Raw genomic sequence first — 576,716 nt, forward strand, 5'->3', positions numbered from 1 at the left:
TCAATGTGATTCATCACATAAACAAAAGGAAGGATATAAATCACATGATTATATCAATAGATGCAGAAAAAGTATTTGATAAAATCCAGCACCCATTCATGATCAAAACTCTCAGTAGGAGGAAGACAAGGTGGCGATGAAGTAGGCAGACGTACCAACTTCCACTTCCCAGAACCAAAGTGGATTACAAACTAATTTTAAGAACCATAATCTGGAAAAAACCAACTTTGGACTAAACTAATAGGACTCTTCAACCAAGGAACACTGAAGAAGCCACACTGAGACTGGTAGGAAAAGCGGAAACGCGGAGAGGTTTGCTCAGCTCCCTGGAGCGAATGGCAGCCGGGAGAGACTCGTGTGGTGGGAATTGAGTTTAGCAGAGAGGGGACGGTCCTGAGTCCCAGGAACAAAGCCCCAGCCTGCAGCCTTAGAGACTAGAAGAGGCATATGGACAGTATTTAGGTGGAAACAAGACAGGATACTGTTTGTGAGAAAGAGTCTGATTTCTCAGACCCAGGATTCTTCTTAAAGGGACTGTGCAGAAAACCTCTCTCACAACCACTCACCCTGAGCACCAGGGGACAGGGAGAGAGGAGAGGACTGGAGTAGCAGGAAGAGAATGTAATCTAGGAGGCACAGAGAGAAATACTTTGAGAGACAGCCACCCTAACCCCTGGGATGAGTCACTCCTGAAATCTGAAGTGAATATTTTCTCCGGAAACAGCAATTCCAGCAAAGAGAAGCAGGACCCCAGCCAAACAGGCTCTCTTGTGGCACTCAGAGCAGAGATGCTTAGAAGGAGGGAGCTTTTGGGACTACAATAGTGACTCTTAGTGTCTGAACTGCAGCGCCCCCACCCACACGGATGAGGGCTCGCCTGAGGGGGGGAACCACAGCGATACATGAAAGCGCGATTCTGTCGGAAAGGGCGGAAGCTGTCTGGCCACCACTGAAGCCCAGGTGTGAGCTCAGTCTTGCCCAGCTGGGGAGGAGGGGATATGCAAAAGTGGTCAAGCCCAGCTGTGGGCCACCTGCAATCCAGCCTGTGGGGGAAAGGCAGGAACCCTGAAAGATGTGGAGACCTGCCCTTGAGTAAGGGAGCAGTAGCACAGCCTTGCCCCGCCCACGAAACTGAGGCTTATGGCCTGACTTGGGAGCCGGCTCCTTCCGTAGGGGTGGAGCCAAAAGCCCAGAACAGGTGGAGTCTTGCTACTGAGCTTGGGTTTCCAGTCCCACCCGAACTGCAGAGCCAAGGTTTGCAGCCATCCCATGAGCGGGCTTCTCCTGCAAGGGTGGGGCAAAAGCCTGGAATCAGGCCGAGACCTGCAGCTGAGCAAAGGTTCTCACCCCTGCCGTCAGGGCCGAGAATAACGCCACCCACGGGGACAGGGTGAAGGCTAAGGCCACCGAGGCTTGTACACCCGAGCACGTGATCACAGTCACTCCCGTAAAGGAGGGAAGGAAAACACAGCAACAGCCCCAGTGGGCAGGCACTGGCAACGCCCATACCCGAACACCCTAGTCAGCAATTGCAGAAGGGGTGGCGGGCCTGCAGTCAGACCACACCTAAGGAACCCAGAGGCCACACCCATTGGACTCCAGTGGCCAAAACCTTCTTTTACACAGACAGAATAAGAAGGCAGAGAAATGCAACACAAATGAATCAAGAGAAATATCTAGAAAAGGATCAGAATGAGTCAGATATAACCAAATTACCAGATGCAGAGTTTAAAATAATGATTTTTAGGATGCTCAAAGGTATCAGAACAACAATAGATGGTCATTACAAACACCTAAAGAGATAGCAAATATAAAAAAGGACATTGAAATAATAAAAAAGAATCAGTCAGAAATGACAAATACAATATCAGAAATCAAGAACACAATGGAAGGAATTAAAAGCAGGATGGATGAAGCTGAGAATAGAATCAGTGAGTTGGAGGGCCAGATAAATAAAGGCACGGAAGCAGAGCAGAAAAAATAAAAGAGACTCAAAAGTCTGAGGAAAATCTAAAAGAGTTCTGTGACAACATGAAGAGAAATAATATCCACATCATAGGGGTTCCTGAAGAAGAAGAGAAAGAACAAGGGATAGAGACTTTCTTCAGCATATTATAGCTGTAAACTTACCTCAATTAAGGCAGGAAAACAGCTCACAAGTTCAAGAAGCACAGAGAACTACATTAAAGAGAAACCCAAAGAAATCTACACCAAGACACATCATAATTAAAATACCAAAGCTAAGTGATAAAGAGAAAATATTAAAAGCTGCTAGATAAAAAAAGACTATCACCTAAAAAGGAGCCCCCATAAGGATGACTTCTGACTTCTCAACAGAAACACTTGAGGCCAGAAGGGAATGGCAAGAAATATTCAAAGTAATGCAGAACAAGAACCTACAACCAAGACTACTTAATCCGGCAAGGCTATCATTTAAAATTGAAGGAGAAATAAAAAGCTTCCCAGACAAAAAAAAAATTAAAAGAATTCACTACAACCAAACCAAGGCTGTAAGAAATGCTAAGGGGCCTGTTGTAAACAGATCAAAGGGGAAAAAGAATATAACAAAAGAGGAATACAGTTTTAAAGAATAAAATGGCAATAAACAATTACATATCAATAATAACCTTAAATGTAAATGGATTAAATGATCTGATCAAAAGACATAGGGTAGCTCCATGGATAAGAAAACAGGACCCATACATATGCGGTCTACAAGAGACACACCTTAAAATAAAAGATGCACATAGACTGAAGATAAAAGGATGGAAAAAAAATATTTCACGCAAAGGGAAAAGGAAAAAAAAGCTGGGGTAGCAATACTTATATGAGAAAAAATGGACTTTAAAACAAAGACTATCATAAGAGATAAAGAAGGTCACTACATAATGATAAAGGGAACAATCCAACAGGAAGATATAACCATTATAAATATCTACACATCTAATATAGGAGCACCTAAATATATAAAGCAGACTTTGATGAATTTAAAGGGTGAGATCAACAGCAATACTATAATAGTAGGGGATTTCAATACCCCACTAGCATCACTAGATAGATCTTCAAGAAAGAAAATTAAAAAAGAAACAGCAGACTAAAAGGACATACTAGATCAACTCGATTTAATAGATATCCTCAGAACCTTTCACCTAAAGCAGCAGAATATACAATCTTTTCAAGTGCTCATGGTACATTCTCTAGAATAATCCACATTTTCGGGCACAAAAGCAGTCTCAACAAATTAAGAAGATTGAAATCATATCGAACACTTTCTCTGATCACAATAGCATGAAACCAGAAATCAATCACAATAGAAAAACTGAAAAATACTCAAACACTTGGAAACTCAATAGGATGTTATTAAATAACAAATGGGTTAACAATGAGATCAAAGAAAAAATTTTAAAAAATTCCTAGAAACGAACAATAATGAGCATACATCAACTCAAAATTTATGGGACACAGCAAAAGCAGTCCTGAGAGGGAAGTTCATAGCATTACAGGTATACCTCAAGAAGCTAGAAAAAGCTCAAATAAACAACTTGACCCTCCATCTAATAGAACTAGAAAAAAACAGCAAGTAAAGCCCAGAGCTAGTAGAAGGAAGGAAATAATAAAGATCAGAGCAGAAATGATCGACATAGAGGCTAAAGAAACAATACAGAGGATCAATGAAACTAGGAGCTGGTTCTTTGAAAAGTAAACAAGATCGATGAACCTTTAACCAGATTCACCAAGAAAAAAAGAGACAGGACTCAAATAAATAAAATTAGAAATGAGAGTGGAGAAATAACAACTGACACAACAGAAATACAAAATATTGTAAGAAAATACTATGAAGAACTGTATGCCAAAAAACTAGACAACCTAGATGAAATGGATAAATTCCTTGAAACATATAATCTTCCAAAAATTAATCTGGAAGAATCAGAAAACCTAAACAGACCAATTACAACAAATAAGAATGAAACAGTTATCAGAAAACTCCCAAAAAATAAAAGTCCCGGGCCTGATGGCTTCGCAAGTGAATTCTACCAAATATTCAAAGAAGAACTAACTCCTGTCCTTCTCAATGTATTTCAAAAAATTCAAGAGGAAGGAAGACATCCAAGCTTCTTTTATGAGGTGAATATACTTCCGATTCCAAAACCAGGCAAAGACAATACAAAGAAAGAAAATTATAGCTTATATCCCTGATGAGTTTAGATGCTAAAATCCTCAACAAAATATCAGCAAACCGGATCCAGCAATATATGAAAAAAATCATACACCATGATCAAGTGGGATTTATTCTTGGGAGGCAAGGCTGGTACAATATTTGCAAATCAATCAATGTGATTCATCACATAAACAAAAGGAAGGAGAAAAACCACATGATAATTTCAATAGATGCAGAAAAAGCATTTGATAAAATCCAGCACCCATTCATGATCAAAACTCTCAGCTAAGTGGGAATACAGGAAACATACCTCAACATGATAAAGGTCATCTATGACAAACTCACAGCCAACATCATACTCAATGGGCAAAAGTTAAAAGCAACCCCCTTAATATCAGGAAAAAGGCAGGGGTGCCCCCTTTCACCACTCTTATTCAACATAGTCCTGAAAGTCCTAGCCACAGCAGTCAGACAAGAAAAATAAATAAAAGGCATCCAAATTGGAAAAGAAGAAGTAAAATTATCATTATTTGCAGATGATATGATATTGTATATAGAAACCCTAAAGTCTCAGTCAAAAAACTACTAGACCTGATAAATGAATTCAGCAAGGTGGCAGGATATAAAATCAATACTCAGAAATCAGAGGCATTTTTATACACTAACAATGCACTGTCAGAAAGAGAAATTAAGGAAGCAATCCCCTTTACCATTGCAACCAAAAAAAGTAAAGTACCTAGGAATAAATTTAACCAGGAAGATTAAAGACTTCTACTCAGAAAATTATAAAACATTGATTAAAAAAATCAGGGAAGCCCTGGCCGGTTGGCTCAGCGGTAGAGCGTCGGCCTAGCGTGCGGAGGACCTGGGTTCGATTCCCAGCCAGGGCACACAGGAGAAGCGCCCATTTGCTTCTCCACCCCTCCGCCGCGCTTTCCTCTCTGTCTCTCTCTTCCCCTCCCGCAGCCAAGGCTCCATTGGAGCAAAGATGGCCCGGGCGCTGGGGATGGCTCTGTGGCCTCTGCCTCAGGCGCTAGAGTGGCTCTGGTCACAATATGGCGACGCCCAGGATGGGCAGAGCGTATCCCCTGGTGGGCGTGCCGGGTGGATCCCGGTCGGGCGCATGCGGGAGTGTGTCTGACTGTCTCTCCCCGTTTCCAGCTTCAGAAAAATGAAAAAAAAAAAAAAAATCAGGGAAGATACAAACAAGTGGAAGCACATACCGTGCTCATGGTTAGGAAGAATAAACATCATTAAAATGTCTATATTACCCAAAGCAATTTATAAATTCAATGCAATACTGATTAAAATACTAATGACTTACATCAAAGATATAGAACACATATTCCAAAAATGTATATGGAACCAAAAGAAAAGACCAATAGCCTCAGCAATCTTGAAAAGGAAGAATAAAGTGGGAGGTATCACACTTCCAGATATCAAGTTATACTATAAGGCCATGTACTCAAAACAGCCTGATACTGGCATAAGAACAGGCATATAGATCAATGGAACAGAACTGAGAACCCAGAAATAAACCGACATTTTTATGGACAACTGATATTTGGCAAAGGAGGTAAGAGCATACATTGGAGTAAAGACAGCCTCTTAAACAAATGGTGTTGGGAAAATTGGATAGCTACATCCAAAAAAATGAAACTAGACCACCAACTTACACCATTCACAAAAATATACTCAAAATGGATAAAGGACTTAAATGTAAGCAGAAAAAACCATAAGCTTCTTAGAAGAAAACATAGGCAGTAAGCTCTCCGACATCTCTCACAGCTATATATGTATATTTGCCCATTTATCTCCATGGGCAAGTGAAATAAAAAACAGGATAAACAAATGGGAATATATCAAACTAAAAAGCTTCTGCACATCTACAGACAATAAGAACAGAATAAAAAGACAAACTATACAATGGAAGAATATATTGGCAATACACATGAGAAGGGGTTAATAACCAAAATTTATAAAGAAGTTGTAACACTCAATACCAGGAAGAAAAACAATCCAATCAAAAAGTGGGTGAAAGAAATGAATAGACACTTCTCCAAAGAAGACATACAGATGGCCAATAGGCATTTGAAAAAATGCTCAAACTCACTAATCATTAGAGAAATATAAATTAAAACCACAATGAGATATTACCTTACACCAGTCAGAATGGTGCTCATCTACAAAACAACACAGAATAAGTGCTGGCGAGGATGTGGAGAAAAGGGAACCCTCCTGCACTGCTGGTGGGAATGCAGACTGGTGCAGCCACTGTGAAAAACAGTATGGAGATTCCTCAAAAAATTAAAAATCGAACTGGCTTTTGACCCAGCTATACCACTTTTAGGAATATACACCAAGAACACCATAGCACTGTTTGAAAAGAAGAAATGCACCCCCTTGTTTATGGCAGCATTGTTCACAATAGCGAAGATCTGGAAACAGCCGAAGTGTCCCTCAGTGGACAGGTGGATTAAAAAGCTTTGGTACATATATACTATGGAATACTACTCAGCCATAAGAAATAATGACATCAGATCATTTACAACAACATAGGTGGACCTTGATAACATTATACTGAGCAAAATAAGTATATCAGAAAAAACTAAGAACTATATGATTCCATACATAGGTGGGACATAAAAATGAGACTCAGAGGCATGGACAAGAGTGTGGGGGTTACAGGGTGGGGGGAAGAGACGGAGGGGGCTGGGGTGGGAAGAGGCACAAAGAAAACCAGTTAGAAGTTGACAAAAGACAACTGGACTTTGGGTGATGGGAATGGAGCATAATCAAATGTGAAAATAACCTAGAGATATTTTCTCTGAACATATGTACCCTGATTTATTAATGTCATCCCATTTAAATTAATTAAAAAAAACTCTCACAAAGTGGGAATACAGGGGACATACCTCAACATAATAAAGGCCATCTATGACAAACCCACAGCCAACATCATACTCAATGGACAAAAATTAAAAGCAATCCCCTTAAGATCAGGAACAAGTCAGGGGTGTTCCCTTTCACCACTCTTATTCCACCCATTTCTGGAAGTCCTAGCCACAGCAATAAGACAAGAAGAAGAAATAAAAAGCATCCAAGTTGGAAAGGAAGAAGTAAAACTGTCATTATTTGCTGAGGACATGATACTGTACATAAAAATCTTTAAAGTCTCAATCAAAAATATACTAGACGTGCTATATGAATTCAGCAAAGTGGCAGGATATAAAATTAATATTCAGAAATCAGTGGCATTTTCATACACCAACAAAAAATCTCTGAAAAGGAAATTAAGAAAATAATCCCCCTCACTACTGCAACAACAAAAAATAATAAAGTACCTATGAGTAAATTTAACCAAGGAGGTAAAAGACTTGTACTCAGAAAGTATAAGACATTGAAAAAAGAAATCAAAGAAGATACAAACAAGTAGAAGCATATACAGTGTTCATGGGTAGGAAGAATAAACATCATTAAAATGTCTATATTACCCAAAGCAATCTACAGATTCAATGTAATTCCGATTAAAATACTAATGGCATACTTCAAATATAGAACAAATATTCCAAACATTTATATGCAACGAAAAAAGAACACGAATAGCCTCAGCAATCTTGAAATTGAAGAATAAAGTGGGAGGTATCACACTTCCTGATATCAAGTAATACTACAAGGACATTGTACCCAAAACAGCTCAGTACTGGCATAAAAACAGGCATATAGATCAATGGAACAGAACAGAGAACCCAGAAATAAACCCAGGACTTTATGGTCAATTAATATTGACAAAGGAGCTAAGAGCATACAATGGAGAAAAGACATTCTCTTTAATAAATGGTGTTGGAAAATTGGACAGGTACATGCAAAAAATGAAACTAGACCACCAACTTACACCATTCACAGAAATAAACTCAAAATGGATAAAAGACTTAGATGTAAGTCGTGAAACCATAAACATCCTGGAAGAAAACATAAGCAGTAAACTCTGCAATATCTCTTGTAGCAATATTTTTGCCAACTTATCTCCATGGGCAAGTGAAATAAAGGACAAAATAAATGAATGGAACTATCTCAAACTAAAACACTTTTGCACAGCAAAAGAAAGCATGAAGAAAATTAAAATACAGCCCACACAGTGGGAGAACATATTCGCCAATACGTCTGATAAGGCATTAATAACCAAAATTTATAAAAAGCTTCTAAAACTCAACACCAGGAGTGTAAACAATCCAATTTAAAAAATGGGCAAAAGAAAACTGAATAGACACTTCTCCAAAGAGGATATACAGATGGTCAAGAAGCATATGAAACAATGTTCAATGTTGTTAATCATCAGAGAAATGCAAATTAAAACCACAATGAGATATCACCTCACACCAGTCAGAATGGCGCTCATCAACAAATCAATGCACAATAAGTGCTGGCGAGGATGTGGAGAAAAGGGAACCCTCCTGCACTGCTGCTGGGAATGCAGACTGGTGACAGCCTCTGTGGAAAACAGTATGGAGTATTCTCTAAAAATTAAAAATGGAAATGCCTTTTGACTAGGCTATCCGCTTTTAGGAATATATGCTAAGAATACCAAATCATGGATTCAAAAGAAGATATGCATTCCCATGATTATTGCAGCACTGTTTGCAGTAGCCATGATCTGGGAACAGCCCAAATGTCTGTCAGTGGACGAGCAGATTAAAAAGAGCTGGTACATATACTTAATGGAATACTACACGTCTGTGAAAAAGAAGGAACTCTTACCTTTTGCGATGGAATGGATGACTTGGAGATTATTATGCGAGGTGAAATAAGCCAGGCAGAGAAAGACAAATATCATATGATCTCACTTATATGTGGAATCTAATGAACAAAGTGAACTGAGGAATGCAATAGAGGCAGAGCCGGGGTCACACGGAGCAGAGGGACAGCTGTCAGAAGAAAGAGGGATGAGGGGATGGGTTCAGAGTTGGTGAAGGGATTAGTGAAATTATATACACATAAAAAAGGGATACAGATAACAAGACAGCAAATCCCAAAGGGAAGGGGGAGCGGTCGGCGATGCAGGACAAGGCGGTGCGTGTGAGGGCATTATATTGAGTGGGAAACTTGAATTCATATGAACACCATAAATAAAAATTAATAAAAAATTTTAAAAAACACACAAAACTTTGAAACCTAAATGTCTACTGTTTGGCTAGCAGATGGGAAGGGCAGTCTACTCAGAGAAATTCAAGTGAAATAGCAAGGAGGAAACTAAAGGTCCATATATGGAGTGGGAATTCCATATAGTTTTTAAAATAAAAAACAAAAATAAATGCCATTTCTGCAGTGATTGGCTCCTGTTAAGTCACCAAAGAAGGGATGCTGAAGGCCTGATGAGTTTTATAAGAAAATTACTTATGCATCGGCAAACAGATGTGCTGAGATCTTAAGTGACATCCTTCCACAGCCAGAGGAAGTGAAGGCCTAGCCTGTATAGGCAGGGGTTTGGCAGTACTTCCTGCTGCAGAGCAAAAACGTCTATTACTTGTGGAGGTTAAACAATGGGAGAGGGAGAGTGGTGCTGAGTAAGTAGCAGAGTGTTAAGATAAGTGAGGGGAGGTCATTAACTGGCAGGATGTCTGAGCATGGGACAGAGGTAAGAGATCAATCAGGACTGCTCAGGTGGAGAGTCACTGGAACTGCACTGGTGCTGGGTCACCTCAAGTTCAACCTGGCTAGTTGAGGCTTTTGGTAAGGGACCCAGGATCCTAACCTAACAGCTCCAAATTAATAAAAGTCTCTAGAAGAAGTGAGATACAGTAGTGAGAAGAAGCAGATTTAAGGCAGGGAAATATCATTGACCTAATATGTTTGAAACCTTGGAGACCATCACAGCCTCTGATGAAGAGGAGAGAGTAGGGGTTGCACTGTGTGAGTCTGGGCCTGTTGCAGTGGTGCTTCTGAGCAGCACCTTGGATTCAGAAATGAGGAAACAAGATAGTTCCTGAAGCCTCTCTGTGTGGTCCATGGACCTGCACCTTACCTGGAGCATTGGAATCACCTAGGATCTTGTTACTAATAGAGATTCCTAGGCCTTGCCCCAGGTCTACTGATACAGAATCTGCATTTTAAGCAAAGACACAGAGGATTGCTTTGACATTTATAGAAATGCTAGTCTAAAGGCCACTGAGCAGCACCCCTAGGGGGCCCTGACTCTGTTTCTCCTGAATTCCTCCATGACTGCTTTAAGGGACACCCATGGGCACTTCCGTTGCTCTTTAGGCTTCGCCTTAAGAGAGTGCAGGAAAATGGCTGCACCAATGCCATCTTAAAATTCTGCCAGGCCATGGGGAGTGAGATGACTCTGGGATTTGGGCTGCTGTGGCTTGTGTTTTAGTTACTGTGGTGACACCTGGATCCCAGGGTGCTTTTCCCAGAAGCCTGCATTCTCCATTCAAATTTCCACTCGCACAAGTTCCGGCGCCTAATAACTGCGTCACAGTCACACTGTTGCCTAGCAATGGGGTAGCCGCTAATCCTCAGTGGGTGGGCTCCGCCAGAGTTGGTGCGCTACTTAGAGGGCCAACATGGGCACCCCCAGGGGTTCCCTGGCCACCCCCAGGGCATCCATGAGCACCCCCAGGGGATCGCTGACGACCCCCAGGGCATCTGTGAGCATCCCCAGGGGATCCCTGACGACCCCCAGGGCATCCATGAGCACCCCCAGTGGATCCCTGATCGCTCTGGATGTGGCGACACCAAAGGAGTTGCAGCTACGGGTGACCCCGATGGAACTGAAGTTCCTGGACACGCAGGCGGGGAAGATGTACCGCCAGACAATGACAATCCAGAATCTGGGCCCCTGGAACCAGAAGATCCGGTTTCTCGACCCAGTCAATCCACAGGTAACACACCCAGGGCCCCATCAGGGCCTCAGGGGGATTGGGGCTCTGAGTCCCCCCCCCCCCACGTAGGCCTGCTTAGTCCTGGGGAGGAGGCACTGGGCTCCTGCCGAGATGAAGGGCAGGTTTGGGTTTCCTGGAAACCGGGAATTGAGGTATCCATGTATATGTGTGCTCGCTTCCCTATTTGTTTTTTCTTTTTTGATTATCATTTTTACTTAGAGTTGGGACACAGGGTGGGGCAATTTGAACTAGGTCCTTCCGATTTTCCCATTATGGGACTGGAAAGAAGGGAAGGGAGTTCATATCAGTCTCTGATTAGCACAGAATGCCATAAGATTCAATAGAATTATGACATCAAATTTTTGAACTTTGAAGACACCGATTACAGCATTGCATGCATTATAAGATAGTGGGAAGGTTTATTATTCACATTTTAACAAATATTTGTTGAGTAATACAATGTAATACGCAGGAGGTTTGAGGAATGCAAGATGGACATAGCCCTGTTCTCATAGGACTTAGAAATTCACAGTGTCAGTAAAGATCTACTTCTCAGCAAAATTAATGTTCTGTGAACCTGTCTTCATCCTCTAACCTAAACGTTGACAATTTCAGTACTATCACACTGTTATTTTAGAGCATGGGTATGAATGGATGGTTATTAGTTTACCATTATCACTTTTTTATCAGGGAGGCTTGATATAGGAAACGTGATAATATATATATATATATTTTTTGAAGTGAGAAGCAGGGAGGCAGAGAGACAGACTCCCGCATGCTCCAGATGAAGATCCACCCTGCATACCCACTAGGGGGCAATACTATGCCCATCTGGGGTGTTGCTCCATTGCAACCGAGCCATTCCAGTGCCTGAGGTGGAGGCCATAGGGCCATCCTCAGGGCCCTGCCCAACTTTGTTCCAATGGAGCCTTGGCTGCGTGAGGGGAAGACAGAGATAGAAAGGAGAGGAGGAAGGATGGAGAAGCAGATGGGCGCTTCTCCTATGTTCCCTGGCCAGGAATCAATTGTGTGGTTCCATACACCAGGCCCACACCATACCACGGAATAAACCGGCCAGGGCCAAGAATATTTGATATGTGACAAATAACTGTATCTATCATGGTATATTCCTAATGATGAATAGTATTGAATTCAGCTGGACTTACAGGTACAGAAATGGAAAGGTGTTTATAATTATGTTGTTGTAAAGTATCCAGGGAGTTCAACAGAGACACCAAGGTCACAGAAGTAATTTTAGAAGCAGCTTTATTTCCAGCAACAGTCACGGGTCATATCAAACCCAAATCATGCAGCCATGAACACAGTTCTTAGGTTGCTTTTAAAGACAAAGCACATACTGGTTGGGGGAAAAGAAGGGGGAGCATGGTACAAAAGTCGTTAATCTTACTAAGAAGCTCATTGAATTTTACTGTCATGTTACAACATTTATCTGTAGGATTTATCAAAAGGTAAAAACATTTCTACACACTAAGACCATAAGATAACACAGTAGTGAAAAATGTTTTACATATCTGGCAAAGACATTCCCAAATATTCTAAGATCTACATCCTATCCCTGTCGCCACAATAGTGGAAAATGTTTAGTTTAGGATAAGCAGAGAAGCTAAAGGAAGTTACTTTTGCAAAAAGTGTTGGGCTTAGCTTATTAGGAGTCTAAAGCTAGCCCCCAGTTACTTAGTTTACAAGCTTTGCACATGCAAAGAATTTTAAAATGTTGATTAGAAAGCATATAATATATTACAGAATACAGGAATGTCATGCAATGGGGGCAGGGGGGACTCGTGCTCTCTTTGTCTACAGGTATGCATCACTCTCATGATTCCAGGATGGGAGGGTGAGTCAGAGGAATAGTGTAGGGTATTTTAAATTAAGGTATGTAAACATTGTTTCCTAAAGGCTTTTAAGAATGAAGCAGAGGAAGGGGTGTTCAGATAAGTTCTATCTTCTTTCCTCTGCCTAGCAGGTGGCTCCAGTCTTTCTAGAGAAGTATAGGAAGTAGTTAAATTATGACCAGCTGACTCAGTTTGCCCCAGCAAGCTCTTATTGTTTTTTCTCCCTCAGAAAGGAGGGTTAAGGGGGCCTAACTCTTCTTTTAAAACGCTAATGGTAACAGGTTTTTTTTATATTTCCTTGACATGTTATCACAATATTTTGTCAAACTTACATATATTTGTTGGAATATAAACAGAAAAATGTACCATAGTGATTAGGAGGGCAATGAGAAAAAGGACTTTCATGTTCTACTTTTTACAGTTTTAAAAAATTGATGTACTATTTATTTACACCAGTCGTAGTCAACCTGGTCCCTACCGCCCACTTGTGGTTGTTGCAGCTTTCATGGTGGGCAGTAGCAGAGCAACGAAAGTATAAATAAAAAGATAGATTTAACTATAGTAAGTTGTTTTATAAAGATTTTTTTTGTTGTTTTGGAATTTTTGGTTTTTTGTTTTATAAAGATTTATTCTGCCAAATTTAGGGAAAATCTGACATAAAGTATTAAGTATTTAACTTGCTGTAACTCTGCTTTATAAATTTTATAAAGTAAAGTTACTTCCTTACTTTATAATTCACCATGACTGTAAAACCCGTGGGCAGTTAGAAAATTTTACTACTAACAGAGATACAAAAGTGGGCTGTAGGTATATAAAGGTTGACTATCCCTGATTTACAGTAAAGTGTCCAAATCTTGTAAGTAAAGCTTGATGAATTTATATATATATATGTGTATACCAACGTAGCCACCAGTTCTTCAAATTATAGAATACTTCTAGTACTGAGGGGTTTTATATACCTGGAGAATCACCTCAAGGAGATGACCTCTATACTGATTTCTACCACTACAGGTTAGTTTTGCCTCTTCTTGAGTTTCCTATAAAGAAATCCTGGGGGTCTTCATTTTTGTATTTGCATGTCTTGGGCAAACAAGTTTGTAAAGAGTGAGTTAAGTTTGCCTGCTTGTATTTTGCATTGGGATGGGGCAGTACTATGTGTGTGGTCTGTGGAAGGCTGTATGGCTTGCTCTCAGGGTGGCAGGTTGCAAATTGCAAAATGCTGGAAAAAGTGGTATTCTGCCTGGCCTGTTTTGCTGGTGGGAAAAAGGAAGTCCAATTAGTCCAGTGTGCTGAGAGGTTTAGAAGCCCTGATTTTAGGGCTTGGTAGTCCTGATAGAAAGGGAAGCAATCTTTTCTTAAAATTACTTTTAATGGGGTGACCTTGATAATTCAGGGTACATATGTTTAGAGAAAACATCTCTAGGTTATTTTGACATTAATCATGATGCGTACCCATCACCCAAAGTCCAATTGTCTTCCGTCACTTCCTAATTGGTTTTCTTTGTGTCCTTCCCCTCCCCCAAACCCCTCCCTTTCCTCCCCCATTCCCCATACCCCCACACTCTTGTCCATGTCTCTTAGTCTCATTTTTATTCCCCACCTATGTATGGAATCATATAATTCTTAGTTTTTTCTGATTTACTTATTTCACTCAGTATAATGTTATCAAGGTCCATCCGTGTTGTTGTAAAGGATCCGATGTCATCATTTCTTATGGCTGAGTAGTATTCCATAGTATATATGTACCAAGGCTTTTTAATCCACTCGTCCACTGACGGACACTTGGGCTGTTTCCAGATCTTCGCTATTGTGAACAATGCTGCCATAAACATGGGGTGCATTTCTTCTTTCAAAACAGTGCTATGGTGTTCTTGGGGTATATTCCCAAAAGTGGGATAGCTGGATCAAAAGCCAGTTCGATTTTTAATTTCTTGAGGAATCTCCATACTGTTTTCCACAGTGGCTGCACCAGTCTGCATTCCCACCAGCAGTGCAGGAGGGTTCCCTTTTCTCCACATCCTTGCCAGCACTTATTCTGTGTTGTTTTGTTGATGAGCGCCATTCTGACTGGTGTGAGGAGATATCTAATTGTGGTTTTAATTTGCATTTCTCTAATGATTAGTGATGTTGAGCATTCTTTCATCTGCCTATTGGCCATCTGTATGTCCTCTTTGGAGAAGTGTCTATTCATTTCTTTTGCCCACTTTTTGAATGGATTGTTTTTCTTCCTGGTATTGAGTGTTAAAACTTCTTTATAAATTTTGGTTATTAACACCTTCTCAGACATATTGTCAAATATGTTCTTCTAATGTATAGTTTGTGTCTTTATTTTGTTCTTATTGTCTTTAGCTGTGCAGAAGCTTTTTAGTTTGATATAGTCCCATTTGTTTATCCTGACTTTTATTTCACTTGCCCATGGAGATAAATCAGCAAATAAGTATATTGTTGCGAGAGATGTCGGAGGGCTTACTGCCTATGTTTTCTTCTAAGAAGCTTATGGTTTCGCAGCTTACATTTAAGTCTTTTATTTATTTTGAGTTTATTTTTGTGAATGGTGTAAGTTGGTGGTCTAGTTTCATATTTTTGGAGGTAGCTGTCCAATTTTCCCAACACCATTTGTTGAAGAGGCTGTCTTTACTCCAATGTATGCTCTTACTTCCTTTGTCAAATATCAGTTGTCCATAAAAGTGTCAGTTTATTGCTGGGTTCTCAGTTCTGTTCCAGTGATATATGTGCCTGTTCTTATGTCAGTACGAGGCTATTTTAAGAACATTGGCCTTGTAGTATAACTTGATATCCGGAAGTGTGATACCTCCACTTTATTCTTCCTTTTCAAGATTGCTGAGGGTATTCGTGTTCTTTTGGTTCCATATAAATTTTTGGAATATGTGTTCTATATCTTTGAAGTAAGTAATTGGTATTTTAATTGGCATTGCATTGAATTTATAAATTGCTTTGAGTAATATAGACATTTAAATGATGTTTATTCTTCCTAACCATGAGCATGGTATATGCTTCCACATGTATGTATCTTCCCTGATTTCTTTTATCAAAGTTTTATAATTTTCTGAGTACAAGTCTTTAATCTCCCTGGTTAAATTCATTCCAAGGTACTTTATTTTTTTGGTTGCAATGGTAAAGGGGATTGCTTCCTTAATTTCTCTTTCGGACAGTGCATTGTTAGTGTATAAAAATGCCTTTGATTTCTGAGTATTGATTTTATATCCTGCCACATTGCTGAATTCATTTATCAGGTCTAGTAGTTTTTTGACTGAGACTTTAGAGTTTTCTATATACAATATCTTATCATCTGCAAATAATGATAGTTTTACTTCTTCTTTTCCAATTTGGATGCCTTTTATTTCTTTTTCTTGTCTGACTGCTGTGGCTAGGACTTCCAGGACTATATTGAATAAGAGTGGTGAAAGGGGACACCCCTGCTTTGTTCCTGATCTTAAGGGGGATGCTTTTAATTTTTTCCCATTGAGTATGATGTTGGCTGTGGGTTTGTCATAGATGGCCTTTATCATGTTGAAGTGTGTTCCCTGTGTTCCCACTTTGCTGAGAGTTTTGATCATGAATGGGTGCTGGATTTTATCAAATGCTTTTTCTGCATCTATTGAAATTATCATGTGGTTTTTCTCCTTCCTTTTGTTTATGTGATGAATCACATTGATTGATTTGCGAACATTGTACCAGCTTTGCCTCACAAGAATAGATCCCACTTGATCATAGTGTATGATTTTTTTCATATATTGCTGGATCCGGTTTGCTAATATGTTGTTGAGGATTTTAGCATCTAAATTCATCAGGGATATAGGCTATAACTTTCTTTCTTTGTGTTGTATTTGCCTGGTTTTGGAATCAGAATTATACTCGCCTCATAAAAGGATCTTGGAGGTCTTCCTTCCTCTTGAATTTTTTGAAATATCTTGAGAAGGATAGGAGTTAGTTCTTCTTTGTATATTTGGTAGAATTTACTTGTGAAGCCATCAGGCCCAGGACTTGTCTTTGTTGGGAGTTTGCTGATAACTGTTTCGATCTCATTTGTTGTAATAGGTCTGTTTAGGTTTTCTGATTCTTCCAGATTAATTTTTGGAAGATTATATGTTTCAAGGAATTTGTCCATGTCCTCTAGGTTGTCTAGTTTTTTGGCGTACATTTCTTCATAGTATTTTCTTACAATATTTTGTATTTCTATTGTGTCAGTTGTTATTTCTCCACTCTCATTTCTAATTTTATTTATTTGAGTCCTCTCTTTTTTTTTCTTGGTGGGTCTGGTTAAAGGTTCATTGATCCTGTTTACCTTTTCAAAAAACCAGCTCCTGGTTTCATTGATCCTCTATATTGTTTCTTTAGCCTCCATGTCATTTATTTCTGCACTGATCTTTATTATTTCCTTCCTTCTACTAGCTCTGGGCTTTACTTGCTGTCGTTTTTCTAGTTCTTTTAGATGCAGGGTCAAGGTGTTTATTTGAGCTTTTTCTAGCTTCTGGAGGTATGCCTGTAATGCTATGAACTTCCTCTCAGGACTGCTTTTCTGTGTCCCATAAATTTTGAGTTGATGTATACACATTATTGTTCATTTCTAGGAATTTTTAAATTTCTTCTTTGATCTCATTGTTAACCCATTCATTATTTAATAACATGTTATTTTGTGTCCAAGTGTTTGAGTAGTTTTCAGTTTCTCTGTTGTGGTTGATTTCTAGTTTCATGCCATTTTGATCAGAGAAAGTGCTCGATATGATTTCAATCTTCTTAAATTTGTTGAGACCGCTTTTGTGCCCTAACATGTGGTCTATCCTAGAGAATGTACCATGAGCACTTGAAAAGAATGTATATTCTGCTGCTTTAGAGTGAAAGGTTCTGAGGATATATATTAAATCAATTTGATCTAGTATGTCCTTTAAGTCTGCTGTTTCTTTGTTAATTTTATTTCTTGAGGATCTGTCTAGTGATGCTAGTGGGGTATTGAAATCCCCTACTATTATAGTATTGTTGTTGATCTTGCCCTTTAAATGCATCAGAGTCTGCTTTATATATTTAGGTGCTCCTATAATAGGTGTGCAGATATTTATAATGGTTATATCTTCTTGTTGGATTGCTCCCTTTATCATTATGTAGTGACCTTCTTTATCTCTTATGATAGTCTTTGTTTTAAAGTTTATTTTTCTGATATAATTATTGCTACCCCAGTTTTTTTTCTTTTCCATTTGCTTGAAATATTTTTTTCAATCCTTTTACTTTCAGCCTATGTGCATCTTTTGTTTTAAGGTGTGTCTCTTGTAGACAGCATATGTATGGGTCCTGTTTCTTATCCACGCAGCTACCCTATGTCTTTTGATTGGATCATTTAATCCATTTACATTTAAGGTTATTATTGATATGTAATTGTTTATTGCCATTTTATTCTTTAAAACTGTATTCCTCTTTTTCCATATTCTTTTTCCCCTTTGATCTGTTTACAACAGGGCCCTTAGCATTTCTTGCAGGCTTGGTTTGGTTGTAGTGAATTACTTGAGTTTTTTTGTTTGTTTGGAAAGCTTTTTATTTCTCCTTCAATTTTAAACTCTATCCTTGCTGGATAAAATAGTCTTGGTTGTAGGCTCTTGTTTTGCATTACTTTGAATATTTCTTGCCATTCCCTTCTGGCCTTAAGTGTTTCTGTTGAGAAGTCGGATGTCATCCTAATGGGGACTTCTTTGTTGGTGATAGTCTTTCTTCCTCTAGCAGCTTTTAATATTTTCTCGTTATCACTTAGCTTTGGTATTTTAATTATGATGTGTGTTGGTGTGTAGATTTCTTTGGGTTTCTCTTTAATGGAGTTCTCTGTGCTTCTTCAACTTGTGAGATATTTTCCTGCCTGAACTGAGGGAAGTTTTCAGCTATTATATGATTGAACAACGTCTCTATCCCTTCTTCTTTTCTTCTTCAGGAACCCCTATGATGCAGATGTTATTTCTCTTCATGTTGTCACAGAGCTGTCTTAGAGTTTCCTCAGACTTTTTGATTCTCTTTTATTTTTTCTGCTCTGCTTCTGTGCCTTCATTTATTTGGTCCTCTAACTCGCTGATTCGATTCTCAGATTCATCCATCTTGCTTTTTATTTTTTCCATTGTGTTCTTGATTTCTGATATTGTATTTGTCATTTCTGACTGATTCTTTTTTATTATTTCAATGCCCTTTTTTATGTTTGCTATCTCTATATTTAGGTGTTTGTAATGACCACCTATTATTGTTCTAATATCTTTGAGCATCCTAACAATCATTATTTTAAACTCTGCATCTGGTAATTTGGTTATATCTGACTCATTCAGGTCCTTCTCAGGGGATTTCTCTTGATTCATTTGTGTTGCATTTCTCTGCCTTCTCATTCTGTCTGTGTAAAGAAGGTTTTGGCCACAGGAGTTCACTGGGTGTGGCCTCTGTTTTTCCTAGGTGTAGTTTGTCTGCAGGCCCACCACTCCCTCTGCTGCTGTTGCCTAGGGCATTCGGGTATGGGCGTTGCCGGTGCCAGCACATTTGGGCTATTGCTGTGATCTCTGCCTCTCCTTCACGGGAGTGGCTGTGATCACGTGCTCCAGTGTACAATTCTAGGACCCGCAGGTGGCGTTATGCTCGGCCCTGAGGTCAGAGGTGAGCACCTTTGCTCAGCAGCAAGTCTCCACCTTATTCCGGGCTTTTGCCATGCCTTTTCAGGGGGAGCCCGCTTGTGTGAGGGCTGCAAGCCTTGGCTCCACAGACTGGGTGGGACTGCGTGCCCAAGCTCAGTAGCAGGACTCCACCTGTTTTGTGCTTTTGGCTCCACCCCCACAGGAAGAGCCGGCTCGCAAATCAGGTCTCCAGGCTCAGTTCTGCGGGAGGGGCAAGGCTGTGCTCCTGCGCACTTGCTCAAGGGCGGGTCTCCACCACTTCCAGGGCTCCTGCCCTTCCTCTGCAGGCTGGATTACAGACGGCTTTCAGCTGGGTTGACTACATTTGCACGCCCCCTCCTCCCCATTTGGGCAAGACTGAGCTCACACCTGGGCCTCAGTGTTGGCCATCAGGCTTCCACCCTAGCCGACAGAACCGCAGTTCCTTGTCCTGCTGCCGCCCACCCATGGGCAAGCCCTCAGCCATGTGATGGGGGCGCTGCAGCTCAGACCCTAACACTCACTACTGTAGTCCATAAAGCTCCCTCCTTCTAAGTAACTCTGCTCTGAGTGCAATGGGAGAGCTAATTTGGGTGGTGTCCTGCTTCCCGTTGCTAGTATTGCTGTTTCCAGGGAAAATATTCGCTTCAGATTTGGGGAGTGACTCGTCTTAGAGGTTAGACTAGGTGTCTCTCAAAATGTTTCATCCTGTACCTCCTAGATTACACTCTCTTCCTGCTACTCCGGTCTATCCTCTCTCCCTGTCCCCTGGAGCCCCGGGTGTTTGGTAGTGAGAGAGGTGTTCTGCGCGGTCCCTTTAAGAAGAATCCTGGGACTGAGAAATCAGTCTCTTTCTCACAAACAGTATCCTGTCTTGTTTCCACCTAAATACTGTCCATATGCCTCTTCTAGGCTCTGGGGCTGCAGGCTGGAGCTTTGTTCCTGGGATTCAGAACCCTCCTCTCTCTGCTGAACTCACTTCCCGCCACACGTGCCTCTCCTGGCTAATGTTCGCTCCGGGGAGCGGGGCAGCCCTCTCTGCGTTTCTGCTTTTCCTACCAGTCTCAGTGTGGCTTCTTCAGTGTTCCTTGGTTGAAGAGTCCTCTTAGTTTAGTCCAAAGTTGGTTTTTCCAGATGACGGTTCTTAAAATTAGTTTGTAATCCACTTTGGTTCTGGGAGGTGGAAGTTGGTACATCTGCCTACTCCATCACCATCTTGTCTCTCCAGGGAAGCAGTCTTTGCTGTCTGTTTGCTAGTCTGCCATGAGACTTTTTTTTTTCTTTTTTGTGACAGCAACAGAGAGAGGGATAGATAGTGACAAAGACAGGAAGGGAGATGAGAAGCATCAATTCTTTGTTGCAGCTCTTTTAGTAGTTCATTGACCATTTTCTCCTATATGCCTTGACTGGGGCGCTACAGCAGAGCGAGTGACCCCTTGCCCAAGGCAGTGACCTTGGGCTGAAACCAGTGACCTTAGACGAAAGCCAGTGACTTTTGGGCTCAAGCCAGCAACCATAGAGTCATGTCTGTGATCCCAAGCTCCAGCCAGGGGCACTGAGCTCAAGCTGGTGGGCCAGGACTCAAGCCAGATGAGGCTTGTGCTCAATTCAGCGACCTTGGGGTTTTGAACCTGGGTTCTCCGTGTCCCAGTCCAACACACTATCCATTGAACCATCACCTGGTCATGCTTAAGTTTACATTTAGAATAGATAAAATATGGGCAATGATTCAGAAAGGCTTAACTATAGTTACTAAGGGTAGTGGCATAGCTTTTGGGCTTGGTGAACTTGGAGATAGCTATGTGACACCCTTTTTTAAATTTATAAGAGTACCAACACAACAGGGAAACAAAAGTTTTCCATTTGATTTAAATCACTACATCTTTAGAGGCTACATAGAAGTCAGACATGGGCCAGTCTTCTTGTGATTGAACAGAAGACAATTTTGAGACCTCTTTGGAGTTTCCAATTTTTCAGGAGAGTTTTGCATGGACTGTAGTCTTGGTTCACTTAAGTTTCTTGACTCACTGTTACCCTTTCAACACTGTAAAATTGCCTGCATAGGGGCTCAAGGACATGGACTAGCTATGAATTATGATATCATAGTAGTGATTAGTATGAACATACAACCAAATACCCACTAGTGAAGCCAAAATATATAGAATTTTGAAAATGATGCAGATGCTTTTAACCTATTAATTCATAAGCATTTGCAAATAATAATCATCAACACTACTGTTTCTACTACTGACAACTTCTAAGGCCAGTGGCCATGGCCATGCAGGTTCACCTTGGATTCAGGCAGATGGTAGATAAACTGTGAAGCTGGAAAATGCTTGGCCATTCCATTTATTCAAGTCACTCAATGGCAGATGAGGAAGGAGGCCAGCAAAACTACTTCCATCTCCCTGGGCTGATGAGCAAACAATAGCAACAAAGCTGCAAATGGTCCCTCCCAATGGCAGCAGGCAGTTTGCAATCTACAATCTGCTGCCCTGAGGGAAAGTACCTGCAGCCTTACATAGACTATACACACGTGGTGCAGCCCCATGCTCATGCACCAATCTGGCAAAGTATAAGCAAGCAAGCCTAATGCAGTTGTTTGCCCATACAACTGCAATTCCATGAAATTTGTAAACTGGTATTTATATTCACGGCAACTTTAAAATGAAGTAAACTTATTTTTCAACCTGATACTGTGAGAATCTTATAAATGAGATGTGGGAAAAGTTTTTTAAAAAATTTCAAGAGTGTCCAAGATAGAGACAGGTAGTCGTATGTTCCAACTGCCACCTCCCAAACTAAATTGGCTTACAACTCAATTTAAGAACAATTATCTTGAATAACCAACTTTGGACTAAAGGAAAAGGAGGACTCCATAACCAGAGATCACAGAGAGGCCCATACCTAGACTGGTACAATGGGTGTAGGCATAGAAAGGGCTGCCCCAATCCCTGGTGCAAGTGCAGTTGAGGGTCTGGAGGAACTCTCACTTCAAGGAATTTATCCTAAGAAGTGTGGGTCCTCAGACCCTGGCCCAGATCCTCAGCCTATGGCCCCAGAGCCTAGAAGCGGTGCCCACACAGCATTTGGTGGTGAAAAGAGCCAAGTTTCTGTCTGCTAGGAAGAGACTGAACTCTCTGAGATGCAGACTGAGTCTTAAAGGGCTCGTGCAGTATATATCATTCACAGCCACTTGCTGGGTTTCAGCGGAGGGAAAATTGAGAGGACTGGTGTTTCGTGAAGAAAGTATAAAGTTAGTGGCCCAGGGAGAGACACTGTGGGGGATGACCACCAGATCTTTTGTGCTGAGTCATTCTCCAATCCTTCAGTCGCCATATTTATTGACCAGAGCTTCCTCTTTCTGCAGCATCAGTCTGGGGAAAACCTTCTCCCTTGAGAGTCTCCTTTACCCAATTCATGGTGATGGGTCATTCTGAGAGGCCAGGCAGTAGGGCACACATCAGTGGCTTAGATTTCTGGTGTTCAGACCAAAGCACTCCCCCACATGCTCCCAACTCTAGAACTGCTGCTTGCATCTCATGGAAGACTCAGTAGAAACTGTCCGGATATGGGTAGACCACATCTCTGGGTCTCAGAAGCCACACCCACTAGACTCCTGGAGCAAAACCCTACTGAGATCTGTGAAAAAAGTCTGGACAGACAAATACCTTAGCCTTAGGGCAGAGCCACACCTACCACTTTCCTAATCCCTGAAATGATGTAGGTGCTAGATTCTAGCAGAGATTTACTTCAGTGACTGAGCCAAATAAATAGCCAGCAGACTGAGGATGCATGAGGCAGACTCAGAGATTGTTAGCTTTTTAATCAATGCTTGCCCCAAGCCCATTATGGGGAAAAGTCAGCCTAATAATGCAGCTTGGTATTTCCATGGAAAACAGGGCCCAGCAGAGGCAGAAACAAACTATGGATTGCTTTACATCCAAAAAGGCTGCAGCTGTTCACAGTGGCCAAGACATGGAAACAACCAAAAAGCCCTTCAATAGAAGACTGGATAAAGAAGATGTGGCACATATACACTATGGAATACTACTCAGCCATAAGAAACGATGACATCAGATCACTTACAGCAAAATGGTGGGATCTTGATAACATTATAAGGAGTGAAATAAGTAAATTAGAAAAAAACAAGAACTACATGATTCCATACATTGGTGGAACATAAAAATGAGACTAAGAGACATGGACAAGAGTGTGGTGGTTACCAGGGGTGGGGGGAGGGAGGACAGGGGGAGAGTTAGGGGGAGGGGGAGGGGCACAGAGAACTAGATAGAGGGTGGCGAAGGACAATCTGACTTTGGGCGAGGGGCATGCAACATAATTTAATGACAAAATAACCTAGACATGTTTTCTTTGAATATATGTACCCTGATTTATTAATGTCATCCCATTACCATTAATAAAAATTTATTAAAAAAAAAAAAAAAGGCTGCAGAGGGCCAGTCATGAGCAGTGTCTCCTATTGTTTAGCACCAGGTTCCTGCCAGGGAGTCTGAGGGCTGGCACATACAGATGCCAGCTTTGGAAAGCATTGGTTCAGGACCTAACAACCCTTGATAGAGTAGTATCATAAGGAAAGGCTCCTCACCCCTGGCTCAGCGGATGTGAGTTCCACTCTCTGTGATCAGCAGCCTCACAGTGGCTCATGTGCATTGGATAGGATGGAGCTTCACAGACAGCCTACCAGGATGCTGAATATCCTGCTCTGCTAAACTAGATTCCATAGCGGAAAGGGATAGAGGCTTTGAACATGGACATTTAAAGTGTGGGTCCCTGTGAGTCTATTGTTGGATCTGGTCGAGGGGTTTAGCACCTTTGGGAGGAGCACAATCAGCCCCAGGAGGAGATTCTCTCAGTCTTCCTCCCTGAGATCAGGGTCTAACCAACTGAAAGAACTTCTGCAGAGGGAATTGTTTACCACACTTAGGCTGAACCTGGTGCTCACCTTTTTGTGGAAAAATAAATTTTGAGTATCCAGCAGTGGCTGAGGTATTAAGCTCTGGAGTAGGGGACATATTCCTTGTACTAAGCTCCTGACCAATAGGCCCCTGACATAAGTTGTCCCAGTAAAGTTGTATTCACAGCCTCAGGTGCCCTAAGCCACCAAGCATGAAACCTGTTGAGGGGTTGGTTGTGTGAGCCTTTTCTGAGCCCAAATCACAACCCTACTACAAAATATTCTGTAGGAAGACCAGGCAGCTGCAAGGGGAAGAGGAGAAGCTAAAATATGTGGACAAATATTACAGAACTTAGGGCTTTTATGGAGTTTCTGTCATCTCTAAGCAGGAGGAAGCTGATCGTTATACAAAGGTTGGCCCCTCCCACATTACCCACACACAGAAAACGCAGACACAAACAGCAAAAACTGCAGTAACTGCAGACGGTTTTCCCACAGCAGGTTACAAACAAGACCTGATGTCAACCCAAGAAGATCTAGAGCTAACATAATTGGTAAAGTGTGGCAGACAGCACCAACTCTAGACTCAAGTAACTACAAAAGCATCATGTCCAACGGTGAAGTCCAGCAGGCACTTAACACTGTGGAGAATAAATATGCTCAACAGGATAGACATTGCACAGTTTATAATAGATATGAGCAAGGTAGACCGTTAGAGCTAGCCAGCCTGAAGAGATAACCATACTTATGAAAGGACAAAATGCATTTAATACTCACAATCGACAAGAGGGATAATTGTACCCTCAAGAAGCATTCCTAGAACAAGAAAAACAGGTGGGATGGAGGCCAGTACCACCAAGCCCATCTTCTTCATAAAGACAACACAAAATTTCAGAGTCGGACAGTGCTACATAATGCACAGACAGAATGGGTAGACAGAGAAATGCAAGTCAGATAAATCAACAATGGAAATTCCCAGAAAAAGAACTGAATGAGATGGAAGTAACCAAACTACCAGATGCAGAATTTAAAATGTTGTTTTAGGATGCTCAAGGGTCTTAGAGCAACATTTGATGGACATAATGAGCACCTAAATGAATAGATAACAAGCATCAAAAAGGACATTGAAATAATAAAAAATAACCAGTCAGAAATGACAAATACAATATCAGAAATGAAGACTGCACTAGAAGGAATTAACAGCATCTGGATGAAGCAGAGGAACTAATCAGAAATTTAGAGGACAAGATAAATAAAAGCATGGAAGCAGAGAAGTTAAAGGAAAAAAAGCTCAAAAAGACTGAGGAAACTCTAAGAGAGCTCTGTGACAACATGAAGAGGAACAACATCGGCATCATCATAGGAGTTCATGAAGGAGAAGAGAATGAACAAGGGATAGAGAACCTTTTTGAAGAAATCATAGCTGAAAACTTCCCTAAATTGATGAAGGAAAAAGTCTCACAAGTTCAAGACACACAGAGATTCCCATTAAACAGGAACACAAGGAGGTCTACACCAAGACACATCATAATTAAAGTGCTAAAATTAGACAAAGAAGGAATACTAAAAGCTGCAAGAGAAAAGCAGTTAATTACCAGCAGAGGAGCCCCCATAAGGATGACATCCGACTTCTCAACAGAAACACATGAGGCCAGAAAGGATTGACAAGAAATATTCAAAATAGTACAGAGCAAGAACCTACAACCAAGACTTCCTTATTCAGCAATGTTATCATTTAAAATTGAAAGAGTAATAAAAAGCTTCCCAGACAATAAAAAACAAACAAACAAATAACTAAAAGAATTCATTACAACCAAACCAGTACTGCCAGAAATGTTAAGGAGTCTGCTGTAAAAAGAGCAAAGGGAAGAAAAAATCTAGAAAAAGAGGATTGTAGATTTAAAGAATAAAATTGCAATAAATAAGTACATGTCAGTAATTACCATAAATGTAAATGGATTAAGTGCTCCCATCCAGAGAACAGGGTAGCTGCATGGATAAGAAAACAGGACCCTTACATATGTTGTCTACAAGAGAAACACCTCAGTAAAAAATGTACACATATTCTGAAAGTGACGGGATGAAATGAAGTATTTCATGCAAATAAAAATGAAAATAAAAAAGGTGGGGTAGCAATACTTATAGCTGAAAATATAGAGTTTAAAAAGAAGGCTACAGTAAGGGCTAAAAAAAGTCACTACATAATGATAAAGGGAGCAATCAAATAAGAGGTTATATCTTTTGTAAATATTTATGCACCTAATATAGGAACACACACACACACACTCACATACATATATATAAAGCGAATTTAGATGCATAAAAGGGGCGAGATCTATAGGAATAGTGTAATAGTAGGGGATTTTAATACCCCAATAATATTAATGGATAGATCCTACAGACAGAAAATTAACAAAGAAATAGCTGCCTTAAATGACACACTAGATCAACTGGATTTAAAAGATATCTTCAGAACCTTTCACCCCAAAGTAGCAGAGTATACATTTTTTCATGTTTATGGTACATTCTCTAGGATAGACCACATGCTAGGATACAAAACAACACTCAGTAAATTTAAGAAGTTTGAAACCATATCAAGAATCATCACTGATCACAATGCCATGAAAGTAGAAATCAACTACAATAGAAAACTTGAAAAACATTTAAACACTTGGAGGCTAAATAACATGTTATTAAAAAATAAATTGGTTAGTGATTTCAAGGATGGAATAAAAAAAGTCCTTGAAACAAATGAAAATGAGCATACAACAACTCAAATTTTATGGGACAAAGGAAAAGCAGTTCTGAGAGGGAAGTTCATAGCATTACAGGCTTACCTTTATTTTTTTATTTTTTTATTTTTTTTCATTTTTCTGAAGCTGGAAACGGGGAGAGACAGTCAGACAGACTCCCGCATGCGCCCGGCCGGGATCCACCCGGCACGCCCACCATGGGGCGACGCTCTGCCCACCAGGGGGCGATGCTCTGCCCATCCTGGGTGTCGCCATGTTGCGACCAGAGCCACTCTAGCGCCTGAGGCAGAGGCCACAGAGCCATCCCAGGCGCCCAGGCCATCTTTGCTCCAATGGAGCCCTGGCTGCGGGAGGGGAAGAGAGAGACAGAGAGGAAAGGGCAGCGGAGGGGTGGAGAAGCAAATGGGTGCTTCTCCTGTGTGCCCTGGCCGGGAATCGAACCCGGGTCCTCCGCACGCTAGGCCGATGCTCTACCGCTGAGCCAACCGGCCAGGGCTCAGGCTTACCTTTAAAAGCAAGAAAAAGCTCAAGTAAACAACTTAACCGTGCATCTAAAAGAACTAAAAAAAGAACAATAAATAAATCCAAAGAAGTAGAAGGAAGGAAATAATAAAGATCAGAGCAGAAATAAATGACATAGATGTTTAAACAAACAATACAAAAGATTAATAAAACCAACAGCTGGTTCTTTGAAAAGGTAAACAAGAGTGACGAACTTTTAACTGGACTCACCAAGAAAAAAAGGGAGGGGACTCAAATAAATAAAATTAGAATTGAAAATGGAGAAGTAATAACTGACAGCACAGAAATATGAATGACTGTGAGAAAATACTCTGAAGATCTGTATGTTAAGAAATTAGACAACCTAGATAAAATGGACTTAATCTGGAAGAATCAGAAAACCTAAACAAACCGATTACATCAAATGAAATTGAAGCAGTCATCAAAAACTCCCAACAAACAAAAGTCCTGCACCGGATGACTTCACAGGCGATTTTTACCGAACATTCAAAAAAGGACTAAGCAATCCTTCTCAACCTATTTCAAAAAATTCAAGAGGAGGGAAGACTTCCAAGCTCCTTTTGTGAGGCAAGCATAAGCATTATCCCACACCCACGTAAAGACACTACAAAGAAAGAAAACTATATGTCAATATCCTTGATGAACATAGATACTAAAATTTTCAACAAAATATTAGCAAACCGGATCCAGCAATATTTTAAGAAACTCATACATCATGAATGATCAAGTGGGATTTATTCCAGGGAGGCAAGGCTGGTATAATATTTACATATCAATCAATATAGTTCATCACATAAACAAAAAGAAGGATACAAATCACAGGATTATATCAATAGATGCAGAAAAAGTATTTGATAAAATCCAGCACCCATTCATGGTCAAAACTCTCATCAAAGTGGGAATATAGGGAACATACCTCAACATAATAAAGGCCATCTATGACAAACCCACAGCCAACATCATACTCAATGGACAAAAATTAAAAGCAATCCCCTTAAGATCAGGAACAAGGCAGGGATGCCCCCTTTCACCACTCTTTTTCCACACATTTCTGGAAGTCCTAGCCATAGCAAGAAGACAAGAAGAAGAAATAAAAAGCATCCAAATTGGAAAGGAAGAAGAAAACTGTCATTATTTGCTGAGGACATGATACTGTACATAGAAATCCTTAAAGTCTCAATCAAAAATATACTAGATGTGATATATGAATTCAGCAAGGTGGCAGGATATAAAATTAATATTCAGAAATCAGTGGCATTTTCATACACCAATGAAAAAGTCTCTGAAAAGGAAATTAAGAAAATAATCACCTTCACTACTGCAACAACAACAAATAATAAAATACCTATGAGTAAATTTAACCAAGGAGGTAAAAGACTTGTACTCAGAGAGTATAAGACATTGAAAAAAGAAATCAAAGAAGATACAAACAAGTAGAAGCATATACAGTGTTCATGGATTGGAAGAATAAACATCATTAAAATGTCTATGTTACCCAAAGCAATCTATAGATTCATTATAATTCCTATTTAAATACTAATGGCATACTTCAAATATATAGAACAAATATTCCAAACATTTATATGCAACGAAAAAAGAAAACGAATAGCCTCAGCAATCTTGAAATTGAAGAATAAAGTGGGAGGTATCACACTTCCTGATATCAAGTAATACTACAAGGACATTGTACCCAAAACAGCTCGGTACTGGCATAAAAACAGGCATATAGATCATGGAACAGAACAGAGAACCCAGAAATAAACCCAGGACTTTATGGTCAATTAATATTGACAAAGGAGCTAAGAGCATACAATGGAGAAAAGACATTCTCTTTAATAAATGGTGTTGGAAAATTGGACAGGTACATGCAAAAAATGAAACTAGAACACCAACTTACACCATTCACAGAAATAAACTCAAAATGGATAAAAGACTTAGATGTAAGTCGTGAAACCATAAATATCCTGGAAGAAAACATAAGCAGTAAACTCTGCAATATCTCTTGTAGCAATATTTTTGCCAACTTATCTCCATGGGCAAGTGAAATAAAGGACAAAATAAATGAATGGAACTATCTCAAACTAAAACACTTTTGCACAGCAAAAGAGAGCATGAAGAAAATTAAAATACAGCCCACACAGTGGGAGAACATATTCGCCAATACGTCTGATAAGGTATTAGTAACCAAAATTTATAAAAAGCTTCTAAAACTCAACACCAGGAGTGTAAACAATCCAATTTAAAAAATGGGCAAAAGAAGTGAATAGACACTTCTCCAGAGAGGATATACAGATGGTCAAGAAGCATATGAAACAATGTTCAATGTTGTTAATCATCAGAGAAATGCAAATTAAAACCACAATGAGATATCACCTCACACCAGTCAGAATGGCGCTCATCAACAAATCAACGCACAATAAGTGCTGGCGAGGATGTGGAGAAAAGGGAACCCTCCTGCACTGCTGGTGGAAATGCAGACTGGTGCAGCCACTGTGGAAAACAGTATGGAGTATTCTCTAAAAATTAAAAATGGAAATGCCTTTTGACTAGGCTATCCACTTTTAGGAATATATGCTAAGAATACCAAATCATTGATTTAAAAGTAGATATGCATTCCCATGTTTATTGCAGCACTGTCTACAGTAGCCAAGATCGTTGGAACCGCCCAATTGTCTGTCAGTGGACGAGCAGATTAAAAAGCACTGTTACATGTACTTAATGGAATACTACACATCTGTGAAAAAGAAGGAACTCTTACCTTTTGCGATGGAATGGATGACTTGGAGATTATTATGCGAGGTGAAATAAACCAGGCAGAGAAAGACAAATATCATATGATCTCACTTATATGTGGAATCTAATGAACAAAGTGAACTGAGGAATGCAATAGAGGCAGAGCTGGGGTCACAGGGAGCAGAAGGACAGCTGTCAGAAGAAAGGGGGATGAGGGGATGAGTTCAGAGTTGGTGAAGGGATTAGTGAAATTATATACATATAAAAAAGGGATACAGATAACAAGACAGCAAATCCCAAAGGGAAGAGGGAGCGGTGGGCAATGCAGGACAAGGCGGTGCGTGTGAGGGCATTATATTGAGTGGGACACTTGAATTCATATGAACACCATAAATAAAAATTAATAAAAAATTTAAAAAACACACAAAACTTTGAAACCTAAATGTCTACTCTTTGGGTAGCAGATGGAAAGGCCGGTCTCCTCAGAGAAAATCAAGTGTAGTAGCAAGGAGGAAACTAAAGGTCCATATATGGAGTGGGAATTCCATATAGTTTTTAAAATAAGAAACAAAACTAAATGCCATTTCTGCAGTGATATGCTCCTGTTAGGTCACCAAAGGAGGGATGCTGAAGGCCTGATGAGTTTTATAAGAAAATTACTTATACATTGGCAAACAGATGTGCTGAGACCTTAAGTGGCATCCTTCCACAGCCAGAGGAAGTGAAGGCCTAGCCTGTATAGGCAGGGGTTTGGCAGTACTTCCTGCTGCAGAGCAAAAACTCCTATTACTTGTGGAGGTTAAACAATGGGAGAGGGAGAGTGGTGCTGAGTAAGTAGCAGAGTGTTAAGATAAGTGAGGGGAGGTCATTAACTGGCAGGATGTCTGAGCATGGGACAGAGGTAAGAGATCAATCAGAACTGCTCAGGTGGAGAGTCACTGGAACTGCACTGGTGCTGGGTCACCTCAAGTTCAACCTGGCTAGTTGAGGCTTTTGGTAAGGGACCCAGGATCCTAACCTAACAGCTCCAAATTAATAAAAGTCTCTAGAAGTGAAATACAGTAGTGAGAAGAAGCAGATTTAAGGCAGGGAAATATCATTGACCTAATATGTTTGAAACCTTGGAGACCATCACAGCCTCTGATGAAGAGGAGAGAGTAGGGGTTGCGCTGTGTGAGTCTGGGCCTGTTGCAGTGGTGCTTCTGAGCAGCACCTTGGATTCAGAAATGAGGAAACAAGATAGTTAACAGTTCCTGAAGCCTCTCAGTGTGGTCCATGGACCTGCATCTTACCTGGAGCATTGGAATCACCTAGGATCTTGTTACTAATAGAGATTCCTAGGCCTTTCCCGAGGTCTACTGATACAGAATCTGCATTTTAAACAAAGACACAGAGGATTGCTTTGACATTTATAGAAATGCTAGTCTAAAGGCCACTGAGCAGCACCCCTAGGAGGCCCTGACTCTGTTTCTACTGAATTCCTCCATGACTGCTTTAATAAACGCCCATGGGCACTTACATTGCTCTTTAGGCTTTGCCTTAAGAGAGTGCAGGAAAATGGCTGCATCAATGCCATCTTAAAATTCTGCCAGGCCATGCGGAGTGAGATGACTCTGGGATTTGGGCTGCTGTGGCTTGTGTTTTATTTACTGTGGAGACACCTGGATCCCGGGGTGCTTTTCCCAGAAGCCTGCATTCTCCATTAAAATTTCCACTCGCACAAGTTCCGGCGCCTAATGACTGCATCACAGTCACACTGTTGCCTAGCAATGGGGTAGCCGCTAATCCTCAGTGGGTGGGCTCCGCCAGAGTTGGTGCGCTACTTAGAGGGCCGACATGGGCACCCCCAGGGGTTCCCTGGCCACCCCCAGGGCATCCATGAGCACCCCCAGGGGTTCCCTGACGACCCCCAGGGCATCCATGAGCACCCCCAGGGGATCCATGAGCACCCCCAGGGGTTCCCTCATCCCTTTGGATGTGGCGACACCAAAGGAGTTGCAGCTACGGGTCACCCCGATTGACCTGAAGTTCGTGGACACGCAGGCAGGGAAGATGTACCGCCAGACACTGACGATCCAGAATCTGGGCCCCTGGAACCAAAAGATCCGGTTTCTGGACCCAGTCAAGCCACAGGTAACACACCCAGGCCCCCAGCAGGGCCTCAGGAGGACTGGGGCTCTGAGTCTGCCCCCCCCCCCCACCTAGGCCTGCTTTGTCCTGGGTAGGAAGCACTGGGCTCCTGCCCAGAAAGAGAGCAGGATTGGGTTTCCTGGAAACTGGGAATTGAGGTATCTATGAATATGTGTGCTCGCTCGCCTATTTGTTTTGTTTTGTTTTGTTTGTTTTTTTCCTGAAGTTGGAATCGGGGAGGCTGTCAGACAGACTGCCGCATGCACCGGACTGGGATGCACCCGGCATGCCCACCAGGGGGCGATGCTCTGCCCATCTGGAGCATTGCTCTGTTGCAACCAGAGCTATTCTAGTGCCTGAGGCAGAGGCCACTGAGCCATTCTCAGCACCCAGGCCAATTTTGCTCCAATGGAGCCTTGGTTGCGGGAGGGGAAGAGAGAGACAGAGAGGTAGGAGAGGAGATGGGGTGGAGAAGCAGATGGGCTCTTTTCCTGTGTGCCTTGGCTGGGAATCGAACTCGGGACTCCTGCACACCAGGCCAACCCTCTACCACTGAGCCAACCGGCCAGGGCTTGTTTTCTTTTTTGATCATCCTTTTTACTTAGCGTTGGGACACAGGGTGGGGCAATTTGATCTAGGTCCTCCCCATTTTCCCATTATGGGACTGGAACGAAGGGAAGGGAGTTCATATAGTTCTCTAATTAGCAGAGAATGCCATAAGATTCTATAGAATTATGATGTCAAACCTTTGAACTTTGAAGACCCCAATTACAGCACTGCATGTATTATAAGATAGTGGGAATGTTTATTATTCACATTTTAACAAATATTTGTTGAGCAATACTATGTGATAAGCAGGAGGTTTGAAGAATGCAAGATGGACATAGCCCTGTTCTCATAGGACTTAGAAATTCACAGTGTCAGTAAAGATCTACTTCTCAGCAAAATTAATGTTCTGTGAACCTGTCTTCATCCTCTAACCTAAACGTTGACAATTTCAGTACTATCACACTGTTATTTTAGAGCATGGGTATGAATGGATGGTTATTAGTTTACCATTATCACTTTTTTATCAGGGAGGCTTGATATAGGAAAAGTGATAAGGATTTTTATTTTAAATTATTTTTCTGAAGTGAGAAGCAGGGAGGCAGAGAGACAGACTCCCGCATGCTCCAGATGGAGATCCACCCTGCATGGCCACTATACCCATCTGGGGTGTTTCTCCATTGCAGGAGAGCCATTCCACTGCCTGAGGGGGAGGCCATAGGGCCATCCTCAGGGCTCGGCCCAACTTTGCTCCAATGGAGCCTTGGCGGCGTGAGGGGAAGACAGAGATAGAAAGGAGAGGAGGAAGGATGGAGAAGCAGATGGGCGCTTCTCCTATGTTCCCTGGCCAGGAATCAATTGTGTGGTTCCATATAACAGGCCCACGCCATACCACGAATCAACCGGCCAGGGCCAAGAATATTTGATATGTAAGTGACAAATAACTGTATCTATCATGGTATATTCCTAATGATGAATAGTATTGAATTCAGCTGGACTTACAGGTACAGAAATGGAAAGGTGTTTATAATTATATTGTTGTAAAGTACCCAGGGAGTTCAACAGAGACACCAAGGTCACAGAAGTAATTTTAGAAGGAGCTTTATTTCCAGCAACATTCACGGGTCCTATCAAACCCAAATCATGCAGCCATGAACACAGTTCTGAGGCTGCTTTTAAAGACAAAAGCACATACTGGGTGGGGGGAAAAGAAGGGGGAGCATGGTACAAAAGTCGTTAATCTTACTAAGAAGCTCATTGAATTTTATTGTCATGTTACAACATTTATCTGTAGGATTTATCAAAAGGTAAAAACATTTCTACACACTAAGACCATAAGATAACACAGTAGTGAAAAATGTTTTACATATCTGGCAAAGACATTCCCAAATATTCTAAGATCTACATCCTATCCCTGTCGCCACAATAGTGGAAAATGTTTAGTTTAGGATAAGCAGAGAAGCTAAAGGAAGTTACTTTTGCAAAAAGTGTTGGGCTTAGCTTATTAGGAGTCTAAAGCTAGCCCCCAGTTACTTAGTTTACAAGCTTTGCACATGCAAAGAATTTTAAAATGTTGAGTAGAAAGCATATAATATATTACAGAATACAGGTATTTCATGCAATGGGGGCAGGGGGGACTCGTGCTCTCTTTGTCTACAGGTGTACGTCACTCTCATGATTCCAAATGGGAGGGTGAGTCAGAGGAATAGTGTAGGGTATTTTAAATTAAGGTATGTAAACATTGTTTCCTAAAGGCTTTTAAGAATGAAGCAGAGGAAGGGGTGTTCAGATAAGTTCTATCTTCTTTCCTCTGCCTAGCAGGTGGCTCCAGTCTTTCTAGAGAAGTATAGGAAGTAGTTAAATTATGACCAGCTGACTCAGTTTGCCCCAGCAAGCTCTTCTTGTTTTTTCTCCCTCAGAAAGGAGGGTTAAGGGGGCCTAACTCTTCTTTTAAAACGCTAATGGTAACAGTTTTTTTTTATATTTCCTTGACATGTTATCACAATATTTTGTCAAACTTACATATATTTGTTGGAATATAAACAGAAAAATGTACCATAGTGATTAGGAGGGCAATGAGAGAAAGGACTTTCATGTTCTACTTTTTACAGTTTTAAAAAATTGATGTACTATTTATTTACACCAGTCGTAGTCAACCTGGTCCCTACCGCCCACTTGTGGTTGTTCCAGCTTTCATGGTGGGCAGTAGCAGAGCAAAGAAAGTATAAATAAAAAGATAGATTTAACTATAGTAAGTTGATTTATAAATATTTTTTTTGTTTTTCTGGGGTTTTTTTCTTTTTTGTTTTATAAAGATTTATTCTGCCAAATTTAGGGAAAATCTGACATAAAGTATTAAGTATTTAACTTGCTGTGACTCTGCTTTATAAATATTATAAAGTAAAGTTACTTCCTTACTTTATAATTCACCATGACTGTAAAACCCGTGGGCAGTTAGAAAATTTTACTACTAACAGAGATACAAAAGTGGGCTGTAGGTATATAAAGGTTGACTACCCCTGATTTACAGTAAAGTGTCCAAATCTTGTAAGTAAAGCTTGATGAATTTATATATATATATGTGTATACCAAAGTAGCCACCAGTTCTTCAAATTATAGAATACTTCTAGTACTGAGGGGTTTTATATACCTGGAGAATCACCTCAAGGAGATGACCTCTATACTGATTTCTACCACTACAGGTTAGTTTTGCCTCTTCTTGAGTTTCCTATAAAGAAATCCCGGGGGTCTTCATTTTTGTATTTGCATGTCTTGGGCAAACAAGTTTGTAAAGAGTAAGTTAAGTTTGCCTGCTTTTATTTTGCATTGGGATGGGGCAATACTATGTGTGTGGTCTGTGGAAGGCTGTATGGCTTGCTCTCAGGGTGGCAGGTTGCAAATTGCAAAATGCTGGAAAAAGTGGTATTCTGCCTGGCCTGTTTTGCTGGTGGGAAAAAGGAAGTCCAACGAGTCCAGTGTGCTGAGGGGTTTAGAAGCCCTGATTTTAGGGCTTGGCAGTCGTGATAGAAAGGGAAGCAATCTTTTCTTAAAATTACTTTTAATGGGGTGACATTGATAATTCAGGGTACATATGTTCAGAGAAAACATCTCTAGGTTATTTTGACATTAATCATGATGCGTACCCATCACCCAAAGTCCAATTGTCTTCCGTCACTTCCTAATTGGTTTTCTTTGTGTCCTTCCCCTCCCCCAAACCCCTCCCTTTCCTCCCCCATTCCCCATACCCCCACACTCTTGTTCATGTCTCTTAGTCTCATTTTTATTCCCCACCTATGTATGGAATCATATAATTCTTAGTTTTTTCTGATTTACTTATTTCGCTCAGTATAATGTTATCAAGGTCCATCCATGTTGTTGTAAAGGATCCGATGTCATCATTTCTTATGGCTGAGTAGTATTCCATAGTATATATGTACCAAAGCTTTTTAATCCACTCGTCCACTGACGGACACTTGGGCTGTTTCCAGATCTTCGCTATTGTGAACAATGCTGCCATAAACATGGGGGTGCATTTCTTCTTTTAAAACAGTGCTATGGTGTTCCTGGGGTATATTCCCAAAAGTGGGATCGCTGGGTCAAAAGCCAGTTCGATTTTTAATTTCTTGAGGAATCTCCATACTATTTTCCACAGTGGCTGCACCAGTCTGCATTCCCACCAGCAGTGCAGGAGGGTTCCCTATTCTCCACATCCTTGCCAGCACTTATTCTGTGTTGTTTTGTTGATGAGCGCCATTTTGACTGGTGTGAGGAGATATCTCATTGTGGTTTTAATTTGCATTTCTCTAATGATTAGTGATGTTGAGCATTCTTTCATCTGCCTATTGGCCATCTGTATGTCCTCTTTGGTGAAGTGTCTATTCATTTCTTTTGCCCACGTTTTGAATGGATTGTTTATCTTCCTGGTATTGAGTGTTAAAACTTCTTTATAAATTTTGGTTATTAACACCTTCTCAGACATATTGTCAAATATGTTCTTCTAATGTATAGTTTGTGTCTTTTTATTTTGTTCTTATTGTCTTTAGCTGTGCAGAAGCTTTTTAGTTTGATATAGTCCTATTTGTTTATCCTGACTTTTATTTCACTTGCCCATGGAGATAAATCAGCAAATAAGTATATTGTTGCGAGAGATGTCGGAGGGCTTACTGCCTATGTTTTCTTCTAAGAAGCTTATGGTTTCGCAGCTTACATTTAAGTCTTTTATTTATTTTGAGTTTATTTTTGTGAATGGTGTAAGTTGGTGGTCTAGTTTCATATTTTTGGAGGTAGCTGTCCAATTTTCCCAACACCATTTGTTGAAGAGGCTGTCTTTACTCCAATGTATGCTCTTACTTCCTTTGTCAAATATGTTGTCCATAAAAGTGTCAGTTTATTGCTGGGTTCTCAGTTCTGTTCCAGTGATATATGTGCCTGTTCTTATGCCAGTACGTGGCTATTTTAAGAACATTGGCCTTGTAGTATAACTTGATATCCGGAAGTGTGATACCTCCACTTTATTCTTCCTTTTCAAGATTGCTGAGGGTATTCCTGTTCTCTTTTGGTTCCATATAAATTTTTGGAATATGTGTTCTATATCTTTGAAGTAAGTCATTGATATTTTAATTGGCATTGCATTGAATTTATAAATTGCTTTGAGTAATATAGTCATCTAAATGATGTTTATTCTTCCTAACCATAAGCACGGTATATGCTTCCACTTGTTTGTATCTTCCCTGATTTCTTTTATCAATGTTTTATAATTTTCCAAGTACAAGTCATTAATCTCCCTGGTTAAATTCATTCCAAGGTACTTTATTTTTTTGGTTGCAATGGTAAAGGGGATTGCTTCCTTAATTTCTCTTTCTGACAGTGCATTGTTAGTGTATAAAAATGCCTCTGATTTCTGAGTATTAATTTTATATCCTGCCACCTTGCTGAATTCATTTATCAGGTCTAGTAGTTTTTTGACTGAGACTTTAGGGTTTTCTATATACAATATCATATCATCTGCAAATAATGATAGTTTTACTTCTTCTTTTCCAATTTGGATGCCTTTTATTTCTTTTTCTTATCTGACTGCTGTGGCTAGGACTTCCAGGACTATGTTGAATAAGAGTGGTGAAAGGGGACACCCCTGCTTTGTTCCTGATCTTAAGGGGATTGCTTTTAATTTTTGTCCATTGAGTATGATGTTGGCTGTGGGTTTGTCATAGATGGCCTTTATCATGTTGAGGTATGTTCCCTGTGTTCCCACTTTGCTGAGAGTTTTAATCATGAATGGGTGCTGGATTTTATCAAATGCTTTTTCTGCATCTATTGAAATTATCATGTGGTTTTTCTCCTTCCTTTTGTTTATGTGATGAATCACATTGATTTGCGAATATTGTACCAGCTTTGCCTCACAAGAATAAATCCCACTTGATCATAGTGTATGATTTTTTTCATATATTGCTGGATCCGGTTTGCTAATATTTTGTTGAGGATTTTAGCATCTAAATTCATCAGGGATATAGGCTATAACTTTCTTTCTTTGTGTTGTATTTGCCTGGTTTTGGAATCAGAATTATACTCGCCTCATAAAAGGATCTTGGAGGTCTTCCTTCCTCTTGAATTTTTTGAAATATCTTGAGAAGGATAGGAGTTAGTTCTTCTTTGTATATTTGGTAGAATTTACTTGTGAAGCCATCAGGCCCAGGACTTGTCTTTGTTGGGAGTTTGCTGATAACTGTTTCGATCTCATTTGTTGTAATAGGTCTGATTAGGTTTTCTGATTCTTCCAGATTAATTTTTGGAAGATTATCTGTTTCAAGGAATTTGTCCATGTCCTCTAGGTTGTCTAGTTTTTTGGCGTACATTTCTTCATAGTATTTTCTTACAATATTTTGTATTTCTATTGTGTCAGTTATTTCTCCACTCTCATTTCTAATTTTATTTATTTCAGTCCTCTCTTTTTTTCTTGGTGGGTCTGGTTAAAGGTTCATTGATCCTGTTTACCTTTTCAAAAAACCAGCTCCTGGTTTCATTGATCCTCTATATTGTTTCTTTAGCCTCCATGTCATTTATTTCTGCTCTGATCTTTATTATTTCCTTCCTTCTACTAGCTCTGGGCTTTACTTGCTGTCCTTTTTCTAGTTCTTTTAGATGCAGGGTCAAGGTGTTTATTTGAGCTTTTTCTAGCTTCTGGAGGTATGCCTGTAATGCTATGAACTTCCTCTCAGGACCGCTTTTTCTGTGTCCCATAAATTTTGAGTTGATGTATACACATTATTGTTCATTTCTAGGAATTTTTAAATTTCTTCTTTGATCTCATTGTTAACCCATTCATTATTTAATAACGTTATTTTGTGTCCAAGTGTTTGAGTAGTTTTCAGTTTGTCTGTTGTGGTTGATTTCTAGTTTCATGCCATTTTGATCAGAGAAAGTGCTCGGTATGATTTCAATCTTCTTAAATTTGTTGAGACCGCTTTTGTGCCCTAACATGTGGTCTATCCTAGAGAATGTACCATGAGCACTTGAAAAGAATGTATATTCTGCTGCTTTAGAGTGAAAGGTTCTGAGGATATATATTAAATCGATTTGATCTAGTATGTCCTTTAAGTCTGCCCTTTCTTTGTTAATTTTCTTTCTTGAGGATCTGTCTAGTGATGCTAGTGGGGTATTGAAATCCCTTACTATTATAGTATGGTTGTTGATCTCGCCCTTTAAATCCATCAAAGTCTGCTTTATAGGCCTGACCTGTGGTGGCGCAGTGGATAAAGCGTCGACCTGGAAATGCTGAGGTCGCCGGTTCAAAACCCTGGGCTTGCCTGGTCAAGGCACATATGGGAGTTGATGCTTCCAGCTCCTCCCCACCTTCTCTCTCTGTCTCTCTCCTCTCTCTCTCTCTTCCTTTCTCTCTCTTCTCTAAAATGAATAAATAAAATTAAAAATAAATAAATATAAAATAAAATGGCCTATTTAAAAAAAAAAAAAAAAAGTCTGCTTTATATATTTAGGTGCTCCTATATTAGGTGCGTAGATATTTATAATGGTTATATCTTCCTATTGGATTGCTCCCTTTATCATTATGTAGTGACCTTCTTTATCTCTTATGATAGTCTCTGTTTTAAAGTTTATTTTTCTGATATAATTATTGCTACCCCAGTTTTTTTTCTTTCCATTTGCATGAAATATTTTTTTCAATCCTTTTACTTTCAGCCTATGTGCATCTTTTGTTTTAAGGTGTGTCTCTTGTAGACAGCATATGTATGGGTCCTGTTTCTTATCCACGCAGCTACCCTATGTCTTTTGATTGGATCATTTAATCCATTTACATTTAAGGTTATTATTGATATGTAATTGTTTATTGCCATTTTATTCTTTAAAACTGTATTCCTCTTTTGCTATATTCTTTTTCCCCTTTGATCTGTTTACAACAGGGCCCTTAGCATTTCTTGCAGGCTTGGTTTGGTTGTAGTGAATTACTTGAGTTTTTTTGTTTGTTTGGAAAGCTTTTTATTTGTCCTTCAATTTTAAACTCTATCCTTGCTGGATAAAATAGTCTTGGTTGTAGGCTCTTGTTTTGCACTACTTTGAATATTTCTTGCCATTCCCTTCTGGCCTTAAGTGTTTCTGTTGAGAAGTCGGATGTCATCCTTATGGAGACTTCTTTGTTGGTGATAGTCTTTCTTCGTCTAGCAGCTTTTAATATTTTCTCTTTATCACTTAGCTTTGGTATTTTAATTATAATGTGTCTTGGTGTGTAGATTTCTTTGGGTTTCTCTTTAATGGAGTTCTCTGTGCTTCTTCAACTTGTGAGATATTTTCCTGCCTTAACTGAGGGAAGTTTTCAGCTATTACATGATTGAACAAAGTCTCTATCCCTTCTTCTTTTCTTCTTCAGGAACCCCTATGATGCAGATGTTATTTCTCTTCATGTTGTCACAGAGCTGTCTTAGAGTTTCCTCAGACTTTTTGATTCTCTTTTATTTTTTCTGCTCTGCTTCTGTGCCTTCATTTATCTGGTCCTCTAACTCGCTGATTCGATTCTCAGATTCATCCATCTTGCTTTTAATTTTTTCCATTGCGTTCTTGATTTCTGATATTGTATTTGTCATTTCTGACTGATTCTTTTTTATTATTTCAATGTCCTTTTTTATGTTTGCTATCTCTGTATTTAGGTGTTTGTAATGACCACCTATTATTGTTCTAATATCTTTGAGCATCCTAACAATCATTATTTTAAACTCTGCATCTGGTAATTTGGTTATATCTGACTCATTCAGGTCCTTCTCAGGGGATTTCTTTTGATTCATTTGTGTTGCATTTCTCTGCCTTCTCATTCTGTCTGTGTAAAAGAAGATTTTGGTCACTGGAATCCACTGGGTGTGGCCTCTGTTTTTCCTAGGTGTAGTTTGTCTGCAGGCCCACCACTCCCTCTGCTGCTGTTGCCTAGGGCATTCGGGTATGGGCGTTGCCGGTGCCAGCACATTTGGGCTATTGCTCTGGTCTCTGCCTCTCCTTCATGGGAGTGGCTTTGATCACGTGCTCCAGTGTACAATTCTTGCCCCCGCGGGTGGCGTTATGTTCGGACCTGAGGTCAGAGGTGAGCACCTTTGCTCAGCAGCAGGTCTCCACCTTATTCCGAGCTTTCGCCCCGCCTTTTCAGGGGGAGCCCGTTTGTGTGAGGGCTGCAAGCCTTGGCTCCACAGACTGGGTGGGACTGCGTGCCCAAGCTCAGTAGCGGGACTCCACCTGTTTTGTGCTTTTGGCTCCACCCCCATGGGAAGAGCCGGCTCACAAATCAGGTCTCCAGGCTCAGTTCTGTGGGCGGGGCAAGGCTGTCCTCCTGCGCCCTTGCCGAAGGGCGGGTCTCCACCACTTCCAGGGCTCCTGCCCTTCCTCTGCAGGTTGGATTACAGACGGCTTTCAGCTGGGTTGACTACATTTGAACGCCCCCTCCTCCCCAGTCGGGCAAGGCTGAGCTCACACCTGGGCCTCAGTGTTGGCCATCAGGCTTCCACCTTAGCCGACAGAACCGCAGTTCCTTGTCCTGCTGCCGCCCACCCATGGTCGAGCCCTCAGCCATGTGATGGGGGCGCTGCAGCTCAGACCCTAACACTCACTACTGTAGTCCATAAAGCTCCCTCCTTCTAAGTAACTCTGCTCTGAGTGCTGTGGGAGAGCTAATTTGGGTGGTGTCCTGCTTCCCGTTGCTAGTATTGCTGTTTCCAGGGAAAATATTCGCTTCAGATTTGGAGAGTGACTCGTCTTAGAGGTTAGACTAGCTGTCTCTCAAAATGTTTCATCCTGTATCTCCTAGATTACACTCTCTTCCTGCTACTCTGGTCTATCCTCTCTCCCTGTACCCTGGAGCCCCGGGTGTGTGGTAGTGAGAGAGGTGTTCTGCGCGGTCCCTTTAAGAAGAATCCTGGGTCTGAGAAATCAGTCTCTTTCTCACAAACAGTGTCCTATCTTGTTTCCACCTAAATACTATCCATATGCCTCTTCTAGGCTCTGGGGCTGCAGGCTGGAGCTTTGTTCCTGGGATTCAGAACCCTCCCCTCTCTGCTGAACTCACTTCCCACCACACGTGCCTCTCCTGGCTAATGTTCGCTCCGGGGAGCGGGGCAGCCCTCTCTGCGTTTCTGCTTTTGCTACCAGTCTCAGTATGGCTTCTTCAGTGTTCCTTGGTTGAAGAGTCCTCTTAGTTTAATCCAAAGTTGGTTTTTCCAGATGACGGTTCTTAAAATTAGTTTGTAATCCACTTTGGTTCTGGGAGGTGGAAGTTGGTACGTCTGCCTACTCCATCACCATCTTGTCTCTCCAGGGAAGCAGTCTTTGCTGTCTGTTTGCTAGTCTGCCACGAGACTTTTTTTTTCTTTTTTGTGACAGCGACAGAGAGAGGGATAGATAGTGACAAAGACAGGAAGGGAGATGAGAAGCATCAATTCTTTGTTGAAGCTCTTTTAGTAGTTCATTGACTGTTTTCTCCAATATGCCTTGACTGGGGCGCTACAGCAGATCGAGTGACCCCTTGCTCAAGTCAGTGAATTTGGGCTGAAGCCAGTGACCTTAGACTAAAGCCAGTGACTTTTGGGCTCAAGCCAGAAACCATAGAGTCATGTCTGTGATCCCAAGCTCCAGCCAGGGGCAGTGAGCTCAAGCTGGTGGGCCAGGACTCAAGCCAGATGAGGCTTTTGCTCAATTCAGTGACCTTGGGTTTTGAACCTGGGTTCTCTGTGTCCCAGTCCAACACACTATCCACTGAACCATCACCTGGTCATGCTTAAATTTACATTTAGAATAGATAAAATGTGGTCAATGAATCAGAAAGGCTTAACTATAGTTACTAAGCGTAGTGGCATAGCCTTTGGGCTTGGTGAACTTGGAGATAGCTATGTGACACCCTTTTTTTAATTTATGAGAGTACCAACACAACAGGGAAACAAAAGTTTTCCATTTGATTTAAATCACTACATCTTTAGAGGCTACATAGAAGTCAGACATGGGCCAGTCTTCTTGTGATTGAACAGAAGACACTTTTGAGACCTCTTTGGAGTTTCCAATTTTTCAGGAGAGTTTTGCATGGACAGTAGTCTTGGTTCACTTAAGTTTCTTGAGCCACTGTTACCCTTTCAACACTGTAAAATTGCCTGCATAGGGGCTCAAGGACATGGACTAGCTATGCATTATGATAGCATAGTAGTGATTAGTATGAACATACAACCAAATACCCATTAGTGAAACCAAAATATATAGAATTTTGAAAATGATGCAGATGCTTTTAACCTATTAATTCATAAGCATTTGCAAATAATAATCATCAACACTACTGTTTCTACTACTGACAACTTCTAAGGCCAGTGGCCATGGCCATGCAGGTTCACCTTGGATTCAGGCGGATGGTAGATAAACTGTGAAGCTGGAAAATGCTTGGCCATTCCATTTATTCAAGTCACTCAATGGCAGATGAGGAAGGAGGCCAGCAAAACTACTTCCATCTCCCTGGGCCGATGAGCAAACAATATCAACAAAGCAGCAAATGGTCCCTCCCACTGGCAGCAGGCAGTTTGCAATCTACAATCTGCTGCCCTGAGGGCAAGTACCTGCAGCCTTACATAGACTATACACACGTGGTGCAGCCCCATGCTCATGCACCAGTTAGGCAAAGTATAAGCAAGCAAGCCTAATGCACTTGTTTGCCCATACAACTGCAATTCCAAGATATTTGTAAACTGGTATTTATATTCACGGCAACTTTAAAGTGAAGTAAACTTATTTTTCAACCTGATACTGTGAGAATCTTGTAAATGAGATGTGGGAAAAGTTTTAAAAAATATTTCAAGAATGTCTAAGATAGAGACAGGTAGTCAAATGTTCCAACTGCCACCTCCCAAACTAAATTGGCTTACAACTCAATTTAAGAACAATTATCTTGAATAACCAACTTTGGACTAAAGGAAAAGGAGGACTCTATAACCAGAGATCACAGAGAGGCCCATACCTAGACTTGTACAATGGGTGTAGGTGTAGAAAGGGCTGCCCCAATCCCTGGTGCAAGTGCATTTCAGGGTCTGGAGGAACTCTCACTTCAAGGAATTTGCCCTAAGAAGTGTGGGTCCTCAGACCCTGGCCCAGATCCTCAGCCTATGGCCCCAGAGCCTAGAAGCGGTGCCCATACAGCATTTGGTGGTGAAAAGAGCCAAGTTTCTGTCTGCTAGGAAGAGACTGAACTTTCTGAGATGCAGACTGAGTCTTAAAGGGTTCGTGCAGTATATATCATTCACAGCCTCTTGCTGGGTTTCAGCGGAGGGAAAATGAGAGGACTGGTGTTTTGTGAAGAAAGTATAAAGTTAGTGGCCCAGGGAGAGACACTGTGGGGGATGACCACCAGATCTTTTGTGCTGAGTCATTCTCCAATCCTTCAGTCGCCATATTTATTGACCGGAGCTTCCTCTTTCTGCAGCATCAGTCTGGAGAAAAACTTCTCCCTTGAGAGTCTCCTTTACCCAATTCATGGTGATGGGTCATTCTGAGAGGCCAGGCAGTAGGGCACACATCAGTGGCTTAGATTTCTGGTGTTCAGACCAAAGCACTCCCCCACATGCTCCCAACTCTAGAACTGCTGCTTGCATCTCATGGAAGACTCAGTAGAAACTGTCCGGATATGGGTAGACCACACCTCTCGGTCTCAGAGGCCACACCCACTAGACTCCTGGAGCAAAACCCTACTGAGATCTGTGAAAAAAGTCTGGATAGACAAATACTTTAGCCTTAGGGCGGAGCCATACCTACCACTTTCCTAGTCCCTGAAATGATGTAGGTGCTAGATTCTAGCAGAGATTTACTTCAGTGACTGAGCCAAATAAATAGCCAGCAGACTGAGGATGCACGAGGCAGACTCAGAGATTGTTAGCTTTTTAATCAATGCTTTCCCCAAGCCCATTATGGGGAAAAGTCAGCCTAATAATGCAGCTTGGTATTTCCATGGCAAACAGGGCCCAGCAGAGGCAGCAACAAACTATGGATTGCTTTACATCCAAAAAGGCTGCAGAGAGCCAGTCATGAGCAGTGTCTCCTATTGTTCAGCACCAGGTTCCTGCGAGGGAGTCTGAGGGCTGGCACATACAGATGCCAGCTTTGGAAAGCATTGGTTCAGGACCTAACAACCTTTGATAGAGTAGTGTCATAAGGAAAGGCTCCTCACCCCTGGCTCAGCGGATGTGAGTTCCACTCTCTGTGATCAGCAGCCTCACAGTGGCTCATGTGCATTGGATAGGATGGAGCTTCACAGACAGCCTGCCAGGATGCTGAATATCTTGCTCTGCTAAACTAGATTTCACAGGGGAAAGGGTTAGAGGCTTTGAACATGGACATTTAAAGTGTGGGTCCCTGTGAGTCTATTGTTGGATCTGGTCGAGGTGTTTAGTACCTTTGGGAGGAGCACAATCACCCCCAGGAGTAGATTCTCTCAGTCTTCCTCACTGAGACCAGGGTCTAACCAACTGAAAGAACTTCTGCAGCAGGAATTGTTTACCACATTTAGGCTGAACCTGGTGCTCAACTTTTTGTGGAAAAATAAATTTTGAGTATCCAGCAGTGGCTGAGGTATTATGCTCTGGAGTAGGGGACATATTCCTTGTACTAAGCTCCTGACCAATAGGCCCCTGACATAAGTTGTCCCAGTAAAGTTGTATTCACAGCCTCAGGTGCCCTAAGCCACCAAGCATGAAACCTGTTGAGGAGTTGGTTGTGTGAGCCTTTTCTGAGCCCACATCACAGCCTTACTACAAAATATTCTGTAGGAAGATCAGGCAGCTGCAAGAAGAAAAGGAGAAGCTGAAATGTGTGGACAAATATTACAGAACTTAGGGATTTTATGGAGTTTCTGTCATCTCTAAGCAGGAGGAAGCTGATCGTTATACAAAGGTTGGCCCCTCCCACACTACCCACACACAGAAAACGCAGACACAGCAAAAACTGCAGTAACTGCAGACGGTTTTCCCACAGCAGGTTACAAACAAGACCTCATGTCAACCCAAGAAGATCTAGAGCTAACACAATTGGTAAAGTGTGGCAGACAGCACCAATTCTAGACTCAAGTAACTACAAAAGCATCATTTCCAAAGGTGAAGTCCAGCAGGCACTGAACACTGTGGAGAATAAATATGCTCAACAGGATAGACATTGCACAGTTTATAATAGATATGAGCAAGGTAGACTATTAGAGCTAGCCAGCCTGAAGAGATAACCATACTTATGAAAGGACAAAATGCATTTAATACTCACATTCGACAAGAGGGATAATTGTACCCTCAAGAATCATTCCTAGAACAAGAAAAACAGGTGGGATGGAGGCCAGTACCACCAAACCCATCTTCTTCATAAACACACCACAAAATTTCAGAGCTGGACAGTGCTACATAATGCACAGACAGAATGGGTAGACAGAGAAATGCAAGCCAGATAAATCAACAATGGAAATTCCCAGAAAAAGAACTGAATGAGATGGAAGTAACCAAACTACCAGATGCAGAATTTAAAATGTTGTTTTAGGAAGCTCAAGGATCTTAGAGCAACATTTGATGGACATAATGAGCACCTAAATGAAGAGATAACAAGCATCAAAAAGGACATTGAAATAATAAAAAATAACGAGTCAGAAATGACAAATACAATATAAGAAATGACTGCACTAGAAGGAATTAACAGCATCTGGATGAAACAGAGGAACAAATCAGCAATTTAGAGGACAAGATAAATAAAAGCATGGAAGCAGAGAATCTGAAAGAAAAAAAGCTCAAAAAGACTGAGGAAACTCTAAGAGAGCTCTGTGACAACATGAAGAGGAACAACATTGGCATCATAGGAGTTCATGAAGGAGAAGAGAATGAACAAGGGATAGAGAACCTTTTTGAAGAAATCATAGCTGAAAACTTCCCTAAATTGATGAAGGAAAAAGTCTCACAAGTTCAAGACACACAGAGATTCCCATTAAAGAAGAACACAAGGAGGTCTACACCAAGACACATCAGAATTAAAGTGCTAAAATTAAACAAAGAAAGAATACTAAAAGCTGCAAGAGAAAAGCAGTTAATTACCAGCAGAGGAGCCCCCATAAGGATGACATCCAACTTCTCAACAGAAACACATGAGGTCAGAAAGGATTGACAAGAAATATTCAAAGTAGTACAGAGCAAGAACCTACAACCAAGACTTCTTTATTCAGCAATGTTATCATTTAAAATTGAAAGAGTAATAATAAGCTTCCCAGACAATAATAAACAAACAAACAAAAAATAACTAAAAGAATTCATTACAACCAGACCAGTACTGCCAGAAATGTTAAGGAGCCTGCTATAAAAAGAGCAAAGGGACGAAAAAATCTAGAAAAAGAGGATTGTAGATTTAAAGAATAAAATTGCAATAAATAAGTACATGTCAATAATTACCATAAATGTAAATGGATTAAGTGCTCCTATCCAGAGAACAGGGTAGCTGCATGGATAAGAAAACAGGACCCTTACATATGTTGTCTACAAGAGAAACACCTCAGTAAAAAATGTACACATATTATAAAAGTGAAGGGATGAAACAAAGTATTTCATGCAAATAAAAATGAAAATAAAAAAGCTGGGGTAGCAATACTTATAGCTGAAAATATAGAGTTTAAAACAAAGGCTACAGTAAGGGCTAAAGAAGGTCACTACATAATGATAAAGGGAGCAATCCAATAAGAGGTTATATCTTTTGTAAATATTTATGCACCTAATATAGGAACACACACACACACACACACACACATATATATATCTATAAAGCGAATTTAGATGCATATAAGGGGCGAGATCTACAGGAATAGTGTAATAGTAGGGGATTTTAATACCCCAATAATATTAATGGATAGATCCTACAGACAGAAAATTAACAAAGAAAGAGCTGCCTTAAATGACACACTAGATCAACTGGATTTAATAGATATCTTCAGAACCTTTCACCCCAAAGTAGCAGAGTATATATTTTTTTCATGTTTATGGTACATTCTCTAGGATAGACCACATGTTAGGCTACAAAACAAGACTCAGTAAATTTAAGAAGATTAAAATCATATCAAGAATCATCACTGGTCACAGTGCCATGAAAGTAGACATCAACTACAATAGAAAACTTGAAAAATATTTAAACACTTGGAGGCTAAATGGCATGTTATTAAAAAATAAATTGGTTAGTAGTGAGATCAAGGATGGAATAAAAAAGTCCTTGAAACAAATGAAAATGAGCATACAACAACTCAAATTTTATGGGACAAAGGAAAAGCAGTTCTGAGAGGGAAGTTCATAGCATTACAGGCTTACCTTTAGAAGCAAGAAAAAGCTCAAATAAACAACTTAACCGTGCATCTAAAAGAACTAAAAAAAGAACAATAAATAAATCCAAAGAAGTAGAAGGAAGGAAATAATAAAGATCAGAGCAGAAGTAAATGACATAGATGTTTAAACAAACAATACAAAAGATCAATTAAACCAACAGCTGGTTCTTTGAAAAGGTAAACAAGATTGACAAACTTTTAACTGGACTCATCAAGAAAAAAGGGGAAGGGACTCAATTAAATAAAATTAGAATTGAAAATGGAGAAGTAATAACTGACACCACAGAAATATGAATGATTGTAAGAAAATACTCTGAAGATCTGTATGTTAAGAAATTAGACAACCTAGATAAAATGGACTTAATCTGGTAGAATCAGAAAACCTAAACAAACCGATTACATCAAATGAAATTGAAGCAGTCATCAAAAACTCCCAACAAACAAAAGTCCTGCACCAGATGGCTTCACAGGCGATTTTTACCAAACATTCAAAAAAGGACTAAGCAATCCTTCTAAACCTATTTCAAAAAATTCAAGAGGAGGGAAGACTTCCAAGCTTCTTTTATGAGGCAAGCAAAAGAATCATCTCACACCCATGTAAAGACACTACAAAGAAAGAAAACTATATGTCAATATCCCTGATGAACATAGATACTAAAATTTTCAACAAAATATTAGCAAACCGGATCCAGCAATATTTTAAGAAACTCATACATCATGAATGATCAAGTGGGATTTATTCCAGGGAGGCAAGGCTAGTATAATATTTATATATCAATCAATATAGTTCATCACATAATCAAAAAGAAGGATACAAATCACAGGATTATATCAATAGATGCAGAAAAAGTATTTGATAAAATCCAGCACCCATTCATGGTCAAAACTCTCATCAAAGTGGGAATATAGGGAACATACCTCAACATAATAAAGGCCATCTATGACAAACCCACAGCCAACATCATACTCAATGGACAAAAATTAAAAGCAATCCCCTTAAGATCAGGAACAAGGCAGGGATACCCCCTTTCACCACTCTTTTTCCACACATTTCTGGAAGTCCTAGCCATAGCAAGAAGACAAGAAGAAGAAATAAAAAGCATCCAAATTGGCAAGGAAGAAGAAAACTGTCATTATTTGCTGAGGACATGATACTGTACATAGAAATCCTTAAAGTCTCAATCAAAAATATACTAGACGTGATATATGAATTCAGCAAGGTGGCAGGATATAAAATTAATATTCAGAAATCAGTGGCATTTTCATACACCAACCAAAAATCTCTGAAAAGGAAATTAAGAAAATAATCACCTTCACTACTACAACAACAACAAATAATAAAGTACCTATGAGTAAATTTAACCAAGGAGGTAAAAGACTTGTACTCAGAAAGTATAAGACATTGAAAAAAGAAATCAAAGAAGATACAAACAAGTAGAAGCGTATACAGTGTTCATGGGTAGGAAGAATAAACATCATTAAAATGTCTATATTACCCAAAGCAATCTACAGATTCAATGTAATTCCTATTAAAATACTAATGGCATACTTCAAATATAGAACAAATATTCCAAAAATTTATATGCAATGAAAAAAGAACACGAATAGCCTCAGCAATCTTGAAATTGAAGAATAAAGTGGGAGGTATCACACTTCCTGATATCAAGTAATACTACAAGGACATTGTACCCAAAACAGCTCGGTACTGGCATAAAAACAGGCATATAGATCAATGGAACAGAACAGAGAACCCAGAAATAAACCCAGGACTTTATGGTCAATTAATATTGACAAAGGAGCTAAGAGCATACAATGGAGAAAAGACATTCTCTTTAATAAATGGTGTTGGAAAATTGGACAGGTACATGCAAAAAATGAAACTAGAACATCAACTTACACCATTCACAGAAATAAACTCAAAATGGATAAGAGACTTAGATGTAAGTCGTGAAACCATAAACATCCTGGAAGAAAACATAAGCAGTAAACTCTGCAATATCTCTTGTAGCAATATTTTTGCCAACTTATCTCCATGGGCAAGTGAAATAAAGGTCAAAATAAATGAATGGAACTATCTCAAACTAAAACACTTTTGCACAGCAAAAGAAAGCATGAAGAAAATTAAAATACAGCCCACACAGTGGGAGAACATATTCGCCAATACGTCTGATAAGGCATTAATAACCAAAATTTATAAAAAGCTTCTAAAACTCAACACCAGGAATGTAAACAATCCTATTTAAAAAATGGGCAAAAGAACTGAATAGACACTTCTCCAGAGAGGATATATAGATGGTCAAGAAGCATATGAAACATTTGTTCAATGTTGTTAATCATCAGAGAAATGCAAATTAAAACCACAATGAGATATCCCCTCACACTAGTCAGAATGGCGCTCATTAACAAATCAACGCACAATAAGTGCTGGCGAGGATGTGGAGAAAAGGGAACCCTCCTGCACTGCTGGTGGGAATGCAGAAGTGCAGCCGCTGTGAAAAACATTATGGAGTTTCCTCTAAAAATAAAAAATGGAAATGCCTTTTGACTAGGCTATCCACTTTTAGGAATATATGCTAAGAATACCAAATCATTGATTTAAAAGTAGATATGCATTCCCATGTTTATTGCAGCACTGTCTACAGTAGCCAAGATTGTTGGAATCGCCCAATTGTCTGTCAGTGGACGAGCGGATTAAAAAGCGCTGTTACATATACTTAATGGAGTACTACACATCTGTGAAAAAGAAGGAACTCTTACCTTTTGCGATTGAATGGATGACTTGGTGATTATTATGTAAGGTGAAATAGGCCAGGCAGAGAAAGACAAATATCATATGATCTCACTTATATGTGGAATCTAATGAACAAAGTGAACTGAGGAATGCAATAGAGGCAGAGCTGGGGTCACAGGGCGCAGAAGGACAGCTGTCAGAAGAAAGGGGGATGAGGGGATGGGTTCAGAGTTGGTGAAGGGATTAGTGAAATTATATACACATAAAAAAGGGATACAGATAACAAGACAGCAAATCCCAAAGGGAAGAGGGAGCGGTGGGCAATGCAGGACAAGGCGGTGCGTGTGAGGGCATTATATTGAGTGGGACACTTGAATTCATATGAACACCATAAATAAAAATTAATAAAAAATTTAAAAAACACACAAAACTTTGAAACCTAAATGTCTACTCTTTGGGTAGCAGATCGAAAGGCCGGTCTCCTCAGAGAAATTCAAGTGTAGTAGCAAGGAGGAATCTAAAGGTCCATATATGGAGTGGGAATTCCATATAGTTTTTAAAATAAGAAACAAAACTAAATGCCATTTCTGCAGTGATATGCTCCTGTTAGGTCACCAAAGGAGGGATGCTGAAGGCCTGATGAGTTTTATAAGAAAATTACTTATGCATTGGCAAACAGATGTGCTGAGACCTTAAGTGGCATCCTTCCACAGCCAGAGGAAGTGAAGGCCTAGCCTGTATAGGCAGGGGTTTGGCAGTACTTCCTGCTGTAGAGTAAAAACTTCTATTACTTGTGGAGGTTAAAAAATGGGAGAGGGAGAGTGGTGCTGAGTAAGTAGCAGAGTGTTAAGATAAGTGAGGGGAGGTCATTAACTGGCAGGATGTCTGAGCATGGGACAGAGGTAAGAGATCAATCAGGACTGCTCAGGTGGAGAGTCACTGGAACTGCACTGGTGCTGGGTCACCTCAAGTTCAACCTGGCTAGTTGAGGCTTTTGGTAAGGGACCCAGGATCCTAACCTAACAGCTCCAAATTAATAAAAGTCTCTAGAAGTGAAATACAGTAGTGAGAAGAAGCAGATTTAAGGCAGGGAAATATCATTGACCTAATATGTTTGAAAACTTGGAGACCATCACAGCCTCTGATGAAGAGGAGAGAGTAGGGGTTGCGCTGTGTGAGTCTGGGCCTGTTGCAGTGGTGCTTCTGAGCAGCACCTTGGATTCAGAAATGAGGAAACAAGATAGTTCCTGAAGCCTCTCTCTGTGGTCCATGGACCTGCATCTTACCTGGAGCATTGGAATCACCTAGGATCTTGTTACTAATAGAGATTCCTAGGCCTTGCCCGAGGTCTACTGATACAGAATCTGCATTTTAAGCAAAGACACAGAGGATTGCTTTGACATTTATAGAAATGCTAGTCTAAAGGCCACTGAGCAGCATCCCTAGGGGTCCCTGACTCTGTTTCTACTGAATTCCTCCCTGACTGCTTTAATAGACGCCCATGGGCACTTCCGTTACTCTTTAGGCTTCACCTTAAGAGAGTGCAGGAAAATGGCTGCACCAATGTCATCTTAAAATTCTGCCAGGCCATGCGGAGTGAGATGACTCTGGGATTTGGGCTGCTGTGGCTTGTGTTTTATTTACTGTGGAGACACCTGAGTCCCAGGGTGCTTTTCCCAGAAGCCTGCATTCTCCATTGAAATTTCCACTCTCACAAGTTCCGGCGCCTAATGACTGCGTCACAGTCACACTGTTGCCTAGCAATGGGGTAGCCGCTAATCCTCAGTGGGTGGGCTCCACCAGAGTTGGTGCACTACTTAGAGGGCCAACATGGGCACCCCCAGGGGTTCCCTGGCCACCCCCAGGGCATCCATGAGCACCCCCAGGGGATCCCTGATGACCCCCAGGGCATCTGTGAGCATCCCCAGGGGATCCCTGACGACCCCCAGGGCATCTATGAGCACCCCCAGTGGATCCTTGATCGCCCTGGATGTGGCGACACCAAAGGAGTTGCAGCTACGGGTGACCCCAATGGAACTGAAGTTCCTGGACACGCAGGCGGGGAAGATGTACCGCCAGACAATGACAATCCAGAATCTGGGCCCCTGTAACCAGAAGATCCGGTTTCTCGACCCTGTCAAGCCACAGGTAATACACCCAGGCCCCCAGCAGGGCCTCAGGAGGACTGAGGCTCTGAGTCTGCCCCTCCCGCCACCCCCCCCCCCGCCACACCCCCCCCCCGCCACACCCCCCGCCACACCCCCCCCCCCCGCCACACACCCCGCCACACACCCCCCGCCACCCCCCCACCCCCCCGCCGAGAAAGAGGCCAGGATTGGGTTTCCTGGAAACCGGGAATTGAGGTATCCATATATATGTGTGCTCGCTCGCCTATTGGTTTTGTTTTCTTTTTTGATTATCCTTTTTACTTAGCGTTGGGACACAGGGTGGGGCAATTTGAACTAGGTCCTTCCCATTTTCCCATTATGGAACTGGAAAGAAGGGAAGGGAATTAATATCAGTCTCTGATTAGCACAGAATGCCACAAGATTCTATAGAATTATGACGTCAAACCTTTGAACTTTGAAGACCCCGATTACAGCACTGCATGCATTATAAGATAGTGGGAAGGTTTATTATTCACATTTTAACAAATATTTGTTGAGCAATACTATGTAATAAGCAGGAGGTTTGAAGAATGCAAGATGGACATAGCCCTGTTCTCATAGGACTTAGAAATTCACAGTGTCAGTAAAGATCTAATTCTCAGCAAAATTAATGTTCTGTGAACCTGTCTTCATCCTCTAACCTAAACGTTGACAATTTCAGTACTATCACACTGTTATTTTAGAGCATGGGTATGAATGGATGGTTATTAGTTTACCATTATCACTTTTTTATCAGGGAGGCATGATATAGGAAAAGTGATAATATCTTTTTTTTTTTTTTTTCTGAAGTGAGAAGCAGGGAGGCGGAGAGACAGACTCCCGCATGCTCCAGTCGGAGATCCACCCTGCATACCCACTAGGGGGCAATACTATGCCCATCTGGGGTGTTTCTCCATTGCAACCGAGGCATTCCAATGCCTGAGGTGGAGGCCATAGGGCCATCCTCAGGGCCCTGCCCAACTTTGTTCCAATGGAGCCTTGGCTCCGTGAGGGGAAGAGAGAGATTCAAAGGAGAGGAGGAAGGATGGAGAAGCAGATGTGTGCTTCTCCTATGTTTCCTGGCCAGGAATCAATTGTGTGGTTCCATATACCAGGCCCACACCATACCACGGAATCAACTGGCCAGGGCCAAGAATATTTGATATGTAAGTGACAAATAACTGTATCTATCATGGTATATTCCTAATAATGAATAGTATTGAATTCAGCTGGACTTACATGTACAGAAATGGAAAAGTGTTTATAATTATATTGTTGTAAATAACCAGGGAGTTCAAAAGAGACACCAAGGTCACAGAAGAAATTTTAGAAGGAGTTTGATTTTAATTTTTTATAAATAAATTTTTATTAATGTTAATGGGATGACATCAATAAATCAGGGTACATATATCCAAACAAAACATGTCCAGGTTATCTTGTCATTCAATTATGTTACATACCCATCACCCAACGTCAGATTGTCCTCCCATCACCTTCTATCTAGTTTTCTTTGTGCCCCTCCCCCTCCCTCTTCCCCTCTCCCTCCTTCCCTCCTGCACACCCCCTCCCCCCTACCCCTGGTAACCCACACACTCTTGTTCATGTCTCTTAGTCTCGTTTTTATATCCCACCAATGTATAGAATCATGTAGTTCTTGTTTTTTTCAGATTTACTTATTTCACTTCATATAATGTTATCAAGATTCCACCATTTTGTTGTAAATGATCCATTGTCTTCATTTCTTATGGCTGAGTAGTATTCCATAGTGTATATGTGCCACATCTTCTTTATCCAGTCTTCTATTGAAGGGCTTTTTGGTTGTTTCCATGTCTTGACCACTGTGAACCATGCTGCAATGAACATGGGGCTACTTGTGTCTTTATTTATCAATGTTTCTGAGTTTTGGGGGTATATACTCAGTAGAGGGATTGCTGGGTCATAAGGAGTTCTATTTTCAGTTTTTTGAGCAACCACCATACTTTCTCCATAACGCTTGTACTACTTTACATTCCCACCAACAGTGAATGAGGGTTCCTTTTTCTCCACAGCCTCTCCAACATTTGCTATTACCTGTCTTGTTGACAATAGCTAATCTAACAGGTGTGAGGTGGTATCTCATTGAACTTTTGATTTGCATTTCTAATAACTAATGAAGATGAGCATCTTTTCATATATCTGTTGGCCATTTGTATTTCTTCCTGGGAGAAGTGTCTGTTCATGTCCTCTTCCCATTTTTTTATTGGATTGTTTGTTGTTGAGTTTTATGAGTTCTTTGTACATTTTGGATATTAGGCCCTTATCTGAACTGTTGTTTGAAAATATCATTTCCCATTTAGTTGGCTGTCTGTTTATTTTGTTGTCAGTTTCTCTTGCTGAGCAAAAACTTTTTAGTCTGATGTAGTCCCATTAATTTATCTTTGCCTTTACTTCTCTTGCCTTTGGGGTCAAATTTATAAAATGCTTTTTAAAACCCAGGTCCATGAGTTTAGTACCTATGTTTTCTTCCGCATACTTTATTGTTTCAGGTCTTATATTCAGGTCCTTGATCCATTTTGAATTAATTTTAGTACAATGGGTCAAGCTGCAGTCAAGTTTCACTCTTTTGCATGTGGCTTTCCAGTTTTCCCAGCACCATTTGTTGAAGAGGCTTTTTTTTCTTCATTGTGTGTTGTTGGCCCCTTTATCAAAAATTATTTGACCATATATATGTGGTTTTATTTCTGGACTTTCTATTTTGTTCCATTGGTCTGAGTGTGTATTTTTCTGCCAATACCATGCTGTTTTGATTGTCGTGGCCCTATAATATAGTTTGAAGTCAGGTATTATAATGCCCCCAGCTTCATTCTTTTTCCTTAGGATTGCTTTGGCTAATCGGGGTTTTTTATAGTTCCATATAAATCTGATGATTTTTTGTTCCATTTCTTTAAAAAATGTTATAGGAATTTTGATGGAAATTGCATTAAATTTATAAATTGCTTTGGGTAATATGGCCATTTTGATTATATTTATTCTTCCTATCCAAGAACAAGGAATATTTTTCCATCTCATTGTATCTTTTTCGATTTCCTTTAACAATGCTTTGTAGTTTTCATTATATAGGTCCTTTACATTCTTTGTTATGTTTATTCCTAGGTATTTTATTTATTTTTTGTTGCAATCATGAAGGGGATTATTTTTTTCAGTTCATTTTCTAATATTTCATTGTTGGCATATAGAAATGCTATGGACTTTTGTATGTTAATTTTGTATCCTGTGACTTTACTGTATTGGTTTACTGTTTCTTATAATCTTTTTGTGGATTCTTTGGGGTTTTGATGTATAGGATGATATCATCTGCCAAAAGTGATATCTTTACTTCTTCTTTTCTGATATGGATGCCTTTTATTTCTTTTTTTTTTTTTTTTTGGTATCTTTCTGAAGCTGGAAATGGGGAGAGACAGTCAGACAGACTCCCACATGCGCCCGACCGGGATCCACCCGGCACGCCCACCAGGGGCGACGCTCTGCCCACCAGGGGGCGATGCTGTGCCCCTCCGGGGCATCGCTCTATTGCGACCAGAGCCACCCTAGCGCCTGGGGCAGAGGCCAAGGAGCCATTCCCAGCGCCCGGGCCATCTTTGCTCCAATAGAGCTTGTCTGCGGGAGGGGAAGAGACAGACAGAAAGGAAGGAGACGGGGAGGGGTGGAGAAGCAGATGGGCACTTCTCCTGTGTGCCCTGGCCGGGAATCGAACCCGGGACCCCTTGCACGCCAGGCCGATGCTCTACCACTGAGCCAACCGGCCAGGGCCTGGATGCCTTTTATTTCTTTCTCTTGTCAGATTGCTCTGGCCAGAACTTCTAGCACCATGTTAAATAAGAGTGGACAACCCCGTCTTTTTCCTGATTTAAGGTGGAAAGTCCTCAGTTTTTTGCCATTTAATATGATGTTGGCTGATGGTTTATCATATATGGCCTTTATCATGTTGAGATATTTTCCTTCTATACCCATTTTGTTGAGTGTCTTAAACATAAAGTTATGTTGTATTTTATGGAATGCCTTTTCTGCATCTATTGATAAGATCATGTGGTTTTTGTTCTTTGTTTTGTTGACATGGTATATTACGTTAACCGTTTTACGTATGTTGAACCATCCCTGAGATTCTGGGATGAATCCCACTTGATCATGGTGTCTTATTTTTTTAATGTGTTGTTGTATTCGATTTTCCAGTATTTTGTTTACTATTTTAGCATCTGTATTTATTAGAGCTATTGGTGTGTAGTTTTCCCTTTTTGTGCCGTCCTTTCAGGTTTCGGTATGAGGGTTATGTTGGCCTCATAAAATGTGTTTGCAAGTATTGCTTCTTCAATTTTTTGGAAGACTTTGAGTAAAATAGGAACCAAGTCTTCTTTGAATGTTTGATCGAATTCACTAGTATAACCGTCTGGGCCTGGACTTTTCTTTTGGGGGAAGTTTTTAATAGTTTTTTCTATTTCCTCCCTGTAATTGGTCTGTTTAGGCTTTCTTCTTCTTCTTGACTCAGTCTAGAAGGTTGTATTATTCTAGGAATTTATCCATTTCTTATAGATTGTTGAATTTAGTGGCATATAGGTTTTCGTAGTATTATACAATAATTCCTTTTATATCTATGATGTCTGTGGTGATTTCTCCTCTTTCAGTTTGGATTTTGTTTATTTGAGTCCTTTCTCATTTTTCCTGGTGAGTCTTGCCAAGGGTTTGTCAATTTTGTTGATCTTTTCAAAGAACCAGCTCCTTGTTTTATTAATTTTTTCTATAGTTTTTCTGTTCTCTATTTCATTTATTTCTGCTCTGATTTTTATTATTTCCTTTCTTTGGCTGGTTTTGGGTTGTCTTATTCTTCTTTTTCTAGTTCCTTAAGGTGTGAAGTTAAGTGGTTCACTTGGGCTCTCTCTTGTTTGTTCATATAGGCCTGAAGTGATATGAACTTCCCTCTTATTACTGCTTTTGCTGCATCCGGTAGAGTCTGATATGTTGTATTGTCATTTTCATTTCTCTGTATATATCTTTTGATCTCTGCTTCTTTCTTTGATCCATTCATTTTTTAAAAGTATGTTGTTTAGTTTCTACATTTTTGTGGGTTTTTCCCCTTCTTTTTTGCAGTTGACTTCTAGTTTCAAGGCTTTATGATTAGAAAATATGCTTGATACAATTTCAATTTTTCTGAATTTGCTGATGTTATTTTTGTGGCCCAATATATGGTCAATTCTTGAGAATTTTCCATGTACACTAGAGAAAAATGTATACTCTGTTGCTTTGGGGTGAAGTGTACTGTAGATGTCTATCATATCCAGGTGCTCTAGTGTTTCGGTTAAGGCCAATATATCTTTATTGATTCTCTGTTGAGATGACCGATCTAGAGCCGTCAGCCGTGTATTGAGGTCTCCAAGTATGATTATATTTTTGTCAGTTTTTCTTTTTAGGTCAATAGTAGCTGTCTTATATATTTTGGTGCTCCTTGGTTTGGTGCATATATATTAAGGATTGTTATGTCTTCTTGATTCAGTGTCCCCTTAATCATTATGAAGTGACCATTTTTGTCTCTGAGTACTTTTCCTGTCTTGTAGTCAGCATTATTAGATATGAGTATAGCTACACCTGCTTTTTTTTTATTTATTTGCTTGGAGTACTGTTTTCCAGCCTTTCACTTTGAGTTTGCTTTCATCCTTGTTGCTTAGATGTGTTTCTTGTAGGCAGCATACAGTTGGATTTTCTTTTTTAATTCATTCTGCTACTCTGTATCTTTTTATTGGTGAGTTTAATCCATTTACATGTAGTATAATTATTGACACTTGTGTGTTCCCTATTGCTATTTTATAAATTACTTTCTGTTAGTTTTGTATCTTGTTTGATTCTTCGCTTTTGTTTTTCTATCATTTGTTTTTGTTTGTTTGTATTCTCTACTTCTTTCCTGTGTTGCTAACTTTTTAAAGTCATGTGCTTCTGTGGTGTTTTTTTCAAGGGTGGGTACTATAAAGTAACAAAAAGGGTACCTACCATATTCATTGTAGTACCCTATCTTATCAGTGTTTCTGCACTTCGTCGTCCTTTGCTACTGTTAATCTCTGACCTCTCCCCTTTTTTGTGTGTTTGTTGTCACAGTTTAAATTTGGATTTATTATGTTCTTGGTGGAGCTTTTACTTGTGGTTTTGTTTTGTTTTGTTCTTTGAATCTGTTTGGAAAACCCCCTTTAGTATTTCCTGGAGTGGGGGTTTTCTGATGATAAATTCCCTCATCTTTTCTGTATTTGTGAATGTTTTTATTTCTCCTTCGTATTTGAAGGATAGCTTTGATGGGTATAGTATTCTTGGCTGAAAGTTCCTTTCTTTCAGGGCTTTAAATATTGGGGTCCACTCTCTTCTAGCTTTTAGAGTTTCTGCTGAGAAATCTGATGATAATCTAATAGGCCTTCCTTTATATGTTGTATTCTTCTTTTCCCTGGCTGCCTTGAGAATTTTTTCTTTGTCGTTGGTTTGTGCCATTTTCATTATGATGTGCCTTAGAGTAGGTTTGTTGTGGTTAAGAAAACTCAGTGATCTGTTTTCTTCTTGAATTTGAGGCTTTAGTTCTTTCCACAGGCTTGGGAAATTCTCATCTATTATTTGTTTGAATATATTCTCCATTCCATTTTCTCTCTCTTCTCCTTCTGATACACCTATTATTTTTATGTTATTCTTTTTGATGGAGTCAGACAATTTCTGTAGGGTTTTCTCATTTTTTTAAATTTTTGAGTCTCTCTCTTCTTCTCTCTGTTGTGCCTGAAGTTGCTTTTCTTCTGTGTCACTAATCCTACCTTCTATCTGGCCTGTTCAATTAGCTAAGCTTGTTACCTCATTTTTCAGTTCATAAATTGAGTTTTTCATCTCTGTTTGATTTCTTTTTATAATTTCAATTAACTTGGTAATATATTCTTTGTTTTTGTTGAGTTGTTTTCTGAGTTCCCTAAATTGCCTTTCTATGTTTTCTTGTATATCTCTGAGTATTTTTAGGATTTCTATTTTAAATTCTTTGTCATTTAGCTCCAAGGTTTCCAATATATTAATTTTTTCTCCATAGATTTTTCCACATCTATCTGTGCTACTTTTCTATCTTTTGTATCCATGATATTCGATTTCCTTTTTCTTTTTTTGTTTTTTTTGTTTTTTGTATTTTTCTGAAGCTGGAAACATGGAGAGACAGTCAGACAGACTCCCGCATGCGCCTGACTGGGATCCACCCGGCACGCCCACCAGGGGCGACGCTCTGCCCACCAGGGGGCGAAGCTTTGCCCCTCCGGGGCATCGCTCTGCTGCGACCAGAACCACTCTAGTGCCTGGGGCAGAGGCCAAGGAACCATCCCCAGCGCCCGGGCCATCTTTGCTCCAATGGAACCTTGGCTGCGGGAGGGGAAGAGAGAGACAGAGAGGAAGAAGGGGGGGTGGAGAAGCAAATGGGTGCTTCTCCTATGTGCCCTGGCCGGGAATTGAACCCGGGTCCTCCGCACGCCAGGCCTACGCTCTACCGCTGAGCCAACTGGCCAGGGTCCGATTTCCTTTTACTTAATGGCATCTGAGGGTCGTCTTGTTGATAGCACTAATGAAAATTAATAAAGAATAAAAAGTTAAAAAAAAAAAGTAAAAATATGGAAAAAAACAATAATAATTTATTATTTACCCCCCCTTTTCTTTCTTCTCTTCCCCTCCTCTCCCCTCCTCCTTAGTAAAATATCATGATGAACTGTGTATTATATTATGCTAAATGGAACAAAAACTGCCTATAATGGAGGGCCTGAGTTGGGGGGAAGTGTTCAAGGGGAAAAAAAGGAAGTAGGGACCCACAAAATGCAAAAAAGGAAAAAATTTGAGTCAGGTATAAAATGGTTTGCTTGTAAGTGATGGTTAACTAAGAGATATAATTAGAGGGTAAGAGGGAAACAGGAAAATGGGAAAAAAATAACTATTATATTACGTGGAGCAAAAACTAAATAGAATGGAGATCCTGGGGTGGGAGGAATGCTAATGAATTAAAAAGCAAAGTAGAAAGCACCCAAAATGCCACAAAAAACCCCCCAAAAACTTAAGTCTCAAATTAAATAATTTGTTCGTGATTGAGGATTGAATGAGAGCAAAAGTAAAAGAAGAAAAGAAGAAACTAATAGAGGGAGAAATAAGAAAAAGGGGAAAAGGAAAAGACGAAAAAAGAAAGAAAACACAAAGAGAGAGAGAGAGTTAAGTGTTTTGGAGTGCAACCCTCATGGAGAGTAAGGAAGAAGAAAAGAAATAAAATGTAACACTTATGGGTAGTGTAATTCAAGAAGAGGACAGAATAAGACGGGCAGAGAATGAAAGGACCAAGGTGGAGGAAATAGAAATAATAATAATAAAGGCAAGAAGATGAAAGAAACAAAAAAGTAGTGGAACAAGTTATAAAGTCTGTGGATTTTTCTTGATTTTGAGAGGTTAACTTCTTCTTCCTTTTTCTTTCCTCTCCCTCTTCCTGGTTGGTGACCCTGTACCCCAAGCTCTGCCCCTGTGGCACGCTTAGGTAGAGATTTGCAGTTGATGGGACTCTACAGCAATGTCATATATTAGGCTTCAGTCTCGTTGGTAGTCAAGGCTTGTTAGCGTTTGCAGGCTCCGACAATGAGAGAGTATGTTTTCCTGGAGCCTCTCTCCTTGTCTCTCTAGAAGGAGCTTTATTTCTGGCAACATTCACGGGATGTTGAATCATATCAAACCCAAATCATGCAGCCATGAACACAGTTCTGAGGCTGCTTTTAAAGACAAAAGCACATACTGGTGGGGGGAAAAGAAGGGGGAGCATGGTACAAAAGTCGTTAATCTTACTAAAAAGCTCACTGAATTTTGCTGTCATGTTACAACATTGATCTATAGGATTTATCAAAAGGAAAAAAACATTTCTACACACTAAGACCATAAGATAACACAGTAGTGAAAAATGTTTTACATATCTGGCAAAGACATTCCCAAATATTCTAAGATCTACATCCTATCCCTGTCGCCACAATAGTGGAAAATGTTTAGTTTAGGATAAGCAGAGAAGCTAAGGAAGTTATTTTTGCTAAGAGTGTTGGGCTTTGCTTATTAGGAAGTTTAAAGCTAGCCCCCAATTGCTTAGTTTACAAGTTTTGCACATGCAAAGAATTTTAAAATGTTTATTATTAGAAAGCATATAAAATACAGTTTGTCCGTAAAGTCATGGTGCACTTTTGACCGGTCACAGGAAAGCAACAAAAGATGAGAGAAATGTGAAATCTGCACCAAATGAAAGGAAAACTCTCCCAGTTTCATACCTGTTCAGGGCAGTTCGATGTGGGCTTATGCACAGATTTTTTAGGGCTCCTTAGATAGCTATCCCATATAGCCTCTACAGACTCGTCACTGACTGATGGCCTACCAGAACGGGGTTTCTCCACCAAACTACCGGTTTCCTTCAACTGCTTATCCCACCAAGTAATGTTATTCCTATGTGGTGGTGCTTCTTTATAAATGTGCCGATATTCACGTTGCACTTTGGTCATGGATTCAAATTTAGTGAGCTACAGAACACACTGAACTTTCCTCTATATCGTCCACATCTTGACTGGCATAGCTGTGGGCTGCTCCGCTGTATACATGGTGTTACGTCATCATCTGTGCATGTGCACATGCTGCCACATCATCCTACAGAAACTGGGAGGGTTTTTCTTTTATTTGGTACAGATTTCACATTTCTATTGTCTTTTGTTGCTTTCCTGTGACCGCTCAAAAATGCACCATGACTTTATGGACACACTGTATATGTTGATTGCTTTTTCATATGTGCTTTGACTGGGGGGCTGCTGCTAATTGAGTAACCCTTTGCTCAAGGTAGTGACCTTCTGCTCAAGTCAGTGTCCATGTGGTCATGTAGGGACCTTGTGCTTTAGCTGGTGAGCCAGCGCTCACGCCTGTGACCTTGGGGACTCGAACTTGAGTCTTCAGTGTCCCAGTCTGATGTTCTATCCCCTGCACCGCTGCCTGGTCAGGCCATTATAAGACTTTAATAAACAGAATGTCCCACCATTTTCTGCCTACAAAATTCTTTTACCATCCGCCTGAATCTAATGGGGACCTGAATGGAAATGGCAACAGCCCCTGGCCTTACAGCATGTTTTAACAATAGTAATGTGGTTATTTTGTAATAGTACATCAAAGCAGACTATTCATTGATCATTAAATAAAAATTTCTGATTCTTTCAAATACTATATAATTAGGGAAAGATTTAGTATTTCCCTACCTTGCTTACATATTTACTGAACAATTGATTGTATATATGAAAGTAATTTTTTTTTAATCCTCAAACTGGCAGTAATCCCAGATGTGGGAATATTCTATTTTTTGTATGTCTCCTGGTTTTTATGCAGACAGAGCAGTGATATAGTTTCTTTTCATTTGGTTTGAACTTAGAGTTAAATAGAAAAATTATTTAAACCACAGGTCTTGACATTGACAAGAGAATGGCTAAGCAGGCTTTTTAGTTAGAGACCAAAGCCATGAGCCCATTACACTGTGAACTTTTATTTGGTACAAGATGATGATATGCACTCCAGAGCCTTCATGGGTATACTGGGAAGTAGGGAAGAGAGAAATTAGCAACAAATGGATTAACTGTCCTGTAAGAAAAAAGAAAAGGTGCTAGCGAGCATTGTTATCACCAGTTTATAATTACTTAGAAAATAATTCTAACACATGATAGTACTTGTTTTCTATCCTGACTCAAGATCCTGCATTGTCTATACAGTGAATACCAACTAGGGGGCATAAGAAGTTACGCATACCATCTACTGTGGTAGTAGTTGCTGGTAGTAAATGAAGAAGACACACTTTTGACAACACAATCCTGACTCATGTGCCCTCTGGATTAGTCAGGCCAGTCATACTTATAATTGTCCCCTTACTCCCATGGCCCAGGCATTTTCTTTTTTTTTTTTTTTTTTTGACCTGTGTTTTCATTCCTTCTCCTGCAAGAATCACCCCTTTCCAATCCACCCATTTTTGATAGGCAATGTGAGTTCTCATTTTCTCTAACAAATCTTCTCATCTCCAAATTATTTCTTCCCTACTGGATGCCAATTGCATTTATAGACATTTGTTATAGTTTGGGTTTGTATGCCTGTGACTCCCAGTAAATCTTTATTTTACCTTAATAGTCAGTTCAGAAGGTCCTAAGAGCAAGGAGATGCCTTACACACCTTTGTAGAACACTCAAAGTACTGAGCTACTGGTAGTTTGACCATAAGCATATGTTGCTGAAGCCTTTCTTTCCCTTCTTGGAAATACAGCTTCATTCATGGCAAGTAGTCAAACCTGATGGGTAGACTGCCAACACCCAAAGGCCATATGGGGAATGACGCATTGTTTTCTAACTGTTTTGGAATTGCAAAGGTGTTGAGATTTGGAATGTGGTAGTTAGAGGTATCAGAATCATTGTTGCTGGATGTATGAGGCTTTCAGACCAGTGTTTATTAACAGATCACTCCAGTGCTGTATATCCTTCATGGCTGTAAAGCACTGCTTAGACTCAACCTGGCTATGAAAGCCCTGAATATTTCATTTCAACAGCACCTCTACTGCTGCTGATTACAGCTCTTTGTCCAGCGACGCTAGCTTATTAGCTGTCTGCAGAAAGATTATTTTGCTTATTCTTTTCTCTGCTTGTATCTGACATATTCCTTCTCCCTCAAGGGGCACCTTTCTTGCTTTTTTTCCACTTTTTACATCCATCTGTAAGCCTTGGCCAAATGCACTTCTTCCTAGCCCATACTAATCATGTTCTCTCGAGGATTTTTTTTTATTTATTGCTGCATCGCTCATATAATACTTAATTAGTCCCGGCCTACATTATTTAACTTTCAAGGGGAACATAGTCTGCTTCCTTAAAGAGATTATGTGTTTAAGAGAGGGACTCTGTCTAATTGTAGGGAAAGAGCTTAAGTTTTAGAAGCAGATAGATGTGTGTTTTGAATCCTCACTGCCTGAGTGATCTTAGACATTAATTACACTCCAGAGCCCCCAGTTTTCACATCTCTATGCTGGGAGTCTTAACATTAGCCTTACAGAACTGTAAAAGTGCATGAGAGGTAGAATGTTCGACCTATTATACGTGCTCAACAGATAGCAGTTCTCTTTCTCTGTTAATTTTTTTCCAGATCTAGCAAATATTTGAAAAGAACGGAACTGTTTTTTTTCTCTTTGCCCTATTTTTTTTAAAATATTTCCTCCAAATTAAGAAGCCTGAGTTCTTATGTGGAGAGTAAGTATATAAAATGTGATATGTAAAAATAATAAAATAAAATGCTATATGCATGTGTGTATATATATGTATATGCATGTATGTATTATGCTTGTGTGTATGATTAAGCAACATTTTTATTAGATTGCTCTTTCTTTTGCTCTATATTTAAATACTTCTCAGCATTTACATATTTGTCAACTGACGACATTGTCAGTTTCAATTATCATACTTTTAAAAGCATATCTGAAGGATCTAGAATCTGATTGGTACAAATATATTCATAAGTCTTTGCCTTTATGGCAGGAATATTGCCTATGTCCTGATATATCTCTTTTTTGTGATAGAGACAGAGAAAGGGACAGACAGGGACAGACAGACAGGGAGAGAGATTAGAAGCATCAACTCCTTGTTGAGGCACCTTAGTTGTTTCTTGACTGCTTTCTCATATGTGCCTTGACTGGGGGACTACAGCAGAACGAGTGACCCCTTGCTCAAGCCAGCGACCTTGGGTCCAAGCTGGTGAGCCTTGCTCAAACCAGATGAGCCTGCACTCAAGCCGGCAACCTCAGGGTCACAAACCTGGTTCCTCCGCGTCCCAGTCTGATGCTCTATCCACTGCGCCACTGCCTGGTCAGGTCTGATATATCTCTAAATAATGTACACTCCTAACTACAGTTGCTCATATTTCTTTATTAAGAGTTAAGATGTGTAATTTGATTTTTTTTCTCCAACTGCAGTTCAACCTGAATATGACCAGTTTGGATAAAGAACTGGCCTCTGGTCTTCAGATGACAGCTGTAGTGGAATATCATCCTGATGTAGATGAAGACACTTTTGATCAACTAATAATTGTCGTGGGAAATAAAGCAATGGAAATCCCTCTTATTGGGTACGTATTCTTTATATATTATGCTGATATTTTGAGCACTCTTCAAATGAAAATTAGGGTCAGAGTAATATTCTTTATATTCCCTCACCAAAAGGGCTTGTTGTATCTATAGTTCTTTAAAACAAATAAAGAGTAGTTTGCTGAAATGTTTTATTATGATAACTTAAAAACATTTAACGAGTGCATGTATTCTTTATTTTTCTTCATCTTACATCCTATTTTATTGTTTAATTTTATTTATTTATTTATTTTTAGCCAGAGAGACAGGGACAGAGAAAGACAGAGAGAGGACCAGACAGGGACAGACAGGCAGGAAGGGGAGAGAAATGAGAAGCATCAATTCTATGTTGTAGCACCTAGGTTATTCATTGATTGCTTTCTCATATGTGCCTTGAATGGGGGCTACAGCAGAGTAAGTAACCCCTTGCTCAAGCCAGTGACCTTGGGCTCAAGCCAGTGACCTTGGGCTTCAAGCCAGCGACCTTTGGGCTCAAGCCAGAGACCATGAGGTCATGTTTATGATCCCAAGCTCAAGTCAGTAACCCTGCGCTCAAGCTAGTGAGCCCACACTCAAGCCTGCGCTCATGCTGGCAACCTTGGGGACTCAAACTTGAGTCCTCAGTGTCCCAATCTGACACTCTATCCAGTGTGCCACCTCCTGGTCAGGTTCACATCCTATTTTATATCCCCCATATTTTTTGGTGCCATTAGACAGAAAGACTTAGCAAGGAAAGCTGTATTTTGTTTACTGGCAGCACAATTAATATTGAAACATTGTATTAATATGAATTTGGATTAGATGTGTGCCTTTTTATTTTTTCCCTTCTGCTTTTGCATTTTTATAAACTAATTTAGATCTGCAATTATTTTGGTTCTCTGTGCTGCTGAGAAGTTCTGATTTTACAAACCATCCCATTCTGCTTAGGAGTCAAGCAGTTGCTACATGTCAAGAAAAAGACAAGTTATGAACCTATTACAAATATTTAATTTACATTTTACATTTTTTAAGTAGGGTCATTTTAGGCCCATTCTGCACATTGACACACCTATGACTAGTATTCTGATTTGCTTGTTTATACTGTCTAAGAAGAGAACTGTCAAAGATGCTTCTGCCTTTGAAAATGAATTTTGTCTTATACCCATAATATGTCCTTTCTCATCAGAGGCCAAGCTGCTCACTAGAGTTGCAACGTAAAGACAATGCTGCCCCACTAAAATGTGATAAACAGAGCTGAGGGGAGATGTAGAGAGTGAGCTTGAGGCTACGTTTCTATTTTTTTAAAAAATTAGATGATTGAAGATTCACTTGCAATTATAAGAAATAATTCCTTGTGCGTTTTCTCCAGTTTCTCACAATGGAAACATTTTGCAAAACAATAGGATAATACCATAACTAGAAGATTTACACTGAATAGTCCACCTATTGTATTCAGATTGTCAGAGCTTTACTTAAACTTCTGTTTGTGTGTAAGCTTTTAAGTTCTATATAACTTTAATAACTGTGTAGGATTTTGTATCCACCACCACAGTGAGGATACTGAGCAGTTCCAATACCACAAGGATCCCTCCTGTTACTTTTTATAATTGCCCCACCTCCATTCTGCCTTTCAAGCATCATTTCTAAACTGGAAACCAAATGCAATCTTCTATTTCTAATTTTTTTTTTTCATCTCAAATATGTTATATAACTTTTTAGGTTTGAATTATTTTTCACAGAAAAATTCCCTGGAGATGCAACCAAGTTGTTGAATATATCAATAATTGCTTCTTTTTATAATATTTTATTTGTTTTCTTAATTACTTTTTAATTTATTGAGTGGGCATGGTTCTCTAAACCATACAGGGTTTAAGTGTACAACTCAATATAAAACCATCTATACACTACATCATGCCCCACCCCTCCAAGCAGTCCCAACCAACATCCTCCCCCTTTGCCTTCCTCCCCCTACCTCCACCCTCTTTTCCCTCTGGTTGTCTGTATCTGTATGTTATGTATGTATGTTTTTTGGCTAATTTCTTCACTTTCTTTGATTCCGTCCCCTCCTCCCCCTTCCCTCTGACAGCTGTCCAACTGTTTCATGTGTCAATGCCTCAGTTTCTATTTTGTTCCTCAGTTTACTGTGCTCATTAGATTCTACATATAAATGAGATCATATAGTATTTGTCTTTCTGTGCCCAGCTTATTTCACTTAGTGTAATAATTTCTAGGTCCATCCATGCAGGCACAAAAGGTAAGATTTCTTTTTTTCTTTCTTTTTTTTTTTTTTTTTTGTATTTTTCTGAAGTTGGAAACGGGGAGGCAGTCAGACTCCTGCATGTGCCCGACTGGGATCCACCCAGCATGCCCACCAGGGGGCAATGCTCTGCCCATCTGGGGCATCGCTCTGTTGCAACCAGAGCCATTCTAGTGCCTGAGGCAGAGGCCACAGAGCCATCCTTGGCACCTGGGCCAACTTTTGCTCCAATGGAGCCTTTGCTGCGGGAGGGGAAGAGAGAGACAGAGAGGAAGGAGAGGGGGAGGGGTGGAGAAGCAGATGGGCGCTTCTCCTGTGTACCCTGGCCGGGAATCAAACCCTGGGCTCCTGCACACCAGGCCGACGCTCTACCACTGAGCCAACCGGCCAGGGCCTATTTCTTTCTTTTTTATGGCTGCATAGTATTCCATTGTGTAAATGTACCACAGCTTTTACATCCACTTGTCCAATGATGGACACCTGGGTTGTTTCCAGATCTTGGCTATTGGAAGTAATGCTGCAATGGACATGGGGGTGTATATCTTCTTTTGAATTAGGGTATTGAGATTCTTAGGATATATTTCTAAAAGTGGGATAGTTAGGTCAAAGGGGAGATCTATTTTTAATATTTTTGAAGAAACTCCATACTGTTTTCCAAATTGCCTTCTTTTTATTTTTGAGTACTAGGCCATGCTATGTGTATACCACAATTTTACCATTGACCAGTTGAAGGGTTTCAGGGCTGATTCCAATTTTTGACTATTACAAACAAAGCTGCTATAAATATTTCTGTACAAGTTTTATGTGAAAATAAATTTTTTATTTTTTTCTTCTTTCCCAAGTGAGAGGAGGAGAGATAGAGATACAGACTACTGCATGCACCCTGACAGAAAATCTGATGAGAACCCCCATCTGGGGCTGATGCTATGCCCACCTGGGGCCATAATTGCAGCTGAGCTATTTTTAGCACCTGAGGCATTGGCTCTAGGGAACCATCCTCAGTGCACAGAGCTGATGCAGTTGAACCAATCGAGCCATAGCTGCTGGAGGAGAAGAGACAAAGAGAGAAAGGGGAGGGGGAGGAACAGAAAAGCAGATGGTCACTTCTCCTGTGTGTCTTGACAAGGAATTGAACCTGGGACATACAAATGCCAGGCCGATGCTCTACTACTGAGCCAAATGGCCAGGGCCAATTTTCATTTTTATATACCAGGACATATGGTAGTTTATCACATCTTTTTTTTCTATTTAATCAGATTTAGTATCAGCCAAACTTTTTTTTTTGTATTTTTCTGAAGTTAGAAGCAGGGAGGCAGTCAGACAGACTCCTGCATGTGCCCGACCAGAATCCACCCGGTATGCCCACCAGGGGGCGATACTCTGCCCATCTGCAGTATTGCTCTGTTGCAGCTGGAGCTATTCTAGCACCTGAGGTGGAGGCTATGGAGCTGTCCTCAGCGCCCAGTCCAACTTTGCTCCAATGGAGCCTCGGCTGCGGGAGGGGAAGAGAGAGACAGAGAGGAAGGAGAGGGGGAGGGGTGGAGAAGCAGATGGGCACTTCTTCTGTGTGCCCTGACCGGGAATTGATCCCAGGACTTCCACACGCCAGGCCGACACTCTACCACTGAGTCAACCGGCCAGGGCCAAGCCAAACTATTTTACTTTGTTAAGGTCAGTTCTATACTTTTTGAGGAAGGTCAAAAGAATGTACTTTATAGGCTTAGATGGAGAATCCAAAGCAGAGTTCCAAATGTGTTTTAAGGAACAACAATATTGAGACATGGGTAGCCTCTCAAAATAAGTACTTGGGAGGATATACCATGTTCTTAGATGCATAAATTCTGATTTTTTTGTTAAAAATGTATCTCATTGTCTTGGTTTCATATCTTGATTTCACAATTTCTTTTACCGACAAGTATGACACCAGTAGACCCAGAAAGAAGCTGAAATGTTTTTTAAGAAGTTAAAAGTTTATTTATATGTCTTCTGTAGGTTTAACCACAGGATTATAATTGTGAAAATTCATTATGTGATCCTGTTTTCTGCTCTCCTAGGTTGATCCCAAACTGTCAGTTGGAAATTGTGCCAGAAGTTAATTTTGGCATTTTGGTTGCCAATAGTAAAGTACACTCTAAAGAGATTCGTATTGTTAACCGTGGCATGGCTCCAGGTAAATACTTTGTCATATACATTAGCTTACACTTTTGGAAGAAAGTTGGTACTATTTGAAAAATATACCTTGTATAATTAATGGAGTTTCTGATTTCTTCCTCCTACCCCTGGCTAAATGTCTAACTCTTGAAAGCTCAACACTGAAGGCCCTTAAATAGAATAACTGTAAAAGATTTAGTATCAGCCAAACTATTTTTTTTGTATTTTTCCTATCAGTTATTCTGAAAAGATAGGCAGTTACTCAGAAAAGATGAATCCACATACTATGATTTTGATTAACATAACTTAACTCTCAGATGACTAGATGGGGTTATGGAATTGACATAGTCTTTAGAGTCATCCAGAGATAGGATCAGGGCATAGTGACTTACTAGCTGTGTGATCTGTCACAAGTGTCTTTAAAGACTCTGACCTTGAGATTTCTCATTTGTAAACTATGGCTAATAAAATGTACTGTGGTTGGTTATGTATGTCTTAAGGTTGTAATATGGTACTTATCATAGGCACTCAATAAATATCTGTGGGTTGTTTTTTTTTTCTCTCTATTGTATTCAACTTTAAATTTACATGATGGTCTCTAGAAGTCTCATTAACTTTTTGTCGAAAAAATAAATGCTTTTCTCCTCACCAGACTGGATTATTTCTGGAGATTCTTGCTGAGACCTAAGAGTTTCAGGGGTCTCCAAACTTTTTACACAGGGGGCCAGTTCACTGTCCCTCAGACCATTGGAGGGCTGCCAAATACAGTGGTCCTCTCACTGACCACCGATGAAAGATGTGCCCCTTCCAGAAGTGCAGTGGGGGCTGGATAAATGGCCTCAGGGGGCCGCATTGTAAACTTTACATAAAGGCATGTGTGAATGTGCTTATGCACACTCTTCACTGATGGTATACCTTAGGTATAAGATCACTTATTGCTTCATTCTCATTGGATGCTCAGCATCTGGGGTGGCAGGGCTATCATTTCTACTAAGCTGAAATGAGGACAGGCATCACACAGGGAAGACATTTTTCTCTGAGACTGCTTATTGTATATATAAAACAGGTCTTAAATCCAAACCTGTCTTAACTAGGTGAGGATGTTCTCTGGGGTGTTTGATTGAGCAATGGGAATTATTAAGACAAAAACAATCTGTCATTTTACTGATTTTTTTCCTGGAATATAAACAAATAAAATTAATACTTGTTTCTCATTGCATGATGTTTATTTTACTTTCTGTGCTTTGGTTTTTAAGTGATTGAATTTCTGGTGACTATGGGAATGTAGAATTTTAGGCTCATTTGTGGTCTGACTCTGATATTAAGAATACAGTCTCTCATGGAAAGTGATTGTGGGATGTATGGTCCTTTAGACTCTCTGGTTATATTTTAGAGCAATGATATATGATTGAGGGAATTTTATTTTTATTATTTTACTTTCCAAAATCTCTTAACAGTTGTCCATAACAAATCCTTCAAACTTTTGATCATATCCTCTCTTTATTCTAAAATCTCACCAAATTGTAGTTTTATTAGATAAGATGCTTTCTGTAAGTAAAAAATAGGTCAATGGTTTATTTTAATTGAATATTTAATATATTTTTACTTAATAAAATAAATAAAATTAAGCTTCAGACCTGAGTCCATACATTTTAGGAAAAGTTATTCACATTGGTTTTTAGTATTATATTAATATTTTATGTGTGCATATTATTTGTATTGAATACTACATTTGGTAAATTATGATTGAGAACTAAGAAATGTTGATTACTATTACTTTACAAACAAAAAAAATGTTATCAATGAAACACCATCTCTTAGTGTTGATTTTGCCCCTCATTCTTAGAATTGAATAATGCTGTGCTTTTCACCATTACCAAAATTGATAGTATGTTTTATATTCACAGCAAGTGCCTATAAAGTGTCATAAAGTCTTTATTACCTACAAGTACAATATGTAAATATTCATGAGAAAAACATTGTATTTTCATGAAGAAAAACACTTATGCAGAAAATAGATTCAGCAACCAAAGATGATTTTAATAAATTTTTTAAAAAGGATTTTATGTGACAAATACTATATAATTTTAGAGTCAAAGATCAAATGTTTACAAATTTATATGTATACTTAAGAGGATATAAAAAGCTGTACTCAGCAGGTTCATGATTTGTACAGCATTGTTTACTGTCTTGGATATTGTCACTTTGGTTATTATCGTTGATTTTGTAAACCCCAAAATTTGTCTATATAATGACTTTATGGTGTTTTATCATTATAGTACATTATGAGGTGTCCCTCCATGAATTTTGCCGAATGTCATTTGAACATTTTCTTTTCTCACCCTTTATAAAAATATTTCCAAAGTTCACTTCTGACTACAAAGTAACACTTATCTTTTCATTTTGAAAAGGCATACTTTACTCTTTAAAATGCCTCTGCTATTAGTACATTGTGAGCTGATGACCTCTATGTTCTTTCTTACAATTTTATTCTCAGTTATCTTTGAAGATTTGAAGGAAAAAAACATTGTTATTTTAGCTTGCCTTGAAGTGCAATCATTTCCCTCTCCCCGTCAGTTTTCTTGAATATTTGAGTACATTTTTTCTATTAACAGTGTTATGATATAGAACAGTCTTTAAAGTCCCTGGTGTGATCTTGACATACCATTTCTGGGTTTGAACAGCTACCTGAGAAGTCATCATCCTTTATGTTTATTTGAGTCGTTTGGCACAAAATATATGACCTTTTTCTTGCTCTTAATGCCCACTTTCCCCTTTTCCCTGATCATCAGCATCATCTCTTCATTTCACTGTCTAGAAATGAGGAAATTTGCTAAATTGTTCCCAACTCATGTGTGGTCCTCGGGATCCTCTCTAAGTATCTAGAGAAGCACCCACTAATTCTCAGTGCATGTTTTTTTCTTACTTGGAAACTGATGCCATGGAATCTCAATATACTTTTCATGCATAATACCATGCTGGACATATAGCAGACATTCAATAAACCCTTGTTTAATTGATTTGGCTCAATGATCTCTAATAGTTTTGGTAAAGAAACATTAAGCTTTCAATGAAAGGTGATTCAAAAGCAAGCCATTTAATCACATATGAGCATTCTGAAAGTCCTCAAACTTAGTCATTTGGAGACAGCTAGAGAGTGATACACCTATGGTATGTTTAGACCTAAGGAAACTTAAAGGAAAAAAATAAACAAACATAGCAAATAACAATGACCTTGGATATGTAACTCTTGATTTTCAGTAGCATCCTATAAAACTACAGACTGTTTCCCTGTATTTTGGAAGAATAATGGCAAGGTACAATGAATATTTCATGTCCTGCCCCATGTCTAAGCTGCTTTTCTAGAGAAAGTAGAGCAGTTTGATTAAAACAAAAATACAAGCCCTGGCCAGTTGGCTCAATGGTAGAGTGTCAGCCCAGCATGTAGATGTCCCATGTTTGATTCCCAGTCAGGGCACACAGGAGAAGCAACAATCTGCTTCTTCACCCCTCTTCTCCCTCTTCTCTTTCTCTCTCTCTCTCTCTCTTTCTCTCTCTTTTTTTTCTCTCTCTCTTCCTTTCCCGCAGTCATAGCTTAATTGGTTTGAGGGTATCAGCCCTGGGTGCTGAGGATGGAGCCTCTGCCTCAGGTGCTAAAAATAGCTCGGTTGTGAGCATGGCCCCAGATGGGCAGAGCATCAGCCCTAGATGGGGGTTGCCGGGTGAATCCCAGTCCAAATGAGTGTGGAAGTCTGTCTCTCTATCTCCCCTCCTCTCACTTGAAAAAGAAGAAAAAAAAAAACCCATACAAGTTTGTGCAAAAAACCCTTCATTTCAGGTACAGCTGTGGGCATTCTCACATCCTATGTGTTCTCCTAAGTCTTATCAGTGGACAAGTCCACGTGTTTATTTTACATGGATTATTAACAGCATTTGACACAGTTGGCCACTTTCATGTTCTTGAAAAAACAAACAAACAAATTTTGGCTCCTATAACCCCTGACTGTCCTGTATAATAGCTCAGGTCCTGGTGTGAGGTCTTCCAGGGCCCAAACCTTGGTTACAGCATTCATTGGCTGGGGAGCCCTAGGCAAGGAGTTTACACTTCCTGAACATGCACTGCCTCACTTGTACATTAGAGAAACAGTGCCTGCCCTTTACAATTGTGGTGCTGATGAATAAAGCTTAGCATACTCTCGGACATATATGAAGTCTTCAATAAATATTCACTCTTTTTTTGTGACAGAGACAGAGAGAGTCAGAGAGAGAAACAGATAGAGACAGACAGACAGGATGGGAGAGATGAGAAGCATCAATTCTTCATTGCAGCACCTTAGTTGTTCATTGATTGCTTTCTCATATGTGCCTTGACCGGAGGGCTACAGCAGACCGAGGGACCCCTTGCTCACGCCAGCGACCTTGGGCTCAAGCTGGTGAGCCTTTGCTCAAACCAGATGAGCCTCTGCTCAAGCTGGCGACCTCAGAGTCTCGAACCTGGTTCCTCTGCATCCCAGTCCAATGCTCTATCCACTGCGCCACCGTCTGGTCAGGCAATAAATATTCACTCTTGATGTTAGAATTATTCTTTTTCTACTGCCTCCCTCCTCTTCAATTCTCTTTTTTTTTAATTTAATTTTTTAAATTTTATTTATTCATTTTAGAGAGGAGAGAGAGAGAAGGAGAGAGAGAGAGAGAGAGAAAGAGAGAGAGAGAGAGAGAGAGAGAGAGAGAGAGACGGGGGGAGGAGCTGGAGGCATCAACTGCCATATGTGCCTTGACCAGGCAAGCCCAGGGTTTTGAACCGGCGACCTCAGCACTTCCAGGTTGACGCTTTATCCACTGCGCCACCACAGGTCAGGCTCTTCAATTCTCTTTTGTACCATTCTTTTGGTACATTAAATTTGAGTGTTCCTTAGAATTTATCACGAACCCTCGGGTTTCCTAGGCCAACATGTTTGTCCTAGACAATCACTTCCATTCCTGTCACTTCTCTGAAGTCTGTACAATACTTTGTGTTTCCTTCAGGTTTCTCAGACTTAACATGTCTAAAACTAAACTTCTCAGCTTCTTCCCAAAACTTGTCCTTTTTTCTTTTTCATTGAATGTCACCACCATGTATTTGGGAAAGTCAGAAACTTGGCAAAATCTTTGAGACCTCTCTTTTCTTCACTTTCTACCCTGGTCAATTATTAAATCCTTTTTTCTTTTTCATTGAATGTCACCACCATGTATATGGGAAAGTCAGAAACTTGGCAAAATCTTTGAGACCTCTCTTTTCTTCACTTTCTACACTGGTCAATTATTAAATCCTGTTTATTTACTTCCTGATTATGTTAATAATTCTACTTTTACTGAGTCCCGTTGCTACTTCTCTGTAGCAGGCCATCATCTTCTCTTACCTGGTAATTACACCAACCTAAAGCATTTCTCTGAAGTCTCCTTGTATCTCCAGTTCATTCTCCACAATTAGCCAGTGCCTTATCTGAAAAGCAATGAAAATTTGATGACAAAATTTCATCTGTAATGTTCTTCCTTCAGTGATATTCTTCTCTTAGGATGATATCCTTGTTCCTGTTGATAGCAATTAAAACACAACAGTCACATATTTCATAATTACTAATGGTATAGTTATATATGACATAGTAGTGTTTATGTACCTACTGTTGAAATATATTTGGAAGACTGAACAATTTTATTTTGGTTTTAGGGTTGTTCCTGAATAGGCTTTTGAATCATTACTGAAACACTTGTCAAATAATTGTACATTGAAGTGGTTACAATATAGAAACTATTACACTGACTCAGCCTTAACTGAACTCATGTAGTTCTCTTTTTCTGAAGAACTGAGTCAATAATAACTTACTTATTTGAAATGGGAATAATTGTACAAATGTTTATTTATTTATTGTTTTCTTTTTCTTTTCCAAGAGAAGATGATGGCCTGCTAAAGAGAAGTAGCAATGGGACTCAGTAAAAGTAGAATTATTAACATAATCAGGAAGTAAATAAACAGGATTTAATAATTGACCAGTGTAGAAAGTGAAGAAAAGAGAGGTCTCAAAGATTTTGCCAATAGACCCCTGCATGTGTCCCGACCAGGATCCGTGTGGCAACCCCCATCTGGGGCCAATGCTTTGCCCATCTAGGGCCATGCTTGTAACCAAGCTATTTTTAGTGCCTGAGGTGGAGGCTCCATGGAGGAACCATCCTCAGTGCCCCAGCCAATGTGCTCAAACCAATCTAGCCATGGTTGTGGGTGGGGAAGAGAGAGAGAGAAAGAAGGAGGAGGGCTAATGGAAAAGCTGGAGAAGCAGATGGTCTCTTCTCCTGTGTGTCCTGACCAGGAATTGAACCTGGGACATCCACAAGCTGGGTCGATGCTCTACCACTGAGCAAACCGGCCAGAGCTATTTTTGTTTATTTTATAATAGAAAATAAACCTTAAATATTACACCATCAACACTTCCCTAAAATGATTGCATTAACATGTTTTGCCAGTGTGGATTTGCCTTTTCCATCAGCTCATATTTTTACTTAACAAATTTTTGTCTTTTATATTTTCAGTACTTTTATCATGCTGATGTTAAATGAATAATTTTGGAAAATATCATCAAATATAATTTAAAACCGGTGAATTGAAAATTTGCAAAGTTGTTTATGTTAGCAGTATGCTCATTTGTGTTAATATTGTAGAGTGATATTTACAAAACTTGTGACTGGGCATATTTTGAGCATAGCTTTGTGCTAGGTACTGTGGGGGGTGCCAGAACCACAGAGATGAAAGGTAGCATCTGATCTCAAGGATTGTGTGCTCTAACGGAGGCACCAAACATAACCATAAATTATGATAGAAATCATGTCTCCTTTCAGAGGAATAAATTTTTGTAGCCTCCTTCTCATATACTATTTGATTCTAGAAATTCATTCCTCTTGCCCTTTCCTTGTGTGAACGGCATTCCTTCATATATAGAGAAGTGGCAGTGGCCATGAGTCCTATGGTCAGAAACATCCAGGTGAAAATCCCACCTGAATTATTTAGTTACTAGCTATAGTAGTCAAATATTGCCATGTAACAAACCACCCCACAATACTATATCTTGAAAAGGCAATTATTTTATAACTTGTATGCAGATTGGCTGGAACCTGACTGATCTAAACTGAGCTCAATCGATTCCCGGCCAGGGCACACAGGAGAAGCGCCCATTTGCTTCTCCACCCCTCCGCCGTGCTTTCCTCTCTGTCTCTCTCTTCCCCTCCCGCAGCTAAGGCTCCATTGGAGCAAAGATGGCCCGGGCGCTGGGGATGGCTCTGTGGCCTCTGCCTCAGGCGTTAGAGTGGCTCTGGTCGCAACATGGCGACGCCCCGGAGGGGCAAAGCATCGCCCCCTGGTGGGCAGAGTGTCGCCCCCTGGTGGGCGTGCCGGGTGGATCCCGGTCGGGCGCATGCGGGAGTCTGTCTGACTGTCTCTCCCTGTTTCCAGCTTCAGAAAAATGAAAAAATAAATAAATAAAAAAAAAAATAAACTGAGCTCAGGTTGGTGGCTCTGCTTCAATCTGAGATACCTGGGGCTATTCTGTTACTCACTGCAGGTCTATGCTTCAGCTGTGTGACTATGCACCGTATTTGCTCATTCTGGGGCACAGGCCAAAGGGATGGCAGGTACTGAAGGGAAACATTTTTCATAGTAGAAGTACAAGGAAACATCTGGGGTTAGAGCTGACATTGTCACTTCTAGCTAGATGCTATTGGCCAAAGAAAATCACGTGATCAAGGGATAGGAAAACATACTTTGTCCATTTTAGGGTAACGGTAAGGATACAGAGAAGGGTGAAGAATTGGGATCAACCATTTAATCTATCACAATATCTGTGTATCTTTGAACAAAGTCATTCAACCTTTCTAAGTTTTTATCTCCTTATTCATCAATGGAGGTAATGATTGAAACTATATCATATAATCATTATGAAGATTAAAAAGGATACCATATACAAAGCTCTTAGCATAAATATCTGAACACAGTATGTAGACAATATGTTTTAGCTATTGGTGAGGATTGAATCCTAACACTAGGCTCAAATATCTTTGGTGACTCAAGACTGAGACATACAATCATAGCTATAAGTGTTGGTTCTCAATAGACCTTATACTCTGTAATATTTGTCTCTCTCCTACTAAGAATGTGAATGTAATATTGTAAGGATCCAGATGTAAACCAACTGTTCTTGTTCTCCTTAGGTACATTTAAAACAGACTACCAGGGCCAATTACCCATTGCCATTTTCCCATCTTCTGGAATTGTAAATCCTAGGTCATCAACAATTGTTCAAGTAGATTTCTGTGCAGATGAGCCCAGGGTTGTAAATGAAGTGGCAAAGTGAGTATGTGCTATTGTTTTTAATTCTAATATGTTACTTAATACTCTCTTGCTTTTCTGTTTCACTCATCAGATATGCCTATTGTCTTTAAATGTAGATTAGCTTCTTGTTCTTTTAGTCAGCATTAATTCATTGAGTCTGTAATGTTTGCTAAGCACCAGGGATTCAAAAATGGGAAGAACCAGAGGATGGCATATGGTTATACATAACAGAAGCTCCTAGTTTGGATTTTGTGGGGGTAAGGGAATGGATCAAGCAAGGGCTCCACTAAAGAGGTGATAGTTGAACCAAACACTTATTGGTGAGTATGAATTAGCCAGACACAGAGCAGTGTTGTAGTGGTGATTTAGGCTGTGTATGTGTGTGTGTGTGTGTGTGTGTGTGTGTGTGTGTGTGTGTGTGTTTGTAGGGGAGGTGGGTATTGGTAATAGGAGTGGGTTAGAAGAGTGATTCCATGCAGAGCAAATAGAAGACTTGAACTCCAAGAGGTGAATAAATAATGTCACACACTGAGATCTGAGGAATGTAGAGGCAAAAAGATAGAGCTAAGGAGTGATATGGTATTAGACCAGGAAAACAGAATGTGCCTCACAGCACAGTGTTATTTAATTCTGAATGTCTCAGTTGTTTTGTGGGATATGCCATCACTATAGTGGGGTACCGCCACTATTAAAGCAATGAAATGGAAAATATCAGAATGCAGTTTGCCTAGTAAGGGCAAATGTTGCTTTATAAAACTTTGTGTGTTTGTCTGTGCTTCCTACATTGTGATGTAAAAGATATTTCTTACTGAAAGTCACAGCCACAAAAAAAAATTGTTTGAGAAACAGTTGTGAGTCCTGATAGGATCATAGGTTTTCTTGTGAAGGCTGTTGAATCTCAGGAAGGTTTTAAGATGGGCATGTCTAAATCAGTTTGCATTTTAGAAAGGTTATACTAATAGCAGTGTCCAAAACAAATTAGGGAGTACAGATGTGGAATGGGTAGCCTGACTAGAATAATCTGTAAAAAGAAAGCAAAAGAGAAATGATAAAGGCATCAGCTAAGGTACAAATTGGGAGTATGGAGAGAATTCTGCAGATTAGAGATGAGAGTTTATGAAGGTAGATTTCACTAGATTTAGTGACCAGTTATATAGAAAGGGAAGGTATGAGAAGGAACAGGTCTGTGGGAGAAGATCTGAGTTCAATTTCGAAATGTTGGAGTTGGTTTGCTTTGCAGAATATTCTGGGGTCTCTGAAATTTACTTATCTCGAGTCCCAGAAAAAGGTTTGGTTTAGTTATATTGACTTGAGGTTGTCCTTAAAGCAAGAAGTGTTGAAAATAACTTTGAGGAAGGTAGAGTATGAAAGAACAGGAGATACATACCATTAGTCATGGAGTTTAGAAAATATCCCAGAGGACTGAGTAGAGTCTGAATGAATAAGTTAGAGGAAAACCAGGATAACTTGGTATCAGGGAAGCTAAGGGAGGAGAAATGTCCCAAGAGATGGTATTAACCATGTCTACTGTGACAGAGATAGAACATCAGATAAGGATTTCAGTTGTGCAGTGGTCATTTGTTTGTGGTATCTGATGGGACAAGATTCAAAAGGATTGTATTTAGACCAGAGAAGGATAAATTTGGGGCGGGGGGCCAGTTTCAAAAGGGATTCAAATTAGTTTGGGAAGTGAAGTTTTATGGGGGGTATATTCATTAGAGCAAAGAATGCAATTTTGCTGAGATCCTTGATTTTGTAGGTAATTGGATAATTAGGATTTGGATGATCTCATATTCCCAGTTTGTGCTAGTTGGCTGTTGTACTTAGGGGAGTAAGATGAGTTAGAAAAGAATCTCTGAATTCTAGAACTAGAGGTGAGCATATAAATGACCCCATCTAATTCTACAATTTACAAAATGATTGGTGATATGGACATTACCAATAAGTTCTATCTGAAAGCAAGAGATAATGAATTAGGTTGCACATTTGCCATTCTATTGTGCAGATTCATATAGAGAACATGGCAGTCTCTGGCCTATATGTGAAAGGATCTGCTCTTAAGCCTTTTAATTTTAAATATAATGTGATTTTATAAAAGTTCTATTTACATAAATATTTAAGAGAAAAAGAAAGTATACAGAATTGTAATGAAAATATGTATGTATAATGCATTATCTTTTAGAGTGAGTTTGGAAGGCCGTCCAATCAAATACTTGAAGATCAAAGTTTCTGTGGTTGAACAGATTCTTGAATTGTTAAACATGACTGATGATAAAAAGGTGGAATGCATACGTTTTGGTTCTGCTTACTTTGGAACATCCAAGTTTGAATATGCACTTCTGTACAATAATAGCCCAGCACCTATAAATTGGGTGGCCATAATACAAAACGATGCATTTGGAGAATCGGTAAGTAAATGGTGCAGTGGAACATCAGGTACAATGTTTTGAAACAGATCATTTTGAACATGCTAATAAACAAAGAGCTGTTTTTTTGTTTGTTTGTTTGTTTGTTTTTAAGCAAGGAAAGGTTTATTGATTTAGAAGGCCTAGCTTGAGAAGATGGGAAAACTAATTCTCAAATTCATCTTCCTAACAAGCTGTTTAATTATTTTAACTATGTTCTAACATGCAGGTAGATTTCATTTCATGTGTCTCTAAGGGTAACCTGAAAAAGTTAAGTACATTAAACTAACATTGATAGTAATATGTTTGAAGTAAATCAGACAAGTGTTTCTTGTAAATCATTGGCTAATTGTGGGGGTTTCTGCTCCCATCAGTTTTTTTTAAAAGTTCTTTACTTTTTATGATGTACTTTGATCAAATTTATGTACCATATTTTCTCATTTATAAGACGTACCTTTAAAAAATATTTTGGGGCCTGACCTGTGGTGGTGCAGTGGGATAAAGCGTCGACCTGGAAATGCTGAGGTCGCCGGTTCGAAACCCTGGCTTGCCTGGTCAAGGCACATATGGGAGTTGATGCTTCAAGCTCCTCCCCCTTCTCTCTCTCTCTCTCACTCTCTCTCTCCCTCTCCTCTCTAAAATTAATAAATTAAAAAAAAATTTGGGGTCTAAAAACTGGGTGCGTCTTATACAGCAGTTGTACAGATTTTTACTTGCATTTCCCACTTTTTCATGCTTGTTTTTGCACTCATTGTTGAAGACAGTGATTCATTATCAGATACAGATGAGGACAAGCTAATGGATGGGAGTTCTGACCGTGATGAAGAGTTGTATTAATTTTATGATGAATAAAACTTGAGTTCAATACCTTTATGTAATACATTTTTTTTTCAAATTTTGGGTCCCAAAATTAAAGTGCGTCTTATACATGGGATCGTCTTATACATGGGGAAATACAGTATGTTATTTTAAAGACAAAATATTGTCAGTCTTCTAGATGCTGAAATTTCTGTAATTATAATTATTTTATGACCTAAAATATTTTTTAGTTTGCATTTTGCCTTAACACTCTTTTATTTTTGATTCCATTCTATAGGGTACAAATATCCACCAAAGAACTGATGTGGCCATAAATAATCTTACTTACTTCAGAAAAATAAAGGACATAGATATTACTACTTTTATCTCTTGTGTTCCTAATGAAGGGAGGTTACTACCTTATGAGAAGATTAAAATTACATTTTGTTTCAGCCCAAAGTAAGTAAAAATTAATTCAATTGTGATGTTACTTATTAACAGAAAGTATATTAACCACACATTCAACAGACTGACTTCAATGTTAAAACTTGTCAGAGGGCACAAATTGGATTTTTCTTATTATGGTTTTAAGTATTTTTAACATGCTCAATATTATCTCTAATATTTTAAAATGTGGTCATAAATACTTTATGTTAAATAAAAAGTCTCTATAGATCTGCTAGAAATGGAGGTTTTGGGTTTTCTTGGATTGTGATTCCAAACCAATCTGTACAACCAAGACCTTGTCATCTCTGCATGAATAGTCAGGTACGGCCAGCACGTTCTAGGTGCCTCCAAAGAGGATGCAGAGCTCCTGCCAGGGCAGACGCTTGCCTACTATTATGACTAGTAAGCCTACAGTAGTTGCTAGGATCAACCACAGTTGGTTGCTGAAATTCATACAGACTTTGAGGACTAATGGATATTTTTCACAATTCTGGCTCCATGATTTGGTTATTTAGTTTGAAAATATCTTTGGAAATGCTGTTGTAAATATATAGTAGCAATTTCAGCAATACTTGAAGAGGTTGCAATTTGTGGCAATCACCCTTCTAGTTGTAAATATGTTTACCCTTAATTGTGAGAAGGCAATGAATGGTTAATGTTCTTCTTTCTGAGGCTGTAGCATCCTTGGTGATACCAATTGCTAAAAACTGAGTTGGGTCAAGGAGGGAAATGCATCAAGTAATTGTTCTCTTTGTACAATCTATACTTGCCTTATTTATCATACTTTCATACACAAAATTTCTATGGTGAATCTGTAAGATTCTGTTTATTACACAATTTCTGAAATTCTTTTTTTTGGTGACAGAGAAAGAGAGAGACACAGAGAGAGGGACAGATAAGGACAGATAGACAAGAAGGGAGAGAGATGAGAAGCATCAGTTCTTAGTTGCGGCGCCATAGTTGTTCACTAATTGCTTTCTCATTTGTGCCTTGACGGGGGGGGGGTGGGCTACAGCAGACCAAGTGACCCCTTGCTCAAGCCAGCGACCCTGGGCTCAAGCTGGTGAGCTTTTGCTCAAACCAGATGAGCCCGTGCTCAAGCCTTTAACCTCGGGTTTTCGAACCTGGGTCCTCTGCATCCCATTCTGACACTCTATCCACTGCACCACTGCCTGGTCAGGCTGAAATTCTGAGTACATATTATTTTTCATGGCAGCATGGTAATGTCGAGTGACTAGCATAAACACATACATATGAGCATGATTTTAAATCTTAGTTACACGTTTTCTCAACATTCTCTTTGCATTCTTATGTAGTATTTCACATCAACTTTTATGTATGTATTTGAGTATCCTCTGAAAAAAAAGCCGACTTTCAGTTAAGTCAAGTTAGGATTGCTAATGCGCAGGCCTGTGATGTAACCCTCTTCTTTCCATCTTTCCTTGCCTTTTCTCCAAATATTGTTCTCCGAATTCTTTGCTCTCCTTTAACAAGAGTATGGTGAGCAATATATGCTTACTCTATGGGAGGAACAGTTATGTATCAGAAGTTTGCAATTATACCCTGGGATAGGAAGGATTATTTTAGAGAATCTAACAGAGGCCTTAGTCAGCAATGAACTCTGCATTGAAAGAAAAGCATTGGAGAAAGTGTCATTGGAGCTGGCCCTGATGACTTTTTTTGTGTGTGACAGGGACAGGGAGAAACAGAGAGAGGGAGACAGATAGGGACAGACAGACAGGAAGAAAGAGTGAGAAGCAGATGGAGCTGGCTTGGACCCCTTACTCAAGCCAGCAACCTTGGGCTCAAGCTGGTGAGGCTTGCTCAAACCAGATAAGCCTGAACTCAAGCTGGCGACCTCGGGGTCTTGAATATGGGTCCTCTGCGTCCCAGTCTGTTGCTCTATCCTCTGCGCCACCGCCTGGTCAGGCAATGACTTAATGTTTTTAAGTTGTCTTGCAAATGCTGTCATAAACTAATTTTTTGGATATTTACATTTTTGTGACCTTCTTTTGGCAAGTCTCTGTCTTCACAGTAATATTGGAAAATGGATCAAAGTCATGTTTTTATTCCTGAACTTTCATCTGTTTGCATAGATTTAAAGATTCTCTAGATATTCCCTTGAGAGGTAACAAAGTATATTATCTTCACTTTAAAAATAACTAATTATAATTTTTTACAGGCTAATTGTTGAGGGTAAAAAGGATGATGATCCTTCACACAGGCAAGACTATGCTGTCTTTCTGAGATTTGACTCTGTAGGAAGTAAGGATGGGTTTCTGAGAGATGATAACAGTAAAACCGTCAAAAGTAAGTATGAAATGAATGTAATCATCAAACGTATTGCAGTTTAAATTACTTAAAGTTTGTACATCACTATTTGTAGAGTCAATGTAATAACAATATGTAATTACAGACATAATCAAGAGATCTTAAAGTGTCTTCTGTGACATGTAAAGGAATAAAATGACATTAGATAAGCATAATGTTCTAGATAGAGTAGTGATTTTCAACCGGTGTGCCGCAAGAATTGTTAAAACATGCAATGCCTGACTATATAGTCAAGGGCACTAACCTCTTTGCTCTTAGATTGTAAAATTTTTAAAAAATGACAATAGTTAATACAACAATAGCAGTCTTGTGTGAATGAATCAAAATTACACCTATTTTTTTTGAGATCGGCAAAAAATATTTGTTATTGTACTGCAGAAATTTTGTACTTAGTTTATGTGTGCCATTAGATGAAAAAGGTTGAAAATTGTTGATCCTTAAGGAATAAAAACCAAAACCAAAAACCAACCTGGCTTCTTTTCCTATATAATCCTAAGTTTTCTCTTAGAGATTGATATGGGAACAAATGACCCATTCCATCTCTACAGTTTCTCAGTTCACAGAATCCATATACAGTAACAGTCCAAGAATAATACCTAGAGCTTTGGTAAATAGGGCACAATATCCTATTATTGGATATTGATAAATGCATATGCTTTGCAGGCCACATGTAAAGATGCATGGGGCATTTACATTCCCAGGTAATATTGGGTGTGCTGCAGTGAGCAAAATGGAACAAGACTTGGCAGTTAGCTTAACAAGATAAATCAAAGATAAAAATAAAGGCCTGACCAGGCAGTGGCATGGTGGATAGAACATTTGACGGGGACGCGGAGGAACCCTGAGATTGGCAGCGTGAGTGCGGGCTCATCTTGTTTGAGCAAGGCTCACCAGTTTGAGCCCAAAGTCGCTCGCTTGAGCAAGGGGTCACTCGGTCTCGGTCTGCTGTAGCCCCCATCAAGGCACATATGAGAAAGCAATCAATTAACAACTAAAGTGCTGCAACGAAGAATTGATGCTTCTCATCTCTTTCCCTTCTTGTCTGTCTGTCCTTATCTGTCCCTCTCTCTGTCTTTCACACACATGTGCACACGCATGCACGCATACAAACATACACAGAAAGATAAAATAAAGATGTAAGCAGGTGAGAGATCAAATCCAGAAAGATGAATCATGGGAATTCAAGAGTCTAAAAAATTAGCGTGTTAGTACAGTGCAGTGATATATATTACTGAGCAGGGTTGAACTGTGCTCTTAGGACAGAAATTGATTGTTCTGTTACTATTTATGACATAGTTTGTTATAACCCCGTCTCATGATCATTGATAAAATATTTGTCCGAGGATAGCAAGTTAATCTCATTTTGAATGGCTAGAGATGGTGATGCTAAATTTGCACTTACTAGGACTTGTTACTAAGAGCATCAGTGCAGAAATATAAACCCTTTTAGATTCTAATTACATTGCTATCTCTGCAAATCTTTTCTTTCACCCAATTAGAACATACAATTAGTTCTACCTTTCTTTCTGTTATCTCCAAAAGTTCATGTTTCTTCTATTACCCAATTTATATTCCATTTTCCCTTACTTTAGTCATTTTTCTCAATGTACAGTTAAATATTTTGGTCCATCTCCCATAGTGACTGAATGGAAAAATCTGTAATTTCATCCTACACTTTGTCTGCACCTGGGGAGCTAATTGTAATGGAGAAAAACACAAAAGCATCCTGTGATGTCTCATTTTTTTAATCTACAATCACTAACTCCAAATGGGTCCTTAAAGCTGTTTGCCATTCCTGCTGCATTCCTCCATTCAGTCACATTCTTACAATATGTGATTAATATCACAAACTTTCTCTTTTCACTTCAAACCTTCAATACTTCCTCCTTCATCTTTCCTCTAAACTTGTAAATACATTAAGTGACCTAGTAGACATTTTCATTTGGATGTCTATGAGGCATCTCAAACTTAACATGTCCAAAAAAGAATGCCTGGCTTCCTCATAACCTGTCCCTCCTGAATTCTTTTCTGTCTCAAAGAGTGGCAGTTTCATCACTTCAGTTGCTTAGCATTATTATTGATCATGTGTTTAATTTCATATTCTACATCCAATCAATCAGCAAATTTTGTTGACTCTACCCTCAAAAATATATCAAATCTGACCATTTCTCACCATCCTTCTTCTTCTCTTACCTGCACATATTTGGTTCCTTAGGATTTTTGAAACATGTCAAGTGAATTCCTACCTCAGAGTCTTTGTTTTTGCTATTCTATCTCAAATGAACTTCTACTAGATTTTCACATGATTTTCTTGCAGTCTCTATATTTTTACCCAAATGTTTCCCTATCAGACATTCCTTTTTGGATTCACCCATATAAAATGGCAGCCATAAGACGATATGCTCAGTCTATTCCAGGTAGGGGAGGAAAAATAATTTTCCTACTATTCTTATAAGTTCTTGTTTGGGACCCACCCCCATAACAAAAGACAGATAGGAGAAAACTAACAGAATTTTAATAAAATGTGTATTTCTAAGCATGGAAATTCATGGGAGATATCCAGGAAAACTAACTCTTTGTAATGCCCAAGCCACCACCTTAAATACCATCTCTAGCTAATGACAAAAGATGTTGGGGATAGAGAGCCAATTATGGGAGGTTTTCAGGCAGAGCACAGTAAGAAAGGTTAAGGTTGTTATGCAGATTTAAGTCTCTGTCTTCTGCACCCATAAGTGATCCTCTAAGTACACAGAGAAAGACCCTTACAAATGGATATTTGCCTTATAAATGTAAATGTCTCTTACAAATGATAACTGCTACTAGGTTTTCAGAGCTTTTACTGGGTCTACTGTTTCTAAAAATAACCCTCATGCCAAAGAGCCATATTTGGGTATGACAAATTCTGCTCCCCTTCACCCTAAGTTACCTTTCCCCACAACAATTATTATCTCTGAAATGCTATATATTTACTAATTTACTGTCAATGTCACTGTAAGGCCAATGGCGCTGCTGTCGTGGCCAAGCAGGTTCCCATTCGATTCGGGCAGATGGTAAAGAAACAGTGGAGCGAAAAAATCATGGGATATTCCATTTATTAAAGTCTCACACTGGCAGACAAGCAGACAGGCAGGGAAGACTGCTTCCCTCTCATTCAGAGCTACCAAAGCCCTGATGCATTCTCTGGTTCCACCACCCAGAGAATCTTCTCAGGTTCCTCCTGGAATCCAAGGCCCCACCAGTCTCAGTGGAGCTCCCAAAGTCCCCTCAGCACTCTTTCTTCTCTCTGCAAAACTAGTTTCTTTTTCATCACTCTGCATTCTCTCCCCTCTACCTCCAAAACTGCCTGGGCCCACAAAGACCCCTCCTCTAGCAAACATTAGCAAAACAATGACCCCTCCCAAGCAGGAATGCAATCTGCAATTTGCAACCAACTGCCCTGCTCTAAGGGTAAGCACACACCTGGCAGCCCAGCACCATTTTTTAACAATAAAAGTGAGCAAACTAAAAAAAAAATACAAACTTTACAAACTCATTTGCCCAACAGTCACCTCACTAAAATGTAAAGTCCATAAGAGCAGGAATGTTTCTATTTTATTCAGTTTTGTTTTCCCCAAGTCCTAGAAGAGTACTTGGCACAGAGAAGGAACTCAACTGTTTTTGTTGACTGAAAGATTGAATGAGCCACCCATATCTCATGAGGTTTTTCAGGTGACACTTTTTGAACTAAGCAAATATATTTTGGATTCCCAAAACATCTTTTATGTTAAAATCCTACTATTGTTTTTACAGATGATCAATTTGAGAAGTTTGAATTAGCACTGACGGGCTCAGGATTCCCCGTTGTATTGCAGTTTGATTTAGGAAACATTCTTCATTTTCCACCCTGTAACATCGGCCAAAGTTCAAAAATAACATTTTATATGGAAAATCGATCCAAAGTCCTTCCTGTCACATACCACTATAAAAAAACTGCAAATTTTAAAGTTGAGCCTGAAAGGGGCAAAGTTGATGCAGGATGTATGCAGGTAAGATAATTATTCTATGCTTCCACATACTTCAAATATTTTAAGGTTTGCAAAAATGCCTTGTAGAGTTTAAAACCTACATTTGTTGCACCAATGTTTATAAATTATATCTCTTCTGTGGCCTAGTTATGAATCCTTTAGTATTGGCCCTCACATAGTGTCCATAATTATTTGTTAAGTGCCTTTCATGTGCCCAGTAAAGCATTTGACATTACAGGAAATATAAATAAGTGCAAAAAGTAGTTCCAGCTTCTATTTTTTTTTTTTCTGAGAGAGTATTTATTTATCAAGTACTCAAGAGGCTGGCCCCTAAATCTTAATGTTCAGCACGGAGTCTCCGCACTTCCTATTGTGGGTGGGTGCAGGAACGGGTCCTGCAGCCCTGGCCTAGGCAGTGGAATAACTTTGGGCCAGCAGCTGCCAATAGCTGCAAAAGGTGGAAAGGGGGGTGGTACCCAGGCACATATCCGAAGCCCAGAGATATTAAGGGGAGTCAAAATTCTTTGGGTCCCGCTGCCAAAATGAAGGTTGGCTAAGCCAGAGTATATACATGTGGCACAACTGGAGGTCCATTGCCCTGTAGCGAGGTGTCCACCCTCCATGCCAGCTAACCCAAGACAGGAGAGAGGGGATGTGGCAGTTTTGCCTTTGAGCGGCCTAGACCATGCCTCCTGTGAAGTAAGCTGTTAAGGGTCAAAGCAAGCACCATAGTCTGAGTACAAGTACTTGCTAAAGGGGTGAGTTTCTGAGCCTTTTGCGTGTCTCCTATCCCCCCCCCCACACACACACAAACACCTCCTTAGCTCTTCAGAGGCTGATATGGAAGGCATCCTGTAGCCACTAGTCACGGCCATTGTGTGTCTGGGATACAGTGAGGGGTGGCGGGTCCAGGGGCAGGCTCAGGTGCTTTTAGTCCTGGATTCTCACCTATGTTCCCCACAGACGCCTGCAACTGCCCCACCACCTACTTGCGGGGCAGGGCTTGCGATCCCGCGTGAACAGGGCCTGTGTAGCTGGGAGCGGAGTGTGGGCTTCTGGGATATAGGCAGCGTGGCTCTGCGTGCCTCGTCTGCGGCTGCGCAGACTGCGTGCTCGCTCCAGCTCCAGCCAGAAGCGAACATGGCTGTGGTGAGCAGGAGGCTGTGGCCACGTGGTGGTGGTGGTGGTGGTGGGAGCTCCGGACTGACAGCCTGCACTGCCCTGGTGTCTCTACCGAGGGCAGCTTTCCAACCAGAACAGTGGCGTTTCCTCTTTCCCTCATTATTCCACCCGGTAAGAATTTTTTGAATGCCCTAACGCAGTGTAAGAAATACATGAACAAGCAGGGTTTAAGAAGAATTAGAGGCAGATTTAATGGCGGGTGCACCGGGTGCGCGCCCTGGGCCCCGACTTCTGAAGGGCCCTGCAAAACCCCAACTTTACACTTTTTTTTAATGACACCAAGTTTTAAGGAGCCCCAATATTTTTTTCTGCTCCTGGGCCCCAACGAACCTTAATTTGCCGTTGAGAAGAATGCAAAGTAGTCTGTTGAAAAGAAATCTGTAACAAGGTGCTGTAGAAACTCAGAGGGCACTGTGTTGACTTCCAGCCAGGTGGAAAGGTCTCCGTATGGTAGCAGAGGCGGATTAAGGTTGGTTGAGGCTCTGGGCGCAGAAGAAAATATTGGGCTCCTTAAAAAAAAAAGAGAGAGATAGGGAAAATAAAAATACATGTTAACCATATTTTTAAATAAATAAAAAATATTCTGTACTATTAATGTAAAAATTGCACATATGAAACCAAACTTGGTGTCATTAGAAAAAGTGTCAAGTTGGGGTTTTGCTGGGCCCTTCATAATTTGGTGCCCAGGGGCACACCTGGTTTGCCCGCCATTAAATCCACCTCTGTATGGTAGTAACACACGAGCCAGACCTTCAAGATTGAATAGAATTTTCAAATTTGGGACTTAGCTGGCCCTACCCTCCTATTGCTGGTGCGGAGCAGAAAAGTTAAGCACTGAAGCGTATGTGTGAATACCAGGGCACCTTGTGGATGTCAGGGTCTGCTTTTCTGTTTCTCACTACCATACTCAGATAATTCTTTCCCAAATCCTCTAAACTAGTCATTGGCTATGGTCCACATGCTGAATCTGGCCTGTTGCCTTTTCTTTTAGGTAAACTATTATTGGAATATATTCTAGTTTACCTACTGTCTGTGGCTGCTTTTAATTAAGTCCAGTTTTTATAATTTTTATTTTATCTGTTGTGTTTTAGTATCATATCTAGGTAGTCATAGAATATCTAAGGTCATTAAACTTGGTTCCTATGTTTTTCTCTTAAGAATTTTAGCTCACACGTTAAATGTATTACCCATTTTAAGTTATATGGTTTTATTTAGAGATCCAGATTCACTCTTTTACATGTAGATAGATGTCCAGTTACCCTAGAATTTTGGCACATTGATCGAACAGGCAATTGACTGTGAATCTAAAAATTTATTTCTGAACTCACAATTATATTTTACTTGTTTATGTTTATCCTTATGCCAATACTACAATGCACTGATTAGTGTAGTAGTGATTTTTAAAATTTGTAAATGTGAGTCATCAAAGTTTTCTCTTTTTAAGACATATTCTTGACCAAATATCTGGGACCTTTGAAAAATTATATTTTAGAATAAATTTGCCAATTTCTGCCAAAAACCTCTCACAAACAACAACAAAATATCCTCAAACAACAACAAAACAGCAGCTGGAATTTTTTATAGGAATTGTATTGACTCTATAAATCTATTTGGGAATATCACCATTTTAACAATATTAAATCTTGCAATTCCTGAATTGGATATCTTTCCATTTATTTATGTCTTTATAAATTTCTTTTAATGGTTCTTCATACTTTTTAGTGTACAGTTGTTGGAAATTCTTTTAAAAAAATATCCCTAAGTAGTCTATTATTTTTTGATTCTATGTAAATGAAATTGTACTCTTAATTTTAATTAATTAAAAAGTAGTTTAAAAACTAATTTAAAATTAAAGATTAATTTTCTAATGTGTAGAAATGCAATAAATTTTTGTATATTGACTTTTTCCCCTATATCCTGAACTCCTTTATTAATTTTGGTAGCTTTTGGTGAATTCTTTGGAATATGATGTTATTTGTGAATAGAGATCATTTTACTTCTACCTCTCCAACCTGGATGGATTTTATTTATTTTTTCTTACCTAATTGTCCTGGTTACAATTACCAGTATGGTATTAAACAGAAGTGACAAGAGAGGATGTTTTCCTTGTTCCAATCCAAGGGGAAAGCTTTTACTCTTTCACCATTATGTTGTTAGCCATGGGTGTTTAATAGATTGCCTTTATAAACTTCAGGAAGTTCTCTATTTGAAATTTTTTGGAGTTCCTATTGTAAAAATGTATTGTTTCCTCAAATAATTTTTCCTTGTCAATTACAATGATACTGTGGTTTTTGTTTTTATTAGGAGGGTGTATTATATAGATTTACATTTAGATGTTAAACCTGGGACAAAGCACAACTGCACATAGTGAATGATCCATTGTGAGTGTTGTTAGGTGAAGTTTGATAGTATTTGGTTGAGGAATTCTCTCTATGTATCATATATTCAAAGGGTCCTTAGTCTGTAGTTTTCTTGAATGCCTTTGGTTTTGACATTAGACTAAAACTGGTACTATAGAAAAAGTTTGAAAGCGAACTTTCCTTTTTAGTTTTTAGAACAGTTTGTGAAGGATTGGTGCTAATTCTTTAAAGCAGGGGTCCCCAAACTACAGCCCCCTGAGGCCATTTATCCGGCCCCTGCCGCACTTCTGGAAGGGGCACCTCTTTCATTGGTGGTCAGTGAGAGGAGCACATTGACCATCTCATTAGCCAAAAGGAGGCCCATAGTTCCCATTGAAATACTGGTCAGTTTGTTGATTTAAATTTACTTGTTCTTTATTTTAAATATTGTATTTGTTCCCGTTTTGTTTTTTGTTTTTTTTACTTTAAAATAAGATATGTGCAGTGTGCATAGGGATTTTTTCATAGTTTTTTTTTATAGTCCATCCCTCCAACGGTCTGAGGGACAGTAAACTGGCCCCCTGTGTAAAAAGTTTGGGGACCCCTGCTTTAAAGGTTTGTTATCATTCAGCATCAAAGCCATCTGGTTCTGGGCTTTTCTAAGTTAGAATTTTTTTGATAACTAATTCAATCTTTTGTTATCATAAGACTATTCAAATTTTCTCTTCTAGACTTATTAGAACTTTGGATCTAAGAATGATGTTATTGACTATGTTATCTAATTTGTTGTCGAATGATTGTTTATCATATTCTATCATACCCTTTTTTATTGTTGTAAAATAGATAGTGATGTCTTCTCTTTCATTCTTGATTTTAATATATTGAGTCTGTTTGTTTGTTTGTTTTTGCTTGGTGAGTCTACCTAAAGATTTTTGAATCATTCATTTCAAAAACAGTTTCAGATTTGTTAGTTTTCTCTATTCTTTTTGATTCTCTATGTCATGTATTATTGCCTTTGTCTTTATTCTTTTTTTATTTTCGCTTCACTTTATTTTGCTCTACCATTTCCTATTTCCTAAGGAGGAAGTTTAAGTTATTAATTGTAGGCATTTTTCTTTTTATTATAAGTGCTTACAAATATATATATCCTTTAGGGAGAGAGACACAGAGAGAGAGAGACAGGCAGGAAGGGAGAGAGATGAGAAATATCAACTCATAGTTGCAGCACTTTAGTTGTTCATTGGTTGCTTCTCATATGTGCCTTGACCAAGGGGCTCCAGCCGAGCCAGTGACCCCTTGCTCACGCCAGTGACCTTTGGGCTCAAGCCAGTGACCATGGGTCATGTCTATGAGCCCACACTCAAGCCGGTGATCCCACGCTCAAGGCAGCAACCTCAGGGTTTTGAACCTGGGTCCTCAGCATTACAGGTCAACACTGTCAAGTGTGGTACCATTTGGTCAAGCTATAAATTTACTTCTAACCACTTCTTTTGCTGCATTGATAAATTTTGGTATGTTGTGTTTTGGTTTTCGTTCACCTCAAAGTATTCTTGAATTTCCTCTGAGATTTTCTTCCACACATTGGTTACTTAGGAGTTTACTGTTTAATTTCTACATGTTTGTAATTTCCTAGATTTTCTTCCCTTTATTATTTTTAACAGTTTCTATACTTTATTGATACTCTCTATTTTGAGAGGTGCTTTTATATTTTATTTTGTTTTATTGAGGTATAATTGATATAAACATTATATTAGTTCCAGGTGTACAACATAATGATTAATATTTGTATATATTGTCAAATGATCACAATAAGTCTAGCTAAAATCTATTACCATACATAGTTAAAAAAATTTATCGAGTTTTGAGAACTTTTAAAATGTACTTTTTTAGTGACTTTCAAATATGTAATACAATGGTATTAACTTTAGTCATCATGCTTTACATTACACCCTTATGACTTACTTTTTTATAACTGGAAATTTGTACCTTTGAGCCTCTCCACCCATTTTGCTCACCATCCTTCACTCTCTACTCCTTGTCTCTGGCAACCACCACAACCTGTTTTCTGTATCTGTGATCTTATTTTTTTTTATAAAAGATTTCATGTATAAGTGATATCATAGGCTATTTATCTTTCTCTGACTTATTTCACTTAGAATTATGCCCTCAGGCCTGACCTGTGGTGGAGCAGTGGATAAAGCGTCGACCTGGAAATGCTGAGGTTTCTGGTTCGAAACCCTGGGCTTGCCTGGTCAAGGCGCATATGGGAGTTGATGCTTCCAGCTCCTCTCCCCGTCCCTCTCTCCTCTCTCTCTCTCTCTCTCTCTCTCCTCTCTAAAATGAATAAATAAAAAAAATTAAAAAAAAAAAAGAATTATGCCCTCAAAGTCTATCCGTGTTATTGCAAATAACAAGATTTTCTTCTTTGTATGGCTGAATATTCCACATTTTTTAAATTCATGTTGGTGGGCACTTAGATTGTTTCCATGAATTGGTAATTACAAATAATGCTGAAATGGGAATGCATATATCTTCTTGATTTTGTGTGTTTATTTTCTTCAGATACTCAGAATTGGAATTGCTGAGTCATATGGTAGTTATATACTTAATTTTCTGAGAAACTTCCAAACTGTTTTTCATAGTGGATGCACCAATTTACATTCACACCAACAGTGCATAAGGGTTCCTTCTTCTCTATGTCCTCGCCAACGCTTGTTATTTTTTGTCTTTTTCAGAATAGTCATTCTAACAGGTGTGAGATGATATTTAATTGTGGTTTTGATTTGCATTTACCTGATGATTAGTGATGTTGAGCACCTTTTCATATGCCAATTGACTATCTGTATGTCTGCTTTGGAAACTTGTCTATTCAGACTTCCTGCCCAATTTTTATTGCATTTTTTTCTATTGAGTTGTAGAAGTTTGTAGTTTATTTTGGCTCTTAACCCCTTATCAGATATATGATTTACTATTATTTTCTCCCATTTAATAGGTTGTCTTTTTGTTTTGTTGATGGTTTCCTTTGCTGTGTACAAGCTTTTTATTGTCTTAAAAATGTTTTCCATTAATTAGAGAGAGAGAGAGAGAGAGAGAGAGAGAGAGAAAGGGGGAAGAGAGAGAAAAGGGAAATGGGTGGAGAGAGAGAGAAGTATCAGCTTTTTGTTCCACTTAGTTGTGCACTCACTGGTTGCTTCTCATATGTGCCTTGATCCATGTGACCTCAGTGTGCTGTGATGACACTGTATCCACTGAGCAACCTGACCAAGGCCGTAGAAGATTTTAGTTTGATGTAGTCTCACTTTTCATTTTTACTTTCAGTGGCTTCTTTTAATTTTTTAGATATGTTTTTCTTTAGTCCTTTGAACATATTAATAATAGTCAACCTGTCATCTTTGTCACTAAGTCCAACATTTGGGTTTCCTTAGGCATAGTTTCTATTTATTGCATCTTTCCTGTGTATTGGGTGCATATATATATATATATATATATATATATATATATAATTTTATTTATTGATTTTTAGAGAGACGAGAGAGAGAAAGAGAAAGAAGAAGCTGGAAGCATCAACTTGTAGTAGTTGCTTCTTGTATGTACCTTGATCAGGCAAACCCAGTGTTTTGAACTGGCAATCTCAGTGTTCCCCAGGTCAACACTTTATCCTCTGTGCCACCATAGGTCAAGCCTGGCCATATTTTTTTTTTTTACTTCTCTGGGTATCCTATAATTTTTTTATTGAGAACTAAACATTTTAAATTATATAATTTGGCAACTCTGGAAATGAGATAGCCACCAGGATTTACTGTCTTTGGTGTTTTTTGTTGTTTTGTATGTTTTGTGACTTTCTTGGCTAATTCTGTAAAGGTGGCATTCCTTGTTGTGTGCAGCCAATCATGTATCTGCTCAGTTAATTTAGAGGTTAATGACCAGGCACAGATTCTCTTAAATTCCTTGTGTCTGTAAGTCTCATAGCCTTTGCTAAGAGCCTTTGTGTAAGTGTGTTGGGTGAGGAATGTTTTCAGTGTTTTGTCAGGTAGTTTACCCTCCTGGCGGCCTTCAGTTATTCCTTGTACAGGGTCACAAATTCAGCTAGAGGTGAGAAATTAGAATTTTCACAAACATTCCTGGGCAGATTCACTGTCGTGCACATGCTTGTAGTAATCTAGATTCCCATGAATATATCAGAACTTTTCAAATACCCTGTGAATAATTTATTTTGTGCTTACCCCTCCCTCCCTCCCTCCCTCCCTACCTCCCATCCATCCATCCATCAACAATTACAGCTGATTTTTTTGTAGTGGGGAGCAACGCTTTGGGGAAAGAGTTATTCACACTGAATGAGTTGTAAGTCAGGTCAGTTAAAGATGTGCCCTCGTAATAGACTTTTCAGCCACCTTCCAGATAGGACAAATAGGGGCAGTTCGCTGGGGATGGGTTTTTGGAACGCTCCAAACGGATTCTTCTCCCTCAGTGGCTGCTAGGCTAACAGTTTTCACAGCTTCCATAGTTGCAAGGCTGCTGTTTTTCAAGAAAAGCACAAAACTGGGAATAGCAGGATGGGATTATAGTAAGTAAAAATGCCACAAAAATTTTTTGATTTTCTCAAATATTCAGCCACTTTTTTCTTAAATATATACTCCTTGGATTTTTGCAAGATTATAAGAAATTTAAAAATATCTGACAAGTTGATTTTGACATTTATTCTAGTGGTCTTTTTCTGGTTGTAGAGGAGTAGAATTCTGGTTATCCTTAAGCTTCCATTCTGAAAGTGCTTAGGTACAATGGTTCTTACTTTTTCTTAAATAATTTTCCAATAATATGTATCATAAAGGTTTGTCTATACTGTTAATGCTATTTCTAAAGCATTTTAATATCACCATGATGAACTAGCTCTCCTTAAATTTTTTATAAACTTCTTTTTGGATTTGGATTTTATTTTTTTCTAACAGTACAATATTATTTTCTTAATCTATTTGGGCTACTATAACAGAAATATCTTTGACTGCATAGTTTATAAACAACAGAAATTTATTTCTTACAATTCTGGAGGCTGAAAGTCTTAGGTCAGTGTTCCAATGTGGTCAGGTGAGGGCCCCCTTCCTAGTTGCAGACTGTGTCTTCTCACATGGTGGAAGGGGATAGAGAGTTCTTTTGGACCTCTTTTATAAGAGTGCTAATTCCATTCAGGAGGGCTCTGTTCTCATGACCTAATCATATCCCAAAGGGCTCACCTTCTAATTCTATCACCCTGGGCATTAAGTTTTAACATAGGAGTTTTAGGACTTCACAAACCTTTAGCCTATAGCAATTGTGACTTTTCTTCTTTTTTTTAGAGAATAACATGTTCATTCATTCCACATCAATTTGGAGTCTTTGAAGTGAAGCAATACATAGAGTTTATTGGCCCAGTGGCTGATAAAACTTTGCGATCTTTAACGCAGCAAGCTTTTCATCAAATATATTTACTTTTCAAGACTGTCTGCATAGCTTCCCCCAAAGAAGTTGTGATGAAAATTAATCCTGGTAAGTCATCATAGGTCCTTACCTTTTTTGTAAGGTTAATATAAGATTATCAATATGCTAATTGCTCAGCTGTATATATCAATTTTGGTCTAATCTAGTGGTTCTTACTTTTTTAATGCTTCAGAATCACCTAGAAGTTCTGTTAATATAGATATTGCTGACCTACATTCCAGCATTGGTTATTAAGTATTGATTATTAAGTAGGTCATTGTTGGAAGCCAGAGACTGCCGTTGCTACCATATTGCCAGTGGATACTGATATTGACATTTGGAGGATTGTACTTTGAATACACTGGCTTAATGATCTATAAAATTAATTGAATATTTTAATAGTTTTTTATTTTATTCTTTTACTTCTTTGTTTGAGTGTATAATATAAGTATAATTTACTATTTCAAGGATTTTCTTGTTGCTGTTGTTTTATCTAATTCTCAGTTATCTTTTATGAATTGAACCATATGAAATTGCTGGTATTCAACTGTTTAACCTATATAAATTTGTTTGACTTATGCCAAACCAATCTTTATTTTTTTATACATTAATTATGTTGCTACATTGTTTTGTGTAGGTCCATTTAGAGTTTCTGAATTTGTTTATTTAGAGATTCAGCTTTAATTTAGAACCATTGGCCTAGTGTATTAATTAACTCATGGATGTTATTTGGAAAAATGAAGTTAAAAACTATTTAACCTTAATATCCAATTCTGTAAAAGGCATATCCCCTTACATCACTAATCCTACGGGACAGTTTATGGTCAAAGATTTGGTAAAATGCGAGAGATGTGCACCTGTCGCGATGTTGCAATCAGACAAGACAACCATTCATGATCATCGTTCAAGTAAAGGGTCAGTGAGCAATGCACTGATAGCCTTTCCCAATGACCGAGCTGGAAGTGTCAGGTCTACAGACCAGGATAAATATTTCAGGTAACATGCTATATTAAAAACCTAAAATTTTGAATGAGTCAGTGACCAACTTGATATACAGAGATCTTACCATATTCTGCTGTAACAAACTAATAATGATAATAATAATGATGATGATAATAACATTTATATCTTTTTTTACATTAGAGATTGTTGTTGAATGCTACTCTTATTTGCTTTGTCTAACCTTTCATCACCTCTACTCTGCACTTGCCAGGAGGTGAAAAATTTACCAGCTTATTCTTAAAATATGCTGTTGACAATTATAGAATAATAATAGAAATAATCACTTTTGAAAGGATATCAAGTCCTCAAAGTAGTTATGTTCATTAAGTTTGAGAACTTGAATTTACCTAAGATTTAAAAAAAGAAATTTAAGATAGTGAAAAACCAGCTGTCCTTGTCATCCTCATGTCATTGTCATCATCATGGTTGTCGTCGTCTTCTTCATCTTCATCTCAGTCATCTTTGTTCCATCCCCTCAAAGTCATTTTTCCAATAATCTTTCCAAAATTGAACTAAAACTTTCCTAATTAGGATTATAATTGATGTTAAACCTCAATTTAAATGTACCCAAACCTCAAATAAATTAATTCCTTACCAACAGTTAGAATCAATACAGGCATCCTGGCTTCTTTACCTGGGCCTTTAAATTAGGAATGATTTTAACATGTTTGAGACTGAAATGGGTTTCTTTTCTGCCTGCTTATGTGCTACTACTAGTAGACTATCTAAATTGGTAATGTGCCTCTCTGGGCTTTCTCTACTTATCTCTTTACCTTTGGGGAGGCAGTAGTTTCACTTAATTTTATAGCAATACCATTTGATTTTTAGGCCATAATTGTTTTATTATTCACAATTGGAAAATTCTAGGTTTTTGTATAGTGTACCTTATTATTTCATTTTACAATTCCATCTGTATCAGCCTTTCTTTCTCTCTTTTTATTTGACAAGTAAAAACATAAAAATAGAATAAAAAAGGAAAATCTATTCCTCCCTCTGACTCATTGTACTCCATCCCACCCTGCAGAAATTGTAGCAGGAAACAATTTTTTAACGTATCCTTTTAAATTCTTTCCTATGTGTAAATATATTTATATAGAGAGCTATAACATGTTAATTTAATGTTAACATAAACATTTTATTTCTGTCTGAATCAATGTTAAATCAGATAGATGATCTAAAATGCTACAATTTTTTTGAAGAAGGCTAACTATTTCCTATTTATTACATGGCCACTGTTTTCCATATATAAATACAAAATTTCCTAATATAAACACAAAATTTAGTCCAGTTATTTTCTGGCTAGCAATTAGTAAATGTTATTAATAAAATTTAGCAGTATATTAAATTGTTGATAATTGTTATTACTATTTTATTTGCAATGCATTTTTACCTTTTCAATAAAGGAGACATTTTTATTTTGTTTTTGTTCACTAAAGTATGTCCTGTGCTTAGAATAGTGTCAGGTGCAGAGTAGGCACTCAGTAAATACTTTTTAATAAATGAGCTCAAATGTTTTATTTACGTAATAAATTTTGTCCCCTGTATGTTGCATATTAGAAACATCGGCTACTCAAAGTTTCAGAGATACTTGTTTAACTCAGGTTTTAGGAACTGATAAGCACTTAGATATGTGAAGGTATTTACTATAATACCATATCCTCTGTGGATAAAGGGGAGGGCTACTGTACTTTTTTCCAAGTCCCTCCTTTTATTCTTGTTACAGACTTTGTATATAGGAATTATTTCTAGGTTCTAAAGATGGTTAAGGTTCACAGAGCCTAAAGGGAAATGTAAATATCAACTGTCTTTGAATAAGAAAGCATTTGTTTCTCTTATTGCCTCACTCTTAAAGACTTTATTTATTTTTTTTCTGAAGCTGGAAACAGGGAGAGACAGTCAGACAGACTCCCACATGCGCCTGACCGGGATCCACCCGGCACGCCCACCATGGGGGGGCGCTCTGCCCACCAGGGGCGATGCTCTGCCCATCCTGGGCGTCGCCATGTTGCGAACAGAGCCACTCTAGCGCCTGAGGCAGAGGCCACAGAGCCATCCCCAGCGCCCGGGCCATCTTTGCTCCAATGGAGCCTTGGCTGCGGGAGGGGAAGAGAGAGACAGAGAGGAAGGCGCGGCGGAGGGGTGGAGAAGCAAATGGGCGCTTCTCCTGTGTGCCCTGGCCGGGAATCGAACCCGGGTCCTCCGCACGCTAGGCCGACGCTCTACCGCTGAGCCAACCGGCCAGGGCCACTCTTAAAGACTTTAACTAAGTTAAAGCTGTCTCATTGTAAACATTGACGAACTGTTGAAAACAGAAATAGTAGTTTCAATTTTATTTGACCACATTATTCTAGTAATCTCCCCATATCCACAGGGGATATTTCCAAGACACCCCCCCAGGTGGATGCCTAAAACCCCAGGTAGTACAAAACTCTATAGTATATACTATGTTTTTTCCTATACATACATGCATACCTATGATAAAGTTGAATTTATGAAAATACAATAAGAGATTAAAAGCAATAAGTAATAGTAAAATATAAAAATTATAACAGTAAAATAAAATAAAATTTTTATGTGAATGTGCTCTCTATGTATATATCTATATCTATGTCTCTATCTCTATGTCTCTATGTCTATATCTATATCTATATCTATAATATATACCTATCTATATATTTCACAACCGATATGATAGCCAAGAAGGGTGCACTGTGACAGGCAGGGAGCATATGCAGCATGGATACACTGGACAGAGGGATGATTCACTTCTAGGGTGCAATGGAGTGGGAAGGTGAGAGGTTTTATTGTGCCATTGCTAATGACCCAAATTTTAAAACTTAATGAATTATTTCTAGAATTTTTCATTCAATATTTTTGGACAATGGTTTACTGAAACTGTGGAAAGTGAAACCATGGATTAGAGTAGATTGGTATAATAGGTTCATACTTAATGAGTTAATTATTGAGGGTGAAAATCTTGTGATCAATAAAATTTGCTGAGGATTGAGATAGAACAAGCCTACGAGATGAATAATTGTACTTTTTTTAAGTGGAAAATATATAGTGGATGAAAAGGAAGAATATGAACCCAGTTAGTGAATATGAAATATAATACTAATCAGATTCAGATATAGCTCATCTATAATCTAGAACTGTCCAAATTGTTTACTTGACTAATTCTCCGAGAGTAGGTTCAGGGTAGGGGCCATTATATTTCAATGATGTTAAGCATTTTCTCTGATTTGGTTAAGAAGGAAACTAGATATTGTAGTTCTCTGTGTTGATATAGGATATGCATGCAAGAATTGGAATCTGCTGTTCAATGTTCTATGCCCAATCCCTATCATAGTTGGCACTCTGTAAATACTGATTGAATAAATGCATATATGTGACTATTAACATCACTTACTCATATTGTAGGACCATTTTCACAAAGACTCCAAGACATCACTATGTGGATCCTGATTACGCATATACTAATTATGAACTATTAGAAAAGAAAGGGAATGAAAACTATTACAACGACTATATAAGAAATATGCGCCTTGAGAAACAAGCACGGAGGTAAAGTTGACTTCCTCAAGCAATATGAAACACAGAGCCAGATTTTTTTTTTTACTTCTTAGTTTCTTTTTAGTGATTTAAATGACCTTTTCGTGTATGAAAGTAGTAAAACCTTGAACTACTTTACCTGCAATGACTTATTTTCTTACCTTTGATTTGGGAGTATCTTAAGTGGGTTTCCCCAGCAGCAGATCCTAAGACAGGGATGCCAGCCAGCACGTGTGATTTTTGGAGAGTGTTCTTTTAAGAGAAACCTATACAGTGTGAGAGAGGCAGGATAGGGCAAGGGAGGTCACTGAAAAATTATATGTTTCATATAAAGTTTACACTCAGCCTGACGCCTAGGATCTCTTGGACATAAATTGGCATACATAGTTGTTCCTGCCTTGACCGAAGGGGCTTGTCTTTTGTGCCTCTTATCAGTCGTTGACTGTGAGGTATTGCTGGGTGTGGTGGGGTAAGCATAACTTCTTTGAGGAGATGTTTGAGAGTGGGTCTCCTCATCAGAAGGTAATTTTATGCAGATTAGTTCATCAGTCTGCATAAATGGATCGGAGTGGGCCAGCCACAGCATATGCAATATGGGGAATATTTGGGATTACGGATGTATTTTTCAAAATACTTGGCCTCAATTTTTTATTGTTATGATTTCAACAGGGATGACGCTGAATTTGCAGAAACAGTGTTATATCAAGTGTCAGGTCTACAGTCACCTACACTCTCACTTGCGGAATTAAAAGATGAACCATGTTCATCATCAGAACACAAGCTCGAACCTTACCAACTGCTGTGCACCAGTGATATAGAATCCAAGGAAGCAGAGGCTGTAGCAAGAGAGGCACGTGCAATATTTACATTTGATTATGCCACAAAAATTCTTAAAATACCTTTTGCTAATATTGAACAATTGATTTTGAAATCATTTGATTTTTCACAGGTTCACGAAGGACTTAAACCATACCCATCCACACCTCAGGAAACACGTGATTGCACCTTAATGTTGTCACCAAGGCAAATTCATCAAGTAATCATTGGTAAGAATTTACAAATACCTATGATGTCTTTGTTTTTTTAAACAGATTTATTCAAGTGTAATTTATATTTCATAAAATTTACCAGTTTCAAGTATGCAAGTCAATGTAGTTTTAGTAAATGTACAGAATTATGCAGTCACCATCACAACTCATTTTTAAAATGCTGCCATCACCCTCATAACTGTAGACAGTTAGTTACTCCATATTCCCACCCTCACCCCAGCCATTAATCATCTTTCTATCTTTGTAGATTTGCCTGTTCTGAATATTTTGTATAAAAAGAATCATACAATATGTGTACTCTCTTACATTGATTCTTGTATTTAGTTGATGTGTTTGAGGTTCATCATGTGGTAGTGGGTATACATTTTTTGTTCTTTTTTTATATCTAAGTAGTACATTTTGTTTATCCATTTAGCAGTTGATGGACACTGAGCTGTTTCCAGGTTTAGGTTATTGTGAATAATACTACTATAAGCATTCACCTATAATTCTTTGAATGAAAACATTTTCATTTCTTTTGGTTAGATTCTAGGACTGGAATTGCTGGATTGTATGATAAATTTATGTTTAACTTTAAAGAAGCTGTCAAAAAATTACCCCAAATGACTACACCAAGTTAGCCACACCAACAAGATTTATTATTTTTTTTCTGAAGCTGGAAACGGGGAGAGACAGTCAGACAGACTCCCACATGCGCCCGACGGGGATCCACCGGCATGCCCACCAGGGGGCAATGCTCTGCCCTTCTGGGGCGTTGCTCTGTTGCGACCAGAGCCACTCTAGCGCCTGGGGCAGAGGCCAAGGAGCCATCCCCAGCGCTCAGGACATCTTTGCTCCAGTGGAGCCTCGGCTGCGGGAGGGGAAGAGAGAGACAGAGAGGAAGGAGAGGGGGAGGGGTGGAGAAGCAAATGGGTGCCTCTCCTGTGTGCCCTGGCCAGGAATCGAACCCAGGACTTCTGCACGCCAGGCCGATGCTCTACCACTGAGCCAACCGGCCAGGGCCTCCAACAAGATATTTTGACAACACCTTTAGTCATGAGTTAGTAAACGTGTGACAACTCCCCTTCATCCTTGCAGAGATGTTCCACTGTGTCCCTCCCTAGTCCATTTTCTTTCTTTTAAAATTGAATTTATTGAGTGACAGGTGCCCTCATTCTACAACATATCTCTATACACTGTATTGTGTGTTCAACCCCCAAAGGCAAGTCTTTATCCAACACCATTTGTAGTCCATAGCCTCCTCCACCTTCCCGCCCTTCCCTAGCAAGCATCACACTGTTGTCTGTTTGCATGATCGATTGATTGCTTGTCCTTTTTTGATCAATTCCCTCATTCCCCTCACCCTCCCTTCCCCCGACAGCTGTCAGCCTGCTCTCTATGTGTCTGTCTCTATTTTGCTTGTTAGTTCATTTTGTTTATTAGATTCCACAAAGGAGTGAAGTCATATGGTAATTGCCTGTCTCTGACTGGCATATTTCACTTAGCATTATACTCTCCAGGTGCATCCATACTGTTGCAAAAAGTAAGATGTCCTTTTTTATGGCCATGTAGTATGCTTATTAAAGGATGATTATGGATAAAGAAATAATGACTATACTGGAATGAAGAGGGAGTTCTCATTTCATTCTAAGCAGACTTAAGGTGGCCCTAAGATGTCGGCAGAGGGTGACTAATTGGTATGGATGTGCTGATTCTCCCTCTAGGGAAAACCCAGCACAAAAACACCAAATACATACTCTGATATTATCCAGATTAAAGGAGATGTCAAAAGAGGTACAAGGTTGGAGGCAAAGCAGTGGGGGGTGATTCAATTTACTATGCTTCTGTTTTGTGCCATATATGTAGATAGGCATTTTAGTCCCAGCAACTTACCTTTTACTATTGGGTGGTAAATACTCTGAATCTTCCAAATTGGTGACTAGCTAGTGAGATGAATAGTTCTATACAAATGCAAAAGGAGTCAAGTTAGAAGACAGTGTCCAGTGCTTCTTCTACAACTCCAACGCCAGCTTCTCTCCCTTCTTCAGCTGGTGTCTTGTGTATTTTTAATAATGGCCCTCTGGGGACAGGGACCCTAAGTTTATAAGGGCAGCAACTTTGATGGTGGGAATATTGAATCATTTGGAGGAAGCATGTGTTGAAAATGCAGTTTATGAAATTGGCAGGGAGAAGTAGGAGAGGAAAATTTTTTCTTCTACCTTTCTGGGTTCTTCGGCTGGTCTAATAATTCAATTGACATAAGAGAGTAACAGGAGAAAAAAATTAATTTCATACATATGAGAGCATCATAAAATATGAGACCCAAGGAAAAGACAATTTGAGGCTTATATCCTGAACTAAGGAATAGGATGGGAGCCTGGAGCTTCAAAGGGGAGGAGGATAATTCACAGGACAAGAACAGATATTTGCCCTCCTACACAGATATGTCATTTATATAAAAGTTATCTCTGGTAATAGCTCTTTCTCTACCAGGCCTGTAAGTTCTTCTAGGTAGTCAAGAGAGAGGTCTGGAGACTATTGGACCTTAAGCTTTCAGCTCAAAATAATATGCATACCTTTGGGTGTGCCATATCTTGGGGTCACTTTATTTCTCTTCAAGGGTTGCTCTCATTTTTTGTGCCTTAAATGTGCTTTTCTAGACTATGCATAGGATAGGGAGTGGTACTATCAAAGGACATTGTGATTAAAGAAAATTTGCTCTATATTTATAATATAAATTTATATGTATATATTTATATTTTTATGTTCATAGATAGTTATATATTTTATACATGTATATATTTATAATATAAATTGAAATGGTTTTCAAGAGGATACAGTAGAGCAGTGGTCCCCAACCCCTGGGCCGTGGACCGGTACTGGTCCGTGGGCCATTTGGTACCGGTCTGCAGAGAAAGAATAAATAACTTACATTATTTTCATTTTATTAATATTTAAGTCTGAACGATGTTTCATTTTTAAAAAATGACCAGATTCCCTCTGTTACATCCGTCTAAGACTCACTCTTGATGCTTGTCTCGGTCATGTGATACATTTATCCGTCCCACCCTAAAGGCCGGTCCATGAAAATATTTTCTGACATTAAACCGGTCCGTGGCCCAAAAAAGGTTGGGGACCACTGCAGTAGAGCATTTGGAGATTACCTGAGTCAATAGTGAAAACTATGATAGGAGTCTGAGTGACATGGAAAGTCATATGAAGTATTGTTTGCTTCTTCAGCATTTGTCCATCATTTTGGTTTTAAGCTACCATTTATTGATGCATATTGTAAGCCAGTCATTGTGTTGAACAATTTACAATCAAAACCTTATTTAATCCTTTAAATGATATAAATAACTTATGAGGTAAATGCTTTTATTTTCAATTTAGAGGTGAGTAAAATAAAGCCCAGGTAGGTGAAACACCTTGATCAAATTGCTCAAATATTTAGTGCAGTGGTTCTCAAAATTTTTGAAGTTGGGGCTCATTTAAAATCCTACAAATAATTATAGGCACACTATATAGAAATTTCTGAGAAATATGTTATAATACTTAAGTCAAATATTAAAGGAAAAATATATAAAGTCCTAGGGTGCTTTTATGGTAATTAAACAAAATAAATATGACAAAATTAAATTTATTCTGACATTCAAAAACATTTTTATGTTATATTTTTTGAGTTATGCTTTTTAAAATTCATAAAAGAGAGGGGTTAAAAATTTAAAAAATGACAAAATAGTTCTCTTTTTATATATAAAGATACATTCTTTGTAAGATTTAATAAATTTACCAGGTCCCAGCGCAAATGTGTTAAGTTTTTTCATTCTTGTGTTTATGAGAAACATAGCCTGATGTGTCCTAGCAATTTCTGCAATCTTTGGGCATATATTTATTTGAAAGGCAAACTCTCATTTCCTCATCAATACATTGAAGAATTCCTCTCTTTTTACTCTTGTGTTGAGTGCAGAAAACCCCCACCATACATATCATCTTAACTTTACACCAAACAAAGGATAGAAGAAACTTGCCTCCAGTCTTTCTGGGGAACATGGGGGTAGTGTAAACACCCCGCACCACAGCTTAACAACCTAATCAGGCAAGTAAGGAGAGGGGTTGGGCAGACTGTCAGCTCACAGCCAATTCCCCACACCTCTGTCCCCCAAAACTCTAAAGTCCAAAAACCCTGTTGGTGTTTTGGTCCCCAACAGGCACATATTTCTATGGAATACCATAGGGCAGGGGTCCCCAAACTTTTTACACAGGGGGCTAGTTCACTGTCCCTCAGACCATTGGAGGGCCACCACATACAGTACTCCTCTCACTGACCACCAATAAAAGAGGTGCCCCTTCTGGAAGTGCGGTGGGTGGCCAGATAAATGGCCTCAGGGGGCCGCATGTGGCCCGTGGGCCGTAGTTTGGGGACGCCTGCCATAGGGCATACCTGGAAATCTTCTAGGGCACATACTTTGAGAACCACTGGGTTAGTGTGAGGGAGTAGATTTGAAATTAGTTGTTTTTAGTTATACTTTCTATTTAGATTTCCCTTTTCATTCTCTTTATTTATTTATTTATCTATTTTTATTTTATTTATTTATTTTTTTTAAATAAATAAATTTTTATTTTAATGGGGTGACATCAATAAATCAGGGTACATATATTCAAAGAAAACATGTCCAGGTTATCTTGTCATTCAATTCTGTTGCATACCCATCACCCAAAGAGAGATTGTTTTTCGTCACCTTCTATCTAGTTTTCTTTGTACCCCACCGCTCCCCCTCCCCCTCTCCCTCCTTCCCTCCCCCCCCATAACCACCACACTCTTGTCCATGTCTCTTAGTCTCGTTTTTATGTCCCACCTATGTATGGAATCCTGCAGTTCTTGTTTTTTTCTGATTTACTTATTTCACTCTGTATAATGTTATCTTTTTATTGATATTTTTCTCTAGAGTATATCTCCCAGCTTTTTGCAAACTTCCTTTTTTTCTACCTTGTAGTATTATTAAGATATAATATAGATATGGTCAGAGATATGGACATAATATAGATTTTTGCATCTGTTTTCATAAAGTATATTAGTCTGCTTTTTTGCTTTGTTTGATTTTGTTTGTATGTCTTTGTTTTGGCATTAATGTTGGCCCCCTGAACTGAGTTGGAAAAGTTAGGAAGAGTCTACTCCTCTACTGTTTTCTAAAGAGATTGAGTACAGTATAATTATATGTTACATAGAATTCTTCAGAGAAAAACCATCTAAGTAAAGAAATTCCATTTTCAGATAAAGTAATTTCATATTCAATTTATATAATACTTGTAAGACTTCAAATAATTTACACCATTTTAGGAGAGTTTTGGTACTTTGGGTTTTTTCCCCCCAGAATTGCTCTCCTTCATCAAATTTGTCATTTTTTTTAAAGATAGAGTGGGGCAAACAGGGACAAACAGGAAGAGAGAGAGAGATGATAAGCATCAATTATTTGTTGTGGCACCTTAATTGTTCATTGATTGCTTTCTCATATGTGCCTTGACCAGGAGGCTCCAGCCAAGCCGGTGACCCTTGCTCAAGCCAGTGACCATGGGGTCATGGCTATGGTCCCCTGCTCAAGGCAGTGAGCCTGTGCTCAAACTGGTTGAGCTTGTGCTCAAGCCGGCAGTCTCAGGGTTTTGAACCTGGATCCTTTGCATTCCTGGCTGATGCTCTATCCACTGCACTGCTACCTGGTCAGGCTAAGATGTCATATTTATATGCATAGGGTTATTTGTAGCATTCCCAAATTTTTCTTTTAGTGTCTGAGTCAGCAGCATCTGTAGTTATACACAGTGTCCGTAAAGTCATGGTGCACTTTTGACCGGTCACTGGAAAGCAACAAAAGATGAAAGAAATGTGAAATCTATACCAAATAAAAGGAAAACTCTCCCAGTTTCATACCTATTCAGTGCAGTTTGATGTGGGCTCACAGATTTTTTAGGGCTCCTTAGGTAGCTATCCGTATAGCCTCTAGAGACTCGTCACTGACTGATGGCCTACCAGAACGGGTTTCTCCACCAAACTGCCGGTTTCCTTCAACTGCCTATCCCACCAAGTAATGTTATTCCTATGTGGTGGCACTTCATTATAAACACACTGATATTCACTTTGCACTTTGGTGACGGATTCGAATTTAGTGAGCCACAGAACACACTGAACTGTCCTCTGTTCCATCCACATCTTGACTGGCATGGCCGTGGGCTGCTCTGCTGTATACACGGTGTTATGTCATCATCTGCGCATGCACACATGCTGCCACATCATCCTACAGAAACTGGGAGGGTTTTCCTTTTATTTGGTGCAGATTTCATATTTCTATCGTCTTTTGTTGCTTTCCTGTGACTGGTCAAAAGTAGTGCACCATGACTTTACACACACACTGTATAAAAGAATGGACTGTTGACTTATGTGATACCACATGAATGAATCTCCAAGGAATTTGTTGAGTGAAACATCACAGAAAAACTGTAATGCTGTTTTATTCCAGTCATACAAAACTTTAGAAAAGGCAGACTAATTTCCAGTGACATAAAAGAGGATGAGTGATTGTCTGGGAAGGGAAAATTCGGAGGTTGGTACAAGGGGGAGAATATAAAGGAGCACAAGGAAACTTTTTGTAGTGAGAGATGTTCCCTCTCTTCGTGATTTTTTCACAGGAGTAGACATGTCAACACTTATTTAATTCTATACTTGTAAGCATGTATAGTTTACTATATATCAGTTATAATTAACTTAAGTTGTTAAAAAAGCATAAGACAGTTATTTAAATTGTTATGCTATAAAACCTTTAGGCATTTAAACAGGAAAACTTAAGCAATGATTTATGGTAAAATTAACCAGTTTTTGTAAATTCTGAATAAGTGAGCATCAATGTATTGATGAGTGGAGAGGGTGTTGGAATATGAAAATACATGTGCTAAGATGAATTATAATGAGTGTTAATAATGCTCTATATAATCTGAATATAATTATATTGAATTTTAGCCAGTAAACTCTAATCATCAATTTATGGACATTTAGATAAATCTTGATTAAGAATGTCTGATATAGGCCTGAGCTGTGGTGGCGCAGTGGATAAAGTGTCGACCTGGAACACTGAGGTTGCCGGTTTGAAACTCTGGGCTTGTCGGGTCAGGGCACATATGGGAGTTGATGCTTCCTGCTCCTCCTCCTTCTCTCTCTCTCTCTCCCTCTCTCTCTCTCTCTCTCCCCTCTCTAAAAATTGAATAAAGTCTTAAAAAATTAAGAAAAGAATGTCGGATATTATAATGAATATATTTCTGAGTATCATGTTTTTATAAATTAACTGATCAAAATATATTATGAAAACTTTAAAAAAATGAACACGTTGCCAACATAAAACTTAATAACTTTTCCTTTTTTTAGGTCCTGCCGTACTTAATTTTGGTGATATTTGTGTGAACTCCATAAACAATCGTCCTCTGCATGTTGTTAATATGCTATCTAGTCATGTTTTCATCAAGTTCGATGTTAATTTGAAAGAACTTAAGAAAACCAAACAATTGTCGTATGTAATTCCACCTTCATCGAGTGCTTATATTCCAATGATATTTCAGTCTCCCAACGCTGGAAAATTTTGGAAGTAGGATTTATTTTCAAATTACTATTTGCTAGAATCAAAGTGTCCTATTGTGTAATATGTTTTATTTGCCCCAATGATTGTAGTGTACATTCAGTTTGATCCCAAAACACAGAAACTACATATGTATCAATTTGTGAATTTATAGATTCTTATTTCAGTTATAGTCTATCTTTAATGATTACTTTAATGTTTTGTTTACTAGGAGTTCACTGTGGATGTTAGTCAATATTATATGCATTTTTACATGTACCTTTATTCTATAATTGCAAATAGTTATTATCAGTTAAATCTGGAAGCCTTTGTTGTTTTGCAGGTCGTTCACCTTTACAGTGAACAGTATACCTGGTGGACACATCTTAGTGGTGGCAGACGTATTGCCAGTGAGACTTGAGCTCTCTTCAAAAGAAGTAGTGTTAAAGCCACATGGCTTTTTCTTGAAAACATGCTTTAGGGATACAGTGACATTGTATAATCATCAGAATTATGTTGCTCGCTTTGAGTGGATACCAGCATACACAAAAATAATAGGATTTTTCATTCGTCCAAATCAAGGTAATAGTTTATTCGATTTGTTTGATTTAGACATCATTTATTCACGTATTCAGGCATTAATCATTTATTGAGTATGTACTGTATAGGGGTGCTGAGAACATGCAAGTAAATCTGATATGGTCATCTGGAGATTTATTTTTACATACATAAAACATGCATAAATTTGACTTAAAAATAGAGATCCTGTATGAGGGTTCTCTAGGCAGAGATTTTCAACCTTTTTTTTTTTTCATGGCATAAACACACACTAATTTGTGAGGTCAGTGCCCCTGACTAAATACAACCATTTTCATCTCATGGCACAAATAAATTAGTTACTAAGGAAGAAGAGGTTAGGGCCCCCTTTTCTTTAGTAATTAGTTTATGAGTGCATGAGAAACAAAGGTTGAAAATCACTGCTCTAGAGAAATGGGTACAATAGGAAATATCTCTCTATATTTATATACTTCTAACACATGTATGTATCTGTGTGTGTATATATGTATGTGTGTATGAGAGGAAGAGATTAAAGAATTGGCTTATATGATTGTATAAGCTGGCAAGTTTGAAATCTTTAGGGCAAGCCTTTAGGCTGGTGACTCTGGGAAGAATTGATGTGGCAATCTTCAATCCAAAGGGATCTCAGTCTTTTCTTTTAAGACTTTCAGTTTATTGGATGAGGCCTTCCCACATTTGTAAGGTAATCTGCTGTACTCAGTCTGTTGACTTAAATGTTAATCATATCTAAAAAAATACCTGCACAGCAACATCTGGACTGATGCTTGCCCAAACAACTAAGCACCATAGCTTGACCAGGTGACAAAGTTAACCATCACAGATACAGGTGAACTTGGTATTTTTTTTTGTTTGTTTAGTTTTAGTTTCATGATGATATGATTCAGAATGAGTTACATTTTGTTACATTGTGAATTATTTTAGAAGGATGCACAAATTCCTTATAGTCAATACTTAATACAGGTAATGAAGTCTGATTAACAAAATTAAGAACTTAAAACTGTCATTTAAATAAGAAAATTTGTTAATTAATAGAAAATAATCTCAGACTTAACATTTTAGATGGTCCCTTGTATTCGTTAACTATCCTCTTAACCTTGCTTCTGTCATTTTCTGGAATTTTTAATTCTGCCTAATGTGCCTGTTACAAAACTAATCCCTGGTAACTGCTAAACTGTCACTTACCTAGTAGCGTATCAGATTTTGCAAACATAATTGTGATGTGCTGTGAGGATCACATGAGGACACAAGCTAGCATTTAAAGAAATAAAATGGCAATTTAGAAGCAGAGTGATGAATATGGTATCTTCGTTTTATTTACATGTCATGACTTTCTAGCTAGATGGAAAGGTCTGCATCCTTATATCTACAGTGAGTCACGTGGTGTTTTATAATCAGCTGAAGTCCAATTCTGCAAGAGGAATTTAAAACTTTGGAGTCAGATAGACCTGATTTTAAAACTATCCATAGCTTTTCACTGCCTTTGTGATCTTGGGAGAGTACTCTATAAGCACTAGGTTCTTTATGTTTAAAATGAAGAGACTACTATATCTCATAAAGATTAAATATATGAAAACTCCTAGAGAGTAGGTGCCAAATAGATAGATAGCTACTTTATTAGGAAAATTTGTTAATTGTGTTTGGACTGTCTTTTTTCCCTCAAAGTATCCTCAGGGTAGTAACAACCTCTCATGCTTCCTGCCATTCATCCTCAAACTTTGCTCCCTGCTTCCTTCTCTGTCTCTTTTCTTCCTCGCCTCTTTTCCATTCCTCTTTTCTCTCCTTCCTTCTTTATCTCTAATTTAGGAATAGCCTTCATTTGTGATCTAAATAGATTACCAGATCACAGAGGAATTCTAGTTTGTAGAAATCTTGGCTTAGGTGTATATTCCTGTCAGTATCAGTTATTTCCAAATCACAACTTTTATATAACTCTACCAGCGTTTGTAACAGGGAGTGTTGTAAACAAACTTAAGTGTTAATTTAAATTCACTTAATTTTAATGTAGACATAAGCAGAGATGTTTACAAACTTAACAAGCGGAAGAGGAAGACTGTTCCTTCACTGGAGTTAGAGATCATTGACACAGCCATATTTCATCTTTTGTGAACCTGGGTTGATTTAGCACAATCCAGATTATTTATTAAACAGTTGAAGTATACTTCTATTATTATTTAGCAGACTCATTTGACTAAGTTCTTTTTTGTTGTTGTTGTTGTTATTATTAATACTGATAATATTGAGTCCTGTCCCAATCTAGGGAAAAGCTGAGTGAACAATCAGAAGAAAGAAAAACTATTTATGCCCATTTCAGTGGTTCTAGGTAAATCTCCAGGTTTATTTTTTGTGGCTGTTGTTTCTGGAACAGGTATCAAACAGTGCTAGTTATATTAACTGCATCCCTGCTACAGGTTCTGATTTAGCATGTGACATAGAGCTGGGGGCACAGCACACTGCACTGTTCCGTGTTCCTCCATCCTAACCAGGGCTGAAGTGGCTGGGCTGCCATGGAAATGCAGTGATGATGCTGAATTTGTCAAGATAGATGTGGAATTACAATATTACAAAGTGGAACACCAGTTATGCTTCTCACAATCTTTAGAACTTATTTTTACAGGGAGATTGTAGTGTTTATTTTCTCTAGGCTGCTCATAACATCTGTTAGAAATTTTTAAGTCAAAGCACAAAAAACACAATGACATTTAATTCCAAATACAGTGTTCATATGAGTAATCACATTAGTCTTCAAGTATTTTTTATCTTTTTAGAACACAAATGATACAGTACTTAAACCCATTTTAGATAGCATTGAAGAAACTATACATAGTTTATATACATAGATTTTTCTTGTGTCATTTTTTGATGCTCAGAATAAATATAATTTCTTAATTTTGTTTTTGCTTGTTTTTATAAAGAAAGAATTTTTAGCAAGGTATTTTTCTTAGATCATTTTTTTCTATATGGGTTTTGCATCTCAGAGAATACATTTAATCATATCTTTCTGTGTGTTTTTGTAAAGTAAAATGAATAGTTCTAAATTAAATTCTATGTTCTGATTGCCCTTTCTTCCTGAGGGTGATGTATTTTGGGTTGTGTTTGGTTAGTGGATATTGTAAGGGAAGAATGTAAGAGCTGATTGATGGTTTTTAAGTTGGCTTCTAATACAATGTTTTTATTAGGTATTCATGTTTCTGCTTGTTTTGTTTTCATTTTTACTGTCTTTAACCTTACTGAACCTTTGAGTCCACTCAGTCTTCAAACTTGTCTTGAGATTGATTCATTATCTTCTTCAATTCTCTCCCTCCTTGGCCATGTGTAACACCTGCCCTCCCAATCCCACCCTTGCTCAGTCTGGATACCCAATTTATTTCTCCTGTTCCTTTTTCAAGTGTCTTTGTATGTAATGTTGAATCTTCTACATCTCCGTTGCTCCCCTCACATTTTTTACCAGACACACTCTCTTCCCCCAGCTTTGTCCTCCTTCAAATTTCCAGGTTCGTCCATTAGTTACCATTCAAATACCATCTCCTTAAATGAGATTTTCTCTACTTTCTTGGGTTGAGACTCCCTTTCCCTTCTTTTCAGCTCCCACTCTGTATTTCTTTAATATTACCCAGAACTGTTTGTTTCTATACATCTCCTATTGTGGTAGATGTTGCTAAGCCCATACTTGGTATCCATTCCCCTTTCTAGCAGGACCTTCATTTTGTTTGGGGAACCAGAAATCTCTTTTCCCAAGCATCTTGCCAATGAGATATGGACAGAAATTTCCTCTATTTCTACCCCCCTTCTTTGTGCCAGTCACTGTTTGAAGTATTTCTGCATATCTTAGCTTACTTAATTCCCTTCAACGATTCTCTGCGTTAGATACAATTGTTATTCCCATTTTATATATGAGAAAACTGTGTTACAGAGGTTAAGTAAATTGTCCAGGGTCTCAGCTAATAAGTCACAGAGTTGAAATTTTAACTAAGGAGTCTGACCCTAGAAATTGTGCTCTTTTAACCAGTATTCTATGATACCTTTCTACACTGAGGAAGGTCACACAGTAAGGAATGGTAGTGTGGGAAACTAGAAGGAACTGCTCCTTGAAGATCTTGTCAACCTGTTAAGGCAGCTCTGGAATACTTATTAATGGACTTCTAACTTAGTAAGATAAACAAACCCCTATCTACCTAACTCGTTGTAGCAGGACTTTTGTTATTTATAGACAAATATAATCCTGGTGGCCTCCCACTAGACCTAGACGGTTAGCTGTTTCGGGACTAGTTTCTATTCTTTTTATAAATTACTGTGTCTTCTGAAGTATTGACATTCAAGAATATTGATAATAATTGGCACTGGGTGCTTCTTGGGCATCACATACTATATTAATTCTTTTGCATGTATTGTTGTCTCCCTTCATGGTCATAGGAGGTAGGCACTATATCTTTTTTAAGATTGAGGAAACTGCCATCACGTGAAAGTCAACCTGACCCAAGGTCAAGTTTGTGATGATCACTCATCTACCCTTTCATTGTGCAGTGTCTTTGAATCTCAGGTCATCCTGATCAATAAGGAAGAAGCTCTGACTTATTCTTTCCATCAAGTATTATTTTCTTTAAAGGAAATGATTAAGCAGATAAAGCAGCTCTATTAGAAGTTATGTTTCTAGGGATGAGAACATTTAAAAATGCCTCTGGTAACTGCTTTATCTGGAAACTGAATGAGTGTGTGATGTTAACAAGTATTTCAGAGTGTTGGGAAACATCAAGGGGACTCTTATTCAGGGATTGCAAATGGTTTTTGACTGTGTATGTATAAAGCCATCTCTAATTCTAGAGTGTTTGCTTCATTGATAAATTTCTGGTTTTTGCTAAATATTGGCATACTTTTTGTCAAATATTTTCATCTACCTGTTAAAATTGGAAAACAAGGTATGCATTTTACATTTTAATCAAACTGTAGGTCTGACTCATTGGATAATTGCTCATCTAGCATTTATCTATTTTTTCAGTGTAATTTAAATAATGTGTTATATAATGTCATATTTGTATGCCATCTCTTATTTTGGATATTAAAAACTAAATATAATTAAAATGTGAAACTGACTTCTCTCTACATCATCTGTAGGCAGTGTTGAACCATATTCCTCGCTGAAATGCGAGGTAGTATGGATCCCAGGCTTCAGTTCTCCCGAAAGGGGAGGATTTGTTCTTCGCATTGACGAGGGAGACAGTGAGGCACTAAAATGTATCGCACAGGTAATGATTTCTCTTGAATGTGACTTCTATTTTGAGGGCTCTAAATTGGTTAGGTATACATATGTGCATCGAGTAGTTAGACATGTATATTATGTTAACAAAAACTGATTTTGCATATTATACTTGTTAACTAAATTATGTTAGTATCTTTTTGGAGCTATTTCTTTATTGTAAGTGAAGACTTTGTTAAGAAATGTGTTATCTAGAATTAATTTAGAAACCCAAGACTTTTGTGCCAACAGTTCTAGATTGTTTTCAGAGCCCCTATACATCTATAATACCATGGGAACCACTTGAAATTCAATTGTTTCATTAATAGATGCCAAAGAGAAACAGAGAAAATTATGTTTTTGCCCTACTGTGTGGCATTTTTTGGTATTCTAGTAATAATTAGTAATTAGTGTGGCATAGATCATGTAATTTATATGGCAAGGAAGTATGGAAAATTCTTATTTTTATAGAATATATTTCCTGGAGTGAAACCATGAGTAAAGTGAGAGCTGCAATATATAATTTTAACTTCCTTTCTGTGGTAGAGCCTAGAAGTCCTTGACTTCATGCCTCTTAGTCACTAGGAATCTGCTTGTATACCAAATCTCCCTCCCTGTGTTCTTAGTAATTTAACACAAGCCAAATGCTGTTTTACCAAACCCTGTCTCTATCTCCATGCCATGATCATGCTCTTACACAGTTCAGCTATGAAAGAACCTACAGCCTTAAGAGATAATAGATTCATTTATTTTTAGTGATGGCAAGTGGCAATCAGAAGTTAGCAGGGTGTTTCCACTGCTCTGAGCTTGAAATAAACTGGATCCTACCACCTTCACTGTTTTGTGTTTGACAAGTTTACTAATATAAATTTTCTCACACATTTACCCCATGTGTATTTATTCTGACAGATAAAAGACGAGGGACTTGGTAATGTAGATTTGGCATTTTATTAAATAGTTACAGTGTCAGGCATGATACTAAATGGTGTTCCTGTAGTATTTCATTTCATCTTTATGACAGCTCTATAGGCATATACTAACAACTCAATTGATGGGTGAGGAAATGGAAGATTTGAGTGGTTAATTAACTAATACAAGTTTACACATGCAGTCAAATGCCCTAGTTGGAATTTATTTTCAGCTATATCTGCCTCCACAGCCTTTGCTGTTACCCTCTAATAAAATTTGCTTTATGCTTTTCTTGCACAAGGGTTGGTTAAAAATTAAAATTTGACATATCAGAATAATAAATTAGATTTGTTTTGGTAAACTTTTGAAGCCCTTAATGTTAAATTGACTGTGTGAAGTCTTGCTTTTAAACAAGTAAAGATGGAGCAGCATAAATTGTCATTGATTTATGAAGAATTTGACCATTTCCTCTTTTGTTAGCTTTGTTTGAAAATTATTATTTCATTTACCCATGCCATGTTATTCATATAATTATAAGAATGTACTAAACTCTCCTAAGCCAATAAGAAATAATATATTATAGATAAAGACAATAGGTTCTGGTGTAAAGAGCACTGAATGATTAATTGGAAAACATGGTTCTAGTTGCCCTTGTCTATGGTTTGCTTTCCTGTTAAATGGCAGAGCTGGACAATATCAACATTTCCCAAAAGTGTTTTATGATGTACTACTTCTATGGAATTATTTGTGTGGGATGAGGTGAGGGAGTTCTATGCCTAAGTCATTCTGTGAATCACAGTAAGCTCCCTCCCCATTCTCAGATAAGCAAAGTATACATTATCCACATATTAAGACTTCTAGTAGAAGCATGCATTTGGTACATTATTTCCCATACTTAAGTGAGCCATTTTTTTGTGACAGAAAGAGAGACAGAGAGAGGGACAGATAGGGACAGACAGACAGGGAGAGAGAGAGATGAGAAGCATCATTTCTTCATTGTGACACCTTAGTTGTTCATTGATTGCTTTCTCATGTGTGCCTTGACCGTGGGCCTTCAGCAGACCGAGTAACCCCTTGCTCGAGCCAGCGACCTTGGGTTCAAGTTGACAAGCCTTGCTCACATCAGATGAGCCCATGTTCAAACTGACGACCTTGGGGTTTTGAACCTGGGTCCTCTGTATCCCAGTCCTATGCTCTATCCACTGCAACACCACCTGGTCAGAATTAAGTGAGCCTTGAACTCTCTCCTTTTGCATAGCACATAGTAACACTGTACATAGTTGAGTAGATGATCTTTTACATCTTCAGTGATTTATCTACATGATTCTCAGTCCTGGATTTACTTCCTCCATGGAGCTATCTTACTCCCTCTCTGCCTTCCTTACTTTAGGAGTACAATTTAAATATTCTATACTATTTTCCTTTTTCTTAATTAAGCACACCAGAAAATCTGATACGACGGTGAAGGGATTAGTCAAAAACACATATACATAACACATATATACAGACAACAGGGTAGCAATAGCCAGAGGGAGAGGGGGAGGGGGAGGTATGAGGAGGGGGAAAAGTGGGAGGAAATAGAGGTGGAAAGAGACTTTGCATGGGGCACGAGGGGCTTGATGGGGGGGGGTAGAGGATGTTATATTGAGTGGGACACTTGAAACAATGTCAACACAAGACATAAAAAATAAAACTTAAAACAAGAAAATCTGATAACACCTCATATTTCAGAAATTTCCATAAAGCTGAAAAAAAATTTGAGTTATCTAGGAAATGTAAAAAATGGTGTTTAGTATTTTTCAATTGCATTTTCACTTTTCTCCTCTTATTTTTAGCCTGGTAACTCCAAGGTCGTATTTTTGGAGCCAAGGATATTCTTTAATAATATCCCTCAAGGTTTAACAACCTCGAAGAGAATTGTTCTTCATAATGTTGGACAGAACCATGCCTATTTCAAGGTGATGTAAAATCTTGGAATCTTACCTAGATCAGATCACATTATAATTTGAATTAATTTGTTTTTCTGTGAACACCGTGGCATTAATATTTTAGTCTTTATAGTTTTACTAATGCTAAAATTTAGATACTTTATATGAGACTTATCTGAATACCTTTTAATCTACTTTTTTTCTTTTTAATTTCCCATAAAATTTATTTCTCTCCTTTTCTTAGTTCTCTTTTTTTTTCTCCTTACCCCTTTTTTCTTTCTTCTGTGATTTTTTTCATATTGAAAAAAAGATAAGTGATTTGAAGAAAACAGCTTTTAAAAATATACATTGTTGATGTTACATTCCATACTTAATTACTTTTCCTTTTCTCCTCTGCCATCAGGACTCTTACGGTAGAGAATGGGACCTAGATCTAAATCTAGACCATTCTAAAGATACTGTATTTACAGTTTCCCCTGATTCAGATTGTTAGTTGGCGGTGTTTCAATTGGTGATAGAGTTTTTGTTTTTACTGAAAAACCTATTAGGATCTCCCAACAGTGACAGAAGTTAGCGTTTGAGGTCTTCCATTCAGGTTTTGTACTTACATGTCATCTTCTGCCTCAGTAAGCAAACGAGGATACACCCTTTTCTACTCTTGCTTCAGAGTTAGATCTGTAGGTGGTTTGTTCCCTCATCACCCAAAATATCTTAATTTCCAATTTTCCTTTAAATATCTAATTTCCCTTTAAGTTCTTCTGGTTTGAAGGATGGTAGATAGGGTTAAATTGGTCTCTGACAAATCTCACCATAAACCCTTGGGTAAGTTTCTTTTTTGAATGTCAACATAGTACCTTAGACATTAGGCTATCAAGGAAATAATAAAGAAGAGATGATTACTTTATCATCTTGCCTCCCCACTAACTTTGCTTTCAGTTTTCATGATCAGGGAAAAACCAAACTACCGATATAGTATCTAAAACTTTGACATCTTCTCTAAGAGATATATTTCATCCTTATAAGTTTTATACAGTATTGAAAACACTTTAGACAATAAACTTCAGCTTTCTATTTGAATTGTCAGATGCCACTATTGAATGTTCTGTTTGCTGGGTTAGGGGTCCAAATCATTGTTGAAGTTCAAACTATACGTGCATCTGGTGTTTGAAAATTTATTAAAGAATTATCTTGTGCCTGGCGAGGGGTCCTTTAGGTAGTAGTTTGAAAACTTTTCTATTGAAGTTTTGGAACAGTAACTTTAAAGGATAATGAACAAACAAAATAGAAACAAAGACATAGAAATAGAGGCCAAGGTGATGTTTATCAGAAAGGAGGGGATGAGTAAAATGAAGATGGTGAATGTAGTAAATAATATTGTGATAAGTTTGCATGTGACAAATGTGTACTTGAATTAATGGAGTGATCACATTGTAAGGTATAAAAATGTTTAATCACTATGTTGTACGTACGAAACTAATATAACAAATACAAGATTATATGCTAACTATACTTAAAATTTTAAAAAGAAAAGATAATGTAGCATTTCTGCAAATTTTCAATTACAGGTTTGTCAGAAGAGTCTTTTGCCAATAATTAATATTATTCCATCAGAAGGAGTAATTCCATTAGGGGGGCAATTTGTTCTCAATATCTGCTGTACACCTACCATAGCAGATAAATTTGAAACAGTAGCAAAGGTATGTTTATATATGTGTGTCCTGCACCATATACCTGTCTATGTGATTTTGTTTGGTTGTTTAAGGTATTTGTAATGGGAAGTATAATAATATAAAATGTAAACATGTCTGTTTTTAGAATACTTATTTGATTTTTTCTAATAAAAATAAGTTTTAATGCTATGACATTAAAGAATATATTTTTAAAATCTCTATTATTTTTCTAGTAATTGAGTTAGCTCTAACGAAATGCAGATTTTAGCAATCTAAAAGAAATGCAAGCTTACCTATATTATCTATTATAAAAATGGTTAACAGAATTTGACAGAGGATTTGTAGAAAATATTTTTGGTAAAAGTTGGTAATGGACATTTTTACTAAATTGAAATGAATACCTTTCATCAATATAAGGCATTTTTCACGTGAAATCTGAATTATATTTGGCATCTCTAACTTGTGACAAACCCTCACTAGTCACAGACTAAAGGATTTTTTTTTTCATGGCATTAATTAGGTAACTTAGGGAAAAACAACCAATTTTAGATTGCTAATTCTGAATAGCTTAGTGACTATATAAATTATAGACAAATTCTATATGATGTTAATACCTATATTTTATAGCGCACATCAAATGTTTTGCTATTTTATGTTCTGGAAATTATATAAATGAAAAGATATTACCTTGATTTTAGGGACTTCTCTGTGTTCATTAAACAGAATTAATGAAACAAACAAGTAAGACCAGTCTGTAATAAATTTTATGTATTATAGAATCATGAAGTAGAATACTCTTGTTCTTCAATTTGATGCTCAACTGTGTACATTTACTTACATTGAAAAATAATATGTAGGCTCTCAGATCAAAATGAATAGCTTTCGATATATCCCTCATTTTATCCTTTAGTTTCCATAACAATTTAAAAATAATATGTAGCTTAATGTAACAAACACCAATTTGACTGGCCCAAAATAAATAACCTATTCTTCTATATGGGGAAATATGTATTGAAAAATATTTTATAAATTATATATTGTATATGGTCTGAGATTTGGGCAGAAGTTCTTTCACATAGTATTCTGAAAAAATAAAATATGGCCACTAAAGTACAGATTTTGCTAAAAGATTCATTTTTACTGTATTTTAGAGGAGTATGCTATTTTTATACAGCTTACCTTTTTAATAGTGTAATGCAATGTAATTTGTTCATTCGTTCATTCAATATAGTCTCTGTCAAAGACTCTAGGATGCAAAGTCAAATAAAGAATTATACAACTAAATTCATTTTTTAAATTGATTTTAAAGAGAGGAGGGAGAGAGAGGAAAAGAGAGAAAGGAGATTGGTAATAGTTGCATCTCATATGTGCCTTGACTGGGCAAGCCCGGTCTTTCAAAATGGCGACCTCAGCATTCCAGGTTGACACTTTATGCACTGCATCACCACAGATCAGGCACAACTAAATTCTTGTTTCACTGTCTTAATTTTCCTGGAAACAATTGAGTGTTCAGATAGTCCTCGGTTCAAGTTTCACTGCTGCTGCTTTTAAGTTTTGTAACCTCAAGAAAAAGACAAATCTCTTCGCCTTAGTTTTCCTCTCTTGGAAATTAGGGTATTAATAGTAGTAACTTCACAGAATACTGAGGATTAAAAAGGAGATAATGTATTTAGCTCCATATTTGGCCCATATACTCAGCAATTTTTAGCTGTTCTCATTATAGTCATTGTGGATATCAGTGTCTTTCTATGGAAAGAAGTACGTATGTACTCATTTCCTGTTTGATTTAATTTTAATAATCCATTGAAATTAGGTAAATACAAAAGGGCCACAGAGAGTTTGAGACACTTATGTCAGTTCTAACCGGTAGAATTCTGCAGTCAAATTAACAGGCTGTCAGCTGGTCCCATTTGTGTTGAAGGTAATTAAGAGTTGAACACTCACTCCTTTTAGGAACATCAATTCTGCATAATACGAAATGTGATGACAACTGCCAGACTAAATCTTGTGACATTTATAATATGATATGATTATTTAAATTATAAAATGTTACAAAAATGCTAGGTAACTCTTCAGCAGTATATGAGTATATTGTAATGTGGTTTCTACAGAGTTTATATTTTTCCTAAATATTAGGTTGATGTGTATCATGCTGAGACCATAGACCTTAGGATTGGTGGGATCAGTGAATTTCCCGAAGTCGAAATTACACCGGTGAGTGTGTGACCTATATGTGTATTCATTTTATGAACGTGGTGATTTTTATTTGCTATATGAAATAAGTCAGTCCATTTGTGTTTAAAATTGTTATTATGTAGTAATTTGACACAAATGAATATATGTGATGTAAATAAATAATGAAACAGAATATTAAGTGAAGGTTTAAGAACTCACTCTGAACTTAAGTATCAGAACACTACCAGTACCATGAAATCCTCTGTAGGCTTCATCATGATCCCACCCCTTTTAAGAGATAACCTTTTCCTCAATTTTCTGATTATTATCGCTTTATGTTTTCTGATTGGGTTACCACAAGTGTATGAATTCCTTCATCATTCATTGTTTAGTTTGTTCATTTGCGAGCTTTATAACAAAGATGTACATACAGTCTTTGGTGTGTTGTTTTTAATTAAATATTGTGTTTACAAACTTTATCTTAGTTGTGTATAGCTATTTTGTTCATTATCATTGCTGTTTTATAGTCTATTGTGTAGACATACTAATAATTTGTAGACTCATTCCATTGTCCATAAATTAGGTATTTCTATTTTTTTGTTATTACAAAGATGATACCTATGAATATTCATATCCATTCTTTCTGAGATACTTAGGCAAGAGTTTCTTTTGGAGTGGAGTTGCTGAGACATTGAGTATGTGCAAGTTTGACTTCACAAGATCATTTCCATATTTTATTTTTGAGTTTCTATTGATCCACATTCCATTGCTCTATACATTGTGTTGTAAGACTTACTGTTTGCCAATCTATGGGATATAAAATGACATCTCACTGTGGTTTCAATTTGCATTTTCTGAATTACAATTATACTTATTTTTTTCTCTGCACCCTGATAAAATTTTGTTTTATAATTTATAGAGTACACACACACAAAGTTTTTTTTTTTCTTTTTGGCCAGCCTTTCAGGAATTATATCTGGTTTATCTACCCAGAGAAACTTATCCTGATCCTTCAAAACAGACCCATATGCCCTCTGTTGTGACACTTATAACATGTTACAAACATCTTCAACTCTGGGAATATCTTCATTCTGGCGATTGCCACATTATTTTCAGTATACACGCACTTTTCTTTTTCTCCTTCAACAGTACCCCAGCACCTAGCACCACTTTGGTGCTTAACTAAATTGAGCAGAAATTAATGAGGCTGCTGGTTGCCTCAGGTAGGGCTTACTACTACTCATCTGCACTTTAATGGCATCACCATAATTCTAGGGTGTGACTTTAAGTTATAAGTTTCTTAACTTTATTTCTTTCAGTGTGGAAAGCATTATAAATCCACATAGACTGACAGATATTAAGCTAGCTTGTTCAAGACTATGGTAACGCTCAGAGATTAAACCCTGTAGTATCCGAATACTTTTCCCAATGCTGTGGTGTCCCTCCTTGTACAATACTGCACATGCATGGAGACTTTTACTACTTTATTTCCACATCCTAAAATAATTTGTGGCAGGCTTTCATGATATAGTCCAACTAAGTAATTTACAGGACTTTACATTGATAAATATTTATTAATATTTCCTAATTATGTTGGATTTTAAACACAGCTGCCTAGCTGCCTTTAAAACACTATTCTAGTTTCACTAGGTACTGTCAGAAATATTATATATGTAATATGTGTGTGGCATTGATTGTGTATCTTAGTAACAATTAGGAAATTTTATCCCAGTGAGCAAATGGACTGGGACAGAATGGGATAAGAAGAATTATTTTTTTTGCATAGAAAGGCATCAAACTTTCATTATCCATTTAGGATTTTACACATTTCACCCTGTACAACTAGATTGATATTTTAAGTGAAAAAAGAGAAGAGGGACAGATATATGGTGACGGAAAATGATTTGACTTTTGGTTAAGGGCACACAACACAATCAACAGTTCAAATGCTATAGAGATATTTACCTGAAACCTACATACTCTTATTGATCAATGGCACCCTGTTAAATTTAATTTTCTAAATAAATTTTTTAAAAAAGGAATTGATAAGTCATAGAGCTTGCTGAAATATAAATTGAGTGGGTGAGAATGAAGCTAGGTGAGGCTGGACGATAAGGTTGGGGAAAGTCATGGTGAACTTTGTGGGCCCTGGTAGTGAGCTTGTACATTCTCCTGTATATGGAAGAGAATCATCAGATTTTAAAACATGAAACAATGTGGTCAGATTTTCAATGAGTTTAATTGTGACTTAGTTTTGGCGGGGAGAACTGGAGGTCAGAATCTAGAAATGAACAGTGATGAGTTACTGACTTCATAGAATTACAGTAAAGATAAGAAGTGAAGGAGGAGGAAGGATGAATGGGATTTGGTAACTGATTACATGTGGGAAGTGGGAGGAAGGAAAATGTGACTCATTTTTATAGAGTACTCTAGTTAATGTTTCTGGTAAGCATAACTGTACAATTTTTCATTGAGGTATAGTTGACATACAACATTATGTTAGTTTCAAGTGTACAATATGTATTTGTATATATTGCAAAATGATTACCACTGTCTCATTAACGTCTGTCACCAGTCATAGTTACATTTTTTTCTTATAATGAGAACTTTTAAGATCTCTCTTATAGTATCATTTTTAGTTTACATTATTCTCATAAACTATTACACTACTTTCTAATTATTCTTTTTTTTTAAATTTTAGGACCTGTTTAACTTCGGTGGCACCTATATTAATGGTACTCAGACTTTTCCATTTTTAGTAAAAAACAAAGGTATAGCACGTGTGAGAGTGGAATTTAATCTGGAAAACCGTCAGTATTTTTCGATGGATTTTAAAGACACATCAGGTATATATTTTATACTATAATGATATTATTATAAAAGTAAGACAGTTTTAAGCTGCTCGAAATTATAATGTTAAAAATATTGAAAGTCGAGGGAAATTATTCTTAACTATTTTTTATGATTCAATGCATATTTTTCTTATATTTTGTAACCCATCATGGTTTTATTTCTAGAAATATATCCATATTAATATAATACTTTTGTAATGCATGACATGTAACTATGCTTATTTTATTTATTGCAATAATATAGTATGTTACATATGCTACATATAAGTGTATACTATAAGTGAACACAAAATTAATTTCTAGTTTTAATTGCTCATGAATTCTTTTTCTTTTTTAGGTTGTTCTGTATGTTTACTCAGATATTAGGTATTTTTATGATAAATTAAGTTTTAAAAAATATGCAATGTTTTTTTAATTTATTCATTTTAGAGGAGAGAGAGACAGAGAGAGAAGGGGGAGGGGCAGGAAGCATCAACTCCCATATGTGCTTTGACTGGGCAAGTCCAGGGTTTCGAACCAGGGGCCTCAGTTTTCCAGGTCGATGCTTGATCCACTGTGCCACAAAAAATATGCATTTTTATAACTGCATTTCATATGTTTACTCTAGAGGTTGGCACCTTAAGGCCTGGGGGTTAAATCTGGCCTGATACCTGTTTTTGTAAAAAAGTTTTATTAGAACACAGACACACTCATTTGTATTTGTTATGGTTGCATGTCTGCTATAATTGCAGAGTTGAAGAGTTATGACAGAAACCATGTGTCTTGCAGAACCTAAAATATTTACAACCTGAGCCTTATTTAAGAAGTCTGTTGAGCATTGGTTTAGTCATTTCTTCTTCAATAAATATTTGTTGAATACCAATAATAGGCTAGATGACTACATTTTTAAGATATCCTACATTTTCTCAGGAAGTGAACAGTAAGTTTATTAGTCACGGTCTCAGCAGTAAACAGATAATTCACTAAAAGGGTTTAAATGATGAGGGTATAATGAGGGAAGTATCTATGGTGATGGTAGCCTGGTTGAAAGAAACCAACAAGGGATGGAAGCTGCTACTCCCTTTTTGCCTGAAGGAGCAAGAGGAGGCAAGATATTGTTGGAGCCCTGTGAATGTTGAAACTATGGTCAGCTTTAAGAGCTGTAGCTCCAAAGGAATGCAGCGCTTGCCAGAACTGTAGCCAAAGCAGCAAAGACATAGTCTCTCCAATCCTGCCAATGTCTCCCTGTGGTTGAACCAAAGCAGAGGCAGAGGAGCAAGGGGAACTAGCTGAATCAGCCTGTCGAGGTCAGGACAGAGCAGAAGAGCAGAACAGAGCAGAGAAAGATGACTGTTAGATCTACATGACAAATGGAGACTGCCCCTAACAGTAGGTGGGGAGGATAAAGAATTGGATTATTGTCATATAACATGGTGATGCTATAAGATCAGTACATAGTGCTAAGGGAGCATATGCTAGGGAAAAGTAGCCAGAAAACAGCAATAAGAAAAGATATTTTGGAGAATTTGATGCATAGTTTGTGTCTTGGAGGAGATTCACAAGAAAAGGGGATATGTGAAAGAATGCAATTAAAAGCCTAGAAATGAGTCAGTATAGAAGGTAGTACAGGTTATCTAGAGCATTAAGGGGGCAAAATGGAGGGGCAGGTGAGACCCAGGTTACTAAGGGTCTTTTCTGGACTGTTACCTTAGATGTTAGGCTGCTCCATTTAAAGACTTATCTCTAGCCAATGGTGTGGTTAGGCTCACACCCTATTAATTTTCCTTTTCGGTGGGGAAAGGGAGGTGTGGGAAGGGAAAGACCAGAGACGGGGAGATCAGTTGGGTGTTGTGGTCATACACGTGAAATGTGATGAGAGCCTAAACTCAGGTCGTGATAGCGATGGGAAGGTGGAGAGTACAAAGGTACTGATGATTTAGACAGGCTCTGCCTTGGTTACTGAGTGGACATAGATAGTAGGGAAGAGGAGGAAGTCTCCAATCACTACTGGTTTTTGACACTGAAAGGTGGATGACTAGAGAGGTACAATTCATAGTGATATAGTGCAGGAAGAGCAGGTTTAGGCAAACATACTGTGTTTGAGGAGATTGTGGAATAGCCCAGAAATAATAACAGTAGGCAATCTGAAATAACTATGAAATCTATATTCATTTTTCAAAAAAGTCTGAACGTTGAAACTTTCGTGGTTTTAACACTTTGCTGTCACTGACTGGTCTGTATACTTTCATGCACCTTGTTCAGTGGATCACAGAGAGTTCTTGGTTGTTCTGCAGAACTACTTTGCAAAGTGCCTTTCTTTCCTCAATTCTGCCTTAGCCCTAGCTCAAGCGTCCCCTCTAAGCCATTGCATCACTTTTCAAATGCTCTCTCTGCCCCTATGCCTTTCTCTTCATACTTATTCGAGAGTGGTCTCCTAAAACAGAGATCTTATCACATCTCTTCTTAAAAATCTTTCCTGATCCTCTACTGCCAATAACATTGTTCTTCAGATGCCTGCTGCTGATACAGTATTGGAAGTATGTAAGCTGACCTCAGTAATGAATATCAATTTGTAATAAAGTCTGTATTTAAAATGGCCTGAAAATGTATCCTACTACTATAAGTATTTGAACACTTAAATGCTCTTTGTTGGCTAATTCGACTTGGTTTTTCACATGATGGCTTCATGGTTAATTGATAAAGTGACTTGGAGGACAGGAAAGGGTGAGATTCATTTAGGTCTGACTCCACTTTGTCTTTCTAGCCACCTCATCCATCACAGGCTCCATCAGCTCTCTGCCGCCACCAGACTCCGTCTTGCATGTCCTCCCAGTGGCACTGGGCTTCCCTTCTAGGGTGGTTCCTCTTCTTTCTTTGCTGCCTGAGATCTTACCTTCTTTTTAAAATAAGCTTCAGCCTTCTCTGTCCTGTGAGTCATTAATCCCATCCTCTACCCCGTCCAGTTGTTTGGAATTGTTTTTAAATTTTTTTCCGTATTTTCAGGACATTGTTTAAGTTTTATTATAGCACTAACCAATTGCCGCCTTGTGTCAGAAAGGGCTGTGTACCTGTTTGTCTCCCCTCGTCCACTGTGAGCTGCATGGGGTTAAGGGCTACATCTGTACTTTTTGTTTGCTATTAGAGTTGTCCAGGATAGTGTGTGTACATTATAAACACTCAAATACTTACTGAAGCTATCTTAGATTATTGCATTTCACGAACTACATGTTTATATACACTGCTCACGAAAATTAGGGGATATTTTATAGCTTCATATTCATTTTGAAATATCCCCTAATTTTTGTGGGCAGTCTATATTCCAAATATATTTATGAATATTGATTTATTTATCCATTTTTGTTAGGTCTTCTATGTTCTAGACCTACATCTGTTCTAGGTGGATATTCTTTGCTCTGCAACACGTGCATCTTTTTCCATCACTGACAATATTTGTATTAATATAAACTTTAATGACCTTTGCATTATCAAGATGAGTAAAACTGAGTAGGATGAATGAGGGTGGAATAAGTTATTAAAGGTCATTTCTAAACAGGGATAATCGAAATTATTATTTCTTGGCATGACCTGAAAATTTTAGGGAGAAAAAAGAATTTAAAATTGTTTAGATGAGGACAGCGGTTCTACTCTTAACGTGATCTTTCAGGAAATTGTTAGAAGTTAATTTCAATGGTTACACTTTTTGAACCTGAATTTTGCATTATTGTTGAGCAACTGTGTCTGTATATTCACCCAGTGCTTTTGTACTATTTTGTCAAGAGTGTTCTTGTATAAAATTGTGTTTCTCTTCTTTGCGGACTCTTTGCAGGCGTCCCCAAACTACGGCCCGCGGGCCGCAATTTGGCCCCATAAGGCCATTTATCCAGCTCCTGCCGCACTTCCAGAAGGGGCAACTCTCTCATTGGTGGTCAGTGAGAGGAGCACTGTATGTGGGAGCCCTCCAATGGTCTGAGGGACAGTGAACTGGCCCCCTGTGTAAAAAGTTTGGGGACCCCTGCAAGGCATCAGAGGAGGTCAGAGTGTTCCCTGCTCTGTCTTCACTGGAAAAGGCATCTCCCAATGTTCTCAGACCTGAGTAGTCAGTCACATAATCATACCCTTTATTCCTTTCTACATTCATCTGAATAGGATTGTGATGTGCTTCTCGAGCTTTGCAGGATTTAAAAGCTGGGTTTACTGTTTGTTTTGCTGATTGCATGCATATTATCAATAGCTCCGTGTTTGGATATCAGGTTTGCGGACTAGAATTTTGGCATTTAGAGTGATCCTGTAACCCAGCAACCTTACACAGCCCTGCACAGATATTTTAGCTGCTACTTTTTGATTGTTAACACATTGGTGAGATTTCTCAGTGTTTCATTTTTACATTTAACAATGGTGTTAACTGTATGTTTCTGGCTTCTTTTACATGTACTTTTTCCTGTCTTATAGTGAAACACACAGATCCCGAACGTCCTGATGTGTATTTTTTAGAGTTAGAAGAGCACACATCCATGGAATGCGGCATAATATTTTCTCCCAGAGAAGTAAGTTCAATTTTCCATTACTGATATTACTGGAGAGTGGTGGAGTTATAGATAATTATAACCAAGAAGCTATCAAAGATCACCTAAGTTCTTTTTGTAGTGGGTCTTTTTCTCACTTGTGAGCATGCCTGGATTTACCCTTGGATTCAGGAAAATGATTGTTAGAGGTGTCTGGCTTGTACTTACAGTGTCTCAAGTGGTGCTCAGGGCACGCACAAGGAACCTATAGTCCTGTTGTCCCAGTTATGCTGTCTAGAAAATTCAAGATATGACATGTATGAAGGAGAGGGAAGTTGAGGCTAATTCTATAATCACTTACATTTGAGCCAGTGTGTCCTTTGTAGTTATACTTAAGTGGGGTATGCTAAATGCTCTTTGAATCACTAATTGAAATTACTATAGATTTGCTGTGAAGATTTAGGAGAGGTGGCTCTGATACTTTTTTTAATAGTGTTCCTTGATGTTTAATGATTTAAAAACCACCACAACAATAGCAAACAAAGAATCAAAGAAAACATCTTCCCTAGAATGTGCCCAGGGGAAAAGAGTACCACTGGCAAAACTTCAGGGGATATCTCTGATATATTTTTGCTTCAGAGTTTCTGCAGCAGAAGTGCCAAGGAGAGAGCTTCTCTCTACGTGATATGTTGAGGTGTGTTGGTATCTTCCCAAACAAGAATCAAGCTTATTTATAGCAATTAGGATATAAAACTATGTCAAACTTTTTTTTTTCTTTTTTCCGAAGCTGGAAACGGGGAGGCAGACAAACTCCCGCATGCGCCCGACTGGGATCCACCCGGCATGCCCACCAGGGGGCGATACTCCGCCCCTCCGGGGCGTCTCTCTGTCTCATCCAGAGCCACTCTAGCGCCTGAGGCAGAGGCCACAGAGCCATCCCCAGCGCCCGGGCCATCTTTGCTCCAATGGAGCCTTGGCTGCGGGAGGGGAAGAGAGAGACAGAGAGGAAGGAGAGGGGGAGGGGTGGAGAAGCAGATGGGCGCCTCTCCTGTGTGCCCTGGCCGGGAATCGAACCTGGGACTCCTGCACGCCAGGCCGACACTCTACCGCTGAGCCAACCGGCCAGGGCCTCAAACTTTTTTTTGTATTCCAACTTAAGTAGCATGATGCCTTGTATCCAATAGATCTAGAACAGAATGAACTAAGTGAAAATAATAACTCAAAAAAAGGATTTGAATATTAAGTGCTATTTTTAATAATTCACTTTTAATAATGGTACTAAATTACAGAGTCTACTGAAATTGAAATTTTATGTTAGGAGAGTGATAGCTATTTACCTTTCAGGAAGAAAAAGTAAAGAAAATTTGAGGACATTTTGAGATTTAAGAAAATGCTAGGAATTAGTTTTGCCTTCTTAAGTACAATACGTTAGCTGGGATCTGTTCTGTGGGCGTTGTGCACATGTGATTCCCATGGAATGATATTGTCTACAGAGTTCACTCTTGTGTATGTTCTAGTTTTAGACAAGCATAAAGGATGAGGTAGCAAAGGCTACTTTTATGACATTAAAGACAATTAAATTTTTATATCTTATATACAACATTAAATGTGCTAAGATGTATACTAATACTCAATTCCCATAGGTTTGGTTTAAAGAAATTATTTATCTATATTAATGAACAGTGATATTTAGGTAGATACTCTTTAGCAGGTTTTTCAAGATGAGAGAGAACATGTTTGCTTCTTTTGAAAGTCTTCTTATGAATATTTTTCTTTGGCCTAATTTAGGCTATCAGATGTCAGAATACAAATGTTCTCTAGATTTTCTTTTAACCATTTCAGCAAGGATTTTAAAGTGCACTAAATATTGATGAAATATTACAATTATTTATTGAATAATACAGTCTCTCATTTGTCTTTCTGATTTAAACAAAAAGCTAATTAAATTATTTGAAGAGATTCAGAGGATGTTTATCTTTTTAATTTTTGCGGTGTTCTAGATTCTTTCAAAGCATACTTAACTCTCACATAACCCAACCAATTGCAAGTTTTGTCAGCATCAAGTTATATTGTAATCTTGCATATCAATGATAATGCCCTCCTCATTGTTAAAGTAGATGGCTAAAATTAGATGGGAAGTTAAGAAAAGCAGAAAGAAAATATAAAAAAATAAATTATAATACTTTACAATGACCCCTGGGTTATATTTTGGGGTAGCTCTGTTTGACTCCCCTTCCTTCTATCTGTTTACCTATATTTCTACAGTTGTAATTGTAATGAAATCATACTTTATAAACTATTTTTAACCTACATTTTTGTTACATGTGTCAATTAAAGTATTATGAATTGCTTTTTGTGTCATTAAGTATTCAGAATACAAAAGTATTCTTTTAGGGATGAATATTGTACTTTATGGCTATGCTATATATATAGTTACCTAACTAATCCTTCTTGTACACTTATAATTTTTGCATATTTTGTTTTTATAAATTATACCATAAGAAACATTCTTGTAGGTAAAAATTTGCTTTCACATTGTATGTTTTCATTATATTGTCCTAGATGTGGAATAGTTGGGTCAAACTGCACATATTTTAGGCTGTTGATATGTATTGTAAATTGCTGTCCAAAAAGGTTATAGCAGTTACATTATCCACCAGTAACAGTGTAAAATTTTTCTTGTCTTCTTTCTTTGTAGAGAGGTTGCATCATTATATATCTATGCATATATAATGTTCACCTAATCTGATAAGTGAAAGATGAATTTTAAATTGAATTTCTTTGATTACTCTTGTGTAACAAATCACTCTGCAACAGTAATGATTTATTTGCTAATAATTTGGCTCGGTTGGTACTATTGAAATTCTGTTAACTCTGGTAGGATAAGTAACCTCTATTCTTTTCTTTTGAAGGTATTATTGGCCATTTTTTCTGCTTCATTTTACTGATAAACTTTGAAATAATTTTCTCAAGTTTATAGCTAAACGTTCTGTGGGTATTTTGATTTGTATTTCCTTAAGTTAATACAAAATTTGGAGGGAAGTAATTTCTATACACAACTGAGCTTCCTGTTCAGAAATAAGATATGCCTTTTATTTTATTAACACATCTTCTGCTCAGCAAATTTTTGAAATATTTTAAACTAATTTTTTGTGCTGTTTAGGGTAGTATAAATGTTTAAGTTGTATATATTTTTATGCTCTTATGTATTGAAAATAAATGTTACTGAGAATGATGTAAAACTGTGCATTTTACTTTAAACTTCAATTACTTTTAATTATCTTTCAATTTGTTTTAGATTTTTCGGGAATACTCTTATAGACTGCAAATATTATTGTGTCTTCTATTTTAATAGTTACAGTTCTTACCTAACTTTTTATTACATTGTGTATAATTTCCAAAACAAGGTCAAATTATTTTTTTGGCTTATCTTATTCCTGATTTTCTGTGAAGCAATATAGTGTTTTAAGCCCATGTTGGGGAATATCTTTCTAGTACTAATTTAACACAAATTTTAAACCAGAGTAGAATAAATTAAAATTTTCTAGTTAAATACCTGCATTCCATCAGTCATAATATTCAGTGGAGAAAAAACATATATAATTCAACATTATATTTGTAGCATTAATATATATTTTTGGAAGACATCAAGTTGTTAGTAATTATTACATGAGTGAATTAAATAACTGGGAGAAACCCTGCACATTCACTTCTTTTTTTGTGTGACAGAGACAGAGAGAGGGATAGATAGAGACAGACAGACATGAAGGGAGAGATGAGAAGCATCAATTCTTCATTGAGGCACCTTAGTTGTTCATTGATTGCTTTCTCATATGTGCCTTGATGGGGGGCTACAGCAGAGCAAGTAACACCTTGCTCAAACCAGCGACCTTGGGGGCAAGCCAGTGACCTTGTGCTTCAAGCCAGTGACCTTTGGGCTCAAGCCAGCAACTTTGGGTTCATGTCTCTGATCGCACCCTCAGGCCAGCAACTCCACGCTCAAGCTGGTGAGCCCGCACTCCAGCTGATGACCTTGGGATTTCGAATCTGTTTCCTCTGTGTCCCAGTCTGATGCTCCATCCCCTGTGCCACTGCCTGGTCAGGCATATTTAATTATCTTGATAATTACCAACATCATCAGCATCAACAATAGCAGCAGACATTCTTGAATGAAGCCCACAGTCATGCTCTGTGTTAAACCTCTATCATCACTTCAATCTTCCACTCCTATCATCCCTGAATTTGGGACCCAGAACTTGGACCAATGACAGTCAAGATTCAATAACCAATGACTCAGAAGTTAATCCATTATGTTTGCTCTTTATCTCAGTCATCCCTAAAGTGCAGCCCCATGTGAATAGAGTCTCATCCCTACTAACTCTGAGCTCCCTCACAGCAGGCTTTCTTTCCCTCCTTCTTACCCACTAGGATCCCCACATTTAAATAAGTCTTTGCTGTTTTTAGTCTTCTTTTTCCTTTGTGGTTTCTTCATATTATGAACATGACTATCTCTGTATAACCTTTCTGTGGATCTGGGTGTGGCTCTAGAGATAATCTTTTTTTTTTTCCCTGTGAGAAGAGGGGAGATAGAGAGACAAGATACCTGCATGCGCCCCAATCAGGATCCACCTGGCAACCCCCATCTGGAGCTGATGCTTTGCCCATCTGTGGCTGCTCACAACCGAGCTATTTTTAGTGCCTGAGATGGAGGCTCCACATGGCCATCCTCAGTGCCCAGGACCAATGTGCTTGAATCAATTGAGCCATGGCTACAGCAAGGGAAGAGAGAGAGAAAGAGAGAGAGAGACAGAGAAAGAGACGGTGAGGTTAAGAGGTGGAGAAGCAGATGTTCACTTCTCCTCTGTGCCCTGACCAGGAATCAAAGCTGGAACTTTCACATGCCAGGTCAGCGCTCTACCACTGAGCCAACCAGCCAAGGCCAATGTAATCATTTCTAGAAGCATTGAACCCTAGGTTGATTTTTCTAGCTGATCTTATATGTTAAAATGGCTGCTACTTTGAACTTTGTAGTGTGTGAGTTTACCACATCCCCTGACTCAGAATAATAATATCTGGAAATTGCTACCAGCCAAGCTAATTGTGTATTCTTCACTTCACATCTCTCATTTTCTGAGTGGTTTCAGTATCCATATGGGGGGGGGTCCATCCATAACCCTGGCCTTTCAGTTTCTTCTTTCCATGTTTCCATTGACCTCCTCCTCCTCCCTTCCTCTCCCTCAGCTTCTTCCATTGGGAGCCCATCTCCCTCCATCACAGTCAGATGATGATGGTTTAGAAACATATTTTTAGAGATTATTTGACTTTGAAATATGAGTTTATATTATAAAGAAAAAAATAAAAAAATAAAACAGTAGCCTAAAATATATATGTTAAAATACATATGATAGAACAAATGGTAAGAGGAAAAATAGAAATGAGACAAAATGTAACCAGTTGCTGATCATCAAGAAGAGATCCCAGGGGAAATAAGGTCAAGCAAAGTCTTTTGTGTCTTTTATTTTAAAGGCTGAAATATGAAAGCACGTAGTATATATGTACATAAAATATGTCTTTATTCAATTTGCTCCTTGACATCTGTGTGCTGGTGTCGTTACAAAATAGATTATCATGAGAATGAATTACTTGCTTGAATTTGTTAAAATAAATGAAACATCTGCGAAAATAAAACATGCTACAGTGCTTTTGCTGCTTTTATAATTCTGTTATGAGAATAGACTATTTACAAAAAAAATTTTATGTGACAGGAGATGGAATTGGCAGTGGTAGGGCCAGTGCCTTAATCTGTGTGGGCTGCTATAAACAAAATACCACAGAATGGATCGTTTTTAAACAACAGAAATTTATTTATTACAGTTCAGAGGCCAGAAGTTCAGGATCATGGTAAGATAGGGCCTTTCTCTGTGTCACAGACCTCTTGCTGTGTCCTCACGTGGTAGAAGAGGTTGAGCTCTGTGGGATCTCTTTTATAAGGCACTAACTTCATTCATGACTGCTCTACACTCCTGGCTTAAGCATCTCCTAAAGGCCTTATTGCTTCCTAATACTACCATCTTTGTGGTTTTAGAATTTTTACGTGTAAATGTTGGGGGGGGGCACTTTCAGACCATAGCAGCCAGCTAAAGTTAAATAAAAGCAAACTAAAAACCCAGGTGTTTTACCTGGTGAGGTAATATGCATGACTGGAGCTGTAAGTGTAACCCTTTTATTAGCTCTTTATTTAAAAGTTTTCAGATTGTCAGCATTGGCTTTCTAAGTATATATACCTCTGAAACCATTAGTGTTTGTTTTCATTATCTTGGAAACTTAGATATGTCAGTGGTTTTGTTATTCTCCTTTTCTGCATTTAAAACATTTGCCATTCTTACCTGTTTTTCTCCTCCCCACCTACTGAAACTTGCCAAGAAATCAAAGAGCAACAGTTGCAAGATTCATATTTTAAAAATTATTTTAAACAGAAATAATGCTAGGTTTTAATAAAAAATCAACACATAGCTAAAAAAAATTAATGAGTCTTAAAAATGAATTTTGAAAGGGAGTAAAGAGACAAATATACAGTGACAGAAAATGATTTGACTTTGGGTGATAAGTACAAAACATAACCAACAATTCAAATGCTATAGAGAAGTTTACCTGAAACCTATGTATTCTTATTGATCAAGGTCACCCCTTTAAATTTAATTTTCTAAAAAAATTTTAAAAAAATGATTTTTGACCATTTCTATATTTTATAATTTAACTTCAAATACAGTAATAATTTCTATGTAAATATTTTATTTCTGACATTACTTCAGAAGAATTTTCAATTATTTTGTTAAATTTCTAATAAATTGCATAGTTTATTAAATTTACAGTTTCCAAAATGGATATCTGGGACTGGAGCCCCTTCCAGATCCTACTAACACATCCTCCCCCCGGTTCTTCAACTTTTAATTGATGAGCTCAGGATGAGGGAGGTAACTATCAGTTAGAATTCAAAGGTGTGGGACATTTCAATTTTCAAGTGAGCTGTTTGTCTTTCAGAGGCATCCATCTAAAAGGCAGGAGAATATTAGGAAGAAAGAATAGTTAAGCTATTAAAGCTCAATAAATAGAATAATTTCATGTGTGATCTTATATAATACACTCTCTCAATCATTTTGCAAAGATAGACTAGAGAACATTTTCTGTAGAACTTTAAGATCATCAAACTGTGGGTGCCTGAAGAATTTCTGGAAATCTCTGATTGACTTCTTCCTTTAAAATTTTTTAAATTAGGCCCTGGCCAGTGGCTCAGTGGAAAGAATCTCAGCCCAGCATATAAATGTCCCGGATTCAATTCAGGTCAAGGCACACAAGAGAAGTGACTATCTGCTTCTCTCCTCCTCCCTCTCCTGCTTCTCTCCTCCTTTTTTCTCCTGCAGCCAGTGGCTCGATTTGCTTGAGCATCAGCCCTGGGCACTAAGAATAGTTCAGTTGGTCCAAGTGTTAGCTTCAGGTACTGAGAATAGCTCGGTTGATTTGAGCATCACCCCGGAAGGGGGTTGCTGCTTGACAGATCCCAGTCAGGGTGCGTGTGGGACTCTGTCTCACTATCTCCCCTCCTCTCACTTAAGAAACATTTTTTTAATTAAAAAAATTTTTTTAAGATTCTATTCATTGATTTTACAGAGAGAGCAGGGTGGTGGAAATAAGAAGTTTCAACTCACAGTTGCATCACTTGAGTTGTTCATTGATTGCTTGTTTTATGTGCCTTGATCAGGCAAGCCTATGGTTTGAACCCGTGACTTCAGTGCTCCATTTTGACACTCTATCCACTGTGCCACCACAGGCCAAGCCTTCCTTAAGTTTTTAAAGAATAATTTATTGAAGGAAAACTTACAGAACATCAAATTAACCATTTTAAAACAACTCAGTGGCATTTTGTGCCTTTATAATATGGTATAACTACCCCCTCTGTCTCCTTTTAAAATATTTCCATCACTCCAAAGTCTTCCTGCCACTGAATCAGGAACGGAGAGGCACAAGACCAAGTAAAAATATCATAGAACGTTTCTACTATTTAAAAAATAAATAAATAAAAACAATCCCACAGCATTTATTGTCATCTCGTAAAACATACAGGTAATCAAATCCATATGAATAAATGTCTAAGATATACTTCAAACAAAGGACCACTAAAAACCACAAACTCTACTGCCTTCTCAACCATTTCTCGCTTCGTGAGTCATTTCTAGTTGGAGACACTTTGGAGAAGAATAATAATATCTCCTTTCATAGCATGATCATATGCAGGGTTTTTTTGTTTTTAATTTTTTTTTGTATTTTTCTGAAGCTGGAAACGGAGAGGCAGTCAGACAGACCCCCGCATGCGCCCGACCGGGATCCACCCGGCACGCCCACCATGGGGCGATGCTCTGCCCATCTGGGGCGTCGCTCTGTTGCAACCAGAGCCACTCTAGCGCCTGGAGCAGAGGCCAAGGAGCCATCCCCAGCACCTGGGCCATCTTTTGCTCCAATGTGGAGCCTCGGCTGCGGGAAGGGAAGAGAGAGACAGAGAGGAAGGAGAGGGGGAGGGGTGGAGAAGCAGATGGGTGCCTCTCCTGTGTGCCCTGGCCGGGAATCGAACCCGGGACTTCCGCACGCCAGGCCGACGCTCTACCACTGAGCCAACTGGCCAGAGCTGTTATTTTTTTTTAGTGCGAGAGAGAGAGACAGGTACAGAGAGGAAGGGAGTGAGGTGAGAAGCATCAACTGGTAGTTGCAGCACCTTATTTGTTCATTCATTATATGTGCTTTGATTGGGGGGGAGCTCCAGCCGAGCCAGTGGCCTTGGGTTCTAGCTAGTGACCATGGGGTCATGTCTATGACCCCACGCTCAAGCTGTTGAGCCCAGGCTGAAGCTGGATCAACCTGCACTCAAGCCAATGACCTTGGGGTTTCAAACCTGGGTCTTCAGCGTCCCAGGCCAATGCTCTATCCACTGCACCATCACCTAGTCAGGCAGTTGTTTTCTTGACTTTGTTTTAGAATCAATCTCTTCTGCATCAAGTATGAAGTTTTTTATATACTCATCAAAGCCAATGATACAGCCCTCTATCCACATACTCACTTGCTCATAAAGCCATACCTGAATCTGAGATCTGTTTTTCAAATATCTGAAGATGAGGTTGATGGGCTTCACCATCACTTTCTGCACTTTTTGGCCCTGGCCATAGTATGCCATGTTCGAGACTGACAAAGACCACACTAACCTGCATACTAACTCAGAAAGCTATTTCTGGTATTGCTTTACTACTATTTTTAAGTTGTCTTTTTCTTAAGTGTTCGCTTGGTTGCTCTAAGCCTTTGACTATTTTTCATAGTTCTAACAAAGTTGGTCCTGACAGCATATGCTTGCTTTCATTGTTTGTATGAAGGAATGCGCATTTGGAACTGGATATCCACCATTTGGCTGACGTTACCCTCTCCTTTTATTTTGTTGTGAGCCTTGAACATCAAAATTGTCTCAATTTCTTCTCCTTAATGCAGATTTGTGTTTTTATCAAAGCTAATCACAGAGACTTCATTTAAAACTGAGGGCTAGCACTATATAATTGTCAAGATGTTATGAATTTCTATTCATTCTTCTATGACTCATCCTGATTAGCTGCCTATATTATTAGTCTGATTTAGATTTTGAATCCAGATGTATAAAAATTAGAGCTAAGGAATGAACTTTCATTTTATTTATTTTTAAAATCAGTAAACTTCTGTGTCTATTATATGAGTATTGACAGAACTATGCAGTTGTATAGCAAATATGAAAATCAATAAGAACAGTTTAATCACCTTTTTTTAAATTTTTCATGTGCCTGTTGGTAAGTCAACTTGTCCCCTACCTCCGGTTCTTGGCAAACGCTGATCTTATTTTGTTTGTATAATTTTGTCTTTTCACTTGTATATTATATAAATGAATTAATAAGGTATATTGCCTTTTCAAGGTATGCTGCCTTTTCAGTCTGATGTCTCTTACTTAGAATAACTCATTTGAAATTCATCCATATTATTTATGTGTAACAGTAGTTCAGTCCATTTTGCTGTTAAGAATAATCTTGTATGGATTTGCCAAAGTTTTTTTTTATCCATTTACTATAAGGGAATTAGTTTTGTTTTCATGTTTTGACAATTATTAATAGGGCCACAATAAACATTTACATGCAGGTTTCTTTTGTTATGAATAAGTTTTCACTTCTCTTCGGTAAATGCCTAGGTTTGGGAATCCTGGGCCTTATTTTAAGTAAATATTTAATTTTCTAAGAAACTTGAAAACTGTTTTCCAAAATGACTATAGAGTTTTGCATTCCATCAGCAATGTGTAAATGTATTAGGTACTCATATCTTTATTAGCACTTGGTAATATCATCTGATTAGCAGATACTTGATCCTATCTAAAACGTCCATGGAAACTTTTGGTCCATAGTTTATATAAATCCTGCTCTTCTTCAAGATTGAAACTTTGTCTCACCTACCTCTAACGTCATGTGCCTTTACCACCTAGGCTACCGAAGCAAGAAGAGTTATTGTAATTGTCAGTACAGCTACAACACTATTATGTTCTATTGTTCCATTTATTGGAACAATAGAACATAATAGTATTTTTTATGTGTTAATTCTGTAAATGAAAAATAAAAATAAGTGTTATAGGCTGTTTCAACCCAGAGACTTTTTCTAAGCATAGATGTTTTGTACAGGAACAAATATCAGGGACCTTTTATTGTGGACCAAATGTTGCCATGTACTGTATGTTTTATAAGGGACCAAATGTCCTGCAGTGTGTCATTTTTGTTTAAGCCATTGTGATCGGCATGAAGTGTCATCTCCTTTGATTTCAATTTGTATTTCTCTATGGTCTGATGATGTGAAACATCTTTTCATGTGATAATATATGTATATTTTCTTTTATAAGTTGTTTTTTCAAATCTTTTACCTAGTTTTTCATTAGGTACTTTGTTTTTCATTGATCTTTGTGTGTTCTTTAGATATCTTGGATTTGGGGGATCAGAAATGTGTGTTTGGCTTCCAATTTTATTTTCTTAATATTATGTTTAAGAAAACATATTAATTTTGCTAAAGTACAATTTAATCATTTTTTCTTTCATAGATGATTTTTTTTTGTATTGCATTCCAGAAATCTTTGATCCTAACTAATAATCACAAATATTCTTTTCCTACATTTCTTCTACCAGGTTTATATAGTTAGATTTTATATTTATGTCTTTGGTTCATTTTTAATTAATAGAAATTATTTTTAAATATTATTATTTTTATTTTTAGGAATTAATTTTGGACTTATATAATAAAAGAAACCAAGTCTTATAATGAAAAATAGACTTTCAGTGTCACAAAATAATTTTCTTTATGAAACTTTTTTTAAGTGTTATTTTACTAAATCCATAGCTTTCCAGAACTTATATACATCTTGCATAACTGAAGCTTTGCATGCCTTGACCAGCATCTCCCCATTTCTCCCTCCCTGCAGCCCGTGGTAACTGCCATTCTACTTTCAGCTTCCATAGGTTTGACTGTATTAGATTCCATTAGTAAGTGAGATCGTACATTGTCTTTATGTACCTGGTTTATTTCCCTTAGCATAATGTCCTTCGGGTCCATCCATGTTGCTGCAAATGGCAGAATGTTATTCTATTTTTAAAGTTTAAAGTATTTCACTGCATGTATATACCACATTTTCATTATCCATTTATCCTTTCAAGGACACTTAGTTTATTTTCGTATCTTGACTATTACGTATAATGTTGTAATAAATACAGTGTGGGCATCTTTTTGTTAGGATGAATACCCAGAAGTAAGATTGCTTGGTAATATGATAGTGTGGATAACAATATTGTACTTTATACTTGAAATTTGCTAAGAAGGTCGATTTTAAGTGTTCTCATCGTGAAAAAAAAAAGACAAAAAGGTGACTGTGAGATGGATATGATCATAAGCTTAATTGTGGTGTTATTTCATTATGTGTATATATATGTGTGTATCAAATCATCAAGTTGTACATTTCACATATATAATAAAATATTATCACATATCTTTATAGCAAAATAGTCACAGAAGTAATGTACTTTTGTCTGTTAGGTGGCATCTTATCAATTTCACGTTCCAGTTCGAATTAATTTCTTCGACTCGTCAGATATTTACACTGAATATCACTTATCTAAAGTTCCTCTGCCTCCACAAAAAATACCTATTATTCGACCATGTTTCGTTCAAGCCACTGGTATGTAATATGAAATATCTAAATGATGTGCATAAGCCAAATATTTATACTTAAACAGCTAAAAGTTTAAGAAATCAGAATATGATATTTTAAAAAATATATAAGTACTAGAAAGTAAAATTATATGATTGCTGTGTGTTTCACTTAAATTTTGAGTCTGAGACTGAATTTTGATAAATAGTATGGATATAATTTCTATCAGTAACCCTTCTTTAAAAAATATAAGATATAATTTTTTAAGTCAGCTTAGTATTTTATTTATTGGGTGGGCAGTTTTTAAATGATTATATTAAAATTTAGATTATTAAAGTAAAGTACATCAGATATAAAATAAAAGGATAGAAATTTAATTGTAGAAAATATTTTCCCCACAAGGATGGGTTATGACAAACTTTATGTAAAAAAGGATAAATATATTAAATTTTTGAAATATTTCTTGAATATTCATTTACTCACTTTTTCCAGATATTTAAGTATAAAAACAATGTACTCTGCAAACCATACTTTTGAAAAGTGTTGGCTTTGTAGTTTATAATATATGCTTAAGTGTTTTTCAGAAAAGTTAAGTTTAGTCTATATTATCTGATACTATATTTTGTTTTTATAGTTCTGATATTGTCAATAATGAAATTGTGATGAGTTAATAATTATACTTGTCACCTAATAAAGGAAGCCTCATTTAAGGTAGCATATGCAAAATATTTATTTTGCTCCCCTTTAAAATACAGAATTAAGAATTAGCAGTTGGCAGGGAGGCTCCATGAAATTAGTGTTTCATCATTATGGAAAATTGAAAAATATAGAAATATCGTAAATGTTATCCGCAATGTGAATATTCAGGACACAATATTGTTAATATTTTGGTATATTACTTTTGTTTTTTACTTTACTTTTATCAGTTTATTTTTAACACAATTGGCATCTTATTGCCTATGTTAAGTTGAAATGTGTTACCTCTTAATATGAACTTTTACTTGGAAGTTATAGGCCCTTATTAAATATATAAATTAAGACTGGTAACTATTGCAGACTTTTTCATCCAGTTAGAATCTGTACTTAACCATAATCAGAGGCATTTAGGTTTTTTCTTTTTTCTTTTCTCTTTCTTCTCTTTTCTTTTACTCTCCTTCTCATTTCTTTTCTTTTATTATTTTTCTCTTTTTCTTTTTTCTTTCTTTTCTTTATTTAAAAATTTTATTTAGAAAATTAACTTTAACAGGTGACATTGATCTACAAGAATACACAAGTTTCAGATAATTATTTCTATCGCATTTGAACTGTTGATTGCATTGTGTGCCCATCACCCAAACTCAAATCATTTTCTGTCACCGTATACTTGTCCCTCCTTATACCCTTCCCCCACTTCCCCCCACATTCCCCTATCCCACATTCTCCTCCTCCTGGTCACCACTTCACTTTTATCTATGTCCATGAGTCTCAGTTTTATATCCCACCTATGTGTGAAATCATACAGTTCTTAACTTTTTCTGATTTACGTATTTCACTTACTATAGTAATGTTCTCAAATTCCATCCATGTTATCATAAATGCCACTATGTCATCATTTCTTATGGCTGAGTAGTATTCCATTGTATATATGTACCACATCTTCTTTATCCAATCCTTTATCAGGGACACTTTCACTTATAAGGAGAAAGGAAATATAAACAACTATCAAAAACCTCCCAGAAAACAAAAGTCCAAGACCAGATAGCTACACTAGTGTATTCTACCAAACATTCAAAGACATTTTGGTACCTATTCTTCTCAAAGTCTTCCAAAATATAGAAGAAGAAGTAATACTCCCTAACACATTTTACGAGGCCAACATAACCCCTCTACCAAACAAAACCTGGCAAGGACAATACACACACATACACACACACACAATAAAATTACAGACCAATATCTCTAACAAATACAGATGCAAAAATCCTAAACAAAATACTAGTAAAACGAATACAACAACACATTAAAAAATAATACATCACAATCAAACGGGATTCATGCCAGGAGCACAAGGATGGTTCAACATATGGAAATCGATCACCGTAATACACTACATCAACAAAACAAAGAACAAAATTCATATTATCCTATCAATTTGATACAGAAAAGACATTCGATAAAATAGAACATCCCTTTATGTTTTAAACACTCAACATAATAAAGACCATATATGACAAACCATCAGCTAATATACTGAATGGTGCAAAAATGAACGCTTTTTCTCTAAAATCAGAAACAAGACAAAATTGTCCACTCTCTCCACTCTTATTCAACATAGTTCCGGAAGTTTTAGCCAGAATAATCAAGAAAGAGTAAGAAATAAAAGACATCTATATCAGGAAAGAAGAAGTAAAGGTATCACTTTTTGCAGATGGCATGATCCAGTATATAGAAAACCCCAAAGACTTCACCAAAAAACTCTTAGAAACAATAAACCAATACAGTTAAGTCACAGATACAAAATCAATATACAAAAGTTTATTGCTTTCCTATATGCCAGCAGTGAAATTTTGGAAAATGAACTAAAAAAAAATTCCTTTTACAATAGCAACACAAAAAATAAAATTCTTAGGAATAAACTTAACAAAGGATGTGAAGGACCTATGTACTGAAAACTAAAAACGTTATTGAGAGAAACTGAAAAAGACACAGTGAAATGGAAAAATATTGCATATTCATGGATTGGAAGAATCAACATAGTTGAAATGGCCATATTGCCCAAAACAACATAGAAATTTAATGGAATTCCCATCAAAATCCCAATGTCATTTTTTTTTAACAAAATAGAACAAAAAATTACAAGCTTTGTATGGAACCATTAAAAAAACCCAAATAGACAAAGAAATCCTGAGAAAAAAGAATGAAGCCAGAGGTACCACACTAACTGACTTCAGATTATACTGCAGAGCCACAATAATCAAAATAGCATGGTGTTGGCAGAAAAACAGACATACGGACCAATAGAGCAGAATTGAGAGCCTGGAAATAAAACCACATATATATAGACAAATAATATTTTAGAAAGAAAGCCTCTTCCATAAATGGTGCTGAGAAAACTGGAAAGCCACATGCAAAATAATAAAACTAGATACAGTTTGTCCCCACAAAAATTAATCCAAAATGGATCAAAGACCTAAATATATCTGAAACAATAAATTACGTAGAAAAAACCTAGGTATTAAACTCATAGACCTTGGCCTTAGAGGACAGTTTATGAATTTGACCCCAAAGACAAAGGAAATAAAGGGAAAAATAAATGAATGGGACTATATTAAACTAAAAAGCTTCTGCATAGCGAAAGAAACTGACAACCAAACAAATAGGCGGTCATTTAAATGGGAGATGATTTTTGCAAACAACAGCTCTGATTAGGGATTGATATCCAAAATATATAAATAACTCAAAAAGCTCAGCAATGAACAAGCAAATAATCCAATTAAAAAGTGGGAAGAGGACCTGAACACATTAATTTTCTTATTAAAGTAAATATTGTACTAGTGAACTTTTTTATGTATGGTAAATTTTTCTATTTAAATTTTTTGCTTAATTACATTTATTAGGGTAACATTGGCTAATAACATTGTAACGTTCAGGTGTACGATTCTGTAATACATCATCTGTAGATTGTATTCTGTGCTCAGCACCCTAAGTCTAGTCTCCCTCCATCACATATTTGACCCCCTCTACCTTCTTCATCCACCCTCAGGCCTCTCTGTTAGCCCCCAAATATGTGTGATACCATATGGTTCTTTTTTTATTGAGATCATTTTTGTTGATTCTCTGAATTGGCTGCATTCCTTCTAAAGTATATACATATTAAAGCTCTTGATGAATGTTTCAAAAAGGCTTTCGTGAAGATTTGTCCTCTTTTGCCCCTCCTTCAGTACAAACTGTAACCAGCTTTGAAGTAAAGAAATTGGGTATCTTTCTATGTGATTAAAAGTATATTATTTCCATTTTTCTTTCATTAATTGCTTACAGATTACCGATTTCTATCTTTGCTATTATATATTTCTTATGTAAATTATATGTTCATGAACTTTGCCATTATCACTGAGATTTTGTATTCTCAGATGAATAGCAGTGCTTTCTCTGCAGTAGTTCTCCCTTATCCACAGGGGGATAAGTTCCAGGATTCCCAGTGGATGCATGAAACCACAAATAGTGCAGAATCCTATGTGTACTGTTTATTTCTGTACATACATACCTATGATAAAGTTTAATATATAAATTCAGCACCATGGAAGGTTAACAACAATAATGAAATAGAATAATTATAGCAATACACTATAATAAAAATTATATGAATGTGGCATATTGAGTAAAATAAGAGTTATGTGCACAGTGTGACACTGTGACAGTCGATCTGCTAGTTGTGATGGCTACTAAGTAACTAACAAGCTGGGAGAATTTACAGCATGGATAGACTGGACAAAGGGAAGATTCATGTCTCAAGCAGGATGGAATGTGATGCCATGAGATTTTATCACACAATTCACAACGTGCAATTTAAAACGAATGAATTGGCCCTGGCCAGTTGGCTCAGTGGTAGAGCATTGGCCCAGCATGTGGAAGTCCCGGGTTGGGTTCCCAGTCAGGGCACACAAGAGAAGTGACCATCTACTTTTCCACCTCTTCCCCCTTCTTCTTCTCTCTCTCTTTCTTTCTTCCTTTCCTGCAGCCATGGCTCGAATGGTTTGAGCAAGCTGGCCCCAGGCACTGAGGATGGATCCATGGCCTGATTCAGGCACTGAAATAGCTCATTTGCAGAGCAATGGAGCAGTGACCCCCAAATGGCCAGAGAAACACCCCATAGGGGGCTTGCTGGGTGGATCCTAGTCAGGGAGCATGCAGGACTCTGGCTCTCTGCCTCCCTCCCTCCCTACCTCTCACTTAAAAAAAGAAGGATGAATTATCTATAGAGTTTAGAGAGCAGGACTAAACTGTATTTCCCGCCACAGGTGATATATTGTCTATGTAGAAAATCTAAAAGAATTGATTTTAAAAAGTCTCTTGGAACCCTAGTAAGATTTCAGGATGCAAGGTTAATATACAAAAGTCAACAAATGGTTTTTAAAATTAAATACAAAATGCCATTTATATTGATATTAGCAGTCTCCAAAATGAGACTCCCATGTTAACAAAATATTTACCAAATCTATATGAGAGAATCTATGAATCTCTTTTGAAAAGAATCAAAGAATATTAAATAAATGAAATGCTAATACATGCTCACATCTAGGAAGATACTGTCAAGATGGCTGTTCTTTCCAACTTGATCTAGAGATTTAAGGCAGCCCCAGTGAGAGTTTTAGCATGTTGTTTTTGTGGATATTGGCAGATTGATGGCAATGTTTATATGGAAATGGAAAAGACTGACAGCAGCCAACACACTTTTGAACAAACACAAAGTTTGAGGACTGACACTGTCTGACTTCAAGCTTTACTACAACAGTACAGTAGTCAATAAGTTTGGTATTGGAAAAAATATGGACAAATAGATCAATGGAATAGAATAGACAGCCCAGCAATAGACCCACAGGAATGCAGACAACTGGTCTTTGACAAATGAGTATACACAGTGCAATTCAGGAGGGTAGTCTTTTCAAAATTTGGTGCTTAACAGCTGGACATTCACAAGCAAAAATAAAGAAGAAGAAACGGAAGAAGAAGAAGCAGAATCATACATGTTCCTTAAATTATTCACAAAAATTAACCCCAAAATGCATCATAGACCTAAATATAAACTTCGAAACTATAAAACTCTTAGGTGATAACAGGAAAAAATCTAGATGGGTTTGGCAATGACATTTTAGACACAAGAATAAAAGCAAGATCCTTGAAAGAAAAAAATTGATAAGCAGGTCTTTGGTAATATTAAAAATATCTGTTTTGCAAAAGGCACTGTCAAGTGAAAAAACGACAACCCTCTGGCTGGGTGAAAAATATTTGTAGAAGACATAGCTGAGAAAGAACTGCTATCCTAAATATAGATAACTCAGAAATTCAAGGAGAAAACAAAAGAATTAAAAAATGTGCCAAACATCTGAATATATACCTCACCAAAGAAGATATACAAATGGCAAATAAGCTTATAAAAAATACTTCACATATATCATCAGGAAAATGCAAATTAAAACAACAGTAAGATACCATTACACACCTATTAGAATGGGCAAAATCCAGAATGCTGCCAGCACTAAATGTTGGAGACCATGTGGAAAAACAGGAACTGGTGGGAATGCAACTGCTGGTGAGATTACATGGCTACCAGGAGTGATACATTACTTGCTATGATGGGAGAGGGCATTTGGTGGTTTCTTAAAACACTAAACATACTCACTATACAGTCCCTCAAATCGTGCCCCTTGTTATTTTTCCAAAGGACTTGAAAAATGTCCACATGAAAACCTGTATACAAATGTTGATGGTGGATTTGTTTATAACTGCTAAAGCTAGGAAGCAACCAAGATGTCCTACAGTAGATGAATGGATAGACTTTGTTACACTGTGCCAGTGGATTGTTAATAGCACTAAAAAGATATGAGCTGTTGTGTCAGTTACCGATCCCATGGACCTTAAGTTTATATTACTAAGTGAAGGAATCCAATCTCAAAGTCTATATACTGTTTCACTTCAACTGTATGACATCCTGGAAAAGGCAAAACTATGGAGACAATAAAAAATCAGTGGTTTCCAGGGAATGTGGGGTGGGGGAGAGATTTGAGTAGGCAGACTACAGATTTTTAGGGCATTGATTCTCTTCTCTATGACACTGTAATTGTGGATACATAACATTATGTATGCGTTTGTTCAAATCTATAGAATGTACACCACTACAAGAGATCCCTGATGTTAGCAGTGGGCTTTGGATTTTAGTGTTGTGTCGTTGTGGGTTTATCAGTTATAAACAAATGCACCTTTGCAGTGAAGAAGGGTGGTAATGGAGGAGACTATGAATGCATGGGGACAGAGGACATGAGGGAACTCTCTATACCTTCTGTTCAGTTTCTCTGTGAATCTAAAATGGCTCTAATAATAAATCTATTAAAAGGATATGGTTTGATTTGCATGTCACTAATAGCTAGTGAGGTTGAGCATATTTTCATATATCTGTTGCCATTTTGTATGTCTTCTTGGGAGAAGTATCTGTTTAGGTCCTCTGCTAAGTTTTTCATTGGATTGTTTGTTTTTTTGCTGTTGAGTCATATGAGTTCTTTATATATTTGGGATATTAACTCCTTATTAGAGTTTTTGTTTACAAATATTTGGTTGGTTGCCTTTTATTTTGTTGGTTTATTTTGCTGTGCAGGAACTTTTTAGTTTGGTTAACTCCCATTCACTTATTTTTGTTTTTATTTCCCTTGTCTTTGAGTTCAAATTCATAAAACCCTAGGGCCAAGGTCTATACGTGTGGTACCTATGTCTTCTTCTATGTATTTTATTGTTCCAGGTCTTATATTTAGACCTTTGATCCATTTTGAGTTAACTTTTGCCTATGGTGAAAATTACAGTCTCGTTTCATTCTTTTGCATTTGTCTTTTCAATTTTCCCAGCACCGGTTTTTGAAGAGGCTTTTTTTCTCTATTGTATGTTTTTGGCTTCATTTTGAAAATTATTTGCACACACACACACACACACATACACACACATATGTGTGCACACACATACACACATATAAAATGTATGTATGAGTTTATTTTTGGGCTCTCAGTTCTGTTGCATTGTTCTGTATGTTTGTGTTTCTTCCTGTACCATACTGTTTTGATTATTGTCACTTGTAGCATAATTTGAATTCAGGGAGTGTGATACATACCTTTGGCTTTGTTCTTTTTTCTCAAAATTGCTTTGGTTATTCGGGGTCTTTTGTGGTTCCATATAAACCTGATAATTTTTTTCTTCTCTTTCTTTAAAAAAAAATGTCATTGGGATTTTGATGGGGATTGCATTATATCTGGATATTGCAAATCAAACCACAATGTGATGCTGCCTCACACCTGTTAGAATGGTTATTATTGCCCTTACTGATTTGTTCAGTTTGTTAGAACATTGTCACTGTATGCCAAGGTTGTGGGTCTGATTCCCTGTCAGACACATACAGAAATAAACTGATGAATGCATGAATAAGTGGAACAGCAAATCAATGTTTCTCACTTTCTCTCTCCCTCTCCCTCTTCCTCTCTGTCTGAAATCAATAAAACAAAGATAAATTAAAAAAAAGAATAGCTATTACCAACAAGACAAGTAATAAGTTTTAGAGAGGCTGTGAAGAAAAAGGAACCCTTATTCACTGCTGGTCAGAATGCAAACTGGTGCAGCCACTACAGAAAACAATTTGGAGACTTCTCAAAAATTAAGAATAGAGTTACCATGTGACCAGGCAACCCCTCTTCCGGGTATCTACATGAAAAATTTGAAAACATTTATTCACATAGATATATTCACCCCTATGTTCATTACAGTATTATTTACAGTGGCCAAGACATGGAAACAATGAAAGTGTCCTTTGGTAGATGATTGGATAAGGAAGATATAGTACAGGGGTCGGGAACTTTTTTGGTTGAGAGAGCCATGAACGCCACATATTCTAAAATGTAATTCTGTGAGAGCCATACAACAACTTGTGTACGTTACGCATTATCCAATAAAAATTTGGTGTTGTCCTGGAGGACAGCTGTGATTGGCTCTAGCCACCCGCAACCATGAACATGAGCAGTAGGAAATGAATGGATTGTAATGCATGAGAATGTCTTATATTTTTAACATTATTATTTTTTTATTAAAGATTTGTCTGCGAGCCAGATGCAGCCATCGAAAGAGCCACATCTGGCTTGCGAGCTATAGGTTCCCGACCCCTGATATAGTATATATATGCTATAGAATACTATTCAGTCATAAGAAAAGATGAAATATTGCCATTTGCAACAACATGGATGTATGTTGAGAATATCATGCTAAGTGAAAAACGTCAGACAGAGAAAGTTAAGAACCATATGATTTTACTCACATGTGGAATATAAAACTGAAAGCAACAAATGAACAACAAGAAAAACAAACCAAAACTCATAGATACAGGCAACAGTTTGATTGTTACCAGAGAGAATTGGGGTGGGGAGATAGTAAAGGATAAAGTGTGTCAAATATATGGTGAAGGAAGAAGATTGGACTTAGGCACACAATGCAATATACAAATATTGTGTGATAGAACTGTACACCTGAAACCTATATAATTTTATTAACCAATGTCACCACAATAAATATAATAATTTTTTAAAAAAGATATGCCAGCAGCTAATATCTTCTTTAATGTATTTTTACAGACCACCAATTCAAACCTTCAGTAAAATAGCCATCTTCTTTTTTCATGTATGAATGTTATGATATGCAATCTACATATTTCCTTTAGTCCCATAATTTTTCCTTCTATGTTTCTTTTCAGTTCTGTACCAAATTGGTCAGGCTCTAGTATGGAAGTCATTTTAGTTTTGTTTACACTTTTCTTAGCTCAATAGTTCTTACATTAATATTATTTTATTGTCTCAAGGTTTTTTAATTTTACTTTTATTACCATTAAAAGTAAAAAGTTGGAATTTTATAGATATGATAAACCAAAATATTCTAAAAATGTTTATAATTTAAGTTTTTGTCTGGCTGGGAATATCAAAATAGAAAATAATTCTGTATTTTATTGCTTCCTGTTGAAAGGTATAATTAGAATCACCTATGAGCTTATATCAATTACTATTTTATCAGTCTGTTTAATTTCTTCTCATAGTATTGCAGTCACCAGTGAGATTATCCAACGCTGATTTTATGTTTGATATTCCATCACATACTGTATATCCCGAGAATAAGGTCACAAAAACTGAGGTATGTATGGTGCAGTTTACAACTGTTTTTCTGATGATAAATTTTAGTTTATTGAGTTATTATGAAGCATATAAGAAAACTTTCATTTTCAGAGAACTTATATATATATAATTTGCACACATATATATATATATATATCATATTTTTCAGAAGTATGTATATACAGGGTAGGACAAAATAGGTTTATAGTTCATATGGAAAATAATACAATGACTAATAAGTAATAATACAAGACTAGACTGTTTTCACATATTCACAATTGTAAAGCTACTTTTGCTCTACCCTGTATGTTATGTGTGTATGTGTGTATATATGTACATGTATACCTCATATTTCTTGGAAGTCATTGTGAAAGTATACAAACACTCATAAAGCCATTTATTTTAAATATGTATATATAAATATTTTGAATAGAACCAAGTTATCCCTGTCTCCTTATACGAATGGAAGCTGTGATTAAAATCAATATGAAATATGTTTCATACAGGTAAGGAAATGTGCTTTAAGGCAATGATAAAACCTGAAAAAGTGTAGCTAGATAATAAAGTGACTTCTGTGATAATCTACTTTTTCCTTAATAGGTATTTCTGCCTGTCTTCTAATTATAAATATATCTAGAAAGAAAAGTAAGAGAATTCATAAGAAGAACTCATTTATATACTGTAGAAATTTGTATTTGTAGTTTTCTTTTTTTCCTTGTATATTGCTTTTCCTAAAATACATTTTGAACCTTTGTAGCTTGAAGACAAATTATCAGGAGAAAATATTTAATATTGTATCCATAAAATAATAGCTGAGTGTATATGCAATTGTTAGAGAATAAAAGATCTCTTCTGAATTTAAAATGTGACTGTTTCAAGCATAAAAGTAAGACTGTCATATAACTTCAAGGATGCAAAGACCTTGTCAACTTTAGTCAAATGAATTGGTTTGAATTCCAGACAAAAGCAATCCCTTTATTAGCACAAGCTTATTTTATATAATTGTAATTTTATTCACTTGGAATCTTGAGAGTCATCTCTCTTGATTGAGAAAGGACTGACCATTGGCCCCACAGAGAAGGAACTGTGAATCTAATACACTATTTGGATTTGGCATTAATATTTACAAAGTCAGAATAAAATATATAATACAGAGAGGTCAAGATGTTTATGTAGCAGAATTAAAATATGATCATATATAATATATTATGTGTAAAGTGATGTGCATGATATAGACAATGTGTATGTGAAGATTAAGTTGACAAAACAGTTGGGAATGGTAGGAGGAAGAGGAGTGAAACCTCTTAGATGGTGAAGAATTAAAGGGAATTGTGTAAAGATGAGAGAAAATGAACTAAAGCTGTAAATACATTGTTTAAAGTTTCCAGGTGACTGATGGAAGAATTAAAATAGCACAAATATCCAAAATTGAAAGGTGGAAAGAGGAGTGGAGGTAATGCAAAGGAGCTAGATCCTAGTCCTCACTGGCGGGCAGTCAAGACATGATATCTGAATCTGATAAATCATGAAATAGTCATGTGGCAGGCAAAATGATGTCCTCCAAATTTGCTTAATCCATTCATTCATTCATTCATTCATTCATTCATTCATTCATTCATTCATTCATTTATTGTATTTTTCTGAAGCTGGAAACAGGGAGAGACAGTCAGACAGACTCCCGCATGCGCCCGACCGGGATCCACCCGGCACGCCCACCAGGGGCGACGCTCTGCCCACCAGGGGGCGATGCTCTGCCCCTCTGGGGCATCGCTCTGCCGTGACCAGAGCCACTCTAGCGCCTGGGGCAGAGGCCAAGGAGCCATCCCCAGCGCCCAGTCCATCTTTGCTCCAATGGAGCCTTGGCTGCAGGAGGGGAAGAGAGAGACAGAGAGGAAGGAGAGGGGGAGGGGGGGAGAAGCAAATGGGTGCTTCTCCTGTGTGCCCTGGCTGGGAATCGAACCCGGGTCCCCCACATGCCAGGCTGACGCTCTACCACTGAGCCAACCGGCCAGGGCCTGCTTAATCCTTGATCCCCAGAATTTGTGAATATATTCCCTCTTCTTGCAAAAGATACTTTGCTGATACGTAATGTGATTGAACTTCTAAGTTACAACACTGTAATATAAAAAAATTGTGTTGTTTTAAACCACTATGTGGTATTTGTTAAGGCAGCCATAAAATAACCTGAAGTCATATCAGCATCATGTTTAGAATAAGGTGCAACTAGGTATTTTAGAAAATCTAAATTAGAGTTGTCTAAAACTGTTTGCTTCTGAGAAGCAGAACTGTAGAAGAAGTAGGTTTGAATGGGAAAGCTCTATTTTTATGAGCATTTTTGAGCTAGCTGTGTAACCTATGTCCAATATTATTTTGATAAAATTATAAAACATATACTAAACAAACTAAACAATGTTTCTCTATAACTAACTGTATTGGTTCTATTAGGATAGAATATGGAAAGTAGATATTATTTTAGAGATCCTATACCATTTCTTCAGTTTCATAATGGAAAAATGATTCATATAAATAGTATGATTTCATGCTCACCTTCTGTTTTAAAAGATGCTGTTTTAGGAATAAATATTTAAGTGCTAAAATATTCAGAGTAAAATTGATTCATTTTTCAATTTTAAACATTTTAAAATAATCATGAAGCCTGACCAGGTGGTGTCACAGTGGATAGAGCATTGGACTGGGACGTGGATCCTCACATTCGAAAACCTAAGGTCACTGGCTTCAGCAAGGCCTCATCTGGCTTGAGCATGAGCTCACCTGCTTGAGCGCAGGGTCGTTGGCTTGAGCATGGGATCATAGTCATGACGCCATGGTCACTGACTTGAAGCCCAAGGTTGCTGGCTTTAGCAAGGGGTCATTTGCTCCACTGTAGCCCCCTGGTTGAGGCAAATATGAGAAAGCAATCAATGAACAACTAAGGAGCCACAACCAAAAATTGATGCTTTTTTATCTCTCTCCCTTTCTGTGTCTGTTCCTATCTGTCCTGCTCTCTGACTCTCTCTCTTTCTGTCAAAAATAATAATAATAATAAGAAGAATTATGCATTAGAGAGAAAGAAAATACATTATTGTGCTGTGGTCGCAATAGTATGGGCCATTCTGTACTCTTCAAACTTTTGAAGAGTAAAGTTAGTTAAAAACTGGTTTAAGGTTTTACTTTAATGGTATATGTTGCATTGGAAAGATAAGTCTGCACTCAGTCATCCCCATATTGCCCAGATTTATCAAAACATTACAGTGCTGAGAGGTTCTGTATTTTTTCACAGTCCTTTTTGCAATGGTAACAATTTATACAACTATAGAACATTTTTCAAAATGAAGAAATTAACATTAGTACAATATTAAGTAAACAACACATTCTATTTGAATTTCACCAAGTTTTCACTAATGTACTTTTCTAGTCCCAGAGCCCAATCCAGGATTCTATATTGCATTTAATTTTCTCTGATATGTGACAGGCTCTCAGTCTTGCTAATTTTTTTACTACCTTAACAATTTTAAAGAGTACTGGTCTGACATATTATTTAAAATGTTCTTTTTTTCCCTTCCTTTTTTCCTTTTCTTTATTTTTACTATTACTAGTTTGTGTCTAACTTGTCTTTTGTGCTATTTTTGCATCTGCTTTTTTCTTCTGTGGACAGCATAAAATCATTCTTCCAAATTACAGTGCCTAATCTTAAATATGGGTCATCTTTGGAGCAATCTGTGAATTCATTTCTTTTCTTTAAATTGATAGATTTCACATAACATACCATTTGCCGTTTTAAAGTGTACAGTACAGTTCAGTGGTTTTTAATATGTTCACTGTGTTTAGCCACCATCACCACTGTCTCATTTCAGAACATTCCCATCACCCCCAAAAGCTCCATGCCTACTAGAAGTTCTGTTTTCAGTTCTCTTGGGCGTATACCTAGAGTAAATGTGCTGGGTCATGTGGTAATTTGCTGCTTAACTTTGGAGAAAGTTAAGCAGCTAAATAAATGTTTTACAGTGAATTCCTTTTTGTTAGTCACTTACCCTGATGTCCTTCATTGTTCATCCTTCTACAAATACTCATCCTTCTCTGGTTGGTTGTGTCAATTGTGGTGTTCTATGATTGATGTGAAGAGGAAACAGTATATATGTATGACCTCTGTGGTGAGGTGCTACTTGAAGTAGCATGCAAAATGGCTGGTTTTTGTTTTGTTCTGTTAGTCTGCAACTTGTCAGGAAATATGTATTTAAAGACCTTCACATTCCCAGAATTGTGGTATGCAGATTCGGGTATGGTTTCTGTGTCTATTCTGCCTTCACCTTGATAAATTGCCACATTCTTGTTTTCATCTTCTTGATGATCATGATACCACAACTTATTACGTATATTTCTATTGCAAGCCGTCATGCTAAGAGCTTTACATGTTATTAATTTAATCTTTACAGTACACTTCTGAAATGGATATTTTAAATCCCTTTTCACTTGTCCAGACCAAGGTTTAAATCAGTGAAGATCTTCCACATTGCCGGAGGTTTCCAGGACAGCAGGAAGGTGGTGTTATTCTGGGGCCTCCCAGACCTTAGAAAGGTTCCTGTATGTCTACTCAGTTGTGGCTTTTTTCAGTCCAGGTGTCCTACTGGAGAAACTTGGTATTTGGAAACCAAGATTATACTTTATCAAATAAAAAGGGAAAAAGAAGAATGCCTTAGACAAAACCACCACATAGTTTCAATATCTATATCTAAAAAATATGAGGAGAAAAATGACCACAGAAGCAGCATGCACCTTCTAATTTCCTTAATATTTAAGTGTAATATTTGTTATAAGGTGCGTTAGGAAGATTATTTCTTATTTTCAATTTAGTATGACATTGTGATGTTGTCTCTTACACATATGCATCAGAAAACAAACAAACAAAAAAAGACTAATGATTATTGGCTTTTAGATCCCCAAATAAAAAATTCTTCTTCATGATTTATTATGGTTGTAGCTTTTCAAATGTGGAAACGGTTTAGAGCCTCAGTGGATTTCCTTTGCTGTGTTTGGTGCCAAGGGAAATCACCGATTGCTTAGGCAGCAATGGTGTAAGCTGTAACAGCATTTCCTTAGATGAAAGCTTGGCCACATAGTAGCATGCAGCTCTACTTTATGAAATATCATATGTTTTCCCAAAATGCTTATAGATTTTGATATTATTTGTGGGAAGCTTTACAAAGTTAAATCTTGGCCCTGGCCAGGTGGCTCAGCCTCAGAGCGTCAGCCCGGCATGTGGAAATCCCAAGTTTGATTCCCGGGCAGGGCACACAGGAGAAGCGCCCATTGCTTCTTCACCCTTTTCCCTCTCCTTTCTCTCTTTCTCTTCCCCTCCTGCAGCCAAGGCTCCATTGGAACAAAATTGGCCTGCGCTCTGAGGATGGCTTGATAGCCTCCACCTCAGGCACTAGAATGGCTCTGGTTGCAATGGAGCAACACCCCAGATGGGCAGAGCACCGCCCCCTGGTGGGCATAGCAGGTGGATCCCAGTTGGGCACATGATGGAATCTGTCTCTCTGCCTCCCCGCTTCTCCGTTCAACAAAATACCGAAAGATAAATCTTATGCAAGAACATGAAAAGGCAAATCATGAGATAAGAAATAAAATTGGCCAATTGATAAATAAAAATCTGTTCAATCTCTAGTTGTCAAAAAATGTAAACTAAATTGAGATATAAATTCCATTTATTTATTTATTATTGAACAGGTGTACACGTATGGTACAAAATTCTACAATACAAAATTATATGCCATTATACAATAAAAAGTATATCTCCCTTCTCCTATGCTGGTTTCCAGCTACTCCGTTCTCCTCCCCAAGGACCACAACCATTTCAGGTGTTTTATAGGCTATTTTAATGGTTGTCCATGAACGTGAGAGTGTGTATTCATATACACTTACACATGTATGTATTATATGTGTGTGTGTGTGTGTGTATATATATATATATATACACATACATATATATAAGTAAAATACATCCATATATAACCCTGTACACCATGTTCTACACATTGCTTTCCCTCCCCATAACAGTTCTTGTAAATTTTTCCATATTGGTTCATATATAATGATGTTTAGATCCCGACTAGACCGAGTTCTTATTTTCCATAGGTTTTGAGAATATCAGGGAGGCAAAACATTCTTTTTGTCACATCATGTGAAGGGGGTACATGATAACAACATGACTTTAGTATATATATCAAGTTTCCATTTCTTTCCTTTCCACACTCTATACTTTGGAAGTGAGTTGTTCATTTCAGCCCATACTCAAGGGGTATAGGGTCAAGCTCAACCTCCTGGAGGAGAATACTTTTTGGAAATTTTCTGTAAGAAAAAGCATTCTCTCCATTTGTTTATTTAATTACATAATATGTTGCTGTGAACTCACATATATTTATTTTATACTGTCAGTTATAACTCAGTATTATAATTTATTTTCTAGCTAAAATTGTTTCAACTTTGGCCACTAAGAGCTCTTTCAGATTGGACCTTTGGCATATTCTCATCATTATGATTTTAAAGCATTCTCTTATTCTCTGTTACTACAAATGGCCCCGGCCCATCTTTTATTTTAATTGATTTTCTTTTTGAGAAAGAGAGAGACATGAAGGCAGAGGGGGAGAGAGAGTGAGAAGCATCAACTTGTAGCTGCTTCACTTTGGTTGTTCATTGACTGCTTTTCACATGGACCTTGACTGGGGGGCTCAAGCCAAACCAGTGACCTCTTGCTCGAGCAAGTGACCCTTTGCTCAAGCTAACAACCTTGAGCTCCAGCCCTCATCTTTTGGGCTCAAGCCAGTGACCTTGGAATCATGTCAGTGATCCTGCACTTAAGCTGGTGACCCTGGGGTTTTGAATCTGAGACCTCAACTTTCTAGGTCAACACTTCATCCAGTGCACCACCACTGGTCATGTTCATCTTTTGTTTTATTTGTTCAAGCTCTAGAATTAGTCTTTTTGCTGAGAAACATCAGTCTATTTTATGGGGAATGGTATTTAGAAACCCAAGATCTGTGCAGTAAGAGTGCTATGTGCTGCTGGGATGTTATATGTTCTAGACACTTTTTGGCAAATAGAGCAAGGAAATATTTGTGTGTATACTAACCCACGGATACACATGTATCTATGATTGTCTATATAGTTCTATTTATCATCTATCTACCACATACATCTGTAATTATCTGTCCATCTATCTTTTGTATGTCTTATCTTCTTCTTTTACTCTCTCAATGTGAATTCAAACAGATTTCCAGCTGTGACTCTTAATTCAGCATGGCAAGGTTCATTCCACTCTCTTGCTTCTTTTTCACTCCTTTCTCTGACAGAAATCTGTTTCTCTTATTTAACTGTGTTTTAACCATAGTGTACTAGTAAAAAGATTCATATTTTTTAACCTATAGCCTTTAGAATGCTAGCTAACACATTTACCAACTATAGTGTTTATAAAGAGGACCTTTTTGTGTTTAGCTTTGTTAGCTTTGTAGTTTCCAGTCTAACTGTAGTTTTCCAAAGTTAACTTTGGCCATTCCTCCTATTTCCCAATAACATCAGTGAGGTTATTTTATACTTTTGTAATACAATTTGTCATAGTTTGCAGTTCATCCTGGGAATCCCAACATCTTGGTTGATTTTTTAAAATTTACATACTTTTAAGTTCATGCTTTATATTATATACTTCTATGGGTTTTGAAAAATTTAATGGAATAATTTTTCTACCACTTTAGTGCCGTACAGAACAGTTTCATCACACTAAAAGTTCTTTGTGTAACACCTTTGTAGTCTACTGTTTCTCTTCACACCAGCACTTGACAACCATTGATTTTTTTTTCTATCTATATAATTTTGCATTTCCAGAGTGACAGGTAATTAACTTAACTATATAATTTGTAGCCATTTGGGTTCTGACATCTTTGATTTAGCAAAATATATTTACATAATCATTTATCACTTTTATGAATATGTCACTCATTTATTTTGTGTGGATGTACCACAATTTATTTATGCACTCATTAGTTAAAGGAAATCTTGTTTGTTTTTTTCTAACAGTGTTTGGTGATTATGATTGAAGCTATTATAAACATTCACATACAGCCTGACCAGTGGTGGCACACTAGTGGACAGAGCATCATCCTGGAATGCTGAGGACCCAGATTGGAAACTCTGAGGTCACCAGCTTGAGTGTGGCATCATAGACATGACCCCATGGTTGCTGGCTTGAACCCAAAGGTCACTGGCTGGAAGCCCAAGGTTGCTGGCTTGAAGTCCAAGGTCACTGGCTTGAGCAAAGGGTCACTGGCTTGGCTGGAGGCCCCCAGTCAAGACACATATTAGGAGCAATTGAGAACAACTTGAGTGCCACAACTATGAGTTCAAGCTACTCATCTCTCTTCATTTCTCTCTTTTTTACTCTCCCTTCCTCTCTCTTATAAAAACAAAACAAAACAGAACAAAAAACAAAAGACATTCACATACAGATTTTTGTATGGACATTAATTTTCTGTTCACTTAGGTAAATACTTCAGAATGGGATTACTGCCAAACTGTCTTCCAAAGTGGCTGCACCATTTTGCATTCTCATAATTACAAATGAAATTATATGTTACTCTGCATCCTTGCTAGCTAATGTCACTATTTTGGTAGTTTTGTTTAACCTCAGTCTCTTATCTTTTGTGTACTTTACATAGTTGTTAATAAGCTATGAAAAAATTATCCCTTTGTTTGCCTGACATCACTTTTAAAACACTGTATTTATGATTATCACATTATTATTATTATTATTATTATTATTATTATTATTAATTAAGAGAGGCGTGGAGGCAGAGACAGACTCCTGCACGTGCCCTGCCCAACCAGGATCCACTCAGCAAGCCCCCTACAGGCTGATGCTCTGCCCATCTGGGGTATTGTCTGTTGCTCAGCAACTGAGCTATTTTAGCACCTGAGGCAAGGCCACAGAACCATCCTCAGTGCCCAGGGCTAACGTGCTCAAACTGTTTGAAGGGAAGAGAGAGAGAGAGAGAGAGAGAATGAATGAATATGAGGAGGGGTAGAGAAGCAGATGGTTGTTTCTCTTGTGTGCCCTGACCAGGAATCAAACTTGGGACTTCCACATACTGGGCTGATACTCTACTGCTGAGCCATCTGGCCAGGGCCTATGATTATCACTTTTTTTGTGTGTGACAGAGACAGAGAGAGGGACAGATAGAGACAGACAACAGAAAGGGAGAGAGATGAGAAGCACCAATTCTTTGTTGTGGCACCTTAGCTGTTCATTGATTGTTTTCTCATATGTGCCTTGACCAGGGGCTACAGCAGAGCCAATGACCCCTTGCTGAAGCCAGAGACCTTGGGTTCAAGCTGGTGAGCCTTTCTGAAACCAGATGAGCTCATGCTCAAGCTGGCAACCTCAGGGTTTCAAACCTGGGTCCTCCGAATCCCAGTCCAACACACTATCCACTGTGCCACTGCCTGGTCAGTCATATGATTATCAATTTAATGGCGTCACTTCATTCATAGGCCCATCAACTTGGTATGGTAATGCCAACTAAATTTCATATTGCATATTATAATATTTATAAATTGCTTCTTTTATGTTTTGGGTGTTAACAGGATCTTGTCTTACATAATTTCTCAACACGCATTGTGGATTGGACTCTGGATATTAGTAAAAGTAGTAGACTTTTCCGACGTGGCATATTCAAATTTAGTGAACTGGATGGGTTTCTACAACCAGATGAAAAGTATAGTATTTCTATAACCTTTTGTCCACGTAAGTAGTTTTTCCTATATTTGTTGTTGATATTTCAGTTTATCTACCACATTGTTTTATCATGTATACAAAATTTTAATTTTTTGTTATATGTTTTTAAAACAGTTTTAAGAAGTTTCTTACTAGAATTTTCTGTTAATCATCCTAAAAAAATGGCTCCCAGTGATTCTCACCTACTAGTATTAATTCCATTATAATCCTCTCTCAAATCAAATAGGGCTGATATATAGCCCATGGGATATTGTGAATGCAATAATTATGAATAATGGTGGGATTCAAATAATTAACAAACGATACTCTGCCCTAATGACCATTGTAAGTACAAAAAGAAGATATATCGAAAGGTAGTTTATTTTATTCATTTCAAACTTAAATAAGAACAAAAAAAGAGGTACACAAAAGTAAATTGTTATAAGAAAGGGTTTTATTTATTTTATTATTATTTTTTTTTTGTATTTTTCTGAAGTTGGAAACAGGGAGGCAGTCAGACAGACTCCCGCATGCGTCTGACCAGGATCCACCTGGCATGCCCACCAGGGGGCGATGCTCTGCCCATCTTTGGGCGTTGCTCTGTTGCAACCAGGGCCATTCTAGGGCCTGAGCAGAGGCCACGGAGCCATCCTCAGCGCCCTGGCCAACTTTGCTCCAATGGAGCCTTGGCAGCGGGAGGGGAAGAGAGAGACAGAGAGGAAGGAGAGGGGGAGGGGTGGAGAAGCAGATGGGCGCTTCTCCTGTGTGCCCTGGCTGGGAATCGAACCTGGGACTCCTGCACGCCAGGCTGATGCTCTACCATTGAGCCAACTGGCCAGGACCAAGAAAGGGTTTTAAAACATTAATGAAAAAATATTAAATACCTGACAAAAAAATAAATAAAACTGTTAAGGTATTGCCATATTGCTTCTTGAGTAGTGTCTCCACTTGTAATTTTTTTCCCCTATGGATGAAATAAACATTACTATGAGCTCTTAGAATACTCCGTGGTACAATGAACATTAAAAAAGAGTAAAGAATGTAAATTTGTGATTGTTACATGGCCGGCAAGCCAGGCACCCGCCTTAGAGAGAACCGTGATTACAAGTGCCATTTTAACAACTGGTTTGCCAACCTCAACAAAAAATTAAGTATTGGTTCTGCCGAACAGGAACAGGTGCGAACTGACTGAATCCCACCACTGAGTATGGGCCTTCCAAAGCTCAGTCTGAAAAGAAATTGCATCATCTTGCTTGTGCTCTTGGATTACTTACTTTAGGGAAGGAGGATTCAGGAACCTTTTTAGCTGAGAGAGCCATGAACGCCACATATTTTAAAATGTAATTCCGTGAGAGCCATATAACCACCCGTGTACGTTAGGCATTATCCAATAAAAATTTGTTGTCGTCCCGGAGGACAGCTGTGATTGGCTCCAGCTACCTGCAACCATGAACATGAGCGGTAGGAAATGAATGGATTGTAATACATGAGAATGTTTTATACTTTTAACGTTATTATTTTTTTTATTAAAGATTTGTCTGCGAGCCAGATGCAGCCATCGAAAGAGCCACATCTGGCTCGCAAGCCATAGGTTCCCGACCCCTGCTTTAGGGGAAGCTGGCTAGTATCTCTATTTAGCTATATCTTTACTTCATTTCTGGTGGGGTTTTTTTAATTACAGCAATTTTATTGTATAATTTTATAATTAGTATGACAAATTTTTTCTCATTAAGTATCTGTTACAGAACTGCATGGCAATTCTTACACATTTACTTTTGGAAATGAACTGTAGTTTGTTTTTATCTAGTTTCTAGAAAAAGGCACATAATTGAGTTTTTCACTTCAGAGAATATTTTTTTTTCAGTAATTAAAGTTTTATTTTATATACATCATTATCGGTAATGAGATTTTTTTCATTATTCCTTTAAATTAACTATCACTACATTAAAGGAATATATTTATATTTTATCTGGCACTTCTATACTGAACTTCTCTGGCTAGAGCTGGAAGTTTTTCAAATATTATTCTACATTGTTTTCTAAGCAATCGTTAATAATATAAAATTATGGTAACTCTTAAAGTTGTCTCTTCATTTACAATATTTATATCTTTCCTCTTCCCCCTCTCCTCTGACTCCTTATCTTCCTCCTGAATCTGTTAATACAAGGTTAGACATTACAATTACATTTAAAGTTGTATTATAGTTGTTACTGTAATCTGTCTGACGTGTTATTATGTCAGTTTGTTAAAAATTTTCTTGATTTCAATAGTTTTGCTTTGTATATTTAGATGTTATGAAAAATTTGTCTAATGTGGCTTATTTATATTTTGTGTTATAAATTTATTTCATGCAATTTTATATTTTCTTATACTTTTTTTTAAGTTATATGTATTGATCAAATTTTAGTTTGACATACTATACCTCTTATTTCTATTCTCTTTGTGATAATCTTTAAATCTTTAAAAATACTTCAAAATATATTTTCCTATCTGCTCTAAGATGAAGGAATATCAGTGAACTCAGCCACAGATAAAATAAAAATCATTCTGTGAGTTTCCTTTTACTCTCAATATGTCAAGAGTTTGCTGAAATAATTTGGAATTTTATTTTCAGTTTGTGTGCTATGTAAAAGGTTATACAACATTCAGTTCCTCACATTTTTAAATCATTTCTAGAGATTTCTTCATCTCTAAGTCATTAAAGAAACATGAGGCAAGTCTCTAGCAGATCAAAGCTAGCAGGTTGGGTAAGAGTGCTGGGTTTGTCTGGGTCAAACAACTGGACAGAGACTGAAATCTCTGGAGACTTGGGGTTGAGTTACAGAAGACTTTTGAGTTGAAACTTGGATAGCATCTTTGGTTACCACCATATATTTTCTTCTAGTGCAGACAATTTTACTATTCCTTGCTCACAAGGCACTGAATACAGCCTTTTAACTTTTCTTTAGTAGCGATTTCAAAAAGATGCCTTCTGTTTTGCCTCAGATACCCTAAGAAAGACATAATTCACACTCAGATGGGATTGTTTTATAGTTATACTTTGAATTGTATTTAAAGCATAATTTTCCTAAATACAACTTTATTAAAATTTAATTGTCACCACGAAATTCATCTTTAAAAAGTATACAATATGGTAGTTTAGTTGTGCAACTATCACCACAGTCTAATTTTAGAATGTACTCATCACCTGAGAAAGGAAAGCCCATACCCATTAGTAGTTACTCCCTGTATCCCCTCCATTCAGCCAGTGCTGAACACTACTTTATTTCCTATTTCTTAGAATATCATTACTGTGGGCATGTCATATAAATAGAGTCATACAACGTGTATCCTCTTGTGATTGACTTCTTTGACATAGCATAATAATTTCAAGGCCCATCCATGTTGTAGCATGAATCAGTATTTCCTTCCTTTTGATTGCCAAATAGTTGTATGGCTATATCACATATTTTCTATTCATAAGACATTCAGTGTCCATTCAGTTAATGGACATTTGGATTGTTTCTACTTTTTGTCTATTATGAGTAACAGTTATGAACATTCATGTATAGTTTAGCGTGGACACATGTTTTTGTTAACTAGGCCATGTATTGTGGAGTGGAATTGTTGGGTCCTAGGATTATTTGATATTTGACATTTTAAGAAACTGCCAAACTATCTTATTGAAGCAACTGTGACAATCTAAAACTCCAGCAGTATTGTCATTGCTTTCACCGAAGAATGGATTTTCAGATGTACATTTCCACTATTCCCTCTAACATCAGCTGAACATATTTAACATATACTTGTATCATACTTTAGTTATTTGTGTGTTCAGTTGTTACCTTCCTTGTTAAAAACTGAAGCTTTTTTCTTCTAAAATAGCTTTTAAAGATCATGGGCTGAACAGACCTGTGACTAGTAAGATCATTGAGTCAGCAATTAAACATTTCTCAGCAAAGCATACCCCAGGACCAGATAGCCGCACTGGAGAATTCTACCAAATCTTTAAGGAAGTAATATGGATTCTTTTCAAATTCTAGGAAAAACTGAAGAGAAGGGGCCCCTTTCAGACTCATTTCATGAGGATAGCATCACCTTGATGCCAAAGCTGGACAAGGAGACGATAGGAAATTAGGCCAATATCTTTGATGAACACTGGTGTAAAAATGAGCAACAAAATACTCGCAAACTGAAGATTAAAAATTAATGAATTGAAAAACAATACTAGCAAACAATTCAACTGGATATTAAAAGATCATACTCTGGCTAGACCCTGACATGCTGGTCACCTAGCAGGGCTGCCTGACACTGTCAGGGCTTCGGAGAGTTCTAGTGGGGTGGTTCTTACTTTTTTTTCACTTGCCCTTCTTGTCCTTTGCTTGGACTGCCACGGGGACGGACGCTGGGATGTGATTAGTATATGTGACTCACACTGGTCTCTAAATGAATCTCTAGTTCCTCCTGCGTCTGAGTTACTCACTATTTTTGAATCTAATTTATGTGGCTAAACTCTTAGCTCCCCACGGGTGAGCTTGTTTTTGTCTTCATGTAAATAGCCTCAGTGTTTTCCAAGCCTGGCACCCAGGGTGCACATGCCTTAGAAAATTCGCAGCATGAGAATCCCTGCTGCAGAAAAAAGAACAGAGTTTTCTTGGTAATGAGCTTCAGGAAGTAAGGGTTTTGACAACCAGTTTCTTGAAGCAGACCAGAACAAAGCAACAGCAGGAAGGTGCTTGAAAAAAAAATCAGCTATGAAGATTTTTTTTAATTTTATTGAGAAAGTCTGTATTGCTATTTTCTCTAATTTAAAGCATGTGCTTATTTAGTTTATGTGCTATAATGGAATAAGCATACGGAATGCCATTTCCAAGCTATTTTTCTGTCTAGAAGGAGTTATAGTAACTTACCTGTTATTCTTCCTAGTTTTTTTCCTTATAAATCAACATTAAGTTTGCATTCTGCTGTATATGCTGTTTGGCTCTATCTAGATTCTCATGACTGGGCTTTCCTATCCATTGCTTAGTTGCGGGTGTTGATTCCTGATAGGTTATGTCTGTCCCCTTGGCTGAATGAAGATATCTCATGCAGACATGTCTAGGAGTTTAAGTTTCACCACCACCACTACCTCAGGTGGCCCTGCCCACTCCCTCCTGTGGGTGGGACAATCTCTTGGTGAATTCATCCCAGAACTCCTTATGGGATCAGGCTGAATCTGGATTCTAAAACCACACCTTTTCATAGCCTCTTGCCCTGCCCTGTTCTGCTTCCTCATTTACTTACAGGCTCCTCCTGAGAGCACTCTCAATAAATCACTTGTATCAGAATTTTTAGGACACCACTGTGTTTTATGCATGTGACAATCAAAGTAAAATACCCACAGCTAGCTATGTGATCAATAGAAAAGCCATGATAAGAATGTGCCATAGCTTTTAAGCTTTCTAGAGCAGGGGTCCCCAAACTATGGCCAGCGGGCCGCTTGCGGCCCCCTGAGGCCATTTATCAAGCCCCCCCCCAACCCCACCGCACTTCCGGAAGGGGCACCTTTTTCATTGGTGGTCAGTGAGAGGAGCACATTGACCATCTCGTTAGCCAAAAGCAGGCCCATAGTTCCCATTGAAATACTGGTCAGTTTGTTGATTTAAATTTACTTGTTCTTTATTTTAAATATTGTATTTGTTCCCGTTTTGCTTTTTTACTTTAAGATATGTGCAGTGTGCATAGGGATTTGTTCAGGTTTTTTTTATAGTCCAGCCCTCCAACGGTCTGAGTAACAGTGAACTGGCCCCCTGTATAAAAAGTTTGGGGACCCCTGTTCTAGAGAGTTCCTTGAACTCTGTTTTCTTCCTCAATACTATTCTGTTAGCATGATGTTGCATGAACATGTCTCACTCACATCTGTTAGCATGGCACTGTGTAATTTGTTTTAGTTTTATGCATCAGAAAAAGTACATGGGTACTGTGATTAATAGGGTTAAAATGTTTCATCTTTTATTACCTCTGCTTAGAACTCTGAAAATATGATATACATCCAGTAGTCCCTGCATTCTGAGGTTTATTTTGTTAAAATAATGAGGTTTCATTGTATATTTCTGTGTATTTCTCCTCAGTATCTACTGTGTCAAGTCCTGAAAGAAATAGTTCGGCTAAAGCCACCTTCTGTGTTTAAATAGAGAGCCTTTCTTTTATGTTCCTACCAACATTTAGATCCAGATGAAATGGACTGGACAATCTAGAATGAAATAAGAAGCATTTCCATTTGTTTTTTTCTTCAGTATGGAGCTGAGCCCAAGCTGTCAAATTTAGGGTTCCCTCCTTAGGAACTGAACCTAATTGTTAAAAAAAAAATGCCTGTAAGATGTTTATATAATTTACATCTCAAATGAGAGAGAAGTGTGATCGAATCCTTTGTACTCATAAGTTACACAACGAAGCCATTTCCCTGTGACCCAGAAACCTTTAAGAGGTCTGAAACCCAGAAATAATCTTGAAATAATCCATTCAAAATTTAGAATTCAATAAGTCTTAAAACCTTGCCTGACTCTAAAATTTGTTATTTTTTCTTAAAAAAATTTTAACCGTATCAGATTCATTAAATGAAACTATCCATATCCAAGAGAGTTACAATGCTTTAAATACATAAATTATTGGAACTTATTTTGTCAGATCAAAGTGCAGATACAATCTCTTATATTTTCACATAGTCTTTCTAATAGACATCTGTCATTATTAGGAAGCCTCTCTTCTCTACCTTTTCCAGCCACCTCCCATTTTCCAAGGAGCCCAGATTTTTTGAACAAGGAAAGGGTTTATTTGAACAAGTAAAGGCATCCAGTACAGAGTGAACATGTGGGTTTTATCAGTTGAATGAGACCACTGGTTTTGCTTATGGTTCACAATGTCACTTTTGAACATGGCTCTGCATCATCCAGAACATTCTCATCCTCTGAGCAGGTCTCCTTTTTTTATTTTTATTTTTTTTATTTAAGAGGAGGGAAGATAGAGACACAGATTTCCACATGTGCCCTGACCAGGATCTACCCAGTGACCCTCATCTGGGCCCAATGCTCTGCCCATCTGGGCAGATGCTCATAACCAAGCTATTTTTAGCACTTGAGGTAGAGGCTCCATGGAGCCATCAGTGCCTGGGGAGATGGGCTTGAATCAATCAAGCCATGGCTGCAGGAAGGGAAGAGAGAGAGAAGGGAGGGAGAGAAAGAGAAGCAAATGATTGCTTCTCCTGTATACCCTGACCAGGAAATGAACCTGGGACTTCCACATGCCAGGTTGATGCTCTACCACTGAGCAAACTGGCCAGGGCCACAGGTCTCCTTAATAACCCCGATCCCTGCCAGACCACTCTAGTGTCCAGTTCTTAGACTCTAAGATAACACATTGAGTTTATACTCACCAGACCACATTTTCCTCCTTTGAGATAATAGACTTCGGGATTTGAGTCTAAAGGGCATTGGCAACTTGCTGTGATGAAACTTGTCCCCCAGGGCTAGCATGCAGCCCCCTATGCTCATCCCTTTTGTCCAACTCAAATTGCCTTTCCTCATAGTGAGTTGCATTAGATAGTGAGAAACATGACAATTTCTTGTCTTTTCCTACCAGGTGAAATCAGCCAGTAAACCCTGGAACCCTTCATAAATTAAAAAAATCTGGGAGAATGCATATTTCTTTCCTCTCAGCACATTCATTTCTTAGTAGTCTCTTGAGATCGTTATAATAATTGTCTGACGTCTTTTCCATACTGTATGTACTACAGAAATTGGTAGCTCCTGGTAACACACAGAAAACAATAAGAAAAGTCCTATTGTACTGTTTTCTCAGCTACATGTGTTTTTCCTATAATAATGAAAATCTACTTTAAGAAAACTTGCTCTATTTTTTGACAATAGTGCACTTTGAAAGATTTTTATATCAATGACTCCTCATTACATGCCTTAAATTCCTTGGCAGGATAAATCCAGTTTCTGGGTAATCTGTTCTGCTACATTGAACTGTAACTTTCTTGTACATTTTAATACTTAGTAATATTTAAATTATGTGTGTGTTTTTTGGTGTAAACTAATCTAAAATATTTAATTTTTTTTCTTTTAGTTCTTCCTAAAAAATACACAGCTAATGTTCCTCTACGTTTAAATAATATCCCAGTTTGCTATCAAATGTTACACCTGGTCGGAGAGATAAAATCGCCCAAGTTATTATTTGACCGTCCTTTCGTATTTTTCACCCCTGCTCCTTTGAATTTGTCAACTGAGATGGAGATCAAAATTTTACCTCAAAGTTATTACAGGTAAATGCTTAATGTGAATTTACCATATTTTCTTTGTGTGTTTTTTGTTTGTGTGTATGAGTTATGAGGAATGTCTAAATTGTTTCTATACTTAGAACAAACTATTAAAATATTTAACTTTAAATTTAAATTAAAAATACAAAAAAAGGCCATTTAGTTATCTTACGGTCATTTAATTTTCTTATAAAAATTTTTGTCTCTTTTTATGGTATAAAAAGTAAGCTTAAAAACTCAGAGTGTTAGTTTTCTATTGCTGTATGACAGATTACCACAGACTTTATTCCTTAAAACATGAGTTTGTTATCTCAGAGTATCTTTGTGTCAGGAGTCTGGGTTAGTTTGACTGTGTCTATTGCTGACAGTCTCAATAGGTAGAAATCAAGGGGTGGGCAGTAGCAGCAGTCTTATCTGAGGCTCAGTTTTCCTCCAAGCTCCCTGGTTGTTGGCAGAATTTATTGTTGCAGTTGTAGGACTAAGGCATCATTTTCTTGCTGGCTGTTGGGCTAGGTCCACTCTCAGCTCTTAGAGGCCACTCTCAAGTCCTAGCTATGTGGTTCCTCCTCCAATTTGGTACGCTATTTATCCAAAGCAAAAAGTAGACCATCTCTTGACTTCTTTGTGTCTGACCTCTAAACTTCTTTATAAGATCTCATCTAATTGACTCTGATCCACCTAACTTCATTTGACTAGACCTTAGTTACATATAGAAAGTTCCTTTTTTTCTTTTTTAAGTGAAAGGAAGGGAGAGAGTGAGGCACACTCCTGCATGTTCCCCAACTGGGATTCACCTGGGAACACTCTGTCTGGGGTTGATGCTCAGGTACCAAGCTACTTTTAGCACCTGAGGCTGATGCACTCCAATGGAGCTATCCTCAGTGCTCAGGGCCACACTTGAGCCAGTCAAGTCACTGACTCTGGAAAGGAAGAGGGAGAATAGAGGGAACAGGAGGGGGTGAAAAGCACATGGTTTCTTCTTCTGTGTGCCCTGACCACGAATTGAACCCAGGACGTCCAAATACTAGGCGTCCAAATACTCACTCTATCTCCTGAGCCACCAGCCAGGGATGGAAAGTTCCTTTATCATTGCTGTATAACATAACAATCACCAGTGATGTCTCATCATATTTATATGTCTTGTGGCCCAAGGGATGGGAATTACACAGAGTTTGTACACCAAGGGACAGGACTCTTTGGGGCTTCTTGGAATTTTGCCTAACTCATGCGTATACTAGAGCTGAATGCAGTCTGTTTTCATTTTAAAGAAATATATTAATAGCCCAAACCCCAATAGTATGTTGGCCTAGATACACTGTGAGCCTTCACACTAAAAAAATATGTAGATCACTAGATCATGTATATGTGTGTGTTTAATTGCTATGTTTCTGAGCATGGGAGGTCTCCAAAAGACTCAAATCAAATCAGTCCAAGAAAGTATGTATTTATAAGGTCAAAGCAGAGTAGGAGTGGTAAGCTGTAAGAACATGATGCTAAATGCAGGCTTGTTCTTCATTCATGGGACAACTTCAAGGTAGGAAAACTTAATCTGAGGTTCCTAAATTAATCCAGGAACATTGGAAGAGGCTAAGATGGTTCCATATGAGTAAGTTCTACCTTTCAGTAAAAGTAATTCTTCCCTAAATCATTAGTTCTTAAACTTTAGTATTTGTTAGAATCACCTGAAGGACTCTTTTAAAACAGAGGTTGTTGCATTCCATTCCCAGAATTATGATTCAGGAAGGCTGCAATGAGCTGTAACTAGTGTTTTTCATAAGTTTCCAGATCATACTGCTGATCTACGGACCATGTTTTGTGAACCTCTACTCAAAATTAAGCCATCCTCAGATTGGGCCCATATTTCAATTTCCACAGATTTCTATCAACCAGACAGGAGCACAGTATCACAAGGAAGGAAGACTGTGTAGCTTAGAGTCAACACAAACAAACTTCTTGAGATTTAGACTTTTAAGTAATTCAGATATTGGAGTTATCAGCCACAGAATATCAATTATTTTTTTTTAAATGGCATTGCTAAAATTAGTGATTAATATGGGATTCTACAATGTATATTTGAAAATGAACCAAATATAAGTTTTAGAAATTTTAAAATAAAATGTTTAGGGTAAATATGTAAGGGGATCCACTAAACCCTAAGGTTATATAATTATACCACCAGCATAGAAACAAATGAAACCTCATCTAAGCTGGCACGAGAGAAAAAGGGACACATACTCTAGAACTTAAATCTAAAACAAAGACGATGGCAAAACCTCTAGTTGAGCTGTGCAGTAAAATGTAAATGAATAACTCTAGTTAAAAGACAGAGAATGTTTACAGTTAATAAGAAAAAGTTCAGCTGCCTATTAAAAGTAGTATATGTGAAGCATAAGGACAAAGGAAGATTGAAGTAAAAAGTAGGGTAGTAGGGTTTCTCCACTTTGGAACTGTGGACATTTGGGGGAGGATGATTCCTGTTTCTTTGGAGGCTGTGTGCAGCAGTATCCCAATAGCACGCCCCGGGTTGTGACAGAACAGTGAAGGTCTCCACACATTGTTCCAGGTCCCCTGGAGAGTGAAACCACTTCTAGTTGATAATTGACAAACTCATAGGAAGATGTATTATCATAAGCAAAAGCAATCAGGATAGAAGTATTACATGTACGTGTAGTAACCTTTATGAGGTAGAACATATTTTCAATATAGAAAAGTCATTAAATAAGTATAAACTATGTGGCTCACCTGGAAACAGTCACAATTCTAAAATTCTGTCCACAATTTAAATAGTCTTAAAATATATAAACTTCAAATTAAAATAATGGGAGAATTGTAAGATATCTCAATGGTTGCTGAGTCCAAAAGACAAAAACATTTGTACAGATAAACAGAATGTGAACAAGATAGTTAAACTATTTTTTGATACCATATTATTGAAAATACTAAAAATAGTCTTAAAATAGTGTTATAAAATATTGAACCCTGCAATTACAGAAAGCACATATTTCTCATCCATATTTGGGATATTTACAAAAATTGAAAGTGTATCATTCTGTAATTCAGGTTTAACAAATTGTAAAGAGTTGATATCATATTACTATGTTTTCTTATCTAATAATAAAAAATCAATAAGGAAAATAACACATTCCATACATTTGGAAATGTTAAAAAAAAGACTTGAGGACAATCAAAGAAGTTATCATATGGAACTTTGCAAATAAATAATAACTAATACTATATATCCAAACATGAAGACAACATGTATAATACAATCAAATGCTACAAACAGTATTTGAGTATTAGAGTTGAAGATTAAACTTTTAAACAAATGTATTAAACACTTACTGTGGCTTCTGTTGCTTTCTCTTTTTCTAAAAAGTTTCCCCCTTTTTCAAGTGAGAGGAGGGGAGATAGACAGACTCCTATCTGCGCCCCGTCCAGGATCCACCTGGCAACACTGTCTGGGGCTGATGGACTGCCCATCTGGGGCTATGCTCACAACAGAGCTATTTTTAGCACCTGAGGTGGAGGCTCAATGAAGCTATCCTCAACTCTGGGGTCCAATATGCTTGAACCAGTCAAGCAATGGCTGCGTGAGGGGAAGGAGGATAGAGGGAAGGGGGAGGGGAGAGGAAGGGGAGGAGAAGTAGATGGTTACTTCTCCTGTGTATCCTGACTGGGAATCGAACCTGGGGCATCCACATGCTGGGCTGACACTTTACCACTTAACCAACCAGCCAGGGCCTTCTGTTGCTTTCATTAGACAGTTAGGCCTGTTAAAGTTAACTGTATCTGTTGTATTAAATAAACACCAAAATCCAGTGGTTAAGCAAAAAATAAGTAAATAAGCTATGAATGCAGCAAAAGTGGTACTTAGATGAAAATACAGAGTCTTAAATTCTGGTATTAGAAATGGTTGGAAGTCGACTAAACCCAAGAAATGTACAAGGGATAATAAAATGAAAAATAGTAGAAATTGAAGGAACAGAAAACATAGAAGATAGGCTCACTGAAATGAAAAGTTGGTTCTTTGAAATTGTGATATAAAAGATACAAATACAGTGAAGTTGATGAGGAACAAAAAGAAGGCACAAGTAAATAATATTAGGAATAATGGGACATAACCATATATCCAATGAAGAAAAGTGAAATAATCGAAATACTATGAAGACATTTATTTCAATTATATTTGAAAACTTAGTGAATGAGCAGTTTGTAGAAAAAAATGTAATTTACTAAAATCATACTGGAGATAAATTGCAAGTCTTTGAATCAGTACTTAAAATCTTCCCACAAGGAAAATACCATCCTCTGATGTTTTTACAGGAAAGTTTTACTAAACATTCAAGAAACTGATATATCAAACCTTGTACAGATTCTTCCAGAGAATAAATAAGAGAGAATATGCCCCAGTTTGTCTTATGAAGTTAGAAGGTTTTACTATAAAATCAGACAATGACAGTATGAGAACTGTAAATTATAGGTCAGTTTTTCATATGATGAATGCACTAATATAGATGCAATATAATGTATTACTAATATAATATAATACAATATACCACAGAGTGGGGCAAAAGTAGGTTTACAGTTGTATGTGAAAGTTTATTCTTGTATTATTATTGCATTACATAAAACTACTTTTGTCTCACTTTGTGTAATATATGACTAACATAATACAATGTAATGTAATCCCATATAATATAAATATAATAATAGCTTATATCCAACCTGGGTGTATCCCAATATTTCTAAGTTTGCCTAAAATGTTAGAAAATCTGCCCTGGCCAGTTGGCTCAGAGGTAGTGTTATCCTGACATATGGATGTTCTGGGTTCAATGCCTAGTCAGGGCACACAGGAAAAATGACCATCTGCTTCTCTACCCCTCCCCCTCTCCCTCCTCTCTCTGTTTTTCTCTTCTCCTCCTGCAGCAATGGCTTGATTGGGGCAAGTTGGCCCTGGGTGCTTAGGATGGCTTCTTGCCCTCACCACAGGTGCTGGAATGGCTTGGTTGCCAAGCAACGGAGCAGCAGTGCTAGATGGTCAGAGCATTGCTTCATGGGGGCTTGCTGGGTGAATCCCAGTTGGGGTACATGCTGGAGTCTATCTCTCTGCCTCCCTGCTTCCCACTTAAGAAAAATAAGAAAATAAAAAAATCTAAAATGACTTTTCATCTTTCACATTTACAAATTAAAGAGAATGTGGATATGATCATTTCCATAGATATAAGAAAAAAGCATTTGATAAAATTCCAAAGTGATAAAATTCTTAAAAAGGAGTAAAAGAGATATTCTTTAAATTGTTAAAGTTTCCTATCATAAACCTAGAAAAGAGATTATGGATACTGATCTAAATAACTAAATTTCCCTTAAATACAACAAAAAAGGGAAAGATGCCTAGTATCATTGCCTCTAATACATTTTATAGAAGGACATAAAACATACAGATAGTTAAGAGAAAATATGTAAGAATAGGAAATAAGAGAAATAAAATATGTAAGAATAGGAAAGTAAGCTATAAAACTAATTATTTATAGATCAGATGCTTTTCCACGTAGGGCATTAAAAGAATTAACAGGCAAAATTTTAAGTCATGGTGATCATATGAAGATACAAAATTCTAAGTCTAATGTTAAAAATTCAGTAACATTTCAGCATACAACATTTAGAACATGCAACTCTCAAATTACTATTTATAAAGATATTAAAATTAAAGGTAATAGTAATAAACCAAACAAAGCTTGTGGAAGAACTGTATGGGATTATTTGGAGAAAATTATAAAACTTAAGACAAAGAACTCAGACATTAAAGATTTCCATGATTTTTAAGAATTGAAATATGTAATATTATCAAAACGATAGTTGTCCACAAATCAATATACTTCTTCAGTACAACGACAGTAAAAATTCAAATGAAATGTTTTATAGAGATTGACAAGTAAAATTCTACATGTTATATGGAAGAATTCAGGTTCAAGTATAGGCATGCCACCCTTGAAGAAGGTAAGGGCTTGTGATATTGCAGTGATAGATAAAATGACCAAAGGAATAGAACAGAGAGACTTGAAAAAGGCACACACATGGATGGATACTGAATATCTGACAAAGGGAGTATTACAGATCTTTGGGTACAAGAGGTTCAACAAATGGTGCTGGAACAATTTATTATCTCTGTAGACTATTTCAAACTACTCCTGTCTCACATAATACACAAGAACCCATAACAAATGGATCAAAGGCTTAAATGTGAAAGTCAAAATGTAAAAAATATGCAGAGAAAAATGTTTTGGTCTGTGGTTAGATAAAGATTTCTCAAACAAGTTCCAAATGTGATATAATCGTTGAAAATAAAAAGAAAATTATTCAAGTTGGAGAGCATAGAACAATTGCCGGTTTCTGATGCTTGGCCTACAAGATATAATGAGTGCTTGCTTGTGCTGTGGAGCTTGGTCTAAATTTACTGTTCTTTCAAGACCCGATCTTATAAGTAGATACTAACCTCAGTTGCTTAAACAGGAAAGAGAAGTGGCTTAAATTATTTTGTGCTAAAAAGTATTTTTTATTGCAAAACATGTCTAATATAGAAATTACTATTTTAGTCTTTCAAGTTTTGAATTAATGTATGAAGGTATCAATTTAAAAATGATCTCAAGTCAAAAGTTGAATCTTACAAAATATGTTATAATGGAATAAACGTATAAAAGAGACTGTAGAGATGATGGAACCATCTCATTATATTTGTAATAAAATCAACATTAATGACTTATCCAATGAAAAATAATTAGCAATAGAATAGGACCTAATTTATAAATTATTTTTTCCTGTTTTATCCAGTAAACCAGTGGTCCCCAACCCCCAGGCCATGGACTGGTACCAGTCCATGGGCCATTTGGTACCAGTCCACAGAGAAAGAGTAAATAACTTACATTATTTTCGTTTTATTTATATTTAAGTCTGAATGATATTTTATTTTTTAAAAATGACCAGATTTCCTTTGTTACATCCGTCTAAGACTCACTCTTGACACTTGTCTTGGTCACGTGATACATTTATCCATTCCACCCTAAAGGCCGGTCTGTGAAAATATTTTCTGACATTAAACCGGTTCGTGGCCCAAAAAAGTTTGGGGACCACTGCAGTAAATCATATTGATTTAATTAATTCAACTTGAGATCTTTCTCTACTTTTTCTAGTTAATTAGCTGAATAACGTTCATTCTGATTAAAATACTATAGAAATATGACTCCTATTTGGTAACACTTCTTATTTGCTATAAGAGCCTACACATATAATAAAATAAAAATGTAATATTGTTAAATATTTATAGACCACTAAAAGTTATCAAGTATTAATTTGATTTAAAGTGAACACTACATACTCTGTTATTCATAATTCCAAACATTTTAGATTGGCTGAATAATTTATAGCTCTATAGTGATGTACATGAACATTAAGTGAAATTTTTAATAATGATACTTGAAAAATATTCATGATATATGTATACAGTGCTGAAGAGTATTCATATTTAAAAAGAAATTATGTGTGTATATTCATCTATTAATATTTACTCTACATGGGATAAAGCTCTAGCTATTAATGTAATTTTTGGTAAGTTTTTGTCAGGATATATTTAAGGGCAATATTATTTATATCATGGCTGTGGTTAAACACTCATTGTATTTAATCAGGTGTTTTAACTCATTTTTTTCATCTTTAGAAGAAAAAAGAAACTTTTGATCATCTTATGTAGTTCTTCACTAAATTCATACATTGTCAATCTTACATTATGACCAGAAAATAAGAGATGATGCAAAAATATCTTTAATAATTGGGTACATTACTATAGATATTTGTTGTTTTAATTTTTTTTAATTATCCTCCCCCTCAAAAAAAAAAAAAAAAAAAAAAAAAAAACAGAGAAAAACACATTTAAAGCCAATTACTTTCACGCATCAAGTTTTTGTTTTTGCATTTTAAACAGAGATACAACTTTACGTGTCAGAATACCCTCATCATTGTTTCTTGGTGCTGATGACAGCAGTTACTCCCTTTCTGCGAGTTTTCCAGAAGGCAGGACCATCAAAGGCTCTCCCAAAGGAATTAACGCCGCACTCACCTGCCGCTTGATCTTCAAATCATCTAAACCTATGTCATTTTTCACCGGTATTTTTGTCTGTGATAGCAACGGTAACAAGTAAGATATTTAATTGTAGTTTTTTGTTTGTTTGTTTGTTTGTTTCTGACAGTGAAAAGGAAAATGGTTATGCTATTCTACACTATTGTAAAATGTTAAAGGGGAGACATCTAAAATAATGGCTTTGGACATAAAAAGTATTTTAAAAGTTCCAAATGCAACATTGCTCTCATGAGAAACATCATAATAGTGGTCACCAGCATAATATCTGGAACTAGACCACGTGGATTTCAATCCTGGCTGTTACCTTCGGTGAAGTTACTTAATCTTTTGCAGGTCTCAGTTGCCTCATCTATAAAATGGGTATAACCAGTCTCATCTGTAATCATGAGAAATTGAGTTAATAATTATTAAGTAACTGGACAGGAATTGACACAAAGGAAATGCTAAATAAGTATTAAATGAAAAAGAAACATCAGCATAATGAATTTCTAAAATATGATTGTTACATGTTGTTTTAACAGGCTAAGAGAAATTCAGACACAACTTGGTGAAACCATGGTTTTGAATTGTTACCTTTTAGGACCAGAAACCCCACTTTTACAATATATCCTAAGATTATTTGACTTACCAGATGGCAAGAGGCTAATATATACAGGAACAAAGTTTGTTTAAAATGTTTATAGTGAAAAGTAGCTTTAGAATGAATTGTACACTAAAGATTATTGTCAATATGTTTACTTTATATGATAATTTATCAACTTTTGGTGTGAATTTTACTGTTATATTATATATTAGTATACCATATATAATATAGTATATTATAGTACATAATATATTACTATATTATATAATACATAGTAGTCATTCCTAGTCAAAGGCTTGACTTACATGTTAGGAATTAGAAAGGAGAAAGGAGAGAAACACATGTTACCAGGGTATTGTATCCAAGGTGAAGTGTGGTTGTATCCGGAACACAGTGCATGGAGTTCTGTGTGTATGTTGATAGATAAAATCTTCTAAGTTACACTTCTCAGACTCCTATTTTTCTCTTTTGATGCTAACAATCTATCTTTTGTTGACATTAAAAAAAATAATGGGCCTGACCTGTGGTGGCGCAGTGGATAAAGCGTCGACCTGGAAATGCTGAGGTCACCGGTTCGAAACCCTGGGCTTGCCTGGTCAAGGCACATATGGGAGTTGATGCTTCCTGCTCCTCCCCCCTTCTCTCTCTGTCTCTCTCTCTCCTTTCTAAAATGAATAAATAAATAAATAATTAAAAAAAAAAAATAATGGTGTTGATTTAGGCTCCTTTCAAGCATGGAACTCCTTGACTCTGTCCTGGGAAACATTGTATCTTTTTGCATGTTACTTGTACTTTACTTTTCTCTAGTCCTTAAATTCACACTTTGCCCAAAACACTACATTAGGTGCACCTTGGAGTTCACTAATACGGATCCATGAATACCTTAAAGCTAATCAAGGCCCAGACCACAATAACAGGATGGGAAGGAAATAGTTTCACTAAATACTGTGTGAGCTAGATGGCTTTTAGATAAAAGTAGAACTGCCTGTCAGGCGGGGAGGAACAGACTTCATTGTGCCGACGTTTTGAGGTCTGGTCAGCAAATGGGATGGTATGGAGACCTAAGAACAGTCTCTAGGGGAGGAGGGTGCTATATTTGATGCTATATTTAATGATTTTATTTTATTTTTTTGTGACAGAGACAGAGAGAGGTACAGATAGGGACAGACAGACAGGAAGGGAGAGAGATGAGAAACATCAATTCTTTGTTGCGGTTCCTTAGTTCTTCGCTGATTGCTTTCTCATATGTGCCTTGACGGGGGGGGGGGGGGGGGGCGGTGGCTTCAGCAGACCAAGTGACCCCTTGCTCAAGCCAGCGACCTTGGGTTCAGGCTGGTGAGCTGTGCTCAAACCACATGAGCCCGCACTAAAGCCGGCAACCTCGAGGTTTTGAACCTGGGTCCTCTATGTCCTAGTCTGGCACTCTATCCACTGCGCCACCATGTGGTCAGGCTTGATGATTTTGTTATCTTGTCTCTGTCATTTTGTCTTCTTTTAGCCTCTAGACTTGTTTGCTCTGACCTGAATTTCACACCCATCTTATCTTACTTTCCATTAAACTCCATTTCAACCCTCTGCTGGTTTAGCATAAAGTGGAGTTATTGGAACTAATTTAGAAACTTTGATAATCATAGATGGGCTACAAAAGGCTTTTTCATGAAACAGGCAACAAATCATGAGGTTCCAGCACTCTCTGGAACCTTAATACTGACAACCCACTTTACTGCTGCCTTGTTAAGTCCTTATCTAGTTTCCTGTCAAGCATATAATCAGATCATCTTTCTAGTCTCAGTGCCCAAAGCTGTCTTTGCCTTTGTCTCGCTAGACATTTCACCTTTGATACCATTGAGATAAATGAGGTCTTTCAGCAAGAAAATCCTCCAGTGTTTCCCTTTCACCTTAGAAGTTCTTTTTGGAATCAGTTGGACTCTTTCATTGCTTTTTATCTGTTTGTATGTACTGGAGGTAATCCTTGGGTGCTCCGCCCAAGATTGGGGTAAGCAAAGATGAAATAGAAAGTGGTCCTTCCATGATGGAGGTCGGTGTAGTAGAGAAAATAGACTTAACCCAATTTTTTATATACCCTTTGGTGCCAACAGAAGTAGGAATAAAATGGAAAAGTACTGAATAAAAGAAGTAAATGAAAATGGAAAAGGTGTTACTAATGTCTGGGGTGGTGGAGGAATCTGGGATACTGCATAGTCTTCTGAGGAAAATCTCAAAGGACAAATTACTCTTGCCAGTGTTTATCTTTTTTTTTTTTTTTTTTGTATCCTGTTTGTCCATGTGGAAGTGCATGGCTCCAGTTAAAAATAAACATTCATTCCTTCATGCTTTGCTTTCTTTTTTATATATAAGCCCATTTCATACTGTGGTCCCCCTTGGGGCATAACATGCTTGGCTTTTAATTTTGTGTCCTTCTTTAGACTTTGTCATATTTGGATTGGTTAAACTGGCCCAAGACTGTAAATTTTATCCACTATGGTACTTGCTGATATGTCTGCTGTCATTGATAATGGTCCCCTCCACACTCATGTGCCCTCAGTTCTGAGGTTGCACACCCTGCCTGTCTTTTCCCCAGATTTCCCCCAAACCTGGGGATGCAGGTTGTGTATATCTATGGGAGGGTTGGTGATGTGGTCAGAATATTATGTGTGGTAAAAAACACACTAGTTCTGAAGGCCGAAGCAGCCTCATGTTTGCAAGATACTTTGGTGTTTTGGGTTTGATGGTTATTAATAGGGCAGAACTGAGAGATGATGCTGAAAGGGCAGCAGAAGCAGACAATGACAGTCTGCATGCCCTGCTTTATGGCCATGAATGGGACATAGGAAGGGAACCAGGATTGATATGGGAATCAAAGCCTGGATAATAAATACAGGAAGCAGGTTAACAGCTATGAATTAACATGACTCAGGTCCTAGTCTGCGTATCATGACATCCACCCAACAGCCTGGTAGGTGGATATTTTTAGATCTTTAGATTTCTTATGAAAATGAAAATATATTCTTTTCCTACAAAAATTACAGGAGTATATGTGCTTATTATTGAAACAATATATTTTAATTTAGAAGCTTAGGGTTTTATGAGGGATTTTTATATCTATTTATAAGAGTTTAAATGATATTAAGAATGGCTTTTGAGGGAGTCAAGCAATGCAATATTAAAATCTAATTTCTCTCATTGCTGCTTTACCAATCAACCTCTAGTCTAGCTTAAAATTATCTTATGTTCTCATCAATTCAGTTTTTCTATTTCTGACTTTCCTTATTTTTACTTTTGGCATATGAGGTAACAATCTAAGGGCAGCAATTCAGTTACCATGAGAGTGAGATTGCTTTGGATAATCTCCAAATCATATATAATGTATTTTAGAGTTGATACTTGTTTTTATGTTTATAAATGTATATTATTCACACAGCAGCAAATAGATTAAGGGTTGCCAGCATGTTGCAATCCCCCGTTTTGCATGGTGGTTTCTACTCTAGGTCCTGGAGAAAAAACATTGTATCCTGAAGGAACTTTTAATTGTGAGAATGAAGTCTTGGAATTTTCTCTTTCTTAATAATCATAGTCTGACTGGTACTTTCTCTAGACCTTGCAAAAAACAAAAGAGTTATGGCTTGGGGTGATTTATTTCATAGAAATCCTAAGACATGCCAAATACAGCTTAATATTTTTCTATGATTAACTCTAAACATAAGGTGTTTCGTTTTGTAGAATGAAGAGTTAATTTCAACGGCAAATAAGGAAACAGGAGGTTAACTTGAGTTAGCAATGCCTCATTGTTAAACTGCAAATGTGAATTGCGAGTTCATAATTAGAAATGTGGCATCAAAACTCTGAGATCCTCCATACATTTTTTAAATCTCACGTTTATTTAACACATATCCATTATGCTCAAAAGCAATTATATCTTCCCTAGGTTTTTAATTGGAATAACTTTAAAGCAAATGAAAAGAAAAAGATCAGCTGTTTTATAAGAGAGGTAACGTGAATTACTGAAAATTAAAATTTAAGCCAAATGAAAGAAATCTCAATGACTTATTTGTCAAATAGATATGGGTTGCTATTCTGATGTCAGCCGCTTTCTCTTTTAGAGCTGTGGTTCTCATGTCTGGATACCAAACTTACCTGGAGATTTAAAAAAAGAAATACAAACACTTCAGTCTAATCCATAGACGGGGTTATAAATTGTCTGAAGAGTAACCTAGGCATTGCAAATTTAAAAAGCTTCTTGTTTAAGTCGAATGGGAACTCAGAGTTGAGAACACTAGCTCTAGAACATTGGTTCTCAAACCTTACCCTGCATATGACTCAATTGGAGGGCTACTTACAACAGATTCCAAGCTGTACCCCCAGAGTCCCTGGTCCCTGGTCTACCAAGTGATGGATGGGACCTGCAAATTTGCAAGTCTAACATTCCCATTTGATGCTGAGGTTGCTGCCTAGGCACAGACTTGGAGCTTGTTTGAAAGACAGAATTTCTAGTCTCTGTTGAGATCTAAGGAGTCAGTGTCATCTGTATTTTAAAACTATCCCCAAGTGATTCCTGTGCACAGTAAAGTTGGTGAAACACTGGACCAAAGAATACTGAATAAGGAAAAATGACATCAAGAAGGATTAGATTAAACAGTGGAACACTTTTAAATGTTTGGCAGAAAATAACATGATTACTAGAAAATAGTGTTGCTGTGAGAATCCTGCAACCCAACTTTGTTTTAGAGTAGGTTTAGTTTAGTTTGCTAATATATTATCTAGCTTAACCTGGTTAAGTATAATTCCACATTTACAGGAGAGGAAATTGATGTACTCCTGTTTGTTTATCTTTTGGACCCTCAACAGCTATAGAATGAAAGAACTGGCCCTGGCCGGTTGGCTCAGCGGTAGAGCGTCGGCCTGGCGTGCGGAAGTCCCGGGTTCGATTCCCAGCCAGGGCACACAGGAGAAGCGCCCATCTGCTTCTCCACCCCTCCCCCTCTCCTTCCTCTCTGTCTCTCTCTTCCCCTCCTGCAGCCGAAGCTCCATTGGAGCAAAGATGGCCTGGGCGCTGGGAATGGCTTCGTGGCCTCTGCCTCAGGCGCTAGAGTGGCTCTGGTTGCAACAAAGCGATGCCCCAATGGGCAGAGCATCGCCCCCTGGTGGACGTGCCGGGTGGATCCCGGTCGGGCGCATGCGGGAGTCTGTCTGACTGTCTTCCAGTTTCCAGCTTCAGAAAAATACCAAAAAAAAAAAAAAGAACTAAGAACTGAGATCAAGTCCCATTATCTCTATCACAGAATTTTGCTCCCCTTTAACTTTTTTTTCCCTTCTTTTTCCAAGTGAGAGGAGAGGAGATCAACTCCAACATGCGCCCAACCAAGATCCACCCGTCAGCCCCCATATGGGGCCAATGCTCTGCCCATCTAGGGCCATGCTCACAACCAAGCTATTTTTAGTGCCTGAGGTAGAGGCTTCAGGGTGCTATCCTTAGCACCCAGGGCCAAAGCATTCGAAGCAATCAAGCCATGGCTGCAGGAGGGGAAGAGAGATATATAGAGAGAAGGGGGCGTGAGGGGTGGAGAATAAGGTGGTCACTGCTCCTGTGTGCCCTGACTGGAAATCAAACCAGGGACATCCACACACTGGTCAGACACTCTACCACTGAGCCAACTGGTGAAGACCCCTTTAACTGTTCAAGTCTTAGGATTTTATTGCTATAATATGGTCAGTTTAGTAAGAAAACTGAATATACAATTATTTTTAAAATTTGTTATGTTATATATCATCCATGATGAATAGGAAGACTTCAATGTTTTAATGCAAGTTAAAACTAATCATGTTATATATGAGAGGCCAATTAGAAGTGTACAGTAAGAATGTACAGGAATGTTTGGTAGATGTTGTTGATCTAAAATCAGAGCTGATTAGCTGGCATAAAGTGGTATATCCTTGCCAGTGGGTAACGTTTGAAATATTTCTTTGGGTTTGGTAGCCAGTCACCGTCAGACCTGGTGCCTGACCCGCCTCAGGTACCCCGTTTGGACCTTGAACTGACTCGAGACCTAGTAACAAAAGGGTTAATGCCTGTCATAGCCAGAGTTCTAGGGACAATGTGCTGTTTTGTTTTTGGTGCGTCTCAGCCTATATACAGTGATGCTATTGCTTAGAAATACCGGGGTCACTCACCTGGGATATACTATGTACTTATGGCAGTCCCACAGACATTTTCCCTTTCAGAGCCATTGTTGTGGCTGGACTGGCCCTTGCAATTTTTGCTATGATTGCAGGATGTACCTCAAAAACAACTATGGGGACACTTTGCAAAACATGATTTAGTACTGACAAGTCCGGGAGGGTAAAAGGCACACCTGGGGCCACATAATGAAGTCACCAGTAGAGAAAGAGTGAGCAAAAGGGTGGGGAAAGCTGGGGGTTCTGTGTTTACTGAGCCAAGGGCAGGTTGCCTAGGGTTTCCCATGGTCACTCTTTATTGGTGAATTTAAAAAATGAGTGGGAATTAAAGTGAGAGAAACTTAAAAGAAGCAGGCTTATTTTTTAAAATAGAGAATGAACAGCTCTTAGTTATGTCACTCTTTTTCTGTATATAAGTAGCATTTTATCAACTGGGTTATGGATTCAGAAACATTTTTGGTGCATAATGAAACTTGTTATGCTTACTCTCATTAAAATAATAGGACAGTCTCTAAAATTGAAATATTATTTTTAAAATAATTCAATACAATAAAGAGGAATAATGAAAGCTGATTCTAATTGTTTTCCTCATAATTTGGCATCTGTGTAGGGTACACCTGGCAAGTTGGGATCTGTTTCTAGTTTTTTTGTTTTTTGTTTTTTTTTTTAGAGAGAGAGAGAGAGAAAGAGAGAGAGAGAGAGGAACAGACAGGAAGGGAGAGAGATGAAAAGCATCAACTCATAGTGGCAGAACCTTAGTTTTTCATTGATTACTTTCTCATATGTGTCTTGACTGGAGAGGGACGTGTTGTTCCAGCCGAGCCAGTAACCCTTGCTTAAGCCAGCAGCCTTGGGCTGAAGCCAGCAACCATGGGATCATGTTTATGACCCCACACTCGTGCTGGTGACCCTGTGCACAAGCCAGTGAGCTCAGGGTTTCAAATCTAGGTCCTCAGTGTCCCAGGCCGATGCTCTATCCACTGTGCCACCACTGGTCAGGCTATTTCTAACATTTTTATAAGTATTTTTAGCATGCTTCTTCCAGACATTTTATTGTTTTGAGAGGAATCTTTGTCATGTTAAGGAGACTAGTAGACCATGAATCAGACCCACAGTCCAACTGCATGGAGTGCTAATGTGTTCAGGTTGGCAACATGACCTTAGTAAGTCTAGTTTAAATTAATATCATTATCTGCCTGACCTGTGGTGGCGCAGTGGATAAGGCGTCAACCTGGAAACACTGAGGTTGCCGGTTCAAAACCCTGGCTTGCCTGGTCAAGGCACATATGGGAGTTGATGCTTCCTGCTCCTCCTCCTTCTCTCTCTCTCTCTCTTTCTCTCTCTCACCCCCCTCTAAAATGAATAAATAAATAAATAAAAATTATAAAAAAATATCATTATCTGCTCTTTATGTGTCTTTCTGGAATATATGAAAGTACGTATGTAAAGTGAGTCAAGAACGTATACGGGACACTGCCACATAGCTAGAAGCAACTTTTGAGGTATTCAAAGCTCCTCTCCCCTTAGGGGTCAAGAAGAGCAATATTTAGGACATGTTCATATTTTGGAAACTCCAGTTTTATCACAAACCTCCTGCCAATGAGCCATTTAGAATTTTAGCACTGTGGCTGATGAAAGGCAGGCATGGGAAATCTCGCGTGTATTTAATAATCATCTAATCGATCATAATACAGTAATGGAATATTTCCCAAAACATCTGTCATGTTTTGAGAGGCTGGGTTATACAGAAAAGAAGGTATTTTTCCCCCTTTGGAATTCTCAAACTTTTTTTAAAAGTTTATTTAGAAAATTAAATTTGCCTGACCTGTGGTGGCGCAGTGGATAAAGAGTCAACCTGGAAATGCTGAGGTTGCCGGTTCAAAACCCTGGGCTTGTCTGGTCAAGGCACATATGGGAGTTGATGCTTTCTGCTCCTCCCTCCTTCTCTCTCTCTCTCTCTCTCCCCTCTCTATAATGAATAAATAAAATCTTTAAAAAAAAAATTAAATTTAACTTGGTGACATTGATCCATAAGAGCACATAGGCTTCAGGTAAATGTTTCTATAGCATTTGGACTGTTGATTATGTTGTATACCCATCACCCAAAGTCAAATCATTTTCTGTCACCTTATATTTGTCCTTCTTTGTACCTGTCCCCCATCCTTCCCCCACATCTGTACATGTACCTCCCCCTTGTAACCACTTCACTTTTGTCTATGGCCATGAATCTCAGTTTTATATCCTGTGTGTGACATCATATAGTTCTTAGCTTTTTCTGATTTATTTCACTCAGAATAGTGTTTTTAAGGTCCATCCATGTTGTTATAAATGTCGCTTGGTCATCATTTCTTATGGCTGAGTAGTATTCCATTGTATCATATATATGTACCTCTTTATCCAGTATTCTTTTGAGAGACACTTCGGTTGTTTTCATGTCTTGGCCACTGTGAATAACGCTGTGATGAACATGGGGGTGCATAACACAAGGTGTTTTTCCACCTTTCTTGATCTTGTGTGTGTAGAGAGAATAGGCAGTGGGAGGAGCAGAATTGTTAAGGAGCCATGCTTTGTTCTGTCATAAGCATCTGTTCCTTATTCCTTGACCTAGTCCGTGAAAAGCTGTTTGTAATGGTATCTTCATTCTATGAAGAACAGTAATTTCATAGTAGATCTGTTCAACCAAGTCACAGGATTACAGCGCAGTCTCTATTGTACAGTACAATATTTATATATATTTAACCAAAATATAGGATACCAGTGTATTATAATAAATTGTACACAAGATAATATTCATGATTTGATCATTATTCACTTGTAGCAAAATGAGGGTGTTTAAAATTTGTATAGAAACTGAAAAAGCCTAGAAATGGAATGCCAAGATAATATTTACCACGTCTTCTGGGATTATTAAAATCATAGTGCTTTTAACACCAGGTTGCCGAAAAGAAAGTTAGCCATCGGTGATGTGGTTTCTCTCTTTTCCTACTTTTTGTTCTCTTCACCCCCAATCTTTGAAGCCAGTGGTTAGAGAGCTTCTGCCCCGCTGACAGATTTTTCCCTTGAGGAAGTTGCAGTGCCTCGCCCTTTCCTCTCCCTGAGTGGGTGTGAGCAGCAGCCTAACTGCTGCTCCTCACAGAGCTCCTAAAAGTTCCTTGCCCATGCAGTCGGGTGGCACATTTTCTTCCTGTTAACCATGTTAACAACTATAATATTTCCCCACAAGAACACTGAATCAAAAATAAAATACACTGCTCACAAAAATTAGGGGATATTTCAAAATGAATATGAAGCAATAAAAAAAGCGTTTGATTCTTTTTTATTAAACAACATCAGAAAAGCTAATGACAAGTCAAAGAAAGTTGTTCAATTATGTGAATGAGATGCAAAACCACTTTTATTTCATTGATGAAAATGCACTATATAGAAGGCTGAAAGTACTGGAGTATCTGCACATTCCGTGATCCTGTATGTTTTGTGAGCAGTAGATATTGATATATATTAACTGACATTAGTGATTTAAAATTGTGCAAAGAGCCCCTAAAGAGAGATTTGGAGACTTAAAAAATAGTTTATATCGATAACAGAATTATTTCCAGGTTGTTGGGCAGACTGAAAATGAGATGTTTCTGGTAAAAAGAATTTATATATATTTGAGATATTGCTAAATGGACATACATTTCTGGAGTTGATGACTATCCATTGATCATTCATGTGTCTAAAGAAGAATTCTCTGCTCTTACCTTACTTTGCTGTATATCAATCAATGAAGTACATTCACATGTGAAACATACTTCCATGAACTTATACACATTTAGATCAAACCTAAAGTGTTTTCAAGGTCACTAAATTTGTTAATAGCACATACTTGCCAGAACTATTAATGTTCATAAATAAGTGTCTTGATGGGTTGCATTTAACATATTGTGGGTTATCGCAATGCCCAGAAGAGCAGCTGTAACTTTACTCTTTTTCCCTCCACTCACCAACGATTATTGAAAAACAGTTAGGTGAGAATCACAGTATCATCAGGAATATTTTCAATCTGTTTTGCTCTATTTAAAATAAAAGTCTGTAACTTTATTGCTGAAAAAAAAAATGACATTCGATGTCCTCAACTGTGATAGAGAATTTTTTGTTTGGCCACATCTTTTGTGTGTGTGTGTGTGTGTGTGTGTGTGTGTGTGTGTGTGTGTGTGTGTGTGGCAGAGACAGAGAGAGACAGAGAGTGGGACAAATAGGGGCAGAAAGACAGGAAGGGATGGCTACATCTTCTTTGACCTCAATTGTTATAAATATACATTACAGCACTAGATTACATTCCATTCATTGGCCCAATTAACGTAAAAGTGCAACATATAGTAAGCATTCAGTATTTATATAAACATCAGTTAACCCTTTTTTGTGTAAATAAAGTTACATGTGAATTACTTTGCTAGCAATTTTTGAATTGAGAAACATTGTGAATAGGTGTGGATCAGCTGCTTTGGAAAGGTTGCCCAAGGATATTTGTTTTGTGTAATAAATTCTTCTAAAGCAAATACTGTCATTCCATTATTTGTAAGTCTTTATTTAAATACTGTATAGATAGCAATAAGCACTTGGTTTTTTTGTGATGGCATTACTGGTGGCTTTTACAGTGAAAAGCAATTTCAAAGGGCTGACCCAGATATTTTCTTCTCCTCCTATTTCTCACTTTATTCAGTTCTGTAAATAGAAATCTAGAGCAGTGGTTTTCAACCTTTTTATATTTGGGGACAGGTGAAAATAAAATTATTTTGGGGACTTCTAAGGCAAAAATCACACCGAGTATAAGCGAATTTGACTAATACCATTCGGTTTGTAAACTTCACACATCATCAGGATGGTTAACTCTTTTGGGGACCGGCATGGAATTTCTGGTGAACTGGTCTACAGACCAGCAGTTGAAATACACTGCTCTAGAGCATTAATCCAAAGTAGTTGTTAGCTAAAAGCTTTTCTTTAACTCTTCATAGCCGCTGCCAGTTTTCCCAGTATATAATTTTATAATTTTTTAGCTGGCTTATGGAGAAAGGTTAAGACAGACAAGCATATTAAGGCTTAAGGGACAGGCTTCCAACTCCATCCCCTGCAGCCCTGCCTATTGCTCAGTTCAACTCTGTGAGTTCAAACCAGGTTCAGTGGCGCTGCTTTTAGAATGTAAGATCTGCTTATAAATAGTACAGCTAGCTAGAAGAACCTTAGTTAAGATGAGAAAGGTATAAATAAGATCTTAATATTTTTCATGGTGTTTGACATATTGTTGACAGGCCATCACTGTACTTAATACACTGTTGGAGAATGATAAAATACTGTAATTACTGGACCATTTATCAGATAGATTTAACATGAAGCTTCAAAATTTTATCCCTGAAGTGATTTGAGATGACAGGCAGAAGAGTCTCTTAATCTTCACTATTGATGGCAAAAGAATTAGAGATGTGTAATTAAAGTATTAATTATTCACCAGCTAATGATCAGAAATGAATGATAATACTTTCCACACCTTATTTGATGAATTATATGAATTATATGTGGCCTCCATACCATTCAGTATCAGATTATGGTTTGTAAAAATATAATTTGCATTTTATTGATTATCCTCTGCTGTAAACCTAAAATACTCTTACTTGACTTCTTCTTTCCTAAGTTAGATTTTTTTGTTGGTTTAACTTCTCTAGCATGTAGTAGCCTCATTTGTAGAATCCAGTACTATGGAGAATGATCAAATAGTAGGAAGGCAGTAATGGCTGGTTGGATGTGGAGAAAAGTAGATGCTGTGTGTTACATGTGTGTGTGTGTGTGTTTTTGTGTACATGGCAGATTCAAGACTAAAATTATCTTGATATAATACTGTAATGCAGAACTGAAACAAGTAAGGCAATATAACAACAGTATATCAGTTAGGCAAGGACAGATTTGTCACATAAGTTAGACAGGCATAATATAACCTAAGACTGTTTTGTGTCTGGTAAAAATAATAAGGCACTTTCACAACACTTGCATAATACAGAGTGCAGGTAGTAGAGGGTAATAGTAGTCTCTGTGGGTTTAATAACTTTTGCAGTATTGTTTTAAGTTATCAGACATTGTTAAAGGAGGAAAACAGGAAACAAAACTTCATGTTAAACTTTTTTTAGGTTTGTGAAATATTTGGAGACTTTGCAGTAGAAAGAATTCTTGACCCTTTTGAATGTTGAAAATCTGAAGAAAAGAAACCTTTGAGAAGATATACTATGTTTAAATTTTGAAGGAATATAATGGGGATTAGATTTTAGATTCAGTTCCGTGTTGCTCTGAAAAGAATGTCTCGAGCTACAGCTCTCCAGATAGAAAATGGGTTTGTTCTGAGTCATGAGTGTCACCCTGGTAGTGTCTCCCTACTAGTGTCATCTGAGGCTAGATACCATTTATCAGGGGTACTATAGAAGAAGGTATGTGCCTGACCAGGCAGTGACACTGAATAAAGTATTCACCTGGGATGCTGAGGTCCTACGTTCGAAACCCTATCAGTGGTTGGCAAACTCATTAGTCAACAGAGCCAAATATCAGCAGTACAACGATTGAAGTTTCTTTTGAGAGCCAAATTTTTTAAACTTAAATTATATATGTAGGTACATTCCTTATGGAGGTAGCGCCTGCACGTGGTATTGTGTGGAAGAGCCACACTCAAGGGGCCAAAGAGCCGCATGTGGCTCGCGAGCCACAGTTTGCCGACCAGGGCCCTAGGTCACCAGCTTGAGTGTGGGATTGCCAGCTTGACTGTGGGATCATGACCCCATGGTCACAATCTTGAGCCCGAGGGTTGTTGGCTTGAAATCTAAGGTCACTGGCTTAAGCAAGGGGTCACTGGCTTGGCTAGAACCGCCCAGTCAAAGCATGTACGAGAAAGCAATCGATGAACAACTGAGATGCCCCAACTATGAGTTGATGTTTCTCATCTCTATCTGCCCCTGTCTATCTGTCTGTCTGTCCCTATCTCTAAAAGAAGAAGAAGAAGAAGAAGAACAAGAAGAAGGTGTGTGAATTAACTGTTAGGCTGCTGCAACTCTAAAATTTCTTGAATTTGGTTATGAACCTGAATAATGACAAGCTGTGTTCTAGAGCACACTTCACAGTGAAATTTACTATTTCTATTAGAAGTTTAAAAGTAAATACTCTTAAATCATTAAAGTAGATATAGTAGGAGGTTAAGAAAAACAAAGTAGATGGAGAGAAAAATGATGACTAATTCATGTCTTGACTCTTAGAGGCATCCAGGACACTTAGAAAAATACTTTATTGTTCTTACTGATCTGAAAGTTTTATGTTATTGAAATTCAATATTTTTATTTTTAGGTTTTTACTTCCAGTTACTGCAACAGTAGAGAATTGTATTCTTTCTTATTATCCATTTATGGCAGTTAATTACACGGAAAAAATTGTTATAAGGAATGGTAAGTTGCATATGACCTAATTATAACTGTATGTATTCTTGTTATCTAAGGCTGACATCTAGAAGTAAAGTAACCTTAACAATGAACAGATACTGCTTTACTGGGCAGTGATGCAGTGGATAGAGCATTGGCATGGGATGCTGAGGACCCAGGTTCAAAACCTGTAGTTCACCAGCTTGAGCAAGGCTCATTTGGCTTGAGTGTGGGCTCATTCGGCTTGAGTGCAGGGTCACTGACTTGAGTGCAGGGATCATAGATATGATCCCATGGTCACTGGCTTGAGCCCAAAGGTCACTGGCTTGAAGCCCAAGTTCGCTGGCCTGAACCCAAGGTCTCTGGCTTGAGGAAGGGGTCATTCACTCTGCTGGAGCCCCCTGGTCAAGGCACATAGGAGAAAGCAATCAGTGAACAACTGAGGTGCCACAACTATGAATTGATGCTTCTCATCTCTCTGCGTTCCTCTCTGTTCTTGTTTGTCCCTCTCTCTCTAAAAAATAAATAAATAAATAATTAACATTTATTAAGCTTCCTGGGAGCATGTTTAGTATAGAGAGTAGAATAATGCAGTGTCTCTTAATTCCAAAAGTTGAGAAATCTGGGGAGGGCACATAAACAAATTAATACAAACAGGATGGAATTAAGAGCTCTGCATATGAGTGAATTGAAGTATTGGGAATGCCGGGGGTGGTGCAGTGAGGTTAACGCAGATATTGGGGGTCTGGGATGACTTTATAGAAGGGATGACATTTGTGTAGAATGTGACGAATAATGATCTTGAGCAGGATGATTGAGACAAGGGATAACATTAAAAATGGGAGAATACGGTGGGCAATGTAGTGGAAGGGCAGAGCCACACTACTATGCCCTTTATTCTCTTACAATGGGAAATGTCAGTGCTCTTTTGAGTATCAGTGATTTAGAAAGGGAGCAATTGTTGGGATGCAAGAGAAAGCGAATGGTCAGTAGACTCTGGGAGTTGCTGCAGGGGAACTGGTGAGAAAAGGTAAGAACAATCAGGAGAAGCTGCTGAGCAGGGAGAGATGTGCAATATAAGGCACAGAAGAGGATGATGGTGGTTAGAGTAAATCTCACGGGAGGAGAATGGGTGGAGAAAGGGAAAAATTCCCTGTATATATAGATTGTCAAGGCCTTAAGTTTCAGTCACAAGCTGGAGATCTTTTCTGTATTTTTAACATATTTTGTCATATTCTCCACCTGCTTTTTCAAATGTTTTCCACTCCTGTGGAACTGTTCAAGCCTGTTCTGCATCAGTTGTAGGGGATGACCTTTCTCTGACTTTATAGAAGAAATCGATACCATCACGCATGAATACCCTGAACTTCCACATACCATGTATGCATTGGAACCCATTATCTCTTATCACAAAGCTGGGAGGCAAGACTGTTCTTACTTAAGCTGTTGCTTGATCTGAACCCTTCTATCTAGGGACCTTTGCTTGATCAACTTACTGTTGCTCTTCAACTTCAGCCTCCCTTTTAGTTACTTCGGGAGGGGGGTGTGCAGGGTGACAACTGGGAGGGAAGGAGACAATATTTTCTCAGTGGACTGGCTCATTCCTAAAAAGAAAAGAGGGTGAATTCAGGCGGTGCATGGTTGATTAAGTCTTTCCAAACTTAACAGTCAGATGAAGCACTCAGTTTCTCAGGGAGAGGGAGAGAACTAGCAAAGGAAAGTAGGCTTTTACTCTCTCAGCTTCCTTTAACAGGAAGGAAGTGTCAGGGGTGAGGAAGCAAGTGTTCTCCATTGTACTGCTGCACCTTCACTCCTCAGCAGCACTTTATACTGTTGACTGTTTTCTCTCTCTGGCTAATCCTGATTTTTTTTTTAAAGTATTTTTCTAATATACTGGACAGGGTGGGCTGGAGATTTCAGATAAGACACCATAGAAGGAGCAATGGATGAAGAATCGTAGAACCTGGGTAGAAATTCTATTTTGTATGTTAACCTCACCAATTTGCCATGTGATTTTATCTTTAAGTCTCAGATCTTCAAACATCTGTTATTGAACAAAATGCTCATGGTGAGGGTGTAGCAGGGTATTAACAGTATGTACTTATCTATTTCAGAAAGCTTTTCTGAGGATTCATAGACTGTAAATACCTGGAAAGTAGTACTGCTATTATCATCATCATTTCATTACTATTGCTATTGTAACTCTTATTATTTTCATTGCTTTATTACTCTTTCATATTTCTCACAATATTCTCCCCCAAAATAATGGGGAATTACTATACAAGATATTGCTATCTCTTTAAAAGAAAGAAAATGAATCCTCCTTTGGAGGATGAATGAGTACGAAGTATATGGGTTGAAAAGAAGGCATAATTATTACTATAGAAAGACATCATGCTTCCTAAAGTACCTGTATAAATATTCATAGTAATAATTTATAATATATATTTAGTACTTTCCAGGCATACAGTGCTCTGCTAAGTGCCTATGTTTATTTCACTTACTCCTTTCAACAGTTCTGAGTTAGATACTCTTGTTAATCTCACTTTACAAATTAAGGTTGAGCAACTTGCTCTAGGGAATACTAACCAAATTTGTGAGACCTCAGAGCCTACACTTAATAGTTATTGTGCTTTGGAGTATGTTATATACAGTAAAGGTGAAATCTTAAAATATATTAAGTATATCTAAAAGTAAAACAGTATGATTTGCTTGTTATAGCTAAAATGCTAAATAAAAACTATTATATTAATCACTAACTTAATTTGAAGGATTCAGATGTGGGTTTGTACCCAACTAGGCACTTTTTATAAGTAAGTTGGTAAGTTGAAAAGATAACTTCCTAATGCACATGCAGTGATTCATTCTGTCCTTGAATTCCCCAAGGCTCACTTTTATGAAGCTTTGGTGGTGTAGTATTCTGGAGTTATACACATCTACTAGATACGGTTCTCTGGCAAATTATGATGGCTTAATACTGAAAGAGTAGAAGAAACTTAGTATATACTAGCATATTTATATGTGTTATTGCTCATAAAGTAATTCTCACAAAAGATTCATGAGCTCAGAACCCTTGGCTTCATTTTATGGAAAAAAAAAACATTTATTACAGAGAACTTGGATAATATACCCATAGTTCAACAGCTCAAGAGTTGTAGTGCCAAGCTTTCAAATTAGATCTTTGTAAGTGTAGAAGCCATGCTCTTCTGACAGAATTACATTATGAATATATGTATATCTACATACACACATACATGCACACATGTGGATGAATGGATGGACAGTGATAGATAAATACGTACATGCGTAATACATACATATGAATGTATATACATACATCATAATAGATAACCTGCCCTAAGTCACATCTACGGCTCTCTCTTTGTCAGCACTGCATTTAGTTGGGTTCAGATAACTATAGTGACAAACTCTAGTGTATATACAGCAACTCTAAGTGAACTAGACATTGAAAGCTGTGCAAAATGTTGTCAGCTACTCACCAAACAGTGATGTCATTTCAGAAAAATTACCAGGAAGAAATGTCTTTTGTTTGTGATACATTTTTTTTATATTTGTTTTTCAGCACCATATATAATAATTTCAAAACTTTTAGTTAAAAGATTTAAAATGTTTTACATATTTCAGTTTATGCTAAATTTGAACATTGTTTATTCTCCAGAAATTTTGATATACCACAATTGCCATATCAAAGTTCATTTGATTCAGACACCCTTTATGTTATTTTTTTTCTTATTTGACATTTTATGTATAATGAATATTTATGCTTTTTCCTTTTATTTTGTACTCTGTGTATATATTCATATTTATGATATATATGTATATGTGTGTATTTATAAATATAGATATCTATATATACAGATATAGCTATATACACACATATATTATATGTATTTTATATATGAAATTATGAAATTCAGGTTTAGTAATTTGAAATTAAATTCAATAGTAAATTTATAAATGCTTGCTTTACTTACTATGATGCAATGTATCATTTGCAGAAACGGATCCCGAACCTGTGAAGAGTAGATACAGTCCTTCACTTCCCTATAAAAGAGTTGGATTATCCTCTTCTGCTCCGCCTAAATTTAATGAGGCTAGTCTTGCGAAGAGATTCTTTATTGGTATGTGGCAAATATATAGTGTACCACTCAAACCCAGTCTATAAACATGATCTGTTTCATATTATTTAATTAAAAGCTTTTTTTTTTTCAGATAATAAGAAATACCAGAAGAAAATTTTGAGTTTGCCATTAGTTTTAAATGGGTCATCTGCTTTATGAGCTCTCTCTCTCCAGTGATCTATCTAATGCAGAGATTTCTAAAGTTTTTGGTTCACAGTATGCTTAGTATTTCAGTAATTTTCACCTAGAGCAAAAGATGTACTAAGCAGTTCCATTTAAAAATGGTTTGGTCCACAAACCTAAGAGTGGTGATTCATGTGATAGCCAAGAGTTGTTGTAGTGATATTTAACTCAAATGTTAAATATCCTTCTGAAGCCTTGTGAATTTGCTGTGACATCCCAGCTACCCTCTGTCCACAGTTTGGGAACTATCAAGCTAGGGGTTTGTCTTCTAGTTACCAAGTGGGATTTAACATTGCCTATCCTAGAAAAAAATGAACACAGAAAAATATGTGAATTTAACAATATTATTTACAGTTAACTATTCAAATATTCCTTTGTCTTGATATGGGTAGTATTGAAAATTTTTCATTTTTGGGAATGGACCAAACCAAATGAAATATTATGAGGTTTTTAAATGAGTTGTGCCCTTACAAGGCAGATACTTTTTATTTTTTAAATTTTATTTATTCATTTTTAGGGAAGAGAGACAGATAGAGAGGGAGAGAGAGGAGAGAGAGACAGAGAGAGAGAGAAGGGGGGAGGAGCTGGAAGCATCAACTCCCATATGTGCCTTGACCAGGCAAGCCCAGGGTTTCGAACCGGCGACCTCAGCATTTCCAGGTCGACGCTTTATCCACTGCGACAGATACTTTTTAAATATGATAAAATCATTTTATATTCTTGAAATTTTTTTAAGAATTAATTCGCCTGATCAGGCAGTGATGCAGTGGACAGAGTGTCAACCTGGGACACTGAGGGCCCAGGTACAAAACCCTGAAGTTGCCGGTTTAAGCACAGGCTCATCCAGCTTGAGCACAGGCTCACTAGCTTGAGCGTGAGGTCACTGGCTTGAGCGTGGGATCACAGACCTGACTCCATAATCATTGGCTTGAGCCCAAGGTTGCTGGCTCAGCAGGAGCCCCTCTCTCCACCTTCGGTCAAGGAACATATGAAAAAGCAATCAATGAACAACATAAGTTCTGCAACTATGAGTTGATGCTTCTCATTTCTCTCCCTTCCTGTCTGTCTGTCCCTGTCTCTCTCTGTCTCTTGCTTAAAAAAAAGAATTCAAAATGTTTTCTTTTACTGAAGTGTTTCTCTTGGATAGAGAATCACTTTGAATATGAAGCCAATATTTTGTTTCTGTAAGTTTTTCAGCTAAGATTTAATTATAACAATTTAAGCTAAAGAACTGTTAAAATATTTTACATGTGGAATTGAAAATGAAAAGTTCCACTTTGAGGAGTGTTTTTATATAGCATTATGGCAAGAAGAAAATTAAACATTTTAAATTTAAATTTTTCTATTTTTAAAATATTTTTATCGGGTATTTGAAAATCTATGTACTGGTACTTTTTTATTTTAAGATAAGAGTAAATTGGATCAGAATTTCTTTGATTGCATAGAATAATTTGTAGAATGAGCTCTATTCGTCTGCCTACAAATTGCAATAGCTAATGGAATATTTTGCTCTATGATCAAATAACCCTTTTTACAAAGGAATGTGTGAATTTTAGGAATAGAAGAAACACCTGAAAATTTGGACTTGGACAAAAATGAAACATCAGAGAAAGAAGAAAATAAATCGATGGAAAATGAGAAAAAGAACCAATTACTTTCTGAACAAGAAAAAATGACAGAGAACTTCTATCAGAAGGTTGTAAGAGCGACTGAAATTTGGTTCACCCTCTTTGGCTGGCCTGAAGGCCCACATTACCTTTTTATTCCAGAGAGTATAAGAAGGTGAGAGCTGCGGGTTTCTCTAAATTCCTTGCTTTGAATCATATAATCAAATATCATCTGTGAACCACAGTTTCCTCATTTGTCAAACACAAAGGGTAAACTATGTGTAGGAAAAGCCTTTTTAAACTTGCAAAAAAGGGAAACCCTACATTTCTCTAGAAATCAAATAGCAGCCCTAGATCTATAGTCAGGTACACAGGGGTATTACTGAACAGAAAGTATCAATTTCTTTGACACTCTCTCTTCTTTAACAATACATTTACCTCACTCTTTCGTGTGTTTCTATTACTCAACATGTCTAAAATAGTTAAACTGCATTGGTTACATCAATCACTTGATTTCGTTTGTTAATCTGAACAGGAATTTAGGTACCTCCGTTGTTGTTATGTTGCTGGTGTAGTTGTTCTCAGAGCTCTTAAACCTCCTTTCTCAGCACTGATGTAACTTGCTGGCACCGATAGGGTGAATACTCATCTCTTAGCTGGAAAGGCTATATTAGAATTTTTTCATCTATATTTAGGAGTGAGCTAGGTTACATTAAGTCCATAGTTTTCCTATAAATTAATTGTTTTCAGTTTTTTAGAAAATTAATAAGACAACATCAGCTTCATTTTAGAATAGAATAAATTTGCTAATATTTTATCTTTGTCTATGGTGAGAGAAATTGAATGCAGCAAATATCCTGAAAATTTACCAGCTTGATCACAAAGTCATCTGACTCCAAGTAATTTTTGAGAAGTTATTCTATTATAACTTCAGGTTTTTTTGCTTTGGTGTTTGTTCCACTGAAAATTTTACCTATTTTGAGTAAATTTCATGATTTGTTTTTTTGTGAAGCCAAGGAAGTATATTTTACTGGAATATCACTTTTATGAAAATTGATGTCAAATTCATATGAGTACTGTCATTTTATGATAAGCATGATTATAAACAATGCTTTATATTCTTCATGCTACCAATGTTATTTATTTATTTATTTATTTATTTATTTATTTATTAAACTTATTGGAGTGACATTGGTTACTAAAATTATATAGGTTTCTTGTGCACAGTTCTATTAATACATTATCTGTCTATTGCATTGTACGGCCACCACCCATGTTAAATCTATGACCGTATATTTGACCCCTTTTACCCTCCGCTACTCCCATCCCTATTTCCTCTGATAAACACCATACTGTAGTCTGTGTCTATTCATTTTTGTTAGTTTTTTCTGTTTGTTTGTTCATTTGTTGCTTTCACATTAATATGCCAGACGTGAGTGAAATCATATGACTCTTGACCTTTTCTGACTCATTTCACTTACCATGATAGTATTAAGATCCATCCATGTTGCCACAAATGGCAGGATTCCATCTTTCTTGTGGATTAATAGTACTCTATTGTCTATATGTACACATCTTTATTCAGTCTATTGAAGAACACTTTGGTTGTTTCCATAGGTACTAGAATTACAGACCTTAGTCTTAGAGAGAACTTTAATAATTTGACCCCAAAGGCAAGGGAAGTAAAAACAAAAATAAATGAATGGCACTATATCAAACAAAAAACTACTACACAGCAAAAGATTTCATTTGAATGGAAATCATTTACTGGGCATTTAAAATTCCTTAATTCTTGTGGCTACTATGACTATTAGTATTGTTTGTGTTTATAGTCCCTTCATTTATAATTTTTACTTTTTCTTAAATATAGGTATTATTTTTGTGTCTCATATAAAAGATAAGTTTTTGGATTAATTTATCCATTTGTTTTCTAAATTATCTGATGCTGATTTTTTTCTTTAGAATTTATTCTTTCTTTTAAACTTGGATTCTGTGCTTAATTGTTTTCAGTTCTGTACATTTATCTCTTTATTCCACATTGGATAGTTCCCAGAAGTTTTGTTATTAAGCATTTTTATTTTGGTTGTTTTTTATAGAGTCTGCAATTTTAATTTTTTATATTTTTACCATAATAATGACTGCTGTTTTGTTGGAGAATATGTAACGCATTCATGCATTATTATTATTTTTTCATTTACATCAATTGTTGGCCATTATTAATGTTAAGGTTTTTCAATGTTTTCTTAATATAAATAATGCTGAGATTGAACATACCTGTTTATAAATGGTAGCAGACATTTCTGGATGTTAAATAGGGAGGTTCTCAGAGGGTAGGATCACTGCATTAAATAATATGAGGTTTAGCCTGACCAGGTGGTGGCACAGTGGATAGAGTGTCAGACTGGGAAGCAGAGAGAGAATCCAGGTTTGAAACCCTGATGTCACCAGCTTGAGCGTGGGCTCATCTGGTTTGAGCAAGGCTCACCAGCTTGAGCCCAAGGTCGCTGGCTTGAGCAAGGGGTCACTGGCTCTGCTGTAGCCCTCCAGTCAAGGCACATGTGAGAAGGCAATCGGTGAACAACTAAGGTGCCACAACGAAAAATTGATGCTTCTTATCTCTCTCTCTCTTCCTGTATCTCTGTTCCTATCTGTCCCTCTGTCTCTTTCTCTCTGTGTCTCTATCACATACACAAAAATAATATGAGCTTTATAAAATTTCATACTTTTGGATGGTTTTTTAGGAAGCATTTTACTTTATATTTCCACTAGTTAAGTTACATTGTCATTCTGGTTGTTTCCTGACAGAGTTGAGTACTTGCTATTGTGATAAATGAGAAACAGCCTAAAGGCATTTCTAGAGCAGTATGAGGGCCTCTCAAGCCATGGGTAGGAAGCTGCCCACAGCCAACAACTTTGAATAAAGATACTTTGTTCAAGTAGGACCTGTTATTCAGTGCCAATAGTTTATTAGGAATCTTTGGACTCTTAGGCTGTTTCCAAGGTTTTGTATTGTTGCCAATAGTTGAACCCCCTCCTCCATGTTTCCTGCATTACTCCATCATCTGGAGTCATGCAGTGATTTTGATAAGACTGATGTCATATTTTGTGAGCACTGTGTTCATGCTCTCAGAATTATTTTATGTTTTTTATTTCTCTACTAATCTCCCAATCTGTGATTTATTGAAATAAATTCTCATCATGGGAATGTCCAGTAGGCCCTTTCACTTAGAAAACTCATCTTTTAACTCTTCTTTTCTACTATTTATCTATTTTCTATTAATTTCCTTTTAGAATATTTTCTATTAATTTCCTTTTAGAATGATGGTGGACCTATATGACTGATCCTTTATATCACTCAATTATGTCTTCTGTTTTTCATCTTTTTCTATTTTTCTTTCTTATACTTGTAGATCTTCTTCACTTTCTCTTTCAGTCTTATATAGAAAAATTAAAGTGGTATTTAGTTTTGTTTTCTAAGAACTCTGTTATTCTTTATTTTTTTCTTTCCTTTTCTCTTTCATCCCCCTCTTCCTTCTTTCCTTTCTCCTGTATTTTCATTTTATAATACCCTATTTTTGTGTTCTGGATGGATGCCTTCCCAGATATCTCTTCCAAAGATAGTACTTCTTTTATTATCTTTTATTTATTTTTATTTATTTTTTTTACAGAGACAGAGAGAGAGAGTCAGAGAGAGGGCTAGACAGGGACAGACAGACAGGAACAGAGAGATGAGAAGCATCAATCATTAGTTTTTCATTGCATGTTGCAACACCTTAGCTGTTCATTGATTGCTTTCTCATATATGCCTTGACCCTGGGCCCTCAGTAAACCAAGTAACCTTTTGCTAGAGCCAGTGACCTTGGGTCCAAGCTGGTGAGCTTTTGCTCAAACCAGATGAGCCCGCGCTCAAGCTGGCGACCTCGGGGTCTCGAACCTGGGTCCTCGGCATCCCAGTCCAACGCTCTATCCACTGAGCCACCGCCTGGTCAGGCAGTACTTCTTTTATTAATCATCTTGATTACCATGTTAGAGGTCACTTCCTCCCCTGTATAAGCCAACTTTAAGCTTGCCACCTTTCTTATGTTTCTTTAGGAAAATGACTTCCTTGTCCTCTGTATTCTACTTCTATGCTGTCCATCATTTTAATTCATTCTTCAATACAATTCCATCCATTGTCTGTCTTATAGCTGTTCTTCAAAGTTTCTGGTATAATAATGATCCTTGTCCCAATTTCAGTGTTGTTATAGGTTTATTCCCTTTCTCCAATCTTTCTGACATTTCAGGTATATTTTGAGAGGAAGAAAAAATAAGTAAATGTGCTTGGTTTATTATTCTGTACAGGAAGTTGCCTTTCCTTCTCATAGTTTTCTGCAGTTTTACTCTTCCATTTATCTTTTTATAGTTCCAACTTAACGACTCACCATTTCTCTTATTGATTTCATTATTGCTGCCAAATAATTCATGCCCTCCTGAACTTTCTTTATAATATCTCTTATTTCTTGAAAAATAATTTTATTATATTTTATTAATAATGACTAATATATATTCGACTTTTCCTATGTATGTACTATATGTGCTTTGTGGGTAATAATTAATTTATTGCTTATAACTACCTTGTAAGTTAGGTACTATCATTATTCCCATTTTACTGATGAGAACCTGAGGCATAACGAAGTTAAGAAACTTTCCTAAGGTCACTCGGCTGACGTATAGCAGAGCCAGGATTTGAACATTCCATCCTAGAAGCTCTCATTTTGTATAAGTATATGGAATCATACCAAAAATCAAATTAATCAGAGTAATGTTCTACCATATATAATGAGAGCATGAAAAAATAAGGAAAACACTTTCTATGCCTCCATTTCTTCATTTGTAAAAAGGAGAGAATGATAATACCTATCCTATAGGGTTGCTGTGATAGTTAGAAGAGGTAATGCCTTTAAATTATATTAGAACAGAACTTAGGGCCTAGTAAGCACTCAATAAATGTTAGCTATTCTTATTAAATTTAATTAAGATTATGTTAATAGTGTTATGTATTTCTGATTTCATTAATCATGTTTACCAACTCTTCTATTTGGCAGTGGAAGGTAACTTTAAAACCCATTGTTTCTAAGCACTTACCTAAATGCTATTTCATTAATAATACTTCTTTCTTGAAGGATTTTCTTCCAGCTTGATGTAGGAAATTTTGAAATTTAAACAAATATATATAGCATGCTTTTCTTATTTATTTATTTATTTTTACAGAGACAGAGAGAGAGTCAGAGGGATAGATAGGGTCAGACAGAAAGGAATGGAGAGAATGAGAAGCATCAGTCATCAGTTTTTCATTGAAACACCTTAGTTATTCACTGATTGCTTTCTCATATGTGCCTTGACTGCGGGCCTTCAGCAGACTGAGTAACCTCTTGCTTGAGCCAGCTACCTTGGGTCCAAGCTGATGAGCTTTTTGCTCAACCCAGATGAGCCCGTGCTCAAGCTGGCGACCTCAGGGTCTCGAACCTGGGTTCTTCTGCATCCCAGTCCAATGCTTTATCTACTGTGCCACCGCCTGGTCAGGCAGCATGCTTTTCTTTCTGCAATTTCGAGCTGCTGGCAAGCTTATTGATAAATTTAATAATATAAACAAAGTGTCACCACCATTTCTGGGTACCCTGCCTATTCACACTGCCAGTGATTTCTAACAAAGTTACAAAAAATAAAATAAAATAAAAAAACACCAAAAAACAAAACATATCTTTAGTTCAAAACAAAGTGTTAAAAGGAAAGTGGTTATAATTACTCACTATACTCCTCCCTTTTGTGTCCCCTTCTACCTTCCAAGGAGGCAACCTGAATTCTAACATCAAAGTTTAGTTTTGTTGGTACTTGACATTTATATAAGAATAATCATGCCTGACCAGGCAGTGGCACAGTGGATAGAACATAAATCTGGGATTTTGAGGTCCCAGGTTCAAAACCCTGAGGTCGCCAGCTTGAACATGGACTCATCCAGCTTGAGCATGGGGTCGCTGGCTTGAGCACATAGGTTGCTGTCTTGAAGCCCAAGGTCACTGGCTTGAGCCCACGGTCACTGGCTTGAGCAAGGGGTCACTGGCCAGCTGAAGTCCCCCAGTCAAGGCACATAATGAGAAAGTAATCAATGAAGTCCTCCAGTCAAGACACATAATAAGAAAGTAATCAATGAACAATTAAAGTGCCCCAAGTACAACTTGATGCTTCTCATCTCTCTCTCTTCCTGTATGTCTGTCCCTGCCTGTACCTCTCTCTCTCCCCTCTCTTGCTAAATAATAATAATAATAATAATCATGCAGTTTTCATTTTTGAATGTGTCTGGATTTTTTTTTTTTTGCTCAATATTATGTTTATGTGATTCATATATGTATTTATATTTAGGAGTTTATATATTTTTCATGCTATATACTATCCCATGGTTAGCAAACTTTGGCTCGTGAGCCACATGTGGCTCTTTGGCCCCTTGAGTGTGTCTCTTCCACAAAATACCATGTGTGGGCGCTACCTCGGTAAGGAATGTACCTACCTATATAGTTTAAGTTTAAAAAATTTGGCTCTCAAAAAAAACAAACAAACAAACTTGGCTCTCAAAAGAAATTTCAATCGTTGTACTGTTGATATTTGGCTCAGTTTACTAATGAGTTTGCAGACCACTGCACATTGTATAAATATTCTACAATTTATTCATTCTCCTGTCAATAGACATTTCACTGGTTCTCAGATTTTTCTATTCTAATCAATGCTATTATAATTTTTTTAGTATGTGCCTTTTGATAAACATATTTCTGAAAGGCATATATGTAATAGTAAAATTGGTGGATCATAAGAAAGAAATATAATCACCTTTAAGAGGCATTTTTATATAGTTCTCCAGGGTGGTTGTACTTCCACAAGTAGTACATGAAATTTCCATTTGTTCTACATGTAAGAAATATTAAATATGGCCATTATTTTAAATATTATCTCTTTCTAGTAAGTCTGATTTGAGTTGACATTTTACTCTTATTAGTATTAGGAAAATTTACATGTTCTTGATCATTTGGAAATGCTGTATTATAATGGTTTCCCCATTAAAAAATGGATTCTCTCTTTTTTTAGTTTGAGGAATTCTATGAATATTGTATGTGAGGTTGATATTAGTTTTATGCATTATAAACATATTCCCCATAATGTTAATATAGTCTCATTTTTGACTATTTACTTTAGTGGTTATTGGTTTTGTCTGCTCTTTAAATATCTTTCACTCCTTGACACATGAAAATTAACTTCTTTTGGTATTCCTAGCAGCTTTGTTGTTTTGTGTTGGTTTTTTTTTTTTTTTTTTTTTGTATTTTTCCGAAGCTGGAAATGGGGAGAGACAGACTCCTGCATGCACTGGACTGGGATCCACGCGGCACGCCCACCAGGGGGCGACGCTCTGCCCACTAGGGGGCGATGCTCTGCCCCTCCGGGGCATCGCTCTGCCGTGACCAGAGCCACTCTAGCGCCTGGGGCAGAGGCCAAGGAGCCATCCCCAGCACCTGGGCCATCTTTGCTCCAATGGAGCCTTGGCTGCTGGAGGGGAAGAGAGAGACAGAGAGGAAGGAGAGGGTGAGGGGTGGAAAAGCAGATGGGCACTTCTCCTGTGTGCCCTGGCCGGGAATCGAACCTGGGACCCCTTGCACGCCAGGCCGACGCTCTACCACTGAGCCAACCGGCCAGGGCCTGTTGTTTTGTGTTTTATGTTTGATTTGGTCCTCTTGCAATTTACTTTTGTGTATATTGAGAGATAAATGTTAAGGTGTATTTTATTTTTCCTTATTTCTTCAAATATGGATAAACAATTGACTGAATACCATTGATGGAAAAGTTTACGCTTTCTATATTCTTTCCACTCTACGGTGTCTCCTTTTTCATAAGTCAAGTATTCATATACGCAGTTGTGAATCTGAGTAGTACATTCCTTCAATCAATTTGCATACTTTTGCCTCAATAATAAATTGTTGTAGGCTTTGTGACTTTATAGTTCTTGATATCTAGTAGTGCAAGTACACAAAAGTTTGTTGTTCTCCAGTTTTTTCTTAGTGATTTACAACATTTGCATTTTATGTAAATATTAGAATCTCTTATAAATATTGACTAAAAATGGCACCTTGCTGTTGTTTTGATTGCAGTTGAATTTTTTCTATGATAAATTTAGAAAAAAAATGGTATCTTTGCACTATGTCCTTGATCAAAAAAAGAACTTGTACATTCCTTTACTTTGTTCATTTGAAGTTTATCTTTTTGGTGCTCTATAGGTTTCAATTAAGATCTTGCACATGTTTTGGCAGATTTATTTCTGTGTATTTAATATGTTTTGAAGTTATGATTAATGGAATTTTTTTGTTTTTTGTTTTTATATGCTATAATAGATTATCATGTGCTGATATTTACCTAACTGCCATGTTAAGGCAACTTACTAATTCTGATTTATCAGTAAAATTACTTTCATATTTCTAAAAAGACATCATCTATAACTAATCACTTTTTTTTCTATTTTCTGCCATGTTACATTGGCTAGGTTCTTCAGTTAAATATTGGATAGTAGACAACCACGTCTTCATCTCAACAATAGGCAGAAAACCTTTCAATATTTTTCATTAAGTATGAGGCTCATTGTATGCTTTTTATAGAAACCCTTTACCAATTAAATTTATTTTTATTTTTAGTAATCATGAATTTTCATAATGAGAAGCTTTAATTTTTAAATTATAATTTTCTTCATTTGGCTTTTCTGAATTACATATTTTTATAAGTAATATATTCTTTTCTTTTTTTTTTTTTTTTTTTTTTTATATATAATTTTATTTTTTTAATGGGGTGACATCAATAAATCAGGATACATATATTCAAAGATAACAAGTCCAGGTTATCTTGTCGTTCAATTATGTTGCATACCCACCACCCAAAGTCAGATTGTCCTCTGTCACCTTCTATCTTGTTTTCTTTGTGCCCCTCCCCACCCCCTATCCCTCTCCCATTCCCCCCTCCCCCCCCGTAACCACCACACTCTTATAAATGTCTCTTAGTTTCACTATTATGTCCCACCTACGTATGGAATAATACAGTTCCTGTTTTTTTCTGATTTACTTATTTCGCTTCGTATCATGTTATCAAGATCCCACCATTTTGCTGTAAATGTTCCGATGTCATCATTTCTTATGGCTGAGTAGTATTCCATAGTGTATATGTGCCACATCTTCTTTATCCAGTCATCTATTGATGGGCTTTTTGGTTGTTTCCATGTCCTGGCCACTGTGAACAATGCTGCAATAAACATGGGGCTGCATGTGTCTTTACGTATCAATGTTTCTGAGTTTTTGGGATATATACCCAGTAGAGGGATTGCTGGGTCATAAGGTAGTTCTATTTTCAGTTTTTTGAGGAACCACCATACTTTCTTCCATAATGGTTGTACTACTTTACATTCCCACCAACAGTGTATGAGGGTTCCTTTTTCTCCACAGCCTCTCCAACATTTGCTGTTACCTGACTTGCTAATAACAGCTAATCGAACAGGTGTGAGGTGGTATCTCATTGCCGTTTTGATTTGCATTTCTCTAATAGCTAAAGAAGATGAGCATCTTTTCATATATCTGTTGGCCATTTGTATTTCTTCCTGGGAGAAGTGTCTATTCATATCCTCTTCCCATTTTTTTATTGGATTGTTTGTTTGTTTGTTGTTGAGTTTTATGAGTTCTTTGTATATTTTGGATATTAGGCCCTTATCTGAGCTGTTGTTTGAAAAAATCATTTCCCATTTAGTTGGCTTTCTGTTTATTTTGTTATCAGTTTCTCTTGCTGAGCAAAAACTTCTTAGTCTGATGTAGTCCCATTCATTAATTTTTGCCTTCACTTCTCTTGCCATTGGAGTCAAATTCATAAAATGCTCTTTAAAACCCAGGTCCCTGAGTTGAGTACCTATGTCTTCTTCTATGTACTTAATTGTTTCAGGTCTTATGTTTAGATCTTTGATCCATTTTGAGTTAATTTTTGTACAGGGGGAGAGACTGTAGTCCAGTTTCATTCTTTTGCATGTGGCTTTCCAGTTTTCCCAGCACCATTTATTGAAGAGGCTTTCTTTTCTCCATTGTGTGTTGTTGGCCCCTTTATCAAAAATTATTTGACTATATATATGTGGTTTTATTTCTGGACTTTCTATTCTGTTCCATTGGTCTGAGTGTCTATTTTTCTGCCAATACCATGCTGTTTTGATTGTCGTGGCCCTATAATAGAGTTTGAAGTCAGGTATTGAAATGCCCCCAGCTTCATTCTTTTTCTTTAGGATTGCTTTGGCTATTCGGGGTTTTTTATAGTTCCATATAAATCTGATGATTTTTTGCTCTATTTCTTTTAAAAATGTCATTGGAAGTTTGATGGGAATTGCATTAAATTTGTATATTGCTTTGGGTAATATAGCCATCTTGATTATATTTATTCTTCCTAGCCAAGAACAAGGTATATTCTTCCATCTCATTATATCTTTTTCGATTTCCCTTAACAATGGTTTATAGTTTTCATTATATAAGTCTTTTACATTCTTTGTTATGTTTATTCCTAAGTATTTTATTTTTTTTGTTGCAATCGTGAAGGGGATTGTTCTTTTGAGTTCCTTCTCAGTTGTTTCATTGTTGGCATATAGAAAGGCTATTGACTTCTGTATGTTAATTTTGTATCCTGCGACCTTACTGTATTGGCTTATTGTTTCTAGTAGTCTTTTTGTGGATTCTTTGGGGTTTTCGATGTATAGTATCATATCATCTGCAAAAAGTGATACCTTTACTTCTTCTTTTCCGATATGGATGCCTTTTATTTCTTTGTCTTGTCTGATTGCTCTGGCTAGAACCTCTAGTACCACATTAAATAAGAGTGGAGAGAGTGGACAACCCTGTCTTGTTCCTGATTTAAGGGGGAAAGCCTTCAGTTTAGTGCCATTTAATATGATGTTAGCTGATGGTTTATCATATATGGCCTTTATCATGTTGAGATATTTTCCTTCTATACCCATTTTGTTGAGAGTCTTAAACATAAAATTGTGTTGTATTTTATCGAAAGCCTTTTCTGCGTCTATTGATAAGATCATGTGGTTTTTGTTCTTTGTTTTGTTGATATGGTGTATTACATTAACCGTTTTACGTATGTTGAACCATCCTTGAGATTCTGGGATGAATCCCACTTGATCATGATGTATTATTTTTTTAATATGTTGTTGTATTCGATTTGCTAGTATTTTGTTTAGTATTTTAGCATCTGTATTCATTAGAGATATTGGTCTGTAGTTTTCTTTTTTTGTGCCATCCTTGCCTGGTTTTGGTATGAGGGTTATGTTGGCTTCGTAAAATGTGTTTGGAAGTATTGCTTCTTCTTCAATTTTTTGGAAGACTTTGAGTAGAATAGGAACCAAGTCTTCTTTGAATGTTTGATAAAATTCGCTGGTATAGCCATCAGGGCCTGGACTTTTATTTTTGGGGAGGTTTTTAATGGTTTTTTCTATTTCTTCTCTACTGATAGGTCTGTTTAGGCTTTCTGCTTCTTCTTGACTCAGTCTAGGAAGGTTGTATTGTTCTAGGAATTTATCCATTTCTTCTAGGTTGTTGAATTTAGTACCATAAAGTTTTTCATAGTATTCTACAATAATTCTTTGTATATCTATGGTGTCCGTGGTGATTTCTCCTCTTTCATTTTGGATTTTGTTTATATGAGTTCTTTCTCTTTTTTCCTTGGTAAGTCTTGCCAAGGGTTTGTCAATTTTGTTGATCTTTTCAAAGAACCAGCTCCTTGTTCTATTAATTTTTTCTATAGTTTTTCTGTTCTCTAATTCATTTATTTCTGCTCTGATTTTTATTATCTCCTTTCTTCGACTGGTTTTGGGTTGTCTTTGTTCTTCTTTTTCTAGTTCCTTAAGGTGGGAAGTTAAGTGGTTCACTTGGGCTCTCTCTTGTTTGTTCATATATGCCTGAAGTGATATGAACTTCCCTCTTATCACTGCTTTTGCTGCATCCCATAGATTCTGATATGTCGTATTGTCATTTTCATTAGTCTGTATATATCTTTTGATCTCTGCACTTATTTCTTCTTTGACCCATTCATTTTTTAAAAGTATGTTGTTTAGTTTCCACATTTTTGTGGGATTTTTTTCCTCTTTTTTGCAGTTGAATTCTAGTTTCAAGGCTTTATGATCAGAAAATATGCTTGGTACAACTTCAATTTTTCTGAATTTGCTGATGTTGTTTTTGTGGCCCAACATATGGTCAATTCTTGAGAATGATCCATGTACACTGGAGAAAAATGTATACTCAGTCACTTTGGGATGAAATGCCCTGTAGATGTCTATCATATCCAGGTGCTCTAGTGTTTTGTTTAAGGCCACTATGTCTTTGTTGATTCTCTGTTTGGATGACCGATCTAGAGCCGTCAGTGGTGTATTGAGGTCTCCAAGTATGATTGTGTTTTTGTCAGTTTTTGTTTTAAGATCAATAAGTAGCTGTCTTATATATTTTGGTGCTCCTTGGATTGGTGCATATATATTAAGAATTGTTATGTCTTCTTGATTCAGTGTCCCCTTAGCCATTATGAAATGGCCATTTTTGTCTCTGAGTACTTTTCCTGTCTTGTAGTCAGCATTATCTGATATGAGTATTGCTACACCTGCTTTTTTTTGGATGTTATTTGCTTGGAGTATTGTTTTCCAGCCTTTCACTTTGAATTTGTTTTTATCCTTGTTACTTAGATGAGTTTCCTGTAGGCAGCATACAGTTGGATTTTCTTTTTTAATCCATTCTGCTACTCTGTGCCTTTTTATTGGTGAGTTTAATCCGTTTACATTTAGTGTAATTATTGATACTTGTGAGTTCCCTATTGCCATTTTATATCTTGCTTTCTGTTAGTTTTGTGTCTTGTTTGATCCTTCTCTTTTGTTTTTCTATCTTTTGTTTTTATTTGGTTGTATTCCATACATCTTTCCACTGTTGCTATCTTTTTTATCTCATGTGCTTCTGTGGTGGTTTTTTCAATGATGGTTACCTTTGAATAATGAAAAGGGTCCCTACCCTGTTCATTGTAGCGAACTATTTTGTGAGTACTTTTGCACTCCATCGTCCTTTGCTACTGTTAATCTCCATCTTCTCCCCCTCTTTCTTTTTGTTGTTGTCACAGTTTAAATTTGGTTTTATTGTGTTCTTCTTGGAGCTTTTACTTGTGGCTCTGTTTTTTTTTGTTCTTTGTATCTGATTGGAGAACCCCCTTTAGTAATTCCTGGAGTGGGGGTTTTCTGATGATAAATTCCCTCATCTTTTCTGTATCTGTGAATGTTTTTATTTCTCCTTCATATTTGAAGGATAGCTTTGATGGGTATAATATTCGTGGCTGAAAGTTCCTCTCTTTCAGGACTTTAAATATAGGGGTCCACTCTCTTCTAGTTTGTAGAGTTTCTGCTGAGAAATCTGATGATAATCTAATGGGCCTTCCTTTATATGTTGTATTCTTCTTTTCCCTGGCTGCCTTGAGAATTTTTTCTTTGCTGTTGGTTTGTGTCAATTTCATTATGATATGCCTTGGAGTAGGTTTGTTGGGGTTAAGAAAACTTGGAGTTCTGTTTGCTTCTTGAACTTGAGGCTTTAGTTCTTTCCACAGGCTTGGGAAGTTCTCATCTATTATTTGTTTGAGTATGTTCTCCATTCCATTTTCTCTCTCTTCTCCCTCTGATATACCTATTATTCTTATGTTATTCTTTTTGATGGAGTCAGATAATTCTTGTAGGGCTATCTCATTTTTTTTAATTTTTGAGTCTCTTTCTTCTTCTCTCTGTTGTGCCTCAAGTTGCTTGTCTTCTATTTCACTAATCCTCTCTTCTATCTGACCTGTTCTATTAGCTAAGCTTGTTACTTCGTTTTTCAGCTCGTGAATTGAGTTTTTCATCTCTGTTTGATTTGTTTTTATAGTTTCAATTTCCTTGGACATATATTCTTTGTGTTCATTGAGTTGTTTTCTGAGCTCCCTAAATTGCCTTTCTGTGTTTTCTTGTATATCTCGGAGGATTTTTAGGATTTCTATCTTGAATTCTCTGTCATTTAGCTCCAAGGTTTCCAATATATTAAATTTTTTCTCCATAGATTTTTCCTCATCTAGCTGTGTTACCTCTCTTTCTTTTGTATCCATGATATTCGATTTTCTCTTCCTTAATGGCATCTGAGGGTGGTTTTGTTGATAGTATTAATGAGATTTAATAAAGAATAAAAAGTTTAAAAAAATAATAAAAAAAAATCGAAAAGAGTTGTTTTTTTTAAAAAAAAAAATTAATAATGAAATAAAGAAAAATAAAATAAAATAAAAATTTAAAAAAAAAAAAAAAAGGGAATTATTCCCCTCCTCCTTTTTTCCTCTCCTCTCCTCTCCCCTCTTTCTTGATAAAATCTTGTGGTGGACTGTGAATTATAACAAACAATGCCTGTGATGGAGGGCCTGAATTGGGGAAAAGTAATAAAGGGGCAAAAAAAAAAAAAAAAAAAAAAAAGAAAAAAGAAAAAAAAGAGCGTATGGACCCACAAAAAGCAAATAAGGAAAAAATTTGGGTCAAGAATAAAATGATTTGCTTTTAGGTGTTGGTTGTCTAAGAGTTATGATGAGAGGATTAAGAGGAAAACGGAAAAATGGGGGGACAAATTAAAAAATTACTATTGTATTTAGTGGAACAAGAACTAGATAATATGGAGAGCCAGGGATGGGAGCACTGCTAGTGAGTTAAAAAGGTGAAGTAAAAACCCCCCAAAATGCCACAAACATAAGTTTGAGTCCCAGATAAGATAATTTGTTTGTTATTCAGGTTTGAATGAGAGGAGATGTAAAGGAGAAAGGAAGAAACTAATATAGAGGGAGAAAAGAAAGAGAGAGAGAGAGAGAAAAAAAGAGGGAACCACTAAAAGAAGAAAAAAGAAAGGAGAGAGAGAGAGAGAGAGAGAGAGTTAAGGGTTTTGGAGTGCAACCCTCATAGAGAGAAAGGAAGAGAAGAGAAAAGATAATGGGAGATGTAACACTTATGGGTAGTGTAGTTCAAGGAGAGGAGAGAGTAAGACCGGTAGAGAGTTAATCAGCCAAATTGGAGGAGGAAAAAAAAAAGTATCAAGAATGAAGATAAGAGAAACAAACGAACAAATATAATAAAATGGGATAGGTTATAAAGTCTGTAGATTATTCTTGATTTTGAGAAGTTATCTTCTTGCTTTTTCTTTTCTCTCCCTCTTCCTGGTCGGTGACTCTGTACCCCGGGTTTTGCCCCTTTGCCACGCTCAGGTGGAGGTTTGCAGTTGATAAGTCTCTATGGCAATGTCATGTATTGTGCTTTAGTCTCGTTGGCAGTCAAGGCTATTAGCATTTATAGGCTCCGACAGTGAGAGAGTCCGTGTTCCTGGAGCCTTTCTCCTAGTCTTTCCTTCCTCAATTAGTAGCCTGATAATCCAGGTATGGGGTTGCTGCTGCCTCTGCCTGGATAGTAAGAGGCTCAAAGAGCTGGCAACTCCCCACTCTATTTCCACTCAGCACAGGGCTCTGGTTAAGGCTCAGTCAGTCAGAGCTGCTAGCATAATCAGGCGGGCTTTCCACCCACTCACAGACCTCTGGCTCTGCCACTCTGTCCGGTAACACAAGCGGGTGCCCACTTCCGGGGCGCTTGGAGAAAACTCTCACTCACTGGCTGCGCGCGCAGACCAGGATATCCGGCCAGCAGTCTCACGCTCTGAGTGAAACCCCCGACCGCAGGGAAAAGTTGCAGCGTTGGAATTGAGTCTCGCTCCGTCCCCGTGCGCGGCTTTTGCAAGGCGCTGGGGCGGCCCGAGATTCCGCTTTGGCCCACACAAAGGCCCCTGACTCTGCTCCTCTGTGCGATGACACGGGCGCGCACTGCCGAGGCACTCAGAGGAATCGCTCACTCCTTATCTGCGCGCGCAAACCAGGATATGAGGCCGGCCGCTTTCCCTCTGAGTGAAACACCCTCGGCAAGGAAAATCTCCACCATTGGAATTAGTTCTCACTCCCTCCCGTGCGTGGCTTTCCCAGGGCGCTGGGGCTGCCCAGAGACTCTGCCCTCGGCCCACAGAAAGGCCTCTGACCCTGCCTCTCCGTGGGGCAACACGGGCACTGACTCCCGGGGCCTAGGAAGAAATCTCTCGCCCACTAACTGCGCACCAACCAGGAGACCGGGTAAAATGTCCGCGCCGCTTGTCTTTCTTTGTTTGGGTTTGGCGCGAGTGTTAGCTTGTATTGCCCGGGTTGCCACAGGATCAGATTTTCCTCGGCTTGGATCTCCGTGCCACAGCCTGGTTCGGCCGTTTGTATTCACCCCCTTTGCCCGCCTCAGTTTCTATATTCACAGTTACCAGAGAAAGCCGCCCTGTTTAGGTTAGTGAGGAAGGCGGAGCATTTCTTACTCCCTATTTCCTTCGGGGTTTGGTTATATATTTAGCCAATTTTTCACTCAGTCATACCTTTGGGTGTATTGCGAAGCATCTGGAAGCTCCAAGTATAGGTTTTTCTGTTTCTGGTTGAAGATCTTGTTGAGTTTTGGGGGAGATTTATCGGTATCGCTTCCTACCCCGCCATTACTCTGACTATTCTTTTCATTCCACTCATTTCTTTCTCATTTACAACAATTTTATTTTACAAAGGTCATTTGGAAGCTTACAGTTGGTGATTTTACTGTTGATGTTTAGCATAATTTCATTTAGGTCAGAGACCATCCTCTTTGAAACTTTTTGCACTTGTTTATTGGCTATTGCTTATTTAGTTTTTAAATATTCAACTTGAAAATGTTGTGTAGTTTTAGTTATTGAAATTTGTTTTTCATGTGTGTACATTTACACTGTTTGATCATTGTACTCATTAAATAATTTATATGCTTATTGATTTTTAAATTATTACTAGAATAAAGTTGTTCAAGTCTCTACCTTCATTTGTATATTTGGCTACTTCTTTTTAATTCAGTCAATTTTATTTTATTTTAGTTTTCCATTTTAGAGAGGAGAGAGAGAGAAGAGGGAAAGAGTGGGGGGCAGGGGAAGGAAGCATCAACTCTCATCTGTGCCTTGACTGGGCAAGTCCAGGATTTTGAACCAGCGACCTCAGCATTCCAGGTCAACACTTTATTCACTGCCTACCAAAGGCTGGGCTAATTCAGTCAATTTTGCATTATATATTTTGAGCTATACTAAGTGGATTCAAATGTACAATTGTACCATCTTTGTGATGGATTGAAATTTTTTTTTGCCTAGTGAATATCTTTCTTTATACTTAGAATGCTTTGTTCCTGAAATGCTAAGCTATCTTGTATTAATATCAATACTTCACTTCTGGTTAACATTTGCACTTTTACATAAATCTTTTCAGTTCCTATGTCTTTTGTTATGTCTCTTTTGATGCACATCTTCAGCATGTTTCATATTTTTCTCTCCATCTTTGTTTTTTAATTTGAGTTTACGGTTTACATAAACTCAATGTAATTATGTAAATTTGAATAAAATCTACAATATTATAAAGCTCTATTTCTGTCTATTCTTTGTTCCCTTTTTCTCCTTTGTTTGCCTTCCTCTGAATTGATTAAACATTGTTTTCTTATTTCATGATTCATTGTCTACTAGCTTAGAAATTAAATACACATTTAAAATTTTTTAATGATTACCTTAGACAATACAGCATACATTCTTAAGTTATTAAATTCTTGTACTAATTAATTTAATCTTCCTTTTCATTGTGGCAGGTATATATGGTATTTAGGTTTATTTTCTCTCTTCCTATCATATGCTATTGTTTTGTATTGTAATTATATATATATATATATATATATATATATATATATATATATATATATATACACATACACACACACCTCAGATAATTTTAATCAGCACCATTTACCAATTTTATTGTTATTCATTCTTTTTGCATTTTTGGTCTTTAGTGTAAGGTGATTTTTTTTTCCCTTTCAAATAATTATCTTTAAATGTTTTAATTAAGGTATTTTGTTAACAAATTTTTGTATTTGTTTCTAAAAATAAGTATATTTTTTACTTTTACTGCTTTGAAAATATTATCTTTTGGTGCACTTTTAAGATTTGATCTTTATATTTGGTTTTCAGGAGCTTCACTCTGATATGCCTAGAAAAGTTTTCTTTGTAGTTATTTTTACTGGTGTTTCTAGTAAATTTTTCATTGTGGTTTGAATTTTTTGGTCAATTTTGAAAAGTTGTGAGCAATGTTCTTTATTTTTTTTAAAAAAGTAATTGAATTTATTGGTGTGACACTGCTTAACCTAATTATACAGGTTTCAGGTGCCCAATTCTACAACACATCTCTGCACCCTGTATTGTTTGTTCACCCCCATAAGTCAGGTCTTCGTCCATCACCATTCTTCCCCTTATTCCCTCCTCCATCTTCCCCACACAGTCAACACTCACCACACTGTTGTTCAAGTGCATGATTTTAAGTCATATGATGATGTTAATGTTCTTCATCATGAAATTATTTTTTCTTTATTGCTAACTTCAGGATATATTAGCTTTATTATGTACATTACTTATGAGGAAGCTGAAGAAAGAAAGGTCAAGTTACCTTCATAAAGTCAGAGTAAGTGGCAGAGCCAGGGTCTGAGCAGTGGTAGTTAAACCATTACCTAAAACAATGTTCTTTCTCCTATAATATGTGACACAGAACTGCTAGCTAGCAAACTGGTTAACTGTCATTCAAATTCATCCCTCGAGTACTTTTTATTTATCAGTCAAAGCTAGTGACAGATTTGTGACTGATTGCTATGAAACAAATAGTATAGTATTAGATATTTGATATTCTGTAGGCAGTAAAATTGGTAGTGATTTTTTTACTCCATTTAAAAATTAGCATATATCACAACTTGGTGCAGGAGGTGTCAGAAAATAAAGATTGCATTGTCCTGTGTAAAGAACAGAGAAATAGCCCTGTCCATATAGCTTGGTTGGTTAGAGCAGTGGTAGTCAACCTGATTCCTACCACCCACTAGTGGGTGTTCCAGCTTTCATGGTGGGCGGTAGCAGAGCAACCAAAGTATAAATAAAAAGATAGATTTAACTATAGTAAGTTGTTTTATAAAGATTTATTCTGCCAAACTGAAAATCCGGCATAAAGTACTTGGTAAGTAATTATTATTATATACTTTAACTTGCTATAACTCTGCTTTATAAATTTTATAAAGTAAAGTTACTTCCCTACTTTATAAATCACCATTACTGTGGAACCGGTGGGCAGTTAGAAAATTTTACTACTAACAGAGATACAAAAGTGGGTGGTAGGTATAAAAAGGTTGACTACCAGAGCATCGACCTGATACACAAAGGTTACAAGTTTGATGCCTGGTCAAAGCATGTACAGGCACAGGTAGATATTTCTCTCTCTTTAAAATCAATACATAAATTAAAACATGAAATATGTTCTTTAAAAAAAATAAAGGAAGAACAGAGTCATTCATAGGAACAATAGATCCCTGGGATTAATATTTCAAATGAGAATCCCTCCTCATGAGGCCAATGTACAAGATGTGCCCTTCCAAGTATTAAAATACAGATGTTGAGAAAATGATAAATTTATCTTTGTATAAATGTGTGATGAATGTTTGAAATATATCTGGGAAACTATCATAGGCATTGCTGTCTTTAATTTATAGCATACAAAATTGAGTTAAGGTAATTACACAGCTAGCAGGAGATGGGTCCAAGATTTAACTCCTATAATGTTTATCCAAAGCACTTATATTTTCTATTTAGAATCTAATCTTTCAGAATTGACAATTGCAACATTAGATAATACGTGTCTTAAGATGCTGGAAATGTCTGGGGTTATTTTAAACATCTAAATTTACTAACGAAGGGTAGCTAAATAAGTGAATTTGGTAATTACTTTTTTTTTTATTTGGAATAGAATTTTATTTAATCATTGAACATTTTTTCCATAACATCATTTCTTGAGATTTAAAGGAATTTTTAAACTCGTTTTCCCATAGCGATGTGTGTAAAATGTATGCCTTGGCATCGGTGCCATTAAACCAAAGAAAATCCAGAGCACATGACTCCTTGAGGTACACGAAAACCATCTATGATGTGATCCGCAACTTGAGTGGGAGAATGCCTGAAGGAATTGCACCTGGTCAGTCTCTCCCGATGAATTGTCATCAAAGGGTGATTAAACTTTATATGCAATATTCTTCACTTCTACATTTTTTAAGGTAAGAACATGAATGTGCTAATTTAAAAAATGTAATTATGGCTTATATAGGTAGATAAATAAGAAGATGGGTAGATAGGTAGCTGGATAAATTTTGATATTATTTGCTTTTTTTAAAAGAAAATATTTACTAAGTTTCTACACTATACATAACCCTGTAATATATACCTTTGAAAAATAATAGCAAATAAGCATTTCATGACTTACTGAATTTAGAATCTAAGGCATCATTTTCAAACTTTATCATGCATCCAGATCATTGGGATGACATGGTGAACATGTTGCTGGCCCTTACACACTGAGTGTATGATGCGAATTTGCATTTCTAACATGTTTCAAGTGATACTATATTTCTGCTCCATGCCTTCATTTTGAGAATCCTCATATAAGTCAAGTATAAATCTATTGAACAAAAGAAGGGTGAAACCAATAATTTATTCTTCCAGTTACTGTTAGCATAATCTCAAGTTATGGACACTGTGAACTTTTGGTCTGTGTGGTTAAAGCCTTTTAATATTAAAATAATGAGCAGGTGAAATTTTCCATAAAAGCTTGATAGGAGATATAGGAAAAATACCATAGTGTCTGTTCCTCTGCACTGTTCCAATGGCAAGTGGTCAAGAAATGGGAAGACAGAGCTCAGTCAAACTGTAAGGGAGTGGTGCTAAATATCTAGCACTTCTTCTGCCTACATTTGTAGTATCCGTGTCTAGTGGGACTCCCCACATTCATAGGCAGTGTTATTGCTCCATCTTCTATGCTCCTATATCCCTAAAATAGTATTTGTTACGTGAAATTATATATGCATTAAGGTTAATATATTTTGAAGTATATTGCCATGTATTTATATCTAGCTTATTTGTGTATGCAATCTACCCCATAGTTGACCAGAGATATTCATCTACCTTCGCAGGAGTGGGGAAAGAGTATAAGAAGAGGACACATATAGCAGGAATGCCAATTAAAGATTTGGTGTTCAGTTTTTAGATTTCTAGATCAGACTTTTTCAGTCCCTAGCAATACTTTGATCTTAAACATTAGAAATGGCACTAAACAAAAATATTTTTCTTCCTTTCTTAGATTCCTGTTATCATGCTTATAGGCAAAGCTAACTTAAGTTTCTTGTCACTTAGAACTAGAAGTGTTTACGTTACTGAGGGTGCTTGAATGAGGACACACGCAGCCTGTTATTGTGGATGCTGAGTTGACAAATAAAAAAGGCAGAGGGTAGCTGGCTCTGAAGCCACAATATGAATGACAAATGTATGAGGACTGAGCAGTGGCCAAGTCAGTTATGAGGAATTTCTTGGTCTTTGATGGAGTTAAGAGAAGAGATACAGGATTCTCAGCTCAGGTTCAGCAGCAAATGCCCACATGGCAACTTGGCTTCAGGCAGAGAGGAGGCATTCTAAAGAGACTGAGCATCCAGAAACGTAGTCACAGACCTTCATACACAGATATGTGTCCCTCTCACCTATCTCATGTAACCCAAATGCAGGGATGATCCATGTCCCGTGACGCTCTATACAATTTAGAGATTCCTCCTTTATAAGATAATATCAAATTAAAATAAAGTAGATACATGTCTTCAGAAGTGACTCATGAACGTGAGGAAACGTGAAGTTGAAGCTTTATTTATTTAACAATAAATCTTCCTCTTCCCAGATGCCACCTGGTGGTGGGTAGAGGTCTGAAATTTTGATTATTTATCCCAGAGAACAGTACCCTAAAGAGACTGCACTGGTCAGAAGAGACTAAGATCTGTGAAGACTCAAGTCTGCACTCTCTTTCTGTTCCTCTCTACCCAGTCTGGGTGGGAGAATAAGAAAGATTCTAACATTTAAGGAAAATAGCACACCACTGACTCATTCATGGGTCTGGTTACCCCACTAGTTTTGAGTTTGTGAGCATGTGAGGGAAGAAGCCACATCTCATTCTTCTGGTATCTCTTGACACCCAGGGTCATTGATAGCACAGAATGGGTCTAGTGCTCATTAAATATTTCTTAACATTTTTTTTCACAGAGCTTTTCTTTTTGAGTTCCTGTGCTAAAAGGAATAAAACTTTGAAATCGAGTCTGAGAACAGTCTAAAAGGGATGAGGAAAATTTTGTGAAATATAAAATTAGGGGGTAAAAGAAAAAAAAGTAAAGCATTTGTATTTTAGGAAGGAAGATGTAACCAATGAGAGATTCAAGGAGAAAATTAGTGAGGGTGCTATGAATGTTATACATTGAAATTTATAACACTAAATTATGAACTCTTAAGAATAACTTAAGGCATCTATTTCATCGTACCCGTATTAGTTTGCTAGGGCTACCATAACAAAATACCACAGACTGGGTGGCCTAAGCAATGAAAATTAATTTCTTTTTCACAGTTCTGGAGGCTAGAAGTGCAAGATCCAGGTAAAGGTAGATTGGGTTTCTTCTGAGGCCTCTCTGCTTGGCTTGCAAATGGTCACCTTCTCTCTAGTTCTTACATGGTCTTTTCTCTGTGTGCACACACCCCTGGTGTCTCTCTGTATGTCCAAATTTTTTAAACATTTATTGTATTGATTTTAGAGAGGGGGGATGATAGAGAGAGAGACAGACAGAAAGAGAGAGGGGAACATTGATCTGCTCCTGTATCTGCCCTACCGGGGATCGAACCTGCAACCTCCATACTTCAGGACAGTGCTCTAATCAACGGCACCATCTGGCCAAGGCTGTCCAAATTTCATCTTGAAAGCACCAGTTAGTTTGGATTAGGGACCACTCTAAAGGCCTCTTTTTACCCTAATCGTTGTCTTAAAGGCTGTAACTCCAAATAGTCACATTTTGAAGTACTGACGGTTAGGGATTCAACATATGAGTTTCCAGGGAACACAGTTCAGCCCTTAACAATTTCATATGTTTTGCAAGACAGAAAATATGTCAATTGCTTGTTAGATTTTTATTTTCATTACAGAGACAAAGTGAGAGTCAGAGAGAGAGAGAGAGATAGGGACAGACAGACAGGAACGGAGAGAGATGAGAAGCATCAATCATCAGTTTTTCATTGAGGCTCCTTAGTTGTTCATTGATTGCTTTCTCATATGTGCCTTGACCATGGGGCCACAGCAGACCAAGTAAACCCTTTGCTCAAGCCAGTGACCTTGAGTCCAAGATGGTGAGCTTTTGCTCAAACCAGATGAGCCCATGCTCAAACTGGAGACCTCGGGGTCTCGAACCTGGGTCCTCCACATCCCAGTTCGATGCTCTATCCACTGTGCCACCACCTGGTCAGGCGGTTGTTAGATTTTATAGTAAATTTTGTTTTGCTATATGCAAAATAATATGCATACTGTTTCCTGTGTTGGACTAAATTGTGTTCACCCAAAGTTCACATGTTGAAGTACTATCCCTCAATTTGACTTTTTTGGAGGTAAGACATTAAGGATGTAATTAGGTTGGTGATATCATAGAGGTTGATCTTGAAGCCAATAAGACTGGCACTTTTATAAAAAGAACAGACACCAGGGATCCCCCCAACCCCGTGGGAGCACAGAGAAAAGGTCACGTGAGGACACAGTAAAAAGGCATCCATCTACAAACCTGGAGGAAAGATCTCATCAGAATCCAAATTTTCAGACACCTTGTCCTTGGACTTTTTGCCTCCAGAACTGTGAGAAAATAAATTTCTCTTGTTAATCTACAGCCAGGCGTCCCCAAACTACGGCCTGCGGGCCACATTTATCTGGCCCCCCACCACATTTCCGGAAGGGGCACCTCTTTTATTGGTTGTCAGTGAGAGGAGCACTGTATGTGGTGGCCCTCCAACCGTCTGAGGGACAGTGAACTGGCCCCCTGTGTAAAAAGTTTGGGGACCCCCTGACAGTCTGTGGTATTCTATTATGGCAGCATGAGCAGATTAATACAGTATCTAATATCTTCTGAAAGAACTTGATTCATTTATAATATATATAATATGTGATTATATTTAAAAATAATATTTAAATCAAATATAAATATTTGCATTATAATATAATTTTTTCAATGTATTCTTTTCATGATGTGATGAATTTTTATTGAAAAAATTAATTTTTTTGATTTATAATATCCATAATATAAAGCTAAAACAAGCAAAATGTAAACACTGTGTACCCTACAGTGAAACTAGAAAGTAGGAGATGATGTAATATAGAGCTATGGTAACTCTTACTTCTACTTCCCCTGATATTTAAAAAAAAATTGTTCATTTACCCAAACAAATTACAATCAGGAAAAAAACAGCTTACTTCCCTTTATAAGTAAATTCAATTTCATGTGTGATTTTACTGTGATCTTTAATGGAATTGTGTCTAAGAAGAACAATATTTCAAAGTACATACGTGATTCTGGAAGAGCAAACTGAAGTGGGGTTAAAAGTGTGGCTTTTAAATCAGTTAGAAGATGAAGGCTTTTTTTATAGAATATATATTTTATTTTATTTATTTATTTTAGAGAAAGAAAGGGGTGGGGGGAGAGAGAGAAAAACATCAATTCGTTGTCTCCCTTATTTATGCACTCATTGGTTGAATCTTGTATGTGCCTGACCACAGTCTTGGCGTGGGGCAACTTGCGCTAACCAGTCAAGTGGCCCAGCAGGTGCAATTCTAGCTCTTTTATACTCCTGTGACTTTGCACAAGTTATTTAACCTGTTTAAGCCCCAATTTTAATATCTGTAAAATTCAGGGTTATAATTCTCAATCTTGGTTGATAAGAGAATGGAAATAATAAAATATGTAATACATGACAAATAATAAGACTGATGATGAAGAGTAATAAATTATGATTAATGGCTTTCATTTACTAAAATGTTTTCTTATAGTATTCAAATGTAATAGCCATTAGTGACATACGGAAAACTGATTTTTTTTTGGTACCACTATTACTGAAATAGAATATTTTATTTATTTTCTTTTTTTTTTAATTTATTGTGGTGACACTGGTTAACACAATTATACAGATTTCAAGTGCTCTGTTTTACAACATGTCATCTGTATACTGTGTTTTGTGTTGACCACCCAAAGTCAAGTCTTCTTTCATCACCTTTAATCCCCCCATACTTCCACTACCTTTCCCACCCCCACAACCACCACACTGTTGTTCTGGCCATGAGCTTTTTCCTTTTGATTTTTCTTTTGCTCAGTCCCTCCACCACCACCCCCGTCCCCCAACCCCATCCTTCTGAAGAGCTGTCAATATTTTTAAAAATCTGTTCTATTAGACTTAAATGTCAGTTAACAAAAAGAATACAAGAAAATAAGTATTTATCAACTCGGTCTTTTATATTTTCAGGATAAAAGGAACATTTATTTAAATTTTTATAAGTTTAAAATCAAAAGCACATGACTTTTAATTTTACCACTTTATATACTTTTTTTGTGACAGAGACAGAGAGAGGGACAGGTAGGGACAGACAGACAGTAAGGGAGAAAGATGAAAAGCATCAATTCTTCATTGTGGCTCCTTAATTGTTCATTGATTGCTTTCTCACATGTGGCTTGACTGGGTGGGCACCAGCAGAGCGAGTGACCCCTTGCTCGAGCCAGTGGCCTTGGACTCAAGCTGGTGAGCCTTGCTCAAACCAGATGAACTTGTGCTCAAGCCGGCGACCTTGGGGTTTCAGACCTAGGCCCTCTGCATCCCAGTTTGACGCTCTATCCACTATGTCACCACCTGGTCAGGCTACCCCTTCATACTCTTGATACTTGACTGATTCAATATAAAATAAATCCTTTAATTCAATAAGACAAATATTCTAATTCCAGGCCCTGGCTCGTTGGTTCAGTGGATAGAGTGTCAGCCTGGCATATGGATGTCTCAGGTTCAATCCCTGGTTAAGGCACACATGAGAAGTGACAATCTAGTTCTCTCCCCTTTCTTTCTTTCTTTCTTTCTTTCTTTCTTTCTTTCTTTCTTTCTTTCTTTCTTTCTTTCTTTCTTTCTTCCTTTCTTCCTTTCTTCCTTTCTTCCTTTCTTTCCTTTCTTTCCTTTCTTTCCTTTCTTTCCTTTCTTTCCTTTCTTTCCTTTCTTTCCTTTCTTTCCTTTCTTTCCTTTCTTTCCTTTCTTTCCTTTCTTTCCTTTCTTTCCTTTCTTTCCTTTCTTTCCTTTCTTTCCTTTCTTTCCTTTCTTTCCTTTCTTTCCTTTCTTTCCTTTCTTTCCTTTCTTTCCTTTCTTTCCTTTCTTTCCTTTCTTTCCTTTCTTTCCTTTCTTTCCTTTCTTTCCTTTCTTTCCTTTCTTTCCTTTCTTTCCTTTCTTTCCTTTCTTTCCTTTCTTTCCTTTCTTTCCTTTCTTTCCTTTCTTTCCTTTCTTTCCTTTCTTTCCTTTCTTTCCTTTCTTTCCTTTCTTTCCTTTCTTTCCTTTCTTTCCTTCCTTCCTTCCTTCCTTCCTTCCTTCCTTCCTTCCTTCCTTCCTTCCTTCCTTCCTTCCTTCCTTCCTTCCTTCCTTCCTTCCTTCCTTCCTTCCTTCCTTCCTTCCTTCCTTCCTTCCTTCCTTCCTTCCTTCCTTCCTTCCTTCCTTCCTTTCTTTCTTTCTTTCTTCCCTCCCTCCCTCCCTCCCTCCCTCCCTCCCTCCCTCCCTCCCTCCCTTCCTTTCCTTCCTGCCTTGCCTTGCCTTGCCTTGCCTTGCCTTGCCCCTGCCCCTGCCCCTGCCCCTGCCCCTGCCGCCTTGCCCTGCCCTGCCCTGCCCTGCCCTGCCGACGGGGGTTGCTGGGTGGATCCCGGTTGAGGCACATGCAAAAGTCTGTCTCTCTATCCCCTCTCCTCTCATTTAAAAAAAAAATTCTAATTCCATTCTTATTTTAGAAAGTTATTTGTGCTTTTAAAATCCAATGGCATATTAACTGTTAACAAAAGGAGAAGGGTTGGATACTTAAGTAGATCTTTCTTGTTTTTGCAATATAGAAATCAAACAGTTTTCTGATAGCATCATTACACTCTATGGTACCTGTGATTTTCATGCTACTCTGGTAGCATTGTGGTTGGTACAGCTCCAGTAGAGTTGACATTAACATGGGAAGTTTTTGTTTTGACATTTTGTGGTTTGAGGATGCAGGTATGGAAGAATGATTTTGGAATTAAATCCAAGCCCTTCCAATTTATTGCTCTTTTATCAGCAAATATATGCCTATCAGGATATGTTTGCTCTGATAAAATCCATCAACATTCAGAATGTGGCAGTCTGGTTAATAGAATTGGGTCATTAATTTAAAATGCATGCATATGTTTCATCGTGGAAATAAATATATTAAATTCAAAATGATAATAAATGTTATTAGCTTTCCCATTTAAATTTGTGACAGTGGGTGAGGCCTTTTGTACAAGTGAAATTATATTTACCTTGTGCAATTAATGAGAAAGTGTAATTTTTGTAGATAAAGTTTAGAATTTAATAACTCTTTACATCTAATTTTAATTTGTTCTACTTAAAGTAAACTTGGGAGAAATATGCAGATACAAACTCTAGAATGTAAAAGTGTAATGAAATCGATTATAAAAGTCAACACTATAAAACTACTGACCAGACATAAACTATTGACAAAACATAATTGTAAATATTATCTTAGGGGCTGATGAAATTAGGCATTCAGATATATGCAAAATAAAAAAAAGAAACAGACCTCTTGTAGGGGAGGAAAAATGTTTCCTCTTTCTTTCTAGGTTCTTGGCTAGTAAGAGATTAACAGGAGAAAACAATTTAATTACGTGCATAATAAGTACATTAGCCCCACAAAGATAGGGGACGTAAAGGCCATCAAAAAATTAAGGCTTTTATACCATTCTGAGAGAAGGAAAGGGATAGGAGTCCAGAGCTTCAAAATTGAGGGTTGGGGGGGTGTATTGGGGGAAAGGAAATGTTTGTTAAACAAGGGTTGTCCTGCTTGTCATGCAGGTAAATCCCTCAGTTTAAAAGTTATCTCTAGTAATAACTCTTTCTAGTAAGGACTTCTTTTCTAATGTGAATTTCCTCAATAAATGTAGATTTTCATTATAAAAGGCTAACTTCTACTTTGTTTTCTACTTCTCCTGTGTGTATAGTTTCTCAAACTAATCAGTATGCCAAAGAGGCATATTTTGGGGTGGTCTATTCTGCTACTCTTCACTTCATAACAGTATCTGTAAAATGCCATTAAAGAACAAAATTCAGCTGAGTAAAACTGAAAAATCTTACCGGCTTTATTCAACAATTTGTAAATCAGACAGCATCCAGTCTAGCAGATAGAAAGGAGTCCCAAAAAGCTACTATACAACGCAAGAGACTTTATGAACATCAGGGAGTGAACAAGGACATTGTACTTAGGCAATGAGGGGGGGGTGGAACGTGCCACCCCAACATGTGCCACTTTGGCGTGGGGATTGTTTTGAGCTGCAGGTGGCTGAAACCCAGCAGACTCAGGAAGAGCTTTCCTCTCTCTTAGCTGCCTCAAAAAATTTAGACAGGGGACCTGGCCCAGAAAGAGAGCTATACCAGTGATAACTTTTATCTGCTTGACAGGGCAAACATTTGTTAACCCAATATCTGCTCATCTCATCTTTCTGTAAATTGTCTTCCTCCTCTTTGAAGCCCCCCAAACCCTTACCCTCTTTTCCTCAATTACCTGACTGCCTGGGAGTTCCAGTTTTCTGTGGGGCTCCCAGAGGTTCATATTTAATTTGTTTAATCTGTCTTACATCAATTTGATTGTTAGACCAACCAAAGAGCCTACAAAGAAAGAAAGGAAACCTTTTTCTACCCCTACAGCTCAAAAACTAGATTGCTTATTTTGAAGTTACGTTCCTTTAGAGCAGGGTTCGGGAACCTACGGCTTGTGAGCCAGATGTGGCTTTTTTGATGGCTGCATCTGGCTCGCAGACAAATCTTTAATAAAAAAAGTAATAACGTTAAAAGTATAAGACATTCTCATGTATTACAATCCATTCATTTCCTACTGCTCATGTTCATGGTTGCTGGTGGCTGGAGCCAATCACAGCTGTCCTCTGGGACAACACCAAATTTTTATTGTATAATGTGTAACGTACACAGGTCGTATGCCTCTCACGGAATTACATTTTAAAATATGTGGCGTTCATGGCTCTCTCAGCCAAAAAGGTTCCCGACCCCTGCTTTAAAGGATAGCAGGGCTCTACGATCAGGCAGGCTACCTAACTAATGCTTATCAGGAAATTCTGATAGAATGGTTTAAGACTCCATTTATGGGAGAGCCAAACCATGTGATGTGAGCCTTAGCCTACACAACTCCATTTTGGGCCTGTTACCTTGTCTTTACCAATGCAAAACTGAATTTTCACGATACAGCTTCTAATGCCAGTGAAAATGTGCTTCATGTACAGTGTCATACGAAAAGCGTTTTACTGGACCTGCACTTGGAGAAGCTTAGGCTTTTGCAGCAAGATTTATTCGAGGTTGAAATAGAATGTTGCTTACAGGATTTCAGTGTCTTATTTCTGTCCATCCCTCGCACCAAGGAGGAACTCCAGTCTTGTGTTCATTAGGCCCAGTATAAAGAACAAAGTACACATATTCTGTGTCATGGTTTAGTCCTTATCAAAGTTCAGTTCAGTCCAGGCACTGCTCAAAACCTGTACTTGGGAGAGCACCTGGCTGCCAGCCACTGCAGCTGGGAGACTTCGTGAACAAACAAGCAGGGCAAGCTTTATTCCAAGCTGGGAGAGAGAGAGAGTTTTGCTAAGCCTGTGTTTATATTTTCAGGCTGGGAAGAACTAGCTTTACAAATTAACCAATCAGTTTCTTCAAAATTTCATGGACTTTCATTGATTTATCTCATTAACCAATCAGTCCTTCTTCTAGGCTAGACTGACAGGCATCTATGGCATCTATGGTGGCAATTCCATCTTCCACTACACATTTTAAAGTGACTCACTGAAATACCTTCCCCTAGCATCAGATCAGCTAGCTGCCTTGGGAAGATTCCCAGAGTGAGCCCAGAGTGCTGAAGCAATATTTTCTTCTGGTTACCCTGTATCATAGCACTTATAGTAAAAGCAGTGGCGCAATGGACTCTGAGGGAACAATAGATTCTGAAATGGGCAATTGAGCCTATGAATACTTTAGCCTTCTAACTAATTAAGCTAAATAGGATGTAGCTTCTTACTGAAGCAGGCTTTCCAAGTTTTATAAAATACAATATCCAGCTCCCTTTGCTTTCTTTCCCCATCAGTATCTATCTACTTGCTTATGTTAATACATTCTCAACTTTTTACTGATGGCCTATTCTCTGCTAGACACTGTGGAATACTCAAATGAATACCAGGTGATCTCCCTCTTCAGGAAACTCTCAGTTTAATGGTTCCCTGATAGTTTTTCCTAGGCTCTCAGCAGCATTTTATAGAAATAGTCATTTCCCCTTGAGATCCTGTCTTGGCTCTGGAGCAAGGAGGTATTTCAGTTTCTTCATATGTCTTTGTTTCACTCTCTAGGATTTCAACTTAATGGGGCATCATCTCATTGAGTCTTACATAGGCTTTAGGTTGGCTCCTCCTGCTGAGAATTAGTGTTCCATTAAAATTAGATTTTATTTAAACCTAGACTAATGTGAATGTAATGAAGAGTCATAAAAATAATGTAGATGTAGACATAAAGAGTAAAAATCAAATAGAAGGGATGAGGTTTGACTTCTAAAGAAAGGAACTTTATATGTGTGCAGCAGGATTTCTTCCGCTTGATTTGACTGGCCCAGGGCCCTGTCATCTTAACAAGTCTTCCAACCCCACTAGAGTTTCCTGTCTTACTTCTCTCTTCTTATATTCATCTGTGTTGTCTTCAAGATTTGACCTTTCAGAATCATTTTAAGGCTCTCTTCTTCTTTTTCTTTAATTCTTCCCAGTAGTTCTAGACTGCAAAGTACTGAAGGTGTTTCAAAGTTGAGTACTAGATGAGGCATTCTTCTCTGGTTATGGTGAGTGAGGTTTGATGCTTGCTAAATGAGTTATACCTAAACACCCAAATACCCTTCTGGGAAACACTCCTGCCAAAGCTGTATTACATCTGTACAGGTTCTGGTAGTGAGGAACATGCATATGAAGAGTCTGGATTAAAATATTTCAAATACTTTGACCATGAAAAATTATAAAGTATTAAACATGATAAATGTTTTTAAATGTATAAAATAATATGAATAGTTTTTGAATATATAAAATAATATATATAGGTATTTGCTGCTTTAGTTATGCTACTATAAGTTTATATAATTAAAGAGGCCACAAGTTTTGGATATTCTCTTTGGAAAAATAAGTGATGGATTCTGGTATATTGGGGGTTTTCTATATTCGGGTATATATGGTGAGAGGTATTCCATGAGCATTGGTTGACTGGTGATCTATATATCAGATGTTTTACTGTATTCAAACTTTTCTATATATTTTTAAATATAATATAACAAAAAGTGGTTAGTGGTTTGACAACAGGGGCTAAATAATTAGTTTTTCAACTTTTTTACATTTTGGGACCTGTGAAAATAGGAGAATTATTTCGGGGACTGCTAAGGCAGAAATCACCCTAAGCACAAATGAATTCAATGAAGATCATTGGGTCTGTAGTCTTTATAAAGCATCAGGGTGGTTAACTCTTTTGTTGACTGGCATGAAATTTCTGATGGACTGGTTCCAGCAGTTGAAAAACATAGGCTAAATCATAACTTTCTATATACTATTAATATATAAGTGTAAATATTGATTATTGAAGGCACTAAGTAAGATTTTTCTCATAAATCAGTTCTCTAAAGGAAACATCATATACATATTTTATTAAGGAGGATTTTTTGAAATTAATTATATAATCTTAAATAGAAAAGTTAAAATATAATAAACATTATATGACATTGAAATAATTTAATTGGAGTTGAAATACAAATGACATAAAATCATGAGTGTTATACCATAATAACTTGTTTTTTCTTTTTTAATTTCAGTACACAAGGAGCATATTTTGCTCATATACTGCCAGAATTTCTATTAGAACCAGGAGATTATAAGATATGGCATGAACTTAAAGTAAGGAAATATAATTTATCAGAACAACTGTGCAGATATTATTGAATTTACTGATTTTTGGTCTTTGCCCAAATATTTCATTTTAGAATTCTTGATTTTTTTATTGATGACGTATCCTAAGGCTTATGCCCCTCTTGATGACATATATATACTATATATTTGTATTTATCTAAAAATCTCAGTGAAGCCCTAGGTAGAAATGATCACATGGCTTTCTTAAATATATAAATAATTGCTTCTTATAGGGGATTTAGAAATGAAGAATGATGTGTGCCTATGTAAATATTTTTCTTTACGTGGCATTTTGAATATATATATATATCTCCCAAAGAAAATACTGGTTTAATTTACCCACAACTTCTCACTTCCCTTCTTTAATTTTTGATGTGGATAGGGAGAAATTAAGAAAGATGTGTATGTTGTTTTTTCAAATTATGCAATTCATTTTATGGAAATCTGTTGATAAAGGAGTATTGTTTTGAGATGTCTGAAGCCTTTGAGGCAACTCAAGTTGTGGTCACCACATGAAATGAGTAGCAGAGCTGGGGGCCAGTTCTGTAGCACTCTCCCGAGTCCCTGTAGCTTAATTCAAAGGGTTCAGAGTTCAGAATAACTTTGCATCTCATTTTGCCAATTCTGCCCCAGAGCTAGTGGGTACACTATATGAATAAAACTATGACCTCAATAAAGGGCTATGAGTTCCAGAAAGTTACCTTTGTTGATAGTTTCTATGATTGGTACATGGGAAATTAGAGATTTTGATGAATGTGTAAAAAAGATATGTAAAGGTTTTATTGAAAGAAACAACATAGGCTAAATAAGTAGTTAAAATTTTGAACTTAATATTCATCTTGCATTTTAATTAATGTTGTGATACTTTATTTTTTAAAGAATTCCAGTACAACCTCCTCTATATTTTCTGCTCTGCCTGAAGAAAAGAACGCTGTTGTTTTAAATGCGATTGAATTTGAAACCTGGAGTAAACGGGCATGGACAGATTTATTCCTTCAGATGTATAAGGTACCATTTCCCCTCTTGTTCACTGCTGGCTTTTTTTATTTGGTTAATTTACACAGATAGTACATTAGTTAAGGCATAAGTAATATTGCTATAAAAGATTTAAAACCACAGTAACTGAAGTAGAATTTTCATTTTTCTGTTTCATGGAACTGCGGTTTAGAGGTAGTACGGGTGTGTCTTCCATTCCCGTTACTGGGCTGTCATCTCTGGGTCAGTTTCGCAGAATATGAAAGAACACATAAAGAAGTAGAAGACAAGTATATACCTTTAAAGGATGTTGCTGGGAAAATGCATCCTATCGCTTTAACATTCCATTGGACAGAATTTAGTCATATAACTGCACCAGGATTTAGGAAAGTTGAGACGTATAGTCTCTAAGATTGGTACCTACAGGCATTTTCCAGTATATTAAAAGAAAGGATTAAAGAATGAATATTGAAGAAAATTATGGTTTTCACCTGTAATGCATAATAGTCTCTTGTAAAGTTATTCTGAAGAGATATTCACTAGGAATCATACAGCTGTAGGGAAGACCAGGTGTTGATGAGATTCTCCAATTGACTTCATGCCAAGGTGCATGTGTGAGTAAATTAAAATATAAATTGTGCCTTTACAACCTATATCTTTATTGCTAAAATGAGTACTGGTTTCAGTCCTGGAATCATTTCCCAGGGTTTCAAATGTGGCATTATCTCTCTTGCTCACTGAGACCAATGGGGCTTCTGCTCTATCCTCACAAAGTAAGCTGCAGGATAAGGAGTTAAAAGGAAGAAGTTAAATAGAAACAGCAAGTCATCACTCAAAGGAATAGACAAAATTAAAAGCTAGACAGTATTGCCTGGCCAGACGGTGGCGCAGTGGCTAGAGCATCGGACTGGGATGCGGAGGACCCAGGTTTAAGACCCTGAGGTCACCAGTTTTAGTGCAAGCTCATCTGGCTTGAGCAAAAAAGCTCACCAGTTTGGACCCAGGGTCGCTGGCTCGATCAAGGGGTTACTCAGTCTGCTGTAGCCCCACGGTCAAGGCACGTATGAGAAAGCAATCAATGAACAACTATGGTGCCACAACAAACAATTGATGCTTCTCATCTCTCTCCCTTCCTGTCTGTCTGTCCCTATCTATCCCTCTCTCTGACTCTCTCTCTCTCTGTCCCTGTAAAAAAAAGAAAAGCTAGATAGTATTATATGTCACAAAATGCTTGTTAAATATGATCTTGTGATAAAATGCTTTTTTAATGGGAACCCCAGTTTAGAGATGAGGAAACTAAGGTTCACAGGCCTAACTACTTTCTTCTAAGATCACTAAGATTTTGGCCATATAAAACTAGCTGATATAGGAAAAATGTATTTCTTCCTTATAGTTCTCTGCCAGGAGCCCAATGCCCTCTTGCTGCAATCTGTGCATCTAAAGCCTTCACTGAAGCCAGTCCCCCAGGCCTATCTTCTGGAGAGTTCCTTCTGCTATATGATTCTCACTTACTCGTCCTCTTCTCTCCTCCCCACCTCAAACTGCCCTGTCTCTCTTAATGGATGTCAAGGGAAGAAATCCTGATTTGTCTTGATTAATTCCCAGAAGAACATATGAGGGTGTTGGTGACTCTCAGCTAAATTTAGGGTTAGGAGAAGAATATATAATTACAAGGAGGTATGACAAACACTATGACAAGGTAAACTCAAAGAACTAAGGATGAGTGCCCATAGAGAGGAACCTAACTGTCTTGTGTCTCAGGGAAGGTTTCCTGGAAGAATATTAATTAAAACTGAGCCCTGAGAATTGATAGGTGTTTACCAGGCAAGCTGGGGCATAGTTTAGAGAGAGAGATGGGCTGATTTGTGTGAAGAATGTGTTACATGAGTTTTTTCCTAAGGCAGAGGAGATTCAGTGTGGAAATGTCTGAGGTGAGATGGAACATGGCACACTTTGTAGAATAAACACAGCGCGGCTGGGGTAAGAGCAGTGGAGCTTTGTATTTTAAAGGAATTACTGTGGTACAGAGTAGAAACTTGGGGGATGTATTTCAATGTCTGATGCTAGGAATGTTGGTGGTGGTGGGAAAGACAGACAAGTGGCAGCTTTCATAATTAGGAGTAGAACTCAGTAGGACTGACTTAGTGAATGACTAGATCTTGTGGGATATAAGAGGCAGAGAGGTGAAGGATGACAGTGGGTTTCTTGTTGGGTGACAGAATAGAATTTGACCCAATCACTGAAATATATAGAAGACAAGGGATAATAACAGTATTTTGTTGGGGCAGAGGGTGGAACAAAGTGAGAGGACATGAGTTTATTTTGGTTCTGCTGTTATTATGGTGCCTGATATGATTACCAGGTGGGTATATCCTTTAGTCAGAAAGGGATCTGGGTGGCAGCACACGTTTGAAATTCCTTACTAATGCCATGATGAAGTCATAGGAATGCATAAGTGTGCCCAGTTAGATCATTTGCAGAGCTGTTTTGTCGTGTATTGTGTCCAAAGCATGGGTAGCTCTAAGTGCTCTATTAAATCAGAAAGAACCATTTATTCATTTGTTTCCAGTATACTGTCTGTCATAAAGTTCTGTTTTCTTAGAATAGTGGCAAAATTTGTCAAATACTTTGGTATTTTTAAACTAAGAGCAGTAATCTTGCTGGTTAAGTAAACATGTTTTCCCTGAACCAGTTCAGTTCCCCCTATAATAAAATTGGAGTATTTGTTGCTAAATGTGGTGAGACACTAGTTCTACCTACACTTTAGTCAATTAGAATTGCACGCCTTGTAGAGAACAAACAAAAATGATACAGGGGGTCATATTTTGAGGGATCTTTAAAAGCACTTCAGTAAAATATGATTGGAAAGAAGCAGAATTCATGAAACTTTTTTATTAGATGGCTTTGCAGTATGTCCTAGAGTGTCAGTGACATCAATGCAGAAATGCAATTATTCTTGCAGGTGATAACAACTATTGCGTATTTTGGTTGGATATAACCATGGATAGGGAACATATAACTCTGCATGTGTGTGATAAATATATGTGAGCGAAGTATATGATGACATTGTATTCTTTCTTTTTCTGCATAATATTAAAGCCTTTACAGTCATTCTACAACAAACTAGTTGTTCATAGCCCATGGATTAGAAAGCAATGACCTGAAGAGAGTTGAGAGCAAATTTATTATTGGTTTTTAAGTCTATGAAGGATGATTAATAAATAATGATAATTAATAATGATAGCTAACAGGCACAGTTGGAAGCACTTTAATAGGCATAGTCTTATTGAGCCTTACAGTTCTATCAGGTGCTGCTATTTCCATTTTATAAACAAAGAAACAGACACATTGAGAGTTTATATAACTTTGTTCAAGGTGGCCATTGGTAGAGCCAGGATTCAAGTCCAGCACCCAGACGCCAGAGCTGTGTTCCAATTTTCTGCTACTGCTGCACAGGCTGAGGGGGAAGGTGTGAGTCATTCGTTCACAGCTGTGAACTCAGTGCCCCAGGCTTACAAACGGCTGGATGCAGCTCTTGCTACTTCTTGGGGGGCAGTCACTGGTAACCAGGCATGCAGCAGAGAAATGCCAACATGACAGGACAGGGGGAACGGCAGAGAAGAGGCGGTGTTCCCCAAAGCCAGACCCTCACTCCACTATAGGGCACGGAGGCTCTCGGGCGCACAGAGCTGGAGGTAGCACCTGGTAGGAAGCCAAGACCTCTGAGCAACTAATCTGCTCTCTTCTTCCAAAGGTTTCCCTGTGGGTGTGTGAGAAGCCAAGACAAGTGGGCAGATATTTGTGCTTGCCTCTGGGAATTCTTGTGAGAGACTTTGTGAGTTCCTGGAGAAGGAGGCATGTGTCCGGTTCCATTCTGCTCTCCCCCTGCACCTAGCAACTGGCTGGGCACACTGTGTACCTATTATAGGTGTCCCCCATCATTCTTTATTCATCTTGAGCTACCTTGCTGTTTCTCAGCTAGTCTTTTCTCCCATTTGTCATTTGCATCTTGTGTTTTAATTATTTTTCATTGCATTTTTTTAAATTGAATTTTATTGGCCTGACTGGTGGTAGCACAGTGTAAAGACCATTGACCTGGGACACTGAGGTCTCAGGTTCCAAATCCTGAGTCCATTGACTTGATCCTAAACGTTACTGGCTTGAAGCCCAAGGTCACTGGCTTAAAGCCCAATATCAATGACTTGAGCAAGAGGTCACTGGCTCAGCTGGTGTCCCCCAGTCATGGCACATATGAGAAGCAATCAATGAACAACTGAAGTGAAGCAACTACGAGTTGATGCTTCTCATCTCTCTCCTTCCTGTCTCCCTGTCTCTCTCTTGCTAAAAATAATAATAATAATAAATAATTAAAAAAAGATTTTATTGGCGTGACACTGACACTGGTTTACATAATTATACAGATTTCAGGTGCTCAATTCTTCAACACATCTCTGTACACCATATTATATGTTCACCACCCCACCTCTCAAGTCAAGTTTCCTCCATCACCATTTATCTCCCTCATACCCTTCTCCACCTCCCCCCCTTGCCTTACCCTTAACACACTCTTGTCCATGTTCACGAGGGTTGTTTTTTTCTCCTTTTTTGCTTTATCCCTCCACTTCCCTCGCCCAACACCTCCCCCACTGCTGTCAGCCTGCTCTCTATGTATGAGTCTGTCTCTATTTTGCTTGTTAGTTCATTTTCATTAGATTCCACATACGAGTGAAATCATATGGTACTTGTCTTTCTCTGGCTGGCTTTTTTCACTTAGTAAGATCTCCAGTTCTAGCCATGCTGTCGCAAATGGAAAGATATTTTTTCCCTCCTCTTTAACAGGGAGAGCCCAGGCTTTAGTTGGTGGCATTCTTTGTCATTTAAAGATTAATTTATAACGTAGCTGGGAGAAATCCAGTGGTGGTACATAGTAATACAGAATGAACCACACTGGTCACAACAGGAAGGGTGTTACAAATGGATCCTTATGCGTGAAGAAATGTTGGTGATTAAAAAATATGCTTCTGTTTTAAATTTAATGTTAAAAGAAATTGAAAAACATAAATACTGTCAAAGTGAGGCTACTGAGTTATATCATTTTATTGTGATCTTTGTGAATTCAAGATGCTTTCTTTTCAATATTGACATGTGCTAGTTATGAATGGAAAGTGACTCACATGAATTTTTCCAATTGGGGTGAAATTAAAAACATCATTTTCATAGTATTGGTGCTTTTCTGTATATATCATTTCGTTATTTTTAGTGGCTACCTCAAATAATATCAAGTGATTTCTTGGATGCATTGGACATATACCTGTAGGATTTGAATATTATAATTTTTATTGTGGTATAGATCACTAAAGCATCAAAAGCTTTGCTTTTTACCAATATTTATTGGATAAAAAATGTATCAAGTTGTTGAATGGACAGGTAACCTGAATATAATTATGTATATTCTGCACAGTTGAGTTAATTAGTTGCTAAAATCCATCCTGCATGTTGCTTGCTAAGAATAGTGATCCTGGTCTAAGCTGTGTCTCACAAAAGTTAAGGGGGGCTTTATCTTGAAATAAGGGCACCCTCAGGATAATATTCTCTTGGAGAGGGTGCCATTTTCTAATTTGCACAAAGACACTATATAGGTTTTATTGAAGTCCTGTCCTGGCAGTGGGAGCTGAAGGAACTTTATCTGAAGATGAATGCCATTGAAGAGTAGAATACTATTTCCAGAGTTGAGGTTTCCTTGACCTTCTGCTTTTGAGTGTGATACGCTCATCACCCAATTTAGCATATTTTTGTTATTGCAAAGATTTTAATATAAAACATCTCTATAATTTATAGCTTCATGGTAGTCCTGACAATCTGTAACAGTCAGACTGAGCACCTGTTTTGTTAACCTATATTTTGAGTTAGGATTTTCTCACTTAGTAGAAAGAGTAAGAAAGGAAATTTACTGAATATATAAAGTGATGGAGAGCTCAATGTGTTCATCACCAAGGTATATGCAGATACCTTCAAAGAGATTATTATATCATTTATCTCACTGACATTAAGCTGTAGTTTTTCTCACTACTACTAAGATAATGTTCTAAATACTGTGTTGAAGTTTTATTTCTGAATTACTAAAATTGGTTGTCTGTGTGGTTTCTGAATAGACATTTAGTGGTGTATAGGTAATAACATTGGGAGGAAAAAGCTATAGATTGAAAAAAAAATAGCATAGGTCAGAAACTCAGTATTGAAGAAACCATATATTTACATAGGCAAAGGAGAGAATTCTGCAAATGAGCCTCAAGTAGGTAAGAAGACAGCAGTCACACTTTATAAGTTTGTGTATCAGAAGGAAAGAGCCTTTGAGGGTGCACATGGATAAGAGTATTAGATGAAATTGAGAGTTTGCTTAAGATGGCAGTGATGAGTTGGGGAAGGTCATTAGGTCGGCCTTGTTTTGGTGAGCTAAACAAATGAAATAAAGTGTTGACAGAACAGAAAACTTTCTCAACCATTGTAACTGGTAGAAGTAACAAATAAAAGAATCAATGGGAATTCAAGTTGAGGAGATTCCCTGAAAGCTGAATGTACAAATAAGCATGTACTGATACTGCTGAAAAAGAACTACTGGAGAGATAGAAGTTAAAGATCCAAGCAATTAAAAAAGACAACTGATGCAGGGCTGTTCCTAGGAAGATGAGAAGGCCTGGTATCTAGTACAAGAGAAGGGGTAAGGGAGAGCTCAGCCATTACGGCTGGAGGGAAGGAAGACAAGTGAATGCCGAGGCAAGCCCTTCGGACATGTGATAGGAGACTGGAGTGTTGTCCTTAAGATGTCATCCCTTTGCTCTTTGCAGTTGATAATGGCACTTCTGAGAGAAACTAGCAGATAGGCTGAGAAGGAGGGAGGTTTGATCAAGACAATTAAGAAGCCAGGAGCCAAGGATAACGGGAGTGAGAAGACAAGGGAAACGGGGAATCCTGGGCCTGCCGATTTTGTCTTGAAATTAGGAACAGGTGCATTTAGGAAAGTCATGTTTCCCCATCATCCCCATGGATCATGTGTGCAGTGCTTTAGGGCTGTGATCAGAATTTTTTTGTTGTTGTTGGTTTTTAAAATTTAAAAACCTATATTTTTTCAATTATAGTTTATATTTAATATTATTTTGTATTAGTTTCAAGTGTGCAGCATAGTGTTTTGACAACCATAATGTTTTACAAAGTGTTCCCCCTGCTATATTTCCAGTAACTACCCAGCACCATACGTAGTTATTACCTTTTTATTGATTGTATGTCCTGTGATGTGCTTTATACCCCCAGTCGGTTTTGTAACTACCAATCTGTTCCTCTGAATCCCTTCATCTTTTTCGACCAGTCCCCTCCGACCCCTCCTCTCTGGCAGCCATCAGTCTGTTTTCTGTATGTATGAGTCTGTTTCTGTTTTATCTGTTCATTTATTCTGTTCATTAGATTCCACATACAAGTGAAATCATATTGTACTTGTCTTTCTCTGACTGACTTAGCATAATACCCTCTAGGTCCATCCTTGCAGTTGCAAATGGTAAGATTTCATTCCTTTTTATGGCTAAGAAATATTTCGTTGTATTCATATACTACAGCTTTTTTATCCTCTGGTCTATTGACGGGCATTCAGATGGATGCTGTGTCTTTCACTTCCAGATAATACCCTTGTAGCTTCAGTTTCTTCCAAAACCTTTCGCTCCACCTCCTGTCTTAACTGAAGTTTGTATCTTCACCCCAAAATTAGTTCCCTTGTATTTCTCTTTAATAGAGGCTGTTGATGAACACACTTGAATGTTACTTTTCAAATTTGCTTTCTGTCTCCTTTTTTTAACTTTTTTTTTTTTTATAATTCTTATTCTGTGGAAGTAAGTTATATTCTCTTTACAACAAATTTGTAATCTTGATAATATGTAGGTATAAATGACTGTAAGAGGGTTTGTTACAGTGATAAACATTTATGGTATGTTTGAACATGTGTATTACTTAAGTCCTTTCATTTAAACAGTCTGATATAGAAATGTAAGCTTCAAAAATTAAATCTGGTCTTTTACTGATTACTCACTAAATTAATTTTGAAAAATAGATTTAAACAACACATAATTTTTAAAAATCTGTCATTGAAAAATAATAAGCCAAATATAATAACAAAATTCATGAGGAACTGGAGGTGCATGTGACAGTGATCAGATAAAACCCAATATAAGTAGTTACATACTGTGATATTGTGATTTATAATAAAAATATATTTCATCTTCGTTCTCATTCTTCTAAAGCCCTTTGAATTTCTAAAGATGAGAGTGATGAAGATGTCTTTTGTTATATTAATTAGGTGGCTTTTGGAAGTACCTAACTATGGGGGCTGTTTATCAGAGGGAACGACTATGTGATTAGAGAGATAGATTTTTGTTTTACTTCCCTGACTGGGAATGGGACAGGTCCTGGAGGTTGACACAGTTGCCAGTGGCCATTGGTTTAATCAATCCTTTTAATGAATTTAATGAAGCCTCCATAAAAATCTCAGAAGGGACAGGTGACCGAGGTTGGTGATATGTAGAGATTTGGGTAGGGTGGTATGCCTGGACAGGGCATGGAAGGTCCATGCCCTTTACCCTTGTATCTCTTCTATCTGGCTGTTCCTGAGTTACATGGTTGTATAATAAACAGGTGACCTAGTAAGTAAAATGTTTCTCTGAATTCTGTGAGCCACTGTAGCAAATTAATGGAACCCAACAAGGGGTCATAGAAACGTCTGATTTATAGCTAGTTGGTCAGAAGTATAGGTCACTACCTGGACTTGCAACTAGTGTCAGAATTTAGTTGCAAAGGAAGGGGTTGTTGGAACCTCACGTGGATAGTTGGTACATTAGAAGCATAGGTTACAGCCTAGGCTTTTGATTGACATCTGAAGTAGTTGGAGGGGGCAGGGTGTAGCCTTGTAGGACTGAGCCCTCAACCTATGGAATCTGATGCTGTCTCTGGGTAGATAGTTTCAGAATTGAGTTAAATTTTTGGAGGCTCTGCTGGTGTTAGAGAATTGCTTGGTTGTGTGGGGATGTTGACCACCCCCCCCCCTACACATACATACTAGAAATTGGTGATCAGAATCATTAGATAATAAGCTGCTCCATGTAAATCACATAGTATGATACCATCTACACTAGATGCTATAAAAGCAAAAACTTGGAAATTTAAAATGTGCATCAGAAGTCATCTATAACTGGTGGTGCAGTGAACAGAGTGTCGACTTGAGACACTGAGGATCGAGGTTCAAAACCCCAAGGCCATTGATTTTAGCACAGGCTCATCAGGCTTGAGTGTGGGGTCACCAGTTTGAGCACGGGATCATAGACATGACCCCATGATTGCTGGCTTGAGCCCAAGGTCAGTGGCTTGAGCAAGGGGTCACTGGCTTGTCTGCCCCCCCCCCTGGTCAAGTCACATATGAGAAAGCAATCAATGAAAAACTAGAGTGCCACAACTAACAGTTGATGTTTCTGATCTCTCTCCCTTCTTGTCTCTGCCTCTGTCTCTCTCTTGCGCTTAAAAAAACTTCATTCTTTTTCTCCCGAGTGCATATAATTAAGCAGAAAATACTGATACCTTTCTTTATTTATCTATCTATCATTTTTTAAAAAATGTAAAAGAGTAAAAAAATTTACTGTTCAAATTTTTGTTTTGCCATTTAGGTCCAGTAAGAGATATTTTTCTCTTTTTTTCAATTTTAGGTTCTGGTACTATCCCGAATTTCGCCACATCCCAAAAATAAATTGCCCTCTGTACATATGCAGAAGTCACCAAGGGTCAATCCTTGCCTCGCATCCAGTAATATATATTCTAAATCTGAGAGAATTCTGCTAAGTTGGATGAACACGAATTATGAGAATACCCGGCATATTATATGGCAAAACTGTCAACATGGTAAGAATTTTTCTTTAAATATCATATGTTGTAATATGACAGTGTAGAAGTAAGTTATAGTGTAGAAGGAGTCATGGAATTGGACACAAAATTCATAGATTTCAGACTTGACTACAGAATTTATGTTCTGCTCTGCAAAAAGAGTATTCCTTACCATCTTCACAATTAGTTTTCTTATATGTAAAATAGAAATAATAAAAGATGCTTTTCCAATTTATTTTGAAGAGTAACTGATAAAAATTATGGTATAGGTTTTCCAGAAATGAAAGATAACCTTAATATTTTCTGCTTTTTAAAGTACTAAATTTAGGTGATACTGATTAAACCTTGTATGTAATTAGTTGAGATCAAATGAAAATCATCCAGACAGCATCTCACGTTTTGTTGTGATACTTGTGTTGGAATTCACTAAGTGAAACAATGCTTCATGAATTCATGGGGAGTAGGTCATGTTTGGTTCATACAAGGAAGGGCAAAAGTAGGTTTACAATTGTGAGTATGCGAAATGTAAGTTTATCCTTGTATTTTTATGTATTATTAATTGTTGTATTATTTTTCTTATAAACAACTATCAACCTACTTTTGTCCCACTCAGTATACTGAGAAAAGATTGCCTTCATAGACAGAACTGCTCCAGTATTCAGGCAAGCACTCCCTGGTGCTGCCTTTTAAGAGGAATGAGGCTCTATAAGTTTCTACCACAAAAGCATTAAACTCTTTTAACAAGATCCAAATTTCTAGTATAACAGTGCATTTTTTAATTCATCATCAGCATTAATTATCATGAGGAGGACAGTATTCATGGTGGTTGTTTCTTTGACTTCAGTTCAGCTCACTCTTCCAGGTATATACAGTTCTGCTGTGTTCACAATGGATTGTGTTTTAACCTATAATAATTTAGTTTATTATTTATACTGAACCCTTGGAGTTTAATCTAAACTTTAGAAGCAAGAGAAGATTAAGAGTATGATTTAACATAAGACTTTGAATTATAGTTACTCTTAAAGCCATTAGTGAAGCAAACAGTGACATCAAGCTTCAACGAGATATATTGATGCGTTGGTATTAGAGAACAGTTAAATATAGAATATAGGAGATTCTATATTTATAAATTCTGTATAAATATAGAATATCTTATTACCTTCTAATTGAGGTGCTGACAATGAAACAGTTTGACTTGAAACTGTAATTTAATAAGATTCATATCTTTCAAAATGTATTTGACCCATTAAAAAGTATAAAAAACAGGAGGCACTCATCTACTGATGGGCACTTGGGCTGCTTCCAAATCTTGGCTATTGTAAATAACACTGCAATGAACATAGGGGTGCATATGTTCTTTCGAATTAGTGTTTTGGGTTTCTTCAGATATATTCCCAGAAGTAGGATCAATGGGTCATAAAACAGCTCTGTTTTTAATTTTTTGAAGAGTCTCTATACTGTTTTCCATAATGGCTGTACCAGTGTATAATTCCACCAACAATATAGGAAGGGTTCCTTTTGTCCACTCCTCAGCCATTGTTGACGTTTTAATGATAGCCATTCTGACAGCTGTGAGATGTTATCACTTTGTAGCTTTGATTTGCATTTTCATGATGACTAATGCCATTGAGCATCTTTTCATTTGTCCGTTGGATGTCTGTATCTCTTCTTTAGAGAAATATCTTATTCAGGTCCTCTGCCCATTTTTAAATTGGATTGTTTTTCTTTTAATGTTGAGTTGGATGAGTTTTTTATATGTTTCAGATATTATTCTATTATTGGATATATCATTTGTGAATATTTTCTTATATTTAGTAGGTTTTCCATTTGGTTATTTTTTCCTTGCCCAAGTAGACATATTGAAGAAGATACTGCTATAACTGATGTCAAAGAGTTTACTGTATTTTTGTCTAGGAAGTTTATGGTTTCAGGTATTATATTTAATTTATTTTTGGCTTATTCTTGTCCATGGTATAAGGAAGTTGTCTAGTTTTATTTTTTTGAATATATCTGTCCAATTTTCCCAGCACCCCTCATTGAAGAATCTGTCATTTCTCCACTTTGTTCTTGCCTCTTTTGTGGTATATTAATTGACCACACAAACAAGGGTTTATTTCTGGACTTTATTCTGTTCCCTTGATTTATATGTCTGTTTCTATGCCAGTACCAGGATGTTTGTTTATTGTAGCCTTGTTATATACTTGAATATCAGGTATCATGATACCTGTTCCTTTGTTCTTTCTTCTCAAGATAATTTTGGCTTTTTGGGGTCTTTCGTATCCATGAGCAAAGTATATCCCTCCATTTATTTGTATCCTCTTCAATTTCTTCATTGTTTTATACTTTTCAAACTACAGGTCTTTCACCTTCTTGATTAAGTTTATTCCTAGGTATTTTTTTTGATACAGTTGTAAATGGGACTTTCTTAATTTTTTATTTGATTGTTCATTATTAACATACAGAATGCAACAGATTTCTGTGTATGAATTTTTTATCCAGAAACTTTACTCACTTTACTTACTCTAATAGATTTTTTTTTTTTTGGTAGAGTCTTCAGGGTTTTCTAAATATATATAGCAAGGGTCCCCAAACTATGGCCTGCAGGCCACATGCGGCCCCCTGAGGCCATTTATCCGGCACCTGCAGCACTTTCAGAAGGGGCATCTCTTTCATTGGTGGTCAGTGAGAGGAGCACAGGATACATCCACATCCTGTGCGCCTGGAGTACTCTGTGGCGGCGCCGCAAAGCACAGCGTTGCTCACGTACAATACTACTTCCGTTTTGTTTTGTTTTTTTTTTTTTACTTTAAAATAAGATATGTGCCGTGTGCATAGGGATTTGTTCATAGTTTGTTTTTTTTTATAGTCCAGCCCTCCAACGGTCTTAGGGACAGTGAACTGGCCCCCTGTGTAAAAAGTTTGGGGACCTCTGATATATAGTATCATGTAATCTATGAATAGTGACATTTTTACTTCTTTCTGATTTGGATGCCTTTTATTTCTTTTGTTTATGCAATTGCTATGGCTAGGACTTTCAATACTTTGTTGAATAAAAGTGGTAAAAGTGGGCATCCTTCTCTTCTTGTTCCTGATCTCTGGAGGAAAAGCTGAAAGCTTTTCACTGTTGAGTATGTTATTAGCCCTTTTCTGTTTTTTAAACCACTGAGACCCATGACTTTGCAAATCCTTTGTATTTTCTATTCTTTCTGCTTTGAACATTATTTTCCTCTACATCTTTGTGATTCCTTTCCCACTTCATTCAAGTCCCTGCTTAATTATCACCTTATTTGAGAAGCTTTCCCAAGAACCTCTCTAAAATAGCATATCCTTCAGTCCTTCATGTTCTTGATTTATTTTTCTCAATAATACTTTCCCAAAATAGTATATATAGTCTGTCTTTTTTTTTTTGTATTTTTCTGAAGTTGGAAATGGGGAGGCAGTCAGACAGACTCCCGCATGCACCCGACCGGGATCCACCCAGAATGCCCACCAGGGGGCGATGCTCTGCCCATCTGGGGCATTGCTCTGTTGCAACCAGAGCCATTCTAGTGCCTGAGGCAGAGGCCATGGAGCCATCCTCAGCGCCCGGGCCAACTTTGCTCCAATGGAGCCTTGGCTGCAGGAGGGGAAGAGAGAGACAGAGAGGAAGGAGAGGGGGAGGGGTGGAGAAGCAGATAGGTGCTTCTCCTGTGTGCCCTGGCCGGGAATTGAACCCAGGACTCCTGCACACCAGGCCAACGCTCTACCACTGTGCCAACTGGCCAGGGCCTATAGTCTGTCTCTGGGTGAAGCACAGAGCGCATTCCTAGCAGCTGTGGCTGATGCAATGCTGTGAGAATACTCCAGCTCCTAGAACCCTCCTGGGCATAACCAGGAAGGGAGCTCGCCTGCTTAAGGAAGTGATTCAGTGCCAACCACGCAACTCCCTGATCTTTTCAGCCATTGGCTATGAAGAATATGCTGTAACACCCTATTGGCTGAACCCATGTATATAAGCTAGCTTACTTCCTGAATAAAGTGGTTCTGCATCACTGAACCTGGTCCCTGGAGTTGGGTCTTTGCATCTCCATTGTCCTCACCCCCGGCAGGACTTGTCTACAACTGGCGCCCAATGTGGGTCTCGAACATGAGATTAAGAGTCTCATGTTCTACTGACTGAGCTAGGTCTCCTCCAATAGAATGTGAACTTCTTAATAGGAACAGTCTTGTCTGTTTTGTGGTTCATTGCTATATTCTCAGAGTCTAAAACAGTACCTGAAAAATAATAGATACCAAATATTGTTTGAGTAAATAAATGAATAAATGAGTGAATAATGAAACATAGGTTTTATATATTTTTCTACCTTATTTTCTATAATTGAATATATATATATATTCAATTATGTGTGTGTGTGTGTGTATATATATATATATATATATATATATATATACACACATATATACATATATTAGCTTATTAACCTAGTAACTGTGAAGGTACATGAGGAGATTGAAGAGAGGCCCTGTAAATAAAATATTTCACTTAGGTTAACTTGGACTGAGAAGATGTCATACTCAATGCCCCAGATTTTTACCTCTCAACATTGACACTTACTCAGCTTAGCCCCACTTCATTGGTAAGGACAACTTGGTGCAGTGTTGTTGTGATGGTTAGATGGATAGGATTGGACTTCAAACCATTTAATTGAGAAACTCGGAGGGTGAGGCCCAGCAATCTTTATTTTATGTGATTCTGATGCACACTAACATATGAAAGAGATAATAGTATCACAAAAAGGGGTTTCATTGGTACTTTTAAATTGTTCACAGAATAATATTTGCTCACCAATTGTATTTCCAAAAAAAAAATCCCCTTTTAAACACTATTCTTTAGAAGTAATAATGGCTGAGAATTTCCCCTAATTAATGCCAGACATCAATCTATAGGTCCAGGAAACTAATAGAATAACAAATAGGAAAAATGTCAAAACCCAGAAAACACAATTTTATACCTAGGTATATTATATTCACAGTGCAGAAAAATCTAAGATTAAAAAAAATCTTTTTCTTTAAAAGCTGTGGGAAAGTAAAGAACATCCACCTTACTTATAGAGGAGCAAATCTAATAATTATATACAACTTGTCAGAAAATATGCAAACAGGAAGAGAGTGGAATGAAACATTTAATGTGTTGAGAAGGAAAACAAAAACACCCTAGAATTCTGTACCCTGTGAACGGAGACAACGTTGCAGAGAATAGATAGGGACCTTGCTTACACGTTCTCTAGATAACTGATCAGTAGGCAGCTTGCACTGTCATCCTTATGGACTGCCTGTTTTTTTTTTTGTTTGTTTTTTAATTTTTTAAATAATTTTATTTTTAATGGGGCGACATCAATAAATCAGGATACATATATTCAAAGATAACAAGTCCAGGTTATCTTGTCATTCACTTATGTTGCATACCCATCACCCAAAGTCAGATTGTCCTCTGTCACCTTCTATCTAGTTCTCTTTGTGCCCCTCCCCCTCCCTCTTTCCCTTTCCCTCTCCCCCCTCCCCCCGTAACCACCACACTCTTATCAATGTCTCTTAGTTTCACTTTTATGTCCCACCTACGTATGGAATAATGCAGTTCCTGGTTTTTTCTGATTTACTTATTTTACTTCGTATAATGTTATCAAGATCCCACCATTTTGCTGTAAATGATCTGATGTCATCATTTCTTATGTCTGAGTAGTATTCCATAGTGTACATGTGCCACATCTTCTTTATCCAGTCATCTATTGATGGGCTTTTTGGTTGTTTCCATGTCCTGGCCACTGTAAACAATGTTCATGTTGCAATGAACATGGGGCTGCATGTGTCTTTACGTATCAATGTTTCTGAGTTTTTGGGGTATATAACCAGTAGAGGGATTGCTGGGTCATAAGGTAGTTCTATTTTCAGTTTTTTGAGGAACCACCATACTTTCTTCCATAATGGTTGTACTACTTTACATTCCCACCAACAGTGTATGAGGGTTCCTTTTTCTCCACAGCCTCTCCAATATTTGCTATTACCTGTCTTGTTAATAATAGCTAATCTAACAGGTGTGAGGTGGTATCTCATTGCAGTTTTGATTTGCATTTCTCTAATAACTAAAGAAGATGAGCATCTTTTCATATATCTGTTGGCCATTTGTATTTCTTCCTGGGAGAAGTGTCTGTTCATTGGACTGCCTGTTTTGATCACCCTGATGGGGCAACAAATGAAGAAATTTTAGTTGTTTATGGATTTCCCAGAAACTCTTGAGAGTTTAAGAGTAAAGTCAGCATGACAGGTTGTTTCCATATTACATATCTGCTGAAGTCTTTTTATCGGTAACTCCACTTCAGTTAGGATAGGGCTGATACATTTCTCTCATTCGAATTCCTTTGCAATGTGGAACCAGGAAGGATGTGACAAGTGAGGGAGCCTTGCTCTTGATAGAGGAAAACATGTTGGAGAGTATCGAGTAGTAAAGCCGGAATCAGTTGGCTCAGAGGCCCAGCCATCCAATACTTTGAATTGAAGACAGTGTTTTAGAACTTGACTCTATTGCCATTGGAGAGGCATGGGAGATGGCTGAACGGGGGTTTGTTCTGATAAAAGGGGTGTTTGGTCTGTCAACAGCCAGATGGTTAAAGTGCAGTGAGGCCACATGATTTCAATCAGCACAACTGGATTTAGCCCTCAGAGGAGACTGAGATGTCTTAACGCTGGGGTTTCTGTGAATTTTCCCAAGAATATGTGGTGCCAGGCAGTCAAAGTTTGATCAAATTACGTTTTCTAAGTATAGATAGTTGCTGGGAGCCACTATTAAAGAAAAGAAAATGATACTCATCCTTTGTTTGAAAAAACATAACATGTGGGAATTTTTTCTAAATGTAAAAGTCAAAAAGCAATTTTCTTATAAGTGGACAGCTGTCTCATGTAAATAGGGGACCTTTTTAGTGCTTGCCAGGAGATACATTTGCTTTAATAAACTTAGCCGTCTGTTTGCAGTAGCTCTTTTATTGTATGTGCTTAAATCCTTCTATCATTAACAGCATAGTTAATGTTTTTTCACTAGTGAACCGTTTTTTCATACCTTAGTGACAGTATCTTCTTTAGTAGATCACGTCTGTGATAAAATGGCCCATTATGTCATTTCTTTGCATCCTTTGCTTCAAATGTGACATTTCATTGCTAATGGAAATTGTGTCATCCTGTAATCACCTGGTAATTTTGAGAGCAGCAACAGACCATTTTGTAATGTAAATTTAATTTCTGACAAGACTAGTACTTTTATGTGACTACACTTTTAACAAAATCCCCAAATTGGAACATTTTGAACTGTCTGTTCAAAGGAACACTGTTCTACAAATAATGTCTTTAAACTTGTGCTAATTTCAGCATTTTTCATGAAGTAGTAATTGTAATTCTTACAAATGAAAAATACTGTTTTTTTAAAAAAATCTACGTTTGGCCCTGGCTGGTTGGCTCAGTGGTAGAGCGTCAGCCTGGCATGCAGGAGTCCAGGATTTGACTCCCGGCCAGGGCACACAGGAGAAGCGCCCATCTGCTTCTCCACCCCTCCCCCTCTCCTTCCTCTCTGTCTCTCTCTTCCTCTCCCGCAGCCAAGGCTCCATTGGAGCAAAGATGGCCCGGGCGCTCAGGATGGCTCTGTGGCCTCTGCCTCAGGCACTAGAATGGCTCTGGTTGCAACAGAGCGACGCCCCAGATGGGCGGAGCATCACCCCCTGGTGGGCATGCCATGCCGGGTGGATCCTGGTCGGGCGCATGTGGGAGTCTGTCTGACTGCCTCCCTGTTTCCAATTTCAGAAAAATACAAAAAAAAATCTATTTTCTTTTATGGAGCTGAGCTGAGTTATAAGTATGTTTGGAAAAATTTATCTTTTATTTTGTGTACCGTTTAAAGGTGCCCCCGATTTTACTTATTACATGAGAGTTTGTTCAAGTAAACAATGGTCAGTATGCCTTTGAGTGATGGTATTGGCCTTTAATTTGGTATCTATTCTTAAAACTAATGAGTTCTTAAATTTGTATGCATTATTTATTTCAAATGTATCTAGTTTTCAACTTCATTAAACCAAAAAAGGGTCATTATTTACAAAGGATTTTATATTTCTCCCAGAAGTTCCAAATTAGCCCTTTAATGTTTCACATTGCATACTTATATCTCCAGTGTTGCAGGATTGAGATGTACATAGACAATAGAAATGCTATAATCTGACATTTTAGTATTATATCAATGTTTTGTTTTGGGTAGGCGGTTGTCAGTCAATATGTAGAAGTCATGATTAGAGTGAAGCTCAGCACTAAATTGTGAGAAATGCCAAGCAGTCAGACTAATGTGATCACAGAAAGGTAAAGCATTACCCGTGGGTTAGCAGTGTGGTTTAGTAAATCAGGGTGAGCCGAGGCAGGTGCCACACATGCCGGAAAATGGAGAATGTAAACATTCTCCCACAGCCAGATCACATTTTGTTTCTTTTTCTTATTTATACCTACTCGGTGTCAATGTCTTCCAGCTGCAGATCTGTAGATGACCAAATTCCTTTTAGTGTTCATTGCAGAGAGACAGACCACTCATTATGGAGAATCACGGGTTGTCTCACAGTAAAAGATATTATGAAAGACTTTTTAGAAAGTGTAGGCACTTGGGCCCAGGAATGGGAAAGAAAAAGGGTGGCCAGGAAGCCAAGTCAAGATCAGGTATCCAGATGGATGAGTTGACTGCAAGAATGTCATCACTCCCTCCACTTCCTGCTGAAAAACAAACCAAAAAAACAAACAGGATTTTATCTCCACTTTATTTCCTACCCTGACATGGAAACTTCCACAAGCCATTTTCAAAAAGCCCTTGTTTTCAACCAAGCCTGCTTTGTCCTTAGCTTATAAAAGCAGCCAAGCAGAACTGTTACCAGTGAAGCGACGAAACCTCGATTCTTGTCTTGCTTGTGAGAAAGAAATCAAGAGACAAAGTATAGCAAGCAAAACAAGGGTTTATTGGCCATGAAGGAATGCACTCAGGAATGCCTGAGCGGGCAACTGAGTCACAAGAATGAGTGCCCCGATTAGTTACAGAACTTATGTATTTATGGGCTTTATCTTCTCATTTATCTCTATTAATTATATTGCTATGTGCCTGATACCATATCAGGGAGCTGGAGACCACCAGTCTGGTATATGCAAAGTGGTGAGGTCTGTTCTAGCTTAAAGATTTACCTAGCTCCTGAATACTAGGAATGGATGGGAGCAATTCATCCCTCTCCCCTTTCCTCTGCCTGTCCTGGCTTATGTCTAACTAGTTATATAACCTAACAGAACCAGTTTCTGAGCCAGGTCAGAGGACCTTCTTTTCCTCTGTGCTGCCTCCCTTGTGCACAGGCATATACGTATTAAAATCTGTCTGGAAATTTCTCTGCGGTTTCCCCGATTTCTATCTTGAGGAACCCAAAAACCCCAGCACCGGTAACAGTTATAGGATTTGTGCATTGTCTAGGTAAATTTTTGGAAAGGTTCAAATAAAGAGATTCACCTTGATTGCATGCTGTTAGGGACAATGATAATTTTAGGATTAAGTAATTTAATAAATCTTACTTGGAGGAAAGAGAACTATAGTAAGGCCAATTCATTAATTTGTAAAGAAACAGTAGTCATATTAGTCAGCGGAGGGGCATGTTAGTATTTTGTGGTTTACATAATGAACTTGTTTTTGTCTGTATTTAGACAAGATTAAGAAATGCTCTTGTTTTGTCTCACTTCATCACAGTGCAGAATGACCTCGTATGATATCGGTATACTATGAGACTGTTTTTGTCCAATAACAGAATAGCATGACCAAGCTGTGATGTGCCCCTACCAGTACCAAAGCTCAGCTGATAACCCCAGGCGGGCTCACAGATGTCAGGGGCTATTTTTCCTGTTTTCACTTGCTGAAGAGAAAACCACAGACCCCAAATGCCATCACATCTGCTAAAAGCCTGTGAGACCAAACCTATAGTTAATACCCGATCTACTTGCAGTTTCAACCTTTCCCAGAAACTTAATCTTAAGCAACCTGTCTGGCATTTTCTGTTCAACACCAATGATGTAATTTGTCAAATGGTCCTCTCCATCCCCAAAGAGAGAAGGGCTTGTTTGTATGATAAAAATCCTTCTGGTTCTCTTCCCCCCAAGAGATCCCCAAATAATCCTCCTTTCTTTTGTTAGTAGCTCCCTGTCACCATTCTTCCGTTTTGTACAAGCCCTCTGAGTGCCCTTCTAGTTGCTAGATGGGATACTGCCTGATTCATGAATCACTACATAGAGCCAATTGGGTCTTCGAATTTACTCAGTTAAATTTTTTTAACACACCAGAATTACCAAATAGAATATATTAAGAATTATGCTTTTAACTTCATATGAAATGAAGCATTAAAGTCTGTAAGAAGTGATAAATTATTGTGTTAATTACTACTAATATTTTGTGACACTGTTAATTATAATCAGAAATATGTTTGGCCTTCTAGTTTCTAGTACACCTTCTCAAACACTTGAGGTTACCTAAGTGGTGAGATAGAGAAAGGTGTCCTTTGTTACTTTTGCGGATGACTTCTGGAAAGCCCTTTGGTCACCTAATGATGGGGGCTGGTTGCCAGGAGAACCAACAAAGTGATTGAAGATTGAAGGGTTGGAATTTCAGTCCCCCTTCCTGACCTGGGATGGGACAGGGCCTGGAGAGTGCACTGAGCACTGGTGTCTAAGGATTTAATTAATCGTGCCCATGTAATGAAGCCTCCAGAAAAACTCCATAGGATGGGGTTTAGAGAGCTTCTGGGTTGGTGCACATGTGGAGATGTGGGGGAGAGGCCTGCTCTGAGAGCATGGAAGCTCTGTGCCCTTCTCACAGACCTTGCCCTGTGAATCTCTTCCATCTCATGTCATTATGTATCCTTTATTATATCCTTTTATATCCTGATAATACACTGGTAAACGTGTTTCCCTGAGTTCTATAATTCTCTCTAGCTAATTAGTCAAATCTGAACAGGGGTGGTTTATGGCAATCTCTGATTTTTAGCAGTTTGGTCACAAGTAAAGATTTAACAGCCTGGATTTGCAGTTGGCATCTGATGTGCAAGGAGGGGTTCCTTGGAACCTCCAATCTACAGCTGTTCCATCAGAAGAATAGGTATTAACCTGGGCTTGAGATTGGTCTCTAAATTGGAGGGTGATCTTGTAGGCCTGAGCCTTGTACCTGTGGAATCTGATGCTGTTTTCGGGTAAAATGAGCCTGAATGGAGTTGATGTAGAATGCCCAGCTGGTGTCCAGAGCACTGTTTGTTGGGGTGGGAGGCTAAACTGAACCTCCTCCTCCACATCTGAATTGAACTTGCAATCATTTTATATTTGTAAAGAGATGAAAGCATATATTTTTAACAGCGTTGTTTCCCAGCATTTACTAAGCTTAGATAATCAACATTAAAATCTGTCTTCTAGTAGTTCACAGCTTAACTCTTTTTCCCACTGTGGCAGTGGAAAAGGTAAACATGTAACCAGCATTGGCCTGTCTGACTTAATGTTGAGTCAATATGGACTGACTCGGTATTGATTGGGGTCTTAAGTCAAGAAACATGATATCAGTGTCAAGTTCCTTACAGTTGTAAAAGGGTTGATAAATTAAAACACAGAACAGAGAGAAAACTTTTATTTTTCTTTTCGGGGAGAGTGGAGTTGTTGGTCTTGAATTTGTTGACTTTGGTGAGTATTCGTAAATTTATTATGTATAGTCTAGAATTTGTTTTTCTTTAACTGAATGATAGACATTTGTGTTCTTTTCATTTTGTGGCTATTATGAGTAAAGCCTCTGTGAACATTTATATTCAAGTGTTTTATAGGCAGATGTTTCCATTTCTGTGAGGTAAAGCCCTAGGAGTGGCATTGCTGAGTTGTAGATAAGTGTATTTTTAATGGTTTATTGAAATATAATTTCAGTATTACAAAATCACCAATTTAAAGTGTATTACTTAACAGTTTCAATATGTTGATCATCACAATCCAATTTTAGAACATTTTCATCACCCCCAAATGTATACAGGGCATATCTATTAGAAGTCACTTCTCACTCCCCCAGCAGCAGGGAAACATGCATCAACACTGTGTCACTATTCTGAATATAAATGGTATCATATAATATCTTTGAGACTTTTTTTCCCTCTTATTCAAAGTTCATACATTAACAAATAATACTCCATTATATGGCTGTGTGACATTTTGTTTACCCATTTATCATTTGATGGATAGTTGTTTCTGCTTTTTGGCTATAATAAAAAATGTTGCTATGAACATTTATGTAAAAATTTTTTGTGGACGTACATTTTCATTTTGCCTGAGTATTACATAAGAGTAGAATATCTAGATTATATGATAACTGAATGTTTACTATTTTGAGACATTTCCAGATAGTTTTCTGAAATAGCTATACAGTTTTACTTTCCCACCATCCATGTTTGAACGTTTCAGTTTCTACACATCCTCACCAACACTGTGATTGTCTGTCTTTTTGACTATAGTCATCAATTATATGTGAAGTATTTCAGCTGGGTGTGAATTGCATTTCCTTAGTGACTAATGATGCACATTTAGTATTTTTAGCTTGAAATGTTTTTTCTTTAGCCTTTTCTTTTGATTATAATATAAAATAATACAAGATTACCCCTGTCTACCATCGTGTTTTTCTAAATTTAGATACTTCAATTCACTTGCTAGCTTTCTAGAGTTGACATTATAAAATTAAAAAAATAGAGTAAAAGGATAAATATATTAGAAAGAAAATATTAAATATTAAATAATATTATTTACTACTAAAATATTTTAAAGAATCACTACATTTATAATTGCATCTAACATAACAGGGAACTCAAGACAATAAAAGTACATAATAGCATTTATTTATTTATTGGACTCATTTATGGGAAACAACAAACCATCTATCTAACCACTTTGTTTTTTATTTATTTATTTATTTATTTATTTTAATTTTATTTATTCATTTTTTAGAGAGGACAGAAAGAGGGAGAGAGAGAGACAGAGAGGGAGAGAGAGAAGAGAGAGAAGGGGGGAGGAGCTGGAAGCATCAACTCTCATATGTGCCTTGACCAGGCAAGCCCAGGGTTTTGAACCGGCGACCTCAGCATTTCCAGGTCGACGCTTTATCCACTGTGCTACCACAGGTCAGGCAACAAACCATCTATCTAGTCTCCTTGTTTTGTAAAGTTGAACAAGAAAGTAGGTGTAACACATATCATGTAGAATTAAGAGGTTGCTAAGTGTGAAAACAAAAGTCATTATGACATTTGAACAGTGTATGTACCATGGAATTTACCAGACCAAGAATAATAGGACCTTTGTTCTGGCCTTCTTGGCTGCCATAAATTAAACCACTGTGACTTTAGACAACTCATATAATTTCTCTGCACTTCGTTTTCTCATCTGTACAATGAGCATATTGGATTAATATAAAAACAGGAGAAAATGTTATGTCTACAATCATAAGTAGTCTCATCCACACAGGTTTGTTGAGAAGATTAAATGAGTTAAAACATGTAAAGCACTTAGCACAGTGCCGAACTCAGTTAGGTTTAGCAGTTATTTATTTACTTATTTATTTTGCTGTTATTACTATACGTGCAAGTAGTAGAAGCTCATTTGTGTTGATTAAACAGAAAATGAGTTCATTAAAATATTGGTTCACAAAAACTTTTGATTTGGAGAACCAGATTCAAGGGTAATCTCTTAGGAATAAACCCTAAAACTGTACTACAAATATGGAATGATATAAAAGTGTATTCATCATCACAGAATGCTCAAAATTAAAGTTTGCACCATTCCAGCTTCCTCACCACAACTCAGTTTTCTTTTATTATAACTATGACTGCCCAAGCTGTAAGGGAAGCAGAAAAGCATGCATCTGGCCTTTTAAAATCCTATAGGAGCCTTTTTGTGCCATTTTGAAGCCTGTGGAAGCCTGTTGGGGCCAGGACTTCTATAACGACAAACATGTCTGGAAGGCTGTGTGGTCCAGGGCCATTCTTGCCAGTTATAAGTAGTATCTCTGGAACCAGAGGGGAGCACACAGCTTTTCATAAAATTAAAGGTGTTTAAGCTCTGGATGAAACTGAATTCTCTCTATGCAAGAGATGTGCTGATGTGTACAAGGCAAAGAACAACACACTGACTCCTGGTGGCAAAGAGAACAAAACCAGAGTCATCTGGGGAAAGGTCACTTGTGCTTGTGGAAACAGTGGATGGTTCACATTAAATCCTGAAGCAACCTTCCTGCTAAGGCCTTTGGACACAGAATCCATATAGTGCTGTACCCTCAAGGGTTTAAACTTATTGAAAAGTAAACAAATAAAATGGATTTGTTTTAAAGAATTCTGTAAGATAAGGCTTTTTTGCCCAGATTTTTCAGATGTATAAAAACTTCAGGTGCCAGGTAGCCAAAATGAACTCAGTCTGTTTGACGTTTATGTTATGATGTATTACTTGGAAATCATTTGACAGAGTTTGTGTGGTTTTATTTAAGATCAAGAAGATGCTATAGATAATCTCTTAAAGGCTATGGTTCCCTTATGAGATTTAAAATAGTTGTGACAGAAGGAACATCTAAATACTGTTGAGATATAGACAGTTCCTGGGTAGTCTTAGTATCCAATATTTAAGTTAGAGCCATTAGATTTATAGTTAGAATTAGGTCTTTAATATTTAATTTACGTAATTGGAGATTTTCACTATTCATGTGACTAGGGAAAGGGAATGGTTTCCAAGTCTTCAATTGGGAAAATAACAATCCCCAGAGTTGAATGAACATTCTCTCATGGAAAATAATCCTATGTTCTTTCTCTCTGAACTATTCATATATTTGTGTTGCTGCAAGGTATGCATTCCATAAGAAGGACACCAGCCAGGAGAAAGAGCAGTTGTAACTGGGCTTTATCTATTTTAAACTCAATGATAAAAAATAGTGCCTAAATACCAGCAATCCAGCTCCCAACTCTCCGTTCTGGGTAATGAAAAGATATTCTGACCCCATGACAAATGCCCAGTGCCTGTCTGAAACTGGCCTGGATCTCTACCAGTGGTGCACTCCAAGCCTGGTGGGTGATTCATTAAGCCAATCTCTTCCCAGTGCATGAACTACGTGGCATCTCTGAACCAGTCAGAGCCTTTGTGATCCCCAAAAAACTACTTTTGGGAAATTTATTTCAAGGGTTTATACTGCAGTGGTTCTCAACCTGTGGGTCGCGACCCCAGTGGGGTCTCCTAAAGCCATCGGAAAATATATAATGCATATCAGGTATTTACATTCCGAATCATAACTGTAGCAAAATTACAGTTATGAGGTAGCCACCAAAATTATTTTTTGGTTTGGGGTCACCACAACATGAGGAACTGTATTGCGGGGTCACGGCATTAGAAAGGTTGAGAACCACTGGTTTATAGAAACCACACAGAAAGACAATTAATAAGCTTTCCTGCCCAATCGTTTTGGCTCGTAAGCAGATGAATTTTCCTATACACATGGTTTGCACAAAATAGTTTGTTGACATTTTTAGCAATTATAGCAAGACATTAAATTGGAAAAATTTAAAAAGTTAATATGCTCATTGCCTATTTATTTTCAAACTATTAGACAAAACTTGTCAAATCAGAAATTCTGGAATAGCTCCTTTGCTCTCTAATAGAATTTAGTATGATGAATATAGCATTTCAGAATTTATATTGAATATTAGACCCTGGCTGGATAGCTTGATTGGTTAGAGCATCATCCCAAAGTGCAGAGGTTGCCGGTTCCATCCCCGGTCAGGGCACAGACAGGAACAGATCGATGTTTCTGCTTTCTCTGTTTCTCTCTCTCTCTCTCTCTCTCTCTTCCTCTCTTGCTAACATCAATAAATTTTAAAAATGTAATTTAATGAGAATTAGTTTATTCAGTAAATGATGCTAAGTCAATTAACTGACACTTTTAAAATTAAGGTACTGTATACCAGTGTTTTTCAGCAGCTCGTCTGGAGACCTGTCCCAGTCTGCCTGAAATTTCGGCCAGTTCATGGAAGAGTTAACCACCTTGTTGTTGTGTGAAGATTGTAGGCCCAATGATCTCAGTCAAATTTGTTTATACTCAGGGTGATTTCTGCTTTAGCAGTCCCCGAAATATTTCTTCTATTTTTACCGGTCCCCAAGTATAAAAAGGTTGAGAACCACTGCTCTGTACCATATAACAAAAATGAATTCTAAATGTATGAAAAGTAATTAAGTATAAAACAAAGACTAGAAAATAATTTAGAAAAAGAATGAGATAAATTTTATCTGAGTTTGGTATAATAAGTAATTTTTAAAAATTCTAGCAAGAACAGAAGTCACTAAAAAATTATTTTTGACAAATATTTATTAAGCACTAATTTATATGCCCAGCACTCTTCTAGGGATTAGAGATGCAGCAGAAATCAAAAGAGCCCAAATCCCTCTGTCATATCGGTTACATTCTAACAGAAAGAAGGAACTTTGCCTCAGGGACCTTAGAAATGAGCCTAGTCTCTAACCATTATGCGGTTCACCTGAAACTAATACAAAATAATATTGAATGTAAACTATAATGGAAAAATAAAATTTTAAAAATGACATGAGCCTAGCCTGACCAGGCAGTGGTGTAGTGGATAGAGTCGTGGACTGGGATGTGGAAGACTCAGGTTCGAGACCCCGAGGTCGCCAGCTTGAGCGTGGACTCATTTGGTTTGAACAAAGCTCACCAGCTTGGACCCAAGGTCGCTGGCTCGAGCAAGGGGTTACTCGGTCTGCTGAAGGCCCGTGGTCAAGGCACATATGAGAAAGCAATCAATGAACAACTGAGGTGTCGCAACGAAAAACTGATGATTGATGCTTCTTATCTCTCTGTTCCTGTCTGTCCCTATCTATCCCTCTCTCTGACTCTCTCTCTGTCTCTGTAAAAAAAAAAAAAATGACATGAGCCTAGTCTATTGAGATGGTGGTGACGACTATATATATATATATATATATATATATATATATATATATATTTTTTTTTTTTTTTTTTATCATTCAACAACATCTTTACAAGTTGATTAATTAAGTCACCATTTTCTCTGTGGTTGGAACCCTTAGTTGCTCACTGAATTGAAAATATAGTTTAAGAAATAGAATCATGAATATTGTGTATATATGCATAATATACATTATATATATACACATATAATTTAACATTTTTACCTTAAAATATAGAACAAGTATATGAGTAAATATACATCAGTTCACCGCGCATTTTATCAGCATTTCCACTTCAGTGATTTCCCATTCAGTTCTCTCCTGTTCCTAGCTCTTATTATCAGGACAAATCTTCACCATTTCTAAGGGCCTGAGAAGTATCAGTGCTTATGATGTCACTGTAAACAGGAAATTAAGGAATGAGGCAGACAGCCAACCATCATATTCCATGATGCCCAGAGCTATTGTGTAGACATCTCAGTTTTGGAAAGTTCTTTTTAATGTATTACTAACATTTCATAGTTTTGGCTGTATGTAGCATTATAGTGACCTTTAGGCTATCCCAGACATTTGGCATCCCATATGAAATTTTCTAATATCTTGATTTTTTAAAAAATGCTGTGAAAAGTTAACAAATCTTATTCAATTCTTTGAAAGGAGGGAAACTCAAGACTATTTCTGAAGAACTAGGAAGGAATTTTCCACTTTGTGGAAGGAAAGCATGTGTAGAATAGGACTAAAGGAAGAATAGATGCAGTTACCATCTCTTCAGTATAGTAGATTACAGTTCCCATTAGACATTCACCAAAACAATGATTAATAACAACAATAGCCAACGCAAGTGGTATGTCAGTTAAAGGACTAAGGATTTTACATATATTTGTTTATTTAATACTCAAAACAAGCAACGTGATCAGGTAACTTCTAAGATGAACAGAAAACCTAAAGCAGAGAGGTTTATTTTCCTAGGAAAGGGTATGGCTGGAATTTAAATTCAAGCAGTTTGACTCAAAGGCTCATGTTAAGTACTATTATGAGATGCTGTTTCATCGAAACATTAATTCTTCTTTAAGTTAGATTTGTGCAATTTTTGTGAATTATTTTCTGATACTCAGAGAGACATCTTATTTGCTTTTTATCCACCATGGTGGTTTTTCAAATATGGATGCCCACTAGAACCATCTAGAGAATTAAAAAACTGAGCCTGACCAGTTCGTGGCACAGTGGATACAGCATCAGACTGGGATGCAGAGGACCCAGGTTTGAAACCCCAAGGTCGCCGACTTGAGCACAGATTCGTTTGGCTTGAGCACAGGCTCACCAGCTTGAGCATGGGGTAACTGGCTTGACCGTGGGATCATTGAGGTGACCCCATGGTCACTAGCTTGAGCCCAATGTCGCTGGCATAAGCAAAGGGTCACTCGGTCTGCTGTAGCCCCTCCTCCCCCATCAAGGCACATATGAGAAAGCAGTCAATGAACAACTAAGGTGCTGCAATAAAGAATTGATGCTTCTTGCCTGACCAGGCGGTGGTGCAGTGGATAGAGCATCAGACTGGGATGCAGAGGACCCAGGTTCAAGACCCCGAGGTCTCCAGCTTGAGCTCAGGCTCATCTGGTTTGAGCAAAAAGCCCACTAGCTTGAACCCAAGGTCCCTGGCTCCAGCAAGGGGTTACTCAGTCTGCTGAAGGCCCACGGTCAAGGCACATATGAGAAAGCAATCAATGAACAACTAAGGTGTTGCAACGTGCAATGAAAAACTAATGATTGATGCTTCTCATCTCTCTCCATTCCTGTCTGTCTGTCCCTGTCTATCCCTCTCTCTGACTCACTCTCTGTCTCTGTAAAAAATAAATAAAAAACAAACAAACAAGAATTGATGCTTCTCATCTCTCTTCCTTCCTGTCTGTCCCTCTCTCTGTCTCTCTGCCTCTGTCAAAAAACAAAACAAAACAAAACCAAAAAGTAAAACAAGAAACAAACAATGACTGATGCCCCACTCGAGACCAGTTGAAAAACGATGTCTGGGGAGTTGTCTGTACATGTGCAGCTTTTAAAAGTTCTTTAGGGGGTTCTGATGCACAAAGAGAAAGGTTAAAATTCTAATGTATGCAAATATAGAAACAGAGAATAAGATTAAATAGTGGAGAGATAACATATGAGATAAATATTTGTCTACCACACAAAAAAAATATATTTCCTAAAACATGTCTCAAATTTAAAAGAAGAAATTTATGAAATAACATTATATGTTCTGAGGCTTTCATGGTTTTGTTTTGTTGCTACCTGTTTTGATTTTATCATAGCATTGATCGTCATTGGTATGACAGGTGACATGATTATTACTCTTATTTTCTCTCAGTGACATCATCTTGTTAGGTTTATTATACCTCCCTTGTCAGTACTTATAATACCCTTATTCTGTAGGTGTTCAAAAGTGTGCCATTTTACCTGGATTCTCCATTTTAAATTATTTTTGACTTAGTTATTAGATAGCTGGATTTCATATTTTTTTTTGTTTATCTAATTGCTATTTCAAGGGACTCTAATCTCTCAGTTCTCTTTTTAAATATCTTCATTTTATTTATTTGTGAATGGCATCATGACTGAGAATCAAACTTGGGTGCGTCACACTTTATTTTTCTCTGAACTCTGTAGACAATACCCCACCATGTTGTACCTGGAAAAAAGCTTTGAAAACATGGATTGGCCTGATAACTCCTCCCCTGTAAGTTAGTTGCTTGGTTTAGCTTTAGACGTTTTTATAATCTCAAAATGGGTGAGGTGTTCAAGAGTGTGAAACCTGGTCTAAAACATTTCCTTGGTAAATTTGGTATTTGAAATACTTTTTGTACTCTGAAGCCTAAGGTATTGGTTGAAATTGAGACATGAAGACATGAAGAGGCTTTTTCTAAGTTTGAATTAACATAGACAATCATGTATTTTACCTGATCATTTTGTACTTAATCCTAAAAACAGTACATTAAATATTACATCATTGATGTCGATGTTCACTATAGGATTATTTTGTACATTATGTTCATTATGTTCTCTTTTTTAATGTAAGCTCCTTTGATCTTGGCTACTCTTTCTTCTGTGCTTCTCTGAGGTTTCGCGACCCACAGTGTGCCATGTGAACCAGAAATACCTTCAGTCGGAAGCTTGTTGAAATGCATTGGTTCCTCTCAGGGAGGTTGAAGCCTGGGAAGGGCTCTTTTTTTTAAACTTCTATTATTTTTAATTTTTTTATTTTAATTTATTGTGTTAACATGGATTCAAGTGTCCCTCTCAATATAACACCCTCACCCCCACCCCCATGTCCCCCATTACACTCTCTTTGTCCCCCTCCCAGTAACTCCCTCCTTCCTTCCCGCTGGGATTTGCTGCCCTGTTATCTGTATCTATGTGTTACGTATATATAACTTCATTAATCCCTTCACCTTCTCTGATCCCATCCCCTCATTCCTCTTCCCTGACAGCTGTCCCTCTGCTTCCTGTGACCCTGCCTCTAATTTTTATTTTTTGCTGTTATAACAGAAAAAGCAATGCCAACAGTAAATTTTCAGTGTTTTAAAGCTCTCCTAGGAAGCTGAGCCTGTAGGCCAACAAAATGGCCCAAAAAGTTCAGTGAGGAGGCGGTACTTATAGGAAGAAATGTGATGATATGAATTGTATGCTTATGGTAAAAGACTACTAGACACTGATGAGAAGAGTTGAATTAGGCTGTTTGGTGAATTGGTATAGGTGAAGTGCACACGAGAGTGTGAAGTCCCTGAGGGTCACAGTTATGGAGGGATCTGTGTCCTCTTACAGGTTTTGACTCAACAAACCTTACTAGTTGCTCACAGAAATGACTGCAGTGAGTCTGGAGAATATGTGTCCTATGATACAGACCTGGGGGAGGGGCAAGCAATTTGTGCAGACTCCTATATTTCCTATAGAACAAAGGCTTTCATCTGTGAGAAGGGCCTGACCTGTGGTGGTGCAGTGGATAAAGCATCGACCCAGAACGCCAATGTCACCAGTTTGAAACCTTGGGCTTGCCTGGTCAGGGCACATATGGGAGTTGATGCTTCCTGCTCCTCCCTCCCCTTATCTCTCACTTTTCTCTCTCTTTCTCTAGCTATTTCTCTCTCTCTCCTCTCTAAAATGAATAAAGTCTTTAAAAATTAATCTGTGGGGAGAACAACACATACTGTCATCCTTGGGACCATTGTTAAAACTCATTACAGCTGCAAAAAGGAACTTACACACATGCACACGTACACCTCCACCACCTCTTGGAAAGAGGATGGGATTCAACATGGCAGTTCAGTAAAAAATTCCAACCAAGCCACAGAAAAGCTCCTAGAACTAGTAGTATATGAGTTTACCAAGGTGGTAGGACATACTAGTACGCATACAAAAGTAAATTCTATTTCTACATAATGGCAGTAAACAATTGGGATTTTAAAAATGCTTAAGAACATGCCTAACAGAATGTGTGCAGGATATATGCACTGAATATTATAAGATGATGATGAAAGGCATCAAAGAGAACTAACTAAATTAGAAATAGAACATGCACATGCAGTTGAAGACTGTTGTTAAGATGTCAAATGCTAGAACTCCAATGAAAGTCCCACCACACTTTGTTTTATTTATTTTTTGGTAAATATCAATATGTTGACTCTAAAATGCATATGGTAATCTGGGGGGAGTGGTGAAATTTTTCTGCGTGGAATTGTGGCAATAAATCCATGACGATGTATACTAAAAATCCTAGAAGCTACACCCCAAAGAGTGAATGAATATGAGTATATATATTATTTTTTAATCAACCAAGACATGGAAGTAATCCAGGATGGAATGCAAACTGTTATCAGTGAATGTGACAAATGATAAATGTTACTGCATTACATATGTTTGACAACCTCATTGAATGTAATGGAGAAAAAAGCGGCTGACTACTGACTTAATTATCTTTTGAAAACAATATCATGACTGCATACTGTAGAACTAAAGACAACAAAACCCTGTATTTACGTATTACTTTCTTGCAGGGTTATGGGTTTACAATTGTTTTCTTTTTTTTTTTTGTGACAGAGACAAAGAGAGAGGAACAGATAGGGACAGACAGACAGGAAGGAGAGAGATGAGAAACATCAAGTCTTCGTTGCAACACCTTAGTTGTTCATTGATTGCCTTCTCATATGTGCCTTGACTGGGGGGTCTATAGCAGAGCGAGTGAACCCTTGCTCAAGCCAGTGACCTTGGGATCAAGCCAGCCACCTTGGGCTTCAAGCCAGTGACCTTTGGGCTTAAGCCAGCGACCATGGGATCATGTCTGTGATCATGATCCCATGCTCAAGCCAGCGACCCTGTGCTCAAGCTGGTGAGACTTGGTCAAGCCTGATGAGCCCGCGCTCAAGCTGGTGACCTCGGGGTTTTGAACCTGAGTCTTCCGTGTCCTAGTCTGAAACTCTACCCACTGCACCACAACCTGGTCAGGTGGGTTTATAATTCTTAAAGTACTTTATATGTATACTAGTGTTGAACAAATAAGTAAATATGTTGTTGAAAATGAGAGCCAGGTTTTTAACTATTGAAGAAAGAAGTAAGAAATAGGGAAATGTAGACAGTCATAAATGGATCTTGTGGTGCTGGATTGCAGTTGGTAGAGTTGATAATAACCATGTAATACATAATTTTTGCTATATTATCTATTCATTAGCTTCTATTGTAGTTAGGAGATTTTTTCTTTCTTTCTTTCTTTCTTTCTTTCTTTCTTTTTTTTTTTTGTATTTTTCCGAAGTTGGAAACCGGGAGGCAGTCAGACAGACTCCTGCATGTGCCCGACCGAGATCCATCCGGCACGCCCACCAGGGGGCGATGCTCTGCCCATCTTGGGGTGTCACTCTGCCGCAATCAGAGCCATTCTAGCACCTGAGGCAGAGGCCACAGAGCCATCCTCATCGCCCGGGCAAACTTTGCTCCAATGGAGCCTTGGCTGCGGAAGGGGAAGAGAGAGACAGAGAGGAAGGGGGGGGGGGTGGAGAAGCAGATGGGTGCTTCTCCTGTATGCCCTGGCCGGGAATCGAACCCTGGACTCCTGTATGCCAGGCCGACGCTCTACCACTGAGCCAATCTCCTAGGGCCTAGGAGATTTTTTCATTAGTTGTTTATCTTTATGGGTTTGAGTTTTCCTCCACAAGATGTTAAACTTCTTTAGAGGAATTCCTATCCCTTCTCTAATGTTGGTACAAGATGAGGATGAGATGTGTAGACTAGGACACAGTCTCTGTCTCTTGCTAACTGACTGATTCACCATCAACTTAAAAGGCTAGTAAATTGCAGTTTTCAGATTAAAGTTAGAATTGATTCTAGTCCATAGAAAAATGAATACTGGCTACAAAAATGAGACCCTTTGCTTTTATTAGAAGACCTGAGTGGTAAATATACATTAAGAGAAGCACATTTAGGTTATAATTATACAGCCAACTAGAAATGCACATTTTCAAACTATTACTTTGATGCATTACATCATATATCAAATATAGTTATTTAGAGGTTTCTATCCGGAAAAATACTTTAAAAATACTGTACAGAATGTTATTTGTTGTGTATTATTTGAAAATATCTACTGATCTTTGTTTGCTAGATTGATTTTGCAGTAATAGTGCTATTGTAGTCCTATAGAAACATTCAATGTGGTAACATCTCAGGTGAAAAGATACAGGGCACTGTTTCTGTGATGTATTCAGTCAGAACATCTGTGGTTTAAGAGAAAACTAAGCCTTCTAATTCAAATATACTGCAGTCCTGCTTTGTAGAATTCATATACATGTCATGACCGTATCTTGTCATGTTTTGTTCTTCACAGAAGATGGAAATTAACAGATTTGAGGGAATTTATGAAGATTACCCATTTTCCCCCTTGTTTTCAGACAAGAAATTATCCCAAACCAGTTAATAATCTAGGTTCTTATTGGTAGCAATTTAAAAAAAGTATGTTGTGTCCAACATAGCAATGATTTCCAATATTTAAATCACCTCCTCTCTCCCTAATATGACAGCCTTCCAGATGTATACTAAATATTGAGGTACTTTGTCTTTTGTTCTAGTCTCAATGTAGTAGTTATTTCCATAACTGAAAAGTCCTTTTATTACTCCTCTGTCTTAATGTTATCTTTTGTAGGTCAATTCTGGTTTCTTTAAGTCCTTTTATTACTCCTCTATCTTAATGTTATCTTTTGTAGGTCAATTTTGGTTTATTTGAGCCATAAATCTCCAATCTCTTCCATATATTCTATATGTGTAGGAATTACTGCAACAGATAGGGAAACTGGCACTAAACTTTTCAGTTACAGGTAACCCCATGTCTTCTGAGCCTCTTCACCCATGTTGATGATCATGATCGAACACTTGAACTCCAAGATACTCTACAAATGAGTAATTTTGAAACCCTGGATTTTTCTTCCATTATTATGTGGCAATATATTCAAATATAAAGGAGACAGCTTTTGCAGTTGCTCAAAAAACCTTACACACACACATGCACACACACATATATATTTTCCTGGTATTAAGATTCTGAGGTTTAAACTTTCTTTTCCAAGCAAAGGCAAATGTTTCTCTGACTATAGCTCAAATGTTCATAAGATACTTTTTTTCTTAATGTTTATTGTATTGGCTTTAGAGAAATAAAGAGGAAGGGAGAGAGAGATAGGAACATTGATCTGCTCCTGTGTGTGTCCTGACTGAGGATCAAGCCGGCAACCTCTGAGCTTCAGGATGAGCTCTAACCAACTGAGCTATCAGACCAAGGCTTATAAGATATCTTTTTAGAAACGTAAAACTGTTGTTATACTTACTCAGTTTTATTTTATTTTTTGAACAGGTACTATTCCCCCTGGGAGATGGATATTGAATTTTGATGAAGACCTTTCAGATGGCCTTGTTTTTGCCGCACTGTTGGCAGCCTATTGTCCATTTCTGGTAAGAGTTATTTTTATGCAGAATGGTCTTCCATTATATGAAAGAACTTAGTAATTAAATTTAAAATGTTTTCTGCAAACCAATTCTTTTAAATGTTTTGATTTTAAGTAACGCCTGAGTCTGCATGACTAGCTTTCCCTTTTTGTTTATTCTTATATTTTGATTGCAGTAGTCTACTACAAACAAATATTAATATTTAAAAAGATTATTTGCTGAATTACAGAGAACAGTTGAAAAGCTGTCATCTTTATTACATTACTGAAAGGTTTAACTGTTGCCTTTTCCAGATCGAGGCTCATTTTGTAAATATGTACACAGAACCGAAATGTTTTGAACAACGTTTTCACAATTCCCTGATTATTGTGAATAGTTTTCATGACATTGGCTTTAGCACAGGCATAGAGGTGAGTGCCTTTATATCATACATTCCATAAATATTTTATGAGGGTCTTTTCTTCTTTATTTTCCATTTTTATTAGGTATAACTGGTAAGTGAAAATTATATATATTTAGTTTATATTATGATTTTTTTGGTTGAATGATATCATGATGTTTTATATAATATATGTATATAAAATCCTAGTGGAAAGAAAATAGCATGGACTTTTCCATCACTGGTATTCAGTCCATTGGTTATCCATTTTTGAGGTTGTAAGGAAAACTAATATATACCTTGACTTTTATCTCCCAGTATACTTAAAAATGTAGAGATGTCCAAGAGTTGATGAACAGAGAAATTGACAATTAATTTAGTAGCTAATTACCAGGCTTTTATCAGCCAGTTCCAATTCACTAATTTTTAGTCAGCCTGGATTCACCAAGCACACTAAAGAGCAAAGTTTAAAAATATCACCCTTATCTGGAGATTATTATGCTAATTGAAATAAGCCAGGCAGAGAAAGACAAATACCATATGATCTCACTTATATGTGGGATCTAACGAACACAATAAACTGAGGAACAAAATAGAAACTGAGGCATGGATACATGAACAGACTGACAGCTGTCAAAACGGAAGGAGATGAGGGAATGGGATCAAAGAAGGTGAAAGGATTAGCAAAAAAGACATATATACATAACACATACACAGAGACAACAATAGCCAAAGGGAATGGATGGGTGCAGATAGATAAAGGAGGGCAAGGGGGATAGATAGAAAAAGCTGTGCTTAGGGCGGAGGAGGCACGATGCAGAGTGCAGATGGTGTTATAGTAAGTTGTATGTTTGAAACCAGTGTGGTTTTGTGAGCCAGTATCACTCCAATAAATTAAAATAAAAAATAAAAATAAAATATCACACTTAAATTAACTTAGCCATGACAAATAAATGCTGATGCCTAGTACAGTACTGTCCACATTTTAACCTATGAAACTCAGCCCTGGATTTATTTATGTTTACATTTCTTATTTTTTATGTCCTTTGAAACTTTCGAATAAGCTAGATAAGTTTCTGAACCAATGTCGTGTCCTGTTGTAGAATCTTGTGAGCTGGAATATACAGTTCTTACATAGTCTCCCTTTCCTGACATGCTTTTTATTTAAAGGAAGACTATTCTAGGAATTGTTTGGACTCTGCATAGAATGTATTTTCATTTCCATATGTAGATAGATGGATATAAAAATAAATATAATAAACATTTACAGAGGTTAGTTATACTACATATAATTCACTGAGAAGAAATGAGAGCTAACTCTGGATAGATAACCTAACTTTTCACTGAAAATTTTGTTTGTCTTTATCATCTAGAAGGTTTCAGCCTTAAATGACAGAATTCACGAGTTTAAGTGGTTTAAAAATAAATTCAATATTTTACATTAGATGAAGTCAGGCAGTTACTCAGTTTTTCAACAAAGTTTTTAGAGATTCATTTTGCCCAGTCCTTCTCAGCCTACTGGCTTATATGTGCACTAATACCCATGAAATCCCTACTGAAATTCTCATAGAACACTTGCACACAGCTCTGCTTGGGCTGGCTGAATAGCACGTTTTATTATGCTTCTCTTTTTCTTTAAGTTAAACCTTTTTCACTGATCCCCAAAGCATATCTCCATCACATAGCATTGACCAGAATTGCACCCCTTACAGCCAAAGCGGTGTTTGAGAAAGGTAATGGGACAAGCACAAAAACTGGGATTCTTAGTAAAGAACAAGGGAGAAAATCGCTGTTAGGAAGACAATCAACAGTGTTCTCTGTGGGATTACAGTATGTCAGTGGATACTGCTATTTACACAGTTGGTGTTGAATTTCAAAGCTGATGATATCTTGAAGTCACAGCAAATGAAATAAATCCAACACAAAGCTCAGTACCATCTCATCTCTTCTTGTTACTGATGAGGAAACTGAGGCTTTGTGAAACCAGTTGATGTATTCAAGATCATGGCAGTGTATAGTAGTAGGACTTGAATTTTAGTTTATCAGATTTCTATTCCAGCAATTTTCTCTATTATGATTTGTTTTTTTTGTTGTTGTTGTTGTTTTGTTTAATTTCATATCTTTTGTTAGTCCAGTAGAAAATGTTGTCATCAGGGTCAAAAATGGATCAATATAACCAAATTTATTCTTGCCTAGACCTATATGGAGAAAAAAATGATTATGTTTTTGAAAGATACTTCACATGAAAATCTTGTTTTAGGGAATCCTAACTTATCATTTGGCCTTTTAAGCCTAGGTATGATTGGCTAAATTGTAGTTGTATAATTTACACTAAAATGTACAATGTGATTTAGGTTATTTTCATTGAAATTGATCGTGAAGAAAGATAAGAATGCTCTTTTCTCTGTTTTTCCAGTTTAATACCATAATTATCAAATACATTTGTCTACCAAGATAAACATTTTATTTCCAAATTTTCAAATACGAACTTTTGGAATAATTTTTATATTTCTCTCTGTATCTTTTATGTTGTAGTCACTCAGTGCTCAGAAGACTTCTGTGGACCTTAGACTTGAGCCCAGAGAGCGCCGCCACTAGTGCTCTTCTTTCCCCGACCAATAGTTTTCCCCTTCCCTGAGCCCTCTCTGGCTCACCACGTGCGCTGGCCTGTTACACAAGGTCCAGCAGGGCCATGGTCTTCACTTTGTGGGAGTTAAACTCTGTATTTAATTTTTTAATTCGTTTTTATCTTTTTTTTTGTGACAGAGACAGAGAGAGGAACAGACAAACTGGAAGGGAGAGAGATGAAAAGCATCAATTCTTTGTTGCAGCACATTAGTTTCTCAGTGATTGCTTTCTCATATGTGCCTTGACCAGGGGACAACAGCAGACCAAGTGTCCCCTTGCCCTAGCCAGCGACCTTGGGTTTAAGCTGATGAGCCTTGCCCAAACCAGAAGAGCCCGCGCTCAGACTGGCGACCTCGGGGTTTCAAACCTGGGTCCTCCGCATCCCAGTCCGACGCTCTATCCACTGCACCACTGCCTGGACAGGCTAATTTGTTTTTATCTTAAGTAACGTTTCTATATCTGTTGACTACTATTGTCTTTATTGAAGAAAGGTGGCACCAGATAATATTGATGAGAAACTTTGGAATATTTATGTCTTTCTTAGTTTTTCTCACATCATATTCATTGACAGCATCCTATCCTGCTGAGGCAGGCCAGCTCTCTTATTATTATTATTATTATTATTTTTTTTTTACTAACAATTCCCTCCTCAGTTACCTTTACTGGTAAACCTTACTGCTTATTGATAAAATAAGTAAGAATAAACTCACCTCCCTTTCATAAAAGGAAAATAATGTTTTTTGGAAATGTGAATTAGCAGATGATCAGATGGGCTGTAAATTATTCTCAGGTAACTGCTGCCAAAGTGCAGAGTCAGATGTCTTAGTTCTACTCTAAGAGTGAGCATTCCCCCCTTCTCCACTGGACATATGTTCCAAGACACCGGTAGTTGCCTGAGACCCTGGGGCCTGAACACTCTACGTACTATATATATATATACTATATACTATGTTGTTCCTATACATACATACTTACGACAAAGTTTAATTTATAGATTAGACAAAATAAGAAATTAACAACAATAATAGAACAATTATAATAATATAATAAAAGTTATGTAAATGTGTTGTCCATCAGCGAACTAGCATGGACTTCTTTATCCTTCTTAGCAATTTCAAAGATAGAATTATTCGTAGAGTAGATCTAAGCAGCCCCAGCATATGAATATTTTTCTTTTTTTATAAAGCTGAGAACTTCTACCTTTTCACTTAAAGGAAGCACTTTACAGCTTCTCTTTGGCATACTATGAGCATCACTACTCTTTTGCTTTGGATCATTATTAGTGAATAAGGGTTACTTGCAAGCACTGCAATACTGTGGCAGTTGATCTGGTAGCTGAGATGGCTCCCATATAACTAAAAAGGGTGGGTGGCGTGCATGTACATGGAGACACTGGATAAAGGGGTTATTCCCAACCTGAGCAGAACTGAGTGAGATTTCTTTGTATCTGACGACAGTGCACAGTTTGCCACTTATGAATTATTTTTCAAATCTTCTTTTAATATTTTTGGGTTGCACTTGACTAGGGGTAAGTGTAACTATAAAATGAAACTGCAGATATGGGGGACCTACTGTAACACTTTAGAATTCCTTTTTTTAAATTTTAGTGAAGCGAGAGGCAAGGAGGCAGAAAGACAGACTCATGTGTGCACCCTCACCGGGATCCTCCTGGCAAGCCCCCTACTGGGTGATGCTCTGCCCATCTACGGCCGCTGCTCCATTGCTCGGCAACTGAGCCATCTCAGCACCTGAGGCGAGGCCATGGAGCCATCCTCAGCACCTGGGGCCAACTTGAACCATTTTAGCAATGGCTGCAGGAGAGGAAGAGAGAGAGAGAAGGAGCAGGGGGAAGGGTGGAGAAGCAGATGGGCACTTCTCCTATGTGCCCTGACTGGGAATTGAACCCAGGACTTCCATATGCCTGGCCGATGCTCTACTGCTGAGCCAACTGACCAGGACCTAGAGTTCCTTAGCTCTTACACTATATGCATTTCCAGGCCAGGTCCAGTTCACGTTCAGTTGCTAACTTGAATGTGTACCATTAAATCATACTATGATCTTAATTTTATGGAAGTGTAGAGAACTCCCTGTACATTGACAATGATAGAGTTGCTTTTTTTTTTACTTATTGTAGTTATTTATTTTTTGTCACAGAGACAGAGAGAAGGACAGAGAGACAGGAAGAGAGAGAGATGAGAAGCATCAATTCTTTGTTGCAGCACCTTAGTTGTTCATTGATTGCTTTCTCATATGTACCTTGATGAGGGGCTACAGCAGACCGAGTGACCCTTTGCTCAAGCCAGTGACCTTGGGCTCAAGCTGGTGAGCCTTGCTCAAACCAGATGAGCCCGCGCTCAAGCTGGTGACCTCGGGATTTTGAACCTGGGTCTTCCGCTTTCCTGTCCCACGCTCTATCCACTGTGCCACCACCTGGTCAGGAGAGTTGCTTTTTTTTTTTTAATCGGGTATTTTATATCTTTGATTTCTTGCCTCAGACCAATCCCAATTCTTTTTTTTTTTTTTTTTTTTTTGAAGCTGGAAACGGGGAGAGACAGTCAGAGAGACTCCCGCATGCGCCCGACCGGGATCCACCCGGCACGCCCACCAGGGGTGAGGCTCTGCCCACCAGGGGGCGATGCTCTGCCCCTCCGGGGCGTCGCTCTGCCATGACCAGAGCCACTCTAGCACCTGGGGCAGAGGCCAAGGAGCCATCCCCAGCGCCTGGGCCATCTTTGCTCCAATGGAGCCTTGGCTGCAGGAGGGGAAGAGAGAGGCAGAGAGGAAAGAGGGGGGGGGGTGGAGAAGCAAATGGGCACTTCTCCTATGTGCCCTGGCCGGGAATGGAACCTGGGTCCCCCGCACGCCAGGCCAACGCTCTACCACTGAGCCAACCGGCCAGGGCCCCAGTCCCAATTCTTATTTTGCTGTGACTGATTCTCCCCCACTACCTGCACCTTGTCTTTGGAGATCAAAGTCACTATGTAAACTGATAAAGTCCTTCCTTCTTCTCCTGACTCTACCTTTTAGCTGTAGTGCTTTCTGGCTATATTGATTGTCTCTGCTGTTATTCCTCTATAGTCTGGATTTTATCTCAAATGTATTCCAGCAACCATCACTAATTTATCTTGTTTATCACTATAATTCATTTTCTGCCTTATTATAATGTGTCTGTTCTGGAAAAAGTGCTTCCCCAACCATCTGCAGTTTGATCTGCTGGAATTGCTGCTCTTGTCTTATTTCTTGTTCGGAAATCAGACCTTCTCCCTGGCACCTATGCCCTCTATGAAGTGGTCCTTGCACTCCTCATTCTTTCCTTCCACTGCCTGTGCCTTCTTACCTTGTGCATAACTCAAATTGTACTTCTTCTTCCAAATGAACACTCTACTTCCCTGTATCCTTGCTCTATGGTTCTTTGTTTTTCTGATAGAGTATACCCTTTACCCCACACCAAATACAGCCTATTTAAAAACCAAGCACTCTTCAAGGTCATCTCATGTGGTACCTCCTCCCTTGGACTTTTGATTTAATATCTCTTGCCATCTTTCACCTAAGTAGCTTGTATATTTTTTTCAAGTTTTTTTTTTTTTACTGCATTCTATGATACTTTAATAACTCAGAGATGACATTTTAGTCACATGAGTAAGTATTTCTAGTGCATAGTGTTTTTCTGATGTCTGGCTAGCTTTTATGGAGTCTTTGATTCTGTAAGGTTGGCATTATACTTACAACACACCTCATTCATCTTTTAACATTTAGGTCAAGCTCTTCTGAGTCACAGCAATATAGTTGTTGTTGTTGTTGTCGCTACATTTCAGTAACAGTCAATAACATTTTAAAAAGTTTTAAAGTATTTCAACAATTGACGTACTATGCTTTAGCTCTACTTATTTATTTTATCTGTATATACTCTATTTATATTTTTCTTCTTCAAAACTAGGCCCCTGACATCTGTGAACCGAATCCAATCCAGATGCTCATGCTTTGTGTCTACATGTATGAAAGACTCCCTTCTTATCTCCCCCGGAAGTTGCTGATGTTTCACTGTACTCTACATGAAACTGCGACAAAACACGTAAGGGTATATTCAGGGCCAAAGTATACATGGAGTTAAACACTTTTAAGGGGGGGTTTTATGTATTTCTTTCCCAAACCCAAAGCAACAGAAGTATCAATCTGATACAATAAGCCTTAGCAAATATTGCTCCTAAAGCAAAGGTGTAGCAGAATGAAAGAGACAATTTTTGCTTACTAATAACCTCTAACCTGCAAGAACATGATGACTCCTTCATGCAATTGAGGAATAGGGGTTGGGGACATAGAAAATATAGTTGTACAATTTGAAGGGCAATTCATTTCAAGAAACTTGAAATCCATTTCATGTACAAAAAGACTGATGCCATAAGTGGAAACTTGAGATCTGAATGTGCTTGGTTTTCGTTTTGGGACCAGTGTACACATCCAGGTGGGTTTTGTTCCAATGAAGGTATAGAAAGGGAAGTAAGAATGGCAGTGCTCCCGACCAGGGCTGTCTAATTCTCTCTAAACGGTATTATATATGCTGGAGGAGCTAAATGGACAACTGAATTTTTTAATTCTCAGAAAAAACATTGAAAATGAAATTTTGAGTCTATGACAGTAACAAATCTATATAAATTGTTTACTTCAGTTTTAAACAATTTGTTTCACATAAACACTTGTGTAACGTCTTCTACCATAGAAATTTTAAATTGCTTATATTTACCTAAGGTTGTTTTTATAAAAATCTTTAACCAGATTTATAGGCAGTCTCCTTGTTTCTAAGGACACTGTAGGTCAGGGATAGTCAACCTTTTTATACCTACCGCCCACTTTTGTATCTCTGTTAGTAGTAAAATTTTCTAACCGCCTACCAGTTCCACAGTAATGGTGATTTATAAAGTAGGGAAGTAACTTTACTTTATAAAATTTATAAAGCAGAGTTACAGCAAGTTAAAGCATATAATAATAATTACTTACCAAGTACTTTATGTTGGATTTTCACTATGTTTGGCAGAATAAATCTTTATAAAACAACTTACTATAGTTAAATCTATCTTTTTATTTATACTTTGGTTGCTCCACTCCTGCTCACCATGAAAGCTGGAACAACCACTAGAGGTCGGTAGGGACCAGGTTGACTACCACTGATCTAGATTAATGAAATCTTATTTTCTACAAAGTTACGTTACTGCTTTGGTCAGATCGTGTGTATTTCTTTTTCTCAGGCTGTTTTATGTATTCCTTCCCATATTTATAGGTGGGGTTAATTTTATACTTCTGATGCAAAACTTGTCCATATTTAGTCTTCAAAATACATACCCTGGTGTTGTTTGATTTCTAGTTGTGACCTCTTTGAAAACATAACTGTCGTTTGTGACAGTATGGACAATGGTTGGTAAGATTGAGTTAAAAATTGGGAAAAACTGAGGGTCCTGTCTCAAAGTGTAAAGGGCTCAATTTAGGGAAAGTAAAGTCACTCTTGAATTTTTTTTTTTTTTTGTTAGCAAAATATTGAGGTACAGTCTCTTTTATTTAGTTTTTTTTTTCCTTTCTCTTTCTGTCAAAAAAGGAAATGTAAAACTCTTTAGATAATTTTTTCAACAGTATTTACTTTGATAATTCCCTAATGCAGTGAAATTTAAGGGCCTTGGGTACTAACTAGCCTAGAGATATCATTATATTAAAGAGGACTTCTGACTCATATTTCTAGAGAATTAGAAATGTTTTGCTTAAGCCTGTGGAAGGCAGGAGGAGTCTGAGTTAGATTAAGCACTGATTTATTACAGTTAAGTATTATTAACAATTCTTTAATTCTGACCATATGTTTGTATTTCTTTATGGCATTTGTTATTTTTTAAAAATTAGTTAATAATGCCTTGGCTGGTTGGCTCAGTGGTAGAGCATTGGCCCGACATGTGGAGTTCTTGGGTTCGATTCCTGATCAGGGCACACAGAAGAATCAACCATCTGCTCCTCCACCCCTCTGTCTCTCCCTTCTCTCTTGCTCTCTCTCTCTTCTCCTACTGCAGCCATGGCTCAAGTGATTCAAGCAAGTTGGCCCCAGGAGCTGAGGATAACTTCATGGCTTCTCTCCTCAGGTGCTAAAATAGCTCAGTTGCTGAGCAAGGGAGGAGCAGCTCCAGATGGGCAGAGCATTGCCTAGTAGGGGGCTTGCTTGGTAGATCCCAGTCGGGGCACATGCAGGAGTCTGTCTCTCTGACTCCCTGCCTCTCACCCTCTCACTTCATAAAAAAAATTAGTTACTGACAAACTCATATTTAAACATGATTTTTAAATGTGATATTGAAATTAAATTAAAGCATGTTAAAATGGAAACGTGATATCTTTCCAATTTAATTATTAGAAGTATTGTCCACACCTTAAGATTATAAATGGCATTGTACAGATTTAACTTTCATTTTTCACAAATGTAAGATACATCATTTGTAGGGAACAATAAAAATTAAATATAAATGCAAAAGGAAACATCAATTCCAACAAAACTTTATTTTAAATTTTATTTAAGAAGAATCTTCAATTTGCAATTTGCTGAAAAACTTAGAGATAGTTTGACCCTATGCTCCAACACCATGAACGACAGTGCCTAAGTCATAGAATGTCATTCTTATCAACCCTTTAAGTCTTCCATAATAAAAAAAAAATTTCAGGAAATGTCTATTAAAATTGAAAAGGTATTTCTGTAGCTATATGTGTCAAATAGAAACATAGAGTACTAAAACCATTAAATCATATGGTGAGTAAAGAAAAATGTAGGGTGTACTTATTTTCTGAGACAATTTTTAAAGCTATGAACTCTCTCCCCACTTTTTTGAAACAGACATTACACAGAAGCACTACAGTTACAGACTATCCTTGCAAAATGGAAATTGAGGCTTCAAAGCTTTCTTTCCTTCCCTTCAAAAGCTTTCCTCTCTCCTCATGTACCACTCACCACCCCTACATGAAGCCCTAGAATTGGATGGAATACTCTGACTACAGATGAGCCCAATGATTTTTGTATCATGCATGTGATCTGACCATGAGACTATCTCCTTTAAGATTGCAGGGATGGTTATGAAAGTTACAGGAGTGGAAGCCAATAATCATGCATAGTGAATTTATTATTCTTTTTAACTTTCCCTTTCAGAAAATGGAAATTTGTCCTCTGGGACTTAAAATGAGTTGGTCTGTTAAGTAATTCTTTTGGTGCTGATATCTATAAGTAGGCAGGCAACATTAGACCACAAATCCTTGGGATAACTGAAAATAGAAACTCTTCAGCAGCAACATATGTATTCTGGTAGTTACAGAAAGTTTTCATTGAAATATAAAAGTAGTTAATTTAATCTTCCGACAAATCTCTACAATATTCCTTACCACTCACTATAATCACACACGTAGTGTGAATTATTAACTTTTGAAATATTTGTGTCTGTAGTTCCTGTATTGCCTAAGTGCAGTTACCTTTCTTTTATTGTAATTTGGCCAATCATCTGTTTGCCCATCTGTTCTTCCTTTTTTGGGCCAGTACTTTCTATGATAACCTTGTGTCTTCCTAATGTGTGTATGTTTGTTTTTTTTAATCCCCAGTACATTCTACTTAAAGATATGTATGTTCAAGTTTTCATGGAATACATTCTCTAAAAATGAACTAATTCATTTTCCAGTAGTCTCCATCTCTCACCATCAGGAAAGAAGGGACAGTGAAACCATAGATATGCTATCACTTCTAGATGAGGCCACCATTATTTCTAGCCTGGACCTCTGATTATAAATGTATGCTCTTTATAACTTTATACATTGAGTAGCCAGAGTATCCTTTTTGCAAATTGGATTATATAAAATCTATATATAAATTTCTCCAAAGATTTCCCTTTGCAATAAAAATGAAATCCAAGACACTGAATTTTGACTTCAAATCTTTGTGTCATTTTCTTGCTTGAAAGCTCCCCTTCCCTGCCTAGTTTTGCTAAACTGTGTATTCAAATAAAAAGTGGGCTTTCCTCCAGTTAGTGCACATTAGAAATAACTTTTCAATATTAAAATGTTAACTCTCTTTGATAAAAATAAAAGAATGTTAGGTTGTGTAATTTTTTAAATGTATGATTTTGCCTGACCAGGCGGTGGCTCAGTGGGTAAAGCGTAGGCCTGGGACGCTGAGGACCCAGGTTTAAAACCCCAAGGTTGCCAGCTTGAGCATGAGCTCATCCGGCTTGAGCATGGGATCAAAGACATGCTTCATGGTCGCTGGCTTGAGCCCAAAGATTGCTGACTTGAGCAAGGGGTCACTGGCTAGCCTTGAGCCCCCCCTGTCACCCCTTGTCAAGGCACATATGAGAAGCAATCAATGAACAACTGAGGTGATGCAACAAAGAATTGATGCTTCTCATCCCTCTCTCTTCCTGTCTGTCCCCCACCCCAAAAATTTCATAATCTTATTTTTTACTCTCTTGTTCTACAACATAGATTCTAGTGAAGAATCCAAGCTCGACCCCCTTAGGGTATACAACTAGAATTATTGGAAGAGACGCTGCTGACTTCTCCGTTTCCCTAACAGGGAGTATGGTAACAATTCCTCCAAAGTAAGTGTTGTGTGTTTTTGTTTGTTTGTTTTTTAATTTACTTGAGTGAATGTATCAGCCCTCAAGATTTAATGTGTGTAATAATTATAAAAAAGTAACCTGGATTTGTTTTTTGCTAGATAGATATAAATGAAAAGACCATCACTCACACAGATAATTTATTCATATATTGCTGAGATTCCTCATCAGTTTTGTTAAAAATGCCTAACAACATGAAGCAGCTACATTTAATGTATACATTTAATTTTAGTTTCTTTTTCATATGTATGCCATGTAGAATAGTAGACAATAAGGTGTTTATATACATAGTACAGTCCTGTTTGCTGCAGAACACTGGAAGCAGTGTGTGCTAAATTTATATATATAAATATTATATATTATATATAGTTGTTTCTGATTATAGAAGCACTATATGTTCATTGTAGGAAATTTAGAAGCTATGAAAGTATAAAGAAAAAAGACTGATAATCATACCTGAAAGATACTCCAGTGTTGCCACTTTCTTTTTTTTAATTTTTAATTTAAATTTATAGAGTTGACATTGGTTAATAAGATTACATAGGTTTCAAGTGTGCATTTCTATGATACATGATCTGTATATTGCATTGTGTGCCCACCACCCAAGGTCAGGTCATCTTCTGTCACCATATAATATATCTGGCCCCTTTTTCCTCTTACTACCCCTCTGGTAACTACTTTTTTTTTTCTTTGAATTTCCCTGTTTCATAACATCATGTTCTTAATTTGGGATTATAATAGCTTCATAAATGTCTCTGACTTTCACATCCTCACTTAGTAACTGTATCATTTTTATATTATTTGAGTTTATTTGTTACAGTTGTTTTCCTTGATCTTGCTGTTTCACTGAGTAAATTGAGGGGTCTACTCTAATGACTTGTGATTCTTTTTTTATCCATTTTTATGTAACAGTGTGGCAATAGAATATAAATTGTGAGTCTGTATATGCACAGGTTTGTCAGTTGGAAGATATCGCTTTAGGGTGAAGCATTCTGCTTTTGTGCCCAATTACCTGGTAATCTTCTCTGGCCTTGGGAAGAGTCGGGCTGTCTGAATTCCATTTTGTCCTTTCTGAAACTAGGCATTTCTGGAAATGGCTTCTCCAGGAGTCTTACAGGGCATCTCTGTTTTCTTTATTAGCCTCTGTGCAAATGCTCATGCATGACTCCCTCCAACTAAAAACATTTAAAAAAAATCAAGTTATTGTAATTTTAATGAGATTTCTCCTATAGGCAATGAATCTGAGTTTCAGATGCCACTGTGACCTAGAACCCTTCTGTCATGTCATTTAACAATTAAATGCTGCAGTTGGATACTGTTATGCACAGGCTCTATCATCCAGCCTCATTTTTCTTATTTGGAAAATGTGGATCAGAATATTTATTCACAGTTTTGTCAGTAAAAAGAAAATGTAGTTATATAGCTAAAACACCTAGTATTGTAATTAGAACTTACAGGAAGCAATCAATAAGTATCTGCCCCTCTCCCCCAATTCAAAGTGCTGGTTTTTCATACATGAAAACATCAACACTATTCACAGTGTTTACAGTTTTGCAGAGTGCCATATAAGCAAATATATAATGAGGATATAACTTGATAATTGTTTTATTTGTGATGTGTGTATAGAGCCAGAGGAAAATGGGAAAAGAAGCTACCTAAGTGTTCTTGGGGAAACCACCAACGGGGTCTCAGAAGATGTAATGCTTAATTCTCCATGTATATGAAAAGTCCTTATTCATTTCTCTGGATGTATCTTATTTTGTAGGCTTGAATAATACTATTATTAGGTGGTTCTTTAAGTATTATTATTTTTTTTCTTAAATGAGAAGTGGGGATGGCAGACAGACAGACTCCTGTATGTACCCTTACCAAGATCCACCCAGCAAGCCCAGTATGAGTGATGCTCTGCACATTTGGGGTTGTTGCTCCATTGCTTGGCAACCAAGCTATTTTAGTGCCTGAGGCGAGGCCGTGGAGCCATCCTCAGTGCCCAGAGCCACCTGGCTCCAACTGAGTCATGGCTATGGAAGGGGAAGAAAGAGAAAGGAGAGGGGAAGGAGTAGAGAAGCAGATGGTCACTTCTCCTGTGTGCTGTGACTGGGAATCAAACCCAGGAAATTCGCATGCCAGGCTGACAATCTACTGCTTAGCCAGGGCCTCTATAAGTATTCTTTAGCTAGTCTAAATAATTTCATAGTCTTTGGTTTTTATGAGTAAGATTCAGAAACTGTTCTGTAAACAAACAAAAAACCTGTGGCTTTATCATGATCAAATTATCTATGTGTACCACATCCTGTTTTATATTCTGACTAAATTACAATTAATAATGGCTCTTTCTGCCAGCTGTGGATTTAAATTCCCAGAGATATAATTTATACAGAAAGATTAAACAGCTACACCAGTATATAAACAAACATGTTTATGTCAATCTCCAACTTCATGACTAAATTTAGCTATAACCATGGAGCGACTGTCATAAAAGTAAAAGTATACTTTTAGAAAATTCTGTTTCTTTTTTTCTTCATTATCCTCATTGAACCATATGGGCACTGACATTGATATGTTATATATTTATCCTCTATCTTTTCTGAAAGCCAAGTTGAAGTAGCTTATGAGGTACATGTAATATGAAGGAGTTTTTTCCTAAATTAGGGGGAGAGAATTGGATCATAATCCCTCCTATCAGAGTCCTTGAATGCCTTCTGTCCTTGCCTGACTCAGTCCAGCTACTCATTCTCAACCTTCATATCCCACTTTAACATAGCACTTCATCTGACCTTTCAGACTATATCACACTCCCCATTATGTGCTGTCATATCACTTGGTAGCACACACAATTTGTAGTTTTTACATGTATTTTGTGATGACATATTATCTGCCATGTCCTATACAATGTGAGATCCAAAAGATTAGCAATAGTTTGTTTTGTTTTTTTCTAATCATTGTATCCCAAAAACTTAAACAAGTGCTTGGAATATTATAAATTCTCTATAGATATCAATAGAATGAATGAATGGTTTTATCTAATGATAAATTTTAGAATATCTAGAAAAATCCTAAGTCACTCACAGGTACCTAACACAGAGTTTGAGCCTATTATACCCAAAAAAGTATCACAAGGTCAAATATTCTTTGTTCTCAGATTCAGATTTAAGATCTTTTCATAACAGCCAAGAAAAGGCCATTTTGCATAAATCAAGATTGGTGATGATCTATATGGATAAAAACCATTTCTACTCTTGCTAGATGTGGGCTGTATGTTTATTTCTAAAAAGAAATTTTGAGAATATTTTTATTGATTTAAAAGTCCCCTATTTACTAGATTCTGCTGCTTCCTAAACTCACCCATTCAACAGTAATTTCTCTATGGTTCTAGGGAAATTAAGCCAAAGTTTGACACTCAGAGAATCTATTTCCATCACCATTCCCAAATATGTTTCCTAAGGGAAGGAGACAGGTGATAGTTTGTACAATGAATAACTGTGATATGATGTCTAATGCTAAATATGTTAAAAGCAAGAGCAAAAGCAAAGGTAAAATTTCCCCAAGATTTGTCACCCCCAGTTGTGTCAAAGCAAGGCAATGCTGAAAGATTCAGCCAGCAAGGAAACAAAGAAAACCATTTTGTCCTTGGAGAGTTCTTTATTTATTATACATGAACAGTGAAAGCAATAGTAAGCAAAGGGACTAGAGTCCTATGTCCCTTGTGCGGCACACCACCAAACCAAGAAGGTCCAGATGACAGTATCATGGTCAGTAAGAGAGTATTGTGGACAGTTGCATGCTGCAACTGAGTTTTATAGCGTGTAATTCTACCCTGAAGGGGGGTAGGAAGCAAGCCTCAGACCTCATCAGAAACATTCCGGTGAGAGCCTCTCAAGGGAGATAGGGAGGCAAGTGAGTTATCTTCTTGTAGCAGCACTTCATGAGCCTCCATGCTCTTACGTTATGGGAAGATCATAGAACTTCCTGCCAATACTTAAGATCGGTGACTGGCAAGCCTTGCATTTGTGGCCTATGTGTTAGCATGCAGGGTCACCAGGATGCCGTGGCTCAGTCATGCCCCTACAAACTGGGAAGTGAAATCTCCAAGTAAAAGGCAAAAACCTCGGGCTGAACCAAAAACAGGAGGCTAGTGTGTTCAAAGAGGAAAATTTATTTTAAAAGTGTCTGGGTGCAAGCGGGCTGAGACCAACAAAGGGTGTTACCCCCAAAGGAGAGATAGGGCAGGGGTTGTATAGAATAATCAAAAGGATCTGGGGCAAAAGCAGCTGACATTGCTGCATCTGCTGTGCGAGACAGTTCTCTCTGTTTGTGGATTGGAGTGGCGCCGCAGCTCCTCAAAATCTGTTTGCACTCTGACTCAGCTGTCCCCTTATCAGCAACCAGGGATTTGGGGTGGGTTACTAAGTAAGCCAGTCCTTCTTCCTCTTTCGGCCTGCACTGTTCTAGAGATGGCAGCTGAATAGCCATTTTATCCATCCCCAAGACCATAGACTCTATCTTTTTACTATGTTTTAGACTAGAAAGTTGAAGATGAAGGCAGATGGATATTTTTTTATTCCTTCTTTTAATTATGTATATCTTGAAATAAAATTCATGTTACTTATATACCATTCATTTCATTTGAGATTTGAATTTTATTTTCAACCACAGTTTTATCAATTTTTTGAATTCTTAGTCTTTCTCAGTTTTTTTTTCTTTCATGTGACTAAAAACCAGTGACATGACTAAAAGTTTGCCTAAACAGTAGCTCAGAATATCCTGTGAAATTCACACAAAAATATAATTTTCTTTGGCTAGCTGTTAGAAAATCCAATATTTGGTAGATTATATATACATTTGGAAATTAACTTTAGATTTTACAGACTGGATCAAGATTTCTTTTTTAATTAATTAATTATCCAACTTCAGGTGACATATTTTCTTATGTTAATATGAGGTGTACAGCCTATTGATTAGACATTTATATAACTTACAAAGTGATCACTGTGATAAGTGGCACCCATCTTTCACCATACCATATTATTGACTATATTCCCTATGTATCCCTGTGACTGTTTACAACTGGCAATTTGTACTTAATCTCTTTCATCTTTTTCACCCAGTCTCCCAATCTCCCAACTATCTGGTGACCATCAGTTTGTTCTCTGTATCGATGAGTTTGTTTCTGTTTGTTTATTTCGTTTTTCAGGTTCCACCTATAAATGAAATCATGTGGTACTTGTTTTTCTCTGACTGACTTATTTCACTGAACATAATAGCCTCCAGACCCATCCATATTGTCTTAATTGGTACAATTTTATTTTTTATGGCTCTGTTCCATTATATATATTCATTCGTGTATTGATTGGGCACTTAGCACTTAGATTACTTCTGTTTCTTGGCTTTTCCTAATAATGCGGCAATGAACATTGGGGGCATATATCTTCTCATGTTTTGGATTTCTTCGGTATATACCCAGAAGTGGAATTGCTGTGTCATATGGTAGTAGTTCTCTTGTCAATTTTTTGAGGAACTTCAATACTCTTTTCCATAATGAGTGCACTGATTTGCAATCCCACCAATAGTGCACAAGGGTTGCCTTTCTCTCCATCCTCACTAGCACGTGTTATTTGTTGATTTATTGTTGATAGACATTCTGACAGATGTGAGTTGTTATCTCATTGTGATTTTCATTTTCATTTCCCTGTTACTTAGTGATGTTGAGTTATCTTTTCACATCTCTGGTGATAAAGCATTTATATCAAAATATATAAAGAACTCATACAATTTAGCACCAAAAATCAAATCATCTAATTAGCCTGACCAGGCGGTGGCACAGTGGATGGAGTGTCTTCCTGGGATGCTCAGCTCCCAGGTTCAAAGCCTCAAGGTCACTGACTTGAGCGTGGGTTCATTGGCTTGATTGTGGGTTCTCCAGCTTGAGCACAGGGTTGCCTGCTTGAGAGTGGGATCATAGACATGACTCTGTGGTCACTGGCTTGAGCCCAAGGTCACTGGCTTGAGCAAGGGGTCGCTGCTCAGCTGGAGCCCCCACACAGACATACTTCAAAGCAGGTATGAGAAAGCTGAGAAAGCAATCAATGAACAACTAAGGTGCCACAAGTAAGAGCTGATGCTTCTCATTTCTCTCCCTTTCTGTCTGTCCTTGTCCCCTCTCTCTCCCTGAAAAAAAAAATTAGCAGAGGACCTGAATACACATTTCTCAAAAAAGAATATAAGATGAATCTAGATGTTTTAACTGATGACAATAACTAGATTGTAGGCTTCCTGAGGTCTCCCAACAGTGTAGGCATTGGGCACATGGTCCACATTGAATTTGATGGTTGTTACCTTTTCTCAATAAACTTTTCTCTCTTATTAGAGAGGAAACCAGCGTTGCTGTGAATTTCACCAGTCGCTTCCTCCATCCTACTGAAGCTTCACTGCTATTAATTTCAAAACATAGAAATGCAATTGGAGGAAGTACAATGATGTTTCCTCTTAAGGGTGAAGTCAGCAAATTTAATCCCATTGTAAGTAAATTTTACTTATTTATATATCTTTGCTGCTCTTTTCAAACCATGGCATATCCCGATCATAGCTGTTCTTCCTAGTTGTATCTTCTGGAAACTTGTTCTTTGAGATCTTGTGTGTGTGTTCCTACATTTGCACAAATTTTGGCCTCTCTGTCTCTTGATTTTTTATTTTTTATTTTTATTTTTTTTTCTGAAGCTGGAAACGGGGAGAGACAGTCAGACAGACTCCCGCATGCGCCCGACCGGGATCCACCCGGCACGCCCACCAGGGGTGATGCTCTGCTCACCAGGGGGTGATGCTCTGCCCCTCCGGGGCATCGCTCTGCTGCGACCAGAGCCACTCTAGCACCTGGGGCAGAGGCCAAGGAGCCATCCCCAGCGCCCGGGCCATCTTTGCTCCAATGGAGCCTTGACTGTGGGAGGGGAAGAGAGAGACAGAGAGGAAGGAGGGGGTGTGGAGAAGCAAATGGGCACCTCTCCTGTGTGCCCTGGCCGGGAATCGAACCCGGGTCCCCCGCATGCCAGGCCGACGCTCTACCGCTGAGCCAACTGGCCAGGGCTCTGTCTCTGATATTCTTATTCTGATACTCTTTCTGTGGAAATAAGTCTCTACTTTCATAATAGAATTTTAAAGGACTTAAATTGAGTGAGCTTTTAAGGTCAGCTTTTTAGGATTACTGTACATTAGTGCTTTTCACGAAGGGGTCATTCACTATACATGTAGCAACTTACATGCCCTCTGCCATGGAGACTTGTGATTTAAGTTAAAGCAGTCCCTGAGCCTGTGTCTGTTTTTGTTTGAATTAAGGGTTGGTGGTTTACACAGCAAAGATATATGCTTCTCTTCTCCAATTGGAACATTCATCAATTTATCTTGAGTGTTCTGTGAATCAAATTCATTAAAAAGATAATACTAAGACTGGCATTTAATGAGTAGTGATGATATTCCATAGTTCTGTGTATATCTCAAAGCATAAAGGAAAAGGATTTTAAAAACTCCTATAAAATGATTGTAACATTTCTATAATTGACTTTTTGTAGTCACTATTTTGGCTAAATATTATTTTCTACCATGGACATATAATAAAGAGGAAATAAATTTGTTATCTTGTCATATTTCCATATGGATTTTAAAGAATTCCAGGTGTGCAGCAGCATGAGTAGGAAGTAAATAAACATAATGACTCTAGTAATAGTTCTGTAAGGAGAACATTAAGATCTTCACATGGACAGACTGGCATCTTACATAATGACACCCAGAGGCATTTCATTGTCATTGAAATGGGTATCGTGATCTTCTGATTTTCCTCCTGAATAATGACCTCTTACACTTCCCAATTCTTTCACACAAATTCTCTGAGACCAAACATGGCTTTGCCATGTTTCTAAGAGGCATGCATGTTTTTTGCCTATTGTTAGCATGGCTCTGGGACAGCAAAACTGACACTTGAAGCTCATGTGGTCTCTGTTCACTTCTTCATCTGACTATTCATGGCCTTAGTCACCAGGAAGTAGATTGGGTAATAATAGAGAAATAAAAGAAGGTAAGAACACAGTCTATAAAGGTAGAATTTCTAGAATATTCTCCTCTATGGAAATCCATTGAGTAACTTTAATTTTAAATTTTATGTTTGTGCTTTAATTAGTACAAAAATGCCAATGCAGCCACCTCATTGAAAATACAGACATGCCTCACTCACACATACCCAGACACAGATAGATATTCATGCACTCACACACTTGGGTGCACACACACACACACACACACACACGCACACACAAAACTGCCTCTTCCTTATGTGCTGGTATTAGGTATATATACAATTAAATAATTTGCAAATGTGAAATGCTCAGTTATTAATAACAAATTTTTAAAGAAATCAATTTGGGAGACATTACTGTGACAGTTCAGTTGTTAGTACTACATTATGGATCAGTAATAAGGTAAAATATATTTTTATTTTTTTTATTTAGATTTCAATGGTATAGTGATTCTGGGAAAAGGTGAACTATATAATTAATATTGTAATATTTAAAAGAATAAGTTTTTAGATGCTTTAAGCTTATATTTTATAATTCAGTTTACTATTTTTTGTTCTTACCATTTTGTATGATTTATTTTTTTACTTTAGAGTATTATAAAGTGCAGATCCCCATGTTATAAATGGCAGATGATCAGTGTGAATGTTCAGAATCCCTTTCTTACTGATGGTGATTTCAAGTAAGTTATTGTTTGGGTATAAATTCAATTAGCCATATCAAATCTTAAAGGAAATATAACTATTTTCAGCATGAACTGTTTTGAGGAGAAATTTTTTGATATTTACATTGCTATAAATTTATAAGCATTATATGAAATGGAATGACTAATGAAGGCAAATCAGTTTCCCTTAAAATGCTATTACCTATACAAAGCAAAAACTGATCATATCAAATTTTTGAATTTTGTTTATAAACTCTGTTGAGATTTACTATTTATTTAACTTTAAATAATTTATAATTAACAAACATTTTATTTCTAATGTTATTTCATCTCTCAGTTTACAAAAGTGAACTATTGATTAAACAAATTTATTTTTTACATAAGGAATCATTATTGATGAAAACTGCTTATTAAATATGCATTTATGCATCTTGAGATTTAACAACAGTAGCAACAACATAGATTTAAGATAAAAATACAGTAAAATGCTTAATTATTATTTAAGATCACAGTAGAAAAATATCTTGCTAGAAATTTACATGTTTAGGGAGAAGATTGGACAATGATATCTTACGTACTGCTTAAATTATGAACTCTCTTTCCACCAGCTTTAGAAATTGCAACAATACTTGTATTGAGATCGTAAGTTGTATATATGCTTATTAATGTTTGATAATTTTTAGTTTTTTAAATCATCATATGTCTAGGCTTTTGGAAGTTTCTTATAATAATATCATTTATTGTTGACAAAACAAAATTTATTTTTTTTATCATTAATTGGTGAATTTATGGTCCTGAGTTCACTGAGAGAGAATTTTGTTTATTATAATTTTATTTATATACTATAATATCATTATGTAAAGAACAAAAAAAAATGTCAGTAAATTTCATATTAATCCAGTATGAAAATATGTCCCTAAATGAACCAAATGACCTACTGCATTTCCTCAGAAGAAATGAGAAGCAAACATATTTGGCCTTGTGTTCTTGTGGTAAAAGCTGAAAGAAAACTCAAATTCCAGGATATTAATAGTTGTATGTTTCTCAAAAGAATCATAATATTTTGTAACTTTATGGCTTACCTCAGATCACATGATTTAGGTTAAATACAGACAGTACTGAGTACATTGGTTTTTTTCAGGGAGCCACAAGACAGGTTAAACAGTAACCCTGTAACCATGCTGAAGAGCTCCAACCTCAGTGTCTCTTCATGTCCTACTCCCAAAAGAAACATTACTACTTTCTTGAAATAGGACTAGAAATTATTAAATGTATACAGTTGTAACAATGCATTAAGGCCAATGTATGATTTCCTCTTTGTTTTTGGAATATAATTTGGGTAGTCATTTATATTATAAGGTTCCTTGTTAGGAGTATTTAGTATTGCCTTTCAATATAAAAGAATATGTATATATTTTTACGTATTTCCTTTCCAGATTTTTTTCCATTCTTTCTGACATATGTGTTTTGAGTTGTAGAATGAGAACTCATGGAGTTTTTAAATGGTAATTTATTCTGATTCTAATTATATGTTATGAATGAAGAAAACATTTTAAAAGAAGAATATTTTGTGGTCATCTGAATTTTCTTATAGTAGAACCCAAAATAATTCTCTTATTTATTTCAGTGTTATTTTGGTGGAATCCTCAACAATGATCTCCACAACATCCCAATTAACTACATCTGGACAATTCATTGACTGCAGGAACCAGAGGTAAATATCCATATATTTTATGCTAATAATTATCTGAGGAAATATTCTGAGAAGTTTAAGTAAACTTGTTGTAAAATTCTATAATAGTTTTAATTTATTGGAAATATTTAATTTATATTACATATATAATTTATATTCTTAATCTCGTATGTTGTACAGGTTTATATGCATGAAAATTGAATAAATATGCATGTGATTAAAAACAGTGGATTCTTATTAATCATGGCAGTTATGATCTATAAAATTGCTGCAAGCATTCAATTAGTGAATACTGAATCATTACTCCTAGGAGAAATATATATATAATCACATAGATTATAATCGTAAATTGTATCATCAGAAACTGTCCTGATAGTTTCTAACTTCTTTACACAAAGAAAATGAGGTTCAGAGTGTAAAATGAATTGCCTGTGGCTGTGCCGCTAACAGATGCCAGACAAGGAAGCCTAACCCTGTGTGCCTGGACCCAGAGCTCGAGCTGCTTGCACTTCTGTTCTGCCCTGTGGTCTCCATCCTCAACTCATCTATGTATGAGAACTGAAACAAAAAGGCCTGTGTCACCTTGTTTAACCTCCGCTGGGAACTTGTGTGACCAGTGACTGGAACTTTTTGCCTTTCTGCACATGTATACAAACAACCTTTATAGCACCATGAGTATTGATTTTGGGGTCACTAATCAATTTTATCAAGGAGGTAAATTTGCAAATAGTAGAATTCGTGAGTAATGAGGATTGCCTGTATTTAAGCTTATTCCATCTATATGATGAGGTCTGTATTTAGTTTAGAAAGAAACCTTGGATTCTGAATAAAGAGGAAGAATTTTTTAAAGCTAGATTTCTTTATATTTCTCATCTGTTAAATTACAATTGGCCCCTTAACAACCAGATTTGTATGGTGTCTGTGCAATTATTATATACAGATTTTTAAAAAATACTATAAATGTGTTTTCTCTTTCTTACAGTTTTCTTAATTACATTTTCTTTTTTCTAGCTTACCTTATTGTAAGAATACAGTATATAATATATAGAACACAAAAAAGATGTTTTATTCAATTATTTATGTTTTTGGCAAGACTTTTTCTGGTCAACAGGCTATTAGTAGTTAAGTTTTTGGGGAGTCAAAATTACATGTGTATTTTCAATTGCACAAGGGTTGATACCTTAACCTTCATGTTGTTCAAGGGTCAACTGTATAAAATAACTATTTAAAGTCAAGTAGAATTAAAAACAATTTTGACAAGATTAATGAAAGTTGGGCCAAAAAATAATAATGCAATGCCTATTAATGAAGTGCATGTTCCTTTGTGTCTGTGTAATTCTTGAGCGCATCGTCATTCTTTTAGATGCATAAAGATTTTAGGAGGCAAGTATTTGGCCACGTTGATAGCATAGAAATTTCCAATATTAAAGTAATCAGAAACCATTAAAATGATTTTACAGATCTTGCTTAGATTAAAATGAATACAGATTACTTTTCAAAAGAGAATTGTATTTAAGCCAATAGTTTTAGATGATAAGAATTGAGTTTATTATAAAATGTTTTTTATTGTTTTGGGTTTTTCTTTTAAAGGAAATTTAATTTTTATCTCATTGCATTTGTTTTGTTGAATGCTGATTTCATGCTTAAGGCCTTCAGAGTCTTCTTTCATATTTTATTGTGGATTATAAAATATGAATTAATATATTGAGCTATGTGATAACATATTTATAGGTATCATTAGAATAGAATATTGTAGGCATTTTATGTTAGGTTCTTTGTAGTATGAAATGCTAGTATTATTTTTAAAAACTTCAGTAAACATTTCTCCTAGATTTTAATCTTTTCAGTTCCTTCTTTATTGATTAAGAAGATGGTTGGTGATCATAGTTTTCTTCTGAATTTCCTTGAAATAATTTCTTCACATTAATTGCAAATAATTTATACTGTTACATATTAAACTATAAATTAGATCTCAAAGCATTGCTGTAGATCTCTGTGAGCAAAGCAACTCATAGTTGAATCCATTCAATGAACATCAAAATTAAATCTACTTTCACAATTTAGAATACAGTACAGGAATTATGTATCTCAAGTTTTAACATGATTTTCCTTCACATAATATTATGGAGTGGTTTTGAGTGTACCCTAAAATCTGAAATTATTGAAATCACCCACTTCAAGTTGCAGGTAAAGACGTTTCTCAAATCAAAAGCAAAGTGGGATGAACAAGTATGAAAGCACTCCTCATTTAATTTTGGAAGGAAAAGAAAAGAAATATTGAAGTAGTCGTTCAAAATAATTGCCAGTTTAAGATGAAGTACAACTTAAGAAATGTGTCTACTGTGATCACAAACATTATTGATCGTTCTTTCTCATATAATCTCTTCTATTTGTATTTATAATCCTGTACCTTCTTAGTTCTTCTCTCAAGCCTGTGTGTAAAGAAACAAAGATGCAGTGATATTGAGTGTTGCCTCAGGGAGAACATGATCCAACATAGAGTAGTCAGGCTTCTGAAGATTAACTCTCAAAGAATAACTCAGAGCCATTAAAGGATTGAGGACTTATTCCTGTGCATCTCTGTGCAGACTGTCTCCCCCATCAAAGGCAAGGTTGGAACTTACAGAGGCAAAAGCCACACAGTTTCTAAAGGAGAAGGGCTGGTTCTTGGGTCACTTTAGCATTAGCATGGGCTGAATGCTGAGCCCCAAGCCCATATGTTGAATTGAGATAGAGCAGTCTCAAGTTCACTAAAAAGTCTGTATTTTTTTCTGATAACTCTGAAGAGACTTATTAGAAGCAGTTAATGTAGCTCCTTCTTCCAGGGTCCTGACTGCTTGCAGTATAACACCTGCAGTCTCCAGTTCATGGAGCAGGCACATCTATTCATTTTCTGAAATGTCCAGAACTCCAACGATTAAATCCACTTTATAGGCAACAGAAAAGAAGCAGCACAAGGATAAGAGACATAGATATCAAAATTAAATGAGGGTTTAGCCAGTGAGGAGGAAAGGGCCAATGGTTATTGGCATTGGTAACTAACAATTTCCACCATGAGGGGACAAAGAAAAGACTCATTTTATCTCCAGACAGTATGAAGTTATCTACTATTTTATCAGTCTGGCTTCATTGGCATAATGAGGCCTTTTGATCATTAAATGTCTTAATTAAATAATATATACTTAGTAATATATCACATCCTGTTTTTCTTAAAGTTCTTCTTAATGTTTTTCTTGCATAGATTTCCAAACAAATAAAATTTAAGAATATGCATCTTAGCTTGACCCAGGGTGGCAGGTGGATAAAATATTGGCCTGGGATACTGAGGACCCAGGTTCGAAACCCCGAGATCGCCAGCTTGAGCATGGGAACATAGACATGACCACATGGTGGCTGGCTTGAGCCCAAAGGTCATTGTCTTGAAACCCAAGGCCGCTGGCTTCAGAAAGGGGTCACTTGCTCTACAGTAACCCCCTGGTCAAGGCTTGTCTGAGAAAGCAATCAATGAACAACTAAGGTGCCACAATTATGAGTCGGCGCTTCTCTCCCTTCCTGTCTGTTTCTTTCTCTATCTCTAAGAAAAAAAAAAAAAAAAAAAGCATGGATTTTAAATTATCAGAATGGAAGTGTGGTGTATTACCTCTTTGATTAACTTTCGTATGTAATTGACCCTATAATAATCACTACATTGCCTCAGTAAAACTTTGCTCTGCCCTCTAGATTTAATCAGGAAGGTAACATAATAGAACAAGAAAAGGTTTTTAAAAATCTCCTTAAACTGTATTTTTAGACCTTTTTACAGATATCCCTGTTTTCCTCCTTTTAAGCACATGGTAATATTATACTTCCCCATTGACGCTGAAGTTAATGTGTGGACAATGGCATGAATGCATGTCTTTTCCAAGTGGCAGTGGTAGTGTTAAGACCCAGTAAGCAATTATTCTTTTTCCCTTCACCTGCCACAATTATTGGAGGAGCACATATAGAAATGGAGCCTTCTTCACCAAGGATCTCTGAGTACAACCACTCTGCCTAGAATGGATGTGTAGTGTGAGCAGGAAATGAACTATTGTGTTAATCCACTGAGATAAGGGGTTGTTACTACAGCACAATATAGCTTATACTAGCTAATAATCCTCCTCAGAGTCACTTCAGTCAGCATCTCCCCAGATAATAAATTTTGTCTTCTAAACTAAGCAGTAAAGAGCTGACATTATCTTTAAGTTGGCATAAAAAAGATAAGAGTCTATTAAAAAATAAAAATTACTCTATAAACTATGTACTCTTTTTAAGCTAATAGATACATACAAAACACTGCATGGATGATAAAAATTCTATATTTATCACACATTTTACTGTGGGATGATGATCCATGAGCATAAGCAAGAGTTGTTAAGATGTTTTTATGCTAATTAAATTCAAAGGATTATCAGAAAGGATCAGGAGAAGGGAGTGATTTTAGCCACCCTTTAAAATTGAATAGCTGATTACCTGAGCACTTTGTAAATAATTTCCTACAGTTATATGACTTGCTATCTTTTTCCTACAATATTGAATTATTTATCATTCAGTAAATTTTTACAAAGTGGCATCACAAACACTGTTCTTAGTACTGGATAAATATAGAGATAAATAAGTCACAGGTCTGGTCCTCAAGGAGCCAAACATCAAGTAGAGAAGAAAAATAAATCTCCAGAAATGGAGGCAATTGTTTGGAGAAGAACACATTCAGTAATACGTGTTATTTTAAAAAAATATTCTGTACACTAATTGGCAAGGAATATCACTATCTAGATATTAGAGAGATATTCACAGAAGAAAATACTTTCAATGAGAATAATGAGATATGAAGCACTGTTTTTCCTTGCATACAGTTTACTCTGGTGTTCTCCTTTACCAAATACAAATTTAAATCCGCAGAGCCACTCGTGTCATTGTACCCCAGGTTAGCGCTTCTTGCTTCAGAGACTTCTCAACTGGTCAGGGGCCAAAGTAGAACTAAATGCAGAAAACATCACATTTTGACTGTAGTCCACCTGGTCACATGGAGGATGGAATGAATCTAAAAACCAGTCCTTTTATATTTTTCCCATGATGCATAAAAATTTGACTTCTACTGGATAATTTGTCATTTTTTTCTTTTTCTTTACTTAATGTGTGGGGCGGACCAACAGGGACAGACAGTTAAGGGAGAGAGATGAGAAGTATCAACTGATAGTTGCGACACTTTAGTTGTTCATTGCTTTCTCATATGTGTCTTGACCAGGGGGCTCCAGATGATCCAGTGACTCCTGGCTCAAGCCAGTGACCCTGGGCTTAAAGCCATTAACCTTTGAGCTCAAACCAGTGATCATGGGGTCATGTCCGTGATACCATAACACTCAAGCCGGCGACCCCATGCTCAAACCCACGACTTCGGGGTTTCAAACCTGGGTCCACAGTGTCCCCAGCTGACACTCTGTCCACTGCACCACTGCCAGGACAGGCAGGAATGTCATTTATTCACACCTCATTAATATGTTCCACTCCCTGAGTTTGTCTGACTACTAAATTGCTAGAACATATTCAACTGCTTAATCTAGAGAATTTTGTATAATTTGGGCCTTTTGTTGTTATTGTTGCTGCTATTTATTCCTTAAGACCAAGAGTTTAAACATGTTTTCTCTGCCTGCCATGGCTTCTACAATAATCGGTGAGAATCTGGAAACATGATAGCATGGACCGAGGTGCAGGGAGGAACAAAAAAGTAAATGAGTTGTTTTTTGTTCTGTCTTTGAAATATGCAAGATACTAGTTTTTAAACAGGTTGATTTTATTACTGAATTTCTAAACTCAAAAACACTGATTAAGTAGAACAGAATTTTCCTGAGCCCAATTATTTTACTAAATTATTTTCTGATATATCTGTGTTAATCATGATAATTAGCTTTATGAGCAAGCCGATAAACTTCCTAGATCTGCATTTTTTCTATCTGTCCTTGCCATAAATAGTATGGATAATTCAATTTTTCTGGGTTTGAGAATCTCCTTTAAGGACGAGGTACCTCTTTGATTTATTCACAAGACACTTTCATTAGCTGTTCTCTAAGAAAATAAGTAAATGAAAGAAAAAGGCGATGAAGCTCAAATTGCTCTGCTTTTTTATTCACTATGAATAAAAATCATTAAAAGGCTGGAGACTGCAAGTATTGAACAAAATGAGGTTGGGAGATTATTTGAGGGTTTTAATCAGGCATTCTGCCCAGGGATTCATTATCAAAGAGATGACAGTGGAGCTCTACACTGAGAAATAAGCTTTTTTTTTGTTTCATTTTTTTACTCTCTGTATAGTCTCCCTCATAAATGCTGAGATATTCATCTATTATATCTACGATAGCCTTAAAGTATCTATCAAATGCTCAAATTACATAAAATACGAAATGTTATTTACTTTTTAAAAAAGATCCTAATTTGCTACTCAGAATGTCTGTAAAGTAGAAGTAAATCACAGAATAATTGTAAGATGTGATAAATAACCTTTATTAAGAATGTGGTATAAAGAAAAGACAGCATTTGGAGAAATGGCATGGATATGGTTAGAACTTTACTTAGAAATAGTCAATATGTTTTTACAGCACAGTATAAAATTTAGGCAAAGGCAGATGACAAAGTGAGAAAAAAAAATTTTTTTTTATTCTCAGAAAACAAAAAATCAGGCAAACAGTATCTGAGTGTCCAAATACTAACTGATAGCTTTTTGAGTGACATAATCATGAAACTAGGAGAAAAGAAATTTGAGGGAAATTGATGGGTTCTGGAAGAAAGGAACCTTTCAAGGGAGGCCGTTGCCTCGGCTGGGATCTGTTCATTAATTTTCAGAAATGCAAGCAGAGATTAAACAGCTATCCAAGTCTTCTTCTAACTTGACTGGGAGAAGCAAACATAGAAGCAATCATCTGAGAGAAGAGAAGTTTTCAAGACATCAAGTTCGAGAACCACTTTTGGAGAGAGTACCTATCTAGTCCTCAGTTGAGATCACTTATTCTTGAGTCTCGAGATTTGGTTTTTATTATTATTATTATCATCAAAGTTTTACTTCTCTACAGTATTTTAAAATAAAAGGGAATTGTTTTTACAAAATTTAAAAAAATATCAGTGGAAATGTGGATGATTTAGTGTTCATTTTGCATTTTTCTTATTTTTAAAATTTCTAAACAATATAAACATAAAAATGATACCTGAAAGAAATCTGTGGTCTTTGCACATCATATTATAGGGTAGCCATAGTTTTAGGGATCTGTAACACTAAATTAAGATAGAGAGCTCTGGCCAGTTGGCTCAGTGGCAGAGCATTGTCCCCGTTTGTGGATGTTCCGGGTTGGATTCCCGATCAGGGCACACAGGAGAAGTTCCCATCTGCTTCTCCACCCCTCCCACTCCCCTTCCCCCCCCCCCTTCCCCTCTTGCCGCTATGGCTTGATAGCTTCAAGCGAGTTGGCCTCTGGCACTGAAGATGGCTCCTGTGGCCTCTGCCTCAGTTGCTAAAAAAAAAAATGGCTCAGTTGCTGAACAACCAGAGCACTGGCTTCAGATGGGCAGAGCATCACCCCCTAGTGGGCTTGCTGGGTGGATTCTGGTCAGGGCGCATGCAGGAGTCTGTCTCTCTGCCTCCCCTCCTCTTACTGAAAAAAAAAAAAAAATTGTTGATGACTTTTTTTCTGTGTTGTTGATGTTGTTTTTCTATTCACTTATGACAGGGATGGTAGGAGTAACCTTGAATATGATAAGGACGCCTTTCAGGCACCAAGAATTCTGAGAACCTGTGAGTACCTCAAATAAAAACTTTTATGTGTTTCCATGTATACTTTTTATGTACAGAGCATTCCATGAAGTGAAACTATAGACAGACTGTCAAGGCGTAGGGATTGCAGACTGAATGGAAGGCTGAAGTGTTGGTCCTCAGCCTTCTTATGACTCTGCTCACATCTTTCCTTTCACTGATGGGTCTTAATTTTCGCACCTGTACAGTGAATATATTTAGATACATGACCTTGACATTTCTTTTGGCTTATTCTGAACTGCTTTAGCCTATTTAGGTGACAAGTATCACCATATTTAAAATGATAAGAACACAGATTACTTTGTGTTATGAAAGAACTGAAGATTTAGAAAATATGGGTACAATGCTGGACAGGAAAATGGATATAGGACTGTTCTGGTTATCTGTAGCTACAAATAAACCACCCCAAATGTAGTGGCATTAAACAATAAAAATGTAATAGGGTTAGTATCTCTCACACTTCCAGGGTGACTGGCCTCAGCTAGGTGACTCTTGCAGTTGCAGTCAGGTCGAGGCTGGGTTTTGAGCCATCCCAAAGGCTTCCTGACTCACATGTCTGCTTGTTAGCATAGGTAGCTAGATATTAATAAGCTGGCAACATGATGATTAATGCCTTTCTTCTGGGACCTCAGGTGAGGCTCTTTGCCTGGACACTTATATGTGGCTTCTCCGTGTGGCCTAGGCTTCTTCACAAGATAACTTGATTCTAAAAGCAGGTGAACCAAGAAAAGGAGATAATAAAGAAGTTGTATTACCTTTTCTGATCTGGTACCAGGAGTCATTCTTCTTGACTATTGCTACATTCTAGTATACTGTTCATTGGGATCAAAACACTAACACTGATCTACCATATCACCACATTTAAGACGATGTTGAAGAATGTGTGGACATGTTTTAAAGCCAACAGTTCCACTTGTTTGTTATCCTCTGTATTGTTAACCATTACATAGTCCCCCAGAACTTTAAAGATTCTTTGATGACAGTTTTGCTGTTTATGTGTATATATCAAGCTAATTTTAACACTAGTGAAGTTCCCTTTGTAAAGAAATTATTTATTAAGGCATCTTTAACAATGTATGAAAATTTTTGCATTTTTATTATATCAAGATTGTACTAGGATCACTGGTACTTTTATTAACAAATGTATATGTCATCTTCTAAATTTGTGTGCTAATGCTTTGAACATTTTGTTATTTATTCCAAAACTTTAATCCCTAATTGAAACAGCTGCTTTATTTCAACAGCACTTATGCAATGACATGTAAACAAACTGCTGTATGTTTTGCAGCAATTAGATCCAGTTTCATCAGAGAGTACTTCTGCTCCACACCAGTTCTTCACATGCAAGTGGGAAAGCCTATGTATTTGGAGCTCTGCTTCGTTCCGTTTGACATGGAGACACGCTACTGCATCATCATCCTCAGTAACAAAAATGTGAGAACAAATCCGTGGTTGGGGCTTTCATCCGGCCTGACACTTTACTGGGATAACTAGTATGGGTAACTTGATGGCAACTAAAGACTCTAGAAATTAGATAACAATTTCAGCCTTCTAGTAGCCAAACAAAGATCTTATCCTCAAGAATAAGCAGTTACACTAGTTGTGCAAACATTTTTTAATGGCCTCATAAGAAAGTTCCATGGAATCAGAGTGGAGGCATGCCTAACCTTGCTGCAGCCCTATCTGTATGAATCTACCATTGCATAACAAATTATCAAACACTGAGAGGTTTAAAACAACGCACGTGTATTATAGCACATTTTCAATAGATCTAATGTCCAGGCATGACCTAGGTGGGTCCCCTGCCTGCAGCCTGTCAAGTTTTCAATAGGGGTTGGCCGGTGCTGGGTTCTCCACAGAGGTCCATTTGAGTAAGCCGCTTCCAACTGCTCAGAAGTTGTTGGCAGAATTAATTTCCTAGTGGCTCAAGGATCCATGCACCTTGCTTCCTTAAAGCCCGAAAAGGAGAAGGATCAAGAGAGGAGAAGAAGGAAGGGAAAGAGGGAGACAGAGAGAAAGTGAAAGACTGAGATGGAGAGGGGGTATAGGGTATGGAGAGGGTGGGAGAGAGAGAGAGATTGTCTCTAGAGAAAAAGTTTTATGCCATTATCCCTTTCTAGAAAGACACTGCCATGTGTTAAACTGAGGAGGAAATTTATAACCCTCAGGATATAGGCCCAAATATATTAATTATGTATCAGTTATGCACTGTTTTGAATGTCAATGCAATGAAATAGTGGTAACTAGAAAGAGATATTTTATGTACCTGGTGTCTATGGGATCATTTACATGTAAAAATAATATAGTTTGTGAAATATATAAAATATAGTCTAATTTTACACTTAAAATTACTATTTAGGAAAAATGGTGCTATTTGATAGTAATGCTAAATATTGTTTTTTATTCCCTTTAAAGGAGTTCAGGATTTAACTGAATTCCTCTATATAAAAATTTGTGAAAAGTAGTAGTTTAGTCAAATGCTTCACAATCTCTTTTATATCAATTTATAAAATACCTGTAGAAAAATGCTAGGGCTGATTCTTAATAGCATAGTAAGGAAATTAATTGTATTCTTTAAATTAGACTATTAGAAAATTAATATTTGCTTCCATAAATTTTATCTAAATTAATTAAAGTAGAAATATACTTGACATGTCAATTTATGAAAACATGACTTTTGATTACATATAATTTGTCCTTGTCAGAGAAAATTATTAGGAAAAATAATCACAAAATTATATTGTTATCAATTGAGAAATAATGCCCTTAATGTAAAGGATTGCATTGAATTACAATAACTTATGTGAGGAAAACACATCTATTAATTTACACATTTAATTTTATTGCTAATTATATTGAAAAATGCAATTACACGCTTAAATAAATAATCAAATATCCAAGTCCACCTAGTTAGGGCCTGTTCTTATTAAATGTGTCATAACTGCTCTGCCATTGAGAGCCACCTGTTGAAAACTGTAAAGTAATTAGGCCTTAATTTGATAGCTTTCCATGTGTAAAACAAAACCATTTCTGCTAACACTGCTATCAAGGAAAAGCCATTTGTTTCACTTTGGCTGTTTCATTCAAACTTTCAAATAAAAAAATGAAATGCATTCTGTAACGGCTTTTTGAAAGTAAAAATAGTTTTGTTAAACTTCCCATCACTGCTCATAGAATTTTTTACCTTAAGAGAAAACCTACAGAAGCCCTAAAAAACCCATGCTGTCAGATGTCAAAAATCCAAAGACATATCTTTTCTTTGTGGAAGGGGCAGATGAAATCATGACCTACCTAGTCCCTGAGAAGTTGTGTCTGCTGGGAGGAGTGGTTGACAGGTCTCTATACAAGGCAGATAAACACTACAAATCTCAAAGCAATGTCTTGACACAACCTTGGGACTCTGTGTTCACTGTGGAGTCCATGTGAATATCTGCTCCATGTAGTCTTAGGTCCTCAAATAGGAAACCACCTGGCATTGCTAGGCTCATCATGTACAAGAGGCAGTGACATCAAGCAGGCATCCTTGACACGGGGCCTGGGTTAAGAGTGACTTCCAGTAGAAACCACTTGCAGTGACCTAACCATCCGTCTCCCAGCAACCTATGAGCCTTTTTATTGACCCAAAGCAGAGTCCTTCTTTCCCCTGGTAGATTTACCTTTCAGTTCTTCATTGTCCTTTTCGGTTTTCAAAACTTGGTCAGAGCACATCGGAAGTACTGCCCAGATACTGCTGACTTGAAGCTGGGGTGGGAATCACCATCTCTGAACAACTTATGCAAATTCGTCCAGTCTGACACCAGGGCCCCAGGTACCAGGGAGAGTTTCAGCCTTGCCAAGTCACATAGAAAGTTTACAGGACATGGGTGCCCACTCTCAGGTGTAGGACCCTGCAAGGCCTTCTTGTTGATTCATGGTCTACAACAATTTAATCTCAATATATCTGCAGAATTATCATTCAGGCATGCAATTAAGATTGTGTTAAAATCGTGTTAAGAAGGCTAAACTTTTTTAGTGAAGGCATACGAATCTTTTTATACTTCTTACCCTTACTGAGTCTCCTAGCTCAATCTTTCTATGAAAAATAGTATTTTAAAAGAACAGTGATTATTCTTCATAGTCAGTTTCATATTATAATTATGGCAGAGTCAAATAATCATCTACAATGATTGATTAGTGATCCCTCTCTAGTGTACAGAATTTAACATTTTAGAATTAGCTTAGCTCTCATGGGTCTTTTTATCCATCAAAATAATATAATGTTCAACCAATTCAAATACATAAATTACAAAAAACTGGGAAGATCTAGCCCCAAGATAAAGAACAACAAACAAACAAAAACATAAAATTTAACACCTATGCAACATGTTGATTTTCTGTCTAGAAATGCTTTAGAATTTTCTTTTTAAAATTGAGTTTATTTGTATCTGGAGGGCATCCATGACCTGCCCAAGGTTACCCAGCTAATTAGTAGAAGAGGTGGAATAAAAACTTCCCTTCCAGTGCAGTTTTTGTGTTCCTCCTTTCTGGGTCATTGACAGCTGGTCTTGTAAAGTTGCATGTATCAGTGTTATTTAAAGACTTCCTTTAACTAGATACACAGGAAGAACAAAATATCTTTTGTGAGGGTTTCTTCGCATCAACCCTGGGCTGTGGCATCTTCCAGGAAAATATAATAATATAAATCTAAGTAAACATGCCAACTGGTAAATGCCAATTAAGAGCAGAAAGGAAATGTAATAGGTGACTGTTGGAATAGCACACACTGACAAGTGCCTGCTAGGTGTCAGATAATGCCATTTCTTGTCACAGCCTCCAGAGTTGGAAGGTAAGGGGCTTCTGTACTTTAAAAGAGTTCTTTGTTGCATTTGCATTTCTTGCCTGGTCTGATTTTATTTCAAGGAATGTAAAGGGAACTAATTAGATAATACTACAGATTACAGTTCCTGAATAATTTTCTGACACAGGCAAAACATACATTATTTTCCATTATATTACATTTTTTAATAAAAAGAATATATTGAAAGTGAACAAATAAAGTAATTTTTTTGAGAAATGATAATATATTCTCTGTAATATATGGATTTAAACAGAATTGAATGGAAACTTCGTTACTGATATTTCCATTGGCTAATTGAAGGGTGGAAAGCTGTTAATAATTTATATTTAAGAATAACAGTATGGCAAATAGTAGTTTGTTCCTTTTGTATCAACTCCAATGGGTCTGTATTTATATTCATGGAGTAGACAAACTATAGATCAGGTTTCATCCCAGCACAGATTAAAAAAAAAACAATAACATGAAGTTATGATAACTATACTCCCTGAGTCTGATGTTTTATGAATACTATATTTTGGATAAAACAACTGATTTTTAGATAAGAGGATAACAAAAAGGTAAAAATAACAGTAAATATTAATATGTTGTTTTTTTCGGTCTCTGTTGAACTTATCCATTTGTACTCTATTTGAATTATCATTGAAAATTTTACATCAGTATTGATCACTCAGTTATATTTGTGGTAACACATTCACACAACACAGTTCAATTCACTAGCTTGGGTTTATGTTTGCAAAGTACATAGCTGTTTAGGAAAAACTACTTTGTATAAATTATATATAATATTCTAATTATTACCAGGTATGCACAGATTTAAATGCTGAACAATCTAAAACATTCAAAGTTTCCATATTTCTTTTTTCAGCATGAACTGAAGATAATTATGGATCATAAATAATCAAATTTTATGGGGCATTATCATATGAAATAGATGATGATAAACTATAATAAATCCCCCTGGTACCCTTCATTCATCTTCAGCAGTGCATGGCCAGATATGTTTCATGATTCTAATGAAGCAAATCCCAGTCATCATATCATTTTATACATAAATAATTCAGTAACTGTCTCTACAATAACAAAAATTTGACATAGCTGGGATAGCATTACTACTAAATAAAATATTGTAATTTTTTTTTTCATTTTTGGAAATGAGACGAGGGCAAATTGACAGACTCTCACATGCGCTCCAACTGGAACCCATCCAGCAACTCCCATCTGGGGCCAATGCTCTGCCCATCTGGGGCCATGCTTGTAACTGAACTATTTTTAGCACCTGAGGTGGAGGCTTTCTGGAGCCATCCTCAGTGTCTGGGGCCAATGTGCTTGAACTGATCGAGCTATGGTTGTGGAAGAGGAAGAGAGAGAGAGAGGGAGAAGAAGAGAGAGAAAGAATGGGGAGAGGAAGGGCGAAGCAGATGGTCACTTCTCCTGTGTGCCCTGACCAGGAATCAAACCCAAGACATCCAGATGCGGGACCCATGCTCTATCACTCAGGCAAACGGCCAGGGCCAACTTTTTTCCTAATAACATTAAACATCTGAGCATTGTTCATATTTTCCTGATTGTCTCATGATTGTGTTTTTTTTTTCCTGTCATTTTATTTTGAATTTCTTTGTTTGAAATGTAGAGAAGAAAAAATAATGTTTTTTCTATCCTTCTTAGTTCTTGGCTAAGAACTCCCACCTGTAATAAAAAATTAACAGTAATAATACAAACAAGTTTATTAAGATGTATACCTTTTGTATAAATGCAATATACCCAGGAAAACCAAACAACTTCCTAATGTAGCTTAGAATTTAGGCATAAATACCATCTTACTAGGGAAAGTTGAAAAGGGATGTCAGCCGTTTAGGAGAGTAAATGATTTATTAGGAAAGACGAATGGGTCTTTGAAATAATAAATGGGAGATGTGATAGTTTGTGACAGTTTGTCTGGGTACAGTGTCAACTTCTAGTCTCTTCTCCTGTGAAAAGAGTCAGCCTTTGGTTGATGAAACTCCCAGGAGATTTATGACAGTTGAATTCCTTTTGGAGGATCTGTCTCTAGGCAGATAAGAGAAAGCCTTTCCCTGTAGTTGCTATTTTTCACATGTCTACAGCTCAAAATCGTTGATATAATAAAGTGACATATTTGGGGGTGGCATGTCTTGAACCCCAACAATCCTATTTTGAGGTGGCATATTCTGCTACCACTCAGAATTGAGGTCTGAATAATATTTATCCATTCTGATTGTGTGATATGTCTTTTGAGACTTTCCCTCTCTCCTTTCTTTTCACTTAGTCTCTAGGTTCTGAAAATGAAGGAATATTGTTCATCCCATTTCACAGAGGAAGAAACCAGCACTCAGAGCTCTAGTAAACTTGCCTCAGGCTTAGTAGCTAATAAATGAGAGTATCAGGATTAAAGTAGGCTTGTCCACCTCTGTTAATCTTTCTCTGTGTCATGTTGCTGCCTTTGCATCGACCTCACTTTATTGTCACTCTCTTTGTTTATACTTTTGTTCTATTTGCCTCATTATTTATTCTAAAAGCTCTTCAGACTCTCAATACTTGCTTTGAAAACCTGTACTTTATTTTTGAAAGTAAATTGATTTGGGTGATGTTGGTTATGTAAGTTTCAGGTGTACAATTTGATAGTCCACCATCTGTATATTCCATTGTGTGTTACCACCCAGTCTAGTCTCCTTCCTTCACCTTGTATTTGAGCCTGTTTATCCTCTTTATCATCCTCCCAACTCCCTTTCCCTCTGGTGGCCACCATACTGCTATCTCTGTCTATAGGTTTGTTTATTTTGTTTGTTCGTTTGTTGCTTTCTGTTTTATATCCCACATATGAGTGAAATCATGTGGTTCTTGTCCTTTTTCATCTGACTTACTTTGCTTACAATGATACTCTCAAGCTCTATATACATGTTGTCACAGAGGGCCGTATTTCATCCTCTCTTATGGCTGAGTAGTATTCCATTGTATAATGCTCAGTTTTCTTTATATACCACATTTTATTTGTCCTTTCATCCATCAAAGGGAGTTAGAAAACCTGTGCTTTGAAATAAAACTCTTGGGAACCCAGATACCCTGCAAAAATGATGTCACTCCTCTCCAACAATAAATTGCACTGTAAAGGGGGAAATGTCTTCCTTGATTGATTATGTGTTTAAGCTAGCAATCTGCCATGAATATTTGTAGCTATAAGGATTAACTGCTGGGAAGTGTGATCCTGGGATGTTCTTAAGCCAAACTCCGTGTTGTGTTGCATGCAGAGCTTCCTCCACACTATGGTAGGGCTACATTTAAGCCTTTCCTTTCTCCACATATTTAGGGCATATGTTGCTTAAAATGCACAATGCCGTGATGTTTTTATAACACGCAAATTCCGCTCGCAGCAGAAAGATTTATCCTAATTTTGTCTCAGCTTTTAGAATTTACTATTATTGTGTGGTTGTGTTTTAGATTGGAGAATTAGTATATGCTGTAGAAGGAACAGGTGTGATCCCCTTGCCTTCTGTCCTACCTGCAATGATGTCTAGGACTTCACATACCTATGACTGCAAAAATACACCAGAAGGTAGAGTATATATATATTTTTTTATTATTATTTTTATTTATTTATTCATTTTAGAGGAGAGAGAGAGAGATTGGGAGAGATTGAGAGAGATTAAGAGAGAGAGAGAGAGAGAGAGAAGGGGGGAGGAGCAGGAAGCTTCAACTCTCATATGTGCCTTGACCGGGCAAGCCCAGGGTTTTGAACTGACAACCTCAGCATTCCAGGTCAACGCTTTATCCACTGCGCCACCACAGGTCAGGCTATATATATATATTTTTTATTTCACTTATAATATTGAAGGATGGGACTGTCCCTCATATAGTTACCTAAGTTTCTTCATAGCAAGTTTTTCCAATATATAATTAGATTATAACTTTATTATGTCAGTAATATACATTCTAGTTTAAAGTATAAGGTTGTACGTGAAAGAAAATGACAGTTCATGCCAGTCCTCGACAGATGTCTTTCTTTACATTTATTTCTACTCCCCATACCTTCTGATCACTGATAGGAGCACAAAAGTCACTGAATTTTTTTTTATCATGTTGATGATGCTACTATGAAAATCATTTCACTAGACCTCTTTTCAGAGAGTACCAAGAAAATATTTTTAATTTCCGAAGACTTATTCTTGAACTACAGAATTAGTACTACTAGAAATGTGTTAACTATTTATTTTTACTCTGTTTGATGAAGACCACCATGGCAGTTTTAAATTTCAAACCTCCAAGTCTATCCTGAATGATAATGTCAAGGGCATAAAGATCATTGCAGTGATGAATGTTTTTGATTCCCTTAGTGGTTCATGAGGAAGAGCCAGTTCTCTACTTGAAGTGTAAACCGAAGCACATGCTAAGTGTAAACCTCATACTTCCTCTGATGAACGAAGCCAAAGAAAAGGCACTGGCTTTTGCAGCAAAACAGCAGATGTCTGATGTAGAGTACCAACGAAGATCCATCACAGGTACTCTAGAAAGCAGCAGCGTGCGCGTGGCCATCGCCCTCCTGGGACTGACCAGGGTTGAGGTGCGTACAGATAGATGATGTGCTTCAATTGTTCTCTCTTTTCAAATGTACACGCAGGTTACTTCATCCTAACATTTATACGTAGAAAAAAAGATGAATTCTGGTTGCCTTGAGAACGACCGCTCAGTAGCTTCTTTTCTATTTTACCTCATTAAAAATAAACCTGAAGAACACTGTACTAATTTTAGCATTGCTACTAATTTTAGTAATAATAACTGAATTAGCAGTAACTAAGCATTCTACTAATTTTAGGCATTACATTGTAGTTGCTTAATACACAGTTGTCTTCAATTCTGGCTGCACGTTAGAATGCTCTAGAAAACTTAAAATCGTACTAATGCCTAGGTACCGCTCCTGAGTGATTAAATACAACTCTCTGGAAGGGAGTGCATGGGGATATGTTCTAAAGGTTGCCCAGGACATTCTGTTGTGTATCTAGAGAGGTTCATCCCTGGGATCAGATGACCTGAGAGTCTAGACATTAACACTGCCACTTGTGTGACTGTGGGCTGACTACTTAAAAATCATCAAACTTCAATTTTTAATCTGAAGATGTTGGTAATTTATGGAAAGTAAGTGATGTAACTATATAAAATGTTGAGTATACAACCTAGTATGTAGTAAGTACTTTTTATCTGTATGACATTGTTGCTATTATCATTACTATTAATATAGACTCTATTGTTACAGCTTACATTCTGTTCTATAATGGAAATAAGGTACAGTCTAGTCACCACAGAGCTGCTAATGTGATTCTTCTAATGTGTAAACCTATTCACATTGCTCCTCTACTGTTGTGCCAGTTCATGTTAGAATAAAAGCCAACACCCCTAGGATGGCATTCATGAGCCTTCTGATCAGTCCCAACTCCTTCCCTGATCTCAGCTTTCCTCTGGAGCCCACTCACTCCTGCCATTCCCTCAGCACAGGTCCCTTGCTGTTCTTCATGTTCCCAAAGTGTGCTCCCCGTGGCCTGTGCACTTCCTTTGTACTGTTTTCTAGATATTAAGGGCTGCCTCCCTCGTGTACTTAAGGTCCGTTCCTGTGTTCTTAGTGAGATTCTGCTCTAGCAACCTAGATATTTTCTAAAAGCATCACTTACCTCTATGAGTCACTCTCCAAATCCTAAATTTCCTTTCGTTTTCTTATTTGATACAGTTTATTACCTGGGAGTAGTATATTTATATGTGTTTTCTCATGTGTGTCTCCATCAGGAATTTGTGAGAAGATATTTGTTTAGTTAACTTGTATACCACCAGTTCCTAGAAAAAAATGTGTGCCTTGCCAAAGGTAGTCACAGAAACTGTTCAATGAAGGAGTAAATGATAAATGTTTTCATCCTTGCTGTTTAAGATTTACCTTCATTTACATACATTGCAGCAAAGTACTCAATGATGTGGAGGGTTTTTTGACAGAATGTTATAATCAATAATAGAAATCACAGATTTTTTTTTTTTTTTTAGAGGGCAGAGGACAGACAGACAGGAAGGGAGAGAGATGACAAGAATCAACTCATAGTTGCAGTACTTTAGTTGTTCATTGATTGCTTTCTCATATGTGCCTTGTCCGGGGGGCTCCAGCTGAGCCTGTGACCCCTTGCTCAAGCCAGAGACTCTGGGGTCATGTCTGTGATCCCACACTCAAGATGGTGACCCTATGCAGAAGCCACTGAGCCCACACTCAAACCAGATGAGCCCACACTCAAGCCAGGACCTTGCAGTTTCAAACCTCGGTCCTCAGCATTCCAGGTGGATGTACTGTCCACTGTGCCACCACTTAGGCTAAATCGCAAATATTGAACAGTGATAATATGTTAGGTATGACCTGGATTTTTAAATTCTGATTAGTTCAAAATATCAAGGCTTGAGGCTGTGAACGCCCTCTGCGGCACCCATGCACTTTTTGCACGTAAGAACCTGATGCCTCTTTTCAGCTCCTACCAAAATGCTTCCTTCTGCTCTATAAAACAGTGAATTTGGGAAGGTGTATGTGAACATTTAGAAACACTGTTACAATAAAGATGTTCAATATGTGACCTTTTCCAACTTTAAATGTGTGCTCTAGCTCTCTCTTTCTGTTTTTTAATTTCATTTTCTTCATTTTCACCTCCTGCCAAAGCATTTTATTGAAATAAAAAATGCTTGAGGGAAATGGATTTTGCCCATGAATCTTCTTTCTAGTATTTTATATATGTATGTGGTTTCTGTTTTTCTTCCTCATCTCTTGGCATTCTCTTTGGAACCCAGCATACTTTTTGTTTTTATTATTGCATTTATCAAATTGTTTTATATAAGATTCAGTTTTATCGCTAGCCAGTGTATTCAATGGATAGAGACTCGATGCGGCATATGGACGTCCCAGGTTTGATTCCCAGTCAAGGTACACAAAATAAGTGACCATCTGCTTTTTTGCCCTTCATCTCCCCTTCTCCCCCTCTTCCCCTTTCACAGCCAGTGGCTCGGTTAATCGGAGTGATGACCTCAGGCACTGAAGATAGCTCGGATGATTTAAGCATTGGCTCCAGATGGGGGCTGCCTGGTAGATCCGCTTAAGGCTCATGCCAGAGTCTGTTTCACTATCTCCCCTACTCTCACTTAAAAAAAAAAAAAGATTTATTTTTATATGTACCTGTTTCTCTAGGATGTGAAATCCTTGAAATCTAAAACCTTACATTATGTGTTTTTTGCTTACCCCCTTTAATGATTTGTTCATGAGAGATGCTGTCATTGTACTATTTATTTATTTATTTATTTATTTTTGTGGCAGAGACAGAGAGAGTCAGAGAGAGGGATAGATAGGGACAGACAGACAGAAAAGGAGAGAAATGAGACGCATCAATTCTTCCTTGCGGCACCTTAGTTATTCATTGCTTTCTCATCTGTGCCTTGACTGGGGGGGCTACAGCAGACTAAGTGACCCTCTGCTCAAGCCAGTGACCCTGGGCTCAAGCTGGTGAGCCTTGTCAAACCAGATGAGCCCGCGCTCAAGCTGGCAACCTCAGTGTCTCAAACCTGGGTCTTCCGCGTCCCAGTCCGATGCTCTATCCACTGTGCCTCTGCCTGGTCAGGCAAAACAAATGCTCTTTTAAACCTTATGTCTTCATTGTATATAGATGTCTATTCAGGTTGCATCATAGCCTCATTTTTCACAGTAATCTTGTTGTTACTTACACTTGTTTCTCTCTCACATTTTCAGGATGAGTATGTATATGTGTGCACTTCTCTGAATTTGTTGATAGGAATATTAATGCCGATAATAATAATTTATGAATAACCTTTGACTTTTTAAAAAAATAAAATTTCAAATGTGTTTAGTAGTCTCTAAGTTTAAAAATTTTAAGTTTTTTTCACCTGAAGATTAGTATTTTCTTTGAATTCCCTGAATATCATGCATTTTTTTTTTGTTTCAGCAAAAACTCTGTAAGTATAGAAAGTAGCTAGAGGAGGGTTGAACATATCAATTAAAAAAATCCCAGCTACACCAAGTCAGAATTTACGGACACGTCTTACTGCATTTACATACATCTAGTTATAAAGGTTTTTTTTCAAGTCAAGTGCACTCTTGAAATACAACAATGTGAATTCTTTTGCGCGGCAGAACAATAAACAAGATACATTTTTAAAATACTCTCACCTTTTTTCCCAAAGTGCTTTTTGGTGCCGTTTTGATATCCCCATGGGTAAATGTATTAATGGATAGGATTGCACTTAAATATTGATAATAGAAGAAAATGGGATGATTGACACATACAGTATCCTAAATTGCCCTCAGTGACTGGGCAGAGATTACAACCCAGATTAAGGTAGAGACATTATTATATTTTAAAGCTGGAAAACAAACCAAAGGCACTCAGACACACAGTCCCAACCTCTTACTTTTACAGACCTGTAAAGCAAGATCCAAAAATAGCATGGTAGCACCCTAAGTTCACACCAGAAATTTGTAACAGAATAGAAATAGGCCCAAGTTTTTACCTCCCAGTCCACTATTCTTTTCCTTGAACTATATATTGTGTCCAGCTCTTATGTTCACTTGTTAGTCTACTACCAAGAACTTGTTTTTTATTTTTATTTATTTTCTTAGAAAGGGGGGGGGAGAGAACTGGGAAGCATCAACTCGTAGTCGCATCACTTTAATTGTTCACTGATTGCTTCTCATACATGCTTTGACAGAGGGGGCTTGTGGTGGATGGCTCAAGCCAAACCCGTGACTCCGTGCTCAAGCCAGCAACTGTGGGATCATTTCAAAGATCCCACATTCAAGTTGGTGACCCTGCACTCAAGCTGGTGATACTATGCTTAAGCCAGATGAGCTCATGCTCAAGCCGGAGACTATAGGGTTTTGAATGTGGGACCTCAGGGTTCCAGGTTGATGCTCTGTCCATTGTATCATCACTGGTCAGGCTGCTACCAAGAACTTGTATAATGCAATAAATGAAAGTTTAGAATGTTATTATAGCATAAAATAACTGCAGCAAATAAAATCTAAAATCAACCTTGAAATATATTTGTTCAAAGCTAAACCTAATTGAATAAATGTAGAAAAGTGACATGTCCAATTTTTTGTTACACAGCAGTGTACAATGTGAATTTTGAAATTTTTATAGAATAATAGCAACATGGAGTATCTACTTTACATACTGTAAAAAGACAGGATCTTTTCTCAGGAGCATGAATTTATGACAGTTCACTTAGCAATCATTATTGAATTCATATTCTCTGTCCATTAATAAACCAACTGTAATGATATACTCAGTGATACTGGAAATACTCAGGGCTTACAGGGTAGTTTCCATTTATTTTCTATTAGCGTCCTCATGTTTATGTTTTAAAAGTAATGCTATGTACCTCAGGATAAATGGCAGGAAAAATTATAGGAATCTTGAAATTTTATGTCTTTTAAAAAGGAAATTCTTAATGAGAAATCAAAAGGGTAAAGGAAAATTTTTTTTTTGTATTAGTATAATTTAGATGCCCTTCAGGTCATGAAGTAAGCCTGTTACTACTGTGAAAGATAAAGCTGGCCATGAGTTACAGCAGTACAGGGATAGATGTTATTCAGCAGGGGGGAGGATCCAGCAGGAAATGAACTCCAATCTGTGCAGCAGTGACTGGGAGTTTTAAAGGAAGAATGAGAAAAAGTGAGTAGGGGCCTGAGCAGAGTCACAGACATGGATATTTATAAGAAGGGCAAGGGGGTTGATGGGTGTTATCTGTTATCTGGACTTGCTAGTTGGTGCTTATATGCAGGAGAAAAAAACTTCTGGAATCTTCATACCTGGTGGTCGTGGTGCAGGTTGCTACAAGGTACCCAGAATGTTTGCATTTCAAAGAGAGGGTTCTGCCTGACCAGGCAGTGGCACAGTGGATAGAGTGTTGGACTGCAACACAGAGGACCCAGGTTTGAGACCCTGAGGTTGCCGGCTTGAGCGCAGGTTCATCTGGTTTGAGCACAGCTCATCAGCTTCAACCCAAGGTCGCTGGCTTGACCCAAGTGGTCACTGGGTCTGCTGTAGCCCCACTGGTCAAGGCACATATGAGAAAGCAATCAATGAACAACTACGGTGCCACAACAAAGAATTGATGCTTCTCATCTCTCTTCCTTCCTGTCTGTCCCTATCTGTCCCTCTTCTCTGTCACACACACACAAAAGAGGGTTCTGAGGTCCTTGAGATGATAGTTATGTGTAATAGAAGATTTACATCTCAAAGGGGAGAAGAAGTATTTGCAATTGCAAGCTTTCTAAAGTAACTGCAGATAAGCATCGATTAACAAATCCAGAACACATCCACGAACTGCTTCTCACTTTTTGTTAATGTCTACTTCTGTGACTCTGCTGTTTCTATATGCCAAGGTTGAAGCCTAGTTGAGAAGAGGGCTTGGAGGAGCCTGACTAGAGTTTGGCCAGGAAAAGAGTCTGTGTCAGTATGTACTATTTTGAATGACTTGAAGATCTAGAAGGCAGACAATATGCATTTAGGATAAAGAGCTAATTGCCGATGTGGCTGTGGATAGACTACTTATTCACAATGACTAGAAAAATGAACCAAACCCAAACAGTGATAAATGTACACTGAATTAATTTAAATGTCAGCATTTACTTGATGTGTATTGCCAAAGTCAAGTAGGTAGAAAATGTGACTTTGTGGGGAAAAAAAATCTTGTGGCTTTTATAGATAACCCATTGAATGAGATAATTGCTAAAGACACTAACATTTATTTTTGATGAGTAATAGTATCATGATCATGTTGATGATGACAATGCTGATAATGATAGTCAACATTTATTAAATTCTTAAAATATGCTCCAAGCACCTGGTATTTGTTTACATTGTAAATACAACCGAGGATAGGCAGTGTATACTATTATCACCCATATTTTACAAATGAGGAATTTGTGGCTTTGGTTCATAACCTGGCCAAGCTTACAGAGTTGGGTTATATAAATGTGGGTAGTTTAGTTTCAAGAATGCTTAGTTTAATCATTGGGGTATATTACGTTGTTGCAGTAGATCATCCAGATCAAAATAAATGATTGCCTATCTCTCTGCTTTGATCATTGTTTGGTTAACAAACACATAGAGAGTTGGGTTTCTCTTCAGTGTTCCATTTTAGGAAGTGCAATATTGAACTCAATTGTGTCTTGAGGATTATATGCATAGAGGTGAGTTATAACCTACATTATATAATGTTTGAAAGGACTAAAAATATCAAACTTAATTAAAAGAGGTATTTGGAGGTCTGTGGAGGGGCAGGACCTACTTTTGTTTTTGTGTGTGTATGTATTTATTTCTGATCTTTTCCCCCCACTAAATTGTCGTTAGCAAAACAAAGGGGACTAACTATACTGCTAATGAGAACTAGAACTGATGAGTAGACATTTGAGCGCACAGGGTTCAACTCAAGGAAGGAAGCACTTTCTCAGTGTTGCTCACCAATGGAATGGTTTCTTCCTGAGGCAATGAATTTCTCAACACTGAAAGGATTAGAACAGAGACACTGAGCGGCTCTCAATAAAGGATGACCCCAATAATTCTATGAAACTTGTTAGGGTTGTCTCCCACCAATGAAATAATAATGTGTCCAAAGAAATGAACAAACTTAATTCCTTGGTTAATTTTCCCCCAAATATGGCATCTAAATACATAATAGTATATTGTATGTTTTAGAGTTAAAAAGTAAGAAAATTACATTTCAATTTTTCTTTCTGTTTATTTGCAGACTTCATTATTGTTTAATATCTCAAAGTTGAGGAAGCCCAAGTCCATTTTATACACAACGGAACTGAGCCTTCCAGGATTCTTTTCTATACCTAAGGAAATTCACATCCCTCAGTATAAAGAAATCTTAACTAAAGAACTGAAACCATCACATCCAGAAGGTAATCAGTAATGTGTGGATTGCAATATCTAGCAGTGTTGCAGGCACTGGGAAATAATAAAATACAAAGAACAGATTATCTCTAATAAAATGTTCATAATATAATTGAAAAGATAATTTTGCTACACAAATGCAAATTATTCAATAATATTTTGTATTATAAGTAACCAATAAACTGCGTAACAGTAATCTATGGTAAGTTATATACTGAATTTGGGTGCTAAATTACTGGTACTGAAATTTACAGATTGTTCTTTGTTAAATGATATACCTATCTGATAAAAACAATAAGTGCACTTTGAGAAAGGTCAGCTCTTGCTTGAACAGTAAAACTGGTTACAGAAGTTGTGCTGGAATTGAGACTTGAGCTGGCTCTAAAGGATAGGAGGGATGTTCATGTCAAGGGCATATCACAGGAGAACAATACCACCACTTATGAGTAATTTATCTTTGATATTGACTAGTGCCATTATTAATTGAGTACTTATTCTTGGTCTTCTGGTGTCCCTTTATTTTGATTTGTGTTTCGGAGGGACTAAGCCAGATTTAATAAAATATTGCTACATTGCATACATTATTGAATACAAGTGATAAGATATAAACAATGTGACTAAAGAGTTTAAACTATTAAAATTAATTGACATTTTTCCTTTGCTTCTTTCCAAGCTGGTAAATAATAATAGGAATATATATTTTTCATTAGGGCTAGTCCTACAGTGTACCATGTGTCATGGATTCTGAGTTATATTATTGCTAATTGTGAAGTTTTCATTTGATATTTTTTCTGTGGCTTTGTGTTAACTCTAAAATACTTCTATATCTAAAATGACAATTAAGAATTATAAGGTACAGGATAACCTGTTCACGTTGCCTTCCTAAGAGATCTGAGGTGTTGAGCATCTGCTCATGTGCTTATTGACCATCTTATAAATGCCTATTCAGATCATTTGCCCATTTTTAAAAGTTGGGTTGTCTCATTATTGAGCTGCAAGTGTTCTATCCATATTCTAAGTACAGTACCCACTCAGAGAGATGATTTACAAATATTTTTTTTCTCATTTTGTTGGTTCTCGTTTTCACTCTTGATAGTATCCTTTGAAACACAAAGTTTTTAATGTTGATAAAGTCCAATTTTTCTATTTATGTTGTTCTTATTGCTCTTGCTTTTGATATTGTATCCTTGACTCCATGGCCAAATTCAAGTTCATGAAGATTTAGTTTGAAACACAAAGTTTTTAATGTTGATGAAGTCCAATTTTTCTATTTATGTTGTTCTTCTTGCTTTTGACATTATATCCTTGACTTTATAGCCAAATTCAAGTTCATGAAGATTTAGAACTCCATTTTTTTCTAAGATTTTTATAGCTTTAGTTATTGCATTTAGATCTTTGATCCATTTTGAGTATTTGTATGTTATTTGAAGTAAGGGTCTAACCTCATTCTTTTGCATGTGATTATCTGGCAAAGCAATCAATGAACAACTAAGGTGCCACAACAAAGAACTGATGCTTCTTGTCTCTCTCCTTTCTGTCTGCCAGCTCCTTGTTTGTATGCTGTCATAATTGTGATGCATCTCCCTCTGCCCTGTATGGTACAGTACAGGCATAGGATTCTACTTTATTTCTTAAAACCAAGCTTGTTGCCAGACTCCCTCCCTGGGTACTGGTATGGTCTTTCTATCATTCACCTTGGTGCAGACAGCCAAAGGCCCCTCAAACAGAAACCTTGCCCCTGAACTTAGGATTCCAGGGCTTTTCTGGAGTGTGAAATTGGCTTCTGACATCAACCTGACCTAGTTCCCCTTTTTTTCTAGGCCGAGTACCAGATTATAATTTGAATTCTGACTTTTGAAATCTCAGTCCTAACTGTTGTTGACTAATGTGTCTTTCTCATCCGGCTGCCCTCCCCTGTGTGCCCTTCCACAGAGTTCACAGCTTGTTCAGTTGTCAGTACGGGTCTTGTCCTACTATTTGAGGATATTTATGTATTTTTTCCAGTTCCAAGTTCTTTGTATGCTGCACCATGCAATCGTGAGACATGACCCTGTCCTATATTATCAAAGAAAATATAGTTTTAACTCAAATAATTTGTAATAATTTTATCAACATAATTGTAATATCCAAGACTTATGTATATTCTTTATCCTTATCATTTTAATACAAGATATTTTAGTTCGATAAATGTCTTACTTTGCCTTTTATTGTTTTATATCTATAGACATAGAACCTGCCAGCCAAAACAAACAAACAAACAAACAAAACAAAACTTTTATATTGATTCTTTTTCTTTCTAAAGGTCTTCAAAGGTGAACATACGCTATGCAACAATACATTTACGGTGGCATTTAATCAAAATTGTATAAGCCTTTCCTGCAAGTTTAAGTCGTAGAGAATGTGCTTTTTATTGGCATGCTAGCAGCTCATTCAGACTAGTTTGCACACTTAGTAAATCAATCTGCAAGAACTTAAAAACCAACTCTCTTCAAAATGTAATTTTTAATATATGACAATTAGAGAAAGTTTTGGTATTCAGACTTGAAAATGCAAACACGAAGTTAATTTGCTGTCAGCAAGCCCTTGGTTCCTTCCTCATGGAGGGGTTAATTAGAAAATGAAATCTTATTTTATTTCTTTTCTTTTGAAAATTTTATCTCTTTAAAAAATTACAGGAAAACAAAAACTTTCTGGTTAAAATAATGGCAAGCTACAACTCCCAGATAGGCTCTCTCTCAATTTTTCCAGTAAATGATCCATGAAGACATATAGAAATTCAAAAATTCAGTAGCAATGGAAAGAAAAGATAACAACCATCCATTTACATAAATCCTATGAGGAATTTCCAATAATTACTGAGCTGTTGTGGCCTGATTGAAAAACACATTTAATAGCCTCTGTGACTCCTGCTCAATTAAAATGTAATTTTGCTATAAAGAGCAAACAGTCTAGTCCCATGACCTGCCTTCTTCTCAGAAATTTATTATCTAAACCTACCAGAAAACTAGGAAGCCGCCTCCTCATTGCATACCTCTTGGCACATAGTGGTTTTAAAATATTTTTCTAATGAATGAATATATTTGAAACAATTTCCAAGGTGGCTCTTTATTAATACTTGCTTGCATCCATTTTGAAAAGATACCCTCCCTGATTTAAAATGACTCTAATTAGAGGGGAAAATGTGGAGGAACATCATTCTATCAAGGATGTGTGCACTCTGCTGCAGATGGCAGAGATAGGAAACATCCACGTTCTTTGTGGTGTGTGTTATTGGTAGGATGCGAGTTAATAACAAGAAGATAATGAAATTTTGTAAAATGTAAATTTTCACCTAGGTTAGTTGAAAACTTCCAGTAGATGTAAGGAAATATCCTGCTTACAACTAAAAAATGGATACTTTCTGGATACAGGAAATTGGCCCAAGGCTATGCATTGAGCCATCTCCACATTTAGATCTAATAAGAAACCATTGGAAAGTAAAAGGGGAATGAGACCCTGTACATGTGACCACCTAGGAAAGATAACCTTCTGCTATTTATAGGAGCAAATGAGAAAAGGCAGAAGCAATTTTTTTAATGCTAGAAGATGAAAGAGTGACACCAAAATGGGTTATAATGTAACAATTGGATGGCAAAGGCAAGAAATTGTGAAAAGCAACAAGAGAAAAAGACATTTCCAAAGGAGTAAAAAATGTACTTAGGTAGATTTACCAGTAGTAATAATGGAAGCCAGAAGACAATGGAATTACAGTACTGAAGCAAATTAACTGTCATTGTAGAATGTAGAATTTTAAATCTCAGTAAACTATCACTCGAGTAAAGATAAAATAAAAATATTTTCAATCCAACAATGAAACTGAGAAGATTTAAAATCCACAGATTTTGCTAAAAAAACAAACAAACAAACAAAAAAAAACCCAAAAAAACAAATAGAGGATTTACTTATAGGTGAAGGAAATTGAATTCAGAAGAAAGAATTGGGATCCAAGAGCAGTGGTTAATAAAATAATCAGTAAATATAGGTAAATTTCAATGAGCATTGGCTATGGAAATAATAAGAAAAATAATTAAGGTATATAAAAATAAAGAAAACTCAACCACTGGACAGTAATTTTAATTGTAAAAGAAGTAGGTTATTGCCATTACAAGCATATGAGATTCTCGTATTTGGAGAGGACAGGTGTGAACCACTTCAAGACATTTTTATATAAAGCTTGAATGTAGAAAATTTGGAAAAACCAAAAAATATAGAGCAAGATGTATAATTTATATTGAATATATACCAGTAAAATGCATAAAATACATCTTGATGAGTCCAATAGAATACAAAAGCAGAGAAGTAAAGATAAAGAAACACAAAATAAGATATCAAACACAAATATATCATTAACCTAGATAAATATAAATTGCTAAACAATAAAAGTTGATATCTTCACAATGGAGAGTAAAATGCAGATTTAGGCTGTTTACAAAATTGCCTGGTAGGATATCCAAAAACCTATACTAAGTATTTATAAATCAAAAGAATAGCTGGCATAAATATATTAATATTTGATTATGTAGAATTTAAGGCAAATGCATGCATTAATACAAAAAGAAATAATCTGATGTACAGAAAATTTTAGATTTTTTTAACCACATAATCTCAAAATGGATAAAGCAAAAATTGTCAATTATAAAGGAAAAATAAACATATCTACAATCAGAATGGCAGTTTTTTTGTTTTTTTTTTTACAGAGACAGAGTCAGAGAGAGGAATAGACAGGGACAGACAGACAGGAACGGAGATATGAGAAGCATCAATCATTAGTTTTTTGTTGCGTATTGCGATACTTTAGTTGTTCATTGATTGCTTTCTCATATGTACCTTGACCATGGGCCTTCAGCAGACCGAGTAACCCCTTGCTCGAGCCAGCAACCTTGGGCCCAAGCTGGTGAGCTTTTCCTCAAATCAGATGAGCCCGCACTCAAGCTGGTGACCTTGAGGTCTCAAACCTGGGTCCTTGGCATCCCAGTCCGATGCTCTATCCACTTCGCCACCACCTGGTCAGGCTAGAGTAGGAGATTTTATTGTACACCTTTCAATAATTGAAAGATCCAGGTGACAGAACATCGTAAGTGAGGCCCTACTAGACCTGACCAACACCGTAAGATTTCGGTATTCATGTACCTTTTAAGCCTAACTTGGCTGTCCTGGAAAAAAAATTCACAATTCTTGCCCTTTGCTTACTTTAGTACTTTGATACCTCTCTGTGGCCCTTTCCCTCTGCTTTAGGGCATGTGCAAGCATGTACAGATACTGCCTTTCAGCAAAATCTGATGGGGGACTGCAGAGCGGTCTTTTCTGCCTGCAGGTCCTTAGAAACTTCATGGGGAGAGAAGTCCACTGCTCTCGGACATTTGGAGTTATCAGGGTAAAAGCTCACATGCCCTTCTCCTAGCATCTCCCTTACTCTCCTTTTCCTTCCTCGAGTCCTACTTCCGTCCTTTATTTTTATCCTCCTTCCTTCTTTTTTTTCTTTGTCCCTTTCCCAGTCTTTTCTTCTTTTCACTCGGAAATATATTATTTAACTCTTCCTGGTGATAGGAAAACAAAGTAGTTCAGCCTCTTTTGAAGGGATAAATCCCATTTTAACCAATATTTCAAAAATTGAACTTGTCCATAATTAGTAGGAGTCTTTATCATTTTTAATTATTGTTACTTTATTGACTAGTATAATAAATTGGACAACATAAGCTGCTAAAGCATTTTCAAAAATAGTTGAGTGCATATTATACTACACTCTACTAATGAAAACACTTTACAAAATAAACAAGCACACTCTAGTATTTGTTAATTGCTGAATACTTCTCTTTATATATATAAAATCTACAGTGCACTTCATGTGTTTATTGTTACATTAAGAAACTCAGTAGTGAGCAGTGGTTAGTACACAATGAATCTATCACTCTTTACCAGAGTATTTGTGAGGTAGATGTGCTGATAACAACATAATAAACTCATTAAAATTGGTAAAATTCGAACTGGCATGTGTTTGTCTTTTTACTTCTAGAGTAGAAAAATCTAGACTAGAACTTTCTAGTAGTAGATGAAAGTAGGATTAGTAAATAGGCTAAAAATATTCTCAGAAAATGTAATTACTCATCCATGAATTTAGAACATGTAATAGTTATTGTAAATTCACTTATATAATTGGATTCACATAAACATAGTTTTTCATTCACTCAATACGTCATCTTCTGAATTAAGAGTTTCTGACTGTTTTTTGCCAATAATATACTTAAATAATTAACTATAGAAGATAATGATCAAGTCACTGTATTATTTAGTTTCATTCATGTTTCTGATATACAAAGAAAACTAAGAGTTTAATAAGTTAATTAAATTTTATCTATAGAGCCCTAGCATTGCTTTCAAGTACCTTGCTTTGTGTGTTGGGGGGTTATGCATGTGAATTGGGGCTTCAATTTTCTCCTTCACAAGATCAACTCTCCATTAATTTGTTGGATATGTTGAGGATTCTCTCTAAAGTATTGTTTATACACAGGTTCCCCAAACCAAAAAATAAAATGCTTCAAAGCTACTGATCAAATCTCACTCTTTGATTTTAACACATTAAGAAATTGAGTTCTGAAAGAAAATCCTAAGTTCCTTGCCCAAGGTTGTACAGTGCAGGAGAGGAGCTAAAACTAGAAAACAGAATTTTAAACTCAGTTGATTATATCTTTCACCTCACCAGTTTTACACATGCCTCTTGCTTTGCAATTACAACAAGGTAGATTGTTTCAGTAAAAACCCAAGAGAATGCTGTCTGCCTATATACATGTTTTATGTAGTTTTTCCCTCCTTTGTTGACCCTGGTTTTGGCTGGTTGACTTGCTTTGGTCAATTATTATGGGATGTGAAGGAAGCAGATACTTGATAACCATTAGTTCATCAGGGCTCTCCTTTTGCTACTGGTAATTCTTCTGTACTAGATGAAAAATAGTAGGTTCATCTCATAGAACTTTAGAGAGCTCATGGACAGAATTTTCAGTTGATGTCCCAATTTGTGAATTGAGTCCACATGAAGCATATAAGCTTTCCCAAATGAGGTGAGACTGCAGATTAATGAGCAAATAAATTGTTGTTTCTTTAAACCAATATGTTTTGTTATAGTTTGGTATGCAGGGATAACTGATGAAAACAGCAGTTTTGACCTATTCTGATAACCATGACCCATTCTAGAATCTGAGCACAGCATACTTTTATGGGTTATTTCAAAAACTATAGATTATATGGATTTATTCTAGTAGCTAATACTATATAAAATTAAGTGTTCTTAGAGAGATTCTCTTTTATATTCCTTTATTTTCTTCAAGAACTGTAATCTGATCAATTTAGATATATTTCATTATCTTTAATTACAGAACTCTGGCTACTGCCACAGTTACCATTATCACCTGTAAACAAAAGGCCCCAGGTGAGCTATTTCTGAGTAGAGTAGGGATGGAAGGGACAGGTTCAGAAGGTCCTTAATATTTGTGATGCCCAGGTCAAAAGCATGTATGAAAGGCCACATAGCACATATCTAAGATTTAAAAGTAATAAATCAAACTAAAAAATTTTAAATAGAATATATTCTATTATTCACATTGGCAAATATTACTTTATACAAATCTAAAAGAGCCAAGTTTGAATTTAGAATTCTTGGCCTGCTCAGAGTTTTGCACTAGAACATGACAATATAAGATAGCTAGATCTTGGCTCGATGCTCATTCTGTTTCCTTCTTTCAACTCTGACATCTGACATAATGACTTTGTGTACAAATTTTTGGGTATCCCAGCTCACATAATTAATATTGGTCCATATCTCCTGCTTAATAGCCACCTCTTAGTTACCCTTCAATCCTGGGAGTCTTACAGTGGGAGGACTGGCATTGGGAGGAGTCCTGTGCAAGCACTGGAAATGGGATTCAAAGCACTTTGGGTTGAATTATGGCATCCCATGAACTTGGAACGTGGTTGGGTCTGGGCTTTATGTAGGTCTGTTCCTTGGGCACGAGCAGAGAGACAATACCAGAGGAGATTCAGAGTAAGGCCCTAGAAAGCCTGAGGCCCAGGATGGGAAACTCTCTTTTCTGTGTGTAGGGTGTGTGTTAGTTTAGGAACCCCCAGATCCTGAGACTAGGTCTTGAGATCAATAGTTTGAGAAGCAATCTCAGGATCCACAGTTAGGAGAGCGAGAGGGAGAGACAGCAAAGACGTGCAGCCAATACAAAGAATGTAAGTGAACAGTTGGCAGTGTGAGCTATTTGGGCTGTTTCACTGGGGATCTCTGGGAGTTGGTAGGGAATTCACCCCAGAGTTATTCTTACCGAAAGACAAAGAAGCTGGCTTATTTGTTCACCAATATGATACATTATTTGTTGAGAACTGCAGCTGCAGGTGTTAACTGACACTTCTGGCCCAATGCATTTGAGCTACCTCCTGTCACAATAGCCCTCATGAAGAATGTCATAGTCTAAATAAGAGTTGGATGGTTATTAAAATACTTTTTAGATCGAGTGTGGCACCAATTCTCGTTTCATTCAGTTTGTGACTAGTTTCTTCATCTCTCTCTTTTTTATTTGTTTATTTGTTTATTTATTTATTGGCACTGTGAAGGGTGGAAACTAAATGTGTAGAAATATGTATTGGAAATAAAAATGGCATAAGTGTTACTGATAATCTCTCAGAAAATACTTTACTTACCTCGGCATGTACCATAGTCACTCAGTATTTGTATATCTTGTTAGAATTTAGATTGTATAAATACTGAGACTTTAATGTGTTCATGTATTATTAATAAATTGTATATATGTGTGTTAACAAAAAAAAAGAAGAATGTTATAGTGTTCCATAAATCCATTGACCTACAGGGAGGATTTAAAGGAAAGGGGACATGGCAGGAGGACATGAGTAACATCTGCTACAGGGCAGAATAGGAAAGGACTTTGAGAAAACATTATTTACTTAAAAGTAAATAATGGAATGGTGGCACAGTGAGGCCAGTAAAATATCCTCTAAAAATTAAGATAGTTTCTACTTCTGCTATTTTTTATATCTAAGAGAATGTGCATACTGGCTGTCATGTGCTTTTATCTAGAAGTGACTTCTTGTTGATAATCTATGATAATATTGCTACTTATGTTTCTGGAATGAATCAATTAAATTATTTCAGATGTTTAAGAAAAAGAAACAAATGTTTTATCGGGATCTTCAAATATAGACCCACCTTTTCTACGAATTCCACTTTGTGGTGGATTTGCTTTCGGACTTGTAAGGAAGAAGGGCTGACACTGTGCATTCCTTTTAGGGTCTCTGTTCATGAACATTTCATGAGTTGGAAAATAACACACTTCAGAATGACCTTGACTCTCACTTTAGATTCAGTATCATTAGGAAATAAATACTTTTAGGGAAAACAAAATAGTGCATAATATAAAGCGTTTGATAGAGGCTTTATGCTTGAACATGTACATTTCAATTACTATTTACTATTAAATGGCTGGTTATTCTTTATATATGATGAAAATAATAATTATAGTTGAATTGCTTAAATTTCCTATTTTAAGCAGTTTAATATTTTTAAAAATTACCTAATCTAAGTATTTTAATTTCAGCCTGTTCATGCAGGAGAAAAATTAGATTTCTTTATTTCTATTAATAAAGCAACAGATTTTGATCACATCACTATCTCACCTGGTTTGTTCTATTGCTGTTGCCACAACTCATATACTTCTTTCATCCTGAAAGGAAAATAATCAGTGAAAATAACAAATGATAAGAAGTGCCTTAAGTCCTTTTTGACAAGAAGAAATTTTATTCTAAATTTGATTTGTACTTGAAAAGATGGAATAAAAATAGCAACATTCTGACAGACTTTGTTTCTTCCTTATTCCTTATTCCTGCTTGGAATCAAGGTCTGCTTGATTCCAAGCTGAAAATCTTGGGCTTTTAGATGTAATATAGATTTCAAATATAATCCATTAATAGTATATTTTAATATACAATATGTAACATAATACATAATATATGACATACAGAAATATGTAACATGTAATATATGCTACATAATTAATATATTTTATAATATATAGCATATAACATGTAACATAACAAACATACAATTCTCCATTTATTTGGAAAATGATTTAAAGCAGTTAATGTTCGTGTGTGTTTGAAAACAAGCTTGCCATTTTTAACATTTGAGGTGTTAAATGTAGGTCAGTTAAAATTATAGCTGAATTAATGTCTAAATACCTGTCAGGTCCATTGGTTGATAAGCTTGATTTGTTTTCTTGGTTTGAGAGAACTTCTTTGCTCAATTAGACTTCTAAATATATTTTTTTTATCTTTTCTTTTTCATCTGTTACTTAAATAGTTCACCATTAGCAGTGAAATTTGTATTATATTCTTATACTGCAACTTTAGGTTTGAGAGGTTTTTATAACTGCTTTCTCATTTTGTGGAGATTAAGAAAATCTTGATCTTCTGAGAAAAAGTAGTATTGCTTATAAGGAGAGGAAAGACATAGATAGCCTACCTATCACAAGAAATTATATTAGCCATTAACTTAAGGTAAATGGTATAACAAGAGATCTGAGAAGTACTTTTTGGATATGCCTCTTTGTACTTCCCTTGGTTATTAACTATGGAAAACATTATTTCTATCAGCTGGTCACGTTGCGAATTATATTGATTGTTAGGGACAGAGCACCCATGAGTCATAGAAATGTCAGAAACCATAATGCTTACCAAGTATTCTGTATATTTTCTCAGCCTCCATTCAGTTAGAGAGAGCCATGTGACTGGTTCTGGCCAACTAAATGTAACGTGATACTTTTAGTCCGAGCACTGAAAAGCCCCTGAGCAAACTTCTAGCCATTTCTCTTTCCCCTACCTGTCAGGGAAAGAGGAGAGGTATTTCTGATGGTCCTGCTGCAAGATAGTGCTGTCTTTCACAGTGTGTGTCACCAAGTGACTTTATGGAGCAGACCTTCCTCTGACCTATCAATGCTCTATCTGTCATTGGTAAATAAACTTGCTTGTTATGGGTGATTTAGGGGTAGTGTGTTACCTTGAGATATCTTAGTCTCTTCTAGATTATACAGTTAAATGCAATAATATTTAATACTGCTTTACCCCAAAATGAATTTTAGGATTTATGCCATTTAAACTTATTAAATTATTTTTTTTATAGTTCCAGATGATTCTTTTGTAGTGTCTCTACACTTTTTTCCTCTTACTCCTGGACGCTACCCTTGTAGAATTCTGTTGACATCAAAGTATGATGTGCGTCTCTTTTACCTCGAAGGCATAGTGAGTGATGAGCGTCCAGAAGCCACATTTGAGTTTGAAACACCAGCATTTAAAGCCATTACCCAGAATATTCCAATAGTAAGTGCAAACATTTTTTTGTATTTTCTTTATTCCCACTGCCAAAATCTCAATTAGTCCTCAAAACTCTCATCTTGAATCATGACCGATTTCTAATTGCATTATTTGCTACTGTTGGTTTCTCTACATTGATGTCAGAGTTTTATTCCTGAATATAAATGGCATCAGGTTACTTACCTGATTAATCACTTATGCTGGATCTCTTTGCTTAAAAAATGAACTTTAACTTCCTTAAACTATCATCAAATTCCTAGTCAAATGCCATGCCTCCTGGTTCCACCAAGCAAAATAATGGTCTCTCAGATCACTCTGCTCCAAATTCAGTTGTGGATCTTGACATTTATGAAGATAGGTTCATAGGCACTAAGAATGATTGGCTGTAGTTTCGGGCTCTATTACTGAAAGTGATAATACAGCATAGAAGATGGTAATATAATTGTAAGGAATTCTGATTTTTGACTGATATTTTATTGCTTAATTGTTATATATATAACAAAAGTCTGCTCAAAGCATACTACTTGGCTCTGATGAAATCGATATGTAACCTTTACTATTTACACAATCTACCAGTTAGAACACTTTTTTATGACACATTATTAGGAGTAAAATGTGTAACTCCAAGACCATTTTATCACTTGATAAATTAGTAAGTCAAAGAAAGGAATATTCTCTTAGATATTAAATAATTTGTAGATCAACCTGTTAGGCAGTACGCCTGTATGACATTGAAAGGGCATACAGTCATTATTGTGCATTATATTTACATTTTTGATAGTTGTTCCTAACAAATACGACTTTCAAATGGTGATTCTTAAGAAATACAATTAAGAATACAACAGATAATTTTATGAACAGCACCAAGAATTAATATGTAATGCAACTTTATAAATATCATCTCTCTGATATTTCTTTTTATTCACGCTTTAGATTAATAAAACAAGGGATGAGTGGAGATGTCACGTGATTATAGAAGGAGACTATTTTTCTGGACCTTCAGATTTAACTCTTAAGCCTGGTGAAACGATGCAGTATCCTCTCACATTTGAACCTGCCCTGGAATGTGAGATCATGGTAAGAACTCATTGATATATTTTACCCAGTATCAATATGTCAATAAAACAATGCATGATATTAACCTACATAATTTACAGTAAATCATTTTGCAGAAGAGTTATATTTTAATGAACTTGAACATTACTGTTCACTCTGCTTGAAGCTCTGATAAATATTTTAACTTGAGGGATAAACATTCTGAAAATTGCAGTGTCTGTGGCTGCCAATATTTCTCTCTAGATTACTTTTACATGATACATTTAGAAAAGTAAAATTACTGCTCCTATTTTTATTTATTAAGGAACTTGGTATTTCAGAAATTATTTTTCTGAAGACCTACCATATTTTTTGCTCCATAAGATGCACTTTCTCCCCCCAAAAGTGGAGGGGAAAATGCCCGTGGATCTTAGGGAGATAAAAATGTGATATTTTATTAAATATTTTAACACACCATTTGGTTCAGAATATTTCTTTTTCTTATTTTCCTCCTTAAAGCCCTAGGTGTGTCTTATGATCAGGTGCATCTTATGGAGCAAAAAATACGGTATTTCTTTGACAAGGAAATAAACACGCTTATATTTGCTATGTAAGAGCATACCTATATAAATTCTGTAGTTAGAGAAAGTAAAGAGATATAATAAGGTTTTCACTGGAAATTCATCTCACTCATTCAGCAAATAGAGTATTGATACATGAACTGAAGGAGTCAATTGCTGACACCTCTTTGAATGCTCATTTCATTAATCAGATTCAAAATTAATAGGATAGTAGAGGTTGTTTGGCATTCAGCTGTGGCTCCTGTAGAGCTAAAATTTGGTTGATTTGTCCCAGGGAAAAGTTACTGTACAAAATATACTGGATGGTATGGAGCATATCGTTGCCATGAAAGGGATTGGCAGAAAACCTGTGGCTTTGGAACACATCATTGCAAACTGTAAAGTGGGGGTCCCAGAATGTAGAACCATAATTGTTCCCAATAATACAAAGCAAACAGTGACATTGAAGGTAAGATTTTATTTTTTGTATAAAAATATTTTCTGAAAGAATATATTGAATTAACATGAAAATTTTAAAACATTTAATTTGAGTTAACTAGGTAAAGCGATGACACATAAAGAATGTTTAGAATTCTACTTTCTATTATTATAGAAGCTATTAAATTTTGTTGCAATTATGAAGCTGAATTAATGGGAAACAAATTTTATTGCTAGGTATTAGTATATAATAAGGCATATCATCATCTACTTATTTGAGTCTCATGTATTTTTTACTTGAAGAAATTGTACATGATATGAAAAGTTATTTGCAAAGAATTTTAAAAGCTTTTGAAATTTTAATGTGGAACCTATCAGCACATTTCAAAAGTGTATTTTGTCACTTACCAGTGTAATAAGGGGCATGTGAAGAAATGCATAATTATTTACATGTTTATTTTTTATGAAGTTTTGCTCTTAGCCCTCCTTGCTTGAGTTGTTTCAGCCAATCCCAAAATAAAAATTTCTACTCCCCACCCCCACGTTTATCTATAAATTGTTGTGTGCCCAATAGAATCCTTGAAAGAAGCTTCAAATATCTATCCATCACAGACAGATGCCTGAATTCAGTTTTAGAGGGTACTGCCAAAGTCTGGAAATCCTCTGGCTTTACTCTTCTGCTTTTTTTATGATCTTGAAAAATATGTGCTTTGGTTTTCTTCTTTCTTCCTTGCTGGATTGCAAATGGAATGAATATTTTAAACAAATATCTCATTTTGTCACTCTCCTGATAAAACTCTTCAATGTCATCTCTAAAGTTCAAGGTAGAGTACATACCCCCCAAAGTGGCTTTTACTGTCCTTCAAAAGTTTATCTGATGGACACATGATGCAATGAATAGTTCATATGCTATGGAGATGTATACTTGAAACCTATGTGTTCCTATGGACCAATATCACCCCATTCAATTTAATTTCTAAATAAGCAAAATAACAAAAAAAATACTCTATTATAAAAATTTTAAAGAAAGTTTATCTCCCTGGCTGGTTGGCTCAGTGGATAGAGCGTTGGCCTGGTGCATCAACATCCCGGGTTCAATCCCTGGTCCGAGCACTCAGGAGAAGTGTCCTTCTGCTTCTCTTCCCCTCCCTTTCTGCCTTCTCTCCCTCTTCCGTTCCCGCAGCCAGTGGCTCAGTTGGTCTGAGCATCGGCCCCAGATGGGGATTGTTGGGTGGATCCCAGTTGGGATGCATGTGAGACTTTGTCTCGATGTCTCCTTCTCCCCTCCATTTACTTATACTTTTTATTTTTTTAAGTGAAAGGAAAGGAGACAGAAAGAGAAAGCTTTTTTTTTTTTTTTTAATCTGATTCATCTCTTGCTTCAGCAACACTTAGGCCTTTGTATGTGTTTCCTTTTGGTACTATCTCAGAGTCTTGGTCCAGCTACTTATCTTCCATTTTTTTGTTTATAACTCCTTTTCATTGTCTAGGGCAAGTCCTAGATACCTCTTTTCCAACAGTTCTTCCCTATTCTCATAAACCCAGAATACATGCCTTTCATGTACTTCCACAGCATTTCTGCACCTGTCCCACCATCATACATACATCCTATACTACAACCTTTCATTAGTCTCCACTGGATTATAATTATGTGAAAAGGGCATGCCTTTCTTATCCAGCTTTTTATAACTAGCCTAAATCATAATATCAAGCACATAATGGTTTTTAAAAAGTTTTGTTTAGTGAACAAAATATAATAGGTGGCATTTAAGACAAAGGAAGAAGAGAAGGAAGGAAGGGAAGGAAGGAGGGAGGAAAAATCATGACTACTTGAATTTACTAAAAATAAGAGAAAAAGTTATCTTTCCACCACTCCCTTTCCCCTTCCAGAATTTACTGGTAAGCAAGAACAGTTTGATGAAAACAGGTTAAAGAAAAATCTGTAATTTTATAACATTGGCTATTTTTTTGTTATTATAGCAAAGATAATGTTTACAGATTTTTAATATTCTTCAGAATGAATGCATTTTTTATATGTAGGCTTTTAAAATTAATTGCTATGTTAACTATATCAGATAAAATGTGGAAGTGGAATTCTATTCATAACAAAATTATTCTCAGAAACAGTAATAAGTAAAGTCTATATTTCTATCATTTTCATCCATAAATAAAACCTAAGAACCTAGTTATTTTACTTATAGAGTGTAAATCTTTAGTGAAGTTCTTTCTGTAATTAAAGATATTACATATTAAATTAATGAAACGTATTTCTTTAAAGTATTAATAATACTGTTCATGTGTTCCAGGTCTTCCTAATATTTGTGTATCTCTACCTTCAAGACACATGCCAAAACTATTCAGCAGTTATTGTTTGACACTATAGTTGCCTGAGGCCATAATAACTGTTGTGACCAACAAGAGTTTGGCAAAAAACTTGAAAGGCATATTTGGGGAAGGAGATGTCCTTAAGGGATTTAAAAAGCTTCACATATTCTTGGGGAACATGCAGATCACATTCATGTGTAGAGTTGTGCACTTACCCAGGAAAGATCTGAGGGAAGCCATTTGTTCTATTTCTGGCTGGCACAGAGGCACTCTGTGAGCTGGCAATGAAGACTAAGGCAAAGTTATAAATAAGCACCCAAGTGCGCGAGTCGTGCCACAGCACATGTACAATGCTCCTTGACAAAAGGCAGATAATTTATTGTTTCAAGGCATTTAAAGAAACCTGTGACAAATTATTGCTGACCACTAAGCTAATGAACCAGGGACTTCAGTGAGCACACACTGCCGTGAATACAAAATTTAGAGAATTGTTCAGAAAAGTCACTAAGCCAAGAAAGAATAAAACACGGGGAAGTAGTGATCTGATTTCAAAAATGGCTGTACTACTGATATAAAAGGTACATTTTCAACAAAAACAACAAAATTTGTGAGGCGAAGCAAAAGGAAACAAAGGAATGGGCAAGTATGACCCGTACACAGGAAAGTAAGCAGTCACTAGAAGCCATCTCTGAAGGGGCAGGGCCCACGTGTTGGCTAAGTAGACAGATTTTAAACCTTTGTAAATAGATTCAATGAACTAACAGGAATCTTGTCTTAATGATTAATAAAAAGTTTCAATAAACAGTATTAATAAATATATAGAATTAGAAAAAATTATGTAGTTTAAAAGTACAATCAAAGAAAGGAATTATTCACTATATGGCTCAAAAGATTTCCTGATTTCCCTTGGAGTTTCTTTTTTAACATGTTGGTTATTTAGAACTATATTGTCTAAAATTCCACCTATTTAAGAATTTCCCAATTTTTTTTCCATTTTTGATTTTAAGCTATTTCCATTATTGTTAAAACACATCGTGTGTATGATGCCAGCCCTTTTAAATTTATTGAGGCTTCTTTTATCTCCTAAGACATGCTCTATCCTGGAATATTCCATGTGTGCTTGAGACATGCCGAAGAGCATCTATGCATCTATGATAGTCCTACAACTAGCATCATACTTAATAGGAGAACATTGAATAATTTTTCCCTAAGGTCAAAACAAAGTAAGAATTTCTCCTCTTGCCATTTCTGTTGAACATTGTACTAAAAGGTCATAGGTAGTACAATTAGTTAACAAGAAATAAAAGGCATCTATGTTGGAAAGGAAGAGATTATACAATCTCTATTTGTAGATATCATGATCTTGTAATAGAAAATTATAAGAATTTCACTGAATATGCTATCAAAACTAATATATGAGTTTAGAAAATATGCAAGATACAAGATAAATATAAACCATTAATCATTTGTATATATTAGCAGTGAATAATCCAAATTGAAATTAATAATAATTTACAATAGCATCAAAAATAATAAAAGTTTGGAGCAAGCTTAACAAAAAAGGGCAAAACTTGTACTCTGAAAACTACAAAGTGTTGTTGAATTCAATTAAAGAAATTTCCAATAAATAGACAGATATGCGTATAGATCAAAAGGCTTAATAGTGTTATCATGGCAGTGTTACCCAGATATCAAAATCCCAACGGCTATTTTTGAAGAATTTGGCAAGGTGATCTTAAAATTCATATAGAAGTGCAAGGGATGCAGACTACACAAAGCGATCTTGTAAAATAAGGAAATAAGTTGGATGACTCATACTTCCTGATTTTAAATCTTACTAAAAACCCTCAACTCAAAGAAAATGTGGTACCAACATAAGGTAGACATGTAGATAAATGAAAAAGAATAGAGTATCCAGAAATAAACCCTTAATATATTGGTTAATCGATTTTTGATAAAAATACCACGAGAATAGTGTTTTTAAAAAATGATGCTGAGGGCCCTGGCCGGTTGGCTCAGCGGTAGAGCGTCGGCCTAGCGTGCGGAGGACCCGGGTTCGATTCCCGGCCAGGGCACACAGGAGAAGCGCCCATTTGCTTCTCCACCCCTCCGCCGCGCTTTCCTCTCTGTCTCTCTCTTCCCCTCCCGCAGCCAAGGCTCCATTGGAGCAAAGATGGCCCGGGCGCTGGGGATGGCTCCTTGGCCTCTGCCTCAGGCGCTAGAGTGGCTCTGGTCGCAATATGGCGACGCCCAGGATGGGCAGAGCATCGCCCCCTGGTGGGCAGAGCATCGCCCCTGGTGGGCGTGCCGGGTGGATCCCGGTCGGGCGCATGCGGGAGTCTGTCTGACGGTCTCTCCCCGTTTCCAGCTTCAGAAATGAAAAAAAAAAAAAAAAAAAAAAAAAAAAAAATGATGCTGAGACAACTTCATAGTCACATATAAAAGAATGAATTTGGACCCTGAACTCATACCATGTGCAAAAGTCAACTCAAAATGTGTCTTAGACCAAAATCTAATAGCTATAATTAAAAATAATAGAAAAAAACCATAGTAGTACATCTTCATGACCTTCGGTGAGGCATAGATATGACAAAAGCACAAGTGACAGAACAATAAATAAATTGGACTTCAAAGCTAGAATGATTGTACTTCAAATGATTCCTTGAAGGAAGTGAAAACTCAAGCTAGAGAATGTGAGAAAATATCCATATGCTGTGTGTCAGATAAAGGCTTTATTTCTAGAGTGTGTAAAGACCTCTTACAACTCAAGAATAAAATGACAACAATGCAGTTTTTTAAATGTGCAAAGAATTTCAGTAGAAATTTTTCCAAAGGGGATATACAAATGAGCAATAAGCAGGTGAAAAGATATTCCACATTATTAATCATTAAGAAAATGTAAATGGTATGAAAAAGCAATCAATGGACAACTGAAGCTCCACAATAACAAGTTGATACTTGTCTGCCCCCCATATATATTTATCTCTCTCTCTCTCTCTCTCTCTCTCTCTCTCTCTCTCTCTCTCATGTGTGCTCTAAAAAAATGTAAATAAAAATCACAGTGAGATACCGCTTCACACTCACTAGTATGACTATAATTAAAATAACACAATAAAAACTTTGATAGAAGATGTAGAAAAATAGGGACCATCATGCATTGGTGGGAAAGAAAAATGGTACAGCCATTTTGGAAAATAATTTTGGAAGGCAGTAATTGAAAAGGTTCAACATTGAATTATTATATGCCTGAACAATTCTACTCCAAGGTGTATGTCCATAAGAAATGAAAATCTATGTCTACTCAAAAACTTGAACATATTTTGGTACCTGCACTGTTCATAATAAACCAAAATGGAATCCCAAACTTTTATCAACTTATGAATAGATACACAAAATGTATCATGTCATAAACTTTAATACCATTCATCAATAAAAGAAATAATGTACTGGTTTATATCACAAAGTAGTTGAACTTTGAAAACATTATGCAAAGTGATAAAAAGCCAGTCATAAAAGACCACAGATTGAATGATTTCTTTTCTATGGATTATTTACAATAGACAAATTTAGAGACAAGGAAAAGATTAGTGTTTGTCAGGCCAGTGAGAGGGATGGGGTTGGCAAGATGTAAATACTCAGTATGCTGAAATCTGGGTTTAACCAGAGTTGTAGTCAAACGTTGCTTAAATATTCTTTATATGCAGTATTAATAATAATGTAAAATTCAATTTAAATGGTTCAACTTTTGTACATCAAATTGCATAGAGAAAATGATACATGGCCTATAAAAGATTACTCAGATTATCTAAGCATCAATAATCTTGCTACGACTAACAACAGAAAAGAAACATTTTTTTGGTAAGAATCTTCTACTTTTTCAGAGGTCTCAGATTTTGCTTTTACATTATATAGCATTTTTGGCTTGCTTTTTAATTAAAAGTGAATAGTTTTAATGGAAGTATTTTAAATTCATTTTTTTTGTGTTTTAGTTTGTTACACTGATTTCATGTAAATGCTGACATATAAATTTTTACTTTGAATTTTCTTGTCCAGGTATCTTCAAACCTTCCAATAGTGTGGGGAAAGCAGAAGGTCACCATAGAGCCTAATGATACAGCTCGATATATTCTACACATAAACTCTGGGAAACGTGGTGCATTCCATGGTAAGCAAACTGTTAATGAAATGTTAACTACCACGCTAGTCTAGAAACATGAAGAAATAAAAATGTACTTACATTTCCCCTTTCTAATAAGTGACTCAGAAGGAAATACAGTTGTTTATTTCAGTCATTACCTTTCTAAATAATCAGAATTTTGAGGCACATGTTTTAGATATAGTGCTGTACTTTCTTGGTTATTTATTTGAATTTATTTATAGGACAAATTCCTTGAAGTAGAAGGATTTAATTGAGGAAATTTATATTTAAAATGGCAGCACTTTACCAGGGTGAGGGGCTTGGGGGGCACAAGGATGGGCAAATATATGGTGACAGAAAATGATGTGACTTTGGGTGATGGGCACACATGCTGTCAACAATTCAGATGCTATAGAGATGTTCACCCGAAACCTGTGTACTTTTACTGATCAATGTCACCCCATTAAATTTAATTTTCTAAATAGAAAATCTTAAAAAAGATTAATAAAAAATGTGATACTTTCAAATAGTTATACCAGTTTTTGAACCAGATAGCATCCTATGAGAATGTCTGTTTACATGACTAGGTAAAATAAAAGCATACATGCACTTAACTAATACATGAACAATAGGTTAGACTTTGGTATGTATGAAGTTTTCTTAATGTGTGTCTAAGAAAGTATTCATTTATACAGATTACTCTGGTGGTCCCTGAACAGAATTGCTTGTTGGGAGTGGCCATAAAGGTCATTCTTACAAGCTTTTTTAGTGAGGAGTGAAAAATGTAGAAGAGTAATAGGGAAGAACGGAGGGACTGTGATTCATCAAAGGAATAAATTATCCTGTTTGGAAGAGAATTAAATGCTCCCTGGTAGTTGGATTCTGCTGAGGAAGTTATTGTAATATAAGTAAATGGACACAAGTTAGAGGTGTAGAAAGCATACGCCTAGTTGCAATCTTGTGTGCCCTGGAAGCACTATACTAGCCTCTCCTCTCACTCCTGCTGTCTCAGAAAGGCATGTTTTATGAAAGGGTCTATTCCTAGCATAGAACGTATAGAGTGCCATTCTGAAGGAAAGAGGACAGAGGCAGAATGGATGCCATTCCAGTTTACAAGCAGAAGGGAAATTTCCAAATGACAAACTGATCCAGTTAGTACCACTTTAATGGAAAGTGCTAGGAAGGAAGATCCAACCTGCCTGACCTCAAATATCACCACAGTCCTAGACATTAGCATCTGTTGAAATCCTCCTGTCACTTTGCAGATGTTTGATTTTACAAAGCTCATTAATAATTAATTCTTCATGGGATAGGTAGATTTTGAGCTATAGTGAGCCTATTCCAAGCATTTCAATGAAGTACCATAACTTGCCTTTTTTATGTAATTCAGAAGATTAAAAATCATTTTAAGAAATTTCAATTTCAGTTTCATTTTGATCAACAAATGACAGTCTGAATAGTGGATTTTTTTTTTTTTTTTAGTTTTAGGATTTTAACTTCTTGCCATCATTTTTGATATACACAGTAAATCTCAGTTTCTTGTATAAAAAGACAGTGAGCTGAGATGGAACATACAAGGAACCTCAAACTGTGAAACACTGTTGAATTAGCAGTGATTATGACTCCCTTAAACAAAACAAAGAAAGACTAGTCTGAATCAGACTCTTAAAGTTATAGAAATGAGGCTAAGAAGAATTAAATAATAATGTTTAATGTCTTTCTTTGTATAGTCATTTTTGTTGGATTTGGCATCATTTCTGAGACAATAAATTTCAATATGTATTTTTATTAATCAGATATGGACTATTTAATGTGTTGGTTTGAAGGACTTTAGAAAAAATTTGGGGAAGTGAAAGGCAATGCAGTGTAAGTTGTAAAGTGAGGATGAATTAGTAAGTGTCGCTGGCTACACAAGGGATTTTGTAGGCTTCATAATTTTGAAAAATATTTGCAAGACATGATCATGATCATTCTTCCCAGGGTGATCCCTTAGACTTGAATTTTTGTTGCTATTATGATGTGAAGAAACTGAGACTAGTTTTATTGATGCTGCTATTGGAAGACATCAACAATAGTTTAAGTAGGCTAAATATAATTGCTTCTGAGCAGCTGTTAATCTGATATAAAGAAAACTAGACTAAAAACATATGATAATGTTCCTATTTATACTGTTTAAAGAAGTACTTCAGACCCTGGCCAGTTGGCTCAGTGGATAAAGTGTTGGCCCCGCATGTGGACATCCCGAGTTCACTCCCCAGTCAGGGTACACATGAGAAGTGACCATCTGTTTCCCTTCCCCTACCTCTCCCCCTTCTCTCTCTCATCTCCTCTCTCAGCCAGTGGCTCGATTGGTTTGAACATGGCCCCAGGTGCTGAGGATAGCTCAGTTGATTTGAGCATCGGCCCCAGACCAAGGTTGCCAGGTGGATCCCAGTCAGGGCACATGTGTATCTCCCCTCCCCTCACTTAAAAAAAAAAGTACATCAGTGTATTTGTATTGATGGTCTTTAAAAAATAACTTTTATTTTTTCTGTTTTTTTATTATGTAACAATTCTGTTTTCATTATATAACATTTTTCACAAAAAGACTTATAATTTGGGAAACCTTGAAAAGCATAGTAGCTATTAACAAAACTGACATTAAACTAGTTATGCTCTGTTAAAATATTAGACACTTCTCATATGTTCGCAAATACTCAATTGTTTGAGCTCCACTATAATGTAACCCTTGCCATTCTAACCACCATAGCCACTCCCCAGACAGTAATCCTTATATTAATTTTTATTATAATAACATGAGTCACAAATACAATTTACATGCATATTCACAACTTAGAGCAAGTCACTCTTAATATACTTAAGAAAAATAATTTGTACAGGTAAGAATTAAGACTGTCCAGTTTGGTATAACCTCTACATCATTTGTTCTAATGATTTGCTCCAGCTGTTCTTTAATAATCTTCATAAAATAATACATAATAATCTACATATGTCTTTGGCATAACTGTTCTGAGTTCCTGATGAGGATGTCACATTAGTCAGCTCATAATCCTCTAGCTTATGAATAACTGGGTCGTAATATAACTTTAAAAAGCACATTTTGATAACAAATGGCAAACTGTTTAAACTTGTAGGGTCTCTTCTGTATCTAGTGCTATGAAGCTAAATAATTAATTTAAGATCTGGTCATCCAAAAATGTAATGTGAAATGTGGGCCTCAAACCATGCAAGTGTGAGTTTATTAGTTGATATTTTTCTTCTCTGGTTCCCGATTATGGTGCAAAAGCAAAGCCTTCAGACCCGCACAGAGTAGCCTGTATCTTAGAACAAATGGCATCTCCAGTTATAACTCACTGGAGTGGATTCTTGCGTTCTCTGTTTGTGTGTGTGTTTAACTTAAAATTTTCATTTGGGAGATGATTCTCTGAACATCCAACATATTATAGAAATGGCCATCCCTAAATTTTTTAAATTACGTTTTCTCTCATTGTTAACTAGTATAGCTGATTTTTTAAAACGTAAGTATGGAACTTCATAATTATTCCACAACTACTCCTACTTGTGAGAAACAAATATAGTTTTATCTGCAAGGAAGAGGCCTTTAGAAAGTCTTATAATAGTTAATGATATTTATTGTGATCCTCCAATAAGGGGCGGAAGGAAGAAGAAGGGGAAACTCAGGAGTTGACCATAGACTTGGTGGAAGTACAACAGGAAAAGCCAAAAGCAAGGGTTATTTATTGAATTATAAATCAGTTAAATGTATGGACAAATACCAGGCTGAAATAATGTAATATGTTGATAATGACCTGGAGACCCAAAATGATGTCCAAACATTTTATAATAAGAATTTTTTACCCCTAAAATTAATACAGTGTTGTATGTCAATTACATCTCATTTAAAATTGTTTTAAATTTTAAACGTAAATGTTCATGTATCATTTACAAAGACCATCAGGTCTTTTGATCGGTAATTTTCAACCGTTGTGCTGCAAGAATGTTTAAAACATGCCATGCCTATTTAGTCTGGACACTGGCCTCTTTTCCATTAGATTGTCAAATAAAAAAATGAGAACAGACAATACAACAATAGCTGTCCAGCATGAGTGAATCAGAATTATACATATTTCATTTGTCAGATTGGCAATATATATATATTTAGGTGTGCTGCAGAATTGTAGTAATTAGTCTCTGTGTGCCTTGAGATGAAAAAGGTTGGAAATTACTGCTTTAGCTGGTAGAGAACACTTCATGGACACAGTCCTATACAATCGCCGAGGAACTTGAACTGTTCATTCCATATTGGAAAGCCAAATATTGAGAACGCAGATTTAAAGTGGTTTCCACTCATATTAATAAGTTTACTGTTTACACTGAACAGTCATAATAGAGTACTCTGAAGTTCTCTTATCATTCATGACCTCAAAAGCTGGTAGCTCCGGAAAGTAGGTAACGATAATTAGTTTTGACATACCAACAATTACTTTGTATTTTTTTAATAGCAGTCAAAACTGCATTTTTACTTGCTGAAAAGTGATTGTATTCATTCAGTTCAACACAACTGTCAGTTACAGCTAAGGTTCATTTCTGCACATTTGCAATTTGGAAGTTCGTACACTAGAATGAGATCTATTATGACGTTGGCACAAGGAAGCCTTGTCCAAACAATTGCCATTAAGATTTTAACCAGCTTTTCTAAAGACTTTTTAAAAATTTATTTTGAATAAACTTCTGCTTAATGTCAAACAAAATGTCTAATGGGTGCACAATTAAGTTTTTATGTTAAGCATATGTTTAAACGAGATAGATTAGTTTTCATGGTTGGCATCCTGCTACTCTGAAACAGCACACTGTCTATAAAGATATGTAGTATGAGTTGCCATCTTACAAATACACACTTAGTTCAGAATTTTCTAATATTGTATGTGAGAAACATCACTTGTTACATGCACTTTGAGAATGTAATGCTGACCAAATGTAGTGCTATTTCAATTTTAATTTTTCTTTTAAAGCCTGGACAGCATATTCATGCTAACCACCACACTGAGATGGCAAAATTGTATACCTTTTACTTTGCTGTTTCCTCTTTCACTGTTATTATGCTACAAGGGGATACACTCACAAGTCAAACATTACTTCAACATCTAATTACGTCATAATCTGGTTGTATGACTTGGGTAATATAATTAACCTTAGTGAATGTCATACGTCTTACCTGTAAAATATAGTAGATAATATTTCACCTTTCAGGGTAGTGATGGGCATTAAATGGGAATATATGAAAAGTGCTCACCTAGTAAGTGCTCAGTAATATATATCACTCTTATTTAATATACTAACTCCTATTTTTAAAAAATTCCATTACATGGTATGGATGTTGGGGGGATTCAGGGTTTCTTCTGTCCCCATTTTGTCCTGGTATGTCTCGATGAATATACCAGGGAGGTTGCTATCAAAAGCTTGGCTGAAACTAACTTTGGATTCTTCTGACTTTTCTCCATCACTATTGTGGACTGCCACATAGTTGTAAAAACAAAAACAGGTTAAATTCCACTGGTCTTTCAAAACAAGTTTTGGTTGCTGTAAAGCATTTTTATTCTCTTTTAGGCTAAAGACATGATTTATAAAATCAGGGCCTTGCAGAGAGAATGAATTAGTTTTGCTTGACTCCTCCAGTGCTTCTTTGGGCTCTTCTCTCTGCTTTCACCATCTGCTTTCCCAGGCAGCGTGTGCTCTGATGTTTCCTCTTGACTTTAGCCACCTGCATGGTGTTACCCTTGAGGGCTAGTGAGCACTAGAAATTTTCTTTCTGCCTCTGATCCCAAAATCAAAATAAGTTTTAATTCTATTCTCTCTCTCTCTTTTTTTCTTAAGTGAGAAGCAGGGAGGCAAAGAGATAGACTCCTGCATGCACCCTGACTGAGGTCCATCCAGCAAGCCCCCTATGGGGCAGTGCTCTGCCTATATGGGGTCATTGCTCAGCAACTGAGCTATTTTAGCACCTGAAGTGAGGCGTGGAGCCATCCTCAGCACCCAGGGCCAGTATGCTCGAACCAGTTGAACCATGGCTGCAGGAGGGAGGGAGAAGGGGAGAGAGAAAGACAGAGAGAGAAAAGGAAGAAATGGAGGGATGGAGAAGCAGATGATCTCTTCTCCTGTGTGCCCTGACCAGGAATCAAACCCGGGACATCCACATGCTAGGCTGATGCTCTACCACTGAGCCAACCAGCCAGGGCCTAATTCTATTTTCAAGTCACTGAGATGATTGTCTAGAGCAGGGGTCTCAAACTCGCGGCCCGTGGGTAAATCCATGTTAACAGACCAATGAGTGATGATGTATACTGCATTTCCTGCCTTTATGCAAGATAATCTGTCCTTTGACTGCCAGGTCAGCATCAGCCTCCAGTCTAACACCTGGCACACAGTGGCAGGCATCCAGGCTTCCAGAATAGAAGGAGCAATGCATTTCACAAAATTGTTTCCAAAATAGTTTTTAAGTTACTTAGTAGTACAATAATAGCAGTGCAATAAAATATGAGAACAAGGAAAAGTTATGAACTTGGAGGAAAGCATACATTTGAAAATCACATATGCTCTTTTAAATTGGAGGAAGGCACTCCTGTAATTCCAGCATTTGCCATGAGGCCCACGTTTAATTGGCACAACGCACACTTGAAATCTTGAATGTATGTTAGAGAGGTAGCTCTCCTTGGGATTGTAAGGCAGTCTGTAGATGCTCTATTGAATATAAATTCAAGCTGCTTTTGAAAGATAGCTCTCGTGGCTAATAAATCCACCTATGATATTTATGATATATGGTTAAAATCTTTATATTGGAAACCTGCACTACCCAAGATATAGTTAGAATTATAATTGAGTAAATAACAAATTTTATATCTCTCCCTTTTGCCTCTTTTCTCTGTCTCTCTGTCACTCTATCTCTTTCTCTCTTTTGTCTACAGAGAGAATCAGCCCTCCAAACACCCATGTTGTTCAAGGGTCAATTGTGTACCTTTTATCCTAAAAGTTAGGTACTTACAAAATGGGAGTAGAGCTTTATTATGTAGATATGGCTACAGCACTGTTCTTTTTCTCTGTGTGTTGTTTATCTTCCACATAACTTTGTTTTTCCTCCTTACCATTTGAAGGGGAAACAAAACAAAACGGAGTGAGAATTAAGCTTAACCTCAAGAATGAAAAGATAGAAGAGGAGGGTCAGCAAAAGATGCCTTAAACTTTTATCTTATATCTTGCTTTTAGATTTTATAAGGTAGTATACTAGAGAAACAAAACAATAAACATTCATTTGATCATGTGCGATATAAAGTGCATAGAGCAGATACTTATGAAGAAAGTTTTTGATGGAATTAATGTGCCTCCGAGAAATTCACAAGTTGACAAAAGCCCAGCCCTACCGGAATTTTCCTTAACAGTGTTCCTCATTAGCGGTTGGAAGTGGTGAAGCATGAAGCCAGTGCGAGGAACAGGGTGGCTGTGAAGGGACCAAGTGCAAAGAGGTCAGAGCTTTGCCAGGATTAACTGTTGCCATGGAAACTTGCTTTTGGAGGTTTTCTGAGAGATGAAAGTTTAGGTGATCATTGAGCTGTATCTCAGACCTATCGCTTTTGATAAAAATGTTTTGGAAGTATGTGAGTGATTTTACTGTTTTTGCCAATCAAAAACCCATTGATATTGTGGTATATTTGGTGATGGTTAGACATGACTTAATATACCATTTCCGATACTCTATGTCAGGGACATATATATTACTACCTGTGTGACCTGGAGGAAGTTACCGACCTTCTCCATAACCCAGGTTGTTCAGCTTTAAACTAAGTTGTGTCTAATTAACACATGTCTGTTAAAGGAGTTAAGTAGGTAATGAATGAGAGGCATTTAGCATATGTTGAACATAATGTGAACATTCCATAACTAGTTTTTTCATTATTTTTCAAAGAAAAACCATTAATATTATATTACTTGGTTTTTATTAACTTGAGTCTGATATTAACATTCTACATCAGGCGTCCCCAAACTACGGCCTGCGGGCCGCATGCGGCTCCCTGAGGCCATTTATCCAGCCCCCCCCCCCCCCGCTGCACTTCTGGAAGGGGCACCTCTTTCATTGGTGGTCAGTGAGAGGAGCACTGTATGTGGCGGCCCTCCAACGGTCTGTGGGACAGTGAACTGGCCCCCTGTATAAAAAGTTTGGGGACCCCTGTTACATGATAATATGAAATTCGAGAAAAATAATTCCTAATTTTATAAAATGACTTGTATGATGAGAAATGTTTATTTTATTGACTGTTGAAAGAGCATTTTGAAAAATCAACATTTTAGAGTGTTTAGCAGATAAAAACCTTCCTTCATCAAAATAGAAGCTTATGCTATAGAAAGTAGAATTGCTCTAATTCCTATCTCTTTTTGATTGTTTTTGGAACGTTTTTTTCAGACAAATTGAGAATCTCCATTATATCAATGATTCTGTATCTTAGAGTTGCTTTTGCTTACTGCTATTTTTTCTGTTCTACCTATAGTGTTTCTAAAGCCATCTAATAATTTTCTTGTCACTCTGATAAACTCAAGCACTGAAAATCAAGCTTTTATTTATTCCTTTTTGGATTCCTTGGCTTTAGCCAGACTGGAGGGATGTGGGGAACAAAGTAGTCACACATGCATATACTGCAGAAAATGATCATCTTTTTGAAACACATGGTCTTCTCATAATGAGTATTTACATACTGACTTTGATTTGAAGGTTCATTGCTGACATTCAGGTTGCTGAGCCTAATTTAATTTCCTTAATATGTTTATAAGAATTTAAACAAGACTACTTGTTTCTCCTTTTATAGCTAATTAATAACCAAAAATAAAGATGCAGTTTAAAAATGCAATTGTTTAGAAATAAAATTAAAATTACATTGCCAAGAAAAAGGGTTTTCTCTAGAAAAAATTAAGTAAAAATTAGTGGCATAATTCTCAGGTGCATTATTTAAAAGTGTCCTTTCAGTTAAAACATGAGCTACTAAATAGATCTGTAATTGCTTCCATAGTTTTATTCATCCATTTCCTTTTCTTAAAAGATAAATATTTAATTTCTTATTTTGGTTAGTAATATATGGTTTTTTTATACTCATGTAGGGCTTTTAAATTTTTTTACAAATGCTTGTCCAATTTTTTTTTGTTAAGGGATAATAAAAATGTGATAACATTTAAATGGATGTATTGGAAGAAGAAATAATTATGCTGAGTAAATAAATGACCTGAAATTAAAAAGAATGGAGAATGTACACTTTTAATTCTTGAGTATATTTCATAGTACTTTGAAATATTAATTAGATTTTCTTATTATTCAGTACACACATTTTGTTTAACATATGTAGGGTACATATGTTCTGAGAAAACATCTCCAGATTATTTTGACATTTGATTATGCTGTATACCTCTCACCCAAAGTCAAATTGTCTTCTGTCACCTTCTATCTGATTTTCTTTGTGCCCCTCCCCTCCCCTACCCCCTCTCTCTTTCCTCCCCCATCCCCCCTCCCCCCAACCCCATTACCATCACATTCTTGTTCATGTCTCTGAGTCTCATGTTTATATCCCATCTATGTATGGATTCATATACTTCTTAGTTTTTTCTGATTTACTTATTTCACTCCGTATAATGTTATCAAGGTCCATCCATGTTATTGTAAATGATCCAATGTGATCATTTCTTATGGCTGAGTAGTATTCCATAGTATATATGTACCAAGGCTTTTTAATTCACTCTTCTTCTGATGGACACTTGGGCTGTTTCCAGATCTTCACTATTGTGAACAATACTGCCACAAACATGGGGGTGCATTTCTCCTTTTGGAGCCGTTCTATGGTATTCTTGGGGTATATTCCTAAAAGTGGGATAGCTGGGTCAAAAGGCATTTCGATTAACAATTTTTTGAGGAATCTCCATACTGTTTTCCACAGTGCCTGCACCAGTCTGCATTCCCACCAGCAGTGCAGGAGGGTTCCCTTTTCTCCACATCCTCGCCAGCACTTATTCTGTGTTGTTTTGTTGATGAACACCATTCTGGCTGGTGTGAGGTGATATCTCATTGTGGTTTTAATTTGCATTTCTCTAATGATTAGTGATGTTGAACATTTTTTCATATGCCTATTGGCTATCTGTATGTTCTCTTTGGAGAAGTGTCTATTCATCTCTTTTGCCCATTTTTTGATTGGATTGTCTGTCTTCCTGATATTGAGTTTTACATGTTCTTTATAAATTTTGGTTATTAACCCCTTATCAGATGTATTGTAGAATATATTCTCCCATTGTGTAGTTTGTCTTTTTATTCTGTTCTTATTGTCTTTAGCTGTGCAAAACCTTTTTAGTTTGATATAGTCCCATTTGTTTATCCTGTCTTTTATTTCACTTACCCATGGAGATAAATCAGCAAATATTTTGCTCTGAGAGATGTCGGAGAGCTTACTGCCTATGTTTTCTTCTAAGATGCTTATGGTTTCACACCTTACATTTAAGTCTTTTATCCATTTTGAGTTTATTTTTGTGAATGGTGTAAGCTAGTGGTCTAGTTTCATTTTTTTGCAGGTAGCTGTCCAATTTTCCCAACACTATTTAGTAAAGAGGCTGTCTTGACTCCATTGTATGTTCTTACCTCCTTTGTGGAATATCAGTTGTCCATAGAGCTGTGGGTTTATTTCTGGGTTCTCTGTTCTGTTCCATTGATCTATATGCCTGTTCTTATACCAGTACCAGGCTGTTTTGAGTACAATGGCCTTGTAGTAAACTTGATATCAGGAATTGTGATACCTCCCACTTTATTCTTCTTTTTTAAGATTCCTGAGGCTATTCGTGTTCTTTTTGGTTCCATATAAATTTTTGGAATATGTGATCTATATCTTTGAAGTATGTCATTGGTATTTTAATTAGTATTGCATTGAATTTATAGATTGCTTTGGGTAATATAGACATTTTAATGATGTATATTCTTCCTAACCATGAGCACGGTATGTGCTTCCACTTGTTTTATCTTCCTTGATTTCTTTTATCAATGCTTTATAATTTTTCGAGTACAAGTCTTTTAGTCTCCTTGGTTAAGTTTACTCCTAGGTACTTTATTTTTTTGGTTGTAATAGTGAAGGGGATTGTTTCCTTAATTTCTCTTTCTGACTGTTCATTTTTGGCGTATAAAAATGCCTCTGACTTCTGAGTATTGATTTTATATCCTGCCACTTTGCTGAATTCATTTATCAGGTCCAGTAGTTTTTTGACTGAGACTTTAGGGTTTTCTATGTATAATATCATATCATCTGCAAATAATGATAGTCTTACTTCTTTTCCAACTTGAATGCCTTTTATTTCTTCTTCCTGTCTGATTGCTGTGGCTAGGACTTCCAGGACTATGTTGAATAAGAATGGTGAAAGGGGGCACCCTTGCCTTGTTCCTGATCTTAAGGGTATTGCTTTTAATTTTTGCCCATTGAGTATGATGTTGGCTGTGGGTTTCTCATAGATGGCTTTTATCATGTTGAGGTATGTTCCCTGTATTCCCACTTTGCTGAGAGTTTTGATCATGAACGGGTGCTGGATTTTATCAAATGCTTTTTCTGCATCTGTTGAAATTATCATGTGTTTTTTGTCCTTTTTGTTTATGTGGTGAATCACATTGATTGATTTATGAATATTGTACCAGCCTTGCCTCCCCAGAATAAATCCCACTTGATCATGGTGTATGATTTTTCCATATATTGTTGGATCCGGTTTGCTAATATTTTGTTGAGGATTTTAGCATCTATATTCATCAGAGATATTGACCTATAATTTTCTTTCTTTGTGTTGTCTTTGCCTGGTTTTGGAATCAGAATTATGCTCACCTCATAAAAGGAGCTTGGGAGTCTTCCTTCCTCTTGAATTTTTTGAAATAGCTTGAGAAGGATAGGAGTTAGTTCTTCTTTGAATATTTGGTAGAATTCACTTGTGAAGCCATCAGGCCCTGGATTTTTCTTTGTTGGGGGTTTTTTGTTAACTGTTTCGATCTCATTTGGTGTAATCCGTCTGTTTTCTGATTCTTCCAGATTGATTTTTGGAAGATTGTATGTTTCAAAGAATTTGTCCATTTCATCTAGGTTGTCTAGTTTTTGGCATACAGTTCTTCATAGTATTTTCTTACAATATTTTGTATTTCTGTTGTGTAAGTTGTTATTTCTCCACTCTCATTTCTAATTTTATTTATTTGAGTCCTCTTTCTCTTTTTCTTGTTGAGTCTAGTTAAAGGTTCATCAACTTGTTTACCTTTTCACAGAACCAGCTCCTACTTTCATTGATCCTCTGTATTGTTTCTTTAGCCTCTATGTCATTTATTTCTGCTCTGATCTTTATTATTTCCTTCCTTCTACTACATTTGGGCTTTACTTGCTGTTCTTTTTCTAATTCTTTTTGATGTAGGGTTAAGTTGTTTATTTGAGCTTTTTCTAGTTTCTGAAAGTGTGCCTGTAATGCTATGAACTTCCCTGTTAGTACTGCTTTTGCTATGTCCCATAAATTTTGAGTTGTTGTATGCTCATTGTCATTCGTTTCTAGGAATTTTTTTATTTCTTCTTCTATCTCATTCTTAATCCATTCGTTATTTAATAACCTGGTATTTAATTCCCACGTGTTTGAGAATTTTTGAGCTTTTCTGTTGTGGTTCATTTCTAGTTTCATGCCATTGTGATCAGAGAAAGTGCTTGATATGATTTTAATCTTCTTATATTTGTTGAGACCAATTTTGTGCCCTAACATGTGGACTACCCTAGAGAATGTACCATGAGCACTTGAACAGAATGTATATTCTGCTGCTTTAGGATGAAAGGTTCTGAAGATATCTATTAAATCGAATTGATCTAGTGTGTCCTTTAAGTCTGCTATTTCTTTGTTAATTTTCTTTCTTGAGGATCTATCTAGTGATGTTAGTGGGGCAAAGATTTAATTTTGTTATTTTAAATTAAATTCATTGGGGTGACATTGGTTAATAAAATCACATAAGTTTTAGATACAATATTCCATATTTATCAACTGTACACTGCACCACGCATGAAATACTACTAAGCCATTAAAAAAAGAAATATATGAAAAATAGAGTTGCTGTTTTACTTTCCTTTCCAAATTGTTAATTGCTAATATATAGGAATGTAACTGATTTTTTGTGTTGATTTTATATCCTGCATATTATATTGCTGAATACATTAGGTCTAACTTTTTTGCATAAAGTCGTTAAAGTTTTCTACATATATGCTTGTGACATCTGCAGACAAAGATGATTTTACTTCTTCCAATTTTGATACCTTTACTACTATATTTTCATAATTACTCCAGTTAGAAATTCCAGTACTTCCCTGGCCCGTTGGCTCAGTGGTAGAGCATCAGCCTGGCATATGGATGTCTGTGTTCAATGACCAGTCAGGGCACACAGGAGAAACACCTGTCTGCTTCTCCACCCTTTCCCCTCTCACTTCTCTCTCTCTCTCTCTCTCTTCGCATCCTGCAGCCAAGGCTCGATTGGAGCGAGTTGGCCCCATGCACTCAGGATGGCTCTATGGCCTTTATCTCAAGTGCTAAGAAGAGCTCAGTTGCTGAGCAATGGAACAATGCCCCAGATGGGCAGAGCATCGCTCCCCAGTGGGCTTTTGGGGTGGATCCCGGTTGGGGTGCATGTGGAAGTCTGTCTCTGCCTCCCATCCTCTCATTGAATAAGAAAAAGAAAGAAAAGAAAAAGAAATTCCAGTACTATATTGGATAGAAAAGACAAAACCAGACGTCCTTGATTTGTACCAATCTTAGAGAAAATGTCTTCTGTTTTTCACCATTGAGTATAATGTTAGCTGTGGGTTCCTCCTATATGGCTATTATTAATTTGAGGATGTTCTCTCCTGTTCCTATTTTATTTTTTTCTTCAAAAGCTGTTGAATATTGTGACATACTTTTTATCCCTCAAGTGAGATGATCATGTGTTTTATTTTCCTTTGTTTTCTTAATATGATGTGTTGCACTGATTGGTTTTGTATGGTAAACCACTCACTCATTCAGTTTTCTGAAACCTGATAATTCTATTATTTGCCACATTTTCTTAATTATTATAAGAAAATTATTTTAAAATTATCATTATAATGGAGATTTAAAAAAATTGTTTTTTGAACTTCTCACTAAATTGTTCTGTAACCACCATCAGTTTTAATTCTGATACTGAAAGTCTAGACTGTGTGTTTGCCTTTTGTATTTGTTAGTTTCAAACTGACATTTCATTTTAGAAAATTAATCCCTGGTTAACCTAACATCTTGGACCTGTGTGTTGTAGGTAAACTTTTATTTTCCATTGAAAGCACTAACCATGATGATTCTGAGAACAAATTGGATCATGATGAAGACCTTTCTATTAAAACTAGTAAAGATGATGATTCTGAGAAAGAATCAGATCATAATGATCGTTTCATTAAAAGCAATAAAGATGATGATTCTGAGAAAGAATCGGATCCTGATGAAGGACCTTCCCTTAAAAACAATAAAGATGATGATTCTGAGAAAGAATTGGATCATGATGAAGATCCTTCCCTTAAAAACAATAAAGATGATGATACTGAGAAAGAGTTGGATCATGATGAAGACCGTTCCTTTAAAAACAATAAAGAGGATGATTCTAAGAAAGAATCGGATCATTATAAAGACCGAAATGTAATGCAATGTCAAGATTTAGTACCAATTTTGTGGGAATCAGAGTCAGAAGGGTCCTGCACGCTTTATGAGGAAGGATCAGGTAAATTTATTATTATGGAGAGTTTCACAACCACTATTCATAAATTGGTTTATAAGTTGATACTTTATATTCGTAATACATATACAAATGTATGTTGCATATATTTGTCAGAATTTTATTGTATTATTTCAGTATTAAATTTATGTAGTTTAATTTCTATATTTGTTTTGCTCTTAACACTGTAGATTATAATCCTTCAGCTTGAAGGCTGCCTACTTTTTCATAAGTGAAACACTTTATATATATTTCTGTTATAAAACAAGAAACAGCAGTAAATTTCTGATAAAACACTAATGAGTAGGCCCTGGCCGGTTGGCTCAGTGGTAGAGCGTCGGCCTGGCATGCAGAAGTCCCGGGTTCGATTCCCGGCCAGGGCACACAGGAGAGGCGCCCATCTGCCTCTCCACCCCTCCCCCTCTCCTTCCTCTCTGTCTCTCTCTTCCCCTCCCGCAGCGAGGCTCCATTAGAGCACAGATGGCCCGGGCGCTGGGGATGGCTCCTTGGCCTCTGCCCCAGGCGCTAGAGTGGCTCTGGTCGCGGCAGAGCGATGCCCAGGAGGGGCAGAACATTGCCCCCTGGTGGGCAGAGCATCGCCCCTGGTGGGCGTGCCGGGTGGATCCCGGTCGGGCGCATGCGGGAGTCTGTCTGACTGTCTCTCCCCGTTTCCAGCTTCAGGAAAAAAAAAAAAAAAAAAAGCCACTAATGAGTATATTATTTTAACAGTGTAATATGCTTTTCTTCAACATAGGATGTGATAATCTTCCGCATGCAAAAGGAAGTAAATATTATTTACCCTTCCTATATTATAAACATAGGAGGAGTAATTTGCATTTTAATAAATATTATACCTTTTTAATAGAAATTCAAGGGTAATTGAGATGATAGAGTGTGGGAATAGATAAGGAAGATTTCTTAGAGAGTGGGGGAATGAGTTTTCTTTTCTGTGAGTAGTAGGAACATATGAAGGCATTATAGAAGAGTGGGTCAACAGGACCAAAGTTATCGAGACAAAGGTATCCCAAAGAAGAATCTTTATTAATTAAATATGTATTTAATCAGATTCTTCAGAGGAACAGATATCACCATAATATTTTAATATATTATAGTGTAAAGTAATATACAATAAATGTAGGGATCTTATAAGGAATTGGCTAACATGCTAGTGATTTGAGCAATTTAGTCAAATCAGTTCTTGAATGAATGAATTAATTAATTAATTAATTAATTTAACTAGAGTGACAGAGAGGGATAAGGACAGACAGATAGGAAGGGAGAGAGATGAGAACCATCAATTCTTTGTTGAGGCACCTTAGTTGTTCATTGATTGCTTTCTCATATGTGCCTTGACCGGGGGGCTACAGCAGAGCAAGTGACCCCTTGCTTAAATCACACTCAAGCTGATGACCCCACGCTCAAGCTAGTAAGCCTGCACTCAAGCCTGTGGCCTCAGAGTTTTGAACCTGGATTCTCTACATCCCAGTCCGTGCTCTATCCACTGTGCCCCCAGCTGGTCAGGCACTTCTTGGAATTCATAAAACATGACAATACTGATATGAAAATACATTTGGTCAACTGAAACTAGAGGACATCTCAAACTGCAAACTAGGTTAATGCTGTAGAACAGAGAAAATTAAAGTAAGAATCTACACAGATGAGAACAAATGGAAAGAACCAGGGTTTGATGCTAGTACAAACCTTGCTACGCTGGGCTCTTGTGGTCTACTAGAGTTCTAGTTTCTACATTTGGAAGTGAGACTTTGATCATTAGCAGCAACAGAAATACCTGCTTTTAAATAATATTAGGAACCCATTTACAAACACAATTTCTCTCCACTTGGCCCATAACTCCAATACAGTTTTCTTTGGGATAAATTCCTATGCTCCTTTTTCAGTGTCCCAAGAAACCAGAAATCTCTTTAACTGTTTCTGACTTTGTCTGTAGACTAAATTCTTATGGTACTAGAAATGTAACATCATGTATTATAATATCATATTTAGACATTTATGTATACAGTATGTAAATATTTTTGCAATTATGGCAAAAAAAAGAATTGATTATTTCTCTTAAAATTTTAATCCTTAACTTAAAAGTGAAACATCTCTAAGTTTATTTTAGTGAGGAACTCAAGTTACTGGGGCAGAGATTGGGCTGGGAGCATTCACGGGCTATCTCATGGCCATGCAGGGTAGGGCTTCTCTTAGCACTCACAGAGTAATGAAACCGCTTCTCTCTTCTCAGTGCTCTTGACAAATGAGTCCATCAAAAGGAGTCTGAAAATTATATCTGTTCATGTTCCTCAAATTTTTATGTTAAGTATAGTATTATGGAGCCTATATTAAATGCTTTTTTTTTTTTCCCAGATGATCAGGGCATTGGTAGCAATGTACGAGTTTGGTATAACCTTGACATCTATATCCACCCTGCAGAGCCTGTAAACATTGTTGAAATAAAATGTGTTGCCTTGGTAAGTGCCCATGAAATGTTCATCGATTTTTGTGTTTTTGCAGACAGCTTTTTGTTGTACACTTACTTAAATTGCTAGCCCTAAAAAAATCCATATTAAATACTCATATTCAGATAAATTATTCAAATTACAGCTATTTTATTTTTAAATCCAGTAATCTTTACCTTGAAATATTATGGCGAGAATTTTTTAGTTGTATGGTATTTTATAGTGGCCGCACCGATTAGCATTCTACCTGTATCTTTCAGGAGTTACTGGAGAGAACTTCACCTTCATGCTTGCCATCACAGGATAAAAGCAGCCTTGTGTCTCTAGACTTGTTCAATACTAATTCATCCTGTTTTCTACAGCAGGGCTTTTTCTTTGAAACATATTTGGAGCAACTGATACAGAGTTAGCATTTTAAATAACAGTTGATTAAAAATATGAATGTGTTATGTGAATTATTAAGGATACTCACTCCATGTCCAGGATTATTTAAGAGTCAAATAGTGAGAGTTTTGGTTTAAATGAAACATGAAGTCAGTATCAATTGCCATTAATCATGTTTTCATTCAATTTAATGTCCTTATTGTTAGTACTCAAATATTAAATCTGTGATAAAAGGTTATTTTCATTTTTAAATGTGAAGATAGATTTTTTTGGTACAATTGATTATTTATAATCTTGAACTTTTACTCCATCAAATAGAAAATAAGACTGAAAACATTTTGAGTCTATATATGAATTATCTGCCCCTGTGATTTCTGGGTAAATTTCCATTGAAGCATAGTAAATGGGTGATTAAACTATTGAAATGCACTCAAGTATAGATTGCAAAAGCAATCTCTGCTAAGTGGAAAGTTATTTAATATGATAAAGTCTGGATCATTTCACTCCAAGAAAACATTCTATTTTCATGACCCTGTTATCACTACAGAATAAAATATTTCTTAAAGGTTACTTTTAAATGACATAACTTTAATTATGAAACAACTTGCTGTGGAAAATTATTACTAGATTAAAAGTCATCACTTTGTCAAGATTCAGGAGAAAAAAAAATTTTAAGTGGGTCCAGAAGAAACTGGGCCCATGAGGTGTCACCTCAAAAAGGGAAGACATCGACTTCCTCATTAACCATTTAAAATAGGGATAAAGAAGAGTAGAAATGTGCATACAAACTAGCAAATATACATGCAGTTCTGAAATCACTCACACACTACTGTATCATTTCCTCATTAAATGGTACATAAGGTGCCCTTTTTGAGAACGTATTATTAACCCTTCAAAAAAGTATTGGTAGGAATTGAGATTTTTATAACTCTCAACATTGCATGGTCAAGAGTGTCACACAGTTTGGGAAACACATGCCATCAGGATACTTTATATGGATACATAGGAAGACTGAGCAAAAAGCAAAAAGAAGCGATTAGCTATCTTTAATGTACCTCAACTATGTTTTTACTTTTTAAATTAAGATTTGATACACCCTTTTGGAAATAAATTTTTTTCATGAATAATACACTTTCAAATGGGCCCCTCTTTTGGCCCTGGCTGGTTGCTTAGTGGATAAGCATTGGCCCAGTGTGTGTACATCCTGGGTTCGATCCCCAGTCAGGGCACACACAGGAGAAGCAACCATCTGCTCATCTTCCCCTCCCCCTCCCCCTGCTCTCTCTCTCTCTCTCTCTCTCTCTTTCCCTTCCACAGCCAGTGGCTTGGTTGATTCAAGCATGGACCCCAGACAGGGGTTGCTGGGTGGATCCTGGTTGGGGCATATGCAGAAGTCTGTCTCTCTATCTTGCATCCTCTAACTTAAATATAAATAAATAAATAAGTAAACAAACGAATAAATTTATATTTTTAAAAACGGGCCCCTCTCAATTTTCCGCAAAGGACTTTCCTCTCCCCATGTAACAAATTCCATTATTATTATTTAATCCTAATTTAATACCACAGTTGGATACCTAAAACTCTTATCTGTATATCATTTCAGATTATTACCAATTATGCTATTGCTTTTATTTTTCATTGTGAATCGTTATTTCAGAAGGACACTGAAATAATTTCCTCTCAAGGTCTATATGAAAATGCAAGTTTTGAACCTCCATTCTATTGAGTAGTCTTCTATTACAGGGAAGAAGCAAGATTTGGCCCCATCAGCTGCTACATTGCTCTCTTTGTCCCTCTAGAAAAGTTTTCTGTACTGATTACATTTTCACTTTCAAAGGATGTTTGTAGAGAAGTGGATTCCTTTTCCACTAACTCTCTCCACATGGCCTACCAATAACAGTGATGTTGTTGCCAAAGTATCAAGCTTTTCCACCTTTCTAATAGTAATTGCCTAAGGTAAAACTTACAACCTATTAATTAATGAACATGAAGATTTAGTTGATAGAGATGGTGTGGATTACCCTAATTCCCATCAAATAAACTTTTGTGCACTTCTTGAAGAAGATGCTTTTTTAATACTTTCAGAAGTACATTAAAACTGTTGCCCTCACCTATATATTGTTCCCTAATATTTTTTACTACAGTTGCTATTTTTGCTAAACTTTTGAGGAATATTTTACTTAAACCTTAAATCATCATATGTGGCAATGTAGCTTTCAAGATACAAAGCTATCTCTGATTTTCTGTCTCTGCTTTTGTTAGATTAAACCCAATTTCCACATCTTTCCTAAAGATAAATGAGTGCTTAAATGGGGTTTAAGAAATATTTAAACCCTTGAGGCATATAAATTTTGTTACTTTTTACAGCAGGTTCAAAGAATCAGATTATATTCACAAGGAAAAATAATCGGTTGTGGGTAGTTCATTTTTTCTTGGAGTAAAATATTTAGGATTTTTCTTGAAAATTTTTTCTTTAAGCCTTCATTACTTTATTTATAGTCTAGTAATATTTCATTGTAGATATGCACCACAACTTTTTTATCCACTTGTCTATTGAAGCAACTGTAGCTGTTTCTATATCTTGGTTATTATAAATAATGCTGCAGTGAACATAAGGGTTTATATATTCTTTCAAATTAGTATTTTATGTTTCTTTGGATATATTCCCTGAGGTGGAATTGCTGGGTCATATGACAATTCCATTTTTAATTTTTTGAGGGAGGACCCTCCCTACTGTTTTCCATAATGGTTGTACCAGTCTGTATTCCCACCAAGAGTGTGCAAGGGTTCCCTTTTTTCTGCATCCTCTCCAACATTGTTAATAGCCATTCTAACAGGTATGGAGTGGTATCTCATTGTGGTTTTAGTTTGCATTTATCTGATGATAAATGATATAGAGCATCTTTTTATATGTCCATTGGCCATCTGTATGTCCTCTTTGGAGAAGTGTCTGTTCAGGTCCTCTGCCCAATTTTAAATTGGTTTATGTGTTTGTTTGGGTTTTTTTCTTTTTTTTAGTTTAGAGTCCTGAAAATTTTAACATGTAGTATGTGCTGTTCTATTTTGTTTGAACTCAAAAATCTCTTGTATCTCACGTAGTTTGGCTGTGGGAAAATTATGAGAGTAAGCCATTATTTTTCTACTGACACTCAATAATTCCAATATATAACAAAGAGCTGTTTTTCTGAAGTGAGCAAACAAAATTTCATATGCTTTTAAGTTTTAGATCATTCATAGCCTTCATAATATTTGCTCTGTTGTCAATGATAATTGCATGACTATTTCTTTGCTTGTTTTATGCATTATATAATTAACTTTCAGTTAAATTCACTCTATTATTGATGGTGAGACCCAGAAATCTCTCTACAAGCTAGTAAGAGGGGAGCATAGTTAAGAGCACTGTTGATCTACGTGGTGTCAAATATAAAAACATATATACAAAACATGCGAGTTGCCAATCATTTTCAATGTTTTTAGTTTAAAATTTTAGCCTTCATAATATGAAAAAAATATTTTCAGGTACTCATTGTGTTATGTATTTTCTTCTTTCCTTTATATATTAATATTCTTTATTTTTTCTGGGTGAAAATCCATACATTATGAGATTTGTATATGATACTGGAATTTTTCTTTTTCATGAAATATTACGATAGGAAAAATAACCATTTGACTCTGAATTTATCTTGACAAGTTATGAAAAAATTTTAAACTGGTTTTTTAAAAAGTATCTCATGTCTCCCTTTGCATTAAATCACGAAATATATGTATTGCTCTAGATTGGTATAGACATAGTTTATATATATATATATATATATATATATATATATATATATATATATATATATATATATATATATAAAGAAAACCTATAACTTATGTTAAACAGCTATGCAGGAATGTACTTCCTAGGGATTGGTACCTGCAGTTAAATAATTTTCTATTGTTACTGTCTTTTATAGCCACCCCCCACCCATGCACACACAAGGTTATGGAAAATGTCAGAATACATGTGAACATGCCACCCCCTCAATCTGACATTAGCACCCATTTCTGCCTTCTCTATGTCTCACATGGAATGGTGCAGGATTGGAAATAGGGGGCAGGAGGCATGACTTTAGTAGGTACAGTGACATGCAGGTGGTAGTAGCAGAAAAATGACAATGATGTTTTTAATTTATAATTACAGACCTCGTTCCTCTGGGTTCTGAACTGTTGGCCCTGACTTTTCAATTTAGGGAAATTACTGAGACAGATTAGAGTTATCACCTCCTCCAAATTACATGGTACATTTCAAAATACCCTTTGAAACTATTTATTTATTGACTTTGTAATATTTTGAAATTGAATAAAATTAAAATCAAAGATTTCTTCAGTAAAATATACCTTACTTAAGTTAATATTATTGTGTGATTTGTACCTGCTAAGTAATTCTTTTATAATGAACTCATGATTATCTCCTGGGAGAGGGTATGGTGAAAAAGACTTTCTGCTATTTCATATTGAATTGGCCATTTATGCAATTAAACTTTTATGAACCAAAATATAATTTTTATTTACTCAAACCCATTCAGTGTAGGAAGTATGACATTTCCATGAAAATACTTAGTGAATTAAATTTTTCTTGCTCAGAGAATATGTGAATGTAGCATTAACCACTCATTTATTTATATAGAGGTAAGCAAGCAAATGTTTCCTTCATGGACAAAGCTGCAATGCCTATCTTGAAGTTATGTTTTGTGAATAACTAACTCTCCCTATCACTACCTGTTCTCACCAATTTATTTTTTTGTCACACCTGTAATGTTATTTCATAAATTTCAGAATAGCTCTATGTCCTTAAAGTACATTCATTACCAGTCTTTAAATTGTGACTGAAACGTGCAACATTCTCCTTTCATTAGGTTAAAGCATTATAGACAACTGGCCTTTGTTCATATTGAACCTATTATTCACTTTTGAGATATTTGCTTAAATTAATGACTTTTACTTGAAATTGCGGCTGTCATGAGATGAAATACAAGATATTAGCCAACATAGGTCAGAATGACGATCAGCAAATGCCTTGGAACTTGTAGAGTACCTTCCAGGGCCGAGTGTATAGCTAATGGGGCAAGACAAGAGAAACCAGAACAGAAGAAAGGAATTTAAACAGGAAAGTAGTTACATCATCGTATAATTTGACTTCTTAGTTCAGCGTGTCCTTACTTTTTTTTTTTTTTTTTTTTTTTTTTTGTGGGAGAGACAGAGAGAGTCAGAGAGAGGGACAGATAGGGACAGACAGACAGGAAGGGAGAGAGATAAAAAACATCAATTCTTCGTTGCAGTTCCTTAGTTATTCATTGATTGATTTCTCATATGTGCCTTGACTGGGGGGCTACAGCAGACCGAGTGACCCCTTGCTCGAGCCAGCAACCTTGTTTGTGCTCAAGCTGGTGAGCCTTCCTCAAACCAGATGAGCCCGCGCTTAAGCTGGCGACCTCGGGGTCTCGAACCTGGGTCCTCCGCATTCCAGTCCAATGCTCTATCCACTGCACCACCGCCTGGTCAGGCGACTTCTTGATGCTAATGTAGAGAGGTCCTTAAAGTATATCCTCTAGATTGGCAGCAGCAGCCACAATGTTTTAAAAATGTTTTCAGGCTCCATCTAAGATCTACTGAATCAGAGTCTTTGGAGTAGGGGCCAGTAATGTATGCTTTAGCAACCTTTGCAGGTGATTCTTTTCTGTGCTGAAGCATGAGTACAGCAGCGAGAAGAATTTGACAAGTGGACCTCATATTAATAATAGTACTGACAAAAGATGTATTTCAAATGTTATTTTACAGTGCTCTTAGCATTTAGCTAGACAGATTTTTTGGAGTACTTGTTTTTGAAAAAAAATATTGTTATTTACCAAAACTAATCAAGGGGGAAAAATGATATAAAGTGAGATGCATTCATTCGTGGACCAAGGAGAAAAATAAAAGAAATGGCTTTATATTGTATCCAATTTTTCTTTGCATTTGTTTCCATAGAACAATGACACTATGCTAATACTAGCAACTGATTATATTTGTTCTGTAATTCTAGGAGGGCATTTGTTTTGATATCCCACTACGTAATGCACAAGAACACATGATTAACATGGATGTTATAATATCAAATCCTGCTTTTTTGGCACCCCGGGAGTTTACATTGGCTCCACAACAATGTATGGACTATCATGTGAGGTATACTCCAGCAGCTACAGGCTGTAGAAAGGAAAGGTATGGTTTCAATATGGTGTTATATTTTCTTGTTGATTTTTTGAAATCAAGCTTTTAAAATGATTATTTGCATTTTGTAATCATTTAAATTACACTTGCTCATAGTTTTAGCTTTATTTAATACCAATCATTTATAAAATGTACTAATTTAGAGTTCGCATTGCTTTCTCCAATGTTTATTGGAGCATCAAGTTAAATGGTTCTTACATTGTTCTTTATATACCCTCTTCAATTCTGCTTTTCACTAACCAAATATTTCTTGGTGCAAAAATTGACTTAAATGAAAGTGATTATATAAGGATATTATGGGTTAAACTTTCAATATTCTTGATGAAATTAATTCATATTTTATATTCTGAACTAAATACAAATCATTCTCTTGGAAGACATAGAGCAGAGGTCAGGAACCTATGGCTCGCGAGCCAGATGTGGCTCTTTTGATGGCTGAATCTGACTCACAGACAAATGTTTAATAAAAAAAATAATAACGTTAAAATATAAAAGCATTCTCATGTATTACAATCCATTCATTTCCTACCACTCATGTTCATGGTTGCAGGTGGCTGGAGCCAATCACAGCTGTCCTCCGGGTGACCCCTGACATAGAGAATATTAAATTGACAGTACTGTACTATACTGTGCTAAATATATACACAGAAAGTCTTGAAATAAACTCATTGTAAATTGAAAATATCATAAGTCAAAAATGCTTTCAATACACCTAGCCTAGCAAACATCATTGCTTAGTGTAGCCTACCTTAAACATGCCCAGAACACTTTCATTAGCTTACAGTTGGCCAAAATCATCTAACACAATGAATGTACTGTAGTGTATCAATTGTAGCCCAGGAAAAGTTCAAAATAACTCAGGAAAAGTTCAAAATCCAAAATTTGAATTATGGTTTGTAATGAATACATATTGCTTTTGCACCTTTATAAATTTGAAAGATAGTAAGTTGAACAATTATATATTGGGGACCTTCTGTGTGTATACACACACATGCACATCACAAACACACAATAAACAGACATGTTAGCAGGGCAATGATAAGTGTTTTTATAGCATGATAATTGTGAAAAACAGTACTGTATGCTCATGCACATGCACACAAACACAGAACCTCTATGTTCATGATTAACTCAATTGCATTATAGTAAAATAATCAACTTTATTTGTTTCAAAGTAATATCCCATTTATTTATTATAGTTTCAAAGACTAGACTTCAAAGACATTATAAAATACAGCCATTATTCCATGAAAATGCCCTTTGCTAGTTAATATGCTCTTTTGGGGTTAAAGAAATTTTATTTTAGTGACTAATGAATAAATAAATACATTTTTGAAATTTTAGAGCATAAAAATTTTTGTAATGTGAAGCATGAAAATAAGAACATAACGTATTTTTCCCATCTGCCAAATTGATCGGTGTCACCCCATTAAATTTAATTTCTAAATTAAAAAAGAAGATACTATTTTGATAGATTACCATTATGAATGTGGACTAGTCTGCTCTCCCCAGGGTGACTGTAGAGGTTTTGTGAACACAGACTGACAGACTGAATCTTGAAGTTTCTTTATCAGCATACATTGGAAGAGGTAATTTGGGGTAATACTTACTGACTACTCTGTTATCATCATTGGGGCATGAGTTTTGCATATATATACACATAAAAATTCTCAAAGTAGTCATGAGAGAGACACAGGAATAATTTCTCCCATTTCATAAATGATTAAATTGAAGCATAAAATGTTAGGTGACTTGTTCAAGGCCATACAAATAAAAGATGACAGAGCTGGAATGCCAGCCCAGTTATACTTGGAGACTGTCATATGCTGTCTCTGTCTCCCCATAGATGAGCACATGTTGATTATGAAGGAAGCTCTCCAGAGCTGCATGTCTCCTGATGGCCTTCACAGGAAAATCTACATGTGTTTAATTCAACAAACTCAATTTGATTTAATCACAGTTTGAAAGCAGGACTTTTCTGGTTATAGCTCCTGGAAGGTGTTTTAATTACTTAGGTTTGGACAATTTTCATTTATTTAACAGGAATTTATTAAACAAGTATTAATAATGGTATGTTTTTCTTGAATAATGAGGTGATTTTTCTCACCAAAAATGAAAAATTTAAAAATTTATCTACCATGAGAGTAGATTGTTACAGAGCCATTGCTTTTTTTGTATTTGGGATATTTTTTTCTGACAAATTAGTTATTCAAACTAAAACAACTGATAAAATTTTGTATATTCTCTTCACCAGCATAATTTTTCAGCCTGATAATTTTGTAGAATTCTGGTATTTACTGAAATTTATTGTCGACTTACCAACACCGATTGTAATGCCAGAAGTCCAGTGTGACCTTGGAAAGTAAGTTCTATTTAATAGATAAAATTATTTTATGAAAGGAAAATGTTTATCTAAACGAGTAGTGTTATCGTGTATTTTTAAATAAGACATGAATATATTTCAATTCATTTTCTTCTCCAGGGAAGGTTTGATATTTAAACTACCCCATGGAACACTTACATGAAAGAAAAGCAAGTCAGGACATAGTAAGGAGAGGCTTTTACTAGGAATGAGTATTGCTAGGGAGAGAAAGGGACTAGAGAAATAACTAAGGGGACTAATGCAGTAGGGAGAATGCTCTGAGCTCAGGAATATGCAAGGGTCTCAAAATCAAATAGAAAAGGATTTTTACTCTACAGGATAAAGAAATGGCAAGCAGAGAGAGCTAAGCAGAATCTTTGGAAGGCAAGCTAGATAAGGAAGGGAAAATGATCAGTGAAAACTGATAGGAAAAGCATCTCACTAGGATAAACTGATTTCCTGGAAAAGCCGAGAAGGGAGGCACATTCTACTTTTTGTGTGTGTGTGCCTTCTCAGGCTTGGATTCAAGCAGAGTTCTGGGAGCTGTAGGACAGAGAGAAGGCTGGCTAAAGCTTGGTCAGGGCAAAGCAGGCAGTAAGCAATAGGCAACTGAGAATACTTGGTTACTTGGTTAATACCATATTCCCTTGAGATATGACCATTTATATTTAGATGGTTGAGTTATTATTACATGCCTGGCACCAAGTTTGGTGTTAGTACATAGGGATAACCATGTCACAATTTCTGCTAGTGGGCACATCTGTGCTTTTTCATTAATTTCTCTTCCTTAGCACACCAAAAGAGTGTTGAATTCTCCTAACACCAGATATTGAGCCAAAACAACACCGCAGGTGATTTATTAAGGAAGTGATTCCAGTTAGAGAAGTCAATAACAGAATACCGTAAGCAGGATAAGGAAAGAGAAGAAGCTGAGCAAGGGGATCATTTCAGGGATAGTACCGCAAAAAGCTCTGCAGCAGAAATGACATCTTAGAGTTGGTCTTGTCTTGATGCCAAGATGCTGGGCTTTTGAACTCCCATACTAGTCACTATAAGCTTCCTTGGGATGAGCCATAAACTTCCAACACTTGTGTAGTAACACTGAGGAGGCTCCAGGACCCATGGGCTATTCTCTGAAGGTCTCAGGTGGAAGATACACAGCAAACATGTGGAAGTTGGTGGTGGGGGAAGTTCAGAGAGCTGCTTTAGATCTTCTAGGGAAACCAGTGCAGCACCAGCAGTATCCTACAAGTTGTTTGCAAACAACTACTTTTTCTTGTTTTAAAAATATATTAATATATGAAAACTATATGTATAAATTATTAATAAATGTAAGACAATTTTGTAAAAATATTTCTGTTTTACAATCATGATTTCTTCTATGCCCTTAAAAAGCATCAGCCTTTTTTTTAAGTTTTTGTTATTTTTCAACATGTTTTCTTTAAAATTTATTTTCATCTAAGTCATGCTGTGTATAATTAAAAGATATACTATTTAAAGATGTTTGGGGGTGACTATATTTTTAACTAGCCTTGCCTTGGATCCTTACCTTCTTCAGTGTTTGTCCGGTTTTTCATTGTATCCAATGTCCTTAAAATTGTTAATATGTTCGTATGGCTCTATTTTCATACATTTCTTCCAGGTAAGTGTGGTCTCTTTCAATATGGAAGCAAATGGCCTTCGGTTTATGGAAACCACAAATTATGTCATCTCTCCATTTTCTCTTTTCTCTCTTCCTACAATATCTATGTTTCAGATTTAGAACTTGGAGGGGGGCTATTTTAATAATGTTCTTAATTTTATTGCCTCCCTCCCCAACGTTTGTATTTTTGCATTTAGGCAGATGTACTCAGTTTTAGATTACAATTTTTTTTGTTGAATTTTTTATGTCTGCTGTCAACACCCAAGACCATTTTTTTTAATGTTTTAATTTGGATGTTTCTAAAATATTTCATGTTTTTAATATTTTCTCTCCTATCCTTTAAGATATGAATGGTCATTTTAAGAAGTCATGGTCTTTGTCTTAATGGTTTTGTTCTTTCCTATTAGAAACTTTCTCTGATGCTTGTTTTGCTCATATGTACATGTGAGGCTTCAAAATAGTGGGGCCTTATTGGGCCATTCATGTTGTTCTTAGAGCTATTCTTCATTTGTTTTCTTCACTGCCACAAAGTACAGCGTTTTGTTGTTGATTAATCTTTTTTCCAGGCTTTGTATATTATGAAAAATATTGTTTATAACATTGTATATGCTTCTGTTGCACATTTGTGTTCATTTCTATTGTGTATAACATGCGAAGATAGTATCATTTAAATTTAGTGGAGAATGACAAAGAGTTCGACATTGGCTGTACCTTTTTATACTCCTGCCAGAATATATGAATTATATTTGCTTCACATCCTAAAAATCATGGGTGTTGGAAGACTAATTTTAACCATCCTGGTATGTGTGAAGTGATACCTCAATGTGCTTTTAATTTACATGTCTCTTACGACTAATGAGGTTGACTCTCTTGTTATATGTTACTAGACCGTTTTGATAGTCTTTTCTTTCCATTGCAGTTTACATTGAGTGTTATTTTGTATTTGATACAAGTGTACAGCACAGTGGCTAGACAGTATTGGTTTTATATTTTATATTGTCTGTACCAACTTGCATTGCTATCAACAGTGTACCACTGTTTCCTTTTCTCTACATTCTCACCAATACATATCTTACTTTACAAAAACAGTCAAACTAACAGATGTGAGGTGACATCTCAGTGTGGTTTTTATTTGTATTACAAGATTCCAATTTTGATGTCGTAAATCAAAAGGCATTAGAAATGATGGTGGATTGAAAATTACGAACTGTCTTGATTATTCTTTGCTTTGACCATAAATGCTAGCCACAGTTTGGGGGGTTGTTATTTCCTTATCATCACTTTGTACCTTCTTGATGAAATGGACAGGACATTGTTAATTTATTACTCTTTGTTATTATTTCTAGACTGCATTAATTTTTTTCTGGATTTATCAGTTATAAAATAATTGGTAAACATTGCTCCTAAAATTGCAGTATGTTCCAATACCCAATGTATAATGCTATTGGTGTCAAAAACAGAGAATCAAGGATTATATAATTTAGCAAAATGTCATTAGTTCATGTGATTCTTATTTTGAAACTCATACAAGTGATTGTATTAGTTTCATAGGCCCGCCATAACAAATACCATAAACTGGGTACCTTACAAAAATGTAAGCTGATTGTCTCACAGTTCTTGAAGGTAGACGATTGAAATCAAAGTCTCAGAAAGACCATTCTTCTTCTGAAACCAGTAAGGGAGAATCGTTCTTTGTCTCTTCTGGCTTCTGGTGTTTGCATGCCGTCCTTGGTGTTCCTTGCTTGATGGATTCATCACTCTAATCTCATCTCCACTAGCATATGACCATCTTCTCATGTGTCATTTCATCTTCATATAAAGACAGCAATGTGTTAGATTAAGGGTCACACTACTCCAGCTTATTTTAACTGAGAACGTCTACAACAACCCTATTTGCAAATAAGGTGACACTCTGAAGTATTGGGATTTAGGATTTCAAATTACCTTTTTGTGGGATACATGTCATCCCATAATAGTCATCAAATTAAAAAAATTAACAATGTACAGCTTTGTGAACAAGTTTACTAGCTTTGGTTTTCCTTCTAGGTTTGTCGCTCAAACCATTTATTTACGTAACCCTACATGTGAAACCTTAGAGTTGCAAATAAAAAACAGCAATCCTGATAATTTTGAAGTGAAAATTCAAACATCACCAGTAAGTAAATTCAGAAAGCCAATTACCCTATCACTACCAGAACATTTTCCAATTCTGATATTGGGAAACTGTAGAATATTAGCATTTCAATTAATAAGGTTTTAAATGTCTAAAATTTAAAAATGGATTTTATGTATATGTATATAATATATATCCCCAATTTTCATTTATCAAAAAACCAATATAATGTTCATATATATTTTTGAAAATATATATGCTAGACTAGAGTCATGTTCATTATTACTGAATTCTAAATAAGCTATGCTTTTAATCAGTTTTTGCAGTAGGTTTCCAGTAGTATGATTTTGGCTCAACAGTCATGCTGTGTTTCCAGGGTCCCAAGAGGCCAATTCTTTTCCAGTCCTTCAAGAGCTCCTACCCACCACCCCTCCCCAACTTCCAGACAGTGATGACAACTCTGCCTCTCTTTCCTCCTTTCTCTGCCCTATTTTCTCATTACTTGGCCCCTAGCATACATCAGAGCCTGTCAGTGGGCCTCAATCACTTTTCCCCTCCCCCACTAACAAAATAAGATCTGAAGGTTCAGCATCAGTATCTATGTTTCCAAAGCATATATACCACAATCAGTGAATGTCAAAACCATGCTTTCAGGTAAATTTCAAAATAATAGACTTTTAACAAATATTCGAAATCTACAATGTGATTTCTTCATTTATATTTTAATACCTATCTCTTATGAATCACTGGTTGCCAATCAACAATAGCATGATATAAAATTAGTAATTAACTAACATAATGTGTAAAATTAGATATCACTATCAATGCTAAAATTAGTAAATATATTGTGTAATCTTTAAAAACTTATTTTAAAATATGCTTATGCTTATATCAATACTGTATTTTCCATATATAAAAATTTAATATAATATTCAGGATATAGTTTACAAATAAATTTCTCATTAGAAAGCGGTCTCATATTCTTTATATCACAACTTTTACAGAGGAATATAAATTGTGTTCCAAGGGAAAACAAATACAATGTATTGCAGATGCCAACTTATATAAATGAAGAATATGGGCTCTGCTTTAATATTTTCAATTATGTCTTCCTAGTCCATTTATTCTTTTATATATATATTTGTCAGATATTAAGTATGAAATAAGCAATTAATGTCAGTATTATGAAATGACAAAATAAATTTATAGATTACTGAAGCTAGTATTGTATATTGTAGGACAAATTAGGAGAACACATTAATGTGAATGAATGTATTTTTTTCATTTATGTATACATATGTGTGTGTGTGTGTGTATATATATATATAACTTATAGTTTTATTTACACAGGAAAGGGTTTTAAAATATTGATTATTATTCATAAGTAATTCAATAAATAAGCATAGATTGGCCTGACCAGGCAGTGGCAAAGTGAATAGAGCACCAGACTGGGACACGGAGGACCCAGGTTCAAAACCCTGAGGTTGCTGGCTTGAGTATGGGTTCATCTGGTTTGAGCAAGGCTCACCAGCTTGAGCCCAAGGTCTCTGGCTTGAGCAAGGGGTCACTCGCTTTGCTATAGCCCCCTGGTCAAGGCACATATGAGAAAGCAGTCAATGAACAGCTAAGGTGCCACAACAAAGAATTGATGCTTCTCATCTCTCTTTCTTCCTGTCTATCCCTATCTATCCCTCTCTCTCTCCCTGTCACACACCACAGAAACATACACAAAAAACTCATAGATTGATTACCAAAGCAAATATTGATGTAAAAATCTTGCATTCCTCTAATGATATATTGTGAAAAATTTCAAAAATATACAGAAATTGAGCCTGACCAGGTGGTGACGCAGTCAATAAAGCATCAGCCTGGGACACTGAAGACCAGCGTTCAAAACCCTCAGGACACCAGCTTGAATATAGGCTCATTGGCTTGAGCAAAGGGTTGCTGGCTTGAACATGGGATCGTAGACATGATCCCATGATTGCTGCTTTGAGCCCTAAGGTCACTGGATTGAGCAAAGGGTCACTGGTTCAGCTGGAGACCCCTGGTTGAGGCACAAAATGAGAAATCAATCAATGAGTAACTAAGGTGTCACAACTATGAATTGATGTTCTCCCTTTCTGTTGCTCTCTCTCTGTCACACACACACACACACACACACACACACACACACACACACATACATATATATAAATACATATATTCTGAAAGAATAATACACTGCACAAATTTATACCTTCTACTTTGGGTCTTAGCTTAATAGTTTGCCATGTATCTCTCTTTCTTTCTTTTTTTTTCACTCTCATTCAGGATTTTTTTTTTAATTATAGTTTACTTTCAGTGTAATTTTATATTGGTTTCAAGTGTACAGTATAGTGGTTAGATAGTCATCTACTTTACAGAGTGTTATCCATGCTCAACTGGCACCACACACAGTTATCACAATATTATTTATTATATGCACTATGCTGTACTTTATTTACATCTTTTTTTTTGGAACTACCAATCTGTACTTCTTAATCCCTTCACTGTTTAATTTTAAGGTAAATTGTATCATGCTATTTCAACACTAAATACTTCTTCCCTTGAGAACACGAGAAATGTATTAATATTTTCTAGTAAATTTCAGCTGGAAATAAGAAATTTTATTGAATCACTCCTTGGTTGTATATACTACCTCAATCTTTGCTGCATGTCTGTGACATATATTTACAAAAGAGGAATTTGAAGATAAGAAGGTTAAAATACTTAAGCGACATGATTAGCAAGTGGTAATGTTAGAATTAAAATCAAATTTGATGAAGTATTTTATGTTTTTTTCCAATAAAAAGGATTATTTATTTCATGTATATGTATATCCTTCCTATATGTACAGAGAAACTTTTCTTCTTATTTGCTAAATTTAAAGAATATATGAAATACAACTTTATTTTTTGCTGAAGTTGATGTTGAAATTAATTTATTCTCCTTAAATGTGCATTAACTAATAACTTTGAAATATTCTACGTATTAGACAACCAGTCCAAGATAAAAATACTTGCTGTAGATAAACACACTGATACATAATAAAGACATAACTCTGTTCTAAATATAAAATTAAGTTTGTATTTGTATTTCATTGTCTCAGAGTTTATTGAGAACCAAGTGCTATATTTAACAAGGATTGAATGACACCGCCATATATCAGTTTTACTTTTTCAAATGTTATCTGGCAAAATAAATTAGTGAAAAAAATAACTCATTTATTTTTCAGATATGTACCACTCATTCTATTATTCTTTGTGTTGGTAATAAATATTATTCACAGTGTAGCATTTTAATTATGAGATACTCAAGTCCTCAATATATTGGGATAAAGTTCTTGACTTACAAACTCTAAAGAAGTAACAAATTAATACGTTTCAGAATCAAGTTACTTTCTCAGGTCACACTAGTGTGTATGTGATAGGACAAAGTGGAAAACTTTACGATACGCTAAAGAAGCATGACTTGCATCTATGCTTAGAATCAGCTCATTTCTGTCCATATCACCAAGGCTACAGGTTAGGTTCCCAGTGTGTGCCTTGTTTCCTAGAATGAACAATAAACTATGGATTCTTAAACAAAATGCACATCTCTATTATGGGGTCTCTAACTCAGACTAAAAAATTAATGTTGCTTTTCTTTATATATAAAGAGATCATGAAGTTCATGTCTGGGGTAAGAACATGGCATGAGCACCATTCAACACTTAACCACCAGCTGTTTTACCAATATTCATCAAGCAGGCATACTAAGATTGGATAAAGGGTGCAGTGCAACACATTAATCACACAAACAGCAACCCAGCATACACCTAGTACACAAAGATGCTGACCCAAACAAAGGTATTGATTGTTTTGTTTCTCTTTCTCTTCTTTCAAAATTTACACAGCTGATCATACTTCCTCACGCCAAGGGAAAAGTACCTGTTCAGTTCCGTCCTTCTGGCCTTGGAAGAGCTGGTCACCAAGGTTCTATTATCTTTTACTGTGCCCAGGTATGATAGAGTATTCTTAGACCAAGTGTAGTTAATTAAATTTTAAAGTCAACAAGTAACTAAAACCTGTTCATTCAGTTGACATCTTTTGTATATAGAACAAGCTTATTGTAAACTATTAATTAAATGAACTTTTGGAAATACAGTTTGTGCATGTATAGGCATCTAAAAAAGGCATTTTTGAATCCTTAAATTGCTTGAATGAAGGAGAATAGACACCCAGGTTTTAAACATTTGTAAATGCCAAATTGTTGGCATTTATGTGAATTTTCTGACTTGGGTTTCATGAACTATTCAAATTTTCATAAACTTAAACTGTAGAAAGTTTGATCTTGCAAATATGTTATTTTTTCAATCTGTTTCATCTGCACAGCATTTTTGAATAATAATAATTTGAAAAAGCAACAATGGCTAATCATTTTTTAAGCATCTCTAAGCTTGCCTCATGCCATTCTAATTATCTCAGTTCATTCTCACTGCAGTTCTAAAATGAAAAGATTATCAACCCCTCTTTACAGATCAGGAAACTGAGATACAGAGATGAAAATCAGGTAGCTAGTAAGAAGTTTAATCCAGACCTGAATCCAAGATGTCTGGCTTCAAACCATCTTCGTGACTATTTTTACAGCTACCTACAGATTGCCAATTTTCATATAACTCTCTTATTACCCATGAGAATTTTATATAGCTTTTTACATTTATTATTATTTTGTACTTCTTCAAGTGCTTATGGGAATGAAAATAAATGGAGATAGGAACTTTAAATCTCAAGTGACACAAAGGAGACTGCCATCTGAGAGGCAGTGGAATCACATATAATATAAGGGTCCCAATGTTGGTGCAAGACTTGTGGGTGACAGAAGTGTTCTCTTTTCTAAAATACTGTGTAATCTACCTTCAGCAAAAAATTTGAGGCTATTAAATTTCCTACATGATTACTGATCTAATTATGCATGACCTGAAGCAATACTGGGCAAGTATCTGTGCCTCAAAGATATTAAAGCAAATAGTAATCCTTTCTGTACAGAGGGAAAGTACACAATAGAGGTTGTATTCTTGTACAAAAATAACTTTAACAAGGCACACTTTTAAATCATTGCTTCATACCAGGGTTAGCCTCTTTATCTTACTTAATTACTGGGGACAGTTTGGTCACTTGCATTTCTGATGTAAATTATATCTAATTAAGGATAACCTGGTACATTAGCAGTTTTCGTCTTAATAGCTTTAGAAAATCCTAGCCTAGACATTAAGCCTGAAATTCTGAAACACAAAGAACTCAAGTAAGTAATCAATTTAAACCTTTTATAAATCATTTTTACATTGGTGCTTGATTTCGGCCACTTGAAACATCTCCTTCCAAGTTGTAGCAAAGCTTCAAGGATTCATCTGTAGTTAGACTTCAATCAATCATTTGTTCATCTTTTCAGCTCCAGGGCCCAGACCCCTTCAACTTTTCAATGTATTTCCCTGACCTCTCTGATTATTTGCCTTTCCTTTTTATTTTTTACTTTTTATTTTTTCATCTCAGAGTCATCGGGTCTCCTTTCTTAATTTAACTCATCCAGTCACCATCCTTTTTGAGCAAAACCTGTTCATTTTAATGCATGCAGTTATGACATATATGTTATGAATGTTTATCTTTAAACAGTTTGAAGAATGGAAATGCCTCCTTTCTGGAGTTGGACTTTTTCCACAGCCTCTAGAAGTACAAAAAGTAACTACATTTTTGCATAAGCCAATAAGTATTGCTATAGATTTTGAAAATCCCACAAAAGAAAATGTTTTCGTCAATATCCTGTTAACAAGTAAGTTGTTTTTCTTACATTTTACCTATGCTATTTTATAATTATTATTTAAACTTATTTTATCATAGAAACAATGCATTTTAGAGGTAATGGGTACTTAGAGATCCAAGAGCTCAATACCATCATTTTATAAGAGAGAGAATATGAGATGTGAAAATGAGGTATCTTGGCTGAAATCACAGGATGTAAGTGGTGGAGACAGAATGAAAATTTAGAAATCTAGCCCTGGCCAGATATCGCAGTTGGTCAAAGTGGCATCTTGATATGCAGAGGTTGCCGCTTTGATCCCCAGTCAGAGCACATACAGATACAGATACATGTTTCTGTCTCTTTCCCTCTCTCCTTTACTCTCTCCCTAAAGTCAATAAATAAAAAAAATGTTTTTAAATGCTCCAAAAAAGTAAGACATCTATGTAACAAGTCATCTTCTAATTTTATCTATAAAGCCAAAACTAGAAATTAGTAGACTTGTAAGATTCTGATTATTATTATTCAAATATGCTATAAAAGTTTATAGAAATTCTTAGTGTTCTGATATTGTTTCCTTTCTCTATATTCATTATAAATAGCATATTTGGGTTAAATTTTGGCTGTAATCAAACTTGTTCTTCCTTTCATATTGAAGATACATGGTTTTAAAAATTGGAGTTTTTGGTCACTTTATTAAATGTTCAAATAATGTAGGTCTAAATAACTCATTATTAAATTTCTCAAACACATTTTAAATGTAATGTTGGACAGTACTAATTTTATCTTCTCAGGTATTATTGCTTCTACTAAAATACTACTATAGCAGTGATACATTTTATATAGTTCAAATGTTGGGCTGAGAGGAATATATATATTAAGGTTTTTCATATAAATAAGCAACTATTTCTCCAGAATAGTTATACTACTGCAATTCATACTGCCATCAGGAGTATATTATAGACATTACCTATTTTCTTGAGCCTTTTAACCTTGACTAGTAGCAGTCTCTTTAACCCCATCAATCTGATTGGAGAAAAATGGTGTTTTATCATCATTGCAAATTTATTATTATTTTTTGTTTAATCCTGAAGCTGAATAGTCTTATTTACCTATTGGAGTTTTTATCTTTTCTGATCATCTCTTCATATTCCCGATACAAAATAAGAAAAAATAAGTACGTGATGTCATCTGATGTAAAATTCTCTTATGACTACTTTGGCTGTGGTGAGGAGAGACATGCCAATATTTACTAACAGTTGATTGCTGTCTCAGGAAGTTGGCATTTTAATATTGAAGAGACTTGAGCATGTGTAGCAGCAGAAGGAAGAAGCCAGGAGGAGCAGGAGTGAAAGCTATAAAGGAGGTAGTGTTTAACTGATGGCTGAGGCTCTGGGAGGACTAAGATCAGACTTGAGGTAGAAAGAAAAGCCATGGACAGAAGACGCAAGATGAAACAAACGTGAATGTAGACAAATTGTTAGGTACTAGAAAGGCTTGCCAATTAAGAGCAGTTTTGTTTAGATTTTCGTCTGCTGAAAAAGAGACTTAGTAGGAGATTTGAAGTGTGGAACAGGGGTTTCCAATAACTACCAGGGGGACAAGAAGATGCAGCTGACAAAATTCAAATATAACTGTGTTGTATTTGGCTGGAATTGCAGGCTACACATTTAGATAGACCCCCAAAAAATGTGTGTTTGTGAAATTTCTACCAGTTTTAGGGCTCAGATTTACTGGTGTGAGGACACACAAGGCTGATAGATGATTTATACCAGGGAATGAAGTTTTCAAGGTGGGTGCAGCCAAATTATAACTATGAGAGTGTTATAGAACATATTTGATTGAGATTTTTAACATTGAACATAAATTGTGAAACAATTTGTGGCTAATTTTCTTTGTAGTACAAACTTTTTTATTTATTAGTGTTTTGCAGTTTAAAACAGTCTTATAACTGAACTCATTCCCTTGGGTAAATACTCAAACTCTCAGGTTCTTCCACTTCTTCCTTCAACCCAACAAGACTAGGGACAAAGTAAGACACTGACCTAATCTTTCTTTTCTTTATGAAAAGATTCATCCTTTCCTTTTTCTTTCATGGACTCTTTTTCTCTAGCCATCATATACCAGTATTTTTTTTTAAAGTGAGAGGAGGAGAGATAGTGAGACAGACTCCTGCATACGCCCTGCCAGGGATCCACCTGACAGCCCATGTCTGGGGCCAAAGCTTGAACCAACTGAGCTATCCTCAGTACCTGAGCCTGACACTCAGACCAACTCAAGCCACTGGTTGCGAGAGAGGAAGAGAGAAGAGGGAGAGGGAAGGTCAGAGAAGCAGATGATCACTTCTCATGGGTGCCCTGACAGGGTTTGAACCTGGGTCATTCGTATGCTTGGCTGACACTCTCTCCACTGAGCCAACTGGCCAAGGCTTATATATCTTCTTATATTCCTTGGTGACTGTGCCTCATAATTTAGCCTGAATTGTTGAAGGGCCACAGGGAAACATGACTGACAAGAAGAATAAAATATTTAACATACATGCCCAATATACGTGTTAAAAAGGTGCTAAATTGATACCTTCTCAGGTAAATATTTGTAAATGTCTTAATCCTTTGAGTGGTAGGAACGTTCATGTACTTTCTCGTGCCTCCTGACCATCCAGAGTACGATCGTACATGTACATCTTTAAAAATGTGTAAGACAACATTTATAAAAAGCAAATGTATGTTCTTCTTGTTTGTATAAATTGGTTAACAAACAAACATGATTTTAAGTTAATAAAACTGGAACTGGAACTAATTTCATTTTTTGAAAAAAAATTCACTCCTGGGCATCAGTGAGCATGAAAAAAACTCACTACTCAAAGGGTTCAAATTATTTCTTGGCAGGACAATGCAATCCCTGTTATCTTTCAAAGGAATGTGTAACTGTTCCTGCAGATGCTACAGAATTAATAGAATCCCTTTATGAAAATTGATAGCAAGACATAGGCTAGCACAACGAGCGTGGTTGCTAAGTGTGAGGAATCTCAGGTTTTTGGATCCTGCATTTCTTGCTTCTCTTTGGATGGATGGATGGATGGATGGATGGACGGACAGATGGACAGATGGATGGATGGATAGATCTTTCAAAATTCACTGTTTTTCCAAGAAGGCAGCATTTTTTAAAGTTGCAAACTTATGATCAAACTTTTATATTACCCTATTCTCTAGTGTCTTTTCTTCTGCTATCTTGGCTATTTCCATTTTAATCACTTGCCTCAGAAGTATTGCCCTTTGTTTTTCAAAGAATCTTTTAATTCTATTTAATTAAAATCTATATAACTCTTTAATTCTATTGCGTGTTGTCTTAGCATAAAGTTTTTTCAGGTGAATATTACACAAAGCAAAGTATTAAAAGGTTATATTTCAGGAGCCTATTTATATCTTAACCCATGCCAACTTCCAAAGGTGAATGAGATAGGGTGGCTCGAGAGGAGATGGCCTCAGACCCAGAGACTAATAGAAATGTCCCAAATCAGATTATTAATGAGTCCCAAGAGGAGCAGATTGCTGCAGAAAAGCTCAAATAGCCTAGGGAACTAGGATTTGTTTTGCACGCAGTATACACCACACTTGAGCTTTATAAACATGACAGTACCCAATCTTTAAAAAAAAAAAAAAAATCTTGGAGGCTTTCCAGATATGGAACCTGAGGCTTAGAAATTTCCTAAAACCATACATGTAATAAATAAGTGATGGAAGAGGGTCTTGAACTCATCATGTCTAGCTGTCCTCTCCAGGACCGTATGTCATTCTAAGTTGTCTGTCTGATCTACACATACTTAGATTTCCATCTTGGCCTCCTTTTACAGCCTATCAGGGGTCTCCAAACTTTTTATGCAGGGGGCCAGTTCACTGTCCTTCAGACCATTGGAGGGCTGCCAAATACAGTGGTCCTCTCACTGACCACCAATGAAAGAGGTGCCCCTTCCAGAAGTGCAGTGGGGGCTGGATAAATGGCCTCAGGGAGGTGGATTGCGGCCCGGTCCGTAGTTTGGGGATGCCTGGCCTAGATTGTACCCTTGCTCACTGGCTGGTATCCTTGAACTGTCTCTACAATTCTCATCAGTAATTATGCCCTCTACCCCAGTCCTTAGCTCTGAAGTTTCCACCCTGCTTAGCCAGAAATAAAGTTGGGAATGGGAGAGATAGTCATGAATGGGAAGCAGGGTCTGAGTTTAAACATTAGGAATGAAGGCCTGCTATACGCATTAAGATTGTAAGACACATTTTCATTACATGTATGTGTGTGTGTGCTCTTGCTCATTTAACCATATTCCAAACCAGCTAATTTGTGTGTTTGCCAATGGCAGGGGTTGAACTAACTCATAACTTTATTCCTACATAAATGACTATTTAAATTTCTCCCTCCCTCCCTCCCTCCCTCCCTCCCTCCCTTCCTTCCTTCTTGTATTTTTCCGAAGTGAGAAGTGGGGGAAGACAGACAGACAGACTCTTGCATGTGCCCTACCGGGATCCACTTGGCATGTCCACCAGGGGGCGATACTCTGCCCCTCTGGGGAGTTGCTCTGCTGCAACTGGAGCCATTCTAGTGCCTGAGGCAGAGACCATGGAGCCATCTTCAGTGCCAGGCAAACTGCTCCAATGGAGCCTTGGCTGCAGGAAGGGAAGAGGGAGACAGAGAGGAAGGAGAGGGGGAGGGGTAGAGAAGCAGATGGACGCTTCTCCTGTGTGCCCTGGCCGGGAATCAAACCTGGGACTTCCACATGCCAGGCCAACACTCTACCACTGAGCCAACTGGCCAGGGCTTACCTAAATGACTATTTTAGCGTTTGTATTTATATTGATAAAGTAGGAGGTGAACATTTAGTCAGTACTTAATGAGCATCTATTTTTTTTTTTCTGAAGCTGGAAACGGGGAGAGACAGTCAGACCCCTGCATGCGCCCGACCGGGATTCACTTGGCAAACCCACCAGGGGCAACGCTCTGCCCACCAGGGGGCGATGCTCTTCCCCTCCGGGGGGTCGCTCTGCCGTGACCAGAGCCACTCTAGTGCCTGGGGCAGAGGCCAAGGAGCCATCCCCAGCACCCGGGCCATCTTTGCTCCAATGGAGCCTTGGCTGCAGGAGGGGAAGAGAGAGACAGAGAGGAAGGGGGGGGGTGGAGAAGCAAATGGGCGCTTCTCCTATGTGCTCTGGCCGGGAATCGAACCCGGACAACAAAAATTCATAGTAGTTGCTTTCTGTATGTGCCTTGACCAGGCAAGCACAGGGTTTTTAACTGGTGACCTCAGCATTTCAGGTTGACTCTTTATCCACTGTGCCACCACAGGTCTGGCTTTCCCCATTTTTTAATTAGATTGTTTGTTTGTTTGTTCCTGAGCTTTGTGAATTATTTATATATTTTGGATAGTCACCCCTTATCAGAGCTGCTTTTTGTAAATATGTTTTCCCATTTTGTAGGCTGCCTTTTTGTTTTGTCGGTTTCTTTTGCTGTGCAGAAGCTTTTTAGTTTGATATAGTTTCAGTCCTTTATTTTTGCCTTTATTTCCCTTGCCTTTAGGATTAAATTCATAAAATATGTCATAGTTTTATTGAAGAAAAAAGTAATAGTAAGGGTAAAATGTTCATACCAATCAACACAATATATTATTTTACCAATATAACTTTCATATTGTGGGTTGGTAAATGTACACAAAGTACTGTATTGAGTTGTTGTTTACTCACTTAGTTATGACCGTGGTGTTCACAGCAATAACATAATAAAGCACACAATATAGCGTAGTTAAAAGTTAGACATACCTATAGGACATGGAGAGGCACTACTTAGTGCATTCGATTTTTACATGTTAGAATTAGCTTATGAAAATCTTGTACCTGGAAACTGTCTGAATCTTAACTAAAGTAACTTCAGAGTTGAATAAATACTGATTTTTAATGTGTGGTGATCATTGTAAATTGGCAGAGTGTGCATAAGTTTATAAATAAAAAGAGATAAATCTCTCCCAAATTCAGTCAATCAGCTATGTCAATATTTGAATTAACAGCTAAACAGTATTGGTAGATTTGAGGTTAGTAGGTAGGAAAGTTATATATCAACTATATAAGTCTCTTTATACCTTAGTTTCTTTTTTCTTCAAACTAGGATCCCATCATGAACTATGCATTGCATTTGGTTGTCAGATATCTTAAGTCTCATTTAATCTACCTTGTTCTGTGTTTTATGCTATTGGCAGTTTAGAGTCCAGACCAGCTGTCTTATAAGAGTTCACATGGTAGATTTCCTTGATTATGTCTTCATAATTAAAATCAAACTATATATTTTAGTAACAATATATATCTATATATATCTAAATACCTATAATAAATATATATGTATGCATATTTATGTGTGTGTGTTTAAAGAGAGAGACCTTTTACCCCCCTTCCCCCAACTCTTCAGAAAAAAAAATTTTTTAAGAGAGACAGAGAAAGGGACAGTTAGGGACGAACAGACAGAAAGGGAAAGAGATGAGAAGGATCAATTCTTCATTGCAGCACCTTAGTTCATTGATTGCTTTCTCATATATGCCTTGACAGGGGTCGGGGAGGAGACTACATCAGAGTGAGTGACCCCTTGCTCAAGCCAGCGACCTTGAGCTTCAAGCCAGAGACCTTAAGGTTATGTCTATAATCTCATGCTCAAGGCAGCAACTGCGCACTCAAGCTGGTGAGCCTGTGCTCAAGCTAGCAAACTCAGGGGTCCAACCTGGGTCCTCTGCATCCCAGGCTGACAGGCTATCCAGTGCACCACCGCCTGGTCAGGCTAGAACATTTTTGAGTATGAGTATAGAATCAGATTTTTTTTCTTACCTTTTACACCACAAATTTTCTTGTTTTCACATACCCATTACACCAGGGGTCGGGAACCTTTTTGGCTGAGAGAGCCATGAATGCCACATATTTTAAAATGTAATTCTGTGAGCCATATAATGATCCATGTGCATTATGTATTATCCACTAAAAGTTTGGTGTTGTCCAGAGGACAGCTGTGATTGGCTCCAGCCACCCGCAACCATGAACATGAGCGGTAGGAAATGAATGGATTGTAATACATGAGAATGTTATATTTTAATGTTATTACTTTTTAATTGAAGATTTGTCTGCAAGCCAGGTTCAGCCATCAAAAGAGCCACATCTGGCTCATGAGCCACAGGTTCCCGACCCCTGCATTACACTATCACATTTGACTATAGAGCATTCAATTTATAAAATGTACGGGGGTCTAAATTCAGAAGACACGCTTTGTGATCTTGGGCAAGGAACTTCTGGCTTTTGGGATTCTATATCTCCTAACACACTGGGGGATATACCAGGGCATCTCTAAAGTTGCTGCTAGCTAGTGATTCTAGAATTCTTTGATCACTGAACAATATTATCTGCTGATGGCCCACTTTTTATTCAGGGAATGCTACTTAATCCCTTTGTGTAAAAAATGTCAGTATCACTATATTTCTGGATAATGTTCCTGAGTTTAGGACAACAGAAACAAAAACAAAACGTTAACAGAAATGTCTTTGACACACATCGCTTCTGTCTATTTCTCTGTCTCCAGATCAAGTAGGACCTTATGGCTTTTATGACCAATTTAAAAGAATTAGAGCTAATATTTGTACAAGTCCAGGGCTCTTACATCGAGAGAAAAGAATATCAAACCTTTTTTCCTTTTTCCTCTTGTATTGAGGATAACTGATTTGGAGGCTTCTGTAGTGCCTTGTCCAGTATATATGAGAGGCAATATGGAAACCAGGGAACTTACCCCATGTCATTCCTCAAGTTCCAAGGTCTCCAGGCTGGCTGCCTCTTCCTTCACAATTCAGGAGTTTCCCCGTGCTTGTCTGCTGTGCTGTCTGGCAATTTTTAGTTAATAAGGACGGCCTAGAAGAAATAGGGCTACTTCATTTTCTTAAGTTTTTTAAAAATTTATCATTTTGAATACTCTTAAATTTGGCCAATGGTATCTCTTACAAGTCAATCCTCAAGACCTTTGGATTGTCTCCTTTAGTTTTTGAACGTTTTGTTACTTTGTGGCACAAGATAGTCCAGTTAACTTGCCCTTAACTTGCTATAAAGCTCAAATTAAGTGTTTTTCCAAAACTCATTTTATAGAGAGAGGGTATTTAGTATCCGCGATATGGATGCTAGATGTGCTCATGGCTGCTGGGCTGTCCCTTGAGGTGGACAGAGCAAAGAAATATTATTAAAAAATTATTATTTTATACTGATGCTTCCCATTTACATCCTGTACTACAGGGAATCTGCCTCACTATCTCACCTCCTCTCACCTGAATGAATAAATAAACAAATAAATTTAGATTGTTGACTCAAATACAGTCTCAGTAATATCTGTTATTAGACTGGTTTAAATTAAAATTCCAAGGATGTATGAGTTGATTTTATAATGTTTCTTAAATATTATAGAGAAAATTACATGTAATGTTAAATAAGTTCTTCAAAAGTATAATTTAAATTTCATCTTAAAATGTATTTTCAAAAGTAATCATCTGAGAAATGTCCCATTAGAGAAGAGTTTTAATTCTATTATAATCTTCACTAATGTTTTTTTTCTCTTAAGTGTGATATTAAAGTGTAATATCTCTTTATATTTTTACTAGATCAGCAAGTGCCCAAGAAGCTCTTTCTTGGAATTCAGTGCAGTAGTTTCTTTGCTGAGACTTCTGCTTTCAGGCTTGCTATGACTGCCTCAAAAGGTACAGGATTTCTACCTTATATTCTGTCATTCTGTATGCCATTATATTTTAGAGAAAATGAAATATGTCGGTTGTCTTAATAAATGCTTGATAGTAATTAATTATACAAATTATAATTCTTGACACAAATTTTACTAAGTTCATAGAAAAACATGAATAGTATAACCTTTATCTATACTGCTCACAAAAATTAGGGGATATTTTAAAATGAATATGAAACGATAAAAAAAATTTGAGTTTTTTTTATTAAACAAGAACATAAAAGCAAACAAGTCAAAGAAAGTTGTTTGATTATGCAAATGAGATGCAAAACTATCTTTTATTTCATTAGTGAAAATGCACTATGCAAAAGCTTGAAAATACTGAATTATCTGCACATTCCCTGATTCTATAATTTTAAGATTTACTTAAATCTTAAAAGGGTTCAAATAATAATATATATAAACCTCCAACAAGCCAGTGACCCCTTGCTCAAGCCAGCAACCTTGGGCTCAAGCCAGCGACCATGAGGTCATGTCTGTGGTCCTTCACTCAAGCCGGCAACCTTGCCCTCAAGTTGGTGAGCCTGCACTCAAGCTAGATGAGCCCGCACTCAAGCCAAGGACCTTGAACCTAGGTCCTCAGTGTCCCAGGTTGATTCTCTATCCAGTGTGCCACCACCTGGTCAGGCAACTTGAGCTATTTTTTCTGTACCCTCTAGACCCCATTTTGGACATTATAAAGAATGAAAATCAATTTTTACCTAATAGTGTATTTTTTGAAAAACAAATATAATTATGTATATGAATAAATTTCTCAACTCACTCTAATACCATTTACAAGTATGGGTTATTAGTATTATTTATATAGATGAAAATAGCTAAACCCAAAAACAATTTCCTGTTTTATGTTTTATTAAAAACAAGACCTAGCATGCTGGTAGTACATGCCAGGAAATATATTCTAAAAAAACAAATGAAGAAATAAATAACAGTTATTTTGCTTCTGAAATCCATTTGTTGTCTAAGTGAAACAATTACTGGACAAATGATTTTAATTTTCATCAATTACTTATTGATTAAATAGTCTTGTTATCTTAGTGAATCCAGTTTTCTTGAAATGGAGTTCTTACAGAATATTAGATAACTATTTCTTATTTATTTTTATATTTGTATTTCAGAGTATCCAACTTTGCAGATATATCTATATTTTCAAAATAATCTAGCTTTTTTCTTCTTTTTGATATCTTTAATCCTTTATGTATTCTCTTTTGTTTAACATTTTTATTTTTAAAATATCACTAATATAATTAAGTAATCATATGCCACCTTCACAAATTTTGGCATACCATTGTATGACCTATATGATAATTTACTTAATAGTATTTTAATGGAAAACAGTGCCACTTGTCATAAGCAATAGCAATGTACTCCTTGCCAGGGACTATTGAAGCACTTCATAGTGATTGATTTAGTCCTCACAACCATATGAAATAGATCCTATTAACACCCCTGTATTAGAGATGAGTATACTGAGACGTGTAGAAGTTAGGTCCAATGCCACACCCCCAGTGTATGCTGAAACTTGGGTTTGAATGGAGGGCTTCTGCTCTTACCCAACTGCTCAGTACTGTCATAAACAGCTATAAAACATCAGTCAACAAATAATGAAATAAAAATTTAAAATATCTGGTAAAGTTTTACTCAGAAGTATTTTAAGTATCACTGTTGCAAAAACAGTTTTCCCAGGAAGCAGTCCCTGAGAAGGAGGTTAGTGTGAAGGAAGTTTATTAAGGAATGCTCTCATGGTCTACACACCACTGGGGGAAGCAAATGGAACAGGCCCGAACAAAGGGAAAAGGTGGGGACACAGGTTCCAGTTACAGCATGCCAAGCACTGGAATTAGGATAGCCCTTCAGACTTGCCCTCATTTGGGATGAGGAGGCCAGGATTTTATGCCTTGATCCCCACCTCACCCACTGCCCACATCAGTCCATCATTAAGTGCAGTCTGCCTTAGAAAGGAGTTTGACCTTGGTTGGCTGACTCCCTTCAGGTGAAGGCAGTTCTCAAAGAGCTGATATACAGGTACTGTATACTGGCAGTAATCTCGATAGTTTGGAGCATAAAGTTGTTAAAATAAATTCCTCTTTTTACTAGAAGCGTTATTGTTTACTTTTCCTGATACATACTTCAGTAATTTAAAATGTGGTGACGTGTAAGAGCCAAGGTTCATTTTATTTATCATGTATACCAAATTGTCCTAGGATGTTTTATAGAAAAGCCATCATTTCCTTCACTGAATTATGGTGACACTTTTTCAAATCCAGTGACAATGTGTGTATGAATCTGTTTCAGGACTCTCTTCAGTTTCAGTTCTCTATTCATCTGTCTTTGCACTAATAGCATACTGCCTTAACTATTATAGCTATATGACAAGTCTGGATATGTGACAACATATATCTTTCAAAATGTTCCTGAACTTCATGATTTTCTTAGTTACTCTAGACCCTTTGCACTTTCTTAAGAGTTTTAGAATCGGCTAGTTTGATTTCCAAACACACACAGACATGTACACACACATACCCCCTGCTAGGACTTTTACTTGAAGTATATTGAAACTGTACATTGATATGAAGGCAACTAGCATCTTAGAAATATTGAGTCTTTCGGTATAGAACATGGTACTTCCCTCTATTTATCCAAATGGGTGTCTTTATTCAAGATTTATTTTCTGATTTATTTATTTCACTCTGTATAATGTTATCAAGGTCCATCCATGTTATTGTAAATGATCCAATGTCATCATTTCTTATGGCTGAGTAGTATTCCATAGTATATATGTACCAAAGCTTTTTAATCCACTCGTCCACTGACGGACACTTGGGCTGTTTCCAGATCTTCGCTATTGTGAACAATGCTGCCATAAACATGGGGCTGCATTTCTCTTTTTGGAACAGTTCTATGGTGTTCTTGGGGTATATTCCTAAAAGTGGGATAGCTGGGTCAAAAGGCGGTTTGATTTTTAATTTTTTGATGTTTTAATGTTTTCCACAAAGGCTGCACCAGTCTGCATTCCCACCAGCACTATATGAATCCATACATAGATGGGACATAAAAATGAGACTCAGAGACATGAACAAGAATGTGATGGTTAACAGGGGGTGGGATGGAGGAGTGGGGAAGGGGCGAGGAAGGAGAGAGAGGGATCGGAGGAGGGGAGGGGCACAAAGAAAACCAGATAGAAGGTGACGGAAGACAATTTGACTTTGGGTGAGGGGTATGCAACATAATCAAATGTCAAAATAATCTGGAGATGTTTTCTCTGAACATATATACCCTGATTTATCAATGTCACTGAATTAAAATTAATAAAAATAAGGTTAAAAAAAGATTTATTTTAAAGCCCATCTTATCCCCAGTAATTTGATTTGCCACCACTGTCAGAGACTACACAGCCATATGTACTTGGGTTCTTTCTGTGTTATCTCTACTATTCCACCAAATCTGTCCTTAAGAACAAAACTACACTGTTTTCATTAGAGAGGCTTTATAATGTGCTTTACTATGTGTTCAGGATCGTTCTCTCACATTACTTTTCAGAGCTTTACTGACTATCCTTCCTTGTTTTATAGTTTAAATTATAACTGTACATGTAGGAAAGAATGGTATTTCTTTGATACCTAAAACTTTATCACTGTTCATTTTATTGTATTTTTATTAGTCCATCAAATTTGTGTCTTCAGAAATGTTTAAATTTTACTTTTAAATATTTTTTGCATGTGTTATAATGGAAAAAAATCATGCTCAAAACCATTTTAGATAACCTATTAAGATAGTATTAATATTTTCAATATAGCTCATCCTTTTTGTGATGTGAGAGCAACAGAAAATACACAATTTGGTGTCACATAATCCAAGCTACTTCAATGGTTATTTATACTTAATATTTTATTATTGATTTTAAATGCAACAACTCACTATTATATTTTCTCTTATTGCTTTCTTGATAATATAAAGGCTTTACTTAAAATGATGACAGTGTTCTCTGCTAAAAAGAAGAAAACCTTTAATCATTTACATGAGAAAAATTAATATATTTGAAAGTATTATTATATAATAACTATTATATCACTTTAGTACTCTTGGTGTTAGAAGAATTACTACATTATCCAAGACATTGTACATGATGCTAATAATTTCTGTAAAGACTAATTAAATTTTATCTTTAATTTAAAAGAAAAGATTTAGAGCCTTAATTAGGTTGTTGTTATGGGAGTGATCACAATATTAGGGAATACTTTTCTGATTAGATAATGATTCCTGAAAAGATTGCAGAAAAGCAGATAGGGAAGATACATTCGACCATGTTGCTCTATTACACTTAAATTATTTTTTTCTTTAAAACATCAGTGTTTGTTTTCCTACATCATTTTATACATATAATTAAAACTAACCAGATATACATAATTCTATTTAGTATAATTTTCATGTAACTTTAACAAATTTTAGTATTCTATCTTAGCTTTAAATATAACTATATACAAGAAATATAAAAAAGCTAATATGTCTGTAATTTGAATGCATAGTTACTATATGGAAATTAAGTAAAACTGAAAGTGATAAGCTCAGAAAATGTTTTGAGTTTAGAATATATTAGATTGTTTTATCTAATGAATATATGTAGTAATCTTCATACCAGCTAGGTTGCCCAATCAGGATATAGAAACAACTGGTGTGCTTTTTACCAGCTAAAAAATACTTATGAAGATGCTGAAAACTTAGACTGACTGAAAACTTATCCCAGGAGACTGGAAGCACTGTAAATAATGCTCAAGTGAGAAAAATAAAATAAAAGCCATACTCTTGCTCTTGGATAGATCATGAAAGGACAGAAGTGTCAATTACCTAAAGTATAAATGTAGGGTGATTCCATTAGAAGTACTATTTGCCACCTCATCCACATCCTGGAGCTAACTGTTCATTTCAAATTTAGAAAAAAAATTATTTTAAAAAATGAGCTGGAGGAAAAGGCAGTCCTACTAGAAACTAAACCACTTATATAATGAAAACAATGTAGCACTTGCAGATGAAGTAAAAGAAAAACCAAAGAAATCTAGGACTCCAGAAAAAGACCATAATATGTATGGGAATGCCATGAAAACAGCAATTCAAATCAGTTAACTTTTAAATAATTGGTTTGGGGATAACTATTCCCATAGAGAAATTTCATGACATTGAATACATTCTTCATTCCATACATATGAATAAATTACATATTGATTGAATATTTAACTATAAAAATGAAAGCATATAGGTATTAGAAGGAAACATGGGTACATTCTTTTTTTTTTTTTAATTTACTTGTGTTTTTTTTTGTTTTTTTTTTTTTAAATAATTTTATTTTTTTAATGGGGTGACATCAATAAATCAGGATACATATATTCAAAGATAACAAGTCCAGGTTATCTTGTCGTTCAATTATGTTGCATACCCACCACCCAAAGTCAGATTGTCCTCTGTCACCTTCTATCTTGTTTTCTTTGTGCCCCTCCGCACCCCCTTTCCCTCTCCCATCCCCCCCCCCCGTAACCACCACACTCTTATCAATGTCTCTTAGTTTCACTTTTATGTCCCACCTACGTATGGAATAATACAGTTCCTGGTTTTTTCTGATTTACTTATTTCACTTCGTATCATGTTATCAAGATCCCACCATTTTGCTGTAAATGTTCCGATGTCATCATTTCTTATGGCCGAGTAGTATTCCATAGTGTATATGTGCCACATCTTCTTTATCCAGTCATCTATTGATGGGCTTTTTGGTTGTTTCCATGTCCTGGCCACTGTGAACAATGCTGCAATAAACATGGGGCTGCATGTGTCTTTACGTATCAATGTTTCTGAGTTTTTGGGATATATACCCAGTAGAGGGATTGCTGGGTCATAAGGTAGTTCTATTTTCAGTTTTTTGAGGAACCACCATACTTTCCTCCATAATGGTTGTACTACTTTACATTCCCACCAACAGTGTATGAGGGTTCCTTTTTCTCCACAGCCTCTCCAACATTTGCTATTACCTGTCTTGCTAATAACAGCTAATCGAACAGGTGTGAGGTGGTATCTCATTGCCGTTTTGATTTGCATTTCTCTAATAGCTAAAGAAGATGAGCATCTTTTCATATATGTGTTGGCCATTTGTATTTCTTCCTGGGAGAAGTGTCTATTCATATCCTCTTCCCATTTTTTTATTGGATTGTTTGTTTGTTTGTTGTTGAGTTTTATGAGTTCTTTGTATATTTTGGATATTAGGCCCTTATCTGAGCTGTTGTTTGAAAATATCATTTCCCATTTAGTTGGCTTTCTGTTTATTTTGTTATCAGTTTCTCTTGCTGAGCAAAAACTTCTTAGTCTGATGTAGTCCCATTCATTAATTTTTGCCTTCACTTCTCTTGCCTGTGGAGTCAAATTCATAAAATGCTGTTTAAAACCCAGGTCCATGAGTTGAGTACCTATGTCTTCTTCTATGTACTTAATTGTTTCAGGTCTTATGTTTAGATCTTTGATCCATTTTGAGTTAATTTTTGTACAGGGGGAGAGACTGTAGTCCAGTTTCATTCTTTTGCATGTGGCTTTCCAGTTTTCCCAGCACCATTTATTGAAGAGGCTTTCTTTTCTCCATTGTGTGTTGTTGGCCCCTTTATCAAAAATTATTTGACTATATATATGTGGTTTTATTTCTGGACTTTCTATTCTGTTCCATTGGTCTGATTGTCTATTTTTCTGCCAATACCATGCTGTTTTGATTGTCGTGGCCCTATAATATAGTTTGAAGTCAGGTATTGTAATGCCCCCAGCTTCATTCTTTTTCTTTAGGATTGCTTTGGCTATTCGGGGTTTTTTATAGTTCCATATAAATCTGATGATTTTTTGCTCTATTTCTTTAAAAAACATCATTGGAAGTTTGATGGGAATTGCATTAAATTTGTATATTGCTTTGGGTAATATAGCCATCTTGATTATATTTATTCTTCCTAGCCAAGAACAAGGTATATTCTTCCATCTCATTATATCTTTTTCGATTTCCCTTAACAATGGTTTATAGTTTTCATTATATAAGTCCTTTACATTCTTTGTTATGTTTATTCCTAAGTATTTTATTTTTTTTGTTGCAATCGTGAAGGGGATTATTCTTTTGAGTTCCTTCTCAGTTGTTTCATTGTTGGCATATAGAAAGGCTATTGACTTCTGTATGTTAATTTTGTATCCTGCGACCTTACTGTATTGGCTTATTGTTTCTAGTAGTCTTTTTGTGGATTCTTTGGGGTTTTCGATGTATAGTATCATATCATCTGCAAAAAGTGATACCTTTACTTCTTCTTTTCCGATATGGATGCCTTTTATTTCTTTGTCTTGTCTGATTGCTCTGGCTAGAACCTCTAGTACCACATTAAATAAGAGTGGAGAGAGTGGACAACCCTGTCTTGTTCCTGATTTAAGGGGGAAAGCCTTCAGTTTAGTGCCATTTAATATGATGTTAGCTGATGGTTTATCATATATGGCCTTTATCATGTTGAGATATTTTCCTTCTATACCCATTTTGTTGAGAGTCTTAAACATAAAATTGTGTTGTATTTTATCGAAAGCCTTTTCTGCGTCTATTGATAAGATCATGTGGTTTTTGTTCTTTGTTTTGTTGATATGGTGTATTACATTAACCGTTTTACGTATGTTGAACCATCCTTGAGATTCTGGGATGAATCCCACTTGATCATGATGTATTATTTTTTTAATATGTTGTTGTATTCGATTTGCTAGTATTTTGTTTAGTATTTTAGCATCTGTATTCATTAGAGATATTGGTCTGTAGTTTTCTTTTTTTGTGCCATCCTTGCCTGGTTTTGGTATGAGGGTTATGTTGGCCTCATAAAATGTGTTTGGAAGAATTGCTTCTTCTTCAATTTTTTGGAAGACTTTGAGTAGAATAGGAACCAAGTCTTCTTTGAATGTTTGATAAAATTCGCTTGTATAGCCGTCAGGGCCTGGACTTTTATTTTTGGGGAGGTTTTTAATGGTTTTTTCTATTTCTTCTTTACTGATAGGTCTGTTTAGGCTTTCTGCTTCTTCTTGACTCAGTCTAGGAAGGTTGTATTGTTCTAGGAATTTATCCATTTCTTCTAGGTTGTTGAATTTAGTGGCATAAAGTTTTTCATAGTATTCTACAATAATTCTTTGTATATCTACGGTGTCCGTGGTGATTTCTCCTCTTTCATTTTGGATTTTGTTTATATGAGTTCTTTCTCTTTTTTCCTTGGTAAGTCTTGCCAAGGGTTTGTCAATTTTGTTGATCTTTTCAAAGAACCAGCTCCTTGTTCTATTAATTTTTTCTATAGTTTTTCTGTTCTCTAATTCATTTATTTCTGCTCTGATTTTTATTATCTCCTTTCTTCGGCTGGTTTTGGGTTGTCTTTGTTCTTCTTTTTCTAGTTCCTTAAGGTGTGAAGTTAAGTGGTTCACTTGGGCTCTCTCTTGTTTGTTCATATATGCCTGAAGTGATATGAACTTCCCTCTTATTACTGCTTTTGCTGCATCCCATAGATTCTGATATGTCGTATTGTCATTTTCATTAGTCTGTATATATCTTTTGATCTCTGCACTTATTTCTTCTTTGACAAATTCATTTTTTAAAAGTATGTTGTTTAGTTTCCACATTTTTGTGGGATTTTTTTCCTCTTTTTTGCAGTTGAATTCTAGTTTCAAGGCTTTATGATCAGAAAATATGCTTGGTACAACTTCAATTTTTCTGAATTTGCTGATGTTGTTTTTGTGGCCCAACATATGGTCAATTCTTGAGAATGATCCATGTACACTGGAGAAAAATGTATACTCAGTCACTTTGGGATGAAATGTCCTGTAGATGTCTATCATATCCAGGTGCTCTAGTGTTTTGTTTAAGTCCACTATGTCTTTGTTGATTCTCTGTTTGGATGACCGATCTAGAGCCGTCAGCGGTGTATTGAGGTCTCCAAGTATGATTGTGTTTTTGTCAGTTTTTGTTTTAAGATCAATAAGTAGCTGTCTTATATATTTTGGTGCTCTTTGGTTTGGTGCATATATATTAAGAATTGTTATGTCTTCTTGATTCAGTGTCCCCTTAGCCATTATGAAATGGCCATTTTTGTCTCTGAGTACTTTTCCTGTCTTATAGTCAGCATTATCCGATATGAGTATTGCTACCCCTGCTTTTTTTTGGATGTTATTTGCTTGGAGTATTGTTTTCCAGCCTTTCACTTTGAATTTGTTTTTATCCTTGTTACTTAGATGAGTTTCCTGTAGGCAGCATACAGTTGGATTTTCTTTTTTAATCCATTCTGCTACTCTGTGCCTTTTTATTGGTGAGTTTAATCCGTTTACATTTAGTGTAATTATTGATACTTGTGAGTTCCCTATTGCCATTTTATATCTTCCTTTCTGTTAGTTTTGTGTCTTGTTTGATCCTTCTCTTTCGTTTTTCTATCTTTTGTTTTTATTTGGTTGTATTCCATACATCTTTCCACTGTTGCTATCTTTTTTATCTCATGTGCTTCTGTGGTGGTTTTTTCAATGGTGTTTACCTTTGAGTAATGAAAAGGGTCCCTACCCTGTTCATTGTAGCGAACTATTTTGTGAGTACTTTTGCACTCCATCGTCCTTTGCTACTGTTAATCTCCATCTTCTCCCCCTCTTTCTTTTTGTTGTTGTCACAGTTTAAATTTGGTTTTATTGTGTTCTTCTTGGAGCTTTTACTTGTGGCTCTGTTTTTGTTTTTTTTTTTTTTGTTCTTTGTATCTGATTGGAGAACCCCCTTTAGTAATTCCTGGAGTGGGGGTTTTCTGATGATAAATTCCCTCATCTTTTCTGTATCTGTGAATGTTTTTATTTCTCCTTCATATGTGAAGGATAGCTTTGATGGGTATAGTATTCGTGGCTGAAAGTTCCTCTCTTTCAGGACTTTAAATATTGGGGTCCACTCTCTTCTAGCTTGTAGAGTTTCTGCTGAGAAATCTGATGATAATCTAATGGGCCTTCCTTTATATGTTGTATTCTTCTTTTCCCTGGCTGCCTTGAGAATTTTTTCTTTGCTGTTGGTTTGTGTCAATTTCATTATGATATGCCTTGGAGTAGGTTTGTTGGGGTTAAGAAAACTCGGAGTTCTGTTTGCTTCTTGAACTTGAGGCTTTAGTTCTTTCCACAGGCTTGGCAAGTTCTCATCTATTATTTGTTTGAGTATGTTCTCCATTCCATTTTCTCTCTCTTCTCCCTCTGATATACCTATTATTTTTATGTTATTCTTTTTGATGGAGTCAGATAATTCTTGTAGGGCTATCTCATTTTTTTTAATTTTTGAGTCTCTTTCTTCTTCTCTCTGCTGTGCCTCAAGTTGCTTGTCTTCTATTTCACTAATCCTCTCTTCTATCTGACCTGTTCTATTAGCTAAGGTTGTTACTTCGTTTTTTAGCTCGTGAATTGAGTTTTTCATCTCTGTTTGATTTGTTTTTATAGTTTCAATTTCCTTGGACATATATTCTTTGTGTTCATTGAGTTGTTTTCTGAGCTCCCTAAATTGTCTTTCTGTGTTTTCTTGTATATCTCGGAGGATTTTTAGGATTTCTATCTTGAATTCTCTGTCATTTAGCTCCAAGGTTTCCAATATATTAAATTTTTTCTCCATAGATTTTTCCTCATCTAGCTGTGTTACCTCTCTTTCTTTTGTATCCATGATATTCGATTTTCTCTTCCTTAATGGCATCTGAGGGTGGTTTTGTTGATAGTATTAATGAGATTTAATAAAGAATAAAAAGTTAAAAAAAATAATAAAAAAATTAAAAATCGAAAATAGTTGTTTTTTTAAAAAAAAATTAATAATGAAATAAAGAAAAATAAAATAAAAATTTTTTAAAAAAGGAAATTATTCCCCCCTCCTTTTTTCCTCTCCTCTCCTCTCCCCTCTTTCTTGAGAAAATCTTGTGGTGAACTGTGAATTATAACAAACAATGCCTGTGATGGAGGGCCTGAATTGGGGAAAAGTTATAAAGGAGCAAAAAAAAAAAAAAAAAAAGCACATATGGACCCACAAAAAGCAAATAAGGAAAAAATTTGGGTCAAGAATAAAATGATTTGCTTTTAGGTGTTGGTTGTCTAAGAGTTATGATGAGAGGAATAAGAGGAAAACGGAAAAATGGGGAGACAAATTAAAAAATTACTATTGTATTTAGTGGAACAAGAACTAGATAAAATGGAGAGCCAGGGATGGCAGGACTGCTAGTGAGTTAAAAAGGTGAAGTAAAACCCCCCCAAAATGCCACAAACATAAGTTTGAGTCCCAGATAAGATAATTTGTTTGTTATTGAGTTTTGAATGAGAGGAGATGTAAAGGAGAAAGGAAGAAACTAATATAGAGGGAGAAAAGAAAGAGAGAGAGAGAAAAAAAGAGGGAACCACTAATAGAAGAAAAAAGAAAGGAGAAAGAGAGAGAGAGAGAGAGAGAGTTAAGGGTTTTGGAGTGCAACCCTCATAGAGAGAAAGGAAGAGAAGAGAAAAGATAATGGGAGATGTAACACTTATGGGTAGTGTAGTTCAAGGAGAGGAGAGAGTAAGACCGGCAGAGAGTTAATCGGCCAAATTGGAGGAGGAAAAAAAGTATCAAGAATGAAGATAAGAGAAACAAACGAACAAATATAATAAAATGGGATAGGTTATAAAGTCTGCAGATTATTCTTGATTTTGAGAGGTTATCTTCTTGCTTTTTCTTTTCTCTCCCTCTTCCTGGTCGGTGACTCTGTACCCCGGGTTCTGCCCCTTTGGCACGCTCAGGTAGAGGTTTGCAGTTGATAAGTCTCTATGGCAATGTCATGTATTGTGCTTTAGTCTCGTTGGCAGTCGAGGCTATTAGCATTTATAGGCTCCGACAGTGAGAGAGTCCGTGTTCCTGGAGCCTTTCTCCTAGTCTTTCCTTCCTCAATTAGTAGCCTGATAATCCAGCTATGGGGTTGCTGCTGCCTCTGCCTGGATAGTAAGAGGCTCAAAGAGCTGGCAACTCCCCACTCTATTTCCACTCAGCACAGGGCTCTGGGTAAGGCTCAGTCAGTCAGAGCTGCTAGCATAATCCAGGCAGGCTTTCCGACCACTCAAAGACCTCTGGTTCTGTCTGCCACTCTGTCCGGTAACACAGGCGGGCGCCCACTTCCGGGGCGCTTGGAGGAAACTCACTCACTGGCTGCGCGCGCAGACCAGGATATCCGGCCAGCAGTCTCACGCTCTGAGTGAAACCCCCAACCGCAGGGAAAAGTTGCAGCATTGGAATTGAGTCTCGCTCCGTCCCCGTGCGCGGCTTTTGCAAGGCGCTGGGGCGGCCCGAGATTCCGCTTTGGCCCACACAAAGGCCCCTGACTCTGCCCCTCTGTGCGATAACACGGGCGCGCACTGCCGAGGCACTCGGAGGAATCTCTCGTTCACTATCTGCGCGCGCAAACCAGGATATGAGGCCGGCCGCGTTTCCCTCTGAGTGAAACCCCCAGCAGCACGGAAAATTTCCACCGTTGGAATTAGTTCTCACTCCCTCCCGTGCGTGGCTTTCCCAGGGCGCTGGGGCTGCCCAGAGACTCTGCCCTCAGCCCACAGAAAGGCCTCTGACCCTGCCTCTCCGTGGGGCAACACGGGCACCCACTCTCGGGGCCTAGGAAGAAATCTCTCGCCCACTAACTGCGCACCAACCAGGAGACCGGGTAAAATGGCTGCCCCGCTTGTCTTTCTTTGTTTGGGTTCGGCGCGAGTGTTAGCTTGTATTTCCCAGGTTGCCACAGGATCAGTTTTTCCTCGGCTTGGATCTCCGTGCCACAGCCTGGTTCAGCCGTTTGTGCCGTGGCCTGAATCTATTCACCCCCTTTGCCCGCCTCAGTTTCTATATTCACAGTTACCAGAGAAAGCCGCCCTGTTTAGGTTAGTGAGGAAGGCGGAGCATTTCTTACTCCCTATTTCCTTCGGGGTTTGGTTATATATTTAGCCAATTTTTCACTCGACCATACCTTTGGGTGTATTGCGAAGCATCTGGAGGCTCCAAGTATAGGTTTTTCTGTTTCTGGTTGAAGATCTTGTTGAGTTTTGGGGGAGATTTATCGGAATCGCTTCCTACCCCGCCATTACTCTGACGTCATCCCTTTTTTTTTTTTTCTTTAATTATAATTTTATTTTTTTAATGGGGCGACATCAATAAATCAGGTTACATATATTCAAAGATCAACAAGTCCAGGTTATCTTGTCTTTCAATTATGTTGCATACCCATCACCCAAAGTCAGATTGTCTTCTGTCACCTTCTATCTAGTTTTCTTTGTGCCCCTCCCCCTCCCCCTTTCCCTCTCCCTTTCCCCCCTCCCCCCATAACCACCACACTCTTATCAATGTCTCTTAGTTTCACTTTTATGTCCCACCTACGTATGGAATAATACATTCTTTATAAGATAGAAGTGAGGACAACTTTCTTGTCTCTCCTTAGTGTTGCAAAGGACAATGGGAAAATCACAAGAAACAACACTTGGTATTGAGATACAGAATGAATTTGATAAATTCTCAAAGTTTTATTTCAATGTTAAATTTCAGTGATCTTTTTTTGTACGCTAACAACAGCACAGTGATTCTTTACTATTCACACAGTTCAAAATAATTAAAGAAGATTATCATGAATTCAGTAGTGAATAGTTCTTTCTAGTCTGGTAAACAATAACAGCCACAAAAAGGCTACTAGATTATTAATTAAATGACCTTATATGTCATAGAATTATCTCTTCATACTTTAAATTCAAACAATAGAAGAAAGCATGGTGTTAGCAATGAATTTCCATTTTCTGTGTTTGTTTCTACTCTTTGCACCATCCAAATGTCTGGATTTATTGTTAGTCATAGTATAGTCTAATTTTAGTGATAATATAATTTTAGAAGGGTAGATCATCATTTCTAAACTTGATTTGCTTGGGGATGTATGATGATAGTTGACTCAGCTCTTGCTGTTTTTATTCTATTCTAGCTCTTGCTGTTTTAATTCATTTGAATCAATGATTCACTAAAAATATAGAGCTCATAAAGACAAAGTTGAAGGTAACACATTGTTTAGATAGCTTAGCACACAATAAAGTCTTTAATTGGGACTGAGGAAGTTAACCAAATCATCTCAATTTCCCCATCTCTAAAATGAGAGATATAGTCCTGGCCAGTTTGCTCAGTTGGTTACAGTGTCATCTCCAAACACCAAGGTGTGGGTTCAATCCTGGTCAGGGCACATACAAGAAGCAACCAGTGAATACACTACTAAGTGGAACAACAAATCAACACTTCCCTCTCCATCTCTTTTTCTCCCTTCCTCTCTCTGTCTCTCTAAAATCAATAAATTAAAAGAATATTTTTAAATGACACATAATAGCATTTAATTTATGGTCATTTTTCTGTGAAGGAAATAAGATATTTGAAAACTATTTAGCACGGAATCTGGCATATAATCATTACAAGTAAATAATAACTTGTAATCATATTAATTAATCATTTTTAACTATAGTATTAAAACAGAATATTTTCACTTCCTGAAGGAATTAAATTTTAAATTTGAAAATTTTGAGTTGAGATGTTTTTCAGAGGGGCCATTTTCTATTTCTTTTCTTGATGTTCTTAATAGTTTAATATGGTACTTTCTTTAAATTAACTAATTAAATTTTAAATTATTTAATGGGGTGACATTGGCTAATAGGATCATATAGGTTTCATGTGTACATCTCTATGGTACATGATCTATATCAGGGGTCAGGAACCTTTTTGGCTGAGAGAGCCATGAATGCCACATATTTTAAAATGTAATTCCATGAGAGCCATACAACAACCTGTGTACATTACGCATTATCCAATAAAAATATGGTGTTGTCCTGGAGGACAGCTGTGATTGGCTCCAGCCACCCACAACCATAAACATGAATGGTAGGAAATGAATGGATTGTAATATATGAGAATGTTTTATATTTTTAACGTTACTATTTTTTTTTATTAAAGATTTGTCTGCGAGCCAGATGCAGCCATCAAAAGAGCCAGATCTGGCTCGCGAGCCATAGGTTCCCGACCCCTGATTTATATGTTGGGTTGTGTGCCCATCACCCAAAATCAAACCATCTTCCATCAGTGTATTTGGCCACTTTTACCCCCACCATCTCCAGAAACTCCTTCCTCTTCTAACCACCATACTATTGTCTATGTTTTATGAGTCTCATTTTTATATCTGGTATATGAGTGAAATCATATAGTTCTTAGCTCTCTCTGACTGATGTATTTCGCTCAGCATAATATTCTCAAGGTCCATCTATGTTGTTGCAAAAGGCAGTATTTTATCCTCTCATATGACTAAGTAGTATGCCATTGTATATATGTACCACATCTTCTTTATTCAATCTTCTAACAAAGGACACTGGTGCCCTGGCCGGTTGGCTCAGTGGTAGAGCATCGGCCTGGCGTGCAGGAGTCCCGGGTTCGATTCCCAGACAGGGCACACAGGAGAAGCACCCATCTGCTTCTCCACCCCTCCCTCTCTCCTTCCTCTCTCTCTCTCTCTTTCCCTCCCACAGCTGAGGCTCCATTGGAGCAAAGATGGCCTGGGCGCTGAGGATGGCTCTGTGGCCCCTGCCTCAGGCACTAGGATGGCTCTGGATGCAACAGAGAGATGCCCCAGAGGGGCAGAGCATCGCCCCCTGGTGGGCATGCCGGGTGGATCCCGGTTGGGCGCATGCGCGAGTCTGTCTGACTGCCTCCCCGTTTCCAGCTTCGGAAAAATGCAAAAAAAAAAAAAAAAAAGGACACTGGTTGTTTCCATGTCTTGGCCATGAATAATGCTAGGATGAACACGGGGATGCATATATTTTTGAGAACAAATGTTTTTGTGTTTCTTGGATAGATACACGGAAGAGAGAATGCTGAGTCATATGGTAACTCTGTTGTTCGTTTTTTGAGGACCCATACTGTATTCCATAGTGCTTGTACCAGTTTACATTCCCACCAGCAATGAATGAGGGTTCCTTTTTCTCCACAACCTCTCCAACACTTGTTATTACCTGTCTTGTTGATGAAAAAAGGAACTTTCATATATGTAGGAGCCCTTTGTCTTATGAATGCTTCTGCCTTCCACCCTATTTTGCTTCTGCCTCCTCCCCTTTTATGTTTTTGTTGTCACAAATCATCCCTATTTCTGCTGTAGTTTTGTTGGAGTTCTTCCTCATAGCTTTGTAATGTTTTGTATTTTGTTTCATGTAGAATAACTCCCTTGAGTATTTCCTGCAATGAGGGTGTTCTCGTGATAATTTCCTCAGTTTCTGTATGTCTGAGAAAGTCTTTATTTCTCCTCAATATTTAAAGGATAACTTTCCTGGATGTATTGTTCTTGGCTGGTAATTCGAAGTCTTCAGTACTTTGAATATTTGGTTCCATTCTCTTCTGGCTAATAAGGTTTCTACTGAGAAGTCTCATGATAAGCTAATGGACTTTCCTTTATATGTTACTTTCTTCTTTTCTCTAGCTGCTTTGCAGATTCTTTATTTGTCATTAATTTTTAATAGCTTTAATACAGTGTGCCTTGGAGAAGGTCTGTTTGAATGGAAGTAACTAGGTGTTCTGCTCACTTCTTGGATTTGAGGACCTAGCTTCTTTTCATAGGATTAGTAAATTCTCATCAATTATTTGTTTGAATAGGTTCTCCATTCCCTTCTCCCTCTCTTTTTCTTTTGGTATGCCTATTATTCTTACATTGAGCATTCTAATGAAGTAAAATAATTCTCATAGAGCTGTATCTTTTTTTATTTTTGAATCTCTGTTCTCTCTGCCTCCTCTTTAAATTTCTGTCTTTTGTATTACTAATTTTTTTCCTCCATATGCTTAACTCTATTTCCTATGCTCATTAGTTCATTGAATTCTTCATCTCCAGAATTTATTTTTGGTTTATTTTTTAAAGTTTCCATTTCTTTTTTTTTAAATAAATTTTTATTAATGTTAATGGGGTGACATCAATAAATCAGGGTACATATATTCAAGAAAAACATGTCCATGTTATTTTGTCATTCAATTATGTTGCATACCCATCGCCCAGAGTCAGATTGTCCTCCGTCACCCTCCATCTAGTTTTCTTTGTGCCCCTCCCCCTCCCCCTTCCCCTCTCCCTCCTTCCCTCCCGTGCCCTCCCTCCCCCCACCCCCGGTAACCACCACACTCTTGTCCATGTCTCTTAGTCTCGTTTTTATGTCCCACCAATGTATGGAATCATGTAGTTCTTGTTTTTTTCTGATTTACTTATTTCACTCAGTATAATGTTATCAAGATCCTACCATTTTGTTGTAAATGATCCAATGTCATCATTTCTTATGGCTGAGTAGTATTCCATAGTGTATATGTGCCACATCTTCTTTATCCATCTCTTGATAAAGTACTTGTTTTGTTCGTTAGTTTGTTTTCTGAGTGAATTAAATTGCTTATTTGTGTTTTCTTGCATTTTGTTGAGTATTTTCAGAACTTCAATTTTGAATTCTTTGTCATTTATATCCTAATTTTTGTGGGTTTAAGTTTGATTTCTGGAGATTTGTTATTTTCTTTCTGATTTGCATGTCTTTTTTGGTTATTCATTGTTATATGGATGGACCTAGGTGTAGGCATTAGTGCGAGGGGCTCTTTTTTTATAGATTACTTCCAAGAGGCCCTTCTATTATTTTCCAGTAGGTGGCAGTGAATCATAAGTTTTAGCTCTTTGAAATCCCAGTGCTGACTGCCACCCCAGTGCAGTGTATCTGTGTTGCTGGGGGTGGGGTGAGCTGTGCTGGGGGAACCCAACCACTTTCTTTGTTCTTCCTCCAGGCAATGGTGACCTTGGGCCTCTGCATGTTCTCACTTGTGCCCTGATGAGGACCAAACATAAAGGACTCACTTTGCTCAGGGGAAGCAGTAGTATTTTAGTGTCAGTTCTCCAGTATGATACTGATGTACTCTGCAGCCTGACACTAGGGGTGAAGGGAGGCAAGTTTGGGGAAGCTGATGGATTGCCAGGCTTTGCGCCTCAGTTTCTCTGCCTGTAGAGCAGACCATGGGTGGACTCTGTGAACTGGAAGAACAGACAATGTCCCAGACCAGTGTACCCCGCCCATGTCCCTGCACTCAGCTGCTGAACTAGTTGTTGTGGGTGTGGTCACAGAATCTCTCTGCTCCTCCTAGCTGAAAGAAACACAGACAAAACAGGTTTCTCCCCTATCTGGAGCCCCAGGTCAAGCTCTCAGCTGCAGGTCTGTGTCCTTATTTTTCTCAATACCCTCTCCTGCTCCAGTCTGCCCACCTCTAGTTGCTTAATATGCAGATCTCTCAGGCTTGCCTATGGGCTGAGTTATAGCTGTTCAAATTGTTAAAATTTCAAGTGAAGAGATCAAGGAGATCCCTTATGCTGCCCCTCCTCTGACATCACCCTATAGTGTTCTCATCTGAGACAAAATGGCTGTGAATACCATTGATCTTAAAACAAAGAATTAAAAACAGAACAGAATATAGTCAATATCCCTTATTTTCTTGTAAAAAAATAAATAGCATTACGTTTTACAATAAAAGAAGATACCTATCTCTTAGAAACCCTCACTGTTACAAATGCCTAGCTCACCACTCTTCCAACCTCTTAATAACATATTTCCCCATGTATAAGACAGGTTTTTTTTCAAAAAAAGTCTAAAAACTGGGTGTGTCTTATACAGTAGTTGTTGGTGTTTTTACTTGCATTTCCCGCTCTGTGCTCCTTGTTGAAGATAGTAATCATTATCAGACACAGATGAGGACAAGCTAATGGATGGGAGTTTTGACAGTGATGATGAGTTGTATGAATTTTATGATGAACAAAACTTCAGTTCAGTAACTTTATGTAATGCATTTTTTTCCAATTTTGGGCCCCTAAATTAAGGTGCATTTTATACATGGGAGCGTCTTATACATGGGGAACTATGGTACTTGTCCAACATGTAGGATATGTTTTCAAAGTATGGTCCCTTTACCATCTGCCTCTGTATCCCATGAGACACTACATAAACATGCAGCATCCTGGGCCATGGCCCAGACCTAGTAAATTAGAATTTCTAAATGTGAAACTCAGCCAGCTTCACATCTAACAAATTTCACAGGTAGTTCTTAGACAAAGTAAACTTTGAAACACTCTAATTCATTAGAATTCAAAAAAATGCTCTCAGTCTTCTGATCTTTACAGTGTGGAGCAGATGCCCCCCTTCCTTTCCCAAATTAGCTCTGGCTTCCCTCATGGCATCAGTTTTATAAATGAACAGTTAACTGGTAGCAATGTGGGGACTCAAAACAGAACTTTGGGCTGTTATGGTCTAGGAAAAAGTATACAAGTAATTAAAGGGTCAAAAATAGCTATACTTTCTTTTTCTTCTGTAAAATGTAGTAAAGCTTGAAAATATTCATGAGTTTTATGATTCCTTTATCACTCAGGGAAACCCAAACCATCACTTTTAACATTTACTTAGCCCTCCAGCCTCTTCAGGATAATCTTCTTGCCTCTGGGTAAAAAGTAGTTTTTATTTATTATTTATTATTTATTTATTTATTTATTTATTTATTTATTTTATTTTTCTGAAGTTAGAAGCAAGGAGGCAGAGAGACAGACTCCCGCATGCACCTGACCAGGATCCACCTGGCATGCCCACCAGAAGGCGATGCTCTGCCCATCTGGGGAATTGCTTTGCTGCAACTGGAGCCATTCTAGCGCCTGAGGCAGAGGCCATGGAGCCATCTTCAGCACCCGGGCCAACTTTGCTCCAATGGAGCCTTGGCTGCAGCAGGGGAAGAGAGAGAGAGAGAAAAAGGAGAGAGGGGAGGGTGGTGAAGCAGATGGGCGCTTCTCCTGTGTGCCCTGGCCAGGAATTGAACCTGGGACTTCCACATGCCGGGCCAGTGCTCTACCACTGAGCCAACCAACCAGGGCCTAAACTGTAGTTTTCAATAGGGTTGATGACATTTGAGGAAAACTAGTGATGCCAGTAAAATGTATTTACAATTTTGCATATTTATTTTTTTGTTCATAAGTGGTTTAAAAAATTGTTATCGGTAAAGGAATTAGGTAATTACTTTATGCTGTTCAAATTATATTCTGAAATTTATTACCACATTAAAAATTACTTTCCTGTTTTTAAAAGGAATTGAATTGTCTCCAAGAATGAGGACTCGTATCTTCGTCGGTTATAATCCCAAAATTGTAAAAATAAAGAAGACAATGGTTGTTATTCAAATGATGAGAGCAAATGGAAAAAATTGGCCTATTGACAATTTTGATGAATTGCCCCCAGAAATGAAAAAGTAAGGATATTGCCTTCATTTTGTCTGGCACTGATATGATCAGTTTCTTTTATATGTTATGCAATATAAAGTTGATGATTTTTACATTCTCTATTGTATTGAAATGTATTTGTTCAGAGGAGGAAAATGTATTTGTTAAATAGTATATAGCATTGCTGATATGAACTTCAGAGTGATGATCAAGTCAATCTTAAGAATTATATCAATGAATCAGTCAGAGACATATGCAAAGGGCCTCCTTTTTGACTGGGAAAATAGTTACTGCTAAGACAATAAATAATCTATATCTAGAGAACAACCTAAAAGAGTGTGTCTGAGTAAAGTATAGGACTCGTGATGCTGTCATTCACAAAGTGATGACACTGTGCTGGGTGGACATAACATCCTGATGAACCTCGACCATGACGAGAGGACCCTGTATCACTGTCAGAATGCAGGCTACTTGTACCCTCTTTGCTTCGCTGAAAACAAAGCAAACTCCAATACTGATGCAGCATTTAAATGTTTTCTCTGCTTTTATACTTTAATTAAATAGTGGTCTAGAGATTTTTTTTTTTTGGTCTAGAAATCTTAATTAAAAATAAATTTGAACTCTGCCCTATGTATAAATATTTAGTTTCCACATTTGGAAAAAATCTTTCCTTTGGGCCCATTCTGTCTTGCTTTTCATCACTCCTACAGTCAAAACTGCTTACAGAGTTTCTGGGTCCCAGTGTAAAATGAAAATGAGGGATACCTTTGTTCAAAAATTAATAATTTTAAGACAGTAACAGAAGTGCATTAAACAAACATGAAGCAATTCTAAATGTGGGGCTTTTGTGCTGTTGCACAGGTCACATGCCCACAAAGCTGGTCCTGCCACCTGTGACTTATATTTCATTCTTAACCAGAAAAGCCCGTTTTCAGCAATGATCAGGCCCATTTTTCTAGTACTGATGGCCTCCTGATGGTGTAAAATGGACTCAGCATTTTGAGAGATGCCCTCTTTCTTTCAATTGATATCTCCTAAAGTGAATTACTCATCACTTTCTGAAGTCATGTATTTAATGGCATTTTTTGTGTTTTGTTTTGTTTTATATTTTAGGCTTTGCCTGTCCAATTTAAAATATAACCCGTGGGAACTATATTTCCTCTGATTAATCACAGTTTATTCACATCAGTAAATACCAAACTTAAATGTTGGTGGAAAAAGTTCTTCAGTTTTAACTTACATCTCATAACAGGAGACTGACGCGCTACCCATTGCACAACAAGGCACCTTACATTTCATAATAGTTGTATTCCATTTTTATTTGTGATCATTTCCCTGGATTTGCTTTAAAACGCTTATAAACTCAACATTTGCTGAAAGTGTTTTGTATTTCATACTTAGTTTCTTTCTGACAAAGTTAAATTCACAAGCTTTGCTCAAATACCATTAGGTTAATAGAGAATATGCTCTTTTATGCTAATATTGACAGTGTTTATGTTTTTTGTTCACTCTTAATTTAATTTCTAATTAGACTTATGGGAGTAAACACTGGAGAAATCCACACAATACGATGGATATACCCTATTATTGGACTTCCACAGGCAAAGGAAGATCAAGGTCCTCCAGGTAGGTACATTTTAGTGTCATAAAACACCAGTATTCGGAGGTACCTTAGAGGCCTTCTCATCTTCTCTTTGTACAATAAGAAAGTTGAGGTCCAGGGAGAGTAAGTTGTGAAGTAATCAGCCTCATTGGTGGGAGTGCTAAGACTGAATCTGGTCTTTTAATAATGTGTCCAATGATCTTTCCACAAAATCATACCATTTCCTGTTGCTCTTCCTGTTGGTGAAAGCCAGAAATCAACTAAGATCAAAATTACATTAGCTTAAGTCCCCTTTATCTCATGTTTTGTGAGGCGCTCAAAGCCCTGCAGTAGATCTCCCATCACATTTAATCACCGTATTCCAGCTTCTATGTAATTCTAAGTTTCATCCAAGAACTAGCCTATCCCTCTATTCCTGGTTAGCCCAGACACAAACTTTCATGATGCTCTGCAAAACCTAGTCAGAACACAGGTTTTAATTACATTTAATCACCGTATTCCAGCTTCTATGTAATTCTAAATTTCATCCAAGAACTAGCCTATCCCTCTATTCCTGGTTAGCCCAGACACAAACTTTCATGATGCTCTGCAAAACCTAGTCAGAATGTACTAAAGTTCTCAAGGAGGTTCACTTTGCTTACACACAACATCAAACCTCTACTGTTTAAATACTTTCCTTTTTCTCAGAGCCCCCCCTTTTCCTCTACACACTCCAGACTTTGCTCAAGCTTGTTCTCTTTCCTCAATACTCTTCTCCCTTCCTCCACATTTCTGGCTTTTCCCATTTGCTGCCAAAGATCAGCCTAAGAAACCAATGCCTCTTAGGTAGCCATAAAGTGAAATTTAGCATCCCAACCTCTTACCAGGCTCTGGGCATAGTTCTTCATAACTAAGAAACACTGAATTTCTCTGCACAGCAAACAGATACTTATTTTAGATCCCCCTCTTGAACACCTCAGATGAGCTGAGAAAAGTCTTGACATTTTGAATGTTCCTTCTCTCTCCAATGCCAGTTTTTTCTATTGAAAAAGAATTAGTCATTTACTGACTTAAGTTATGTCACCACACTTAGAAAGAAAAGTTACAAGTTTTGCTTGTAAATAACAGTACTTCCCTTAATACACTGGAAGGCCAAGATGACGTATTTTCTTCTGTAGTTTCATTTTAACTAGAAGAAAAGTTCAAATATCTAACAATACTTTGGACAATAAATGTCATTTGTTTTATTTGAAGTATTTTTACTTTTCAGTTAAAAAATTATCAATACATACTAATATTTCAAATATAACAAATTGGCCCTGGCCGGTTGGCTCAGCAGTAGAGCGTCGGCCTGGCGTGCGGGGGACCCGCGTTTGATTCCCGGCCAGGGCACATAGGAGAAGCGCCCATTTGCTTCTCCACCCCCCCCTCCTTCCTCTCTGTCTCTCTCTTCCCCTCCAGCAGCCAAGGCTCCATTGGAGCAAAGATGGCCCGGGCGCTGGGGATGGCTCCTTGGCCTCTGCCCCATGCGCTAGAGTGGCTCTGGTCGCGGCAGAGCGATGCCCCGGAGGGGCAGAGCATCGCCCCCTGGTGGACAGAGCGTCGCCCCTAGTGGGCGTGCCAGGTGGATCCCGGTGAGGCGCATGCGGGAGTCTGTCTGACTGTCTCTCCCTGTTTCCAGTTTCAGAAAAATACAAAAAAAAAAAAAAAATATATATATATATATATATATATATATATATATATATATATAACAAATTATCTTCAGAATTCTTCCCAAATATAACCAAAATGTTTATTTCTTTCTAGAAGATAACTGTCTGTATACTTTCCATGAAGCTGAACTGTTTAAAATTTGTAGTACAGACATACATATGATCAATATGATGTAATAAAGCCTAGACATTGCTCTATTGGAATTCTAATGTTGTTGCTGTGTCTATGCAGACAGAGTTTGGTTTTAACCAGGTTAAAGATTTTTTAAAAATTTTTAGTCTAAAACAAAGCCTAAGAGAAACATAAACATAATTTTTGTACAGTTTCCTTCAAAGAAAATTAAACACCCTCTAGAAACATAAAGGCACTTTCTACTTAGTCATATCTCTTGGTTATTACTCCATTTTTAAATTAAATGTGAGTTCTGTAAGTATCCAATGTTGCATTAGCTCGACCTAATATTAACATCAGAGTTCTGAAACAGACTGTATGATAGTTATTAATCATTTTACAAAAATCTAAAACCTATTCTAGTAATTATTTTTATCTATAAATGCCCTTGAGAACCAAATAGGTATAATTTTATATATACATATTATTTACCCTTTGTATAGTCCATTCTTCATTCTTAAGAACACATTAGAGAGAGATAGCGTATGCTTTCCAAACTGAATTGCATCTCCACCAACATTTATTGTTTCTTTTTTTTTTTTTTTTTTTTTTTTAGTGTATCTGTCACTCAGGTGACTCTCAAACCCAGGGTATTTTGTGGTTGTTTGTTCTCTCTGAGTATTCTTATCTGCTCCTGTCCACTGGGGCAGATAATTAGAAAAAACTCCACAATTTGTCACAGTGGAAATAAAATGGAATGTGAATCCACCCGTGGTTCCATGATCCTTACAGTGTCAGGCACTCATTTCCTAAGGGCTTACGGGGTAAGACCTGTGACATGGTGCTGATTGGAACTTTGATCACACTAATGTCTAACTTAATGCTTTAAGACTGAAGAAAATGATAACCGGAAAGCTTGTACATTTTCCTCAACCATTTCAACTCTCTTAACTTACATATAACTTTATACCCTTATAGTACATTTTACATTTATTCTAAATATAAAATGTTTACTATCAACCTGTAAAGTTTAGAATTAAAAATATTTATTTTAAACATTTTTATACTATAAATGTTGTACATATTGTGAAAACACATACATATGAGAACATTATTCAATTTTGTAGTTTAAGTGAATTTATTATTGATGCCACAAATGTATGGTGTGATGCATTTCAAAAACTTTTTTAATATTATGGTTCATCTTTATTCCATATATTATATCATCTAAAATGAGAAAAATATAACAATTAATATATTTTGAAAAAAATATTCTTATTTATGTGGACTGTAGTGTATATGGCCTCATAATATAATATAGAGCTGATGCCAAAGGAACATATTAATGCCCCTTTATATAGTTAGTAAATATATGAAAACAATAATATGGTTTCTCACAAGATCACTGACAACTTCTGTACTTGATATAAGAAAATATTGAAATTTAATGTATATATAAATATATAAAGTTTTATGCTATATATTAATATATAGTCACATTTTAATTTTAATTTATTACAATTTTATTTTGAACTGTTAATGGTGCATTTTGTAAATTAAAAGCAGTTCAAAAGAAGAAATTAAAATATTTTACTTAAATATTTTAAATAAAAGGAATCTTAAGGTACATGTAAATAATATAATAAAAATTTTTTAAATTGTGGTTACAAATTAAAGGTTACTACAGAACTGAGTTGAAGGTATTTGCTATAGTATAATTATGTAAGTAAGGTTTGGGATTTACCACAATGAACATATAGATAGTTGAAAAATTCATATGTTCATGACCCGCAGTTGAAATATTGATATAACTAGTTCAGTTTCTGAATCAAATTTCTACAAGCTATTAAAATTTTCTATTACCTAATTTAGATCTTCCAGATTTATCTCATCATGCTATTTTTGCATATTATTTAATATTTATATTTTATCACAAAATGTCAATGTATGTGGATACCTCGTGAATGAGAATGAATGCCAGATGCAATGTAAAGTTAAAGTATGCCAAAGAAACTTTTATTTTTCACGACAATAATAATTTATTTTCTTCTAGCTCAAGAATGATCCTATAACCTAATAGTCAAATTAACTGGAAGTATTTCTTTCTTTTAGTTGTCATAACATGCCAGGCAAAGAAACTGATAGAAACGAATATGCAAGTCATACTGAGTGGTGACTTCGTAGGAGAGCGTCCTATCTTATTTACGAAAGATTTTTCAGTGGTTCCAAGAAGAAATTCATATTCATCTTATGAAGATGTTGATGGTAAGAGAACCGCCATGATAGATATAAAATATGATGATAAACAAAACCTTAGTTTTCTTAAATTGTAGGTTCCTTATTACTCAGTTTCATGAAAATCCATGCCCATTTATTTTTCATTTACAATATGTCATTAAAATAGCGCTCAGTAAGTGTTCAGTTATGTTTTTTTCCTTCACAGTAATCTCCAAAATGACATTAATTATGATTATTACTGGCTTTATATGAATAGAGTGTTATTACAGGATTTATCATCAGAGTAGTACAGCTATATTTTTATTTTAAAGGTGAGAAAATCTAATGATTTGTAAGATTTATACAACATAGCAGTGGCACGCATGCTATATGAATCTAGGCTTGCCTATTTTTTAAAACGTTTTTTAAATTTTTGAAAGAACTTTGGATTTAAAACCAAGATGTCAATGGTAGGTTCTGAACTGTTGATACTGTGATCAGGCCTAACCTAATTGATTTTCCTTTTAATGCCCTGTAGGAATCACAAAACATTTACAAAGCAAAGTTTCCTGAGAGGTTTCCTAATGTAAAGTATAATGCCTGGTTGAGAATGTCCAGTCAGTAAGCAAGAGTTCTTTGTATTTTCCCTTTATGATCACACTGTGGTCTATTTTACTTCCTACCTTGTTTGATTCTGTTGCTTTTTCTTTTCAGTAGTAATGTTTCCTGATTGCTTTCCGAATAAGATATTACCGTGAAACATAAAATTACCAATATTCATCCACAGAAATGGCTATTTTATATGAAACCACAGATATTTGATCTTTATCTACAAAAGTGTCTTTTCAAATGATGCAGTCTATATAAAATAATCCAGAATTGCCTTCACCATTAGTCCCCTATCTATCATTCCATATCTTGTTGCCCTAAGTTGTTAACCTGTTATTCAACCACGTGGGATCACTTGCTACTTCTGTATAGTTACCATGTACTTCCCCAGCATGGGGAATGTCTGAGATAATCTGCCCTGCCCATCTTGCCAACTTCCACTCCTTTATTGGAGGAACTACTCCCACTAGCCCTATAATTCTTATAATATTTTAATCACACAGTCTTCCCCTGCTCAGAGAGGGCATCTAATGGAAGTTGGGCTTGTGATTCTTCCCCTGCCCCCACATCTTTTGAAGTCAGAACACGGAAAGTCTGTTACTCTTCATTTGCTGAAATTGCAAGAAGTATAACCGAGGAGAATTTGTTCTCTGCATGCTTGTTTTTCTCCTCCCTTTGTGGGCCTACTTCTCTGTCTACTCATCAACTTATACATATGGATCAGTCATGATCAATCAGTCCTTCCTTTTATTTCATGACACCCTTAGTGACTTCCGAAAAATCATTCACACTGGGGTTCTCTTATTTGCAGACAAGCAGTCTAAGAGTAAATATAGAGGAAGATCTGGAAATAAATATTTCTCTTTTTTGTGACAGAGATGGACAGAGAGACAGAGAGAGGGACAGAGAGGGACAGACAGACAGGAAGGGAGAGAGATGAGAAGCATCAATTCTTTGATGTGGCATGTTAGTTGTTCATTGATTGTGATTTCATATGTGCCTTGATCAGGAGGCTACAGCAGAGCAAGTGACTCCTTGCTCAAGCCAGTGACCATGGTGTCATGTCTGTGATCCCACGCTCAAGCCAGAGACCCCATGCTCAAGCTGGTGAGCCCACGCTCAAGCCAGATGAGCTTGCGTTCAAACCAGTGACCTCTGGGTTTTGAACCTGGATCCTCCATGTCCTGGTCTGATGCTTTATCTACTGCAACTGAAAAAATGTTCTTTCTTCGAAAGAAGCAAGGTCTATAAGGAAGCCACCAACATCAATTTGGGAGGTTTAAAATAGGCATATTATATTAGGAAAACAGTCTCTCTCAAATAACTCTTCAGAATACACTTTTTGCCATGAGTCATTTTTCAGTGTTTCAGCACTTTTCATAATGACAAATAACACTTACTGTTGAAAATAGCTATTTGGAAAGTTTGCAGACCTCTCCCTTTGCACCATTTCCTCTACCATAGGTTTTTTCCTGCTCAATACCAACAAGCTCAAGAAGCTCATCTTTCTTTTTAACTAAAAACATTCTGTGAATGTTTCTGGTCTGAAGCTTGTCCTGCTGTCCAGAAGTAGAATTTTTTTCCAGTCATCCCTCAACATGAATGTTTTTCTTTGTCTTTATGATATCTGAATATCTGATAAATCAGCTGACCTCTCTCTTGTCTGGATTTCATAAAGGCATCTGGTAATAACTGGATTCTTTTCTCTGCCCTTATTCCAAAGGTATAGTCAACTTGCCTGCACTCTCTGTAAATCTCCTTACTTCCCTCCCCCGTATTTTTATGATGGGACAATCTGACCACAAAATCTGAAAGCTCTTTTAGTCTTTAGTATATGCAAAGTCGTGTTTCCCCATGTGTATAATTTAATTATAATTTACTCAACAAATAGTGTCCAACAAAGTTGTATTGCTCATGCCATTTTGCACTTTCTAATGTCTCTTAAATCCCTTCTGGTGGAAATTAAAGCACTTCATCTGTGGCCTGGATTGTGATAGAGTTTTCAGTGTGATCACGGATTCCATCCAGTATTCCCTCGTTCAAGTTTCCTAACAAGTAGATGCAGAGATATAGCAGATGGAGATCAAAAGGTGTTACTTTTATCATTATAAAGGTGGACTGGAAGTGACTTGGTACTACGGACTCATTTGGGCTTATTAATGCCTTCCTCTGAAATTGAGTGTGTTCACCCCGAGCCTCCCAGTTACAGACTCCCTGTAGGAACAAACAACATACACATGAAAGAGGAGGCGGAAGGATTTAGTCCTGGATTCAACATTGGGAAAGGAAGAGAGGGGTTTGCTCATCTGCTTATGTTCCATTCCTTCGCCCACATTCACTGATCAGATATATTGCTTTTCCTCTGATGGCAAGTCATGAGGGAGGAAGCAAATTGATGCTATTTTTTTTCCTCTTAAATTTTTTCGTCTCGTGAGTGAATAGACTCCTCTATGTAAACATGATAAGTAGGAGATAAGAATCCCCACAACTCTCTTTCCATAATTTTCCCTTTATCGTAATCTTCTTTCCCAGAGAGTCCAATAAAATTATCAAGCCTCATTCAGGCTTGAAAATGTCAGGACTTGTCTCTCTCTCTACCCCTACTCCTTGTACACACCGTAGAGTTAATCAGGATTGATCACTTTGATAGCTTCCTCAGTCAACAACAATTTAGTGAGCATCTTTGCTACCAGATATTATGTGAACAAGACAAAGACTCAGAATTCAAGGAACACCTACTCAATATATTGGGTTTATATATCTGTATTATTGGTATTGCTCTACTGGGATATTATTATGCTTGCAGTTTTAGACTGCAGTTTGCATGTCCCTTCATAACATTACAGATTATTCTCTGTGAGAAGAACTTTCCTTTTAATTATATTTCTTCATATGTGGCTTTTGGTCCACGCATTCTCTGTGTCTCTCTGGGGAGCAGTTCAGTGACTTTTTCTGTGAGAGTGGTTTTATTATTTCACAGCACATCAGATTCATGCTTCTTCCTTTTATTTCCCAGGTGTTCTGCAGCTTGAGGCTATTTCTCTTTGCTTAATCTGTTGTCTTTTTTTGTGTCTGATTTGCCGAGTTATGTGTTACGCCAATCTCTTATAACCTTTGGCCAATCATCAGGCTGTATGCTTTATGCATGTCATACATAGACCATAGACTCCCATTCTCAGTTTGGCCTGTAATTACAATTGGGTCCTGAGAAACCTGGCATCAGTCCTCTATGACCCCATATTATCCTCTAGACTTGATCCTTTGCTATGCTTCTCTTTATTTTACTTTCTCTTCTCAAGTCACTCCATTAAGGCTTCTGTCTTAACTACTCTAATGATATGGCCCTTAACAAGACTGTCAGCCTTATCAAGTATGCTTAATCCAATGGTCAGATTGGTGTTCTGGGCATTCTCAACTTAAAGCTGCATTTACTAGTTGACCCAGTCGAAGAACTTTCTGTTATTGGTTTTTATGACTTTGTTGATTTATTAGCTTTGTTAATTTATTATCTAACTGCTGTCCTTCTCTCTATTGTTGGCTCCTTTTCCTCTGACCAGAATCTGCATGTTTGAGTAACCCAGGTCTCTGACCTAAGGGCCACCACACTTTATTGTACAGATTATGCCCTGTACACTTCCAGATGATAATGCTGATGATGTCTGCTTGGCAATTGTGCTATAAGACAGGCCTAGGTTGTATAGTGTGAAGCCAGACAGCTTGAGTTCTTCCGTTTAGTCTCTGTTGGGCTTTAAGAAAATTACCTCTCTATAAATTGCTTGAACAATGCAGATAGAAATGGTATCTACTTCATAGGATATTTTTGAAGATTAAGTGGAAATTCATGGAATACTGAAAAGTGCCTCGTGCTCAGTGAGTGTTCAGCAAGTGTTAGGTATTACCATTATTATCACTTAAAGCTCAGTTAGGTATTCCATCATATTGATGTACTGGCGGACACCTCCTATTTACTGACATGATATTCTGAGATGGAAACACAGTCCTCTCAATGCCATTCCATGGGTTTTCTCATTAATACAAAAAAGAATATTTGATCAAAATGAAAGTACAATAATATGGTACATAAATCCTGGATAGAGTTTGAAATTGATTGCTAATTGCTAAAAACTCAGATAAAATATTTTTTTAATTTAGAAATTAAATTTAATAGGGTGACATTGATCAGAGAAAAAATTTATGTTAAAATTAGTCTCTTTATCTTTTATTTCTGGTATCTTGTTTAAAATAAAACATTTGAGAAAAGCATCAGCCATGTAGCCACTTTCTTCCTTGAGTTTTCCTTTTACAGTCACAGCATAGGAACATAGTTAAATTTAAGTTAATTAAAATGTTTGTTCTATTAAATTGCCTTATTAAAGTGAAATGAAACATGTAAATGGCATACCTCTTGAAATATGCAATTTTATAAAAATATTAAGTGAGCAGATGGCACAATCTTCATTATCTGTTCAAAGAAAATAGATCTAAGGAGTATATCCAGCATTCTCTATTTTCTTTGAGTACTTTGTTGTCTTCATCCTATTTCAAATTTGTCTTCAGTAGTCCATTTCTTATATGATTATGTTCTTTGAAACGAATGTATGTGCCTATTATTAATAAAGAGAGTACTATGGAAATGTAGGAAAATAACATGAACAGCAATGTTAATTATACTTTGATAATCATTTCTCTATAATAAAGACATTTTTTGTTGGGCTTGCTATGAAATATATTCTTACATATTAAAGTGTATCAATCTACAGATGATGTATTATTGAATTGTACAGCTGAGACCTATATAATTTTATTAACCAATGTCACCCCAATAAACTCAATTAAAATTTTATGTTGTATAATAACACAATTTCAAAGTATTTTTTGCAAATAAGTTTGTTATAATTTGATACTTTTTCAATTATCATATTTAGTCAAGTTATCTCTTTTTAAAAATTACTAATATTCTTCCACATTGAATAAAATTTAGTTATTATCCTGAAAACACTTACCCAAGTAACGGGAACTTTTGCCCAACATTGCTCCTGCTGCATAATTTATTGGCAGTATGATACAGGCATTATGTTGAATGATAACAGTGCAGGGATAATATCTGGATTGGAGACATATTCCTTTTGTTTAATATAATGACTTTGCTGTCATCAACCCAAATGGTTATTACCATTATTATTTTATGACATAATAAGTGAATAAATATAGATACATGATACTATGCACTGACCTGAACCCTGTTTGATTAAATATTCTGTATATATGTTAAGGGTGTCAATATAATACTGAAGTGATAAACACAATGATTCCAGTTACTAGTCATGACTGCTTAAGTAGCTCCTGCTTTATACATAGATGGGTATTCTTTTTATCTTAATCTACAATCTCCTCTCACCCTTGCACAGCCACAACTGGCCTGAACTACTGTGGATCTCCTAATCCCCTTTTTTTCAATACACATTAAATGAGCACATTACTTCCATACTTAAAACGTTCAGTGGCATCCTATTATGCTAAGACGTCTCAAATTCTCACGACCCAGCATGGTCTTGCCAGCTTTGCCTGTTTCATCTCTTGTTAAGTTCTTCCCACTCTCTCTGCTCTACCCACATAAGTTCTTCAAGTGGGAATGGGCTGAGCTGGTTTCCACTGTGGAATATTCCCCCGTGCTTCTGTAATGCGGAAGAGGCATTTTCTTTCTCTCTGTATCCAGGTACCTCCATTGTCTTTCACTTTGCTCATCAGGACCTCAGCAGTCTGGTTGCCAGGACTTCTGCTCTCAGAGCCTCTTTTACTTCTCCCCATAGTAGCAGTTATCACAGGAATATTTTTAAAATTAATGGTATCATTGATAGTTCTTTTCTCTCAAGCATAAGCTCCATGAAAATGAGAACCATCATTACAATGAAAGCTTGCAATTATTATACACTGAATGAATAAATAAATGAATGAATAAGAAAAATGTTATGCTTTTAAAGTATGGTATGTTTAGATGTTGGGCGTGGAAACAGAATCATCTTCCTTGTGTTCATTAATTTAGCCAAAGCTAAAATGTTTCATTGGGGCAAAAGCTACAGATCTTAGGGGTCATGAAAATCTTCAGAGAATAGGAGGCAGTTGAAAATGGGAGGTGCTTTAAAAAAAGCATGTGATAAGCATTATATACTGTAAGATAGAAAAAACATAGGTTAATAAATATTTACTACCTGTTAAAACACAACCGAAGTTAAATACATATTAATTATGACTTCATAATTTCATGAATTCAAGAGTATTTTTAAATGTTTTCTATGAAAGGTCAGAATTTTCCTTCAATATTAAAAAAAAATGTTACAGTAGTCCCAAGGACTATTGACTTGTAACTTTGAAATTATAATGTGTATTATGGGAAACTACATTTATTTAAACACCTATTTTTTTTTAGAAATGTGCAGTTATTCTGTTAAAGTTATGAGCTATGCTTTTCATGACAGAATAATTTTATTAATCAGATAATTTATACTAGCCTAAGTGATTTAGCTCTTATCACTCCAGTCCACATAAAAGTACTGTATAGATTTTCTCCAGATTAGGAGCATGGCAAAAGGCATTTTTGGTTGTGATGAATTCCTTGAGTCTTTTTTGTTTGTTTTTTTGTCTGAAAAGCTTTTTATTTCTCCTTCAGTTTTAAACGGTAGTCTTGCTGGATAAAGAAGTCTTGGTTGTAGGCTCTTGTTCTGCATTACTTTGAATATTTCTGGGCAATTCCTTCTGGCCTCAAGTGTTTCTGTTGAGAAATTGGATGTCATCTTTATGGGTGTTCCTTTGTAGGTGATTGACTGTTTTTCTCTTACAACTTTTAATATCCTTTCTTTATCTCTTAGCTTTGGTATTTTGATTATGATATGTCTTGGTGTGGGTCTCTTTAGGTTCTTTTTTAATGGGGTTCTCTCTGCTTTTTGAACTTGTGTGACTCTTTTCTGCATCAATTTAGGGAAATTTTCAGCTATAATTTCTTCAAAGAGCTTCTCTAGTCCTTGTTCTTTCTCTTCTCCTTCAGGAATCACTATGATGCAAATGTTATTTCTCTTCATGTTGTCACAGAGCTCTCTTAGAGTTTCCTCAGACTTTTTAATCCCCCTTTTTTTTGCTTTTCTGCTTCTGTGCTTTCGCTTATCTTGTCTTCTAAGTCTCTGATTCAATCCTCTGCTTCATCCAGCCTGCTTTTAATTCCTTCTAGTGTAGTCTTCATTTCTGATATTGTGTTTGTCATTTCTATCTGGTTCTTCTTTATGATTTTCGTGTCCTTTTTGATGCTTACAATTTCTTTACTGAGGTGTTCATTTAAGTCCATCCATTTTAGCTTTGAGATCCTTAAGCATCCTAACGGTTATTATTTTATACTCTGCATCTGGTAATTTGATTACTTCTGATTCATCTTGTTTGAAGCATATGACTTATGCTTCTCTGCCTTCCCATTATCTTCCAGTTGTGTTCTCCTTGCCTAGTAGAGCCGCTTTGAAGTCTTGATTTGTTTGTTTTCTTCTCAGTTTTCTTAACTCAGTGGTAATCTTGTTTACTGATCTCAGCAGGGGACTTATTTGAAACTGTATCCAGGAATGTGGTGGGTGTAACCTGAGATTCTGAAGGTGTGATCTACCAGCTTCTCTTCCTGGGTGGGGTGCTTTCTCCACTAAAGTAGGGGGAGGTACATCTCAGATCTCCATGGAGACCTGAGTTACTGCCCCTCCTCCCCACTTCCTGTTTTTAGCTGTGTCTTGTTGTGCTGGTTGGAGCTGGAGAGCTTTCTAGAGGTGGATCACCCAGAACCACTTTAGGCTTGTGCTGTGTGGAGGGATCAACCCCTCCTTCAGTTATGGTCACCTCCGCACTGGATGAGTCAGCTTCTCAGGTCATCCCATACATTCCTCTGCCCGTCACTGTCTGTTTCTCTCCCCCCACTTTCCTTTGGAAGATAAGCCAGCCCTCTCAGCACACCTCTTTTCCAGGTCCCCAGGCAAGTGGCTGTGAGTGATATTTTCTGCTCTTCTCCTTAGAATGAGAGCCCTTTTGGGCTCTCAGCTTCAACCCCCTTTGCTCCTGGAAGCAGGGGAGCCCTACTGTGCCTCCGTACCAGGCTCGGTGTGGCTTCTTTTTTGTTCCTTGGTTTTTGAAACCTGTTCTTGTAATCCAAAGTTGGTTTTTTTTCACACTGATTGTTCCTAAATTAATTTGTAATCCAGTTTGGTGGTGTGAGCTGGGAGTCTGTGCATCTGCCTACTCCACTGCCAACTTGGTCGGTCAAAAGGCATTTTTTAATACTTGGCTATATGACTTTTTCAATAAAATGCAGAGACTCGACAGGTCAGCTTTAAGACACAATATGGCAGGGGTCAGGAACCTATGGCGTGTGAGCCAGATGTGGTTCTTCTGATGGCTGCATCTGGCTCGCAGACAAATCTTTAATAAAAATAATAATAACGTTAAAAATATAAAACATTCTCATGTATTACAATCCATTCATTTCCTACCGCTCATGTTCATGGTTGTGGATGGCTGGAGCCAATCACAGCTGTCCTCCGGGACAACAACAATTTTTTTATTGGATAATGTGTAACGTACACAGGTCATTGTATGGCTCTCACGGATTTACATTTTAAAATATGCGGCTTTCATAGCTCTCTCAGCCAAAAAGGTTCCCGAGCCCTGCAATACAGAATGTGAATTTATCATGATTTTGTTCAAACTGATTCTTTTCCACTCCCTTAGATACTCATAATATTCAAGTTGCAGACAAGGGGCTATGTCTAGTCTGAAAAAATATACTCTTGTGATTTCTACTCACCTCACCTCCCCTACCCCACACACACTCCATTCTGTAGCTGATAATATTTCTGTATTTTGTACCAATGGATCTTTTTAGAATTGGAATTGTAGCATCCTTAGTAACAGATCACTCACAGAAGGACCAGTGCTTCTGAAACTAAATTTAACTTTTCCTTTTCTATCTTCATTCTGACACAGCCATTCCCATAAAGGCTTCAGTAACTAAGCAGAAACAGATGCAAATCTCAACTACATACAGTATTTGCTTTTAAAAATAGTATGTTATTTGAATGCAATGGGAATTTCATCTCCCATTAAACTCTCTTCACATTCTTAAATTCTTTGTCTCTATATGGAGTATGGCTTCCTATGAAACATTTCCAAAAACAAATAGACGTCATATATGTAGACATATTGATTTTGGTAAAGCAAAGAATGGTTATCAATAGGAACAACAATTGCCAATTTGTCAACAGGATGAAAACTGGCAATTCAGAAGGTCAGAGATTTATTTTTAAATGTAGAAAAAGGAAAAAAGAGATTTTGTGATGGCATTGGTCAGTTAGCCATTCACATTAATAAGGTTTGCTGAGAAATCATTAAATGTGACTTGGGTTTGTTATGCCCAAGCTATTTCTTAGAGTTCTATTGCAGAAATTATAATCAGCTATCTCTGACAGGTGGTCTGGTTTCCATTAGGATTTCTTAGAGCAGCTTTGAACCCAAGGATTACTTTTACCCTATACAGTAGAGATAGGCTTTAGAAATTAGCTCAGCTATGTACGAGGTCAAGTCATGGTTCTCTGACCTCTTTTCCATGACCCACATGCAACAAATCCTTTGATTTGGAATTTGGGCTCCTTACATGTATGTGGATATAATAGATATTTGTATTTCTTTTCTATATATCAGTCCTGACTTTCAGATATTTTTCACATGTACCTAATGAAATCCTGCTATAACTTTCCTCTGGTAACCTACTGATTAAGAAAACACCATTAACCATATTGTCTATAATACCCCACGACTAAAACATTAAGAACTTTCTCTTTTAGCAAAATAAACCAGAACTTGAAATTCCTGCCCAAACAGATTGGGATACTGTTTTAATATTGTTTAAACATAATTCAAACCTATTTTTTTATAAATTATATGTATTTAGACTTTTATGTCTATAGATTTTTAATACATTTACTATATAGAGCATATCATATTTTAGAATTGTGAATTGTGTAGTATTATTTTAGTATTTTTAGTGAATATTGACTATTCACTTCCATTTGGCTATTTCTTATTTTATAAATCTGAATTTTAAAGATTTAAGGATGGTGCAAATTATCTTGATTATGTTTTATATTCATTTATTTATTTACCTTTTATCAAAAACATACTGAGTACTATATGTACCTTGTAATACACTCTAGGTATTATGAACATAAAGCTAAATGACATAACTGTCTCCCTCCCTCTAAATACCTGTGCATAATTAGAGCTGACATGTAACTGATGTAGAATCCAAACATATTTAATTAAATTAAGATGCATTTCAATCTCAATTTTCTTAGTGCTACCTATAAGACGTGAATTTGAATATGAATTTATATTTGAATCTGAAGAGGAGAAGTCTTTCTTGAAGCCCTCCCTGGACTTAGAGTTGATAAATACAGTTTATATTTTCAATGCTCAACTGATAATATTGGACTTCATTGTGAAATTTTCACCAAAGAAACCATTGAGGTAAACCTGTTTTTACCCTATTTTTCTTTAAACAATATTATCACTCTTTTAAACTAATTGTTTATTTTTCTATATTTGAATTACATTACTTCTTTGATGCAGTTGAGGTAAATATATTGGGCTAGGTTATTTCTCTAACTATTAAGCTACCAAATGTGTCAGATGAGAAAAAAGAGTCCAAATGATTCGAAATCTAAGATATCCTTCCCAAATTTTGACCTCCCTAAGGTAATTAGTATGATATTAACAAAAGAGAATAATCTGCTTTGTAAAATCAAAAAGGTGAAAGGGAATATGGTCAATAATATTGTGACAGCTTTGTATGGTGACAGATGGTTTACTAGACTTAGTATGATGATCACATTGAAAGGTAAATAAATGTTGAATCACAACTGTTGTACATTTGAAACTGATCTAATAGTGTCTGCCAGATATACTTTAATAAAATTTTTTAATGAGCCCTGGCCGGTTGGCTCAGCGGTAGAGCATCGGCCTGGCGTGTGGGGGACCCGGGTTCGATTCCCGGCCAGGGCACATAGGAGAAGCGCCCATTTGCTTCTCCACCCCCCTCCCCTCCTTCCTCTCTGTCTCTCTCTTCCCCTCCTGCAGCCAAGGCTCCATTGAAGCAAACATGGCCCGGGCGCTGGGGATGGCTCCTTGGCCTCTGCCCCAGGCGCTAGAGTGGCTCTGGTCGCGCCAGAGCGACGCCCCTGGAGGAGCAGAGCATCGCCCCCTGGTGGGCAGAGTGTTGCCCCTGGTGGGCGTGCCGGGTGGATCCCGGTCGGGCGCATGCGGGAGTCTGTCTGACTGTCTCTCCCCGTTTCCAGCTTCAGAAAAATACAAAAAAAAAATTTTTTAATGAAAAAGGAAATACTGACTTAGCACTATACATTGGCAACATTATGTTTCTTGATACTTCTCAGAGCCATTTCAAATGATGAAAATTCTAAACTATATATTCTTTCTATTTTGCATTTCCTGTCATTACTCTTTTACCTCCTAAAAATAACATTGTACACACTTTAATAAGGCTTAAGAGGATTATAGTGGAATCTGTTAGAATAGTGAACTTTAAATGTCTGTCCATTGGGAAACCTCATCCAGGGTTGTTAGAGTTACTTTTTAGGCACCTGATACTTAGTACCTGCAAATACCATATGATAGGTCACATCTGAAATAGAGCTTTATTTATGCAATGATGCTGATCAGAACCACAAGATGCACAAAGCACAAAATACAACCTAGCAATAAAAAACCAATTGAAAAAGTTACTTGTGCTCTTAATCATTTTATAGTTTAACAATGTAGCTGATGTAGCCAGGTTTTGAATATGTAGTCCAATAACTAAAAGATACCAGGGTCATCTTCAGGAAACGGTAATAAAATCAAGCTACAAGAAGAAAATACATTGTAAACATTGACATTATCCTCTTTTATAGCACTTTCATTTTCATAATTTTCTGTGTTTATTTGTTAGTATTACACAGTTAGCTGTGTATTGTGTTAATTTAGCAATATGTAGATTACCAACAGCAAACAGAAGGGGAAAATGTTATCATTTGTGAATATGATCAGAACCAATGTGAATTTATGCTCATTTAACATTTTGTGGATTTAGAGCTTCTTAGTGAATGTTTGAGAAACTTGTTTAGGACAGATTTTATGCACGATTCATACGTTTTTGTGAGTGTTGTTCTGTTTTGGGAGTGATGTTCTGATGTGGTTTAATATTCTATTTTGTGCATATAGTTATAAATTTATTTACTTCTGTCATTTCTTCTTCCATATATATTTCGGATGGTTCGCTGCAAGACACACAGTTACATAAATTAGAAAAATTAAAATAATATCAGTAGCTCTAAACCATGAAAAAGAAGAATAAAATAACTATACCCAAACCATGCTTTACCTGGATAATTAAAATAAGTATTTAATTTAATTTTTCATGTTTGGGTAAAAGGAAAATATAACATGGTTTCACAATAGTAAATACAAGGCAATTTTAGTATCCATCCTTCCATGTACATGAAAAAGATTGTTGTACACAATAAAAATAGTAGTCATGACTCTAAATGGTGGTTTTACAAAGAAAAAAATAACAGGAATATTATTCCTAAAGGTCTTGACCTTTTAACAGAAATCAAGGATATAATACAAATACCTAAAAGATAAATGTTTACTATTGTCATGAATTTGTCTGATGATTCTAATTTCCCCATGTATAAGATGCACCTTAATTTTGGGGCCAGAAATTTGAAAAAAAAAGTAGTACATAAAGTTATTGAAGTCAAGTTTTATTCATCATAAAATTCATACAACTCCTTATCACTGTCAAAACTCCCATCCATTAGCTTGTCCTCGTCTGTGTCTAATGAAAAATCACTGTTTAACAATGAGCACAAAAACAAGTGCAAAATAGTGGGAAATGCAAGTAAAAAAATCTACAACCACTGTACAAGATGCACCCGGTTTTTAGACCCCAAATTTCTTGAAACAGGGGGCATCTTATACATGGGGAAATATGGTAGAACAGGTCTAAACTTAAAAAAATAGAGAAATGATAGATGGTTTTAGGACATCTTTAGAAATAGTAATTATCTTACCTGAACTTTTTCCTGCAAATTTTCACCTACTCAAGAGATTACCAGAATGAGAACACAAAGTGAAATTTTACGGAGTTTGGGGGAAATAGCTGGAAATAAGAAATAATCGGATATGTACATTGTTTGGAATCTACAATATTGACCATGAAATAGTTTATATGCTCAACTCTGAAATTGAGTGGTCTTTGGTATATGGGCCAAAAAGTTTGACTCAGTGGCTTCAAACCAACTGAAAGAATTGGCCTACTAAATGGAATCAGTCAACATTGTTTATTTAAACATGTTCATTCATTCAAAAATCATTTAGCATTAGCAAAAGAGATAAAAATTCCTACACTTTTGGTTTATATAGCCTAGTGAGTACAAGAGAGAATTAAATGTGTGAGTAAACAATGACATTTCAGATTGTCCCTAGAAGGAAGTAAATAGGAATAAAGGGCTATGAAGGATATACATCAGAGCAGTGGACATTTAAGATTCCTTGAAGAAGTGATGTCTGAACAAAGACCTTATAGACAAGAAGATCTTGGAAGAGTATATGAGACAGAGAAAATGACTGCAGAACTTTGGGGATGAACATAATAGTATAAAGGCCAGTGTTTCTCTAATGCAGTAAGCAAAGGAGAAAGTAAGGTTGAAGTGTTTAGCCTGAATCTCATCACATAGTGTCTGGAGGATATGAATTTGTCTTTTATGCTAGAAACAGTTGGAAATGACTTAAGGATAAATTTGATGGGACTGATTTAGGACAACTTGTGCACATGATTCATAAAATTCTGTAAGTGCTGGATGATGATCTGTTGTCATTTAACAGTTCTACTTTACGCATATTCATTTACTTCTGCCATTCCTTGCTCCACATGAATTTGGAGGTGGTTAAAGGTAAATACAGAGTTAAATAAGAAAAAACAAAATAAAACAGTCCTCTCCTTGGAATATGGCAAGAGTAGGAACAGAAATACGTTATCAAAATAGTGCTCTTGAAATAGCTTGGAGAGGAATATTGTGTGAGAGAGGTATAGGAGTAGGGTTTACATTTTGCCTATATGTTTAATCAGATATATCAGTCATTCTGATATATTACGTATGGTATATTACATATTACAATATGTTCGTGTAATATACTTTATTGGTATCACCACTCTATTAAAGGATTATTTTTAAATTTTGGAACCAGTGAACATCCTCATACATATCATTTGAAATCTTTGAGGCATATTTCTGGGGGAAATTACTAAGAGTGGAACTGCTGGTTTAGTGTATGCAGCTTTGGAATTTGGTAAGATATTGTATAATTGTTCCCCAAATGAGAGTGATTTTAGACTCCTATCTAAAGAAGATAAGAGTTCCTGGAATTGTTCTTCCTGACACTTTTACATAGGAGGATTGTGATTTCTTTATCCAAAATGACATGTTATATTGCAACCACATCATTACGTGTTTGAGTCCTTTCCACTCTAAGCAAGCAAACAAGTAACCATTTCCCAACTTTGCCTACTATTCTGTCTCCCCTCTTCTTCATAGCCGAAGGCTTTAGAAAGGCTATCATAACTACTCTCTTCATTAATTCAGCTGCCACTCAACTATACATTATTGTGTAAGGTCTCTGTGGCCTTTATCAATTACAATAAACATTTTTTTAAGCTGTACTTTAAGTCAGTTTTATGGAGCTTTGTTAAGTGTTCACAGAAAATATATTTTCTATCCAAGCAAGGATTGGAAAATTTTTTTCACAGTGTTTCATTTTGAACAGAAAATTCCATATGGAACGTCTATTAGCATCACTCTTGGGACCATTTGCCAGCCTCTTGTGCCAGTTACAGTAAATTTTCAGAGTCAAATCTACATATGTTCCTGGTTTTTAGTAAATAATTAGAGAGTAGGTCAGAGATGCTACAAAATAGTTACCTCAAAAGAAAAATGATAATATAATTTGTGACCTAAAGTTATTTGTAAAATGTAATTAAGTTATGTATATTTATTTATGAATTAACAGTCCCAGTGTTTTTACTGAAACTACAAGTTTGCTTACATTTTTACGTTAGATATTGATCTGCTGTATTGTGTTCTCTTTGCCTTTTACCCTGCAGTATTCTTTATAATCTCTTTTTCTATTCAAGGTCTAACATTATGCTGAAAGTACAATGCATATTAGATGGGATCTGGAACTTTCCGGTAACGTTGGTTGCTACCGATCCCGAAACGGAGGATGTCATTCATATTGCAGGGAGTGGTTTATGTAAGGAATCTGTTACGGAATTATTGCTGTTGGGTCGGAAAAGGTAATATATACCAAGCAAGAGTATGTTAACTGGTTTTGTGAATGTAATTTATGTTGAACTAGGAAACAAAATTTAAGTTGGAAAATTATATTATGTCATCATTTACTGATTAAGCCAGAGCAGTATTGCTTCTGTGAATCAAAGCTTTATATATTTTATAATTTTTATTTTAAAATTTGAAAGTGGGGTCTGTAAGGTGAAGACTGAAAAACATGAAGCAAAAATAAATAATTAGATACCAAAATTTAGTATAATATTTCTATTTGTTTTTTCAAATGATGTTTTAATATACTTTTTCAAAGATAAATGGAATGTTTCTCAATAAATTTTAATGGTTTGGGATTATCAAGTGGTTTAACTAACTAGAGATGATTGGGTAACTTATATTGGTTCAATTTTCTGTATTGTTACTCTGCTCAACCATAGCTATCTTTGTTATACTTGTGACAAAGATGCAGCATGGTCATATACTTTTACACATCTCACATGTGGAATATATTTTTACAGCTTTTTTGAGGTAAAATGTATATACTATAAAACTCACCCATTGTAAGTGCAACTCAGTAATTTATTGAAAATTTATAGAATTTTCTATCATAACTACTTTCTTGGTTTATTACTCTCTAGTATCTTCCCCCCTCCTAAAGTTCCCTCAAGCCTCTTTACAATCAACCTCCACTCCCACACTCAGTCTTAGGAAAGCAGTGATTCACTTTCTGTCTTTATAATGTTGCCTTCTCTGGATATTTCATATAAATAAAATCACCCAATATGTCTTTAAAAAGTTTTCGAAAAGCTATTTTAGGTTCAAAATGAAATTGACAGGAATTTACAGAGATTTTTCTTCTACACCCTGTCCCACATTTATAGATAGATAGCCTCCTCTATTATCAACTTCACTCACCAGAATGGTACATTTTTTAACAAGGATGAACCGACACTGACATATCATAATCACCCATAGTCCCTAGTGTACCTTCGAGTTCACTCTTGTGTTGGACAGTCTATGGGTTTGCACACATATCCATGATTATATCATACAGAGTATTCTCACTGCCCTCAGAATCCTTTGTGTTCTCCCCATTCATCTCTCTTCCACACCCCAAGTGAACACTAATCTTTCCATTTTCTTCATGGTTTTGCCCCTTCCAGAATGCCATATAATTACAATTATACAGAATATAGACTTTTCAGATTTGCTTCTCATATTTAGTAATATGCATTTCAGGTTTATCCATGTCTTGCTAGCTCATTTCCTTTTAGCAGTGAATAACATTCCACTGTCTGGATGTACCACAGTATCTTTAGCCATTCACCTACTGAAGGACATCTTTGTTGCTTCTAAGTTTTTGGCAATTACAAGAAAAGCTGATAAAAGTATCTGAGTGTAGGTTCTTATGTGGATGTAAAGTTTTCAACTCTTTTGGGTGAATACCAACTGGCACAATTGCTGGATCCCATGGTAAGAATTTGTTTAGTTCTGTAAGAAATGACCATTCTGTCTTGCAAAGTGTCTATACCATTTTGCACTCCCATTAACAGTGAATGAGTGTCCCTGTTACTCCGCATCCTCACAGGTATTTGATGGTGCCAGTGTTCTGGATTTTGCCCTCTGTAATAGAAGTATAGTAGCATTTTATTGTAGTTTTAGTTTACATTTTTCTGATAACATGATGTGATGCATGTTTTAAAATACCTGCTTGCTTTCTGCATATCTTCTTTGTTGAAGTAACTGATAAGGTCCACTTTTAAAATGGGCTTTTTGTCTTCTCATTGTTGAGTTTTAAGAGTTCTTTGTATATTTTGGTTAACGGCCTCTTATTAGATATATTTTTTGTGAATATTTTCTCCTAGTCTGTGGGTATCCTCTAATTCCTTTGATATTGTCCTTCACAGAGTAGAACTTTTTAATTTTTATTAAGCTCAATTTATTGATTGATTTCATTAATGGTCTCTTTGCAGTTGTATCTAGTAAAGCATCACGATCATCTCGATCATTCTCTTGTGATCATTTCTAGTTTTACAATTTTTTATTTTCTATTTAGGTTTACTATGCATTTTAACTTAGTTTTTGAGAAGAGTATAAAGTGTGTGTCCAGATTAATATTTTTTTCATGTGGTTGTACAGTTGTTCCATCACTATTTGAAGAGATTATCTTTGCTCCATTGTATGACTCTAGCTCCTTTGTCAAAGTTCAGTTGACTATATTTATGACTATATCAGGTCTCTCTTAAGTTTCATGATTTATTTATTATTTTATTATTTCACCAATAACACACTGTTTTACTGTAACTTTATAGTAAGTCTTAAAGTCAAGGAGTGTTAGTCTTCCAACTTTGTTATCCTTCAATATTAAGCTGGCTGTTCTGAGTCTGTCACCTCTCCATATGAATTTTAGAATCCATTTGTTGATAGCCATAAAATAACTTACTGGGATTTTGATTGGAATTGAATAGTCTATAGATCAAATTTGGAAGAGTGACATCTTGAATCTTCCTATTTATGAACATGGAATATCTTCATTTCTTTCTTTTTTAAAATTTGATTTATAAAATTCAATTTAATGGAATGACATTGGTCAATAAAAGTACATAGGTTTCAGATAAACATTTCTATAGTATTTGAACTGTTGATTGTGTTGTGTGCCCATCACTGAAAGTCAAATCATTTTCTGCCACCATATATTTGTTCCTCTTTATTCCCCTCCCCCGATAACCACTTCCTTTTATCTATTTCCATGGGTCTCATTTTTATATCCCACTTATGTGTAAAATCATATAGTTCTTAGCTTTCTCTGATTTACTTATTTTACTCAGTGTAATTTCCTCAAGGTCCAATTTATGTTTTCATACATGGCAAATGTATGTATTTATTATGTGGTTTCTTTTATCAGAATTTTGTAGTTTTGCTGATTTAGATCTTGTACATATTGTTAGAGTTGTACCTATGTATTTCATTTTGGGGAGATGCTAATGTAAATGGTCTTGTGTTAATTCAACATTCTACTTGTTTATTTTGGGCATATTGGAAAGCAGTTGAGTTTTGTTTATTATAATCTTTGGTAGAATTTATCAGTGAACCTATCTGGACTACCTGCTTTCTCTTTGAGAAGGTTATTGTTATTGATTTAATTTATTTAATAGATAAAGGCCTCTTTTGATCGTTTCTTGTCAGCAACATCTAGTTGGGTCATATGTTTTAATGATTTAAAATTTCTTTTTAACTTTTTAATTACACATGACATACACTATATTAGTTTCATGTATACAACGTAGTGGTTAGACATTTATATAACTTACAAAGTGATCACGCTAATAGGTCTAGTAGAGTCATGTTTTTTGATTGACTGATTATCTGTCTTTTAATTGGTGTATGTAGACTATTGACATTCAGAGTAATTATTGATATAGCAGGATTAATATCTACTATATTCATTACTGGTTTTGTTGTTGCCCTTATTCTTTGTATCTATATTTGTCTTCTTATCCTGCCTTATGTGATTTAAGATAAGCATTTTATACGATTCCATTGTTTCTTTTTTTTTTTACATGTTATATCTCTTTTTTTTTAACTTTTTTTAGTGGTTGCCCTAGAGTTTGCAATATACATTTATAAGTAATTCAAGTCCACTTTCAAATAACATAGTACATTTCACAGGTAATATCAGTACCTTATAATAACAAGACAATCTTAATTCCTTCCTCCAAACTCTTGTTTCACTGATGTCATTCATTTTTCTTGTATATAACATATGTATGGATATATACACAAAAATGTACACATAATGATACATAATTAAATATATTATTGGTATTTTTATTTGAAGAAATTGTTACTTGTTAAATCAATTAAGGATAATAAAAAGTTTTTATTTTACCTTTATTTATTATTTCTTCCATGATTTTCCTTTCTTCCTGTAGATCCAGGTTTCTCACCTGTATTATTTTTCTTTCTACAGAAATTTAACAAGGCAGATCTACTAGCTAAAAATTCCTTCATTTTTTGTTTATCTGAAAAAGTGTTTATTTATCTTTCACTTTTCAAGGATATTTCCACAGGGTACAGAATTCTAGGTTATGGGGATTTTTGTTTGTTTAAAACTTTATTTCAGTTTACTCTCTTGCTTGCATGGTTTCTGAAAAGTAAGATGTCATTTTTATGTTTATTCTTCTATATCTAAGGTGGGGGTTTTTCACCCATGGGCTTCTCTAATTTAAAAGTTATATGCCTATATGTAGGTTTTGTTGTTTTTTGTTGTTGTTTTTAGCGTTTATCTTGCTTTGTATTCCCTCAGCTTCCTGCATCTATGGCTTAGTATCCATAATAATTTGGGGAAATTATTAGTCATTATTGTTTGAAATATTCTCTGTTCTTTTCTCTCTTTATTTTTCTGGTATTGCCTTTACATCATTTGTACTTCTCCCACAGTTATTGGCCACTGTTTTGGTTTTTTTATTTTCAGTGTTTGTTCTCTTTGCTTTTTCAGTTTTCAAGAATTCTATTGATATCTCTTTTAGCTCAGAGAGTCTTTACTCAGCTGTGTCCAGTCTACTAATAAACCCATCAAAGCCATTATTCATTTCTGATAGGTTTTTTCTTTTAAATTCAAGCATTTGTTTGTGTTTTTCTCCTAAGATTTCCTTCTCTTTGCTTACATTGTCTATCTGCTCTTGCATGCTTTCTGCGTTATGTATTAGAGCCCTTAACATATTAATCATAGTTGTTTTAAATTCCCACTCTAATGATTTCAGTGTCCCTATTACCTCTGGGTCTAATGTTTGTTTTGTCTTCAAATTGTGTTTTTTGCCTTTTTCTGTGTCTTGAAATATTTTCTTGATAACCAGACATGTTATACTGGATAAAAGGAACTACTATCAAAGACCTTTAGTAACTTGATGCTTTAGTGTGTGAAGAGAGAAAAAATTCTCTAGTCCTATGATTAAATTTCAGTCTTTAAGCTTATGCCTCTGAATTGTGACCTCCACAATTGACTCTCAGTTTTTCTTCCCACTTAGGTGGGACAGCATGGCTAGATTGGCCTGGAGTTGGGTATTTCCCTTCCTCATGTCAGTTAGGCTCTGGTTAACTAGTTTCTCCTAGGGGCAGACCTTATTAAGAAGAACAGAGTATCCTGGGATATTTCAAAATGGTACCTTTTCCCCTCTCAGTGAAGGAACACAAAAAGAGATTTTTCACTGGCATTTACTGTAGGCCGATATTCAGCTACTGGAGGTAACAACTGTTACAGTAATTACACAATTAAATTTATTTTATATTGTATTTCATATGTTATATATTTATATATTTTAATTAAAATTACAATATTTGGGGGGCCTTCTTATGACTGAGTCCCCTGGAGTTTTTAACTCTCAGATTTGCCTGCAGATTTGCCAGCAATTAGTCAATTACTGTTCAGGTTTTCCTATCCTGGAACTGATTCCTGCTTTTACTGGTACCTCTCTGTATTTGCCTTTCTGTGGGATATTGAGATCAGCAGTTTGTCTGTTTCTTCTTTCCCTTTATTTTGGATCCAAGAAGATTTGTTGATTTTTCCCTGTGTTCAGCCTTTTACTTGTTAGAATAGCATGGTGACTTCTAAGCTTCTTACATGAAGAACCAAAAACCAAGATTTCAATATATCTACTATTGTTCATGACTTCTCTTAACACTATTCATATCTGAAGTTCAACACTTCTAATGAATAAGCACCTCTCAGTCTGTTGTATACATTTGGTCAATTTCCAGAAGGCTTGAATGGTTATTTTTAACATTTAGTCTAGCATTATAGTTGACTATTTGGGGACAGGGTTTATTAACCTCACCCAGTCAACTGGAAGTCAATCCTGTACAAAGTGTTTTAAACACACTATAGTTGCATATAAATGCTTCCTGAGATTCTATATTCAAAGTGCTGACTAGAGTCTGATGATAATTACTCTAATTTGCTTTACTACAGGGCCTGTGTAGGTCAGATCTCTTCTGAATGAGAGTAAGATTGTCTACTTATCACAAAAGCTAAGCTCTGATGAATAAAGAATAAAGGGTTTCATGTTACTGAGTCATAGTGAGCACATTTCCCACTTATGATATACAAGACCTGAGAAATAGAATAGGGGAAGGCATCACTTACCTGACTGGTTTTCTTCATTTATAGAATGAATGACATGCCTGCCTGTGTTCTATGGCAGCTCATGCTAGTCCCTGTATGTACCATAGAAATTAACTTTACAAAGGTACTGCCCATGCCTGGATGTACTTTATGTATAGTTCAAGATGAATAATGGACAGTTAAATATATAATCACCTGCTGTATTTGGAACTTTGATGTTGTATAGGGCTGCGTTCCACTTAGCCATATTGAGTCCGTTGTGGTCTTATTTACAACTTCCAAAGAGAGTCAAGTTATTATATGTTTTGGTTTACATGGAAAATGATTTCATGCATTCAAAATATTTTTCAGGACTAGTGAAATAGTTTCAGCTGATTTCTTCATAACTAATAATTTCCTCAAATGCAATATTGGAAAAATATTTGGAATAAAACCCCCAAATTATATTATTCAATGTTGTTACCATTTGCTACTCCTAATTCTATATATATTTTATTTCATTAATGCCTCTGAAGTTCGTTACATTCCAATCCATTGTATACATTGTAGTAAAACCTATCTCCTTAAAACAATGTTATTAACATGTAACTTCCCTTGTCAAAAGCATTTGATAGTTCCCTGTTCCTTACTCAAGGTGGCATCTAAATTATATGCACAGTCCACGGTCCTAACCCACTCCAAGCTCCCAGATTTCCTTTCTTTGCTATCTAAACCAGATCTTCTTTTTCAGTCTTATGGGGGGAAAGTCATTATTATCAGAGCTTGTCTTATCCATTACTCTTTCTCACTTGACTTCATCTTCTTTCTGCTTCCAAATCCACTTTTCATTGCCTCTTCAACTTTCTGAATTTTACTCATTCTTCTCATTACAATAAAATCTTAATTTGACCAGTCAGATTTTGAATTACTATAGCACTGTGTAAACCAGTAGTTGTTTTTGTTTTAATGCATGTGTCTTATCTTCCCAGCCTGTTAATATTCATTCGTTAAGTGATGTATAAGTTTTTTATTCTTTTTAATTTCTCCTGTCTTTTGTATTTCCATTACTGGACTTTGTTCAGCATTGGATAATGCATCAATACTTAGCACTGGTAATAAAATGTTTCAGAACAACAATCATAATGATGACTATATTAATACTGATTTATCCTGATATAGCACTTTCCACATGTCAGGAACTGATTTAATGGCTTTATAGGAATTGGCCTCACTTTACAGATATGAAAACTGAGGTACAAAATGGCTAAGTAAACTGCCTGCAGTCATGCACCTAGAGTGAGGATTATTTCAATCTAGGCCGTCCATATCCATAGTCCACTCTTTTGAACCCTCTGTAATGATACTCAGTGCACATTTGCCGAATGGATAAATCCCAACTTGAACCTCCCACATCTCTTTCTGTGTCTCTACTGGTGGATCTGTTCTAAGAAACTTTTCTTTACCTTCTACTTGCCTCTCTCCTGTCAGTTTGGATTTTAAATTTCTCACTTACAACCTCCCAGGCACTGTGCCTCTTTCCTGCTTTATTCTACCAAGAAGTTCCTTAACGTCTTTCATAGCCTTCATTGCAAATATAATCAACCGTGACAGGAAGATGGTCACTTGACTCTGCAATGTCCCTCAGTTCACTTTAGATCATAGCAACCCATCTTCAGGCCCAAAAATCTTTAATTAACCCATAAACTATTTTCATCTCACTTCACAAGTAGAAAACAAAAGGAGAGTGAGAGCAAATATCACACTGGAATAGTAGTAAAAAGAAAGACTTTATAACTGTTGAGGTCGGGCATGTTAGCTATGAATTTATTTGCAAATGACTGAATTTTCATTTAGGTCATTGAGTCCTTCCAATTTTTATGAGGAAGATTCCATTTTGTCACACTGTGAAGAATACATTCTTTAATAACTTTTTAAATGCCTCCTCACTGTTATTCTGTAAGCATTCTGTAAAGTTACAAGTGTCAGACTCATAGCTGCATGGCAGCATTGGTGTTTCACTGTAGTCCAGTACAGCACGAGATACTCTATTCATCAAGTTCTCACAAAGAGGAGGGGGTAATGATAAAATTTAAAGATAACATTTATATGTATTTTTTTTTTTTCAGCAAAGCTGTTCCATTCTCTGCGTACTTCCAACCTGGCAGTGATCCTGAGTTTTTCGTCAGACCAGAATCTGGAGAAATTCCTCCTCGTGACAGTGATGGAATTATCCTCCTCGTGGGTTTTAAACCCCAAATGTATGGAAAGAAATACAATTCAAAATTAGTAGTAGAGGTGAGTTCTATAAAGGTATTACTCAAGGATGTTTGATGTCACTAAAGGCGTTAAATGACCTAGGGAGAAAAGGTTATACCCAGTGATCAAGGGTGAAGAAGAGCAGCATTATCTTGCAAAGTCAACATATTTTAACTGCTCTGTGTTATTTGAACTTTCTTTTGTCCTGTCAAGGACTTTTCATCGTGAATATAAGCAAAAAGTTGTCATCACCAGTGGAATATAAGAAATGATTTTCCTTCCATTTTAAGGAAATGTGGAAGAGACAAATAATGACTGTGAAGTGATTTGTAGAGTGACATAATCTTTATATAATAACCTATTGAAGGACTTTAGGTGATTTGAGATAGAGACATTTCAAACCTTTAATTAAGGCATAAGATATTGTCAAAATGTTAAAGTCTAAAATGAAGGAAATCAAATAGAAGATAAAATTTATTTTCAATTGAAAAATTACAGCATAAAATGGGCCCTTTAATATAAAAGCCGGTTAAAATGATCATTTTATTAAGAGTTAATGTAAATACAATTATGGAAATTTATCCAGTAAGCAAAATTTCTCCATAAAATTTTACACACATGTTTTACTAAGGACATTTAGGCTAAAGAAAACTTTTAAATTATTTATGAAAAAAATGCCACTATTTCAGTAGCACAGGCACAAGGGATATGTATTCATGTTTCATGACACAATTATTGGTGCCAAAGTGATCAGTATATTTATAAATAAGACACTAATTAGGCAGTGTCATGGGCAGAAAAATGTGTTGTTATTGCTTTAATGAATAGAGAAAATGTGTTGAGTATTGCTTGAGAAAAGCATTTATATTTTTCATCTTTCTGTGAGTTCTTACAACCCAGGTAATAAGGATGTAAAGCCTCTGGAAACTTGCTGCACATAGCCCTTTGCTGCATTGATACTTGATTTAAAATGATTATGTTGTTGTACCTGCTTTTCAAGAAATAAGGGCATACTTTTAATCTAAGGGGATTAAATGGCATCTTTAAAAGATTTATAAATTAAAGTGGTGTTCATATTATCTAGTGCACAGCGGACATTTCTGAAACTAACTACGTAGGAGTCATTGCCAGCCGAATCTGGGCCTGGGTTCCCCATGTTGAGTTGAGAATTCAGTCACTGGGAGAACTGAGGAGTTTTTGTGAGAGAATAAGTTTATATATGGCATCATCTGACTTTATGATGTTTTTGTTTAGGTATGAGGTGGTGGTACAGTTTGATAAATTGAAACATGTTTAAGAAATCACCATTTTGTTGATTCTCTTTTTATTATGGAAAATTCCAACCATGAGTAGAAATACAGGGAATAATTATCTTTATGTACTCATGAAACAGTCTGAACACGTAGCAACTCATGGCCAATCCTGCTTCAAATATATTCCACCCTCTTGCCCTTCATAGTATTTTTTTTTAATTTTTTAAAATTAATTTTACTAGGGTGACATCAATAAATCAGGGTAAATATGTTCAAAGAAAACATCTCCAGATTATCTTGTCAATCAATTGTGTTGCATACCCATCACCGAAAGTCAGATTGTCCTCCCTCACCTTCTATCTAGTTTTCCTTGTGCCCCTCCCCCTCTCCCTTTTCCTCTCCCTCCGCCCCTTAACTACCACACTCTTATCAATGTCTCTTAGTCTCGTTTTTATGTCCCACCTACATATGGAATAATACAACTCTTGCTGTTTTCTGATTTACTTATTTCACTCCGTATAATGTTACCAAGATCCCACCATTTTGCTGTAAATGATCCGATGTTATAATTTCTTATGGCTGAGTACTATTCCATAGTGTATATTTGCCACATCTTCTTTATCCAGTCTTCTATTGAAGGGCTTTTTGGTTGTTTCCATGTCTTGGCCACTGTGAACAATGCTGCAGTGAACATGGGGCTGTATGTGTCTTTACATATCAATGTTTCTGAGTTTTGAGGGTATATACCCAGTAGAGGGATTGCTGGGTCATAAGGTAGTCCTATTATCAGTTTTTTGAGGAACCACCATACTTTCTTCCATAGTGGTTGTACTACTTTACATTCCCACCAACAGTGTATGAGGGTTCCTTTTTCTCCACAGCCTCTCCATCATTTGCTATTACCTGTCTTGTTAATAATAGCTAATCTAACAGGTGTGAGGTGGTATCTCATTGCAGTTTTGATTTGCATTTCTCTCATAACTAATGAAGATGAACATCTTTTCATATATCTGTGGGGCATTTGTATTTCTTCCTGAGAGAAGTGTCTGTTCATGTCCTCTTCCCATTTTTTTATTGGATTGTTTATTTGTTGTTGAGTTTTATGAGTTCTTTGTATATATTGGATATTAGGCCCTTATCTGAGCTGTTGTTTGAAAATATCATTTCCCATTTAGTTGGCTGTTTATTTTTTATTTTTTATTTTTTTTCATTTTTCTGAAACTGGAAACAGGGAGAGACAGTCTCCCGCATGCGCCCGACCGGGATCCACCCGGCACACCCACCAGGGGCGACACTCTGCCCACCAGGGGGCGATGCTCTGCCCATCCTGGGCGTCGCCATGTTGCGACCAGAGCCACTCTAGCGCCTGAGGCAGAGGCCACAGAGCCATCCCCAGCACCCGGGCCATCTTTGCTCCAATGGAGCCTTGGCTGCGGGAGGAGAAGAGAGAGACAGAGAGGAAAGCGCGGCGGAGGGGTGGAGAAGCAAATGGGCGCTTCTCCTGTGTGCCCTGGCCGGGAATTGAACCCAGGTCCTCCGCATGCTAGGCCGACGCTCTACCGCTGAGCCAACCGGCCAGGGCCCTGTCTGTTTATTTTGTTGTCAGTTTCTCTTGCTGAGCAAAAACTTCTTAGTCTGATGTAGTCCCATTCATTTATTTTGCCTTCACTTCCCATGCCTTTGGAGTCAAATTCACAAAGTGCTCTTTAAAACCAAGGTTCACTGACTTGTGGTGGCGCAGTGGATAAAACATCGACCTGGAAATGCTGAGGTCGCCGGTTCGAAACCCTGGGCTTGCCTGGTCAAGGCACATATGAGAGTTGATGCTTCCAGCTCCTCCCCCCTGTCTCTCTCTCTCTCTATCTCTCTCTCTCTATATCTCTCTCTCTATCTCTCTCTCTCCCTCTCTCTCCTCTCTAAAAAAAAAACGAATAAATAAAATAAAAATTAAAAAATAAATAAAAAAATAAAACCAAGGTCCATGAGTTTGGAACCTATATCTTCTTCTATGTACTTTATTGTTCCAGGTCTTATATTTAGGTCTTTGATCCATTTGGAATTAATTTTAGTACAAAGGTACAAACTGTAGTCGAGTTTCATTCTTTTGCATGTGGTTATCCAGTTTGTCCAGCACCATTTGTTGAAGAGGCTTTCTTTTCTCCATTGTGTGTTGTTGGCCCCTTTATCAAAAATTATTTGATCATATATATGTGGTTTTATTTCTGGACTTTCTATTCTTTTCCATTGGTCTAAGTGTCTATTTTTCTGCCAATACCATGCTGTTTTGATTATTGTGGCCCTATAATATAGTTTAAAGTCAGGTATTGTAATGCCCCCAGCTTCGTTCTTTTTCTTTAGGATTGCTTTGTCTATTTGAGGTTTTTTATAGTTCCATATAAATCTGATGATTTTTTGTTCCATTTCTTTAAAAAATGTAATTGGAATTTTCTTGGGAATTGCATTAAATGTGTATATTGCTTTGGGTAATATGGCCATCTTGATTATATTTTTTCTTCCTAACCAAGAACAAGGAATATTCTTCCATCTCACTGTATCTTTTTCGATTTCCCTCAACAATGCTTTGTAGTTTTCATTATATAAGTCCTTTACATTCTTTGTTATGTTTATTCCTAGGTATTTTATTTTTTTGTTGTTGCAATCGTGAAGGGGATTATTTTTTTGAGTTCGTTCTCAAATGTTTCATTGTTGGCATATAGAAAGGCTATGGACTTTTGTATGTTAATTTTGTATCCTGCGACCTTACTGTATTGGCTTATTTTTTCTAGTAGTCTTTTTGTAGATTCTTTGGGGTTTTCGATGTATAGGATCATATCATATGCAAAAAGTGATACCTTTACTTCTTCTTTTCCTATATGGATGCCTTTTATTTCTTTCTCTTGTCTGATTGCTCTGGCTAGAACCTCTAGCACCACATTAAATAAGAGTGGAGAGAGTGGACAACCCTGTCTTGTTCCTGATTTAAGGGGAAAAGCCTTCAGTTTTGTGCCATTTAATATGATGTTAGCTGATGGTTTATCATATATGGCCTTTATCATGTTGAGATATTTTCCTTGTATACACATTTTGTTGAGTGTCTTAAACATAAAATTGTGTTGTATTTTATCGAAAGCCTTTTCTGCGTCTATTGATAAGATCATGTGGTTTTTGTTCTTTGTTTTGTTGATATGGTGTATTACGTTAACCGTTTTACGTATGTTGAACCATCCTTGAGACTCTGGGATGAATCCCACTTGATCATGATGTATTATTTTTTTAATATGTTGTTGTATTCGATTTGCTAGTATTTTGTTTAGTATTTTAGCATCTGTATTCATTAGAGATACTGGTCTGTAGTTTTCTTTTTTTGTGCTGTCCTTGCCCGGTTTCGGGATGAGGGTTATGTTGGCCTCATAAAATGTGTTTGGAAGTATTGCTTCTTCTTCAATTTTTTGGAAGACTTTCAGTAGAATAGGAACCAAGTCTTCTTTGAATGTTTGATAGAATTCACTAGTATAACCATCTGGGCCTGGACTTTTATTTTTGGGGAGGTTTTTAATAGTTTTTTTTTTATTTCTTCCTTAATAATTGGTCTGTTTAGTCACTCTGCTTCTTCTTGACTCAGTCTAGGAAGGTTGTATTGTTCTAGGAATTTATCCATTTCTTCTAGATTTTTGAATTTAGTGTCATATAGTTTTTCATAGTATTCTACAATAATTCTTTGTATATCTATGATGTCTGTGGTGATATCTCCTCTTTCATTTTGGATTTTGTTAATATGAGTTCTTTCTCTTTTTTCCTTGGTAAGTCTTGCCAAGGGTTTGTCAATTTTGTTGATCTTTTCAAAGAACCAGCTCCTTGTTCTATTAATTTTTTCTATAGTTTTTCTGTTCTCTATTTCATTTATTTCTGCTCTGATTTTTATTATCTCCTTTCTTCGGCTGGTTTTGGGTTGTCTTTGTTCTTCATTTTCTAGTTCCTTAAGGTGTGAAGTTAAGTGGTTCACTTGGGCTCTCTCTTGTTTGTTCATATAGGCCTGAAGTGATATGAACTTCCCTCTTATCACTGCTTTTGCTGCATCCCATAGATTCTGATATGTCGTATTATCATTTTCATTTGTCTGTATATATCTTTTGATCTCTGCACTTATTTCTTCTTTGACCCATTCATTCTTTAAAAGTATGTTGTTTAGTTTCCACATTTTTGTGGGATTTTTTCCCTCTTTTTTGCTGTTGAATTCTAGTTTCAAGGCTTTATGATCAGAAAATATTCTTGGAACAACTTTGATTTTTCTGAATTTGCTGATGTTGTTTTTGTGGCCCAACATATGGTCTATTCTTGAGAATGATCCATGTACATTGGAGAAAAATGTATACTCAGTCACTTTGGGATGAAATGTCCTGTAGATGTCTATCATATCCAGGTGCTCTAGTGTTTTGTTTAAGGCCGCTATATCTTTGTTGATTCTCTGTTTGGATGACCGATCTAGAGCCATAAGCGGTGTATTGAGGTCTCCAAGTATGATTGTATTTTTGTCAGTTTTTGTTTTAAGGTCAATAAGTAGCTGTCTTATATATTTTGGTGCTCCTTGGTTTGGTGCATATATATTAAGAATTGTTATGTCTTCTTGATTCAGTGTCCCCTTAGCCATTATGAAATGGCCATTTTTGTCTCTGAGTACTTTTGCTGTCTTGTAGTCAGCATCATCAGATATGAGTATTGCTACGCCTGCTTTTTTGTGGATGTTATTTGCTTGGAGCATTGTTTTCCAGCCTTTCACTTTGAATTTGTTTTTATCCTTGTTACTTAGATGAGTTTCTTGTAGGCAGCATACAGTTGGATTTTCTTTTTTGATCCATTCGGCTACTCTGTGCCTTTTTATTGGTGAGTTTAATCTGTTTACATTTAGTGTAATTATTGACACTTGTGAGTTCCCTATTGCCATTTAATACATTGCTTTCTGTTAGTTTTGTGTCTTGTTTGATTCTTCTCTTTCGTTTTTCTATATTTTGTTTTTATTTGGTTGTATTCCATACATCTTTCCTCTGTTGCTATCTTTTTTAAACCATGTGCTTCTGTGGTGGTTTTTTCAATGGTGCTTACCATTAAGTAATGAAAAGGGTTCCTACCCTGTTCATTGTAGTGCACTACCTTGTGAGTACTTTTGCACTCCATCGTCCTTTGCAACTGTTAATCTCCATCCTCTCTTCCCTCTTTTTTTTTTGTTGTTGTCACAGTTTAAATTTGGTTGTATTGTATTCTTGGTGGAGCTTTTACTTGTCGTTTTGTTTTGTTTTGTTCTTTGTATCTGGTTGGAAAACCCCCTTTAGTAATTCCTGGAGTGGGGGTTTTCTGATGATAAATTCCCTATTCTTTTCTGTATCTGTGAATGTTATTATTTCTTCTTCGTATTTGAAGGATAGCTTTGATGGGTATAGTATTCATGGCTGAAAGTTCTTCTCTTTCAGGACTTTAAATAATGGGGTCCACTGTCTTCTAGCCTGTAGAGTTTCTGTTGAGAAATCAGATGATAATATAATGGGCCTTCCTTTATATGTTGTATTCTTCTTTTCCCTGGCTTCCTTGAGAATTTTTTCTTTGTCATTGGTTTGTGCCAATTTCATTATGATGTGCCTTGGAGTAGGTTTGTTGTGGTTAAGAAAACTCAGAGTTCTGTTTGCTTCTTGAATTTGAGTCTTTAGTTCTTTCCACAGGCTTGGGAAGTTCTCATCTATTATTTGTTTATGTTCTCCATTCCATTTTCTCTCTCTTCTCCCTCTGATATACCTATTATTCTTATGTTATTATTTTTGATGGAGTCAGACAATTCCTGTAGAGCTTTCTCATTTTTTTTAATTTTTGAGTCTTTTTCTTCTTTTTTCTGTTGTGCCTCAAGTTGCTTGTCTTCTATTTCACTAATCTTACCTTCTATCTGGCCTGTTCTTTTAACTAAGCTTGTTACCTCGTTTTTCAGCTCGTGAATTGAGTTTTTCATCTCTTTTTGATTTATTTTTATAGTTTCAATTTCCTTGGTAATATATTCTTTGTGTTCATTGAATTGTTTTCTGAGCTCCCTAAATTGCCTTTCTGTGTTTTCTTGTATATCTCTGAATATTTTTAGGATTTCTATTTTAAAATCTCTGTCATTTAGCTCCAAGGTTTCCAATATATTAAATTTTTTCTCCATAGATTTTTTTCTCATCTATCTGTGCTACCTCTCTGTCTTTTGTATCCATGATATTCGATTTCTTTTTCCTTAATGGCATCTGACGGTGGTTTTGTTGATAGTATTAATGAGAATTAATAGAGAATAAAAAGTTTAAAAAATAAAAAATATAAAGGAATAAATAAAAACAATTATTATTCCCCCCACGTTTTTTTCCCTCCTCATCTCTCCCCTCCTTCTTGAGAAAATCTTGTGGTGAACTGTGAATTATATTGTGTTAAATAGAACAAAAGCTACCTATAATGGAGGGTCTGAGTTGGGGAGAAGTGATAAAGGGGCAAAAAAAGGGGTATGGACCCACAAAATGCAAAAAAGGAAAAAATTTGGGTCAAGAATAAAATGATTTGCTTTTAGGTGATGGTTGACTAAGAGATATGATGAGAGGAATAAGAGGGAAACAGGAAAAAGGGGAAAAATTTAAAAATTACTATTGTATTTAGTGGAGCAAGAACTAGATAAAATGGAGAGGCAGGGTTGGGAGCACTGCTAGTGAGTTAAAAAAGCGAAGTAAAAAACCCCCAAATCACCACAAAGTAAAATTTGTGTCCCAGATAAAGTAATTTGTTCGTGATTGAGGATTGAAAGAGAGGAAAAGTAAAGGAGAAAAGAAGAAACTACTATAGAGGGAGAAAAAAAGTGAAAGAGAAAAACACAAAAAGAAGAAAAAAGAATAAAAGGAGAGAGAGAGAGAGAGAGAGTGTTAAGGGTTTTGGAGTGCAACCCTCATAGAGAGAAAGGAAGGAGAAAGAAAAGATAATGGGTATGTAACACTTATGGGTAGTGTAGTTCAAGGAGAGGAGAGAGTAAGACCAGCAGAGAATTCAATGACCAAATTGGAAGAAAATGATCAAGACAAGAAGAGAAACAAACGAACAAATATAATAAAATGGGATAGGTTATAAAGTCTGTGGATTATTCTTGATTTTGAGAGGTTATCTTCTTGCTTTTCCTTTTATCTCCTTCTTCCTGGTCAGTGACTCTGTACCCCGGGTTCTGCCCCTGTGGTACGCTTAGGTAGATGTTTGCAGTTGATAAGTTTCTATGGCGATGTCATATATTGGGCTTCAGTCTCGTTGGCAGTCGAGGCTCATTAGCATTTTCAGGCTCCGCCAATGAGAAGGTCCGTATTCCCGGAGCCTCTCTCCTAGTCTTTCCTTCCTGAATTAGTAGCCTGATGATCCAGCTATGGGGTTGGTGCTGCCTCTGCCTTTGTGTTTAGTGTGGAACTTCTGGAGGCTCCAAGGATAGATTTTTCTGTCTCTGGTTGAAGATCTTGTTGAATTTTTGGGGAGATTTATCGGTATTGCTCCTTACGGTGCCATTTCTCTGACGTCCGCCCCTCATAGTATTTTGAAGAAAATCCCAGACATCCTATTAGCTTCAAATATTTTATATTAATCTCTAAAAGATATTAATAACCATGATATATTATCACATCTAAAAATTATCAGTAATTCCTTAAGATCAGCATATATAAGATATCCATTTAGTGTTCAAATTGCCAGTTGATTCATAAATCTCACTTTTTTTTTTCCACTTAAAAATATGTGTATAGACTTACAGGATATTGCAAAAATAGTACATAGGGTCCTGAGAATCCTCCCTACTTTTGCCAATGGTGACAGCTTATACAGCTATAGTAAATATCAAAACAGAGAAATTGACATTAATAAAATACTGTTAACTAGGCTAGAAATGTTCTTTTACATTCATTTGTGGTGGTGGTGGTGGTGGTGGTGGCAGTGTGTGTGTGTGGTTCTAGACAATTTGAACCCATGTATAGATGTGTATAATTACAGACAACTGAGTTATAGATCTCTACCATCACAACAGAGAAACTATATCATATGGTGTCCAGCACCTTAATTCCCTTTCTACCCCTGGCAACCACTTATCTTTTTTCCATCTGTGACTTTGTAATTTCTAGCATATCATTTAAATGGAATCACTCTATGGAACCCTTTGAGATTGGATTTTATGCTAAGTATAAAGCCCTTGAGATTTATAAAAATTACCACATGTATCAAATCAATGATTTTGAAATCATGTCTCAAACATTGTCTCCAAAACCCTGCTCTTAATGACAACACCATGATAAATGTGAAGAATTTAAGAAGTTAATTCATTTTCTAACTATAGTTAACCTGTTGATTTTCAGCATTAGGTGAAATAATACTTGTAAAAATATGAAACATACAATTTTTTTTAAAAGATTGATTTTGGAGAGAGAGAGAGAGAGAGAATGACAGAGAGAGGAACATCAGTTTGTTATTCCACTTATTTATGTATTCATTAATTCATTCTTGTAGTTACCCTGACTGGGGATAGAACCTGCTACTTTGGCGTATCAGGGTGGCACTCTAACCAACTGAGCTACCTGGTCACGGCCAAAATATACAATCTTAATTGTGATTGACTTGAAAATAAAAAATAGGACTTTTAAGAACAGTTTAGTTATATATTAGCCTATACAAACTTTAACATTCATGTTAGCAAGCTTCATAAGTTCCCTTTCAATGAAACCATATTTAAAATAATTAAAAACTGTCTTTCCCGCACTATTAAAACAAGGCAGCATATAGCACTAGCTTTGAGAGACTTAAGTTAACTTGTTCAGACTGCTACAAAAAGCAGTGCTACTCAAAGAGAATAGATAGTTCACTCAACTTTCTATGGAGCACGTGATAAATATGAAATAGTTTATATTAAAATGTGAGAACTTCATAATTATCCAAGATATAAAAACATAATGCTTGCACAAAAGTAATATTTATATATAGCTGGACATATTATAACTAGGGACATACCAGATATAAGTGATATGTACATAAATATATTACTTTTTTTTTCCTTCTTTTCCAAGTGAGAGGAAAGGAGATAGACAGACTCCAGCATGCATGTTAACTGGGATCCACCCAGCAACCCCCATCTAAAGCCAATGTTCTGCCCAACTGGGGCCATGCTCGCAACCAAACTATTTTTAGTGCCTGAGACAGAGGCATCATTGAGCCATTCTCAGCACCTGTGGCTGATGCACTTAACCAATCAAGCCATAGCTACAGGAGGGGAAGAGAGAGAGTTGGAAAGAGAAGGTGAAGGAGAAGGGGTGGAGAAGCAGATGGTTGCTTCTCCTGTGTGCCCTGACTGGAAATCAAACCCAGGACATCCACATGCTGAGCCAACGCTCTACAACTGAGCCAACCAGCCGGGGCTTTTAAAGGAATTGCTTTTAAAGGAATCTATCGTTGTCATTAAACTGTGGGAAATGGTATATATATATGTATTTCCTCATAAGCAGATCCTAAAATAAGAATTCAAGTCCCAAGTAGCATATTTGCTATGTGATTTCAAGAAACAGATGTAGGGAAACTAGGATATGAAACAGAAGTCAAAACCAAGAAAGGGTCCCTCACCACCACAGCTACCACAGTGGGCAACTGAAATTTAATCCCATGGGAGTTTTCTGGGAAATAGTGTGGCTGGAATGTACACCTTAGAATGTTTACACCCGAAGGGGCCAAAGAGCTGGGGTATTAACAGTGGTCTCTCATCTATTGTGAAGGTTAGGTTCCAGAACCCCCTCGTGGTAGGTAAAAATCCATGAAGTAGCGACCTTATATTTATTTCATTTAAATATATTTTACGGCTTTATAAACCCTCCCCACACTCATAAACCTTTCAATTTTTGAGGCTAGAAAATGCTTATTTTACTGCAGAAATAATTAAAATAATGCTAAGTAAAAAGCCCTATAAAAATATGAAAATACCTATATACTGCAAAATCCCTTGATATAGCAAAAAATCCACGTTACAAAATTAGATATATACAATTTAAAAATCCACAATACAGTGAGACCACAAAAAGTGAACCACAATATGGCGAGGGATGACTGTATACACAACTGCCACTGTTCAATTATTAACTGTGAAACACTCCCAGGGATTAGTAAGTCCCTAGCAACAGAGAAGCCTTCTGGAGTTTCTGAAAAACAGAGTCAAAGAAGTGTAGATACTGGCAATTGGAAGTTGAGGCAGACAGTGAAATGAAAACAGCCACTGCTTCTACTGGATAATTACTTGTTTCCATTCATAAGAACTGGCCTTTAAAACATAGCTTTGGTACCCTGGCTCGCTAGCTCATCAGTGGAGCATTGGCCGGGAGTGCGGAAGTCCTGGGTTCAATTCCTGGTCAGGACACATAAGAGAAGCACCCATCTGCTTCTCCACCCCTCTCCCTCTCCTTCCTCTCTGTCTCTCCCTCTCCCACAGCCAGGGTTTCACTGGAGCAAAGTTGGATGGCTCCATGGCCTTTGCCTCAGGTGCTGGAATGGCTCTGGTTACAATGGAGCAGCGCCCTCTGGTGGGCATACCGGGTGGATCCCTGTTGGATGCATGCCAGAGTCTGTCTCTCTGCTTCCCAGCTTCTCATTTCAGAAAAACACAAAACGAAACAAAACAAAAAAAAAACATAGCTTTGGCCATTCATTTTATAAGGTCTTTGGTACTGGCTGATCCCTTTTAGGACTGGAGAGATCATACCTAAATATGGAAATTTCATTTGTTTAAAAAATAATGTTTTAAATTTATTTTAATAAATAGTTGAGTTACCAATTTGACATTCTTTTGCAAGCATCAACACAGTGACTCTATAACTCATTAGTAACATGCATGTATTGATTTTTTCCTTATTTTAACTTCAGCTTTTTATTTATATTTTCAAAGGGAGGCTAAGTGTAGAGGATATAGATTCAAAAATAAATGAGTAATCGTGTTTATTCACAGTTTGATTGAAGAAAATTAGATATAAGAACTGAATATTTAATCTTTATAAAATAAACATTCTTATTACCATATAGAATGTTAGAACAAAGGGCATGAACAACTTTTTACAAATATATTTTACATTTGGATCATATGTTATATACTGTATATATAAATACACACACACTCATCATCATTTATTGCAAAATTATTTGCACTTTAACTGAAATGCATACAATAACATTCAGTGATTATTTTCAAAGGGTCTTGCAGAATGTGTTTAGGCGAAGGTACAAAATCCCTATGTGTAGTTCCCATTTATACCCAATAGGTTTCAGATAGAAGTGTACATCCCTTCATATAGCTCACTCAGCTGTACCCGCTGTGCTGGTCACTAGTGCAGGTCTCTTGATGTAGCTTACCCATTTGTACTCATGAAGTGGGTCACTTGTAATGGAAAAATTTACAATGAAATATCCACAATCACCAAAATGTAGCTTTGTTCTTCAAATTCAGCATCCTCAGATGAATTAAAATGTTATCTCTGTTGTAATAGTGGGTTCTTGGTGTGTTCCGCTTTTGACTCATTGATTCTGAATACATAATTATCAATACTATGAACACTAGATAGAAGGGCCAGTTATGATTAAAATAGGGCCATTGCAGATGTGCAAATAGTGCCCGCACTTACTTTTCTTTATTAGATATTAAACCCTGATGTTACCACAGTATGTACTTGGCCTGGACTTATCCTGAATTGGTTTTCTGAACATACATGGAAAAAAGTCTTACTGCAAGGAAGAAGTCCTAACTGAAAACAGGAAGCATCAGGAAATTCTACAAGAGCAATGGGATTTAAATATGAACATAAACATGCAGAAAATGCTACACTGCCTAATTTAATATTGCCATCCTGCGCATAATGCAGAAGAAATGGAGAATTATAAAAGGAATCCCTATATAAGTTGTACTGACTTGGATTTAGGTTATGATTGTCATTAAATAATTTTACACCATGTTCAGAAATTTCAAATGGTTATATTAATTATGTACTTTCATAATCCAAAAAGGAGAAGTTCCACATATTTTACCAATGGGTTCTCTAGCCACACTTACATTCTTATGTATAGGTTCACCTTGCAAGGCACTGTTTCCGTTAGTTACAGTTCCTGCTGGGTAACAGCTCCATAGAAACTAATAAATTGCTTCTCCTTACATCAGATAGGAGCTTAGTGTGTTCACTGGGCAGACCTCTAACTGTGAGAGACTTTTTAGTGAATGCTTCTTAATGCATACAACCAAATGCTTTCCTGAATTTATTTTCCATATTCGTTATTTGCTTTTATCTGTACTGTTTGTTTTCTGTCTTTCCTATACCTTACATGGAGAAGAGAAGTGTTAATTTGGTAAACTTTTTTGCTACAGTTTTCTTAATCCCTGAATATTTTATATAAAATTTCTTCCCCTCTTTGTTTCCAGACAGACGATATGTACTATTTGTATGAAGTCATTGGAATACCTGAGGTTCCCACTGTGCCACCACAGGATATAAAAGCCAAAATTAGTACAACTCGTAAGAAGGTTAACAAAAAGATAATTATTCGGCACGATTTTGTCTCTGAAAATATCAACGCCGTGAAATCAAGGGTGTCCTCTACCATCAAGCATGCTTCTTCGGTGTCAAATAATAAAAAATAAAGAAAGCTCTTTCCAAAGTATTTATTGGTCTTAAGTCAAATTTATTATTATTTTTTATTAATATTTTTGTTATTGTTATTTCATCTTTTGACTATTTCAATTGTAAGAGGCTTTATATATTTCATTTTTTTTAGAGGAAGGATTTTTTAAAATTATTTATTGATTTTTAGAGAGGATAGGAGAGAGGGAGAGAGAAGGGGAGAGAAGCTGGAAGCATCAACTCCCATATGTACCTTGACCAGGCAAGCCCAGGGTTTCCAACCAGCAACCTCAGCAATCCAGGTCGACACTTTATCCACTGTGCTGCCACAGGTCAGGCAATATATTTCATTTTTTAATGGTAAATTTATTCTCTGAATATGTTATACCTAATTTCTGAATTAATGGACTAGATGCAAATGCTGGAATTGGTTCATTTTTATTTTATTTTTATTTTATTTTTTTTTACAGAGACAGAGAAAGAGAGAGAGGGATAGACAGGGACAGACAGACAGGAATGGAGAGATGAGAAGCATCAATCATTAGTTTTTCGTTGAGCATTGCAACACCTTAATTGTTCATTGATTGCCTTCTCATATGTGCCTTGACCACGGACCTTCAGCAGACCAAGTAACCCCTTGCTCGAGCCAGCGACCTTGGGCTCAAGCTGGTGAGCTTTTGCTCAAACCAGATGAGCCCGCGCTCAAGCTGGTGACCTCGGGTTCTCGAACCTGGGTCTCCTGCATCCCAGTCCGACGCTCTATCTACTGCGCCACCACCCAGTCAGGCGGAATTGGTTCATTTTTAAAGTACAGGAGTATATTGATAATAAAACTGAAAAAAATGTGATTTTGATGACAATACTATTTCTATTACCGATGTTGCTCATTTTTTCAGGTTGATGTTGCTTGTGAATCTTTAAAACATTAATGGTAAAATTAGCATATACAATGAAAGGATTGGCCGTTTCTTATATCTTTTATTTGGAGCATTATGTGCTATCCAATGTTTTTTTAAATTTTACTTATTGTGTTTTTAGGTTCTAAGATTCCTATTTGGTTCTTCCTTATATCATCTGTTTCTCTTCTGTCTTTCTGTTCCTTTGCTGATACTGTGTATTGTTTCAGACATGTTCACAATAGGTTCATAAAGGTTTTCTTTTTTTATTGTTTGTTGAAGATGGCTGCTTTAAAATCTTTGTCAGATCATCCTAACATTTCTGCCACCTTGGTATTGGCATTTATTGTCTTTTTCATTCAAATTAAGATCTTTCTGGTTATTGATATGAAGAAGGATTTTTATTTGAAACCTTTGGATATTATGTTATGCCATCCTGAATCTTATTTAAAACTTCTGTTTAAGTTGACTTTATATGCTAGCACACCAACAAGAAAAAAATGGGACAACAATTTTCCACTGCCAAGTGAGGGCAGAAGTCCAGGTTTCCCCCTTGGCCTCCAACGACATTCAAACAGTGGGGGATTGCTTAATTAAGTGAATCTAAAATGAACTTCTTTTCTTGGGAAGGTGGAATAAATTGACCCCTTTTCCTCTCAATAAGTACAATTGAAATCTATACCTTTATACATGGATCTATCTCAGTAGATGATAGATAGATAGATAGACAGACAGACAGATTGATGGACATATGACGGATGGACGGTGAAACCTACGGGGCTTCCAATGACAGTACTATGGCAAGAAGGCTAGGAGTGCCTGGTTCTTATTCTTCACATGGCCTCCAGTGACAGCACAAGGAAGGTGTCCTCATCATGAGTGAGAGGTGGTCAAAGTCCTATCTCTACACCACCCCATTTGGGAGGGTAAGAATGAAGAGTATGAGCAGTTGTTTGAGCCTTTTGTGCAATCTGCCCAGTAGTGTGGGGAGCACAGCCTTCTTACTACATAGCAAGGATGGGTTTTAAAGCCTTACCTTCCACTCCACTTTCTCTGACACCACTCCAGAGGAGGCACTTGTGAGTGTGAAGGTGTAGCTCTCCATTTGGCTTTAATTGGTTAATGTAAGACCACAGTATCTGACTGGAGTAGAGAAGTTATTGTTTAAGTTTTCTGTATGCTAGGCTGACCTTTTCCTAGTCCTTTCTTGAGTTCCAAGGTAGTCTTTAACTGGTATGCCTTCTTCTCTTTATCTTTAAGACTTATGTCCAACTATCTTTCTATTGGTTTGTCCATCCATCAACTGTCCATCGATCTGTCTATCTATTAATATCTATCTATCATGTATCTATCTATTGAGATAGATACATGTATACAGATATAGATTTTAGTTGTACTTACTGGGTAGAAAAGGGATAAATAAATTTCTTCCACTTTCCCAAGAGAAGAAGTTTATTTTAGATTCACTTAATTAACTCCAAGAGAGAAATAACACGGATGCTTCCAGTTTCCCCCAGCATCCTTGTCATCCATTTATTTCAAAAGCCAAAAGGGGCTCAGCTCTATGACCTATCTGTTCTGCGGGAAGCCAACTTCAGCATGACCCCTTTGGGATTCTTCTACTATCTGCTTCTGTCTTAATGCCAGGTGAGATTCTAAATCTGTAGGTGCTGAGGTAAAGCCCAGTGCAGTCAAGGTGAAGGGCACTGCTCATTAATGAGCCTGTGCACATTGGCCTCGGAGATTCCCAGCACTGGAGGCCAGGAGTTTCTTAAAGTCTTGTAGTGGCCCTGTCCCAGATATGCTCTTGTGAACCAAAAAACATCTCCCGTCCTCCAAGCACTTGTTACTAAAGTTTTTGCTATGAACTTGTAAAAAATGTTATCTTTACTGTCTTTAAAAAAAAAACAAAAAAAAAAAACTTATTTCATCTTCTCTGATCATAAACTGACAAAAATAAAACAGCCAAATGTTTTGACTAAATGAAGCAAAGAATCAAAGATAATGTCCATAATTCTATAAGAAAAATGACCTAGTTTTGCCTCACTATTTATGTGCCTCTTGGATATTTAAAATTGCATTTTTTTTTCTGAAGTGGCTTTTTGCACTAAAATAAATGACTGAAGAGTGTTTCAGTGCTGACACAGATCACAGTTTGTTGCTAATGGAATGTTAATTGCTTTTTAAGTAACTCTGAATAAATCTGCTGACCCATAAAAGATTCATCTAAAAGGAATCCAATTAATTTTCTGGCTCTACCATGTCCATTGATGTGAAAAATCTTCCATATTTTACTTTGTTTCAGCCATTGCAATACTGAGGGGGCACCTGGCTTGTAAAAAGATATTTTAATTGAGAATGGCGACACATTTGTGAAGGTAACCATTTTCAAAAAAGACACTCCCCAAAAGAAAAGTGATATTCAAGCATGTTCTCTGGTATAAAAAGTTTTCTTGAGTATAAGGGTTTGCCCCACATCAAAGATCAGAAAGGCAATGCTGAGAAAGCATGCTGCGGTTTCCAGTGACAAACAAAACTTGTGACTTCAGATTCATTCATGGGGAATCAATCCTCCGTGGGATTTTGTATCTGGGACAACTGCTCACAGAGAATCATGCTAAACTTTAGCAAAAGCAAAACTCAAGGCATCAGCAGATATCTTAGTGGCTTGAATTTCCTCAGTGTCTTGTGTGCCTTCCTGCCTTGTGTGTCTATGGGAGAGTTCAACCCAGGTAGAAAATAGTGCCAGTTAGAGGATTGTTTGGAAATGGGGGCTGTATTTTTCTTCCATGTCTGCATATGTATCATTCTTTAAAACAATAGTATGTCTGAAAATAAGACATGTTTATGAAAAAATATTTATAAGACATTTCATAAGTTTCAAAAAGGATGAATATTTTATTAAGCAAACTCTTTTTTTAGACTTATAACCCCAGGCCTCCAAGAATAGATACACCTACTAGTTACTGAAACGATAGCTTACAAAGAGTTGTGTAAGTTGTGCTGGCTACATAGATGTGTTTTTAAGACACTGAATCTAAATTTCAGCATCACTTGCTCCTAAGCACAGTATTATTTAAATTATAGTGCCCAGAAATAAGGTCATTTTAGGATTAAAACTGGGTACTTGGAAGTCAGCCAGTCCAGAAGTCACTACAACAGGACTTTTCTATAGTACTGGCTATGTAATCTTATTTCTATTAAGATATTTAGTAAGTAAACTACTTCAAGTATAAAGCTGAGTGATTTTTTACATATGCATACACCTACGATACTGGTACCCAGATCTAGATACATAACATATTCAATCAAGGAAACCTTATGTACCTTTTCCTAGTTAATACTCCCCATAAGGTCACTGTGAATTCTGATGTTATCATTATGAAATAGTTGTTGCCATTTTGAGCTTCATATAAAAAGAATCATATAGTTTGTCCCCTTCTCTGTATTTTTTCCCTTCTTTTCCAAGTAAGAGGAACAGAGACAGACTCCTGCATGTGCCCCAACCAGGATCCACCCAGCAACCCCTGTCTGGGGCCAATGCTCTGCACATCTTGAGCCATGCTCACAACCAAGCTATTTTTAGTGCCTGAAGTGGAGGCTCCATGGAGCCCTCCTCAGTGCCTGGGGCTGATGCACTGAAGCCAATCAGCCATGGCTATGGGAAGGGAAGAGAGAGAGAAATGATAATGCAAAATATAACTTGCATTAGAATTTTGGAACATAAGAGGGTGCCTGTCTCCTAGGAGAAAGTGTATAAAAAAGTAATAAAGCATCAGGTTAAGTCCTTTAGATTGCTGTTGTTGGTGCTCAACAGACTTGTGAGGATTTCTTCTTTTTTTTTTTTTTTGGTGTGACAGAGGCAGAAAGACAGGAAGGTAGAGAGATGAGAAGTATCAATTCTTCCTTGTGGGACCTTAGCTGTTCATTCATTGCTTTCTCATATGTGCCTTGACTGAGGGGCTACAGCCGACGGAATGACCTTTTGCTCAAGCCAGCGACCTTGGGCTCAAGCTGGTGAGCCTTGCTCAAACCAGATGAGCCCGTGCTCAAGCTGGTGACCTCGGGGTTTCGAACCTGGGTCCTCTGCATCCCAGTCCAATGCTCTTGAAAAATCTTTAATGTAATGAAAATAGTATTGGTTGAGGTTAGAAGAAATCATCAGGATGATGTGACCCATGTTTGACCTTCAATCTGAACCTTGGCAATTGGAGACTTGTTACCCGTCCCTCACCCCTCACATCCCCCCCTCGGCCCCCAGAAACCGCTTCAGTAATTCAGCCTTGGGAGGATAATGTGTTGTTGAAACCAGCTGGATGGCATACATGACTGAACTCAATTAAGGCCTCTATATAAATATTAAGGTTCTGGTGGGTGGCTGGGTGTGGAGTTCTACTCATCTTTCAGCCTTCCGACACAAGCCAGGTAAACAAGTTCTGTTGCTTATTGACCTGCTACCGAGCAGTCTAGAGTGGCCTCTTCCTTCAGTCTTTCCTTGTCCTCTGTGTGCAGGAGCCAGTTGCAAGTTTTACCCAGGAACTTCCAAGGCTTTGCACTAACAATCCGGGAGCAAAGATAAATTTTAATTCAGTATTAACTGGTTTTATAACCTGGACAAGCCACTTACCTTTCCTGAGTATCAGTTCCCTCATCTCCAAATGAAATCTGGATCTTCTTGCCTCCCGAGCCCTTTCTTGTTCAGCCTTTGAGGATGACTGATATAGACCACTTAGGTAAGGAAATGCAGTCTTTGAGAAACTGGTCTCCAGAGCTGGAAATTTTTGAGGCTTGGTTGACTATGCAAGCTGGTAACAATTAAACAATTGTTTTTAATCAATGATTCTTTGTGCAAATCTAGAAGAGAGTTTGTTTTTAATTTCCAAATGCAGGTAAATGCGTAAATATTATTTCACAAATTGAAAAGTATTGCATGGTTTTTATTTTAATTGACATTGGGGTTTGGAAATTACTATCAAGCATAGATGATTTGAGACTATTTATTTGTATTTTTAAAACTGCATTCTATTTGATGCAAAGTAGGGAAAAATACTTTCTAAAACATTTTAAAAACTAACAATTATTGCCTGACCAGGCAGTTGCACAGTGGATAGAGCATTGGCCTGGGACGCCAAGGACCCAGGTTCAAAACCCCAAGGTTGCCGGCTTGAGCATGGGCTCACCATCTTAAGTGTGGGGTTGCTGGTTTGAGTGTGGGATCATAGACATGAGCCCATGGCTTGCTTAAGCCAGGGTCTCTGGCTTGAGTAAGGGGTCACTTGCTCTGTAGTAGCCCCATGGTCAAGGCACATATGAGAAAGCAATCAATGAACAACTAAAGTGCTGCAACTACCAGCTGAGCTGTTCATCTGTCTCCCTTCCTGTTTTGTCTGTCTCCCCCACTTGCTAAAAAAAAATAAAATAAAAATATAAAAACTAACAATTATACCTATTTATAAATAAGAGCTTATTGTGCAACTAAAAAGTGTTTTTAAAAGATTTATAAGAACCTAACCTTCTCAGGTCTTTGTACAAGTCAACCATGCTCCTCTGGTTAACAAAAAGATGCTAAAAATTCAAAGTGTCATGAAATTTTGGCCACTGTCAATCATTCTAATGGTGACAGAGTACATGAACTGCGGGTCAAATGTTAATAGTAATTTTTTCTGAAGTGCCACCATTAATCTTCAAGATGTTATGGAGCCTGAACATGTGAAAACAATACTGATGACAATAAGGCATGTTGGATTTAGAAGGGTGTAAGCAAAGGCCACCTTTGGAAGCTGAAGGAGAAGCCAAGAGCTCATTTTCTTAGATGCGTTGAGCTTCAAGGAGGCAGGCCATGCCACCCCACAGGTGCTGATTATACGTCTGGGTCCTGCGAGCCACCAGGATGGCTCTCAGAGTTGCTGCTTGCATCTTTCAATCCCTGTGTAAAAACAATTTAATGGACACCGGGAAAGTGTCAAGTTGCGTGGACATCTGGGTTCAGAAAATGTCATATCCAAGCCTGAGAAAAAGGGTCAGTTTTCCGTAACAATCCACAGGCAGCACCTTGCATCCCATAGTGATCTGTTATTAACAGATTTAAAGTGTTTTGTGGATAAATGAGACACTTAATTTTAAAAATTAAACAAAAAATATCATGTAATATCTGCAGTTATTGAAAGCAATGTGCTAGAATTAAGCTGTGCAGGAAGCAAACGTAAGGCTTGCAGAGCTGCACCTATGGAGATTTATACCAAAGACACAGACAGGTGTTTATGGGACCTTAAAGAGAGAAGAGTGAAGTGGGGACTGAATCTGATACATATTTTATTCCCTTGAATGCTGAGGATGTGGTGATCTAAAGAGGAAGGTCACAAAAAATGTGCCTAATCCTGACTATATCTGATATAAGCCTATTTCATTTGATCCTTGTAAATTGCAATGGTTTTACATAATGTAGTCATCCCATGCTTCTGCCTGGTGACCTTTCATTGTTTGCATTCAAAGGACAGAGCAGGAGACTTCCAGCTCCAGCAAAAAATGGAACAGACCCCTTCTAGATCTTTAGTCTTATAACTAAAAGCCCTGAACCTAACACGATGATAAGCATAGGAAGACTCGGAAGGCAGTAAAACAGATGGCTGGGGACCTTGAGACTGAAGAACATGGAAGTGTGTGCCCTGGTGTGTTAGTCCATTTGGGCCGCCGTAAATTAACACAGACTGGGTGGTGTATACAACAGAAATTTATTTTCTTAGTTTTTTAGGCTAGAAATCAAAGATCAAGGTACCAGCAGGATTATTTTGTTTTTGTTTTTATTTATTTTTTTTTTTTTTTTTTTTTTTTTTGCATTTTTTCTGAAGCTGGAAACAGGGAGAGATAGTCAGACAGACTCCCGCATGCGCCCGACCGGGATCCACCCGGAACGCCCACCATGGGGCGACGCTCTGCCCACCAGGGGGTGATGCTCTGCCCATCCTGGGCGTCGCCATGTTGCGACCAGAGCCACTCTAGCGCCTGGGGCGGAGGCCACAGAGCCATCCCCAGCGCCCGGGCCATCTTTGCTCCAATGGAGCCTCGGCTGCGGGAGGGGAAGAGAGAGATAGAGAGGAAGGCGCGGCGGAGGGGTGGAGAAGCAAATGGGCGCTTCTCCTGTGTGCCCTGGCCGGGAATCGAACCCGGGTCCTCCGCACGCTAGGCCGACACTCTACCGCTGAGCCAACCGGCCAGGGCCTGTTTTTATTGATTTTTAGAGAGAAAAACTTATATGTTGTTTTGCTTATTTATACATTCATTGGTTGGTTCTTGTATGTGCCCTGACTGGAGATTGAACCTGCAACTTTGGTACGTATATCTAACCAACTTAGCTTTCTGGGCACGGCCAAGTTTTTCTTTGTTTTTGTTTGTTTGTTTTAATTGAACTTATTAAGGTGACAGTGGTTAAAGTATTATACAGATTTCAGGTGCCCAATTTTATAACACATCTCTGTACACCATATAATACGTTCACCCAGTCAAGTCTTCATTCATCACCATTTATCCCTGCTACACCCTCCCCCACAACAACCCCTCCTGGCAATCACTTCACTGTTTGTTGTTCATGTCCAGGAGGCTTTTGTTTATTCCCTCCACCCCCTCACTCAGCAACAACAATCCCCCAGAAAAGCTGTCAGCCTGCTCTCTATGTATGAGTCTGTCTCTATTTTGCTTGTTAGTTCTTTTTTTCATTAGATTCCACATATAAGCAAGATCGTGTGGTACTTGTCTTTCTCTGACCAGCCTTTTCACTTATCATAATGCTCTCCAGGCACATCCATGCTGTCACAAAATATACAATTTCCTTCTTTTTTTTTTTTTTTTTTTTTTTTTAACAGAGACAGAGAGTCAGAAAGAGGGACAGACAGGGACATACAGGAAGGGAAAGAGATGAGAAGCATAAATTTTTCGTGGCAGCACCTTAGTTATTTATTAATTGCCTTCTCACATGTGTCTTGACTGGGGAGCTACAGCAGACTGACTGACCCCTTGCTCCAGCCAGTGAGCTTGGGCTTCAAGCCAGCGACCTTTCAGTTCAAGCCAGCAACCATGGGGTCATGTCTATGGTCTCACGCTCAAGCCAGTGACCTTGCGCTCAAGCCGAATGAGCCCCGCTCAAGCCGGCAACCTCAGGGTTTTGAACTTGGGTCCTCCATATCCCAGTCTGATGCTGTATCCACTGTGCCACTGCCTGGTCAAGTAATAATCCTTCTTTTTTATGGCCACATAGTATTTCATTGTGTAAATGTACCATGGTTATTTTTTAAATTTATTGTGTTGACATGGTTTCTAGTGTCCCACTCAATATAACACCCTCTACAAACTGCATCGTGCACCCCAAGAACCCATTCAGTCTCTTTCCACCCCAAAGACCCATTCAGTCTCTTTCCATTCCCATTTTACTCCATTTGTCCCCCTCCCACACCTCCATCCTCCCTTTCCTTCCGAGACTTTCTACCTTATTGTCTGTATCTATGTGTTATGAATATATAATTTGGCTAGTCCCTTCACCTTCTTTGATCCCATCTCCTTTCCCCCTTCCCTCTGCCAACTGTCCATCTGTTCCCTGTGACCCTGCCTCTGTTTCTATTTTGTTCCTCAGTTTACTGTGTTCATTAGATTTCACATATAAGTGAGATTATATAATATTTGTCTCCCTCTGCATGACTTATTTCACTTAGCATAATAATCTGCATGTCCATCCATGCCATCACAGTGGGTAAGATTTCCTTTTTCATGGCTGCATAGTACTCCATTATGTAAAGGTACCACCGCTTTTTTATCCACTTGTCAACTAATGGACTTGGCTGTTTTCAATCTTGGCTATTGTAAACAATGCTGCAATGAACATGGATGTGCAAATCTTTTTAATTAGTGATTTGGGATTCTTAGAATATACTCCTAGAGGTGGGATAGCTGGGTCATAAGACAGTTTCATGTCTAATTTTTGGAGGGAATGCTATACTGTTTACCACAGTGGCTACACAAGTCTGCATTCCCACAAGCAGTGCAGGAGGGTTCCCTTTACTTTTTACTTACACCCTCGCCAGCACTTGCTGTTTGTTGATTTGTTAATAAAAGGCATTCCGGCAAGTGTGATGTAGTATCTCATTGTGGTTTTTATTTGCATTTCTCTGATAATTAGTGATATTGAGCATTTTTTCATATGCCTACTGGTCATCTGTAGGGAAAACAGCTATGTTAGGCTTGCTCACTTGCACTTTGCATGATTAGTGCGTGAGCACATGGCAGAGCCACATGTTTATAACCTATATAAGGCTACAGGTGCTTGCCCTTGGCACGGATTGCTTCTCTGCCATTGCAAGGGGCCTTTTGGTAGATCGCTTGCCTTCCAATGTGAGGAGCCATTTTCCTGTTCACTTGCCTGCTGCCATGAGGGGCGATTTTGCTCTTTGCTCACTTGCTGCTGTGAGAAACAGTTTTACCCTGCCGGTTTGCTTGCCTGCCATTGTGAGACTCTAATAAACGGGAACCGCCCAACCCTTTCCAGCTCCGCAGTTCCTCTACCGCAGGGGTCCCCAAACTTTTTACACAGGGGGCCAGTTCACTGTCTCTCAGACCGTTGGAGGGCCGGACTATAAAAAAAACTATGAACAAATTCCTATGCACACTGCACATATCTTATTTTAAAGTAAAAAAACAAAACATGAACAAATACAATATTTAAAATAAAGAACAAGTAAATTTAAATCAACAAACTGACCAATATTTCAGTGGGAACTATGCTCCTCTCACTGACCATCAATGAAAGAGGTACCCTTCCAGAAGTGCGGCGGGGGCCGGATAAATGGCCTCAGGGGGCCACATGTGGCCCGCGGGCCATAGTTTGGGGACCCCTGCTCTACTGCCTGCCCGAATCCAGTGTAAACCTGCCTGGCTTTGGCCACCAGCATTACACCATCTGTATGTCCTCTTTGGAGAAGTTTCTATTCAGGTCCTTGACCCATTTTTTAATTGGATTGTTTACCTTCCTAGTATTGAATTTTATAAGTTCTTTATAAAAATTTTGGTTCTTAACACCTTAACAAATTTATTGGCAAATATGTTCTCCTATACAGTGGGATGTCTTTTTCTTTTGTTAATGGTGTCGTTTGCTGTGCAAAAGCATTTTAGTTTGATATAGTACCATTTATTTATTTTGTTCATTATTTCACTTGCCCACAGAGATATATTGGCAAAATGTTGCTAAGAGAAATGTTTGAGAGTCTACTATCTTATTCCAAGATTTTTATGGTTTTGCAACTTGCATTTAAGTCTTTTGTCCATTTTGAGTTTATTTTTGTGAATGGTGTAAGTTGGTGGTCTAGTTTCATTTTATTACATGTACCTACCTGTCCAATTTTCCCAACACCATTTATTAAAGACACTGTCTTTACTACATTATTTACTCTTGCCTCTTTTATCAAATATTAATTGACCATAAAGGTGTGGGTTTATTTCTGGATTCTCTGTTCCATTGATCTGTTTCCTGTTCTAATGCCAATACCAAGCTATTTTTTTATTACAATGGCCTTGTAATATATAGCTTGATATCAGGAAGTGTGATACCTCCCACTTTGTTCTTTATTTTCAAGATTGCTGAGGCTATTTGGGTTCCTTCTTGGTTCCAGATAAATTTCTGGAATATTTGTTCTAGGTCTGTGAAGTATGCCATTGGTATTTTAATAGGGGTTGCATTAAATCTATAAATTGCTTTGGGTAGTATGGACATTTTAATGATGTTAATTCTTCCTATCCAGAAACATGGTATATGCTTCCATTTATTTGTGTCTTCCTTGATTTCTTTCTTCATTGTTCTGTAGTTTTCTGAGTACAGGTCTTTTACCTCCTTAGTTAAATTTATTTGTAGTTATTGCTTTGCAAGCAATTGTGAATAGTATTGTTTCTTGGCCTCTTTTCCTAATAGATCATTATTTGTGTATAAAAATGCAGCTGACTTCTGGATATTTATTTTGTATCCTACTACTTTACTAAATTCATTTATCAGTTCTAGTACTTTTTTGGTGGAATCTTTAGAGTTCTCTATATACTATATCATGTCATCTGCAAATAATGACAGTTATACTTCTTTATTTCTGATTTAAATACCTTTTATTTCTTCTTTCTGATTGCTCTGGCTAAGACTTCCTGTACAGTGTTGAATAGTAGTGGTAAAAGCAGACATCCTTTTCTTGTCCCTGATCTTAAGGGATATGCTTGTAATGTTTGTCCATTGAGTATGATGTTGGCTGTGGGTTTATCATCTATGCCCTTTATTATGTTGAGGTATGTTCCCTCTATGCCCACTTTGCTGAGACTTTTTAACATAAAAGATGCTGGGTTTTATCAAATGCTTCTTCTGCATCTGTTTATATTACCATGTGATTTTTATCCTTTATTTTGTGTATGTGGTGTATCACATTAGTTGATTTGCAGATGCTGTACCAACTTTGCCTTGCCAGAATAATAAATCGCACTTGATCATGGTGTATGACCTTGTTTTTTCCTTATTTTTTCGTGTGTGTGTGTGTGTGTGTGTGTGTGTGTGTGTGTGTGTGACAGAGACAGAGAGAGGGACAGATAGGGATAGACAGCAAGGGAGAGAGATGAGAAGCATCAGTTCCTCCTTGTGGGACCTTAGTTGTTCATTGATTGCTTTCTCATATGTACCTTGACTGGGGGGCTACAACAGATGGAGTGACTCCTTGCTCAAGCCAACAACCTTGGACTCAAGCTGGTGAGCCTTGCTTAAAACCAGATGAGCCTGCACTCAAGTTGCTGACCATGGGGTTTCGAACCTGGTCCTCCATATCCCAGTCCAACACTAGTCTATCCACTGTGCCACCGCCTGGTCAGGCAATGTAAGACCTTATTAATGAATTTCTGGATCTGGTTTGCTAATATTTTGTTGAAGATTTCAGCATCTATGTTCTTCAGGAATATTGTCCTATAATTTTCTTTCTTTATAGTGTCTTTACCTGGTTTTGGAATTAGAATAAGTCTGTCCTGGTATAATGAGCTTGGGAGCCTTCGCTCCTCTTGAATTTGGCATAGTTTGAAAAGGATAGGTGTTCATTCTTCTTTAAATGTTCAGTAAAATTTACTGGTGAAGCCTTCTGGACTTTTGTTTGTTGAGAGTTATTTAATTACTGCTTCAATTTCACTGGCTAAAAACTGGCTATTCAGATTCTTTGATTCTTCCTGATTCGGTTTTGGAAGATTCTATTCTCTAGGAATTTATCTATTTCATTCAAATTGTCCAATTTGTTGGCATACAGTCATTCATAATGCTTTCTACAACGCCATGTGTTTCTTTGATGTCTGTTACGTCTTGTCTTTCATCTTTGATTTTATTTATTGATTTCTCTTTTTGTTGATGAGTCTGGTTAAAGGTTTGTCAGTTATGTTTATTGTTTCAAAGAGCCAGCTCTTGGTTTCCTTGATCTTTTTGTATTGTTTTTTAGTCTCTATTTTATTTATTTCTGCTCTGATCTTTTTATATATTTTTTTCTAGTTACTTTGGGCTTTGTTTTTTAAATGTGAGGTTAAATTGGTCATTTGATATTTTTCTTGTTTCATGAGGTAACCCTGTAATGCTGTAACTTTGCCTCTTAGGACTGCTTTCTCTGTGTCCCATGGACTTTGGGTTGTTATCTCCTAATTTTCTTGTTTCAAGGTGTATATATATATGTATTTCTTTTTTTTTTTTTTGTATTTTTCTGAAGCTGGAAACGGGGAGAGACAGTCAGACAGACTCCCGCATGCGCCCGACCGGGATCCACCCGGAACGCCCACCAGGGGCAAAGCTCTGCCCACCAGGGGGCGATGCTCTGCCCCTCCGGGGCGTCGATCTGCCGCGACCAGAGCCACTAGCACCTGGGGCAGAGGCCAAGGAGCCATCCCCAGCGCCCAGGCCATCTTTGCTCCAATGGAGCCTCGGCTGCGGGAGGGGAAGAGAGAGACAGAGAGGAAGGGGGGGTGGAGAAGCAAATGGGCGCTTCTCCTATGTGCCCTGGCCAGGAATCGAACCCGGGTCCCCCGCACACCAGGCCGACGCTCTACCGCTGAGCCAACCGGCCAGGGCCTTTCTTCTTTCAAGGTATATTTTGATTTGTTTTTTGGTATCATTGTTAACCCATTTATTGTTTAGTAACATGTTATTTAGTCTCCATGACTTGGTGTATTTTCAGTTTTTTCTTGTGATTTATTTTTCATTTTATCTCATTATGGTCAGTGAAGATGCCTGGTATAATTTCAGTCTTCTTAAATTTATTGAGACTTGTTTTGTGTTCCAACATGTGGTTTATCCTTGAAAATATTCCATGTGCATTTGAAAAGAATGTACGTTTTGCAGCTTTCGGGTATAATTCTCTGAAAATATTAATTAAATCCAGCTGATGCTTTTAAGATTATCTCTTTACCTTTAACCTTTGCCATTTTAATTATGGCATGTCTTGGTGTGGGCCTCTTTGAGTCCATCTTATTTGAGACTCTCTGAACCTCCTGGACATGAGTGTCTTTTTCCTTTACCAGCTTAAAAAAAATTGGGTCATTATTTGTTCAAATAGGTTCTTGATTCCTTGCTCTCTCTCTTGTCCTTCTGGTACCCTTATCATATGAATGTTGTTGCACTTTGTGTTCTTCCAAAGCTTCTTAAACTCTCCTCATTCTTCTTAATTCTTTTTTTTTTTTTTTTTTTTTTTTTGGTGAGAGAGAAATAGGGATAGACAGACAGGAAAGGAGAGAGTTGAGAAGTATCAACTTGTTGTTATGGCACCTTATTTATTCATTGATTGCTTTCTCATATGTGCCTTGACAGGGAGTGGTGGAGGGCTCCAGCTGAACCAGTGACCTTGGGCTCAAGTCAGCAACCTTGGGCTTTAAGACAGTGACCTTTGGGCTCAAGTCAGTGATCATGGGGCCATGTCTATGATCCCATGCTGAAGCCAGTGACCCTGCACTCAAGCAGGTGAGCCCATGCTCAAGCAGGCAACCTCGGGGTTTCGATCCTAGGTCCTCAGCATCCCAGGTCAACACTCTATCTACTGGTCACTGCCTGGACGGCAATTTCTTTTTGCTGCTCTGACTGAGGTTTGTTTGTTTGTTTGTTTTTTACCTTGTCTTCCAAATCACTGATTTAGTACTTGGCTTCAGCCAACCTACCATTTATTTCTTCTTGATGCCAAATATATTCTTCAGTTCTGAGTGGTTCCTTTTAGAGTTTCTGTGTCATTTTTTATGCTTGCTATCTCTTCGTTGAAGTTCTCACTTTGTTCCTTGAGCATCCTTAAAACCATCACCTTAAACTCTATATTTGATAAATAGCTCATCTCCATTTTTTCTTTCTTTCTGGATAGTTACTCTGTTGTTTGGGGCCTATTTCTTTCTCTCCCCATTATGGATGCCTCTTTTTGTTTGTTTCCATGTGTTAGATTAATCTGCTATGATTTATAGTATTATTGTAGTGGGATTTTGTAGCAGATATTTGGTTGGATCCAGTGGTGCATTCTCCTTTATCACCTGAGCTGGATGTTCCAAGACTGACCCTAGTGTGGGTTATGTGGTCCCTCCTATTGTAATTCAGACTTCACTGCTGTTGGACCACTGTGCATCATCAGTTAGAGCCTTGGGAGGGCTGACTGTGTGTGTAGGTCTACCTTGACCAAAGCATATGAGCTGTTATGCATGAGCTGACCACAAGAAGTGGAGTTTTCCTCAGCTGGGTTTGGTGCCTGATAAGATTTCCCTTTGGATATGCTGCTTGTGAAGCTATTTGGATCCTTCTCTAATGTTTGAAGCTATCCTCTGGGTGTCTTAGGAGGTAGCCTGGTACGTGTCAATGTGAGATGCTACCTGTGACTGGCCCCCTGCTACCTGTTTGGAGATATAAGCGATCCATAGTTTGTGGCTGCCTCTGCTGGACTTAGGTGCTCATGAGAAGGTCCACAGTGTACACTGTGGTAGGCCTTTACCAGCACCTGGCCTGGGGGCAGGTTGGCAAAAGACTCTAGGCATCCTTAGATCCTCCTCCAGCTGCCTTCACCTACTGGCTGCCTGTTAAGCTTGGTCACTAAAAGAGCCTCTGGTAGAGTCAGGAGGATGAGGCTAGTAGCTTTCCCCTGAGGAGGAGGTGCTGGTCAGGTTTCAGGTAAGGTGGTTTGTGTGGTCCCCACTCCAGAGCCTCTGGTATTAATCTTCTCATTTTCAACCAGCAGGCTGGTTCTCCTAGATCACCTGTGAGAAGGAATGCCAGTCAGATCCACTCCACCTTAACTCTGCATAACTGAGTTATTGTCCGCCCCTGAGTCAGAGGCAGATTTAACGGAGGGCGAACTGGGTGCGTGCCCTGGGCCCCGACTTCTGAAGGGCCCTGCAAAACCCCAACTTTACACTGTTTTCTAATGACCCCAAGTTTGGTTTCATAGGTGCAATTTTAACATTAATTACACATAATATTTAAAAATATGGTTAATATGTATTTTTATTCTCCCTGTCTCTCTCTTTTTTAAGGGGCCCAATATTTTCTTCTGTGCCCAGGACCTCAGCCGACCTTAATCTGCCTCTGCCCTGAGTCTATCCAGACCTCTCCTCTCTGGCCCAGGCTGCTGATTCTTCAGCAGGATCTATGGGGCAGCAAGGAATCAGAGGGTCGGACAATTGATTTTCCCCCGGCTGATGCCATTCAGAGGGGAGTGCTCCACCTAAGAAAGATGGCGATCATGGCACTGGAGAATGACTCAGCACAGAAATTCTAGTTAACTCTCCCCTACCCCTGGCTTTCCCCAGAGCCACAAACTCCAGAGTCTCCCCACGTGCCTCTCCTTGAGCAGCTCTCCTTCCAAAACCATAGAGAGTCTCAGCTATGTTCTGTTCTCCTGTCTGTCAGTGTGTGGCAAATACCATCACAGCACATTCAGCTATAACTGTGAACCTAGCGCCCCAACAGGCTGGGGTGGGTGAGGGTGCCAATTGTGTGCTTGAGGTGGCTGGAAGAGGCTCTTCTTCCAAAACTACAGAAAGTCCCGGCTCTGTGCTATTCTCCTGTCTCCCTATGTGTCCCCTCCAGGTGGGGTGGGGGTGAAGGGCACCTTCTGAGCACTCAAGATGAGAGAGACAGGTCCTTTTTCCAAAGCCTTACAGACCAGTCACTGTTTGTGTCTCTCCTACAAGCCTCCCCAAAGAGAGAACAGACCCCTCTGCAGGAACAAGTTGGGCAGGGTGGCCACACCCACAACAGAGGGTGGGGAGTGCACACCTCACGCTGATACTCTAACAATGGGAGGGCTTGCTCCTGTGTAGGTGGCATCTAGGTGACCCAGACTGACTCAGTCTCCTGTGGTTTTCACCAAATACCAGGGGTCCTCAGGTTACAACAGTCTTGATATACGGCATTCTAACTTTACGATGCTCACTCCCATAAAAACTTTAAAAAATTGAGACATGAGTATTTTGGCTTACACCGTTAGTCATACTAACAGGCTATGTGGGTGAACTAGTTTGGTTGTACATGGTGGAAGAATACACAGTACAGTGTACAGTACAGTATTTATGTCCTTTTCCTCTTTCTGTGGCTTAGTTGTGTTTTTATGTTCTAGATTATGATTTTACAACGTGTTAGGACTGACTTAGGCTAGGGTGTGTTTCAGCTCACACCAAAATTCGAATTGTACCACTGTGGTAGGAACAGAACTGTACTGTAATTGGAGAACCCCCATTGTTGCTTGGTAGGCTCCTGGCTCCACCTCCAGTGCTTTGGGCCAGGGATCCCTGCTTGGGATTGAGAACTCCTGCGTCTTGGGGGGAGGCAGTCCTGCTGCCATAGTCCTTCACCTGAGCACAGGGCCAGCCCTTTCCATGTCTCTGCTTATCAGTCTCTATTGTGGCTTCTGCAAATCCTTGATTATAATATCTCAGTTCAGCTGTCTTTCCATAGGTTATTCAGGTTGGTTGCACTATAATTTAGATGTAAATCTGGTTTGGGGCCAGGAGCAGGTGAGTACAAAATTCACTAACTCTGCAGCCATCTTGGAATCCAAGGTTGTTTTTTATTACTATTAATTTTCTATGGTTAGAACACTTAACATTAACATACGAACTTAAGAACACTTAACACACTTTTTAGGTGGACAATACAGTATTGTACAGCAGATCTCTACAAATTATCTTGTATGACTAAAATTATATAACTTTTTTTATTATCAATACCCCATTTACCCCTCCTTTCAGTCTGTGAAAACCATAATTCTGGTGTTTACTTCCATGAGTTTAGCTCCTTTTGGTAACCTCTTATGTAGAATCATGCAGTATTTGTCCTTTCACTGATTTATTTCACTTAGCATAATATCCTTTGAGGTTCATCGGTGTTGTCACAAATGGCAACACTTTTTTTTTAAGGCTGAATGATATTCTATTATATGAATATACTACATTTTCTTTATCCATTAATTTGGATGGAAATTTAGTTATTTTCATTATTATGAATAATACTGTATTGAAGATGGGAGTGCTAAAAGCTCTTTGAGACAATGATTTCATTTTTTTAATTAAATACCCAGAAATAGAATGGCTGGATAATGTGGTTGTTCTATTTTTAATTTTTGGACTCTCCATACTGTTTTCAGTAGTAATTGCACGATTTTTATATTTCCATCAACAGTATAAAAGGGTTCCAATTTATCCACAGCCTTGCCAACATTTGCTGTCTTTTGTTTCTTAATAATAGCTATCCTAATGTGTGAAATGATATCTCATTGTGGTTTGGATTTGCATTTCCCTGATTGTAGTGAGGGCATGCATCTTTTTATGTACAAATTGGTCATTTGTATACCTTCTTTGGAGAAATTTTTATTCAGGTCCCTAGGTCATTTTTTAAAGCATATTGTTAGGTTTTGATATTCAGTTGCAGATGTTCCTTTTATATTTTGAAAATTAACTGTTTATCAGATACAGGTTTAAAAATATTTTCTCCAATTTCATGTTGCCTTTTTATTCTATAGTTTCATTTGCTATGCAAAAGATTTTAAATTTTATATTATTTGACTTACCTATTTCTGCTTTTGCTGCCTGTGCTTTTAGTGTTACATTCATGAAATTATTGTGAATTCTAAAATTGTTCATTGGGGGAGGGGGCATAGGGGGAGCCGAGGGGGAGTAAGGGGGGAGATATAGTCAGTGGGACACAAATCTATGTAAACACAAATTAAAATTAAAAAATAAAATTGTTTTATTCTATTTCTGGGAAAAGGACTATTGGGATATTGATTGGTATTGTGTTGAATCTATGTCTCTTAGCCTAGGTCTGTTCTCAGTTTTGTTCCAGTAACTGAAGCAGCCTATTTACTCATCCTTCCCTCAAAATCTCTCTAAATGTTAAAAAGAGAGAGAGATTATTTTCTTTCCAGTGCATAGTCTTACATTTTTAAAGATTTTTCCCATGCTTCAAAATATGAATGTGAAATGTCTAAAGTAAATTTAGGATCAAATAATTGCTTTTGTTATTCTCAGAGTATCTTACTTTTCTGTTTTCTGCATTAGCTGCTGCTTTCCTGTCAAACATGGCTACTCTTTGGTGTATGTGAAGATAATATTATGAATAAAAGGAAACTAGTTTAAAATGGTTTTCAAGAGAATTTGGTGACTCATTTACAAGCTCTGAAGTTTTAGACTCAGTGAACCAATCATCCATCAGTCAGTGTGCTCTCTCTGAAATATTTCTATTATGTTCCTAGCAACTAGAGACATTTGCAAAAAACATCTTTCAAATGATACAATAAGCCTATTGATACAGACAATCTCTGCATGATGGTAGAACTTCCTACTGTCATTTAAAGCAATTAGCTTTTGTTACTCCATGTGAAGTCGTGCTGAATGAAGAAGAAGACTCACCAAATTAAATCCATCTTTATGGGTATAGTTACCTTACCATTCAATAAATTTCTAATTGCATCTCCACAAAAATAACAAAATATTCATGTGATTATCATGCACAGAATTATACTTATAAAATAACCATATACATATATACTTATATATAGATACATATGTTTATATCTATTAAGCTGATTTTACTCATTTAATAACACAATGTAGTATTTTAAAATATCCTTACCTATAACTGAAAATATGATTTATAAAACTGAATGCTCTTCTGATTTATATGCACAGCACCATTTAAAAAATATTATAGGCTGTATTGTGTCCCCCACAGAAAGTTCATATTTTGAAATTCTCACCCCAAGTACTTCAAACTGTGACTTTATTTGGAAGAAGGGTTATTATAGATGTCACTAGTTAAGATAATATCATATTGGAGTAAGGTGGGCACCTAATTCAATATGACAGTTTTCCTTATTAAACAAACAAACAAAAACATGTGAAGACAGGCACACACGCAGGGAGAATACCATGGGAAGATTGAAGTTATGCCGCCACGAGCCACAGAAGTACCAGAAGCTAGGAGAGAAGCCTGGAGTAGATCCTTCCCTAGCACTGTCAAATACTTGCTGATACCTTGATCACAGATTTCTCTTAATATCTTCCAGAACTGTGAGACAATACATCTGTTATTTGAGTTACTGAATTTACAGTACTTTGTTACCGCACCCCAGCAATCTAATAGAACACATCTCTATTTGCAAACATTTTTACCTGTGAAAGTGATGTTGAAGTGAATATTATTGTACCTGATTTTATTTGATTGATTTTAGCAAGAGAGGGAGGGAACGTCGAGCTGTTCCTGTATGTGCCTTGACTGGTGAGCAAACCGGCAACTTCTGTGCTTTGGGCAGATGATATAAACAACGGAGCTATCCAGCCAGGGCCATAATATTATTGAAACTCAATGGGTATTTGTTTTTCAATTACATTATTTTACAAAACAAACTTTCTAAAAGTAAAATTCACATACAGTATATGCAACCATTTTAAAGGTGTGGTTTAAAGAAATTCAACAGATTTATATACCATTTTGACCAGCACTTTAATCAAAATATAAAACTTTCCCATTATCCCAGAAAGTTTCCCTGTGTTCTCTGCAGTCAATCCTTCCTATCTCCTGACTCAGATAATATCTTCTCTGATTTCTTTAACTATAGGTTAATTTTTCCCTTCTTAAAGCCATATATAAATGAGATAAGGTAGTCTGGGTTTTTATTTGGTGTGTGTGTGTGTGTGTGTGTGTGTGTGTGTGTGTGTGTGTGGCTTCTTTTCATAAACTTATTTTTTCAAACCTATCCATGTTGTGTATAACAGTAGTTCATTCCTTTTTATTGATGAGTAGTTTTTCATTATGTGAATATAAATAGTTTGACTATTTGTCTGTTGATTGATATATGAATTATTTCTAGATTTAGATATTAAGAGTAGAAGTGCTCAGAATATTTGAGATTTTATGTGACACATGCTTTCATTTTTCCTGGGTAAATACCTAGATGTGGAACAGCTGGGTCTTATAGTTCTGTGTTTTTAGTGTTATAAGAAATTGCCAAATTAGTATACAAAGTGGTTGCCACTAGCAAAGTATGAAAGTGCTAGTTGCTCCACATCCACACTAATGCTTTATCCTAGGAAATCTTACTGGTATCACACAGTGGTTTTAACTTGGGTTTCCTTGATGACTAATGATGTTGATTATCTTCACATATGCTTGTTGACCTTTCCTGTATGTTCTTCCTTTGAAGCATATCTTCAAAATTTCCCCAAATTTGGGTGTCTTTTGTCGTCTCAGAACTGAATTGTAAAATGCACATAATATGTTTATTATGCATTTATATTAACTGATAATATAAATAATAAATATTTTCAGGATACTAGTCCTTTGTTAAATGAGTGCTTTGGAAATATTTTTCCCCAGGGTACATCTTTGCCTATTAGTTTTAACACTCTTAGTTAATGAGCATAAGTTTTTAATTTTGATGCAGTTTAATTTATTATTTTTTATTTTATGGTTTGTGCTTTTTGTATCCTATATGTATATATTAAGGTCACAAAGATGTCTCAAGATCACAGAATATTTTTTCTTTTCTAAAAATGTTGTAGTTTTAGCTTACTTATTTAGGTCTGATCTCTGATAAATTACCCTTTTTTGTATAGTATGGTGAATTTGGATGTAATTTTCTGCTTCCAGGTATCTAACTCTTCTAGTACTGATTGTCAAAAATATTATCCTTTTCCCATTGAAGTGAGTTGACATGTTGGTTGAAAATTAAATGATTACATATGTGTGGGTATATCTCTAGAGTATATACTCTATTGTATGGATTTATGTGTTTTTTATGTCAATATCATACTGTCTTATTACTGTAGAGTTATACTAGGTCTTAAATCAGATCATATAGACTTTTTCATTTTTGTGTAATTTTTTGGCTTTTCTAGATCTTTTACAATTCCAAAATATTTTAGAACAAGCTTGTATATTTTTATAAAATATCTACTGATATTTTTATTATGATTTATTAAATCTGTAGGTGAATTTGTGGAGCCTAGACATTCTAGCAGTATTGAGTCTTCCAAACTATGATTGTGTTATATAACTTGCTTATATTTTGTTAAAGTTATTTTGCATTTTTAATCTACTTCTAATTTTGGTTTGATGGTCACTATAATACACTGAATTTTTATTTTACTACATATCTTGTGTCTTTTCTAAATTCATCAATTACTTCTAATTATTTTTTACCTCCTTATAATTCTCTAAGCAGTTGTACTATATGCAGATAGATAATACTTCTTGCATTATTGTATTTGACAACATCTCTCATGTAGGGAAGTAAAGAGGGACAAATATATGGTGACAGGAAATGATTGGACTTTGGGTGATGGTCACACAACACAATCAAATGCTATAGAGATGTTCAAATGCTATGGAGATGTTCACCTGAAACCTATGTACTCTTTTCTTCTTCTTCTTCTTCTTCTTCTTCTTCTTCTTCTTCTTCTTCTTCTTCTTCTTCTTCTTCTTCTTCTTCTTCTTCTTCTTCTTTTTTTTGTGACAGAGAGAGGGCCAGATAGGGACAGACAGACAGGAAGGGAGAGAGATGAGAAACATCAATTTTTCATTTTAGCACCTTAGTTGCTTTCTCATCTGTGCCTTGATGGGGGGGTGGCTACAGAAGAGTGAGTGACCCTTGCTCAAGCCAGCGACCTGGGGCTTCAAGCCAGGGACCTTTGGTCTCAAGCCAGCAACCATGGGGTCATGTCTATGGTCTCATGCTCAAGCCAGTGACCCCTCGCTCAAGTTGGTGAGCTCGCACTCAAGTCAGCAACCTCAGGATTTTGAACCTGGGTCTTCTGCATCCCAGTACAATGCTTTGTCCACTGCACCACCGCCTGGTCAGGCAAACCTATGTACTCTTATTGATCAGTTACCCCATTACATTTAATTTCAAATTAAAAAAATATTTTTTTCAAAAAGAAAAGAAATGGCAAGAATGGTTATTGTTTGCTTCTTTCCATGATTAGTGGAAAAACATACATTATTTCATCAGTAATAGTATTGTTGATATAAATTGTGTTGATGGGCTTACAGTGTATGAAAAGGTAATTGAAATGATACTAATAGTATAAAGGCTTGGGCATAGCAATATTAATCAGATTTTCTGTATGCTATTGGAATTAAGTTACTATTAATCCAAACTAGATAGCTTACTTTATATTCTGATTGTAACCACCAGGGCAACAAATAATATAACTCAACATTATTTTAAGGTAAACAAGCAAGGCAATTAAAATGGCATACCATGTAACAAAGAGTAAAGCAGTAATGAGGAATAGAGGAATAAAAGTTTCTTACATGTAGAAGAGAAATAGCAAGTTGGCAGCCATAAGTCCTACCTTGCTTGTAGCTGCGTTATTAATGAAAAAGGAAAAACACTCCAATGGAAAGGAAGAGATGGCACCATTGATAGATTTTTAAAATCACAAAATAAGATCCAGCTATATGTTTTCTATAAGACACCCACTTTAGATTAAAAGATACAACTTGGTTGAAAGTAAAATGATTAAAAAAAAAGATACCAACATAGCTGTAAGGTCGGTGGATAGAGGGATGGTCACGTGGGGAACCTAGGCCTGGGAACTTTGGCTAGGACCACCCACAGTCAAGCGCACCAAAAACAAACTTCCTAGGACTCCTTGGAAACAAAAGCGACTGACTGTCAGCCAGTAAGATTTCTCTATGTCATTTTAGCCCGACTTCCCTAGAGGGACTCCTTTTTAAATATACCCGCGTGGTCTCTCCATGTGTGATTTTTTCCTGACCTCCATCTTGCACGCCAGTGAGTCTTGTCCGGGGAACGCTTTGTACTGAATAAAGCCTTTTGAACTTACCACACTTGGTGGCTCCGAGACCTGTTCCTTCTTTCTCGGCGGGGAAAAATACCTTACAATAGCAAAAGTAAATTGGAGTGGTTTTATTAATACCAGACAAAATAGACTTTTAAGATTCCAGACTGTAACCTCTACCTTCATCATCACATGGTCTTCTTCCTCTGTGTCTCCATCTTTTCTTATAGGTACACTGATATAAAGAAAAAAATAGTTAAAGCTCACCCTAATACAGTATAACCTCATATTCTTTGGTTTATGATTGGAAAGATCCTATTTCCAAATAAGGTCCCATTCTCAGGTACTGGTGGTCAGGATTGGGTTAGGTTATATCTTTTTGAGAAACACAATTCAGCCCACAAGAGACATAAGAAAAGCAGGCAATTAAAATTAAATAGATTTAAAGAGCAGAAAGGAAAAGTGAGAAAAGAAATAGGCAAATAAGAAAAGAGACATTTGATTTTTATGTAGGTCAAAGGAGCAACCCAGATCAAAGAAATATCTCAGGTGAGCATTTCATATTGGGTGGTTGGGAAGGCTTATACTGGCTCTTCAACTTTATGCCATCTGTTCTCATGAACACACATCAGTTACACTTCCTTCTTTTTCAGTAATGATAATTTTTAAAATGCATTGGTAAGTGTGACTCTTTTCCATGGAAATATGCTAATATTCTTCCTTTGAATATTAAGTGTTAGTGGCTTCTTGGCTGTGATCATTTTGTTCCTTTACAGTTCTTTATGCTACTTGTGCTGATATTTAAAGAGTTAATGTGGCTGGTCTGTTGACCAAAGTGGTGATACTCTTTGCTTGCCTCAGAGAAGGAGGGTAAGGCTTGATCCGTGATTATGGATTTGAAAAAACACCTCAGGGTAGTGCAATTTGACACCTTATTAAAATGCCATTTAGATTTTGCTCTTAAAATATAGATCCATCTACATTGCCAATACTATATCTCGCAGACAATCCACAGGTGCAGATGTTATCACCATTTTTAGAGAAAAGTTCTCAATTAATATTGCTGGCATGGTGTTTATATAGTTTGTAAATATCTAGAGGTAGTGATGGAATGTTGTGGTAGAAGTAGGGATGTACTTCTCATGTTTTTTCTCCATGTTTCAACTTCCCACATATTCATTTGAAAACCTAAATGATTCCAGAGTTGCAGTCAAAAAGCCAATATTTATCCCATATATTTGTCAAGCATTCTTTTGGTTTCTCTTTTTTTTCAATTCTTCCTCCAATTTAATATAGCAAGTTGAACAACACTTGGTACTAACACACATACATGTTATCTAAGGTTCACTCATGTGATCAGTAATGTTGCAATGCTTTTATGTTGTGGACCGTTAATGACAAAAAGCCATTATAGATTCGAGGCTTGGCAGGGGGCTAAGTTCTACCCCCTCCATCTCCATATTTGGCTTTGATGCTGAGTGTTTGCACCCACTCCACTTCCTTCCTTGGGTTGCAGGAAGCAATATACATGCCCTTCCTCTGACTCTTTGTTTGTTTCAGATGTTTGTAAATTTCACTAATGTATCCTGTGTAAATTTCACTAATGTATCCTGTTTTTGCCTTGGGAGAGTTCCTGTCTTAGCCTTTGATGTGCAACTTTGTATCAGGGTCCTTGATTTGCATAGGTCTATATAATAAAGCGAACTGAGGCTGTGAGGCACTCAGATACTGCCAGGCAGTTTGAAGAGTCCTCCCGGTCCCATTGGTTTTGTTTTGACAAGTGTGTTTCCTCAATTCCGAACCATTTTTTGGAGCCGCACTGGTCCGCGGCAAGTGGCGCCTGAACAGAAGACTTGAGTATGAGTACGAGGAAACTAAAACTGAAGGAAGGTGACGGAACTCCCCAAAGTGAAGTGCGCACAGTGAGTAAAGAAAGTTTTTGGGGAAAGTGTAGTTGGGAGTAAAAGATTATGGGACAGATAGGGTCAAAAGTAAGGGACCTTTTTGTAGAAATGTTTCCGTATGAAGACAAATCATTGTCTGAAGAGTATCAGGGTGAGCTGGAAACAGAGGGATGTGAATACAAGGATAACTTGGAGTCTGAGGATGACAGGGGGGATGAAAAATCCATGGCTATGGCTGCCTTAGCCGTGGGGCCTCCGCTGCCCTCAGCTTCTTCCTACATTCAACCCTCTGCTCCTCCGTTCCCTTATCGGGCTGATTCCAGAGTCTATAGCTCAAAATCTGGGAAATCCCCTCTCCAACAATCTATAGACCAGGCTCAAAATATAGGGGAAACAATAAATGATGGCTTTACCAATTTTCCTGTTATAGAAAGACAGGATGATACAGTGAGACTAGTACGAGAACATGAACCTGTACCTTTTAGAGCTCTGAAAGAGCTTAAACTTGCTTATGTTCAGTATGGGCCTACTGCCCCTTTTTCACTTGGTTTATTAGATACTATTAGGGCAAAGGCTCTTCCCCCAAATAACTGGAAGGCGATTGCTTGTGCTTGTCTCTCCGGGGGTAATTATTTGCTGTGGAAGTTGGACTTTCATGAAGGGGCTGTTGAGGTAGGAGAAAAATCTCAGCATAGTCAACCTGAGCTGCCAGTTACAGCGAATATAGAATTTGAGAATGGATAGGAGACTCGGGTATTAGGAAACTTACAGCTTTTTCTGTCATGGGCTGATTTTCTTCAATGTTTTGACTGCGGTCTTCTGAACTATCATTTTGTTTCTTTCTTGTTCTTTGCCTGGAGGTTGAGGTGGGGGACCTGTGTTGGATCTGACTATAGGAAATATCCCAGCAGCTGCCGAGAGCAAATTTTCTCGGGGAGATTTTGTTTAGTCACATTCTTCAGTTCCCTGTGTCTGAGAATGCCCTGACTAATATCAGGCAGGCATCTTTCTAATCTGGATGTGCTCTGAAATCCCGGGTTTCTCTCTGGTTTGTCTGGTTCATCTAATTCTTGTCTCTGTTTAGTCTTTGTTTAATGTTGTCTAAAATGTGTCTGTTTTTAAGGCCTGAATTAAGTTTGTTTTTGCATGCAAAAATTGGAAATGCTGGCTCTAATATTTAGAAAAAATGGGGTGTTTTTAGAACTTGTAAGGAGCACTCATTTAAATTTAAAAAGAATAGAATGTAGATCCTTAAGTCTTACTGATTTGGTTAGTGCATTGTGAGGTGTGTTCAGAGTTAGAAGCAAAATAGCAACTTAAGTAGGAAACGCCTGCAAATCTTCTTTGTCATGCTCTTTTTTACTTTAAGTTTTTTGAATACTGACATACAGGGTCATTCAGCAGCAGAGAGACTCTGGAACCTTGCAAGGAAAGCCTTCCCTGAAGTGTGATGGAGGGACCCACTCACAGGAATCTGGCAAGGGCCAGACCCTGTTCTCTTATGGGGCCGAGGATATGTGTGTGTTTTTCCTAGGTCTGCTGAAGCTCCTCAGTGGATCCCTGAATGACTGGTGAGACACCATGATTCTAGATGAGAGACTCACTTCACAAGAGCAATTGTATGAGGCTTATTTTACTATGCTCTCTTCCCTTTCTCAATTATTATTATCTAATTTTTTAATGTTTTAGATCATTTTATTTCCTTTCTGCTTCATTGCTTGAAAAGAGGGCGAAAGGGGGGCCTGTTTCGGGTGTTGCTGAACAGAAATCTCATATGGCCATCTTGAGATTTTTCAAGAAAGATCTCTGTTTAGTATACATCCTTATTACGTTCCTATTAAGTTAGCCCTACTTAAGATCAAGCAGGCCATAGTTTAATCTCTAAAACCCCGGGTTTCACTCTTGATTTGTGTGATTGTATGTGAAGTCTTTGTATAATGTCTAAGTGTTTTTGTTTAGAAGGCCTGAATTAAGTCCTTACATGAAAAGTAATGATGATAATAATTTTGGAAGTGCTGGCTCTAATATTGAAAACAAAATGGGGATAATTTCATTTCCCTATATAAATATAATTTTGTTTGAAACAAGTAAAGCACGCTCATTTTGGATCCAAAAGACTTGCTGGTTTGGCCAGGCTGCTCCAGGCCACAAGTGGAAGGCTTGAAGCAGCATAGATTTACATAATAAATGTGTAAAGATTTTTTTGCTGTAGGAGAATAATGAAGATCACACTGGGATTTTCCAGTTTTGATATGTACTCTTTAAGGTGCCTGTTAATTAATATTAAGGGGGTGTTTTGATAAGTGTGGGAATGTTGCTTGAAGGCACATTTACTCTATTTTTGTTAAAAGTTAACAAAGTCAAGAATTTCTTGCAATATTTGAAGTCAAAATATTGTAAAGTGTGCTTAACATTTGCTTGAAGATTTAATTGTAAATAATAAGAAAGGGGGAGGGGAGTCATGTCCTGGAGCTCCTGCAGGTCTACCCTGTTACGCTTTTTACTTCAAACAGTTTATCTTGAATGCTGATGTACAAGAGATGCCAAAATTTTTGTCCTGCAAACTACTACCTTTTTTATTTTTATTTGATTCCAGCTAATAACACTGTTTTGTTCTTTTCTGAATAGCTCCAGATATATAGGCAGATAGGGACTCTCAAGCCCCTCAGTGAGATCTTCTGAGCATGGCTTTTAAGGTACCAAGAGGCCAAAAAAGCCCAAAGGAGATCAGGTAAAATACTAGCTCTTGGCATACACCCTCAGAGGCTCCAACGCTCCAACTGGAACTTCATCAGGGCCCTGCTTCAATAATGGAAAGGATGGTCATTTGAGCCAAAGCCTGCCAGGCTTACATGCCTTTGCTGTGAGGAAGAAGGGACACACTGGAAGGTAGGCTTCCCCCTCACTCCTCTAAGGGAGGGTTCAGTCTCTTCCAGCCCTGCTCCAGCCACCTGTGACCTAACCTTGCCCAGAATACTGGGATTTGCCACTGAAGGCTAAAAGGTGCCCAGGGCCATCGGCCCCTTCTACGACACTGTGAATGAGCCTGGGGTATTTCTTCCAAGTAGCCGGTAGACTGGTCTCATTTACACAAGGGCCATTTAACTAGGTCTTGCCTGAATATTCAGGTTTTTTATTCTTCCCTCGAAGATCTCTGTTGTGGGTATTGATAGTCCTGTTTTCTGCTGCTTTGATTAATATATAGTCTTTCCTTTATTCCTCCTGCCTCAATGCCCCACTCATAGTTTAGGCTAGGACCTACTCCTAATTGAGAGCTCCTTTTTTCCTTTTTTGCCAACTTACAAATTTACCTCTGCCACCCAGCTTAGTGTATCCCAAGGTTCTCCTCACCACCCAATGGCTGTAAAGCTCCAGTATGGGACTCCTGGGTTCATCTTTCCAGTTTAAAGAAAACGGAAGCTCCGTCTTCATGCGTGCTGTAGATGGCTTTTCCAGTCTACCTGGGTCATTGCCAGCTGGGAGCAGCGGTCATTGGGACTTTGACGCTAACTGCAGAGTGTGGAAGTGTGACGGCAATTCCAGTGCCATGAGGACTTCTCCTGAAAGTGGACTTTTCCTGGACTCCTGCTCCTGTGACAATTTTTGATGGGCTGAACTGGGGTTGGGTTGCATTTGCAGAGATTTGGAATGGTGTTGGTGCCAACTTGGACTTGGTGAACACTTTAAGGATATTACTCTTTTATAGATTCTTGTTGTATTATTAGCTTAAAGAGTTTGCTTAAAGGCTTTAATCACTGTGATGTATTGGTATACTTCTTTTGGGTATCTGTTAGCATTGGCTATACTAATTTTGTGTTTGTTCTGTATTTTTTCCGTCTGCCTCCGAATTAGAAAATCAGATGAGTGCAAATCTCAGCACATAAATTAAAAAGAAAAGGGGGATATGTTGTGGACTGTTAATGGCAAAAAGCCATTATAGATTCGAGGCTTGGCAGGGGGCTAAGTTCTCCCCCCTCCATCTCCATATTTGGCTTTGATGCTGAGTGTTTGCACCCACTCCACTTCCTTCCTTGGGTTGCAGGAAGCAATATACATGCCCTTCCTCTGACTCTTTGTTTGTTTCAGATGTTTGTAAATTTCACTAATGTATCCTGTGTAAATTTCACTAATGTATCCTGTTTTTGCCTTGGGAGAGTTCCTGTCTTAGCCTTTGATGTGCAACTTTGTATCAGGGTCCTTGATTTGCATAGGTCTATATAATAAAGTGAACTGAGGCTGTGAGGCACTCAGATACTGCCAGGCAGTTTGAAGAGTCCTCCCGGTCCCATTGGTTTTGTTTTGACAAGTGTGTTTCCTCAATTCCGCACCGTTTTTTGGAGCCGCGCTGGTCCGCGGCACTTTTATTCTATCTTTACCAATTTAATTTTCTCAAACCTGTTTAGATATTCTGGCTTACATATTAGCCAAAAGGTTGTAAATCTTCATATACCATAGAATGACCTTTTTTTAATTGAGGGAAGTAGAGACAGGAAAATCTCTAGATAAATGAAAGTTTTTGTGTTGCCAATGAAAATGGTGTTTTTTTAATGGACTCACAGAAAAGGAATTTTCAGGACTCACATCTGGAGAAAGTAAAGCTTTCGCAGTGGGATTTATTCAGGATTGAAATAGGAGGCCCATAGGTTTCCAATGTCTCATTTCTGTCTGGAAAAAGTCCACCGATTTTCATAGAGCCCAGTATAAAGATCAGAGTACAATTTGCACCATGGTTCAGTCAAATAAGTCCTCATCTACTTGGCATACTCTATGTTCCTGACTATGCCCTGGTTGGTGTGGCTTTTTAGGACTACATGGCTGCATGGTAAGCTCATGAACAAATGAGATGAGTAATGTGTCTCCAGCAGTAAAAAAGGAGGGAGAAAGGGAGATTTTTTGTTTGTTGGTATGTCTCTGTTTATATTTGTGGGCTGGGAAGGACTAGCTTTTCTTTAAACCAGTGAATAAGTTTCTGAAAATTTCTTGGGCTTGCATTTATTTTTCCCCACTAAGAAATCATACCCTTTTTCTAGGCTGAACAGACGGGCTTCTATGGCTACCATCCTGGCTTCCCCTGTGCATGCTTCAAAGATGAAGCACAGAAGCACCTCCCCCCATAGTCTGAGATAGGGTGTACTCTGGGAGCTGGATAAAATGGTTCTTCCTTACACTGGGGAGGGAAGGAATATTCATCACCTCAGGTGTCCAGAATTGTAAATGCTATAGCTTCCTAGTAAATGGAATTCTGTAGCTTCTTACTGAATCAGGCTTTCGAGATTTATTAAATTTAATGTCTGATTTCCTTTGCTCCCTTTCCTTATTATTTAGCTACCAAATTACATTAACATTTGGATAATAATTATTTAAAGCTATATATCATTAACTGATAAGGAATTTAAATATTGCCAAAATAGAATCAGGGTTTCTTTGGGAAGTTCTAATGATTATCAAAACAGTCTATCAATGCCTAAATTCAAAATTTTAGATTATGATTTAAATTAGGGTAAAGATATAAAATATGGCTTAACTCAACATCTTTAAACATGACAATTTTCAGTCTTAAGTACTGATTTTTCTCCTAGAGAAATTTAACAGCAAACTGTAGGAGGTAGATTAATGAAACTTCAAAATGGGGTTAGTAAAAAAGTGTCATGGTGGGCTGAGTGTGAGACACAGCTAAGAAAAGAGAAAAATGCACTTTGAAACCAAAATGCCTGAGTTTGAATCCCCACTACACCAGACTGTAGCTGTGTGACCTTTATTTTATTTATTTACTTATTTATTTTGTAATTTTTCTGAAGTGAAGAGCAAGGAGGCAGAGAGACAGACTGCCATATGTACCCGACCAGGATCCACCTGGCAAGCCCACTAGGGGGTGATGCTCTACCCCTCTGGGTTGTTGTTCCATTGCAACTGGAGCCATTCTAGTGCCTGGAGCCATCCTTAGCGTACAGGCCAACTTTGCTCCAATTGAGCCTTGACTGTGGGAGGGGAAGAGAGAGATAGAAAGAAAGGAGAGGGGGAAGGGTGGAGAAGCAGATGGGCGCTTCTCCTGTGTGCCCTGGTCAGGAATCGAACCTGGGACTTCCACAGGCCAGACCAACACTCTACCACTGAGCCAGCCAACCAGGGCAGCTGTGTGACCTTTGACAATAACTTAATCCAGGAATTTTCCTTAGTTTTCACATCTTAAAATGTGTGTATTTAATACCTACCTCCTGAAGATGTTATGAAGATTAAATGAGTCATCACATGTAAAGAATTTACAGTGGTTTACACACCTTGGTATTGCTCACTATTGTTACCAGGCTACAACCGGTCCAGGGTTCAGATCACCCACCCATTGCCACAATAGCAAATAAGCAGAGATTAGGTCTGAGAGGGTAACCGGTGTCCTTAATTAAGATTGCCAGCAACTTGAAACTACAGGTGGCATAAAGCCTGCCTTACAATCTCCATTGCCAGGGCTAATTATATACTTCTTCAGGTGAAGTTAGTACAATGGAGGGAATGTAGTTAGTCATAAAGTAGGATAGCTGGTTCCCAGCATTGTCAGAGTCATCAGCAGGATGGTTGGTTTCCAGAATTGTAATTTCTTCTCCATGGCGTTCTGATCTTATCACATTCTTTATTGATTCTTGGGTGCCAGTCATCTCCTCAGGGGTATGGGAATGTCCTGCTTCAGTAGTTCTCTTCAGGGTTATGGGAGGTCAGGTTTCAGTAGTTCTCCTGCATTACTGGAGGGGCGGGTGTGCTAAAGAAAATCTAGGAAATAGGTTACATGTGGTGCACTAGCAATCATATATATATTGATTCTATACTATATCAGTAGCCTATCACTACTATTTGTTAAATTATTTTTATCAATGTCAATATGGTACCCATTAAAATTCAAAAGTATTTTGAGACAAATTTAAAATATCTTATTTTGAGACTAGTTTGCAGCTGTCAGTATGGGAAAGTCAGAAGAAAGCATGTGATCCAGCCATTGAAATGGTATAAAATAATCTGGCTGAACAATCTTTTTTAAAAAAAATTTAATTTATTAATTTTAATGTGGTGACATTGATAAATCAGGGTACATATGTTCAGAGAAAACATCTCCAGATTATTTTGACATTTGCTTATGTTGCATTCCCATCACACAAAGTCAAATTGTCTTCCGTCACCTTCTAACTGGTTTTCCTTGTACCTCTCAACTCCCCCCACCCCCTCTCTCTCCTTCCTTCCCCACCATTACCATCACATTCTTGTCCACTTCTCTGAGTCTCATTTTTATGTCCCATCTATGTATGGATTCATATAGTTCTTAGTTTTCTCTGATTTACTTATTTAGCTCAGTATAATGTTATCAAGGTCCAGCCATGTTATTGTAAATGATCCGATGTCATCATTTCTTATGGCTGAGTAGTATTCCATAGTATATATGTACCAAAGCTTTTTAATCCACTCGTCCACTGACGGACACTTGGGCTTTTTCCAGATCTTTGCTATTGTGAACAATGCTGCCATAAACATGGGGGTGCATTTCTCCTTTTGGAACAGTTCTATGATGTTCTTAGGGTATATTCCTAAAAGTGGGATAGCTGGGTCAAAAGGCAGTTCAATTTTTAATTTTTTGAGGAATCTCCATACTGTTTTCCACAGTGGCTGCACCAGTCTGCATTCCCACCAGCAGTGCAGGAGGGTTCATTTTTCTCCACATCCTCGCCAGCACTTATTTTGTGTTGTTTTGTTGATGAGCGCCATTCTGACTGGTGTGAGGAGATATCTCATTGTGGTTTTAATTTGCATTTCTCTAATGATTAGTGATGTTGAGCATTTTTTCATATGCCTATTGGTCATCTGTATGTCCTCTTTGGAGAAGTGTCTAGTCATTTCTTTTGCCCATTTTTGATTGGATTGTTTTTCTTCCTGGTATTGAGTTTTACAAGTTTTTTTATAAATTTTGGTTATTAACCCCTTATCAGATGTATTGTCGAATATGTTCTCCCATTGTGTAGTTTGTCTTTTTATTCTGTTCTTATTGTCTTTAGCTGTGCAAAAGCTTTTTAGTTTGATATAGTCCCATTTGTTTATCCTGCCTTTTATTTCACTTGCCTGTGGAGATAAATCAGCAAATATATTGCTGCGAGAGATGTCAGAGAGCTTACTGCCTATCTTTTTTTCTAAGATGCTTATGGTTTCATGGCTTACATTTAAGTCTTTTATCCATTTTGAGTTTATTTTTGTGAATGGTGTAAGTTGGTGGTCTAGTTTCATTTTTTTGCAGGTAGATGCCCAATTTTCACAACACCATTTATTAAAGAGGCTGTCTTTACACTCTCTCTGTGGGCTGGGTGTTTTCTCAGCTACCGTAGAGGGAGGTGTATCTCAGATCTCCATGGAGACCTGAGTTACTACCCCTCCTCCCCACTTCTTGTTTTCAGCTCTGTCTTGTTGCACTGATTGGAGCTGGAGAGATGTCTGGAGATATGTGCTGAACAATCTTTAAGAGAATTTTGTCTACAAATTGCTTTGGAGACAATAAAGTATGAATGGGAAAGATAATACAGATATTTATTTGCAGATTTTTTTTCCAATAAGGACAGAACTTTATATGATGTGAGCAGTCAAATAAGTTAAAGAACACCTGAGTATGAGAAAAAAGGTATGCCTTTATTTCCCACTTATCTTAGGTAAGTCACGATTTCTTAGATTTCCTACTGATTCTCTACTCCCACTGCTGAGTGACCAATCTGCCGGCCTGGACAAATGCTGAGAACTCAACATGGCACCATTGTGAGGGAGAGGGGAAACAATTTACCATGTGGCAGACGGATTATAATTAATCCTTCACATCATTGACAGCTCTTCTGGTTTAGAACATTATTTCCACCAGAGCCACAGCAATTCTCCCAATATGGGAAAACTGAAGTTGCCAAATGACCCATTTAAAATTCAGCAAAGCAGTTAATTTACAGGCAAAATGTTACTCTGTTTTCTGTGCTAATTGATCCAGATTATAAAGAAAAACTAAGTTTGCTGCTTCACTGTGGAGTCAAGGTGATAACGCGTTGAGTATGGTATTCAAGTGATTCTTTGGAGGACTTCTATGCTAGTGTTAAAAATAGATGAAATATATAGCAACTTAAGTCAGACAGGATTTTTAAGGACTCATGTCTTTTAGGAAAGGTAAACCACCATGATCAGCTATGGGCAAAAGGAAACTTCCTTGCGTAATGGAAGAAGGAAGTTATAGACACCAACACTGTGATCAACTATAAAAATCAAGACCTTAGATTTTAAGCATTTTTCTACTTGCTTTGTTATATTTTCATATGTTAAGCAATTTATGTTCCCAATCTTCTTTTCATGTTCTAGTTTCTGTAATGGATATTCAAAGTGGTTAACATTATAATTTAATCTTAAGATTGCAGATCATCAAGAAAAGGACTGTGGCTCTGCTCCTCTCCAGGATAGAGCCAATAATTCATCAGAAGATAGTGGTGGTGTAGGTAAATGTTACATTCACCTCCTCCCAGGATCAAACTGGAATTATAACTAAAATTAAGAACAAGCATTCTGAATAACCAACTCAAGACTAAGTGAAGAGTAGTCTTATAACCAAGGATTCACAAAAGAAGATATATCAAGATTAATCATAAAGCCTAAGATGTGAAAAAGACTGGCCCTCCCCCCATAAACAGGGGCTGAGGTCTGGAGGGATATCTCAGCTATGGGGAGATTCCCCCTGATAAAATAAGGCCTAAACCTCAAGCTGGGATCCATAACCAAAGCAGCAGAACCAGGAAGAGGTGTTCACATAGCAGTTAGCTTTGAAAACTAGCAAGATTCTTGTCTGCTGCAAAGAGAGAGAAGTTCACCTATATGCAGGCACTCTCTTAAAGGACCAATGCACAAAATCTCATTCACAACCACTTAACCTGGGCTCCAATAGAGGAAAGACTAAGTTGACTTGAGTCTCATAAGGAGAGTCTGCAGTTTGTGGCTCTGGGGCGACTAATGGAGGGTGGGGGAGACACACCCACCAGAATTCCTGTGCTGAGTCATTCTCCAATAGTTGCTATCATCTTGGGTGGAGCACTACCTTCATATGGCATCAGCCTAGGGGGATACAATGACGTCACCCTTAGAATTCCCTCTTGCCCCACCTACCAGAGATCAGGCAATGCTGAGCAGTCAGAGCCTTGTCCAGGGAGTAGAGGTCAGGACAGAGTCAGGGAGTAACAATGACTCAGTTGTCTGGCTTTGATGTGGGGTCCATTACCCACCCTAGCTTGTAAATCTGACTGACGCTTCACCCTCAATGGGGATTCAATAGTACTACTCTCTGGGCTCCAGTGGCCCCACCTACCCAACTTCAAGTGGTTCCACTCTGCCAAGGTCAGGGCAAAATCTGGGATAGATTATAACCTGTAGTTCTGAGGTGGGGGCCACAGCCACCACCTTCTCTGAAGCTGGATTGGCACCTTTCCTTCAGTAGAGATCCACTAGCCCCATTCTTGACTATGCCAATGGGGTTTTCAGTGGCTGATTCTAATACACAGCCAGATTTCAGAGTGACTTGGGACATTTGTTGACCTGCTCCCAGGATCAGTGCAGGTAGAAGCCATACTTGGTGTGCAGCATGGAACTTCCCATGTGCACTTAAACCCAGCAGTGGCAGCCACAAACTATGGATTACTTATACCTCCAAACAGGTTGCTGAGGGCCAGTCACAGGCAGCATCTTTCATTAGCCTATACCAGGTTCCAGCCCTAGAGTTCCAGAAACAACACACATAGTGGATAACTTCAGATAACATCAGAGCAGGATTCATTAGCCTCACAAGCAGCATATCCAAAGGGAGAGTTCATCAGGAACCAAACCCAGCTGATGCAAATTCCACTTCATGTGGTTAGCACCTGCACAACAGCTAGCACTCTTTGATCGAGGTAGAGCCTCACAGGCAGCCAGTCTGAAGGTTGATCTCATGCACAATGGGCCAATAGCAATCAAGACTCAATTACAATAGGAGGGCCCACATAAACTACACAAGAGACATTCCTTGACTACCCAACTTTGGTGATCAAGGAGGCTTCATCACTGGAAAAGAGAATACCCACTACAGAAAGACACCTCATGAAGACTGAGAATCATAGCAGATCTATTTAATACATAAAAGCAAAAATGAAGAGGCAGTCAAAATGGGAAAGAAACAAGCCCCAAATGACAGAACAGGAAAATCTCTAGAAAAAGAGCTGAATGAAAACAAGATAAACAATTTATCAGTTACAAAGTTCAAAGTAGTGGTTACATGGATACTCAAGGAACAAAGTGAGAACTTCAAAAAAGAGATAGCAAGTACAAAAAAGGTCATAGAAACTATAAAAAGGAACCAGTCATATATTAGAACTACAATGTCCAACATCAAGACTACAATGGAAGGAATAAATAGCAGTTTGGATGAAGCAGAGGATCAAATTAGAAATTTAGAAGACAGTGTAGAAAATAAAAGCAATCAGAGCAGGAAAAAGAAAAATATTAAAGAGAATAAAGATAGTTTAAAATACTTTTGGGACAACGTGAAACGTAACCACATTCGTATCATAAAGTACCAGAAGCAGAAAAAAGAGAGCAATGGATGAAGAACCTATTTGAAGAAATAATAACCAAAAATTTCTTTAGCCTGGTAAAGGAAAAGACACACAGTCCAGGAAGAGAAGGGAGCCCCAAACCAGATGGACTTAAAGAGGTTCACATTAAGACACAGCATAATTGAAATGGCAATGATACCTGACTAGACAGTTGCACAATGATAGAGCATCAGCCTTGGACACTGAGGACCCAGGTTTGAAACCCCAAGGTCACCAGCTTGAACATGGGTTCATCCTGGGTTCATCCAGCTTGAGTGCTGCCTCACCGGATTGAGTGTGGGTTGTTGGCTTGAGCGTGGGATCATAGACATGACCCCTTGATCACTGGCATGAGGAAGGAGTCACTGGCTCAGCTGGAGCCGCCCCCCCCCCAAGTCAAGGCACATATGAGAAAGCAATCAATGAACAACTAATGTGCTGCAATGAAGAACTGATGCTTCCCATCTCTTTCCCTTCTTGTCTCTCTCTCTAAAAAAAAAAAAAGAAAAGAAAGAAAGAAAGAAAGAAAGGAAAAGAAAGAAAGAAAGAAAGAAAGAAAGAAAGAAAGAAAGAAAGAAAGAAAGAAATGGCTATGGTTAAATACAAATAGAAAAATTTCAAAGCAGCAAGAGAAAAGTATATAGTGACCTACAAGGGAGCTCCCATAAGACTGTCAGCTGGGCCCTGGCCAGTTGGCTCAGTGGTAGAGCGTTGGCCTGGCATGCAGGAGTCCCGGGTTCAATTCCTGGACAGGGCACACAGGAGAAGCGCCCATCTGCTTCTCCACCCCTCCCCCTCTCCTTCCTCTCTGTCTCTCTCTCCCCCTCCCACAGCCAAGGCTCTATTGGAGCAAAGTTGGCCCGGGCACTGAGGATGGCTCTATGGCCTCTGCCTCAGGCACTAGAATGGCTCTGGTTGCAACAGAGCAACACCCCAGATGGGCTGAGCATCGCCCCATGGTGGGCATGCCGGGTGGATCCCGGTCAGGCGCATGCGAGAGTCTGTCTGACTGCCTCCCCATTTCCAACTTCAGAAAAATACAAAAAAAAAAAAAAGACTGTCAGCTGATTTCTCAACAGAAATATACAGGCCAGAAGAGATAGGCCTGAAATAATCAAAATGATGAAAAGCAAGGACCTACAACCAAGACTACCCTATCCCACAAGACTATCACTTAAAATTGAAGGAAAAGTAAAGAGTTTCCTAGACAAGAAAAAGGCAGTGGAGGTTTTTACAACCAAACCAGCATTACGAAAAATGTTAAAGGCCTGCTTTTAAGAAGAAGAGCAAGAGGAAGAAGACAGAGGAAGTTAAAAGAATAAAATGGCAATAAATATGTACCTATTTATAATCATTTTAAATGTAAGTGGCTTAAATGTGCCAGACATAAGGTAGCTGAATGGATAAGAAAACAAGACCCATATACATATTGTCTACGAGAGACCCTCCTCAGAATGAAAGATACACACAGATTAAAAGCAAGTGATGAAAAAGATATTTAATGCAAATGGAATGAGAAAAAAAAGGCTGGGTAGCAATATCTATATCTGTATAAATAATTTTTAAAACAAAGATATACTCAGACAAAGAAGGATACTACATAGTGATAAAGGGAGCAATCCAAGAACAGGATATATGCTTTGAAAACATTAACACACTCAATATAAGAGAACGTAAATATATAAAGCAAATCTTGATTGATATAAGTGGAAAAATTGACAGCAGTACAGATATAGTAGGGGATTTTAGCACCTCATTATCATCAATAGATAGGTCTTCCAGAATGAAAATCAATAAGGAAACAGTGGCCTTAAATGACACACTTAAAAGATCAATTGGATTTAATTGATAATGAGAGAATTTCACCCCAAAGCAGTAGAATATACATTTTTTCAAGTGCACATGGAACATTTTTTAGGGTAGACCACATGTTAGGACACAAAACAAGTCTCAATAAATTTAAGCATTTTCTCTGAGTATAATGATATGAAACTAGAAATCAATCACAAAAACTGAAAAACACACCAAAGCGTATAGGCCAGGGGTCAGGAACCTATGGCTCACGAGCCAGATGTGGCTCTTTTGATGGCTGCATCTGGCTCGCAGACAAATCTTTAATAAAAACAGTAATAGTGTTAAAAATATAAAACATTCTCATGTATTACAATCCATTCATTTCCTACCGCTCATGTTCATGGTTGCGGGTGGCTGGAGCCAATCACAGCTGTCCTCTGGGACAACACCAAATTTTTATTGGTTAATGTGTAACATACATGGGTCATTGTGAGATCAGGAAGTAAACTTCCCTCCTTTTATTCAAGTAGCCAGCTAGCTAATTGCAGAAATCTTTTTGATGAAGAAGATGGCTAAAAGAAAAAAAGATCAGGAGTATCATACTTTTCAGCAGGAATGGACAGAGGAATTCGCCTTTGTGGAGAAAGCAGGTTCTGCAGTGTGTCTAATATGCAATGATAAAATTGCATTGATGAAACAGTCAAATATAAAGCAGCACTTCGACACACATCATACTACATTTGCATCGAGATATCCAGCGGAGGACAGCAGGAAGAAAGCATGTCAAGAGCTACTGTGCAGAGTGCAAGCTAGTCAGCAGCAACTCCGTGTTTGGACACAACAAGTTACTGGAATTCAGCTAGCTTTGCTGATGCTTTAGCAATTGTGAGAAACGGAAAGCCATTCACAGATGGGGAGTATGCCAAAACATTCATGCTTGATGATGCCAATGAACTTTTTGATGACTTTTCAGATAAAGACAAGATAATCAAAGAAATAAAAGACATGCCTCTGTCAGCAACAACTGCTCATGATTGTACCATCATGATGGCAAATCAAATTGAGGCAACACAAGTGAAGGACATAAATGCAGCACCATTCTTTTCTCTCGCTTTGGATGAGTCAACAGATGTAGGCCATTTATTCCAGTTCAGTGTGATTGCAAGGTATGCTTTCGGTGACACACTACATGAGGAAAGTCTTGCTGTTTTGCCTATGAAAGAGACAACAAGAGGGGAGGATTTATTCAAGTCTTTCACTGAGTTCGCTAAAGAAAAAAATCTACCAATGGATAAACTTATTTCTGTGTGTACTGATGGTGCTCCGTGCATGGTGGGGAAAAACAGAGGATTCATAGCACTTCTTCATGAACATGAAAAGAGACTCATCCTAAGTTTTCACTGCATCCTACATCAGGAAGCGCTTTGTGGTCAGATGTGTGGCAAGCAGCTTGGTGAGGTGATGTCACTGGTCATTCAAGTGGCCAACTTTATTGTTGCCCAAGCTTTAAATGATTGCCAGTTTAAAACACTGCTGGATGAAGGGGAATAATTACAGCTAGTGCTTGACTTACGACCACGACTGGTTCCGACAGACCGGTCGTAACACGATTGGGTTGTAAGTTGAGTAGGCTATATGTACTGTACTGTGAAATGAAGTTATAAAAATCTTTAAGTCATATTTTCTCATAATTTTCTTTCATTATTATATATCATAATTTTCCTTGTTCATTTTATGCCATTTTTATCATCTCTACACCATTTTTTTTTATTTTTACATTCATCAGGTTTAAGTAAAACACTGCATTACCAGTACAATTGGTTTAATATTTGCAAAGACAATTTCCTCTTGGTTGACATCTTGGGAGGGGTTTGATGAAAAATATCCAAGACACAAAACACAAATTGCTGTACCGAGTCTGAGATAACAGTTGAAATGGTGCACGTGGAGATGGTACTGCTGCCGGAAGATGGTCTGCGCTGTCGTATGCCCAGCTGGGCAACACTTGCACTGCCAGATGCAGAGCAGTCGTGGATAGTGTTTGTGGTCTTAAAAAGTCAAATGGTTGTAAGTTGCACAAGTTGTAAGTCGATCAATATTTGTATCCTGGTCTGCTTCTGCACAGCAATATGCATTGGTTATCAAGAGGGAAGGTGCTCAGCCATTTCGTGGCTTGTCTGAGGGAAATCCGGACTTTTCTTGAAATGAAAAACACCACGCATCCTGAGTTAGCTAACACTGTCTCTTGAAGTTCTACTATCTCGTGGACATGACTGAACATCTGAACTAGCTCAGTGTGAAAATGCAAGGCATTAGAAATACAAACTTATCCCTTCAACAAGCAGTGTTTGCATTTGAAAACAAGCTATAATTCTTCATCGTGGACATGGAAAGAGGTTATTTACTACACTTTGAAACCCTGGGAGAGTTTAAAGATGCATGCACAGCAAGTGACCCTGCTCAACATCTTGATCTCCAGCAGTTAGCGGGCTTCACATATAATCTCCTGCAGTCATTCAAAGCATGCTTTTGAGAATTTTGTGAGTGCACTTGTCTTTTTAAGTTCATCACCCATCTACAAGAGAGTGCAGTGGACAGCACCAACCTGAGTTACATCCCCGGTGTCTCCCTCAGAGATATTGAGCTACAAGTTGCTGACCTGAAGGCCTCAGACATGTGGGTGAATAAGTTCAAGTCACTGAATGAAGATTTGGAAAGACTTGCACAACAGCAAGCAGAGTTGGCGAGCAAACACAAGTGGGGAGAAATGAAAAAACTTCTCCCGCCTACCAGATGATTGTCAAAACCTGGAATGCACTTCCCATCACATACCACACACTGCAGCATGTGAGTATTGCTGTACTGACAATGTTTGGCTCGACATATGCATGTGAGCAGTCTTTCTCACATCTAAAGAATGTTAAGACCAACCTACGATCATGTTTAACAGATGGAAGTCTCAACACCTACATGAAGTTTAACCTCACCACGTATCAACCAGACTACAAAACCATCAGCAAAACCATGCAGCACCAGAAGTCGCATTAATGGTAAGAAGTACTTTATTCATCATTGGTTAGCAACAGCATAACATTATTAAAAAGAATTCAGAGACTTACTGTACTTTAAAAGTGTTGGTCTTACATAAAATGCACACATTTACTTGGATTTAGTGTTAAACATATTGTATGGCTCTCATGGAATTACATTTTTAAATATGTAGCTTCCTCAGCCGAAAAGGTTCCCAATCCCTGATGCAGGCTAAATAACATGTTACTAAATATGAGAGGGTTAACTATGAGATTGACCAGGTGGTGGTGCAATGGATAAAGCATTGGCCTGGGATGCTGAGGACCCAAGTTCGAAACCCTGACATCCCCAGCTTGAGTGCAGAGTTCCTGGCTTTAGCATGGGATCATAGACATGACCCCATGATCACTGTGTTGGGCCCAAAGGTTGCTAGCTTGTGCCCAAGTTCTTGGCTTCAGCAAGGTATCTCTGACTCAGCTGGAGCCCCCTGGTTAAGGCACATATGAGAAAGCAATCAATGATCAACTAAGGTGCTACAAGTAAAAGTTGATGCTTCTCATCTCTGTCCCTTTCTGTCTGTCTCTTAAAAAAGAAAACTGAGATCAAAAGGTAACTTGAAACAAATGAAAATGAGAAGACAACAAATAAAAATTTATGGGACCCAGCAAAAACTGTTCTAAGAGGAAAATTTACAGCATTATAAACTTACCTCAAGAATCAAACATCTCAAGTAAACAATCTAACTTTATACTTGAAGCAACTTGAAAAAGAAAAGCAAAGCCAAAAGTGAATAGAAGGAAGAAAATAATAAAGACCAGAAATAAACAAAATAGAGTGTGGTAAATCAATATAATAGATCAAAATAGAGTGATCAATGGAATAAAGAACTGGCTCTGAAAAAAAAATTACAAACTCTTAACCATACTAATGAAAAATAGTGAGAGAACCAAATAAATGAAAGACGAAAGAGAATTAACCGACAACAAAGAATTGTAAGAAAAATATTAAGAACAACTATGTTCCAAGGAGTTGGACAATCTGGACAAAAGAGATAAAATTTTTGAAACATATCATCTTCCAAAACTGAATCAAGAAGAACCAGAGAATCTTAATAGATTACAGCCAGTGAAACTGAAACTGTAATAATAATAAAAAAAAACTCCCAACAAGCAAAAGTCCTGAACCAGATGACTTTACCAGTGAATTTTACGGAACATTCAAAGAACTAACACCTATGCTTCTCAAGCTATGCCAAAAAATTCCAGAGGAGAGTAGGCTCCAATGCTCATTATATGAGGCCAGCATTATCTTAATGCCAAAACCAGATAAAGACACTACAAAGAAAGAAAATAACAGGACAATATTCCTGAAGAACATAGATGCTAAAATCCTCAACAAAATATTAGCAAACTGAATCCAGCAATACATTAAAAGGGTTACACACCATGGACAAGTGGGATTTATTCCAGGGATGCAAGTTTGATACAACATTCCCAAATCAATAAACATAATACAGCACATAAACAAAATATAAAAATAATATGATCATAAATAATAAATGCTAAAAAAGCATTTGATAAAATCAGCATCCATTTTTGTTAAAAACTCTTGCAAAGTGGGAATAGAGGGAACATACCTCAATGCAATAAAGGCCATATATGACAAACCTGCATTCCACCTCATACTCAATGGGAAAAACTACAAGTATTTACCTTAAGATCAGGAACAAGACAAGGATGTCCACTATCACCACTCTTATTCAATATAGTACTGGAAGAAATAGCCACAACAAGCAGACAAGAAGGAGAAATAAAAGGCATCCAAACTGGAAGGAAAAAGTAAAACTGTCATTATCTGCATATGATATTATACTGCTTATAGTGTACCTAAATCACCAAATAACTACTAGAACTAATAAGTAAATTCAGTAAAGTAGCAGAATACAAAATACATATCTAGAAATTAGTTTCATTTTATACACCAATGATGATCTATCATAAAGGGAAACAGAAAACAATACCATTCACAATTGCTTGAAAAAGAATAAAATACCTAGAAATAAATATAACCGAGAATATAAAAGGGCTGTACTAAGAAAATTATAAGACAATGAAAAAAGAAATTGAAGATACAAACAAGTGGAAATATAACCATGTTCAAGGATGAAAAAATTAACATTATTAAAATCTGTAATTCTATAAATTCAATGCAATTAATATCAATATACTAATTTTATAGGAATTGAACAAATATATCAAAATTTATATGAAACCAACAAAACCCAAAAAAGCCAGAGCAATCTTGAGAAAGAACAACAAAGTTGGAGGAATCATGCTGTGTAGTATCAAACTATACTACAGTGCCATAGTATTCAAAACAGCATGGTACTGGCATAAAAAGAGACATAGTGATCAATAGAACAGAATAGGGAGCCCAGAAATCAACTCATGTCTATATGGTGAATTAATATTTGACAAGGAAGGCAAGAGCATACAATGGGGTAAAGACAGTCTATTCAATAAATGCTGTTGGCAAAATTGGACAGATATGTGCAAGAAAAATGAAACTAGACCCCCTTCTTACACCATACAGATGAATAATCACAAAATGGATTAAAGACTTAAACGTTAGACTTGAAATGGTAAAATTCCCAGAAGAAAACATAGGCAGTAAAATCTCTGACATTTCACATAGCAATATCTTTTCTGATATATCTTTTCAGGCCAGGGAAATGAGAGAAAAAATAAACATGGAACTACATCAACTAAAATTTTTTGCACCTAGAAAGGAAACCATCAACAAAAGGAAAAGCTAACTCAATGGGAGAACATATTTGCTGACACATCTAATAAGAGATTAATATTCAACATTTATAAAGAACTTATAAAACTCTACACGAAAAAAAACCCTTAATTTAAAAAATGGGCAAAGAACCTGAATAGAAATTAGAGACTTTCCTAAAGAGGACATACAGGTGACCAATAGACATGAAAAGATGTTCAATGTCAAAGACTTCACATGATATTGTGTAAAGAGATGTGTTGTAGAATTGGGCACCTGAAGGCTGTATAATTTTCTTAACTAATGTTACCACAATAGAGTCAATTAAAAAAGTATAAAAAATGCTCAACATCACTAATCATCAGAGAAAAACAAAATAAAACCACAATGAGATATCACTTCATACCTGCCAGAATGGCTCTCATTAACAAATCAAACAAGTGCTGGCAAATGTGTGAAGAAAGGGAACCCTCCTACAGTGCTGGTGGGAATGCAGACTCATGCAGCCCCTGTGGAAAACAGTATGGTGTTTTCTCAAAAAATTTAAAATGAAACTACTGCCTTATGACCTAGATATCCCACTTTTAGGAATATATCCTAAGAACCCCAAGACACTAGTTGAAAAGAAGATCTATATCTCCATGTTCACTGCAGCATTGTTTACAGTAGCCAACATCTGGAAACCGCTCAAATATGCATTAGTGGACAAGTGGATAAAAAAGCGGTGGTACATTTACACAATGCAATCCTATGCAGCCTTGAAAAAGAAGGGAATCTTATCTTTTGTGACAGCATTTATGGACCTGAACACCATGATGCTAAGTGAAATAAACCGGTCAGAGAAGGACCAGTATCATATGACTTACTCATATGTGGGCTTTCAAAATAAAGTAACAAGCATAATAGAGACAGATTCATACATAAAGGGCAGACAGACAGCTGTCAGGGTTGGGTGGGGGCTGGGTGGAGGAGGTGGAGGGATGGAGCAAAAAAGACCAGAAAGAAAGAGAGAGAGAAAGAAAGAATGAGTCATGGACACAGACAACAGTGTGGTGACTGGCAGGTGGGTGGGTAGGGGAGTGGAGGATGGTATAAGGTGGTAAATAGTAATGGACGAAGTCTTGACTTGAGGGGTGAACACACAATACAATGCACAGAGATGTGTTGTAGAATTGGGCACCGGAAACCTGTATAATTATGTTGACCAGTGTCACCCCAGTAAAATCGGTTAAGAAAAAATAAAATCTTTATTCAAAACCAACAACAACAACAAAAAAAGATTGTGACTGAAACAGAAGGGGAATAAAAATCACAGAAAAATGAATAAAGGAATGTTAGGAGTTTAGAGTTTCATGTTAGGAGTAGAAAGTAGTGTCATATGTATCATCATGTTAGGTGAAAGCAGAATTTTGTGTAACTTTTGTTATTTGAAATTTATATATGTTGTTTTTAGATCCTGACTTGTCAAAAAGGTAAGGTGTGCCAGATTATATCAAAAAAACACAATCTCCACCTGATTTATACTTGCATCTGTCTTCAGAAGTACATTTTTAAGACTCCATTGCTAGCTGAGTTCCAGGTTAAATTTTGCCAATAAGAAGGATCCGCGTGTTATTTTATTTGGAAGGCCAATAAGAGGTAGAAGGTGTTATGATCCAGCAGCATTAAAATGAGGCCCTTGGGAAATTGCAGACGAGTTTGCAGTAGACTGAGAGCTAGCTCCTGTGAGGCAGCTGAGATCATCATCAGTGGCTTGTGCAGATTTTTGCACTTCCAAATTTCCTGAAAGCCAAGAGTGTTATTTCTGACTTTTACTTTTCTAGCACTTTCAATGCTTGTTTAATACTTTGATTTTCTATATTAAATGCCATTCTACTTGAGATGCTTAGGGTAGCATCTGTCGTACTGATTTATCTCTGAAGGATACAGTCATGGATCTATCTTAGGCTAAGAAAAAGTGCTTGGAGAATTGTGAGTTCAATTCCTGGTCAGGGTACATACAAGAATCAGCCAATGAGTACATAAATAAGTGGGACAACAAATCAATTTCTCTCTCTCTCTTTCTCTCCTTCTTCTTTATAAAAATCAATTTTAAAAAGTCATTCTACAGGGTTGGCAAAGTAAGTTTACAGTTGTGATTATGTCAAACAGTTTATTCTTGTATTATTATTCATTAATCATTATATTATTTTCCATATGAACAACTATAAACCTACTTTTGCCACACCCTATAATATATCAAAATGATGCTTGAAAATTCCTTAGAAAGGTGACACATCAAGTGCTAAAAAGTTAGCTAGAAAGTCCAACTCATGACTTTTCCTAAGCGTGGGAGCAGGTTCCTGTTTCTTTTGTTTAGCTCCAAATGAAGTGACTCGCTGGCTTGTAGATGCCCTATTATATGAAAAGCATATAACTTTAAATACTGGAATACCACTGGAAACAAATAACTACTCATTTTGACAGGCATGCTAGAACTAGGACCAGGCCATGTAACATCATGCTTCTCACCTTATTTTTCCTCTAGTATGTATACTTACTGCAATGGTAGACTGATTTGCCCACATTATTTAAACTTCTATTCATATTTTCTGTATGTGTGTCTCTCTCTCTCCTTCCTTTCCCCCTTTCTCCCTCCCCCCATTCTCAATCTTTCCTACTGTCACTATCACTCCCTCATAAAAGCAAAAAATTAAATTTGCTGAAATTAAACGTGCATATAATTTACGTACACTGAATTTTCTCTAACTACCCTTTTATTTGTCCCCTTACATTATTTACTTCTAGTATTCAATATGAACATTTTATAGACTTCAAATAATGCTAGTTTTCTCAGAAAATTTGTTGTGTGACCTACAACTTGTCTTTTATTCCCAGCTTCAGGACTTAGTTCGGGTAACAATTCAAAATTGTCATAAGTAAATCTCTAATAGAAGTGTGTGTGGTGTGTGTGTGTGTGTGTGTGTGTGTGTGTGTAGGTCTTGTGTCCTAAGTTATATAATTACCGCATGCTGACCTATTGTGCCACTGGAGCTCCGAAAGTGTCCTAAGTTAAAAACTCTAGATCACTTGCTTATATTTCAACTTGGGACTTGAGTTCCCACCTAGGCTGTCTCAACTAGTGAAGGATCTCAGGATTTATACCACTTGCAAGATAAAAATTAGTCTGCTCCAAAGGTACTGTCAGAAAACATGAGACTCCTGTTTCAGAGATAAATGAAACTATTACAGCACAGTAAGCAGTATGAGCATCAGAATATTTGCTTCAGTTCGCTTTGCCTCACATTCCATAGCGACAATAAATGGACCTATATGGATGTCTGCACAAACAGAGGGTTGCTTTCAGAAGATCAATACTGAGAGTAGAGAATCTCAATCGATTTACGAAGGGCGGTAAGCATGCCTGTCCTTTGATCTGGAGGGAGATAGTATTGTGTTTATTATACTGGACAGTCAGTGAACCTACCCTTGGTTCTGGAGAGAGATACTATTTCATCTTCCAAGAAGTTTATTCATTATATGAACATCCCTGAATAGATAGTCTAAGTACTTAAAATCTTTGTTCTCAAGATGTTCAGAAATATGAAAGACCCATGGAGCACTGTATACAAACAGACCTGCCTTTGAAGTCTGAGGTTGATCTCTTCATTGTGATTTGTTTTTCCACTCCTGGGATATGTATTATCAATACAATGCCTCCTGGAATGTTTTTGATTTGGGATTATTATATCAAAGACATATAAGAAAAAGTATCTCATTGTAAATAATGTGAACTCTCATAAATAAATTCAGCAAGTAAGGGAGCAGTAGCACTGATATTCACTGTCTTGATGCAAACCAAAGTGAAAGAAACAAAAGACCTTAGCTGATTCACTTTGTCCCTTTATGACACCTGGACACACTCTCTTCATCAATTTATAACAAATGTGCCTGAGAGCACCTGCCCTCATGTTCTTTCCTCTTCTCACCCTTACCCTTTAAAAAGCCAGCCTAAGTCGCCTTCCCATTCTTACTTCTTCAGTATCTAAATTAAGACCAAGTAAAAGCATTTGACCTTTTCCCTAAAAGCACACATGCTGGTGCTCTCCTTCCCTTTCCTCTTAGCATCCAGCAGAGAATTCCTTTCACTCGACCTTCTCTTCGGTCTGAGTCCTGACTGCAAACATGCAGGCACCTTCCCTTCCTTCAATCTCAGAAATCCTGCAGTGAATGCCCGTTCACCACCATGCCTTTTCTCATCTGTGATTCCTTGAGTGCACATAAGCTGGCTACGTCCTGTGCACTGCTTAGGAATCCAGTGGAGGACTCCTTTCCACTTGGTCCTCACTGCAGGATTACTTGAGGATCATTCTCTGAATGCATATTTATGGAATCCATCTGACTTTCTTCTTAAGGATACCAAATGGGACTCTTCCACTTGGCCTTCTCTAGGGTCTGACTCAAGAAATGCACATATGTTTCTGGGCTTCCTCTTTGTGGCATATGTAGATAAAACAGACCTGGGGAGCAGTCAGTGCCTGCTTGTTTTACCATGAACTAGGATTTTAAGCATAGCCAGTCTTGGTGTATTTTTGCACAGGGGAAAGCCCCAGCTTCTATTTTTTTCCTTGCAGTCCTGAGATTTGATTGGATTTGTGATAAAATGTTCCATTCCTAAAAGTTGCTTAATTTACCCAGAAGGACCTGGAACTGAGGCTGTGGGGAGCAATCCAATCTGTTATTTAAATGTAACACCCATGGACATCTTATCTTGAAAATTTGCAATCTGGAACTCCTAGTACCCTAATATCCACCTAGTACTCTCTACCTTAGGAGTACTTCCAAAATGCGATGCAAAACTCAAATTCTAGATCCCAATGCCTGATTCTATATGATTTACATCTAATGCCACCAAGTGTCAGAGATCAGAGACAATGAATAATTCATTATAATAAATCATCACCATTTCTTGAGAATCTATGGATCTGTGATCAGGGTGGTTTGGTGTTATGGGAACAGATCATTTAAGATGATCTACTCTCTTAGACACTTTCAAGAATATGATACAATATTATTAGCTATAATCACCATGTTCTACATTAGATCCCCAGAACTTGTTAATCTTATAACTGGAAATTTTTCCCATTTACCAACATCTTTTCATTTCTTCCTACCCCAGTTCCCAGTAACCACCAATCTACACTATGCTTCTCTGACTTTGGCTTTTTAGATTCCACATATAAATGAGAGCATATGGAATTTCCCTTTCCCTATTAGCATAATGCCTTCATGATTCATCCAAGTTGTTGCAAACAGCAGGGTTTCCTTCATTTCCATGGCTCTCCTTAGTGCTTCCAGTACTATGGTGATTAGACGTGGTTACAGTCAGCATCCATGTCTTGTTCCTGGTTTAGAAGAGAAACCTTCAACTTTCACCATTGAGTATGATTTAGTGTGGGTTTTTCATATATGGCCTCTCTTGTATTGAGGTATGGTTCCCTCTATACCCAATTTGTTGAATCCTTTTATCATGAAATGATGCTGTATTTTGTCAAATGCTTTCTCTGCATTCATTGAGATAATCGTACTTTTATTTTTCATTCTATTAATGTGATGTATCACTTTGATTGATTGTGTTTGCTAAACCGTTCTTATATCCTTATATCAAATAGGGATAAAACCTATTTGATCATGGTGTATCATCTTTTTTAATGTTTGGTCATATTTGATTGAGAATTTTTGAATCTATATATATTAGGATATAGGTCTATAGTTTTCTTGCAGTGTCTTTTTTTAATTGTTTTATTGATTTTAATTTATTGTGTTTACATAGATTCTAGTGTTGCCCGAATGCATCCCCCCTCCCTCATATCCTCCTCAACATCTCCCTTGTCCCCTCCCCATAGCGCCCTCCCCCGTTCCCTTCAGCTTTATCCCATTCTATCATCCCCCTTCCCTCTGTTCTCTTTTCCTCTGGTCCCTTTGATCACTCCTCTGTCACAATTCCATTCCTCAGTTCACAATGTTCATTGGATTCCTCAAATGAGTGAGGTCATATGATATTTTTCTTTTTCTGCCTGGCTTATTTCACTTAACATAATAAGTTTCCATGTCCATCCATGTTGTAGCAAAAGGTAATATTTCCTTCTTTTTCATGGCACCATAGTATTCCATTGTATATATGTACCACTGCTTTTTAATCCACTTGTCCACTGAAGGACACTTGGGCTGTTTCCAGTTCTTTGCTATTGTAAACAATGCTGCCATAAACATGGAGGCGCATTTCTCCTTTTGAAACAGTGCTATGGTGTTCATGGGGTATATTCCTAAAAGTGGGATAGCTGGGTCAAAAGGCAGTTCGATTTTTAATTTTTTGAGGAATCTCCACACTGTTTTCCACAGTGGCTGCACTTCTCTGCATTCCCACCAGCAATGCAAGAGGGTTCCCTTTTCTCCACATCCTCGCCAGCATTTATTTTCTGTTGTTTTGTATGAAGAGCACCATTCTGACTGGTGTGAGGAGATCTCTCATTGTGGTTTTAATTTACATTTCTCTAATGATTAGTAATGTTGAGCATTTTTTTATATGCCTATTGGCCATCTGTATGTCCTCTTTGGAGAAGTGTCTATTCATTTCTTTTGCCCATTTTTGATTGGATTATTAGTCTTCCTGGTGTTGAGTTTTACAAGTTCTTTATAAATTTTGGTTATTAACCCCTTATCAGACGTATTGTCGAATATGTTCTCCCATTGTATAGTTTGTCTTTTTATTCTGTTCTTATTGTCTTTAGCTGTGCAAAAGCTTTTTAGTTTGATATAGTCCCTTTTGTTTATCCTGTCTTTTATTTCCCTTGCCTGTGGAGATAAATCAGCAAATATATCGCTGCGAGAGATGTCAGAGAGCTTACTGCCTATGTTTTCTTCTAAAATGCTTATCATTTCACAGTTTACATTTAAGTCTTTTATCCATTTTGAGTTTATTTTTATGAATGGTGTAAGTTGTTGGTCTAGTTTCATTTTTTTGCAGGTAGCTGTCCAATTTTCCCAACACCATTTGTTAAAGAGGCTGTCTTGACTACATTATATGCTCTTACCTCCTTTGTCAAATATCAGTTGTCCAAAAAGATGTAGGTTTATCTCTGGGTTCTCTGTTCTATTTTATTGATCTATATGCCTGTTCTTATGCCAGTACCAAGCTATTTTGAGTACAATGGCCTTGTAGTATAACTTGATATCAGAAAGTGTGATACCTCCTGCTTTATCCTTCCTTTTCAAGATTGCTGTGGCTATTCGTGTTCTTTTCTGGTTCCATATAAATTTTTGAAGTATTTTTTCTATTTCTGTGAAGTCTGTCATTGGTATTTTAATTGGGATTGCATTGAATTTATAAATTGCTTTGGGTAATATAGACATTTATTTTATTTTTTTTATTTTATGTATTCATTTTAGAGAGGAGAGAGAGAGAGAGTGGGGGGGGGGAGGAGCTGGAAGCATCAACTCCCATATGTGCCTTGACCAGGCAAGCCCAGGGTTTCGAACCAGCGACCTCAGCATTTCCAGGTCGACGCTTTATCCACTGCACCACCACAGGTCAGGCAATATAGATATTTTAATGATGTTTATTCTTCCTAACCATGAGCATGGTATATGCTTCCACTTGTTTGTATCTTCCCTGATTTCTTTTATCAATGTTTTATAATTTTTCAAGTACAAGTCCTTAATCTCCTTGGTTAAATTTATTCCTAGGTACTTTATTTTTTTGGTTGCAATAGTGAAGGGGATTGTTTCTTTAATTTCTCTTTCTGACAGTTCATTGTTGGTGTATAAAAATGCCTCTGATTTCTGAGTATTAATTGTATATCCTGCCATCGTGCTGAATTCATTTATCAGGTACAGTAGTTTTTTGACTGAGACTTTAGGGTTTCTATATACAATATCATATCATCTGCAAATAATGATAGTTTTACTTCATCTTTTCCAATTTGGATGCCTTTTATTTCTTTTTCTTGTCTGATTGCTGTGGCTAGGACTTCCAGGACTATGTTGAATAAGAGTAGTGAAAGGGGGCACCTGTGCCTTGTTCCTGATCTTAAGGGGATTGCTTTTAATTTTTTCCCATTGAGTAGGATGTTGGCTGTGGGTTTGTCATAGATGGCCTTTATCATGTTGAGGTATGTTCCCTGTATTCCCACTTTGCTGAGATTTTTGATCATGAATGGGTGCTGGATTTTATCAAATATTTTTTCTGCATCTATTGAAATTATCATGTGGTTTTTTTCTCCTTCCTTTTGTTTATGTGATGAATCACATTGATTGATTTGCGAATATTGTACCAGCCTTGCCTCCCCAGAATATATCCCACTTGACCATGGTGTATGATTTTTTCATATATTGCTGGATCCAGTTTGCTAATATTTTGTTGAGGATTCTAGCATCTGGATTCATCACGTATATTGGCCTATAATTTTCTTTCTTTGTGTTGTATTTGCCTGGTTTTGGAATCAGAATTATGCTCACCTCATAAAAGGAGCTTGGAAGTCTTCCTTCCTCTTGAATATTTTGAAATAGCTTGAGAAGAATAGGAGTTAGTTCTTCTTTGAATATTTGGTAGAATTCACTTGTGTAGCCATCGGACCCCAGGCTTTTATTTGTTGGGAGTTTTTTTTTTAAGATTTTTTATTATTAATTTTAATGGGGTGACATTGATAAATCAGGGTACATATGTTCAGAGAAAACATCTCTAGGTTATTATGACATTTGATTATGCTGCATTCCCATCACCCAAAGTTTAATTGTCTTCTGTCAACTTCTAACTGGTTTTCTTTGTGCCCCTCCCCTCCCCTAACCTCCTCCCTCTCCTCCCCCACCCCCATAACCACCACACTCTTGTCCATGTCTCTGAGTCTCATTTTTATGTCCCACCTATGTATTGAATCATATAGTTCTTAGTTTTTTCTGATTTACTTATTTTGCTCAGTATAATGTTATTAAGGGAGGTGTTGTTGTGGGTTTTTTTTTTTTTTTTTTTTGTATTTTTATGAAGTTGGAAACAGGGAGGCAGTCAGAGACTCCCACATGCGCCCGACCGGGATCTACCTGGCATGCCCACCAGGGGGCGATGCTTTGCCCATCTGGGGCACTGCTCTGTTGCATCCAGAGCCATTCTAGCGCCTGAGGCAGAGGCCATAGAGCCATCCTCAGCGCCTGGGCCAACTTTGCTCCAATGGAGCCTTGGCTGTGGCAGGGGAAGTGAGAGACATAGAGGAAGGAGAGGAGGAGGGTTGAAGAAGCAGATGGGTGCTTCTCCTGTGTGCCCTTGCCAGGAATCGAACCTGGGACTCCTGCACACCAGGCCAATGCTCTACCACTGAACCAACCGGCCAGGGCCAAGGGAGTTTTTTGAGAACTGTTCGATCTCATTTGTTGTAATTGGTTTGTTTAGGTTTTCTGAATCTTCCAGATTGATTTTTAAAATATTTTATATTTCAAGGGATTTGTCCATTTCATCTAGGTTGTCCAATTTTTTGGCGTACAGTTCTTCATAGTATTTTCTTATGATCCTTTGTATTTCTGTTGTGTCAGTTGTTATTTCTCCACTCTCATTTCTAATTTTATTTATTTGAGTCTTCTCTCTTTTTCTCTTGGTGAGTCTGGTTAAAGGTTCATCAATCTTGTTTACCTTTTCAAAGAACCAGCTCCTTGTTTCATTGATCCTCTGTATTGTTTCTTTAGCTGCTATGTCATTTATTTCTGCTCTGATCTTTATTATTTCCTTCATTCTACTACCTCTGGGCTTTACTTGCTGTTCTTTTTCTAGTTCCTATAGATGCAGGGTTAAGTTGTTTTTTTGAGCTTTTTCTAGCTTCTTAAGGTATGCTTGTAATGCTATGAACTTCCCTCTCAATACTGCTTTTACTGTGTCCCATAAATTTTGTGTTGTTGTATGCTTATTATCATTCATTTCTAGTAATTTTTTTTATTTATTCTTTGATTTCATTGTTAATCCATTTGTTATTTAATAATATGCTATTTAGTTTTCAAGTGTTTGAGTATTTTTTAGTTTTTTTTGTTATGGTTGATTTCTAGTTTCATGTCATTGTGATCAAAGAAAATGCTTGATATGATTTCAATCTTCTTAAATTTGTTGAGACCACTTTTGTGTCCTATCATGTGGTCTATCCTAGAGAATGTACCATGAGCACTTGAAAAGAATGTATATTCTCCTGCTTTAGGGTGTAAGGTTCTGAAGATATCTATTAAATCCAGTTGATCTAGTGTGTCCTTTAAGTCTGCTGTTTTTTGTTAGTTTTCTTTCTTGAGGATCTATCTAGTGATGTTAGTGGGGTATTGAAATCCCCTACTATTATAGTATTGCTGTTGATCTCACCCTTTATATCCATCAAAATCTGTCTTATAGCCCTGGCTGGTTGGCTCAGTGGTAGAGCATCGGCCTGGCGTGCAGAAGTCCCGGGTTCGATTCCCGGCCAGGGCATACAGGAGAAGCGCCCATTTGCTTCTCCACCCCTCCCCCTCTCCTTCCTCTCTGTCTCTCTCTTCCCCTCCCTCAGCGAGGCTCCATTGGAGCAAAGATGGCCCGGGCACTGGGGATGGCTCCTTGGCCTCTGCCTGAGGTGCTAGAGTGGCTCTGGTCACAGCAGAGCGACGCCCCAGAGAGGCAGAGCATCGCCCCCTGTTGGGCAGAGCGTCACCCCCTGGTGGGCTTGCCAGGTGGATCCTGGTCGGGCGCATGCGGGAATCTGTCTGACTGTCTCTCCCCATTTCCAGCTTCAGAAAAATACAAAAAAAAGAAAGAAAAAAGAAAAAAGAAAAGGTCTGTCTTATATATTTAGGTGTTCCTATATTAGGTGCATAGATATTTATAATGGTTATATCTTCCTGTTGGGTTGCTCCCTTTATCATTAAGTAGTGACCTTCTTTATCTCTTACTATAGCCTTTGTCTTAAAGCCCATTTTGTCTGATAAAAGTGTTGCTACTCCAGCTTTTTTCTCATTTCCATTTGCATGCAATATTTTTTTCATTTTCTTACCTTCAGTATGTCATCTTTTGTTTTAAGTTGTGTTTAAGGTTGTAGACAGGACAGAGATTCTCTTTCCTTATCGATGCAGCTATCCTATGTCTTTTTTTTTTTTTTTTTTTTTTTTTGTATTTTTCTGAAGCTGGAAATGAGAAGAGAAAGTCAGACAGACTCCCGCATGCGCCTGACCGGGATTCACCTGGCATGCCCACCAGGGGCGAAGCTCTGCCCCTCCAGGGCATCGCTCTGCCGTGACCAGAGCCACCCCAGCACCCGGGGCAGAGGTCAAGGAGCCATCCCCAGCGCCCGGGCCATCCTTGCTCCAATGGAGCCTTAGCTGCGGGAGGGGAAGAGAGAGACAGAGAGGATGGAGGGGGGGGGGGTGAAGAAGCAAACGAGTGCCTGGCCGGGAATCAAACCCGGGTCCCCCGCATGCCAGGCCGACACTCCACCGCTGAGCCAACCAGCCAGGGCTTAATCTATGTCTTTTGATTGGAACATTTAATCCATTTACATTTAAGGTTATTATTGACATGTAGTTGTTTATTGCCATTTTATTTTTTAAAGCTGTATTCCTCTTTTGCTATATTCTTTCCCCCCCCCCCTTTGATCTGTTTACAACAGGCCCCTTAACATTTCTTGCAGCATTGATTTGGTTGTAATGAATTCCTTGAGGGTTTTTTGTTTGTTTGTTTGTTGTCTGGGAAGCTTTTTAATTCTCCTTCAATTTTAAACAATAGCCTTGCTGGATAAAGTAGTCTTGGTTGTGGGTTCTTTTTCTGTATTGCTTGAAATATTTCTTGCCATTCCTTTCTGGCCTCAAGTGTTTCTGTTGAGAAGTTGGATGTCATCCTTATGGGAGCTCCTTTGTAGGTGATAGCCTTTTTTTCTCTAGCAGCTTTTAATATTTTCTCTTTATCACTTAGCTTTGGTATTTTAATTATGATGTGTCTTAGTGTAGATTTCTGTGAGTTTCTCTTTAATGGAGTTCTCTGTGCTTCTTGAACTTTTGAGACTTTTTCCTGCATTAATTTAGGGAAGTTTTCAGCTATGATTTGATTGAGCAAAGTCTCTATCCCTTGTTCTTTCTCTTCTTCTTCAGGAATCCCTATGATGCATATGTTATTTCTCTTCATGTTGTCACAGAGCTCTCTTAGAGTTTCCTCAGACTTTTTGAGTCTCTTTTCTTTTTTCTGCTCTGCTTCTGTGCCTTCATTTACCTTGTCCTCTAACTCGCTGATTCGATCCTCAGCTTCATACATCCTACTTTTAACTCCTTCCATTGTGGTCTTCAGTTTGGATATTGTATTTGTCATTTCTGACTGATTCTTTTTTATTATTTCAATGTCCTTTTTTGTACTTGCTATCTCTTTATTTAGTTGTTCGTTATGACCATCTATTGTTGTTCTAAGATCTTTGAGCATCCCAGCAATCATTATTTTAAATTCTGCATCTGGTAATTTGGTTACATCTGAGTCACTCAAGTCCTTTTCTGGGAATTTCTCTTAATTCAATTGGGTTGCATTTCTCTGCCTTCCTATTTTGTCTGTGTATAAGAAGGGTTTGGCCACTGGAGTTTAATGGGTGTGGCCTCTGCATTGCCTCGGTGTGTTCTGTCTGCAGGCCCCCACCCCCTCTGCCTCTGCCTCGGGCATTTGGGAATGGGCTTTGCTGGTGCTGGCCCACTGCTGCTGTCACTGCAGTTTCCACCTGTCCTTCACGGGATGAGTTGTATTCACGTGCCATGTATACAAGCCTCCGCCTTCACCCTGCCCCTGTGGGTGGGGATGTGCACTATGATCGGCACTGTAGGCAGGGTTGAGCACCTTTGCTCATTCGTAGGTCTCTGCCTATTCCTGGGCTTTCACCCTGCCCCCACGGGCAGAGCTGTGCTGATGCGTTGGACCTCAAGCCCCAGCTCCGAGGGCCAGGCATGGCTATGCGCCTGCCCTCAGCCATGGGTCTCCACCTGTTCCCAGGCTTTTGACCCACCCCCACAGGCAGGATTGCAGGTGGGCATGCAGCCAGTCAGACCACTTTCATGCGCCCCTTCCACCCCTGCTAGGCAAGACTGAGCTCACACCGGGACTCAGTCATGGCTGGCCTGGCTTCCACTGCCGCCGATGGGATTATACTTCTGCAAGCCCTCAGCTGTGTGGGTGGGGGTGCTGCAGCTTAGACCGTATCACTCAATACTTTATTCCTTAAGACTCCCTCCTTCTAAGCGACTTGGCTCTGAGTGCTGCGGAAGAGCTTGTTTGGCTGGTGTCCTGCTTCCCTTTGCTGGTATTGCTGGTTCCAGGGGAAATATTCACTTCGGGTATGGGGAGTGACTCAGCCCATGGGTTAAGGTGGCTGTCCCTCAAAGTGTTTCTTCCTGTGCCTCCTAGATTACACTCTCTTCCTGCTACTCTAGTCCTTTCCTATCTCCCCATCTGCCAGAGTCCCAGGTGAGTGGTTGTGAAAGAGGTTTTCTGCGCCATCTCTTTAAGAAGAATCCTGGGTCTGAGAAATCTGTCTCTTTCTCACAAACTGTATTCTGACTTGTTTCCCAGCTGAATATTGTCCATATGCTTCTTCTAGGCTCTGGGTCTGCAGGCTGGAGCTTTGTTCCTGGGGCTCAGGACCCTTCCCTCTCAATTAAACTCACTTCCCGCCACACAAGTCTCTCTAGGCTGCCATTCACTCCCGGGAGCTGGGCAGCCCTCTCTGTGTTTTCGCTTTTCCTACCAGTCCCAGTGTGGCTTCTTCGGAGTTCCTTGGTTAAAGTGTCCTCTCAGTTTAGTCCAGTGTTGGTTTTTCCAAATGATGGTTCTTAAAATTAAGTTGTAATCCACTTTGGTTTAGGGAGGTGGAAGGTGGTACGTCTGTCTACTCCATCGCCATCTTGCCGCGCCTCTTGCAGTGTTTTTATCTGACCTTGGTATCAGGGTAAGGGAACCTTGTAAAATGAGTTTAGGAGTTTGCTTCTCTTCAATTTTTGGAAATGTTTGAGAAGGATTGACATTAAATCTTCTTTACATGTTTGGTAGAATTCACCAGTGAAAGTATCTGGTCCTCATTTTTTTGTATTGGGAGGTTTTTGATTACTGATTTAATCTCGTTATTCAAATTTTTCTATTTCTTCAGGATTCAGTCTTGGTAAGTTGTATATTTCTCTGAATTTTTCAATTTATTCTAGGTTATCCAGTTCAATTGGTACATAATGATCTATAGCAGGGGTCTCAAACTTGCGGCTCATGGGCCGCATGCAGCCCGCCGAACAATTTTGTGTGGCCCGCAGACTAATCCACAAAGTTCAAAATATTTTGGATAAAATTAAGTAAGCCTAGGGGCCTACTTGTATTTTTCATTTCTCTAGCATCCTAGCTAGATAATAGCTTAGTTAACAGCAGTTGTGATGCGAACTACAGTTTCTGGTCGTTTTGTGACACTGAGTAAACTGCATGTACGATTGTGCTTGTACTGATTTTTTTTTGTTTTCAACTGCAGTGAGAAAAGTGTTGCATAACAGTTGCCTTTTGTAGACCTAGTGCGGCCCACTGAACGGCTGTGATCTTGCTCTGCAGCCCACATGCTGAGTTGAGTTTGAGACCCCTGATCTATAGCATTCTCATGATGTTTTTTATTTCTGTGGTATCAGTGTAATATCTCTTCTTTAATTTCTGATTTTATTTATTTGAGTTCTCTCTTTTTTTATGAGTTAGTCTAGCTAAAAGTTTGTCAGTTTAGTTTATATTTTTTAAAAAATCAGTTCTTAGTTTCACTGATCTTTTATATTGTTTTTTCTGGTCTCTGTTTCATTTATTTCTGCTCTCATCTTTGTTATTTCCTTCCTTTCCTAACTTTGGTCATAGTTTATGCTTCTTTTTTAGTTCCTTTAGGGGTAAAGTGGAGTTGTTTATTTGAGATCTTTATTATGTATTGCGATATAATTGACATATTCCTTGTTTCTTAACACAGATATGTATCTCTATATCCAGTAAAAAGGAAGAAAATCATTGATATTGTGGTACTTAAGTGCCAAGCCATACTCTTGACTTGTATTTATTGATGTTATGTTCACAACAACCTGATGAGGAAAATTCTATTTTTAACCCCATTATTATATAAGGAAGTAAAACCACAGAGATAATTATAAACGTTTCCAACATTAAAGAGCTAATAAGGTGTATACAGGCTGCAGAGACTGTAGGCTTTTGCAATATTTCATAACTTTGCTATATGGTGGTTTTGTTTCTGTTTTTATTCCTTCTCTGACCCCTTATTTGTTCAGAAGCATGTTCTTTAATCTCTGTATATTTGTGTATTTTTTACCTTTCTTCCTGTAAGTGATTTGTATTTTCATACCACTGAAGTTAGAAAAGATACTTAGAATGATTTCAAACTTTTAAAGTTTTCTGAAACTTGTTTTGTGACTTGTTTGTGATTTATTCTGGAGAATGTTCTGTGTGTGCTCACAAATAATGTGTATGCTATTCTTTTGGGATGAAATGTTCTGTATGTATCTTTTAGTTTCATTTGTTCTTCAGTATGATTCAAGTTCAAAGTTCCTTGTTGATTTTCTGTCTAAATGATCTATCCATTGTTGAGAAGCACCAAAGTTCTCTGGCTGAGACGGTAAGTGTTGTTGTTGTTTTCTGTGCCAGGCTAGTCTGTGAAGATTGGGAAAGGTGGCTATTTTGTCTAATGTGCAGACCCCAACACAAAGAATAAAGAAAAATGAAGAAATAAGGACATGTGCTCCAAATAAGATAAATCTCCAGAAACCAACCCTAATGAAATAGAGATACGTGAATTCCCTGAAGAGAATTTTAAATAATATAAAGATGCTTACTGAAGTCAAGAGAGCAATGTATGAAAAAAATATGTGTTTATGCATGTGTATGTATTTGTGTGTGCATGTGACTCCTACCAAAGACTCTGATTTTTAGTTGCTTAAGATTAACATAAATTCTGAACTAATATTTTTACAGCTTCTGTGGCATGATATATTCAGAGGTGGATTAAGGTCGGTTGAGGCCCTGGGCACAGAAGAAAATATTGGGTCCCTTTAAATAAAGAGACAGGGAAAATAAAAATACATATTAACTATATTTTTAAATAAAAAATATTATGTATTATTAATGTTAAAATTGCACATATGAAACCAAACTTGGTGGTGTCATTAGAAAAAAAGTATAAAGTTGAGGTTTTGCGGGGCCCTTCAGAATTCGGGGCCCAAGGCATGTGCCAGGTGTGCCCGCCATTAAATCCGCTTCTGGATATATTCAGTAAAAAGAAAGGCAAACATTAATATTGTGGTATTTAAGTGCCAAGCTTTGCTTTTTTCTTGTATTCACTGATGTGATACCTACAACAACTAATGAAAAAAAAATTTATTATTAATCACATTTTCAAATTAAGACATGGGGCACAGAGAACATTATTAACCATCCCCAATATAACAGAGCTAATAAAGTATATGGAGGCTACAAAGGCTGTAGGCTTATTTGCAACATTTCACTACCTCATCAGGCTGCAGCAACAACTGATGGCTATGTGGAATTTATTTGTGATATGTGGTCCTCAGTTATTTAAAAAAAAAAAAAAAGGTTGTTCTTTAATTCCCTTTGGAAGATTTGATCATATTTCACATTTTATTATAGTAGTTGTAAGAGCATGTGACTAGAAACATATTTTCTTTTTAATTTCTTGCTTACATATTTTCTAAGAAAACTTCAGCTTGTGTGTTAAGCCTCATCTTTGTCTTCGGTAGTTTAAGTTTTCTTTCCCAGTTAGAATTTGTTCTTCATGAGGTCAGGATCTGTCTTTTTCCCCTTTAATCTCCCAAAATTATGGTATGATTGTAGACTCATAAGAACAGAATAAGAAACATTGGTTTATTCATTGATACTTTTTATCTACAAGCCATGACTGACAGTCAGTTTTCTGTAATTTGCATAAAATCACATTCCTTTGGACAAGATTTATTGTCTATCATATGATAAGGAAGCAACCAGAATAAAATAAAGTTCTGCTGTGATTGAGGAACTTATGGAAAAATAGGAAAAAACATATGTAAACAAATTTGGGTAGTGATGTAATACAGAGCAATTCTTAAGATTCAATAATTGTATGATGAATAAATAAATTAGCTTCAGTGGAGATGGAGTGTTATAATCCTGATTTTGGTAAGACATATCTGACTTATGCCTTTTAGAACTGAAAGAAACTTTTGGGGGTTATATTCTCTAATTCCTCATTTCATAGGTAAGAAACTAGAGTCATGGGATGTTGAATGAGATTTTCCTGATAGTACAGCCTTGGCCATGAAGGAAAACAGTTGGATAAAAAAAAAGACCCTATGAATAAGTTTAATCTCAAGAAGGCCTTTCTATGAACACCATCTACTCAAAGACATTTAAAGGCAATAGAATCAGCTCTACTACCATCATTCACCCTCTCATCCCAGAGTTTGCCAAGACCTAGAGATGGGAGGGAGGAGAGTCATACTTGACAGTTTTTGGAGCATGCAGGGTGCCCAAAGAAAGGCTCGTACCTTCCCTCTCCAAGACTCAACTCCTAAATCTAAGTGCTAATAGTGATGTTTTTTTTTCTAAGAGAATCACTTTTAATGTTTTGGGTAGTTAGCAAGAAGAGGAGACTGGGTTTTCTTTTCCTACTTACTCATCTGGAAGTCCTGGCACTGTAACCTAAGAGGAGTTATTAAGAGAGATTTGGGAGTAGTTTTACAGGCATTTCCTGGAGATTCATGGCATAGTGAATAGAAAGATTGATGCCACTTTCTTTCCTAGCAATTTATGAATATGAGAGTTAAACTACAGTGACTGAGTCAAGCAAGACTTTAAGAGATCATGGTATAGGAGGACTTGGAAAAAATATTGAGGCATCTTCATCCCATTCCAGTTTTCTGTAGTCCTTGGGGAAGGGGATAAGAACATTTCCTACATCTCTAAGAGGAACTCTCGGGTTTCTCAAGCCACTGGCTGGACAAGCCTTGTGATACTTAGCCCAGAGAAGGGATTGGAAGTATAGAGTATTGGAAGGTAATCAGAGAGAGATAATATATTACTGCTCTGTAGGGGTCCTCAGTGCTAGAGTGATACAGGGTAAAGCTGATACCCAACCGGATTATCATCCATACCACCTACATATCAGTAGTCATAAGCAGAAGCAAAACCAAATTAGAGGCCCTGTCTAGTTTGCTCAGTGGATAAAGCATCAACCGGACATGCAGACATCCTGGGTTAACCCCCCAGTCAGGGTACACATGAGAAGCAACCATCTGCTTCTCTTCCCCTTCCTCTCCTCCTTCTCTCTCTCTTCTCTTCCCACACCCAGTGGCTCAATTGGTCTGAGTGTTGCCCCAGGGGCTGAGGATAAGTCGGTTGGTCTGAGCATCAGCCCCAGACAGGTTGTTGGATGGATCCCAGTTGGGGCGCATGCGAGAGTCTGTCTCACTATCTCCTCTCCTCTCACTGGGAAAAAAGAAAAATGAAAAAAAAAATCAGAATAAGACATAGGACTCCAACATCCAAAAGTTATGTATGAGCATTTATATGCTGCTGATTTTCCTCCCTGTTCCCAAACCTGGAGGAGCTACATGTGTAAGGGCGAGGTAGAAGGAATATCCAGACCCAGACCCCACCAACACACACACACACAAACACACAATCACACATATACACACATGCACAGTGCTACACTGAGGGAAGGAAGAATGATGAAGGGTACAGACCGCAATCCTTACCACTCCAGTCCCTGTGACACACAAACTCAGTGGTAACTGTAATATCTTTAAAATAATAAATGTTAAATTGGAGTTTTAAATAGAAAAAAACATTTAATATCCAAAAGAAAGGATTTGCCCAACTTTATAATAAGGGAGAAATTGAGAATTTATTGTCTCTTTTAATTACTTTCAACTATTTCAGGTTCATACTTTAACCAGTTCACTGTGGTGTACCAAGGTAGGACTTAGGGGACAGGGGAGCATTCCACTCTGACAGGTTAAAATTATTTTATCACTAACATTTAAAAAAAATTACTGAGCCCACACTGATAATCAAAGCATGCAAACTTTTAGTTGACTTCATTGTTGTTTTTAATTTCTCCAGAGATAATACAGTTGGAGCAATCCCTACCAAACCTCCCTTGTTATATAACTGCCAATTAAAACTCCCCAGAAAGATATTTACCCTGTCTCAGTGATTTTCCCAAACAAACAAAACTTCTTTTCCTGGGGGGGAAAAATTATTGAGAGGTACAGTATTTCACAGACATTTAACAATCAATCTCTGGCCTTGATTTTAAATGATTTATAGTTTTCTTTAAATAGGGTTTATGTGTAGGTTGATAGAGTGAATCATTGGGATCCTTTGGGTAGCAGACATGGAGAAAGAGTGATGAGCACAAGATGCCTATTGTGGAATAATGCCTGAGGAAAATAAAAGGGGAAAGAAAGCCTTATTCTACAATGCAGATATGACAGAATCTCAACAAACTCAGTAGGGAGCTGGAGAACAAAGATTTGTTGTTAGAGGATCCTTATACTTAGCAGGAATGGTCAGGATTTACTAATCTGATTCTGCACAGACGATGACTGGGGAATGCCCAGGAAGAGCATGGCATCTTCTAGAAAGATGTCACAGTCAGTTTGGACTTCTATAAGAAATATACCATATACCCGTGGTCGTGAGCCACATGAGGCTCTTTGGCCCCTTGAGTGTGGTTCTTCCACAAAATACCACATGCGAGCACTACCTCAATTAGGAATGTACCTACCTATATAGTTTAAGTTTAAAAAATTTGGCTCTCAAAAGAAATTTCAATCGTTGTACTGTTGATATTTGGCCCCGTTGACTAATGAGTTTTCTGACCACTGATTAGACTAAGTGGCTTAAACAACAAACATTTATTTCCCACAGTTCTGGAGACTAGGAAGTCCAAGATCAAGATGTTGGCAGATTTAGTGTGTGGTAAAGGCCTGCTTCCTCATTTGAAGATGGCTGTTTTCTCCTTGTATCCTCAGATGGTGGAGAATAGAGAGAGAGGAAATTATTTCTCAGGTCTCTTCTTATAAGGACACTAATCCCATTCATGAGTGCTCTTCCTTCATGGCCTAATCACCTCCAGAAGACCCCCACCTCCTAATTCCATCACATTTCAACAAGGATTTCAACATAGGAGTTTTAAGAGGACACACAAGCATTCAGCCCATAACACCTGAGGGGAACGCAGCTGGAGGCTCTCAGACAGCTGCACCCCTTACCGAACAGCAAATTATTTCTTGCGAAGAGATCTAAGCAGGCATATCCCTGGCTCCATCACCTGATCACACAAATGTCTGCATCCTTAGCTTTTCTTGTATAAGTGTAACAAGTGTTTTACGATGCCTCATTAGATACTCACCAACCACTATGTGGATACCTAGTATGTCAAGCTGTTAAGAAGAGTCCATTTAGTAAACATAGAACTGAAATGTGTGACTTGATTCAATTGTGTCTCATTTCAGCTCCCCTGAAAAAAAAGACTATCTTTAATTCATATTTATATCTTTTCATTTCCTTCTCAGCCCACAGACACAAAAAATATAGGGCCTGGTAGGGTCAGTGTTGTGTTTAATAGAATGACTGATTACACAATGTTTTACTTTCTTCCCTTTCCTTCCCTGTCAATGCAAACAGTCTTTGTGTAACTTCCTATTGCTAATGGTTCTGACTCTGGTTTTGAATTAAATTAATTGTTGTCTGCTTTGTAATAGAAACATTAAAATCCCCAATAATAAGAGATAATAGAAGAAATAATGTAATGAAGAAATGCAATATTAAATAGAAAATTGAACTACCATTATCTAGGGCCTTCTACTCCAGTGACATTTCCAGAAAGATAATCTGTTCTCTAGTACCCTAGATTGAGGGATAGAAGCATTCATATATATCAGCACAAATTTAGGAAAAGAGGAAGGGAAGGAAAGGAAGAAAGGAAGGAGAGAGAAAGGCTGTAGGAAGTATTTTTTTTTTTAAATTCGATCAAGATACCTTATACTTATTTTTTCAATTTATTTTTAATTTATTCGGATGACATAGATAACCAAACCATACAGGTTTCAAGTATACAAGTCAGCATAACACCACCTACACACCAAAATGTGAAGTTTGGGAGGCTGCTCTGAGCAAATTTAATAACAATTCTTATTTTGTCAGTGGACTGAGAATAACTTTACTTCTAGGGTCAGGACATCTAAATACAATAGGGATGTCCAGCTGGTAATGGGGGTGTCAGGAAGCCTTAGTAGCTGCCCAGGAAGGACCAATCCTTTGCAAATAATCACTGTCAGTTTGTAGGACCCCCTGGTGGTCACCCACAGGGCAAGTCTAGCAAGTCATGAGACTGACATTAAGCCCAAATAAGTGGTGTGGCTTTATTTGCAAAGGTATCCACTGATCGATGCCTCTCATTGCTAGGAAACAGCCATTGATTCATGACTTCCTGAAAGTACCTGGGGAGAGCTGCAAATGGGGAGGCTAGCAGAAAGCTACAGGGGGACTTCCTGGAAGGCTCTTTGATGCAACTGATTATGATGTGCTGCTGGATAATTTACTTGTTTCAAGTACATGATTAATAGAATTATCATTCATAATTAGGAAATACCCAGAGTAAAAAACACAAATGGTATTCTGACTAGCTGTCAGTAATTGTCAGGATCATACTACTAATGCCCAGGAAAAGCAAAGGTTCTGGCATTTTTTTTTTACTTTATTAAGAACGCCATTTCCTGGACCTGGCCCATTGGTTCAGTGGATAGTACATCAGCCCAGCATGTGGAAGTCTCAGGTTCTATCCCTGGTCAGGGCACACATGAGAAATGACCATCTGCTTCACTTCCCCTCCCTCTCATTCTTCTTTCTTCCCCTCCTGTAGCCAATGGCTTGGTTGGTATGAACATTAAACTCAGGCACTAAGGATAGCTCAGTTGATTTAAGCATCAGCCCTAGACTGGGGGTTGCTGGGTAGATCCCGATCAGGGTGCATGCAGGTGTCTGTCTCTATCTCCCCTCTTCTCACTTAAAAATAAATAAAGCCATTTCCTAATAACAACCTGGAGATTACTTCACCTCAAAAAAACCATTCCTCATGGCATCCATTGCAAAGTACACAGAGTGTTGTAAGGTACCAAAAGCTACAGAATTAATATTAATATTTTAGGAAGCTTAAAGAACATTTTATTAATTTGGGCTAGGCATGCAGAGACATTTTGTAGATGGGATTTCTATGTTTGTATAATTAGCATCAACTCAGGATGGCCGATAGCATTGTATTGTAAATGAAGAGGGGGAGATTTGGATTCTCTGACCTTCCCTCACACCTATAAGGAAGCAAGTGAATAGCTAGCCAGGTGCAGGAAGAGAAAGATTAAATTAAACCTTTTCTTATATTGATGGGCCATTTACAGGCATTTGTCCCCATGGAAACTACCCCTCCCCTCCTGAAAGCGTGTAGTTAATGTATATATCTCTGAACAAAGGAATGGCAGGTGAACACTAGAAAATATAGGAATATCTGTTAGTATGTAGAGTGACATTTTTACTATTATGTTACCTTGTAAGTTTTAAGGTGTAGAAACGTTTTTTATGAATCCTGTAGACAAATGTTATAAACTTGCTAATGATTGTGTCCCATCGCCCCTCCCTTCATCCTTTTCCCAAACGTGTATAGGTAAAAACAAAGGTTTAATCTTATGCAGTGATGTCAGGCTTTTTCCCCGTCCATGTATAATTAAGGGTATATAACCAGCCCCTAGAATATTAGTCAGACACACAATTTGGGACTGCTGCCCCATGTACACTATATGTGGTCGGCATATTTAATAAATTTTCTCCTTTAATAAAACTCTTCAAAACTCATCTGGACTTGGTGTCTCTACAAAAACCCGTGGAATTGAGGATTTACAATAAGAGGAGGCCTGTAAGATATTGTTGCTAAATTAATTTGCACAAAGGAACCTACTATTTCTTATTTAATTTTTGAAATCAAACAGGGATGAGAGGAAGGGCCTTTCTAGTAGAAGCCTTTGTAAACAATATCCTTCTTCTCTTCTTCCTCTTCATCTCTTCCTAAAATCATATGTACTGCTGGTCCCTTAAGGAGACAAAATCTGTTAGAGGTATAGAATATTGTTAGCTACCAGCTTGGCTTCTAATGAGAAAGCATTGTAAGACCAATCAATTCAGGTTTTATGAAATGGCTTTTCTTCTTGTGGCAGTAGTGAAAAATTCTTAGCATCTTCTCTGTAGAAACTGCTTCATCTTTGGGTTTTTGTTTTTTGTTTTTTTGTTTTTTTTGGTTTGGTTTTCTTTGCTCCAACTAATGAAAATATTGTCATATTCACTATGTCAGAGTATTGAAAATGGCAATGAAAGATCCTAGTCTGAGTAAAGGACCATTTATAGATATTCTCCAGTACATTAAAGCAATCAATAAAGGGTAAGCATAAGCTCCCCTGTGTAAGTGTGTAAAGAAATTAAATAGAGATGAGAGAAAGGCAGATAACAGTCCTCAGTTACCTTGTCCTTGTGTATGTGCTCTATAGAATTCTCAAAAGAATGTATGGCAATCATGCTGGATGTACAATTTGAGGTTTTTGCAGGTCTGGGAACAAGAAAAGGAGGAGGTAGAGAGTGCATTGGTATGCAGCAGTTCAAAGTAAGCTAAAATGCAAAAAGCTAAATGTGTTAATTCAGGACATAGGAAGAGATAGCACAAATTTTGTACAAAGCTCATAAAAAATGCTTATACTTGGTTTTTGTCTCAGAGAACCTAAAACTATAGTTTAATTCCATAATGTTATCCCAAAATAGTTCACTTTTTTTTCATGTCAAACTAAAACAGACACAAAATCAAAAGTGATAAATGTTAAGTAAGATAGCTTGTTCCTACCAAGGCTTGGGCAGAATATATTTGTCATTTTAATGTGTCCAGATGCTCGCTACTCAAAGTATGTTCCATGGTCCAGCATCACCAGGGAACTTCTTAGAATTGCAAAATCCTGGGCCCCACCACAGGACTACTGAATCAGAATCTGCATATTAACAAGATACCCAGGGAATTCTGTGCACAATTGCAGTTTGGAAAATCCCTATCTAAGGCACTTGCTAATGTGACTTCTGTAGTTTAGAAGGAGTGAAGATGCATACTGTTTTCTGTGACCCTGCCTTTGTTTCTATTTTGTTCCTCAGTTTATTGTGTTCATTAAATTCTAGATATGAGTGAGATCATATGGTATTTGTCTTTCACTGCCTAGCTTATTTCACTTAGCATAATAATCTCCAGGTCTAACTATGACTTTGCAAAAGGTAGGATTTACCTTTTTTATTTTTTTACAGCCAAGTAATATTGCATTGTGTAAATATACCACAGATGTACCACAGCTTTTTTATTTACTCATCTACTGATGGGCACTTGGGCTGCTTCCAAATCTTAGTTATTGTTAATAATGCTGCAATGAACATAGGGGTGGATACATTCTTTCAAATCAATGTTTTGAGTTTATTTGGATATTTTCCCAGTAGTAGGATTGCTGGGTCATAAGGCAGTTCCATTTTTAATTGTTTGAGAAAACTCCATACTGTTTTCCACAGCAGCTGTACCAATCTGCCTTCCCATCAACATACTCTCTCCTATTTTTTTCTTCATAGTGAACCTGATTTGATAAGTGACTTTATTAGACATTAATATTTAATGGGTGTTTAATCTCAAAATATAGACTCTCTAAAGATCATATGTATTTCCATGCTTGTACTAAAATTACAGAAGGATTCATCTGTTTTAAAGTAAGTTTAGTTGCCAATATAAATTATAAGTGAATTTTGATAGATAAGAGAAATCTTCTGAAATGTCCCATAAATTGCATCACTTAGGAAGTTATATGTGTTAATTTTTATAAAGAAACATTATTGTAATATAAAATAAGACTCATATCATCAAGATTATTCATAGAAAATATAACTGAGAGAGCAGATAGAGAATAGTAAAACCATAGAATAGCAACAGGATAATTAAAATCTATAATAAATGGAGGCTTGAGAAAAGTATGGACAAGAATAAATCACTACTGAATTATATACTGCTCACAAAAATTAAGGATATTTCAAAAATAAATATGAAGCAATAAAATATCTCATAATTTTTGTGAGCAGTAAATAGAACATGAAAAGAGATGAGATGATATTATACTAGATCACAGAAAAGAAACACTCCATCTCATGTTACTTGAGGCTTTTTTGTCTATAAAGTAGAATGGCTTTAAAAAAGAAAATTGAAGAACAAACATAAATTAAAAAGAAATTCCAGACCACCAGTTGGTGAAGTGTTTGAAGGAGAACAGTGTCCAACTGAGGAAGAAAGTGTTTTTTAGAGTAGTAGTTGGTTCTTTTCTGTTTCTTTGATGTGAAGTGAGATCTGGGTGGACAATCTGCCCTTTCTTTTCCTGGTGTTCTGCCAAGTTGTCAGATTCAAAATGCACCCAAACACTTGACACTGTGAGAATTATTTCAAAAATCAAATTTACTTACAAGATGTTTTGCTCAAGTAATAATATATATATTTATAATATATCTTAAATATATATAAAATATAATATATAATATATTTATCAGAAAAAAGTTTTAATATTCTCTGAAGAATCAGGAAGATGTGGACATTTGCCAGAATGCTGGATATGCATACATATATTTTCATTTTTCTGTTTGGGAAAAAGAATATATTTTATCATCTACAGTCCTGTTGAAGTAGTATCATTAGAAAGTCAGCCATTATTATGGATAAATAATAAAACTTTTAAATACTTTTTTTAAACTTTTAAATACTTTTAAAATAGAGTTATAATCAGAAAGATCTTGTATAGATTCATTAAGAATAAATTATGAAAAGTCAATTTTTTTTTAAAAGAAAAACTAAGTGAAACAAATGCAGAATATATGATATAGCTGTGTTTTAGGAATGTATTAGAATGTCCTATTTCTAGAGGGGAAAAAACGTAGGAAAGCTATAGTTGAATAATCATGTATTTAACTGATTTTGTAACTGGCTGGTTTATTGTGACTAAAACATTGCTTATAAATGATGTGGTATAGCTATAGGAGATATCCATCATGGGATCATTTCCACAGGTCAATGTCTTTAACCCTACCCTCTTCATTTATGTTATTACTTTGGGTGAAGTCTTAAAAAGTTTCATACTTCTATGTATACATCATAATAATTGCTATGAAATCACCTATGTTCAATGGCAGAAGAGAAATACAAAAAAATAACCCTTGGTAGTTGGCAAGGTGAAATGAACCTAAATATCATCATATTTGCATTTATTTATTTTAAAAATTAATTTACTTTCCAATTGCAGTTGACATACTATATTGTATTAGCTTCAGGTGTACAACATAGTGATTAAATATTCATGTAACTTACAAAGTGACCACCCAATAAATCTATTATTCATCTTATACAACACATTGTTATTACAGTATTGTTGACAATATTTCCCATGGTTTATTGGTAAAAATCCAATCTTTAGAGGTGTAAGTCAGTCAACAACAGTCACTGTATAGCTCCTATGTGCTAGTATTGTGTAATGTGACAGCATGTGTTGATGTGTGTGGACACCTAGTTGTGTATTACAAGATATGTGTAGATTAAGTAAATGGCAGTTTCTGAAGTCTAGGAACTTTCTTTAAGGACATATGACAAAAATTTTAGAAAAGTGTTGAAGGGTTGGGGGGGCATGCCTAGGAAAAGATATAAGGAAAAATTGCACTGATAGTCAAAGAGATTTGGGTTCACGCATCAGATTTTATTTATGTTTTACACAAATCACTTAAAAACTGCAGACTAGAGGTAAAACAACTTTAAAGAGTCCATCTTGGGGGCAATTTTGCAAATATTTACTGCCATGTAAATGTTTTCCTAACACATCAGGTTCTCAGCAGGTAACAGAGGCATTTCTGTTGTAGAAAAAGCTCAGAATTTGGCACCAACATGCACAGTCTGTCACTTCTCAGCTGTACTGCTTCAATTAGTTAGAGGCTTTCAACCTGCTTTCTCAACTGTGAAATAAAATTTATAGAGCATTTCGTTTGGGATAGGTTTTATATGTATCTCATTTATTTTTACAACAATTTGGTGAGAAATAACAATGATCAGTGTTAGGAAAGGAATCTTGAATTCTTAAGCAATCACTGAAAATTGAAAAAGAAGACATAAAGGCAAGGTTTGTGACTGCTCTAAGGCACCATACAGATGAACTATTTATTGTAGGAAGCTTTTTGACTCAATAAATGCACGTGAAAGGCTTCAGAAGGCAATATTTCATCTGGGCAATTCTTTTTCTGTGAAAGCTGCAGATTCCCTCAGTTCCTCCTCATTGACTGACAAGGGTGAGTTTCATGAACTTCACATTTATGTTAGGCCATAAGACGCAATCACCCCAGCCCAGACCAACTGAATATTGAGATCAAGAATGCAGTTGAAATCCAGACACTTCTGAAGCAAATTGCAACTGAGAGTTGGGACCTGGGAGAGAGATGTCAATATGCATAAGAGTGGATATAATAACGGGTACCTACTTTTACTAATCTTATCAGAATGATCACTTCATAAGGTATATTAATATCTAATTACTATGTTGTACATCAGAAACTAATATAATATTGTATGCCAACTACAGTTGAAAAATTTTTTAAATTAGTTTTAAAAAAAGAGTACATACTTTGGAATAAGAGAGACTTGAGATTAGGTCCTCTCTGGTCTGCCACATACTTGATTCCTAGTTGGGCAAGCGCATAACCCTTTTGGGTCTTATTTCTTCCTTTTGCTAAATAAGGTCAATAATAATTACTTTCGATCAAAGTTGTTAGAACTAGAATAAAGGATTAATGTAAAGCTTTTAGCATAGTGTTTAACATTAGTTTGTGTTCATTTGCATGCGTATTAGTTTAAGAGTTAAGTTAAAAAAATATGAAGTCTCCACTTCTGGAGGTGTCTGGATTCAAGGCTAATCTTGGCCCAGGAGAGATCATTCCAGACAATTCTGAAGTGAAGAGGTCCGCTAATCAGCTGTGGGTCCCTCTTCAATTATTTATCTTTTAATACTTCAGAGAGGCATGTAATTCGTACAATAAGAATTGTATAAGGATAGGCCCTGGCTGGTTTGCTCAGTGGTAGAGCGTCAGCCTTGTGTATGGATGTCCCAGGTTTGTTTCCCAGTCAGGGCACACAGTAGAAGTGCCCATCTGCTTCTCCACCCCTCGCTGCCCCCCCTTTCCCTCCTGCAGCCATGGCTTGATTGCAGTGAGTTGGTCCTGGCTGCCGAGGATGGCTCCATGGCCTCTGCTTTAGGCACTAAGAAGAGCTCAGTTGCTGAGCAACACCCCAGATAGGTAGAGCAGTGCCCTCTAGTGCGATTTCCAGGTAAATCCCAGTTAGGGCACATGCGGGAGTCTGTCTCTGCTTCCCCTCCTCTCACTGAATCAAAAAAACCAAACCAAACAAAACCAGAATTGTATAAGGATAGACTTGATTGCCCTGAGAAGCAGTGCTGTCCTCTGGTAATTGCTGGAGCATAGTGTGGTGAAAGCCAGAATAGTGGTTACAAGAAAAGCAAGGACTAACAACATGGCTTAATGAACAGACGTTAAGGGATATTCCAACTCTGAGAATTAAATATTTATGAAGCGCCCTCCATGAGTGGATCATTATTTCCAAATTTGTAGTGGATGCAAATTAACACAGAGATCTTTAAGTCTCTCTCAGTTATGCTGTTCCATCACATACTATGTCAGCTTGACCTGCAGAAGATGTCAGGAATCTGACCAACACTCAACGTCCCTACCTTCACCAGCCTGGTCTAAGCTCACTTCTGGTCTGAATTCCTGTCCCTGACAGAGCTCCCCACTTCTTCTCTGCCCACTTCAGACTCACCTCAACAAGACAACTTCCTTGTTATCCTCAGACATGCTGGGAAAGCTCTAACTCAGGACCATTGCTTTTGCTGTTGCTTTTCTTGAAATGCCCCTCAGCCAGATTTCAGCCTGGCTCCTTAGCTCCTACACGTCCTTACTCAAATTCCCTTCTCGGTGAGGCCTTCCCTGGACACGTGAACTAGAAGTTGACTCTCTATACTGATATTTCACACCTCCCTCTTTATTTCCTTCTCTTTAGCATTTATCACTACCTAATATTACACATGCATTATTTTAAAATCTTATTTGTGTGTCTCCCCACCAGCCTTTAAGCCCCATAATTTTTAACAGTTCTCTTCTGTATTCCCAGTGCTTAGAACAGTGCCTGGCACAGAGTTGGCAATCTATACACGTTTGTGGGAGGAATAGAAGAAAGGATAATAAACCATAATAGGGCCAGACATATTTAATAAGCACTCATTGGGTACCTAGTACAGTGCTAAGCACTTGCATGCTGATGTGTCCCTGAGTTCTTGTGACAACAGAGCTGCAGATAACGTGAAGAAATCAAAGGTCAGCCTGATCAGGCAGTTTGACAGTGAATAGAGCATCGGCTTGGGACACTGAGGACCCAGGTTCGAAACCCCAAAGTAGCGGGCTTGAGCGCAGCCTCACCAGCTTGAGCACGGGGTCGCTGGCTTGAGCAGGGGGTCACTGGCTCGGCTCGAGCCCCCCAGTCAAGGCACATATGAGAAAACAATCAAACAACTAAGGTGCCACTTCTCATCTCCCTTCCTGTCTGTCTGTCCCTATCTGTTCCTCTCTCTGTCTCTTTGGCTAAAAAAACAAAAACAAAACAAAACAAAAAAAAACAAGGTTCAGAGAAGGACAGAAGTCAGGTAAATTGTCTGAAACTAGTCAAAGATTTCTCAGCTGGTTGGTGCTCGGTCAGGATAAGATTCAAGGCTTCAGAGCTCCACCATGCTAGCTCACTAAATCAAAGCATGTTCCACCTTAATTTTCTCATCATTCTCAGCTTAAACAGAGGGATAAAGGACAAGCCTCCCAAGGAGAAGAAGCCTGTTGACTATAATTATTTTACAGAAGGAAGAATTTAAGGCATATGGTAGATGGATTTGGTAGATTTTACTTGGTGATACATTTCAGAAGGGTAATACCTTTGGGTTGGTTGCCATGGTAACAGAAAACAGCTCATTATAAGCTTATTTCCTATGTTGCAATGATTCCTCCTATTTAGTTTCAGTTGGGAACAAACCCAGTCATTTCTTATGATGTGGTTGTCATCAGTGCTCCTAATTCATTCTATTTTTTTTTCTATTTTTCACTGTAACTTGATGTGGGGTGGTGAAAGCAAGTTGCAGTGTATAGCTGATGTTTTATGGAATGGTACGCCCAAAACCTATGTAATCAAAAAAAGAAAGTTAGTTAATCACAACTTCATTGAAAAAAAATTTTTAACTATTGATATAGAATTTGCATGCTATAAAATACATCACTTTAAAGTATACAATAGAGAAAAATTTTGCATATTCAAAGCATTGTAAAATATTCTGCAATCATCACCCATATCTAATTCCAGAGCATTTTCACCACCCCAATGAGAAATTCTACACTCATTAGCAGCCAGGCTACTTCTCACAGCCCCTGGCAGCCATGAGTATACTTTCTGTATCTATGGTTTCTGTATTCAGAAAGGAAATAGTTTCCTGCTGAACCCTTGGATCATTCTCCAGTTTTCAATTTCTGTAGTTATTTCCCGTATTGCACTATATAGACACACACTATTTGGCAAAATACGTGGTACTATTTGTTATTTTCTATGATACAAGTTTGGTTTTACATTAAGAAAATTATTCATTCTTATTTAGCCAGCAGCCTGTGTTGAAAATTTGTTTACGGTTATTTTACTTTAATGTTACTATGATAAACAACCATGTAGCCAAAGTTTGTATGCATTCATTATCTACTGATAATGCCAGATTTTATATTCCTTAATCAAAGAGCCCATATATTTTTTAAGATTTTTGATATTACATTTTTGTATTGTCAGAGAATTTACACCAATGTTCAGCAAATAAGACGTTTCATCATCTATCTCATTCATCACCCATCAAAAGGGTGCAATAAAATACTTGGAATTTTATATGCAAATATAGTCTATTGTTATATTACTCTGCCTCATTTTTAAGTAAGATTGAATATATCTTCATATGCTGATTGAGCATATTCTGTCAGGAATTGGGTATTTTGCCTTTCTGTTTTCCTAATGGATATTAAAGATATTGAATACTGAACTTTTTCTAGGCTATTATTCTGTCTTCTTTAGAAACATCAAAGAATCAATATGCTAAGAGTTGATTGGCTGCCTTTCTACGGATTGTCAGTGAGTTGTTCACAGGACAGGGTATGTATAGTATGAATGAAGCACATGCCAACAATTCCAGATCTGGAAAGGAAATGCTTTTTAATAGTACAAAGCAAAGTAATATCTAATTTCTTTTGAAAATTCTACTTATTGACATTTCTCTATTTTTGAAGCTTAATTCAGGCAGATGCTCATAGTCCTCAGTGCCCACATACTTTCTGTTCTGCATCCAGCCTCAATTTACTGAGAGTTCTCTGTTTTGAGTACCATCTTCATTGAATTTTTCTCTTCTTTTATTTTTCTCATTTAGAAATTTAATTTAATGGGGTAACATTGATCGATAAGAGTATATGGGTTTCAGGTAAACATTTCTATAGCACTTGAACTGTTGATTGTGTCGTGTGCCCATCACCCAGAGTCAAATCATTTCATGTCATCATATATTTGTCCCTTATTACTCATCATACTCCACCACTCTCCCCCACATTCACCTCCCACTAGTAACACTTCACTTTTATCTATGTCTATGAGCTCAGTATTATATCCCACCTATGTGTGAAATCATATACTTTTTGGCTTTTTCTGATTTTCTTATTTCACTCAGTATAATGTTCTCAAGGTCTATCCATGTTGTTGTAAATGGCAATATGTCATCATTTATTATGGCTGAGTAGTATTCCATTGAACATATGTACCACATCTTCTTTATCCAATCCTCTATCAAGGGATACTTTGGTTGTTTCCATGGTTTGGCCACTGTGAATAATGCTGCTATGAACGTGAGGGTGCATGTGTCATTATGTATCAGTGTTTTCGAGTTTTGGGGTAGATACCCAGTAGAGGAATTGCTGGGTCAGATGGTAGTTCTATTCTTAATTTTTTTTGAGGAACCACCATACTTTCTTCCATAATGGTTTACCAGTTTACATTCCCACCTGAAATGAAGGAGGATTCATTTTTCTCCACAGCCTCTCCAATACTTGTTATTACCTGTTTTGTTGAGAACAGCCAATCTAACAGGTGTGCAGTGAGTGGTATCTCACTGTAGTTTTGCTTTGCATTTCTGTAATAGCAAACGAAGATAAGCATCTTTTCATATATCTAATTGTTGTTTTTATGTCTTCATGGGAGAGGTGTTTATTCAGATCCTCTACCCATTTTTTTAATTTTTATTTTTTATTTGAAATTAAATTTAACAGGGTGACACTGATCAATAATAGTACATAGGTTTCAGATGAATATCTCCATACCATTTGAATTGTTAATTGTGTTGTGTTCCCATCACCCAAAGTCAAATCTTTTTCCATCACTGTATATTTGTCCCTCCTTACTCTCCTACCCCTACCCCCTGCCCAAGTAACCACTTCACTTTTATCTATGTCCATAAGTCTCAGTTTTATATCCCACCTATGTGTGAAATAAAATAGTTCTTAGCTTTTTCTGATTTACTTATTTCACTTAGTATAATGTTCTCAAGGTCCATCCATGCTGTTGTAAATGGCAATATGTTATCATTTCTTATGGTAGAGTAGTATTCCATTTTATATATGTATATATGTACCACTTTTTTTTTATCCAGTCCTCTATAGAGGAATACTCGGTTGTTTCCATGTCTTAGCCACTGTGAATAGTGCTGTGATGAACCTGGGGGGCACATGTGTTTTTGCATACCAATGTTTTTGAGTTTTTTGGGTACATACTAAGTAGCTGGATTGCTGGGTCATATGGTAGTGCTATTCTTAAATTTTGTGGAACCGCCATGCTTTCTTCCATAATGACTGTACCAGTTTACATTTCCACCAGCAGTGAATGAGGGTTCTTTTCTCCAAAGCCTCTCCAGCACTTGTTGGTTTCCCTTTCTGATAGATCATTATTGGTATATAAAAATACAACTGATTTTTTTTTTTTGACAGAGAGAGAGAGTCAGAGAGAGGGATAGATAAGGACAGACAGACAGGAAGGAAGAGAGATGAGAAGCATCAATTATTAGTTGTGTCACCTTAGTTGTTCATTGATTGCTTTTTCATACGTGCCTTGACTGGGGGTGGGGGCTACAGCAGAGTGAGTGACCCCTTGCTCAATCCAGTGGCCTTGGGCTCAAGCTGGTGAGCCTTGCTCAAACCAGATGAGCCTGCACTCAAGCTGGCAACCTCGGGGTTTCAAACCTGGGTCCTCTGCGTCCCAGTCTGATGCTCTATCCACTGCACCACCACCTGGTCAGGCTACAGTTGATTTCTGGATATTTATTTTGTATACCACTTTACTGAATTTATTTATCATTTTTAGTAATTTTTTGGTGTAAACTTTAGGGTTCTATGTAGACAGGTCACCTGAAAATAATGACAGTTTTAATTCTTCCTTTAAATTTGGATGTCTTTTATTTCTTCTTTTTGTCTGATTATTATGGCTAAAACTTCCAGTACTATATATAACAAAAGTGATAATAGTGGACATTCTTATCTTGTTCCTGATTTGAAGGGAAAAGCTTATAGTTTTTTTCCAATGAATATGATGTTTGCTACAGGTTTGTCATATATGGCCTTTATTACATTGAGGTATGTACCACCAATTCCCACTTTGCTGAGAGGTTTTAACAAATATGGGTGCTAAATATTATCAAATGCTATTGCTGCATCTATTGATATTATCATGTGATTTTTATCCTTCATTTTGTTTATGTGGTATAGCATGTTAGTTGATTTGCAGATGTTGTACCAACTTTCTATCTTTGGAATAAATCTCACTTGATCTTGATTTATGATCTTCTTCATGTATTGCTCAATCTGGTTTGCTAAATATATAATACTTTGTTGAGGATTTTAGTAGCTATGTTCATCAGGGATGTTGCCCTATAATTTTTTTCTTTGTTGGGTCTTTATATGGTTCTAGAATTATGATAATGCTGGCCTTGTAAAAGGAATCTTTGTTTCTCTTGAATTCTTTGTAATACTTTGAGAAGGCTGGGTGTTAATTTGAATGTTTGGTAAATTCACTGGTGAAGCCATCTGGTTCAGGACTTTTGTCTTTTGGGAGTATTTTGATTACTGCTTTAATTTCACTGGCTGTAATATGTCTCCTCAGATTCTCTGATTCTTCCTAATTTTGTTTTGGAAGGTTGTATGTTTCTAGGAATTTATCCATTTTACCCAGATAGACCAATATGATGGCGAGTAATTGTTGATGCCATTTTCTTACAGTGGTTTGTATTTCTTTGTTGTCTGTTGTTATTTCTCCTCTTTTACCTCTGACTTTTATTTATTTGGTACCTCTTTCTTCTTTTTTTCCTCATGTGTCTAGCTAAAGGTATGTCAATTTTGTTTATCTTTTCCAAGAACCAGCTCTTAGTTTCATTGATCTTTTGTATTGTTTCTTTTGTTTTCAGTCTCTATTTCATGTATTTCTGCTTTGATCCACATTAATTCCTTCCTTCTACTCATTTTGGGCTTCCTTTGTTGTTATTTTTCAAGTTTCTTTAAGTGTGAGTTTAGATTGTTTATTTGAGATTTGTCTTGTTTTTTGAGGTAGGCCTGAAAAGTTACAAATTTTTCTCTTAGAATTGCTTTTGCTTTATTCCTTAAATTTTAGGTTGTTGTGTACTCACTTTCAGTTTTTTCAAGTCATCTTATGCTTTGTCCCTTGATCTCATTGCTAATCCATCCATTGTTTACTTACATGTTATTTAGCCTTTGCTAAATGTCTTTGTATCCTTTTTTTTCCTTGTGATTAATTACTAGTTTTATACCATTATTGTCAGAGAAGATGCTTCATATGATTTCAATCTTCTTAAATTAATTGAAAATTATTTTGTGTCCTAACATGTGGTCTATCCTATGAGATGTTCCATGTGCACTTGAAAAGAATGTATATTCTGCTGCTTTGGGGTGAAATGCTCTGAAGATATTAATTAAATCTAACCAATCTAATATATGATTTAAGGCTCCTATTTCCTTGTTAATTTTATGCCTAGAATTTCTATTTATTGTTGTCAGTGGAGTGTTAAAATTCCCTATTATGACTATATTGCTACTGATTTCTCCCTTATGTCCATCAAGATTTGTTTTACATATTTATGTACTCCTACATTGGGTGCTTAAATGTTTACAAGGGTTATATCTTGTTGTTGGATCATTATGTAGTGTCTTCCTTTTATAGCTTTTGTTTAAAAATCTATTTTGTTAGATATAAGTACTGCTACCTCAACTTTTTTTATTTCCATTTGCGTGTAACACCTTTTTCATTCCTTTACTTTCAGTGTGTGTGTATCTTTTGTTCAGAAGTAGGTCTCTTGCTTTACCAGGCGGTAGCTCAGTGGATAGAGTGTCAGACTGGGATGCAGAGGATCCAGGTATGAAACACTGAGGTTGCAGGTTTGAGTGCAGGCTTACCAGCTTGAGCGCGGGGTTGCTGGCTTGAGTGTGAGATCATAGATATGACCCAGTGGTCGCTGGCCTGAGCCCAAAGGTCACTGACTTAAAGCCTAAGGTTTCTGGCTTGAGCCTAAGGTCGCTTTCTTGAGCAAGGGGTCATTCGCTCTGCTGTAGCCCTCTTCCCTGCCCCTTCAAGGCACATATGTGAAAGCAATCAATGAACAACTAAGGTGCCGCAAAGAAGAATCGATACTTTTGTCTCTCCTCCTTCCTGTCTGTTCCTCTCTCTGTCTCTGTCAAAAAAAAAAAAAAAAAAAAAAAAAAAAAGTGAGTCTGTTGTAGAAAATGTATATATTGGTCTTGCTTTCTTATCCATTCAGCTACCCTATGTCTTTTGATTGTAACATTTAAGCTATTTACACTTAAAGTGATTATTCAGAGATATATACTTATTACCATTTTATTCTTTAAACTATGTTACTTTGTTTTCTTCTTCTCCCATTTCTTCTTATACAGGCCCTTTAACATTTCTTTTTTTATTTTATTTTATTTTTTTATTTTTTATTTTTTAACATTTCTTGTAATACTGTTTTGGTGCTAAGGAACTCCTTTAGTTTTTTTGTTTGTTTGTTTGGGAAGCTCTTTATTTCTCCCTCAATTTTAAATGATAGCCTTGCTGGGTAAAGTAGTCTTGGTCTTAGGCTGATGTTTCTCATCACTTTGAGTTTTTCATGCCAATCCTTTCTGGCTTGAAATGTTTCTGTTGGTAAATCAGCAGACAGTCTTCTGTGACCTCCCTTTTAGGTAACTATCTTCTTTTCTCTTGATGCTTTGAAGATTGTCTCTTTCTTTAACCTTTGTCATTTTAATTTGGCTGTGTCTTGGTGTGGGCCTCTTTGGGTCCATATTGTTTGGGATCATCTGAACTTCCTAGACTTATGTGTCCTTTTCCTTCACCAGGTTAGTGAAATATTGAGTCCTTATTTCTTCAAATAGGTTCTCAATTCCTTGCTCTCTTTCTTCTCCTTCTGGTAACCCTATGACACAAATATATGTTTCATGCTGTCTCAAAAGTCCCTTAAACTCTCCTCATTCTTTAAAAAAAATTTTTTTTTGCTTTTCTGATTGAATTTTTTTTTTGTATCTTGTCTTCCAAATCACTAATTTGATATGCTGCTTCATGCAATGTACTTTTTATTCCTTCCAGTGCATTCTTGATGTCAGAAAATGTATTATTCATTTCTGACTGGTTCCTTTTTTTGGCTTCTATGTCTTTTTTAATGTTTGCTATCTCTTTGTTGAAGTTCTCACTTTGTTCCTGAGCATCCATATATCCAGTACTCTCAACTTTATATCTGATAAATTTTTTTCTCTATTTTAGTTAGCTGTTTTTCTGGAGATTTCCCTGTACTGTTATTTGGATCCTGTTTCTTTTTCTCCTAATTTTGACTGCCTCTTTGTGTTCATTTCTATGAAATATATATAAAAGGTCTACTGGAAAGTTCTGTCCGTTTCTATCACAAGTTTTGACACGTAAGCACATGTTTATTTGGCGCATGTGTGCCTCTCTATTTTTATCACTTAATGTATACATACTGGCGTAGCAAATTAACTACAACAAAGTTGATTCACGTTAGTCTTATGTGTGAAGCCATAGTGTACCCATTGCTACTGATAAAGTTCATTTACGCCACTGTAATTTTTACGAATTTCAATAAGGAAGAAATGCTACAGAAGCATGTCTGCCGCATCCACCATATTCCCCGGACTTAGCACCTTCCAATTATCACTTGTTTTTGTCCTTACAAAATTTTTTGAAGGGCAAAAAATTCAAAAATGAAGAAGATATCAAACAAGCACTGATTCAATTTTTCGCATCAAAAGATAAAACATTTTTCAAAAATGGGATATACAAATTGCCCTCACGCTGGCAAGAAATCATTAATAATAATGGCAATTATATTATTTAATAAAGTTTATTGACAGTAAGAAAAATTTGTATTTTGTTTTAATTCCAAAAACGGACAGAACTTTCCGGTAGACCATATATATATATATATATATATATATATATATATATATATATATATATATATATATATATATATATATATATAACTGCTATGATTCCTAGGCTTTATGGAGGTGTCCTTATGTAGTAGGGTGTTCTTTCGGGTCCAGTGGTATGGACTCCTTGACCATGTTAGCTGTGTGTTCCAGGAATGTCCCTTGTGTGGATTATGTAGGACCTCCTATTGTATTGAATCTTTATTGCTATAGGTCCATTGTGCATGGGATTGACTCTCAGTCTGACTGATGATGAGGCTCTACCTCAAGCAATGTGTGAGCTGCTGTGGAGGTATTGACTATAGGAAGCATATTCACTTGAGCTAAGTTTGGTGCCTGACGAGTTCTCGTTTGGATATATTTCTTGAAGAGCTAATTGGATCTTGCTATGATGTTGTCTGAATCTGATCACTGATTGTGTTGATTCTGGGTCTTTTGGGAAGGAGCCTTGTACAGGGCAATGTAAGATGCTCCTGTGACTGGCCCTCAGCCACCTGTTTGGAGCTATAAGTGATCTATGTTTGTGGCTGCCTGTGCTGGGCTTTGGTGTTTGTGCAGGTACCAAACTCCACACCAAGGCCAACTTTTACCAGTACCTGGACCAGGGGCAGGTCACCAAAGATCCTAAGCACCCCAAGACCCACCTTTGGCTAGCTCTACCTGCTAGTTGCCTGTTAGGCACTGAAAGAGCCTCTGGTGGAGTGGGGAGGATGGAATGTTGTAACTCCCCTGAGGGGAGGGTCCCAATCAGGCTTCAGGGAATTTGGTGGGCGTGGCTCCTACCCCAGAGTCACAATTGACAGTCTTCCCCAGATTTTGCCCAGACCTTAGCAAGGTGGATCCACTAGGAGTCAGGCATGTGGGGTGTTGGAGCTTGGAGTGTGGGTCTGCCAGCAGCTAGGAGAGTAGTTCTATTGAGTCTCCCATGAGAAGGAAGCACCAGTCACATTCATGGAAAAGTGGGTAAATGCCTCCTGCTTCAAAGCCAGACAACTGAATCACTGTTACTCTCTGAGTCTGTCCAGATCTCTACTCCCTTGCCAAGGCTGCTGATTCTTCAACAGGACCTAATATCATCAGCTTAGTGCAAATTTCTTTCCCCTAGACAATGCCACTTGGAAGGGAGTGCTCCATCCAAGAATGATGGTGACTGTCATATTGGAGAATGACGCGGCACAGGGATTTTGATAGCTTTACCCCATGTCTCTCCCCAGGGCCACAAACTATAGACTTTCCTCATGCAACTCTAGTCTGATCAGCCCTCCCTCCACCAGAGCCCAGGGTAAGTGGCTGCCAACAAGATTTTTAAGTTGACCCTTTAAGTGGCTGCCTGAATCTCTGAAAACTCCTATATCTTTCTGGCAGACAGAAATCTCAGTGCTTTTTATAGCTGAATGCTATGTGTGCTCCTCTTCCTGGCTCTGGTATGTTGGGCTGGAGAGCTGAGCTTGGGGTTTAATCCCCTCCTTTCTCATGGGGAATTCCCTCCACAGCTGAGATATCCCTCCAGAAACTTAGCTACCACTTGTAGGAGCAGGGCCAACTATTTTTGCTTCTTTGACTTTCCTACCAGTCTTTATGTGGCTACTTCTGTGAATCTTCGATTATAAGACTCCTGTAGAGCCAGTATTCACAGCCACCATCAAAGTCGCCTGGCCAACGCAGGTTCAGGTTTGATTTGGACAGACAGTAAGGAATCAACAGAGCCAAAGACTGGTGTTCCATTTTCCTTTATTCTAGCTCACAGTCGGCAAGTAAAACAAACACACTGGGCTTGAAAACCCACTCATTCAGTGCTCACAAAGCTACTGACTCAACCAAGTTTTCCTAGAATCAAAAGCTTCCACCTCACCAGTTTTATTCACCTCTGTTCCCCATCTCCTTCTCCAACATACTGCCATTTAGGCTGCCTCCTCCACGTGGCCTCCCTGCCCTGCCTCCATGGGCTCTTCCTCTCTACAGAATGTAATCACTCTCTCCAAATGGCCTCCTAGCTCCTTCTTTTAAAGCCTTTTGATGCAAAAACCCTCCCCCAACACACATTAGCATGACCATACCCCTTCTAAGCAAGAAGGGCAACTAGCTATATCACATGAGGGTAGTGGCCATATTTAACAATAAGGGTGAGAGAAAATAGCTTTATCTGCCCCAAAACTCCTCTTCATTTAGTCTTGAGTTGGTTTGCTGAAATAATTTTTGTTAAATGTAGTTGTAACTCCAGTTTGGTCCTGGGAAGAGGTGGGTGTATCATCTACTTACTCTGGCACCGTCTTGGATCTCTCATGTCTAATCTTTACTATTTCTTTTCTTATGGTACTTTTAAGTTTACTTTTATCTCCTTTATTTATTTATCTATTTATTTATTTATTTATTTAGAGGACAAACAGGGACAGACAGACAGGAAGGGAGAGAGATGAGAAGCATTAGTTCATAGTTGTGGTACCTTAGTTGTTCATTGATTGCTTTTTCATATGTGTCTTACTGGGGTGGGGGAACCCAGCTGAACCAGTGACCCCTTCCTCAAGTCAGTGACCTTGGGGTCATATCTATAATTCCACAATCAAGTACCCCCACACACACGCTTAGGCTGGTGAGTCTGTGCTCAAGCTGGATGTCTATTTTCTTAAGATTTGAGGTTAGTTATTAATTTGAGATCTGTCTTTAATTATGATGTTTTGCAGCTATAAGTTTTCTTAGAACTGCTTTCACTGTGTTTCGTATGTTTTTGTATATTTTGTTTTCATTTTTCTCAAGGTATGTTGCTATTCCTCTTATTTCTTTTTGACTTGTTTGTTTTTAAGAGTATGCTATTTAATTTCTGTATATTTCTGAATTTTCCAATTTTCCTTCTGTTAACAATGTCTTGGTTCATTAAATTGTGATCATAATAGATTTTTGTATGATTTCAATCTTTTATAATTTTAATTATTTGGCCTATGATATTGCCTGTCCTGGAGAATGTTCCAGGTGTACTTGAGGGAAATATATATTCTGCTGTTGTGTGAAGTGTTTTGTATATGTCAATAATGATGTTTTAAACCTTCAGAATTCAATATTTTATCTCTGATGACACTTTCTTTTTGGAGATCCTCCACCACCCATTCTGTATAACAAATTTCTATATTATGTTTGTTATGAGCTATAATAAGTTTTCAGGAAACATCTTAACCTAATTCAATGTTAGCACTCACTTTCCCTTGGCAAATTAATAAACAGATTTGTGTTATACAACTTGTTGATATCCTATGGGACCATTTCACAGCAAACCTACATTTTTTCAGAGAATTTTCATTTATTCTGTATTAATTGTATCTTGTGTGCTATTTATTTCTCAGCATGAAGTATCCTACAGGTTTTCCCTGGCAGCTACTGTATGTCATCAATAAGAACATTTGTTTTTAGAGAAGCTGAAAAAAAGAGCTCTCTCCCATGATGGTATTTAAATTCCTGAGGGAAAAATGAGACTTCACCTGAGTCGCAATTGAAGAAGGAGAACAAGGATTTTCCAGCTGCACAGGTGAAGCAGATGGCTTCTTGGGCAGCAGCTGGCATCACTGGGGGAACTATTGCATGATGTTTCCCAGGTGTACTCATGTTGTGGTTCACAGTGCCCTGGCATCTGAGGAAGGGAAGGACTCAATGAGAAAAGGCCATATCATGGCCCTCTGTTTTATGGAAGCAAATGCATTTTATACTTTGTTTACAAATGGTACTCCACTAAATTATACACAATTAAACCCAGGTTTGGATTATTTCAGCCTTTGTAAATGGAAGAACTGTTACCAGAACACTTCTACTCCAAGACCTAGTTTTGCTTCAGCACATTCCAAGGACTTTCACATTTCAGGTGATCTCCAGGTCCTTGACTCACCCAGGAAAAATTTCAAGGATGAATTGAAGTGAGAATAAAGCAAGTATTTTTCAGCTAAAGAAAACGACAGAGGCCAGGATGTGGGCTCCACTGTGAAAGAAGTGAAAAGTACCCATCTCTGTGGATGTGGACCAACTTGAATGAGTTAGGCATGGTCAATTGGTTTTTGGTGTTTCATGTGTTTCCAAAGGTAAGGGGTTGTCTCCAAGCTTTATAGCACCAAATTCTCACTCTGCCTTCTGACTTGGAGAGGCCTTATTGTTTGATTTTATGGCTACCTTAGGGGATTCCTGCCATTACTGTTTCCCTTTGATCATGTACCAAGGTTGAGGGCTCTGGTAAGGGGATGCCAGCTTCTACTTCCTCACTGCACTTCTCAGGATCTTTTCTTAACTTCTTTCAACCCTCACTCAGAACTATGGGTCTTTCTCTCATCAGCCAATGACTGACAAAGTATCATAATGAAGAATAGATTTCCAGATGGCTCTTTTTATGTTCTTTGCATGGCTTCTTACAATAGAACTTTTGAGACATACTTAAAATTACCAACCACATCTATTTTCCCCAGAACACTGCTGTTCTGTTCAGATAGCTATTATTTTTCTAGCTTTAACACAGTAAAGCTACTGTTATTTGACTTAGACTGATGTGCAAAAGATTCCAGAAGGATAAAAACTAATAGGCATACAAAGGACTTGAAACATGGTGGGGAAATCACATATTTGAAATCAATCTGAACATTGTAGCTGCCAGACCTTGGTAAATTCTTTAGTCTTGCTGAATTGTTGGTTGTCCTTTTTAAAATACCAGTTATAAAATTCACAACATACAATTACTATAAATTTTAAATTAGGAAGATATGTAAAAAGTATGTACATGGTCTCAAAAACTATACATTTAATTTTCACTCAGGAAATTTGTTTTAAAATACAATTCTTTGTTCTTCCCTATTATAGGCTGAATGTTTGTGTCTACCCAAATTCATATGTGGTGTTTAAAGATGGGGCCTTTAGGAGGTAATTTGCTTTAGATTAGGTCATGAAGATAAGATCCTCATCATGTAATTAGTGCCCTTATAAGAAGAGAGGGAGAGACAGAGAGAGAGAGAAAAAAACTTGGCAAAGAACACACAGTGAAAAAGCAACTGTCTACAAGCTAGGAAATGAGTTCTCTTTAGACACTGAAACTGCCAGGACGTGGATCTTGGATTTCCCAGCCTCCAGAAGTGTGAGAAAGAAACTTCTGTTGTTTAAGCTACCCAGTCTATGGTATTTTGTTATAGCAACTCAAGATGACTAAAGCACAGCATGTAGTATGTCTGGGAATTGTTCCAAGAATCTGCATTTAACAAGCTCCCTGAGCTACTTGAGTCTGATAACATAATTAGGGCGCATCACTCAATGAAAATAAAAATAAAAAATATTAATATCTTTAAAAGTTAGCCAAAAAAATCAGCAGATATGATTTCATTAGCTTGAAAAACCTATCATAAGAGCAGTCACAAAGTTGTAAATTAGTGTACATACCACTGAACTTGCGCAAATGCCTTTAAAAAAATAATCAACAGGGATGCTTCACAAAAACCCCAAAATGTACAGATGGTGCTTTTCTAAAAGTAGACTATGTCCTGAGATTCTCTTAAGAGATTTCAAAGAAGGATAAACCATACAAATCACCTACATTTGAATGATTTTGACTTGGTAAGTGGCAATTATTTAGGATTAAAAGTAATACCATTTCATCTGTTTTCAAAACTTTAAAAAATAGTTTCAAATCAGTCTCCAATATGCATACTTTAAAAACAAACACAATGAAATAAGTGATACTAAAAATGTGATATCCAAAGCCAGAAAACAATGAATTAAAATGTTTTATAGGCCTGTGTGTGTTGGGAGTGTGAAACACTTATTAGCATACTTTGATTTTTTCCCCCAAATTCCACTTGGGAAAACTTATATTGCTTTGAATTATCTAGTGCTTGAATATTACTTAAACTTGTACATTTTAACAGAGAACTAGCAAGATTCAATTCAAAGTGACCTAACCCACTAAATGGCAGTTTTAAAATTAGAGAATGGTTCACAGTCAGACATGGATTTCCTTCTAACTCTGTAAAATGGATATAATCACATCCATTCCTTTTCAAACATGGAAGTGTATTTCTTATAGTTTTGTGGGGGATGAAAATAATTTTTCTTTTACCATTCCATGTTCCTCACTGAGAACTCTCTGTAATAAAAGGACAAATTAACCAGAAAAAGACAAACAGAAGTTTAATAACATGTATACCTCCTGTATACATGGAAGAGACTCAGAGGAAATAAGTAATTCCTGAAATGACCCAAGTCACCAACTTAAATACCATTTCCAGACAAAGCCAAAAGATATTTGGTGTGAGGAGTTGGTTATTGGAGGTTACCATTAACAGCACAGTAAAAACAAGTATGGTTATTATGCTTATTTAAGTCCTTGCCTTCTCAATCCACAACAGTTTCTAGAAATTTAGTCACTCTTCTCTTCTAGGTACGGAGGGAGACACCCTAACAAATGGAGATTCCCCTTAAAAATGAAATGTCTCTTACAGAAAAGGTAACTTCTCAGTTTTCAGAATTTTTCCTGTGTCTTCTGTTTCTTCCAAATAATCAGCTTAATATTATCCTTATGGCAAAGAGACATATTTTGGAGTGGCAAATTCTGCTATCCTTCAGTTTCTTCCCTTTTTCCTACAGAGGCACCTGAAAAGAATCTGTTATTAAGGAACTGCCACATCTCAGCCATTTTACTTTGAACATCTACAGTACTAAACACCAACTAATTCCATCTGGACTCAGGTAAGCACAGCTTCCTCCTGGGAGCTAAGTTTTCTTTCTACTGTCTTGTTCAGATAGTGCTTTCTTTGCTGATAGAATTTTGTGAATCCTTATCCCCTGGTGTCAGCTGTTGATGAAGGTCAGACTCCCTTCAGGTAGTGACATCAATGCCCTTGATTCATCTCCTCCCTTCCACAGACACGCACAGACATTTGCTCAGCTGTCAGCCAACACTAGGTAGGGCTTGTGCCTGTAGTTATCATCTACTCCTTGGATAATTCAGAAGGCCCAGCTCTCTTCTCTACAGCAAACATAACCAACTCATGTAGAGCTTATGTAGAAATCATTTATTTCTAGTCATAAGCTTGAGAAAAGACTTGATTTATTGGAGGAAATGGGAAGCATATAATGGTAAAATCAGTTAGAACTTGATTGTTCGTGAATATTTACTAAATACAAAATCTTTGTAATCATCTAATACAGACTAATCTCCTGCTACATAGTATGTTCTTTACCTGTGTTTTGTAAAGTTTTACTACAATGTTACGGTAATCAAATCCAAATTTGTATGCCTGATGCACAGTAACACCAATCACTAAAGGATCAATTATGAAACAAAGAAAAAGTTTATTTTGAGAGGCAGCCCAATGAGGAGACAGGGGAAAACCCAAATCTGCCTCTCCAATCCAAAGTTTGAGGTGAGTTTTTCAGGGGTTAAAGGGAATGGGTATGTGGAAGCAGAGGTAGGGCACATTTTAATGGGAAGACCTTGGAGCTTGGGTATTTATGGTAAGGGACTTCGGTGCCACTTCTTGGACAATGTAACCTTTGCCTCTTAAAGGGTTCTTGTGTTCAAGTTCCTATTATGTCTAGTTCTTTTGGTTCCATGGGGTTCTGGGTGCAGCTGGAAGTCAATGTTCTCTCTTCTGCACATGCTTCGGCCGCATGTCTTGGTCTGTTGGCTCTGAAAAGCAACTCATTATTTTGTTAGAAACAGTATAGGACCATTTGAGCTTGTTCTGTGATTATATTATAAGACTGTATGTTCATAACAGTTTTACTGATGAATCTATGGTTTAGAATGCTAAGTACCAATGGGCATAAAGAATCATTTTTGAAGCTATTGATTTGTTTGTTGTCTGCACTAAGATAGTGGTTTTACAGATACAAACATATGCCAAAACTTATCAAACTAAATGCTTTTAAAGCATGCATTTTATGTGAATTATGCCTCATTAAAGCTATAAAAATAAACAAATGGAATGTGATGTGGTACGTTCAGTATCCTGACAAAAAATAGTACTTCTATCTTCTCTCCTCTGAAACGTGTGTTCATTCTCACCAAGCCAGGCAGCAGAGTTATGGGGGAAGAAGGCATCACCTTGCTGGAATTATAGGAAATGGAGTGAAAAGGAATATACACAGGTTTTTTTCATTTTCCTTAGAATATTAGCACCTCCTCCAGATGTGCAAACCCACTTGAAAAATTGAAGCCCAAACTGTCATTATTTGGAGTTCAAGTTGCCCAGGTTGGTCTGCTCTGTCATTTGTCTCTGGGGATAGAGATGCTGGTAGCATTGGCAGGCTCACCCCCAATGAGATGTCTCCTAAAAGAGAGAACTCTGTGCCACAGCCAGAGATCACACCTCTAGTATGAAAGTAGCTGTTAAAGGAAATTGGGATGACGGTTAGCCTTGGATTGGAGAAATATGCAACCTCAAAACAGCTAACCTATAACCTCTGTTAGGGCTCAGGCGGTGAATGTCCTATCACAGTTCTAACCCCGTAGCACATGTAGTAGTAGATGCTCAATAGAAACTTGAGGATTAAGTAGTGGAATAACTTGCCAATTCTAAAAAGAAATAAATACAAGTGGCTCTTTTACCATTAGATGTATATTCTAAAGGAACAACACAATAGATATGGTACAATATTTATTTTGGGAAAAGGTAGAGCTTGATATCTAAAATAAAATATGGAAATGATGGAAAGATTTCAGTTGCCTGTGCTTCCCTTATGAATGGAAATCACATCATTTATATCAAAATCAGCTTTTCCCTGCAACTGCATTTTGCTGTGAACTCCGGGCTTTTATTAAGGGCATATTTATCTGCATTAACAGACAAAATGACATCACTCTTGCCTTGAGCTTGTTCTGCTTGTTTGCACACAAAACTCAGCTCATCAAAATTTCTCTAAAAATAATGCTCTTATTTTTTTATATTGATAATTCTAATTTCATATTTTATTGAGGAATAATGGACGTTTCAGACACTCTAGCTAATACATTATAGAACAGGAATCAAGTAAACCATGAGGAGTGCCAGTTTATTTTTAAAATTTGTAAGAAAACTTTTCTGTTATCCCACTTTAAAGCTGTTAGCTCAAATGAAAATAAGTATCATTTTATTCCTTAATGATGGAGACTTACGAATATTTAAATGCTATTTCTTTTCAGTAATCGACCCAAGTTTTCCCTTGTTAAGTCTGTAGGTCATACCATGTTTGTTTAATAGATAATATGAACCCACTGGGTTTGGAGATTTGAAGTTGTTAACTTTCCAAATCTCTCTCTTAGCAGACGAGTTCAATCAGTATAAAGAACACAATGAAGCGTGGAATTATGTTGCATTATACAACAATATTATTTATTCTTTAAAACACCTACAAGCAAAAAAAATACATTTCTGAGGCATAAGAACATGTACTCTATATTGTAGGCTAAGATTAATTTAACATGAGCAATAAAGTTTCAAAATCATATTGGGAAACTGTGCCTATTTAGATGGCTTGGGTGTAAAACTTAGGATATTATGAGGGAATAGAGGATACTATGCAGAAAGTAGCAGAATCGTGCAAATCATGGGTTTCATGGTGAGGACATATTGCTAGAGATTTATCAACTTCCCTTTTATTCTGTCCATGCTGGGGAGATTTTGCCATTCCATGAGTTCTTTTGTTTTAAAAATATACTTATGGTACAGTGTAAACTTTTGATTATGACAAAATAAACTGCTCTAGCCGGTTGGCTCCATGGATAAAGCATCAGCCAAGTATATGGATGTCTCGGGTTCAGTTCCCTGTCAGGGCACACAAGAGAAGTGACCATCTGCTTCTCTCCCCCTCCCTCTCTATCCCCCTCCCTCTCTATCCCCATCCTCCTCCTCTCCCTCTTCTCCTCTCCTTCCTGCATTTCTCCCTCTTCCCCTCTTACCGCCAGTAGCTTGATTGGTTCAAGCATCAGCCCCAGACAGGGGTTGCCAGGTGGATCCTGGTCGGGGCATATGTGAGAGTCTGTCTCACAGTCTCCTCTCCTCTCACTTAAAAAATAATAATCTAATTAAATTTTTAAAATCTTTCAAATTGCTTCTATAATTCCTTTGGAGAAAAGCTTAAGCTCTGTTTTCTTTGTTTGTTGTCTGTGTTGAATAATAATATTAGGCTTCTTTATTTGATTTTTCCTTTGCCAATTTCCTGCAGTGAGAGTGTTTCCAACTTAATTCTTTCTCATCTGTAATTAACAGTGGATAACATCTTGATTCTCTTTCTCTTTCTGTTTTACATAAGCAAAATTATGTGATTAGCATTTGCATTTAATAATCCATTTAGTCAAGCAAGGCCTATGAAAAAAATATGCCTTCATTATACTAATCCTCCTACCCTTTACCAAAGGAGGGAAATTGAGGCAAAAATCATTCACTATTTGTTACGGAAGTGGCTAGAATATGTATAGTATGAAATGTAGTTTTAGGTCTTAAGTAGACCATATTTGAAATGATGAAGCCATTGGAATGAGAAGGGAGGAAGAAAGGGAAAAGCAATGACAACCCACTGTGAAAGCATTGAAAATGAACTGTGGTGCTCTGAGTGTGCTCAATATAGCATCCTCGGTATTGGAGTCACCAAGAGGTTGATGAGGATGTGCCATAGGAAGGAGATTTATACAATCAGATGCTGTTTAGAAAACAAGCTGGAAAAGAGATAATTACATCTGAGAATGACAAGTTGACAACCACATATAGGAATGTGCAAAGGCAGAGACAGTATGCCAGCACAGCTTCTCCAGAGGCTGTGGCACAGAGATTCAAGGAACTCATTCCTATTCAGACCCTTTGGGGTATGTCTTGAAGCCTAATGTTAGATCCAAACAAGTTCTACCTTTCCCTCCGGAATTACTTTCACTGCATTACAAGACAATCTCACTTGGCAAAGTCCACAATTAAGCCGGCATTCTAGCCTCCTGCTGGACCACTGATTTCATTTCTCACCACTTATTTCAGTTGGCAGGTCCAACAAACAACCGCATCAAAGAGGCCTGCCTGTGAAATTCATGAGGGAGCCTTCCCAGTGTGCCCCTTCACCTTTCCACATCCGAGCAAATCATGCCTTTCTACACACAAGGGCACCACATCAAGCTGCTCAAGAGGCTGTGTCTGCCACCCTGTGAAGGTGTCAGAAGGGCTCTCAAATTGTGGTGAAATCAGAATATGTAAAGGGAGGGATTTATATCCGGCCCCAGGGAGAATTCTCAAAATGTCATCAGTTCCTCTCCTGCTCTGGTGTCCTTATTTGTCCCATCTGTCCCCAGAATGAGTGTCTGGCTCACTCTCCTACAAACTGGAGTCCTCCCTTTGGCTCTCACTCAATATATTTCACGTTTCAGTATTAGCACTTTTAACAATGTGCTTGTTAGCACACAGCTTAGGATTCATAGCATCATTAACGATTAAAAGTCTAATGTGGGTCTGTCTAAAATTCTAAATCTTATTTGACTTTTACTTCCTAGAAAAAATAAATAAGTCTATTAAAATGAGAATCAGGGGAACAGGGAAAATAGGCAAAGGGGATTAAGGTGTACAAACTTTTAGTTACAAAATAGTCATGGGGATGTAAAATATTGGGAATATAGTCAATAGTATTTTAATACTTCATATGGTGACAGATGGTAACTAGAATTATTGTGGGAATAATTTTGTAATGTATATAAATAATGAATCACTAAGATGTACACCTGACCTTGATAGGATATTGTATGTCAATTACATATTATTAAAAAACTGAGAATCAGCCTGACCAGGCAGTGGTGCAGTGGATAGAGCATCGGACTGGAATGCAGAGGACCCAGGTTCGAGACCCCGAGGTCGCCAGTTTAAGCGCAGGCTCATCTGGTTTGAGCAAAAGCTCACCAGCTTGGACCCAAGGTCGCTGGCTTGAGCAAGGGATCACTCAGTCTGCTGAAGGCCCACGGTCAAGGCACATATGAGAAAGCAATCAATGAACAACTAAGGTGCCACAACAAAAAACTGATAATTGATGCTTCTCATCTCTCCATTCCTGTCTGTCTGTCCCTATCTATCCCTCTCTCTGACTCTCTCTCTGTCTCTGTAAAACAAACAAACAAAAAAACCCTGAGAATCACACAAGTATAAAAATTATAAATAGGCCCTGGTTGGTTGGCTCAGTGGTAGAGTGTCGGCCTGGCGTGCGGGGGACCTGGGTTCGATTCCCGGCCAGGGCACATAGGAGAAGCGCCCATTTGCTTCTCCACCCCCCCTTCCTCTCTGTCTCTCTCTTCCCCTCCCGCAGCCAAGGCTCCATTGGAACAAAGATGGCCCCGGGCGCTGGGGATGGCTTCTTGGCCTCTGCCCCAGGTGCTAGAGTGGCTCTGGTCGCAAAAGAGCGACCCCCCCCCCGGAGGGGCAGAGCATCGCCCCCTGGTGGGCAGAGCGTCGCCCCTGGTTGGCGTGCCGGGTGGATCCCGGTCAGGCACATGCAGGAGTCTGTCTGACTGTCTCTCCCCGTTTCCAGCTTCAGAAAAAAAAAATTATAAATATATATGCATGTATGAAATGCATATATATTTTTATTTATGTAATATATTTAGTATATATATATGTATGCACATATAATATGTACATATGAAAGCCCCACTATGGGAAAAGCCCTTTTTAGGGTGTCCTGGATCAAATTAAAATACACAATAAAGGCTTTCTCTTTCTTAGAGGAGTTTAAAATTTTATCTGGGAATATACACAAACACTAAAATTGAGAATTATGTGTCAGGGCAGGGTAAATGATAATAGTAATCATTATTAGAATAGTATACAGTTTTCTTTATAAGTTATGTTTGCTTATTCATATATCCATGGTAATATTGCTAACAAACTACACTTTTTTTAAAACTACACTTTCTTAAGGAGTGCGATGACTATGAATATTTTGCTAGTTATTTCTCTTTTTATTTAATAATAAAAAAATCAAAATGAAAACACTTTTTTTCCCCTTGCAAAATCTCTTTAATGAGCTGATCATTCAAGTAAACACAGGCTGTGTGCTCCTTCAGAGTGGCCCTAATTACCAGAATAAGTTTCTGTTTTTATTCTTAAATTTCAGAGCATACAAAGGATCCTAAAAATAGAGGTTCTTACATGCTTCTAGGGCAATTTAGTACATAGATTCCCATCAACTCCTATAAGAAGTTAGTAAGAGTGAGGGGGGAGAGAAACGTTCCTCAATGTAGCTGTTACATTCTAGGAAAAGCTAAGAGGCCTCATGATTGGGAACCTAGAAGGAGGGGGCCAACAGTGAGGGGCCGTGTTGTCAGGAGTGTTTTTCTTGCATGGGTTCCTCTGAGATCTACATCCAGCACGGCAGTCAGGTGAGGCGAGACTGTCTTTAGGGTCCGGATTTGTAGAACTCTGACACGAGGAAGCACAGTGGAGCTGCAACAGGTATTCATCCAACCCTCGTGTGCCTCACCCTCACGAATGACAGGTGAGACTTGCCAAAGGAAATGATGCTCTAATAGAGAAGTGATGAAAAAAAGGAAAATTAAAGAGAATAATTCTCCTAAATGCGTGTATGGTGCAGAGCATATGGAAGGAGCCTTTTTTTTTACCCATTTTATTTATTTATTTATTTATTTATTTATCTTTATAAATAAATTTTTATTTTAATGGGGTGACATCAATAAATCAGGGTACATATATTCAAAGAAAACATTTCCAGGTTATCTTGTCATTTACTTCTGTTGCATACCCATCACCTAAAGAGAGATCGTTCTCCGTCACTCTCTATCCAGTTCTCTTTGTACCTCTCCTCCTCCCCCTCCTCCTCTTCCTCCTTCCCTTCCCCCCCTCCCGTAACCACCACACTCCTGTCCATATCTCTTAGTCTTGCTTTTATGTCCCACCAATGTATGGAATCCTGCAGTTCTTGTTTTTTTCTGATTCGCTTATTTCACTCCGCATGTTATCAAGGTTCCACCATTCTGTTGTAAGTGATCCGATGTCATCGTTTCTTCTAGCTGAATAGTATACCATGGTGTATATGTGCCCCATCTTCTTTATCCAGTCTTCTATTTTTTTTTACAGTGATTAAAAGCCTTTAAGCAAACTCTTGGCCAATACAGCAAGAATCCATTAAAGAGTAGTGTCCTTAACATGTTCACCAAGTCCAAGTTGGCCCCATCACCATGCCAAATCCCTGAAAAATGCAACCCAACCACAGTTCAGTCTGTTAGGAGCTGTCACAGGGAGCAGGAGTCCAGGAAAAGTCCACATCCAGGAAAAGTCCGCATGGCACTGGAATTGTTGGTCACCATTCTATACTTTGCAGCTCATATCCAAGTCCCAATGACCGCTGCTTCTAGCTGGTAATGATTCAGGTAGACTGGAAAAGCCATTTGCAGCATGCATGGATATGGAGCTTCTGTTCTCCTCTGCCTGGATAGATGAGACCAGGTTGCTTTTCCCTGGAGCTCTGCGACTGTGGCATGGTAAAGGGAACCTTGGGATACACTAAGCTGGGTGGCAAAGGTAGATTCATAATAGAAGCTGGCAAAAGGGGGAAAGAGAGCTCTAAATTAAGAGTAGGTCCCAGCCTGAAATATGAATGGGGCATTGAGGTAGGAGGGATAAAGGAAACACTATATATTAAGCAAAGCCGCAGAAAATAGGACTATCAACACCCACAACAGAGATCTTTGAGGGGAGAATAAAAAACCTGACTATTCAGGCAAAACATAGTTAAGTGGCCCTTGTGCAAATGAGATCAGTTTACCTGCTTCTTGGGAGAAATACCCTAGGCTTGTCCACAGTGTCGTAGATGGGGCCGACGGCCCTGGGCACCTTCTGCCTTCAGTGGCAAACCCCAGCATTCTGGGCAAGGTTAGGTCATAGGTGGCTGGAACAGGGCTGGAAGAGACTGAACCCTCCCTTAGAGGAGCGAGGGGGAAGCCTACCTTCCAGTGTCCCTGTTTCCTCACAGCAGAAGCTTGTAAGCCTGGCAGGCTTTAGCTCAATGACCTTCCTTTCCACTATTGAAGCAGGACCCAAATGGCATCCTATGAGACCCCTTTGGGGCGTTGGAGCCTTTAAGGGTGTATCCTAAAAGCTGGTAGTTCCCCTGATCTCTATTGGGCTTTTTCTGCCTCTAGGTATCTTAAAAGCCATGCTCAGAAGATCTCGTTGAGCGGTTTGAGGATCCCCATCCGCCTATATAAATCTTTTCCATATATCTGGAGCTATTTGGAAAAAGACAAAACAGTGTTATTAGCTGGATCTAATAAAGAAGGTCATTTTTTTATATAAATGAAAAGTTATTGTAAGAACCATCAAACATATAAAAACAGGGTCTTTAAGATTTTTCCAGAAGAAAACGTACTTTTCATTTCACTAAGTTGGGGAGTGGTGAAGGGAGTGTTATAGCTGTACTCTGACCTGGAAAGGCACCGGGGGAAAGGAAGGCGGAATCGGCACTGTCTCTAGTTGGCTTACTATGGGAAAGGCCAAAAACCAGAAGGCAGGCTGCAAGGGTGGCTGTTATCATATCCTCTGGAGTAACCTGATCTGCCTTACAGAGTGAACAAGTGGTCATAAGTGACCATTGGAAGGAGTTTATTTTACAGGATAAAAAATAACAACTATTATTCCTGTATTATTTTAGGTATTATGTGATACTTAATGAAGATTAGCAGGGAATATTGATCACTTGACACCCAAAAAACATAGGATAGCATTTACCCATAATATATACTTTCCAGCTAGTAAAATGTATGAAACCTTTAATCTTTATCTAGTACTCTATAGATAATCATAATAGGACATCAAAACATAGAGTCTTCCATCTTATATTCTACAGAATATCGCTGGTTAAAGTGAACTTAGTGGCTATAAACTTGATAGACCAGAAACTTAGTTACTATGTGACAAAATGAAACTTTTCTTTATTTCTACAAATTGGCTTACTTTCTATCATCGCATGCCTTACACCAGGGGTCCCCAAACTACGGCCTGCGGGCCGCATGTGGCCCCCTGAGGCCATTTATCCAGCCCCCGCCACACTTCCGGAAGGGGCACCTCTTTCATTGGTGGTCGGTGAGAGGAGCATAGTTCCCATTGAAATACTGGTCAGTTTGTTGATTTAAATTTACTTGTTCTTTATTTTAAATATTGTATTTGTTCTCATTTTGTTTTTTTTTACTTTAAAATAAGATATATGCAGTGTGCATAGGGATTTGTTCATAGTTTTTCTTATAGTCTGGCCCTCCAATGGTCTGAGGGACAGTGAACTGGCCCCCTGTGTTAAAAGTTTGGGGACCCCTGCCTTACACAATACCCTTTTTCTCTCTGATGCAATATGATACTATTATTATTAGGGTCTTATCACTTCCAGATGAGCCTAGTTATTTTGGTGATTTTCTCAGTCATTTCAGCTTCCACTCAGACAAATTCAGGATTTTTACTCTAACACCTTTTTCTCTGGGACTTGTGTTCTTAAACAAATGCCATGATGTCATTGGTGGAGAGTTAGCATTTATCTTGCTCTCTAGCTCTATGTTGATTCCATGCTAGCATCTAAAGTGATATGACTCATGCATTCTGGTCCTTGAGTTTATTTCCTCTCACCTAGCCATTAGCAAAGATTTATAAACTCATTTGAATTCTAAACTCAGTTAAAAATGCAGCATTCTCTTGAACTAGCTTTAAGACATCTACAGGTCTGCCAGCAATTTCTCTCTTAAAAAATGTATATATTTTCTTGGGCCATCACTTGAGCTTTTGGAGGAGGCGGATTAAGGTTGTTTGAGGCCCAGGGTGCAGAAGAAAATATTGAGCCCCTTAAAAAGAAAGAGAGAGACGGAAAATAAAAATATATGTTAATCATATTTTTAAATAAATTAAAAATATTATGTACTATTAATATTAAAATTGCACATATGAAACCAAACTTGGTATCTTTAGAAAAAAGTATAAAGTGGGGGTTTTGTGGGGCCTTTCAGAAGTTGCGTCCAGGGTGCTTTCCCGGTTTACCCGCCGTTAAATCCGCCTCTGGCTTTTGAGTGTTCTCTGTTAATTGTTCAGAACTATGGAACCATTAAGAAGAAAAGAGGAAAGCTATTGCCCCTTATGCCTGGAATATGCCACACCACAATTTAATTTTGTGTTGCTTCTCCATGATTCTTCAACGGACCTTCTGCAAGACTTTCCATCTTCCTTGGTTTTGCCAAGAAGAAGGCTATTATTACATGTTGAATTGTGTCTCTTCAAAATTCAGGTTGAAGTCCTAACAGTGGTGTTATCTGGAATAGGGTCTTTGCAGACATAATTAGTTAAGGTGAAGTCATTAGGGTGGGCTCTAATCCAATATGACTAGTGTCCTTATAAAAAAAAAGGGGGGGAAATTGGAGCTAGGTATCCATGCTTGGAGAAAACCATATGAAGATGAAAACAGATCAGGGTGATGCTTCTTACAAGCCAAGGAATGCCAGATTGCCAACGAACCACTGCAAACTAGGAGAAGGATTGAACTGATTCTCCTTTGCAGACCTCAAAGAAAACAACCCTGTGGAACTTTCGATTTGCACTTTTAGCCTCCAGAACTATAAGACAGTACATTCTGTTGTTTATTCTACCGAGTTTATGGTACCTTCTTGTGGCAGCACTAGCAAACTAATGCACAGGACTATACTTTCTCTACCTTGTTCACTTAGCATAATGCCTTCAAGGTTCATCATCTTGTTGCAAATGGGCAGAATTCTCTTCATTTTTATGGCCAAATAATATTCTACTTTACCTATAGCTATTCTATTATTAAATGAATAATATATTACCATATTTGCCCATGTATAAAGACACTCTCATGTATAAGACACACCTTAATTTTGGGACTTGAAATTTGAAAAAAAAAGGTATTACATAAAGTTATTGAACTCAAGTTTTATTCATCATTAAACAATGAGTGCAAAGAAAACAAGCACAAAAATGTGGGAAATGCAAGTATAAAGTCTACAACCACTGTACAAGATGCACCGAGTTTTTAGACCCCAAATTTTCTGAAAAAGGGTGCTTCTTATGCATGGTGAAATATGGTAATATAATATTATATCACATTTTATTTATCCATTCATCCACCAGTGGATACAGATTCTTTCTATGTTTGGCTATTCTGAATAATGTTCCTATGAATATGTAGATATGTCTTCAAGATTCTGATTTTATTTTCTTAGTCTATATAGCTAGAAATGAGATTGCTAGATTAAATAGTAGTTGTATTCTTTAATTATTTTTTTTCAATTGCACTTTATATTCAGTATTGTTTTGTATTAGTTTCATGTATACACAATCATATACATTACATAGTGTCCCCCTGATATTTCCAGTACCCACCTGGCATCATATATAGTTATTACAACATTAATGACTATACTTCCTATGCTGTACTTTATATCCCTATGACTATTTTGTACTTTTAAAATTCTCTCTGTCATTGTTTTAGACATTTTTTTTTTCTGAGAGAGTGACAGAGAGAGGGACAGATAGGGACAAACAAGAACAAAAGAAGAGAAATGGGAAGCATCAATTCTTTGTTGTAGCATTTTAGTTGTTCATTAATTGCTTTCTCGTATGTGTCTTGACCAGGGGACCACAGCAGAGTGAGTGAACCTTTGCTCAAGCCAGTGCCCTTGGGCTCAAGCCAGCAACTATGGGGTCATGTCTATGATTCTGCACTCAAGCCTACAGCCTTGGGGTTTCGAACCTGGGTCCTCAGCATCCTAGCCAATGCTCTATCCACTGCACAACTGCCTGGTCAGGCTGTTTTAGACATTTTCTAAAAAATTATGAAGGAACATTTTTTGTTGAAATTTTGGTGAGATTTATGAATACCATAAACATGGATATTCAAAATCTCTCCCCAGATTATTTCTTTAAATATTCTTTCTGTTGCACTGTCCCTTTCTTCTCTTCTGGAACTTTAATAGTGTATAGACTTTCTCTTATTAATATCCTTAGGTTGTTTCTCTTAATGATGTTTTTAGATTATCTCTCTTAATATCTCATAGTTCGTGTAGCTTTCCTCTTATTTTTTTTCTGACTGGCTAATTTCAAATTGTCTGTATTCTATTTCACTGAGTTTTACTTTTGCTTGATTCACTCTGTCACTGATGTTCCCTATTACATTTTTTATTCTCTCATTATGATCTTCATTTCCACAGTTTCTGTTTTGCTTGTTTTATTTATGCTTTCTATCTCTCCGTTAAACTTCTCATTTTGTTCATGTGTTGTTTTTCTGATTTCTTGCAATTATCTTTCTGTGTTGTCTTATAGCTCACTTAACTTTGTTAAAACAGGTATTTCAAATTATATATTGGGCAAATGATTGATTTCCATTCTTTGGGTTTGGTTACTGGAAAATTGTCTTCCTTTGGTGGTATCATGTTTCCTTGATTTTGCTTGTTCCTTGAAATCTTACACTGCTGACTTCTCATTGAAGAAACAATCACCTCCTTTGGTCTTTACTAACTGACTTTAGGAGGGAAATACCTTTCTTTAACTCTGTTAGGGGTCCTGAGGCTTTTTTAGATTTTTTCTATGGATATATCTGCTTCATAATTCTTATTTCCTCTTGTGGGAAAACTGTTAAAATTGTATATATTTTATCAATCCTGGAAAGCCAGTCCAGATGCTAACCTCCTGTTTGCTAACTGTTTTATTGTTATATCACTGATCATAACATGACGTATTTTGGATAAGCTCACTGAATGTGAGCTCCTTTAAATTAGGCCTAAATATTCTTCATTTTTGTACTCTAATTTGTGGAGAATTCTTAACACACTGTAGCAAATGCTCTATAATTATTGGTAGAAGAAATCAAATGAAAATTCAGAATTATAAACAGCCTCAAACCCAAAGATGAATCATCATTTGGAAATTTTTCAGAAACTTGTCTGTGGCATGCATTCCTTACTAATGGAAAGAAATAGATGTTATTTTTCTGTAATTCATTTTTGAAATACATATCAAAATCTTTGAAATGTTATTATTTGATCCATATATTCTGTTTCTTAAAAGTGGTCCTCAAAAAGGACTCATAGATACCAAAATAAACAAAACTTATTTTTCATTTGTATGTCATTGTTACTCGTCTCAAAATAATTTAAGCGAAAAGTGGAAATGTGATGACTCCTAATGCCAGAAAGAATTCTAAATCTCACATAATTGAAGAAAGTGTTGTGAGACCCAGGGCCCAAGGCCAGGTGGTAAGAACCAGTATATGCCAAGACACCCCCGAACTTCTTCTCTCATTCTTCTTTGCTAGTGTCTCTTGACTATTCTTCAAATATGTTTTCTCTCAACGAAAAAAAAATATGACCCCAATAGTTGCAGATTCAATTGTCTCTGCTTTAGCAACTCTACAGTTAAAAGAGTATTTCTTCTCTTATTCTCCTAGCATCTCTCTATCAAACCAAAAAATGCTTTGGATTGACCTACTTAGATCATGAAAATATCCCTTGACTGTTCACTGTTTCTAACAGAATGTGATAAAGTGTTTTGGTGAGCCAAGACAAGGATACTATACAATCAAAAAGATAAATGCATAAATAAAGCACATATCTACTGTGAGACAGAGAATTGTGTTCCAGCACATGCACCATATTACAATATTAAGAAATGTTGGGATGACGTCACAGTGATGGCGCGGTAGGAAGCGATACCGAAAATCTCCCCATAAACTCAACAAGTTCTTCAACCAGAAACAGAAAAACCTATCCTTGGAGTCTTCAGATGCTTCACAACACACCTGAAGGTAGGATCGAGCGAAAGACTGGCTAAATATATGGTCAAACCCCGGGGGAAATAAGGAGTAAGAAATGCTCCGCCTTCCTCTCTAATCCAAACAGGATGGCTTTCACTGAGAACTGAGAATATAGAAACTAAGGCGGGCATAGGGAGTAAATAGGTCCAGACCGCGGTACAAACAGCCAAACCAGGCTGTGGCACGGAGATCCAAGCCGTGGAAAAACCTGGGCAATTCAAGCTAACACGCGCGCCAAACCCAGACAAAGAAAGACAAGTGGGACAGCCATTTTCCACATCTCCTGGCTGGCGCGCGCGGGGTTAGTGGGCAAGAGATTCCCACGAACACTTCAGGGGTGGGCGCAGCCCGTGCTAACCCACAGAGAAGCAGAGTCAGAGGCCTCTGTGAGGGCAAAAAGCAGCATCTCCTAGGAGCCCCAGCGCCCTGAGGGGACCGGGCACGGGGAGGGAGCTGGAGCCAACTCCAAAGGCGAAACTTTTCTGTGTGGGAGGAGGGCTTTCTCAGAGTGAAAGACGTCCCGCCTGAGACTCAGAATCGGGTCAGCGCCCACGCACGGAGAGTGTGCAGGAGATTCCTCCGAACTCCTCAGGGGTGGGCGCCCGTGTTTTCCCTCAGAGGAGCAGAGTCAGAGGCCAGTAAGCGGGCCAGGAGCGGAAGCCCCAGCGCCTTGGGAAAGCCGCACGGGGACAGAGCGAAAGCCAATTCCAACCCAGTAACTTTTCTGTGTGGGAGGAGGGCTTTCTCAGAGTGAAAGACGTCCCGTCTGAGACTCAGAATCGGGTCAGCGCCCACGCACGGAGAGTGTGCAGGAGATTCCTCCAAACTCCTCAGGGGTGGGCGCCCGTGTTTTCCCTCAGAGGAGCAGAATCAGAGGTCTACGAGCGGGCCAGGAGCGGAAGCCCCAGCGCCTTGGGAAAGCCGCACGGGGACAGAGCGAAAGCCAATTCCAACCCAGTAACTTTTCTGTGTGGGAGGAGGGCTTTCTCAGAGTGAAAGACGTCCCATCTGAGACTCAGAATCTGGTCAACGCCCACGCACGGAGAGTGTGCAGGAGATTCCTCCGAACTCCTCAGGGGTGGGCGCCCGTGTTTTCCCTCAGAGGAGCAGAGTCAGAGGTCTGTGAGCGGGCCAGGAACGGAATCTCAGGCAGCCCTAGCCCCCTGGGAAAGCCGCACGGGGATAGAGCAAAAGCCAATTCCAAAGCTCGATCTTCTCCGTGTGGGTAGGGATTTCACTCGAAGTATGACCTGTCTGGTCTGACATCCTGGTGGGTGCGCACAGAGAGTGGACAAGAGATTCCACCGAACGCCTCAGGAGTGGGCACTCGAGTTATCCCACAGAGGGGCAGAACCAGAGGTCTTTGAGTGGGAGGAAGCCACGCCTGATTATGCTAGCAGCTCTGACTGACTGAGCCTTACTCAGAGCCCTGTGCTGAGTGGGAATAGAGTGGGGAGTTGCCCGCTCTTTGAGACTCTTACTATCCAGGCAGAGGCAGCAGCAACCCCATAGCTGGATTACCAGGCTTCTAATTGTGGAAGGAAAAGACTAGAAGAGAGGCTCCAGGAACACTCTCACAGTGAGAGATCCTCTCACTGTTGGAGCCTATAAACACTAATAAGCCTCGACTGCCAACGAGACTGAAGCCCAATACATGACATCACCATAGAGAATTACCAACTGCAAACCTCTTCCAGAGCATGCCACAGGGGCAGAACCCGGGGTACAAAGTCACCGACCAGAAAGACAGAAAAGAAAAAGCAAGACGACAACCTCTCAAAATCAAGAATAATCTGCAGACTTTATAACCTATCCCATTTTATTATATTTGTTCGTCTGTGTCTCCTTTCTTTATACTTGATTTCTTTTTTTTATTCCAATTTGGTCATTTAATTCTCTTTCAGTCTTACTCTCGCCTCTCTTTGAACTACACTACCCATAAGTGTTACATCTCCCATTATCTTTTCTTTCCTTCTCCTTCCTCTCTATGAGGGTTGCAATCCAAAACCCCTAACTCTCTCTCTTTCTCTCTCCTCCTTTTTCTTTTTTCTTCTTTAAGTGGTTCCATCTTTTCTCTCTCTCTCTCTCTCTCTCTCTCTCTCTCTCTCTCTCTTTTCTCCCTCTATATTAGCCTCTTCCTCTCTCCTTTACATCTTCTCTCATTCAAACCTCAATAACGAACAAATTATCTTATCTGGGACTCAAACTTAAGTTTGTGACATTTTGGATGGTTTTTACTTCACCTTTTTAACACATTAGCAGTGCTCCCATCCCTGGCTCTCCATTTTATCTAGTTCTTGTTCCACTAAATACAATAGTAATTTTTTAATTTTCCACCCCTTTTTCCTGTTTCCCTCTTATTCCTCTCATCATAACTCTGAGTCAGCCAACACCTAAAAGCAAAGCATTTTATTCTTGACCCAAATTTTTTCCTAATTTGCTTTTTGTGGGTCTATACTGCTCCCCCCCTTTTTTATATATAAATATTTTTTTCTTTTATTTTCTTTTTTTTCTTTTTTGTCTTTTTCCTTTACCCCTATATTACTTCTCCCCAATTCAGGCCCTCCGCCACAGGTATTGTTTGTTCTATCTAGTACAATATAATTCACAGTTCATCACAAGATTTTCTCAAAAAAGAGGGGAGAGGAGAGGAGAGGAAAAAAGGAGGGTAAGGAATTATTCCTTTTTTTTCCTCAAATTTTTATCTTATTTTATTTTTCTTTATTTAATGATTAATTTAAAAAAAAAACACGCAATTTTTTATTTTTATTTTTACTTTTTTATCCTTTTATTCCTTTTAAAATCTCATTAATACTATCAAGAAAACCACCCTCAGATGCCATTAAAGAAGAGAAAATCGATTATCATGGATACAAAAGAAAGAGAGGTAACACAGAGAGATGAGGAAAAATCTATGGAGAAAAAATTTAAGATATTGGAAACCTTGGAGTTAAACGACAGAGAATTTAAAATAGAAATCGTAAAAATACTCAGAGATATACAAGAAAACACAGAAAGGCAATTTAGGGAGCTCAGAAAACAACTCGATGAACACAAAGAGTATATCTCCAAGGAAATTGAAACTATAAAAACAAATCAATCAGAGATGAAAAACTCAATTCATGAGCTGAAAAATGAGGTAACAAGCTTAGCTAATAGAACAGGCCAGATAGAAGAGAGGATTAGCGAAATAGAAGACAAGCAACTTGAGGCTCAACAAAGAGAAGAAGAAAGAGATTTAAAAATTAAAAAAAATGAGATAGCCCTACAGGAATTATCTGACTCCATCAAAAAGAATAACATAAGAATAATAGGTATATCAGAGGGAGAAGAGAGAGAAAATGGAATGGAGAACATACTCAAACAAATAATAGATGAGAACTTCCCAAGCCTGTGGAAAGAACTAAAACCTCAAATTCTAGAAGCAAACAGAACTCCAAGTTTTCTTAACCCCAACAAACCTACTTCAAGGCACATCATAATAAAATTGGCACAAACCAACAGCAAAGAAAAAATTCTCAAGGCAGCCAGGGAAAAGAAGAATACAACATATAAAGGAAGGCCCATTAGATTATCATCAGATTTCTCAACAGAAACTCTACAAGCTAGAAGAGAGTGGACCCCAATATTTAAAGTCTTGAAAGAGAGGAACTTTCAGCCATGAATACTATACCCATCAAAGTTATCCTTCAAATATGAAGGAGAAATAAAAACATTCACAGATATAGAAAAGATGAGAGAATTTATCACCAGAAAACCCCCACTCCAGGAAATACTAAAGGGGGTTCTCCAATCAGATACAAAGAATAAAAAAACAACAACAACAAAGCCACAAGTAAAAGCTCCAAGAAGAACATAACAAAACCAACTTTAAACTGTGACAACAATAAGAAAGGGGGGAGAGGATGAAGATTAACAGTAGCAAAGGGCGATGGAGCGTAAAAGTACTCACAAAATAGTGCACTACAATGAACAGGGTAGGAACCCTTTTCAGTACTTAATGGTAACCATCATTGAAAAAACCACCACAGAAGCACATGATTTAAAAAAGATAGCAACAGAGGAAAGATGTATGGAACACAACCAAATAAAAACAAAAGATAAAAAAATGAAAGAGAAGAATCAAACAAGGCACAAAACTAACAGAAAGCAATCTATAAAATGGCAATGAGGAACTCACAAGTGTCAATAATTACACTAAATGTAAACGGATTAAACTCACCAATAAAAAGGCACAGAGTAGCCGAATGGATCAAAAAAGAAAATCCAACTGTATGCTGCCTACAAGAAACTCATCTAAGTAACAAGGATAAAAACAAATTCAAAGTGAAAGACTGGAAAACAATACTCCAAGCAAATAACATCCACAAAAAAGCAGGCGTAGCAATACTCATATATGATGATGCTGACTACAAGACAGCAAAAGTACTCAGAGACAAAAATGGCCATTTCATAATGGCTAAGGGGACACTGAATCAAGAAGACATAACAATTCTTAATATATATGCACCAAACCAAGGAGCACCAAAATATATAAGACAGCTACTTATTGACCTTAAAACAAAAACTGACAAAAATACAATCATACTTGGAGACCTCAATACACCGCTGACGGCTCTAGATCGGTCATCCAAACAGAGAATCAACAAAGACATAGTGGCCTTAAACAAAACACTAGAGCACCTGGATATGATAGACATCTACAGGACATTTCATCCCAAAGTGACTGAGTATACATTTTTCTCCAGTGTACATGGATCATTCTCAAGAATTGACCATATGTTGGGCCACAAAAACAACATCAGCAAATTTAGAAAAATTGAAGTTGTACCAAGCATATTTTCTGATCATAAAGCCTTGAAACTAGAATTCAACAGCAAAAAAGAGGGAAAAAATCCCACAAAAATGTGGAAACTAAACAACATACTTTTAAAGAATGAATGGGTCAAAGAAGAAATAAGTGCAGAGATCAAAAGATATATACAGACAAATGAAAATGATAATACGACATATCAGAATCTATGGGACGCAGCAAAAGCTGTGATAAGAGGGAAGTTCATATCACTTCAGGCATATATGAACAAACAAGAGAGAGCCCAAGTAAACCACTTAACTTCACACCTTAAGGAACTAGAAAATGAAGAACAAAGACAACCCAAAACCAGCCGAAGAAAGGAGATAATAAAAATCAGAGCAGAAATAAATGAAATAGAGAACAGAAAAACTATAGAAAAAATTAATAGAACAAGGAGCTGGTTCTTTGAAAAAATCAACAAAATTGACAAACCCTTGGCAAGACTTACCAAGGAAAAAAGAGAAAGAACTCATATAAACAAAATCCAAAATGAAAGAGGAGAAATCACCACAGATATCGTAGATATACAAAGAATTATTGTAGAATACTATGAAAAACTTTATGCCACTAAATTCAACAACTTAGAAGAAATGGATAAATTCCTAGAACAATACAACCTTCCTAGACTGAGTCATGAAGAAGCAGAAAGCCTAAACAGACCTATTAGTAGAGAAGAAATAGAAAAAACCATTAAAAACCTCCCCAAAAATAAAAGTCCAGGCCCAGACGGCTATACCAGCGAATTTTATCAAACCTTCAAAGAAGACTTGGTTCCTATTCTACAGAAAGTCTTCCAAAAAATTGAAGAAGAAGCAATACTTCCAAACACATTTTATGAGGCAAACATAACCCTTATACCAAAACCAGGCAAGGATGGCACAAAAAAAGAAAACTACAGACCAATATCTCTAATGAATACAGATGCTAAAATACCAAACAAAATACTAGCAAATCGAATACAACAACATATTAAAAAAATAATACATCATGATCAAGTGGGATTCATCCCAGAATCTCAAGGATGGTTCAACATACGTAAAACGGTTAACGTAATACACCATATCAACAAAACAAAGAACAAGAATCACATGATATTATCAATAGATGCAGAAAAGGCTTTTGATAAAATACAACACAATTTTATGTTTAAGACTCTCAACAAAATGGGTATAGAAGGAAAATATCTCAACATGATAAAGGCCATATATGATAAACCATCAGCTAACATCATACTAAATGGCACAAAACTGAAGGCTTTCCCCCTTAAATCAGGAACAAGACAGGGTTGTCCACTCTCTCCACTCTTATTTAATGTGGTACTAGAGGTTCTTGCCACAGCAATCAGACAAGACAAAGAAATAAAAGGCATCCATATCGGAAAAGAAGAAGTAAAGGTATCACTTTTTGCAGATGATATGATCCTATACATCGAAAACCCCAAAGAATCCACAAAAATACTTCTAGAAAAAATAAGCCAATACAGTAAGGTCGCAGGATACAAAATCAACATACAGAAGTCAACAGCCTTTCTATATGCCAACAATGAAACATTTGAGAATGAACTCAAAAGAATAATCCCCTTCACGATTGCAACAAAAAAAATAAAATACCTAGGAATAAACATAACAAAGAATGTAAAAGACTTATACAATGAAAACTATAAACCATTGTTAAGGGAAATCGAAAAAGACATTATGAGATGGAAGAATATTCCTTGTTCTTGGTTAGGTAGAATAAATATAATTAAGATGGCCATATTACCCAAAGCTATATACAAATTTAATGCAATTCCCATCAAAATTCCAATGACATTTTTTAAAGAAATGGAGCAAAGAATCATCAGATTTATATGGAACTATAAAAAGCCCCGAATAGCCAAAGCAATCCTAAAGAAAAAGAACGAAGCTGGGGGCATTACAATACCTGACTTCAAACTCTATTATAGGGCCACGACAATCAAAACAGCATGGTATTGGCATAAAAATAGACACTCGGACCAATGGAACAGAATAGAAAGCCCAGAAATAAAATCACATATATATAGTCAAATAATTTTTGACAAAGGGGCCAACAACACACAATGGAGAAAAGAAAGCCTCTTCAACAAATGGTGCTGGGAAAACTGGAAAGCCACATGCAAAAGAATGAAGCTGGACTACAGTTTGTCCCCCTGTACTAAAATTAACTCAAAATGGATCAAAGATCTAAACATAAGACCTGAAACAATAAAGTACATAGAAGAAGACATAGGTACCAAACTCATGGACCTGGGCTTTAAAGAGCATTTTATGAATTTGACTCCACAGGCAAGAGAAGTGAAAGCAAAAATTAATGAATGGGACTACATCAGACTAAGAAGTTTTTGTTCAGCAAGAGAAATTGATAACAAGATAAACAGACAGCCAACTAATTGGGAAATGATATTTTTAAGCACCTGCTCAGATAAGGGCCTAATATCCAAAATATACAAAGAACTCATAAAACTCAATGACAAACAAACAAACAATCCAATAAAAAAATGGGAAGAGGATATGAACAGACACTTCTCCCAGGAAGAAATACAGATGGCCAACAGATATATGAAAAGATGCTCATCTTCTTTAGTTATTAGAGAAATGCAAATCAAAACTGCAATGAGATACCACCTCACACCTGTTAGATTAGCTATTATTAACAAGACAGGTAATAGCAAATGTTGGAGAGGTTGTGGAGAAAAAGGAACCCTCATCCACTGTTGGTGGGAATGTAAAGTAGTACAACCATTATGGAAGAAAGTATGGTGGTTCCTCAAAAAACTGAAAATAGAACTACCTTATGACCCAGCCATCCCTCTACTGGGTATATACCCCCAAAACTCAGAAACATTGACTTGTAAAGACACATGCAGCCCCATGTTCATTGCAGCATTGTTCACAGTGGCCAGGACATGGAAACAACCAAAAAGCCCATCAATAGATGACTGGATAAAGAAGATGTGGCACATATACACCATGGAATACTACTCAGCCATAAGAAATGATGGCATCGGATCATTTATAGCAAAATGGTGGGACCTTGACAACATTATACGGAGTGAAATAAGTAAATCAGAAAAAACCAGGAACTGCATTTTTCCATACATAGATGGGACATAAAAATGAAACCAAGAGACATTGATAAGAGTGTGGTGGTTACGGGGGGGAGGGAGGAGAGGGAGAGGGAAGGGGGAGGGGGAGGGGCACAGAGAGAACTAGATAGAGGGTGACAGGTCAATCTGACTTTGGGTGATGGGTATGCAACATAATTGAACTTTAAGATAACCTGGACATGTTGTCTTTGAATATATGTATCTTGATTTACTGATGTCACCCCATTAAAAATAAATAAAAGGAAAAAAAAAAAAAAAAGAAATGTTAAAAACATACAGTGTGTCCGGAAAGTCATGGTGCACTTTTGACCGGTCACAGGAAAGCAATAAAAGACGATAGAAATGTGAAATCTGCACCAAATAAAAGGAAAACCCTCCCAGTTTCTGTAGGATGATGTGGCAGCATATGTGCATGCACAGATGATGATGTAACACCATGTATACAGTGGAGCAGCCCACGGCCATGCCAGTTGAGATGTGGATGGTACAGAGGAAAGTTCAGTGTGTTCTGTGGCTCGCTAAATTAGAATCCGTGACCAAAGTGCAACGTGAATATTGGTGCATTTATAACAAAGCGCCACCATATAGGAATAACATTACTTGGTTGCAGTTGAAGGAAACCGACAGTTTGGTGGAAAAAAAACCCATTCTGGTAGGCCATCAGTCAGTGACTAGTCTGTAGAGGTTATATGGGATAGCTACCTAAGGATCCCTAAAAAATCTGTGCATGAGCCCACATTGAACTGCACTGAGTAGGTATGAAACTGGGAGAATTTTCCTTTTATTTGGTGCAGATTTCACATTTCTATCATCTTTTGTTGCTTTCTTGTGAACGGTCAAAAGTGCACCATGACTTTACAGACACACTGTACTTTTAAGAATAGTGTTGTAGTTAAAAATAATTATGGGCCCTGGCAGGTTGGCTCAGTGGTAGAGATTCAGCCTGGCATGTGGATGTCCCAGATTCAATTCCCAGTCAGGGCACACAGGAAAAGCACCAATCTGCTCCTCTACCCTTCCCCCTCACCTTTCTCTCTCTCTCTTCCCCTTGAGCAGCCAAGGCTTCATTTGAACAAAGTTGACCCGGGAACTGAGGATGGCTCCATGGCCTCCGCCTCAGGCACTAGAATGGCTCTGGTTGCAATGAAGCAAAGCCCCAGATGGGCAGAGCATCGCCCCCTAGTGGGCTTGCTGGGTGGATCCCAGTTGGGCACATGCGGGAGTCTGTCTCTCTGCCTCTCCACTTCTCATTTCAGAAAAATGCACACAAAAAAATTAGGTATTACCTGAACACATTAAAACATTATAAACCATTAAAATTAATTTTACAGAATTTTTAACAATATGAAAAGATAGGCAGAACAATGTAGCAAAAATAAAAAGATATAAATGAAGTTCTCTTTAAAGATAGAAATATGGGACACTTTATTATCTTCTTTATAATTTTTTAGATTCTCTGAATTTTCTATACTGATTAATTTTTCAAGACAAATATTTTTAAATACCTAGTAAATATCAGGAAATAAAATATACTGACTAATGCTAAGGCTGTCAGATGAGAGTTTGTAGGCCTGCTAAAGAAGCAATATGGAATTATAGTAGTGTTTGTTTTGCTGCCATTCTTTTCTGTAGGTCCAAAGTAGTGCTTGAAGATTGAGGTTATAGGAGTAATATGGTTTTGTTTCTTATTACAATCTTTTATAAGAATATATGAGTGTTGCCTGAAGTTCTTCTAGAATTGAAATTAGAGCTAGGTCATTTAAGAATTATTATTCTGCTGGTAATATGTTCAAAAGAAAGCCAAATTATCTAAGTTTTGACAGTATGTGTTGAGGCAAATTTTAAAATTCAAATACATTGCCTAGCTAGTGACAGCACAATCTTGGATCTCATTGCCAAGTGGGAATTCTATAAAGCTATGAACATTTATTTTCATTCATTTATCTAGATTTTATGAGATATACATAAGAAATAAAAATTGCATATATTTAAGGTATAAAATGTAATGGTTTGATATACATATAAATTGTAAAATTATTACCACAATTAACTAATTAACACATTCATCACCTCACACAGTTAGCACTATGTGTGGTAAGGACACCTATGATCTACTCTTAGCAAATGTCAAATATAACTGTACTCATCATGCTGTACATTAGCTCCCCAAAACATATTTCTTTTATAATTGAAATTTTGTACCCTTTTACTAACATCTCTCCATTTTCCCCACCTCCCAGCCCCTGGCAAGCACACTGTTCTATTGTCAGCTTCTAAGAATTTGACTTTTTTTTTTCTTTTTTTTCTTTTTGTTTATTTTTTTATTTTTTTGTATTTTTCTGAAGCTGGAAACGGGGAGAGACAGTCAGACAGACTCCTGCATGCGCCCGACTGGAATCCACCCGGCACGCCCACCAGGGGGCGACGCTCTGCCCACCAGGGGGCGATGCTCTGCCCCTCTGGGGCATCGCTCTGCCACGACCAGAGCCACTCTAGCGCCTGGGACAGAGGCCAAGGAGCCATCCCCAGCGCCCGGGCCATCTTTGCTCCAATGGAGCCTTGGCTGCGGGAGGGGAAGAGAGAGACAGAGAGGAAGGAGGGGGGGTGGAGAAGCAAATGGGCGCCTCTCCTATGTGCCCTGGCCAGGAATCGAACCAGGGTCCCCCGCATGCCAGGCTGACGCTCTACCGCTGAGCCAACCGGCCAGGGCCTTGCCTTTTTTTTTTTTTTATTCCACATATAAGTGAGACTATATTGTATTTGCTTTGTCAAGTGTACCACGACTACATAATAAAGAAAAGATAGTATCTTCAATTAGTAGTATTGGGAAAACAGGTTATCTACATGAAAAAGAATGAAATTAGACCTTTATCTTATACAATACACAAAAATTAACAAAATGGATTAAAGAATTAAATTTAATAATTTAAAATCATAAAACTTTTACAAGAGAACATAGGGAAAAATCTCTTTGACATTGGTCTTAGTGATGAAATTTTGAATATGACACTGAAAGTACAGGCAGCAAAAGCAAAAATCACTAAGTGGAACTACATCAAACTAAAAAGCTTCTGCACAGCAAAGGAAACAATCAACAAAATGAAATGGCAATCACAGAATGGGAGAAAATATTTGCAAACAATATATCTAATAAGCAATGAGTATCTTGAATATCAAGCCCTAATTTATGAAAGTCTTTCATATTTTCCACTGGGAGAGCTAATATAAAACCCTATGGAATACCATCATAGGTAAAAGGTATGAAAGCAAGTCAAAGAAATAAAGCTAGTCTTCAGAGAAACTCATAAGAGAACTGAAGGTGTTCTTAATAGATCCACTAACTATAAGATACCAGTTGTAACTTTGCAATGACAAGAAATTCAAATTACTTGACATTGCTATCTCCATAAATTACAGTGACTTTTAGGGAAAGAAGATATTAAGTTTCTTAAGTACCTAGTTGAAAGTTTTTTGAAGCTATGAAAGTACGTCTTATTCATAAATATGTCTATTTCACTAGAAGGTTGGCAGAAATCCCAGCTATATGTAAACAAATGAATTTCATAAAATGGGAGAGTCTCTAGTGGGAAAGAGTGCCTATGTGTTTATACTGAAACTAGAAGAGTTTTCTTCTTTATTTTGTGAATATTTAAATAATGTTAATAGCTTGTGAATTTTCTTCTTATTTGGATCACTAATAATAAGAAGAAAGTGTCCCAACCACAAACAAATGAGAACTATTTCTTAGATATCTGCTATCTCAACTCAGTGTTCAATGGCCACTCCTATACACCAGTTTGGGTTATAAAGATCTTGTTTGTTTGTTTATTTATTTTTTTATTTTATTATGAAGTGAAGTGAGAAGCAGGAGGGCAGAGATGTACTCCCCCATGCGCCCTGACTGGGATCCATCAGGCAAGCCCCCTACTGGACAATGCTCTACCCATCTGGGGTTGCTGTTCCATTGCTCAGCAACTGAACCATCTCAGCACTTGCGGCAAGGCCATAGAACCATCCTTAACACCCAGGGCCAACTTGCTTGAACCATTAGAGCCATGGCTTTGGGAGGAGAGAGAGAGAGAAGGAGAAGAGGGAAGGTTGGAGAAGCAGATGGTTAATTCTCCTTTGTGCCCTGACTAGAATCAAACCTGGGACTTCCACATGCTGGGATGATACTGTACCACTGATCCAACATGCCAGGGCCACAAAAGATCTTGTATAAGACAAGACAAAATAAATCACAATAACTTTATAAGAAAAATGGCTCAGTCTTCACTTTCAGCTCTTTTGATTTGAGCTTCCTTTAAAGTAGAACTGCCACTGATCGATGTATGAATTTTTTTATTTATTTATATTTCCTGGCCCTGATTTACTAATTTTTGGCCACAAATTGCACTGTGTTTAGGGCTTCTCCATTTCACCTGAAAACTTGGAGCATGTGAATATATAGAAAGAACAACAAAAGCAAAAATTAAAAGAAAAATGCAAACTAAAGCATCAGCCTTCATCTGTCTTTACAATCTTGGCTTATCTAAGAAATTTCCTGCTTTTGTGGAACATGACATGTTCTATCTCCCAACTTTTGAAATCTTTTGTCATTTTAACCACATTTTCTCCACCTGTCTCATCAATAGTTAGGTTGATCAATTTGTTCTCCAAATTTCAACTATCATTATCTCTTATTACATAATATCTTAAAAAAGTTTCTCATGTATTTTGACTCCCTTTTTTTTTAGTAGTTTCATGTGAAAGGATAAATTCAGTCCTTATTAATATTTTGGCTGGAAGCATAAGTAGGGTGCCATTTAAAAAATATCATACTTTACCTCCTTCATCTCAACAAAAGTCAGACTGCTCAGTTCTCTGAGTCACCCCTCCATTCTAAATCCCTTAATTATGTCCAAGTTCAACCAGCCTACACAAGAGCAGCATCCTACTCACTGATTCTCCTATCATTTGTATCTCTCTTTGTTAATCTGCCTTTAACAATATGGCCCCATTCAACCATTCTGGCCTTTATGCATTCCAGTAGTCACAGTGGAAGCAGTGGCCATGGAGGATATATTTCGGGACAAACATATTTCTTTCAAAAATGTGGGTTGGTTATATTTATGCAAAGCCAGATGGAAAGTGGATGAAATAGTGTGAATAATTCAAGCCAAGAAAATACCAGGGCCTCTATTCACTGAGTATTTTAGATAAACAGTGTTTGAGTTTGATATGTGTGGAATTGCCTAAATGTTTCATTTATAGCTCACTTTGGGAACAGATCAAGCCTCAAGTTGTCCTGATGTCTATGTTTCTAGCATAGTGCTTACTGAACATAATGTCTACTTATTTTGATTTTTTTTTTCTTCAGACTTAAATAACATAAGCTTAAGAATGGGAAATGAGGTGGGGAAGAGCAAATTTATAGTTTCATGTAAGTAAAAGCACTTGAAATCAAATAATCCTAGGGCATTAACTCGCATATAAAACTGGCATCTACAATTTCCTACGACCAACATATGCCAGTTCCTAGTTGACTATGTCTTTCTTAAGCATATTTTATAGATTTTTTTCCTGATTAAATTTATATTTATTCTCAGCATGCCTAATTCTGTGACAAGCAGGCTTGAACCCTTGTCATTCTGGCTCTCAAGGGCAGTGTGTTTGGACAGCTGCCTATAGCTCTATCTCTTCAACTCCACCAGGGTGTACACTGTGGTGATGTGCTTCCTGACTTCAGGGGCTGGTAGTTGGAGAGGGCTGATTTACAATCTGGCTCTTCTCTCTGAAAGGGGAACAGAATGGGGTCCAGCTTGATGGCTTCCACGTGGAACTCCTGAGAAGTAAGTTGTGGCTCCTGCAGCGCTTTCTGCTGAACCTCAAGCATGGGCTTGCTGGCTTCCCTCTCCATATCATGCTCTCACTGCTTGAACAGAGACCACTTCTTTAGGAGCAAAACTCTGCTCAACCTCCTCAAAGGAGTATTCTATCTAGGACCACTGTCTCACTTTACCAAGAACCTCAGAGAACTAATAAAATCTTTTTAATGTGATTTAACTCCTGGTTAAGCTGTTTTTCTTTCTTTTTTTAAATTTTGTTTATTGATTTTAGAAAGAGGAGAGAGTGAGAAAGTGGGGAGGAGCAGGAAGCATCAACTCATAGTAGCTACTTCTCATATATGTGTATGCCTTGACCAGGCAAGCCCACGTTTGGAACCAGGCACCTCAGCACTCTAGGTCAATGCTTTATCCACTGTGCCACCACAGGTCAGGTTATCCTATTCTAGTTATAGATTTTCTAGTCATCAGATCCTAGGATTTTTTTTAGGATCTACCTTCTTCTTTCACAGAGGTCTGCTGTTATGAAAATGAGTTCCAACAGAGACTACAATGAGCTGGCTGGTAAGTGTCTCTAATATGTGTCTGCCAAGTGCCCCAATGCCAGCACAGCTAGCACATAGCTCCCGGTAGCGTGACTGCAGCAGCCCCTAAAACAGCCAATTGATTGCTTCCCGTCACGCACCTTGGCTGTTGGGCGACTATACCTTGCGGTACAGTCCAAGAAGTTGTTTTTAATAATTGTATTTGTGATGACTAGGGCATGGGACATCATGTTTTTGGTGATCCATGAATGCTAAATGAAAGAAATAAGTGGAGCATTTGGTCCTCATATTTGTGACCTCCAAAAGACTAAAAGGATTTTCAAGCAGTATGTATACAAATAATCCAGAAATTCATTGTTTTATTCTCACATGGAAATGTTAGGACAACCAGTGAACATTTGGTAGATTCAGGATCTTCTTTCTTCATGAGTTCTCGCTTCCAAAAACTTTTAAATAACAAAATCACTCACGTGGAGACAGTATATGCTAAGGCTTTAGGCTAATGTTAGTTCCCAAGTATCCTTCAAATCTACTTCAAATTTGTCCTCTGGATCTAGAACAGGGCTCCCCAAACTTTTTACACAGGGGGCCAGTTCACTGTCCCTCAGACCGTTGGAGGGCCAGACTATAAAAAAAAAAAGACTATGAACAAATCCCTATGCACACTGCACATATCTTATTTTAAAGTAAAAAAACAAAACAGGAACAAATACAATATTTAAAATAAAGAACAAGTAAATTTAAATAAACAAACTGACCAGTATTTCAAGGGGAATTATGCTCCTCTCACTGACCACCAATGAAAGAGGTGCCCCTTCTGGAAGTGCAGCGGGGGCCAGATAAATGGCCTCAGGGGGCCGCATGTGGCCCGCGGGCCATAGTTTGGGGACCCCTGATCTAGAGGGAACATGTAAACACAGAGACTAGTAACTCTGATCTCCACAGAACAGGAATGAGTCCACTGCAGAGATCTGCCTATTCCTAACTACACCAGGCACAGTGGAGGGCTTCTGCTCGTCTGCTCTGGTTTTGTCTGGGAGACATTCACTCAATTCTCAGTAGATGACAGATCATACTCTTATACATGTGATATGTGACAAAGCATAAAAAACTAGAACTACAGGGTTTCATTTTCATGATTACTAAGAAAGTTCTTTTAATAAAGGAAGAAAAGAATATGCCTCTCTCTAACTGACAAGTAAAGATTTATTTTCTAGTGTTTTACTGTGTCACTGTGTCTAGTGTGCTTAAGTATAAAAAGACTGAGGTCAGGTGTGACAGCTTTGAACAATGACTATCACAAAGGCCAACATGAGGCTGCTGTAAACACATTGGCTGGCTGGCTAGTGCTTGCAAGGTAAGACTAAGGACCTGCCTTGGAAGTCATTCACATTTCATGTTGTAGCATTTAGAAAGGGGAAGCCAGAAGCACAAAGACATTTTAAAGGCCACTTAAGATTTGAACATATGCGTAGAGGAATACACTGTGTTGGGAATTATAAAAACCTTTGATCCTTTAAAATTTTCCACAGCTTTTATGAGTGGCCCATAAGAAAAGAGGTCAGGAAAGGGACATGGCTTATTCAGCAGCAGAATTCAGCCTGAACCCTGAGTGAGAAATACCACTGTAGCCTGACCAGATGGTGGTGCAGAGGATAGAGCGTTGGTCTGGGATGCTGAGGACCCAGGTTCAAAACCCCAAGGTCACCGGCTTGAGTGCAGACTCACCAACTTGAGCATGGAGACACCGGCTTGAGCATGGGATCATAGACATGACCCTATGGTCGCTGGCTTGAGCCCAAAGGTCACTGGCTTAAAGCACAAGGTCACTGGCTTGAGCAGGGGATCACTGGCTCAGCTGTAGCCCCCCAGTCAAGGCACATATGAGAAGCAATCAATGAACAACTAAAGTGCCGCAACCATGAGTTGATGCCTCTCATCTATCTCCTTTCCTCTCTCTCCCTGTCTGTCTGTCTTTCTCATTTGCTAAAAAAATAAAAAGAAAAAAAGAAAAAGAAATGGCACTGCAATCTCTGAAAATGACTCTAATAAATCATCCACTTAGACACATAGTTCTCTATCCTGTTTCTTTGGTCTAGAAAAAAAGAACAAAAAAATAAAATTAAGATGTGACTCCATTTTAAATTATAGAAGCAATTCACTATTTTCTTTTAAGCTGCAGTCTTTCTCAGCCTTTTACATAGTATAAAAACCAAGAGGCACTACTACTAACTTATCAAGAAAATCAATATACCTAATATGGTAAGTGAGACACATATTGTCTCTGAGATAAGGGTGCAAGAAGAGGAACATTAAAATAATAGAGACATAGGGAAAATGAATTTATTAAATGACCAAACAATAGCTCAAAGGTGTAGCATTTTTTGTTGTTCATTTTTTTAAATCAACTAATTAATTTATTTAGACAATTAAATTTAATAGGGTGACACTAGTCAATCAGAGTACATAGATTTAGAGAAAACATCTCCACATCATTTAGACAGTTAATTATGCTGTATACCTATCACCCAAAGTCAAATCATCCTCTGTCACCCTATATTTTGTTTCTCTTTAAGCCACCCCTGTCCCCTCCCCCTGGTAACCACTGCACTTTTATCTATGTCCATGAGTCTCAGTTTTATATCCCACCTATGAGTGAAATCATAGAGTCCTTAGCTTTTTCTGATTTACTTATTTTACTCAGTATAATGTTATCAAAGTTCATCCATATTGTCATTTCTTATGGCTGAGTAGTATTCCATTGTATATATGTACTACTACTTCTTTATCTAATCCTCTATTGAGGGCATTTTGGCTATTTCCATGTTTTGGCCACTGTGAACAATGCTGCAATGAACATGGGGGTGCATGTGTCTTTATGTACCCATGTTTTCGAGTTTTGTGGGTATATACCCAGTAGAGGGATTGCTGGGTCATATGGTAGTTCTATTCTTAACTTTTTGAGGAACCACCATACTTTCCTCCACAATGGTTGCACTAATTTACATTCTCACCAACAGTGAATAGAGGTACCTTTTCTCCACAGCCTCTCCAGCACTTATTACCTGTCTTATTGATAACAGCTAATCTAACAGGTGTGAGGTGGTATCTCATTGTAGTTTTGCTTTGCATTTCTCAAATAGCTAATGAAGATGAACGTCTTTTCATATATTTGTTGCCCATTTGTATTTCTTCTTGGGAGAAGTGTCTGTTCATGTCCTCTTCCCATTTTTTATTGGATTGTTTGCTTTGTGTTGCTGAGTTTTGTGAGTTCTTTATATATTTTGGATATTAGCACCTTATCTGAGCTGTTGTTTGAAAATATATTCTCCCATTTAGTTGGCTATTTGTTTTGTTGACAGTTTCTTTTACTGTGCTAAAGCTTCTTAGTTTGATGTCGTCCCATTCATTTATCTTTGCCTTTACTTCCCTTGCCTTTGGGGTCAAATTCACAAAGTGTTCTCTACTGCCAAGGTCTGTGTGTTTGGTACCTATGTTTTCTTCTGTGTAATTTATTGTTTCAGATCTTATATTTAGGTCTTTGATCCATTTTGAATTAATTTTTGTGCAAGGAGACAAACTGTAGTCAAGTTTTATTCTTTTGCATGTGGCTTTTCAATTTTCTCGTCACCATTTATTGAAGAGGCTTTCTTCTCTCCATTGTGTGTTTTGGCTCCTTTATCAAAGATGATCTGATCATATATATGTGGTTTTATTTCTGGGTTCTCTATTCTGTTCCATTGGTCTGTGTGTCTATTTTGATTATCATGGCTCTGTAGTATAGTTTGAATTCAGGTATTACAATGCCTCCAGCTTTTTTTTTTCCTTAGTATTATTTTGGTTATTCAGGGTTTTTTATGGTTCCATATAAACCTGATGATGTTTTGTTCCATTTCTTTAAAAAATGACATTGGAATTTTGGTGGGAATTGCATTAAATTTGTATATTGCTTTGGGTAATATGGCCATTTTAACTATATTTATTCTTCCTATCCATGAACAAGGAATATTTTTCATTTTATTGTGTCTTTTTCAATTTCCTTTAATAATACTTTGTAGTTTTCAGTATATAGGTTCTTCACATTCTTTGTTATGTGTATTCCTAGGTATTTTGTTGTTGTTGTTGTTGCATGTATACAGGGAATTATTTTTTTAGTTCTTTTTCCAAGGTTTCATTGTTAGCATATAAGAAAGCAATAGACTTCTGACCTTACTGTATTGGTTTATTGTTTCTAATAGCCTTTCTGGGGAATCTTTGGGATTTTCTATGTACAGGATCATATCATTGGAAAAAAGTGAAAACTTTACTTCTTCTTTCCCAATATGAATACCTTTTATTTCTTTCTCTTGTCTGATTGCTCTGGCTAGAACTTCCAGCACTGTGTTGAATAGGAATGAAGAGAGTGAGCAACCTTGTCTTGTTCCTGATTTTAGAGGAAAAGTTTTCAGCTTTTTACCATTTAGCATGATGTTAGCTGATTGTTTGTCATAAATGGCCTTTATTATGTTCAGGTATTTTCCTTCTATACTCATTTTTTTTTAGTGTTTTGAACATAAAAAGATGACATATTTTATTGAATGCCTTTTCTGTTCTTTTTTTGTAAACAAGTGGTCTATATGCATTATCAAAATGCAAAGGAGATTAACATATCAATCCATGCAGACATCAGGAGGACAATATAAAAGCAAAAGGAAATAACTGAGTGGAAATTTTGGAAGCCAAACTCTTAATATTTTAAAGAAAGTTCTAGAGATGTTCCTATACCTTGGCACTGTTGGATCTGTTGATTTAGTCAATGCTAATCACCGATGGATGCCAGGCAATGCATATCCTGGTGCAATCAGGTGATGCTATTATTCTTTATAAAGTGCCTTTCTCTGCTTTCTGAGACTATCACATTTTGTTGTTCTACAATGCTATTATACTGTTTTTATTTTGTTTTGTTTTTTACCATTTAAGGTTGTGATATCTCAAATCTATGTTTTTTTTCTTGAGAATTAAATATGTGTGTTCCTGTCAAAACTGTACCATGAAGTTCTTTGAAAAGAAAATAAGATTGAGAAATATCAATATTAGATGTGGTTTTCAGTAAGCCGATGAGGGAAATGGAGATTAACATTGATGCTAATGCAGTTTATGTGCATAACTCTTTCTGACACATGTCCCTGGCATCCTCCAAATTCACATGGTCTCCAGGGAACTAACTCCATTACTGAGTGCATTTCAAAAAGCTTAGAACAGAACTCTAAATGAATATATGGAAAACTGACTCTGAAATTACACTTTCATATTGAGAATTGCCTCATTCTTTCGATAACACTATACTCATACTTCTTTATGACATATATCGTATTATTTATTCACTGATTGTTTCCAAATGAAGGTCAGCTCTCTCAGTTTAGTGGTTTTACTCTTGTGCATCTCTGCATTAGTGGTACACTGTCACCTTTCACACACAGTCTGAGGCATGGTGGGATTCCAATAATTTAACAACTGGTTCTCTGCCTAAATGACCATTTTAAGTATAGAAAACAATATACCGAAAGGTAGTTTATTATTTCATGCATTTAATATTTAAATAAGAAAAATAAAGAGGTATACAAAACTATATTATATTATAAGAAATAGTTTTCTATTTTTTTTTGTGTGTGTGGGAAGGACAGAGAGAGTCAGAGAGAGGGACAGATAGGGACAGACAGACAGGAAGGGAGACAGATGAGAAACATCAATTCTTCATTGCAGTTTCATAGTTGTTCATTGATTAATTTCTCCTATGTGCCTTGACCAGGAAGCTACAGCAGACCGAGTGACCCCTTGCTCGAGCCAGCGACCTTGAGCTCAAGCTGGTGAGCTTTGCTCAAACCAGATGAGCCTGTGCCCACGCTGGCAACCTCAGGATCTTGAACCTGGGTCTTCCACATCCCAGTCTGATGCTCTATCCACTGTGCCACCACCTGGTCAGGCAATAGTTTTAAAATATTAATAAAAAATATTAAATAATACCTGAACAGTTGGAAACTGGGTATAGTTTTCTGCAACACTGAGAAATTCTTAGAGGTCACAGTCTTAGGAATGCCTGCACACTTTTGTGGGCTTTATCTCAAGAAACCTTGCCATGCTCTCATAACGAAATCCAAGTAAGATCACTTCATTGCTCTAGCAAGGAAAAAAGAAGAGTAACCATTGTGAAATATGAGCCTTTTCCATAACAGAATTCTATAGGAAAAGGACTTTTTCAGAGTCTTATCACTGCGGGGAGAGGGAAATTCACCCCATTCCAGCCTTCTCTAGTTTCCCTCTCTCATAGAAGGTGTGTGTTGTGGGGGGGGGAAGGGGCAATCTTGTTAAACATAATTAACAAGATTCAGAGATTCAAGGAAATAGGTTATGATGTTGCAACCAGGGAAGGCAATATGGAGTTGGAAGAAGGGTAGTTTATAGCACTAGAGAAAGTCCTGTGAAGGCCACAGTTCATAGGGACAGTAAAAAATAGATTTAGTCTGAAGATTATAAAATATGCTCCCATATTTTACTACTTTACCAACAAGGCTCCAGTATAATAGCAATGGATAACAGTTGAAAGAGCTGAAACTACTTAAGGAAACTTAAAGCCAAGAGGAGGGAAACAAACAAAAAACAAAGAAACAAACAAGGACACTAGAGAAGTTTGAAATTGCTGGCCCCTATAGCTATGCCAAACGTTAAGCACAGATAAACTCTTAGTAAGATTAACATAAATATTCATATTAGATACTCATTTACCTCAGTCCCTATTACCTGATGCAACATTTCCAGCTTTCAACAGAATGTAGAAGGCAAGCCAAAAGAGAAGGGAAAACAGTCTGATGAAACAAAACAAGCATCAGAACCAGACTTAGATATGATATTGGAATTATTAGGGAAATTAAAAATATATATGATTAATATTTAAAAGGGCTAGTGGGAAAAAATGACAATATGAAAAAATGATGTAGGTAGGTAGAATAAACAATGTTGTATAAATGCTAAGAATCAAAAGTATATGCTAGGAACAAAAAAATACAGTATCAGGAAAAAGAAAAAATCTTGAAAGAAGCTGGTGGTGGTTTGTAAACACCTTGCCAAAAGAGCAACAATATGGCATTCTGAGCCATGGAATTACCTAAGATGTCTTGGGTCACAAGAATCCACATGCCAAAGTAGCACATTTTGAGGAGGGCCTGTTCAAAACCCCTTCAGTGTAATGTATTTTTTCCTTTTCTAATTTAGAGGTACATTTTGACTGTACCTTACCTAGATTTAGATTGGGGAGCAGGATTTGCCGTTCCAATATATGCCTCTTTGGCATAATAATTATTTTGTACTGATTACTTTTAAGAAATAGGGGGCATAAGAGAAGCTCCCTATGAGTAAGAGGAAGATAATTAAAATCTAAAATCTCTTATTAGTGCAGAAGGTCTGGACTTTAATCTGCATTATAACTATACCCTTGTTTATTGTATTTTGCCTGATAACCTCCCACAACTGGCTGCACCTATCCCAACATCTTTTGTCTTTAGCTGAACATAGTATTTAAGATGAAGATTTGGGACATTTGGGATAGTTACTCAGTTTCCCTGGGTCTCTCGATATATACAGGAGGGACACATGGGATAGTTACTCAGTTTTCCTGGGTCCCTCGATATATACAGGAGGGACACATGTCATTAAACTTTAGTTTGTTTTTCTCCTATTAATCTGTCTTTTGTTACAGGGAGGGGTCTCAACCTCTACCTCTAGAAGGGTAGCGATAAAATTATTTTTTCTCCACAATAGTTTACTCAAAAAGCTAATCATAGCTACAGGTTGGTGCAGCACGTAAAAGCAATTATGATTTACAACATTTGTTGATTGAATCTCCAGAGTTTTGTGCTCTTCTTATAAAGATTAATGGAATTTGCAAACTATTGTTCTCAGTCAGTTGGCAGTGAATAGGAATTCAAAAGACAAAGGAAATGGACATAGTGGTAAGTTCAAAGAGAAGAGACAGTAAGAGACAGAAATTGTAATAAAATTCTAGCATAGGAATAAAGGAGAATAGAAGTATAAATAACTATTTTAGGGCTTACCTTAACATGAAATCTTTTTTTTATTGTGTGAAAAAACACATAAAATTTAAAATTTTGGCCCTGAATGGTGGCTCAGTGGATAGAGCATCGGCCCTTCATATGAATGTCCCGGGTTTGATTCCCGGTAAAGGCACACAAGAGAAGCAACCACCTGCTTCTTCCCCCACCTTTCCCTCTTCTCTCCCTCTTCTTCTCCCGCAACCAGTGGCTCGAATTGGTTCAAGCATGATTTTGGGCACTGAGGGTAGCTTGGTTGGTCTGAGTGCATCAGCTGCAGACACGACACTAAAAATAGCTTGGTACCCGAGCATCAGCCCCAGATGGGGTTGCCAAGTGGATCCCATTTTGGGCATATTTATCTGCCTCACTATCTCCCATTCTCTCAACCTAAAAAATAAAATAAAATAAAAATTTAAAACCTTAATCATTTTAAAGTGTATAGTACATTAGTATTAACTATAAGAACATTACTTACTTTAAAACAGATCTCTAGAAAATTTTCATCTTGCAAAACTGGATCTCAATACCCTTGAAAGACAACTCTTTTCCCCATCCCTTCAGCTCCTGGCAACTGCCATTCCACTTTCTGTTTCTCAGATCGACTAGTTCAGATGCCACATGTAAGTAGAATCATGTAGTAATTAGTGTTTTGTGACTAGCATATTTAAGTTAGCATATGGCCTCAAGATTTGTTCATATTGTACCATATGACAGAATTTCAACCTCTTTTTAAAGGCAAATAATATTTTATTGTATATATGTGACATGTTTTCTTTATTTGTTTATCTTTGGTGGACATTTAGGTTGCTTCCACTACTTAGCTATTGAAAATAATGCTGCAGTGAGCTTGGGTATGCAAATACCCCTTGTAGATCCTGTTTTCAATTCTTTTGGATATATTCCTAGAAGTGGTATTTCTAGATCATATGGTAATTCCCTTTTAATATTTTGAGGAGCCTCCATACTATTGTCTCTAACAGCTGCACCATTTTACATTCTACCAACAATAAGTACACAAGTGTTCTCATTTCTCTAAATCCTCACCAACACATTATTTTGTTTTATTTTTCTTTGTTTATTTTTTGGATACATGCTCACTGAGCTTCTATAAGACAATTATTTTAAATTCTTTATCAACTAAATTCAATGACATCTATTCAAGTTTAATTTCTGGACATTTATTTTGTTTCTTTCCCCATGTCTTTATATACCTTGTTAGTTGTTGCTTCCAGTATTTGTGGACTGTATTTGTACAAGAGACCTTTACCAGTCAACCTGGATAGCAATTCTAGGGGCCTCTCCAACATTTTCTGAAGGCGTGTCTTCTCTGTGCTTATGCATGCAATTTCCTAACTATCCATTTGTAATCTCTTCTTCCCTCTAGTGTCTATTTCTATTATCTAAGTTCTTTAGTGCTGCAACATGCTGCCAACCTCTTCTTTGTTCTTAGCAGCCCCCAGGCTTCAAAAGTAAGCTGGTTCTCCACAAGTGCTCTCAGTCAGGTTTGAGAGACCCAGTCCCTCAGGCAGCCCTCTGAAAAGTGGAAGATTTGTTGTATACTCCATTCTTCTCTTTCTCTCCCAAAGAAGTACTGACTTGAGCATTTTCTTTCAATCACACCAATCTGTGCTGGCTTGGAGGAAGGACTATCATGGGTGAAATATAACAACTTTCTTACTGATTTCAGTGCAGCTATTCTTGACTTTGCCTTTTCTTGGAGTACTGAGTCCTATTAACTAGTTTCTGGAGTCCTCATAAAGCCTTCATAGACCATATATTACTGTTAAGTTGATGTTTCTGTGGAGAATGAGGGTCTGAGGGTTTCTATGCCATCTTGTTGACATCACTCTTAAATCTCCATGTTTTATGATAAAGATCAAGTCACTGAAATAAGAGCAATGACTTTTATATACTGTATAATTATTATAATAGCTAACCTTTTTTGAATGCTTCCTATGTATTTGATGTGGTATATAATGAAATTCTTAAAACTGTATTAATAAAATTCTCACAACTGTTACAATAAGGAGTCCAAATACCACTTCTCTCCCACAATTTATCAAATAAGAAAACTAAGAGAGTTTAGCAAGGTGGCCTAACAATGCCTTTCTGGTTAATGTATAAAAACTTTACTCTGACAGAAGTCAGAGGGGTGGGGGTGTTGGGTGAAAAAAATGAAGGGATTAAACAAAGAAAAAAACTTATAGACACAAACAACAGCATGGGGATTGCAGGCAGAAAAAGGGTAGGGGAAGTGGAAGAGCATTGAAGGGAATAGATGATGTATAATAGAATTGTACACCTGAAACCTGTATAATTTCATTAACTAATGTCACCTCAATAAATTCAGTAATTTTTTTAAAAAAGCAAAACAGAAACCAAAAGGTGACTTAGTTTAGTGAATTAACATGAATTTCATTGGTTAACATCATAGGAAACCAAAAAAGTCACAAGTAGTCATTAAATAACACAATATGACCACACATATAACATATTTTCAGAAGTTCTTAGACTTTGGGGGAGGAATAATGTTTAACTTAAAGTTGATTTAAATCTGATAAGTATACCATTCAAAGAGGAATGAGTTTCTATTAGTTTCTGCATGGGATTATAGTTCTGCCTCTGAACTAATCCTGGATACCTATTAAGAAAGCCTTCATTAAAATGTATTAAAAATCCCTAGATATGTTTGATAAAAAGAAACCTCTATGTATGCTCAGAGGTAATTTTCCAAACCCAATCATATATAGAGATTTAAGGCACATTAGCTCCTCTCAAGATAATTTCATGTTGAACCCTCCTAAAACCCCACCAAAACCCTACAGGCTGGTTCTACCCCCCCCCTCACTAATATCTCATTCAACTTTTCCATGGTGCACAATGACTTGTAGAATTTTATCTCTTACAATACTCAAGATTCAACTTTGCTATGTTCTTTTTATCACAAAGAATAATAATAACTTCTAAGGCAGATTATGTTAATAAATTCTCTTCAACTACTTTCTCTATACTACTCATTTTGCTTTCTTTTATCATTTTTTTTTTTTGGTCATTTTTGTATTTTTAGCACTTCTTCTCAGATGGGAAAAAAGACAAAAGGACATTGGCCAGTTATTTTCATTAGATATAACTTTTGTTCTAAAGTTCCCATACTCAGAAAATTAACCTCTTTTACCATGATTTAGAAAAGCCAATAAAACTAACATGTTATTCTGGTTCAGAACAACAGCAAAATAGTAGTTTGATTCTTGTTTACAGTTATAGCTTTCCTGATTAGTACTTACAAAGGATTTAACTCAGGGGTAGTCAAACTTTTTATACCTACCACCCACTTTTGTATCTCTGTTAGTAGTAAAATTTTCTAACCGCCCACCAGTCCCACAGTAATGGTGATTTATAAAGTAGGGAAGTAACTTTACTTTACAAAATTTATAAAGCAGAGTTACAGCAAGTTAAAGCATATAATAATAATTACTTACCAAATACTTTATGTCATATTTTTGCTAAGTTTGGCAGAATAAATCTTTATAAAACAACTTACTATAGTTAAATCTATCTTTTTATTTATACTTTGGTTGCCCTGCTACCGCCCACCATGAAAGCTGGAACGCCCACTAGTGGGCGGTAGGGACCAGGTTGACTACCACTGATTTAACTGATTTAAAACCTAGTGACCCCCAATTTATGCCCCCAGCCTACACTTCTTCTGTTTCAATACTTTAAATTAAATTGCATCAAGCAACAATCATTGCTAAAGGTAACATAATAACAAATTAAAACACTTTCCCTAAAGCTCAATTTTTAATAAGCTAAGTGTAAAACAGGAAAGTGAATTTAAATGTAATGTATAAATGCAAGAAAAAAAATCAACAATAGAGCAAAATTTGAATAGAACTTCAGATGTGATTATTCATTATTTCTGAGTGGAGTCAGGGTTCATTAATTCTAGGAAAAAGTAAGAATATGCATGAGGAAAATAAAGTTGGTCAGTTTCTCCTAGTGCTACCTCTTCCCTCTGCAAATATTACTATTTCACTCCACTTAAAAAATAAAATGAATAATGCTTTTTACTGACCCTTGGAAAACTTTCTATGTGCATTGAATGTCATTTAATTTGCATTCATTATCCTCTGGGAAATAATGTAAGGGCATTTATTATTAGCTTTAATATTAGTGGGTAGGACTCTAAGTAACCTGTTTCTAGGTTACTGAGAGGGCTGCCAAAGCCCTAAGAGGTTTCAAGTTTTCTGCCTCCTGAAATATTCACTTGGCAATACAAAAAATAAAATTACAGACTGAGCGGGCAATGGAACAGTGGATAGAGCATCGACCTGGGATTCTGAGGACCCTGGTTTAAAACCCTGACATCGTTGGCTTGAGTGCAGGTTCACCCTACTTGAGTGCAGGCTCACCAGCTTGAACACAGGGTCCCTGGCTTGTGTATGGAATCATGGAAATGACCCCATGGTCACTGGCTTGATCCCAAATATCACTGGCTTGAAGCCCATGGTCACAGGCTTGAGCCTAAGGTTACTGGCTTGAGCAAGAGATCATTGACTCTGCTGGAGCCCCCCAGTCCAGGCACATATGAAAAAGCAATCAAAGGACAACTAAGGTGCTGCAACTATGAGATGATGCTTCTCATCTTTCTCTCTTCCTCTCTGTCCCTGTCTGTCCCTCTCTCTCTTTCTCTCTCTCCCTCTCTCCAAACAAACTAACTAAATAAGTAAATAAATAAATTACAATGATATGTCTACATAATACCAAAATAACAGATGGGTTTAGAGGGAAAATCTGCAGGCATATTTCTGGAATTATATCCTCAAGCAATTATGAAATGATAGATTTTCATATTTTTATTATAATCTGAGTGTTGGGAGGATACAGTTGAAATATGACAAAGCCCAAGAAAATGATTGAAAATCAGAGCAGTCAATTTTAGGAAACACTTATTATGCTGATAATCTATGCATACAGTACATTTGGACACATATTTATTAACAAAATTTGTTTCATCTCCCTCATGTCTGTTCTTTTAATGGCCACCATGGTCAAGCATTTCCTATGCCTGAGAAACAGTAGAATGTGAAGTGCCAGTAATTTTAGATATAATAATTTCAGAGCAGTGCATATAGAGTAATGTGGTGCTTTATTTGGTGTCATGGTGAGGGCTTGCCTCTCTTGGATTGTACATAAATCAAACTAGGGAGAGTATCTGCAATGTAGCAAAAAAGGACCTGGTTTGGATGACAAAAAAAAAAAAAAATGTCTTTGAAAAAAGTAAATCTAGACTACACCTTGTCCTCATGCACAAAAATTAATTCAAAGTGATTTAAAGACCTAAATATAAGATCTGAAATAATAAATTACATAAAAGAAAACATAAGTACTAAATTTGTGAACCTTGGCCACAGAGAACATTTTATGAATTTGACCCCAAAGGTAAGGGAAGTAAGAGAAAAATTAATGAATGGGACTATAATAAACTAAAAATCTTCTGCACAGCAAAAGAAACTGACAACAAGATAAAAAGCAGCCAATCAAATGGGAGATAATATTCATAAACAACAGCTCTAATAGGGTTTAATATCCAAAATATATAAAGAACTCACAAAGCTCAGCATCAAATAAACAAACAGTCCAATTAAAAATTGGGGAGAGGATCTGAACAGACACTTCTCCCAAGAAGTCATACAAACAACAAATATATTAAAGGATGCTTATTTTTGCTATTAGAGAAATTCAAATCAAAACTACAATGAGATACCACCTCACACCTGTTAGATTGGCTGTTATCAACAAGACAGGTAATAATAAGTATTGGAGACACTGTGGAGAAAAAGGAACCCTCATTCACTGCTGATTGGAATGTAAACTGGTACAACCATTATGAAAGAAAATATGGTGGTTCCTCAAAAAATTAAGAACAGAACTACCATATGATCCGGCAATCCCTCTACAGGGTATCTACCAAAAATACTAAAAAATATTGATACTTAAAGACACATGCACCCCCCATGTTCATTGCAGCATTATTCACGGTGGCCCAGACATGGAAATAACTAAAGTTTCCCTCGACAGAGGATTGCATAAAGAAGAAGTGATACATATATACAATGGAATACTACTCAGCCATGAGAAATTATGACATATTGCCATTTATGAAAACATGGATGGACCTTGAGAACATTATACTGAGTGAAATAAGTAAATCAGAAAAAGCTAAGAACTATATAATGTCACACATAGGTGGGATATAAAACTGAGACTCATGGACATAGATAAAAGTGAAGTGGTTACCAAGGAGAGTAGGTTTCAGGGGAAGGGGTTGAGAGAAGGGAGTAAAGAGGGACAAATATACAGTGACAGAAAATGATTTGATTTTGGGTGATGGGCACACAACATAATCAACAGTTCAAATGCTGTGATGTTCACCTGAAAACTATGTACTCTTATTGATCAATGTCACCTCATTAAATTTAATTTCTAAATACAAATACAAATTGTTTTTGTCTCAGTTCTGCCATTACCTTAATAGAGGAACATGGAAATGTCATTTAACCCCTTTCAACCTCACTTCTCAATTTCAAAAGGAAGAGAGAAGAAAGGGAGGGAGCAAAGGGAAGGAAAGAATAAAGAAGGAAGGAAGGAAGGAAGGAAGGAAGGAAGGAA

The 576,716-nt window shown here is 37.2% G+C and overlaps 1 protein-coding gene and 1 pseudogene across 1 annotated transcript; both read left to right on the forward strand.

Moving 5' to 3' along the window:
* Positions 1-53,538: 53,538 nt before the first annotated feature.
* CFAP47 (cilia and flagella associated protein 47) lies at positions 53,539-443,731 on the forward strand. Its single transcript, XM_066357757.1, has 55 exons — positions 53,539-53,856; positions 66,868-67,019; positions 71,308-71,423; positions 79,640-79,778; positions 81,943-82,168; positions 83,262-83,422; positions 85,593-85,720; positions 89,531-89,766; positions 90,709-90,894; positions 98,597-98,786; positions 99,500-99,713; positions 103,140-103,283; positions 103,941-104,121; positions 104,221-104,317; positions 111,708-111,924; positions 112,238-112,476; positions 117,583-117,713; positions 120,448-120,570; positions 122,106-122,237; positions 124,347-124,424; positions 127,087-127,231; positions 130,220-130,307; positions 179,860-180,072; positions 194,129-194,226; positions 200,081-200,306; positions 232,340-232,421; positions 233,313-233,441; positions 236,784-236,970; positions 268,249-268,346; positions 268,634-268,750; positions 275,285-275,419; positions 279,832-279,947; positions 298,119-298,183; positions 299,490-299,635; positions 306,492-306,606; positions 307,385-307,611; positions 314,832-314,991; positions 326,208-326,404; positions 327,332-327,475; positions 328,289-328,462; positions 334,810-334,921; positions 349,233-349,688; positions 352,050-352,153; positions 358,593-358,768; positions 361,032-361,139; positions 364,828-364,936; positions 370,567-370,723; positions 379,347-379,442; positions 399,656-399,815; positions 401,318-401,412; positions 405,308-405,460; positions 416,395-416,566; positions 421,290-421,451; positions 429,667-429,835; positions 443,513-443,731. The coding sequence occupies exons 1-55, from the start codon at positions 53,539-53,541 to the stop codon at positions 443,729-443,731; spliced, it is 8,718 nt and encodes a 2,905-aa protein (XP_066213854.1).
* On the forward strand, positions 243,837-257,713 carry LOC136385957 (large ribosomal subunit protein eL33 pseudogene; annotated as a pseudogene).
* Positions 443,732-576,716: the final 132,985 nt, after the last annotated feature.

The sequence above is a fragment of the Saccopteryx leptura genome, chromosome X, assembly GCF_036850995.1.
Source record: "Saccopteryx leptura isolate mSacLep1 chromosome X, mSacLep1_pri_phased_curated, whole genome shotgun sequence".
Classification (NCBI taxonomy): domain Eukaryota; kingdom Metazoa; phylum Chordata; class Mammalia; order Chiroptera; family Emballonuridae; genus Saccopteryx; species Saccopteryx leptura.

What these genes read in the sequence shown, in the direction of transcription:
- CFAP47 (XM_066357757.1), top strand. Translation starts at nt 53,539, where the DNA reads ATGGGCACCCCCAGGGGTTCCCTGGCCACCCCCAGGGCATCCATGAGC. An exon ending in ACGATGCATTTGGAGAATCG is followed by an intron (nt 82,169 to 83,261) that starts GTAAGTAAATGG and finishes TCCATTCTATAG; the next exon opens with GGTACAAATATCCACCAAAG. An exon ending in AGATATGGCATGAACTTAAA is followed by an intron (nt 232,422 to 233,312) that starts GTAAGGAAATAT and finishes TATTTTTTAAAG; the next exon opens with AATTCCAGTACAACCTCCTC.